The 485,363-nt window shown below is 43.8% G+C and overlaps 1 protein-coding gene, 1 long non-coding RNA gene and 1 pseudogene across 2 annotated transcripts; 2 read left to right on the top strand and 1 right to left on the bottom strand.

The window, feature by feature from the left end:
* Positions 1–81,003: 81,003 nt before the first annotated feature.
* Positions 81,004–428,302, top strand: LOC124613835. The gene is made up of 20 exons (XM_047142557.1): positions 81,004–81,090; positions 123,276–123,347; positions 127,207–127,390; positions 148,205–148,450; positions 165,859–166,092; positions 200,338–200,635; positions 221,306–221,575; positions 236,867–237,021; positions 272,140–272,454; positions 286,971–287,299; positions 303,205–303,619; positions 324,335–324,636; positions 334,762–334,999; positions 343,535–343,699; positions 354,553–354,755; positions 374,299–374,600; positions 377,606–377,788; positions 413,111–413,315; positions 421,238–421,383; positions 428,025–428,302. Exons 2-20 carry the CDS (start codon positions 123,334–123,336, stop codon positions 428,300–428,302), a joined length of 4,482 nt encoding a protein of 1,493 aa, XP_046998513.1. The 5' UTR covers positions 81,004–81,090; positions 123,276–123,333.
* On the bottom strand, positions 320,865–320,982 carry LOC124614583 (annotated as a pseudogene).
* An 8,416-nt stretch (positions 428,303–436,718) lies between the features above and the next one.
* On the top strand, positions 436,719–442,103 carry LOC124612932. Its single transcript, XR_006979583.1, has 2 exons — positions 436,719–436,831; positions 441,752–442,103. It is a non-coding gene; the product is annotated as an uncharacterized LOC124612932 (long non-coding RNA).
* The last annotated feature ends 43,260 nt before the right edge of the window (positions 442,104–485,363 follow it).

Below are 485,363 nucleotides of genomic sequence, written 5' to 3'. Positions count from 1 at the left end.
GGGAAAAAGCCTGCCGAACTGCGGATTCCAAGCGAAGTAAATGATCGATTTAAGACCGTCCCTCTCGAAAGCCACACTGGTAAGACGACAATAGATCCCGAGATTCGAGTACCCAATTGAGCCGACGGGCTACCATCCGTTCAAGTAACTTACAAACAACATTGGTCAAACTAATTGGCCGATAGCTGTCAACAGATAGGGGGTTCTTACCAGGCTTAAGGACAGCAACCACAATGCTATCCCTCCACTGAGAAGGGAAGTCACCCTGGAGCCAGATACGGTTAAACACCCGAAGAAGATGTTGCCGTTGTGGAGCACTGAGATGTTGAAGCAGTTGGTTATGAATGGAATCTGGGCCAGGGGCCGTATCATGAGAAGAAGATAGAGCAGAAAGAAATTCCCATTCAGTAAAAGGTTCGTTGTAAGATTCTGACTCACAAGGGGTGAAACATAAGGTGCAAGCTTCAGCCAGCTGTTTTTCATGAAAGAAAGCAGCTGGATAGGAGGTTGACGCTGATGCCACTGCAAAATGGGTCGCAAGATGTTCTGCAAGAACTAATGGGTCCGTACAAATGCCATCTGGAAGGTGAAGGCCTGGGAGGGTGGACTGCCAATGGCAACCTTGGAGAGAACAAAGTGTAGCCCATACCCATGACAGAGGGACAGTAGAACCGAGGGAAGAAACGAATCGTTCCCAACATATCCGCTTACCCTGTTTGATTAAATAACGGGCTTTAGCACGGAGGCGTTTAAAGGTAGTAAGACTGGCTACGGATGGGTGCCTCTTAAAGTGTTGCAAAGCTCGACGGGGATCACAGATGACAATGGCAATGGCTGTACTCCACCACGGGACTTGCCGGCGACGAAATGGTCCAGATGAGCGCGTGACAGCAAGGCTAGCAGCGCGAACAATCTCGTCAGACACGCCACGTATGACGTCATCAATACAACCCGACAAAGAGGGAGAAAACACGACCTGTGCAGTGTATAGAGGCCAATCGGCGCGGTGGAAAGACCAACGAGGTAACCTGTCCATAGGGGAGCGGGAGGGCAGCGTGATAATCAACGGGAAATGGTCACTATCACAAAGGTCGTCGTGTGGCGACCAGTGTAATGAAGGGAGGAGAGAGGGAGAAGAAAGAGAAAGATCAATGGCAGAAAAGGTACCATGACCGGCACTGAAATGAGTAGGGGAGCCATCATTAAGAAGGCACAGGTCGTGGTCTGCAATAAATTGGTCTATAAGAAGACCTCGTCTAGATGGAAAGGCACTGCCCCAAAAAGCATGATGAGCATTAAAATCCCCAAGGAGGCGGAAGGGAGGAGGAAGTTGCTGAAGAAGGGTGGTTAAGGCAGCAGGTGTAAGAGTCCTGTCAGGAGGGAGATATAGATTGCAAACTGTGATTGCAGAGTCTAAGTGGACCCTAACAGCAACCGCTTCCAATGTAGTTTGGAGAGGAATCCATGTGCTAGCAATGTCTGTATGGACCAACGTACAAACGCCACCAGAAGCCCGCAAGGGTCCGACGCGATTTCGACAGAAAACACGGAACCCACGGAGGGTCGGTGAGTGAGCATCAGTAAAATGAGATTCCTGGAGAACCACACAAGCTGCAGAGTAGGACGAAAGAAGGGATTTCAATTCCGGAAGGTGACGATAGTATCCATTACAATTCCATTGGAGAACCACAGAACGATGGTTTGAATGAGGGCTGAACACACTAAATCCAGTCATACCGCCGGGTCCCCACCCGTCACCAACAAGGAGGGGGCGACATCCATGAACGACAGGTCAGAACCTGGTTGTGAAGTCGGGGCTGGGACCTCTGGTGACACCAGAGGCTCTTTGTCCCGGGACTTATGTTTCTTCTTCTTTTCAGGCTGAGATCGAGGAGGGCCATGTGGCATAAAGGAGCCAGCTGCAGCAAGATCAGGAACAGAAAGAGATCGGGCGACCTGGGGGCCGACAGACCGCGGCTCTCACGGTCGCCGCGCAGCAGCAGACCTTTGGCCTGGAAGATCGGCATCCCAGGAGAGGCACCCTTGAGCGGCAGACGCCGAAGGAGTGGGACACTTCTCCGTCTGGGGAGGGGGAGCAGCGCCCAGAAGAGAAGGTGTGGGAGCTGCAGGGGAGGGGGTGATGAGAGGGATCCGGGATGGGGGTAAGGAAGGGGGAAGAAGGGGTGAAGATGTAACCAAAGTGTAACTAGATGTGATGGACACAGGGTGAAGACGTGTATACTTCTTACGGGCCTCTGTGTAGGTTAAACGATCGAGGGACTTATACTCCTGTATCTTCTTTTCCTTTTTATATACTGGGCAATCTGGTGAATGTGGAGAATGACTGCCATGACAATTTACACACACAGGAGGGGGAACGCAGGGACTCCCCTCATGGAGTGGACGTCCATAGTCACCACAGAGAGGTGCCTGTGAACAGCGGGAAGATATGTGTCCAAAACGCAAGCACTTAAAACACCTCATAGGAGGTGGGATGTACGGCTTCACATCACATCACATCGATAAACCATAATCTTAACTTTCTCAGGGAGGGTATCCCCTTCAAAGGCCAGGATAAAGGCACCAGTATCAATGCGATTGTCTTTAGGACCCTTCTGAACACGCCATCCGAGATTGTCCCGAAGTTCCTCATCAGTTTGAAGGATTAGGTCCCTGTGAAAAATCACACCTTGTACCATATTTAGAGACTGGTGGGAGGTAATGGACACAGGAATTGTGCCAAGATGGGTACAGGCACGAAGGGCCACAGATTGGGCAGCTGAAGCAGTTTTGATCAGCAATGAACATGACCGCATCTTGCTCAGGGAGTCCACTTCGCCAAACTTGTCTTTAATGTGTTCCACAAAGAATAAAGGTTTGGTATTGGTGAAAGTATCTCCATCAGACCTGGTGCAAACTAGATAACGGGGGAAAGTTTTGCCCCTAGCCGAAGGGGCCTGACCCTCTTCCCAGGGGGTACCCATGAAAGGGAAGGCCGAAGGGGCAAGAGAAGCAGCACTTGAAGAATCAGTTCCATGCAGAGAGATGGCCGCAGAAGAACGTCCAGAGTTCTGGACCCGTATGTGTTTCATTTGCATAGCGTCCGCCCTGATACCACCCACTCCGATCAGGGGCTCTCCTCACGGGCGCCACCCAGCCACAGCAAGGGCCATCTGGCACGGCGGCCATTGCTGGGAGTTCCGATGCTCCAGGATGACGAGCAACCACTCCAAGGCATGCATGAGGAGGTCACAGCTCAGGTATCAAAAGTGTGATCCCTGTTTCTTCAGGGGGCTCAACCAAAAGGGTACATAGCGACCCCACCACACGGGCTGGCTACCGTGCTGGCTATGCACCCTAGCATCAGATAATGACGTGAAAGAAAAGGCGGAATGTACTAGGAGGCTGCATGTCGGAGACAGTAGGTAAGACGCTCTTCCCCAAATGTCTTGCACTAAGGAGGAGAAATTTTGTAATGGAGGTCAAACGCCAGAGGGGGCCTGGGAATGCCAAAAGGAAGAGATGATTACGCAACAAAGCCGAATTGTAAAACCAACAGAACTGGGAGGATAGCGGGGGCCAACATAAGCAAGGATACCAAGGATACCAAGAGAGGGAGAGGAGAGGGCGACGGGAAAGGTGCAAGGAGGGGAAAGGAGGGGAAGTGGAAGGAAATGCAGCCCTGGAGAGAAAGAAGGCTGCAATAGCTCGGGGCCCCATGCTCGCCACGCACATATCCACAAAAGAGTTGTGGACCCCCCTGGGGGGAAAGGATTCTAACTACTGAAGGCACTAACTACTGATAGGAATAGTCAGCAAATGAAAGATTTTGATAGAGAACAAACAATATATTTACCTTAATAATGTTCCAAAGTCATCGTAAATATATCAGTTCATGATATCCAATATTACAAATTTACTCTTTCTGATGGACACACATCCAGATCGTCCACTCTCAAAATTCTGCCATTTCTCTCCCCACATCCACCACTGCTGGCAGCTCACCTCCAACTGCGCATTGCTATGCGCTGTTAACAGTCAACTGCCCAACACTACAATAGTGACTATTCCAACAATGCCACCTAGCCACAGATTGCACACAGCACAGCCAGTGATTTTCATACAGAGTGCTACGTGGTGTTACCAATATAAAAACCTAAACAGCCTACTTACAACTTGTGTAGTAATGGTTGGATAATCTTTCTCTTTACAATAATTTTCCAAATCTTTATAACCCAACAATCCACGATTTTGTGTACAATAATTTTCTAGGTTCTGAAATAGCTTAGCTTTGGAATACATTTTGTTTTTTTGTTTTTTATTTATGTAGAAAAAATTTAGATTTTTAATTTTTAGAAACGTTTATGGTTGAAATGTACCTTTGAAAATTTCAAGTGATGATATAGATAGATAAAGTTTGATAGATCATATTTATAATCAGAAAAATTTATTAGAATTTTATTTTTTAATTAAATGATAATTTCGTTCGGTGATATATAAATTTTTTAATTGGGGGAACAACAAAACTAAAATCTTGATTTTAAATCGAGAAATTTTAGAAAAAAGTGGTCTGTGAGCTAGAACTCTCGTTCATATACTACTAAAGATAATTTTTTGTAGCTGTAAAATACATCTGTGATCTCGGAATGGTAATTCCTAACGTCACGATATTTTCACTTTACGGAATTGATATATTTGAAGTGCCATTTCCACAATTAAATGTAGTAAGGGAAGTTCATAATAAGGTAGTTAATCCTGCTTTCCCATTAATTGTTTAGAGATATATTTTCTCAGTTTCCCGAGTAAAATCACTCAAGTCATAAGAAAGTCTAGATAACGTCTAGTTTAAGTGTTTCGCGCGATTGTCCTGCGTTTTCTTTCAATATCCATCCTGATAAAGCCCCTGCTGGAACCATAAGTCCAGTGCTTCATCCAGGCCGCGTAAGTCTTCTGACATTTGCGCTGCGACGAGTCGGCTAAACTGCCAGTTATGGTTGCAAAGTCTGACAGCAGATCGTTAGTTTTATTTACGTATCACTGTTTACATGTCTAACCCACAATACTGAGAAAGTGTTAATGTAGATTCACCCTTTTTGTTATAGCTGTAACTCCTAACTGCTTTTCGATCGTTAGAACAAAACGTTTGCCATTATCTGTCATTTTGCTAGCACGTGTAAACCATCCATAACTTCAGGAAAAGAAGAAGTATGGTAGGATTAACACACATTGTCAACGATTCACTTCAGAAGCTAGAGTATCGCTCAGATCTGTCTGCGTCTAGAGGAATGCGCTCAACAATACATTCCGCCTGGCGATATTTTACGGTGTGCTCTCAGTTCGTATCAACACAGAACAAAAATTCCGACGGAAACCGTCGCAGAAGAAAATCTGTATCATTTTCTTTTACCATTGACCTTACGTGCGTTGTAAACTACCTACATTCAATCCTAGGGTAAGAGATAAGCAGACATATAGACAGGGAATCGGTCACAGACATGTTATAGGGGAGGAATGCTCGCATTTGTCCGACAATGAAATAATGAACGATGGAAAATATTTCAGGCCTGTCCGGTGCTGCAGTGTGTCACAATCGAAACAGTATGTTTATTCGTTCTAATTATGTATAACACTTCATCTTCATTTTTTATTTTTTCAATGAATGTCGAAATATACCTGGATAATCAGCAGCAGAGATTATCGCGGTTTTGCTGTAATTACGATGACATGATGAAATGCCTCCGAATTTTTTATGTGAAAACACTTAAAGCTTTTCACGTGAAATAAATCTTATTAACGCTCTAAATTTTTATCCTTCAAGTCTCCATGTTTATTTCTCAACACTGTCACCCTGGCGATAAACACATTTCTCCTAAAGAGAGACCAGTTTGTTGATACCGTTAGTATAGAATGATTGACTTTGTTGACGGAGCCACTTTTGCTTGCACCCCTTCATCATTATCAAAGCGATGTCCGCGAAGGTGTTTTGGAAACATGAAAATCGGATGGGGCCAAGTCGACACGGTACAGAGGATGAACGAAAACAGTGAACCCGACGCGTCCGATTGTTACTGGTGTGGCACCACTCGCGTGTGGTCATGCTGAAGAAGGGGGTGCACCATGTGTGGACGAAGTCTTCGCATTCGAAACTCTGTTACAGGACGCTGTTTCTTACGCACCGGCAGAGTTAATGTAACACAGGGTCGTGTTACACGCTGCTGTTCAAACCCGCTAGCGGCCGAGGGCTGAAAATATGTAGACATGAAAAATAAAGATGTAGGAAGTTAGTAACATTTCTTTGATATAAAGAGCTTTAAGAGTTTGAAGTTTGTGAAAACACCCACAAGTCGCACTCATATTTTTTATTTATAGAGTTCGCTCTTCAAATGAACAAGAACATAATCAGATAAACAGTTTAAAGTTGGCTGAGAGCACTAAAGATTAAATTGGCTGCACTATACTACTTCAAGTGACGTTTAAAGTACTTTTAATGTACAGTAGTTAATGATGACATTGACAGCGCCAAAGACTAAATTTAATGTCGTCAGCCAATTTCAAACGCATTCTTTAGTGCTACCAGCCAACTTTAAACTGTATGTTTCGGTCATAGTCTCGTTTATTTGACGAGCGAAACGTAAATACTTAGTGTAACTTGTGGCGGATTTCAAAAACTTAGTTTTAACAGTCGCTCTTCCTTCAGGCAATGCCTCCTCTTCTAAATTTAAGTTTTCACATAAAAAATTCGGAGGCTTTGCTTCTCAGCACGCCGTTGTAGATTAATGTAAATATGATATAGCTCTGGAAATACACTAATCTGAAGTCCGAGAGCTGCAACAACTGATACAAAACAGTGGCTCGAACGATATTCGAAAAGACTTACGCAGTAAATAGTGATTCTTAACGAACTGTATCGTTCTTTTAGAGCCAATACGAAACGTATCCACCCCAAATTCTCCAAAATGCGAAATTCTCCGAACAGAATGCTTATCTCGAAAGACTGCATCTCGGCTTTGGGACTGCACTCACAGTTCCACATGGCGGTGACCATGAGCACAGGTCTCCGTGTCATTAGCTCCCCACAAGACAGCGCATACTGGCCTCGGTGTCCTGATCTACAGAGGGTGCTTCGACTGTTGTCCCCGCCGTGCGTTCTGAGTGTTTCTCACCCACTGGGAGCACCTGCTCATGAGTTTCCGAGAGACTGCCAGGCCACCGATCGTCATCGACTTCCGACTGACGGACTCTGACGTATAGTTGAAGCAACGTGGGATTACGTACGCGTCCCTGTCACCAAGCTGAGCTAAGACTAGACGAATGGTTCAAATGGCTCTGAGCGCCATGGGACTTAACATCTGTGGTCATCAGTCCCCTAGAACTTAGAACTACTTAAACCTAACTAACCTAAGGACATCACACACATTCATGCCCGAGGCAGGATTCGAACCTGCGACCGTAGCAGTCGCGCGGTTCCGGACTGAAGCGCCTAGAACCGCTCGGCCACAGCGGACGGCTTAAGACTAGACGCCCAGCCGAGTTAGAGCCATTGTTTCAGCCAGAGGTGACGTCACTATGTACTAAATTTCGCATATCTGTGTACCTCCAGGTCATCTACTACTTTAATGATGTTTTTTTTTTTTTTTTTCTAGACGGAACCGCCTCTATGCGGCGTCTACGTGTAACATCCACTCACAGAGGGCAGGTAGAGGACTAGTAGTGGAGGGTATATAACGCGTGTCGGGGGAGATGCGGGAAACTGTGCGGATGTTGTGTCCTCCCCCCTGGTTGCGTCTCTATAAAGCTGTACCCAGACATCGCAGAGAGGAGACAATCACTGGCTTTCATACCAAGAATGGAAGCATTTCTGAAAGGGCTAATCTCGTAAACTGTTCGCGTGCCGCCGTGATTAAAGTACAGGGCTATTTAAAAAAGAAACGGATTTCAGTCGTTTATTGCTTCCAAACTACAAAAGTCAGAAATATAATTGCAACCTTCCTTGAAAGAAAAAGGTTCAAATTTTTATGCGTTCAATGTAATCACCATGTGTTCCACGATAAATATCAAAACTGTGGCTGATTTCCTACGACACACAAAGCAGCTGATCTCTCGTCATCGAATTCAGAGCTTCAACAATGCGATGTCGCAGACTTTCAAGGGTGTCTGGCATAAGGGAGATAAAAGGACAGGCTTTTATGTAACCCCTCCCCCCCCCCCCCAGATAAAAGTCACAAGGTGTGACGTCTGGAGACCTGGGAGGCCACTGGCGATAAAGTTCATCATCTGCTCCACTTCTTCCAGTCAACGTCCTGGAATGGTGTCATTCGGGCAATGTTGGACGTGCTTAGAGGAAGACCGCGTTCCTATCCCCCCCTTCCCCACTCCTAACTCACTAGAAAGTGTGCTACGTCGCATTGTTGAGACCAGCTACTTCGTATGTGGGAGAAATTGAGCCACCGTTTTGATATTTGTCGTGTAACATATTGTACCTAGCAATCCTGCCCATTCGGTTAGTTAGACAAACAATCGAAGAAGTCGTATTAATGAGTTCAGTTAGAATAAGATAATTACAATACTTGCAAAATAACCAATCTTCTTCAGAATAGTCAAACACAAGTCTGTGCTACATAGAGATTCCTAACGAAGTCTGTAACGTTGACGCTGCTACCGAAGTGCCTAGTGTTGACGCTGCCATCCAAGTGGGTAATCTTGAAAACGCTATTCAACTGGGCCGCCACCAGTCGGGCGTGGCGCTTATGTCCTCTTCACCTATGGGCCGCTGCTGTCGCGTTGTCGTCCTGGAAGGGGGTCGGTCGGCGTGCGATTGGCTGACCACTTCTCACTGTCTTCTCTCATCTGTCGTTCCCGACTGGCGTGTCGGCGCTGACTTAACGCTGTAACGTAACACGTTGAATACATAAATATTTGAACTTTTCTCTTTCCAGGAACGTTGGAATCGTGTTTCTATCTCTTGTAGTTTGGAAGCAGTAAATGTTTGAAATCTGTTCCATCTTTTTGAATAGCCCTGCATACCGTGCAGGGCAAGATGGCGCTGTCCTAAACTGGGGTCGATGCAACTGTGGTGCACCATGGGCCATGGACGACAGAGAGGAGTGAACGACAGCTGTGGAGTGGTGTGCGGGCGGACAGACATGCAGCTGTTGAGCAACTGACAGCCCAGATGAACCAAGGGGTTACTAGCAGAGTCAACTCACCGAGCGTTCAGCGAACATTGCCGCTTGTAGGCCTCCGCAGAAGGGGCGTGGTCCATCCACCCGTTTCATTGTTGTTCATCGGGGATGAGGAACAGAATTTGCACGCCAGTACCGGAGCTGGACCTCAGCTGAGTGGCGACAGATGGCCCTGCTTCAGATGAATCATGTTTTATGCTCCATCAGACAGATGACCGTTGGCGTCTACGGCATGAAATGACTGAAATCAAAGGGCGCGTTATGGTCTGGGAAATCTTGCCAGGGTGATCTCATTGTGGAAGGCACACTGGATCAACATAAATATGCATCTGTCCTTGGGGATCATGTCCACCCCTACACGAAGTTTGTTTTTCCTCGGCACGATGACACCTTCCACCAGGACAATTCAACGTGTCACACAGTTAGTAGTGTACGTGCATGCGCAGTTCAAACAGCATCAGGATAAGTTTACTGTACTACGCTAGGCACCAAACTATCCATATTTACACGAAAATGAGAATCTGTATGACCACCTCGAACCTCAACAAAGAAACTTAACGCAGTTCATCATGGCACTGGAGTCGGCATGGCTCGACATCCCTGTTGGTACCTTCCAGAAAATCATTGACTCTCTTCCAGTACAACTCGCACCGATCTGCACTGCAAAAAGTGTTTATTCAGCTATTTGATGGCTGGTCACATTAACGCGATTTGATAGTGTGTTATACTGTATACGCAAAATAAATAAAGTTCTGTTATTTGGTATCCTTCCTGCCGCTGCAGTTTCAGAAGCCAGCAGTGTGTAAATGCAAACATTAAAAAAAAAAAAAAAAAAAAAAAAAAAAAAAAAAAAAAAAAAAAAAAAAAATCGAACATTTGCATCACCCTGGTTCCAAGAACTCCTGAAGATAGATGTTGACTGTATATATTGTATCAATGACACAGTCCCTTTGACTGTTCAGAGATGTCATTAAACTCTCCCAAAGATGTAAAAAACCATCCATTAGCAGCGCCTATTAGACGGAGAGCGTCTGACGGCCTATCAGTTCCAGTCATTCCACCAGGAAGGAGGTACACGGCTCGTGTTGTCTGTAGTTCAACCATGCCTAGACGGTCAATACCGCGCTTCGATCCCGTCCTCATTGTTACTTTGTGCCAGGAAGGGCTCTCAGTAAGGGAAATGTCCAGGCGTCTCGCAATGAACCAAAGCGATGTTGTGCCGACATGGAGGAGATACAGAGAGACAGGAACTGTAGATGACATGCCTCGCCCAGGCCGCCCAAGGGCTACTACTGCAGTAGGTGACCGCTAACTACGGATTAGGAACCGTGACAGCAACGCCACCATGTTGAATAACGCTTTTCGTGCAGCCACAGGACGTCGTGTTAAGACTCAAGTTGTGCGCAATACGCTACATGATGCCCAAGTTCACTCCCGACATATATGGCCAGGTCCGTCTTTGCAACCACGACACCATGCAGCGCAGTACAGATGGACCCAACAACATGCCGAATGGACCGCTCAGGACTGGCATCACATTCTCTTCACCGATGAGTGTCGCATGTGCCTTCAACCAGACAATCGTCGGAGACGTGTTTGGAGGCAACCTGGTCAGGCTGAACGCCTTAGACACACTGTCCAGCGAGTGCCGCAAGGTGGAGGTTCCCTGCTGTTTTGGGGTGGCATTATGTGGGGCCGACGTTCGCCGCTGGTGGTCATGGGAGGGCCCCGTAACGGCTGTACGATACGTGAATGCCATCCTCGGACTCCCCATGAACCATGGACCTTGCCGTTGGTGGGGAGGCTTGCGTGCCTCAGCGATACAGATAGCCGTACCGTAGGTGCAACCACAACGGAGGGGTATCTGTTGAGAGGCCAGACAAACGTGTGGTTCCTGAAGAGGGGCAGCAGCCTTTTCAGTAGTTGCAAGGGCAACAGTCTGGATGATTGACTGATCTGGCCTTGTAACAATAACCAAAACGGCCTTGCTGTGCTGGTACTGCGAACGGCTGAAAGCAAGGGGAAACTACAGCCGTAATATTTCCCGAGGGCATGCAGCTTTACTGTATGATTACACGATGATGGCGTCCTCTTGGGTAAAATATTCCGGAGGTAAAATAGTCCCCCATTCGGATCTCCGGGCGGGGACTACTCAAGAGGATGTCGTTATCAGGAGAAAGAAAACTGGCGTTCTACGGATCGGAGCGTGGAATGTCAGATCCCTTAATCGGGCAGGTAGGTTAGAAAATTTAAAAAGGGAATTGGATAGGTTGAAGTTAGATATAGTGGGAATTAGTGAAGTTCGGTGGCAGGAGGAACAAGACTTCTGGTCAGGTGACTACAGGGTTATAAACACAAAATCAAATAGGGGTAATGCAGGAGTAGGTTTAATAATGAATAGGAAAATAGGAATGCGGGTAAGCTACTACAAACAGCATAGTGAACGCATTATTGTGGCCAAGATAGATACGAAGCCAACACCTACTACAGTAGTACAAGTTTATATGCCAACTAGCTCTGCAGATGACGAAGAAATTGAAGAAATGTATGATGAAATAAAAGAAATTATTCAGATTGTGAAGGGAGACGAAAATTTAATAGTCATGGGTGACTGGAATTCGAGTGTAGGAAAAGGGAGAGAAGGAAACATAGTAGGTGAATATGGATTGGGGGACAGAAATGAAAGAGGAAGCCGCCTTGTAGAATTTTGCACAGAGCACAACATAATCATAACTAACACTTGGTTTAAGAATCATGAAAGAAGGTTGTATACATGGAAGAACCCTGGAGATACTAAAAGGTATCAGATAGATTATATAATGGTAAGACAGAGATTTAGGAACCAGGTTTTAAATTGTAAGACATTTCCAGGGGCAGATGTGGACTCTGACCACAATCTATTGGTTATGACCTGTAGATTAAAGCTGAAGAAACTGCAAAAAGGTGGGAATTTAAGGAGATGGGACCTAGATAAACTAAAAGAACCAGAGGTTGTACAGAGATTCAGGGAGAGCATAAGGGAGCAATTGACAGGAATGGGGGAAATAAATACAGTAGAAGAAGAATGGGTAGCTTTGAGGGATGAAGTAGTGAAGGCAGCAGAGGATCAAGTAGGTAAAAAGACGAGGGCTAGTAGAAATCCTTGGGTAACAGAAGAAATATTGAATTTAATTGATGAAAGGAGAAAATATAAAAATGCAGTAAGTGAAACAGGCAAAAAGGAATACAAACGTCTCAAAAATGAGATCGACAGGAAGTGCAAAATGGCTAAGCAGGGATGGCTAGAGGACAAATGTAAGGATGTAGAGGCCTATCTCACTAGGGGTAAGATAGATACCGCCTACAGGAAAATTAAAGAGACCTTTGGAGATAAGAGAACGACTTGTATGAATATCAAGAGCTCAGAAGGAAACCCAGTTCTAAGCAAAGAAGGGAAAGCAGAAAGGTGGAAGGAGTATATAGAGGGTCTATACAGGGGCGATGTACTTGAGGACAATATTATGGAAATGGAAGAGGATGTAGATGAAGATGAAATGGGAGATATGATACTGCGTGAAGAGTTTGACAGAGCACTGAAAGACCTGAGTCGAAACAAGGCCCCCGGAGTAGACAATATTCCATTGGAACTACTGACGGTCGTGGGAGAGCCAGTCCTGACAAAACTCTACCATCTGGTGAGCAAGATGTATGAAACAGGCGAAATACCCTCAGACTTCAAGAAGAATATAATAATTCCAATCCCAAAGAAAGCAGGTGTTGACAGATGTGAAAATTACCGAACTATCAGCTTAATAAGTCACAGCTGCAAAATACTAACACGAATTCTTTACAGACGAATGGAAAAACTAGTAGAAACCAACCTTGGGGAAGATCAGTTTGGATTCCGTATAAACACTGGAACACGTGAGGCAATACTGACCTTACGACTTATCTTAGAAAAAAGATTAAGGAAAGGCAAACCTACGTTTCTAGCATTTGTAGACTTAGAGAAAGCTTTTGACAATGTTGACTGGAATACTCTCTTTCAAATTCTGAAGGTGGCAGGGGTAAAATACAGGGAGCGAAAGGCTATTTACAATTTGTACAGAAACCAGATGGCAGTTATAAGAGTCGAGGGACATGAAAGGGAAGCAGTGGTTGGGAAGGGAGTAAGACAGGGTTGTAGCCTCTCCCCGATGTTGTTCAATCTGTATATTGAGCAAGCAGTAAAGGAAACAAAAGAAAAATTAGGAGTAGGTATTAAAATTCATGGAGAAGAAATAAAAACTTTGAGGTTCGCCGATGACATTGTAATTCTGTCGGAGACAGCAATGGACTTGGAAGAGCAGTTGAATGGAATGGACAGTGTCTTGAAAGGAGGATATAAGATGAACATCAACAAAAGCAAAACGAGGATAATGGAATGTAGTCTAATTAAGTCGGGTGACGCTGAGGGAATTAGATTAGGAAATGAGGCACTTAAAGTAGTAAAGGAGTTTTGCTATTTGGGGAGCAAAATAACTGATGATGGTCGAAGTAGAGAGGATATAAAATGTAGGCTGGCAATGGCAAGGAAAGCGTTTCTGAAGAAGAGAAATTTGTTAACATCCAGTATTGATTTAAGTGTCAGGAAGTCATTTCTGAAAGTATTCGTATGGAGTGTAGCCATGTATGGAAGTGAAACATGGACGATAAATAGTTTGGACAAGAAGAGAATAGAAGCTTTCGAAATGTGGTGCTACAGAAGAATGCTGAAGATTAGATGGGTAGATCACATAACTAATGAGGAAGTATTGAATAGGATTGGGGAGAAGAGAAGTTTGTGGCACAACTTGACCAGAAGAAGAGATCGGTTGGTAGGACATGTTCTGAGGCATCAAGGGATCACCAATTTAGTATTGGAGGGCAGCGTGGAGGGTAAAAATCGTAGAGGGAGACCAAGAGATGAATACACTAAGCAGATTCAGAAGGATGTAGGTTGCAGTAGGTACTGGGAGATGAAAAAGCTTGCACAGGATAGAGAGGCATGGAGAGCTGCATCAAACCAGTCTCAGGACTGAAGACCACAACAACAACCTCCTCGGACTGACAGTGCAACCATATCGGCAGCATATTGGCGAGGCATTCGTCTGCATGGACGACAATTCGCGCCCCCATCGTGCACATCTTGTGAACGACTTCTTCCGGGATAACGACATCGCTCGACTAGAGTGACCAGCATGTTCTGCACACACGAGCCCTATCGAACATGCCTGGGATAGACTGAAAAGGGCTTTTTATGGACTACGTGACCCACCAAACACTCTGAGGGGTCTACACCGAATCGCCGTTGAGGAGTCGGACAATCTGGACTAACAGTGCCTTGATGAACTTGTGGATAGTATGCCACGACGAATACAGGCATGCATCAATGTAAGCGGACGTGCTACTGCGTATTGGAGGTAACGGCGCGTACAGCAATCTGGACCACCACTCTGAAGGTCTCGCTCTATGGTGGTACATACAGCATGCATTGTGTGGTTTTCATGAGCAATAAAAAGGGAGCAAATTATGTTTCTGTTGATCTCTGTCATAATTTTCTGTACAGGTTCCGGAACTCTCGAACCGAGGTGATGTGTGAAAAACCAACTTTGACTGTTTCACGACACTTTTTTAATAATCAGTAACTGTAGTTCTGTAAACGCTGTGTCCAGCTAATGTAAATGTCGACTTGGTTAATTACATTGATCAGTTTTTCGTAGCGTAGTTAGGTAATAGTTTGAAGAGGTATCATTGTAGAAGGAAACAATTGAGAACTATCTATCTCTACTTCTTGATTATGGCCTATTTCGCAAACTTTTTTTTTTATTTGAAGTTGCAGCCTAGTTGATGTTTGACAAACGATTACAAATTATAGGGAGAATTGCTACCTAAATATCTAGGCCATATGTTCGAAAGTAATATTTTCCAGCTAGCCTCTATCACAGTGGAAAATGTAGCTGCAGTACTGGATGGGCAGAGTTTTGCAGCATACCCAACCATGAAATGTCAGGAGGAGGAGGAGGGGGAGATTAGTGTTTAACGTTCCGTCGACAACGAGGTCATTAGAGACGGAGCACAAGCTTGGATTAGGGAGGTTCAAATGGTTCAAATGGCTCTGAGCACTATGGGACTTAACATCTGTGGTCATCAGTCCCCTAGAGCTTAGAACTACTTAAGCCTAACTAACCTAAGGACATCACACACATCCATGCCCGAGGCAGGATTGGAACCTGCGACCGTAGCGGTCACGCGGTTCCAGACTGAAGCGTCTAGAACCGCACGGCCACACCGGCCGGCGGATTAGGGAGGGACGGAGAAGAAAATCAGCCGTGACCTGTCAAAGAAACCATCCCGGCATCAGCCTGAAACGATTTAGGGAAATCATGGAAAACCTAATTAGGATGGCAGGACACGGGTTTGAACCGTCGTCCTGCCGAATGCGAGTTGAGGGCTATGTCAGCGAAGATATACTGTCTGTTATCTAGTCTTCCGAAAAATCCATGAATTATATGTTCGTGCTTCCTTAGTTTTAAACATGACTCCAGAACTGCACTGTGTAGGATTGTCATTCTTCAAGGACGCTCTTCCCCCGGTTCAAAAAAAACCCCATAGCTCTCATAAAAATGAAAAAAAAATAGTGTAATCAGTTGTTTTCTTTCAATAAAACGACTGAAAAGTTGATATTAACGCAGGAAGTTACCAGAGTAGGAACTGGTTCTCCTTATAAGTCGCCATCCGTCTTCCATCCCCTCCTTGCCCCGCATAAACTATCGTATGGGCGCACTTGTCACTTCTGTCTTTGCAATTGCCTCCAAGTAGAACTTGCTGTTGAATGCACTGGCATTTGTTAACAGCCAGAGTAGTAACAGTACTCCATATCTATTTCGACGCTTTCATCCAATATGCTGTAACATTCTTGGATATTTGCGTCTAAATCTACATAACCAGTCCGCAAGCCAGCGCGCGGTGCGTGGCGGAGGGTACTCTGTTCCACTACCAATCATTTCCTTCCTTGTTACACTCGCAAATAGAGCGAGAGAAGAACGACTATCTATATGCCTCCGCAAGAGCCCTAATATCTCGTATCTTATCTGCGTGCTCCTTACGTGTAATTTCCGTTTGCGGTGCAGTCTCGTTCTGCAGTCAGCTTGAAATGCCGATTCTGGATATTTTCTCAATAGTGTTTCTCCAAAAGAACGTCGCCCTCCTTCCACGGATTCCCATCTGAGTTCCCGAAGCATCTACGTGACACTTCGTGTTGTTCGAACCTACCGGTAACAAATCTAGCAGCTGCCCACCTCTGAATTGTTTCGATGTCTTCCTTCAATCCGACCTGGGACTGATCCGGAACACTGGAGCGGTACTCAAGAATAGGCCACACCACCGTCCTATAAGCGCTCTCCTTTACAGGTGAACCACTTTTTCTTAAAGCCGGCCGCGGTGGTCTAGCGGTTCTAGGCGCGCAGTCCGGAAACGCGCGACTGCTGCGGTCGCAGGTTCGAATCCTGCCTCGGGCATGGGTGTGTGTGATGTCCTTAGGTCAGTTAGGCTTAAGTAGTTCTAAGTTCTAGGGGACTGATGACCACGGATGTTAAGTCCCATAGTGCTCAGAGCCATTTTTTTCTTAAAATTCTCCCAATAAACTGAAGTCGGCCATTCGCTTTCCGTAACGCAGTTCTCACGTGCTCGTTGCACGTCATATGGCTTTACAACGTTACGCCCAGATATTTAAATGACTTGACTGTGTCACGCAGCACGATAGTAATGTTTTATGCGAACATTAAAGGTTGGTTCTTCCTATTCATCTGCATTAACTACATTTTGCCACATTTAAGGCTAGCTGTCATTCATCACACCAGCTGGAAATTTTGTCTAACTCGTGTTGTATCATCCTTCAGCCACTCAACTTCGATACCTTACCGTACACTACGGCATCATCAGAAAACAACCCCAGATTGGTGCCCACCCTGTCCTCCAGTCACTTATATACATACAGGGAACAACAGGCGCCCTACCAGACTTCCCTGGGGCACTCCTGACGATACTCTTGTCTCTGATGAACACTCGCTGTCAAGGACAACATACTGGTTTCTATCACTTATGAAGTCTTCAAACCACTTACATATCTGTGAGCTTATTCCATACGCTCGTACTTTCGTTAACAGTCTGCAATGGGGCACTGTGTCAAACGCCTTCCGGAAATTCACGGATATGTGATTTGTCTGCTGATCCTCGTCCACAGTTCGTAAAACATCATGTGAGAAAAGGGCAAGTTGAGTTTCGCACGACCGATGCTTTCTAAATCCATGCTGATTCGTGGAAAAAACCTTCTCAGTCCAAAGAAAGTTTATTACATTTTATTACATTCGAACTGAGAATATGTTCAAGGATTCTGCAACAAATAGAAGTTAAGGATATTGGTCTGTAATTTTTCGGGTCCTTCTCTGACCCTTCTTATGCACAGGACTCACTTGAGCTTTCTTCCAGTCGGTTGGGACACTGTGCTGGGCGAGGGATTCACCATAAATGCAAGCTAGGCAAGGGGCCAGTGCCGTAGCGCACTCTTTGTAAAACCGATCTGGGATTCCATCCGCATCTGATGATTTATTTCCTTTCAAATCTTTCCATTGTTTCTCTACACCAATGATGGTTATTATTATATCGTCCATGCCGGAGTCTGGCTGATGGTCAAATGACGATATGTTTTACGATGCTCCTGTGCGAACGATTTCTTGAACGTGAAATTTAAGACTTCTGCTTGCGTTTTGCTATCTTCAACTGCCCCACTGGTCACCAAGGGACAGAATGGAAGCCTCCGAACCGCTTAGCGACTTTACGTAGGACCAGAATTTTCTCGGATTCTCGGCCAGCTTTTCTGCTAGGGTGTGACGGTCATAGCTGTTGTATGTGTCTCGCATAGGTCTTTCCACTGACGCACAAATCTCTACTAATCTTTGCTTATCGTCATTTGTGCGTTCTCTTATGAATCGAGCCTCCTCACCATCTTCCGAATTTTCGTTATTAAAGCAAGGTGGGTCTCTTCCATCCTTTATCCACTTACCAGCCACATAACTCTTCAGACCACTCTTTACAACTGCTTAACCGTTGTCTATAATAGCCTCCAGAGCGTCTAAAAGAAGAAAAATTCTCCGATTCAGGGTGCAGAACTTGTAGGAGTAATGCAGACAGTTTTTTTATAGCCATTTCCAAAACACAGCCTTCCCAAGTACGGCCGTCAGCTCACTCTAACACTTTAGGTCTGATCAGTTATAGGCTGCTCTACACTTTCATCTACATCTACATCTTCATTTATACTCTGCAAGCCACCCAACGGTGTGTGGCGGAGGGCACTTTACGTGCCACTGTCATTACCTCCCTTTCCTGTTCCAGTCGCGTATGGTTCGTGCGAAGAACGACTGTCTGAAAGCCTCCGTGGACGCTCTAATCTCTCTAATTTTACATTCGTGATCTCCTCGGGAGGTATAAGTAGGGGAAGCAATATATAAGATACCTCATCCAGAAACGCACCCTCTCGAAACCTGGACAGCAAGCTACACCGCGATGCAGAGCGCCTCTCTTGCAGAGTCTGCCACTTGAGTTTATTAAACATCTCCGTAACGCTATCACGGTTACCAAATAACCCTGTGACGAAACGCGCCGCTCTTCTTTGGATCTTCTCTATCTCCTCCGTCAAGCCAATCTGGTACGGATCCCACACTGATGAGCAATACTCAAGTATAGGTCGAACGAGTGTTTTGTAAGCCACCTCCTTTGTTGATGGACTACATTTTCTAAGCACTCTCCCAATGAATCTCAACCTGGTACTCGCCTTACCAACAATTAATTTTATATGATCACTCCACTTCAAATCGTTCCGCACGCATACTCCCAGATATTTTACAGAAGTAACTGCTACCAGTGTTTGTTCCGCTATCATATAATCATACAATAAAGGATCCTTCTTTCTATGTATTCGCAATACATTACATTTGTCTATGTTAAGGAACAGTTGCCACTCCCTGCACCAAATGCCTATCCGCTGCAGATCTTCCTGCATTTCGCTACAATTTTCTAATGCTGCAACTTCTCTGTATACTACAGCATCATCCGCGAAAAGCCGCATGGAACTTCCGACACTGTCTACTAGGTCATTTATATATATCGTGAAAAGCAATGGTCCCATAACACTCCCCTGTGGCACGCCAGAGGTTACTTTAACGTCTGTAGACGTCTCTCCATTGATAACAACATGCTGTGTTCTGTTTGCTAAAAACTCTTCAATCTAGCCACACAGCTGGTCTGATATTCCGTAGGCTCTTACTTTGTTTATCAGGCGACAGTGCGGAACTGTATCGAACGCCTTCCGGAAGTCAAGAAAAATAGCATCTACCTGGGAGCCTGTATCTAATATTTTCTGGGTCTCATGAAATAAATAAAGCGAGTTGAGTCTCACACGATCGCTGTTTCCGGAATCCATGTTGATTCCTACATAGTAGATTCTGGGTTTCCAAAAACGACATGATACTCGAGCAAAAAACATGTTCTAAAATTCTACAACAGATCGACGTCAGAGATATAGGTCTATAGTTTTGCGCATCTGCTCGACGACCCTTCTTGAAGACTGGGACTACCTGTGCTCTTTTCCAATCATTTGGAACCCTCCGTTCCTCTAGAGACTTGCGGTACACGGCTGTTAGAAGGGGGGCAAGTTCTTTCGCGTACTCTGTGTAGAATCGAATTGGTATCCCGTCAGGTCCAGTGGACTTTCCTCTATTGAGTGATTCCAGTTGCTTTTCTATTCCTTGGACACTTATTTCGATGTCAGCCATTTTTTCGTTTGTGCGAGGGTTTAGAGAAGGAACTGCAGTGCGGTCTTCCTCTGTGAAAAAGCTTTGAAAAAAGGTGTTTAGTATTTCAGCTTTACGCGTGTCATCCTCTATTTCAATGCCATCATCATCCCGGATTGTCTGGATATGCTGTTTCGAGCCACTTACTGATTTAACGTAAGACCAGAACTTCCTAGGATTTTCTGTCAAGTCGGTACATAGAATTTTACTTTCGAATTCACTGAACGCTTCACGCATAGCCCTCCTTACGCTAACTTTGACATCGTTTAGCTTCTGTTTGTCTGAGAGGTTTTGGCTGCGTTTAAACTTGGAGTGGAGCTCTCTTTGCTTTCGCAGTAGTTTCCTAACTTTGTTGTTGTACCACGGTGGGTTTTTCCCGTCCCTCACAGTTTTACTCGGCACGTACCTGTCTAAAACGCATTTTACGATTGCCTTGAACTTTTTCCATAAACACTCAACATTGTCAGTCTCGGAACAGAAATTTTTGTTTTGATCTGTTAGGTAGTCTGAAATCTGCCTTCTATTACTCTTGCTAAACAGATAAACCTTCCTCCCTTGTTTTATATTCCTATTAACTTCCATATTCAGGGATGCTGCAACGGCCTTATGATCACTGATTCCCTGTTCTGCACATACAGAGTGGAAAAGTTCGGGTCTGTTTGTTATCAGTAGGTCCAAGATGTTATCTCCACGAGTCGGTTCTCTGTTTAATTGCTGGAGGTAATTTTCGGATAGTGCACTCAGTATAATGTCACTCGATGCTCTGTCCCTACCACCCGTCCTAAACATCTGAGTGTCCCAGTCTATATCTGGTAAATTGAAATCTCCACCTAAGACTATAACATGCTGAGAAAATTTATGTGAAATGTATTCTAAATTTTCTCTCAGTTGTTCTGCCACTAATGCTGCTGAGTCGGGAGGTCGGTGAAAGGAGCCAATTATTAACCTAGCTCGGTTGTTGAGTGTAACCTCCACCAATAATAATTCACAGGAACTATCCACTTCTACTTCACTACAGGATAAACTACTACTAACAGCGACGAACACTCCACCACCGGTTGCATGCAATCTATCCTTTCTAAATACCATGTGTACCTTTGTAAAAATTTCGGCAGAATTTATCTCTGGCTTCAGCCAGCTTTCTGTACCTATAACGATTTCAGCTTCGGTGCTTTCTATCAGCGCTTGAAGTTCCAGTACTTTACCAACGCAGCTTCGACAGTTGACAATTACAATACCGATTGCTGCTTGGTCCCCGCATGTCCTGACTTTGCCCCGCACCCGTTGAGGCTGTTGCCCTTTCTGTACTTGCCCAAGGCCATCTAACCTAAAAAACCGCCCAGCCCACGCCACACAACCCCTGCTACCCGTGTAGTCGCTTGTTGCGTGTAGTGGACTCCTGACCTATCGAGCGGAACCCGAAACCCCACCACCCTATGGCGCAAGTCGAGGAATCTTCAACCAACATGGTCGCAGAACCGTCTCCGCCTCTGATTCAGACCCTCCACTCGGCTCTGTACCAAAGGTCCGCAGTCAGTCCTGTCGACGATGCTGCAGATGGTGAGCTCTGCTTTCATCCCGCTAGCGAGACTGGCAGTCTTCACCAAATCAGATAGCCGCCGGAAGCCAGAGAGGATTTCCTCCGATCCATAGCGACACACATCATTGGTGCCGACATGAGCGACCACCTGCAGATGGGTGCACCCTGTACTCTTCATGGCATCCGGAAAGACCCTTTCCACATCTGGAATGACTCCCCCAGGTATGCACACGGAGTGCACATTGGTTTTCTTCCCCTCTCTTGCTGCCATTTCCCTAAGGGGCCCCATTACGCGCCTGACGTTGGAGCTCCCAACTACCAGTAAGCCCACCCTCTGCGACCGCCCGGATCTTGCAGACTGAGGGGCAACCTCTGGAACAGGACAAGCAGCCATGTCAGGCCGAAGATCAGTATCAGCCTGAGACAGAGCCTGAAACCGGTTCGTCAGACAAACTGGAGAGGCCTTCCATTCAGCCCTCCGGAATGTCTTTTGCCCCCTGCCACACCTTGAGACGACCTCCCACTCTACCACAGGTGAGGGATCAGCCTCAATGCGGGCAGTATCCCGGGCAACCACAGTCGTAGTCCGATCGGGGGATGCGTGGGACGAGTTGGCCGTCCCAAACAAACCCCCATCCGGACCCCCACAGTGATGCCCATTGGCAACAGCCTCAAGCTGTGTGACTGAAGCCAACACTGTCTGAAGCTGGGAGCGAAGGGATGTCAACTCAGCCTGCATCCGAACACAGCAGTTGCAGTCCCTATCCATGCTAAAAAATGTTTTGCAAAGAACGTCTGAACTAAACTACAGAAAGCGCAAACAAATCGACAAAATTTAAACGGTTATTAAAATACAAGATTGCCTAGTAAATGCAGTAATGCTGCTACTTGCGCACTGCTAACGCACTGCTCGGCGGCGGAAGGAGACTACGCGATTTTACACCATTCAGGTACTAAAACGTGATGCTACAACTCTCAAATACTATAATACGCCCGAAATTTATGAATTAAACAATGCAAGTACTAAAAACACCCAAAGAAATTAAGAATTAAACTATGTAACAAATGAGTGAGCTAGGAGTATACGACTTGCTGCTGCAGCTGCTTATCCAACGGCGGCAGGGAGCACACTGACTGTGACCAACCGATACTGGCCGTTCAAAACAAAAACAGAAGACAAACGACTACGCGGATTTACACTATTCAGGTACTAAAACGCGATGCTACAACTCTCAAATACTATAATACGCCCGAAATTTATGAATTAAACAATGCAAGTACCAAAAACACGCAAAGAAATTAAGAATTAAACTATGTAACAAATGACTTTGACTATCCTCTTGTCCTCTTGGTTTAGTGTCATTACCATGCTTATTTCAATGTTGCAATTCTTATAGACAGTGTATAATATCACTTCCTTTGTATGAAAAGCGTATCATGCGTAACATTTCGCACCATATGTTACGTGAAAGTGTTGCAATGATATAATGTATTGCCTGACAAATGAATTGAAGCGCACAGAAGACCTGGTCGGATGTCAACGTAATTTTGTGCATGTACTGTCTCCAAAGGCGGATATGCAAATAACTGAAACTTCCTGGCAGATTAAAACTATGTGGCGGATCGGGACTCGAACTCGGGACCTTTGCCTTTCGCGGGCAAGTGCTCTACCAACTGAGCTACCCCAGCACGACTCACGCCCGGTACTCATAGCTTTACTTCTGCCAGTACCTGGTCTCCTACCTTCCAAACTTTACAGAAGCTCTCCTGCGAACCTTGCAGAACTAGCACTCCTGAAAGAAAGGATACTGCCGAGACACGGCTTAGCTACGGCCTGGGGGATGTTTACAGAATGAGATTTTCACTCTGCAGTGGAGTGTGCGCTGATATGAAACATCCTGGAAAATTAAAACTATGTGCCGGACCGAGACTCGAACTCGGGACCTTTGATTTTCGCGGGCAAGTGCTCCACCATCTGAGCTACCCAAGCACGGCTCAAGTCCTGTCCTCACAGCTGCAGAGTGAAAATCTCATTCTGGAAGCATCCCCCAGGCTGTAGCTAAGCCATGTCTCCGCAGTATCCTTTCTTTCAGGAGTGCTAGTCCTGCAAGGTTCGCAGGTGAGCTTCTGTAAAGTCTGGAAGGTAGGAGACGAGGTACTGGCAGAAGTAAAGCTGTGAGGACGGGGCGTGAGTCGTGCTTGGGTAGCTGAGATGGTAGAGCACCTGCCCACGAAAGGCAAAGGTCCCGAGTTCGAGTCTCGGTCCGGCACACAGTTTTAATCTGCCGGAAAGTTTCATATCAGCGCACACTCCGCTGCAGAGCGAAAATCTCATTCTGGATGCAAATAACTGATTTTGCAGTTCTGGGTGACTGGTTGTATTGGTGTTAACCTGTTTAGTGTTGTCTCCACATGTAAGGGATACAAACAGCGCCGCATGTATGCTGATCACTGTGAATGACACGGAAACAGAGCGTAATAGTGTGAGACAGAGATATCAGCACCTCACGAAGTCTGAAAGAAGCTTCACTGTAACTGTCCATTTGACTGTGAGGCTGAGACTGAGCTAATGACTGAGATTGAGACTGAACCCTCCGGTCATTGGCGGCCATCTAAATACTTGCTGTTGAGAGGGCGTTGGCGGCGTGCTGCTTACGAGTCTGTCTCTGGCCTCTCTCCTGACGGGCGTGTTTGATCCAGCGCCTACTATCGATCTTTTTGCTACATCTTTGCCGACCGGTGTGCTGGCAACGTCTTACACCAGCACACCAAACCTAGGCTACAGTCAACGACAGAACACAAACGACTATACTTAAAGTAGCGCCGTGACTGGAAAGTGTGGACTACTGATGAATGTCGTCCCATTGAGTTGAGCTACGAATAGTGATTCTGGATTACCCTGGATGACCATCGTCAGTGAGTATGGCGGTGACTTTGGAAGAGGTCCCATTCTTCCAGTGTTTTGGAGAGACATTGCTGCGTTACTCCTGGCGTCGTGGTGTGGTGAGCCATTAAGTATGACTTCAGGCCACGACTGCCACTGACTGAGGGAGCACAGTGGTACAACACAGGTATCGTGCATCCACAGCTGCTTACTGCTATGCGTCTGCAGCGGGGTACCCTTTTTCAGGAGGACTGAAATGTCAGTGGCCGCCCCAGGATAAAGAAACAACTAAATGGGCATGGCAAAGGTGCAAGCCATTTATCACAAGCCTATTGTTACTTCGCAAGATTCCAACAATCTTTTGTTGCACAAATACCACAAAACCACTAATAAAATACAAATGATTCCGACAGTTACTGCAAAAATTCTTCAGTTAAACCAATTGATCATTAATTAGTTAATTTAACCGAATAAAATGCACCAATTTAAGAAGGACTAACAAACAAGTAGTAAAATCAAATATAACGTAAACATGCGCTTAGCGATGGGCAAACATTGACAGCAATGATGCGAAAGATTACAATTCCAACATCTGGCTGGTCAAAGGGGGTGCTTTACATTAAAGAAGATAACATCCAAGAAGTGTAGTAACAAAATTACACATGTACGGTACCAGAAGCGGTGAGGCCCGTTAAGTACTAATATTTTATGCAACGACTACAGGAAACGTTCCCAAGGCAAACACCCAATATTTGATCAAACACAGAAGCCCTCTGGGCATACTCAAGATACTGACGTGGAGAAGTAATGAAATACCATTTAACAATTGAGCATTACACCAATATTTAAACTATTGGCGCTAAAACCAAACAGGGAAAACATGGCAGGGGCAGGTACGGCCGGCCAGCTGAGTAAGATGGTTTAAAGTAACGGGCACTTCAGGTTAAATTAACGTCCGATTGCTGCGAGATAGGAACAGAATTTATGAGGGATGCTGTAGCAAGCGAGGAGGCCGCAACGTCTCAGAGACTACGGTGAAACGGGAAGCGGCGCACGCGCACAGCCGACGCGGATAGGCTACGTCCGATGTGCCGGTGGATAACAGGTAACACTCTGGGGCAGCGCCCACAAACGCTACGAACAGCTCGGAAAACCGAGAGCAAACAAGCAGACATATAATTCATGCACAATAATCACAGAACATACGAAAATGCTCAAGACAAGAAATTCAGTGTGAGCGTGACCCCAAGCCCCCAACCAAATCTTACGTATTACACAAGAGTATGGCAATAAGAATATCTAAGAGGATTAACCGGTTAATCTTACAACAAAATATGTTAATGTAATAACCAAGAAATCACAGGGCTACACAAAAACATTAACTTAAGTGACCTAAAAGCTAACATGCAAATCTAGAACACAAACACTCAAACAACTACAAAATCAATTGTATCTAGAACAACAAATGCTAATTTTCTTGAAAGGGGCAAAGTCTCACCAAAGTTATGAAACGTAATTACCAAAATGAGACAAGATTGACGTCGCTGGCTTTACTTACCATGGCCGTAGACAGTTTTATAGTCGTCACCTCCATTAGGGAAGCAACAACTTCCAATACAAATGAGACTCAATTTCGACGTCAGTGGTCACTATACACGTGGCGGCCTAGAACATATGGCATAATTAATTTCAGGCCAGAGTGACAAGATAAGCAGACATTGAGCAAGTTGAAATTAAAAGAAATTTTAAAACACATTAAATTTGGCACTCTGATAATTTCAGACAGAGTCACAAAAGTTAATTTAATACTTGAGACACAGTGACGGAGAACCACAGGCAATCCAGCATAGCGGGAGCTACTTCAACACTGGAGCACATATGTCAAGAAATGGCTCTGAGCACTATGGGACTTAACTGCTGTGGTCATCAGTCCCCTAGAACTTAGAACTACTGAAACCTAACTAACCTAAGGACATCACACACATCCATGCCCGAGGCAGGATTCGAACCTGCGACCGTAGCGGTCTCGTGGCTCCAGACTGTAGCGCCTAGAACCGCTCGGCCACAACGGCCGGCGAGCACATACGTGAAGTAACGAGTACCTTACCCCCAAAAGGGCAGAGCAGAGAGCATCAGAAAATGAACAGCACTCCAACTCTCACATCAGCAGCTGCGCCTTCTTAATCCGGGGTAAACCGGCTGCGTCGAGACTAGCTCCAAGCATTGCCAACGCAACTCTACCGATCCCCGGCCGCTTAGACAAATGTGCGTTGTAAGATCCGTGAACACCGTACGTCACACGTTCACACGTGCCTCCTGTCGCTCTCTCTCTCTCTCTCTCTCTCTCTCTCTCTCTCTCTCTCTGACAGCGACCTGCTGCCTGACGATGTGGTCAACAACCTGCTCCAAGAAACTACAACCAAAGACTCAACTAACAAGCGACCAAGGCGCCACCCAGGGCTAGACAGACACGGATCGCGCCAGTAGGCAAAGATGTAAGAACACAGAACGAGTCGACGGGGCTCGAGGACAACGCTCGTCCATAAATGAAAGATGTCTCTCTGAAAAGTCAGAGTGGAGGTACTCCCACGGGCAATAAGGTCCACTATTCTGTCCTCCACAGAACGTGTGGGACCAGCTCGGACATCAACATATTCCCACTGCCAACATCTGGGATATCAAGCACTACGAGGTGCATTCAAGTTCTAAGGCCTCCGATTTTTTTTTCTAATTAACTACTCACCCGAAATCGATGAAACTGGCGTTACTTCTCGACGTAATCGCCCTGCAGACGTACACATTTTTCACAATGCTGACGCCATGATTCCATGGCAGCGGCGAAGGCTTCTTTAGGAGTCTGTTTTGACCACTGGAAAATCGCTGAGGCAATAGCAGCACGGCTGGTGAATGTGGGGCCACGGAGAGTGTCTTTCATTGTTGGAAAAAGCCAAAAGTCACTAGGAGCCAGGTCAGGTGAGTAGGGAGCATGAGGAATCACTTCAAAGTTGTTATCACGAAGAAACTGTTGCGTAACGTTAGCACGATGTGCAGGTGCGTTGTCTTGGTGAAACAGCACACGCGCAGCCCTTCCCGGACGTTTTTGTTGCAGTGCAGGAAGTAATTTGTTCTTCAAAACATTTTCGTAGGATGCACCTGTTACCGCAGTGCCCTTTGGAACGTAACTGGTAAGGATTACACCCACGCTGTCCCAGAACATGGACACCATCATTTTTTCAGCACTGGCGGTTACCCGAAACTTTTTTTGGTGGCGGTGAATCTGTGTGCTTCCATTGAGCTGACTGGCGCTTTGTTTCTGGATTGAAAAATGGCATCCATGTCTCATCCATTGTCACAACCGACGAAAAGAAAGTCCCATTCATGCTGTCATTGCGCATCAACATTGCCTGGCAACATGCCACACGGGCAGCCGTGTGGTCGTCCGTCAGCATTCGTGGCACCCACCTGGATGACACTTTTCGCATTTTCCGGTCGTCATGCAGGACTGTGTGCACAGAACCCACAGAAATGCCAACTCTGGAGGCGATCTGTTCAACAGTCATTCGGCGATCACCCAAAACAATTCTCTCCACTTTCTCGATCATGTCGTCAGACCGGCTTGTGCGAGCCCGAGGTTGTTTCGGTTTGTTGTCACACGATGTTCTGCCTTCATTAAACTGTCGCACCCACGAACACACTTTCAACACATCCATAACTCCATCACCACATGTCTCCAACTGTCGATGAATTTCAATTGGTTTCACACCACGCAAATTCAGAAAACGAATGATTGCACGCTGTTCAAGTAAGGAAAACGTCGCCATTTTAAGTATTTAAAACAGTTCTCATTCTCGCCGCTGGCGGTAAAATTCCATTTGCCGTACGTTGCTGCCATCTCTGGGATGTATTGACAATGAACACAGCCTCATTTTAAAACAATTCGCATGTTTCTATCTCTTTCCATTCCGGAGAAAAAAAATCGGAGGCCTTAGAACTTGAATGCACCTCATATTTCCAATAGTCGCGGGCCAGCTTGCCTCAGGAGAGGATACAGCGGCTGAAATGTTTTGGTTCCACGCGTTGGTATCCCTGAAACAATGACGATTGACGCTGACACAGCTCCCTTTCCACACACCCCTCCTACAATCACCAGATGATCCAACGTTCCATCTCTGATGTTCCTGAAAGGGTGTCTTACATCAACATTCTTCCGCACCCACATAACAAATTCCGTACTGTCAAAGTTATAAATACGTATTCGCAAACTGACTTAGTATCAGATATTTGATGTTTAAGTAAATTCATTTATCTGTCAATGCCAATCTTAGCTATCTCACTGCAAACAAAAGGGAACCGAGGCAGAGTGCTAAGTGAAAAGTGCACTGATCAGTTTGACAGCTTCCTAAGCATGATTAATCGTTGCAGCAGATACTCCGTCTTCCAACACTGTATTTTCGACCGAGATAATTAATTTTACCCGCAGTTTCCAGGCAGATACGCAAACGATGTGATAACCCTCTCAGAAAAGATTATAAGTACATCTACTGTCATCGTCTCAGTTAACGATAGGTGGCCTTCTTGCTTTTGCAGGACTTTGACCAGATGGTCTGGGGCACAGTTAGTGAGAGCCAGAGAGGTGCGCCGTGAACGGAAGGAATCCGGGCGCTAGATTAATCACCTTTGATCAGTTCCACAGTGTACCTTGTTCCATTAGGGTTTTATGTGGCTCCTGATTCGCCCCTTGTAACTGAATCTGAGTCAGAACATTTCATGAGATCTGTCACCCGACGTAATATCTGACTTATTTACTTTTTTTCAATCTGGTCGCCATTCACTGTAGTTTATTTTATTAATTTATACTCTACTCTACTATTAAAGAGAATGAGACCATCCCAACCAACAGTAGGCAAGTAGCTAATGTATTTAACAACCATTTCTTAAGTGTAGGAGAAAAAATTGGTGAGAACAGTTCAAAAGAAATAGCCAGGCAGTACATACAAGAGGCAGTTTTGAAAAATTTTACCCAAATTAAGTTTCACCTAACAACCTCTTATGAAATAAGTAAAATTATTAAATATTTGAAAAATAAATGTTCTGTTGGAGTAGATGACATCTCTAATAATATCTTGAAGCAATGTGGAGCAATTACAGCTGATTTTCTGAGTAACATACGTAGCACATCACTATCTCAAGGTATTTTCCCAGACTGTTAAAATATGCCATTGTCAGGCCTCTCTACAAAAAGGGGGACACCACAGATGTCAATAATTATCGGCCAGTATCCTTGCTCACAGCATTTTCAAAAATTTTCGAGAAGGAATGTGCTCAAGAGTGGTTAAGCCATCTCAACAGTAATGGCATACTTAGTAAATCACGGTTCAGATTTCAAAAATGCTGTTCCACTGAGACAGCAATATAGAATTTCACTGTCCACATAATAGAGTCTTTAAATAGTAAAATGTTACCAATAGGAATTTTCTGTGACTTGTCCAAAGCATTTGATTGAGCGTACCATGGCATTATGTTACAGAAATTACAATTCTATGGTATAAATAGAATAGTATATGAGTGGTTTAAGACATACCTACAGAAAACAAAAAGTTCCTTTATATGGGTCAAGTGATTTAAATAAGTTTGCCACTTCATCTAACTAGAGTAAAATCACATTAGGTGTTCCACAGGGTTCAATCATGGGTCCCCTTCTGTTCTTGATATATGTGAATGACCTCCTTTCTTATCTGAAACAAGAAGCTGAACTGACACTATTTGCTGATGATACAAGCATCATTATTAATCCAGTAAAAGAATCTCCAACTGAAAATTATACAAATGAGGTCTTTGGAAAAGTCATTAACTGGTTTTCTGCAATTGGGCTTGCTTTAAACTTTGAAAAACACAGAACATCCAATTTTCTGCTGCAAAAAGTACAGTTCCTTCAATAAATGTAACACATCAACAGAAATCAGTAAACAGGGTAGAGCATACTAAGTTTTTGGATGTACATTTAGATGAGAATCTTAATTGGAAAATTCATATTTGGATCTTCTAAAGCGACTAGATTCAGTAACTTTTGCAGTCAGAATAATTGCAAAATTTGAGGATATAGAAACTAGTAAGCTAACATACTTCGCATACTTTCACTCTCTGATGTCATACGGAACAATATTTTGGGGTAACTAAACACTTAGACAAAAAGTATTCTCTGCTCGAAAGAAAGTGGTTAGAAAATGTGTGGGGTTCTGTAATCATCTTGTTAAAAGAATGGGGAATTTTTAGAACAGGCTCGCAGTACATTTACTTAGTAATGAAATTTGTTCTCAACAACATGGACCAGTTTAAAAACAACAGTCACATTCATGACTACAATACCAGAAAAAAAGGAAGAATTACACTATCCTTTACTCAACCTATCTTTGGCACAGAAAGGGGTAAAATATGCTGCTATAAAAATTTTCGAAAAATTACCAGATGAAATAAAATGTCTCACAGATAGCACTAATAGCTTCAGAAAGAAATTGAAATCATATTTCCTTGACAACTCCTTCTATACCATAGATGAATTCTTGAATAGTAATAAATAAATCTATAAATATAGTATATGCATTTTGTGCCATTTAAGGGAAGGGCTAAATAATAGAAATATTAATCTATTACACTGTACTGTAATATATATGCATTTCTTGTCCACTTGACAAGTTCCACATCATATCGGCTACTGTACCAATTTGATTGATCAATGGAACATACAACTAACTAAGTAACTAACTCACTTGATACTATAATTAATTTATAGTCGAGGGTTCCTTGTTTGCGTCCTGTATTTGTACATCATAGTTAGTTACCTTCTACTCTTTCTCACAGTATTATTACGTGACGAGTTTCTTGTCGGGTATATACCTACTATTCGGTCTCTAGAGTCAAATCTTAGCACAGGCTCTAATCAACAATCGTGCAACATTCCTGCTCCAACCACTCTAGTCTCTACTGTCAGGTAAGTCTATTCGATTATAGAACTAGTTTGGAGGAAACTTTCATGTCGTGACCACTGGCTATCATACAACTTCATACTTCTACATTCACTACACTTACACTGTTTCTAAATGCAGTCACTTTGTCAAACCTGTATTCCATTGTACATGTGGGTGTATCCTCGTACTCTGCCCAGTAGCCGACCAACACCAATATATAATTTACTCCTCACCTACCAGTGGGTAACTGGCCAAAGAAGTCAGCTGCCGTTAAATCGTGCAGACATTTTGGAATTGTTAATTCTTTTTTGTGTTCTTCAGCACCTTCCTTACAAAGAGTGTTAGTATTAAGCAATTTTACTTTCACTTATAAGGTAGGATATACAAATTCGTATAATCGTTCATCCAAATTAGATACCGTTTCAGGTGTGTTCACTATTTCTCTAAATTCTTTGCATTGTTCTGAAACGGTTACATGCCCTTTCGCCTCTGAGATTCGTTCTTTAACCTGGTTGAACTCTCTAACGGCAAACTGACCTATTTCGTTAACTGTACCATCTGCTTTTTTGAATTGCTCTTCTACTTCAATGGAAAATTGTACTGAAATGCAGGAGGATCTGCAGCGAATTGACGCATGGTGCAGGGAATGGCAATTGAATCTCAATGTAGACAAGTGTAATGTGCTGCAAATACATAGAAAGATAGATCCCTTATCAGTTAGCTACAAAATAGCGGGTCAGCAACTGGAAGCAGTTAATTCCATAAATTATCTGGGAGTACGCATTAGGAGTGATTTAAATTGGAATGATCATATAAAGTTGATCTTCGATAAAGCAGATGCCAGACTGAGATTCATTGGAAGAATCCTAGGGAAATGCAGTCCGAAAACAAAGGAAGTAGGTTACAGTACGCTTGTTCGCCCACTGCTTGAACACTGCTCACCAGTGTGGGATCCGTTCCGGATAGGGTTGATAGAAGAGATAGAGAAGATCCAACGGAGAGCAGCGCGCTTCGTTACAGGATCATTTAATAATCTCAAAAGCGTTACGGAGATGATAGATAAACTCCAGTGGAAGACTCTGCAGGAGAGACGCTCAGTAGCTCGGTACGGGCTTTTGTTAAAGTTTCGAGAACATAACTTCACCGAAGAGTGAAGCAGTATATTGCTCCCTCCTACGTATATCTCGCGAAGAGACAATGAGGATAAAATCAGAGAGGTTAGAGCCCACACAGAAGCATACCGACAATCCTTCTTTCCACGAACAATACGAGACTGGAATAGGAGGGAGAACCGATAGAGGTACTCAAGGTACCCTCCGCCACACACCGTCGGGTGGCTTGCGGAGTATGGATGTAGATGTAGATGTAGATGTACTTCCTCGCGGACTAAATCAAATTGGTTATTGACCCTATCCTTCAACTGCTGAGGAAACTGGGTCAAAGTATTTGCAATGTTAGTTAATTTAAGTTCTGTTTCTGTTTGACGTGTTCTTTCATCTCTAATTTTAGTACTGCTTTCGTGTTTTCTACTTTGACGGACGGTTCATTGCTTTTAGACCCTACTTGGTCAGGTAGTTCCTTAATATTACATTCTACTTTGTCAGATAATTTCTTCCCAGTGCCAGATAATTCATTCCTAGAGTCAGACCGTTTCCTACTTATTGAGTCTGCTTTGTCAGATAACTTCTTAAAATTGGAATTCATTTCACCAGACATTTGTTGTAATAAACCATTAAACCATTCTGGAGCCTCTGCGGCCATTTTTCCAGTAATGACGGACACACGACGCAAATGTCTCTATTATGTACCTGCCGGCCGGTGTGGCCGTGCGGTTCTAGGCGCTTCAGTCTGGAACCGTGTGACCGCTATGGTCGCAGGTTCGAATCCTGCCTCGGGCATGGATGTATGTGATGTCCTTAGGTTAGTTAGGTTTAAGTAGTTCTAAGTTCTAGGGGACTGATGACCACAGATTTTAAGTCCCATAGTGCTCAGAGCCATTTGAACCATTTATTATGTACCTTCTATTACGCTAATAAATGGTTATCACACAGTTTTCTTAAATGTGATAACAGTGAAACAGTGTGTCACTGTGTAGACAAAAGAAGGTTTTCAGAGTGGATTTCTGTATTTTCTGAACAGCTCACGCTTTCCGATGAACTGCTCTCTCTCTCTTTATGTAGCCGAGGCAACTGCGCGTATGTGGTGATGCACCGCGACGATTTGCACCGCCCGGCGCAGCCGATGTCTCGAACACAGCGGTGCATTGGCTGCACTGTCCTACGGCATCACCCCTGCGGCGTTGCTCAGCTGGGGCTGCTGCGTCCACGCCGATTTCACGATTCGAACTCAACGCCTCCGAACCCACCGAAACATTCTTCTCCTCCAAACCCATCGAGAAATTACTCTGTCCCAGTTAAAACTTTTCTTTATTCACGTTTCGGTGTTGTTTACTTGATACGTTAATTTAACTGAAGTTGACCGAGCGTGGTGGCGCAGCAGTTAGCACACTGGACTCGCTCTAGGGAGGACGACGGTTCAATCCCGCGTCCGGCCATACTGATTCAGGTTTTCCGTGATATCCCTAAATCGCTTCAGGCAAATACCGGGATGGTTCCTTTGACAGGGCACAGCCGACTTCCTTCCCCATCCTTCCCTAATCCGATGAGACCGATGACCTCGCTGTTTGGTCTCTTCCCCCAAATCAACCCAACCCTTAACTGAAGTTGCCGTAATACTTGTACCACAGTTGAATAAGTATGGTTTGTCTTCAGATATCGTGAACTGTTCCGGTATTTCCTTTCACTTTCTTCTTAACGGATTGTTACTGTGTTTAGACAATATAGTTCTGTTCATTCACTTATAGTTTCTCCTTCTGTTTAATCATGGTTGCTCTTAGCAACGCCATAATGTACCACTCGTTGAATTTAAAGGTTTTGTAAATTTATAGTTCTGTATTTTCTTCCTTTTGCTCCAATGCTCCTCGTCCTGTCATGGTCGCCAAGTGAAGTGTTTTTCTTGTTGGTTTAGGGCCTTATGTAGCTGCCGGCTCGCGCTTTGTAGTTGAAGTTGAGGTAGAACACACCATGACATCTGTCACCCGACGCACTGTCCAACGTATTTACCTTTTTTTTTTAAATCCGGTCGTCGTAGTTAATTCCCTCGAATGCTGATAAGTGCCTCTGAAATCCCTTGTGTAGTCGAGGAAAGGCTTGGATTTTTCACGTTCTGCACCTGTTATTAGGGCAAAAGAAAGTAAGTTCTACTTGCAGCACGAAAAAAGCACGTGCACTACTTTCCTTTTGCAAATATATATTTCACTGAATGGGTGTATGGATCATTAGCGTGACTCGTGAATTAGAATAGAACACAACTTTTCATACGACATACGCTTCGAAGGCTCGATGTGATATCCAAGATTACAATATGTGTTTTATTTATCTCGAAACCATCTTGTGTTTTGTTTTCATTCTTGGAGAGTGTGGTCGCTTCTTGACGGCGAAGGCACCTCCAAGCCGCGGCGCCAAGACGTGGAAGGCACCGCCCACGGCAGGTGAAGCCATTTGCTTGTCATCTCACCTTGCCGTTTATTGCACAAAAAAAGGTGTGCAGTGTACTCCTGCATCCATTTTCAGTAACCTACCACAAGCATTCAAAACTCTTAGCAGTAATCCACAAGGTTTCAAATGGAAACTGAAGAGTTCCCTCATGGGTCACTCCTCCTATTCAGTCGAGGAGTTCCTTGAAAAATTAAGCTGATTCCCGTGTTACATTGTTGACTGCCTTTACATAAACTTATGGCTTGTCTTTTTTTGGGTTCATAATCATTTTATTTTATACTTTATTATTTCATGTACTGAGAAGTTCCATGACCTTGGTGATTTGCTCCTCAGTTTGGTCTTACGGAACTAGAAGCGTAAAATAAAAAAATAAAAAAACATGACCTAACGTGAAACTAACATTAAAATTATGCAGTCCCTTACTTATATGATAACCAGGCTTAGATAAAGTAACAGGTGGACGCCAGCATGAATGACTTGACAGGCGAGGACACGAAAATTACGAGTCCGTGTTACCGAGAAGGCTAATCGTGCATTGACACTAGACGAGACGCATGCAGTACACCAACAAAAAGAAATTGTGCCTTTCCACGACTAGTGAATCACCTAAGCAAGACCGCCACAGAATGACTTAAGTTAATGTCAAAGACTTCCCGCTAATACTAATAAATTCTATAACTGCCATTACATTTGAAAACCATGATGCAAATTGGGGTTTATTCTGCACAGAAACATTCATCCCACTCATTACTAAAGCAACTGCAAGTGATTTCTTTACTTTGTGCACATGTTACTGGAGAGCCACACAAATAACCGTGCGTCAGAAGCAGAAAAACAACTTCAAATCCTGCGATAAAAACACTTCAAGATTACAAGATAATCACTGAAGCCGATAACTTCGACTGAACAGTGATAAATTTTGCCTTACGTTTACACAAGGCTCATCACTCGAAATCATCAAACAGCCTATTCCAAGAAATCACTTTATATCAGTACTCTTACGCTCGCAAAATGAGGAAAGCACTGCTTCTAAATAAATGTGAAGTGACTCTCAACTGAAGAAACGTCAGTGCTGGAGCCATGCGTCAGTACTGATATGAACAAAGCGAGAACTGAAATTCAAACATCACTTGCGATAATTAATCGAAAAAATTTCAAGATTCGAAATGAGAAATACTACAGAGCATTTAGCGAAATAAAGCAGCTAAGAAAAGCAAGTATGTGCCCTCACTAACCGAAACAGTAAATGTACCAAAGCGTGTTCCAAGAACGGTTAATACCTTACCACTTTGCTGGAAGGAGCCAGAGTGAAGTTCCTAAACACCAGACAGCGTCTTTTTTTAAAGGGAAGAGGAATTGGGTTAGATATCCAATGTTTCGGGGAAGAAGAAAAGTAGGAAGCTCTCTGATTCGCAAAGAAGCAACTTTGCCACCGAACAAATAGACCATCCAGTGGCGGTTGCGTTAAGATCGCTAGTTTTTTGTTTATTTTTGTTAGGGGAGTGAGGGTGACTGACATTGCCAACAGTTCGGAGAGGAACAAGTGGGAAGACTTTCTGTTGCATATAAGCACTCTGCCAGCTTTCTCTGGAGACGCTTAGCAAGGTTGGTACTACATTATCAGAAAGTACAAGAAAGTCTCTGCTCCCGTCACCGGCAGATCTGACCAGATAGAGACATACATTCGTATTTGACGAGACTGTTCTTGGGTAAGGAATGGCTGAGGAGAGGGAGCCAGCTGCTGCACCGAATAAATACTGGTGCACCATGCGTATTCTCTTTCCAGTGCACTACGACCCGCATTAAAACCATCTGCGCAGCACGAAAGCAAATTTAGCAGCCGATATTACACAAGTAAAATTGGCCAGATTAGAGTAGGACACGCACTGTGATGGTTCAGTATAAACTGAACTACGTATATAGACAGTTTATTGATTCCGGGAATGTAGAATTTCGACGATTTCTGTCTGTTATCGACATTGATACTGGCAAAGATATTGGTCCTGGTAATTCCAAGACTTTCGAGAAAGTTTTAAGTTTGAAGCCGAACAAAAAATGACAAAACAACAATTTTGTTGTGTAATATAAATAAAAATTAACAATTTTTTTTTTCCTTTACTTGTACTGTGAGACATTGGTGCTCGCCATATTTCATGATTCTAGATCAACAGGAAGTACCCTATAGGTTTTAATGGTGAATTTCCGAGTACAAAAATATGTGACATTAATAGCCGTATTTTTGATCTCATTGACTCGGAAGCTTAAATTTTATACGCCACCAAGTGATTATAGACCTTAGTATGTGGAATAAATTTCAACTTGATACGTATACCCGTTCCTGAGAAAAAGGATTTTTAACAATGGGACAGGCTGACACACAGATGGACGGACAGACAACAATGTGATCCTGTTAAGGGTTCCGTTTCTACCGATTGAGTTACGAAACCCTAAAAATGAAACTGGGCCATTAACATCCTAACCTAGTGATTTCTGTCTGGAAAGCAAGTAGAGGTTAGCTCATGAGGATTTGAAACACTGCTTTCATCCGTAGTGTCGCACCAAGTAGCACTCATGGCTGTGATCTGGAACGACGCAGTCTTGGGGACCACTGGTGCTCGCGACAAATTACACAACGCATTGCTCCTCTGATTTAATCGGATTAATTATTTGCACTGCAACACCGGTAAGATCGGTTTAAATACAGCTTAGAGGCAGCGTTAAACTTCCCACGGTCCTAAAGCAATAATTAAGATCTCTGCTGCTGTCTAACTACTTTCAGAATGATTCTGAGGTCCGACAACTGGATTGGAAAACGTACATCGGTAAAAGTTCATACGTGGCTTCCACCTGGCTGCTACAAACTTCCGCCAACAATCTCCACAACAGGTGTACAGTAGCAAATGCCGTACACGCGCTTCTTCTGTTTAGGTCTTTAAAGTTGTATCATTAAGAGGGGACGTACACGAAAGTGACCAAAATTGTGAAATTTTTTTTATTGGATCTTCATTTACTACACGGTATTGAAATCTGAATTTCTGAATATAACGTTTCACTTCCATTCCGAAGTGTGATAAAAATAGCAATTAATAGAAGTTTGCACAGGGCCATGCCTCCATGTTGTTCTGTATTTCCTCACATTATTCATTCACGCGGTGTTTTCTTCCAGTTTTATGAAGTCATAATGTGGGGAATATTTCGGTGTTTAACATATCCAGAAATTCTACAAAAGAGTGTGCATGGAAAATCTCAAAATCCTAATGAGAGTGTTGAGGAAAGTAGTTGTAATCAGCCGCTCTGAGCATCATGTGACCACTGGTATAGGTATATTAAATGTTACAGGAATCAAGTTAGCCTCTTACTTCTCTAGAGAAAATATGGAGAAAAGAGGAGTTGCCACATTTTTCAGAAACCGTTTCAGCTTCAAGAATATTGATATTAATAAAGATTGCTCAGAGCAACACTTAGAACCTTGTGCAACAGAAGTAGTATTTCATCATAAGTCCTTTATAATACACTCCTGGAAATGGAAAAAAGAACACAAAAGACCCACCATACTTGCTCCGCACACTGCGAGAGGGCTGTACAAGCAATGATCACACGCACGGCACAGCGGACACACCAGGAACCGCGGTGTTGGCCGTCGAATGGCGCTAGCTGCGCAGCATTTGTGCACTGCCGCCGTCAGTGTCAGCCAGTTTGCCGTGGCATACGGAGCTCCATCGCAGACTAACACTGGTAGCATGCCGCGACAGCGTGGACGTGAGCCGTATGTGCAGTTGACGGACTTTGAGCGAGGGCGTATAGTGGGCATGCGGGAGGCCGGGTGGACGTACCGCCGAATTGCTCAACACGTGGGGCGTGAGGTCTCCACAGTACATCGATGTTGTCGCCAGTGGTCGGCGGAAGGTGCACGTGCCCGTCGACCTGGGACCGGACCGCAGCGACGCACGAATGCACGCCAAGACCGTAGGATCCTACGCAGTGCCGTAGGGGACCGCACCGCCACTTCCCAGCAAATTAGGGACGCTGTTGCTCCTGGGGTATCGGCGAGGACCATTCGCAACCGTCTCCATGAAGCTGGGCTACGGTCCCGCACACCGTTAGGCCGTCTTCCGCTCACGCCCCAACATCGTGCAGCCCGCCTCCAGTGGTGTCGCGACAGGCGTGAATGGAGGGACGAATGGAGACGTGTCGTCTTCAGCGATGAGAGTCGCTTCTGCCTTGGTGCCAATGATGGTCGTATGGGTGTTTGGCGCCGTGCAGGTGAGCGCCACAATCAGGACTGCATACGACCGAGGCACACAGGGCCAACACCCGGCATCATGGTGTGGGGAGCGATCTCCTACACTGGCCGTACACCACTGGTGATCGTCGAGGGAACACTGAATAGTGCACGGTACATCCAAACCGTCATCGAACCCATCGTTCTACCATTCCTAGACCGGCAAGGGAACTTGCTGTTCCAACAGGACAATGCACGTCCGCATGTATCCCGTGCCACCCAACGTGCTCTAGAAGGTGTAAGTCAACTACCCTGGCCAGCAAGATCTCCGGATCTGTCCCCCATTGAGCATGTTTGGGACTGGATGAAGCGTCGTCTCACGCGGTCTGCACGTCCAGCACGAACGCTGGTCCAACTGAGGCGCCAGGTGGAAATGGCATGGCAAGCCGTTCCACAGGACTACATCCAGCATCTCTACGATCGTCTCCATGGGAGAATAGCAGCCTGCATTGCTGCGAAAGGTGGATATACACTGTACTAGTGCCGACATTGTGCATGCTCTGTTGCCTGTGTCTATGTGCCTGTGGTTCTGTCAGTGTGATCATGTGATGTATCTGACCCCAGGAATGTGTCAATAAAGTTTCCCCTTCCTGGGACAATGAATTCACGGTGTTCTTATTTCAATTTCCAGGAGTGTAGTATGTAAATTTAGTATTCAGAGCACCTTTAGGAAAATTAAACATCTTACCTCCTCATAAAAAATCTGAAAGCTCTGATGTTCCATCTCATAATAGACAAGAAAATAAGGTTTGCTGATGATTTTAATGCAGATTTATTGAAAATTTCCCCTCAGTGGACTATTATTGTTGATAGTCTTGTAGTCAAGTGTAGAGAAAACTGTCATATCACAAAACCAATAGTAAATGGGCTATCTGATCATGATATGCAGCATCATGTGTTAAATGTTGAAACTTGTCAGGATATAAAATCTATTAAATCTGAGTACAAGTGGGTGACAAACCAGTTAAAAATGGAAAATTTTGGGAAACTGCTAAATGATGTGAAATGTTTACAATACGAGTACTTTTGAATCAAATGGAAAATACAGATCATTCTTGAATAATGTTACTTCCTCATCTGGAAATTGTTTTCCTCTAAAAGTAGCTCGAGTCAAACACAAGTCTAAAAATAAATCCTAGATTACATAAGGAATAAAGACATCATGTGGGACAGAAAGGAGACAGTATCTACTACCTAGAAACAGCTATGATGTTAATATTGTAATGCATTACAAAGAATACTGCAAAATATTGAAGCAAATACTCCAGAAATTTAAGCAGCTTTATTATGGGAAAAAGATAATTACATCAGGCAACAAAATTCAAACAGTACGGGATATAATGAAGACGGAGACAAGTGGAGCCAGAAAGGAAGAGAAACAGATAACACTAAAAATAAGTGAGACATTGTTAACAAGTGCTTGTAGTATTGCAAACCTCTTAAACAAGTACTTTGTTTCTGTTACTGATAGCTTGGGATTATCAAATTCAGTAAATGCAATGGAATATTTGAGACCAGACTCTTCAAATAACCTCAGTGAAATGGAAATGACATCTCTCAAAGAAGCAGTATTCATCATAAAATCCTTAAAACCAAAGTATTCTAGTGGTTGCAGTAGCATATCAACAAAGTTAATCAAAGAGTGCTGGTGTGAATTGAGTTCTACCCTATTTGTTTAATCAATCTCTTATGAGTGTAACATTTCAAGGCTGGATAAAATATGCTGAAGTTAAGGATCTTCACGATAAGGGGGATAGACAGCTACTGTCAAACTATCGAACAATTTCACTTTTCCCAGCTTTTTCAAAAATATTTGAAATTTTAGTGTTAAAGCGTTTCCTTACGCATCTGACTGCAAATAATATATTGACCAAGTCACAGTTTGGGTTCCTTAAAGGTTCTGATATAGAGAAGGGTTTCTACACGTACAGTGAGAACGTTCTTAATTCATTAAATAACAAATTAAAGGCTACTGGAATTTTCTGTGACCCGTCAAAAGCTTTTGACTGTGTGAATCACAGCATTCTCTTAAGTAAATTAGAATATTATGGTCTGACCGACAGTGCTGCAAAATGGGTCATGTCTTACCTAATGATCTGAAAACAAAGGGTGTCGTTGCGAAATACCTATGGAGCAAGCAATCAGTCTTCATCTGATTGGAAATTAGTTATGTGTGAGGTTCTTCTAGGTTCCATCTTGAGTCATTGCTTTTGTTATGTACATTAATGACCCATTGTCTGTTACATTGATAGATGCTAAGTTTGTTTTGTTTGCAGATGATACAAACATTGTAATAAATAGTAAGTCAAGTACTGATTTAGAAATGACTGCTAATCAAATTTACTTTGAAAATAGTCGCAACACGCAGTTCAGAACCTATAAGAGATTTCTTTCCAGCATATGTATAGTATATGAAGACATGCAGGTCAAAGAGGCTGACAGTGTTAAATTTCTGGGAATATAAGGCGATAACAAATTCAGTTGGGAAGGGCATACCATAGAACTGCTGAACGACCGAAACAAGTCTGTATTTGAAATACGAATGGTGTTAGATGTAGGCGATGTAAATACAAAAACAATTTGCATAGTCTGGTTCTGTTATGTCATTGGAATCAGATTCTGGGGTAACTCTCAAAATGAGAAAAAGTTTTTAGAGTGCAAACACTTGTAATTAGACTCATCTGTGGTGTTAATTCAAGAACATCATGTAGAAACTTGTTCAAGGAATTGGGCGTTGTGAGCACTGCGTCTCAGTATATTTATTCTTCAATAAAATTTGTTGCAAATAACATGTCTCTATTTGCAACCAATAGATCAATACATAGTATCAATACTGGGAACAAGATTAATTACATAAATACGTAAAATCAGATACCTTGGTCCAAAAAGGGGTCCAATATTCAGGAACACACATTTTCAATAAATTGCCAGCAACCATTAAAAACTTGATTTCAGATAAAGTACAGTTTAAACAGAGTTGTAAAGACTTTTTGATGGACAACTCCTTCTACTCTATACATGAATATCTTAGAAGGGACTGTTAGACCAGCTTAAGTAAAAATGTCTGTTATTTCTCAGTTTTGATAGCACTTTGTCACAACAGTCAAGGCATTTTGTATATGATAAATTTATGAAAAGTGGATAACTATGATTGTGACAGTGTATTAATTCTGTAAATATTAGCAGTTGCAGTTTACTGTAATGTCTTCACATATTTTGACAAGATCCTGACAGATAATCAGGGAAGTGAGTATTATATTCAAATGTTCTATGTTTTTTGTGGTATACTTTCTCATATTTTCCACACCCACGAAAATCATCTCATTTTCGGGTCTATGTAACGAAAGCTGACTCTGATGTAATCTAATCACAGCTGGGTGGACATGACGTCAGGTCTGGCTAGTGCACAGAGCTGACAGCTCCGTGTGGTCCCCAGACACGCTGTTGTGTGGGCCAACATGCACTCCAGTCAACCGTCTGAGCTTTGCGAGCTCAGCCTCTGCACCACAGCGTGCAGAATTCAAGCGCCGCACTCGACCAAAATCAATGACTTCAGTTCAGCCTATAGTACATACTGTCACAGTGTATGGGGCTGATGTTCGTAATTCTGGTGTACTCCTCGTATTGCGTTCAAGAAAGCGATAAATTTGGAAGGATATGAATACATTTTACAGAATAGTGCGTTACGCACAGTAGATGAGCATTTCAGAGGCTATGATTGATTGTACAAGAACGACAATGCATCGTGTCATAGAGCAGCTTCTGTGTACAGTAACATTGCTGAAACGGACTGGCCTGTCCAGAGTACCAACCTGAATGTAATGGACACCTTTTGGTTGAGTTAGAAAATCGACTTGGCTCCATATCCAGGTGTTTAGGTTGTTGAGGAAGAATGGTCTGCCATTCCCCCCACATGCATTCCGATACCCTATTAAAACTGTCACCAGATGAGTTCAAGCCAAGGTAAACGCAAAGGATGGACAGACCACACATTAATGTCCACTAAAACGCATCTGGCTACTTTTGATTGTATAATGGTTTCTTGTTGTTCATTATGTTCTGTTAATTGTCTAATTTTGTTGGTAGTCCCCGCAGAATATATTCGTAGGCAGCCGAAGGATCTATATCTACATCTACATCCATACTCCTCAAGCCACTTGACGGTGTGTGGCGGAGGGTACCTTGAGTACCTCTATCGGTTCTCCCTTCTAATCCAGTCTCGTATTGTTCGTGGAAAGAAAGATTGTCGGTATGCCTCTGTGTGGGCTCTAATGTCTCTGATTTTATCCTCATGGTCTCTTCGAGAGATATACGTAGAAGGGAGCAAGATACTGCTTCACTCCTCGGTGAAGCAATGTTCTCGAAACTTCAACAGAAGACCGTACCAAGCTACTGAGCGTCTCTCTTGCAGAGTCTGCCACTTGAGTTTATCATCTCCGTTACGCTTTCGCGATTACTAAATGATTCTGTAACGAAGTGCTCTGCTCTGCGTTGGATCTTCTCAGTCTCTTGTATCAACCCTATCTGGTACAGATCCCACACTGGTGAGCAGTATTCAAGCAGTGGGCGAACAAGTGTACTGTAACCTACTTTGTTTTCGGACGGCATTTCCTTAGGATGTTCGTTATTTCTGTCTTGAAAGACACTTCTTAAAGTTTTCTGAGCAATTTATCGCCAGATGTGTGGCGTCTTTCTCCAAGTGTTGACCAGTAATGATTTGTCAACACATCTTTTACGCTTTCTTGCCAGTCGACTATTCACAATGGCTTTCTTTGCATATGCTCAAGGTATGCTATTAATATGGCTTATGTGGCCGCTCCACTACATATCTCCCCCCCCCCCCTCCTCCATTGCTACTCTGCAATATTTACTTTGTAACCGAGGCAGATTGTGATAATGCTGTCATGACCAACAACGGATACATATGAAGCGACAACATTGCTGGTCCCCATTTATACTCGCGAACTCGTATACTCGCTCTCCTTTCTACGCCGTTGTAGTCCACTTGTACCCGACAACAGACTCTAGTGTCTAGTTTCTGGTTAAATGTGTACTGGCAGAGACTCGCGAGCCTAGCCCCCTAGCGTAAGGAGCCGGCGAGTTCGGAGATGACGTCATAGCACCAACTGGCAGGTATGAAGCGAGTCTACGGAGCTTATCTTTGAACTCTACTTCAGGCCGCTATCGGAAAAGTCACACCCTCCTTACATTTACGATGTGAGGGCTTGTTCCAGGTGGCGTGACACTGCCTTAACTGACTTTCTCTTTGGACACCAGCTGTCGCAGCCAGATGAGGCACTTGAAAGACACCAACGAATTTCGCAATTCTGCTCCGGGGATTTGCTGCCACGAGTGTCGTTGCAGTTTTGCTGTTCATCACCTTGTAGAGAGGCGCTTAATGCCGGTCGCGATGAAGGGCCAGCGGTTTGGCTCAGCCAGAGCAACTGCTTTGTGCAGAAGCATTGTTACAACCTGCTGCTGGATGCTGCAAACTACCAGAGGCATCAGTATACGGAAAGAAGACACTGCAACACTACCACCCCCTCTATTGTCACCTAGACCTCAGTTATGTGTTCAGTTCTCTCTGGTACCTCTGATTTATCTCGAAATCATTCCTCCGCAGTACCATCAATGCGGAGGTAGACCTTAGCGTCTAGTGCAACGGCACATTGTCCACCAATTTATCAATGTTCTGCCTGCCACTTTCAGCAATTATGTCTTTTTTGTATCCGTGAAGGCTGCTCTAGGCAATGTGTAAGGTCCTCATTTTCAGTATACATGCATTTAAACAAGAAACATTATCTTTGTGTCTTGTAACACCTGTCCACCATCTCAGTCTTTATATTGATCAATTTGGAACTCCTAGCAAGTAGAGACGTATTCGATAGCCTTCCAAGCATTTATCGTCAATCTCTCGCCCAGCAAAAAGTCCCAAGCGGCTGGAAAAAAGCGCAGGTGACTCCAGTATATAAGAAAGCTAAAAGAACGGATCCGCAAAATTACAGACCAATATCCGTAACGTCTGATTGCTGCAGAACCCTTGGAGATATTCTCAGTTAGAATTAATAAATTTTCTTGAGACTGAGACGTTATGCCCACGAATACGCATGATTTTAGAAAGCTTGCTCGTTGAAACTCAGCTTGCCCTTTTCTGCCGTAATATACTGTAGTGTTGCGGAATGGTAAAGAGTTGGATACGTGGAATATTGTCAAAGTTTCGTTGCCTATGCCGAGAGCCAGAGGCAGCAGGTTAGCCAAGAGGTAAGAGGATTGCACATTTATCGGAATGTGGCGTCACGCAGGGGCAATGGCCTGGTTACACACGACAGGCGAGAGAGAATTGCTTAGCACGCAGGGTTGTGTTAGACGGAGACTTTCGTAGAGTGCAAGACAGAGGTGTAGCGTCAACTGTACTGCATTTCACAATTTCGCGTAAGTCTGCCGCAACAACACGTAACTCTGTCACAAGAACACCTAAGGGGCGAATACGACAGATGAATCAGCAGTGTAAGTCGAACGAATGCGTTCATTACAAACGGGCATGACGTCAGGACGTCGCTCGTGCTTCCTTTAAATACGCCAGCTTTGATAGCAACAGGGCACTCGCACTCGCAGTTAGACTTGCAGTTAGATGTTAATCTTTATTAATGAGATGTTGCAGTAAGGGCGGCCCACCCAGCACCAGACGTGAGGGAACAGTACCGCTCTGCCGCTGTCAATCATCGACCCAGGATTAGCAGACATCGCGGCAGACTCGCTCGCCGCCAATGCTGACCACATCAGTGAGCCGTCGTCGAGATCGTGCGGGGCCTAGGCCCTGTGCATCCGCCGTCACAACCGGGTGAGCCGACGACGCTGGGGGACTGCAGCCCGTTCCGCCCGTCCACCGCGGACGAGCCACCGGGAGGAGCAGGGAAGAAGACGGGGTGGGACAGAGTACACTCCGCACTACGAGAACGCTTCTGGTGCCGACAGCGCCGGGGACTCCAACCCGGAGCCACCTGCTGTCCGCCGTCGAGCCGGCCGGCCAGCCGGACGCCGCCAGCCACCCGCGGCCGAAGCAAGGGCATTCCTCCGCTACTTCACAGCACGCGGCGCTGCGCTAGCAAGACTGCGCGGCCCGGATCTGGTGTCATCGCTACGAGTCAGCGAGGACTCGGGGAAGGTCGTTGATATCACCAAGCCACATTGTACTCGGCAGGAATAAAGGTGTTACGAATTGATAATGTTTCTTTGGCGTTTCTGACGCTTCTACAGCCATTTCCTGGCATCCTGACAGCTGAAGAGGTCACCGCTCGGCCATCCAGTCCACCGTAGGCGACCGGGACCACCGGGGCGCCTACAATACTGAGAACCGTGGATGAAGGGAAACAGGCAGATTCCATATTTCTAGATTTCCGGAAAGCATTTGACACCGTGCCGCAGTGCAGGCTGGCAACGAAGGCACGAGCACATTGAATAAGTTCACAAATACACTCCTGGAAATGGAAAAAAGAACACATTGACACCGGTGTGTCAGACCCACCATACTTGCTCCGGACACTGCGAGAGGGCTGTACAACCAATGATCACACGCACGGCACAGCGGACACACCAGGAACCGCGGTGTTGGCCGTCGAATGGCGCTAGCTGCGCAGCATTTGTGCACCGCCGCCGTCAGTGTCAGCCAGTTTGCCGTGGCATACGGAGCTCCATCGCAGTCTTTAACACTGGTAGCATGCCGCGACAGCGTGGACCTGAACCGTATGTGCAGTTGACGGACTTTGAGCGAGGGCGTATAGTGGGCATGCGGGAGGCCGGGTGGACGTACCGCCGAATTGCTCAACACGTGGGGCTTGAGGTCTCCACAGTACATCGATGTTGTCGCCAGTGGTCGGCGGAAGGTGCACGTGCCCGTCGACCTGGGACCGGACCGCAGCGACGCACGGATGCACGCCAAGACCGTAGGATCCTACGCAGTGCCGTAGGGGACCGCACCGCCACTTCCCAGCAAATTAGGGACACTGTTGCTCCTGGGGTATCGGCAAGGACCATTCGCAACCGTCTCCATGAAGCTGGGCTACGGTCCCGCACACCGTTAGGCCGTCTTCCGCTCACGCCCCAACATCGTGCAGCCCGCCTCCAGTGGTGTCGCGACAGGCGTGAATGGAGGGACGAATGGAGACGTGTCGTCTTCAGCGATGAGAGTCGCTTCTGCCTTGGTGCCAATGATGGTCGTATGCGTGTTTGGCGCCGTGCAGGTGAGCGCCACAATCAGGACTGCATACGACCGAGGCACACAGGGCCAACACCCGGCATCATGGTGTGGGGAGCGATCTCCTACACTGGCCGTACACCACTGGTGATCGTCGAGGGGACACTGAATAGTGCACGGTACATCCAAACCGTCATCGAACCCATCGTTCTACCATTCCTAGACCGGCAAGGGAACTTGCTGTTCCAACAGGACAACGCACGCCCGCATGTATCCCGTGCCACCCAACGTGCTCTAGAAGGTGTAAGTCAACTACCCTGGCCAGCAAGATCTCCGGATCTGTCCCCCATTGAGCATGTTTGGGACTGGATGAAGCGTCGTCTCACGCGGTCTGCACGTCCAGCACGAACGCTGGTCCAACTGAGGCGCCAGGTGGAAATGGCATGGCAAGCCGTTCCACAGGACTACATCCAGCATCTCTACGATCGTCTCCATGGGAGAATAGCAGCCTGCATTGCTGCGAAAGGTGGATATACACTGTACTATTGCAGTCATTGTGCATGCTCTGTTGCCTGTGTCTATGTGCCTGTGGTTCTGTCAGTGTGATCATGTGATGTATCTGACCCCAGGAATGTGTCAATAAAGTTTCCCCTTCCTGGGACAATGAATTCACGGTGTTCTTATTTCAATTTCCAGGAGTGTATGTGGGTGGCTCTAAGACTTCTTGAATAATAGAACCCAGTACGTTGTCCTGGGCGGCGAGTGTTCATCAGAGACAAGGGAATCGTCAGGAGTGTCCCAGGGGAGTGTGATAGGAGCGCTGTTGTTCTCTGTACACATAAACGATTTGGCGGACAGGGTGGGCAGCAGTCTGCGGTTGTTTGCTGATGATGCCGTGGTGTACGGTAAGGTGTCGAAGATGGTTGACTGTCGGAGGATACAAGATGATTTATACAAAATTTCCAGTTTGTGTGGTGAATGGCAGCTAGCCCTAAATGTGGAAAAATGTAAGTTAATGCGAATGAATAGGAAGATCAAACGTGCAACGTTCGGATACAGAATTACAAGTGTCCTGCTTCACACAATCAAGTCGTTTAAATATGTTGGCTTAACGTTTCAGTATGAGCTGGAACGAGCATGCGAAAACTGTGGTAGGGAAGACAAGTGGTGGTCTTCAGTTTATCGGGAGAATTTTAGGAAAGAGTGGTTTACCTGTAAAGGAGACCGCATATAGTACGCCGGTGTGATCTATTCTTGAGTATTGCTCGAGTGTTTCGGACCCATACCAGGTCGGAGTGAAGGAAGGCATAGAAGCGAATCAGAGGCGGGCTGCTAGATTTGTTACCGGTAGGGTAGAACAACATTTAAGTGTTGCGGAGATACTTGTGGAACGCAAATGGGAACCCCTGTAGGGAAGGCGACGTGCTTTTCGAGAAACACTATTGAGAAAATTTAGAGTACCGTCATTTGAAGCTGATTGCCGAACGATTATACTGCCACCGACATACGTTGCGCGTAAAAATCACGAAGATAAGATACGAGAAATTAGGGCTCATATGGAGGCGTACAGATAATCATTTTACCCTCGCTCTGTTTGAGAGCGGAACAGGAGGGCAAATGACAAGTGGTGGTACAGGGTACCGTCCGCCACGCACCGTAACGTGGCTTGCGGAATATGTTTGCAGATGTAGATAGTCAAGACTGAGAACGAATTTTGAGTCAGTTTCCCTATGTACACAAGGTAGAGACTCTACACTCTCAATTTAAACAGGACACCATCACGAACAAGATTACGGCCTGTAGGTACCGTGTCACGGAACTGATAATGTTAGCCCACCCACGTTGCAACTTGGTGCGTTGTGTATATATTCCGCCGGATTGTTGTTTAATTAATGGGTGTCTCCGGCTTCAGTAGTAATGTGACAACTATTTGGTTAACATTTGAAATAACGCACTTACTCATGAAACGGAAACACTAGAGCTACACGAAAAGACACAACAGTACTCTGCTTAAAGACAAGTGACAGGAGGAAAAATAAGCTCTCTTCCAGTAGACAGCGCACCCTTCCAGTCTTCCTTGACTTGTGATGCTGTTGCATGTCTAATGCTTCTTTTGCAACAGAGTCTCAATGTGAAACGGACTTTGCGCTTAAGTTCACGTTTGTCAGTTTTTAAGCTGTGTTCCGCCACGACAGCTTTAGTCAGCTCTCTCAGTTTTATGTGCCCTACGTTTTCGGCTCAAATATTGGTGTTGGTCCGGAATGTGCGCTCAGTAATTTCAACCACAGTATCATCCACAACAATCACAGATGATGTTGTAGACTTTATGTGCCGTAAAACTTAGGCACTACTATCCTGCTAGTAACAACATTTGTTTTATTTTCGACGAGGAATTTTTGATGATGGCGATGGAATTCATTGAAAGCGCTCTTTCGTCCAAATTGACGCTGTTGTGGACTGCCCCACGATAAGCCACAATTCAACAAAGTAACGATAACTGAAATCTAGAATTTGTGAAGACATTGCTAATTGTGAGTGGTTCTTCTTTTCTCTTTCATTTTATTTTATACATATATTTGCTGATTGAAAGAGATTGTTTAGCAGTGAAAAGTGTAACTATGCATTACTTTTATTGTGCTATGATACTAATTTCCTAATAACATGTTTATTTTCTTGTTTTGGGTGCGCAATAATTTTAATTCTGTGATAATTGTGCAATAATTTTGATAAATATAATGTGTAAAAGAGAATGCTTTATGAACAGTGAGAGCGATAGCCTGTTTGATGTTTGAGGGTGAAAGTGGAACAGTGATAGTATCGCTGGGAGTTCGCACGTGGATGTAGTGAATTGCGAATCGGGTTTGTGTCGGAACCCGTAGGAGGACGACGGAGGAACAATAATACCGTCAAGTGGAACACACACCTAGCAATGGCGGATCACTATGGCGGATCACTATGATTCTACCGCCATCACGGCCGAACTGCTGATGGAATCATACATTCCCTCTCACCCACAGATAAGCATCGACACAAAGCTAGCTCTCTCTCTCTCTCTCTCTCTCTCTCTCAATATAGTCTCGGAAAGCACTTTTATTCATTTTAAATTTAATTCTGTTTGTTTTTGTGAGAAACTTTATGGTTCAAATGGCTCTGAGCACTATGGGACTTAATTGCTGTGGTCATCAGTCCCCTAGAACTTAGAACTACTTAAACCTAACTAACCTAAGGACATCACAAACATCCATGCTTGAGGCAGGATTTGAACGTGCGACCGTAGCGGTCGCACGATTCCAGACTGTAGCGTCTAGAACCGCAAGGCCACTTCTGCCGGCGAGAAACTTTATCCTTTTTTTTTTTTTTTTTTTTTTAATAAATGGAATTTCATAGTACGTGAATTCAAAATTTCCTATAGTCATTGTTTCCTTTTTTATTATTTCGCTATCATTACTGTTTGTTCTTAATTTTGGTATGTGTTGTATGCATCTTTGCGTATATTTTGAGGATGTGCTTCGAAATAAGTGTGTGCAGTGATTTTTCTAGGTAATTCGACGTACTGTACTTAAATGTTGTCTTTGGTAAAATGTGTGACCTGCAGTGTCCACCATTAGCTTACAGGCTCCAACCAATCAGAATAAGGCAGGTCATTTCTCATTGATGTGGAGTATAACCATAATAAGAACTGAACTTGACGGCTGTACGACTAAAGGAACTTATGTTTACGTTCTATATCTCGTCATATCGCAGGACTCTTGAAGCCGTGATCACGTTTCCGAGGCTAGTATTTAAACATATTAACAGTCAAAAGTTGATAATCGAATGTCTTCAGATCTGGTTTCGCTACAAACTTACAACGCAAGACCTCCACATTGTTCCAGTGATTAAAGAAATCGCATCAAGTTACTACATTCATACCAGGCCAACAAAAATAAAAAAAGGCAATTAATTTTATTTTAAATTAAATTCATTTCGCAGTTTTTCCCAGTATGACAAGTTTTTTAAATTGGAAATCATAATAAAAAGCATCGTTTTCTTCTGCGTTTAGAGAAAACTGGAAGCGGGATCAGAGAAATTACGCGCTAGTGCGTAATCTGAAGCATGCCGCCATATGTCTCAATAATGTAGGCTACCGCGACTCGCGATATCTTATCACCGGCCGATTTCAGACCGCTGCTATCAGGGACACTGGGCCAAATAACTGCAGACAGATCTAAGCTGCGTCACTGGGCAACATTTAAGCTCCACCTGAAACGTAAAAAAAAAAAAAACTACATTCGAGGTTAAACGATTACGCAGTTCTGTGTCGCAGTTCTGACGCAAAACTACAGACATACGGAAAACAAAGTAGAAGCTAATTAGATGGTTGAAAATGTCATAGTAACGGCTGTGTCGCGAGTTAAAATCAATATTGATGAACAAAACCAGACTTGTCTCACGGAGCAACACACAATGAAACAGAGGTATAAAGGGTGAAGCGAAATTCACACACCCGGGCTTCGCAGCGCAACTCCTCACATGCCAACGACAAAAAAAATGTCTCTCACAAAATTTCGTCCGGCGAGTACATCCGGCAGAAATAGGATGTTAAAGAGAGACCATCTGGCAACATTGTAACCACATGTATGGTAACTACCTCTGTCAGCAAATCTAAGTTCTGCTGCACAGTGGGTGCAGTGGATAGAGTTTGGGGTTTGCATGCAGGAGGTTTGGGGTGCATTTTTTTAATTTGCTAATTTCAAAAAAATGTGTGTTAATTCCTAAGGGACCAAACTGCTTAGGTCATCAGTCCCTAGAGTTACACACTACTTAAACTAACTTATGCTAAGAACAACACGCACACCCATGACCGAGGAAGGACTCGAACCTCTGCGGGAAGGGGCCACGCAGTCCGTGACATGACACCTCAAACCGTGTGGCAACTCCGCGCGGCTGCTAATTTCATTCAGACATTTCATACTAATATATATCGTTTCTTAGGTCACATGTATCATAAATTTACAACATTTTGTAACACTGAGCACAAAAATTACGTGGATAGACAAATAAGAAATAGACAGCAATAGAAGCACACAAAAAATGGTTCAAATGGCTCTGAGCACTATGGGACTTAACATGTGAGGTCATCAGTCCCCTAGAACTTAGAACTACTTAAGCCTAACTAAGCTAAGGATATCACACACATCCAAAACCAAGGCAGGATTCTAACCTGCGACCGTAGCAGTCGCGCGGTTCCGGACTGAAACGCCTAGAACCGCACGGCCACCGCGGGTCGTAGGACAGATGCTGAAGATGATAGCACAGGACAATGACACAACATCTACTTGTCATTTATAGTACATGTAATATCACCGCTCAGATGTCACACAGTAGCAACCAGTGACAATAATTACGTCCATATTACTGACCGCGTGACCTTCACAACATAATACATTGCCCTCAGAACAACGGATGCTCAAAATGACCTCCCTGCACATCCAAACATTGCTCCACCCCCTGGATCATGCAGCTCTGGACCCTTCACAGTAAAGCTGCGCCCGCAGTAACAAGAGCAGCACCAAAACACGCTACCAATTCTTGCACATTCGTCGGTGGAGCAGAGTACACGTGCTCCTTCAGTGTCCCCACAGGAAGAAATGGAGGGGATTTAGGTCAGGTGAACACGTACGAGCCATTTCCTTGGAAATGTTCTGTCCAAATACTGTTGCACATTAATTACAGAGTGTGGAGGTACACCATCATGTTGGAACCATATCCTCTGCCGAACATGTAGGGAACATCTTCGAGGGCATCAGGCAGATAGTTTGAGAGAAAAGCTTGATACCTTCATGCAGTCAACCAGTCAGGCTACATGTAGGGGTTCGAGCACCTGTCGCCCAATATTCCGGCCCAGATGTTGATACCAAAGCGAACTTGATATCCACAGCCGCAGGTAACAGACAGGTGAACCACACACCAATGGTGGGCATTTTGCATATTGAAGACACTCTCGTGAATGAATGCTGCTTCACCCGACCTTATTACAGTGTTCACGAAGTCATCGTTGGCTTTCTGTTGTTGTTGGAATCTTTCAAAGAATTGCATCCACTGATGGCGATCTGCAGGATGCAGGTGTTGCATGAAAGCATGATGATAGGGGTGCAGCCCACGCTCGTGCAGCGCGTTAATAACCGTGCTATGCTATACAAGCAGCTGCCTTGCTGCGCTGCCCGTCCTTCGCTGAGGTTCTTGGTGTACGACCTCCAGAATAGCTTCCTCCTTAGCTGGAGTACGGCGAGTCTGTGGACGGCCTCTGTCACACGATGGTGGAAGGAGAGAACCTGACTCCCGAAGGCGCAGCTCCAGGCGACGAAACACATTTTTATCAGCATGGAGTCCACGAGGATATCTAGCAGCATATTCACGAGCGGCAACACCAACTCGGTTATCAGACCCACCAAGGACCAGAATGCATATCCACATACTCATTGTTTGCGCATGCCATACGTCTGCCACACTGGTTTAGAGGTTTACAGTGAGAAAATTCGATACGTGTACACATTTACATTGGAGTCTGTCACGGGCGTGTTACTTCGCTCGCAACTAGTCCCTGTCTGGTCGACAGCACATACAGTATAAACACGGCGTGCGCTGTTTCACCTAATGCGCATTACTCCTCTGGCAGAGACTGTTTTGCATGATACATCCCGAAACCGGTAATAGTGAAATATTTGGTTTCGAATTACACGGTTTCCCTAACGTTAATAGACGCGATGTTTCCACAATCCCATCGATAGAATAATAATAATAATAATAATAATGCGTTCCGATATATACAAACAACATGCAATTAGCAGACTCAATGTTGAAAGGCATAATTGGTGGACCATGGTGATAACACACACAAACAGTAACCGAGTTTGGACATTATTCACAGAGAACGTTGCTAGTCCTACTGATAACGTAAGGCCCTAACGAAATGTAATGGACCTGAACTAGGCGAGAATAATAGTTGGTACTAATCTATGGGACCACTGGAGGAGGGTACAAAGACAACAATTTTCGCATCTAGTAGCTGAAGTGGTGCAAATAAATTCGCGCCCATGATGTGGAAAGCGCTTCTTTCAGAGCTGACCAGTCTTCCATTTCTACGAATTTAGTATGTAAGTGCAAATGTTTTCTAGAGGACCCACTGCAATCGGTGTTGATGATTAAGATGGTAGGTGCCGTACCACATACACTACATTTACCAAATAAAAAACCTACGCCATAACCCAGGATCGAACCATCGACCTCTTGCATGCTAATCCAAAACTCAGTCCGCTGCACCAACTGTACAACATGGCGAAATTGTGCTTACAAAGATAGTTAACATACGTTTGGTTACAGTGTTGCCAGCTTGCCTCTCTTTAACGTCCTTTTTCTGCCTGATATACTCGTCGGACGAAATTTTGTAACAGACATTTTTTGATCGCTGGCATGTGAGGTTTCGCGCTGCGAAGCCCGAGTGCACGAATTTCGCTTCACCCTGTACATCGAAGTCTACGCCAAGAAAAGCGACGTAATATTTGAATTCGAGAACTGAGACAGTAGGTCTAAGTGTAAATGAAAGTAAAACAAAGTTCATGGTAACAGGAAGAAGAACTCAGTCAGGACCAAGCCGACCAACAATCAGGAGCCTAACAACACAGAAGACACACACATTCATGTACCGTAGTGTCAGCATCAACCAACAAAACCTTATAGAACCAGAGATCATAACGAGAATTCAAGCTGGGGAAGGTGTCTAGGTGCTACACATAGCGTCATAAGATCTAAGTTACTATCCAGGCAGGCGTCTTGTACCGGTCCGCGCGGCTCGCCCTGTCGGAGGTTCGAGTCCTCCCTCGGGCAGAGGTGTGTGTGTCGACCTTAGCATAAGTTAGTGTAATTAGATTAAATAGTGTGTAAGCTTAGGGACCGATGACCTCTGCAATTTGGTCCCATAAGACCTTACCACAAATTTTCAAAAATATTAGACACGATCAGACCAATAGAGCGTTATGCAAGCGACATGGACCCAGGAAAAAAAAATCTCATCACATTTGAAAGTAAATTACTGAGAAGAATGTATGGACCAATGAAAGGAAATGAACAGTGGAGAATAAAGGCAAACAAGGAAATCAATTATATGCTCTATCTGACACCGTAGCGAGTGTGAAAACTCAAAGACTCAGGTGGTACGGACATATGAGGAGTAGAGGGGAGAACACGGTAATAAAGGCGGTAATGGATGGAGAAGCCGAAGGAAGGAGCCCACTAGGAAGGGGACGGCCGAGAACGAGACGGATGGATAATAACAGGGAGACATGCAGGTACTGGCTCTGGGAGATGAAAATACAGCTGACAGGGAGGTGTGGAAGACTGGACTGAGTGAGGGCAACGACCGGCTGCTGTCTGTGTGGCCAGTATAAATAAATGAGTAAGTAAAATGGCTTAAAGTGGTACAAATGGCTCTGAGCACTATGGGACTTAACATCTGTGGTCATCAGTCCCCTAGAACTTAGGACTACTTAAACCTAACTAACCTAAGGACATCACACACATCCATGTCCGAGGCAGGATTCAAACCTGTGACCGTAGCAGTCGTGCGGTTCCGGACTGAGCGCCTAGAACCGCTAGACCACCGCGGCCGCAAAGTGGTACAAATGGAAAAATAGTAATAATGAAACAAAAACATTAACAGCTACAAACGAATATGGCTTCATTTAAGAAAGTATAGAAGCTGTTGGTCCATAGCACAAGAAATTAATAATTTTATTTAATACGATCTGTTTTCTAGCGTTGGCAGAGATATTTCCGTGTTGTTGAAAACTAAAATCGGTTGGCAGTGAGGGTATCACAAAAGAAACTAAATCAGGATCCGTTTAGGAACAAATGTCAATAGCAGGTTGGAAATAGACTGAGATTCGCTTTGATTTACTGTATCGAGAGCTTCAGTTGAAGTGGAAACAGACATAAGTGACGATGATCCCCGAGAAACGTTTTGTCGAATTTCTGTACAACAATCATTGGTTCATTGTGATCTTGATGGGCTTCCTCATCCACATAGTTCCATAGGTACTGTTTATTTATTTATTTACAAGTCTAGTTACGTATGACCAAATTGAGAAGCAAATCTCCAAGGTCATGGAACGTGTTAGTACATGAAATTACGGCATAAAAGTAGTAACAGATCAAATGAAATGTTTATGAACCCAAAAAATATCAAGCCAAAAGCTCGATGCTTGAACCGTAAATGTGTCTTCAGGTATGACGAAGAGGAAGAACAACAGGAAGAAATTGCTAACAGTAATGGGATTTTCCTTTCTTGTCCAGGTTGGTAACACGGCAGCATATATTACTTTAAACTCTTCTACATGAAGGCGAAATGGTTTAATTAGGTCGTGCAGCTTTGAAAAACACTTCATGTGAAAAAGTTCAAGTGCTTACTATGAATATACACGCTGTGTCTGTTCTTCCGGACGTGTGTGAGAAAACAGGTACCATTTTTTATGATGCAGCCATATATGAACATGATACAAGGAAAAGGAAGACATTAACTGTCCCTGAGCATTGAAATACATCAGTCGGGAAGGTTGAAAATTAGTGCCAGACCGGGACTCGAACCCGGAGTTTTTCGTTTCTCACGAACGCTCACCTTGTCTGCCTCGGCCATCCCGACATGATCCCCGACTGATTAAAATTTCTAATTTATCCACACACTACTGACCTAGTGGCACCACCCTTTACTTTCACTACCCGGAGTGATTTGCTGATCGCCGTAACAGTCCGAGATCGTTGTGCATCTGCACAAAAGCATCATAGGGACATGTTGCCTTAATGTTACTTATAATCCGTGTTGATTGCAAAATTCTTTTTATTCATATGACCGGTTTCGGTTCATTCAGAACCATCTTCAGATCTGATATTTCAGTTACAGAAGTAACCCGTCCAAATCCAGCAACTTTCACATGCTGCGTCACATAAAATGCTCCATCGGCGCGAAATGCCTGCTAAACACATCCTGAAACATTCGTCGGAAAGGTCCAGGCCGGAGGAGGGAGTGTTTTGGTCTGGGGAATATTTTACTTTTATATTCTTCTGGGCCTGCAGCGTTACATATGTCTTGTAAGGCCATCATGTGCACATTAAGCCAAAACGCTGCTTTATGTAGCATTTGTTATTATTGTGACTTTAATTTCATTGGCTATAGGCCTATTCCGGCTCAAAGGCTATTTCCAAGCGCTCTGCAACATGTAATACGGTATTTAGATCATATATCTGTCATTTTCGTAACAAATATTTATTTTGGTTCATACTTCCGTATTACCTCGTTGACGCTCTTGCTGACAGATATCTTACTTGGTGCGTTTTTAAACAAAGCACAGGCGAAATTATAAATTACTCGCTAAGTAATGTCTCGGCAGTGGAATTTCTTCTTTGTTGGCCAATATCGTTAAGATCTTGTTAACATTTTGTAAGTTTTACAGCTTCGAGCTACGTCAGCGATGTTACGTGATTACAGATTTGTTTTTATAAATCTATTGAGTTGTGTGATAGTAAAATCCTTGCAGCTGTATACTGGTGTTCGTTTTATGAAATTATCCGTGGTCAATAATTTCAATAAAATTATCAAGATAGCTTTTATGTTTTAAATCGGTTTGTTCGTTCAAAATTTTTTCTGGATATTTGCGGGTGTGTATATAGATTTCTATCTCTTCCAGAAAGTTCAATGTTGGGCCTTTGAAAATTCGATGCAAATTCTCTACATAACACCAAATGGCCCAATATTTACAACTGCTACATAAAGCAGCGTTTTGGCTTAATGTACACATAATGTCCTTACAAGGAATGTTTTACTGGTATTCCCTGGGTAATCTCGTCATTCTGGAAGACACACTGGATCAACACAAGTGTGCATCTATCCTTGGGGACCACGCAGTTTGTTTTTCCTCAGCATGACGACATCTACCAGCAGGACCTGTCGTACAGCTCACATTGTACATGCATGGTTTGAAGAGCACCATGACGAGTTTGCCCTACTCCTCTGGCCAACAAACTCCCTGGATTTAAACCCAATCCAGAATCTATAGGACCATCTCGACCAGGCTACTCATGCCAAGTCTCTTCAACCGCGAAACCTAGCTAACACTCTTCCTCCACGTCTCGCAGCGCCCACATTGCGGGACTACTTTCCGTTTAATTCAGATGTACTTGATGGAATAAACTTTATTCAACATAAGTCTCTGTTGTCTGCATCAATTACAAACGTTAGAATACCACTATTTTTTTAATTGTCCATTTATCCACAATATATATATATGTTTATTTAATTAATTTCAGATAGATTATATAATGGTAAGACACAGATTTAGGAACCAGGTTTTAAATTGTAAAACATTTCCAGGGGCAGACGTGGACTATGACCACAATCTATTGGTTATGGACTGTAGATTAAAACTGAAAATACTGCAAAAAGGTGGAAATTTAAGGAGATGGGACGTGGATAAACTGAAAGAACCAGAGGTTGTGCAGAGTTTCAAGGAGAGCGTAGGGGAACAATTGTCAGGAATGGGGGAAAGAAATACAGTAGAAGAAGAATGGGTAGCTTTGAGGGATGAAGTAGTGAAGGCAGCAGAGGATCAAGTAGGTAAAAAAACCAGCGCTAGTAGAAACCCTTAGGTAACAGAAGAGATATTGAATTTAATTGATGAAAGGAGAAAATAAAAAATGCAGTAAATGAAGCAGGCAAAAAGGAATACCAATGTCTCAAAAATGAGATCGACAGGAAGTTCAAAATGGCTAAGCAGGGATGGCTAGAGAATAAATGTAAGGATGTAGAGGCTTATCTCACTAGAGGTAAGATTGATACTGCCTACAGGAAAATTAAAGAGACCTTTGGAGAAAGGAGAACCACTTGTATGAATATCAAGAGCTCAGATGGAAACCCAGTTCTAAGCAAAGAAGGGAAAGCAGAAAGATGGAAGGAGCATATAGAGGGTCTATACAAGGGCAATGTACTTGAAGACAATATTATGGAAATGGAAGAGGACGTAGATGAAGATGAAATGGGAGATATGATACTGCGTCAAGAGTTTGACAGAGCACTGAAAGACCTGAGTCGAAACAAGGCCCCGGGAGTAGACAACATTCCATTAGAACTACTGACGGCCTTGGGAGAGCCAGTCCTGACAAAACTCTACCATCTGGTGAGCAAGATGTATGAGACAGGCGAAATACCCTCAGACTTCAAGAAGAATATAATAATTCCAATCCCAAAGAAAGCAGGTGTTGACAGATGTCAAAATTACCGAACTATCAGTTTAATAAGTCACGGCTGCAAAATACTAACGCTAATTCTTTACAGACGAATGGAAAAACTAGTAGAAGCCGACCTTGGGGAAGATCAGTTTGGATTCCGTAGATATATTGGAACACGTGAGGAAATACTGATCCTACGACGTATCTTAGAAGCTAGATTAAGGTAAGAGAAACCTACGTTTCCAGCATTTGTAGACTTAGAGAAAGCTTTTGACAATGTTGACTGGAATACTCTCTTTCAAATTCTGCAGGTGGCAGGGGTAAAATATAGGGAGCGAAAGGCTATATTACGATTTGTATAGAAACCAAATGGCAGTTATAAGAGTTGAGGGGCATGAAAGGGAAGCAGTGGTTGGGAAGGGAGTGAGACAGGGTTGTAGCCTCTCCCCGATGTTATTCAATCTGTATATTGAGCAAGCAGTGAAGGAAACAAAAGAAAAATTCGGAGTAGGTATTAAAACTCATGGAGAAGAAATAAAAACTTTGAGGTTCGCCGATTACATTGTTATTCTGTCAGAGAGAGCAAAGGACTTGGAAGAGCAGTTGAACGGAATGGACAGTGTCTTGAAAGGAGGATAGAAGATGAACATCAACAAAAACAAAACGAGGGTAATGGAATGTTGTCAAATTAAGTCGGGTGACGCTGAGGGAATTAGGTTAGGAAATGAGACACTTAAAGTAGTAAAGGAGTTTTGCTATTTGGGGAGCTAAATAACTGATGATGGTCGAAGTAGAGAGGATATAAAATGTAGACTGGCAATGGCAAGGAAAGCGTTTCTGAAGAAGAGAAATTTGTTAACATCGAGTATTGATTTAAGTGTCAGGAAGTCGTTTCTGAAAGTATTTGTATGGAGTGTAGCCATGTATGGAAGTGAAACGTGGACGATAAATAGTTTAGACAAGAAGAGAATAGAAGCTTTCGAAAAGTGGTGCTACGGAAGAATGCTGAAGATTAGATGGGTAGATCACATAACTAATCAGGAGGTATTGAATAGAATTGGAGAGAAGAGAAGTTTGTGGCACAACTTGACTAGAAGAAGGGATCGGTTGGTAGGACATGTTCTGAGGCAACAAGGGATCACCAATTTAGTATTGGAGGGCAGCGTAGAGGGTAAAAATCGTAGGGGGAGACCAAGAGAGGAATACACCAAGCAGATTCAGAAGTATGTAGGTTGCAGTAGGTACTGGGAGATGAAGCAGCTTGCACTGTATAGAGTAGCATGGAGAGCTGCATCAAACCAGTCTCAGGACTGAAGACCACAACAACAACAACAATTAGTTCGCAATTCTAGCCAATTCCATTGCAGGATCACGGCTACAGGTTAGTATTTGCAGCAAGTTCGCCGCTGGACATGGGAGCAGACGTATGAGGCACATCATCGAGGTATTCTTTTTGAACAGAGCCGTACATTGCCCAGGTTCCTAAACTACGAGTAACTGCAGCTAAAGTCTCGGTTGCTTTGCTCGTATGGCAGGCTGGTTAGAGAGAAACTCTCAGTAGAAGACCACTAGGCAAAGTTGCAACTACTTCAAGGATGCATGATCTGTTAGCACTTTTAATTTCCGACCATACAAACCAAAACGAATATACGAAATGCCGTACATTACTTCCAACACGTATTTTTCGGTTGTTGAGAAATTTCGTTCAGCCTTGCTCAACTATTTAGATGGGTATGTCACAGGGGTTTGCTTCGAATTGTAAATCTGGTTCAGAACACAGCCTAATTCACTGTTACTATCATAGGAAAGAGTGAATTCTTTCTTGAAATCAGGGAGGACTAACAAAGGATCTAATATAAGTATTTTTTTTTCAGTTTTTGAAAAGTTTCCTAACGTCTGATGTCTGTTGAAACTCCATTCTGAAGTAACAGAGTTAATTGTTGTGCAGTCACGCACAGCTGACCTGATATGACGATGTGTCCTCACTTTCTCTGACTGGTAATACGCACGAGATAATTAACTTTTATTTCAGCAAAATGACACTTCAGTACGCTAAGTGTAGGACGCGCTAAGTTCAGTCTACTGAACGCTTCATTCAAGCAGTAAACATGCTCTTCTTCATTTCTTGAATAAACTATTGTGCTGTCAAGATACATTATACATATCTTTGGTTTCAACTCGTGAAGTACTTCGTCTATTAAGCACTGGGAATGCTGTTTTAGGCGCGTCTTCTTGAAATACTTCTAGTTGATGATAACCACTTCTAAAATCCACTGTCGAAAAGTATTTACATTCTCCCAAGTTGCCTAACGTTTCCGTGATGTTACAGTGTGTGTGTGTTACTAGTTATTGTAGAAGAGTTCTGATCCAAAGTGTGTCACCGATGATGTAATCGGTTAAGTCCATGGGATCTCTCATCCGCCCCCCCCCCCCCCTCAGTCCCTCACACCCAATCCCATCCCCCTTTTCACAAAGGTCAATTGCTATTTGTATGAAATGGAGGAAAATTCAAGACGAGCGGCAAATTCGAAAGATAACCCTTTTGTGCTAATGTGTGTCCCCGTTTGTCAAAGTAGGGTTGGTATCGTAAATATAAACTGATGGGGAACCCAGGATGGCGCATTCTCATCATGAATGAGATGGAATACTGGCCCTGGCTCTATGACGTCGGAATCCAAGACTTGGAGTATTGGCACAGTCTGTATGATCTACGAATCCATGTTGGCTGACCTCGAATACAAGGTGGCGATCGATCATGGCGACCAGAAGATACTGGTCCAACTCTATGCCGTCACAAACCGATATCTGAAACAGCTTTGACATGATGTCAGAATCCAAGAGCTGGAATACTAGTGCAGCTCTACTATCACGCCAAAATCTGGGATGCTAGAACAGAGGAAACAACATGCCTGTAGATTTTTTTTTTTTTTTTACTTTATTGAGTTTCAATTCCCCCCGAAGGGGGTGAGTTGGCAGCAGCTTAGTATGCTGCTCTTCAGCCTACAGAATTTGTTTTAAAAAGATGAAGATAACTAATAAAAACAGGCGATAAAATCGGAGACTTAAATGGTAACATGGCGGAAAATTGTGGAACTTAAAACATAGAACAAAGGGTTGATGATGATAATAAAATACATGTGAAGCAGACAGGTAAAATAATAGACAGACAATTAAAAAACACGGCGACAGTGCGGTTTCTGTTCGCAAGAGATATAAAATCCACACCCAGCGACAGCATGATTTCTGTTCGCAACACTTTGGAAATACGAACACCACTGAACATTCACTTGAACACTGCACTAAAAGAAAATGGCGCAAATATGATACACCACAGCCGAGGGAGGATGGGGGAAACCCGGACAGATGACGGGAAAGGAAAGAGGAGGGGGGAGGAGAGAGGAAAAAACGAAGTGGGGGTGCCTGTAGAGAAAAGTGGGGCTATTTATAGCAGTCATTTCACTGTGTAACTCCATTCAAAATCAAGCAATTCCCCTTGCTTAAACAGCTGCTTGTGTTCGGCCAGCACATAATTCCATACAACACCGAATGTCAAAGTCCAAACTGTATAGGGTGGTCCATTGATCGAGACCGGCCCAAATATCTCACAAAATAAGCGTCAAACCAAAAAACTACAAAGAACGAAACTTGTCTAGCTTGAAGGGGGAAACCAGATGGCGCTATGGTTGGCCAGCTAGGTGGCGCTGCCATAGGTCAAACGGATATCAAAAAACAGGAACCCCCATTTTTTGTTACATATTCGTGTAGTACGTAAAGAAATATGAATGTTTTAGTTGGACCACTTTTTTCGCTTTGTGACAGATGGCGCTGTAATAGTCACAAACATATGGCTCTCAATTTTAGACGAACAGTTGGTAACAGGTAGGTTTTTTAAATTAAAATACAGAACTTAGGTGCGTTTGAACATTTTATTTCGGTTGTTCCAATGTGATACATATACCTTTATGAACTTACCATTTCTGAGGACGCAGCGTGATTAAATGTAAGTACCACATTAATGCAATAAATGCTCAAAATGATGTCCGTCAACCTCAATGCATTTGGCATTACGTATAACGACATTCCTCTCAATAGCGAGTTGTTCGCATTCCATAATGTTCGCACATGCATTGACAATGCGCTGACGCATGTTGTCAGGCGTTGTCGGTGGATGACGATAGCAAATATCCTTCAACTTTCCCCACTGAAAGAAATCCGGGGACGTCAGATCCGGTGAAGGTGCGGGCCATGGTATTGTGCTTTGACGACTAATCCACCTGTCATGAAATACACTATTCAATAGCGCTTCAACAGCACGCGAGCTACGTGCCGGACATCCATCATGTTGGAAGTACATGTCATTCTGTCATGCAGTGAAGCATCTTGCAGGAACATCGATAGAACATTACGTAGGAAATCATCATACATTGCACCAAATAGATTGCCATCGATAAAATGGGGGCCAATTATCCTTCCTCCCATAATGCCGCACCATACATTAAGGCGCCAAGGTCGCTCATGTTCCACTTGTCGCAGCCATCGTGGATTTTCCGTTGCCCAATAGTGCATATTATGCCGCTTTACGTTACCGCTGTTGGTGAATGAAGCTTCGTCGCTAAATAGAACGCGTGCAAAAGATCTGTCATCGTCCCGTAATTTCTCTTGCGCCCAGTAGCAGAACTTTACACGACGTTCAAAGTTGTAACCATGCAGTTACTCTTGCATAGAAATGTGGTACGGGTGTAATCGATGTTGATGTAGCATTCTCAACACAAACGTTTTTGAGATTCCCGATTGTCGCGCAGTTTGTCTGCTACTGATGTGTGGATTAGCCACGACAGCAGCTAAAACACCTACTTGGGCATTATCATTTGTTGCAGGTCGTGGTTGACGTTTCACATGTGGCTGAACACTTCCTGTTTCCTTAAATAACGTAACTATCCGGCGAACGGTCCGGACACTTGGATGATGTCGTCCAGGATACCGAGCAGCATACATAGCACACGCCCGTTGGGCATTTTGATCACAATAGCCACACATCAACACATATCGACCTTTTCCGCAATTGGTAAACGGTCCATTTTAACACGGGTAATGTATCACGAAGCAAGTACCGTCCGCAATGGCGGAATGTTACGTCATACCACGTACTTATACGTTTGTGACTATTACAGCGCCATCTATCACAAAGCAAAAAAAGCGGTCTAGCTAAAACACTCATATTTCTTTAAGTACTACACGAATATGTAATAAAAATTGGGGGTTCCAATTAAAAAAAAACGCAGTTTATATCCGTTTGACCTATGGCAGCGCCATCTATCGGACCAACCATAGCGCCATCTGGTTTCCCCCTGCAAGCTAGACGAGTTTCGTCCTTTGTAGTTTTTTCGTTTGATGCTTATTTCGTGAGATATATGGTCCGGTCACTATCAATGGACCGCCCTGTATACTGTGCAGTGGGGACAATTGTGTCTTTATTTAAGACCATGCCAGGGGAGGGAAAGTGCCCCTGCGCCGCCCCCGCCTAGCTCCCTGAAGTTGTAGTCCATAGTGTGTGCTGTGTAGTAGGAGCAATTGCATCTTTAAGTAAACGAATTCATTTTCATGGAAAGCTCCCTTTTCGCAGTCGGAAAGTTCATGATCGCCTGACCAGTCCAGAAGTCCTTCAGAGCCCTGTCCACAGTAGCTGGCTAAGAGCCGAGTCTGCCTCCGGAAGTTTGCGCAGGGTTGTCAGCTGTCAGGGCCGCCATGCCGTGTAGGGCATAAGAGTCGGGCAACTGGGTGTCAGCTCACCATCCACCGGTGACGGCTCCATGCATAGAGACACCACATGCACACCACCGACTCTACAGCCTAACTGAAATGGAGTGAGACAGGCACAATTAAAAACACGGCGACAGTCTGCTTTCTGTTCGGAGCACTTTAAAAAGGGGACACACAACACTGAACACTCACGGAAAACACTGGACGATGGAGTACGAAGGTATATGGGTATGAGGTGGGAGCACCTGGACAGGTGAGGGTAAAAAGGGGTGTGATGGAGGGAGAGGGCACAGAAAAAGGGCGGGAGCCGGACAGACGTGAGAAAGGAGTGGGGAAGGCAGTGGAAGGGAAGTAAAGAGGACACAGGCGGAGAGAACGGAGCCAAGGAGTGGGTAGGTGGAGAAAAAACAGGAAGGAATGGGGAGGGAGAAAGGGAGCCTGGGAAAAGGACAGAGTGATGGAGTGGGAGGAGAGGATCATAGTTGATAGGAGGGATAAATGGAGGGAGAGACTGCATCATCCGGGATGGGGATTTGATGGAAGCCACCTCAGGAAAGGAGATGAGGGGTGTAGAGATGGAGGGTAGGGGGCACACAATGGTGAAGGCACGGCAGTGGGCGGCGGTTGGAGAGGAGAGGAGCAACCACGGGATGATGGGGATCAAGTCGGCAGGAAGTGTAGAGGAAACGGACATGTTCGAGGAGAAGGAGCAGATGGGGGAAAGGAATCAGGTCATAGACGATCCGCATGGGGGATGCGAGGCATACACAGATGGCGAGGTGGAGGGCATGGCACTCGACGATCTGGAGGGACTTACGGAATTTGGAGGGCGCAGATATCCAGGCAGGACTGGCATAACAGAAGATGGGACGGATTAAGGATTTGTAGGTGTGGAGTATGTTAGAGGGGTGCAACCCCCATGTATGGCCAGAGAGGAGTTTGAGGAGATGGAGGTGGTTATGGGCTTTGTACTGGATAGCGCGGAGATGAGAGATCCAGGTGAGGTGACGGTCAATGGTGAGTCCAAGGTAGGTGAGGGTGGGGGAGAGGCAGACAGGATGAGTGTAGATGGTAAGGGAAAAATCAAGGAGCGAGTGGTACGACCTGCAGTGATTGCCTAGGTCTTAGAAGGATTGATTTGAGGAGCTACTGTTTACACCATGTGGCAAAAAGGTCAAGGTGAGTCTGGAGAGGGCGTTGGGACCGTTGAAGGGCAGGAGCGAGTGCAAGGAAGGCGGTTCACTGGCTTACTGCAGGAGGTGGCCGGTACCGCTATAAACTCATTGTTCTTACATACAGCAGCCATGTGGGATCAACATTTGAGAACGAAACATGCCTATACTTATGTACAAGTCGAATCGTAGCGGTCAAAAACAAGATAAATACATATGAGTGAAAGAATGATATTTTCTATGAGAATAGTGATCAATACTATAGTTGACACTACATTTCAGGATCAAAAACTGAACTACCTTGCAACGGCGCGGTTATTTCTGCTCGTTCTACAGAAATAGTGTTCACTCACTTTTGGGGTGATTTCTTCTTCCCCAGTCCGGTCCGCCCGCCTTCCCGGTTAAAAACGAACGATGTCACTCTACTGCAGAAGCTGTAGAAAAACTGTAGCGTTATACGAATCCAATGGGTTCAATAAATGTTTTTCAGTAGCAGGGTAACGGGGCAATTGACTAAAAAGTAATTTGCAAGTGAAAACTTCAGTACATTGTGACTGGTTTGATGTAAAACATCGTGTACAGTTTCGTCATTCATACGACTCGCAACAGCAAGCTTATGGTAAGTAACCAAACCCGTTACCAAAACGTTCATCAAACAGATTGTCTGTCCCAGAATTCTCTCTCTAATAGTACACAAGTTGACCACTACGGACGTTTAGTTTGCGGTCACGCCTTGTTCTTCACATCACGCAGAGTTTGTTTACTGAAAACTCACAGTTTGCGTATTAAAATCGGAATTTCACGTGTTCGTTTTTTTTCGCACGGTCGCTCCCACTTTGCAGCACTTCGCTGCAAGTTTTAACCATTATTCCGTAAAATTTTCACATCTGCTCAGAGCTCCTTATATCCATGTACTAACGTAATCACAACTGAGCTCTGAATTTCACTTTAGGCTTCACGAAGCAATTCTCTTACCCCGCAAATTCGCTCGGGCGTACTGTCCTCTGACTGGCTGATATATATTGTAATCAAGCCAATAGTAGTGTTAAAACGCGCAGTCTTTTATTTTTGACCAATCACAAGTTAATAGTTTTTACAACCAATTTATCAAAAGAACAAATTTATAAAATCCACAAATATCAAAATAACTGCCTCTGTAAATATCAAAAGTTTCGTAAAATGTATCTATTTTTTTGTCTGTAGCATAAACTGTGTAGTTGCACTTTACAATTTCCCCTGAGTATGATTTAATCTCTCGGAACACAGTTCCTATACTCAAGTATACTCAGTTAATACACATAACAGTATTCATTTATTTAATACTTCACATTCACAACATCATTCACACTTAATAAATTAGCAATAATTAATGAAATAATCGCAATGTAATGCAGTTTTGTTTCCCAAATATACGGTTTTAACTACCTGATAATTTCATAGTCCGTAAGATGCAGACACCTTTCAGCCACAGCCGAAACTGCTTGCAGCTAGCTTTTGGACCCGGGAACATCAGTCATGTGAGACATATTGTATCTACGAGCACGCTTCCGTCTCTTACATACTTACATATATACATGCATAGGAGTGAAACAAGGCGCCGGCCGGAGTGGCCGAGCGGTTCTAGGCGCTACAGTCTGGAAACGCGCGCGACCGCTACGGTCGCAGGTTCGAATCCTGCCTCGGGTATGGGTGTGTGTGATGTCCTTAGGTTAGTTAGGTATAAGTAGTTCTAAGTTCTAGGGGACTGATGACCTTAGCAGCTAAGTCCCATAGTGCTCAGAGCCATTTGAAACATTTATTTTTAAACAAGGCGCTACGCTTCAACCTTCGCAACCGAGTGCAGCGCCAAGTGAGGGCAGATGAGTTCAGCTATTGCTAGGAACACAGCACATATCAGCACGTCCATGTGGTGGGAGGAATCTGAATGCTGTTCCAGTACAGCTCTCGTGGGTGCCGCATCGCGATCGCGAAGTGGGACCGAGGCAGTTCCTGATAAGTTTTACAGTCTGACGATAATTTATGGATTTGTAGTTTTAGTTTGACGATGTCCACTATGGACAAACGGTAGTTACCGTTATTCTGAAGAAGGTTGGGTTATCCCGACTGAAACCTAGGTAAATTCTAGGAAAACGGTTCAACTGAGGTTGTTGATTATTAAAATTAAAATGAATGCTATATCCCGAGAGCGTAATCAGAGGCGTAACGGGAAATCGCGGGGCTTTGTCCAGTACGGGAGATACCGACGCATCAACGTTTGTACTCTACGAATCAGGCGACTCGCCGGCGGCCACGATTCCTCCCGGAGTTCGGACACCTCGATGCCACCGCCAACAGAGAGACCTTAGGCGGCTCTGCCAGCGGTGATTAAATCAGGCTGGTTTGTATGCTCGGAAGCCTGTTAAAAGCATTCCACATCAACCTCACCATCGTCGAGAAAGAGTTGGTTGGTGTAGGAGACATGTCGGTTAGAGTCAGCGACAATGGTCCAGAGTGATATTCTCCGGCGAATCCCATTTCACTGTGGCGAGTGATTCGGCCACCAGTTAGGGGGGAGGGAGAGAGGGGAATACGTTACACGGCACAGAACTTTCACGAACGTCACCGGTGCGGCCCAGGCCTTATGGTGTGGCCAGACATTGTGCGCTATGACCGAACACCGTTGTAAATCCTTGCGCAAGATGCCGTTACAGCGCAGTGATACTGTAGGGAAAGTATTGTGGATCATATCCATCTGTTTAGTGGTTCTGTGGGTCCAGAGCTCCTGTTTACAGACGACAAAGCCCGCCCATGCGGGACCGCGGATGTGTCCGGCACACTGGAAACTGAAGATAATAAACGCATGGAGTGGTCTGCTCTCTCCTCTGACCTAAACCCTATACATGCTCTTGGCAGGTGTGTCTCTCAACGCACACTCCCTCCCCGATCCGTGTAAGAACTGAAAACCGCCTTGAAAGAGGAGTGGAACAATATTCACCAAGGACTCCTCAATAATATGGTAACCAGCGTCAATATCGATTGCAGAGAGTCCAATATTGACCTTTATATTTGAGTCTGACTTGTGTCAGACATGTCTGTAATCCTGATTTCCTGTATGATGAAACCTGTACGATTTTTCGTTATAAATATATCACTCGATCTCTAGTACGAATGTACTGTGTTCCATGACATCCATCATTGCCTGTGATTACTCCTGTCTCTGTCCTTATCAATTATCAAACAGTGTAAAGTTCTCCCTCTAGCCGCTAAACCTACTTACACGTGTGAGAGCAAGATTTCAGTGGTTACTACTGTAGACATTTTCATCCTGGATCAACTCGACAGTGCACCTTTCAGACGTGAGTTACATTCTGCACTTCCCAGCCCACTCAGGCAAAACATCGGCTGTGTAAAGGTATTATTCCCGCGTCTAGTAAAACTGGCAACACAGCATAATATGTTTGGTAGTATTTCATGTCTAGTCAAGGTAGATACAATAATACTAATAGTCTCTCCATGTGCAGGAACCACAGCAACTGTACGAATACAGGAGGCAAAAAAAAAAAAAAAAATACCACGTTATAACCTCAATCCGCCAAAAATTTTCATTGTCACTAATTCATTGTGCAGCAGAACTCTAATTGTGTTTGCTGAACAGTCAACACCGTGTTACTAGAGGAGGCCGAAAGGCACGCGTTTTAGCTCACGCAGGCCGGCGTGAGGAGGGAAAAACTATACTGACGTGAGGTCTGGAACATGACAAGGAATTAGAATTCAGAAAGCGGACATAATTAGTTTGATACTTAACTTTAATCCATTAATGATGAACGTCGCTCTTGGCGGTACATGATTCACAATATTATCTGTTCAGAATTCATTCTAATTACTGAATATGGCGCCTTGCTAGGTCGTAGCAAATGACGTAGCTGAAGGCTCTGCTAAACTGTCGTCTATGCAAATGAGAGCGTATATAGGCAGTGAACCATCGCTAGCAAAGTCGGCTGTAGAACTGGGGCGAGTGCTAGTAAGTGTCTCTAGACCTGCCGTGTGGCGGCGCTCGGTCTGCAATCACTGATAGTGGCGACACGCGGGTCCGACATGTACTAATGGACCGCGGCCGGTTTAAAGGCTACCACCTAGCAAGTGTGGTGTCTGGCGGTGACACCACAGTATTCGCAGCTGTGAATGCATGTAATTCATTTCATCCTGCTGTCATTCTCTGTAGTGTCCACTCTTTCAGAGACATATGCAACACAGACACTGCCAATGCTGCTTCATACTCAGACAAGTCCGTGACGATAATAATGAAAGTCTCCCCTTACGTGGCAATCACGGCAACTGTGTGAGTACTGAACATAGGCTCACAGTGAAATACAGAAGTCTGAATCTGTCCTGGATGTGTGTGGAGGCAGCTTAAGTGGTTAAGGCGACTGCTCACGATAATTAGGAAATGTGGGCTCTAGTCCCAGGCCGGCTCAATTTTTCATTGTCACTAATCCGTTCTATTGCAGAGATTGTTCCTTCAGACATACCTGCATCATATAACATAGACAATGCAAATACTATTTCATGCCTACACAAGGCGGTGATAGTAATAATGAAAGTTTCTCACTGTGTGGGAATCATAGCAAATTTGTAAGCGGAGGACATAGTACAGAGTCATATGGAAGTTCCATTCGGTCCTGGAATGTGTGTTCAGGTAGCTTTACTGCTTAAGGTGATCAATCGCAGCCGGCCGGGCTGGCCGAGCGGTTCTAGGTGCTGCAGTCTGGAGCCGCGTGACCGCTACGCGCGCAGGTTCGAATCCCGCCTCGCGCATGGATGTGTGTGGTGTCCTTAGATTATTTAGGTTTAAGTAGTTCTAAGTCCTAGGGGACTGATGACCTTAGCAGTTAAGTCCCATAGTGCTCAGAGCCATTTGAACCATTTTTTTGAACAATCGCAATATGTGAAAAATCCAAGATCGAGTCCTGCTCTGGCAATAATTTGTACTGTCATTAATCCATTGTGCAGTCTAACTATATTCGTAATTGAAAATTCAATTGATTTGTTTCATGTAGCTGTCGTTCGCAACAGTGTCTGTTCATTCAGAAATGCATGCATCGTGAGGAGCAGATATTGCAAATATTACCAAGGGCGTTCAATAAGTAATGCAACATACCTTTTCCCCTCTGCCAGTTTCGACTGAAAAAGTGCAGAATTTATTGTGGGACCCCGTGCAATATTCCCGCTTCAGCCCCTATAATTCCATTAACTTCCGATAGGTGGTGGCGCTATACGTAGCTTTTAAAATGGTGGCTGTGAGGGAGGTTCGTTACAAGCAGAGAGCTGTCATTGAGTGTCTTTTGACAGAAAACCATAGCATCACATATTCGTAGGCGCTTGCAGAATGTCTACGGAGGCCTAGTACTGAACAAAAGCACGGTGAGTCGTTGCGTTAGGCGTCTGTCATAATCGCAACAAGGTCTCGCACACCAGTCTGATCTCTCACATGACCGTCGGCCGCACACAGCTATGATTCGTGCAATGTTGGCACGTGCGGACACTCTCATTCGAGATGATCGACGGATCACAATCAGACACCTCGTTCGTCAACGGGGCATCTCTAGTGGTAGTGCCGAAACACTCGTCCACCAGTTGGGTTATTCAAAGATGCGTGCTCACTGGGTACCCCGGCGCCTAACAGAAGACAATAAAGAGCAACGAAGGACCAAAATCGTTACAGGTGTTAAACATGGGTTCGTCACTTCGAACTGGAAACAAAACGACAATCCATGTAGTGGTGCCACTCCATCTCTTCCGAAGAAAAAGTTCAACGCTGCACCCTCAGCTGGTACAGCCACGGTGCCGGTCTTCTGTGACTCTGAAGCGTTTATTGTATTTGATGTCTTCCCTCATGATGCAACGATCAACTCTGAAGAGTACTGTGCTCTTCTCAGGAAACTGATGAAACGACTTCAGCGTGTTTGTCACCACTAAAAAGCATATGAACTTCTTCTCCATGGCAACACAATACCTCACGCAAATCTGGACGTACATGAGGAGCTCACAAATCTTCATTGGACTGATCTTCTTCATCCATCTTATAGCCTGGATGATACCTTCCGACTTCCATCTGTTTGACCAAATGAACGATGCACTCCATAGGGTGCTGTACAAGGATGGTGGGGAGGTTATTGATGCAGCAAGACGTTGGCTCCAATGTCGACCAGTAGAGTGGTACCATGTGGGCATACAGCTCCTCCCAGTACGGGAGCATAAGGCGATAGCATTGAATGCAGGTTATGTTGGAAAACAGGATTTTGTTACCAAAAAAGTGGGGAATAATAAAGTCTATTGGAATCCTGAATAAAACCAACCTGTTTTCAGAAAAACTGTGTTGCATTACTTATTGAAGCCCCCTTGTATTTCATCGGTAGACAAGGCTGCAACTTTAATAATGAAACTCTCTCTCAGTGCAGGAATAGCAGCAGCTGTGTGAGTACAGCACACAGGCCCACTGTGACGTATGAAAGTTCGGGTCAGTCCTGGAGACATACTCTGGTATCCTAAGAAGTTAAGGTGATTCCTCGCAATTACTGGAAAATCGAGGTTCGACTTCCTGTCTAGCACAAATTTTCATTGTCACTAATCCACTGTACAGCTGAAGCATAATCGTATTCACAATTCATATGGTTATCAACTGCCGCAGTATCTGTTCTTTCGGACATGCGTTCATGTCTGAAGGATATTGCATAGTACATTGTATAACACAGACACTGCAAACAGTATTTCATGCCTGGAGAAGTCCACAACAATACTAATGGAATGACAGAAACTATACAAGTACAGGTCGTAAACACGCAGTGACATATGGAAGTTTGAGTCGGTCCAGGAGGCATGCTCACGTAGCCTAAGTGGCTTTCAGTCTGCCTTCAGCAGTGGAGTGGCACAGACATCTTGTTTACGTCCCTGCCCTAATAGTGCGTCCACAGTTTTTTTGTAGTTTACAGACGTCTCCATGCAGCTTACTTCCTTTGACGACCATCACATTTCCATAACGGAAATCAGCATCGAAGTTCAGTTTTATGAGCGAGTACGTGCGACCAAAAGCGTTGTAAACTGCACAGCTTTTATAAGATGATGTTCACATCGATTATCATGAACTAACAGGCATTCACATCTCCATTGGGAGTAGCGTTGGTCTACGTCAAACTGATAGACGATGTGGCTTGTGAAAGGATCCTCAATAATACAGGCTGCCTGCAGTTCTGATGTTGAACCCTTGAAAGTGGAACATGCAGTTCTCGACCAGAGGACAGTCCGTGTGTTCGACCTATTGTTAAAGATGCCAGCAGAGCTGGAGATCGCAGCATTGAGATCCTATGGCACTGTGATAAGCCATACGGTGGAAAAATGGGGACACATTACCATGTATCCAGATCTGAATTGGGTGCGTCTCATGCTATTTCAACATAGGCGGATGCCATACCATCGTAATTTGTGGCGGTCAGCCAAAGACCCATTCAAGAGGGATATCTCGTATCTAGCTGTATGTAACGTTGCATCATGCAACTCATTCCGGGGGGGGGGGGGGGGAGAGGATGTCAACCGATCTCCCTTTGATTATGTGAAGGCAGTTCATTCTGTAGCTTCTAATCATCGACTGTCGACAGAAGCATCGTCGCCTGTAGACCATGAGCAGCCCCCTGATGTTGTGGCAGAGCACTACAGATGGACTGTCCACACTGCCAGAGCGCCCCTGGCATCAGTTTTCCAGTGTGAAGGAGAGTGACCTGACAGGTGATTTTTGCCACTGCAGACTTGGTGGTGAGTACCGATGCTTTCATCCTCGATGGCAAAGACCCTTATATCCAAAAACAATCAGCTCTGAAGCGATGGACGAAACGTCGACTGGCTCTGTCCTAGACCTGCAGGACAATGTCTACAGACTACAACGATTTTGATGGTGGTCACCATCCCCAACAGGGAAATACGATCGTCAGTTTCACAGTGGATTCACAGGAGACCTCTTAAAGCGCCATGCTTCTGGCCGGTGGACAGAGGATGGATTCGGTCTCTGCTCCATTAGAGGCGTGCTACAACCTCCACCCACCCTATTAATTCTGGGTTGATCACCACACAAGCTTGACTGAATGGAGCGACGATGACGAGGGCGTTACATCGGCTGCCGTAGCTAAAGTGGTTGTAGTTGCTTCACATCACGACGTTTAAATGCTGATGGATATAGGAGGCGACATACTGTCTACAGTGGGCCCACCTTCAGGTTTTCCACCTCTCCCAAAGGGTGCCAAAAATACTACCTCCCTGTGCCAGGTCTCCTGTATTCACACCATCAACCTCAATACCATCAGTTCTAAGGTCAAGCTTCAGAATTTTCGGGACATGTTTTGGGCGGCGGATCTCGACATCACACTCCTACAGGAAATGTACATCGACTAGCTCCCGTCTATTTACGGGTATGACGTTTACCAGGCGCTATGTCCAGATAACAGTAGCTGTATGGGCATCCCTGTGAAGGAAAGATTCGTGATTTCATGATCGATGATGTGAGTTACCTCCCATAAGCAAAAGGGCTTGCCATCACTTATCAGGACGTCATAATCGTGAATGTGTACATTCTCTTTGGTACGGACAAGACAAGAGACCATTTAAGGTTTTATGTGGAGGAGGTCGCTCCCTTATTCAAGGGACACTATCATCATATCGTCCTCGGGGACGACTTCAGTTGTCTCCTGACACCACAGAATCAAATGCCACATTTCAGCACGTGTTTGGAACTGCAATGGCTAGTGCAAGACATTCGCCATCCTTTTCATGACGTAAACCAAGATGGAGAGGGAAAGTGGTGGGTAAACGACTCAGCCTGCTTTGGGCTGTTGGGGAGAGTAAGGATCGAGTGCACTCTATTTATTTTTAAATAACTTTTTTAAGGATAGATTGTATCTATCACACTGATACAAAACATCCACCCTGATGTGCCTGGAGTCATGATGCACCGTCCACAGACACATAACCAACTCATAATTTCAGTACACAATAGCAAACTGCTCCTAAATAATTCTTCACACTGATGTGTAGACACGCTCAGTAGTCGTAAACTGTCCAAATAGCGTATGGCCAGACCTACAGAGCCGCTCCATAAATAATGGAATCAACGCGCATAAGCACAGTCCACTGCTCCCTGTCCAGTAGAGTACACAGAAGGTAGCGATAAGTGATGCATCAGTCAGATGTCAAACCGCGCCTAGCCCCTGCTCAGCTTCTGCATGCATGAGGTGGTGGTGGCACTCTCATTCATACGTAACACATGAGAAATTATTTACGAGTGGTTCACATGTCTGTAGGCTGTGCAATGCGTTATTTATGACGGTTTACAATTAGCAAGTGTGTGTGTAGAGCGTTATAGATGAGTTATGTAGGGGTAGTTTACAGGTCTGTATGATATGGGGCATGTCAGAGCGTGTGTTCTGTGATACATATACTCCATCCCTAAATAAATTGCCCCCAAATAAATAAAGTACACTCCTTCCTCTCTCCATCATCCTAGTGAAGGCTGAGTCCTTTTACCAGCAACCCCTAGGAAGAGGTTGCGCCCTGGAGGCTTAGGTTAATGGTGGTGAGCTTCGTTTGCAACGATTTTCTTAGGTTGGTAGCGAAAGCAGAAGTGCCCTTTCTTTACTGCCAGGATTAAAACTCGGCGCCGGTTCCTAGGAAGAGGCGACAGTCTGGACCTTGAAAATTAGTTGAAACTAGGTAGTTGAAAGTATAGAGAACCCCTTTACTTACCTGCTTGAAATTGGTTAAATAATAAAAAGTCCTTTTTTCCCGCCATTATCCTACTGGAATTTGCACTTCCCGCCATTTTTTCTGGAGAGTTATGTTAGTAGAGGTATCCCAGTTGTCCTTCTTCCTGCCCAAATCCGCCATCTTGAATGACGTCATGCATGTGTTGCCAAGTCTACAAGAAGCCATCTTGGATGACGTCATCGCCGCCATCTTAGATACATCTGGCAACAAAGCAAAGTGGTGTGATGTCACCCTTGTCCCCCTACTGATACTGTAACCCCTATCTCTTCTAAATCGACGCCTGTTTCTTCTTCTATCACATCAGACAAATCTTCCCCATCATAGAGGCCTTAAATGTACTCTTTCCACCTATCCCTTCTCTCTTCTGCATTTCACAGTGGAATCCCCGTTGCACTCTTAGTGTTACCACCATTGTTTTTGATTTGACCGAAAGTTGTTTTGACTTTCCTGTACGCTGTGTCAGTCCTTCCGACAATCATTTCTCTTTCGATTTCTTCACATTTTTGGTGCAGCCTTTTCGCCTTCGCTTCCCTGCACTGCCCGTGTATTTGATTCCTCAGAGACCTGTATTTCAGTATTCCTGAACTTCCGTGAACGTTTTTGTACTTTGGCGTGCAAATTCCAGCCTTCGTCGCTGATGGACAGCAGTCACCACGGGTGCGTGAACCGGGCACCTACTGTAGAAGCCCTTACGTCCCAGTATTCGCTGAACGGTCGTTCTGGGGTCACAGCTGGTAACCCCTTGGTTCACCTGGGCGGTCAGTTATCTAATAGTTGCGTGTCTGTTCGCCGCACATTCTCCACAGCCGTCGTTTACTCCTGTCTTCTATGACCCGTTGTGTGCCGCAGCTGCCTCGGCGCCGGTTTTGCATAGCTTTGAACAGCACTATTTTGCCATGTACGGTATTCTTTTAGACATGGCGCCATGCAAACATTGCTGTTTCAGAAATGCTTCCACGCTTGGCCCGAAGGGCCAATGCTCATTCCCTTTTGGACGTCAGATATGTCGCTCCGATTCCGCATTACGACGACTGCAATGTTTTCCGCGTCCGCCGACACGTTTTGTTTACATACCCTCCGCTGCTAGTGCTGCCACCTACGAGCAGCAAGTGGCCATTGCACGTTCAAGTCAAACTTGGGCTGTGGCCAGGCTAATGTGACTGGACTGTATACATTATGCATACTCTGTGGCTATCTAGCCATTTCAGTTTCATGTTTGTACCTAACATACAAAATGTCAAACATGCAAAATGTGTATCAGAAATATGAGGCAAAGGTTATAGATTCAAAAAAATTATGTGTTCAAGTGAGAAAGGTATCGTGTGTCAATTTTGATGCTTACGGTTACTGTAGTGCATCTTTTTTGGGTTGTGAAAAGTGAGGAGTAGCATTTACCAGTTATTATTACTACTTGCTGGGGTTTTCATGCCAGTGGAATTGTGATTCTCTGATATGATTTGCAAATGTGATGCGTGTGTTTTCGCTTTTCACTGCTTTAGGTGATCAAGCTACCGTACTCTAAAATGTATATTTGTGTTTCACACATGTACTGAATGAGTCATTGAAGGGTAATTGACATACACAGGGTGAAAAAATTCGCGCACTCTGACTTCGCAGTGCGGTTCCTCACATACTTGCAGTACCATAATGCCTGTCACAAAATTTCGTTCTCTGCATATTTCGGGCAGTAAATGGACGCTAAAGACTGGCAGTCTGACAACATTGTAATCACATGTACGGTAACTAACTCTGTCAGCAAACAGATGAGTGCTGTGCGGTTGGTGCAATGACTAGCGTTTTGGGTTAGCGTGCACGAGGTCGAGGATTCGATTCTGAGTGAAGATTTAATTGTTTTTATTTGTTAAACGTAGTTGCGAGGTACGATATCGGGCGTCTTAATCGTCATACAGGGATTACAACGGGTCTTCTAGAAAATATTTGCAGTTAATTACTGCAAACACAGAAGTACAATCGTTTTCATTGGTCATATTTTAAAGAAACCTTTTGCACGTCTTCGACGCGGATTATTTCGCGCCACTGCATCCAATAGATTCCAAACCTGTTTTCTGTGTACACTCCCCGAATGGTCCCATCAAAATTATTTGCAAATCACGTTGCTAGCCCAACTGGTGACGTAAGGCCCTAATGTAATGTAATGGACTTCAACATGGTGAGAATAATACTTCGTATTAATCGATGGGGCCATTTGGGCAGGGTACACACAAAACAAGTTTGGAATCTAGTAGATGCACTGGCGCGATACAATTCGCGTCCACGACCTGTGAAAATTTTTTTTAAAAGCTAATAAATGAAAACGATTGTATTTCCATTTCTGTGTTCGTAGTACATAACTACAAAAGTTTTGTAGACGACTCACTGTAATCACTATACAACGATTAAGACACGAGACACCTTACCACACAGACTACTTTTAGCAACTACAAGCAAATAAGCCTTAACGCAGAGTCGAACCCTCGATCTCTTGCATCCTAACCCAAAACGCTATCCATTGCACCAACTGTACAGAACTACTGCCATTTCCTGGCACATAGATACCGTTCACGTGATTACAGTGTTGCCAGATTGCCAATTTTTAACATCAATTTACTGCCGAAATATACGCAGGACGAAATGTTGTGACAGACATTTTTGTATTACTAGTAGGTGAGGAATCGCGTTGCGAAGTCCGAGTGGCCGCATTGTTCTTCAACCTGTATATCTGTTTTGCTTAATTTATTTCGTTTTGGGTGTAGTGCTCGTAATTTTTTTCAATGTCAGCAAGAATCATTTTGAGAATGTAAGAGAACATTTCTCTCCTCATTTCGTGTTGTTGTTGTTGTGGTCTTCAGTCCTGAGACTGGTTTGATGCAGCTCTCCATGCTACTCTATCCTGTGCAAGCTTCTTCATCTCCCAGTACCTACTGCAACCTACATCCTTCTGAATCTGTTTAGTATATTCATCTCTTGGTCCCCCCCCCCCTACGATTTTTATCCTCCGCGCTGCCCTCCAATACTAAATTGGTGATAACTTGATGCCTCAGAATATGACCTACCAACCGATGCCTTCTTCCAGTCAAGTTGTGCCACAAATTTCTCTTTTCCTCAATTCTGTTCAGTTCCTCCTCATTATTTATGTGATCTACCCATCTAACCTTCAGCATTCTTCGGTAGCACCATATTTCAAAAGCTTCTATTCTCTTTTTGTCTAAACTATTTATCGTCCACGTTTCGCTTCCATACATAGCTACACTCCATACAAATAGTTTCACAAACGACTACGTGACACTGAAATCTATACTCGATGTTAACAGATTTCTCTTCTTCAGAAACGCTTTCCTTGCCATTGCCAGTCTACATTTTATATCCTCTCTACTTCGACCATCATCAGTTATTTTGCTCCCCAAATAGCAAATCTCCTTTACTACTCTAAGTGTCTCATTTCCTAAACTAATTCCCTCAGCATCACCCGACTTAATTCGACTACATTCCATTATCCTCGTTTTGCTTTTGTTGATGTTCATCTTATATCCTCCTTTCAAGACGCTGTCCATTCCGTTCAGCTGCTCTTCCAGGTCCTTTGCTGTCTCTGAATTACAATGTCATGGGCGAACCTCAAAGTTTTTATTTTTTCTCTGTGGATTTGCCGGACGTGGTGGTCGTGCGGTTCTAGGCGCTGCAGTCCGGAACCGCGGGACTGCTACGGTCGCAGGTTCGAATCCTGCCTCGCGCATGGATGTGTGTGATGTCCTTATGTTAGTTAGGTTTAAGTAGTTCTAAGTTCTAGGGGACTGATGACCTAAGATGTTAAGTCCCATAGCGCTCAGAGCCATTTGAGCCATTTCCGTGGATTTTAATACCTACTCCGAATTTTTCTTTTATTTGCTTGCTGAATATACAGATTGAATAACATCGGGGAGAGGCTACAACCCTGCCTCAATCCCTTCCCAACCACTGCTTCCCTTTCATGCCCCTCGAGTCTTGTAACTGCCACCTAGTTTCTGTACAAATTGCAAATACTCTTTCGCTCCCTGTATTTTATCCCTGCCACCTTCAAAATTTGTATGAGCGTATTCCAGTCAACGTTGTCAAAAGCTTCTACAAATGCCTTTCCTTAATCCATTTTCTAAGATAAGTCGTAGGGTCAGTTTTGCCTCACGTGTTCCAATATTTATATGGAATCCAAACTGAACTTGCCTGAGGTCGGCTTCTAGCAGTTTTTCCATTCGTCTGTAAAGAATTCGTGTTAGTATTTTGGAGCCGTGACTTGAATGTAAGAGAACGTTTCTCCCCTCATTTCTTATATTCGTAAAACTTGTTTGGTTATTCCAAAAACTGAGGACAGAGCGTACAGTACTCGCCAGGTTACGCTGCTCTAGAGAATAGATTCTAACCTTCTCGATCGCGCCAGAAACGTAAGGGGGAGATGGGCCGCTCCGCGACCATAACAGTCGGGCAGCGTGTGGCGAGCGTAGCGGGCGCCGCAGCGACCGCAGAGAGGAAGCGCGGCGTGCGGGCGCTTTTCCGCGAAGTGACGTCAGGAGCGTAGCCCGTCACGTGATCGGCAGGCAGAAGATAGCCACGCCCGCGCAGCGTGCAGGAACCTGTGTGAGCCGCCCGCTTGACTACTGTCTGCTGCACCGCGACGGCCCGGCGTCTGCGTTGAATGGTGAGCCTCACTCCGCTTCATTCGCCTATTTATGTCAGCTGGCGTGCACCTGGTTGTTACACGGATCTAGTTCCAGGGTGTGATTCTGTCCCTACACATTGACTATTCCGTGTTCATCATAAGTATGAACTTGACGTAAACGTTACACCATCCGCATTTGCTTGAATCTCACCCGATTTCGTTTCACGTGGGGCGGAAGCCGAGCTGTGTCCAGTACAGCCAAGTACGATAGTAAAGATACGTTTTACGCTGTGTTCCATGCATATAGACTGAGCGATAATGCGGGACAACAGCTTTACCGGCGCATTCAACTTGGACAGCAGTGGCCAGCCAGCTGGTCCAACTAACAATAAGTGAGCAAAATGGTTCAAATGTCTCTGAGCACTATGGGACTTAATATCTGAGGTCGTCAGTCCCCTAGAACTTAAAACCACTTAAACCTAACCAACCCAAGGACATCATACACATCCATGACTGAGGCAGGATTCGAACGCGCGACCGTAGCAGTGGCGCAGTTCCGGACTGAAGCACCTAGAACCGCTCGGCCACCGTGGCCGGGGATAAGTGAGCAAAGAAACAGCATAGCTTCAAATTTACTTTAATTTTTGAAGTGAATGAATTAGTATTCAGCAAAACTCCATTACTCCCGCACGCTTCTTGGCTAACCAGACGGAAAGCTTAAAATGCTTTCGTTCTCACCTAACGTAGTACTCTAATTACAAACAAGAGTGCCGCGTGGTCTCAGGCGCCTTGCCACGGTTCGCACGGCTCCCTCGTCGGAGGTTCGAGTCCTCCCTCGGGCATGGGTGTGTGTCTTGTCCTTAGCGTAAGTTAGGAGTGGTTCTAGGCGCTTCAGTCCGGAACCGCGGGACTGCTACGGTCGCAGGTTCGAATCCTGCCGCGGGTATGGATGTGGGTGCCGTCCTTAGGTTAGTTAGGTTTAAATAGTTCTAAGTCTAGGGGACTGATGACCTCAGATGTTAAGTCCCATAGTGCTTTGAACCATTTAGATTAAGTAGTGTGTAAGCCTAGGGGCCGATGACCCCAGCAGTTTGGTCCCATAGCAACCTAGCACCATCATCTATCATCGCGTTAATGTTTGTTTACATCATATGAACAGAGTATAGGTACACTCACTACTCAACAGTTGCCGGCTAACCTTACGGCGGTACGTCACAAGGAACACCTATCCGCTGATTTACTCGTTTTTATTTTTCATCCGAGTTACCATTTTCTTTAGACGAGATGTAGACTATTTCGATCGTTGTCATCTATAGGAGTCGAGTAAAAAAAAGATTTCTCTGCTCGCTGTTTGGACCCCAATGTGCGAACTGGGGACGCCCTAGTGACTGCCCTTTGACAGCGCCGGAAAATAATCGCAACGTAGTCGCAATATCGTGTAAGGAAACTGACAACACGGCTGGAAAGCAAAAACGGACTGATATATCACCATTTCCGCCGAGGTAGCCCGAACACCTGTTACACAAGGTAACACCGGCTCTTCCACAGCGCGCGTTTTTAATCAGAGACAAATCACTGCACAGTCGCTTTTTCACTGTAGTCTGACTAAAATTAGTTTACATCTGACATTTCAACGTCCAAACGTGCGACTATGGAGCGACAAGTGCTGTCTGCGGGCATCCGCAACAATGCTACTACTCTCAAAGGCCAGACAAAATCACTTTATAGCCCACACCTCACACAAAACTCAAGTAAAAGAGATCTGGAATTCGCGTATGATATAGATTTCTATAATGCCTCTAAGCGTGTTAAAAATCTGCTCGTAATTTCAGTTAGAGACAGAGTTACGTTAAATTTTTTGTAACAGCTGAAATTTTAGCGTGCGGAAAACAGCTTCCATTTTATTACGTCATATCTCGAAAATTATTCATCTCAATGAAACAATTTTTTTGCGTTGATCTCAAAATATCCCTCTATATAACGGATTTTCCCAAAGCTGCGTATCGTATTGCGTTGAATAGGTTAAGCTTCGAAAGAAACATTAGTCTTAAGGCCTCAAACTCTTACGAAAATTCCATAAAAAATTTTAACATTCACTTACGGCACGTAATTCTCTAGAGGGTACCGCCAATGAGCGTCTTTCGACTGCTTTCTTCGTAGTACCAGAGGTAGGGATGACGGATATCGCTCAAACAACTGGTCTCCGGTTATATCGCTTTTCTTCCCCGGCGGTTCAACATGAATACTAAAACCGCTGGCAATAGTCGGTTTCTGAAATAACCGACTTTCTGCTTTTTATTCCTAGTATTTCCTGTGATAAACGTAGAATCGAACGAAGATCGAAAAGTTTCCTCTTTGTCTGTTTCAAGATACATACAATCAAAATATTGAATTGAATAGACAAATAAAAGAAAATTTAGTCCGTCCACCGTTTGCTGCTTTTCTCGAAATGTGATAAGTGATCGAATGGTACAAAAAAATCATCAGTATTCTCCTATTGACTTTAATTTTTTTCCTTTTTTCAAACACTGCTCAAAAATCATACTGCTGTTTGGGCCTTACGAATACTCAGCGGTAAAGGGTGAAAGCAGGTAGAAGACCTCTGTTCTTTGTGTTAATTTGTCCGTTTTCGAGGGCTACAAGCATATATGGGTATATTATGTAGACACACACAGCAGACCAGCTACTTTGTATTTTTATTGTTTAGTATGGATGAATTGAGGGTCTCGGGTGTAAAACAATGTTCTTAACTTATTAGGTATACAGTTCTATAAAAATGTAATTATAGATGTTCAATGTTCCATTGTTTCTTCTTGTTTTTTGCTTCAGTGACGCAATGTTTCAAACCAATGCAAATTTCACGAATGAAAATTACTCCTCTTTTAAAATACGTTCATTTAAAAACGAAACATTTTAGCACGGCTGCTATGGCTAATTGATATGTCGTTTTTTTACACTGTTATTAGTAAAACATAAAAAATACTTGTTGTATCTGAGATCAGACAAATCCGAAAAATACAGGTTATTTGTAACTAAAATATCTGTATTGGTTTTAAGCGGTCGGTTTTTACCATCCCTACCGTAAGGCAAGCGAAATCAAACTGCGCGAAAGTCCTACCGCAAGTGCTCACCGAGATCTGCCAGGGACATTGGTTTCGGCAGGTGAAGTGGCCACACAGAGGCAGCGTGTGTGTGTGTGCGCGTGTGTGTGGATTGGCGTGCAGTCAAGATGCAGCCAGCTATATGTCAGATGACAGCATTAAAATTTAAATCGGACTTCAAGTGCGTTAACAGTGTACAGGAACGAAAGTTAGAAGACTGACAGAATTTAAAGTAACAGGTATGTTTGTTTATTTATTTACTGGTCAGGTAAATCAATCTCTTTATAAGGCGAAGCCTCTTTAATCTTAAGCTAACAAAGAAAACATAAATCTCTGTAGCTAACGTGTGTATCTGCTTAGAAATACAGAACGCTATGCCTATCCATCTAAAAGCATGAACGTTCGCTATCTCCTCTTAAACTGATGGTTGACTTCCTGTAGTATATTCAGCACAGTGTACTGGGAACATTCCACATAACTGATGTTGTTTCTCATTAAAAAAAAAAAAAAAAAAAAAAAAAAAAAAAAAGGCTACGTTGTCTCTCAGGGCAGATTTTTTCTTTTTTTGGGGATGCGTTGAAAAGCAGCGGTTCTCACTAAGCCTCAAACGTTTTTGCACGCAGCTCGAGAATCAGCATATGCGTTTTTGTGGAGTTTTTGTACGACGCCGGCCGTGGTGGCGAGCGGTTCTAGGCGCTCCAGTCCGAAACCACGCTGCTGATAGGTCGCAGGTTCGAATCCTGCCTCGGGCATGGATGTGTGTGATGTCCTTAGGTTTAAGTAGTTCTAAGTCTAGGGGACTGATGACCTCAAATGTTGAGTCCCATAGTGCTCAGAGCCATTTGATTTTTTTTGCACAGCTAGTAAACACTTGTTATTAAATCCGATATTCAGTTCAGTAATTCTGTTACTTCAAGTACACTGTCTGTGATGCTTCCAGAGTCAGGAAACTGACAACATTTTCTTAAGGTGCAATATTTATGGTTTTCTTATTCTAGGATTTAGGACAACTCTGTAAGTTGAAATGACATGTTTAATGTCGCAGTATTACCACAAAAATACACGCTTTTACTCAGTTTTCAATGTGACAAGAAAAACAGTTGTCAGGATAACGCATCTCGTCAACATCAAAAAGTGAAATAATCCTAAACACAGCAATATTAAATATTGACTCGCAGAAGATTAAATTATCCTAAACACGACAATATTAAAGTTTAACTGAAAGTTTCTTTACAAAATTGTTCCTATACGTTTGATGTCGGTCAGTGCTATGAAAATCGTCCGGTTCCGGTTCAAAGTTCGGTACTATTTTTAGGATTAAAATCAGGTCTACGGTGGATGGTTAGTTTGTGACAAACTGAGAAAAAATTACCCAAGGTCGCTCGAGTTTACAGTGGACGCAAGCTCATGAACCAACAAGTTTATGCCTCTCCATGCGGTATTTACCTTAAGCTGCGGTAAGCTGTCATACGCTAGGCCGCCCTCTTCCGCTGAAATTCCTATAAAACTAATTACACCTTTGCTAAATTTTCCAGCAGGAACTTTCCCCATGTTTCTCGTTAGGCGAGAGAACATATATTTATCCCTGGTCTTACAATGTGGCGATATACACTCGCATGGTTGGAGCAGCGTGCATATTACAGTGACCTCTCAGTTCTCGCAAGAACAATTAACTAATTGGCTGGTTCGTTTCTCCACAGTTGGAGCTAAACGATGCTACAGATAATTTATAGCTGGATAGCAGCCGCTGTGAACGCAGTGTTCACACAAATTACTCCTCTGCGTCGTACAGAGCGTTATGCGCTCCGTTCTGCACTTGACCCCAGTTCAGAGAAGAGTCCCCGAAAATTTCTGTCTTGTCTTACTCATAGCTGAACTGTCTCCCCACCTGGGTTCTTTCGCTCTTCACATTACGGCCTTTTTCGACCACTAGGAGCGTTACTCTTATTCTATGGAAACTCTCTCTACCAATCGCAACGTCCTTACAATTAAAATGTGTCGAAACTGTGGCTCTTTTCTCCTTCCTAGCGCGTTTCCGTCAATAGTATGTGTTGTGCCCATTCCAGACTCCTAAATGCATACATTTTCTCTTTCACGTGAGTACCACTCACTGGACACGTGATCGAAAATACGTCACTGGTCTGGTTTCGTATCCATTTGGAATTCCGAAACGCAGTTTTCTAAAAGTTTTCTTTCCTGTCCTCCCTCAGATGGACCGTTATACTCGCTCTCCCCATGTGAGTCACCTGGTTGGTCGTTGACTTTCCGCCTGGGACACTCCTTTAAGTGGTTTCTGTGGTACCCCCTGTAGCGTGGCCTTGCCTCTGCCCTTGTCCCTCTAAAACCCATACTAAAACGCTTCTCACTGCTTGTTTCACCTTCCACTCAAACATGCGTTATAGGAACGGTGTGTTAATTACTGTCTATTGAGTGTCATCCCTTTTTGCATTACATACTGCTGCCCGCATCTCGTGGTCGTGCGGTAGCGTTCTCGCTTCCCACGCCCGGGTTCCCGGGTTCGATTCCCGGCGGGGTCAGGGATTTTCTCTGCCTCGTGATGGCTGGGTGTTGTGTGCTGTCCTTAGGTTAGTTAGGTTTAAGTAGTTCTAAGTTCTAGGGGACTGATGACCGTAGCAGTTAAGTCCCATAGTGCTCAGAGCCATTTGAACCATTTTTACATACTGCTAGGCAAATTTGTTCATTACTGCCGAATTAAATTAGATTCCATATTCACCTTCCCATTGCGATTTATAAAGCTCTAATGTAAGGTGCGAATCTGACGCTCATTTATTCTACCACCTTACATTTTCTTATTAAAGTAATGCCTGCCAGATGCAGTGTCGCCATATGTGTCCTCGTTTGGTTTCTTCAGACGGAGCATACATAGCTTTTGTTCACCTACCTTAAGTTTGCCGCTTGTGAAAAAGGCACATTTCAAGTTCGACAAGTGGTAGCTCACAGATCCACAGATGTCCGTGCCATTATCGCATTTTAGCGCATGCAAGTGCTTGAAATTATTTTTTTTTTTTTTACAATTATTTCTCAGCTCAACATCCCCTTCAACTCCCAAGCTGTTGTTGTTAGAAATGTTTCCTCTTTTTTAATTATTCAGTGCGCCTCAGTGGGACCACTCTGAGCCCGGCGGGCTCATGGTGCGGACAATGACCCCGACGTGAGCAGTGCTGTGTCTGCATTTGTTATCGTTTGCGTCGAGGCCAGGAAAGACCACGCAACGCACACTGGCAGCACTATGTAACAGTCAGAATCCAACAGCACAGACAACATCTTTGACCACCAGTTGCGAAACAAGTCGCCACTGCGCCTCACGAGGTACTTACGAGAGAAAGGACAGAAAAAAATGGTCTCTGACAGGTCCTCTACAGGACTGTCACCTTAGGAGGTATATGAATAGTTTTTTCAAATGTTCAAATTAACGGAAGAAGGAATGTGCAGAATTTAGCTATATTCGCTTCAGAGTTGTATATTTATGAAAACCAGCAGTTCGCACGGTAGATGTTGTGATCTTCAGGCTGAAGATTGGTCTGATGCAGCTCTCTATGCTGCTCTATCTGTATCAGCCTCTTCATCTCCGAATAACTACTGCAATGAACATCTTTCTGAACCTGCTTACTGTATTCATCTCTTGGCCCCCTTCTACAATATTTACCCCCTACACTTTACTCCAGTACTAAATTGGTGATCCTTTGATGTCTTAGAATGTGTTCTATTAACCGATCCCTACTTTTTCTCAGTCTGTGCCTCAAATTTCTTGTCTCCTCAATTCTGTTCAGTACGTCCTCATCTACCCACCTAATCCTCAGCATTCCTCTGCAGCATACAGTTGAAAAGCTTCTATTCTCCTCTTGTCTACAATGTTAGTCAAGACGCAAAGGAATCAATGACATTCACTGCCACTGGGCATTGATTTAAATCAATGGGGAAAGTTGCAAATTTGTGGCGGACTGGGATTCAAAAGCGGGTCTCCTGCTTACTAGGAAGATACGCTGACCACTGAGCCAACTGGACACTCAACTTAAGCACACGCTACTGATGTAGTGCACCTTGCCCATTATCTTCTTTACCCATAGAATATGAACTGTTTATCGCCCATTTTTCACTTCCAAACATGGATACATTCCCTACAAATACCTTCAGCTTAGATTTCCTAACAGTTAAATCTACTGTATATCTGATGTTAACAAATTTATCTTCTTCAGAATCGTCTTTTTCCATTCCCAGTCTACATTTTAGATCCTCTTTACTCTGGCCATCAACAGTCTTTTTCTGCCCAAACAGCAAAACTCATCTATTACTTTCAGTGTCTCATTTCCGAACTTAATTCCCTTACCATAACCTGATTTAATTCCAGAACATTCCATCAGCCTTGTTTTCCTTATTCTGATATTCATCTGATATCCTCCTTTCAAGACACTGTCCATTCCGTTCAACTGCTCCTCCAAATCCTTTGCCGTCTCTGACAGAATTACAATGTAATCCCCAAATCTCAAAGTTTTTACGAGGGTTGCAAGAAAAGTAATGCCTCCACCTTCGTTAATTGAGTTTGGATGGGAATATTTTAGTAAATCAAATGCAGAAATAATCCTTAAAATGTCATCTTTAATTACCAATATTCACTTTTCCTCATAATCACGAGCGAATTGGATACATTTCTGCCAACGATGAACAAGTTTTCTGAAGTCGTCACGGAAGAAGTCGCCACTCTATTTCTGCAACCACAGTCTCCCAGTTAACGTCTTCATCAGAAGCGTAATGATGTCCCCGCAGATCGTCTTTCATTATCGGGAATAGATGGAAGTCAGACGGTGCTGAATATGGACTGTGTGGAGGATGCCGTACGGTGATGAGATTCAGTCTCTGAAGTTCTGCTGTAGTGGCACGTGAAGTGTGTGGTTTGGCATTGTCATGCTGCAGGAAAACATATCCCTTTTCCTTTCGGACCCTTGTTAGCCGTCGTTTGAGAGTTCGCAGCGTTGTGATGTAATGCTCAGAATTTATTGGTGTTCCACGATCGAGGAAACTCGGTGGTTGCTGTCACAGGACGCCCAACTCTTTGTTTGTCCCGCAGGTCAGATGTTCCCGTCTCAACATCTTTAAACTTACTCCCCCAACGGCGCACAGTACTCACATCTACATAATATCCATAAACTGCTTTCATCCTCTGATGATTCTCCTTTGGGGGGACACTTTCTGCTGTCGAGAATTTAATGACTGCAAGTTACTTAAATCGCATTGACAGACCGTCTGCGCAGGGTTCCATATTTTACACTGTAACAACACAACCGTTCAATGCTAAGCCTTCCCGCCAACTGGATCTGTAGAGAAGAGGCTACGGAACAAGCTAGTACCTGCCGCATAAAAACGCTGCCAACTGTTGAAGAGTTACGAAGGTGGAGGCATTACTTTTCAGTCAACCCTCGTAATTCTTCTTCCTCAACTTTAATTCGTTTTCCAACATTTTCTTTCGTTTCCTTTAATACCTGCTCAGTGCATGGATTGAAAAACATCGAGCATTGTCTACAACCTTGTCTCAATCCATTCTCAGCCACTGCTTCCGTTTTCGTACCTCTCCATTCTTATACCTGACAACTGGTTTCTATGCAAGCTGTAAATAACCTTTCGCTCCCAGCATTTTACTGCTGCTGCATTCAGAAGTGCAAGGAGTGTGTTCTACCGTATTTTAAAAAGCTTTCTCTAAGTCTACACACGCTACAAATGTATTAGGTTGGTGCATAAGTTCGGAGTGTTTTTGATTGTCATTGCTAAGGGTTTACTTGTTGATTGTAATTTTTTTTTGTAGTTCACTGTCGCTGTTCACTGTTTTTACATGTTGTCATTTTGTCACTTGGAGATAGTGAGTGGAGCTGCGGACGGTAGGAAAAGGAGTTCCAAGTGGATAAATCGGAACTTTTCCCAAATATTCTTATGTTTGAGCTCAGTAGAGGGGTGACAACAGCTGAGGCAGCCAGAAACATTTGCGTTGTGTATGGTGGTAATGCCATTGGAGAGAGAACGGCAAGAAAATGGCTTTCTCGTTTTAAGGAGGATCGTTTTGACATTAGTGACTCTCCAGGTTCAGGGAGACCTTCTGGATCTGATGAAGACAGTTCAAACGTATTAATCCACAATATTCCACGTCAGTGTACTTGAGAACTGCAAAATGTAATAATCTGTAATCATTTCCCCTTTGTGCGACATTTGCATGCAATGGGGAAACTTCAGAAATTGCGTGTATGTGTACGGCGTTCCCTAAGAAAATAATAATAATAATAATAATAATAAAGCGGGCTCCCACATGTGCATCACTGCTTGCTCGTCATCAGTTGGCTAGTGAACACACTGACTATTCCTGTACTGTATCGTTACTGGTGACGAGAAATGGTGTCTTTACGCTAACATAAAGAAAAGAAAGGAATGGTTGAGCCCAAACGAAGCAGAAACCCCCTGTACAAAGACCTACGCGCATCCACAAAACACAATGTTAAGCACATGTGGTGCAACGACGATGGTGTGGTGAACTACGAATTGCTTCCTCGAGGTGTAGCCGTCAGTGCTGTCGTGAAGTGACGCTACTCCAAAGTAAAGCCCGCTCGCATTTTGCCAGGCTGACAAAAAACCACTATACATGAGTTGAGTTGGGAAGTCATTCCGCAGCCACTTATTAACCTGATCCTGCGCCCTCAGATTTTCACCTTTCCCATTCTCTATCGAACAACCTTCAAGGAACTTCCTTTCCGGATGGAAATGCGCTCCGAACATGGCTCAACGAGTTCTCCCCCTTAAAACCACGTGATGTCTGTAGTCGCGGAGCCGAAAAATTACTCCAGCGTTGGCAGACTGTTGCAAATAGTGAAGGACAACATACTATTGGTGACTAAAGTCTTTATTACGTGTATCTGCTGTGTTTATTAAACTTGTGGGAAAACGCTACGAACTTATGCACCAACCGAATAGTTCGACGATGAGCGTTGTAAAAAGCCTTCTCTAAGTCTGCAAATGCTATGAACGTGTGCTTTCCTTTGCTTAACCTACCTTCTAACAGCAATTGCAGAGTCAGTACAGCATCTTGTGTTCCTATATTCCTCCTGAATCCAAACAGATCTCCTCCAAGGTCAGTTTCTACAAGTTTTCCCATTCTTCTGTAAATTATTCGTGTTAGTATTTTGCAATATGATACATTAAACTGATTGTTCGGCAGTATTGACATCCGTTAGCACCTGATTTCATTGGAATCGGTATTATTACAGTACTGGCTATTAAAATTGCTACACCACGAAGATGACGTGCTACAGACGTGAAATTTAGCCGACAGGAAGAAGATGCTGTGATATGCAAATGATTAGCTTTTCAGAGCAATCACACAAGGTTGGCGCCGGTGGCGACACCTACAACGTGCTGACATGAGGAAAGTTTCCAACCGATTTCTCATACGCAAACATCAGTTGACCGGCGTTGGCTGGTGAAACGTTGTTGTGATGCCTCGTGTAAGGAGGAAAAATGCGTATCATCACGTTTCCGATTTTGATAAAGGTCGGATTGTATCCTATCACGATTGCGGTTTATGGCATCGCGACATTGCTGTTCTCGTTGGTCGAGATCCAATGACTGTTAGCAGAATATGGAATCGGTGGGTTCAGGAGGGTAACATGGAACGCCGTGCTGGATCCCAATGGTCTCGTATCACTAGCAGTCGAGATGACAGGCATCTTATCCGCACGGCTGTAACGGATCGTGCAGCCACGTCCCGATCCCTGAGTCAACAGATGGGGACGTTTGCAAGACATCAACCATCTGCACGAACAGTTCGACGATGTTTGCAGCAGTATGGATTATCAGCTCAGAGATCATGGCTGCGGTTACCCTTGACGCTGCATCACAGACAGGAGCGCCTGCGATGCTGTACTCAACGACGAACCTGGGGCCACGAATGGCAAAACGTCACTTTTTCGTATGACTCCAAGTTCTGTTTACAGCATCATGATGGTCCCTGTGAAACCCTACATTTCAGCAGGATAATGCCGGACCGCATGTTGCAGGTCCTGTACGGGCCTTTCTGGACACAGAAAATGTTCCACTGCTGCACTGGCCAGCACATTCTCCAGATCTCTCACCAACTGATATCGTCTGGTCAATGGTGGCCGAGCAACTGGCTCGTCACAATACGCCAGTCACTACTCTTGATGAACTGTGGTATCGTGTTGAAGCTGCATGGGCGGCTGTACCTGTAGACGCCATCCAAGCTCTGTTTGACTCAATGCCCAGGCCTATCAAGGCAGTTATTATGGCCAGAGATCGTTGTTCTGTTTACTGATTTCTCAGGATCTATGCACCAAATTTGCGTGAAAATGTAATCAAATGGCTCTGAGCTCTATGGGACTTAACTTCTGAGGTCATCAGTCCCCTAGAACTTAGAACTACTTAAACCTAACTAACCTAAGGACATCACACACATCCATGCCCCAGGCAGGATTCGAACCTGCGACCGTAGCAGTCGCGCGGTTCCAGACTGTAGCGCCTAGAACCGGTCGGCTACCCCGGCCGGCAAAATGTAATAACATGTCAGTTCTAGTATAATATATTTTTCCAATGAATACCCGTTTATCATCTGCATTTCTTCTTGGTGTAGCAATTTTAATGGCCAGTAGTGCACATTCTTCCTAAATTTTGAGGATATATCGCCTGACTTATATGTCTTGCACACCAGATGGAACAGTTTTGTCTTGGCTGCCTCTCCTGACGATATCAGTAGTACTGACGGAATGTCAACCGCTGCAGAGGCCTTGTTTAAACTTAAATATTTCAGTGCTCTATCAAATTCCCCTCGCTGTATCATATCTCTTATCTCATCTTCATCTACGTCCTCTTTCCGTTCTGTAACATTGCCTTTAGGCTCATTGCTGTTGTACAGATCCTATATATACTCCTTCCAACTTCCAGCTTTCCTTTCTTTGCTTGCTACTGGTTTTCCATCTGAACCACTAATATTCATAAAGTTGTTTCTCTGTTCTGAAAAGGCTTCTTAGTTTCCCTATACGTGGAATCTAAGTTTTCCCTAGTTATATATGCTTCTAAAGCCTAGCATTTGCTCTCAAGCAATTCCTTTTTAACCATTTTGAGCTTCCTGTCAGTCACATTTCTTAGATGTCTATATTCCCTTTTGCCTATTTCATTGGCTGCGTTTTTATACTTTCTCCTTTCATTTCCTGCGATATCAAAGGATTTGTACTAGACCTTGTATTTTTACCTATTTGATCCTCTGCTGCCTGCATTATTTCATCTCTCAAAACTACCCATTCGTTTTCTACTATAATCCTCTCTTCTCTTTCAGTCAATAGTTGTCTAATGTCTGCGGCACTCACCAAACTCTGGTTCCTTCAGCTTACCCATGTCTTATCTCCTTAATGTCCTCCCTTTTTGCACTTTCTTCAGTTTTAAGCTACAGTCGATAGTTAATAACTTACGATCAGAGTTCACTTTCGGTCCTGGAAACGATTTATAGTTTAAAATCTGGTTCCAAAGTCACTGTTTTACCATTCTAAAACTAATCTGAAAACCTGCGGTGTCCCAAGGTCTAGTCCACGTATACAACCTTCTTTTATGATTCTTAAACCAAGCGTCAGCGATAATTAAATTATGGTCTGTACGAAATTCTACCGGGTGGCTTCCTCTTTTATCCTTTTCTTCCAGTCTGTATCCTCCTACTGTTTCTCCTTCTCTATAGAGGATTGGCACCGATGTTGCTGAACTGGTAGGGGGTGGGGATATCTTAGAGGGGGCGACACAGGACGGCTGAAAAAGCGTAAACACCATGTGCTGCTTCGGATCACGGTCAAATTTCATCGAATAGTTTTGAACGGTCCCTAGTAGTTCCATCCTTTGCACCAGAGAAAAAACTGCTACACTCAAAAGGGATGCGATCATTTTCAGTAGGGTTGCAGGCCCACAATGTTCTTAGGCAAGGGCTAAATCGTCCGGGGGGTGTTAGCTGTTTCAAAAGTTGTCGAGAAAGTGATCGTGTTGCTCATCGCACTGCGGACAGCCACTTTGGACCGCGAAATGTGTGGGAACCAGCGCCCCAAGGGAAGGGGTGGTTTCACTGACGGCGTTTATGCCACTCCCTGAGAAATTTTCGAGTCGATTCTGAGCGTCGGTGTCTCTGAAGTGTTTTCCTCAGCCACCCATAAGAAAACCGCGTATTTTCAAAGCTGGGCTGGGCGGTTCTGACCCCCAATCGCATAGGCGTCAAAAGAAGGGGTGAAATGTGGGGAAGAGGGGCTGTGACGACCTCCCCATCGTGTCACACGTCCACGGTGAGGTTGTACAGAATCGTGGTGGAATTTGGTGGCAATGCGGCATCATTAACCTACCTTACGCGTCACATGAACTTTTGTACTTTGGCCTTTTTTCGCCTGTGTGCGACTTTATTGCTTGAAGCATCGCCATGCCCGATGGTGATGTCGCAATTTCAAACTTTTGCGTTGCAGTGTGCGACAATTACGGGGTTTCCAAAAAGTGATCCTTTAATTACGTCTTGCAGCGGAGCAAGATCGTTGGTAAGGGAATTGATGACGGTACCCTCATAGTAGATCCTCTTATCTGCAGGGACACCTCACGTAGAGAGTATTGCTTCAAGTCTGGAGGTATGTTGTGAATAAATTCCATAGGAAAAAGTATGAACTGAATGGGCAGTACCTACAGTTACGGATGGTTCCTTTGAAAGGGCACGGCCGATTTCCCTCCCAATCCTTCCCTAACCCGAGCTTGCGCGCCGTCTCTAATGACCTCGTTGTCGACGGGACGTTAAACATTAACCTAACCTAACCTAACCTACAATTACATTCCACAGATCAATCTAAAATTGCTGCTGGAGTCTAGTCTGAGTATTGCACTGCGGAGATTTTCATGCACTCACGAATGTGATGTGTATGTATCCGTCAACACAAACAAGCTGAGGGTATTTGTAATATTTATTATAAACTCCTGATTTTTGAATTTTTTAATGTTCTCTTGTTAAAACTCAAAAATGAAGTATTCCAGGGCATGTTTATCGCGAACTTTTTCTAGTATTGGCGTTAGGAACCCGTCCCAAAAAGTTGTGGAGGTATTCTTTATATAATTTATAATGAAGTTTATCATTTTACTCCTTTCTCGATGTTTGTTGCTTTAAATCCGTTCTAACGTACTTTGTGACAAGAACGTCGCCTTTACCTCAAAGACTTCTTCTTAAGGAATCTTAACATCGGAATGCACTCTTCACTGGCGGAAATGCTCGGTTACGTGTTGTAGCAGCACACATTTGAATTCGTCTGATTTTCCATGTTAATCCTTCTTGGAGAGATTCCCTAAAAGCTGAGTTACCTGTAGAACAAGAATTCCGCTGATATTTTCCCAGAATTGCCTCAAATGCTATTTACTTCATGTTACCTCAGCTGTTTGAATCGCTGTGCGCTTGAATGAGTAATTGACGTGACAGTCGAGAAGCAAACGACTAATGCCCTTTTCAAAACCTATGCAGGTTTCCTGCTACTCATGTGCATCCATCCACATTTAGTGTATGCTGGCATTCATCACCCTAAACAGGTATTTTCCCCAACTCGTTGTGAATTTCCTTACACCTACTCCATAATTATATGGCCCTGCAAATAACTAAGTAAACAAGTAACACAGTGTATTTTTGGACATGCAGATGACACTGCGACGGGCTGTTTTTATAAACTGAGAATAGCTGTGGTCTTATGATGCTTTCTAAGGGCTACTACAGACGTTGCCTTTACTTCTGATGAACAATCGCTGTTCAAGGTAACGTGTTGCGTTCTAGTAGCCAATCACAAATTGCCGAGAATAGTCAGCAAACTTTTGTCGATGCTGTCAGTCTCGAGTGAGGTACGTGATGGAGCACAGTTTGAGCATCAAAGGCAACGGGCCTTGAACGTTGGCCTGCGCCCACTATTTCCGAGACATCGAGTGCGAAAAGCGCAAGATGTCTCTCTCAACGAGCGCACTTTGCAAGTGACCGATGATTTTTAGAGGCAACGTTCTCTCTCCCTCTAGGTTCGCCGACGCATTCAATCTCAGGCCATTTTCCAGTATTCTGTTGTTGCCCTTTACTCTTCACGCGCTCCTGTTAGCTGCGGACGGCACTTGAGAGACAATAAATTGTGGTGTGGCTCCCTGTCACGTGGTACGAAGTAAGAGCAGGTGGAAGCCTTCTTCAGTTGAGTGAAGTGGAGGGTGTTGTTCGCATACTAGTAAGGATTCTGGATTTTGCAACGGCATTTAACGATTACTGTTGTTATTCCAAACAGCATCCCATACAAGCAAACCAGCTCCGTCTTTACTTACGGTTTGTTCGTACTTAAGGTACTTGGTCTTTTCAACAGCTCTGTTTAAAAAGAATGCAGCCATAGGGTCGAGCTGCCCACATCTGTTTTCATACCCTGCAGCTAATTTGCTACAGTAACAAGCTGTATCTGTGATCGTGCAACAAATAGTCTACGCATCGGATAGAATTGCGAGTTAATAAAATACACAGAAATACAAAATAAAAGTTAAGTGAATAATTTAATAACAAGGTTTCTATTCTGAAATTTGTAATTGATGTGGACGACGGAGAATTATGTTGAATAATGTTTATTCAACAAGAAGGAAGTGGTCGTACGGTACGCAGTTAAAATAGGACAGAAAATACCCTTATCAAATGCAGTAAAGTTATATCGGAAGCAGTACGAGAGTGGTCCCAGAATCCCCTAACTAAATAATCATCAACGTCACGCAACAACTAAGTCCATTTTGTAATCACAATATGCGAAATATTCTCCAGCTCAAAACAGTTGAGACTTCAACACAATGATTTACATATTGACACACGTGAGAAGACGAGCAGAAACTTCGAAAATGGTTCAAATGGCTCTGAGCACTATGCGACTTAACTTCTGAGGTCATTAGTCGCCTAGAACTTAGAACTAATTAAACCTAACTAACCTAAGAACGTCACACATATCCATGCCCGAGGCAGGATTCGAACCTGCGACCGTAGCGGTCGCTCGGTTCCAGACTGTAGCGCCTAGAACCGCACGGCCACTCCGGCCGGCACGATCAGAAACTCATACCCTGTCTACCCTCAGTTACGTAATAGAAGCGGAGAAAGTTAGTCCTACTCTGGAGCACGTGCAGACCTTCAAAAGCCTTTGTTATAGCGGTACTTTACCACTACAGTCTGTCACTAACACGACCGACTACCTCAGGCAGGTCTGTCTTCCACCAGATCTCCACATAAAGTGTCTTTCCTCAAAAGTTGAAGTCTTATTAGCGGCCGCTCACCGCCAAGAATCTATCACCCACTCGATCACATATCACCCAATACCATAAGCAGGTCTGCGTTCTTCCAAAACAAGCGTCCAAATATCCAGAATCTTCATTTGACAAGTCCCGGTCTCGACTTGACTCCCGTAGTGTTCACCTACTGTCTGCTTTTCCATTGGCTGAAGGCCTTCCCCACCGAAAATAGGTGTTAATTTCTACAGACATGATTTGACTTAACTTAGCTACTTCCCAGATTTAACGTAATAATGATATTTAAATAAAGAAATTTTATAAATATTGTCATACGTCATTCACGATAATTTCAAATGAAGATTTGTTCATAAATGAAACGCTAGTATTCTTGCACAGGCGCTCTCACATTAAATGACAAAGAACTACCGTTAAATATTATTTAAACAATTATTTATGCCATCTTGACAGAAGCATCTTTTAGTTCTCCTTTCAATTGTGGTTCCACTATCGCATGCGGTTGGCCACTTTTAAGTTAACACAGTTTTTAAATAGGACTTCGTAATCTTACCCTCCCACACATCGCTATTAAATTTTTCTCAGTGTCTTCATTAGCTTCAAAAGCTTTGAGGGGCTTAAGATTTATAAAAGAAAAACTTTTTACTTATCTTCATTTTCTCTTCCTGTTGTTGGCTCCAGTTTTTGCGTCTAGGGGAACATTCTTGCCACTGAAATTTTGATTTAACGTTGTGGGTTCCTGATGACTAAATAACTGATGAAGATTTGTCTATACTACTCTTGAATTTTATTCTTTTTCAATATCACACCGTTTTCACAATTTCCACTTAATATTCCAAATTACATAGTTAGTGTCGATCATATAAATACGTCTGTCTCCATCAGAGGCATTCCCTCTACTCCTTACTTTCTGCGGTACTCACAATATTCCAAAGAGTTTACAAAGCAAAAGAGTTTACAAACTTTCTTGACAAAATAAGAATCATTATTTTATAAATGAATCCGAAAATAAATTTAATAATTTAGCGTTAGATTGTGCAACTAATAATATGAATTTTAAATATGCCAGATATTTCGTAATTTCAAATATTTTCAAAATAAGAGTAATTTTAACTGTACATACAAAGTACTAAAAAATTAATATCTTTTTATACATTTTAGCCTGAAATATAATACATTGTATACAAAATCATATGAAATTCTTTTAGTTAAAAAACCTGAGATAACATTCACTATACAAGAATCGATAGTATAAATGGTATCGGTTATTTGTATACAAAAGGTTATCTTTGAAAAGGATGTCCTATTTCAGCTTTCAATCAACATTTAAATAAAGTTATTGGCAAAATAAATTAGTTAAATAACTACACAACTCTTTTAACACATTCGTGCTACATTCATATACCATGTAACTGTGGAGACTACGACGTTCTGACAAACATTTGCTTAATGAAAAAGATGTAAAAAAGTCCTCAGTCAATATATAAAAAAGGGATGGTAATTGTCATGCAGTGCTATCATCTCAGATGTCGTCTCTTGAAATCGCATGAAGCGTTTAAAAGTTGTTAATTCAACAGCTCATTGTGAAAATGTTTAGTCATTGTGAAATGCTAACTTCGGTAGTCATAAAGGTATTGAAAATATTGTTGTGCCATTGGATGTGACTCATTTTTCTGAGATCGCAAATGTATCCAGCTTTGAGAATGAGATTTTCACTCTGCAGTGGAGTGAGCGCTGACATATAGCTTCCTGGCAAATTAAAACTGTGTGCCGGACCGAGACTCGAACTCGGGACCTTTGCCTTTCGCGGGCACACTGAGCTACTCAAGCACGACTCACGACCCGTCCTCACAGCTTCAATTCTGCCAGTACCTCGTCTCCTACCTTCCAAACTTCACAGAAGTTCTATTCCATACCTTGCAGAACTAGCACTCCTGGAAGAAAGGATATTGCGCAGACATGGCTTAGCTACAGCCTGGGGGATGATTTCAGAATGATATTTTCACTCTGCAGCGCACACAGTTTTAATCTGCCAGGATGTTTCATATCAGCGCACACTCCGCTGCAGAGTGAAAATCTCATTCTAGGAACATCGCCCAGGCTGTGGCTAAGCCACGTCTCCGCAATATCCTTTCTTTCAGGAGTGCTAGTTCTGCAAGGTTCGCAGGAGAGCTTCTGTAAAGTTGGGAAGGTAGGAGACGAGGTACTGGCGGATTTAAAGCTGTGAGGACGGGTCGCGAACCGTGCTTGGGTAGCTCAGTTGATAAAACCTTGCTGGAAGGAAAATTGCGCAATCGAATAGAAAATAAGTTTCGACATCATAACTGGAAAAACACATGGGACAACATATCTGACCCCCATCTACCATCCAATGTACGGTCGACGTGGTACCTCGCAGTGAATAGAAAAATCCCCACCAACTCCAAATTGCACGCGATACGTCTGGCACACACACCAAACTGTTCCAGCTGCAATGTCGTCGACACTGAAGAACATCGCTTCGTCTGTGACGATGTGAAAGACGTGTGGAATCTCTTCAGGCAAAAACTAGCACATGTGCTCCGCACGTCACCTAACACCATTACACCGACACACGTGCCATATCCTGACACTAAAAGAAGGTCAGCCAACTGGCTCAAAGGACTGACAGTCCACTACATCTCAACAGCTATGACGACGAGTGAATCAGATTATTGGATGTACCTGATGACAGAACATCAAAAGCTCGAACGGCAAAAGAAATACAAAGAAAATTAAGCAAATTTCTTGAACCGAACATTGTCTTACCGACAGAGCTGAAGAACGATCAAACGACATTTTGTTCACTCTCAGGATTCCTTTTTTTTTCTTTATGAAGTTATCTATTAAGTTTCTCATTCATTTTACGCCAACAAGGTGGCTATTTCGTTTACCCTTTGCCCTCGTGTAGCAGCACTAATAGGTTGCTGACGCAAACATGAGACGAATGGTTCAAATGGCTCTGAGCACTATGCGACTTAACTTCTGAGGTCATCAGTCGCCCAGAACTTAGAACTAATTAAACCTAACTAACCTAAGGACATCACACACATCCATGCCCGAGGCAGGATTCGAACCTGCGACCGTAGCGGTCACGCGGTTCCAGACTGAAGCGCCTTTAACCGCACGGCCACACCGGCCGGCTCAAACATGAGACGCCAGCAGGTTGAAGTACGCCTGGCTCTCCTATATAAATCGCTCCCGCACAATGATGGAAGAATGTAGCGGACCTATTTTCTTTCCACAACCCCAAAAGGAGGGATTTTGTTTACTTGTATACATTTACTTCGTCAGTCAACTATCTCCTATGGACCAAACATAGCACAGAAGCTAGCCGAAGAAGGCACAAATGGCGAGCGGAAGGACGGGCTGTAGGGGAGGAAGGAGGCCCGAAAAAAAAAAAAAAAGTTGGTAGAGCACTTGCCCGTGAAAGGCAAAAGGGCAAAGGTCCCGAGTTCGAGTCTCGGTCCGGCACACAGTTTTTATTTTTCAGGAAGTTTCGTATCCAGCTTTGCTTTAATACTCGTCTGTAAATTATTGTAGATTCTCAAAAGTCTGTAAGAAGCCATCTTTCAGCCTGTCTGACACTCCGCCATTTTTTATGCATTTCCTGCACAGAGACCATGCCAGCAACAGCCGCCTAAATTCCCAGCTTTGGAGTTCACCCATGTCTGGCGACGCTGGTCGCCCTTGTACCTGGACTCTCCAGTGCATGCCACCCAGCTGGAACCGCTGCAGCGCGCCCTGGGCAGTGTTGCCGCTGCCGTTCACCCGTACGACAATGTGATGTTACCTCGTACCAGAACTGGGTGGCCCGTTAACTCACCTACATACGCGTAACGTTAAAATTTCAAGCAGGTGTCGTCTAAACACGTCTGCAATTTATTTCACACTGTATTCCTTACTGTGGGAAGCTTCCTACAGTAGCTTTAGCCTTATGGCTTGCTGGTCTAGTTTCTTCAATAGACAGCTGCATTACAGAAATCTGTTCCAATTACTCTAACAATATTGGTTCCTAGCCACCAGAGATGAGTGCTGGTGAGGTTCATTTAATCAATTTCGGTTTCGATGTTTGGCCTTCCATCGTGTCCAAATTTGTTACGTCCTTTCAGAATGAAGTCTCTTTCTTTCATCAGACCACGCTGTCCCATTCCATTTTCTAATTTCCCTCTGACCAACTTTCCAATCAAATATCTTTTGTCTGAATGTTTTTCTATTTGTAACGTCTGCCTGAGCAATACCGGCTACTTTAAGATCCTCCTTAATGGCAGCGACCTATTTAATTGGGTCAGTTTTGGCCTTGCCTCTGTTTTCGTAGAATCCTGCTATTTGTTGTCTCAACCCAGTGAGTGCCATGCTTTTAATGTGCCATAAAATTTAAGTATTCGTTTTCTCATGTCACCGTGTATGTCTGTATATTTTCCTATTTACTTTTAACTTCTCACCTTATAAGTTTCTACATCAGTAATTTTGGGACCTAAATTTTCCTAATGATCTCCCTTTCCTTCTTTTGAATTTCTTCAGTATCCCTCTTTCTGCATAAAATTAAAGTTTCTGTTCCATATAGACATTCTGGTTTGATAACAGTGCTGTAATGCCAAAGTATGCTGAATTTAGAAAGTGATTTATTATTATAAATATTTTGTGTTAATCTGAATGCAGTTCTCATTTTGTGAATGCGAAATTCGTTTGCAGCTTTTTCCAGACCGTTTTCTTCGACGATTTCCCCCAAGTATTTAAACTGAGAAATCCTTATTATTTTTCCATATGTAGTGTTCAAAAACTTTGGTACTTGTTTGTTGCATGTCATATGTTCAGTTTTTTCGAATGTTATTTGTAGTCCTGCTATTTCCGCAACTTCTTTAACAATTTCAATATGATTTTGAGCTGTGGTAATATACCTAGCTAAAACTGCCAGTTCATCTGTTCCCTTAATTACTCAGCTTTTTCAGGGAGTACTATGGTACGTGTCTTTCTGTCTCTTTACTGAAACACATACATATCCACACAGGTGCAGACTGCTATTGTTTTAGCCAGCCACAGCGACTGAGCGGTTCTAGGCGCTTCAGTCTGGAACCGCGCGACCGCTACGGTCGCAGGTTCGAATGCTGCCTCGGGAATGGATGTGTGTGATGTCCTTAGGTTAGTTAGTTCTAAGTTATAGAGGACTGATGACCTCAGATGTTAAGTCCCATAGTGCTCAGAGCCATTTTTTTGCTATTGTTTTTCTATTACCTGACGTATATGCAACCACGTTCTCGCGACCTCGTGCATCCCCTGGTGGCCCAGCCAGTGCTGCAAGTATCGCTGATGCGAAACATTAGCCAAACAGGTCAGCGGTACGCATCAGGAACGCCTTCTAGCACCGACTGCCTCTGTACTGCAACGTCTCCCATACTACTGCTAAACTCGTGATGGCCCCGTTTGATGGCAGTGGCCATTACTGTGAAGCCATTTTGACTATTTTTCGACCGTGATTGTCTCAAGAAATATGTAAAGGTTTTTTAAACTACCGCTACCAGTCCCAAAGTTTGTCAACTATTGTATTACTTATTTAGCGACATGTTCCGAGGGAATACCTCATCTTCAGGCTAAATGGCATTACAAAAACAACATTACAATGTGATCATACTGATGTTACATAGTCTTTTTATAAATGCTGTGGTCATTTTATGATCGTGTTTCCAAGTTACTGTTACGTTAGTGAAAATTTGTGAACAGCGACCAAGAAAGCCAGGAGAGCCACCTCAGCGCATCACAACGAGACTACCACGCCAGGAGAACAAATATGACCGCAGCATTTATATAAAGACCATGTAACATCAGTATGACCATATTGTAATGTTTTTTAATGTCATTTAGCCTGAAGATAAGTTATTCCCTCGGAACATGTCGCTAAATAAATAAGTAATACAATAGTTGACCAAGTCTGTGACTGGCAGCGGTAATTTTAAAAAAGGTTATTACTGTCATGTGTTTATGATGTCTTGTCTCACAGCTTATATTTTCCTTTAGTGTTTTCCTAATATCTGACAACGTTCAGTCCCAACTGGAGTGGTTTTCAAATACATGTGCCCTTGTTATCATGTACGTGTTTAATCCACCTGCCCATCCATCATTACCTAGAGACGTTCTTGCGGAGACCGTGGGCGCTATACATTCGCCTTCGCGTGCTGAAACCACTACATTTGCTCGTTTGAACTACTTTCATTCAGTCCTGTCTAATATGTACACGTGGGAGGCTTTCCTAATGTCAGTAACGTGCGTTCTCTTATATTTAACAGGAGTCAAATCTGATAGCCGTGACACTATGTTTTTCCGTTTTCCTGCACATAGCCAGTGACTGACGGAGTAAGTTTTCCCTAAATCCAGCGCCACCGTATAAAGTTTCTTGTGTAACGTTGAGACAGCAAACAGACAACTCATCTTTTCAGTCGTTCAGCAAGAGAGAAGAGAGAGAGAGAGAGAGAGAGAGAGAGAGTGAGTCATATGGCATTGTAGGCTGGAAGACGCAGCAGGCAGCCTCAGTCGGTTAATCGGAATGGCCCCCTCTACTCAGGGTGTGTGAGAGTTGGGTCTTATGTGTATCAGTTGTGTGTAGGTAACTCTAATGTGTGTGTGTGTGTGTGTGTGTGTGTGTGTGTGTGTGTGTTTTGGAAATTTGGAAATTTGTGGTAAGGTCTTATGGGACCAAACTGCTGAGGTCATAGGTCCCTAAATTTACTCACTACTTAATCTAATGCCCGCATCTCGTGTTCCCGGGTTCGATTCCCGGCGGGGTCAGGGATTTTCTCTGCCTCGTGATGGCTGGGTGTTGTGTGCTGTCCTTAGGTTAGTTAGGTTTAAGTAGTTCTAAGTTCTAGGGGACTGATGACCGTAGATGTTAAGTCCCATAGTGCTCAGAGCCATTTTGAACTTAAACTAACATACGCTAAGGAGAACACACACACCCATGCCCAAGAGAGGACTCGAGCCTCCGACTGGGGCAGCCGCGCGGACCGTGACAAGACGCCTCGAACCACGCGGCTACGGCGGTCCATTGACCGTGACCCGGCCAAATATCTCACGAAATGAGCGTCAAATGAAAAAACTACAAAGAACGAAACTTATCTAGCTTGAAGGGGGAAACCAGATGGCGCTATGGTTGGCCCAGTAGATGGCGCTGCCATAAGTCAAACGGATGGATATCAACTGCGTTTTTTTAAATAGGAGCCCGCATCTCGTGGTCGTGTGGTAGCGTTCTCGCTTCCCACGCCCGGGTTCCCGGGTTCGATTCCCGGCGGGGTCAGGGATTTTCTCTGCCTCGTGATGGCTGGGTGTTGTGTGCTGTCCTTAGGTTAGTTAGGTTTAAGTAGTTCTAAGTTCTAGGGGACTTATGACCACAGCTGTTGAGTCCCATAGTGCTCAGAGCCATTTGAACCATTTTTTTTTTTAAATAGGAACCCCCATTTTTATTACATATTCGTGTAGTACGTAAACAAATATGAATGTTTTAGTTGGACCACATTTTGGGCTTTGTGATAGATGGCGCTGTAATAGTCACAAACGTATGTGGTATCACGTAACATTCTGCCATCGTCAGATGTAGACAGTGATTCGCCCATCGGATGCGCATTTTAAGCGTGGCGCTCCATTATTCGTGTCCCTTCTCTCATCGCCTCACAACACGAACTTGACATCATACTACACACACACACACACACACACACACACACACACACACACACACACATATGCAGATTGGTCCACTGATAGTGACTGGGCCAAATATCTCACGAAATAAGCATCAAACGAAAAAACTACAAAGAAAACTACTCTGACGATGACTCTCTATCCAATATAACATGTTACGTCCTCCCTAGCAAAAGGGCCAGCCGGAGTGGCCGAGCGGTTCTAGGCGCTACAGTCTCGAACCGCGCGACCGCTGCGATCACAGGTTCAAATCCTGCCTCGGGCATGGATATGTGTGATGTCCTTAGGTTAGTTAGGTTTAAGTAGTTGTAAGTTCTAGGGGACTGATGACCTCAGAAGTTGAGCCCCATTTTTTTTTTTTTTTTTTTTTTGAATCACCGTCAACAGCGTCAAAAGCCCTAACAGCCTGGGACACCGCGGAGGCTTCTGGAATTTAAACAGGTGCAGTGGTGCAAACTCTAGAGGTTAGGAACTGTACGTCAGCATCTCTTCTCTCTTTGCCGGCCAAACGCTGACGGTGAGATTTGCATCCTCCACCGAGAATGGAACCGGCTACCTCGCAGCAGATGCTACACTGAGATTCAGGGGGAGACTGTTATGGAAATTTAACTCACCTACGAAGGAAGTGGCTCCAAAGGCGCTTGTAAACCGCTTCTTGAGTACTGTTAACCAATCTGGGATGCTTAACGGGTATGACCGATAGAAAAGGTCCAACGAAGAGGGGCACGTTTCGCAAAAAGATGGTTTAGTCTGGGCGGAAGCGTTACAGAGATGCTCGATAAACTCCAGTGGCAAACGCTACAAGAGAGGTGTTGAGCACTGCGGAGGGACCTAGTGCTGGTATTTCGAGAAGAGACTGTCATTGACAATGACAGTCGTACAATTATAACGACGAGAAAATTCGAGAAATTAGAGCCAACACGCAGGCTTACTGATTATCATTCATCCCACGCGGCATTCGCGAGCGGAACGCGGACGGGGGGTATCAGATAGTGGTACCAAAAGTACCCTCTGCCACACACCTTTATGTGGGTTGCGAAGTATAATGTAGATGTAGAGCGGTAGGTGATAAGCGTGTGTTAGCGAGGCGGGTGCTCTGAGCGGGACAGAAACAGAAGATAGCAGACAAAAGGCCAAAATGTTGACAGCGGCCTTCCAGAAATTTATTCAAATCAAACGCTGGCTGGTTCAAATGGCTCTGAGCACTATGGGACTTAACACCTATGGTCATCAGTCCCCTAGAACTTAGAACTACTTAAACCTAACTAACCTAAGGACATCACACAACACCCAGTCATCAAGAGGCAGAGAAAATCCCTGACCCCGCCGGGAATCGAACCCGGGAACCCGGGCGCGGGAAACGAGAACGCTACCGCATCAAACGCTGAAATGACGACACTGACGCAAGTGACCGCAGAGCAGAAAATCGGGTAAAATCGCTGAACAAAAGAAAGGTGTCTAGATGTTTCCACCAATGGAGATCAACGTGACGTCACCGACGTTCACAATGACCGAAGGCGACAAAGACGCACTAGTGCCTATTAGCCAGAAAGCTTTAGTCCTTTAATTCCTGCCACTCACTTAGATTCATTTTGATGCTAAATACATCCGGTCCTAATGATGTGATTCTAAAATGATTCCCACTCGTGACCTTATTGCAAAATTTTGGATACATAGTTGTACGAAGGTCGTTCAGTAAGTAATGCTCCACTTTTTTTTCCTCAGAACATATTTATTGTTAAAAGTCTGAATGTGATGACAATATACATCAAGAAGCCTTGCCCATGTCCTATTTTTCTACGCAGTCTCCATCACGTACTATGGCCGTACGCCAACGATGTGCAAGAGCATGTATTCCCTGCCGGTAAAAGCTCTTGTCCTGTAGGCGTAGCCATGTTTTCACTGCATGACTGACATTCTCGCCATGTTCAAAATGTGTTCCCCGTAGAGAATCTTTAAGCGGCCCAAAGAGATGGAAGTCCGAGGGTATCAGGTCTGGACTGTAGGGTGGATGAGGCAGTGATGTCCAATCCAATTTGGCGACGTATTCCCAATCATTGCAGACGCACTTCCAACGCTGACCAACAACTATAGAGCCAACAGTCCATTTTCGATGTGCCGGTCGGCACGAATAATGGCATCCGTACGATCCAGCACGTCTGGAGCAGTGGCTGTGACGGGACGTCCCGAGCGTGGCTGATCACGGAGCTCTGTTTCTGCATTTCCTGAGGCTGTAACTTTCTTTACCCATCGCCCAAATATGTTGTTGTTGTTGTTGTGGTCTTCAGTCCTGAGACAGGTTTGATGCAGCTCTCCATGCTACTCTATCCTGTGCAAGCTTCTTCATCTCCCAGTACCTACTGCAGCCTACATCCTTCTGAATCTGCTTAGTGTATTCATCTCTTGGTCTCCCTCTACGATTTTTACCCTCCACGCTGCCCTCCAATGCTAAATTTGTGATCCCTTCATGCCTCAGAACATGTCCTGCCAACCGGTCCCTTCTTCTTGTCAAGTTGTGCCACAAACTCCTCTTCTCCCCAATTCTATTCAATACCTCCTCACTAGTTATGTGATCTCCCCATCTAATCTTCAGCATTCTTCTGTAGCACCACATTTCGAAAGCTTATATTCTCTTCTTGTCCAAACTATTTATTGTCCACGTTTCACTTCCATACATGGCTACACTCCATACAAATACTTTCAGAAACGACTTCCTGACGCTTAAATCTATACTCGATGTTAACAAATTTCTCTTCTTCAGAAACGCTTTCCTTGCCATTGCCAGTCTACATTTTATATCCTCTCTACTTCGACCATCATGAGTTATTTTGCTCCTCAAGTAGGAAAACTCATTTACTACTTTAAGCGTCTCATTTCCTAATCTAATTCCCTCAGCATCACCCGACTTAATTTGACCACATTCCATTATCCTCGTTTTGCTTTTGTTGATGTTCATCTTATATCCTCCTTTCAAGACACTGTCCATTCCGTTCAACTGCTCTTCCAAGTCCTTTGCTGTCTCTGACAGAATTACAATGTCATCTGCGAACCTCAAAGTTTTTATTTCTTCTCCATGGATTTTAATACCTACTCCGAACTTTTCTCTTGTTTCTTTTACTGCTTGCTCAATACACAGATTGAATAACATCGGGGACAGGCTACAACCCTGTCTCACTCCCTTCCCAACTGCTGCTTCCCTTTCATGTTCCTCAACTCTTATAACTGCCATCTGGTTTCTGTAAAAGTTGTAAATAGCCTTTCGCTCCCTGTATTTTACCCCTGCCACCTTCAGAATTTGAAAGAGAGTATTCCAGTCAACATTGTCAAAAGCTTTCTCTAAGTCTACAAATATACTCCTATCAACTACAGCATCGCCATACACTGCACACAAACGTTTATGGATGTTCGACAAGGTTTCTTTTTCTGCACACAAGAATTCAATAACAGCACGTTGCTTGTAACGTGAGTCGTATGTAGACGCCATTTTGACGCTGTACTACCGCTCTGCCATCTGCCAGAACGGTTCGAAACTTCACCGGCGCACAGAACGAAAATCTGATGTGAAGCACCAACAAGGACGTTTGTCTATGTATGTTAATGGCTTTTCAAAAAAATGTAGGGCATTACTTATTGAATGACCCTCGTATATGATATAATAGTGCGCCAAGTATCTATTCGGAGTCATTAACGTTCAGTTCTAGACTAACGCCTAGTACCCACTTGTCGTATTTGCTTCTCATGTCAGTAATACCTTTATTGTTTAGTATTTGGTTCTGACAGGTAGAATATCTGTACTAAATAAATGACCTCTTTTGTTTTTACTTCAGTGTCCCTGCTGTTGCCGAGGTGCATTGGATCACATCAGTCTAAAATGTTTCGGAAGAGCAGTAATAAATAATACAGAAAACTTGAGATGGTTATCTTAATGCGTCACGTGTTTCACAGTCTCTCTTCATATGAGTAGAAGACACGGAACATTCATACAACCATGTGGAACTGTCAGGAAAGTCCGTGACTTTAAGAGAAATGCAAAGTTTAGCCGCAACTGGAAACTGAATTAAATTCGATGGCGGCAAGTGAAAATTTGAGCCGGATTTCCCGCTTTACGCGGGACGGACGCCACACAAATAATAACACACATGCGCCTTCACGGTAACGACGACTTTAGTGCGGATGCACACCGTGTACAAACTCTTGCGGGATTCAAGTAAAGCTGCGAGTAATGACGATAATGGACGGTGGTCGCTGCATGTGTAATTGCAACAGGTTGAGAATTTAATTTGAAAGGGAAGCGCATCCGGATAGCCGAAGCGTTTTAGGTGACCGCTCGCGTAAAGCGAAAAATCCGGGTTCGAGAACCGGTCCGGCACAAATTTTCGCCACTGAATCCAACTCAGCGCCCAATTGCGGTTGAGGTATGTATGTCTCTTAAAAGTTATATATACAGTCGAGTTGAAGGACGACCGACAGGACAGACGCTATACTGTCCTGTGGGTTGTTTTTCAACTCGACCGTAACGTTGCTTTGAAGGTCTGTTACATTGTCAAAGGGATGGCCCTTCATATCAGTTTCATGTCTACTCTTTGTCGTTTCGTGGTAGTTTCGTATTGATAATACAAAGTGATATCACTGATGACGATTTTTTCCAGAAAAGAATCGTCGGCACTTTGCATTCTAATGAAGTCACAGCAGGTGACCAAGCGTCGCTGTATTTATACTGGAGTCAGGGTGTGTGGGACAGGCTTTTCACACATTTTCCTCTTTCCGGAATAGTCTGCAGAATGTCCTGAACACTTGATTTAGAAGCAATGCTCCATTTCGATTTGTGAAGGAACCACTCTCACGACCGAGCGAGGTGGCGCAGTGGTTAGCACACTGGACTCGCATTCGGGAGGACGACGGTTCAATCCCGTCTCCAGCCATCCTGATTTAGGTTTTCCGTGATTTCCCTAAATCGTTTCAGGCAAATGCCGGGATGGTTCCTTTGAAAGGGCACGGCCGATTTCCTTCCCCATCCTTCCCTAACCCGAGCTTGCGCTCCGTCTCTAATGACCTCGTTGTCGACGGGACGTTAAAAAACACTAACCTAACCTAACTAACTACTCTCACACATTATGGTTGCACTTCCACTACGTTCAGTACCAAACATTCAAGGTCCGTCTTCTTCCAGTTTTCAATAGTTTGTTGTTAGCAATGATCGTATTGACTGCAACGTATTTTTAAACATTTACAACATATTCATGACGAGTGCAGTGGCCCATAGCTGATCTTATCTGTACGTACTATTCCGACTGGAAAAGGGCGACGCGTTAGGACCACTATTACGGAGGGATTCAGTTTTACGTGAGTCTCCTCCTGCATTTTGTCCAAACTAGACGTGTGATCTGGCGTACAATACTCGCAGTAGTCCGAAATAATAATGGCGATCCTAAGACAACACAAGTTATTTTACACGTTTTACAAACGGTACTAGCCTATGGCTTCTCTGTCCGTGGAAATGGTCCAGCTCGTCGCGTTATTCATGGTAAATATAATCTGAAACAGATTGTTCCATTAATTTCGGGTGTGCAGCCGCAAGAAATCTCCTTCTTCTTCTAATATTTCAGCTGTAAAACGATCAGCCATCTTCAGAGTCAGCCGCAAGACTGCCGCTCCAATTTTTTTTTTTTTTCTTTATTGAATTTCAATTCCCCCCGAAGGGGGCGGGCTGGCAGCAGCTTAGTACGCCGCTCTTCAGCCTACAGACTTTGTTAGAAAGATGAAGAAAAGAAATAATAAAAACAGGCGATAAAAATCGGAGACTTAAAGAGTAACATGGCTGCCGCTCCAATGCTTGCTTCGACCCTTTATACTATTGTACCGCGCGACTGCGCATGCGGCCACGGATGCAAATGCGCCAGAGACGTTGGTCGGCGGCAGAGACGTGCATAATGCGCGAGTTGTATCTATGACTCCGCAGTTGATCTTTGTTGGTATATCGATATATCATTGTGAGCTGCACTGTGACGACGTCTTTGCGAGCTTATTACAGCAAGTGCCGGATTCCAGGATTTATCAAGATTGAAACCACTGTCTCTATTAATTAAGTTCGTCGTCAAGCGAATTTCAATTGCCTCCTTTACTATAGAGTCCCAAAATGACGATGTAGTTACTGTGACCATTATCAATACAGTGCTCTGCCACGGCCGACTTGTTAGTTTGTAAAAGTCGTGTGTACCTCCGGTGTTCTGTACATCTTTCTTGGACAGTACGAGTTGTTTGTCCGATGTAAGAGAGGCCACATTCACATGGAATTTTGTAAACTCCAGATTTTCGGAGCAGCAAATCATCTTTGACGGAGACCACGAGTGCAGCTGTCTTAGGTGGAAGTCGAAAAATCACTTTTATTTTGTGTCTGCCGAGAATGCGTCCTATTTTTGATGAGAGGCTACCCACATATGGCAGGAAGGCCATCAATTTAAAGATTTCTTCATCTTCTTCTGCTTTGTTTGTGGCCTCTTTCGGTTTCATGTTCAGTGCCTTCTGTATTTGTTGTGGAGAGTACCCATTGTCTTCAAACACTCTTTGTAAGTGGGAAAGTTCATCTTGCAGACTGCTTTCGTCAGAAATAATATGCGCTCTGTGAGTCAAAGTTCGGAGAACACTCATTGTCTGGGCAGGATGGTGGCAGCTATTTGCACGTAAATACAGATCGGTGTGTGTCGGCTTCCTGTACACTTCACGTCCCAAAGTGCCATCCTCTCTGCGCCGAACCAAAACATCCAAGAGTGGAAGGCATCCCTCCTTTTCAATTTCCATTGTCAACTTTATTTGATCGTGGAGGGAGTTCAGATGTCTTAAGGAGTCTTGCAAGTTGTCTTCACCATGGGGCCAAACTACAAGGGTGTCATCCACATACCTCCAGAATACCGTGGGTTTCAAGTCAGCAGATTCAAGCGCCTTCTCCTTGAAGTCCTCCATAAATAAATTGCCCACCAGAGGGATAAGGGTCTACCAATGGCGACTCCGTCCGTCTGTTCAAAAAATTCGTTGTTAAATAAGAAATATGTGGAGGTCAGAACATGTTTACATAAAACTGAAATCTCTTTGTCAAAACTTCTTTCAATAAGTTGTAGAGATTCTGGAAGGGGAACCTTTGTAAATAAAGCCACCACATCAAAACTAACTAATATATTTAATGGAACAGTCTTTGCGCCGCCAAAACCTGAAGATTCACATGAAACAGAGTTGTTTACTCATCGTACTCATTATTAAACCTAACAAAAATTCACTTAGAGCCTATCGTCTTCTTAGTTTCCAGCAGTTTCAGTTGGTTTTGAATTCCAAGAATGCGTACTTCTGCATTATGCAGTGGTAAGTTTCTGCAGCAGTTCAACTTAGAACTTGCTGAGTGAATGCTGTTTTAATCGTTGATTTCCAATTATAGGCTTTCCCTCCATTGTCTTCAGTTTTGCCACCACGCTAAACAACGAGTGAAGGAAGTGCAGCTTTCCATCCAACAAGCAATAAGTCAGTGGCAATAATTTTAGAATAATGCAAATTTTGGAAATACGTCATTGAAGGGCAAAAGAGAGCATGCATAAAAACTAAATCAAACTTCGCTAAAAATGTGTCTCAGATATCTAAAAACCAAAATCCAACAGTGAATATGAATCCATAACGCACGATAATTATTTTTCAGGACAGAATCAATTTACATAGTGCTGTCACATTTTCATATGGGGCAAAATGAAACGAAAAACTCACAACTGAAAGATGCGATACGTGAAACAGATGCGAGTTATGCTTCACCTCTGGTTACTAATGTATAACATGTCATTTCAGTTAGTTAAAAGGACCTGATTTGATAGACAGACATGTGTTCTGTAGCGTTTTGTATATGGATGGACGCCTTTGAGAGTAATAAATTTTGCACCCGATATGAATAGTTCTTCCACTTCATGGAAGCAGTAAGATAAGCTGACAATAAAACTGCAAAAGATCACTCGACTGAAAACGAGTAACTGATCGAGTAACAAGAAATTGTCGTAGAAGATTTCAATAAATTTGTAATGCCAGAGTAGAACTGAAAGAACTGAACCCATTATGTCAACCTCTACGATAGTCGTGGCTATGCACTGCACACTCCATCGCCTGCGTTTAGCGTAGCTTCTTCTTTGTGTAAGGAATCCGTGATTCCTTTTACACTTCTGAAGAATGTTTCACTCACAAAATAGGGAATCCGCTACAAGTAGATCCAGTAACTCTCGCTTCAACACATACTTCGCATTTATGTAACTTACTGGAAGCATGGAAAAGATCTCATATACTGCATATACGAATAAGCGCTGAATCACATTAGTACATTTCCCTAATAGTAACTGCACGGGGCAAGTCAAATCTGGAACTAACAAATGACGAACAATTGCTGCTTTTCCAAAACAAAACTAACGACGGTTTCGTGAATCAGTTACCTGTTAATTTAGCACTTATCTGTCACCTTTTTCTTATACAGAAATACCCTGCTGCTAAACAAATGGTTTATTTAGTCTCAGGTGGCTTCTGAAGGCTGTTCGTTAGCACAATCTAGATCTATCTCTGGTTGTGTGTTTCTGTGTCGTCAGAACAGAGGGAAAAAGTAAGTGTTGATAAGATAACTGGAGTCGCGAAAAATACACTACTCGCCATTAAAATTGCTACACCACGGAGATGATGTGCTACAGACGCGAAATTTAACCGACAGGAAGAAGATGCTGTGATATGCAAATGATTAGCTTTTCAGAGCATTCACACAAGGTTGGCGTCGGTGGCGACACCTACAACGTCCTGACATGACGAAAGTTTCCAACCGATTTCTCATACACAAGCAGCAGTTCACCGGCGTTGCCTGGTGAAATGTTGTTGTGATGCCTCGTGTAAGGCGCAGAAATGCGTACCATGACGTTTCCGACTTTGATAAAGGTCGGATTGTAGCCTATCGCGATTGCCGTTTATCGTATCACGACATTGCTGCTCGCGTTGGTCGAGATCCAATGACTGTTTGCAGAATATGGAATCGGTGGGTTCAGGAGGGTAATACGGAACGCCGTGCTGGAACCCAACGGCCTCGTATCATTAGCAGTCGAGATGACAGGCGTCATATCCGCATGGCTGTAACGGATCGTGCAGCCACGTCTCGATCCCTGAGTCAACAGATGGGAACTTTTGCAAGACAACAACCATCTGCACGAACAGTTCGACGACGTTTGCAGCAGCATGGATTATCAGCTCAGAGATCGTGGCTGCGGTTACCCTTGACGCTGCATCACAGACAGGAGCGCCTGCGATGGTGTACTCAACGACTAACCTGGGTGCACGAATGGCAAAACGTAACTTTTTCGGATGAATCCAGGTTCTGTTTACAGCATCATGATGGTCGCATCCGTGTTTGGCGACATCGCAGTGAACGCACATTGGAAGCGTGTAATCGTCATTGCCATACTGGCGTATCACCCGGCGTGATGGTATTACACGTCTCGGTCACCTCTTGTTCGCATTGACGGCACTTTGAATAGTGGACGGTACATTTCAGATGTGTTACGACCCGTGGCTCTACCCTTCATTCGATCCCTGCGAAACCCTACATTTCAGCAGGATAATGCCGGACCGCATGTTGCAGGTCCTGTACGGGCCTTTCTGGATACAGAAAATGTTCGACTGTTGCCCTGGCCATCACATTCTCCAAATCTCTCACCAACTGAGAACGTCTGGTCAATGATGGCCGAGCAACTGGCTCGTCACAATACGCCAGTCACTACTTTTGATGAACCGTGGTATCGTGTTGAAGCTGCATGGGCAGCCACACCTGTACACGCCATCCAAGCTCTGATTGACTCAATGCCCAGGCGTATCAAGGCCGTTATTATGGCCAGAGGTGGTTGTTCTGGGTACTGATTTCTCAGGATCTATGCACCCAAACTGCGTGAAAATGTAATCACATATCAGTTCTAGTATAATACATTTGTTCAATGAATACCCATTTATCATCTTCTTTTCTTCTGGGTTAGCAATTTTAATGTACAGTAGTGTATTTTATTGAGATATGTGACCGTCTGCAGACTACACATTCACGTATTCACGCTGCTCTGTTGCAGCTCCCAATGTTTCTAAATTTATTCTCAAACTGATTTGCAATATACAAACGTCTTAGACTGCGAATCGCTATGAAACGAATTATATTTGAAATACAATGAAGCAAGTTCATTCCTTAAAAGTATATGCGTGCTTTCAGGTATTTTTTTGTTTTGTTTTTGGTTATTGCAAAGACGTGTAGCGCTTTCGTTGCAACCTTCAGACATCATGTAACTCCTACTTTTGGTGACCCGTAGTATTCGCGGCGACTGTATGAACATTTTTTCCAGTACTAATCCCTATGGATTCAAGCGGACAGTTGAAGATTTCCGTGCTATATGCGATTTAGACTTTCTCGGCGAATTTCGATGATGAAGTCTTCTCGGTTTATCAGCCGAGTCAAGGCGTCGTTTTGCGGTAACGTTTCAACAAGTTTCCTGCTAGTGATCTTCAAGCGAAGATGACAGGTAGGGAACTTGTTGAAACGTTGCCGCAGAACGCCTTCGCTCGGCTGATAAGTTGAAGATTTCGTTTAATTGCATCGCCATCAGCGTGAGGCGTTAGTGACTGGCAGTCGAAAATTTTTTCACCGGGGACCAAATGAAAGTTATGACAATTAGAAGACTGCCCAGCCTCCATGGCGCAAGGCGTCAAGCTATCTAAAACCAAGGTAACTTAGAAAATTGGCAAAGTAGGACGCTGAAATAATCCATTGCTTGCTTCATATGGAAACTCCGATGTGGAAGAAACACGGTAAATTCGCGTTTTCTAAAATACCAGAAGGTGAGGAAGCGTAGATGTGTGCACTGAGTTACAAAAGCAGATCTATTCTCAAGTTATCACTATATGAGTAACGCTTACCTCCATCGTTGTGAATTAACGAAATTCAGAAGACAGCATTTCGCACCTACTAATCTTGCAGCTGCTGGTCTGATGCAGGTCTCAAAGCCCAACAACATTAGTTCAAATGGTTCAAATGGCTCTGAGCACTATGGGACTCAACTGCTGAGGTCATTAGTCCCCTAGAACTTAGAACTAGTTAAACCTAACTAACCTAAGGACATCACAAACATCCATGCCCGAGGCAGGATTCGAACCTGCGACCGTAGCGGTCTTGCGGTTCCAGACTGCAGCGCCTTTAACCGCACGGCCACTTCGGCCGGCAACAACATTAGTGACCAACAATAGTGTGTAAAGTAACGTTGTAGCAGCCACAAAAGAAACGTCTCGTATTTAAGAAATGACATGTAGCAATTACACTTTGCAACAAAATTAAACGACCACTTTTCCGAAACACCGTAATTGTCTCCCACTAAGTTTGAAATTTGACTCAAAGATGCCTACAACATTACTCTTTAATGGTGCAAAAGCGTGGCGCATTGTGACGTCACCGTCTGGCACGGAGACGCTACAAACAGTAAGGTGCCGAATAAAAAAGAGAGAGGCCACAACTCAGAAGTTCATGTGATCTATAAGGTTGCTTAACGATGACACATTGGCAGCAAATTTTACTACAGTTCTACTCAACATCAACTTGGACGCGTCACGTGATGGGCAGGTCGTCATATTATAACTCCTCCCTGCTTCCTGGGATTTGCGAAATTACAAGTTGACAATGACCGTGAATTATGAATTTTGACCCGTGTCGGGATAAGGCATCCGAATCCGAAGTAAATAATCATTATTCCGCGGGAAACAGGAGGCGTTATAACTTGATCGATATTGAATGAGTAATTTCATTTAATAACGATCGGTAAATGAAATAATGGAAATAATTTGGAAATAAATTTTGCCAGTGGAAATTTTGCCGAAAGAAATGATTAAGTTGTAAAAGCAATTAAAAAATCGGTCGCCAGCTCAACTGATGAGCGACAGTACTGTTAAGTACGTGAATAATTGTGTCAAAAATAAAGTTTACCTGTTTGTAGCGTAGCAGGTGGAACGGCAACTTTTACGTAAGTGCTGTGTCAGGCTCGGTAGTCATATAAAACAATGTCATAACGATCTAACTACACTCAAACATTAATGGTTAACTTTCAATAAGTATTTTGATAATTATTTCGTTCATAATTTGTCATCTAAGTGCAATGCTGACAACACAGATAATTATCTATCGAGATTTTGAATAATGGACTGTCAATCTGTCTTTAAAATTAGGTACTCTGCACAGTTTAATCTACTCATAATGAAATATATTGCCAATAATTGATTAATTATGTTTTTAATGATAATAATTCATTAATTGGGGTCCCTTAAGCTTATTAAGTGGAACAATTAACTACGATAACCATTCTGAAATTTACTCTTCACCGTCTACGCAAATAATTTGTTAATTAACATATTTTCTCTTGATAATGGCGTGACACTCTCGGTTCAATAAGGCAAGGATCGGAAGGAACCTACTTGGTGTTATTGTAGGGTGAAATGTAACTGCAACACTTCGATTATAAAGTGCTTGTTATTAATTGTTCAACTTCAGAGAAAAGCACAGTCACTGGCAAGCCTTCTACAATTTTATCCTACGAAAATTGCGTAGATCTTACTTCCCTCGTTGGCGATGGACGGACGGAAGTCCACGGCAGCGACACAATGTGGCGACTTGCGCCGACAGTGCGCTTCACATTTAAGCCCTCGTTTCTTCAGCACTATGCCCATTAACCCGTAATAACCTGCCCGGTCATGCTTCCAGATATGCCGACCATTACTTTCCCGTCGTACTTAGATCGACACACCAGCCGTTAGATGTAACACAGCCAGGACTAGCAGCACTCGACTGTACGTCTTACTCCGAGCACGGCGTCACTGCTACTACTGACCGCTGCCCAGCGGCGCGACAAAACAATCTCTCTGACTTCAACGTTAACTAAATATGCCCTGACTTGCCAGTGTTAAATATTACATAATTTAAACATGGTATTTATAATACGTATTTACACTAGACAATACATCGCATACAAACAGTTTCCTGTGTTATGTAAGCGAAAAAATTCATAGCAAGGACTGCGTTGTAGCGTCACAATATCTCCTCTTACCCACATTTCAACCCTTCTTTTGATACCTGTGCGACGGAGGTCAGAACCGCGACACCCAGCGTTGAAATCACGCAGATTTGTTGTGGGTGGAATACGAAAACATGTCACACAAACCGGGGCTCAGAATCGACACGAAAACGCCTCGTGGTATGGCGTAAAGAGCGTCAATGAAACCAACACTTCCCTTCGAACGTTGGTTCCCACACATTTCGCGGTCGAAAAGAACACTGCACAGCCCGCGAGAGCAACGATGTGCTACCCCGCTTCCACGCCTTGGGTGTTTGAAACCTACTCTAAGGTTACTGTGGGGCTGCAACCCCACTGACAGTGATCTGACGCCTTTGGAGCGTAGCGCGACCACAAGTTTTGTCTGATGTACAGGATGTGTACCTTCCAAAACGATCCAACGAAATTTGAACTTGATTGGAAACAGAAAGGGGTGTTTGTGCGCGCGTAGCCCTCCTGCTTCGTGCCCTCCTGTGGCGTGATCATGGTGGGTCATAACATCAACATATATGTGATTAAAATGGCAAAGCGTTGACCTAAAACCATCCCCAGTTCGGCCAAACCCTCGTTGCCACCCACACAGGTTTGTCGAGCACGTTACAGATGGTGGACCTGTCTGTAAGTTCGACACACGTTCAGCCTCGCTGCTGCTGTCGCGCCAGAGGGTTAGGCAACCCCTTCGACAACCCTTAGGTGGGATTTAGTTGTCTTCAGGCGCCAGGGCAGCCACGAGGTTGAAAGCGTGTCGAAGTTTCCACGCCCCCCTGTGGGATGGGGGTGGGGGGGGGGGGGGTGGGAGAGGAGGGTCGCAACATTAACATTTGCGTGAATAAAAGGACAAAGAGTCCCCGTAAGGCCTCCCCGTGGGACACCTTGTTGTTTCAACTGTTGCCGAGTCTGACGGTGTCTTGGAGGGTGTCAAGCCTTTGCAACATTAAGCCAGGTTCACACACGAATATAATGTGACGCCACAGCTTGTGGCTTGCTGAAGTGGCATCGCAAGCCACTGTTCACACAGAAAGCCACAAATGCTTCGTAGTTGCACAGCTTTCAATATGGCGTCAATTGAAATCACTTGGTCGGGTATGAATGTTTTAGTGCACATTATGGCCTTTTAGAGCTGTCACAAGAGCTAAATACAAGGAAGACGAAACCTAAACGTTGGGTCTGAAAATAGATTTCGCACAGGGATAAATCAGGGTAAACAACACATTTAAAAAAGAAATAACACTCAGATAAATCAGAGGAAACAATCATTTACAAAAGAAATAACACTCAGAGACAAAAATGCTGTTTGCAGTGGTAAACTAAACAACAGTTGCTATGTAAATATCGTCGGAAGACATGCCATTCTTCCAAGATTTGAGAATGTTAGTACGAGGGTGGACCAGAAAGTAATGCACTGCATGTTTTTCAACAATTGTTTATTGAACATAATGAGAATTACACACACAAAATAACGTTGTTTTATCTGCACAGCCTATTTTTCCACGTAATCGCCATCCCGTTCTGTGGCCTTCCTCCAGTGCGAAACGAGGGGGTGTCTGCCCTGTCGGTACCAATCCTTGTCTTGGTGGCGGAGCCAGTGCTACACTGTGTGAATCACCTCCTCATCGTCCTCAAAATATCTTTGACGAATGATATCCTCGAATGGCCCCAAACAAGTGGAAGTCCGAGAGGGCTAGGTCAGGTGTGAAAGCTGTGGATGGCCTCCCCGACCGCTGCAAATCGTGGAGCTCCGCCGAACGGCCTTCTGATGACCTCATCCTCCGTGCCCAGAGACTAACTGTACTTCTGTCGACAGCAGATGCTCCATAGACTTTGCACAAGCGTTTGTGAATATTCCCCACAGTTTCATTCTCTGCAGCGAGAAATCAATGACGGCACGTTGCTTGTAACATAAATAACCTACAGACGCCATTTTGAAACTGTGCTGCAGCTGCGCTATCTGTCGGAAGTGACGGAAACTTGGCGCGCTCACTCAGGAGACTTGAAATAACACTTACGTAACGTTTCGCATTCGTAGCGTTGTTTTTGGGCAACCCTCGTACATAACCAATGAACTGACTGATTAATCAGTAATAGAAGTTGGGCACATTTTTCATCTAGTGATTTAAAATTTTGTATTTCCGCACGGTATTGACAATCACACTGACAAAAAAGTAAAGAACCCAGAATACGTTGCATGTCCACATCTGTGGGGTATTAGGAGGTGACGGTGGGCTGATGTTGGACTGCATGGGAGCTTAAGTGAAGGCATACTTGTCCCCGAGGCTCCGCTAGACCACGTCCTATCACACACACCAAGGGCATCGTAGGCCCTTCACATATACATCTCTCATCCGAGAACGTAAATGATTTGGCTGACAGGGTGGGCGGCAGTCTGCGGTTGTTTTTTTATGATGCCGTGGTGTAGGGTAAGGCGTCGGAATTGAGTGATTTTAGGAGGACACAAAATGACTTAGACAAGATGTCTAATTGGTTTCATGAATGGCAGCTAGTTCTAAGTGTAGAAAGTGTAAGTTAATACACTCAGCGTTAGTAGAGTCCTACTTGAGACAGACAAATCGTTTAAATATTTGGGCGTGACCTTTCAAAATGATACGAAATGGAATGAGCATGTGAGGAATATAGTAGGGAACGCGAATTGTCGACTTCGGTTCATTGAGAGATATTAAGGAAAACGTGGTGTAAAGGAGACCGCATATAGGACACTAGCGTGATCTGTTCTTGAGTGCTGCTCGAGTGTTCGGGATCTGTACCAGGTGGGACTGAAGGAAGACATCGAAGCAATTCAGAGGCAGGCTGATAGATCTGTTACCGGTAGATTCGAACGACACGTAAGTGTTACGGAGGTGCTGCGCGACTCAAATGGGGATCTCTGGAGGAAAGGCGACGTTCATTTCGAGGGACGCTGACAGAGTGACAGTTATTGAACTATATGATAAAAACATAAATTAGTTACACAAACTAGGGGTGCACACACTTTGTTCAGCATGTAAACGTCACTAAAGATATTCGGATTTAGGTTAAGACATGTTCGATATGCCTGCCATCATTGGCGATGATGTGGCGCAGACGAATCGCGAAATTCTGCATGACCAGCTAAAGTGTCGGAACATCGACGCCGTCGACGACCTCCTGAATGGCTGTTTTCAGCTCAGCAGTGGTGTTGGGATTATTGATGAACACCTTGTCTTTAATACAGCCCCACAAAAAGGAGTCGCATGTGTTCATATCCCGAGAATATGGCTGCCAATCGAGGCTAATGTCAGTGGCATCTGGGTACCCCAGAGCGAGAATGCAGTCGCCAAAGTGCTAGTCCAGGACATTAAACACTCTCCTGCTTGGATGGGGTCGAGCTCCGTCTTGCATGAACCACATCTTGTTGAAATCAGAGTCACTTTGGATAATGGGGATGAAATTATCTCGCAAGACCTTTTTGTGTATTAAGTTTGAAATAATTCTTCAAATTCTCTGTTTTAGAAATCGATCAAAGTTCTTTTATAGTTTCATATCGTAGTTCTCTCTTCTTCCTTTTTTTCTTTGTTTCTTGTTGAAGTAATCAATAAATTCCATTAGATCTTGTCCAGTTACATTTGAGTAACCATTTTCTTTGCAGTAATTTCCTAAATCTTTATTACTCAATCCATATTATTCTTTACTGTAATTTTCTAAGTTTTAAAATAGCTCAGCTTTGGTGTTCATTTTGTTTTGGTTGTATTTATATAGAGAGAAATTTGAAATTTCAAAATTAAAACGTTTATGGTTAAATGTACCTTTGAGATTTTTAATTTAAATTTCAGTCGATGGAATAAATAGGCAAGATTTGAGATATTATTTATAAAGAGAAATGTTTATTAGGTTTTTTTTAATAAATCGGATTTTGTTTTTTTCAGTATAGGCAAATGAGGTTTGGTGTCTCTTATATACACAGAATAAAATTTTAGGTTCGTAAATTTTTAAATGAGGAAGTGAGAATTTGGTTTTTTCGGTACAGGCAGAGCTCTTATTTATAAAGAATAAAAATTTTTAGATTTGTAAATTTTAAATGAGAATTTCGTTTTCTGTGTATAGATAAATTTTTGGCTCAGTGGATACTGTGAAATTGGAATCTCGGTTTTTAACCTGGACTTTTTAATTGAAATGCTCTTTGAGCCAGAATTTGCATAAATATACTACTCATACACGCTGCTTAGGCCTTCATGTTTTAATGTGAACGTACTGGTCCAGAAACGAAATAAATACGCTAGTTCCAACCAAGTTTTTTGGGAAGCTTCACTTGGTTGTGAAACAGCTGTCAGAACTGATGATCCCCTCTCTAATACCCCAGTTAGGATCTGTGTTGACCTACGCGCACCTCAACGACATTTGGCAGAAAATTATCAAGCTTCTGCATTCGATCAGATCTCAAAAGGACTCTGCCCTACCCCGGGATAGGGAAAAGATAAGGTACTGCATTTGATGCTCGAGGGAAACGGCACATACATATACTTCCAACAAATAGTGAGATACGTACTTTAACGAAGTGTTTAAACTGTGAGTTTAGATGTTTTAAATGAATCGGATTATGATGTGTGGGAATGCCACTATTGAAAGAGGTTTACCTTCAAATCACGACTGTCTAGCTTTCTAGAAAGAGATTCTAAGTGCTTATTGCCTTTCAAGCTATATCCTCTAGCCCTCCGAGTTTCTGTGAACATTTCCGAAACGGTAACCGCTACGGTAACTAACAGGTTTTACATCTGTTAAAAATTTAGTTACAGATCTATAATTAATGTTAAGATCGAAAAATTGTTAGGAAACAAAATACAGTCGAAATTATTTTGAATACGTCTAACACGGTTGAATATACACTGTTGTGCTCATGATTGGTAACGGTTACCTGCGTGTTTAGCAGAAAATACAGCTAAGAAAAATATTTGTTTGGTGCTGCTTCATATTCAAATCATTTATAGTATTTCTCTTTTATTTCCAGTTTGGTAACAGTTACCTGCGGGTCTACACTTCCAAGAAGAAACCTGTTTTAATCTACAATGGCGCAAGAAGAGTAAGTATTCTCTCCACAGTGGAATTTCTCAAATATTATTATTATTATTATTATTATTATTATTATTATTATTATTGTTATTGTTATTATTATTATCATTATCATTGTTATTACCATTGTGCTTAATACTAATTTACTGCATAAAAAAGTTGAGCACCACCTCCCTTTCTATAGACGTGTTGAGTGTATATTCAAGGGGAACAGAGTGTGACAAAAAAACCTTATGAAACCAAGAAATTGACATCACTGCGAAATAAAAACAAAACAATAACAAATAAAGACAGTATGTTAGGATGTGGAAATCTTTTCACTTCTGTGAAATCAATATCTCCTTCTGGGCGACTCTCAAAACACGTTGCTCCATCCCAATGCATTGTAACATACTTTGATCCTCCTTGGTGTGCTTCCTATAAGACAGCCCTTTCGTTTGTCCTCAACCCTAGTCACACTCTTTGTCGGTGTACAGTGAATAAGGAATGTTCCTGCGATAATGTACAGGAAGTTCCAACAGGTTGTAGGCGTGCTCAGTAGGGTCCATGTCAGCAGATACCACAGGATATTGCATTGCCTCCTGAAGAAAGGTTATCACGAAGTGCGTGAAAAACAGACCCCTCGCTGAAATGTTGACTGCAAAGCTGGACAACAGGACAGAGGACCCTGTCCTGGTACTGCACAGCTCGCAGGCTACTACCCTAGATAGCATTCAACACCTGTACCTGACAGTAATCCAGAACAAGACTTCCCAGCCAACCTGCTCATTTGTGGCACCAGAGGCCTGAGAAGTACATTGGACGTGGCCATGCTGAATCTTTTCTGTGATAATCTCCACGCATCAGACAGAACTGGCAGCCACCAGTGAGAGGGACCCAACACCGCTAATCGACCTTCCATTCCTGTTAGTTGCATAACCACTCCCTTCATGCACACAATGAGAAGTCTGCAATATTGTTCATAATGGATACACGGAAGCAACACTGATAATGCCTCCTATGAGTGTTGCCTAGACGCCTCCTGTCAGCCTAGAGGACACATTGATAGTGTGGAGATGACTGCATAATTTCTTGTACTCTTGTTCATAATGGACACCTATAGGCCAGACTGATAGTGTGGAGATGCTTGCACAGCTTCTTGTAATCATGTTCATAATGGACGCCTAGAGTCCAGACCGATTTTTACCCTCCACGCTGCCCTCCAGTACTAAATTGGTGATCCCTTGTTGCCTCAGAACATGTCCTACCAACCGATCCCTTCTTCTGGTCAAGTTGTGCCACAAACTTCTCTTCTCCCCAATCCTATCCAGTACCTCCTCATTAGTTATGTGATCTACCCATCTAATCTTCAGCATTCTTCTGTAGCACCACATTTCGAAAGCTTCTATTCTCTTCCTTTCCAAACTATTTATCGTCCATGTTTCACTTCCATACATGGCTACACTCCATACAAATACTTTCAGAAATGACTTCCTGACACTTAAATCTATACTCGATGTTAACAAAATTCTCTTCTTAAGAAACGCTTTCCTTGCCATTGCCAGTCTACATTTTATCTCTCTACTTCGACCATCATCAGTTATTTTGCTCCCCAAATAGCAAAACTCCTTTACTACTTTAAGTGCCTCATTTCCTAATCTAATACCCTCAACATCACCCGACTTAATTCGACTACATTCCATTATCCTCGTTTTGCTTTTGTTGATGTTCATCTTATATCCTCCTTTCAAGACACTGTCCATTCCGTTCAACTGCTCTTCCAAGTCCTTTGCTGTCTCCGACAGAATTACAATGTCATCAGCGAACCTCAAAGTTTTTATTTCTTCTCCATGGATTTTAATACCTACTCCGAATTTTTCTTTTGTTTCCTTTACTGCTTGCTCAATATACAGATTGAATAACATCGGGGATAGGCTACAACCCTGTCTCACTCCCTTCCCAACCACTGCTTCCCTTTCATGTTCCTCGACTCTTATAACTGCCATCTGGTTTCTGTAGAGATTGTAAATAGCCTTTCGCTCCCTGTATTTTACCCTTGCCACCTTTAGAATTTGAAAGAGAGTATTCCAGTCAACATTGTCAAAAGCTTTCTCTAAGTCTACAAGTGCTAGAAACGTAGGTTTGCCTTTCCTTAATCTTTCTTCTAAGATAAGTCGTAAGGTCAGTATTGCCTCACGTGTTCCAGTATTTCTACGGAATCCAAACTAATCTTCCCCGAGGTCGGCTTCTACCAGTTTTTCCAATCGTCTGTAAAGAATTCGTGTTAGTATTTTGCAGCTGTGGCTTATTAAACTGATTGTTCGGTAGTTTTCACATCTGTCAGCACCTGCTTTCTTTGGGATCGGAATTGTTATATTCTTCTTGAAGTCTGAGGGTATTTCGCCTGTTTCATACATCTTGTTCACCAGATGGTAGAGTTTTGTCAGGACTGGCTCTCCCAAGACCGTCAGTAGTTCCAATGGAATGTTGTCTACTCCGGGGGCCTTGTTTCGACTCAGGTCTTTCAGTGCTGTGTCAAACTCTTCACGCAGTATCGCATCTCCCATTTCAGCTTCATCTACATCCTCTTCCATTTCCATAATATTGTCCTGAAGTACATCGCCCTTGTATAGACCCTCTATATACTCCTTCCACCTTTCTGCTTTCCCTTCTTTGCTTAGAACTGGGTTTCCATCTGAGCTCTTGATCTTCATACAAGTGTTTCTCTTATCTCCAAAGGTCTCTTTAATTTTCCTGTAGGCGGTATCTATCTTACCCCTAGTGAGATAGGCCTCTACATCCTTACATTTGTCCTCTAGCCATGCCTGCTTAGCCATTTTGCACTTCCTGTCGATCTCATTTTTGAGACGTTTGTATTCCTTTTTGCCTGCTTCATTTACTGCATTTTTATATTTTCTCCTTTCATCAATTAAATTCAATATTTCTTCTGTTACCCAAGGATTTCTACTAGCCCTCGTCTTTTTACTTATTAGTTCCTCTGCTGCCTTCACTACTTCATCCCTCAAAGCTACCCATTCTTCTTCTACTGTATTTCTTTCCCCCATTCCTGTCAATTGTTCTCTTATACTCTCCCTGAAACTCTGTACCACCTCTGGTTCTTTCAGTTTATCCAGGTCCCATCTCCTTAAATTCCCACCTTTTTGCAGTTTCTTCAGTTTTAATCTACAGGTCATAACCAATAGATTGTGGTCAGAGTCCACATCTGCCCCTGGAAATGTCTTACAATTTAAAACCTGGTTCCTAAATCTCTGTCTTACCATTATATAATCTATCTGATACCTTTTAGTATTTTCTTGATATAGTTCAGTAATTTACACCCTTTAGGAACGTATCATCCGTACTGTTGCACATCCATCCACACTTCTGTCCCCCGGTGAGCACCCTTACTCGGGACTGAACGTTTGACACAATAATATCGATCGCTTACAGACCACCAGCAAGACTGTCACTTAGGCTCTAGTTCGCAGCACCATCCATGTCATCGTCTGTTTCACAAACTACGTGTTCAACAGATATGCTGTATTGGATCCCAAACTTATTACTTCATTAACTTACATTTGTATTTTTCGTGTTGTCAGACTGAAGAACAGCTATGTGGTTCCAACCAGTCTCGCCCTCACCATTTCCTCTCTGTCCCATATGGAGGGAATGAAACTGTCAGTAAAAGAAAACAAGATGGAGTACTTTTGTTTTCCGCATTGGAACATCCGAGAACTGCTGTGCTCAGTCAGTCTCCACACATCTGCCGGCGCCCTCTCAACTCTGTACCTTACTTTCGGGTCCAATAAGGAAGGATCCTTCTTTGCATGTATACCTTATAAACGTTTAAATTTATGAAGTGAGGTATGACAACGCGTCTTCGCCGACAGACGGGAGCTGACGTACGAGAAGCGGGCCGACGCGGCGGACATGGCGGGCGAGGACTACGAGCTGCAGCTGTGCGCTCTGCTGGTGGTGCGGGCCGCCACCCACTGCCCGCGCGGCTTCTACCTGGCCAGCAACCACAGCCAGGCCGGCAGCTTCGACGACATAGTGCTCTTCTGGCGGCAGGAGGTAGGCCGCTGCTGGCACCGCGGAAACTGCGCGAATGCTGCTCCTGTTCACCTCCATTTGAACTGGACTCGCATTCGGGAGGACGAGGTTCAATCCCGTGTCCGGCCGTCCTGATTTAGGTTTTCCGTGCTTTACCTCAATCACTCCAGGCAAATGCCGGGATGGTTTCTCTGAAAGGACACGGCCGATTTCCTTCCCGATCCTTCCCTAATCTGATGAGACCGATGACCTCGCTGTCTGGTCTCCTTCTCCAAACAACCCCCCCCCCCCCCCCAAAACATTAGTTAAAAGTTCACTACATGTTGATAGCTCAGGGTGTACAACAAAAACTTCAGGGTGTCTGTGATTACACAAAGGATGGACGATGTGGAATAATGCCAGTCCGTCAATGAATCAAGTCCGCCAATGAAATCCAAGTCCATCAAACTGCTACGAAAAATCCAACATAGTCCAACCTACAAGAGAATCTGACATGCGTTGTAGGCATATACAAGGTACAGAAGAGACGTTAAATAAGTAATGTAACACATTTTTTTCTGATAGTAGGCTGGTTTCATTCAGGATTGCAACACATCGTATTATTCCCCATTTTTGGCTACAAAACCCTACTTTTCAACATAATCTCCGTTCAGTTCGACAGCCTTACGCCACCTTACTCCTAGGCGTATATGCCCGCGTGCTGCCACGCTACTGGTCGACGTCTAAGCCAACGTCTTGCCGCATCAGTAGCCTTCTAACAAGCCCGGGAGGAAAGGGCCTTAGATATGCTGCTCTAATAAAACCTAGCCTTTAGCACTCGATACTGTACAGCACTCCCTAAACACAGGAACGGGGCTGGGTATTTAACGACCGTGTGCCTAAACCCATGCACCTTGTCCTTCCCGCGGCAGTTGATCTGCTGCTCTCTACACTGCCTTCTATGATGTGTTTTGTAATAACTATTGCCTAGCAGGGAGAGGACCCACACACACCAATAACAACTTGATCTGGTACAATTCACTGCATTCAAAAATGGTTCGAATGGCTCTGAGCACTATGGGACTGAACTTCTCAGGTCATCAGTCCCCTAGAACTTAGAACTACTTAAACCTAACTAACCTAAGGCCATCACACACATACATGGCCGAGGCAGGATTCGAACCTGCGGCCGTAGCGGTCGCGCGGTTCCAGACTGTAGCGCCTAGAACCGCTCGGCCACCCAGGCCGGCAATTCACTGTATTCTGTTAAACACTCGCACAGGGTAGGGTTACACTGTTCACAATTGACATTATTCCACAATGGACGTCATCAGTATTTGTAACCCAAGTACGTCTCCGCTGTGACGTATAAGGTTGCTGCCTAAATGATGGCATCCAATGCAAAACACGACGCATAGAACACAAAATAATCACCGTTCAACTGATCTTTTATCAGTCCACAATTGGCTCAGTTCTTTCAACAGTACTAAGCAATTCAATAGCTTATAACAAAAGCGTGCGCGTGACCGAATCGCGAAGCGGATACCCCATAAAATTTCGGGTCCGATATACGGACGAGAAAGTACCTGCGCTCGTGATATTCAGCCAGTCAAAACGATATGTGTTTCTTTCACTTAGAACCTGTAATTAGGATCATATCAGCTTACACTATTTTTGCGTAACTGTCGCGACGCAGTTGATTCGTGTTCTCCCGACACGACACACGAAACCGAAAAACATCACCTTTTGGATAAACATCGATACTGCGTCTTGAATACTGAAATTAAACGCAAAACGTGGGTGGGCAACATTTCCAATTTTTGTTGTTGTTGTTGTTGTTGTTGTCTTCAGTCCTGAGACTGGTTTGATGCAGCTCTCCATGCTACTCTATCCTGTGCAAGCTTCTTCATCTCCCAGTACTTACTGCAACCTACATCCTCTGAATCTGCTTAGTGTATTCATCTCTTGGTCTCCCTCTACGGTTTTTACCCTCCACGCTGCCCTCCAATGCTAAATTTGTGATCCCTTGATGCCTCAGAACATGTCCTACCAACCGGTCCCCTCACCTTGTCAAGTTGTGCCACAAACTCCTCTCCTCCCCAATTATATTCAATACTTCCTCATTAGTTATGTGATCTACGCACCTAATCTTCAGCATTCTTCTCTAGCACCACATTTCGAAAGCTTCTATTCTCTTCTTGTCCAAACTATTTAGCGTCCATGTTTCACTTCCATACATGGCTACACTCCATACAAATACTTTCAGAAATGACTTCCTGACACTTAAATCTATATTCGATGTTAACAAATTTCTCTTCTTCAGAAACGCTTCCCTTTGCCATTGTTAGTGTACATTTTATATCCTCTCTACTTCGACCATCATCAGTTATTTTGCTCCCCAAATAGCAAAACTCCTTTACTACTCATCAACTTAATTCGACTACATTCCATTATCCTCGTTTTGCTGTTGTTGATGTTCATCTTATATCCTCCTTTCAAGACACTGTCCATTCCGTTCAACTGCTGTTCCAAGTCCTTTGCTGTCTCTGACAGAATTACAATGTTATCGGCGAACCTCAACGTTTTTTTTTTTTTTTTTTAATTTCCAATTACTTCACCATAACTTGTAAGATACGCGCTGCAGCCACGGCATCAACACAACACTCCACCCACGCTCCACGAAAGGTGCGCCACGACTCCCCACTGTTGTTTTGCGCCGGCAGAGAGGCGACTATCGATAGTCAACGATACAATTCTATGTTTACAACCTCCCCATCGTACATGTACTGATTGCCACACGGTGCATCCTTCGTCTGGCAAACAGATGGAAGTTAGAAGGTGCGAGACCTAGCCTCTAGAGTGGATGAGGACGAACAGTCCAATGAAGTTTTATGAGTTCCTCTCGGGTGCACATACTTGCGCGAGGCTTTGGGCTGTCATGGAGAAGTTCGTTTCAATTTCTGTGGCGACAAACAGGCTGAAGTCGTTTCTTCAGTTTCCTCAGGCTTGCACAGTGCAATTCAGAATCGATCGGAGCACCAAGTGGCAGATCATCAGAGAGTATAACCCCTTCAAAGTCCCAGAAGAAATTCCGCACCTATCATCCTTTGTTGCTCTTCATGGCCTTCTGGTAGGTGGCAAGGAGCCCACTGGGCACACACCTCTGAATGCCACAGCAAGTGAGTGAGTGTGTCAGCTCTACAAACAGAGATGTCCAGTTGAGGAGCAAGGTGTTTGTGATCCATCGATTATCTCGTATGAGAGTGTCCACACTTTTCAAGATTGCTACAGTCACGGCTGTGTGCAGCCGGCCGGCATGCGGAAGATTGGACAGGTTCGCGCAGCTGTCGACAGATGCCTCGTCTAATGACTCAGCGTACTGTTGTTCACTGCCAGATCTCCGTAGACATTCTGCTGTGGCCTGTGAATACCTTCAAAGCTCTGGTTTTCCGTCAAAAGAAAGTCTATGGAAATTCTCTGCTTGGAATGCACCTCTGTTACAGACACCACTTTGAAGAAAACATATAGCCCCACCAGCTATCGGAACTTCATTAAACTACAGGATCTGAAGCGGCATTATTCCATGTTGTAACACAACAAATTATGCATTTTACCACCGAAATTGGCCAAGGAAAAGAATGTGTTGCATTATTTACCGAACGTCCCTCGTAGACTGAATACAACACTGGCTTGCTATCACTGTGTGAGCAACTTTATCCTGCTAGGAAGACCATGGGGTCACAAAGTGTGGCGTTTTGCACTGAAGGAGGACGTCTCATTCTTGTGTCCTCGCTGTCTGCTACAAGCATGTGGCGCCGCCAATTGTGGCCGGGAGAAAATAGTCTCCCTCTCCAAGCCGCTGTCTGCAGAGTCCTTACCTCTGCCCCCTCCTCGCTCGCCCATTCCTCCTCCCCACTACCCCCTCCCCATCCCCTGTTACCCGTTTGAGATAGCATGTTGGGTCGAAAGCATTCCTATACGTGTCAACTCCAGCGTGGGAGGGAGGGACAGCACTTCTGACAGATCTCGATGTCCTGGACTTTCGTCACGGTGGGAAGAAGAGATCAGGATGGGCCTATGTGATCGGCTCACGTGAGATTGTCATTTGTGCCTTGTCCATCAGGCGTAGCAGGGTCTGCAGAGTGCCATCTGGAAACACTGGGACTAGCTGTGACAAGAGAAGGAGCAAGGCACCACTTCAAAGCCCTGCAGAGCGGTAGCAGTGACTATGGTCGACCTACTAAGGCTGCTGCTGTTTCAGAGGTGTGAGGGGGGGGGGGGGGAGAGGACGTGCAGAACGCAGCTCCTGGCTGCGCGGTCTGAGCTGCAGGTGCAGGGATGGTAGCCATGGAAGAAGGTTGTCGCCACAGATGTTTTCTTGACACCACCAGTGGAGTCCATCGGTGCCCACGTAGTAAAGTTAGTAGCCCTCTACACCTATGATGGTAGTGGGGGCCCATCTTTGATATCATCCACACACATACCCACTCTGCCTTGTCGAAGCTGAATTGTTATGAAAGATGTTGGTACTGTTGCCACAGCTGGAGGAGGTGGATGATAATTAAAAGTTTTCTGCTATGTAGAATTTCCAGTGGGCTCTTGTCTGTGATGGGCGTGGACCTGTAGTACTTAGGCACACCATTAGAGTCTTCACTAGAAGAAGACCGAATCAATCCCTTCATCCTTACCGTAATAGTGCAAACCATCTACTCACCTCTCCATTTCATTGATGATGAAAAGGAGCAGTGAAGACATGCTATACGCCATGTTGAGCGCAAAACTCCATAAAGGGTCAGCTGGAGACCATTACCAGTAATTGTGGTCTGTGGGAGGCCTTCGATTACGAACGCCTGTGTGGGTACTTTTATAGTCAGTTGTGCCATTGTGGAATACAGTCTGGTAACAGCAGGAGACTCTGAGAATGAGTCTGTACAATTAGCCTCATTGAGTTGAGAAAAGGACCCACAAAGTCCACGTGAACTGTCCCAAGAAGCAGCAGGCTGGGGCCACGGTCAAAAAACTTTGGGAGGTGATGCCTTCGGGACACATGTCAGGGCTAGCGCCTCACTGTCAGTGTTGATGGCTGGCCAGTAATCAAGGCAGTGGACCAATTTCTTCATCTGCACAACACCCTAGAGATCAGTGTGATGTTGAGCAAGGACTGAAGTACACAGTGAGGGTGGTATGAACACCTGCAGGGTGGGGGGACAATTCTTCTGTAGTGGGTGTGAAGACCCCGTCCTGAGCTTACAGCCAATGTTTCACAGAAATGTAGCACTGTTACGTTCGGTCCAATCTCGTAAAGAAGTGATCCGATCAGCCTGGTTTCGTCCACTTAAAACGTAATGTTTCATGAGGTCCTTGTGCGATCCTGCCGTAATTTTCGATGCCTTGACTGAAACATCGTCTAAAGTGAAAAGGGCCTTTGACTCGATGTGGAAGCACACGACCTCCCCTTGGTCAAATTCTGCATTGGGGCTATCCAGGACAAAGGAAAAAATCATCTGCATTCACATGCTGTCACACTGGTTTGTGAGCGGTGAAATACTTGTATGCAGATAAAAAGACAGCCCACTGCTGTTAGCGTTGTGCTCTTATGTCAGGCAACGATGAGTGAGAGGAGAGTAAGGTAATGTGTGACTAGCTGGAATTTTACAGCTTAGAGCTATGTGTAAAATTTGTAAACTGTTTGGATGATTGGAAGGGCCTCTCTCTCGATCTGTACACAGTTTTGTTGAGCTATAGTTGAAAATGAAAAGTCATCAGGTGTTCTGACTCATCCACTTTCCGATTTGAAAGGACGCGCCAATTCCATGCTGGGAAGCATCTTTTGTAAGAATCAAAGATTTTTCAGGGGTGTATACCACCAAACAAGGCCCATTTCGATGGGCACTTTAAGAGTGCGAGCACATTGTTTCAGAGGGCAGTAAGGAACGGTTCAATTTGCACTATATTCGCCTTAAACTTCCTACAGTAGTTCATCTTGCCCATCAAAGATCGTAGTTATTTTAAATTCCAGGGTGGAGACATGTCTCCACTTGGTATTTGTCTGGAAATATCCCACTTTCCTTACAATTAAGCTCACGAGTCAGTTGGTGAAAAAAATGAGAGTTCCTGAGATTGCATTTCAGACTGTCTTTCTGAAGGGCGGAAAAAGTGAGCTCCTCGAGATGCTTACATGCGACGATTACATAGAGATAACTACAGCATGACACATTATCTCATATCAGTTGTTCAAAGTACCTTTGGAAAATGCCAGTGACGCCAGAAATTCCAAAAGGAGGCCTTTAGTATTGGTAGAGGCCAAATAGGCTGTTCAAAATAAGTATTCGTCTGGAGTCTGGATGGAAGGTAGTCACAAGATTTTAGAGTACCATTCACCGCCTTTTTATTCTGCAAAAACGGATGAGGAATCAAACAGTTGTCAATCACCAGCTGCGAATCAACTGTTTCTTCACAGTGGATGGAGCCGTTCACTTTGTTTACCAGCACTAAAGGGGACGCTCACGAACTAGGCGAGACAGGTGTGATCACTTGTTTCTGTAGGAGGTGGTAGAGTACTTTTTTAACATCCTCACAAAGAATGTGAGGTGAAGGACACGACAGTGCAAAAGAGAAGACAGCACTGGGCTGGAGATGTACCTTTGCACAGCCTATCCCTGTAGAAAACAATTCTGAAAAAGATGTACAGTGGTTGTCGATGGCTTGTTGGAAGGTAACTGCAGTTGAAACAAGATATAATGTCTTATGAATGGAAAATAGAAGCTGATTGAATACATTGAAATGCATCGAAAATATTATGTATTGCAAGGTAACTAATAACAATAAAAGTGGTGCATTATGGCACACATTTGTATGTTACCCCATTTGAAAAGTCCCTCGAATCTGAAGGTTGCGTCCATTGTTTTGCGTTGTCTGAGTGACACGGTCAGCAACACAATCTGCATCACCACGACGGATTTCCTTGTGTATCACCTATGACAAAGCGTGCTATCGCAAAAGATGTGACTGAGAGAAATTTGCTAGAAGTATACGGTCTAACCATTATCGTTTTGGTGCGATTACTGAATGGTGTTTTCAAAAGAGGAAGAGTAGATTTTTGTTTAAACGGAGCTTTTCATAATACTTTATTACATTAAGTTTTTCGTTTATTTGGTTGTTTTTATTCCACCTAACCCCTGTGTGTACTAGAAATTCTCGTCGAACATGTCCTTGCATATCCAAAACTAGTAAGAGTTAGTAGGCTTCTATATCTACTTCAATCTGAATAGAATTATTCTGCGTATTACGCCACGTCACTTCGCAACAATAAAACAGGTATACAGCCAGCACTTCGACTGTTTCTGCAGATGTTCTCTTCTTTGTATATAAAAATCTTATTTCGGTTTTCAGGTGACAACCGCTGTCGCATTTGGTATGCCATTGGACAGTGTGAATTCATGAGGTCTGCGTACATGGTAGGCTATTGCCTGCGCTACTCTAGCAGATGACGGAGAGACAATACCAAATCAGCAGACTGTACGCAGTCTCAGTGCTTTCACAAGGCAAAGTATCGATGGTGCATGGCAGTTCTTGTGGCTTCTTATTTATGCTGCTGGGACTGGGTCTCGTGGAGATCTACGCGTGTTTGATGCAGCTATAGTGTTGTGCAACAGTTCTGTCCAGCATGGCGAATGGCCCTTGTGACTGGCTCAGCAAAACGATATCATGAGGATGATATCACAAAACACCTCAGTCACTAGGCGTTCTGCCACACATACAGAAAGCAAGAACATGTATTCAGTAAGCTGACGTTCCAGAAGACGCCACCCAGCCCCCCTGAAAGACGTTAATAGACATTACAGCCCATACAGGGCTTCTGAAGATCCTGACATGACAAGAAAGCTACGGAAAATGATCTCATGTTTTCCCAACGATTGCACCCAGCATCACCAGCTGTCATGACAGAAACACTGGTTGGCCCAGCTCGTACATATACCACCCAATTTAGACTCAGTCTCAGCTTGTAGTCAGCATCAGCCGCTACTCACGAGGAGAGGTACACAGCTGTTCGCCATACAAGATGACCCAGCATGCTGCCACCGCCAGACTGTGCTGTCAGTAGCAGCAGGTCGCTGCCTGTGGTGAGCTGGGACTCTGCCAGATTGGAGCTTATCCCTCAGCAGGTCGGCTGCTGAATGACTGGCGCCTACTGCCGGTCGTCTTCTGCCCAGCCATCATTGCGTGACCAGGGTGAATGCTGTTGCTGTTCTCTGTACCAAGCAGGCACACCCTGTCCACCATCACCCAGTGCAGGCGCACACCACCGTCATCATCCATGCTGGGGGTCGCGGTTTGGTCTCACTTCTCCCCTTGTAAACATAATGCTGAGCAACGTGGGCAGGCTAGATGCCTAATGCCACATGTTGTCCGTCTGTCGCGCACCACCTGGCGCTGTTCCTGAGACGGATTTGCTGCCGCCGTGCTGGTATCACCACTTTGCCAGCTGCCACCATCGCGTGAGGGATCATGCAGTGCTGTTGACAACAGCACACGTCACCAGCCATGGCCGCGTATGTTAGGGGGAGGGGGGAGGGGGGGCCACTGGCCACTCTCCCACTCCACATTTGCTCCTTTAATTGTCATCAAAAAGAGGACTTAATCAACCAGTGTTGTTGCCATGACTGTCCACTGGCTGACACCTGCCACCACACCACTACAGCCCCACCCTGATCATAGCGATCAGTTATTTCAGCGAAATAGACCATTTTTTCGCTGTTTCTAAGTGAGTATATTATTTCGACATAATTTTCAATAACAAACAGAATATTACTCATTGCAGGCTCATTTTTCATATATAATTAGACTACCCATCTCAGTACAAATAGCCGGTCGGGATGGCCGAGCGGTTCTAGGCGCTACAGTCTGGAACCGCGCGACCGCTACGATCACAGGTTCGAATCCTGCCTTGGGCATGGATGTGTGTGATGTCCTTAGGTTAGTTAGGTTTACGTAGTTCTAAGTTCTACGGGACTGATGACCTCAGAAGTTAAGTCCCATACTGCTCAGAGCCATTTGATATTTTTCAGTATAAATCAAGCCAACCAAGTTACGTGATCCAACCTCCACAGCGCAGGATTAACAAACATGTAAAACCAATGTTCGATTTCTGAAGAGAAATCTAGCATCCAGTCTCTTTTAAGAATCACTGAGTGTGAAACCATTACCTATTTTGGGAGACTGTAATGTCCTTCCATCTACAAAGGGCATTAAAAATTAAAAAGAAACGTTATTTACCTATTATAAATATCAGTCTGCATGTAACGAGTTTGTTATAACGTGTATATTTCAACCATGATACCTTACTCTCTGATAAAAATCTGTGTTTCCTACGTTTTATGTACATGACAATTTGACAAACGAGAATTTTTAGTTGTTTATCATTGCTAGCCCCTTCACTGCGACAGAAGGTGTAACAAGGGCTATCCACCATGGTGATTTGTAGGCTGGACATTGTGTGCAGCACATAGCGACTACAAGAACAGCTGTAGGGTGTATAATCTCCTCCCGAACAGGACACGAAGGCCCAAAGGCACCGACCGACCGCCGTGTCATCCTCAGTCCAAAGGCGTCACTGGATGCGGATATGGAGGGGCATGTGGTCAGCACACCGCTCTCCTGGCCGCACATCAGTTTCCGAGACCGGAGCCGCTACTTTTCAATCAAGTAGCTCCTCAGTTCGCTTGCCAACAGCGCTCAGCAGACCAGATGGTCACCCATCCAAGTGCTAGCCCAGCCCGGCAGCGCTTAACTTCGGTGATCTGACGGTAACCGGTGTTACCACCGCGGCAAGGCCGTTCGCACAGGGTGTATAATAATTCTGCGTTATTTATCGTTGTTCAAAGCAGACATCCGGCAGAAAAATACGTAAAGACTTAGCACAGATTAACTGAACGAGATGAAGTAGTGAAGGCAGCAGAGGACCTAGTAAGTAAAAAGATGAGGCCTAGTAGAAATCCTTGGGTAACAGAAGAAATACTGAATTTTATTGATGAAAGGAGAAAATATAAAAATGCAGAAAATGAAGCAGGCAAAAAGGAATACAAACGTCTCAAAAACGAGATCGACAGGAAGTGCAAAATGGCTAAGCAGGGATGGCTAGAGGACAAATGTAAGGAAGTAGAGGATTATCTCACTAGGGGTAAGATAGATACTACCTACAGCAAAATTAAAGAGACCTTTGGAGAAAAGAGAACCACTTGTATGAATATCAAGAGCTCGTATGGAAACCCAGTTCTAAGCAAAGAAGGGAAAGCATAAAGGTGGAAGGAGTATATAGAGGGTTTATACAAGGGCGTTGTATTTGAGGACAATATTATGGAAATGGAAGAGGATGTAGATGAAGATGAAATGGGAGATACGATACTGCGTGAAGAGTTTGACAGAGCACTGAAAGACCTGAGTCGAAACAAGGCCCCAGGAGTAGACAACATTCCATTACAACTACTGACGGCCTTGGGAGAGCCAGTCCTGACAAACATCTACCATCTGGTGAGCAAGATGTATGAGCCAGGCGAAATACCCTCAGACTTCAAGAAGAATATAATAATTCCGATCCCAAAGAAAGCAGGCTCAAATGGTTCAAATGGCTCTGAGCACTATGGGACTCAACTGCTGAGGTCATTAGTCCCCTAGAACTTAGAACTAGTTAAACCTAACTAACCTAAGGACATCACAAACATCCATGCCCGAGGCAGGATTCGAACCTGCGACCGTAGCGAAAAGAAAGCAGGTGATGACAGATGTGAAAATTGCCGAACAATCAGTTTAATAAGTCACGGATGTAAAATACTAACGCGAATTCTCTTCAGACGAATGGAAAAACTGGTAGAAGCTGACCCCGGGGACGATCAGTTTGGATTCCGTAGAAATATGGGAACACGTGAGGCAATACTGACCCTACGACCTATCTTAGAAGCTAGATTAAGGAAAGGCAAACCTACGTTTCTAGCATTTGTAGACTTAGAGAAAGCTTTTGACAATGTTGACTGGAATACTCTCTTTCAAATTCTAAAGGTGGCAGGGGTAAAATACAGGGAAGGAAAGGCTATTTACAATTTGTACAGAAACCAGATGCCAGTTATAAGAGTCGAGGGACATGAAAGGGAAGCAGTGGTTGGGAGGGGAGTGAGACCGGGTTGTAGCCTATCCCCGATGTTATTCAATCTGTATATTGAGCAAGCAGTAAAGGAAACAAAAGAAAACTTCGGAGTAGGTATTAAAATCCATGGAGAAGAAATAAAAACTTTGAGGTTCGCTGATGACATTGTAATTCTGTCGGAGACAGCAAAGGACTTGGAAGAGCAGTTGAACGGAATGGACAGTGTCTTGAAAGGAGGGTATAAGATGAACATCAACAAAAGCAAAACGAGGATAATGGAATGTAGTCGAATTAAGTCGGGTGATGCTGAGGGAACTAGATTTGGAAATGAGACACTTAAAGTAGTAAAGGAGTTTTGCTATTTGGGGAGCAAAATAACTGATGATGGTCGAAGTAGAGTGTATATAAAATGTAGACTGGCAATGGCAAGGAAAGCGTTTCTGAAGAAGAGAAATTTGTTAACATCGAGTATTGATTTAAGTGTCAGGAAGTCGCTTCTGAAAGTATTTGTATGGAGTGTAGCCTTGTATGGAAGTGAAACATGGACGGTAAATAGTTTGGACAAGAAGAGAATAGAAGCTTTCGAAATGTGGTGCTACAGAAGAATGCTGAAGATCAGATGGGTAGGTCACATAACTAATGAGGAGGTATTGAATAGAATTGGGGAGAAGAGGAGTTTGTGGCACAACTTGTCAAGAAAGAGGGACCGGTTGGTAGGACATGTTCTGAGGCATCAAGGGATCACCAATTTAGCATTGGAGGGCAGCGTGCAGGGTAAAAATTGTAGAGTGAGACCAAGAGATGATTACACTACAGATTCAGAAGGATGTATATAGTAGTAGGTACTGGGAGATGTAGAAGCTTGCACAGGACAGAGTAGCATGGAGAGCTGCATCAAACCAGTCTCAGGACTGAAGACCACAACAACACCAACAACTGAACATTTTAGAGACTTTGACACGCTAAGCCATAGTATTCGCAAGCGGCATCAGTCGATAAAGGAGGCCGATTACCAGCGGAGCTCGCGCAGCAGCAGCCGGCACTTGGGAGAGATCAACGACAGAGCAGGCTGGCAATGCTGTCAAGGAGAACAACGTCCAGTCCAGTTTGCACGTCAACCGTCAATGCTCCAGGAGTTGTCGCGAGAATCAACTCACGTGCGTGGCGTATCGGGCGATGCGGACAATTACGACAGGGCAATGCTCGCATAGAGGTGGAACAAGGGAATCCGTCACGTGTGTCGACATTGGCCACGTGTTTGTCCAACGTGAGAAGCATAGATCAACGACCAAGGAGTCAGTCGCCGCCCTAGAAACTTCGCGACATTGGAGAAAACTACGCATAAACACCTCCGGTAAACGGGCATGAGGCAGTGCTTTGAGAGGAGAAAGAAGAGACGAAGAAACGTCGCCTGGATGGACAAACCGATGGTTAGTCAGCGGAAGACACACTTCATTGCAACGACTTAGCTGCAACGCTGCTCGACAGAAGAATACATCGGTACCGCGCCACTAGGTCAGTGCAGAAGATGGCACCCCACATGATACCGGAAAGAAGTTGGTGTCGTACTTGCCCAGTTGGCTGGTGAGAACGAAGGGGCTGCGGCGTCACCAAATGGGTCACCTGTGAACCTAGAGGCTGATGAACTCCACCAGAAGACGCCGAAGCTTAGGTTCGCTAGTTCGACTCTGGGACGCCACGCCACGCCATAGCCGCTTGTTAATAATGCAACGAGCGACTTCATAAGGAGAAGACTGCGCCGCCGCGGTGGGTCACGGGTACAGTGCTGAGTGGAAGAATACGCTGCCTGGCGCTCCCTCTGTAAGTAGCCTGTTTAGGTTTTTATGTTGGTAACGCCACATAGCAGTCTGTATGAAGATTACTGATTGTGCTGTGGGCAGTCTGTGGCTGGTTGGCATTGTTGGAATATTCACTGTTGTAGTGTTGGGCAGTTGGATGGAAACAGCGCGTAGCATTGCACAGTTGGAGGTGAGCCGCCAGCAGTGGTGGATGTGGGGAGGGAGATGGCCAACGAATACCATTATCTCTACAAGGACTGTAGTGCGCCTGCACCTGTGGTGGCCCACCAATACCATAATCTCTACCAGGACTACAGTGGGTCTGCTCTGTTCAAAAATGGTTCAAATGGCTCTGAGCACTATGGGACTCAACATCTTAGGTCATAAGTCCCCAAGAGCTTACAACTACTTAAACCTAACTAAGGACATCACACACACCCATGCCCAAGGCAGGATTCGAACCTGCGACCGTAGCAGTTCCGCGGTTCCGGACTGCAGCGCCAGAACCGCACGGCCACCGCGGCCGGCGTCTGCTCTGTGGTGACCTACCTACCAATATTCTTCAAAACTTCGACTGATTGTGCTGTCGGTTTGCTCTGTTGTGGCCCAGTCAGCACTGTCTTTCCGTTGGAAGGACAACACTACTTCTTCAGGACTCCATGGAAATCGACTACTTCCGTGTGCATTTTCTTTTACTGATCAGACTTTGTGCAATGTAATTACTACTGTGATGAATGATCAGGACTGTCTTTATGGACAGTCGACAATTTTTGCTTTTAACAAATGGTTCAAATGGTTGAAATGGCTCTGAGCACTATGGGACTTAATTACTGAGGTCATCAGTCCCCTAGATCTTAGAACTACTTAAACCTAACTAACCTAAGGACATCACACACATCCATGCCCAAGGCAGGATTCGAACCTGCGTCCGTAGCGGTCACGCGGTTCCAAACTGAAGCGCTTGGAACCGCACGGCCACACCGGCCGGCGCTTTTGACAAACAGTGTATCAATAATTGTGTGCATTTGATACATTTGTTAGCGTTTATATAAAAAAATTAACAAATATGTATTGGCCACTGCCCAAAACAATTTGTAAAATTTTTGTGTGGAGCATGGGGGCTATTTAAGTACGCTGTTTAGGTTTTTATGTTGGTAACGCCACGTAGCGCTCTGTATGAAAATCTCTGACTGTGCTGTGTGCAGTCTGTGGCTGGTTGCCATTGTTGGAATATTCACTATTGTAGTGTCGGGCAGTTGGAGGTGAGCCGCCAGCAGTGGTGGATGTGGGGAGAGAGATGGCAGAGTTTTGAGAGCGGCACAGAAAGCTGGCTAAAGCCTGAAATAAGTTCTGCAGAAATTTTTACGAAGTCTCAGACGGTATTCAGGAAAGATAGATCAGGCAGAATTGGTGGTGGATTGTTTGTGTCTGTCAGTAGTGGTTTATCTTGTAGTGAAGTCGAAGTAGATACTCCGTGCGAATTGGTATGGGTGGAGGTTATACTTGACAGCCGAACTAAGTTAATAATTGGCTCCTTCTACCGACCCCCAGACTCCGATGATATACACTGCTGGAAATTGAAATAAGAACACCGTGAATTCATTGTCCCAGGAAGGGGAAACTTTATTGACACATTCCTGGGGTCAGATACATCACATGATCACACTGACAGAACCACAGGCACATAGACACAGGCAACAGAGCATGCACAATGTCGGCACTAGTACAGTGTATATCCACCTTTCGCAGCAATGCAGGCTGCTATTCTCACATGGAGATGATCGTAGAGATGCTGGATGTAGTCCTGTGGAACGGCTTGCCATGCCATTTCCACCTGGCGCCTCAGTTGGACCAGCGTTCGTGCTGGACGTGCAGACCGCGTGAGACGACGCTTCATCCAGTCCCAAACATGCTCAATGGGGGACAGATCCGGAGATCTTGCTGGCCAGGGTAGTTGACTTACACCTTCTAGAGCACGTTGGGTGGCACGGGATACATGCGGACGTGCATTGTCCTGTTGGAACAGCAAGTTCCCTTGCCGGTCTAGGAATGGTAGAACGATGGGTTCGATGACGGTTTGGATGTACCGTGCACTATTCAGTGTCCCCTCGGCGATCACCAGTGGTGTACGGCCTGTGTAGGAGATCGCTCCCCACACCATGATGCCGGGTGTTGGCCCTGTGTGCCTCGGTCGTATGCAGTCCTGATTGTGGCGCTCACCTGCACGGCGCCAAACACGCATACGACCATCATTGGCACCAAGGCAGAAGCGACTCTCATCGCTGAAGACGACACGTCTCCATTCGTCCCTCCATTCACGCCTGTCGCGACACCACTGGAGGCGGGCTGCACGATGTTGGGGCGTGAGCGGAAGACGGCCTAACGGTGTGCGGGACCGTAGCCCAGCTTCATGGAGACGGTTGCGAATGGTCCTCGCCGATACCCCAGGAGCAACAGTGTCCCTAATTTGCTGGGAAGTGGCGGTGCGGTCCCCTACGGCACTGCGTAGGATCCTACGGTCTTGGCGTGCATCCGTGCGTCGCTGCGGTCCGGTCCCAGGTCGACGGGCACGTGCACCTTCCGCCGACCACTGGCGACAACATCGATGTACTGTGGAGACCTCACGCCCCACGTGTTGAGCAATTCGGCGGTACGTCCACCCGCCCTCCCGCATGCCCACTATACGCCCTCGCTCAAAGTCCGTCAACTGCACATACGGTTCACGTCCACGCTGTCGCGGCATGCTACCAGTGTTAAAGACTGCGATGGAGCTCCGTATGCCACGGCAAACTGGCTGACACTGACGGCGGCGGTGCACAAATGCTGCGCAGCTAGCGCCATTCGACGGCCAACACTGCGGTTCCTGGTGTGTCCGCTGTGCCGTGCGTGTGATCATTGCTTGTACAGCCCTCTCGCAGTGTCCGGAGCAAGTATGGTGGGTCTGACACACCGGTGTCAATGTGTTCTTTTTTCCATTTCCAGGAGTGTAGTTGCTGAAAAGTTCAAAGAAAATTTGAGTCTCGTAACAAATAAATACCCCACTCATACGGTTATAGTTGGTGGGGACTTCAACCTTCACTCGATATGTTGGCAAAAATACTTGTTCAAAACCGGTGGTAGGCAGAAAACATCTTCCGAGATTGTCCTAAATGCTTTCTCCGAAAATTATTTCGAGCAGTTAGTCCACGAACCCACGCGAATTGTAAGTGGTTGCGAAAACACACTTGACCTCTTAGCCACAAACAATCCAGAGCTGATAGAGAGCATCATGACTGATACAGGGATTAGTGATCACAAGGCCGTTGTAGCTAGGCTCAATACTGTTTCTTCCAAATCCACTAGAAACAAACGCAAAATAACTTTATTTAAAAAAGCGGACAAAGTGTCACTAGAAGCCTTCCTAAGAGACAATCTCCGTTCCTTCCTAACTGACTATGCAAATGTAGAAGAGATGTGGCTCAAATTCAAAGATATAGTAGCAACAGCTATTGAGAGATTCATACCTCATAAATTGGTAAGAGATGGAACTGATCCCCCATGGTACACAAAACAGGTGCGAACGCTGTTGCAGAGGCAACGAAGAAAGCATGCGAAGTTCAGAAGAACACGAAATCCCGAAGATTGGCTAAAATTTACAGACGCGCGAAATTTGGCACGGACTTCAATGCGAGATGCCTTTAATAGGTTCCACAACGAAACATTGTCTCGAAATTTGGTAGAAAATCCGAAGAAATTCTGGTCGTATGTAAAGTACACAAGCGGTAAGACGCAGTCAATACCTTCGCTCCGCAGTTCCGATGGTACTGTTACCGACGACTGTGCCGCTAAAGCGGAGTTATTGAACGCAGTTTTCCGAAATTCTTTCACCAGGGAAGACGAATGGAATATTCCAGAATTTGAAACACGAACAGCTGCTGGCATGAGTTTCTTAGAAGTAGATACCTTAGGGGTTGCGAAGCAGCTCAAATCGCTTGATACGGGCAAGTCTTCAGGTCCAGATTGTATACCGATTAGGTTCCTTTCAGATTACGCTGATACAATAGCTCCCTACTTAGCACTCATATACAACCGCTCGCTCACCGATAGATCTGTACCTACAGATTGGAAAATTGCGCAGGTCGCACCAGTGTTTAAGAATGGTAGTAGGACTAATCCATCGAACTACAGACCTATATCATTGACGTCGGTTTGCGGTAGGGTTTTGGGGCATATACTGTATTCAAACATTATGAATCACCTCGAAGGGAACGATCTATTGATACGTAATCAGCATGGTTTCAGAAAACATCGTTCTTGTGCAACGCAGCTAGCTCTTTATTCGCGCGAAGTAATGGCCGCTATCGACAGGGGATCTCAAGATGATTCCGTATTTCTAGTTTTCCGGAAAGCTTTTGACACCGTTCCTCACAAGCGACTTCTAATCAAGCTGCGGGCCTATGGGGTATCTTCTCAGTTGTGCGACTGTATTCGTGATTTCCTGTCAGGAAGGTCGCAGTTCGTAGTAATAGACGGCAAATCATCGAGTAAAACTGAAGTGATATCAGGTGTTCCCCAGGGAAGCGTCCTGGGACCTCTGCTGTTCCTGATCTATATAAATGACCTCGGTGACAATCTGAGCAGTTCTCTTAGGTTGTGTGAGGTGATTCACATGAGTTCCAAAATAAATCCGTTGGAATTCGATTACTCGATAAATAGTACAATTCTCAAGGCTGTCAATTCAACTAAGTACCTGGGTGTAAAAATTACGAACAACTTCAGTTGGAAAGACCACATAGATAATATTGTGGGGAAGGCGAGCCAAAGGTTGCGTTTCATCGGCAGGACACTTAGAAGATGCGACAAGTCCACTAAAGAGACAGCTTACACTACACTCGTTCGTCCTCTGTTAGAATATTGCTGCGCGGTGTGGGATCCTTACCAGGCGGAGGACATCGATTGGGTGCAAAAAAGGGCAGCTCGTTTTGTATTATCACGTAATAGGGGAGAGAGTGTGGCAGATATGATACGCGAATTGGGATGGAAGTCATTAAAGCAAAGACGTTTTCGTCGTGGCGAGATCTATTTACGAAATTTCAGTCACCAACTTTCTCTTCCGAATGCGAAAATATTTTGTTGAGCCCAACCTACATAGGTAGGAATGATCACCAAAATAAAATAAGAGAAATCAGAGTTCGAACAGAAAGGTTTAGGTGTTCGTTTTTCCCGCGCGCTGTTCGGGAGTGGAATGGTAGAGAGATAGTATGATTGTGGTTCGATGAACCCTCTGCCAAGCACTTAAATGTGAATTGCAGAGTAGTCATGTAGATGTAGATGTAGATGTAGAATCTTTCATTTAGCTGGCAGTATTGGCGCTCGCTGTATTGCTGTAGTTCGAGTAACGAAGATTTTTGTGAGGTAAGTGATTCATGAAAGGTATAGGTTATTGTTACTCAGGGCCATTCTTTTGTAGGGATTATTGAAGGTCAGATTGCGTTGCGCTAAGAAATATTGTGTGTCAGTTTAGTGAATGTTTGAGTACGTTCAGTTTTGCTCAGCTGTTTGAAAATCAAATAACGTAAGAGGTTTATCAGCACAGTCATTTATAATTTTTCAAATGGGGACGTTTCACCTGCAATAGGAGCCGTCGTCGCAACAGCGGTCACTGGAATCTGCAGGCTATGACTCCGTGCCGTACTGCTGCCGTGAGGAATTGAGCGGGTTAAAACACAATGTATTACTCTGTTTGCTCAAGGGTCGTATGTGTCAATACATGACATAGTGGACTCACCAATGTTTCACTCACACCTCACCCATTGAACCAACGACAGAACGCATTCCACCGCCCCAAAGTATCGCTTTCCCTCACGCCATTCCTGACAAACCATGGATGAAGGGTATCAGACGGATGCCATATTCCTTGACTTCCGGAAAGCGTTTGACTCGGTGCCCCACTACAGACTCCTAACGAAGGTACGAGCATATGCGATTGGTTTCCAAGTATGTGAGTGGCTCGAAGACATCTTAAGTAATAGAACCCAGTACGTTGCCCTCGATGGTGAGTGTTCATCGGAAGTGATGGTAACATTTGGAGTGCCCCAGGGAAGTGTGGTAGGTCCGCTGTTGTTTTCTATCTACATAAATGATCTTTTGGATAGGGTGGATAGCAATGTGCGGCTGTTTGCTGATGATGCTGTGGTGTACGGGAAGGTGTCTTCATTGAGTGACTGTAGGAGGATACAAGATGACTTGGATTTGTGATTGGTGTAAAGAATGGCAGCTAACTCTAAATACAGATAAATGTAAATTAATGCAGATGAATAGGAAAAAGAATCCCGTAATATTTGAATAGTCCATTAGTAGTGTAGCGCTTGACACAGTCACGTCGATTAAATATTTGGGCCTAACATTGCAGAGCGATATGATGTGGGTCAAGCATGTAATGGCAGTTGTGGGGAAGGCGGATAGTCGTCTTCGGTTCATTGGTAGAATTTTGGGAAGATGTGGTTCATCTGTGAAGGAGACCGCTGACAAAACACTAATACAGTAGAGTGTCGATTATCCGAACGTCGGTCAACCGAACTACCGTTTAACCGAACTGTGTGCTCGCTCGCACCTTTTACTCTCCCACCCTACCGTCCATCATCCCCCTCACTCCCAAACCAAGTTTCCCACAGTAGTCGCCGCACTCGGCCACCGCTGGCGGAACATTGCTTCTAATGGGGCTTTCACAAGGCGCTGCTGACCGGCCAAGTCGCCAATCTCTGTGTTTCAACAATCAGCACACTTCTGTCGGCTTGGCACTGGCAGTAGAAGTAGCGGCAGTATCAAAGCTGTACACAGCAACAGCTGCGCCAGCTCCGCGCAGTTTAAAGGATTGCGCGCCCCCAAGAAGAGCTTCTGACGGTGTAAACAGTCACCTTCTGTTCTCTGTTACAACCACTCGTGTGCTGCTGCGTGAAGAAGAGATACAAAATGCTTAAACGTAAACGTATTGTCCTTTATATGAGGGTCAAGTACGAGATTATTAAAAGGTTAGAAGAAGGTGAATCTGCAACCACTTTATCTAATTTTAATTTTGTGTACTGTGTGTATTGTTCATGCAAAATGCGTATGTAATATGTATATATTTTTGTTTAATAAACTGTGCCACATACTATATATTCCTACTGAAGTTGCCTTTGTATGTTACTTTGTAATACTAAAAGAGATGCCCGTTTTTATGAATAAATTTACTGTATAGTACTTCTTTTTGACAAATAAATATGTACAGTTCGATTACCCGAACAAACCAGTTTTCCGAACACCCATGTCCCCCAATTACTTCGGATAATCGACGCTCTACTGTACGACCTGTTCTTGAGTACTGCTCGAGCGTTTGTGATCCCTATCAGGTGGGATTGAGGGAGGACATAGAAGCAATTCAGAGGCGGGCTGCTAGATTTGTTAGTGGTAGGTTTGATCTTCACGCGAGTGTTACGAAAATGCATCAGGAACTCGGGTGGGAGTCTGTAGAGGAAAGGAGGCGTTCTTTTCGTGAATCGCTACTGAGGAAATTTAGAGAACCAGCATTTGAGGCTGACTGCAGTACAATTTTACTCACCACAAAGATAAGATAAGAGAAACTAGGGCTGGTACAGAGGCATATAGGCAGTCATTTTTCCCTCGTTGTTTTTGGGAGTGGAACAGGGAGAGAAGATGCTAGTTGTGGTACGAGGTAGCCTTCGCCACGCACCGTATGGCGGGTCGCGGATTATGTATGTAGATGTAGAAAATAATGTCCTACGCTCCCCTCTGTCACTGACGCTCAACATCTAGTGTAACGAAACCCCCAACCCACTACGCAGCCCACGGAACAGGAAATAAGCGTGTGCGTTTACGGCAATGTTGTGACGGTGGCAGCGAATGAACGCCCTGACAGCGGGTCCCGTTTGCCTGCAGGTGGACGGCGGCGGTGCAGCGGCGTGGCGCGGGATGCTGCTGCAGCTGAAGCACAAGCAGGCGGAGGCGCTGGGCCGCAAGGTGTTCCTGCCGGCGCCGCAGGACCAGAAGAAGGCCAAGGGCCAGGGCAGGAAGACGCCGCAGGCCAACTTCAGCCTGGTCGACTACTACGATTCCTACCGCCAGAAGGTGCGGCCCGCGTGGCAGCAGATGGTCAGCAAGATCGGAGCCGTCCCACTCGAGCAGGTCGGTACTGCGTGGCCGTAAACCCAGCTCACAGTAGGTCCGCAGCTCGTGGTCTAGCGGTCGCGCTCTCGCTTCCCGAGCACGGGGTCCCGGGTTCGATTCCCGGCGGGGTCAGGGGTTTTCACCTGCCTCGAGATGACTGGGTGTTGTCCTCAACATTTCATCCTCATTCACGCAAGCGGTGAGATTGGACTGAGCAAAGGTTGGGAATTTGCACGGGCGCTGATAACCGCGCAGTTGAGCGCCTCACAAACCAAACATCATCGTCATCATCATCATCATCATCATCATCATCATCACCAACTCACTGTAGAGGAAGCTAACTGGTCAGGCTGTGTAGTTATTTTGCTGTTATGTGTCACAATACACACATAAAAACGGCCGGCTGGGGTGGCCGAGCGGTTCTAGGCTCTGGAACCGCGAGACCGCTACGGTCACAAATTCGAATCCTGCCTCTGGCATGGTTGTGTGTGATGTCTTTAGGTTGGTTAGATGTAAGTAGTTCTAAGTTCTAGGGGACTGATGACCTCCGAAGTTAAGTCCCATAGTGCTCAGAGTCATTTGACCATAAAAACGATGCACCACCAAGGAATTATCTGAATGCGACGGAAACTGCGAGATGTGAATTACGTGAACAGACGAACACATGATTGCAGTTTCAGAGAAACTTGACGATGTACTCAAGAGAAATGGAGCAAGACACTAATGCCTTGGTTCACCTCTGGCCCTTCCGCAAGCAGCTTTGCAGCTTGGCTCTGATTCATAGAGTTGCTGGATGTGCTCCTGGGGGATATCGTGTCGGATTCTGTCCAATTGGCGCGTTCGATCGTCAAAATCTCGAGATGGCTGGAGGGTCCTGCCGATAAAACTGGAAGCGTTCTCAATTTGGGAGACACCTGGCGACCTTGCTGGCCAACATTGGGGTTTGCAGGCACGAGGACACAGTCTAAACTCTCGCCGTCTGTGAGTGGGCGCTAACTTGCTGCAAGGTAACCCCAAATGGCTTGCCAAGAAGGGCAACAGAACGGTTTGTAGAATATGGTCGATGTACTGCTGTGCTGTAGGGACGCCGGGCATAACAACCAAAGGGGTCCTGCTATGAACAGAAATAGCACCCCAGCCCATGACTCCTGGTTGTTGGGCTGTTTCGGAGGCGGTAGTCAGGTTGGTATCCAACCACTACACGGGGCGCTGGTTATCCGAGCTCGGTTCGAAGCAGGACTCGTCACTGAGGACAATTCTACTCCAGTCAATGAAACTCCAGGCCGAAGACCTGTCTGGAGACGCCCTGGACAGTGGTGGGAGACGAATCTGTCGCCCACCATTCTGCACATCAGCCACGAGTTCTCGTGCCAGATGTAGAGGGGTGAGAGCTGCGACGGGTGGAAGATGACCTTGAAACAAAAGTGCGAAGAGCTGCAGGTAATGAACGCACAAACCGTGCATTTGCGTCGTCAGTTCTGCGCTAGTTCCAAGCTCAGACCAGAAGATTACCTTGTGTTCAAATGATTCAAATGGCTCTGAGCACTATGGCACTTAACAGCTGAGGTCATCAGTCCCCTAGAACTTAGAACTACTTCAACCTAACTAACCTAAGGACATCACACACATCCATGCCTGAGGCAGGATTCGAACTTGCGACCGTAGCGGTCACGCGGATCCAGACTGAAGCGCCTAGAACCGCTCGGCCACTCCGGCCAGCTCACCTTGTGTGGTTAGAGTTCTGCCAACGGATTGTAAGACCGAACGTGAAGATCCTCACTTCACAGCACGTAAATCATTTACGGATGAGGCGCGATTCACGCAGAGTTGCACTGTAAAGGGTTGTTTGGGGGAGGAGACCAAACAGCGAGGTCATCGGTCCCATCGGATTAAGGAAGGACGGGGAAGGAAGTCGGCCGTGCCCTTTCAAAGGAACCATCCCGGCATTCGCCAGGAGCGATTTAGGGAAATCACGGAAAACCTAAATCAGGATGGCCGTACAGTTGCACTGTAAATTACGACAATATGTACAGGTGGACAGATGGAAATCCTCTGTTCATCATGTTACCAAGGCATCACGTTGGCTTTAGTGTCATGCGTGGCCAGAAATTGTTGGTGACAGACTTGTAGCTCTATACATTTAATGGCAAAATGACAAGTGCTGTGCTGTTTTTAACAACAGCTTCTGCTAGACAAATTACCTGTGCTATTAGAGCAAATCAGACTTCCAGAAATACTGCGGACATGGTTTATACATGATAGGACACTTCCCCTTTTTCCACACCCTGTACGACACTATGTAACTTATAAAACAGTTTAGTTTGTTGCGCTGTTTCATTCTATTGCAAGCTGGGAGCGATCAGAATCGATAACAACGAGCTCGCAGAAGTAGCAGCCAAAGAGGCAGAAACGTTGCGACTCAACAAGATCACCACCACTATCGTATTTGCGGACCATTCTTCAGTACCCATCAACAAATACACTACAAGTGAGCCGTAGCGTGCGTTGTACATGTGAAGCAGAAGTAATCTTTCGTCTTGTGAACAAAACTAAACAAAATTCCAGTTGCACAGCCAGATGATTAACTAGTAAGGTTTAACGCATTAGGAATGGAAATGATGCACCGGTGAACAAAACATTATTACCACCTGATTAATATGTGTTGGTCCAACTTTGAAATGCAAAACAGCGGCGATTCTGCGTGGCATGGTTACGTTAAGACCTCCTGATAGGTTCCTCTAGGGTATGTGGTTCAAGATGTCTAGACACAGGTCAGTCAACTAGTGGGCCACTGGTTGAAGGGTGCGGAGCTTCACCCGATACCATCTCAGATGTGCTCCATCGCGCTCAGACCAGCCGAATTTGGCGGCCGGCACAGCAACATGAGTGCACTATCATGCGCCTCAAACCACCATAACACGTTTCTGGCCTGCGGCATGGATAATTAGCCTGCTGGAAGATGCCACTGCCGTTGTGGACGACATCAAATTTAAGGGATTGCAGGTGGTCACTAATAAATCGCTTGTAATCCACAGCTGTCACAGTGACTAAAATTACTGCCATAGGCCTCATGGAGGCCCAAGTGGATATCCTGCATAACGTAGTACTGCCCTCACGGGCCTGTGTCCATGGCATGTGCACGTTTCGAACATCTGTTCATGTTAATTACGATGTGTACAGACACGACCATTGAGCTGTTGTAAACAGAATCGTGATTGATTTGACCGTGTGACTCGTTCCTATTGATCAGTCATCCAATATCGGTGCCCTACGTTGAACACTGTGCGCTCAGCGGTGTCCTCCAAAACACTTGCGCCTCCCCCCAGTATTGTACTCTGTCTGCAGAACTGCCACACGCCGCCGCCTACTCTGTTTTACAGAGAGGGAAAGTCCCCGACACCCACATCTGTGATGAGGCGTGGAAACCAACGCCCTGCCACCTAAACGTTCTTGCACTATTGTCAACGCCACGCCCGATCTGTACAGGCTCATGACGACGACTGGTTTTCCTAATACTTTGTTGAAGTTCGACATTCGGACTTTGTTGTTTCTTCCACGTTCTTCAAAGATGTGAGTTACGCTTTAGTGCGTAATGCGCCACTAACAATGCTAACGTGCTTGCAGAAATAGAGCAATATAATCTCAAGAGCTCAGATACTAACAAGGGATCCTCCCCATCGCACCCCCCTCAGATATAGTTATAAGTTGGCACAGTGGATAGGCCTTGAAAAACTGAACACAGATCAATCGAGAAAACAGGAAGAAGTTGTGTGGAACTATGAAAAAAATAAGCAAAATATACAAACTGAGTAGTCCTTATGCAAGATATGTAACATCAAGGACAGTGTGAGTTCAGGAGCGCCGTGGTCCCGTGGTTAGCGTGAGCTGCTGGGGAACTAGAGGTCCTTCGTTCAAGTTTCCCTCAAGTGAAAATTTTACTTTCTTTATTTTCGCAAATTTATGATCTGTCCGTCCGTTCATTGGCTTCTCTGTTCACTGTAATAAGTTTGGTGTCTGTTTTTTGCGACCGCACCGCAAAACCGTGCGATTAGTAGACGAAAGGACTGCCTCTCCAATGGGAACCGAAAACATTTGATCGCAAGGTCATAGGTCAACCGATTCCTCCACAGGAGAACACGTCTGACATATTCTATACGACACTGGTGACGGCATGTGCGTCACATGACAGGAATATGTTGTCGACCCACCTAACTTGTACACTTGGCGAATGGGTAAAAAGACTCTTCTACCATGCCCGATTTCGGTTTGCTTGTGGATGTGATAATCACTCCCAAAAAAGTGATGAAAACATAAGAGTTTGTCACATAAACTGCAAATAATGAATGCAACAGTTTCACAGTAGCACAGTTTTCCCTGTGCTCTTTCAAAACATATGTTTCTAACGTTTTCAAATTTTTCCGTGTGTAGACCGTCAAATCCTGCATATGTCCAAGCAAAACTGAACATGTCCTGGAATTTTGGATAGCGAAGTTGATTATGTATGAGTGCCTGAACTTTGATAATTGTCTGAAAATAAAAAATTAAACTTTTCACTTGAGGGAAGACTTGAACCAAGGACCTCTCGTTCTGCAGTTGCTCACGCTAACCATTTTTTTTATTTTATTTAATTAATTAATTTTTTTTTTGTTAAGTCTCACTTTGTTCGCTTTTGATCGTTGCATCTGCTCGGGGCGGCCGTCGTAAGACATGCGTTTAAGTTCGTTGTTGATCAATTTACTCAGTTTTTTTATTACAGAGGGCAACTAACCCTCTGACCGAACACGCTGAGCTACCGTGCCCGCTGACCATGGGACCACGGCACTCCTGTGCTCGTATTATCCTTGAGGTTGCCTGTCTTTCGCATGGACTACTCAGTTTGTATATTTTGCTTATTTTATCATAGTTTCACACAACTTCTTCCTGTTTTCTCGATTAATCTGTGTTCAGTTTTTCAAGGCCTATTCACTGTGCCAACTTATAAATAAATCTGAGGGGGGTGCGATGGGGAGGTTCCCTTGTAGGATGAGATGGTAGAAGGAATAGAGAGGAGAACTACACGAATAAAACAAACATGAAGACAGTTATGGAAAGGGCGCCCGAAGCATAGAGTATATACACTGATCAGCCAGAACATTATAACCGCCGATCTACTATCGATATGAAGCTGTCCAGGTGATAGCAGCGTCACTTAACGAGGAATGAAAGCTAGTCAGACACACGCATGGTGCATGTAATATCAGAGAGCGTGCTGTCCGTGTGTAGAATGGGGAACGCGCGATCTATCTGAGTTTGATTGTAATGGTCCTGGGGCTCGGTACAAACATTTCGGAAACCGCACGACTTGTCTCGTGTTCGAGAAGTGTTGTGGTGAGTGTCTTCAACAGGTGGTGAAACCAAGCTGAAACCACATCCAAACGTCGTGGGTTTGGGCGGCCACCCCTCTTACCAGATGTCGGACGTCGTAGGCTGGGCAGGCTGGTAAAAGAGGACAGGTGGAGAACTGTGGCGCAACTAACATCAGGCTTCAATTTGTCTGAACACACAGTGCAGCCGATGGCCCATGCATGTGCCAATGTTAATACAACGACATCAGCAGCTACGACTTAAATGGGCACGTGACCATCGGCACTGGACGTTGGCAAAGTGCCAGAGCGTTGCATGTTCTGATGAATCCTGATACCTTCTTTATCACGCCCCCCTTCTAACAGCCGTGTACCGCAAGTCTCTAGAGGAACGGAAGGTTCCAAATGATTGGAAAACAGCACAGACAGTCCCAGTCTTCAAGAAGGGTCGTCGAGCAGATGCGCAAAACTATAGACCTATATCTCTGACGTCGATCTCTTGTAGAATTTTAGAACATGTTTTTTGCTCGAGTATCATGTCGTTTTTGGAAACCCAGAATCTACTATGTAGGAATCAACATGGATTCCGGAAACAGCGATCGTGACCCAACTCGCTTTATTTGTTCATGAGACCCAGAAAATATTAGATACAGGCTCCCAGGTAGATGCCATTTCCCTTGACCTCCGCAGTGCGTTCGATACATTTCCGCACTGTCGCCTGATAAACAAAGTAAGAGCCTACGGAATATCAGACCAGCTGTGTGGCTGGATTGAAGAGTTTTTAGCAAACAGAACACAGCATGTTGTTATCAATGGAGAGACGTCTACAGACTTTAATGTAACCCCTGGCGTGCCACAGGGGAGTGTTATGGGACCATTGCTTTTCACAATATATATAAATGACCTAGTAGATAGTGTCGGAAGTTCCATGCGGCTTTTCGCGGATCATGCTGTAGTATACAGAGAAGTTGCAGCATTAGAAAATTGTAGCGAAATGCAGGAAGATCTGCAGCGGATAGGCACTTGGTGCAGGGAGTGGCAACTGACCCTTAACATAGACAAATGTAATGTATTGCGAATACATAGAAAGAAGGATCCTTTATTGTATGATTATATGATAGCGGAACAAACACTGGTAGCAGTTACTTCTGTAAAATATCTGGGAGTATGCGTGCGGAACGATTTGAAGTGGAATGATCATATAAAATTAATTGTTGGTAAGGCGGGTACCAGGTTGAGATTCATTGGGAGAGTCCTTAGAAAATGTAGTCCACCAACAAAGGAGGTGGTTTGCAAAACACTCGTTCGACCTATACTTGAGTATTGCTCATCAGTGTGGGATCCGTACCAGATCAGGTTGACGGAGGAGATAGAGAAGATCCAAAGAAGAGCGGCGCGTTTCGTCACAGGGTTATTTGGTAACCGCGATAGCGCTACGGAGATGTTTAGCAAACTCGAGTGGCAGACTCTGCAAGAGAGGCGCTCTGCATCGCGGTGTAGCTTGCTCGCCAGGTTTCGAGAGGGTGCGTTTCTGGATGAGGTATCGAATATACTGCTTCGCCCTACTTATACCTCCCGAGGAGATCACAAATGTAAAATTAGAGAGATTCGAGCGCTCATGGAGGCTTTCCGGCAGTCGTTCTTCCCGCGAACCATACGCGACTGGAACAGAAAGGGGAGGTAGTGACAGTGGCACGTAAAGTGCCCTCTGCCACACACCGTTGGGTGGCTTGCGGAGTACAAATGTAGATGTAGATGTAGATGTAGATTGGAGAAACAAATCTTTTCCAACAAGTCATTGTTTGTGTCAGTCTTGCCTAGATGAATGGGGGGGGGGCGTGGGGGGGGGGGCGAATACGTCATCTTCCAGGGGAACAGCTCCTTGACACCTGTACTGTGGGACAAAGAGAAGCTGGCGGCGGCTCCATTATGCTGAGGGGAACCTTGAAGTGGGCCTCTGTGGGTCCAGTCTAGCTCGTGCAGAGCAGCATGACGGCCAAGGAGTACACTGGTTGCAGACCATGTACTCCCCTTCATGACGGTTATGTTTCCCGACGTCAGTGGCATATTTCAACAGTATAATGCTCCATGTTCAAAATGGTTCAAATGGCTCTGAGCACTATGGGACTCAACTGCTGAGGTCATTAGTCCCCTAGAACTTAGAACTAGTTAAACCTAACTAACCTAAAGACATCACAAACATCCATGCCCGAGGCAAGATTCGAACCTGCGACCGTAGCGGTCTTGCGGTTCCAGACTGCAGCGCCTTTAACCGCACGGCCACTTCGGCCGGCCTGCTCCATGTCACAAGGCCAGGAGTGTGATAGTGGTTCGAGGAACACAGTGGCGAATTTCAGTTGACGTGTTAGAAAGTCTCTTTTGAAGGAATTTATCTGAAGTGTAGCCTATTGCGGAAATGGAACGTGGACGATAAACAGTACAGATGAGAAGTGAACAGAAACCGTTTATATGTGGTGGTGGAACCGGTTGATGGGGAAACATCCTGAGGTATCAAGGAAACGTCAGTTTGGTTGTGGAGGAAAGAGAGGAAGGCGGTGGGGGTCAAAATTGTAGGTGAATTTAGTAGCACATACTCCATATATGAGAAAGGTGAAGGTACTGTTCGGTAATTTGGGCTGACTTTCGTGTTCACATTCAGCTATTGCCTAGCTTGTGATCAAGTTAGTAGTCCTGATTATCTGTCAGAGTATGCTTCCCCCTCTTTGCATGTTTTCTCATTCAATATGTTGGCCATCAATATATGTCGTACTCTTTTTCTTCCGATTTTCCGCTAGTCTCTTCAGTTAACAGTAGGTACGAGGGTGAGTCAAACAAAAACCTTAAATTTTGTAATACCAAATCGAAATTTCGCGCCGTTATCCTGTCAGTTCTAAGCGTGCTACAAACAGCTTGCAGAATGGCCTGTAGGTGGCAGCATAGTGCAGATGCACACATACCGTCGCAGTATCAGTATAAAGACGTCCGCCCCACTTGGGACTTACACCAGGGATGAACACCGTTCTGTTATTCGGTTTTTGCGTAGTGAAGGTGTGAAACCTACTGAAATTCATCGACGAATGGAGGTTCAGTACGGTGATGCATGTTTGTCACAGTAGCAAGTCTACGAATGGAGTAGGAAGTTCGCAAATGGTGTGACTTCAGTGGAAGATGCTCCTCGTCCAGGTCAGGCACAACGAGTTGTGACTCCACAGAACATTGCAGCAGTTGAAGCCATAGAGAAGGAAAACCGCCGAGTGACACTGAATGACACTGCAGCATGTTTACAGACTAGTCATGGGGCAGCACACCACATTGTGCATGATGTGCTCCAGTTTCACAAAGTGTCTGCAAGATGGGTGTCACGGTAGCTTACTCCTGAAATGAGAGAACGAAGTGTTGATGCTTGTGAAGAACTTCTTCGGCGCTTTGAAAGAGAAGGTGATGGCTTCCTTGCAAGAATCGTTACTAGGGACGAAAGCTGGGTTCACTTCCACTAACCGGAAACGAAGAGAGCGAGCAAGGAATGGCGCCATTCCTCATCACCAAAACCAAAGAACTTTCGAAAAGAACCATCAGCAGGGAAGGTTATGCTGCCTCTCTTTTGGGAAGAAAAAGGCGTCATTTTGGAGCATTACATGCCTAGAGGGACCACTGTCACCAGTGAATCACACCCAGATCTCCTAAAAAATCATCTGCGGCCTGCAATCAAATCAAAGCGACGTGGATTGCTGTCAGCAGGTGTCCTTTTGCAACATGACAATGCAAGGCCCCACACTGCCCGTACAACAGTTGCAACAAACACAGACCTGCATTTTGAGTGTCTTCCTCATCCACCATACTCACCAGACCTCGCCCTAAGTGATTTCCATATGTTTGGACCACTCAAAGACGCAATGGGAGGAAAGAAGTTCCGTTCTGATGAAGAGGTACGCCACACAGTGCATGAGTGGTTGCGCGGACTACCAAAAGAATTTTTTTCTAAAGGAATGTATGCACTTTGTAAGCGGTAGAGTAATTGCATTGAGCGTGGGGGAGATTATGTTGAAAAATGATACAGTTTTGTACCACTTCTGCACAGTAAATAATATTTTGAAAAATATTCAAGGTTTTCATTTGACTCACCCTCGTAGTTAATTTTGTAGATTCTTTATTCTAATTGTGCACTCGAACCTTGGAATTTGTCATACATTACTTCTTGACATAATTTTTTTCTATTATTTTAACTCTGGAAGGATAGTATACATATATACAGGTTAAAGTGCCTTGGTCTCTGTGTCCTGGCAGTGTCCCAAACCGATATTTTCTGTCATCGTGACAGACGTGTTTCACTGACGTGTTTCACAGTGGTCATTCTACCTGTTCATGACCTATTTAAAATTCCACTCCAACCTGTTGTCTCTAAGGGCGGCTGCCATTTTGGTTATGGTTCTCCTACTGCCAATATATCTGTCCCATTAAAGGCAACGACCCACACAACTTTTTTAAAGAATTATTTAATATTGTGTAAGCTGGTATTGCTTTGTGTTAGCTCTCTCTTCCTGTTCAAAGCTGTTTTAGCTTTTGCAATTTTGAACGTAATATCGAAGCGGAATATCCTTTCCTCGGTTATTCTTCAATTTACATTGCGCAACAAGTTTAAAGGATCACTTTCCCTTAATTGCCTCCCATTCCGTCGCCTAAGTTCGAAATTTGGCTCAAAGGTGCCTAAAACCATTCTCTGTAATGGTGCAAAAGCATGGTCCGACGTCATACACGAGTTCGGTGACTCTTCAGACGACAAGGTGTCGACACGTGTAAGAAAATACCAGAGCTCAGATGTTCATGTGACGTGTATGGTGGGTTAGTGACGTCCCATTGCACCAAATTTCACCAAAATTCAGCACAATGCCACCATGGACGGGTCACACGATTGGAGGTCGTCACGGCTACTCTTATCCACTTTTCACCCCTTCCTCTGACGCCTCCGCGATGGAGTCAGAACAGCGAACCCACCGTTAGAAATCACATTGCTTTCTTACGGGTGGCCGAGGAAAACATTTCAGACTCGGCGCCGCTCAGAAACAACAGGCTTTAGTGGGTGGCATAATGGGTGTCAACGAAAACATCCCTTCTCTTGGGGCGCTGACTGCCATACTTTTCGTGGTCGAAAACAACAGTTCACAGTATCATGAGCGACAGGACGGTGTTCTTGACAACGTGCATCTGTTACTTCGGCCACCCGTATGAGAACAGCGTGATTTCACGCTGTGTGTCGCGGTTCTGACCTTCATCGCAGAGGCGTCGAAAGAATGGATGGAATTTGGGTAAGAGGGGCTGTGACGACCTCTGCGGCGGCGGCGCGGTTCCTTTCTGTCCTTTTTACCTGCACCTACCTGTGAACTCGTCGCAGCAGATCGCCGGTAGGAAAGCCGAGCAGAAACCTGCCGTACTGCGACTCCCACCTGGCTGCGTACAACGTAACTATTCTAAAAATCGGGATAAAGTGGAAAAACGTCGGTATATCCTGTAGTTCAGAATTACACGTTCACTGCCAAGCCCGTGCCAATCCTAACACAGTCATGCACAAACCCTTTCATTCACGTTGGCAAGTTTATGGTAACGTAATTCTCGTGATAAGAACAACTACTAAACACGTATTGTTCTCTAATTAAACTGCTCGCCGTACTATTAAGTCTATCAGTGTCTAAAGAACTCAGGTTTTTAGTCATCGATCTGCTCAATATGCGACGCGGAATTACTCTTTCCGCACACACAAAATTACTTAAAAATCCGTTGTTGTTGTTGTGGTCTTCAGTCCTGAAACTGGTTTGATGCAGCTCTCCATGCTACTCTATCCTGTGCAAGCTTCTTCATCTCCCAGCACCTACTGCAGCCTACATCCTTCTGAATCTGCTTAGTGTATTCATCTCTAGGTCTCCCTCTACGATTTTTACCCTCCACTCTGCCCTCCAATACTAAATTGGTGATCCCTCGATGTCTCAGAATATGTCCTACCAACCGATCCCTTCTACCCAATTCTATTCAATACCTCCTCATTAATTATGTGATCTACCCATCTAATCTTCAGCATTCTTCTGTAGCACCACATTTCGAAAGCTTCTATTCTCTTCTTGTCTAAACTATTTATCGTCCATGTTTCACTTCCATACATGGCTACACTCCATCCAAATACTTTCCGAAACGACTTCCTGACATTTAAATCTATACTCGATGGTAACAAATTTTTCTTCTTCAGAAACGCTTTCCTTGCCATTGCCAGTCTACATTTTATATCCTCTCTACTTCGACCATCATCAGTTATTTTGCTCCCCAAATAGCAAAACTCCTTTACTACTTTAAGTGTCTCATTTCCGAATTTAATTCCCTCAGCATCACCCGACTTAATTCGACTACATTCCATTATCCTCGTTTTGCTTTTGTTTATGTTCATCTTACACCCTCCTTTCAAGACACTGTCCATTCCGTTCAACTGCTCTTCCAAGTCCTTTGCTGTCTGTGAGAGAATTACAATGTCATCGGCGAACCTCAAAGTTTTTATTTCTTCTCCATGGATTTTAATACCTACTCCGAATTTTTCTTTTGTTTCCTTTATTGCTTGCTCAATATACAGATTGAATAACGTCGGGGATAGGCTACAACCCTTTGTCACTCCTTTCCCAACCACTGCTTCCCTTTCATACCCCTCGACTCTTATAACTGCCATCTGCTATCTGTACAAATTGTAAATAGCCTTTCGCTCCCTGTATTTTACCCATGCAACCTTCAGAATTTGAAAGAGAGTATCTCCATCAACATTGTCGAAAGCTTTCTCTAAGTCTACAAATGCTAGAAACGTAGGTTTGCCTTTCCTTAATCTTTCTTCTAAGGAAAGTCGTAGGGTCAGTATTGCCTCTCGTGTTCCAACATTTCTACGGAATCCAAACTGATCTTCCCCGAGGTAGGCTTCTATCAGTTTTTCCATTCGTCTGTAAAGAATTCGCGTTAGTATTTTGCAGCTGTGACTTATTAAACTAATAGTTCGGTAATTTTCACATCTGTCAACACCAGCTTTCTTTGGGATTGGAATTATTATATTCTTCTTGAAGTTTGAGGGAATTTCGCCTGTCTCATATATCTTGCTCACCAGATGGTAGAGTTTTGTCAGGACTGGCTCTCCCAAGGCTGTCAGTAGTTCTAATGGAATGTTGTCTACTCCAGGGGCCTTGTTTCGACTCAGGTCTTTCAGTGCTGTGTCAAACTCTTCACGCAGTATCATATCTCCCATTTCATCTTCATCTACATCCTCTTCCATTTCCATAATATTGTCCTCTAAAAAAACACAGCGGGATAAATAGGCCTTCACTTTAAAGCACTTTTGAAACATGTAGCACAACGAAAACCGGCAAACAATAATTTCCTTTGGAGGTCATACTGCATACGACGGTACCATTGAAAGGCTGGGCTCCCACTCGTTTACACTGCTGTAAGCATTCTCTATCTCCAAGAGACAAAAGATGCGCGAAGAATAGTCTGTTCTGATTGGTAGGTTTCCTTTAAGGCCAATAGAAAAACATTCTCCCGTGTTAGTCCTCGCTTTTCATGACTAACCAAACAACAAATAACACAGTTTCGAATTGTATTTTTTCCCGAATTAAATATTAAATATTCTGCTATTTCATACATACTTTACGTTATTAACTATTTTTATTTGCACTCGAACTAGCTTTCCTTTTACCATAAACTTACTTAACATATTATAATACAAAATTCCCCGTCGTCTGCAATCACCCTGTCTTAAAAATTTCTCACGCTAGTTCGTACAGCGTTTGTCAGTATAACAATGATCTACATATTTACTTAAGACCACATTCACGCATCATTCACACTACTAAAAAGATATATAAAAGTGGACAAACATAAAGAAACAAAAAAGCCTTAAAGAAATAAACAGAACAATTCACAAAAACATTCTCTTGACCTGTTTCTTGAATGTCTCTGTCCGCTACTGTCCTCTGGTGGATGAAAATTAGAACTACGTCCTCGACTGAAGCCGCTTCAGACCATCATCTGCAACTGTGCACGCATGAGTCATTCTCCCGACACATAGGCTCCAGACAGGAGCGATATAAAGGCGCCACGCCTCACTTCCTCTCGTCTGATACGTTCTGACAATCCCCACCCTCTTTTTGCCGAAAGTTGGTTTATTAGTGATCACATATTCACAGCAGTTGCCACAGTGTGATAGTGACACACTGTAGCGAGTGACAGGGACAGTCGAATTTAAATAACCAGTTCTGTTAATACCAAAAATACTCATCTTTTTCTGTTGCTCTTCTTTGGTGTGTATTGGTGGCTCGTACATTTCCTTTCTGTAGCTTATCTTTCTATAATCGTCTAGAGGTTGATCAAGTTGATGTTTTAACAATAATATGAATTGTGGTGGAATTTATACAGAATTACACATATATATTCAGTCATTTCACTTCACAATACAAATCAATAAAACACACATAACTCGTTCTCCATCCTCGCACTTCAAACTCGTACAACCAAGAACAAAGATTTACCTCCAACGACATGTAGCAAATAAATTACAACCATATATCGATCTAGTTACGTAAAACAATCTTTGGAACACACATTTCATAAATAAAATACAATTAATTGTCTATATTTTTTGAGAAGTCCATAATCATCGTAATTCCGTTAAGTATTGACAAACAATGACATTTAAACATTCTCGCATTCCCATGTAGTAGCGGATTTTTGGTTTTTATGTCTTTGTTGCGGCATCGTTGACTTCATATGATCGAAGATCAGTTAGTGTATGTATCTCACCATAATAAGTTTTATTACAACGTCTACAGTGGAACTGGGCTGAATTGTGGTAAAATTTGGTGCCTACGTGACATCATTAACCAACCTTACAGCTCATACAAAGTTCTGGACTGTGGACCTTTTGTTTTTAGTGTGTCGTCACCTCGCTGTTTGAAGCGTAACTGACCCCGAGCGTGTGGCCGCAGACCGCCATGCTTTTGCACCATCACAGGAGGAGGTCGAGGGCAGATTTCAAACTTATGTGTTGGAATGAGAGACAGTTAATGAGGTTTCGCTGTGCAGTGTAGATAATGGAAGCAGGTGACTTGTTTCAGATTCTGTCCATTCAGGTTCAGATCTGCAGATATTGACACCTTACTGAATACCAATTTCCACTATTTCCGTGCTTTCTGAATTTTTCAGACTGGCTTTTAAAAATTTTTCCGCAAAAAAGCTTGGATTAGTAGAAGCATACTTTTAATATGCTAAATAGAAATCTTGATTACGTGTGAGTTCACCCTACAGTACAGTCTGGTGCTCTGCGTCTGATTGCTAACTAAGGCGAAATCAGTGTACCACATTTGTTGATGTCAGTTCCGTGAAAACTTCCAAGCTTTACAACTATCCGCGTTTAATATCCCCTTCTAAGCTGCAGATGATGTGTTTTAATGCTTTATCACTGATGAAGCCATGAACATATAATTCATTTCAGTGAGCCGCATTATTTAATGACATCTGAGTTACGCAGTATTAATTAACTGTAGAGATCAGTGTATCAGATTTGTTAATGTCAGTTCCGTGGTAACTTTCAAGTTTCATAATTGTCCGTGTTTAATATCCCCTTCAAAGCTGCAGATGATATGTTTTAATGCTTTATCATTGATGAAGCCATAAAGATATAATTTATTTCAGTGAGCCGCATTATTAAATGACATCTGAGTTGCAACTTACGCAGTATTAATTAACAGTAGAGATCCGCGTGAGACATATCCAACAACATCATTTTATTTGATTCTAGACACTACGGTACAAATATTGAGCGTCTTGATTCATAGTTAATGTTTTCTTTTTTCGTTTCAGTCCATGTCAGATTTCTGCTATATGACAGTTTGTTTTTGTGCAGGAAGTATGCCTCTTTGCGTGATTTTTTTGTTTAGTTTTCCGTGTGTCGCGCGACCGTTGCATACAAGGAAGAATCCCTCGCACCCCTCTATCAGGGGTGTTTCTACAGCCTGTATCAAAGACGCCTAGGATGTTTCCGGACCATGCTGATAATTTTAAAATGGAATGCATACTGTGAAACTCTGGTACCTCCACAAAGTGAGAAGCTCTTAGAAAACGTGTATGAAGAAACACAAGGAAAATCAATTCAGTATGAACACTAGCGATACCGCAAGGGCAACTGCTAATTACACTACTGTCCATTAAAATTGCTACACGAAGAAGAAATGCAGATGATAAACGGGTATTCACTGGACAAATATATTTTACTAGAACTGACATGTGATTACATTTTCACGCAATTTGGGTGCACCGATCCTGAGAAATCAGTACCCAGAACAACCACTTCTGGCAGTAATAACGGCCTTGATACGCCTGGGCATTGAGTCAAACACAGCTCGGATGGCGTGTACAGGTACAGCTGCCCATGCAGCTTCAACACGATATCACACTTCATCAAGAGTAGTGACTGGCGCATTGTGACGAGCCAATTGCTCGGCCACCATTGACCAGACGTTTTCAGTTGGTGAGAGATCTGGAGAATGTGCTGGCCAGGGCAGCAGTCGAACATTTTCAGTATCCAGAAAGGCCCGTACAGCACCTGCAACATGCGGTCGTGCATTATCCTGCTGAAATGTAGGGTTTCGCAGGGATCGAATGAAGGGTAGAGCCACGGGTCGTAACACATCTGGAATGTAACGTCCACTGTTGAAAGTGCCGTCAATGCGAACAAGAGGTGACCGAGACGTGTAACCAATGACGGCCCATACCATCACGCCGGGTGATACGGCAGTATGGCGATGACGAATACACGCTTCCAATGTGCGTTCACCACGATGTCGCCAGACACGGATGCGACCATCATGATGCTGTAAACAGAACCTGGATTCATCCGAAAAAAGTGACGTTTTGCCATTCGTGCACCCAGGTTCGTCGTTGAGTACACCACCGCAGGCGCTCCTGTCTGTGGTGCAGCGTCAAGGGTAACCGCAGCCATGGTCTCCGAGCTGATAGTCCATGCTGCTGCAAACGTCGTCGAACTCTTCGTGCAGATGGCTGTTCTCTTGCAAAAGTTCCCATCTGTTGACTCAGGGATCGAGACGTGGCTGCACGATCCGTTACAGCCATGTGGATAAGATGCCTATCATCTCCATTGCTGGTGATACGAGTAATGATACGAGGCCGTTGGGATCCAGCACGGCGTTCCGTATTACTCTCCTGAACCCACCGATTCCATATTCTGCTAACAGTCCTTGGATCTCGACCAACGCTAGCAGCAATGTCACAATACGATAAACCGCAATCGCGATAGGCTGCAATCGGTCCTTCATCAAAGTCGGAAACGTGATGGTACGCATTTCTCCTCCTTACACGAGGCATCATAACAACGTTTCACCAGGCAACGCCGGTCAACTGCTGTTTGTGCATGAGAAATAGGTTGGAAACTTTCCTCATGTCAGCACGTTGTAGGTGTCGCCACCGGCGCCAACCTTGTGTGAATGCTCTGAAAAGCTAATCATCTGCATATCACAGCATCTTCTTCCTGTCGGTTAAATTTCGCGTCGGTAGCACGTCATCTTCGTGGTGTAGCAATCTTAATGGCCAGTAGTGTATTATGGTTATTAATGAGTTGCAAATACGGCTGAAGAGCAACTGTTAAACTGAAACTATCGAGAAAAGTGAAATTCGCTTTACAAATTACGATTGCGTTGTGCCGCGTTATCTGCTATCAGATTGCTGTTATTCAAGTGTACGCGCCCGCCGTGTTGCGCACGCGCCATCTTGCTACAGCTAGGGCAGGCTTGTACACTTCTCCAGCAGCCCGGCGAGCTACGAATTTGGCAGTTTTCAACATATTTTTAAAAATACTTGCTGTGCACATTAGCAGCTAAAATTTTTGACAGTGCATTTCTACCGGTGTATTCTTCCTGTATGAAAAATTTCATAGTGGATTTCGACATGTCGGATTTGACGATTCCGTTGTTAGCGTATAACTATCTGACGATAGCGTGCCCTCTAGCCTCTTCAGTGAAGGAGGTCTGGTAGTAACTGCTACTTGTGATGCAGGTAACGGTCGGCATATTCACGAACACCGGCGTGAAGAAGATGGACATACGCGACGTGAACACCGCGCCCGACATCGTGGACACTGGCGCTGTGAGAGACGCCAAGGAGATTTCCAGGATCACGGAGGTCACCTTCTCGCTGGAGGAGGAGGACGTCGGCTGCTGCTTCTCGACCTGCGAGGACCTGAGCGACGCCGGCGAGTTCCTGTCCAGGTTCCGGCTCTTCTGCAACCAGGTGAGTGCGGGGGCGGCAGCACGCCACACCCACACACGCCAGCGGAGGCGCCGCCTAGGTTCACACAGATACCTGCCTGCCTGCCCGCCCCCTGCTGGAGACTGCCACGTGCATGTCTGCAGTCCTGCGAGCCACCTTACGGTGTGTGTGTCGCGGAGTACTACTGATGCCACGAACTTTTCCCGCCTTTCCTGTTCCGTTCGTCAGCGGTACACGGGAACAACTACTGTCGTAATACCTCCAGTTTCACCTCATTTCCCCCGCCGTGATCATTTCGCGACTGTGTGAGGGAGGGAGTAAAACGTTGCTCGACTAATTTTGGAATGCACGCTCTCCAAATTTTGATACTAAATTTCGCCGTCATGCACAGCTCTTTCCTTGCAGCTTCTGCTACTGGACATTATGGAACATCTCAGCGGCGCTCTCGAGCTCACTAGACCAGCACCACCTGGATCAAGAGGGCCTCTGCACTGAGCAGCCCACATACACGTCTTAGCCGCACAAGAGCGCTTTCTGGTCGTAGGCACTTCTTGAAACGTTTTCTTTTCTAACTATGCAGGGTGTTACAAAAAGGTACGGCCAAACTTTCAGGAAACATTCCTCACACACAAATAAAGAAAATATGTTATGTGGACATGTGTCTGTGTAACCTCCCCCTCATTTATCGTCCTTAATGACAGTGAAAAATTAAACCGCGTGTACCTAATGGAAATTTGGGAAAAGCAATCGTCACCGAAGTTAATCTGTCGGTAAAGAGGGAGGAAAGTGTTACATCTAAATGAAAGGAAAAATGCAAATGAAACTGGTGGAAATTAATTTTGAAAACGGGTAAAGTTAAAAAAAAGTAAATGTGCGGCCGTTACGTTAACAATTAACTAGCGGTAATTAGATATTTGAGATTTTGGGGAAATTACGGTCGCCAGTCCTAAGGACAATTACTATAGTAACTGAAAAAGAAAGGTTATCACACATATGATTAGCACTAGAAGCGTGGCAACTGAAGGTTGACACGTGCAGTGTGAAAACTGAAAGTTTGTCAGAAGTAATAAATTTCGCTACACTCTGACTTAATTTAGCAAAAGAATTAATAAAACCGGAAAATCGAAAGTTAATTTAGTGACTGAAGTTAATAGTGAGCTTTCTTTCTGGAGCACATCGAAATTCAGTAAAATACCGTTAGTCTTGGACTACCTCAACAATCATTTCAAAAGCTACTTGAATCTACGCAATTTAGAAATAAGAGATTTAACTTTGAACTTGAATTAAATGATTCTGAACAATTAACAATAGTAAAATTTAGTACGTACCAAGCTGAGCTGCAGTCACAGGTAAGCTAAAATACGGTAACAAAACTCGCACTCTTAATTTGTGCTTGTGTAATCTAAATATTGTAGCCAGCTATGAATACCTTAACTGAACTTTAAAATTAAAGCTGTGAAATCGAATTATTTTACTTTAATGCTGGCGTTAGAATTTCAACGACACTCGGGTTCATTTCGGAAAAGGAAGGGACCCTGCTTGGCAATGCAATTGGGACAATGAGCAACAATGGTTCATTCTAAGTTGCTGTAATTTTGTGATGCAACAATTTTAAAAGTTTTAAAAGTTGAGGTCTGCCATACAGTTCTAAAACTTTACGTGCTTCCAGTCTTCCTTGTTGGTTGATTGAAGGTTTGAAGCCGTCGATCGAGGAGGTGGCGACAGTCACTCATTGTCGGCCGTCGCTGTTGCAGAAGCTGGATGTTGGCACGCCTCCTTCTCGACACGGTCACCAGACGAAACGGGCTCCTGATGTGCGCCAGCTAATGCTTCCCGTCCGCGACACCATGTCAGAAACTCTTATAGCAAGTCGAGCGCAATTACATGCTGCCCAACCCCGAAAGCGCGGCAACTCGCGGGAGCGTCACACAACACACCTGCTCCACTGCACCACCCCAGCCAGACTCCCCCTCTGCCCGCGCTCCACGCGACAGAGTTAACACTACCAAAGATCCTACATACTTTGATTCTTCACACTACCTATCGATGTATTCGTTCGATAGCATAGTTTTCCCTAGGCCAGACCCAGCGTATAAATACAAATAATATTCACAAAACAAATCAACAAAATTCATAAATATATATATATATATATATATATATATATATATATAAACAGTAAAACAATTACAATACATAAAGAGACAGAAATGTCATATCTTCAGCTGACAAAATAAGGAAAAAAAATTATAGTAGAATAGATGGAAATAGGAGGATATGCATTTCCGGCGTTACACGTGCCCCACATTGTCTGAGGATGTTCGTGTAACCTAAACAGACTCAAAAAATGTCCCAAAAAAGAAACAGCGGAAATGCATATGCTCAAAACATCAACAAAATTTAGCATTCGTCTAATTAACCATAAACCAATTTTTAGACGATAATAATTGAGTGGAGACACTCCTAATCTTATTCCACTCTGTCATCTTGCACAAAATAAAACAGGTTGACAACATATTAAAATTCATAGAAAACGTAGAAAATGGTTTAGCTATTCTAAAAATCAAAATTCCTAGCAGTATCAAGAAATGGAATACAATTTACAAAATTGATCAGAGTACATGGTCATAAAAAACAGGTATATCAAAATACGTAAATTAATAATTAATTACATAGAATACACATTTTTATGTAACCTTTTCATAATTAATATTCTCGTCATGAGAGTCCAATTAACGCTAAACAAGAAAATAATATACAGCAGATCGAAAAAAACATAAATATTGACAGCAGAATTCTTTCACATCAGCTGTCCGGGAAGAAACACAACTCCACCTTCCGTACTCGCAAGTACAAAGAATGCCGACAGCGGCACAAGAGCCGACAGCGGCACAAGAGCCGACAGCGGTTCCGCCCCGCCAGTATTGTTGCGCCCGCGTGTGCGGCACGCTTGATCTCACTCGCCCTTGTAACGGCGTTTCCAGAACGTCCGTTTCACTGAATTCTTTCGGAAAAACTCACTCCCGAGTAATCTCAAGGAGTCCATAAACACTATCGCAGTGGATAACTCAACACTGTCCATCATCACACGCATGTACCAGCCTGAAACTTAAAACATCGTCTAAGTACATCGGCAATGACTAGTAAAACACATATTTATGAAATCTTACAGCTAGTTACAAAATATATTTACATTCCTTAATCTACTGTGACTCAGCTGAAAACTTAAAATAGCAGCTTGGATTTTTCAGTTCATTATTAATCAATTCCTCTTAAATCAATTAATCAAAATTAATTACTTATTAATTATAAGTTCTTTAATGACCTCTAGGTCAGGCAAAAGCATCGCAACATGGCCCATCCTTAAATCTTACACTTTATATTTACATACTGTACAAATTACCCATTCTGTGGTATTAATCAATCCTAGGTTGGTACGATTTCAAGTCTACCTAATAGTTTTCCAGAGCTTGGATACTCTAAGCAATAAGCATTTGTGTGAGGTATACCAATGACTTTATATGCCCATTATAAACAAACTTAAATTTAGAGATTTCATGGTCTATCTCACTCGATTTCTCATGAGCTTTTACAAGTACTAAGTCTCCGATTGCAAACTTAGCAAAACGCGCTTTAGCGTCATGACGACGTATGCGAGCATCGGCTTTTAGCTTCATTACTTCTCGCAAACGATCTTTTTTCACACCAATACTAATGTCAATCCGTGGAGGGAATTTGATTATCTCTTCCACGAAACTTTTACTTCTGTCATCCAACAGGATTTCCTCTGGAGAAAATCCCGTCGATTCATGTCTCAAGGTGTTCATAATTCTCTCAAATACTGCTACATATTTGCCCCATGCCCGATGGTTGTGATGGCAATAGGTACGGCAAAGTCGGCCTAGCTCGCGCATATACCTCTCAGCGGGATTCCCAGCCGGACAATAAGCTGAAATATGGATCACCTCGACCCCATTACTTTCCATGCCTTCATTCCACAACTTAGAAGTAAATTGTGCCCCATTGTCTGATAGAATCGCCTTGGGCTTGCCAATATGAACAAAATAATCGTTCACAATCTTGCTATAGACTGCTTTGGCTGTAGCTTTCCTAATCGGGTATAGTTTGATGAACTTGGTAAAAGCTTCTAGCACTACTAAAATGTAGGCAAAATTTCCTGATGACTTGGGCAAAGGTCCGTACAAGTCGACGCACAGTAACTCAAAGGTGTCGTTAGGCCTTATACTTTGCATAGGACCACGACTCGTACAGTTGGTAACCTTCACCTTCTGACATAAATCGCAAGTTTTCACTCTGTCAGTAACTCGTTTTAACATGTTGTTAAAATGCACTATTTCACTCAGCTTTTCCGTACATTTCTTCGGTCCACAGTGACCATACGCCAAATGGTAGTAGTCTATTATTTCCGTGACGTATTTGGTGGGCCAGCATACCCGCCAAATATTACTATCTTCACCCTTACGTATGTACAAGATATGATCGTATATCTTGTAATACTTCCTTAATTTCTCTCCTTCTGGACTCCTTTCGTCATATCGGGTTTTCACCATATTTAAACAACCATCCTCGTTCTGATGACGACGTAGATTCTTACAGATGTTCACTATTAATTTGCGTCCCTCAACTTCTTTAAAATAGTATAATTTGACCACTCCATTTGACTCATCTTTCAATACATCTTGATTAGACTCCGGCAACCGCGACAGCGCATCCGCTACGCAATTGTCGGTCCCTTTTACGTAACAGATGTCATAGTTAAATTGCTGTAAATATAGCGACCACCTAGTCAGTCTTTCGTGAAGTAGTGTACAATCCTTCAGATAAGTGAGCGCCTTATGGTCCGTATGAATAATCACCTTACGGTCCCATAGGTATCCCTTGAACTTCTTGAATCCCCACACGATAGCGAGACACTCTTTCTCAGAAATCGTGTAGTTTCACTCACTTTTTGATGAAGTTCTACTCGCGAACGCTATCGTCCGGTGTTCCTTATCCTCTCCTTTACCAACTTCTTGGAACAGTTTTAGCCCCACCCCGTAATTCGACGAATCCGTTCCCAGATGGAAGGGTAGCGATAAATCAGGATGAAATAGTATGTTAGATCTTAACAACTCGTCTTTTAATCTCTCGAAAGCGGCCTGACACGCGTCAGTCCACACAAACGGAACATTTTTGCGTAAGAGGTTATTCAAATTTTCATCATTAAACACTTGTCCTTTTACAAATTTACGGTAAAATCCTGTTAGCCCTAGAAAACTTTTTAACTGTTTCCTAGACTTGGGTGGAGGACAATTCCTTATTGCCTCTAGTTTCTCTGGGTCCTTCGTAATACCAGCAGTGGTAATTAAATGCCCTAAAAATTTCAGTTCCTGCTTCACAAATTCGCATTTCTTTAGCTTTAGAGTCATTCCGCCACGGCGCAATGCTCTACATACTTCATCTAACAGGTCACAATGGTCATGCCAAGTGGCATTGGCCAACAATAGGTCGTCAACATATACAGTTAATCTTGAACTCAAAGCCGGTCCTAGCACTTTATCTAGGGCCCTGATGAATACGGACACAGATATATTAAGTCCAAACGGCAGTACTCTATACTGATAACACCTACCCGCAAACAAGAAGGCGGTGTATGGCCTAGATTCTTCTTCGAGTTCTATTTGCCAGTAACTAGCCGTCAGATCGAGGCTAGTCATGAACTTAACGTCATGAAAACGTTGCAAAATCTCCTCCATGCTCTCTGGTCTGTCTGTTTCACGTTGGACGACCCTATTCAACGTGCGTGCGTCAATCACAATACGCACACTACCATCCCGTTTTGCTACAATGACCAAACCGTTATTGTATGGACTCGTACTTCTTTCAATCACTCCCCATTCGATCATCTTATCTATCTCCCGTTGCACTGCTTCCTTTTTGGACAGCGGTATAGCATACGGTCTCATGAAGAATGGTTCGTGCGGAATTACATGCAACCTGCATTTATATCCTTCCACAAGTCCCGGTTTGTCTGAAAACACACTCTTACTCCTCATTATCACTTCATACAGGCCTCGTCTTTGTTCGTGTGTTACGTTTGACACACCGTCTACAATACTTTCCAATTCACTTTCTACACTATTGTCAATGCCGAGATTCCTCACATTACAGTAGTTCAAATTCATACCTACGTCAATACCATCTGGCCAGTTAACGATGTGTATAGACTGGTATTGCCTATGCACACCGCCTCCTGCCTCGTCAAAACTAACTACTATTGTTTTATCTTGTGACGTACCTGTCAAAGTGTTGCTTTCGCAATTAATCACTGCACGGTGCTTTAATAGCCAATCTAACCCGATAATTACTTCAGTAGTTAAGTCTGGCACGACGACAATTCTTGTTCAAATCGTGCCCCACATATCTCGAGGTTGACAAAAATCTGTTTTGTGACCGGTTTACTGGCCTTCCCAGTAGCACCGATAATTTTCACTCCTGTTACTGGCATAACTACGATGCCGGGTCTGTCTTTCAGTAACTCAAATATTTTCCCAGATACAGCACTCAATTCTGCACGGCCTCCACCAATGTCGCGATTATTGCGCCAATTGTCCTCGTCCTCAACTCTTTCCAGGAAATCATTGATTGTCCTGTAATTGCTTCCTACGTAGCGTTTTGTATCATCTGGAAGCTTCTTGTAGAGTTCCCACCCTATTTCGGATTCTGTGCGGCGATCACGCAAATATTCCAACTTGCGGATCCAGCCCTCACAAAACTCCTTCATCGAGCCGCGCGAATTCGCATCGAAAGGCCTCGATACGACAAATTCGCGCCAGACTCTTTGTTGTTTTTGCTCTGACCAGTATTCAGCCAGAAACAAATTTTTAAATTCGTCAAAAGTCAGGTTCGTAATGTCGAGGTTTAAGCCCCAACGTTTAGCATCACCAGCCAACACGTCAATAACCGCATTAATCTTCCTCTCATTAGTCCATGATCTGGGTACAACTCTTTCACAATTTTTAATGAAATCCGTCGCGTATATACCGCCTTTTTTCAAGGGGTCGAACCACTCCTCTTTCGTCAACAATTCCGAACTATGTGCACAGATTGGCACATAGCTCTGTTTTTCGTCGAGTTTCTTTTCTAATTCCGACACTCTCGTAATTACTTGGCAAGTGGTTGTCGCAAGCGTTTCTACTTCCCTTTTTTTCTCTTCGTAGGTATTAGCCTGCTTCCTCACTTTGGTATCTACTTCGGATACTAAAGCCTTTAAAGTTTCCACCTTCTTTTGATCTTCTTTTTTCACTAATTGAATTTGTTCCGTCACCTTATTCTCGATGATCGGAGCAACTGCGTCTCCTACACTTTTCTCGATTCTGCTAATTTCGGAATAAAAACGAGTATTTATTATCGCAATTTCCGCTTGAACGCCTATCATTTCCTGTTTAAGATTACCAATTTCGGTATTAATCAGAACAATATCTTCTTTGATTTTATCAACTTTTGTGTAACAACTCCAACATTGTTGTTAACAACATTAATAGCTTTGTTCTGATTGTCTAGCTTCCGTTCAATTTTTTCAGACTGAGTCGTGATTTCGTTAATCAAAACATTCAATAAATCAGTTAAATTCCCGGAAACTACCGGTTTTACTTCCGTAGCGGCTTCCTCTTTAATTGTCCCCCCGTATTCGTCATCAAGGATTCACATTTGATTTTCACTTCCGATTCCGAAACATTTTCTAAAGTTTGGAATTCCATTTCTGCTCTTTTTTGCGTTACGGCGGTCGCGTCTTTCATGCTAGCCGCCTGCCTCTGAACAATGGGTTCCGCGGTGCGCGTTTCCCACTGTTCGACCGATTGTTCCGTATCCAAGTCTACCAAATTTTGGTAATTGTTGCCTTCACTCATTTTAATAATTTTCAATATAAATGCCAAATCTCAAATCTAATTAGGATTCCTCACACTAATATTCTCGCTGTCGTATCGACCATTTCGTAACCAGTACTTTGTTACGAGATTGCACAATACAAAATTCGTGACCAGAACAACCTCAAATCCGAAGATTGTCCTGTCACCAGGTCGCCACGTGTAACCCCCTCCCCCTCACTTATCGACCTTAATGACAGTGAAAAATTAAACCGCGTGTACCTAATGGAAATTTGGGAAAAGCAATCGTCACCGAAGTTAATCTGTCGGTAAAGAGGGAGGAAAGGGTTACATCTAAATGAAAGGAAAAATGCAAATGAAACTGGTGGAAATTAATTTTGAAAACGGGTAAAGTTAAAAAAAAAGTAAATGTGCGGCCGTTACGTTAACAATTAACTAGCGGCAATTAGATATTTGACATTTTGGGAAAATTACGGTCGCCAGTCCTAAGGACAATTACTATAGTAACTGAAAAAGAAAGGTTATTACACATATAATTAGCAAAAGAAGTGTGGCAACTGAAGGTTGACACGTGTAGTGTGAAAACTGAAAGTTTGTCAGAAGTAATAAATTTCGCTACACTCTGACTTAATTTAGCAAAAGAATTAATAAAACCGGAAAATCGAAAGTTAATTTAGTGACTGAAGTTAATAGTGAGCTTTCTTTCTGGAGCACATCGAAATTCAGTAAAATACCGTTAGTCTTGGACTACCTCAACAATCATTTCAAAAGCTACTTGAATCTACGCAATTTAGAAATAAGAGATTTAACTTTGAACTTGAATTAAATGATTCTGAACAATTAACAATAGTAAAATTTAGTACGTACCAAGCTGAGCTGCAGTCACAGGTAAGCTAAAATACGGTAACAAAGCTCGCACTCTTAATTCGTGCTTGTGTAATCTGAATATTGCAGCCAGCTCTGAGACTTTAACTGAACTTTGAAATTAAAGCAGTGAAATGGAATTATGCTGGCGTTTGAATTTCAACGACACTCGGGTTCATTTCGGAAAAGGAAGGGACCCTGCTTGGCAATGCAATTGGGACAATGAGCAACAAAGGTTCATGCTATGTTGCTGTAATTTTGTGATGCAACAATTTTAAAAGTTTGAAAAGCCGAGGTCTGCCATACAGTTCTAAAACTTTACGTGCTTCCAGTCTTCCTTGTTGGTTGATTGAAGGTTTGAAACCGTCGATCGAGGAGGTGGCGACAGTCACTCATTGTCGGCCGTCGCTGTTGCAGAAGCTGGATGTTGGCGCGCCTTCTTCTCGACACGGTCACCAGGCGAAACGGGCTCTTGATGTGCGCCAGCTAATGCTTCCCGTCCGCGACACCGTGTCAGAAACTATCATAGCAAGTCGAGCGCAATTACATGCTGCCCAACCCCGAAAGCGCGGCAACTCGAGGGAGCGTCACACAACACACCTGCTCCACCGCACCACCCCAGCCAGACTCTCTCAGCTCTGCCCGCGCTCCACGCGACAGAGTTAACACTACCAAAGATCCTAAACACTTTGGTTCTCCACACGACCTATCGATGTATTCGTTCGATGGCATAGTTTTCCCTAGGCCAGACCCAGCGTATAAATACAAATAATATTCACAAAACAAATCAACATAAATGCATATATATATATATATATATATATATATATATATATATATATATATATATATATACAAACAGTAAAACAATTACAATATATAAAGAGACAGAAATGTCATATCTTCTGGTGACAAAATAAGGAAAAAAAATTATAGTACAATAGATGGAAATAGGGGGATATGCATTTCCTGCGTTACATCCGGAAACGCTTAATTTCCATGTTAGAGCTCATTTTAGTTTCGTTAGTATGTACTGTACTTCCTCGATTCACCGTCAGTTGGCCCAATTGAAGGAAGGTATGTTGACTTCGGTGCTTGTGTTGACATGCGACTCATTGCTCTACAGTACTAGCATCAAGCACATCAGTACGTAGTATCAACAGGTTAGTGTTCATCACGAACGTGGTTTCGCAGTCAGTGCAATGTTTACAAATGAGGAGTTGGCAGATGCCCATTTGACGTATGGATTAGCACGGGGCAATAGCCGTGGCGCGGTACGTTTGTATCGAGACACATTTCCAGAACGGAGGTGTTCCGACAGGAAGACGTTCGAAGCAATTGATCGGCGTCTTAGGGAGCACGGAACATTCCAGCCTATGACCCGCGACTGGGGAAGACCTAGAACGACGAGGACACCTGTAATGGACGAGGCAATTCTTCGTGCAGTTGACGATAACCCTAATGTCAGCGTCAGAGAAGTTGCTGCTGTACATGGTAACGTTGACCACGACACTGTATGGAGAGTGCTACGGGAGAACCAGTTGTTTCCGTACCATGTACAGCGTGTGCAGGCACTTTCAGCAGCTGATTGGCCCCCACGGGTACACTTCTGCGAATGGTTCATCCAACAATGTGTCAATCCTCATTTCAGTGCAAATGTTCTCCTTACGGATGAGGCTTCATTCCAACGTGATCAAATTGTAAATTTTCACAATCAACATGTGTGGGCTGACGAGAATCCGCACGCAATTGTGCAATCACGTCATCAACACAGATTCTCTGTGAACGTTTGGGTAGGCACTGTTAGTGATGTCTTGATTGCTCCCCATGTTCTTCCACCTACGCTCAATGGAGCACGTTATCGTGATTTCATACGGGATACTCTACCTGTGCTGCTAGAACATGTTCCTTTACAAGTACGACACAACATGTGGTTCATGCACGATGGAGCTCCTGCACATTTCAGTCGAAGTGTTCGTACGTTTCTCAACAACAGATTCGGTGACCGATGGATTGGTAGAGGCGGACCAATTCCATGGCCTCCACGCTCTCCTGACCTCAACCCCCTTGACTTTCATTTGTGGCGGCATTTGAAAGCTCTTGTCTACGCAACGCCGGTACCAAATGTAGAGACTCTTCGTGCGCGTATTGTGGACGGCTGTGATACAATACGCCATTCTCCAGGGCTGCATCAGCGCATCAGGGATTCCATGCGACGGAGGGTGGATGCATGTATCCTCGCTAACGGAGGACATTTTGAACATTTCCTGTAACAAAGTGTTTGAAGTCACGCTGGTACGTTCTGTTGCTGTGTGTTTCCATTCCATGATTAATGTGATTTGAAGAGAAGTAATAAAATGAGCTCTAACATGGAAAGTAACCGTCTCCAGACACATGTCCACATAATATATTTTCTTTCTTTGTGTATGAGGAATGTTTCCTGAAAGTTTGCCCGTACCTTTTTGTAACACCCTGTATACTACGAGGCGTGCTTTTTTTAAGTAAGGTCCGTTTGAACATAGGTACACAACGAAAGATTATTTCAAAACAGTAAAATTATTTTCAGAATTTACATACTTCACTCTATTTTTCGACATAGTTGCCAAGTTTTTTGAAACACGTATCATACCTCTCAACCAATTTTAAAATACCCTCTTCATAAAAACTTGGCGCCTGCTCCGATAACCAAGAGTTCACTGCCGTTTTCACGTCGTCCTCATTATTGTAACAGCTGCCACTGAGGTGTTGTATGAGGTGGAGGAACAGATGGTAATCTCTCGGCGCAAGATCAGGACTGTAGGTTGGGTGGTCTTAAACTTCCCAGCCAAAACTGTCCAATAAATCGCGGGTCTGACCTGCAGTGTGAGGTCTTGCATTGTCATGGTGAAGGACAATTCCCCTTGTCAGCATGCCGCGCCTTTTGTTTTGAATCTCTCTGCGTAGCTTTCTAAGGGTTTGGCAGTACGCTTCTGCAGTGATAGTGGTTCCTCGTTGGATAAAGCCGACCAACAAAACACCATGCCTATCCCAAAACACCGACGCCATGGTTTTGCGCTGGGTCAGAGTCTGCTTCACCTTTACAGGCGAGTCTGTGTGTCTCCATTCCATGCTCTGTTGCTACGATTCGGGCGTGATACGCGAAACCCATGTTTCCTCTCCACTTACGATCTGACTCAAGAAGCCATCACCTTCTTCGTGATAACGAGTCGAGAACTTCTTAAGACACTCAAATCTTTGGTTTTTGTGGTCCTCTGTTAGGAGTTTTGGGACCCAACGGGAGCACAGTTTCCTAAACTTTAGATGTTCAGAAACAATGTTGTAAAGCACTGATCTCGACAAGTCACGTAATTTCGTTTGAGAGACGTGTTATTGTGAAGCGCCTGTTCTCACGAATCCTCGCTTCAACTGAAGCTACCAAACCGTCTGTAATCAAAGAAGGGCGACCGGAGCGGTCCTCATCATGGACGTTGTCACGGCCATCTTTGAATTCTCGTACCCACTTACGCATTTTGCTTTCACTTATGAGAGTATCACCGTACACTTTGCAAATCTGTTCTCTGCTGACAAAAACCGTATCACTCAGCGAACCTCACACGTGGCGGGCGAGTTGACAGTCTTAAACTTTTTAAAGCACAGAACAGAACTGTACAGGTTAGCTACAGAGCTGAAACTGAGCATAGTTGTTCCCGAGGCATGCCGGTACACGACGCACGCGCTCGTTGCGGTAGGCGAGCGAACTACAAGTGTCTACAACAAAACGGACCTTACTTAAAAACACGCCTCGTATATTTTTAGTGACATATTGCTAACCTGATACGTTCTCATATTTCGTGAGGGTGAAACTGTTGTTCACACACTTACATCCAGTAATTCACATGACAGTTACGCAAGATCGATTATCGTGAGCTTGATAATGAGGAACTAATAATAGTGGAGGACGAGTCTCAAATAGCTTTTTTTAGAAACTTTCATATTTGTAAATTCTGAATACTACATTTCATAAACATTTCTGGCAGGTAGTTATGAAGTATTAGTTAAGTTATCATATCGACATTGGTGTCCGGCCATTGATATTAGACTACCAGTTGGGTTCCAAGTCACATTATTCATAAAGCAGCATTTTTGCTCTGAAACGGCCAAAAAATAAAACACCAAAATAGGTTCCCTTTTATCATCGCTTGGCGACAAGACGAGAACCTCTACTCTTTCTGCCTTTGTCTCAAATGATTAGTCTGCTGAACCACTAATCTAGCACCTCCAAACGCAGCGGCTTGTTGATTTTATGTAGGTACCTCGGTTGACAATTAATAACCCCGGGTATGTACTGCTCTAAACCAGCAAAAAAAAAAGCATCTCGCTGAACATGTTACCTGAAGTTCGAGGTGATACACTGCTCCACTCCACCTTATTCCGCATGAGGCTTCAATTTCACAGCAAGCAAAGAACTAAGATGTAACACAAATAGCAGCAAGCTGTACGAAAAAAATTCGCAGGCAAGTGTTACACGAATAACGTAACAAAGAGAATTGGCGTTCAGTTACCTGATCTCATGTGAATTCAGCGAAAATATTCGTGGAAAATCAAAATTGCGACCGCAGGGATTAAATCATTGTATGGAGTTTATCTAGAGCAGTAGACACGCTGCGTGCTCGGTGCTCAGTTTTAATCTCTCATTACAAAATTTAAGATACGTTTTAATGAGGATAATAATAATAATAACAATAATAATAATAATAATACTGCCAAAACAGCAACAAAGCTAGTGTTGAATCTGTTGTGTTGGCTGAAGAGCCAACACCGTGTTACGAATGGAGGCCGAAATGCACGCGTTTTAGCTCACGCAGGCTGGCGTGAGTAGGGAAGGACTATACTGACGTGAGGTCTGGAACATGACAGGGAATTAGAATTCAGAAAGCGGACGTAATTAGTTTAATACTTAACTTTAATCCATTAATGATGAATGTCGCTCTTGACGGTACATGATTCACAATATTATCTGTTCAGAATACATTCCAGTAACTCAATATGACGCCTTGCTAGGTCGTAGCAAATGACGTAGCTGAAGGCTATGCTAAACTGTTGTCTCTGCAAATGAGAGCGTATGCAGCCAGTGAACCATCGCTAGCAAAGTTGGCTGTCCAACTGGGGCGAGTGCTAGGGAGTCTCTCTAGACTAGACCTGCCGTGTGGCGGCGCTCGGTCTGCAATCACTGATAGTGGCGACACGCGGGTCCGACGTATACTACCGGACCGCGGCCGATTTAAAGGCTACCACCTAGCAAGTGTGGTGTCTGGCGGTGACACCACAGAATCACGTTTAATTTTAAGTTTATGCTTCACATTATTAGCTTCATACTGCAGTTAAATGCAGTTAAATGACATACATTTTTTGTTTTGCTGATACTAAAATTTTTCCTTCGAATAGCTCATTTCCATTTTTCTGATAGCTGTTCTTGCTCTGATAATGAAAAAAAACATGCACTTGCGATCCTGTCGTATAATTTCCTTTATATCCAGTCACACATGGCTAAGGCATTTTGTTTGTCCCTAAGACAGATAGGAACTGTGCATCGGATAAATAACATGAACATTGTAAAACGGTCACAATGTGTAGCATACACGTATGCCCAAGCTCAGCACAGTGCTATGTAACGCAAGTTATTTGCTGCTGTTATGATTACTATTGCCATACCGAACATGCTGTTAGCAGGCAACGAACAGGCCTTGTTAATCCAGGTGGCGCTGCCTAAACGATTCCGTGACAAAAAGCGGCGCTCTTGCTTGGATCTTTTCATCTCCTCTATTAATCCTACTTGGTGAGAGTCCCAGACTGATGAATAATTTTCAAGAATCGGTCGGACAAGTGTTTCGTAAGCCACATCTTTCGCGGATGTATTACGTCTCCTTAAGATTTTCTCAAAGAATCGGAGCCTGGCATCTACTTTTTTTTCTTACTATTAGTTATTGCACTTAGGGTCACTCTGGATGATTACTCCTACGTATTTAGTGGTTGATACTGTTTGCGGCCATTTGTCGCTAATAGTGTCATCCAACCGTAGTGGAACTCTTCGGCTTATTATGCACAGTACGTTACATGTACTTACGCCCACTGTCAACGTCTAGTGCCTACACTAATCGTCATTCCTCAGAAGGTCTACCAGCATTTTGCTACAGACTTCTGGTGCTGAAACCTTGAAAGGGTCCTGTAGCCACCTTTCATTAGTCCGGTAGCCCATTTTCATTACCATTTCTCTTTCTTTTCCTTGTTTCTCTATTCTCTTTACTCTCATAGCAGTGCGATTGAATGAATGTGGTTGTGTGTCACGTTGCTAGACGGTGGCGTAGTCTGCTGCAGAAAGTTTGCGATAGTCATACAGATTCAGCAGCAGTTGCACAGAATAGCCAACTCTCGTAGTGGTCAAGTAGGCAAAGAGGTTTGCGTGGAAGAGGCTGGAGAAGAAAAAGGGAGGCAGTCTGCCGTTGGTACGGGAAGAACCCACAGCTGTGCTCCAGTCGAAGAAGGGTGAGTTAGACTGATCGCGTGGCGCGTTGTTACTTGGCGAGAGGAGAGCTGTTAGCTTTTGGTATCGCTTTTCAACTCTGAAAGATTGCTTTGCCTTGTCGCAGCAAGGAATGCAAAACTTTGGCATATTTTTCTTTTAGCAAATTTCTGTAGCAGACTTGGATCCGCCGGAAGATAAGAAGTGAGCACTCGCTTCTGTATGAATGTCTGTTTGCCTTCAGCTGTGTCTGTATAAGCTTTCACCTTTCTAAATATTTAGAGCCTTGCCTTCTCGTAAATTTTCCTTACTTTTCGTGTCTTTCGTCCGTGGGGAGCCAACCACGTGGTAGAGCATTATAGTTGTTGGGCTACCGGCATCACTAACTGTCCGATCGCATGTTTGTGTTAGAAAATGTTAACATGATTGTATGATGTGATATTGTTGGAATTTGGCACTATACCTAGAAATTGTGCCTCCACAAACCACGTGTTAGCAGGAATCGTGTACATGCCTCACATCCTTAGTTTAGGAATAAATGATTTTACCTACAATTTTCTCTTGTGTTCCGAGATTACGTTTTTGCGCCTAAGCCACTCACCTCGTAGCTTTCCCATTAGCACATCCAATGCGTTTCCTTATGCACAGGTCCAGTGATTATTCTCCTCTTGTATTTTATAACAAATGCTTTAGATTAAGTCATATTTTCAGGTGTGTTGCTGGGAGCTGATCTTATGCAGTGTTCATGCATTTTCTATTTTATTTTAAATGTTTGATTGTCGTGAACAGCGCACGGGCAATACTATTAATTACATCGTATCCGCTGTGAGCGACCTCACAACGTATGCATTTTTTGTGAGTTTTTGGTCTGTAATCAAATTAATTTATTTTCCGACTCGACCAAATCTTTGATTAGTTGTATGGTTTGAGTCGGTGGCGACCCTATTCTTCTCACGTTGATTTCATAAGCAATAAGTATTTCCATTCCCAATAATAAGGAATAACCCGTAGTAACGTGGTTAGTTACAACCTTCCTACGGAAAACGTGATTGTCCACGAAGAACCTCACGGAGCCTCCAACCTTATACGCGGTCCAGTGAAAATAATGTGACCACCCATCAAAAGCCTGGAAAACCAGATTTTGCAGTGCGGACCGCTGCAAGACGTGGAGGAAGAGAGTCAGTGAGGTTGTGGAAGGTGCCGGCAGGCACGTGGAGCCATGCCGGCTCCAGCGCTGTGGCCAGCTGCGACAGGTTTCTCCGTTGAGGATCCGTGGCGCGAACAGCGCAGTCGAGGTGGTCCCTCTGATTTTCGACCGAGTTTCAGTCCGGCGAGTTTGGTGGCCAGCGGAGTTCGGTAAACCCTTCCCGGTGCTCTTCGAACCACGCACACGCACTCCGAGCTGTGTGACAAGTTGCCTTGTCCTGCTGGTAGATGTCATCGTGGCGAGGAAAAACAAACAGCATTTACATCTACATCTACATATACATGATTACTCGGCGATTCACATTTAAGTGCTTCGCAGAGGGTTCATCGAACCACAATCATACTATCTCCCTACCACTCCACTCCCGAACACGCGCGGGAAAAACGAACACCTAAACCTTTCTGTTCGAGCTCTGATTTCTCTTATTTTATTTTGATGATCATTCCTACCTATGTAGGTTGGGCTCAACAAAATATTTTCGCATTCGGAAGAGAAAGTTGGTGACTGGAATTTCGTAAATAGATCTCGCCGCGACGAAAAACGTCTTTGCTTTAATGACTTCCATCCCAACTCGCGTATCATATCTGCCACACTCTCTCCCCTGTTACGTGATAATACAAAACGAGCTGCCCTTTTTTTGCACCCTTTCAATGTCCTCCGTCAATTCCACCTGGTAAGGATCCCACACCGCGCAGCAATATTCTAACAGAGGACGAACGAGTATAGTGTAAGCTGTCTCTTTAGTGGACTTGTTGCATCTTCTAAGTGTCCTGCCAATGAAACGCAGCCTTTGGCTCGCCCTCCCCACAATATTGTCTATGTGGTCTTTCCAACTGAAGTTGTTCGTAATTTTTACACCCAAGTTCTTAGTTGAATTGACAGCCCTGAGAATTGTACTATTTATCGAGTAATCGAATTCCAAAGGATTACCGAGATAGGTGGCGCAGTGGTTAGCACACTGGACTCGCATTCGGGAGGACGACGGTTCAATCCCGTCTCCAGCCATCCTGATTTAGGTTTTCCGTGATTTCCCTAAATCGCTTCAGGCAAATGCCGGGATGGTTCCTTTGAAAAGGCACGGCCGATTTCCTTCCCAATCCTTCCCTAACCCGAGCATGAGCTCCGTCTCTAATGACCTCGTTGTCGACGGGACGTTAAACACTAACCACCACCACCACCATCCAAAGGATTTCTTTTGGAACTCATGTGGATCACCTCACACTTTTCGTTATTTAGCCTCAACTGCCACCTGCCACACCATACAGCAATTTAGGGATGGACATGGTCCCCAAGGATAGATTAATACATGTGTCGATCCATTGTGCCTCCGAGAATGATGAGATCAGACAGGGAATGGCACGAAAACGTTCATCAGACCACAACGACCCCATAAAGTGTGGTTCATGTGGAAAGGCCACCTACCGGAACTCAACGAACGTCCAGTTGCGGCACCACAGTTGGCTCGGCGCCGGTTTACGGTAGTGCTGTCCACCTCAGTAGCTGAGTGGTAGCCAGCACGGTAGCTCAGTGTGTTCGGTCAGAGAGCAGGTTGGCCTCTGTAATAAAAAACTGAGTGGAAGGATCAACAAACGAACTTTAACGGATGTCACGTGACGTCCCCAACGACCCAACCCAACGATCAACAACGAACAAAAATGAAAAAAAGAAAGTGGTCAGCGCGACAGACTGCCATGCCAAGCGGCATGAGTTCGATGCCCGGTTGGGTCGGGGATTTTTCTCTGCTCAGGGAGTGGATATTGTCATCATCATCATCATCTCACCCTATTGACATGCAAGTCGACGAAGTGGCGTCAACTCAAAAGACTTGCACCAGGCCACTGGTCTACCCGACGGGACGCCCTAACCACACGACATTTCCATTCTTTTTCGACAGTGCTGTTTTGCTATGCGCGGAATACTTTAACCACGGCGGCTCGCGAGCTATTTACAATCTTAGTCCTTTCGGAGATGCTTCCACCCTTGACACGAAAGCCAAAGAGCATCCCCTTTTGGACGTCATATAAATCGCTCCGTTACAGCATTACGACAACGACTGCATTGTTCCTCGCGTCCCCTAACACTCTTTATATGCCCTCCACTGCTAGTGCTGTCACATGCCGTCCGTGAATGGTTATTTCGCGCTGACGTCGAACACAGGTAGCGGTCGCATTAATGTGAGTGGACGGCGTACGAATATAAGTAACATAAATTGTAAACAGTAAAAGTCCTATAGCACTCCCTTCGGATACTCCCGAAATTACCTGTCCGTCTGGGACTCCGTTCCGTTAAGAACTACAGCTTAGGTTCTTTCTGCAAGAAGGTCCTAAATACGACATGAAATCTAGCCCGAGAATCGGTAAGTGCCCATTTCGTTCACTGAACGACAGTATGAGAATGATCTAATGCTTTGCGGAATTCAACGAACGCGGCATCAGCCTAGGTCTCTTTGTTTTCGGTGCTCTCGCTCCCATGGATGAACAGATCGCGTTGAGTTTCGTAGTATCTCTGTTTTTGGAACCGTGTTAATTCTTATAGAGGAGAATTTTCTTCTCCGGAAATGTCACAATGCGTGACCATACTACTTGCTCCATAACTCTACAACATACTGGAGTAAGCAATGTTATTGTTGCTCGAACAGTCCACGGGTATACTGCCGATTCACAGTGTCCAACGGGCACAATATTTCGGCGATCAGACATGTCGCCATCGTCAGGTGCGCTGACGAACTGAGCTCCTGAGGGCGGGCGGCCGATTTAAATCCCCTCCCCCGCGGGCCGCTCTCCTCGCCGTACGCGCCCGCGCCGGCGGTCGCGAAGGCGTGGGCGTCGGAATCTGTCGTAGCGTCGATGTGCTTGCTACGTCCGCCTTGGTCGCCGTCAGCCAGTAGGCGATGGAGGACATACTGACCATAATTTCTACTCTGAAAGTCCACATAACTTCTGGTAGTCACGGGAAGAAAATGTTCCTACGAGCTATTTACTCAGCGGGATAAGGAACTATGACTATAAATAAAAGTTTTGAGTTCTAACTGGCTAATATATTCAGTAAAACTTCACACGCACAAACATAATAATATTGTTGACAATAATAAGAATAATGCCCCTATTGTAAATAGTGCTATTATCAGTTCAGAGCCGACCTCTACGGTAAGGTCCAAGTAAAATGGTCTATCGCCCTGACTTCTATTCACCAAAGTTAATTGCTCGCCGCAAAAGTGGAAAATAATCTCACCACTTGCCACGCGCTTTTTGTCGACATTACCGGCAGCACACAAACAGTCACTTCAGTGTAATCTAAGCGACCCAGAACGCTGTACAGTGCTCGCCTGTTCACTTCCTACTTTTACCGGAAACATGGGTTTGGTAGGTGCCTACATCTGACTTCATCCGAGGCACAGCGTAAGCTGGCGTTTCACTGACGTGGACACGCTGAGGGCTCGGTGCGAAATGTGTCCTACTCACGGCCTAGCCATATTCATAAATGGGCGCAGCCATTCGCTAAACTGAGCATCTGCTATCTACCGCTGTAACACAGGCAGCAGAATTTAAATGGCTGTTTTCTCGGACACGTATTATTTAATAAGTTTGCCGCGGAACAATTTACAATCTTCGTAATTTTTTATAGAAGTAGGCTTTACTTACTGAAAAAGTTTCAGCTTGACTGCATACACTTTCCTGGCTATAATTTTTAGAATGGAACAGACAGTAGGACGTGACCTCTGAACTACCTCTTTAAGAGTCCTTGTATTTGTCCTCGGAGTCTTTCGCGACGGCATACGTGACGGCCCCGCAGTCAGTGAACTCCTGACGACGATGGCGGAGATGGTCATCGAAAGCGCTAGGATTTTATTCGAATTGACGCGGCTTGAAAACCGAGAACGTTTTATTCAGCCCTTGTATTGATCGGTTTTTACAGTAAAGTCTTGAAACTTGCTGCAGATGTATTATTTCCTTAATGTAATCGAGTGCTGTAATTAGAACTTCCTGTAACAACTACAAATGATACTTAATCTATCATGAATAAGGACGTCTCTGTTCCAAACTAAGTTTATAGTAAATTACTTGAAAACTATTAGAGGTAGCTTAATGGAGTCACATAGCTAATGTTTCTATATCAAACTGAGGCTACATACGGATTTTCATCTTTCTGAGTCCAATATTTAGCTCCTTCAAATATTCGTAAAAACGACAGTTTTGACCAAAATATTGCTCCGACTTGTAACATTTGACTGTGACATACATTTGCCCATTCTGAACAGCTTTTAGCTTTCTAGCTGCATTATTTAGTGCCACTTATTTTTTTTCTTAAAATAACGTCGTTAGGATAACTTATTCAGATTATCATTATGACATTTAATAATTTTAACTAAACTATATACTTACAAAGTTTGGAAAGCTGCTTAAGTTTTTAATTTCATTGTTAGATTATGGCGCGATACTGTGTGTGCCACGCACAGACGCGTTATGATGGCGCGGCGCTTCTAGCTGTGACGTGGGGTGTGTCCCGCCGCCCTCGCTTACCTCTGTATCCCTCACAGTGATACAGCGCTTGTTTCGCCACGCCACGTCACGCTTCCACTACGTGAGATGGACGTAAAATTGTAATTATTACCTCGAAAAATTTCAGCTGCGGTGGTGAAAATCAGAGACGGTTGTCCTGCTTGTCTACGTGTCAGCCATTCACCGAGACACTCCTTCTCCCAGTTATGAATGACTTGGCCCAAACCTTGGTTGTACAAGTCTGAATTTTGAGTGAGGAGGAAACGGTACTTCTTGAAAATCACCTCGTCGCTAAACTGTGTTAAGGGGGAGAAGTCTCTAAGAGCCAGTTCAAAAGGAGACGGGAGTCGGGCGACCTTTGATAGCCCAAAGAAACAGCCTGTGTGACTACTCCACATGCACTTAGCTGGGACACTGTCAAGGAGCAAAAATGCCCCCTTCTTATATACGCTAACGACAGAATTATACCAACGGAATTGAGATCAAAATGACACGTCACGCGATGCGGCAGACGCCACATTGATTTTGGCGTATATAGATGTTTTGTATTATAACTTGTTGTATGCCGTTTCAACACAACGGCGTATTGAAAATATAGCACAAATTAAATGTCACTTAATGACGCATCAGCAATATAAGCCTTCAAGAGATACTGTGATACCTTACACAAAAGATGAAAGTCGCGTGTCTTCTGCGTAGTGTAGAGGATAAGCAAGTGGATTACAGAGTCGAAGCAAGTGTGCACACGTCCCACTAGAGGCTAATCTTTTATTTTACATGTTAGCGTTTTCAATACATTCTGGGACTTTCTTACACATGTAATATAAATATGTTCTACAATATTCGGGGTTATTTACATTTCCGTCTAACCATGCAACGAACGCTGAAATAAATATTTGGCTGTTTATTTCCAAATATGTGGCGATTTCCGAGTGTGTGCCTAGGCAGGAACCGAAGACGACAGCTTATATTGCTGCAAGTGAAAAGAGGTGCAATAAAATTCATATCATTCATTGTTACAAACATTTGGCTGTTTATTTCTTAGCGTACGCAAAGATCATAAAGAGACAGATACTTCACATGTTGTTGTTGTTGGTTTGTTTGTGGGAAGAGACCAAACAGCGAGGTCATCGGTCTCATCGGATTAGGGAAGGATGGGGAAGGAAGTCGGCCGTGCCCTTTCAAAGGAACCATCCCAGCATTTGCCTGGAGCGATTTAGGGAAATCACGGAAAACCTAAATCAGGATGGCCGGACGCGGGATTGAACCGTCGTCCTCCCGAATGCGAGTCCAGTACTTCACATGTTAGCCGGCCGAAGTGGCCTTGCGGTTAAAGGCGCTGCAGTCTGGAACCGCAAGACCGCTACGGTCGCAGGTTCGAATCCTGCCTCGGGCATGGGTGTGTGTGATGTCCTTAGGTTAGTTAGGTTTAAGTAGTTCTAAGTTCTAGGGGACTAATGACCTCAGCAGTTGAGTCCCATAGTGCTCAGAGCCATTTGAACCATTTGAACTTCACATGCTAGAACCAGTTCCACTTCCGGCTGGTACAATTCCTACGGTAACGACATGTCAACTTAGGGAGCTTCTCGTGACGATTCGGCCTCCAGCATCCAGAAACTGATTTCGGGATCAAGTTTCTGTGACGATTTACTTCCTACAAGTTTAATATTTCACCGCCGCTCCGTACCAGTCCCGAAAATCACAAATCATCAGCTAGCTCACTGATGGCTGGGTCTTCGCCATTTTCGCTGTGGTCGGTCCACATATTTGGACTGCTTGGTCTGCTACTTTCAGCAAGTAAATCCGGACTGGTTCACACAATCGTAATACACTATTGGCCATTAAACTTTCTACACCAAGAAGAAACGCAGATGATAAACGGGTATTCATTGGACAAATATATTATACTAGAACTGACATGTGATTACATTTTCACGCAATTTGGGTGCATAGGTCCTGAGAAATCAGTACCCAGAACGACCACCTCTAGCCGAAATACGCCTGGGCACTGAGTCAAACAAAGCTTGGATGGCGCGTACAGGTACAGCCCATGCAGCTTCAACACGATACCACAGTTCATTAAGAGTACTGACTGGCGTATTGGGACGAGCCAGTTGCTCGGCCACCATTGACCAGACGTTTTCAATTGGTGACAGATCTGGAGAATATGCTGGCCAGGGCAGCAGTCGAACATTTTCTGTATCCAGAAAGGCCCGTACAGGGCCTGCAACATGCAATGTTGCATTATCCTGCTGAAATGTAGGGTTTCGCAGGTATCGAATGAAGGGTAGAACCACGGGTCGTAACAAATCTTAAATGTGACGTCCACTGTTCAAAGTGCCGTCAATGCGAACAAGAGGTGACCGAGACGTGTAACAAATGGCACCCCATACCATCCTGCCGGGTGATACGCCAGTAGGGCGATTACGAATACACGCTTCCAATGTGCGTTCACCGCGATGTCGCCAAACACGGATGCCACCATCATGATGCTGTAAACAGAACCTGGATTCATCCGAAAAAATGACGTTTTGCCATTCGTGCACCCAGGTTCTTCGTCGAGTACACCATCGCAGGCGCTCCTGTCTGTGATGCAGCGTCAAGGGTAACCGCAGCCATGGTCACCGAGCTGATATTCCGTGCTGCTGCAAACGCTGTCGAACTGTTCGTGCAGATGGTTGTTGTCTTGCAAACGTCCCCATCTGTTGACTCAGAGATCGAGACGTGGCTGCACGATCCGTTACGTTACAGCCATGCGGATAAGATGCCTGTCATTTCGACTGCTAGTGATACGAGGCCGTTGGGATCCAGCACGGCGTTCCGTATTACCCTGCTGAACCCACCGATTCCATATTCTGGTAACAGTCTTTGGATGTCGACCGCCGCGAGCAGCAATGTCGCGATACGATAAACCGCATTCGCGATACGCTACAATCCGGCCTTTATCAAAGTCGGAAACGTGATGGTACGCATTTCCCCTCCTTACACGCGGCATCACAACGACGTTTCACCAGGCAACGCCGATCAACTGCCGTTTGTGTATCAGAAATCGGTTGGAAACTTTCCTCATGTCAGCACGTTGTAGGTGTCGCCACCGGTGCCAACCTTGAGTGAATGCTGAAAAGCTGATCATTTGCATATCACAGCATCTTATTCCTGACCGTTAAATTTCGCGTCTGTAGCACGTGATCTTCGTGGTGTAGCAATTTTAATGGCCAGTAGTGTACTTCCGCTGCTGGCTTAGTTTGACGGCTTTTTGAATGAGCACCAGCAGTCGTGGAAGCCAGCGGGCGGCGTTCTTCGTCGTGTTCAGTGTGTCGTGCGAGATGATGAAGATTGTCCCGTGAATGTTTTTCACTTTTAGCTTTATCGCTTCGACTGCGGTTAGCCGAACACGTAGAATACGGCGCTGCGGTCGGCAACGCCTATGTAAGATAACAAGTGTTTGGCGCAGTTGTTGGACCGGTTACTGCTGCTACAATGGCAGGTTATCAAGATTTAAGCGAGTTTGATCGTGGTATTACAGTTGCCGCATGAGCGATGGGACACAGCATCTCCGAGACAGCGATGAAGTGGGGATTTTCCCGTTCGACCATTTCACGAGTGTATCGTGAATATCAGGAATCCGATAAAACATCAAATCTCCGACACTGCTGCGGTCGGATCCTGCAACAACGGTACCAACGACGCCTGGAGAGAATCGTTCAACGTGACAGAAGTGCATCCCCTCCGCAAATTGCTGCAGATTTCAGTCCTGGGCCATCAACAAGTGTCAGCGTGCGAACCATTCAACGGAACATCATCGATATGGAGCTTTCGGAGCTGAAGGCCTACTCGTCTACCCTTGATGACTGCACGACACAAAGCTTTACGTCTCGCCTCGGCCCGTCAACACCGACATTGGATTGTTGATGACTGGAAACATGTTGTCTGGTCGGACTGGGTGTTGTGTGATGTCCTTAGGTCAGTTAGGTTTAAGTAGTTCTAAGTTCTAGGAGACTTAACTTCTAAGTCCCATAGTGCTCAGAGCCATTTTTGTCTGGTCAGACGAGTCTCGCTTCAAATTATATCGAGTGGACGGACGTGTATAGGTATGGAGAGAACCTCACGAATCCATGGACCCTGGATGTCAGCAGGGGACTGTTCGAGCTGGTGGAGGGTCTGTAATGGTGTCGGTCGTGTGCAGCTGGAGTAATATGGGACCCCTGATACGTCTAGATACGACTCTGAAAGGCGACACGTACGTAAGCATCCTGTCTGTTCACTTGTATCCATTCATGTCCATTATACATTCCAATGGACTTGGGCAACTCCAGCAGGACAATGCGACACGCCACAGGTCCAGAATTTCTACAGAGTGGCTCCAGAAACACTCTTTTGAGTTTAAACACTTACGCCGGCCACCAAACTCTTCAGGCATCAACGTTACTGAGCATATCTTGGATGCCTTGCAACGTGCTGTTCAGAAGAGATCTTCGCCCACTCGTACTCTTACAGATTTATGGACGGCCCCGTAGGATTCATGGCGTCATTTCCCTCCAGCACTACCTCAGACATTAGTCGAGTCCATGGCACGTCGTGTTGCGGCACTTTTGTGTGCTCCCTGTGGCCCTACACGATATTAGGCAGGCGTACCAGTTTCTTTGGCTCTTCAGCGTAATAACCAAGCCAACACGCTGCACGAGAAATTCTAAAGTGTGTGCATTTACACACTTGCTAGCTGGAACCACTATACAAAATAATCTCCTTCGTGATCGTCTCCAGCAGCAGCAAAAATTTCTGATTTGTCACGTCCTTGAAATTTCAGATCCAGCCATCTCTTCTAGCTCGGTTAGTTACATGTTCCATATATAATTTGAACGTTTCCTTTTAACGAATGATGTGGAACGAGTCAGTTTATGGATGTGTATACATGGTTAGTGTTAGCATTAACGAACACGTCTGTCCGCAGCTCGTGGTCGTGCGGTAGCGCTCTCGCTTCCCGCTTCCCGCGCCCGGGTTCCCGGGTTCGATTCCCAGCGGGGTCAGGGATTTTCTCTGCCTCGTTATGACTGGGTGTTGTGTGATGTCCTTAGGTTAGTTAGGTTTAAGTAGTTCTAAGTTCTAGGGGACTGATGACCATTGCTGTTAAGTCCCATAGTGCTCAGAGCCATTTGAACCATTTTTAACGAACACGTCATTTTGTAGTCTTACTCGTGCATCTACACCCAAAAACAATTTTTTCTACGGTTACCAGTTTTTAAATAGAAATTCTCCCATCGAATAGAAAGAGTTGTCCAGGTGAAATGATTTAACGTTAGATTTAAAACTTACTTCCCTACCTCTCAGGCATTTTATGTTACTGGGCAAGTGAACAAAGATTTTTGTTGCTGCGTACTGAACTCCTGTTTGAACCACTGACAGCTTTAATAATGAGTAATAAAGACATTCTTCCGTCTAGTGTTGTGGGGATGGACTTCACTGTTCTTATGGATTATTTACGAAGAATTCCACCAGCACATATATGTATTGTGACGGCGCGGTTGAAATGCCCAGCTCCTTGAAGAGGTGCCGACATGATGCCCGTGGGCGAACATCACACATTATCCTTACTGCTCGCTTTTGTACAATCAATACGTTCAAGTTGTGACTTGCCCCAGAAAATTTTTCCATAAGAAATTTTTGAGTGGCTATATGGAAAATACGTCTGGAGGTTAATTCGTTTATTTCCAAGATTATCAATTATTGAACCCGATGGGACACCCATTTTGATTTCTCTCCAGTCACTACAATTTTCTACCCTTACCGCTTTGTTGACATATTCAGCACAATATTTTACACTTTGTTTGTTAAGTACGATTGAAACCATCTGTGTGTAAACCTACCGGTTCCTTAAAACTTTAGTTTCTTTAAGAGAATAACATGCTGTACACAATTAAATGCCTTGGAAAGACAAAAAAAAAAAAAAATACCAACTTGCCATGTTTCAGCGTTATTCATATTCCTGTTCATACTCATTATGGATTTGATAATAGAATGTATAAATACTATTCTCAGTTGACTGATGACCTCAGCTATTAAGTCCCATAGTGCTCAGAGCCAACTATTCTCAGTTGAGCAATCCTTCTGGAATCCAAACTGTGAAATGCTAGATAAACAGTTTCCACCTAAGTGTAGACTGCTCTTCAGTACATTACTTTTTGAATATTTTGAAAAAAGAAGAAAGGGAATTGGATGATAATTGTTTAAGTTCTTCTTGTCACCTTTATTATGAAAAGGTTTAACAATTACACATTTTAACCAGAGCGGGAAAATTCCCTGTGGCAATGCCACAGTATGTATATCATTATGGACATTACTCAAGTTGTAACAACTTTTCAGAGTTCTGTGTAAAATTCTGTAACACCATATGAGGTTCTTTTTTAATTTTAATTATTTTCAGTAGAGGATGTTGGAGATGTTAGAGTTACCTGTACTTCAAAACTTGCTTTAAGTTTTGTAGACGACAATTTTAATACATTCATTCGCCACTTCAATTGAACTATTTATTCCAATTTTTGCTGCTAATTTAGACTGTGACTGTTAAAAGTACTTGCAGCTTCTGTATTATCAGCCAAAACATTGTCATTTAGTTTAATTGTTACGGTGTTTTGTACACTGGCTGGCTGCCCTGTCTCCCATTGGACGATAACCCATATCGGCGCGGCGTCGGGTAATATTGTGGAAGCTGCACAACAGTTCGACGAGGCAGCTGCTTCTCATCTTCAGGTGATTACTGAGGTGTTGCTGCAATGGCTCGCTAGTAATACGCTGACTCGCTAGAAAAGCGCAAGTGCAAAGGATTGAGGCTATAACGTCATCGTAGACGAACATTAGCGCACGACGACATCCAGCGCCGTCTGTTGTACAGACGGGCCACGGGCTTCTCATTCGCGAAGCGGGAAAGGCGCAGCCGCAAATAGCGACCCAGCGCGCGCGGTGGCAGTGTGTTGGCGCCCAGTTTAAGTGTGCGGACTTTCTCTGTCTGTGTTGACTCGGATTCGTTCGCCAGCGGCCGACGCTGCCTTAGTGCCGCCAGTGCTGGTTCCCATGCCTTGCCGAGTTGAAATCCCGCGTCTCTATCGGTCAGGTCGTCGCTTATACGGATTTCGACTGCTTCTTTAATGATGGAGTCCCAGTACGTGGGAGCGGACGAAAGGATCTTTGTCTCTCCGTAGTTCGTGCTGTCTCCCGTGTCAAGACAGTGTTCAGCCACAGCAGACTTTTCTGGCTCGACCAGTATGGTGCTACATAGGTATAGTCACGGGATGATAGCGAAATTCCATTTTGAAGGACGGACTCTTCCTCCTCGATCAGTTGTCGTTCAGTGACGTTGACCACTGTGCGTGACGGGCCGGGACTCGCCTCGTCAGTCGGCTTCGCTATCGTCCCGAGAAACACGAGAACAGCTTCAACAAGAAAGAGGAAAGCCTCGAGGTAAACGGACCTGGATTCCTCTGCTGCAGCGAAAGGCTGTCGCAGGTGGCAAGAGAGCAGCACTGGAAATGACGGCGCAAAAGCCCTCGGACGTTTGCGCGCCAGGTACATATAGTTTGCATCGCCGGCCGGAGTGGCCGTGCGGTTCTAGGCGCTACAGTCTGGAGCCGAGCGACCGCTACGGTCGCAGGTTCGAATCCTGCCTCGGGCATGGATGTATGTGTTGTCCTTAGGTTAGTTACGTTTAAGTAGTTCTAAGTTCTAGGCGACTGATGACTTCAGAAGTTAAGTCGCGTAGTGCTCAGAGCCAGCCATAGTTTGCGGCCGCGAGCTCGTCTCCAGTCCACCACCAACAACGGAGGGTGAAACTTTGACAATGCCAGTCACTTGTGCTGGCGAAACGTCAGAAAAATCATCAGACGGACGTCGGCCGAATAACCCGAGACGGAAGCCAACAGGCAGTTTGTCAACAAGTGGCCACGAAAGCCTTAACAATTGTGTACAACTGACAAGGGAACCTCCCCATCGCACCCCCCTCAGATTTAGTTATGACTTCGCATAGTGGATAGGCCATGAAAAACTGAACACAGATCAATCGAGAAAACAGGAAGAAGTTGTGTGGAAATATGAAAAAAATAAGCAAAATATACAAACTGAGTAGTCTATGCGCAAGATAGGCAACATCAAGGATAATCTGAGCCCAGGAACGCCGTGGTCCCGTGTTAGCGTGAGCAGCTGCGGAACGACATGTCCTTGGTTCAAGTTTTCCCTCGAGTGAAAAGCATAATTTTTTTATTTTCAGACGATTATCAAAGTTCAGGCACTCACACATAATCAACTTCGCTCTCCAAAATTCCAGGACATGTTCGGATTTGCTTGGGCATACGCAGGATTTGACGGTCTACGCACGGAAAAATTTGAAAACGTTAAAAACATATGTTTTGACAGAGCACAGGGAAAACTGTGCGACTGTGAAACTGTTGCATTCATTTGTTGCAGTTTATGTGACAAACTCTTATGTTTTCATCACTTTTTTGGGAGTGTTTATCACATCCACAAGAAAACCTAAATCGGGCAAAGTAGAAGAACTTTTTTACCCATTCCTCAAGTGCACAAGTTAGGTGTGTCAACAACATATTCCTGTCATGTGACGCACATGCCGTCACCAGTGTCGTATAGAATATATCAGACGTGATTTCCTGTGGAGGAATCGGTTGACCTATGACCTTGTGATCAAATGTTTTCGGTTCCAATTGGAGAGGCACGTCCTTTCGTCTACTAATCGCATAGTTTTGCGGTGCGGTCGAAAAACACAGACACTAAACTTATTACAGTGAACAGAGACGTCAATGAAAGAACGGACAGATCATGACTTTGCGAAAATAAAGAAAATAAATTTTTCATCCGAGGGAAGATTTGAACCAAGGACCTCTCAAGCCGCAGTTTCTCACGGTAACCATAGGACCACGGCGTTCCTGACTTCAGGTTATCCTTGATGTTGCCTATGTTGCGCATGGACTACTCAGTTTGTATATTTTGCTTATTTTTTCATAGTTCCACACAACTTCTTCCTGTTTTCTCGATTGATCTGTGTTCAGTTTTTCAAGGCCTATCCACTGTGCCAACATATAACTAAATCTGAGGGGGGCGCGATGGGGAGGTTCCCCTGTGAGTACTGCTATGTTGGTGTCCGACATTCACATGCACGCATCCATAAAGGAATGTTGGCAATACAATGACCTTAGGGGAGAGTGGGGCAAGTTGATACGTGGGCAAGTTGATACAGATGGGACTGTGAGGTAACACGCGCATGCGCAGGGCGGACATGAGTGAGTAGAGGCTGTTGTTTACCGCGACGCAGCGCCAGACGGCGTCCAGCTGTCAACAGAGTACTCTACGCGTTTTTATTGTTGACATTGTGTTTTCATGAGTAGAAAGTAATTGTTGGCTAGTGTGTTTGAGTTGGCGTACCAGCAAGAGGATATTCTTCAGGAAGTTCGCCGTTGGCAGAGTTAAACGCCTGTTTGTTGGTAAGAATTTCATGATAGTTTCATCTTTCTAGACTTTATATTTTAGAGACTTAAGTTTGACTTAAGAGACACTTATTCAATGGGGCAAGTTGATACGCGTAGCTGGGGCAAATTGATACAGTGTATCAACGTACCCAAATATTGTAAAAATTAGAGTTTTGTCTTTTCTTACAGAAACGTGGTGCAGAATTATACCAGGAAGACAGATCGAGGGAAAGTACCGAATGAGAGCTTTGAAAAAGCCTATGAAGCCGTCAAGACCAAAACCATGTCTTTACGGGAAGCAGTTGTAGCCTTCGAGATCGACAAAATGACATTGTTTAGATTTATAAGAAAAAAAAGATGAATCGCAAGGTCAAACGGTTACAATGGGGTATGCCAAACCAAGGCAAATTTTTCCAGCCCAATTAGAATCTCAACTCGAAGAGTATATAATACACTCTTATAAAATCTACTATGGACTTACACCACAAAACATCGAAGTTTTAGCTTACGAACTTGCTGTGGCTAATAGGGATATCATTACATTGCCTGATTCATGGATTAACCATAAAATGGCTACAAACGACTGGTTTAGCTTATTTATGAAAAGACACCCTCGACTATTAATCAGGGAGCCAGAGGCTACGAGCCTTAGTCGTGCTACCAGTTTTAATAAAGCCAATGTTGACCTATTTTTTGACAATTTGAAGAGTACTTTAGATAAATACCAATTTGAACCTAAGGATATTTGGAATGTCGACGAGACCGGTATGCAAACAGTTCAGAGACCAAACAAAATCGCTGCTCAGAAAGGAGTACGCCAAGTAGGGAAAGCTACGTCAGCGGAAAGGGGGCAGATGTCACTATGGTATTGGCTGTCAGTACCGTCGGCAACTCAGTTCCTCCGATGTTCATATTTCCAATAGTGTTCTTCAAGGATCACTTCATAATTAACGGACCACCAGGGTGTATTGGAACTTTCTATCCATCAGGATGGATCACATCTGAATCGTTTTTGAAGTTCATTAAACATTTTCACGGCCACGTGAGATCTACCAAGGACAATCCCTGCTTGTTGGTTTTGGATAACCATGAATCACATTTATCTATTGAAGTGCTCAACTTCTGCAAAGAAAATGGTATCGTCATATTGTCGTTTCCCCCGGACACTTCCCACTGCCTGCAACCGCTTGACAGGTCAGTTTATGGGCCTTTCAAGAAATTTTACTTCGGTTCAGTCGACGACTGGGTGATCATCAATCCATGGAAAACTGTAAAAATCTACGACATTCCTGGCATAGTAAAGATGGCACTACATAGAGCAATAAATGCTACAAATATTATATCTGTGACACATCCCCCAGGCTGTGGCTAAGCCATGTCTCCGCAATATCCTTTCTTTCAGGAGTGCTAGTTCTGCAAGGTCCGCAGGAGAGCTTCTGTAAAGTTTGGAAGGTAGGAGACGAGGTACTGGCAGAAGTAAAGCTGTGAGTACCGGGCGTGAGTCGTGCTTCGGTAGCTCAGTTGGTAGAGCACTTGCTCGCGAAAGGCAAAGGTCCCGAGTTCGAGTCTCGGTCGGGCACACAGTTTTAATCTGCCAGGAAGTTTCATTATATCTGTATTTCAAGCAACAGGAATCGCGCCATACAACAGAGAAGTGTTTACTGATGATGACTTCTTGTCCAGCGCAGTCACGGATAGAGAGATGACTTCACAAGACAGCGCTGTCAAGTCTTCTCAGGCTGGGACAAGCAACGCTGATGGTCTAGAGTTCAAAGTGAACCGAACTGAAACTACAACTTGCAATGGTACTTGAATTACGTTACCATTATGGTACCTCACCTGAACCTCTCGATACTAGTAATATTCTACTGTTTTTCTGTTAACTACTTAACATATTTCTGAGACAACATTCAAATTTGATTTCATTTGTGATACATAGATATGTTTATATTGCAATGATATTATTCTTATGTGATCTTTGACGTACTTGTAACTCTGATTTTTGGGCGCGTAAGCGATAGTTAGTTAGTTGTTGAGTTGTTAGAGAGTCGGACATTGGGAAAGTCAAGTGTTGGAAGTCATGTTGGAAAGATGCATATTGTAGTTGGCTTATAAAATGTGAGGAAGATGTTTTCAAGTATGTTTTGTATTGTGAAGTGATGTTTTGTGTGTTACGTGATATTGCAATAAAAGCAATTAAAAGGAAGTGTAACTTGAATTCGGAGTGCTGACTTTTTTTTTTTTTTACATCACTATTGTGCTAACTTTGAAAGGTTTAATCTCCAAGAATGGTTTGTGAAGCGCATCTACAAAACTTTTGAATATAGCAGGATAAAACCTAGGCCTCTTTGCATCCGAGCTTGGAATCATCACCACCTAGATTTTCAACGATTGAGCCATGATTTTACGACGAGACCAGCGTGGGAAACACAAAAAAAGATGAGTGCCTAGTTTTTTTGATTATTACATGAAATGACTTTATTAACTGTGCTCTTATGACACTTGCCACATAATATGACTGTTGTTGCCCGAAAATTCAGTATTTAGCAGCGTGAGCAACACCACAATCATTATTAAATGCTGGCCTTTGTTGTGGTAGGGTTGTTAGAAACTGCAGTTCCATCTACAAGTAAGGATGTTTCTCTAGGTGTATTCACTGTAAGCCCTCAAGACATTCGTCCCTACCTTAACGCTGGAGAGCGGAAAAATATCAAAAAAGGGACGAAACCTTTAAAATCCGCTATCCTTACTAGCACACCAGTAAAGGAGATACTGGAAGAGGAGGCCAAAGAAAAGGAAACTAAAATGGTAGCCAAGTCAGAAAACGCCAAAAAAGGCTTTTTAAAATGGTAGAGAGTCAGACCAAGGAGAAGAACAAGGTGAAGAAAAAGAAATGCGTCCCAAAGAATAAAATGAAGGTTGCATCAGAGTCTGAGGAAGAGAACGACGCCTTGTGTCTCATATGTTTGGAGCCATTCTCCGAATCCAAGCCAGGTCAGGACTGGATACAGTGCATTTCTTGCAAATAATGGGCCCATATAGAATGTAGTAAAGACTGTAAGATGTACACTTGTATTCACTGTACATCTGACTTCGTAGTCAGTGATTCTGAGTAGGTTATGGACACAATCTGATGATCTGTGTGTTTAAAATAAGTTAATAATATGTCTTACGTTACCTTTGTACTATATTCTGCTTAATAAATGTGAGTGACTATTTGCTACCTTAATGTCAGTTACCTTATTATTTATACATTTGTATCAACTTGCCTCTCGCTAGTATCAACTTGCCCCCATGTGGGGAACATTGATACACTTTGCAGCATTAAACAAATATTTTAATTTTGGGAGATATATGTGGTTAATCAAAGCGTCAATACCATAGAAAAGTGCACAACTAATTGTAGTAAAATATCATAATTTTCCCAATTAAAACAAAATTAAAACAAAAAATGTAAAAATTAAAATGTTAAATTTGTCTCAACATGCCTCGCTCTCCCCTACTGATTTTGGGCTTTGTATCCCTTTTGTTGTCTCTTAGGCTTCTGCAGACTATGCTACAAAAGTAGTGACACTTCGGATCTTTGCATTTTTCTTTTCACAACCGGCCGGTGTGGCCGTGCGGTTCTAGGCGCTACAGTCTGGAACCGCGTGACCGCTACGGTCGCAGGTTCGAATCCTGCCTCGGGCATGGATGTGTGTGCTGTCCTTAGGTTAGTTAGGTTTAAGTAGTTCTAAGTTCTAGGGGACTGATGACCGCAGATGTTAAGTCCCATAGTGCTCAGAGCCATTTTTCTTTTCACAGAATGTAAGCATAGTTGTCTTTTTCTCGTTCGCAGGCGAGCCTGGAGAAGCTGCAGCAGCTGATAAAGGACGAGCTGATGGCGGCCTTGGGCACGGGTCCCGGGGAGTCCACGGACGGCGCCTGCGCGGCGCTGCTCGCGGGCGTCAAGGCGTGGTGGACGGCCAAGAAGGCGGCGCCCTACCTCACCGCCGACAGCGCCCTCTGGACCGGCATCGTCCTCGCCCAGCTGGCGGACCTCGGGGACCCGCTCAGCGGCGCCGTGCGCGCGCTCGGCCTCACGTTCACGCCAGAAGCGACCGACCCCTTCAGCCGAGTCTTCTCCACAGCGCGAGGTAGCTACGCTGCGGCCAGCGCCTCGCCAGAAAAACATGCTTCGGATGTACCCCTCGTTGTTGGTTTTTATTTTGAACGAGATAACCCATATTTCTACATCTACATCCATACTCCGCAAGCCACCTGGCGGTGTGTGGCGGAGGGTACTTTGAGTACCTCTATCGGTCCTCCCTTCTATTCCAGTCTCGTATTGTTCGTGGAAAGAAAGATTGTCGGTATGCCTCTGTGTGGGCTCTAATTTCTCTGATTTTTATCCTCGTGGTCTCTTCGCGAGATATACAGGGTGTTACGGTACGGCCAAACTTTCAGGAAACATTCCTCACACACAAATAAAGAAAAGATGTTATGTGGACATGTGTCCGGAAACGCTTAATTTCCATGTTAGAGCTCATTTTAGTTTCGTCAGTATGTACTGTACTTCCTCGATTCACCGCCAAATGGCCCAATTGAAGGAAGGTAATGTTGACTTCGGTGCTTGTGTTGACATGCGATCATTGCTCTACAGTACTAGCATCAAGCACATCAGCTCCTGCACATTTCAGTCGAAGTGTTCGTACGCTTCTCAACAACAGATTCGGTGACCGATGGATTGGTAGAGGCGGACCAATTCCATGGTCTCCACGCTCTCCTAACCTCAACCCTCTTGACTTTCATTTATGGGGGCATTTGAAAGCCCTTGTCTACGCAACCCCGGTACCAAATGTAGAGACTCTTCGTGCTCGTATTGTGGACGGCTGTGATACAATACGCCATTCTCCAGGGCTGCATCAGCGCATCAGGGATTCCATGCGACGGAGGGTGGATGCATGTATCCTAGCTAACGGAGGACATTTTGAACATTTCCTGTAACAAAGTGTTTGAAGTCACGCTGGTACGTTCTGTTGCTGCGTGTTTTCATTCCATGATTAATGTGATTTGAAGAGAAGTAATAAAATGAGCTCTAACATGGAAAGTAAGCGTTTCCGGACACATGTCCACATACCATATTTTCTTTCTTTGTGTATGAGGAATGTTTCCTGAAAGCTTGGCCGTACCTTTTTATAACACCCAGTACGCAGGAGGGAGCAATGTACTGCTAGACTCCTCGGTGAAGGTATGTTCTCGAAACTTCAACAAAAGTCCGTACCGAGCTACTGAGCGTCTCTCTCGCAGAGTCTTCCATTGGAGTTTATCTGTCATCTCCGTAACGCTTTCGCGATTACTAAATGATCCTGTAACGAAGCGCGCTGCTCTCCGTTGGATCTTCTTTCTATCAACCCTATCTGGTACGGATCCCACACCGCTGAGCAGCATTCAAGCAATGGGCGAAAAAGCGTACTGTAACCTACTTCCTTTGTTTTCGGATTGGATTTCCTTAGGATTCTTCCAATGAATCTCAGTCTGGCATCTGCTTTACCGATGGTCAACTTTATTATCGTCATTCCATTTTAAATCACTCCTAATGCCTACTCCAAGATAATTTATGGAATTAACTGCTTCCAGTTGCTGACCTGCTATATTGTAGCTAAATGATAAGGGATCTTTCTTTCTATGTGTTCGTAGCACATTACACTTGTCTATATTGAGATTCAATTGCCATTCCCAGCACCACGCGTCAATTGGTTGCAGATCCTCCTGCATTTCAGTACAATTTTCCATTGTTACAACCTCTCATCCGAAAAAAGCCTCAGTGAACTTCCTATGTTACCCATAAGGTCATTTATGTATAATGTGAACAGCAACGGTCCTACGACACCCCCCTGCGGCACACCTGAAATCACTCTCACTATATTTATAGCATTTGTCTCTGACAAACAAGCGTAGATGGTGTCACGGGAAAAGTGGTTGCGAGTTTGTGTATTTCTCTAGTTATTTATACGTTTTACCCGTGTTTCGGTTTTTCCTTTGAGCGTGAGTGAGACCTAGCGCATCATACAAGTTTTCACAAAAGTTTTCGTTCTAAATTGTCGCATACTATCGTACATGTCATCCAATTCTTATGTTTCACTTTGTACTTAAATATCCGTCTGTTTTTTGATGCAGTATGTAGTGCATATATCTATTCTGCCATTCCAAGTATCTCTTTGTCCTTAAGCAAAATGAAGAATGTATCATGCAAATGTTGCTTAATTAGCAGTGGGACATTAATCATCACGACAGCCAGACAGCCTTTCTTATAACTCTGTTCGTTACGAAGATATGAACAACAGTACATCTTTTAAATAGCACCCAACGTTTGTTATTCGATACTACACTTCCTCTCCTCACGACCCATTCAGAAACGTTTCACGGTGTACATTTGCTTGTAGAATATACACCCCCAGTGCCAGGGACTCAGTACTGGAACTCGAGCCTTCACGACCACCATTCGACACTCCAGCCAGTGCAACAACTCAACAGAAGCATTCACTTCTACGAGGATTCCACACACCATACTGAACCTGTTGCAGATCTTTTGCAGTGGCCGACGTCTGCTTGTTGTCACGCAGAAGTGTGTTGTACTGCAGAAGCTTCCTGACGTCCCGGGCCCTTGGTATATAGAAGCCTGATTACATAAAAGTGATCGCTTCTGCTGAGTTTCTGGACTGGCTGAGGTGTTGAACGGTGGTGGTCACGGCTCGAGTCCCTGAGCTCTGTCCCTGGCATTAGTGGTGTTTATTGTATTACAAATTGTACACTGTGAAACCTTCAAGAGTAGATCTTGAGGAGAGGAAGTGGATTACAAGATATATAAAAATGCAGGGTCCTTTCTAGAAAGGACTTACTGGTGTTCATCTCTCAAAGGAAGTAAGTTACAAGGAAGGTGAACATCCTGGTTAATGTCCCCTTGTTACCTAAATATCGTTTTTTTCATACATTTGTTTGATTTTGAATCAGGACCAAAAGTTGTATGTGGCCATCAAGATAAAAGGTACAACCCTGTAAGCAGTATAAGTATAGCGACTGTGATCCATCTAGAATACTGCCAGACACACTACCTTTCTTTAAACTTTGTCACTGCCATTTTGTTCAAGATTCCACACGATGTCATTGAGGACCTTGAGGTGATGATGATATTAACAACATCATCATCCTTATGGAGTGGAGGTCATGCCCCCTCCTTATCTCCAGCCAATCATAGCACAGCACTTAAAATCCAAGATGGTTCAAATAGTCCAACTCTATAAATAGAAAATTAAAAAAACTCTATTCCCTATTTCCAACCAATCAGATAATACAGTACTCCCTATCTGTAGCCAATGAGAGTGTGGAAAACTCCAAGACGGTGGAAATAGCAAAACTGTGTTACTGGGAAATTAGAAGTCCCTCTCCCCCATATCTCCAGTCAATCATTGTGACATATTAAAACTCTAACTCGGTGGAAATACACCAACTGTGTGTGTTGTACCCTATACCCACACCTATTAAAATCCAGTGGATGCACTACCCCATATAGTTCAAAATTACTAAATTTCTTACAACTAACAAATGAAGGACTGTTTGGGACACTACATACTCTATGCTTTAAATTTTGTACCTCTTCCATATTTTCTCCATTTAAGCCAATTTGGAATCTACATTTTTACCAGTTTTTCCTCTACCACTACTGCACACTTGGTTTCTACCTCCGTTTCTAAATCATTTTTAATCTGATCGATTTGGTTTTCAAGTTTAACCTTGTTTTCAGCACAAAATTCCCTTGCAGCTTTGACTTCATCTTTACATTGTTTTTCAGAAGCCTCCTCCCTCCTATTATAGTCATCACAAAGCTTCTTTCTCTCTTCTACACATTTACTACTCATTAATGTTAATTTCTCATTAGTGTTATATACTACTTTCTTTACCTTTTCATCACAATCTTTAGATACTGCCTTAACGTTGTTATTTAATTCTGAAAGATTAGAGCTGAGGACCTGAATCTCTTTTTTAATTTCTTTCTTCAGTTCATCCTTTAAGCTAACCATGTCAGTTCTAATGCTATCAGATTTCTTTTCCACTCTATTAATGTCTTCTTTCACACTATTTTCCACCCTACTGATGTTTTCGTTCCTACACATACTAAGCAGACAACTCGAACTACCCATAATTTGCCTTAACATTGCCTCCAAATTTGCGGCTGCCATAAACTTTTGTTCTTGCTGACTTTCACTACTAGGTTCCTCCCTCTTAAGCTTAATGATTTCGTCCACTTGAGTACTGTTTTCGTCCATTCTCTCACATCACCATACAATGTATATGGCGCTTTTTTCATTCCATCTACAATAGGACTTTCGTCACACCATTCGAAGTTACATTCATGTTTGATTTATAATCACTATCATCTATAGCACCAGTCCCACTTACATCCTTCTGTTCATTTAACAACTTCACCTCTACAGCTTCGTTCTCAGCCACACTGTCTTGTTCATTAAAGTCAGTCTTTATGTATCACTTGTGAGGTAACGGGGGAGTTGTGGCGCACTGAAATTATTCCAAGTTCGGAGTTGGCGTGGACGCACGCGCCGCTAGGCAAGCCGGGGCTCGTCAGCACCCGCGTGGTGCCGAGCATTAGCCGGAGTAAGAGGGGTCGACCCAGCGCGTGGTCAAGGCCGACCTTGTGGCTGGGAATTACATGTTGACACTGTGACGAGGACTGTGCTTTGTGTCGGTGAAGGAGATTTGTATGCTGGGAGTGCCAAAGATGGCGGACTTTATGAAACCATAATGGCAGACATTTCACAGTACATGTAGAAATTAATAATAGACAGAGGAATCATGATACCATAAAAAGAAACATGTACATTACCATTATTTGCATGGCGATTCAGATTTTCAGTATCTTTATTAATTTAAAGTTTAGTATCTGACTGTAAATTACACAAGTAACACCCAGCAACGAATTTCCAAAATCTAAACGGTTCATCCGATTTTGTCGATCGATGTGTCATTAGAAAGCTATTAGTGTAAATCTAAATTGGTATGAATTACAGGCTTGTAACTTGAATAGTACATGAGTTATTGGAGATAAAAGTGGCCGATTACTATTGATCACGTCAGGCCAGAAGTAGTCTACAGCTACATGAAAAAACGGTAGCAGCATTCTTATAAATATATTTATTCATCTATGTCTTTGTTTATATCCGATATATACTATTGATGAAGAAATTTGTCAAATATTTACTGTGTTTTAGAAAGCACAGACGCATTAGGCTATTAGGCTACTGGCTCACTTTTGTTTCTATACCTTTGATATATGTTTATTTAATCTTTTTGTGTATTTAAGAATGTGTGTTAGAGCGTGTTTATGTTCCAGCCGTAGGAATAGTTATTTAGTTTCAAGTTGTTTAAATGTAAATCAGTATTTCGTATGTGTTTCAACGTGATCGTGAGTGTGTGTTGGCTTGGAGACATGGCGGGAGCGCTCTAGCCAATCACAGCACTCGCTACTATGGCAGGCGAATACCGAAGTAAATGGAGAGACTGTATGGAAGTGGGGGAGGAGCTTCGGGTGGGACAGGACACGGGGGAGTTCTGGACGGGAAGGCGCGACGGACGGTCGCGGGAAAGACTTGGAGAGTGTTAAGCAGTTTGCACGTGGTCGCGGGAGATAGAAATATTTCGTAGTGCCAACTTGTGCACTCGTGAGATTTCCGAGGCTTCTGCAGTGAATACGTAGTATACTTTTAGAAGTGAATATCTCTCGAGCTATATTGTTGTTCATAACTAATTACGTGAAGTAGGAATCTATTGTTTCCCTGTTATTCAACTTATATTTCATTTAATTGCTGGACCATCGACACCAAAAAGTGTTATGCAGTAATAAACGGCGTTCTAAAAGGTACTTCTGCTATCCTACTTATCATTTAAAGTCGTTAATAATAGTACCTGCAAATTTTATGTAATTGGAATCTCCCATTTAAAATTTTTTATGTTACATTTAAGATTCGTAACTTCCGAGTGATAGGAACCTTCGACCATTTGGTTCATGCGTATATTCATATTGTATACTGTACATTTAGCAGTATTGGGCTTGTAATGCAGCAACTACGTATCCCAGCCCCTAGGCAACGAAACCAGCCCAAACTTTTGATATTTCAACTCCGAGTCTGAGGGTATGTAGTTGAGGATCACATTTTTATAAGAAAGCCTGCGGACTTTAAACAACTTTTACTGTGAAATTACCTTATTCTCATTCACTCTTTTTCTGCTGTTGTGGGGTTGCCACCTTGATATTTGTGACTGCGGCAAGTTGCAATTATCTCGGCGAGGCGTCTTATTTATCTCCAGTCTGCTGTGTCCACCTGTGTGCTGATTGGCTGCTCCTATACTCAGTGCCTGCTTCCATAGTACCCACTCGCTGATTGGTTACTGTTATACTGTGGCCATGAAACCCATGCTATTGCACCACTGCACTGTAAACCGCTGCTGAGTTCCCTGTTCAAAGTTCGCGAGTTCTATTTTATTGTGGCTACGTACAATATCCCTCACACAGGCTACCAAGTGCGGCTTTTTGCCTGCTTTGTTTCGTCGTTGATTGTCCTCGGTGTCGACGTACTGCATTGCTATACTGGTCGAAAAATGGGCTGTGGAAATTCAGCACTGACTACTTTAAATGATCTAGCCAGCACGTGCACATTTGCGTTTCGCAGTACTTTACTTTCACTGTTCACAACCCTCCCAATAATACACAGTTATATGACCAGTGCACTATTGTTTAAGTTTCCATAAGCATCATCATTAGGTTGCACGCGAACATCCACATACTGCTACAATAGTTTCCTGTTGAACATTTACGAGCAGTAAAAGCTTAACCACATAGTTCACACTTCTTGAAGAATAAAAAGGTACATATGGAACTGACACTGTCATTGTTTTAACACATGGCCTAATTTTGTTACACTTATTTGACAGATGTATTGTTGTTGATCTAACCAATACAGGATCCTCGTCTGAAACTCTACTGCGGACTGACTGTCTCAGTTCTTATATATCCTCGCAATAATAGGTACTGAAACTACACATTGTTAGTTAAATTTACAGAAATTACAATGATAACTTACCTCATTAAATTAACTGGAGACATCGAAAAACTGGTTCTTTTTAACAGTTTCTTCTACTACAGGGGTTAAGTCGAATAATTTGTTTAAATCATGACATTAACAAATACCATTACACAAACAATACTTTTGACAAAGCTGTTAATTACTTTGGAATTAATTAAGTACTGGCTTTGTTAACATGTTTTCGAATAGATCCAAATAGATCCTTTTGAGAAAACCATTAGTTGTTCCTCCAAATGTTTATAATTAGTACAGAATTTATTTTTGTTTGTAAGTCAACAGTAGAATTTAAGTTACGAAACAATTAGTGATTTCAGCCTATAACAAAAGATACTACAAAATTAGATCTGCTTTATATTCTTTAAAACTGGGGGCTAACCTTTCTCTTTTATGAAAAATGCAGATTATACTCACGTAAGTTAATGGTAATTAGTTAAAAGTGAAAAAATGAATTTTAAGGATGCAGATGGCAAAACAAGAGCGTAAGTAAAAACATCCCAGCTTGCTTCGTCACACCATTCTGTGCCAAAGAGAGGTTAAGCAGAGGATGGTGTAAATCTTCCCTTATTCTGGTATTATAAACACGAACGTCACTGGCGCTTTTTAAATGGTCCATGTTAATGAGAACAACTTTCATTACTGAGTGAATGTACTATAAGCCTGTTGTAAGAATTTCTAACCTTTTAAACAGATGCCTACAAGACGTGCGACTATGAGCCCCACACGTTATTCTAGCCACTTTCTTTTGAGCAGTGCTCCGAATTTTATTCTTCAAGAAATGTGAACTATGTGGTTAAGCTTTTACTGCTCGTAAATGTTCAACAGGAAACTATTGTAGCAGTATGTGGATGTTCGCGTGCAACCTAATGATGAGGCTTATGGAAAGTTAAACAATAGTGCACTGGCCATATAACTGTGTATTATTGGGAGGGTTGTGAACAGTGAAAATAAAGTACTGCCAAACGCAAATGTGCACCTGTTTGCTAGGTCATTTAAAGTAGTCAGTGCTGAACTTCCACAGCCCATTTTTCATCCAGTGTAGCAATGCAGTACGTCGACACCGAGGACAATCAACGAAGAAACAAAGCAAGCAAAAAGCCGCATTTGGTAGCCTGTGTGAGGGATATTGCACGTAGCCACAATAAAATAGAACTCGCGAACTTTGAACAGGGAACTCAGCAGCGGTTTACAGTGCAGTGGTGCAACAGCTAATCAACTCATGGGTTTCATGGGCACAGTATAACAGTAACCAATCAGCGAGTGGGTACTATGGAAGCAGCCACTGAGAACAGGAGCAGCCAATCAGCGCCACAGGTGGACACAGCAGACTGGAGATAAACAAGACGCCTCCCCGAGAGAACTGCAACTTGCCTCAGTCGTAAAGATCAAGGTGGCAACCCCACAACAGCAGAAAAAGAGTGAATGAGAATAAGCTAATTTCACAGTAAAAGTTGTTTGAAGTCCGCGGGCTTTCTTATAAAAATGTGATCCTCAACTACATACCCTCAGACTCGGAGTTGAAATATCAAAAGTTTTGGCTGGTTTCGTTGTCTACGGGGTGGGACACACAGTTGCCGCATTACAAGCCAAACACTGCCGAGTCTACACTATACAATATGAATATACACATGAACCAAATGGTCGAAGGTTCCTATCACGCGACAATTGCAAATGTTGAATGTAAGATAGAAATTTATAAATGAAAGACTGCAATTAAATAAAATCTGCAGGTACTATCTTAACGATTTTAAATGATGAGTACAATAGTAGAAGTACTTTTGAGAATGCGGTATATTTCTACAGCTACATCCATACTCCGCAAGCCACCTGACGGTGTGTGGCGGAGGGTACCTTGAGTACCTCTATCGGTTCTCCCTTCTATTCCAGTCTAGTATTGTTCGTGGAAAGAAGGATTGTCGGTATGCCTCTGTGTGGGCTCTAATCTCTCTGATTTTATCCTCATGGTCTCTTCGCGAGATATACGTAGGAGGGAGCAATATACTGCTTGACTCTTCGGTGAAGGTATGTTCTCGAAACTTTGACAAAAGCACGTACCGAGCTACTGAGCGTCTCTCCTGCACAGTCTTCCACTGGAGTTTATCTATCATCTCCGTAACGCTTTCGCGATTACTAAATGATCATGTAACGAAGCGCGCTGCTCTCCGTTGGATCTTCTCTATCTCTTCTATCAACCCTATCTGCTGAGCAGTATTCAAGCAGTGGGCGAACAAGCGTACTGTAACCTACTTCCTTTGTTTTCGGATTGCATTTCCTTAGGATTCTTACAATGAATCTTAGTCTGGCATCTGCTTTACAGACGATCAACATTATATGATCATTACATTTTAAATCACTCCTAATGCGTACTCCCAGGTAATTTATGGTATTAACTGCTTCCAGTTGCTGACCTGCTATTTTGTAGCTAAATGATAAAGGATCTATCTTTCTGTGTATTTGCAGCACATTACACTTGTCTACATTGAGATTCAATTGCCATTCCCTGCACCATGCGTCAATTCGCTGCAGATCCTCCTGCATTTCAGTACAATTTTCCATTGCTACAACCTCTCGATACACCACAGCATCATCCGCAAAAAGCCTCAGTGAACTTCCGATGTCATCCACAAGGTCATTTATGTATATTGTGAATAGCAACGGTCCTATGACACTCCCCTGCGGCACACCTGAAATCACTCTTACTTCGGAAGACTTCTCTCCATTTCTGCAAAACACTTATTGGTGTCGATTGTGCAGCAATTACATAAAATCTAAGTTGAATAACAGGGAAACAATAGATTCCTACTTCGCATAATTAGTTATGAACAACAACGTAACTCGTGAGATATTCACTTCTAAACGCATACTACATCTTCACTGCAGAAGTCACGGAAATCTCACGAGTGCACAAGTCAGCACTATGAAATATTTCTATCTCTCGCGACCACGCACAAACCGCTCAGCACCCCAAGTATTTCCCGCGACTCTCTGTGATGCCTTCCTGTCCAGAACTCGCCCATGTCCTGTCCCACCAGATTCGTCTCTGACACTTCCATACAGTCTCTCCATTGACTTCGGTATTTGCTTACCATAGTAACGAGATCTGTGACTGGCTAGAGCATTCCCGCCATATCTCGAAGCCAATGCGCACAAACATATTGAAACACATACGAAATACTGGATTTACATTTAAATAACTTGAAATTAAATAAATATTCCTATGGCTGGACCATAAACACGCTGTAACACACATACTTAAATACATAAACAGATCAAATAAACATACACAAAAGGAATAGAAACAAAAGTAGGCCAGTAGCCTAATGCCTCCGTGGTTTCTAAAACACTGTAAATATTTGACCGATTTCTTCATGAACAGTATATATCGGATATAAACAAAGACATAGATGGATAAATATATTTATAAGAATGCTGCTACCGTTTCTTCATGTAGCTGTGGACTACTTATGGCCTGACGTGATCAATAGTAATCGGCCACTTTTATCTCCAATAACTCATGTACTATTCAAGTTACAAGCCTGTAATTCATACCAATTTAGGTTTACACTAATAGTAGCTTTCTAAAGACACATCGATCGCCAAAATCGGATGAACCGTTTAGATTTTGGAAATTCGTTGCTGGGTGTTACTTGTGTAATTTACAGTCAGATACTAAACTTTAAATTAATAAAGATACTGAAAATCTGAATCGCCATGCAAATAATGGTAATGTACATGTTTCTTTTTATGGTATCATGATTCCTCTGTCTATTATTAATTTCTACATGTACTGTGAAATGTCTGCCATTATGGTTTCATAAAGTCCGCCATCTTTGGCACTCCCAGCATACAAATCTCCTTCACCGACACAAAGCACAGTCCTCGTCACAGTGTCAACATGTAATTCCCAGCCACAAGGTCGGCCTTGACCACGCGCTGGGTCGACCCCTCTTACTCCGGCTAATGCTCGGCACCACGCGGGTGCTGACGAGCCCCGGCTTGCCTAGCGGCGCGTGCGTCCACGCCAACTCCGAACTTGGAATAATTTCAGTGCGCCACAACTCCCCCGTTACCTCACAAGTGATACATAAAGACTGACTTTAATGAACAAGACAGTGTGGCTGAGAACAAAGCTGTAGAGGTGAAGTTGTTATATGAACAGAAGGATGTAAGTGGGACTGGTGCTGTAGATGATAGTGATTATAAATCAAACATGAATGTAACTTTGAATGATGGGACGAAAGTCCTATTGCAGATGGAATGATGAAAGCGTTGTATACATTGTATGGTGATGTGAGGGAAATGGACGAAAACAGTACTGAAGTGGAGGAAATCATTAAGGTCAAGAGGGAGGAACCTAATAGTGAAAGTCAGCAAGGGCAAAAGTATATGACAGACGAAAATTTGGAAGTGATGTTAAGGCAAATTATGAGTAGTTTTAGTTGTCTGCATACTATGTGCACGAATGAAGACATTAGTAGTTTGGAAAATAGTGTGAGAGAAGACATTAATAGGATGGAAAAGAAAACTGATAGCTTTAGAACTGACATGGTTAGCTTAAAGGATGAACTGAAGAAAGAAATTAAAAATGAAATTCAGGTCATCAGCTCTAATCTTTCAGAACTAAATAACAAGGTTGATGTGGTAGCTAAAGATTGTGATGCAAAGATAAAGAAAGTGCTGTATAACACTAGTGAGAAATTAACATTAATGAGCAGTAAATGTGTAGAAGAGAGAAAGAAGCTTTGTGATGACTACAGTAGGAGGGTGGAGGCTTCTGAAAAACAGTGTAAAGATGAAGTCAAAGCTGCAAGGGAATTTTGTGCTGAAAACAGCGTTAAACTTGAGAACCAAATCCTTCAAATTAAAAATGATTTAGAAACAGAGATAGAAACTAAGTGTGCAGTAGTGGTATAGGAAAAACTGCTAAAGGTAATTAAAAATGTAGGTTCCAAGGTGGCTGAAATGAAGATAAAGATGGAAGAGGTACAAAATTTAAAGCATAGAGTATGTAGTGTCCCAAACAGTCCTTCATTTGTTAGTTGTAAGAAATTTAATAATTTTGAACCATATGGGGAAGTGCATCCACTGATTTCATTAGAGAATTTAATGATTTATCTGAAACATGGAATGACAGAGAGAAAATGTCATTTGTGACAGGTTTTTTGAAAGGGAATGCTTATGGATGGGCAGCTCAGGTAGCTGATAGCTATAATTTGGGGCAAAGCTTTGAGAAAGCATTTTTAGGTGAATATTAGTCCAAAGAGAAGCAGCAGAGAATTTTGAGTGAATTTTGGGGAGAGAGAGATTTGACTGTAGGAAGGGTACTGTGAAAAGTTTCTGTCAGCTTTGGATAAATAAACTGAAATATCTGGACAAAGTGCTAGGTAGTGAATCAATAATTATGGGTTTAGAAACTAAGTTGCCTCAGAAAGTTAGAGAATTGACTGTACCTGCCTCTAGGGAAAGTATTAGTGATTTCTTGAATTATGATGATAAAGTGGAGAGGGTGAAGCCCTCAGTGAAAGATCGTATGAGGAATTTTGATGACAGTAATCAATCAGTGAGAAAATGTCAGGTAAATAGCACGAACAGGTCTGCAGTAGAAATTCAAGGAATGGTTGAGTGGAGGATAGCCAGAATGGGCACTGAAATGGTAGTAGAAATTCAAGGAAAAGAATTGGAGAAGATGACTTTAATTCTGAATAAAACAATTTAAACTAGATATTGCTCCAGTTTTGGCTCGCACTCGAGCAGGTAGCGATGAAGAGCCACGTATATATAAATGTGCTGTAATCACAGGTAATGGTAAGGAAAATAATAGCAGTAAGACGAGTGTAATAGAAACACAATACGAGTCGTGACATAACTTTCATCTTATCCATATGTGCCGTTATTACAAACTTTTCTTTTACATAACAGCATTCTTTTAGAATACAGTGTAAACTGCGCTAAGTTTGGAAGAAAACGCTAGAATATAAAATCAATACTATAACCACTTTTCTGGGATTGTGGGTATGTACCGTATTTTACTAATGTGCGTTTATGAACTCTGAACAAACGTTAATCATTCTGGAGAGACAGCAGTCTAACGCCTTGTGACAACATGCCTAGCCTTGGTTCAAATGGCTCTGAGCACTATGGGACTAAACATCTCAGGTCATCAGTCCCCTAGAACTTAGAACTACTTGAACCTAACTGACCTAAGGACATCACACACATCCATGCCCGAGGCAGGATTCGAACCTGCGACTGAAGCGCCTAGAACCGCTCGGCCACACCGGCCGGCCTGCCTAGCCTTGGTAAAGGTCGCATTTCGATGGAGGGTGATATGCTGTGGTACCAACTGTGCTCAGTCTCAAGCGTTCAAAAGCGACCAGTCAGCTCTTTTAAGTGACCGTCAAATATATTATCCAGTGAGCTTTTATACTGCTAACTACGGTAATTGTGTTCACTGTATGCTACGCAGATACTGCGTAGATTTTAATTAATTTAGCTTAGTAGTGCAAGTTTCTTACGTCCAGCAATATCACTCGGTACTTCCGACAAGGATGCCTTCACATTTTTTTCGATAGCATGAAATTATGGAATACTTTTTATCGACAATGAAATCTTCTCTGGTTGTCAGCCGACTGGTGGCGCCTTATTGTCGTAGTGTTTCTTAATGCGAAGTGTCGGCTTCTTGACGCTTGACACTTGATCTTACAGGCTCATCCCTGCCTGTTGCTGTGCAGGGTACACACTGGAGTGTCATTCCTGCAATTCCTCTGTGGGTTGATGATTTCTTCGCCTCTCTTGTAGTATTGGCTTGTGGTACTTCTGAAATAGAAAAGTATCGTTTCTTGCTAGGCACGTTAAGGGTCGATGATGATGTGATGATGGGCGTTGATGTGACGGGTGTCTGGCGGGAAGGGGAAGCTAGGGAGGTGGTTTGGCACCTGTCCTGTCTTCTCCACTTCTTGTCCTTCTTAGACGACCTTCTGAAGGGCTGCTCAGAAGGTTCATCTGTGGCGATGGCATCTTCATCTTCTGAGTTGGTATCGTGGAGAATATCTTGTTCTTCACAGAAGGTCACATCCACAGCACTTGTAACATGCCCGGGAGTACGAAAGGGTGGAGTCCCTATAAAATGAATGTGCTTCTGCTTTTCTTGACCGTGTGCCCTGTCCACGCCACGTACCTAGTAATCCCGCGGCGGTCGTACTGTTCTGCTCCACACTGCTGCTGGCTGTTGGCTTGCCTGAAATTATCTATCGAATTATGCAAGCGGGTTTAGGAGAGCCACTCAACGTTAAAACACAACACTGTCCTATGTCTGGTATGAACAACTATATTTTTGAGGCGATAAAAGAAAGTCGCAGGTTGCACTGTTTACATTCTAATTCAGAAGTGTTATCCCAATGGATGATTAACAGTCCACAATATCATTCGGACGAGCATACGCGTAACCGACACGACGCGGGTGATCCTTGATGATGCGAAAGCCGAATGATCGCACGAAAGTTCTTACGCTCGTCACGCATACACAGATATCTGATACCAGTCCTCCTTGACACTAGTAATGATATTTTAACACTGTTCACGAAGGTAAATTTACAGTTCACAGTTCTCAGTTGTACGAGCGTGTGCGTAACCGTAGCGGCGCGGCGATTGTTGATAATGCGGAAAAGCGATGATCGAACGCACGTCCTCACGCTCGCTACAAGACACTGGCACTTGAATGCACTCTTTTGTGGTAACTAATTTTTTCTGATTCCCATTATTCATTCTGAGAGACCGAACACGGCGCGGATGATTGATACTGTATGGTACGACACGCAACGAGAGGATACACAAATACGTTATCAGCAGCACTGCTCATTTTTAAATTACTTCTTGACGCACTTTCCTCTGAATCATTTACTTATTTTATCAGTTTACTGTAATAACACTTGTAGCAACACTTCAACTTCCATACTAACAATGCCTCTCACATGCAGAGCTACACACTACACAACGTGACAGTACCGTGTCCCGCAAAGATACTCCACAACTAAGCCAGCGATATGACAATACGCTTACACACTGGTAATGTGTTCCCTCTGCATCGGGATGAACATGGCCCTGGTGTTGACTGTCGTAATAGCCTGTAGGGAAAGGAATCTGAGCAGCTGCTCTAGCTGTTCAGGGGTGAGAGGATAGGGCTGGTGGGGGAGGGGAGGTCTAGATTGGTAGTGAGGTGTGAAAGGGTAACGATTGAGGAGATGGGGACAGGTTCTGTCCTGCAGAAACTCAGCGATCTTATCCAGTGCTGGTCCCAAGCTGCCGTTGCCTGAACGAGGGAGGCAGGTAGGTGGTGACGCTGCAACTCGAGCTCTGGCAAGCGACGACGAGCGGGCAGCTCTGCGAGTGGCCGCCGGTGACGTCGCTGACCCCTGGATGGAGATGGCTTTGGGAGCAGCCTGCTGCATGCCCACAGGGCCCTCTGTGGACGGGACGGGCAGCTGTGACACGCCCAGGCCCCCACAACCGCACGAGTGGTCGACTGTGAAGAGCGGACAAATTGAATAGCTGGCCGGCGGCCATTAGAGTGGTAAACCGACGCGCGGATTTCGAATGTTTATACATAGCTTTTGGTTATAAAATGCCTTCCCTAGAGTTAGGTCAGAAACATAATGCCTCATTTAAATACGTTACTACAATATAGTTTTTAATTTATGAACAAACAGCAACTAGTCACTGTTTATGAATTTATGTTACGTAGTACATGGAATCTGCCGTAGCTAAAAGTTATGCACTGGACCCCTAGCATTTTTCGTAGTTCATTTACGATAGATGTAGGCAAAATGCATCAAAATACTCGAAGATTTGCCCACTATGTTAATAGATATTTTCTGACTCTACCTTCCTTTAGATTTTATGATGAAAAGTGCGTTATATATGGCGTAGTGCTTTGGCAACTCACGACCAAATTATCAAGTTTCAACCTAACCTAGACCATGAAAACACTACCGATCAGCCAGCTACAACAAACAAGACTTCAGGCAGGCATCCAGTATCGCATTAGTCACAATATTTACTTTCGAAGATGTACACTTCAGTTTGTATGTGTGGTTTTTTCATATAATAAATAAAACTCAACAACTGTTCCATCGAGAGAAGTCGTGAAATCAGATTACAATTACACACATTCAGTTGCATTTTATAACGATAAAAAGCCTGCTAACTCAAATTTCGTGTTGCTTGTAACTCAACTTTTACAGTTAAAATAAAATGTGGTTCACAAAGAAAAAATTATCTTCTGCTGTATATGGTCTGGAAAACGAAAGATGGTATTCTGTCGGTCGGAAATCTTGCCTCCTGACGTACAGACAGTAGAATTACGAGTAACAAATCCTGTATGTACGCCCCAACAAATATACAACGTTAAATGAGGGTGTTCATAAACAACAGTACTACACAACACATCAGACTACCACCACTATAATGGTGTCCAGCCGAAGGTTCAAATTATCCCGCGACTGCAGCGCCATCAGTGAGTCTAGTTATTTTTTAGAAGGTCTTTGGACACGCCTCTCCTCTTCCAGGATCACCTCCACAGCTTCTAGCGTCTCTGCAGTGACCACGGATGGGTCCAGCCCCACCTACTGTCTTACCCCAGGTTCACGTCCCCTTCGTTCCTTTATAGTCACTGGACTCCTCTGTCGATGGCTCGAAGGGTGAGCCAATCGTGTGTCTCCGAAAGAAGTGTCGCACCCAGTGGTCTGTTCCACAAGTACCCTACTAGTCCATCGATTGGGCCCTCAACAGAGGAACTGCAGTCCAATGGCTATAAAGGAACGAATGGAACATAAACCCGACACTCCGCTTGAAGATGACGAGTAGGAAATTCGTCGAAACGTTGCGACAGCACGATGCCACAGGTTGGCTGATAACCTTAGAATATTTCATCAATGAAATTCGCCGAGAAAGTCTGCATTTCCATATACGTACCTTGTTGGCGCCGACACCTCAAGTATCGAAACAAATGAATCTGTACCTATACATAGCAGTAATACTAGTACGTCCTTAGTCAACCCCTTTTTACGTACGGCAGAAATCAAACCTGCATTTGGGTCGCACTTTCTTAACCGTTGCTCGGATGGATTAGTAGACTGTCGTGGAAAGTCCACGTTCAGGATCTTGTTCAAAGACGTAATGCTACCATTTTTACTATTCGAACAGTATCTGAAGTGAGTGATCGTTCGACACGAAAATTAGTCTACTTTGCTTATTTTCATTCGCTTACGTCATGTGGTATTATATTCTGGGGTAACTCTTCCGATTCTAAAAGGATATTTTTGGCTCATCAACGGGCGGTTCGGGCAATAAGTGGTGTAAGTTTACGAACCTTTTGTCGACCCCTGTTCACGAGTATGGGTATTTTGACATTGGCCTCTCAGTGCATATATATTCCTTACTGTTATTTCTTGTTAACAGTATTAGCTTATTCCCAAAAATAAGCATCTCTCACTCAGTTAATACTCGGCAGAAATCAAACGTGCATTTGGATCAGACTTCCTTAATTCTTGTGCAGAAAGGTGTGCAGTATGCTGCTGCATCGATTTTCAATAAGCTACCACTCGAATTAAAAAATCTTAGCAGTAATCCACGCGCTTTCAAATCGAAACTGAAGACTTTGCTCATGGGTCACTACTTCTATTTGTAACGTCTCCTGTCAAAACACATATTATATGTGGTAAAAAAGAAAAGAATAATTGAACTGGATTATTGTAATTGTGTGGACAAGGATTGTGTGAACTTTGTGTAATAAAGAGAAACGATTATGTGTCATATTTTATACTTGAATAGAATTATGTACCGATCTTTTTTAAAGATAATATCTGTGTCGGTGAGTACTGAAACCGCCACAGACGATACTTATTAAATGTCAAACAAAGATGAAAATATATCACACCGAGTATAAGTAGTAGTGTCCGAGCATTAATTTCTCTGTCGTCTTCTTGGAGTTACGTGAGCAGGAAGAGCTTGTGACGCTATATTATATGCTTGTGTAGCATTCTTTTGTCAAGACTGAGAGAAGGACGCCATTAGGCATTGATTTATAAAGGTGTGTAAGAATTTAATCTGTCTAAATGTTTTGAATAGAGTTACTTAGTGAAAACTTGCATTATGATTTGTAATAAGCTTGCCTGGTATTTTATCCTATACTTTTAAGACATTTTCACCTATTTAAATATTATTCGTGGTGCAGATCTGCGCTTCGAACGAACCAGCCGCAGCCGCGGCGCATTCAAACTGCATTAAATGAATTCAATCATACCGCAGAGAAGCAGACAGGTAATAGAGAACTAAAATTAATCTTGCAGCTTTCGGGATTGCAGAGCAGAGCAGCAGATTTTATGATGTGTTTTACAGGTGGACGCGGACTGCGGATGATGTTATATTATTGACAGCGTAAAAATATAATTTACCTTCATGACATAAAAGAAATCTTGCTGTGCGTAGTTCTGGCCTGGCAAACATTATAGGAAAAACATTTTTTCTCCGATAATAGTCTCATGTTCTCGTATTAGTCGTGGTACCTTTTGGTGTTTTAATGTTAACAAAAATCGACTGCAAAATTTTGATGTTGAACAAACATTGCGTACTGTAACATCAGTATTGATGACGAAGTAATTTTCAGTAACCTTTTCAATAACTGTAAAGTAAGAAAGATATGTTGAACTTTATAGCGAATTACAATAACGAAACAATGTTCCTTTTATAGAAAGCCAGATCTAGAATAATAAGAACATAATATATTTCGTTTTGATGAAAATTTATGATCCAAAAAGTCAAAGCACAGCATACCTAAAATGTATTTCAGGGCTCTTTTCGTAGCAACATATTTTATCTCATATATTACACTACTGGCTGTTAAAATTGCTACACCAAGAAGAAATGCAGATGATAAACGGGTATTCATTGGACAAATACATTATACTAGAACTGACATGCGATTACATTTTCACGCAATTTGGGTGCATGGATGCTGATAAATCAGTACCCAGAACAACCACCTCTGGCCGTAATAACGGCCTTGATACGCCTGGGCATTGAGTCAAACAGAGCTTGGCTGGCGTGTACAGGTACAGCTGCCCATGCAGCTTCAACACGATACCACCGTTCATCAAGAGTAGTGACTGGCGTATTGTGACGAACCTGTTGCTCGGCCACCATTGACCAGACGTTTTCAATTGGTGAGAGATCTGGAGAATGTGCTGGCCAGGGCAGCAGCCGAACATTTTCTGTATCCAGAAAGGCCCGTACAGGACCAGCAACATGCGGTTGTGCATTTTCCTGCTGAAATGTAGGGTTTAGCAGGGACCGAGTGAAGGGCAGAGCCACGTGTCATAACACATCTGAAATGTAACGTCCACTGTTCAAAGTGCCGTAAATGCGAACAAGAGGTAGCCGAGACGTGTAACCAGTGGCACCCCATACCATCACCCCGGGTGATACGCCAGTATGGTGATGACGAATACACGCTTCCAATGTGCGTTCACCGCCATGTCGCCAAACACGGATGCGACCATCGTGATGCTGTAAACAGAACCTGGATTCATCCGAAAAAATGACGTTTTGCCATTCGTGCACCCAGGTTCGTCGTCGAGTACACCATCGCAGGCGCTCCTGTCTGCGATGCAGCGTCGAGGGTAACCGCAGCCGTGGTCTCCGAGCTGATAGTCCATGCTGCTGCAAACGTCGTCGAACTGTTCGTGCACATGGTTGTTGTTGTAAACGCCCCCATTTGTTGACTCAGGGATCGAGACGTGGCTGCACGATCCGTTACAGCCAAGCGGATAAGATGCCTGTCATTTCGACTGCTAGTGATACGAGGCCGCTGGGATCCAGCACGGCGATTCGTATTACCCTCCTGAACATACCGATTCCATATTCTGCTAACAGTCATTGGATCTCGACCAACGCGAGCAGCAATGTCGCGATACGATTCCGTATTACCCTCCTGAACACACCGATTCCATATTCTGCTAACAGTCCTTGCATCTCGACCAACGCGAGCGGCAATGTCGCGATACGATAAACCGCAATCGCGATAGGCTACAATCCGACCTTTATCAAAGTCGGAAACGTAATGGTACGGATTTGTCCACCTTACACGAGGCATCACAACAACGTTTCACGAGGCAACGCCGGTCAACTGCTGCTTGTGTATGAGAAATCGGTTGGAAACTTTCCTCATGTCAGCACGTTGTAGGTGTCGCCACCAGCGCCAACCTTGTGTGAATGCTCTGAAAAGCTAATCATTTGCATATCACAGCGTCTTCTTCCTGTCGGTTAAATTTCTCGTCTGATGCACGTCATCTTCGTGGTGTAGCAATTTTAATGTCCAGTAGTGTAGTTGTTCCGCGAGTAATAACAAAGCAGACAGCGAAATATTCTGTCGAGGAGTTCCTTGAAAAAGTTGATTCTTGTTGTTTTGTTTACTTAAACTTAGGGGTTAACTTTTTTTGGGTTCACAAACATTTTATTTTTATCTGTTATTACATTTGTGTTGTAATTTCACGTACTGACAAGTTCTATGACCTCGGAGATTTGCTCCTCCATTTGGTCCTACGGAACTTGACGTGTAAATGAATAAAATAAATAAATACCTGTACAGTCGTGTGCTGAAGTGTGATACGTGGACAGGCCGGCCAGTGGTGGTGGTGTGCGAGCGAGGTTGCGGTCTGCTGTCGGCGGGGAAGGCGCTCCAGGCCCTGCAGCCGGACAGGGGGCTGGCCGTGACCGCCGAGGCGGCGGAGCGCCGCCTGCCCGAGGTGGCGGCCGCGCTGGCCAGCCGCGCCTGCCGCTGGCTGCTGCTGCTCCAGCCGCACACTGCAGACCCGCTGTCCGCCGCCGCCCGGAGCCGCCTGCTGGACGAGCTGCGGCGCCACCCCAAGACGCTCGTCCTCGTCACAGGTAGGCTAGCGCAGCTGCAGGGGCCAGCTCGGGCCTTTCGACGTTACAGGTGATTGGCCTGATGCACCACTGTGAGGTATGACTACCAGTTAGTGCCTTTCGGTCTATCTCCATGGTCAGCCTCCTACAAGAGTCAAGGACTTCACCTTCTCGCTTCGAGATTGCCTAAACATCATCATCATCATCATTTTGTACATTTTCCATCGCTACCCAGCTCTGCTTGGAATGCGAGCCTGTCCATCTGTCCTCCCCTTCCCAACATCTCTCTCTCTCTCTCTCTCTCTCTCTCTCTCTCTCTCTCTCCCTCTTCTCTCTCCCTCCTCCCCTCCCTCCCTCCCTCCCTCTCTACTTAGTCTTCTGGCTGTTTTGATGCAGTCCACCACCACTTCCTCTCCTGTGCCAACCCCTTAATCTCAGAGCAGCACTTGGACCCAACGCTTTCAAGTATTTACTGGATGTATTCCAGTCTCTGCATTTCTCTGCAGTTTTTATCCTCTGTAGCTCCCTCTTGTAGAATAAAAATTATTTCCTGAGGTTTTAACCCATGTCCTGCCATACTGTCCCTTGTTTCTGCAGTGTTTTCCATATGTTCCTTTCTTCTTTACCTCATCAGGCCACCTAATTTTTGCCATCCCTGTATAGCACCACATGTCAGATGCTTCGATCATCTTCTTTCCTACTGCGCCTGTAACTTTGCCACTCTTGCTTTAATTTCGCCAAAGATTGTTTTGACTTTTTTAAATGATGAATCTGCTCTTCCGACGGCCAATTGTTTTTCGATTTCCTCACACCTTCCATAAGGTCATTTCAACTTAACTTCCCTGCATTTCCCATGTATTTCCTTCCTAAGTGACTTATAATGTTGTATTCCTCTCTTTCTCTGAACATTTGTGTACTAGAATGAGATTTTCACTCTGCAGCGGAGAGTGCGCTGATATGAAACTTCCTGATAGATTAAACCTGTGTGTCGGACCGAGACTCGAACTCGGAACCTTTGCCTTTCGCGGGCAAGTGCTCTACCCCCTGAGCTACCCAAGCACGACTCACAGCCCGTCCTCACAGCTTTACTTCTGCCAGTACCTCGTCTCCTACCTTCCAAACTTTACAGAAGCTCTCCTGCAAGCCTTGCCGAACTAGCACTCCTGAACGAAAGGATATTGCGGAGACATGGCTTAGCCACAGCCTGGGGGATGTTTCCAGAATGAGATTTTCACTCTGCAGCGGAGTGTCAGCTGATATGAAACTTCCTGGCAGCTCAGACGGTAGAGCACTTGCCCGCGAATGGCAAAGGTCCCGAGGTCGAGTCCCGGTCCGGCACACAGTTTTAATCTGCCAGGAAGTTTCATTTGTGTACTACCTTCTTTCGCCCATCAGTTCAAATATTCCTTCTGTTACCCAAGATTTCTTAGACCTTGCTTTCCTTGTACCTATATTTGTCTGCCCTACTTCTGTAATTACCATTTTTACACATTCCGTTCCTGTTCAACTGAACTGCCAATTGTGGTATTCATTGTCATGGTATCTTCAGCCTTAGAGAACTTCAAACACATTTCAGAATTGTACGTCAGTTCAGTGGCCCATTTCTTTCAATACTGATTCTACCAGACAAATCTCTTAAACTTCAGTCTACGCTTCATCAATACTAAATTGGGATCTGATCCTGTTTCTGCTCCTGGATACACCTTGCAATCCAATATTTATTTGGAATTCTCTGTACGACCGTGGTGTAATCTAGCTGGAATCTTCGCGTGTGTCCAGACTTTTTTCAAGTCTGCCTGCTCGTTTTATGAGTTTTGAACAGTGTATTTCCTATTAAAGCTGAAATTTATTGCAGAATCCAATTATCCTCCTCATTTCTCATGCCTACCACCACCCCACTGTGGCTTGCACAGTGTATACGTATAAAAGCAGACGTACACGTCCATTTTCTCCCATAACTCTGTCGCTCTTATTGCTCAATGTTATCTTCTCTTCCGAAGGCTTTCTTCCACTCGTTTTAGTCTCTTGTCGCTTGGCCTTCTTCTCGATCTCTTACCCTCCATCTTCATCTAGTGCATCTTCCAAGATGTCATCTTATCATTCGCTTCATATGCCCATACAGTTTTAATCTTTTTTCAACAATTTTCTCTTGCAGGCGTTGTTTGCGTGTTATCTCGCTAACGCTTTCATTTCTCACCTCTACTTTTTCGTTACACTTATCACACTTATGAAAAACTACAGTTGACTTGCTGGACTACTATGTCCCCTTTCCTTCACAACCTACGTTTCTGCACGCACGGTGTGGTTGGTACACAATACATTTAGTGTATTACCTCACTACTTGTTTCTGGATTTTCTTTGTTCCATGTCATTCCTCTCACACGTCTCTTGAGCTATCAACTTCACTTGCACATTCACTTAGCTCCTTTGTCTTTATCCTCTCCAAGTAGTTGAAACTTCGCACCGTTTCCACATGCTCACTCTTTTGCATTCTTTGCCTACATCCCAGTGTAACAAAAAATTATAGTAACTCCTTGATCACACCCAAAGGGTCACGCGATGGCGACTGTCCACCTTGTCATCCTTGCGATATAGCGTCATTTGGATGCAGTGTAGAGCAGTCCAGTCAATAAAGGGAAAATGGGGGCAGTAAATCGCTTATGGGCAGTTTCTGCGTAATTCCTGGCACACAGTTCTACACCGCTGGAGGGGAAATTGTTTCTTAGTCATCCTGTACCGCAGTTGTTGCATTCTTCCGGGAAAGACGACTTCTTCCACCTAGAGCGCTTGCTCGCTTTTCTGTTTACAAACAGGATATACCTCCTCAGCGTTTTCTGTCCACTTCTCTTTCGTCAGCAGACAAAGAAACTTCACTGATCTCGTGTTTATGTAGTATTTCAGTTTATTATTTGCAGCTTTTAAGTCGACATTTATGTAAAATACTTTCCTACAAACTGTGGCTGAGATGCGTTTAAGTTGTAAGTGCGATGTTGTCAGTGAGTTTCATGTAGTGTTGATGAGAAAGTGTTTGGACTGGTGAATGTGGCACCTTGCTGCTGTCTATCTCCGACAGCGTTTCTAAATCCGAGTAACTGTTATACGTCCGAAAGAACAGACACCACGCCTTCATATAATTGATTCATCTCGATGGGCCATGAATCCACCACCCCCACAGGGGATGCACGATATCGTTCGGCCTCCAGCGGGAACGTGCAGTTAGCCAGAGTGGATTACACGGACGTGGAGTGCGGATGCGTGGCCCCAGGGGGGAATGTGAGTCGGCCGGGAAGCGCGCTCAGGTAGTCTGCACTGTGTCCGGATGGCGCAGTGGTTCATGCAGCTGCCTAGTAAGCAGGAGACCCCAAGTTCGAGTCCCATGCCGGCTGGCCTAACCACATGTTGCGGTTTTGGAGGAATACTCCTGGTTTTCACATAAATGTTCCGGTGTCCCGAGAAAATCATGTGGGACGCACAACTGTCGCGGTTTTTAATCGAGAAACAAAATGTGAGCAATAATATTTTCATTTAATCAAATATTTGTGAAAAACATGTTTCCTAGAATTAGAATGACATCGAAATATATATTTTCACCATATATAGGCCTACCACATTTGATTTAACTACTCTTGTGCCTAAGGAAAGAGTAAGAGACAGGTTGAAAAGAAAAGCGGGTATTACCTATTCCCGCCTCTGACTCGTCTACCTTCCACTTTATGGCCCTCGAGACAAGTAAAACCAAAACCAAAGGAAGTATAGAGGAGCAATATTTAAACCATTTCTCCTAACGGGACTGTAGTCATATGGAAGTTACTTTTGTGAAGAATGTGAGCGATGTGCCGTGTTTTAGCATCGCTTATTGAACATTGTTTGCAATGTATGCACGCTTGTCACAACAGTCTACAGTCAAACTAAACCTTAAATTTTAGTATGTAATGTATAGTTTGTATCTGATAGCTAATTCGTAATACTACATAGTTTCTATGATTGACAAGTAGTACCTAAGAGCCATGTAAGTGACTAAACAATGCAAAAAATATATCTAGGCTATTACAGTAAAAAAGTATATATCAGTTTTTTGTGTCTGAGGAGAAATATTTCATTTGTTTGTAATGTGCCTACATTTTGCTTTGCAATTTACAAAATGAAGACACATTCTTGCTGTGGATTTTTCAGCCGCTGCATCGTCATAGGTCTATTGTCGATTTCAAAATATCCCGATAACTGCCAGAAGTAAGCGTAAGTGTAGGAACGAAGTTAAGTATGTAGCATAAACGCAAGTGTCCTGGTTTATTCTGTTTGAAATCTGTTTAGCCTAGGTCGACCACACATTTTCAATCGTCGCCGCTGATTTGACATAAAATTCCGTTGCAGCTGATATCAACAGTTCCTTCCCTTTTTTTCTTTACTTTCTTCCTCTTCCGCCATCAGTTTACATACCATCCAGCTGTGTTGCAATGGTTTGGTGTTGAATTAATGGTTGGACAGACAGTTACTGCGCTTCTCTCACTATTAATTGTCTTATGGTAGTGTGCATAAATCCCTTGTAGACAGGCAATGCTGGCAGTTGTAGAGTTGGCAGCACTGAACAGAGCCAATTACCACACATGTACAGTATATGTTGCAAGGTGGATGTGAAGACGGCTGCTGGAATGGTAATCGCCATCTTAAAATGGTGAGCTGCTCTAATCAATTGGTTATATTGAGACATCGGAAATTCCGTAACACCTAGACGACCTACTTCTGTTTCAGAGGGAGTCACTTGAAGCCTCTGGGCCTCCTTAGATATTGGGAGGACTGAGGCTGGGGTGATGCAGTTGGTACCCCTCGTGATGTGAAAAGTGGCCGAGCATTGATAGTGGAGACAACGAAATCGATATTGTCGGATACATACTGCATGCTACACTTGGGCACGTTCTTCAGTGTGGCAGACAGTTGAGAGCTCCACGTGTTGAACTTTTTTTCATAGTAGAGCACTTAACAACTGCAAATAATGTAAGCGTCGGTTTACGCTGCCATTGTCGCAGTTAATAAAATACTGCTGCGCTGTTGACCGCTTTGTCATAGAGATGGGCAAACTGAAACACGTAACTGTTTCGAAACAAATGAAACAGTACAATGTAATGTTCCGATACGTTGTTTCGAAACAGTGAAACAGTTTGTGTTTTGTATTCTAATAAACCTACACATTTTATCATCTTGAATGTCTACTGTATAAGTATGTCCATATAAACACAGATGAGGTGTGAGAGCGCTAATCATGTCGCAGAAAGTTTGAAACTATCACTTAGGCGTCTTGGCAGTTTCGTATTTCCTGCAGCAAATGCGCTGCTTTCGTGTCGCGTGACTTTCATACTTTTCAATTGGCTGAGGACAGCCATAGCTGAAGACAGAAGAATCACCACGAACGGAACTGGAGGTGGGAGCAAACTGCAGAAACACACATTCCGTTAGTATGGGTAATATACCCATCCTGCTAATTTCCATCTACACAAAGAGAATCATTATGGGTAATAGGCACAGTGACTATAGACTCACAAATAACGCCAAATAATTCGAATAAATAACAAAATATAACAGAAATTTTTTTTGTCTTTCAAGGTGTTTCGAACCGTTACTATAAATTCACCATGCTTCCCAGCCCTTCCCGTACACCATTACACTATCAGTGATTTGTCAAACAGATTGCTTGCAATTATACCTACATCAAATTTATGTATATCTCTAATAACTGTCACTCTACGCCTTTTTTTAATTCAAAATGTTGTAGGCTTACTTGCGTTTCTTAATATGATTACTATACAAGAACAGAGAGCATCTACATCTACATCTCCATCTACATTTATACTCCGCAAGTCACCCAACGGTGTTTGGCGGAGGGCACTTTACGTGCCACTGTCATTACCTCCCTTTCCTGTTCCAGTCGCGTATGGTTCGCGGGAAGAACGACTGTCTGAAAGCCTCCGTGCGCGCTCTAATCTCTCTAATCTTACATTCGTGATCTACTCGGGAGGTATAAGTAGGGGGAAGCAATATATTCGATACCTCATCCAGAAACGCACCCTCTCGAAACCTGGACAGCAAGCTACACCGCGATGCTGAGCGCCTCTCTTGCAGAGTCTGCCACTTGAGATTATTAAACATCTCCGTAACGCTATCACGGTTACCAAATAACCTTGTGACGAAACGCGCCGCTCTTCTTTGGATCTTCTCTATCTCCTCCGTCAACCCGATCTGGTACGGATCCCACACTGATGAGCAATACTCAAGTATAGGTCGAACGAGTGTTTTGTAAGCCACCTCCTTTGTTGATGGACTACATTTTCTAAGCACTCTCCCAATGAATCTCAACCTGGTATCCGCCTTACCAACAATTAATTTTATATGATCATTCCACTTCAAATCGTTCCGCACGCATACTCCCAGATATTTTACAGAAGTAACTGCTACCAGTGTTTGTTCCGCTATCATATAATCATACAATAATGGATCCTTCTTTCTATGTATTCGCAATACATTAATGCTGCAACTTCTCTGTATACTACAGCATCATCCGCGAAAAGTCGCATGGAACTTCCGACACTATCTACTAGGTCATTTATATATATTGTGAAAAGCAATGGTCCCATAACACTCCCCTGTGGCACGCCAGAGGTTACTTTAACGTCTGTAGACGTCTCTCCATTGATAATAAATGTATGTTATAAAAAAAGTGTAATGTAACTGAATGATTTTCACATATTTATTATTTTGAATGTGAATAGTATGCGTTGTTTTATTGTTTGGTTAGTGTTTATAAAGCAGATGTTACGCCATTTCGAAACAGGACAGTCAGCTAGAAACGAAGCTTTATTTTCGGATATCTTCAGCTTCACGCTATTGCTTGTCAAAAAGATTTCGACACTCTTGAAAGTGTTTCATGAAGTGTTATGTTGTGTTTCAGTACCTGTGCCAAGCCCGAATCTCGTCCGACACAGAGCGGAATGAAACATCACTGTTTCGATACAAGCACAGGTGGACTGAAACAGCCTTATTTTGAAACAACGATACAGTTTCTGTGTCTGGCTCGAGATCGAATCTGGTCCGGTTATCCGAGACAGGGACGGAATGAAACACCACTGTTTCGAAACAGTGAACCACAGCCGTTCCGAAACACTGAAACAGTTCCACGTATCGATACACTGTATCGAAACATAGACAGTGGCCAAGTCTAGTCAGTATATTGTCAGCCCAGACAGCCGTGAGGAAGGCCATCCCGCAATAGTGGCCGAAACGACGGACAATTTTATATATTAACAGTGCAGTCAACAGCCCAGAAAATTTTTATTGCCATAACTGCAAATAAACAGTCACTTAATAAACTGAAATTAGCTACACTACATCAGCACCAGCTGAGTGAACGTATTTTGTCTGCTCACGCGAGAGAACTGGAGAGGAAGCTATGCGTGAAGCGTTCATTGAATTCGAAAGTGAAATTCTATGTACCGACTTGACAGAAAATCCTAGGAAGTTCTGGTCTTACGTTAAATCAGTAAGTGGCTCGAAACAGCATATCCAGACACTACGGGATGATGATGGCATTGAAACAGAGGATGACACGCGTAAAGCTGAAATACTAAACACCTTTTTCCAAAGCTGTTTCATAGAGGAAGACCGCACTGCAGTTCCTTCTCTAAATCCTCGCACAAACGAAAAAATGGCTGACATCGAAATAAGTGTCCAAGGAATAGAAAAGCAACTGGAATCACTCAATAGAGGAAAGTCCACTGGACCTGACGGGATACCAATTCGATTCTACACAGAGTACGCGAAAGAACTTGCCCCCCTTCTAACAGCCGTGTACCGCAAGTCTCTAGAGGAACGGAGGGTTCCAAATGATTGGAAAAGAGCACAGATAGTCCCAGTCTTCAAGAAGGGTCGTCGAGCAGATGCGCAAAACTATAGACCTATATCTCTTACGTCGATCTCTTGTAGAATTTTAGAACATGTTTTTTGCTCGCGTATCATGTCATTTCTGGAAACCCAGAATCTACTATGTAGGAATCAACATGGATTCCGGAAACAGCGATCGTGTGAGACCCAGCTCGCCTTATTTGTTCGTGAGACCCAGAAAATATTAGATACAGGCTCCCAGGTAGATGCTATCTTTCTTGACTTCCGGAAGGCGTTCGATACAGTTCCGCACTGTCGCCTGATAAACAAAGTAAGAGCCTACGGAATATCAGACCAGCTGTGTGGCTGGATTGAAGAGTTTTTAGCAAACAGAACACAGCATGTTGTTATCAATGGAGAGACGTCTACAGACGTTAAAGTAACCTCTGGCGTGCCACAGGGGAGTGTTATGGGACCATTGCTTTTCACAATATATATAAATGACTTAGTAGATAGTGTCGGAAGTTCCATGCGGCTTTTCGCGGATGATGCTGTAGTATACAGAGAAGTTGCAGCATTAGAAAATTGTAGCGAAATGCAGGAAGATCTGCAGCGGATAGGCACTTGGTGCAGGGAGTGGCAACTGACCCTTAACATAGACAAATGTAATGTATTGCGAATACATAGAAAGAAGGATCCTTTATTGTATGATTATATGATAGCGGAACAAACACTGGTAGCAGTTACTTCTGTAAAATATCTGGGAGTATGCGTGCGGAACGATTTGAAGTGGAATGATCATATAAAATTAATTGTTGGTAAGGCGGGTACCAGATTGAGATTCATTGGGAGAGTCCTTAGAAAATGTAGTCCATCAACAAAGGAGGTGGCTTACAAAGCACTCGTTCGGCCTATACTTGAGTATTGCTCATCAGTGTGGGATCCGTACCAGATCGGGTTGACGGAGGAGATAGAAAAGATCCAAAGAAGAGCGGCGCGTTTCGTCACAGGGTTATTTGGTAACCGTGATAGCGTTACGGAGATGTTTAACAAACTCAAGTGGCAGACTCTGCAAGAGAGGCGCTCTGCATCGCGGTGTAGCTTGCTCGCCAGGTTTCGAGAGGGTGCGTTTCTGGATGAGGTATCGAATATATTGCTTCCCCCTACTTATACCTCCCGAGGAGATCACGAATGTAAAATTAGAGATATTAGAGCGCGCACGGAGGCTTTCAGACAGTCGTTCTTCCCGCGAACCATACGCGACTGGAACAGGAAAGGGAGGTAATGACAGTGGCACGTAAAGTGCCCTCCGCCACACACCGTTGGGTGGCTTGCGGAGTATCAATGTAGATGTAGATGTAGAAGCGCTGGGGAGGTACAGCCTGTCTGTGAACTAAAAGCTTAGCAGCGCTGGTGGCAAAGGGAGTCGCTTTGCCCAGAAGAACGCTGCAGCTGCCGCACAGGATAAGTAACAATCAATTTCCCCACTAGCAGTGTACGAAGGTTGAATGAAAAGTAATGCCTCCACCTTTGTTAATTGAGTTTGGATGGGAATATTTTAATAAATCAAACACAAAGATAATCCTTGGAATGTCATCTTCAATTACCAGTATTCACTTATTATTACCCTATCTTCTGATGAAGTCACCCTTAGAGGTGACGAAACCTGGTCAAGGTATATAGAAAACCTATGCAACCGGTTGGCAGATTTTTACATATTTTCAAATATTCACCTTTCCACATAGCCACCAGCCAATTGGATACATTTCTGCCAACGATGACCAAATTTTCTGAACCCGTCGCGGAAGAAGTCGACACTCTGTTTCCGCAAGCACAGTCTCACAGTTCCCTCAACGTCTTCATGGGAAGCATAATGATGTCCCCGCAGATCATCTTTCACTATCGGGAACAGATGGAAGTCAGACGGTGCTAAATCTGGACCGTATGGAGGATGCCGTATGGCGGTGAGATTCAGTCACTGAAGTTCTGCTGTGGTGGCACGTGAAGTGTGTTTGTCACTCAGGTCAGATGTTCCCACCTCGACATCTTTAAAATTACTCGCCCAACGACGCACAATACTCACATCAACACAATCACCATAAACTACTTTCATTCTCTGATGAATCCCCTTTGGGGTGACACCTTCTGCTGTCAAGAGTTCAGTGACTGCACGTTGCTTAAATCGCGTTGACCGGCCGTCTGCGCAGGGTTCCATACTTTACACTGTAACAAAACAATCGTTCAGTGCTAAGACTTCCCGCCAACTGGAGCTGAAGACAAGAGGCTAAGGAACAAGCCAGTACCTACCGCATACCAGTGCTGCCAACTGTTGAAGAGTTACGAAGGTGGAGGCATCACTTTTCAGTCACCCCTCGTAGGACAGTGTGCAGAGATTAGTGTTATAACTAACTCACACCTGCCGTCCATGTATTGGTAACGCACTTTATGGATAATAACTCCCCTCCTCCCCCCCCCCCCCCCCTTCGGGAGTTTCTGCACACTATGCCGCCACTCAATAGAAACTGAAATCAAAGACCTCTACTTTCGACGTCATCTTCCTCTCCGTTGATCCTGCCATCTAGACATCACACAGCAACCACGAGACATCTGTAGTGTGACTCAAAAAATGGCTCAATTGGCTCTAGCACTATGTGAGTTAACATCTGAAGTCATCAGTCCCCCAGATTTTAGAACTACTTAAACCTAACTAACCTAAGGACATCACACACATCCATGACCGAGGCAGGATTCGAAACTGCGACCGTTGCAGCAGCGCAGTTCCGGACTGAAGCGCTTAGAACCGCTCGGCCACAGCGGTCGGCAGTGTGACTCAGTGACACATAATACTGTAGTTACAGCACACCAGAATTGTTCACACTGATGAAGACTGTAAGAAACAGTAGCAGAAACGTGTTTTACGATTATTTTAAAGCATGTTCTAGACAAACACATAATTCTGTCGGTTTCTACCCACAGACAATATAATTTCAATATTCAGGGTCTTCAATAAGAAACTATGCACTTCGTAACTTGCTGTATTAAAGTCATGGAAGTTATAAGAGATGCTGGACGTGATCCCCTTGAAATTGAAGACACAGTTGCACACGTTTCTGCACCTTCTTGAAGACGTTGTGCAGAACTTCGGAAGCGATGTTACGAATGTGACGTGTCAGTGCAGCTTAGAGTTCTTGTATAGTGAGGCGATTGCCTTCATAGGTCCTCGAGAGATGATGTAGTCACTGAGGACGTCCTTTCAAAAGTTCATCGCCTTGTGGGCGGTATGTGAAGTCGCCCCATCCTGTTGGAGCCAGGCATTCTCTGTTTCGTCCTCATTCAGTTCACCTGTTCGCCCCCGGTAGCTGAGTAGTCAGCGCGACAGAATGTCAATCCTAATGGCCCGGGTTCGATTCCCGGCTGGGTCGGTGATTTTCTCCGCTCAGGAACTGCGTGTTGTGTTGTCCTAATCACCATTATTTCATCCCCATCGACGCGCAAGTCGCCGAAGTGGCATAAAATCTAAAGACCTGCACCCAGCGAACGGTCTACCTGACGGGAGGCCCTAGTCACACGACATTATTAGTTCACCTAGGAAGGGCTCCACAATGCAGATGCAGTACCGTTCTTTATTTGTAGTGTCTGTTGTAACCGTGACCAGAACGGCCGCGGGGTTGCCGTGAAGGAAAGCTCGGCGGGACCCACGGAGCGGCCCGCGAACAACAACACAAACGGGAGAGGACGGACACGAACAATAAAGGACCTTACGAACAACAACAAAATAGAAACAACAGAGTCACAAGAAAACCTAATTAATCAACCACGTCCACTCGTACACAGAACAAAGAACGTAAATACGCTGTCTGAGGCGATATGTCGATAGACGCAGACCAAGGTTAGACTGACTGGCTGAGCATTTTTTTTTTTTACTTTGTTGTTATTTTAAAACCTGTACAACAGGCAGGCTGTCAGCAGCATTCTACGCTGCTCTTCAGCCATAGAATACACAATGAGAAAAAGACAGGAAGAATACACATAAGTTCCAGAGCGGAGGGCAATAAAACAGTAGACACATAAATACAAACATGGAGCCATTCACACTCGACGGTAATCCACACGGCAAACTTTTGAAACGACGCACAAACACTGAAGATGGCGATGTCACAGGTGAACGAAGGAGTGCGACGGTGAACACTGAACACTAAACACGACGGCACACACGAGACACTGAGGGCGATGATCTCTGGCGCGCGAAAGTCCACGTAGAGTGTGCGAGTCCGGGGACCTGCCAAGAAAGGAGGAGGGGGGGTGGGAGAGGGAGAGGGGAGAGCAGAGATGCCATGTGCAGAGGAGATAGGAGGAAAGGAGAAAGGGGGAGGGGAAGCCCGGGGGAAGAGGGATGGAGGAAGAGGGATGGGGGGAAAAGGAGAGAGAAGGGAGGGAGGGTGCCTAAAGGAAAGGACACCGGAAGTGGGGGGGGGGGGCAGGATCAAAGTTGATAGGAGAGGTAGATGGAGGGGAGGAGGACATCATCAGGGAGGGGGAGTTGGCGGAAGCCACCTTGGGAGAGGGTAAGGAGGGTGGAGAGATGGAGACCGGGTGGGACATGGGAATACAGGCGCGGCAGCGGGCTGGGGTGGGAGAGGATGGGCGAGACAAGCGGGTGAGGAGGATCGAGTTTGCAGGAGGTGTACAGGATCCGTATCCTCTGGCTGAGCGAGTGGCAGTCGCTTAAACACATGATCGGAGACGCCACGATTGCCCGCTGGGACCACGTGTTCCACTGTGGCGCCCTCACATTAAACGTGAGCCAGGAGGCGCGCGCCGCCAGGGCTTACAGCGCGATGGTGCAGACACCTCTAGGGGTCTTCGACGTCCACGCTGTCTGGCGCGTGCTACCAGAGTGTCCTAAAAGGAGATCGGCCCAATGATGCGTTTACGACTCACAGCGCACCAAACACCAACCCTTTGATCATTCAGTGGGGACACCTTACATTCATGCCGATTCTCTGGCTATTTACGTAACCAGAGAGGTGAAACCATGGCTCATCCATGAAAAACGTTGTGTCGAGAATCCCCTCACCGTTGTCCTGCCTGAAGTACAGAAACCAGTTGCACAAGTTCACACGGGCCGGGCGATCGGTGTCTGTCAGTTCATGCACGATCGACATTTCGTACGGGTACATGAACAGTGATGTCCAGAGAATCTTGTGAGTGGAACACGCCGACACATGGGCCTGCAGAGCTAGTCGCCCAATCGATTTCTTTGGACTTCTCAGCATTAGGTCTTGCACCTCTGCCATCTTCTCTTCGGAAGTGGATGTGGATGGCCTGCCTGATTTTGAGCATTATGAACGCTTCCGGTCTTTCAAACTTGGTGATGAGGTTGGTTCTGTACGGCATTGCAGTTAGGTATCTGCACTTCTGGGAACTTTGCTGCATGTGCAGCTTCCACTGCTGAGGTACACTTGTCTCCATTGCGAAACACATGCTCCACAAGAAACACTCTTTCATCCACATCTACATCCATACTCCGCAAGCCACCTGACGGTGTGTGGCGGAGGGTACCTTGAGTACCTCTATCGGTTCTTCCTACTATTCCAGTCTCGTGTTGTTCGTGGAAAGAAATCGGTATGCCTCTGTGTGGGCTCTAATCTCTCTGATTTTATCCTCATGGTCTCTTCGCGAGATATACATAGGAGGGAGCAATATACTGCTTGACTCCTCGGTGAAAGCATGTTCTCGTAACTTCAACAAAAGCCCGCACCGAGCTACTGAGCGTCTCTCCTGCAGAGTCTTCCACTGTAGTTTATCTATCATCTCCGTGATGCTTTCGCAATTACTAAATGATCCTGTAACGAAGCGCTCTGCTCTCCATTGGATCTTCTCTATCTCTTCCATCAACCCTATCTGGTACAGATCCCACACTGGTGAGCAGTATTCAAGCAGTGGGCGAACAAGTGTACTGTAACCTACTTCCTTTGTTTTCGGATTGCATTTCCTTAGGATTCTTCCAATGAATCTCAGTCTGGCGTCTGCTTTACCGACGTTCAACTTTATATGATCATTCCATTTTAAATCACTCCTAATGCCTACTCCCAGATAATTTATGGAATTAACTGCTTCCAGTTGCTGACCTGCTATATTGTAGCTAAATGGTAAAGGATCTTTCTTTCTGTGTATTCACAGCACATTACACTTGTCTACATTGAGATTCAATTGCCATTCCCTGCACCATGCCCCAATTCGTTGCAGATCCTCCTGCATTTCAGTACAGTTTTCCATTGTTACAACCTCTCGATATGCCACAGCATCATCCGCAAAAAGCCTCAGTGAACTTCCGATGTTATCCACAAGGTCATTTATGTATATTGTGAATAGCAACAGTCCTACGACACTCCCCTGCGGCACACCTGAAATCACTCTTACTTCAGAGGACTTCTCTCCATTGAGAATGTGCTGCGTTCTGTTATCTACGAACTCTTCAATCCAATCACACAATTGGTCTGATAGTCCATATGCTCTTACTTTGTTCATTAAACGACTGTGGGGAACTGTATCAAACGCCTTACGGAAGTCAAGAAACGCGGCATCTACCTGGGAACCCGTATCTGTGGCCCTCTGAGTCTCGTGGACCAATAACGCGAGCTGGTGGGTTTCACACGATCGTCTTTTTCGAAACCCATGCTGATTCCTACAGAGTAGATTTCTAGTCCCCAGAAAAGTCATTATACTCGAACATGATACGTGTTCCAAAATTCTACAACTGATCGACGTTAGAGATATAGGTCTATAGTTCTGCACATCTGTGCGACGTCCCTTCTCGAAAACGGTGATGACCTGTGACCTTTTCCAATTTTTTGGAACGCTACACTCTTCTAGAGATCTACGGTACACCGCTGCAAGAAGGGGGCAAGTTCCTTCGCGTACTCTGTGTAAAATTGAACTGGTGTCCCATCAGGTCCAGCGGCCTTTCCTCTTTTGAGAGATTTTAATTGTTTTTCTATCCCTCTGTCAGCTGTTCCGATATCTACCATTTTGTCATGTGTGCGACAATCTAGAGAAGGAACTACAGTGCAGTCTTCCTCTGTGAAACAGCATGATGACCTGGATCACAATTATGTCACACAAGACGTTGGTCTTTAATGAAACCGGACCTGCGAACAAACACAAATACCTGGTCAAATATGGTTTAAATATGTTAAACAATGGGAAAAGTTTTATTAATAATTGACAATCATATCAGTCATTACTTAACACACCACAACATGGCACTGCATAGTTGCTTTCTGAACACCCAGTATTTTATTCTAGTTAACAAACTGTACTCACAGAATTTTCACTTGAATCACCACCTTGGACCCTCCAGTAACCTAACCGATTTTTTTTTTCTGTGAAGTCAAGCCTTTCTGCCTCAGCTGTAAACACTAGCGTCTGATGTTCATCCAGACGCAGACGGGGTGCCTCCTGACGCGACAGAGGGCTGGACTCGACACGACGACCAGTTTTCGCTGCTCCAGCTGGACACCGCGTCCCAGGAGCGGCTGCTGCAGAAGACCGTCATCTTCCAGGGGCTGGACACGACTGTGGGGGACATTGTCCAGGTAACGCACCGTCGCTTCCTTTTGAACAACAGTATCTACTGCCGTGGAGCTACTCACCTCCCATCGCTCTTGTACGTCCGCTACTGGATCGATGTGGGTGTATTCATCGCTTCCATTCACGCTACGTATCACTGAATTATGTTGCCAGCGATTAAACGTAATTACAACCGGGGCACCCCCCCCCCCCCAATCAACAGATTCCTAAATCCACCAATCACGTGGATATATTTATTCTGATCCTGACTTGTTACGCCCACCGGTATAAGTCCGCGGTTATCACTCAGGTGATTTGAAACGATTGAAAGACAAACAAAAAGTCTTTTCAATGTTTGTTTATTATCATTGAACTCAAATTAAAAGTATATTGCTATAATTCAGCATGTAGTCAGTGATTCCAGAATTCATTAGAATGAAATTATGTTAAATGATTGCCCCCATCAGTACGTTAGTGACGGGCCTAACTCCCTACAACTCCCTGGAAATGCCTGCAGCTGGTCGTCTGCTGCTGAGGCGGCTTCTTTAATTATGACGGCTCGTGACGTCATTTTTGGGGCACGAACAAAATCCGATATCGGAATTACGACGTGTCTTACGAATCAAATGTCATTTGTACAGTTCACAATAACACTGAGTGGCGACTTTCAGTACGATTCAGTATATCACAGTAGGATTCGGTAACCCTCACAGATACATGTTTTAAGAGACCGTTTGAACTTGAGTAGCTATTCTTTCGTTCTTCCGAAATTCTCTTCATATACTCTCTGTGTTCTCCCTTGAATTCTTCCGAACATCTATTTGTTAACTTTTCCGTATGTTTTTCTTTAGGTGTATGTTTTTTAATTATGTTTCTGACTGTTCTCGGCTGGTTATGTTATCTTCTGTAATTTCCATTTCTTCAATATCATCTTTTGTTTCAATGAGCCATTTTGTGCAGATTTTGCTATATATAAACTGATGAATATCAAGCAGGTTTCAGAGCAAATAGAATTTCCAAAAAAAAAAAAAAACTGCGTTCCGTAAGATTTTTTTAAAAAAAGCTTATGATTCAGTGGACTGTAAATTGGCGTTCCAAATTCTGAGAGAGTCTCAAGCCTGTAGCAATTATTAGTGAAACACTAAACGGTACAAAATCTAAGATAACATCCAGGGAATAAATTACGGAAAATTCTGAAATTTAAACAAGAGTGAGACAAGGTAAAGACCTCTCTGTATTGCTTTCCAACTGTATCTTAGGAAAAGTAACACAATAGTGGCGAAAACGAAATCAGAGCTTAAAATTGACGGACGCATCAATCAGTATTAGAATGGATTGCCTATCCTTTGCAGACGACCTGGTACTAATATGACAGGACACTAAAATAGAGCAAAATCCAACAGAAATTGGTGAAGAAACAGAAAAAACAAACGGTCTCCAAAGTCATTTCAAAAAACTAAAAACGTGTATAGAAACTACGTGTCGCCCAAAATTGTTGTAACTGAACACGGAAAAAGCGAAAGAGTATCTCAGTCCGAATATTTAGGCGAAACCATTCAGGAAACAGCCCTGGAGAAAATTTGTTGCGCAATTAGTCGTCAGAAAATGGAATCAGAATTTAAGCTTACAGTACGCATATTTAATGAAAAAAAAATTGCATCTGAAAATATACTAAACTGAAGCACTGCAGCCGGCCGGAGTGGCCGAGCGGTTCTAGGCGCTACAGTCTGGAGCCGCGCGACCGCTACGGTCGCAGGTTCGAATCCTGCCTCGGGCATGGATGTGTGTGATGTCCTTAGGTTAGTTAGGTTTAAGTAGTTCTAAGTTCTAGGGGACTGATGACCTAAGCAGTTAAGTCCCATAGTGCTCAGAGCCATTTGAACCATTTTGAAGCACTGCAACGCAGTCATCGAACCAGAGTTTCTCTATGGAGGTGAAACAGTAATTTCAAACAGAAAGAGGGATACTGAAGAAATCCAAAAGAGAGAACTAGAAGTAACCAGGAAAATTTTAGGTCCAAATTATGCTGAAGAAGGAACACACAGACTAACAATAAGTAAAGAAACTGAAAGTATACGATCATTTATTCGGCTATGTTAAAAAAAAAGGGCCAGATTTGTGGTACCATCAATGCCTACACCTCGCCGGCGGCAGGCACAATCCTGTGCCGCTCCTCCATGGCTTCCCAACAAGATCACGCGGACCACCCTCATGCAGTCCCGCCCTGGATAGCGCTACCGCGACGTCACAACACTGGGATTGTCCTCAACTGGACTCCGACTCTGCTAGCAACTGGACTATTCTGAGACTTCTTCTGCTCTGCACTCTGTACTCCACTTACTTCGCTTATCGCCGTCCCAGTGGACGGCAGCCCGGAACTACTATCAATGCAGCTGCTTATTGTGAAACTTTACAACGTTTGCAGAGAGCCATTCAAAACAAACGAAGAGGAATGCTGACTTCAAGACAACGCTTGTCCACACACTGCTGGCACAACCCAACGGCTCCTTGAACAATTTCAATGCGACATTTTCGATCATCCGCCGTACAGTACTGACTTGGCACCCAGCGACTTTCACCTTTTCCCTCAACTGAAGACGTGGCTATGAGGGGAGCACTTTCAAACCAAAGAAGATCTTCAAAACTGCGTCAATGCTCATTTGCAATCATTGGCGACAACATTTTTTGAAGAAGGTATTGCAAAGCTTGTCCACAGGTACGATAAATGTCTCAATCTTTTCGGTGATTATGTTGAGAAGTAACCATAAATGTACAAAACTTTCGGTAATAAATAATAGCTTTCTATGAACTTGTCTTTTATTTATAGCCTACCGGAGGTTGAAAAACAAACAGCCCTCGTAGAATTTGAAACAACAGAATGGATAGCTGCAATTAAAAATGAACATGAAGGAAGCAGGAGCAGCACAACATGATATTCCAGACAAGAGCGAGTATCATGTAGGGCCCCAGTGAGCGTGCAGACGCGCCGCAACACGTGGCCAGGACTCGACTAATGTCTGGAGTAGTGCTGGGTGGAATTGACACCATGAATCCTGCAGGGTTGTCTACAGGGTGTTACAAAAAGGTACGGCCAAACTTTCAGGAATCATTCCTCACACACAAATAAAGAAAAGATGTTATGTGGACATGTGTCCGGAAACGCTTAATTTCCATGATGGAGCTCATTTTAGTTTCGTCAGTATGTACTGTACTTCCTCGATTCACCGCCATGATTTCATACGGGATGCTCTACCTGTGCTGCTAGAACATGTGCGTTTACAAGTACGATTTAACATGTGGTTCATGCACGATGGAGCTCCTGCATATTTCAGTCGAAGTGTTTGTACACTTCTCAACAACAGATTTGGTGACCGATGGATTGGTAGGGGCGGACCAATTCCATGGCCTCCACGCTCTCCTGACCTCAACCCTCTTGACTTTCATTTATGGTGCATTTGAAAGCTGTTGTCTACGCAACCCCGGTACCAAATGTAGAGACTCTTTGTGCTCGTATTGTGGACGGCTGTGATACAATGCGCCATTCTCCAGGGCTGCATCAGCGCATCAGGGATTCCATGCGACGGAGGGTGGATGCATGTATCCTCGCTAACGGAGGACATTTAGAATATTTCCTGTAACAAAGTGTTTGAAGTCACTCTGGTACGTTCTGTTGCTGTGTGTTTCTATTCCATGATTAATGTGATACGAAGACAAGTAATAAAATGAGCTCTAACATGGAAAATAAGCGTTTCCGGACACATTTCCACATAACATATTTTCTTTCTTTGTGTGTGAGGAATTTTTCCTGAAAGTTTTGGCGTACCTTTTTGTAACACCCTGTATAAGTCCGGAAGACTACGAGGGGGTGTAGATCTCTTTTGAACAGCATGTTGCAAGGAATCCAAGATGTGTTCAATAATGTTCATGTTTGGGCAGTTCGGTGGCCGGTGGAAGTGTTTAAACTTAGAAGAGTGTTTCTGGAGTCAGTCTATAGAAAATGTGGACGTGCGGGTTGTCGCATTGATATGCTGGAATTGCCCAAGTCCATCAGAATGCACGATGGACATGAATGGATGCAGGTGATCAGACAAGATTCTTACGTACGTGTCACCCGTCAAAGTCGTATCTAAACGTATTATGCCCCACACCATTACAGAGCCTCCATCATCTTGAACAGTCCTCTGCTGACATGCAGGGTCCATGGATTCATGAGGTTGTCTCCATACCTGTACACGTCCATCCGCTCGATACAATTTGAAACGAGACTCGTCCGATCAGGCAACATGTTTCCAGTCATCAGCTGTCCAATGTCGGTGTGTTGATGGGCCCAGGTGAGGCGTAAAGCTTTGTCTTGAGCAGTCATCGAGGGTACACAAGTGGGCCTGTGGCTCCGAAAGCCCATATCGGTGATGTTTCGTTGAATGGTTCGCACTCTGACACTTGTTGAGGGCCCAACACTGAAATGTGCTGCGATTTGCGGAAGCGTTACACTATGGTCACGTTCAACGGTTCTCTTCAGTCGTCGTTTGTCCCATTCTTGCAGGAACTTTTTCTGGTTCACCGATGTTGGGCATTCGATGTTTTACCGGATTCCTGATATTCGCGATACAGCCGTGAAATGGTCGTACGGGAAAATCCCCACTTCATCACTACCTCGGAGATCCTGTGTCCCATTGCTCGTGCGCTGACTATGACACCACATTCAAACTCACTTAAATCTTGATAACCAACAACTGCGCGAGACGCTTGTTGTCTTATTTACGTATTGGCGACCACAGTGCCGTATTCTGCCCTTTTACGTTTCTCAGTATGAATATACCAGTTTCTTTGGCGCTTCAGTGTGTGTATATATACTTGGGTGTACTGGGTGGAGAAAAGTTGTCACGAAATTTTAACCCTTGATAGCTAATGCCAGTAAAACATACATTACTAACGTTGTGTAGGTCAACAACGCACAATTTTTAAACTACGGAAACTTGGCGCAACGCGCTCAGATTGGCCGTGAAATTGTCCTGTTGCTGGATTCTCTGGACAACGCACGACCACGAATGCCTTGCCTGTCAGAGATCGCGATGTATCCCTGGCGGCCCACACGCTCGGTGGTAGCGTGCCAGCCTTCCACTGTGGGGCCTGGGGGCGAATCCGCCTGGGTCCCGACACATCCAAGGCAGTTTCAAGATGAGACGCACCGGGAGCAAACCCATCAACAGCTGTTAGTTCGCATACAGAAAGTCTTTTACAAATTGTGTCGGCCCTGAAAAGGACTTTTCTTTTGTAACTATGACATTGTTTACTTAAAGCAGGTGCTCGAACTGGCGACCCTCTTGGTAAGGTCAAATGGTGTTTTGGCGAACCGTTTGACAGATTCCTGGCATTGCCCTGATGTGATTGGCGGCACGTTGAATGCGATCCATTAATTCCTCATCGTTTCTAGGTGGTTCGCTTCCGGGCGGGTGAACTAGAACCTAGAAGAATCCCCACAGGAAAAAGTCCGGCGACGTGAGGTCTGGTGTTCGCGGGGGCCATGTCCTACGAGCACCTCTGCCAATTACGCTGCCGTCGAAGAGTTCAGTTAAATATCCGCGCACAGCACGACTGCTGTGTGCAGGCGCCCCATCATGCTGCAACCACATCCGTAGCCATATGTCCAGGGGAACATCTTCCAACAGGTCAGGTATAGTTTCTTGCAAAAAGAGAAGGAAATTTGCCATGGTAAGTCGAGAAGGTAGACGGACCAACTCAGTCAGATGCTCATCCACAATGCCTGTCCAAATGTTGAGCGAAAATCGTTCCTGGTGGCCGTGGACGTACGTGACGCGAGGATTTCCCCTTGCCCAGTAATGAACGTTTCGAGTGTTGTAAAGGCCATCCCGATGGAAGGTGCACTCATCGGTAAACAACACAATGGCGGGGAAGTCGGTATCTCGTGCAACACGTCGCAGAAACCACCGGCAAAACTCTAGCCTGTGTTCATAGTCCACCACAGGATTTAGGTCTTGGGCAAGGTAGAAACAAATGGATGCTGGCCGTCATCCCTCAAAACGACTTAGACACGTCCAACCGCTGGAGTACTCTTTGTAGTCCGCCCCCAGTAGCTGAGTGGTCAGCGCGACAGAATGTCAATCCCGGGTTCAAATGGTTCAAATGGCTCTGAGCACTATGGGACTCAACTGCTGAGGTCATTAGTCCCCTAGAACTTAGAACTAGTTAAACCTAACTAACCTAAGGACATCACAAACATCCATGCCCGAGGCAGGATTCGAGGAGGAGGAGGAGGAGGAGATTAGTGTTTAACGTCCCGTCGACAACGAGGTCATTAGAGACGGAGCGCAAGCTCGGGTAAAGGAAGGATGGGGAAGGAAATCGGCCGTGCCCTTTCAAAGGAACCATCCCGGCATTTGCCTGAAGTGATTTAGGGAAATCACGGAAAACCTAAATCAGGATGGCCGGAGACGGGATTGAACCGTTGTCCTCCCGAATGCGAGTCCAGTGTGCTACCCACTGCGCCACCTCGCTCGGTGGCAGGATTCGAACCTGCGGCCGTAGCGGTCTTGCGGTTCCAGACTGCAGCGCCTTTAACCGCACGGCCACTTCGGCCGGCCAATCCCGGGTTCGATTCCCGGCTGGGTCGGTGATTTTCTCCGCTCAGGAACTGGGTGTTGTGTTGTCCCAATCATCATTATTTCATCCCCATCGACGCGTAAGTCGCCGAAGTGGCGTCAAATCGAAAGACTTGCACCTGGCAAACGGTCTACCCGACGGGAGATCCTAGTCACACGACATTTATTTATTTAGTACACGTTGTAGGTGCTTCCTCGAAGCGCTCGAGAACAGTCTTTTCAAATGCACCATCCCGTCGTGTCCGAGGTCTTCCAGCATCACCATGATATCCCGCTAACGTGCCTGTTTCGCAAAGTCGCCGGTGAATTGCTGTAAACGTTTGCGGGTGTGGGTGGTGTCTTGCTGCGTACCGTTCCTCATACAACCGTCGAGGTTCATGCTCATTACTGTTGGCTAGTCGATAAACTAAAAGCATATCTCGTTGCTTTTCAACGAATACTGTGCCGCCATGCTTCCTGTTTGACTAAATCCAGATGACGTGTGTGTGTGTGTGTGTGTGTGTGTGTGTGTGTGTGTGCGCGCCGAAGCGAGGCTTACCTGTGAATGCCTCTGACGTGAGGTGGAGCAAACAGCAAGACCTATTCGACACGTGTGTGTACCACGTTGGGCCATTGACGGTGCGAAGGACGTTTGTATGTGCGAACCGACAACCGTAGCGCTGCCCGTCAACCGATGGACGGTAACAGGACAATCCCGCGGCCAATTGGAGCGCGTGGCGCCAAATTTCCGTAGTTTAAAAATTGTGTGTTGTCTACCTACACAACATTAGTAATTTTGGTTCCTACTGGCACAGCTATCCAGGATTAAAATTTCGCGACACAACTTCTCCACCCTGTATACAGACACACACGCACACACACGCACACGCACACACACACACACATACACACACACACACACACACACACACACACACACGCTGTGTGTGCGCCCGGGTGCTACCGCCTCCCAAAATAAATAAGCGCCCAAACGCAGAGTAGCAAACAGAAAGAAGTTTCGCGTGTTGAAATAGCACATGATGTTGTTTTAGTGATTACAGAATCGAGTCAACCAAGAGCTTGGCAGTATGAACCCAGTTATCAGCATGGCACTGCACCCTCCCCCCACCCCCCTTTTCTTGTTGGGGCGGGCGTCAATATGCCGGGAAACTTGGTCGACAGTCGTTCTAACTCATTTTTGACGTTCTGGATACTAGCAGTTTGACGGAGTTGATGTCCTAGCTGCTCCCACATATGTTCTATCTGGGACAGATTGGGGATGTTGCTGACCAAGGCGGTACCTCAACATAAAGTGGATAGTTATCAGAGGCAAGTGCTATGTGGGGACGAGCACTGTGCTGTTGAAAAACGGCTCCACGCTGCTGTCGCCTCAGAGTTGACAGAATTTCCGTCGCATACTGTTGTGCCGTCAGAGTCCCCAGCCGTGGCCCAAGTCATACCCGATGGCAACCCACACCAAGACACCAGGAGTGATACTGTTGTACCTCTCCAAACAGCTGTGAGACTCGGACCTCTTCCCTTACTTCTTCTCAGTCGAGCACGGTACTGCGATCCTCCCTTGTGGTAGGCAGACGTAGTCGACCAGAACCTCGGAGACGAACACACCTGCCCTCACGTTCGCATGCAGTCTAACATCGAGCCACGTCACGTCCAAATGCCTCACAACTCTGGATACTGCTCGACTGGACCAACTGGCCAAATGGAGACGCGCAGTGAAGCGTCAGTCAAACTCTACCAGGCGCTGATAACTCTGTCTCATACGTGTACGCAGCATCTCATTTTCAGAGTGGTTGCTCTATATCTGATGCTGTTCATGCTCTTTATATATCCTACCAAGCCTGGTAAGAACATTCGCAACATTATGGGGTCTGGTGGCCGTCTGCCTGTCATAGGGAATAACATCTCTAACCATTTACATACTAGCCGTGTACGGAGTAACATAGACATCCGACCATTTCTTCTGGGTGTTGCACTTTTTTTAGGCACTGCAATTTCCTCCACTTTTGATTTATAACTGTGAATCAGATCTTTAGATTCATCTTATTAATTTCATACACGGATTTATTAACTTCTTCATTTGGGCCATTGAAACATTTAATTGTGATTCGATTCACCGTTGAACTTCGGGCAGCGGAGAAATTAATTTCCTTTCATGAGTATTTCCGAGCACAATAAGAAACAAATCTTCCAGATATACAAAAAACGACTGCCACTGTTGTTGCCATTAACAACGCCTGGTGCACACAAACAAACATAAAAACGCTTTCTTCAGGTCGACTGTGAACTGTATGTTTATCACGATCACTGAAGAAAATGCATCTAATGAAATTAACATACTTCAGTTTATAAGCTAAAATGGAGGATATAATTCTATCCCTCGAAAACACCCTACCGGAAGAAATCCAAAGTAAACGTAAGCAAGAATCATTATCATTCCATACTAAAGAGAAAAACTCACAATTTGTCAGTCTTCCGTACTCAGTGACGTGTGATATCAGGTTGCAAAGCTCTCCAAACCACATATTACAAAGATATCCTCTCACACAAATAATAAAATACACACCAACAAATCCACTACGCAGTGGAATCATATGTCCAAATATAGAGACCGACACATGCTTTTGTTCTTGCTTCTACACAGGGAGAAACTTTGCAACCCGCTACAGAGAGTAGCACTTGGATGTCCTCCAACTAAATGTTAAACAAGCCCAGTTTTGCGTCACACACTGACCATCGTTATCATTCTGTTGCTGCTATCAATGACAAACATCCTGTGTTACGCCTACTGGCAACGGTTTACGGATGGATTCCATGGAAAAGTTAGAGATTTACCTTCACAAGCTAAATGCTTCTCATAAAATGTTTAACGAACAAATTGAATCAATACAGGACTCTTTCTTCCGAAATTGCCCAGACATTCTGGCAAAAAAAAGAACACCTACAAAATGCAGTCATGTGATTTCTTCTACCTCCTGCGTAACTTATTATTCTCCCAATCTAGAATTATTCATCCAACTCTTGTTCACACCTGCAGTTTTCCATTTACATTCGTGTCCCCCATGTGTTATTGCAAATATTACATTTTTTATTCTTTTTTCAGCTATTTCACTCTTTAATTTACTCATAACTCTTGTGTTATTTATTATTTTCGATTGTCATGTTTCCGTACTCAGAAGCCCAATTCATGTACACGCCTAAAACTTTCCATATTCATTTGTGACTGATACATACGTTAGTTACTAGTTCACTATTTTATTTATGTAAACAATACCTCACTATATTTGTTTGTCTGTAATTTTTCATCTATATCATATGTATGTTGCGAACATATGGAATGCCTACATCTTGCAGACTTGCGTTGATTATCAGTGTTCGTAAATGTTTTGTTGTGTTACCAATGTATCTCATGTTGAAGATAACGATGTGGCAAAATACAATAACCAGCAAACTTTTTGCATTTATAATTAGTGTTCGTTTCCTGTGCAAGTACATGCTGTAAGTGCGTAAGCTGACTAAATTGCACAGTACGGAAATTAATTTCTCGTTGATACCAAGAAGTCATGCAGTGTAAATATCCTAAAGGATAACGGTCATTTCGTTTCGTACCTGTTTCGTTAACTAATGCCTAAATTTTCGTTTTCTTCTCCAGCGCAACGACCATAGCGTGTAGCCACACATGGTACAGAAAATAATGTTTGTGTAATACTTCCAACTGATAATGAGCCTGCAGTGGTTCGAAAACTAGTTAATGGTACTATAAACCGTATCAAATTCAGAAAGTGATTGGTCGCACATGACACCTAATAAGCTCAAAACTTAAACCACAATCACAGACCATCGTCCACAATGCGTATAATAGATTTATTGCCCTTTCCAGATCTTCTTCACTTTCAGGTAAAATTATTTGGTTGTCAGAAAACATGTGGTGTTCATCTAATTATTCTAGAGCTGTTTAATCCCCCACACAGATAGTAAAATTGTGGGCTATAAACCTGTATTTATCGTTACGGTTCCAGTCTTCTTTCTACTTGTGTTTCTTATGGACCATGGTACGGGCTTTTAACAACCTGTATTAAGTCTTCGGTGTACCCTCGTCTTTCTAAACTATCCTATAAGACATGTTGGCAGACGTGTTCTAAAGATTTCTCATAGTCTATAACATAAATATACACTCCTGGAAATGGAAAAAAGAACACATTGACACCGGTGTGTCAGACCCACCATACTTGCTCCGCACACTGCGAGAGGGCTGTACAAGCAATGATCACACGCACGACACAGCGGACACACCAGGAACCGCGGTGTTGGCCGTCGAATGGCGCTAGCTGCGCAGCATTTGTGCACCGCCGCCGTCAGTGTCAGCCAGTTTGCCGTGGCATACGGAGCTCCATCGCAGTCTTTAACACTGGTAGCATGCCGCGACAGCGTGGACGTGAACCGTATGTGCAGTTGACGGACTTTGAGCGAGGGCGTATAGTGGGCATGCGGGAGGCCGGGTGGACGTACCGCCGAATTGCTCAACATGTGGGGCGTGAGGTCTCCACAGTACATCGATGTTGTCGCCAGTGGTCGGCGGAAGGTGCACGTGCCCGTCGACCTGGGACCGGACCGCAGCGAACCACGGATGCACGCCAATACCGTAGGATCCTACGCAGTGCCGTAGGGGACCGCACCGCCACTTCCCAGCAAATTAGGGACACTGTTGCTCCTGGGGTATCGGCGAGAACCATTCGCAACCGTCTCCATGAAGCTGGGCTACGGTCCCGCACACCGTTAGGCCGTCTTCCGCTCACGCCCCAACATCGTGCAGCCCGCCTCCAGTGGTGTCGCGACAGGCGTGAATGGAGGGACGAATGGAGACGTGTCGTCTTCAGCGATGAGAGTCGCTTCTGCGTTGGTGCCAATGATGGTCGTATGCGTGTTTGGCGCCGTGCAGGTGAGCGCCACAATCAGGACTGCATACGACCGAGGCACACAGGGCCAACACCCGGCATCATGGTGTGGGGAGCGATCTCCTACACTGGCCGTACACCACTGGTGATCGTCGAGGGGACACTGAATAGTGCACGGTACATCCAAACCGTCATCGAACCCATCGTTCTACCATTCCTAGACCGGCAAGGGAACTTGCTGTTCCAACAGGACAATGCACGTCCGCATGTATCCCGTGCCACCCAACGTGCTCTAGAAGGTGTAAGTCAACTACCCTGGCCAGCAAGATCTCCGGATCTGTCCCCCATTGAGCATGTTTGGGACTGGATGAAGCGTCGTCTCACGCGGTCTGCACGTCCAGCACGAACGCTGGTCCAACTGAGGCGCCAGATGGAAATGGCATGGCAAGCCGTTCCACAGGACTGCATCCAGCATCTCTACGATCGTCTCCATGGGAGAATAGCAGCCTGCATTGCTGCGAAAGGTGGATATACACTGTACTAGTGCCGACATTGTGCATGCTCTGTTGCCTGTGTCTATGTGCCTGTGGTTCTGTCAGTGTGATCATGTGATGTATCTGACCCCAGGAATGTGTCAATAAAGTTTCCCCTTCCTGGGACAATGAATTCACGGTGTTCTTATTTCAATTTCCAGGAGTGTATGTTTCCATACTGAATTCCCTCCTCTTTCTACGGTTTGTCGTTTTACAGTAGTACTGGAACTACAAGATCTTCCTTTCCTCAACACACTCCGATCTCCTAATGGTAGTGCCACGGCTCTCATTTTAAGACTATTGTTGATTATTCATGCTTATAGCTTGTAATAGTTCTTAAGATGGGCTATTCCTCGACAGTTATTGCTGTCTGATTTCTTACTTCAGCTGTGGTCCGAGAGTGTGGAATTGACTTCGCTTTCGAGCAGGTACTCAGTATTTTCAATGAGTGTAATTTCCGCGTTGATTATACTTTAGTAGCTCTGTGTTAATTCTGCCATTTCCAGTGGCTTTTCTCTTTCTCATTTGTCACAGGGCTTCATATGGCTCATCCATGGTTATTTCGTCTACTTGGTAAATTTCACTACGTCCTTCGGAGGAGTTGTCCGCTGGTTTGTTTTCGGCCCTTCCTAGCTCCTGATAATGGTCATTCCAAGTAACCTTGTCAACTACGTGTGATCAGGCACTATTTTTTTCTGTTTCAGTTCTTCTGAGTTCGTATGCTGCTTCCTGCCTACCATGAAAATCATTTTCTAATGTTATATACTAACTTGTCCCAAGACTCGTCATAGCTTTTCTAATTCTTCCGTTGAGTATACGTTTTGTTTCCCCTTTACTGCTATTTCGGCGTCTTCGTTCCATATCCTCGGAACCCTCCCACTTCTAGTTCTTTTTTCTTTCGTAGGGCCTTCGTCGCTGTTTGTCTGATGATTTCTCTTATGTTATACCATTTCTTGTTGATGTCATCGCTTGCCGCTGAGCTTATAACGTACTGTTCTGGTCTTCTACGGTTAACGTGTTTTATGCTTCAGTGTTGTAATAAATATACAGACTTCATCAACGTTGGTTTCTGATCGGTGTTCACCTTCTACCACCGAGAGGGAAGACATTTATCACGCCAACTGCCAGGAAGTGGTTAGAGGTGAGGTCACTTTGTCTGTAGACTCTGCACAAACGAACTTAGCTTTTTGTTGGCCATAATGTAATCTAATGTAATCTATTATCTACCTCTAGCAGGCCATGTATATTTATCAATATCTTTTTTTCCCTAAAGCAACCTTTTGCTGTCTTCAAACCACTGTGAATTGGAAAGGTTCTTAATTCTTGTTTATTGCTGCTTATGATGGTTCTCACATATTTTCCGAATACTTCTTTTATTGGTGAGGTACGTTGCAGAGCCAGAGAAATAGGTACACCCGCCTAATATCGTGTAGGGCCCCCGCGAACACCCAGAAGTGCCGCAATACGACGTGGCATGGACTCGACTAATGTCTGAAGTACTGCTGAAGGGAACTGACACCATGAATCCTGCAGGGCTGTCTATAAATTCGTAAGTGTACGAGGGGGTGGCGATCTCCTCTGAACAGCTCGTTGCAAGGCATCTCAGATATGCTCAATAATGTTCATGTTTAAGCAGTTCGGTGGCCTGTGGAAGTGTTTAAACTCAGAAGAGTGTTCCTGGAGCCACTCTGTAGCAATTCTGGACGTGTAGGGTGTTGCATTGTCCTCCTGTAATTGCCCAAGCCTGTCGGTATGCAGGATGGACACGAATGGATGCAGGTGATCAAACAGGATACTTACGTACCTATACGTGTCAGGGGTCCCATATCAGTGCAACTGCACACGCCACACACCTTTAGAGAGCCTCCACCAGGTTGAACAATCGCCCGGTGACATGCGGGGTCCCTGGGTCCAAGAGGTTGTCTCCATGTCCGTACACGTCCATCCGCTCGATACAATTTGAAACGAGACTCGACCAACCAGGCAACACGTTTGCAGTTATCAACAGTCCAATGTCGGTGTTGACGGGCCCAGGCGAGGCGTAAAGTTTTGTGTCGTGCAGTCACCAAGGGTACACGAGTGGACCTTCGGCTTCGAAAGGCCATATCGATGATGTTTCGTTGAATGGTTTTCACGCTGACACTTCTACATCTACATCCATACTCCGCAAGCCACCTGACGGTGTGTGGCGGAGGGTACCCTGAGTAACTCTATCGGTTCTCTCTTCTATTCCAGTCTCGTATTGTTCGTGGAAAGAAGGTTTGTCGGTATGCCTCTGTGTGGGCTCTAATCTCTCTGATTTTATCCTCACGGTCTCTTCGCGAGATATACGTGGGAGGGAGCAATATACTGTTTGACTCTTCGGTGAAGGTATGTTCCCGAAACTTTAACAAAAGCCCGTACCGAGCTACTGAGCGTCTCTCCTGCAGAGACTTCCACTGATCTATCATCTCCGTAACGCTTTCGCGATTACTAAATGATCCTGTAATGAAGCGCGCTGCTCTCCGTTGGATCTTCTCTATCTCTGCTATCAACCCTATCTGGAACGGATCCCACACTGCTGAGCAGTATTCAAGCAGTGGGCGAACAAGCGTACTGTAACCTACTTCCTTTGTTTTCGGATTGCATTTCCTTAGGATTCTTCCAATGAATCTCAGTCTGGCATCTGCTTTACCGACGATCAACTTTATATGATCATTCTATTTTAACACTTGTTGATGGCCGAGCATTGAAATCTGCTGCAATTTGCGGAAGGGTTGCACTTCTGTCACGTTGAACGATTCTCTTCAGTCGTCGTTGGTCCCGTTCTTGCTGGATCTTTTTCCGGCAGCAGCGACGTCAGAGATTTCATGTTTTACCGGATTTCTGATATTCACGGTACACCCGTGAAATCGTCGTCCGTGAAATCGTCGTATCGGAAAATCCCCACTTCATCGCTACTTCGGAGATGCTGTGTCCCATCGCTCGTGCGCCGACTATAACACCACGCTCAAACTCACTTACATCTTGATAACCTGCCATTGTAGCAGCAGTAGCCGATCTAATAACTGCGCCGGACTGTTGTCTTATACAGGCGTTGCCGACCGCAGCGCCGTATTCTATCTGTTTACATGTCTCTGTATTTGAATGCGCATGCCTGTACCAGTTTATTTGGCGCTTCAGTGTATATATTCTTGAATTTAGATAGCCTCCGATAATAAGATATTCGTTTGTACTATTTATTTTGTTGGCTTATTCGTGTAATTCTTGACGGAACGTTAGAGCTTCTATTTTCTTTCCATTTTCTGGTGCGTACACTTCCTCTGGCTATTTTCAGTCGTATTGTTATTATCAATTCGTTGATGTAATTTATGGGTTACTTTGTATTTTGTTTTCCGACACTTAGTTAACAAGGACCACTGTGACACCGCATTTGGCTCTCGTGGTCGGGTTACGTCGCCATGTACTACAGAATCATATAGTTCTTTCACACTTTTTCTTTTTTACCTCTGCCACAATTGCTATGTTAATCGCTCTTTCGTACAGTAGCGTACTAAATTGATCGTCGTTTTCCCCATTCCTCGTACATTCCATGTTGCGATTTTCAAAATATTTGCTCGATACAGTTTATTGGGCGTGCATGACAGTCACCTAGCACGTTATGCTCATGAAGTAGCGAGCGACACAGATTACAGTGATTGCGAGGGAAGTAGTGGATGGTTGCACATCTTCAAACAGTGCTAACGAATTGGAAGATATAAGATAAGGAAATATCAAACAAAGCGTCAACTTGACGATGCACAGCAAACTGTGGAAAATACGAAAATTTGTAGATGAGATAAACAAACTTATCCCATCATTAAATAAGCATACCTGCCAAGTTTTACGGTTTTCCCAGAAGATTTCCGGATTTTGGGCTAGTATTTCATTTTCCCGGATGAACATAGTTTTTTTTCGGATTTTCAGCTCACGGGCTTTTTCCCGCCCATTGCATTCATACCGCAAAAGAAATGTTCAAATGTGTGTGAAATCTTATGGGACTTAACTGCTAAGGGCATCAGTCCCTAAGCTTACACACTACCTAACCTAAAGTATCCTAAGGAGAAACACACACATCCATTCCCGAGGGAGGACTCGAACCTCCGCCGGGACCAGCCGCACAGTCCATGACTGCAGCGCCTAAGACCGCCCTGCTAATCCCGCGCGGCATTCATATCGCATTTCAGTTTTGAGTTTCGCTAATAGCTGCTACTCTGAGGTGCGAGTATTTGAAATTCGACGGAAAGTCGATCGATAATATTATCGATAATCCCTTTTCCCAGCATATCGCTGGGATTTCGTCATCAACTCTATGTGTTTGAAACACTGCCGGCGAAAGTTGATCGAACGTTCTATCGATAATCACATCTCAGTTTATTGCTGCATTCTCTTTGTGCTTCGACTGCATGTTAGCGGGAAAGATTTGTTTATGCTTGCTTTTATGCGGTGTTTTCTGTATGTTCCGGTATTCGTGCAGTTGTGTGACAAATTTTTGTTCGATTTAGTGTTTTTGTGATGAGTTCAACGAAGAAACGATATCATCAGTCTTTAAAGGATGCATATTCTGCTGAATTTCCGTGTATTATGCGATTACGGAAAGATGAAGCATTCGCATTTTGTTCCATGTGTTTGTGTGATGTAAACATTGCTTACTGATGAGGAACTGAATTAAAGAATCATATTAAATCCGTTAAACAAGTCTCCAATACGAAAATGAAATATGGCAGTAGGAAAATTGATTCATTTTACAGGGTGATGATTCTGCTACTGTTGAGAGCGAGAACTTGACAGATGATACCAAATGGGTTGGCTTGATGAGCATTCGTGGAGCGGACGGTGTTCCTAAGTACGATAGGTTATCCAGGCTGAAGCTTTCTGTTTTAACTCTACCGCACAGCAGTCCTGAGTGTGAGCGTGTGTTCAGCTTGGTGATGAAGAATCGCAGTTTAGGTCCTCCGTGTCGAATGAAACTCTGGGATCCATTTCTGTTTTGAAAACAAGAATCAGTGGTCCAGGTTACACGAATAGTTTCCCTTCAGAATTCCTAAAGAAAGCGAAGATAGCTACTCATCTTCATCTCTCCTCTGCAGTCTGTGTTTTGTGAACTTGAGAAAATTTTGCAAATAAGTGTAAATGAATGTTCAGTTTAGTAGTTTTGACAGTGTCATTCATATTGTGGCTTGCAAGCTCAAGAGCAGAAAAGCTCATTTTTGTGTAGTGTGTAAACTGTTCCCAATGTTAAGTAACAAAAATGAATACTCAAAAGCAAGTAACTTTTGTAAGTACCTAAGCCGGCTGGAGTGGTCGAACGGTTCTAGGCGCTACAGTCTGGAACCGCGCGACCGCTACGGTCGCAGGTTCGAATCTTGCCTCGAGCATGGATGTGTGTGATGTCCTTAGATTAGTTAGGTTTAAGTAGTTCTAAGTTCTAGGGTACTGATGACCTCAGCAGTTAAGTCCCATAGTGCTCAGAGCCATTTTGTAAGTACCTAATTCACAGTTCGAAAATAGTGATCTTAAAAGGTAGCCTACATCATATGTGTTAACATTATCTGTAATCTCTTTCTCTGTAGCCTTTTCTCGCTATGTCTGAGCACCTTGCGACGCATGTACGCGTTAAATTTTTGCGATTTGGGATCTTCTGGATTTCTGTTTTTGAAAGTTGGCAGGTATGAGTAAGGAATTTTTTTCAGCTCCGATCAATTGCAATTTGAAGAGGAAATGCATATGAAAGGAACCCTGAAAATTAGCGGTACCAAGAAAGTTATTTCAAGATGAACTAACATCAGTGCCTTAACGCATTCATACGCAATTATGCCGACTGTTAATTTGGACTGTAAATGGGATGGAAAGCTTTTTATTGTGCTGGGGGGAGTTGGAGGTGCTCTGGCCCTACGATTCTTTCTCGTGTAGCTGATCTTACAAGCACAGTAGGGAATATTTACGTCACAGCAAGCACGAGGGGGGGAAAAAGGGCGTAAGTGAACTACAACAATTATATGAGCACTGCTTTTGGCCGGTAGCTGCGTATAAAAATCACACCCCTTTAGAACAGACTATCCCCCCTGAAAAGTTTGTGACAGTGCGGTTCATACCATCTCGAAGCACTGGACAAATTCAGCCTCTGGATGTTTGTTTGTTTCTTTTTCGTGCCTGTAAAACATGTCATCGTACTATCTGCAGCTAGTCCGTAAAGGATAGCCAGTATCAGTATAAGTCCACGACAGACTGTTTCGCATTCAGTTGCATGATATCACATTCCATCAGTTCTCATAACCCTGTAACACCAGTATGATTCTATACGCATTCTTTAAGAGTGGAGACCTAGCTGAACAACCTGCTCGGTTTGTAACTCACAAGAAGTTCGTTTTCGATCTTGACGGTGTGAACCATTATGTATGCGACGCCCCATTCTTCATACGTTAAACGGAATTTGGAGCGAGACGCACAGTCTTGCGCAAATGCTAAATGTACATAGTGCGAATTAAAATAGGCCATGTTTAAACCTGTTCATAAGAAATTCCGTAACAGAGATTTGCATAATTGTCGTCGAATTTCCTTATTGATGTATTTTTCCAAAATATTGGACAAAGTAATGTACTCAAGATTAGTCCCACATTTAAATTTACTTAGCACGTCACAGTTTGGATTCCAGAAGGGTTGCTCGACTGAGAACGATATTTACACGAGCGTCATTCCATAAGTCATGGCAACTATGGTATATCGTGGGAACACGTGGCATCACCGTATCTGCAGTAAATAAATTCGAAAGCCCTCGTCGAACAGTACCGAAATCAACCGACTGATTGCGACCACATACGATGATGGTTCGGTACCAGCGCCTGAAACATTCAGTGTGAGCTTCGCCGTACTACAAGGTGGATATAAACACAGTGGAATACCGAGCACGCGTGAAAATGACCTTTCTCGCTGGCCGGAATGCTACTCAGTGTAACGTGGAACGACGAGCAGCTGTGGGTGACAGAACGTCACCCACGAAGGTCATGCAGATTCTGGCGTATGACGAGGCCAATGTCAGTGTCAAGTACTGCCGCAACTTTCTGCTGTACCTTCTGCTACGCACGCTTCGGCAGAAACGTCCGCCACTGTTGGATGCAGCAGGCATTCTCCCTGATAACGCTACAGTCCACAGTGCAGGCGTCGTCAGTAGTTGTGTACAGCGGTGGGAAATCCACGCCCCCACCCACCCTAATCACCATACCTAAGTCCATGTGCCTTCGACCTCATTATTACACAACTGAAGAAACCATAGCTTGGGAGGCACTTTGCAAACAGGGCGGACATCCTCCTGGCATTTCGGCCACATGTGGCACACATTGATGGCGTTGCCAACGGCATTCAACGCCTTACACTTCGTTGGCAACGCCTTGTGGATGCATTGGGGGACCGTTTTGAAGGACAGTAGCTGATTTTGATTCATTTTTGTTGCATTTGTACTGGTGCACAGTAAATTTACACACACTTCCAACGTGCGTATTTCTTTTCATCCTTTGCCATGTACTCCTGCACTAGAACTCTAACTTACGTTGGCATTCACATACACACTGCCTTACCTGTTCAGTGCACATTGTGGAATTTCGCATGTTGTCACATTATCGAAATGTACCATAGCTGCTATGACTAGTGGAATGTCCTTCCTACATTCATGCACTAAATACACTCCTGGAAATGGAAAAAAGAACACATTGACACCGGTGTGTCAGACCCACCATACTTGCTCCGGACACTGCGAGAGGGCTGTACAAGCAATGATCACACGCGCGGCACAGCGGACACACCAGGAACCGCGGTGTTGGCCGTCGAATGGCGCTAGCTGCGCAGCATTTGTGCACCGCCGCCGTCAGTGTCAGCCAGTTTGCCGTGGCATACGGAGCTCCATCGCAGTCTTTAACACTGGTAGCATGCCGCGACAGCGTGGACGTGAACCGTAAGTGCAGTTGACGGACTTTGAGCGAGGGCATATAGTGGGCATGCGGGAGGCCGGGTGGACGTACCGCCGAATTGCTCAACACGTGGGGCGTGAGGTCTCCACAGTACATCGATGTTGTCGCCAGTGGTCGGCGGAAGGTGCACGTGCCCGTCGACCTGGGACCGGACCGCAGCGACGCACGGATGCACGCCAAGACCGTAGGATCCTACGCAGTGCCGTAGGGGACCGCACCGCCACTTCCCAGCAAATTAGGGACACTGTTGCTCCTGGGGTATCGGCGAGGACCATTCGCAACCGTCTCCATGAAGCTGGGCTACGGTCCCGCACACCGTTAGGCCGTCTTCCGCTCACGCCCCAACATCGTGCAGCCCGCCTCCAGTGGTGTCGCGACAGGCGTGAATGGAGGGACGAATGGAGACGTGTCGTCTTCAGCGATGAGAGTCGCTTCTGCCTTGGTGCCAATGATGGTCGTATGCGTGTTTGGCGCCGTGCAGGTGAGCGCCACAATCAGGACTGCATACGACCGAGGCACACAGGGCCAACACCCGGCATCATGGTGTGAGGAGCGATCTCCTACACTGGCCGTACACCACTGGTGATCGTCGAGGGGACACTGAATAGTGCACGGTACATCCAAACCGTCATCGAACCCATCGTTCTACCATTCCTAGACCGGCAAGGGAACTTGCTGTTCCAACAGGACAATGCACGTCCGCATGTATCCCGTGCCACCCAGCGTGCTCTAGAAGGTGTAAGTCAACTCCCCTGGCCAGCAATATCTCCGGATCTGTCCCCCATTGAGCATGTTTGGGACTGGATGAAGCGTCGTCTCACGCGGTCTGCACGTCCAGCACCAACGCTGGTCCAACTGAGGCGCCAGGTGGAAATGGCATGGCAAGCCGTTCCACAGGACTACATCCAGCATCTCTACGATCGTCTCCATGGGAGAATAGCAGCCTGCATTGCTGCGAAAGATGGATATACACTGTACTAGTGCCGACATTGTGCATGCTCTGTTGCCTGTGTCTATGTGCCTGTGGTTCTGTCAGTGTGATCATGTGATGTATCTGACCCCAGGAATGTGTCAATAAAGTTTTCCCTTCCTGGGACAATGAATTCACGGTGTTCTTATTTCAATTTCCAGGAGTGTATTATAGGCTTTAACTAATAACATACCGCCAGTTGCTATTTTTGGTTGTCTTTCCGAGGCTTTTAACTGTGTAGATCGTGTTATCTTCTTTAAAAAAAAATAAGTTTAATGAAACTGATGGCGTTACGAACATCTGGCTTCAATCGTTCCTAATAAACAGAATGCAAGAAGTTGTGTTGAACAAATCAAACAATGCTGAAACGAAAGAAAATTTTAGTGACTGGAGAGAAATCACGGAGATGGTCCCACAGGGTTCCACTTTGGTTAGTTCACACCCCAGCCACAAGTGGCACTTAGTTGTGAATTCCGACCGTACATTGCTGGAAAAAAAAATTACGCTGACTCTGCCATCCAGTCGACTGTAGATGTGTCGAATACTGTCCTAGGCTACGTTATGTCTCGCCTGCTCGACCTGTTCGTGAACGTGTCCCATCACATGCCACACGTGCTCGATTGGAGACAAGTCCGGAGCTCATGCTGGCCAGGGAAGTTGCTGCACATCTTGCAGAGCACTTTGAGTCTCAGGGTCAGTGTGTGGGCGAGCAGTATTCTGTTGGAGCAGCACCTCACCTTCCTGGTAAAAGAACGGCAAAAGAACGGGTCTAACAACATTCTGCATGTATTTAATGCTGGGTACTATCCCCTCCAGAAATGCCAAAGGTGAACTGGGGTTGAAGTCTATCGCACTCCAAACCATAAGGCCTGGAGTGGGGCCAATGTGTCTTGGACGAATGCACTCTGTGAGAGAGAAGCTCTACGTCAAAGGCGCAGATGACCACCACTTGCGAGCAGGCAGAGTCTGCTTTACTCCCTGAAGGCAACGGCGCGCCATTGCATCTTCCAAGTCATTCTCTGACGGCACCGGTTGACACATGCACGTCGATGCTGTAGCGTCAGTGGAAGATGGGCTAGAGTTTTGCATGCCCGGGTCCTCGCTTACAGTAACCAGTTAGCAACAGTTCGTGTTGACACTTCTGGGCTCAAAAGCCCTCGTATCTGTGACGTGGTAGCTGTACAATCTGCCACTGCAGCCCTTACAATACGACGATCCTGGTGACCATCTGTACTGTGTGGACGTCCAGAACCTCGTCTACGTGTGTGAGAATGTTGACGTGACCACTGATACCAGCGTCATGGCACAACTGATACAGGACGTCCAATGTCTGTTACAGTGCTCCAGAAGGACCATTCCGCCACTTGTACGGCCAGAAACTGAAACCTTTCAAACTCGCTCACTTGGCTGTACGAAGCACGAGTACATCCTCCATGGCATGGTTGCCTGCTTAGTTTAGATGTCTGCATCATACTGAACCTTCTGGTTTTTTTTTCTTTATTGTTACCTCACTCCCCAAAAAGGGGCGGGCTGGCAGCAGCACAGTACACCACTCTTCAGCCAAGAGAGTTAAAGAAAAAACATAGTGAAATGGGAAAATAACACATAACATAGAATGGTATAAAGTGATGAATAAACAAGAACAAAAATAGATGAGTATAAATGGTAGATTTAAAAACAATATAGACACGAGCCACACACACATGCGGAGAATGAGCACTGTGAGTTGACATGAAAACAAAGAAACACCACAGTGGGAACACAGTTGAATGATGCTGGCGACACTGCTGGTGCTGGTGGAACGTAGCACTGCACACAGCACTGGAGTAACACTGACACCACAGCGAAAACGTTAAAAATCACTGCACCGAAGGGGACCTACCGTCGGGTGAATGGAGGAGGGGGGGGTGAAGAAAAGGGGGGAGAGGCGGTAGGGGGAAACCAGGAGGAGGTTAGGAGGGGGCAGTGGAGGGGAGAAGGAAAGGAGCTGGAAGCTCGGGAGGGGGGTGGGGTGAAAAGGAGAAAGAAGGTGTTCGGCAGGGAAAAAGGAAGAAGAAGGGAAGGGGGAGAGGGAGGGAGAGAGGGAGTCCAGAGGAGGGGGGGGGGGAAGCCTTCTGGCTGTAAGCTCGCTATTAAAGGGTGGGAGCCGATGGCGCTCTGGTAGCTTTACCACTACGCTATCTGCTGGCAGAAGACGTTGAAATCATTATAAGTTCGTCTAAAATCCTACAGGTGGCATCTGGCGTCATCAGATCGAAAGCGACGTCGTGTCTCCAGGTGTACTAATATTTTTTCGGAACTGTGTACTGAGATGGTTGGCACAAGTGTAATAAGATGAGTTTCCTTTAATTTGCGTCTATGGTCACAACTTTTTGTTAACAGATTACCGGTTTCGGTCTTTAATGACTATCATCAGATCTGTTTCATAAAAACAAAGTCCTAATGTACTGCAGCCATAGTGGCAACATCAAATGTTAAATGCCACTATGGCTGCAGTACATTAGGAATTTGTATGAAACAGATCTGATGATGGTCATTAAAGACTGAAACCGGTAATCTGTTAACAAAAAGTTGTGACCATAGACGCAAATTAAAGGAAACTTATTGTATATACGGGTCACCGTTTTTTCGCGACAATGTCGCAGCCTGTGTAATAAGATGATTCATTGCAAGTGTACAATAAACTGAGAAAGAAGAATAATTTATGTGCTAGTAATGAGAAATTGCTGTGTCATTATAACCGTGAAGACCCCTCCTTTTCTGTACATGAAAACAGACGAAAGCTTTTTGAGAAAGACGTTTTACCATATCTCATCTAAGTTAATACCAACATGTTATGGATTGAGTCGCTGTGTTTTCGCGACCTTATTTGTAATTCTTAGTTGGCTTCTGCCAGGGTGCAGCCAGAAGCCTTGCTGTGGGGATATAACACAACTTACAGTATCCACTGTTTTACCGTCCCACAGGTACCTATGATTTTAATAACAATTACAATAAAATGTATATAATGTTTAATAGAATAACAACAATTTGTTGCACCATTGCTCAGTACGTTGTCTTAGCATAACGCAGAAGAAATTACAAATGACTCTGAGCACTATGGGACTTAACTGCTGAGGTCATCAGTTCCCTAGAACTTAGAACTACCTAAACCTAACTAACCTAAGGACATCACACACATCAATGCCCGAGGCAGGATTCGAACCTGCGTCCGTAGCGCTCACGCGGTTCCAGACTGAAGCGCCTAGAACCGCTCGGCCACAAAGGCCGGCCATCACGAAACTAAATTAAGACTTATAACAGTAATAAACTCCGGCAAGTTTGACAACTTCGTAGTTTACGCAATAAAAATCGAAATGTGCACTCGCATTTAACAGTATTTTATGAACCACTGCGACTGTAAATCTTGGGCTGTTGTCTTTCTCCGACTGTCGATTCATTCCTCCCATTCTTGACGATAAGTGATGTCTTACCTGGAGAGAACAGGACTTCTTGTCTTACAGCAGCTGTTTCTGCCGAAAACTGTTGTGCGAATGAAATGGAATAGCCGGGACGGTCACAGCCAGGAAAAAACAGAAGTTTCACTTGATTTACTTGTAACCTCTGTTTCGTATGAAAGCTGAAGCAGTCTTTCCAGTTTTGGCGATCACTAATCCAAGCCATTGGGTTATTAGTGGAGTCAGCCCTGGCACGCACGGAAGATTGCTAGAACAGAAAACGTATTGGAGGTGTAGAATGTTCGCTCACTCCAGCCCACAGGATGTAGTAAAAGAAGCGAAAATATGGCAGCTACCGAATTACCTACCGTACTTCCGCAAGAAAAAATCAAATCGTTCGAATTTCAAGAGAAATGGGGAGAAAACAGGGCTGAGAGATGGCAGTCGTTTAGTAGCCGTGAGAGTTCTAGGAATTCGTTGCACTTGGCAGCACAGACCCTACCAACGTCTCAGCCGCACACAGTTGGTCAGCAGGTCCTAGTTTCGACACCAGGTGTGCGTGGCCTCCACTCCGACATCGGCCGATGCCTTACGTCGCGCGCAGTGGAATCAGAGAATGGTTGGACTCTGCAAGTCTGTCTCGAAGATAACAGAAGTGAAGATGAACTGTTACGTAGCATGGCGGCAGACTGCTGCATCAGTGACAACATACACACAAACCGAGTGAGCTACACTCCTGGGAATGGAAAAAAGAACACATTGACACCGGTGTGTCAGACCCACCATACTTTCTCCGGACACTGCGAGAGGGCTGTACAAGCAATGATCACACGCACGGCACAGCGGACACACCAGGAACCGCGGTGTTGGCCGTCGAATGGCGCTAGCTGCGCAGCATTTGTGCACCGCCGCCGTCAGTGTCAGCCAGTTTGCCGTGGCATACGGAGCTCCATCGCAGTCTTTAACACTGGTAGCATGCCGCGACAGCGTGGACGTGAACCGTAAGTGCAGTTGACGGACTTTGAGCGAGGGCATATAGTGGGCATGCGGGAGGCCGGGTGGACGTACCGCCGAATTGCTCAACACGTGGGGCGTGAGGTCTCCACAGTACATCGATGTTGTCGCCAGTGGTCGGCGGAAGGTGCACGTGCCCGTCGACCAGGGACCGGACCGCAGCGACGCACGGATGCACGCCAAGACCGTAGGATCCTACGCAGTGCCGTAGGGGACCGCACCGCCACTTCCCAGCAAATTAGGGACACTGTTGCTCCTGGGGTATCGGTGAGGACCATTCGCAACCGTCTCCATGAAGCTGGGCTACGGTCCCGCACACCGTTAGGCCGTCTTCCGCTCACGCCCCAACATCGTGCAGCCCGCCTCCAGTGGTGTCGCGACAGGCGTGAATGGAGGGACGAATGAAGACGTGTCGTCTTCAGCGATGAGAGTCGCTTCTGCCTTGGTGCCAATGATGGTCGTATGCGTGTTTGGCGCCGTGCAGGTGAGCGCCACAATCAGGACTGCATATGATCGAGGCACACAGGGCCAACACCCGGCATCATGGTGTGGGGAGCGATCTCCTACACTGGCCGTACACCACTGGTGATCGTCGAGGGGACACTGAATAGTGCACGGTACATCCAAACCGTCATCGAACCCATCGTTCTACCATTCCTAGACCGGCAAGGGAACTTGCTGTTCCAACAGGTCAATGCACGTCCGCATGTATCCCGTGCCACCCGACGTGCTCTAGAAGGTGTAAGTCAACTACCCTGGCCAGCAAGATCTCCGGATCTGTCCCTCATTGAGCATGTTTGGGACTGGATGAAGCGTCGTCTCACGCGGTCTGCACGTCCAGCACGAACGCTGGTCCAACTGAGGCGACAGGTGGAAATGGCATGGCAAGCCGTTCCACAGGACTACATCCAGCATCTCTACGATCGTCTCCATGGGAGAATAGCAGCCTGCATTGCTGCGAAAGGTGGATATACACTGTACTAGTGCCGACATTGTGCATGCTCTGTTGCCTGTGTCTATGTGCCTGTGGTTCTGTCAGTGTGATCATGTGATGTATCTGACCCCAGGAATGTGTCAATAAAGTTTCCCCTTCCTGGGACAATGAATTCACGGTGTTCTTATTTCAATTTCCAGGAGTGTAGTTGCCTGAGTTATGCGGGTGAGAGACAAGGCAGTGACCGCAAAGTCTCTGGCAGTTTCATAACCTGTGTGGTGTGCGTCCATGACTAAAACATAGTCTGCACTGCCAATCATAAGGTGTGACTATACCTCCCATCCATCTTAACGTCTTTATGGCTGGGGAGCAGGACGTCTTTTAGCTCTAAAGTTACCTTCTTCATGTGATAGCAACACGAAGACACGGAGTCCAATGTCTCCCACGATCTCCTGTACCACGCACAAAATTTGAACATGAATAGGTTTGTCTAACGATCACTGCATTGGGAATTTTAATAAAAGTGGTTTATAGTAGTCTCGTAATGTCTATGCTTTCATAGCTTTCGCCAAGAATTATGTAGTAGTACTGACATACCTGTTTAATAGCCCAATACAGTACTTCCACAGGACATTGGTGGTTTCTAAACTTCACTCATAGATCTGCATATGAAGTTTATGGCCTAGGTTAATACACATGTAATCGACCCATGATGGTGGTCATTCAATTTCTAGTTCCCCAGCTGTAAGAATCTGTGATGTACTGTATATTTAATTGCTATAAAATGCTGCTTCTTTGTACGAGATCGGTGTAAAGATTGTCTTGGTCTTGCCAACATCAGTGTGAATTGCCCTGAAAAAGTCTGTGATCTACACAGTTGTCAACATCGGTCTGCGTGTAAATGGGTGACATTCTATTTCTTTCAGTGGTCACCACATGCATTCGCGAAGAAGCATTTCTGTTGTAAATGATGTTATGGCCATAGGCACAGATATAGTGATAACTGGTACCTTTATATGTAACACTTTCAGTGTGTTAGTTCTTTCCTATCTGTGCCTAAGAGTCTTTGCACAAACACATCACATAATCTATTCTCAGATATTTTCTCCTCGGACATATCTGTGCTGCAAATTTGCCTACACCTGGCAGTATAGAGTATCTGTTTTCCATCTAGCGTCCACACTTCAATACTCGACCTTCTCCCGAGGGCAAAATCAACTTCAACCGCTTGCTTCTGTCATGCACAGTTGGAGGTACTAAAGAACCTAAAAACATGTTACTGTTGATAGCTATAATTAAAAGTAAACTAAAAATTCCATCTGGACAGGCCTCGGAAGGCCCAACGGTATAGTTTGGCCTTCATGTCATGCTCAGCCGATGCAGATGTAGAGGGAGTTGCTACTTCTCAGCCAAGTACCTGCTCAACTAGCCTCACAAAGGCTCACTGGACTCCGGTTGTGAATAGCGCTCAGCAGACCCAGAGGGTCACAGGTCACCCATCCAAGTGCTAGCCGAGATGAACAGCCCTTAACTTTGGTGATCTAATGGAAACCGGTGTTACAACTGCGGCCAGGCTGTTGGCTCTAGAGCTACAGTTATTAGTCTGCAAATGAATTAAATACTGAAGTAGTGTGTTCAGTACACTGTCCTCAAACACCCTGTACTTTTCGCAGTTAAGTCTTTTCTTTCCCTTTCTGTCTTCCCTTACTGTTTCCTGGAGTTTTGCCAGTTCTACCTGTGGACTTACCATCAGTGTCGGGTACATTGTTGATAGTGTGGCGAGAGTGTGGAAGTGCACCTCTACCTGGCTGGAGTATTACTGACCAGGCTGCAGTCTCCTCCACGTGGTTAGTCGCTCATTCAAGCAACTGAAAAGTAACTTAGTCTGCATTATTTGTAGCTTGTAAATTTCAGAATTCCGTGCACATCCCAGTGTCTCGGTTTTCCTCTCCAAAATTTATCTGTTCAGCTCGTACTGAGACCAGACACAATTAAAATCGTCTGGCCACAACTGTGGATTCTCTGTGTTCTCGGTGTGGTGGCACATTAAACTAGAATGTGGTATGCAAATAGAATAGCTAATTCACAGGATAAAATTAAAGCCATATGGTCAGTTGTGAAGGAAGTATCTGGTCAGCAGCACAAGGTCGATTATATAAAGTCAGTTTGCAGTAATAATATTTCTGTTACTGATAAATCAGATATATGTACAGTATTTAACAATCATTTTCTGAGCATTGCTGGTGAATTAAATAAAAATTTAGTTTGTACAGGAAATCATATAAATTTCTTAGCAAATGCCTTTCCGAGATTGACATCTGAAATACTCCTCTGTGATACAGACAAGAGGGAGATTGCGTCAATAATTAAATCACTGAAGACTAAGGACTCTAATGGTTATGATGGAGTGTCTATCAGAATATTCAAGTACTGTGCTGCACACGTTAGCCCTGTATTTAGCCATATTTGTAATTTTTCCTTTAGGAATGGTCAGTTTCCTAAGCGATTAAAGTACTCAGTAGTAAAGCCGTTTATAAAAAGGGAGAAAGGGATAATGTAGATAATTTTAGACCTATTTCTATGCCATCAGTGTTTGCAAAAGTTATCGAAAAGGCTGTGTATGTAAGGTTAATTGATCATTTTATATCACTCGATTTGCTATCAAATGTACAGTTCGGCTTTAGAAGTCGTTTGACAACTGAAAATGCTTTATTCTCTTTTCCCTGTGAGGTACTGGATGCGCTAAACAAAAAGTTTCGAACGCTTGGCGTATTTTTTGATCTAACAAAGGCATTTGACTGTGTTGATCTCACAATATTGCTCCAGAAGTTGGACCATTACGGAATAAAGAGAGCAGCTCACAATTGGTTCACCTCTTACTTTAGCAACAGGCAGCAAAAAGTCATTATTCACAATGTTGATAACGGCTGTGATGTGGGATCTGAGTGGGGTACTGTCAAGTGGGGCGTGCCCCAGGGATCAGTGTTGGGGCCGCTCCTGTTCCTTATTTATACAAATGATATGCCCTCTAGTATTACGGGTAACTCTAAAATATTTCTGTTTGCTGGTGACACTAGCTTGGTAGTACAGGATGTTTTGTGCAACATTGGCTGCTCAGTTTGAAATAGTGCAGTACATGACCTCAGTTCATGGCTTGTAGAAAATAAACTAACGTTAAATCGCAGTAAGACTCACTTTTTACAGTTTCTAACACACAATTCAACAAAACCTGACGTTTTAATCTCACAGAACGGCATATGATTAGTGAAACCGAACAGTTCAAATTTCTAGGTGTTCAGATAGATAGTAAGCTGTCGTGGAAAGCCCACATTCAGGATCTTGTTCAAAGACTTAATACTGCAATTTTCAATATTCGAACGGTATCAAAAGTGAGTGATACTTCGACACGTAAATTAGTCTACTTTGCTTATTTTCATTCACTTATGTCCTATGGTATTATGTTTCGGGGTAACTCTTCCCATTCTAGAAGGATATTTCTGGCTCAGAAACGGGCGGTTCAGGCAATAAGTGGTGTGAGTTCACGATCCTCTTGTCGACCTCTGTTCACGAGTCTGGGTATTTTGACATTCGCCTCTCAATATGTATATACCTTATTGTCGTTTCTTGTTACCAATATTAGTTTGTTTCCAAGAATAAGCAGCTTTCACTCGGTTAATACTCGGCATAAATCAAACCTCCATTTGGATCGGACTTCCTTAACTCTTGTGCAAAAAGGTGTGCAGTATACTGCTGCATCCATTTGCAATAAGCTGCCACTCGAATTCAAAAATCTTTGCAGTAATCCACGCGCTTTCAAATCGAAACTGAAGAGTTTCCTCATGGGTCACTCCTTCTATTCTGTCGAGGAGTTCCTTGAAAAATTAAGCTGATTCGGATTGTATTGCTGATAGCGTTTACTTTAAGCTATGGACTGACTTTTTTTCACGTTCATGAACATTTGTTTTCATCCGTTATTACTATATGTTGTAAATTCATGTACTGACACGTTCCATGACCTTGAAGATTTGCTCCTCAATTTGTTCCTACGGAACTTGACGTGTAAATAAATAAAATAAAATAAATAGAACACATGAAATATTAGTTCACTTTATTTCATTAATGAATGCTGCAGATCTCTGCCACAGGATTGCTTCATAAGTTACAACTAGTTTTGACTGTTAAAGCATGCCTTGTGGCACAGATTAATAAACTGTTCTCGTGCAGTACAATGTTCCACATTTAAATGAACAAGTCGATAAGAAGCTTTTTAACTATCATGTTGGTCCTGTACTGCGATGTTGACTCCTTCAAACGAGGTCAGAGACTGTGTGACTTTTGGCATCATTCATTCATTTCTGTGTCCGGTCAGCATTTCCAGAAGGTAGCAACTCCGATGGCCGTGTTGTTTCCCTCAATCAGGTCCTGTGTTGTGCAGGGTTGTTCAAGTTGAGGACAAGTTAGCAGGTGGGCTGGGTCTTGTGTTGTTCCACATTCGCTGGATGTATCTCCATCTGCTGGAAGAATGCCCCATTTTCGCATGTTGGTCTTGCAAAGAGGAACGCCCATCCTAAGACAATTCAGCGATCTCCAAATATAGTATGGCAAGTCATTTCCTGGAGCTAGCTGTTCCTTTACAGGGTTATCAGGTGGTAGCTTGCTCTTCCATCTGGTGATGCGGTTAGACTCTGATGTTCCCTCCAGTGGTTGAGTCCTGGCGATGAAGCTCTCTCGACTTCAGTCGATGGACTACAGCCTGATGATCATGCAGTGTATGTTAGGGATCATAAGTTTGCTTTGCTCTCTCTGCATCAACAGCAACAGCCCTCCTAATAGTGGGGGGAGCTATTCCAACTATCTGGTAGATTTTATCGACATTAGTTGGCTTCATACATCCCAACAAGATACTATGCACTATACACTACACACTATACACGGGATATTTTACCACCGTGTACAAACTCAACGGACTAATCGATGAAAGGATGCAGGACAAAATAGGTCTAATGAACTTATGTCTAGAAATGCATGGTTTCCATGCTACAGACTATTTATACAATCATACTTTGTTACAGAGACTGAGGTCTGATATGCATTGCATCATGCAGCCACAGTTACAGTAAGCACAGGTCCCTCCTAGAGGGTGGTGCTGTTCCTCATACGTCATGCCCCCGTGCACTCTTCTGTCATAGTAATTAGTAGCCGGCCGGTGTGGCCGTGCGGTTCTAAGCACTTCAGTTTGGAACCGCGTGACCGCTACAGTCGCAGGTTCGAATCCTGCTTCGGGCATGGATGTGTGTGATGTCCTTAGGTTAGTTAGGTTTAAGTAGTTCTAAGTTCTAGGGGACTGATGACCTTAGATGTTAAGTCCCATAGTGCTCAGAGCCATTTGAACCATTTTAGTAATTAGTAATGTTGTATCCAATTCACTTCTCTTGCCGACTCACCTTGTAGTGGATGTGATGCAGTGTTGCACACAACAGTTCCATACTCGAATCGAGAAGTTGCTGACGTGGTGTTTACTTACAGAAAGACAAATGGCAATGGGCGGCAGGCAGCAAGGTTGTATCAGGAGACCTATCCCCACTGTCAACAACCACAGCATTCAGTGTTGGCAAGAGTGCTTCGCCGTTTGTCTGAGGCAGGGTCGTTTCAGGAAGCGGGAAATCATGAAGAATCTATCCGAAATGTTTGGACACAAGACTTGGAGGAAAATGTGATTAGCACTGTGGAAGGCGACCACCGTTTCAATACCAGGCAGATGGCCCACCAGTACAAGGTAAGCCAGACGACCGTGTGGAACATTCTCCATGACAATTGTTACTACCCTTATCACTTACAGCGTGTTCAGGGCTTACTAGCGACAGACTTTTCACATCAGGAACAGGTTTGGCCCTGGTCTCTTCACCAGGAAACCACAATTCCAGGATCTGTTTCATCCATCCTATTCACAGATGAGGCTACTTTTACGCAGATTGGTATCTTCAACTTTCATAACAATCATCTGATAGTATGCAGAACCTCCATGGTATGGTGACAGCAAATCATCAGCATTGCTGCAGCCGGAATGTATGGGGCGTGATAGTTGGCGACCATATTTTGGGACCAGTCTTCCTTCCTCGTCGCCTAACAGGTCAGAACTATTGGATTTTCTTGCGGACGACTTTGCCTCCCCTGTTGGAAGAAATGCCACTAATAATTCGAAGAGTTATGTGGATGCTACATGATGGTGCTCCAGCCCACATCACCCTTAACATCTGGACACATCTCAGTTGTGTCTTTCCTGATCGATAGATTGGGCAAGGGTGTACAGTTGCATGACCTGCTTGTTCACTGGATCTCAACTCGTGCGATTTCTCGTTATGGGGCCATCTGACGAGTACTGTGTATGCAGAGCCCATTCCTGATGTGGAGATACCGGTGCAGCATATTCATGCTGCCTTTGATACTGTTCGGATGCAGCCTGGCCATTGCAAGCGTGTGAGACTCAATATGTGTTGAGGCACATGGAAACTATTTTCAACATATCATGTAACTTTGGCTGCATGGCACAGTGCGTATTAGACTGCAGTCTGTGTAACAATGTATGACTGAGTAAATGGTCTCTAGCATGAAAATCAAGCATTTCTAGACATAAATTCATTCGACCTTTTTTGTTCTGTATCCTCTCATCGCTCAATCGCCAATTTGTACATGATGGAAAAAATCATCGTGTACTGACCAGTATGAAGGCACTGCAGAGCTGATAGAGGATGTGTGCTCTTCAGGGGCGGCTCCCATGCTTCGTTGTGGACAGCAGCGAGCCCTCGCTAATGTCTGACGCATCAATTTGCTTTACCAACATCAGTGTGGCAACACGTCTCTGTGTGACAACACAGCTTGAAAGTTATAAACTTAAGTGCCAAAGAAAAGAGTGAAGACATGCGTATTCAAATAAAAAGATATGTAAACAGTCAAATTATGGCACTGTTGCTGGCAACATTTGTATAAGACAACAAGTGTCTGGTGTTCTTTTTAGATTGCTTACTGCTCCTGCAATGGCAGGTTATCAAGATTTAAGTGAGTTTGAATGAGGTATTATAGTCAGAGAATGGGCGACGTGACACAACATCTCCAAGGTAGTGATGAAGGACTTTCCCATATGACCATTTCACAAGTGTACCATGAATATCAGGAATCCGGTAAAACATGAAATCTCTGGCATCACTACAGCCGGAAAAAGATCCTGCAAGAACGGTACTAACAATGACTGAAGAGAATCGTTCAGCTTGACAGAAGTGCAACCCTTCTGCAAATTGCTGCAGATTTCAATGCCAGGCCATCAAAAAGTGTCAGCTGGCTGGAGTGGCCGTATGGTTCTAGGTGCTACAGTGTGGAACCGAGCGACCACTGCGGTCGCAGGTTCGAATCCTGCCTCGGGCATGGATGTGTGTGATGTCCTTAGGTTAGTTAGGTTTAATTAGTTCTAAGGGACTGATCACCTCAGAAGTTAAGTCGCATAGTGCTCAGAGCCATTTTATAGCCATCAAAAAGTGTCAGCGTGTGAACCATTCAAAGAAACATCATCGATATGGGCTTTTGGAGCCAAAGGCTCACATGTGTGCTCTTCATGGCTGGACAACACAAAGCTTTATGCCTCACCTGGGTCTGTCAACACCGACATTGGACTGTTGATGACTGGAAACATGTTGCCTGGTTGGACGAGTCTCATTCGAAATTGTGTCGAGCAGATGGACGTGTACAGTAATGGAGACAACCCTACGAATCAAAGGACACTGCATGTAAGCAGGGGACGGTTCAAGCTGCTGGAAGCTCTGTAATGGTGAGGGGCCTGTGCAGTTGGAGTGATATGGGACCCCTGATACGTCTAGATAAGGCTCTGACATGTGACACATACATAAGCATCCTGTCTGATCACCTGCATCCATCATCCAGAATTGCTACAGTGTGTCTCCAGGAACACGCCTCTGAGTTGTAACACTTATGCTGGCTACCAAACTCCCCTGACTTGAACATTATTGAACATACCTAGGATGCCTTGCAGCATGCTGTTCAGAAGAGATCTCCAGCCTCTCATATTGTTACGGATTTATGGACAGCCCTGTAGGATTGATGGAGTCAGTTCCCTGCAGCACTACTTCAGACATTAGTCGAGTCTTTACCATGTCGTGTTGTGGCAATTCTGCATGCTCATTGGGGCCCTACACATTGGAAGATCCGAAATAAAATGTTCAAACGTACCTACATTCCGTATTTTAATTTAAAAAACCTACCTGTTACCAACTGTTCGTCTTAAATTGTGAGCCATATGTTTGTCGCTATTACACCGCCATCTATCACAAAGCGAGAAAAGTGGTCCAACTAAAACATTCATATTTCTTTACGCACTACACGAATATGTAATAAAAAAATGGGGTTCCTATTTAAAAAAAGGAAGTTGATATCCGTTTGACCTATGCCAGCGCGATCTAGCGAGCCAACCATAGCGCCATCTGGTTTCCCCCTTCAAGCTAGACGAGTTTCGTTCTTTGTAGTTTTTTCCTTTGACGCTTATTTCGTGAGATATTTGGCCTGGTCACTATCAATGGACCACCCTGTATATATACACACACACTGAAGAGCTTCTACTGAAATGATTTCTTTGGAGGTTGGGGAAATGGTCATGGAACACGCCCCCTCTCCGCCTCCTTCCCTTGCGGATCTGCGGCTGGCGACTGCTGTGCCTGGTCTTGCTGCCTGTACTCACGGCGCGCCTCTGTGACCAGGGCGACGGGCCGGAGCGGGTGCGGCGCGCGGCGCAGCTGCTCGGCGGGCTGCAGGTGCTGCGCCTGCTGAGCGGCGGCCCGCCGGCGGTGGGCGCCGCCCTGCGCGACGCGCCGCGATACTTCGTGGAGCGGCCGCTAGAGCGGCGCCGCGAGCTGCGGGACGACGTGGTGCTGGCGCCGCCCCCCGGCGCCGTGCTGGTGCTCGGCGGGCTGCCCGCCCAGCGCCGCGGCCAGGCGCTCGCCGCCGGCGCCAGCTTCTTCCGCGACGCCATGAAGAGCGCCGGCGACAGCCCGCCGCCCGTCGTCCTGCTGCAGGTAGCCTGCAAAACGGATACAACTCGAATCGCAATAGAATACTGTGCTTTTTATTTATTTATTTCATTAACACTACAGAGTAACCCACCGCCTTGAAATGTAAAGTGGGTCGTATGCTTCTGAATCTAATAGCAGAGACTTCTCATGGTTACATATAATTTGTTACTACATAGTTGATGAGAATATAATTTATACAATGCAAGTGTCAAAGAAAAATAAAGTAAAAGAAAATATAACACAGTGAGCATGGTTAAGAATACTTTGTAATATAGAGAGGGAAGTGAAATGCTATATTTCGATGAGTAATACAGTCTAAGTAGCATGTTGGTTAGTAATGGCCTATTTCTATCTATTTCAGATGAGAAGGTCTCGGTACAACCTCGAGCTATTCTCATCTCAAATCGTTTGCGCTAATGTATGTTTACACAGATTATACACATCAAATGCTGATTAGCACTTCGTAGATGGAATACATGAATTTTAGCTTCACATGAGAAATACACTTACGTTTGTAGCTTCTTAGTTGAAATAGTATATAGTTCATTGCTACTTGAATGCATTATTCCTTAAATAACTTAATACATTTCTGATATATAAAATTCATTGATTATAGCTTTGAATAGAACTTCTGTCTGCACACAATAAGACAAGCAATACATTACTGATTGTGTGCAATATACTTTAAACACTATGCAGGATGTCATTGGGGAGGAGGAGCCCTCGGAATAAAAGTTATTCGAGCCTTCTCCTCCCAAGCGACATTACCTTATTACTACAGTCTAAGTATGTGGTGCCAGTGTTTGTTTGTTTTATGATTGTTGTGTTGTTTGTGACGTGTTGTGGCATGTCAGGAGGTGGACCATCCCCCGGCTCGGGTCGACATGTCTCAGTTGTAGTCTTTCGCGTGCATCAGGAAAAAAAGAGTGTTCTCGGTGACCCTTTTCTGATGCATCCCACTCTCTCTGCCATGTTTGAATCTGCCATTGTTTCATTTGTGTTTTGTTCATAATGTTGGTTCCCGTAATTGCGGTGACTTTATCGACCCTGTCTCTCTTAAGCCAATAAAGTGTAGCTCTGTAAGGAATTGTTATGGCTATAGGGCAGGTCCCCATCACAACGCAAAGTGCCTCCAGTGTTAAAGGCTCCGCTCATTCTCAGGAGTACACTACGTTGACCTCGTCTTACAATGGTCTTGTTAGTCTGTATGTTCAGTCTGTGAGCCCAAGCACTTGCAGCGAAGCATGCAATGGATTCAGATATCGCGATGTAGTAGGTCCTTACCGTCTTAAAAGGTAATTTGTACTGAGTTGTGTTTAGTCTTGCTAGTTTGTGCATAGTTTTGCAGGCTTTGCCAATTGTCAATTTTATATGGTGGTTGAAAGTCTGTTTTTCGTCTAGATGCAGTCTGAGATAACGTGTGGCTTGCTTCCTCCGTATGCCTGTATTGTCTAATTTTAGAATTGGATTCCTCTGTAGTGTCCTTCTCAGCAGTAAATATACAGTTTTGTTGGGAACTATTTTTAATTTATTTTCTTTGCACCAACTGTTTTCTGAAGCAGTTACATGCCTTTTGTCTCTAGTGCTGCTCTCGAGGCGGCTGACACCACTATGAGCAGGTCATCTGCGTAAGCCATCACACCTGTTACCCTATCGTCACTGTCCAGGATGTTCAGCAAGGGTTCGATTGCGATGTCCCAGAATATTGGTCCGCAGATCGAGCCCTGTGGAAATCCCTTTGTTATTGTCTTGACAAACTTCCGTCTACCAGCCCTCCACTCCGCCACTCTGCCTCTGCAGTAATCGAGGAGGCTATTGTAGAGGAAGCTGATAGCCTCATTTCCCTTAACCTGGCGGAGAGGGATGGCCACCACAAGTTGTCAAAAGCTATATCGATTAGAATGGCGGCCGCTTATTTGTCGCTGATGCTACTTGTAACCGTCAATGCTTGGTTGACGGCGTCTTGTAATGATCTACCTTCCCTGAAGCCGAACTGAGGGGGCGTTAAGCCGAGGACGCGCCTGTGCGATTGTAAACGGTCACACAGGAGCCTTTCCTCTACCTTGCCGAGAGTGTTTAAGAGACAGATCAGTCGCTACGTTTTGGGGTCTGTTGGCTCTTTGTCTTGTGATTTCCTCATTATTACTACATTAGCAGTTTTCCAGAGGTTTGGAATTCTACCTGTTAGTAGTGCCTCGTTTAACATGTTAGTAAGAAAAGGTGTAATTTGTGTTACTGTTTGTTTTAATGTTTCTGAAAGTATTTTGTCTGGTCCGGGTGCTTTTCGGTTTTTAAGCCTGCTGATTGCCGTCGCGACTTCTTCTTGCATGAATGGCATGGTTACACTGTCACTGATGTATGGTTTCCTCATGCTCTCTCTTAGGTCAGTGTGGTGTCGCTCGTCTTGTGTGGGGTCATCATCTGGGAGTAGCCTGTTCAGAAGATATTCTGCTGTGCTTCTCTATCTTCTGGTCATTGTGCCATCAGCTTGTTTTAGTGTTGACAGAACTGTCGGTGTCTTAACTCGTTCTGTTTCTGTCTTGAATGGTTGTCCCCAGATTTCGTTCTGTAGCTGGGTTTTTACAAAATTGGTCCAGTTGTCTTGCCTTGTTGTCTTTAATTGTTTTCGCTATTTCTGTTTAGCGTCACGATAGAGATCAACTCTTATTTGTCTTTGCTTGTTGGTAGTACTTTCTTTTGTCTCGTGAATCCTTCATTAGTCTTGCCAGTTCTGTCGACCACAGTTGTTTCTGTCCCCACCCAGTTTTTGCATGTGGTATAGCTGCTTCCTGTGCTCTTTGTAGGACCTCTGTCAGTACATGCGTTTTGTAATCTATACTGCCTTGAACAGTGTGTAGCGACGACTCCTCAACAACTTTTTGCTAGTCGGCTCTTCCTATGAGTAAATGTTGCTGTTCGTGGTCCATGTTATATGTATTGATATATCTGTCCATGGTTATGACGACTGCATTTTGGTCGCTGTGTGTGGCTCTATGTAATACCCTTCATGTATTGACTAGTGGAGGAGATCTTGCGTTTCCTAAGGAAAGGTCTATGTTGCTTACACCACTGGTGTCTCCGCAGTACGTAGGTGGCTGACCCTCCGTATTCAGTATGAAGAGGTTGCATTCAATTACCACGTCAAGCACTAGTTGCCCTTTGTCGTCAGTTCTATCTGCGTTCCACAAGGGGGACTTTGCGTTGATATCAGTTAGAATGAGCAGCCTTTTTCTTTCTGAGTGTCGTGCAATGTCTTGTATTTTGTCTAGGAAAGGTTCTATATCATACGAGTACTGAGCGTAAACAGAAAACATGAGCCAAACATCCTGTCTGTCTGTTATTTCTGCTGCGGCAATATGTTCAGAGCAAAACTGGGTGATCTGTGTTACTATGAGGTTTTTATTAACTGCTATTATCGCGGCTTTCACGTTTGGTGTTCCGGATATTGTGATGTAATGTGAGGGGAGCCCGAAATTTTCCTGCCTCGGAGAAAAGATTCCTGAACGCAGGCGATGTCTGCTTTTGCTTCTTCTAAGAGCCTACCTAGTTCCATGTTTACTAGGGTACTGCCCTGGCAATTTAGTTGTATTACCTTCAGAAGAGATATCTATTGAAGGAAAAACAGTTTGGTGTGGTTTCTTTAAAATCCAGAAACACACGTCCAAGTGCTCTCAGGAAGTCCTTGTATACTTTCTCTAGGTTTAGGCCCTCTCCCCTTCGCACACATGCCTCCCCTAGAAGCTTACACAGCTCTTTGGGGTTCATTGGCAGATTTTCAACTCTAAGGATCACCCTGTCAGTTTGTTCTGTAGTTGTAAAGCAGATTTTATCCCCGTTTTCATGCTTAGTTCGTGTTACATAGCGAAGAGCTATTTGAAATATATCCTTCTTTTCTAGTCTGCTAAGCCGTAGGTTAACTTTTAAGCTTTCGTAGTTTACGTAATTAACGGTATTCAAGTTGGGGTCTTTGGTTGTATCTGGTTGGTGTTCTTGACTGTTTGTTTGTTGCTCCAATTTCGAGTAATGTTGTAGTGTAGCATGTCTTTCCTGCTTTATGGTTTCTGGTAGTATGGAGTTCGATGTGTTTTTGCTGAGCATTTCCCCTGATAGTGACTTGTTTTTAATCTCTACCGAGGACTTGTTCTTAAAATGTGACTGTTGTATGTCCGTTTCTGGGGTGTTTGTATCTGGTGTTGTGCCGGTGCAGGATGTGTCTTTCTGTTCAGCTACCTTACTGTTCCTTTTTCGTAGTGAATGTGTGTGCTTCCCTCGTAGACAAAACGAACTGGTGTATTATAGGGTCTACATTTGGTTGTATCATATTCTACCTGTTGCACGGGTAGTGTGCAATTGTCTTTGTGTTTGCCTGTGCTGTACATTATAAGTGCTACGTCTCGCACTTAGCATGCAACAAACTATAAATAGGTAGGAAGTGTATAGTGCGTGCAAAATTCCGTGGCCGCTAGATGGGTAGTCCCCAGGGAACGGTGGGGAGAGTGGCGGTGGTGGGGGGTCGCTCAGAGTGCTGTAGAGGAAATGCCGAGAGCTGGAGGGGAAGTGCCGTTCTAAACTGAAGCCTATGCTCACATTTCCTGTAAATACTAAGTGGGGTCCCACCACGCCCACACTTGCACGGTGACCATTCAGAAAGGTCTACCGTCAGCTATGCTTTCGTTAGTATCTAAAACAATTCCGCAGAAAAGGCAGCGACTGATTTTCGCCTGGCTTGTTAGCAATTTGTAACTTTCAGAAAAGCGTCATGAGTGGCGAATTTTGAGTGAAACCTATACATTTCTGTGGTTGCCAAATCAAAATTTGCCTCTTTTGCCAAAACACAGCGGAGTTTCCACATTTTCTCACCTCACCAACATCTCGTGTGGACACAATTGCTAGAGAATTCTGAAACAGCGGTTTATTAAGTTTATTGGGTGAGGAACTGAGGAAAACTAAGGTCAGTAGCTTCTGAAAAAGCACATGCTCAGCTCAGTACAAAAACGTGCAATATCTTCACATATGTTGTTCCAAAACCCAAAACATCCTCGTTTCACCAGCTATTGATGGCCCTTAAAAATTACATTCTTTTACTGCAAAAGTCTGTAGTTATTGGAATAACGCAGTAAATAATGAAGTTTTAAAAAATAATGATATGGTAAAATACTCTCCTCTTTGCGTGCTATCATTTGCCAAAATCTCATTTCGATACCTGACACAATTTATGAAATATGAGGAATGTGGATATTTCACTCTGACTTTGTCGCTGGCGAGGCGCGATCGAGAATGAGTGTGCTACAGCGACCAGTTTTCTCAAGATTGGTGACAGATTGCTACCTCTACCCATGTCGAAAGAAAAAATCCATATGTCAGCTAAATTTCATACGCGACAACATATTATGTTATATGCACCAAACGCAAAATCGTAGCGACTTCTATTTCTCAATGCACAATTTTCCGACTCTCGAGCAGTGTCTTACTTTCACGTGAATATCGCAACAACTGTAACCATTAACAAAGTAATGGGCACACCATCTTGACTCTGAAATATAAAGCTATAAGTAAAGCAAAAATGAAAATTCTCTACCGAATAGTTCCTGCAAAATCGTTTGAGAAAGATTTCAGGGTGCGCGCTTCGATTCTGTCATCGTCGGCCAGTAAAAAGGTGAAAGCCGCGCGGGATTAGCCGAGCAGTCTAGGGCGCTGCAGTCATGGAACGTGCGGCTGATCGTGCACGGAGGTTCGAGTCCTCCCTCGGGCATGGGTGTGTGTGTTTGTCCTTAGGATAGTTTAGGTCAAGTAGTGTGTAAGCTTAGGGACTGATGACCTTAGCAGTTAAGTCCCATGAGATTTCACACACAAAATGTGAAAAACAAACGAATGAAGTCATCCAGCGCTTTGGACGAGAACTGGCCAGTGTGCGTCCCTCACCATATCCTGCTCGAGCTGTAGTATACGATTGGATATGTAAATGATGACCACAAACTGTGGTGACTTTATACCACTTTTGAAGATTTTCTTCAAAATACACTCCTGGAAATTGAAATAAGAACACCGTGAATTCATTGTCCCAGGAAGGGGAAACTTTATTGACACATTCCTGGGGTCAGATACATCACATGATCACACTGACAGAACCACAGGCACATAGACACAGGCAACAGAGCATGCACAATGTCGGCACTAGTACAGTGTATATCCACCTTTCGCAGCAATGCAGGCTGCTATTCTCCCATGGAGACGATCGTAGAGATGCTGGATGTAGTCCTGTGGAACAGCTTGCCATGCCATTTCCACCTGGCGCCTCAGTTGGACCAGCGTTCGTGCTGGACGTGCAGACCGCGTGAGACGACGCTTCATCCAGTCCCAAACATGCTCAATGGGGGACAGATCCGGAGATCTTGCTGGCCAGGGTAGTTGACTTACACCTTCTAGAGCACGTTGGGTGGCACGGGATACATGCGGACGTGCATTGTCCTGTTGGAACAGCAAGTTCCCTTGCCGGTCTAGGAATGGTAGAACGATGGGTTCGATGACGGTTTGGATGTACCGTGCACTATTCAGTGTCCCCTCGACGATCACCAGTGGTGTACGGCCAGTGTAGGAGATCGCTCCCCACACCATGATGCCGGGTGTTGGCCCTGTGTACCTCGGTCGTATACAGTCCTGATTGTGGCGCTCACCTGCACGGCGCCAAACACGCATACGACCATCATTGGCACCAAGGCAGAAGCGACTCTCATCGCTGAAGACGACACGTCTCCATTCGTCCCTCCATTCACGCCTGTCGCGACACCACTGGAGGCGGGCTGCACGATGTTGGGGCGTGAGCGGATGACGGCCTAACGGTGTGCGGGACCGTAGCCCAGCTTCATGGAGACGGTTGCGAATGGTCCTCGCCGATACCCCAGGAGCAACAGTGTCCCTAATTTGCTGGGAAGTGGCGGTGCGGTCCCCTACGGCACTGCGTAGGATCCTACGGTCTTGGCGTGCATCCGTGCGTCGCTGCGGTCCGGTCCCAGGTCGACGGGCACGTGCACCTTCCGCCGACCACTGGCGACAACATCGATGTACTGTGGAGACCTCACGCCCCACGTGTTGAGCAATTCGGCGGTACGTCCACCCGGCCTCCTGCATGCCCACTATACGCCCTCGCTCAAAGTCCGTCAACTGCACATACGGTTCACGTCCACGCTGTCGCGCCATGCTACCAGTGTTAAAGACTGCGATGGAGCTCCGTATGCCACGGCAAACTGGCTGACACTGACGGCGGCGGTGCACAAATGCTGCGCAGCTAGCGCCATTCGACGGCCAACACCGCGGTTCCTGGTGTGTCCGCTGTGCCGTGCGTGTGATCATTGCTTGTACAGCCCTCTCGCAGTGTCCGGAGCAAGTATGGTGGGTCTGACACACCGGTGTCAATGTGTTCTTTTTTCCATTTCCAGGAGTGTACTTCTGTTGTCTCCGAATTCTTGGACACTGAGGTGGGTAGTAACACTCCACTTAATTAGGCCACTCTGAATAAGTAATACTTTATTTATTACAAAAAACATATCTTTGCTCGCCAGGCTAGGCAGTAGCTATGAAACTGCAGACGTGGACTTGCAGTTCAGAACACAGTATATGAGCCACGATTACTGAGTGGCAAATTGCTTAGAGTTCAGAATGACCACACTGTGGCTTCACTACAGTCACTAGGAAACACAAGTTGGTAGACACTTGCTGACACAGTTCTCGCAGCGTTGGCACGTGGGCACAGTTCACTGGAGACGGAAGTCTCTTCACGGGCTGTGTCATGAAGAGTAGGCAGCGCGACGACGTCACTGCGACAGGAGCTTCCTGGAAGTCTGCAGGATCCGACCTCGGACAGAATTTCTCTGCTGGCCTCTGGCGGTGCTATGTCAGGGCAGAGGCGCGGCGGTGGACCTCAGAACTACAGGGCACACATCTTCATCGTAGCCTCCCATTGGCACCTCGTGGTACCGCTTTGCTGTGCAGTATCTCTGCACTGGTCGATACTTCCTGCGCCACTCTCGATACTTGACGTCACCAATACTTTTTTTCTAGAGAAAAGTTAATGGTAAATTCTCAGTGTGTATATAAGTTGAACACATGCCTCACCCAATAAGCTTAGTACTTATTTCTCAGAGCACACCCTTCCATCACAAATATTGTTAGAACCTTGGCACAAAGTCATCCCATAAGGGGACTGGAGTGACTTTGTGCCATTGTCTTGTGGTTGGATTCTTCATTTCTAAACAGTGACTGACCTAATGCCTACCACATACAATGAAACTTTGTGACGATAAAAAGTAAAAGCTCCAAATAATTATATATTTAATGAGTATTTAATGTATTATTAAAAAATTTTCAGGACTTTACAAACTTACTGGTCCCAAATTTTTTAAACTCAGGAATACAAAAGAAGGATGATACTCTGTGCCCACGTCAATCAAGCACGATTTTACAGTGGCCAGTAAATCCAGTAATGAAAATGGGGAACCATAATCACATATTTTCACAGAATGTGCAGCAAACACATCCTCCTCTTCTTTGCTAAATATAGTTTGTGCACTCACTGGTGCATGATGGGTCCCATGCAGTTTCTTCATGAGGGTATTCTAGTGAATACCACATTTCTTAGCTGCTGCACGAATTGAGATTTCCTCTCACGAATTTCTTCAAGCACATTCTCCCACAAATCGTCAGTCTAGTTGGTGAAAGGATGACAATACGTCCTTGACATCTTCTACAACAGTATCGCCTGCAGAAAATTAGTATTTCGAATACTGGAACAACATATTGAAAAGCCACCCAGACCCTTAACGAAGTCGTGGCACCAAGTCATCCCCGCATTCTTCAGCTTTTAAGCATCAGTGAGACAACATCCATGTGGTAGCAGCAGACTAATGAATAATGCAGCAAAACGTTATACTAACCGGAGTTTCCTAATACTATTCCTTCCATGACACACAACGGAAAGTTTCTGACAAACAGGGGAAACACTCAGATTGCTGCAGATAGTTTCGTGGGACAGTCGCAAGTAGGACTTAAACAAGGAAACACCTGTGAATGGCGGCACTATCCATTAAATTTCAGGCACTTGAGGTCTCCTGGTCGAGACATTCCAAACCGCCAGGACGCATTCCTTGTGCAGGTGGCACAAAGTCAACAGGGCTGCACAAACACACCCTGGTTTAAGGTACGATTTCAGTGTAACTGCATGAAGCACCGGGGACTAACGCCGTTTACATTCCGCATATAAGGCAAGCTTACGCCGTGGGTGTGTCATTGTTAAATAGCATTTGGATCTTCGTTGTGAGACTAGGGCATTATGCCTTGAGCAAGAAGAACAAACGTCTACAGATATCGGCACATGTCGGAATTCGACAGTGTCTGGATTGTACCCTGCCAAGACTGCAATATAAGTTTTTACAGTATTGCATCTCACGTCGGTCGCGATCCCGCAACTGTCGTGTCGCCACAGAATCAATGGCTTCAGGACTTTGTACTCAGCGCCATACAGGACGATCCCATGCGACTAGCGCCCGAGAGGACAAAAAAATTGTTCCCTCTGCCAAGAGGATCGCACAGCCACGCGACATACCTGCCTGTCGGCATCAAGGTGGGTGTCTACATGGACACTGTGATAGAACATCTGGAGCAGCGAGAACTGTGGGAGTGGCAATTATTGCTGCCGCATCCCTCAGTATGGGAGTAGATGGAAGTGCAGCAACAGTGGTGTTCTTAACAACAGTGCCGAGCACACGAGTGGCATCTCCTAGTCTTTTCGTACGAATCCCGTTTTGCGTACAGTATAGCAATGGATGTGGACGTGTGTGGAGGCTCTGAAGAGAAGTAACGTTTCCAGATTGCTTTCTTCACTGTCGTATGGGCCCAGCACCAAGTGCGGTGGTACTGTGTGCTGTTGGGTACACAATACAATCACCTCTGGCTCGTATAGCCGGTACTTTGCACAGCATCCATTACATTTTTTATGTGTTAAGTCTGGCGGCTCTGCCCTGTCTTTGAGTGTTAGTCACATTACCTTTCAAGAAGATAATGCAAGACTGCATCTTGCCAATACTGTTTTGACGTATCTAGATACAGAACATGTTTGAGTGTTGTCCTCGTCAACACATTCTCAAGACCTGTCATCCACTGGAAACATTGTCTTGTGGGTTTCCAAGATACTCCCATGTCACCACATGCCAAACACCGTGGTTGATGAACTCTGGCAATGAGTTGAAGCACTTGTCGTCCCATGGAATATAACAACACAGAGATTCTGACATGCACTTCCAGCTGCTGGGCTAGTTGAAACTGAATCACTGCGTGAGCTTATAAATAGAGATGAAGGTTTTTTCTTTAATTCTGTGTGCAGTCCTGCTCTCTCCCTTGTTAAAAAATAGAGGGACAGAGTTACTGTTACCTCAGCTGTTTATTAATACACACTTTGGTGTCGGACACCTTTGATTGTGTGGTGTCACTAGTGTTTACAGTGTGTGCGTTTGTTGTCTTTCCGAAATTGCTCTCCAGACGGAGGTTTTAAATTCCCTTGCTTTCTTCACTGTCGTATGGGCCCAGCACCAAGTGCGGTGGTACTGTGTGCTGTTGGGTACTCAATACAATCACCTCTAACAACTCAAATTCTCTTCCGCTCCACTGAGCCAGAAATCGGACAGTTGTGGCTGATTAACAAAGCTTTCGCCAGTTTGGGCTTTGCCTTTCGCCTCTGGAAATGTTGGTGTCTTCGACGATGTCTCGCAGCTGCATTCCAATAAGGTATCCGAACATCGTATACTCTGGGAGAAACACAGGTCTCACAGTGTGCACAGTGTGGTTCCCCTGCCCTGCTGACGTGGTTTTATACAACCCGCAGTTCCATGTCTCTCGTTTAGAAATGAAATGCGCAAACTATTAGCCCTAGAAAAACAATTAACAGGACGTTTTTGTAGTGAATTTAATGTACATAAAATTTGTGCTGGGGTACATTCTCGATAGAGATCATACTGTAGTTTCCGAGTTATTCAAGAAAAACGTACAAAAGTAACCACCAGACGCTCCCCCAACCCCACAATCATCTCTCACCAGTCAGAACTTCACTCTGTCCTATCATTGTACAAGACTGTCTGATCATACGAACTATTCCAGATATTGGACCTTCTTGTACCTACTGAATGGGCTACTACGCCACCAGCACAGTCGGCTATTTCATTGACATTATCAATTTAAACGTGTCCGACTTTCGTAAGCTTTACGCTAAAAATAATTACGCTGACAGTTCAATCCAAATTTAACCCTTAAAACACGGTAGTTTTTGTGTCAGAAGGCCTCACGAACACAATGATGTAGTTTTATATTTTATGCTTTTGAAATTCACAAGATTGTTAGGTGAAATTTACACAAAAATCGATTTTACAATTTGTAACTGCTCTACTGAGCTGGTGGCATAATAAGGCCAGTTGGAAACTAGCCACGCGTTTCCTATCGTCCGACCCTTAACTGATATACAGGCGGTAAAATCGTTATACTATGCGAACCTCACCCAAGTGGGTTTGTACTGAAGAGCGAAATGCAATATTATATGGCCCTGGTATAAGTCCTACGTGGGGTGACTAGCCTCTCATATAATTTATTCATCACGGTAATTGATCAAAATTCCCCTCCAAAAATGACGATGGGAAAGAATTCCGGTGAGGGCGACTGTTTAAAAGTTAAACGCCGTCCTAAAAAATTACAATCACACTTATTTTCTTTTAACGAAACACAAAATTGATTATTAATTTATACAAAGAACAATTGGGTATACGAACATAAACCAAACTTGTAAATAGTCCTCACCTGATAGTGGTGTTGGCAAGAACCTAGTACAAACGGCACTAAATGAGATCTAGCGTGGTTCTCTGCTACGAAAAGGGGGAGCAAAGAGAACAGATGACATGTATATTCTCGACAAATATATGGGTAATCAGATACGGTAGCTAAGGAGGCAAAGTGTTTTACGGACGCAATCGTTGAGAAACTTCATTTCGAATTTTGGGTGGCTGCAAAATCAACTGAAACCTTGGATGCAGGAGCTGCGTGTATTACCGACAGACAGTACGGCGTGCTGATGACGGCTGCCACTCGTGGTCGGCTGCACTGCATGGCTGGAGACCGATGGAAGCGCGAAAAAAGCTCCTAAGTGTGTGTCCTGGTGGCCAGACAAGTAAAACTCAGAATGAAATTACTTATTGTGAAGGGCGGCAAACTGCACGGCCGACCCCTGCGATGGTCAAGAACAAACAACTCAAATTCTCTTCCACTCCACTGAGCTATAAATCGGACAGTTGTGGCTGATTAACAAAGCTTTCGCCAGTTTGGATTTACAACAATTTCTTCAAGGCTCCCACTACCATACTCCATCAACTTAGAGTCCAGTACCATTGCTTCCTATCAATTCCCGACTGTGACTGCAAACGTGCGCTGACGTAACAGACGAGCAGTCAGTCACAGTCTCCTCCACCAGGGCATTGCCCGGGAAGTTTTCCAGCGACAGGCGCCAACAGAAAATGATAAGTGCTATGTGAGGTGGCGTTCTGTTGGCTATCCCGCGGAGCTCGGAGACCATTTCTCCGAAACGTCCCAAACAATAGCACAGCTGTGGTGCGGAGCTGGCGCGTTCCTGACCGAAACATGAAGATTTCGCAGGGAAACTGCCTCCTGTAAAAATAGTGGGCGTCTGTCACCCTGGTCCGTAAGATTCGATATCAAAATAGAAAACCGCCAGCCATGGGATGGTCCTCTGTCTGCAGTTCGCAGTGATCGGATGTGCCGCACACTTTCTGACAGTTTGTTGATATTGTGAGCGGCTGGCCTTCTCTCAGGACAAACGTTTCCGTTTGTCTCCAGCGTCAAATGAAAAGAATTCTGATATGCATCCACCTTACTGCCTGTTATGTTCATACCTGTACATAGCATCTGACACCTACTTTCCAAGACAGTATAATAAAAGTCAAACCAAGCTTCGTCTCAACAGGCTCTGAACAGGCCTTGGAAGGCCCATTGGGACCGACCGACCGCCGTGTCATCCTCAGACGATAGGTGTCACAGGATGCCGATGTGGAAGGGCATGTGGTCAGCACACTGCTCTCCCAACCATTGCCAGTTTTTGGCGACCAGAGCCGCTACTTCTCACTCAGTCAAGTGGCTCCTCAATTTGCCTCACATGGGCTCAGGGCGCCCTGCTCGCCAGCAGCGCTCGACTGACTGGATGGTCACCCATCCAAGTGCTGGCTAAGCCCGACAGCGCTTAATTTGTGACCTGGCGGGAAGCAGTGTTAGCACTGTGGAAAGGCTGTTGGCCTCACAGTGTAATAGGGTTGCAAAACGACATTAATGGTGGTATGTAAATGCAGATTTTGGAAATGTAAGATAGGTGGCTATGATACCTCTTAATAAGTGTATGAAGGGCCCACAGGACCTGTTGTTCCCACACCCAATGAGGACCAAGAAAGATTATATATGTAAAATAATTCGTGCGGTTGCAAATATTTGTGAAGTAGTAGGCAGGGGTGCCACGCACAAAACACTAGAAATGCAGGCCAGTAGGTACTGAATGTGGAAATGGTGTTGTTTCTGAAGGTCACTTTTGTACGTTTTTCTGGAATAACTCGAAAGCTAGGCCTCTATCGAAAACTTATTCCTGTGCGAGATTTAAGTACACTAATTTTCCTACAAAAAAGTTTTTCATTTTTTCATAGAACTAATAGTGTGCATGTAGTGAGTGAGAGGATATTAAATTCTCTTTTGTAGTTTTTTAAGGGCGGACATAAGACTGCGGGTTGCATAAAACGACATCGGTAGGAGGAGCTGTAACAAGCTTTATGTCTAGAGGCTCGTGGGGCACAAATTAACCATACTACATTCAGCCAGAATTTGACAATCAGACCGCTTAGAGATATACAATCATCTTTACACATCATTTCATGTTTTCTTGCTGACACCGCCAAAAAATTATGGGAGGGAAAGGGCTTGTCGCTTACTACATTTTCACTGTTCGTACAGTGAAACTTCAGCGTCAGGCACGTCTCAGTTTAGTGCTCTTTACTATTGACTCTCTTCTCAACACATTTTGCATTCAGTATCCATAGGAAACACTAATGTATCAACAAAATAATGTTAGTTTGCGATACATCGTCTGGGAAATGCGATGTCACAAACATTCAGACATGGGAAAGGACTCTTTTCTTAAAGTGGAGCGCAAATTACCCACACTACACTGATCCATTGTTTGATAAAAAGAGCACTTAAGGACTTCCAACAAACTGTAAACATAAACTAACTTCAACCATAAAAGTTTTACACGCTTAAGGTCGTGTGCTTAACACATTAACTGATTGGACTCTTCAAGCTGTCTTAAGAACGGGAGTCCGATTCTGTAAAGAATCGGGAGTGGTTTTATTGGTTACCTGAAACATCGATGTATAATCAAAAACCAAACATCACCAAACCGGTAACCGCCGCCGTCATTTTGTGTCCCACAGGCGAGGGACGGGCCGGACGCCCAGTTCGATCAGCTGTGCGAGAAGTGGGGCACGGCGGGCCGGTCGCTGCACTGGCTATCCTGGCAGGACGGCGGCACGTGGCGGTGGGAGCGCAGCGTGGGCGACACGTGGGCGCTGCGCGGACACCTGGCGGGCGGCGGCTGGAGCGCAGAGTGGGCGCGGGACGCGCTGGAGGCGGCGCCGGGGGAGCGCGCCGTCGTGCTGGAGGGGCCGCCCGGCATCGGCAAGAGCACGCTGCTGGCGCACCTCGCCGCCGCCGCCAAGCGCCGCCTGCCGCACGCGCTCGTGGTGGTCGTCGAGCTGGGCAGGTAGGCAACCCCACCTACCGTAGATCGCCACAGCCTACCGCAGCTCGCAACAGCCTACCGTAGCCCGCCGCTGCCTACCGTAGCCCACCTCTGCCTACCGTAGCCTACGAGCAGGGGCCAGGAGGGCAGGCGCACTCACTGCTCTGCGGCAAGCATTTTCATTTTGTTTCGTCCGTATGTGTTACCAGTGACTGTCGAAATACAATTGAATTAATGTATGTGGTTGGTCGGGTGGCACCTGTGGAAGCGATGACATTACACTGCGTTCACAGTCCCACCGACAAAGATTGTCAGACACCGTCGCCCGATAATGTTGGCCGACAGCTTGGTTACAGTGCGTCCTATCTCCTTTGTCAGTTTCTGGCGGGGTCAAGGAGGCTAGCTTACGATAGATTAGCTTAATTGGGTTAGGTAAGGTTAAAAACGATTCTAAACTGCTGTAAAAGAAATTACTACAGGCTCTTAGAGATTTCCATTCCACTCAAGATTTATTGTTACAAAAGTGTATGTGGAGCACATGAAATGATTACACTTACAGATCAGTAGGACAGGCGGTTGGGTTGGGTTGTTTGGGGGAAGGAAGTCGGCCATGCACTTTAAAAGGAACCATCCCGGCACTTGCCTGGAGCGATTTACCTGAATCAAGGAAAACCTAAATCAGGATGGCCGGACGCGAGATTGAACCGTCGTCCTCCCGAATGCGAGTCCAGTGTGCTAACAACTGCACCACCTCTCTCGGTGACAGGCGGTCCTGAGGTACCAGGTGTCAACCCATGCTGAAATACCCATACTAGTACGGCCTGCAGCAATGTAGGCACTGACTCTGGCATGCAATCGACTGTACGGATGGCGAATACTGTTCTGGGATACGTTATGCCACTGCTGCTCGATGTGTTCATGCAGTTATGTAAGAGCTGTCGGCTGAAGGGTCGCACAAGTCACTAATTGTCCCACCATATCCCAAACGTGCTCGATTTGAGGTCTGGAGATCGTGCTGGCCAGGGAAGGTGCTGCACATCTTGCAGAGCACGTTGAGGTTCAGAGGTAGTATGTGGGCGAGCATTATCCTGTTGGAACAACACATCACCTCCCTGTAGCAACAATGGTGAAAGTATGGGTCTAACAACATTCTGCATGTACCGGGTGCTGGTGAAATGAGACCTGTAGTGTATCACAGACCAGACCAAAAGGGATGGGGTGGGGCCAGTGGGTCTTAGACGAAAGCACCTTACGGGACAATGTTCACCAGATATACATCGTACACACAAATGACCGTCACTTGCGTGCAGGCAGAATCTGCTTTCACTGTTGAAGACCACGGCGTTTCTTGGGGTTTCTGTTACTGATGTATACACTACAGAACTCAGCACAGAATTAAACAGTAAGTAATAGAAAACGAAACGATCATCTTCTAGGCTCAGATACACTTCTTCTATGTAGCAAATCAAGGAGTCACATCAATAAAGATTTCACATTTACCTTGGTTGGCTTCATCAACTCACAAACAACACTTGACACCTTGCACCATACCCTAGATCTTGGGTTACGCTACAGCTCAATCTGTTGCCACATCTTAATCTTCACTTCCACATTCGTTGGTTTCGCCAACTCATAACCAAACTGTCATCTTCCAGCCTAACCCAGACCTGGCAGCAAGATTTCATTTTCAAATTTGTTTGCTTCGTCGCCTCACGATCAGACTGTTATCTTCCAACATGTGCTGCAGATCAATCTGTCACCTCAACCTATATTTCACTTCCACGTTTGTTGGCTGTGATAACACGCAACCGTATTGTCACATCCAGCCTAACTTATACCGAGCGAGGTGGCGCAGTGGCTAGCACACTGGACTCGCATTCGGGAGGACGACGGTTCAATCCCGCGTCTGGCTATCCTGATTTAGGTTTTCCGTGACTTCCCTAAATCACTCCAGCCAATGCCGGGATGGTTCCTTTGAAAGGGCATGGCCGACTTCCTTCCCTGTCCTTCCCTAATCCGATTAGACCGATGATCTCGCTGTGTGGTATCCTCCCTGAAACAACCCAACCCAACCCCCCTAACTTATAAATTTGGCTACGCTACAAACCAGTCTGTCACCACAACATAGATTCCGCCTTAGAGGGGAAATCATTAGTAGCATTTCAATAAAGACAGTGCGAAAAAATCGGCATAAAGACTTGGGTAGTAAAGAGCTATTCATTAGTTATCACATACTATCCTGTCGTTGGTTGGCTCCAACTCGACGCAGATAAGCATTATTACTAAACTTTGCTCCATTTGATGAACGAACACAGTGCGTGGATGCCCCTTCGTAAAATTTGGCTGCCATCTTCTTCTGTGGAATACTTTTGTTAATTAGACAAAGTAAAGCTCTCGTCAACCCAAAAGTTGATTTGAAAGCGATATTAATAATGACCACAGTGCTTTAGTATGGATGGTCGATTCGGAGGTGCTACGTCTTTGCTTCCCTCCAATCTTTCAACTGCCACACCCAACCAGTTGTAGATTAACATACTGTTTAACAGGGGTAGAAAGGATGCTTTTGTTGTGCTCTTCAATTTGAAGACTGGTTTGATGCCGTTCTCTATGCTAGTCTGCTCTGTCTGTGCAAGACTCTCCATCTCTGCATAACAACTGCAACTTACATCCTTCTGAGTCTGCTCACTGTAATCACAGTTTGGTCTCCCTCAAGAACTGCTATCACCCACTTTACTCCAGAACCAAACTGATGATTCCTTGATCCGTCAGGGATTGTCCTATTAATCGATCCCTTCTTTTGGCAAATTGAACCATAAATATACTTTTTCCTCAGTTTGGTTTAGTACCTTCACCATAGTAATTTGGTCCACCCACCTAATTTCAGCACTCATCTGTTGCAACAGATTTCAAAAGATTCTATTCTGTTCTTGTCTGAAGGACTTATCCTACGTGTTTCAGTTCTTACTATTAGCCAGTCTACATTTATATCCTCTGTATTAGGTCATCATCAAGTTATTTTGCTGTACTACTTTCAGTATCTCATTTCCTAATATAATTCTCACAACACTGCCCAATTTAATTCCACTACAGTTCACCCCTGTCTTACATTTGTTGTGTTCACCTTACAGTCTTTTTCAAAATACACTCCAAATCGTTCAACTGATCCTCCAAATCGTTTGCCGCCGCTGGCAGAATTACAACGTCAGTGGCAAATCGCAAACTTTTCATTTATTCTCTCTGAAATTTAAATAACTCCTTTCTCAGTTACTGTTTGCCTCGCATGTCCTTCAACCCTTACAACTGCAGTTTGGTTTCTGTAGAAGCTGTCAGTGACAATCGGATCCCTGTATCCTGAGACGGCGAAAGTCATGGGATAGCGATATGCACATACACACATGGTGCTACTGTCGCGTACACTAGGTATAAAAGGGCAGTGCATTGGCGGAGCTGTCACCTGTACTCAGGTGATTCGTGCGAAAAGGTTTCCGACGTGATTATCACCGCACGACAGGAATTAACAGACTTTGAAGGCCGAATGCTAGTTGGAGCTAGACGCATAGGACATTCCATTTCGGAAATCGTTGGGGAATTCAGTATTCCGAGATCCACATTGTCAAGAGCGTCCCGAGAATATCACATTTCGGGCGTTGCCTGTCACCACGAACAATGCAATGGCGAACAGCCCTCACTAAACGACCGCGAGCAGCGGTGTTTACATAGAGTTGTCAGTGCTAACAGACAAGCAACACTGCGTGAAACAACCGCAGGAATCAGTGTGCGACGTACGACGAACGTATCCGTTAGCACAGTGCGGCGAAATTTGGCGTTAATCGGCTATGGCAGCAGACAACCGACGCGTGTGCCTTTGCTAACAGCTCGAGATCGACTGCATCGCCTTTCCTGGTCTTCTGACCACATCAGTTGTACCCTAGACTGGAAAACCGAGGCATGGTCTGATGAATCGCGATTTCAGTTGGTGAGAACTGATGGTAGAGTTCGACCCCACGAAGCCATGAACCCAAGTTCTCAACGAGGCATTGTCCAAGCTGGTGGTGGCTCCATAGTGGTGGGGGCTCAGTATACGTGAATTATTGACTGAATGCACCTTGTCATCTGCCACAGTTGTTCGTGATTGCTTTGTAGAACGTTCGGGACAATGCGAGTGGATGATGTGGCCCTCAAGATAGTCCAACATGAATCCCATCAAACAGTTGTGGTACGTAATGGAGACGTCAGTTTGTGCATAAGATACTCCACAAGAGGCACTTCGGCAATTATGGACGTCTATAGCGGCAACATGGCTCAATTTTTCTGCAGGGGACTTCCAACGACTTATTTCCACGCCATGTCGACTTGCTGCACTACACTGGGGAAAAGAAGATCCGATATGATATTAGGAGGTATCCCATGACTTTTGTCGCCTCAGTGTATTTTATGCTAACGTCTAAACTGCAAAGCGGTAGTCCAGTCGACATTGAAGGAAAGCTTTCTCTAAATCTACAAATACTACGTGTAAGGGCCAAAGAAAGTGGCATACCTGCCTAATATCAAGCAGGGCCCCCGCGAGCACACAGAAGTGTCGCAACATTATGTGGCATGGACTTGACCAATGTCTGCAGTACTGCTGGAGGGAACTGACACCATGAATCCTGCAGGCCTGTCCATAATTCCGTAAGAGTACGAGGGGGTGGAGATCCCTTCTGAGCAGCACGTTGCAAGGCATCCCAGATATGCTCAACAATGTTCATGTCCAGGGAGTTTGGTGGGCAGTGGAAGTGTTTAAACTCAGAAGAGTGCTCCTCTGAAGCCACTCTGTAGCAATTCTGGACGTATGAGGTGTCGCATTGTTCTCCTGGAATTGCTGAAGTTCGTCGGAATGCACAGAGGACATGAATGGATGCAGATGGTCAGACAGCATACTTACGTGTCACCTGTCAGAGGTGTACCTATACGTATCACGGGTCCCATATCACTGCAACTGCAGACGCCCCACTCCTTTAGAGAGTGTCCAGCAGCTTGAATAGTCCCCCGCTGACATGCAGGGTCCCTGGGTTCATGAGGTTGTCTTCATGCCCATGCATGTCCATCTGCTTGATGCAATTTGAAACGAGACTTGTCTGACCAGCAACATGTTTCCAGTCGTCAGTAGTCCAATGTCGGTGTTGAGGTCCCAGGTGAAGCATAAGGCATTCATCAAGGGTAAACGAGTGGACCTCTGGTTCCAAAAGTCAATATCGATGATGTTTCGTTCAATGGTTTGTACGCCGACACTTGTTGATGGCCCAGAATTGAAATCTGCAGCAATTTGCCGAAGGTTGCACTTCTGTTATGTTGAACGATTATCTTCAGTCGTCATTGGTTCTGTTGTTACAGGAACTTTTTCCGGCCGCAGTCATGTCAGAGTTTTTATGCCTTACCGGATTCCTGATATTCACAGTACACTCGTGATATGGTCGTATGGGAAAATTCCCACTTCATCGCTACCTCGGAGATGCTTCCAGACTCTTGTTGTCTGATATATAGACGTTGCCGACCGCAGCGCCGTATTCTGCCTGTTTACATATCTCTGTATTTGAATATGCATGCCTATACCAGTTTCTTTGGCGCTTCAGTGTATTAAGGTATATTTGCCATTTGGAATGGTATACCATTGTGCTGTCAGAGTTCCTTCAGCACTTCGAGTAGTGACCTGAAGTCATACCTGATGGTTCCTCAGTCCATGATGCCAGCTGACTCTCCAAAAGATTGGAAGATTGAGATCTTTCCTAAGGTCGCTGACGGTAGCCATTTGGGGCAGCGCAGAAGCGTGGTCCATCACTGAACATAATGCGATGCCATTCAGCAGCAGTTCACGTTTCCCAGTCATCTCACCACTCCAGAGGCAGCCATTTTGTTGTGGTGTTAACAGCAGCCTACACTCTGTGTGGTAACTCCCTACTCAGTGATGTGTGGTGACGCAGAATGTTGCACGGTGTGCGCTACTTGTTCTCAGATGGCTTAGGAACATGTGGAGGGTTTACGAAGTGGATGGTGCAGAGTGCGGTGATCCTCCATTTTGTTGGTCAGGTGTGGTCGACTGGAACCTCAATGATGACTCTGCCTCGTCTCACGTTGTCATGCATTCCAGCATCAGGCCGCTGGCCCATCCGAGTGCCCCACAAATCCGATTATTGCATGATCAGACCTGCCAGCCAAATGGAGACCCACAATGAGGCCCCTCTGAAACGCTGTCAAGTGCTAATAACGCTGTCTCAAACAAGTACACGGCCTCTCTGTTTCCTTCACAGTGATCTCTCAACACGTGGGGCTGTACACGCTCCTTGTAATTTAGTGTTGTTACCACTCCTGGTAACAACACTAAACAAGAAAAACACTGATGCACTCTGGCGGCCATTGTGCCTAACAGAGAGAACTGCAACAGAAACCATATCCATATTCTGAGCGATTCACTTTTTTTTTGTCACACAGTGTAATTCATGTCAGTATTTTACAATAACGACTGATTAAACTATGGTTCAGAAGTATTCATAGCTGCCGGCACCTACTTTGTTTGCAATTGCAATTATTACTCTCCTTTCTCAATTCTGAGGGTATTTTTTGCATCATATTTCTTGCACGCCTGGTATAATATTTCTGTAATGCCTGGCTAGCCCAAGGATCTCAGCAGATCCATGGAACATCATCTACTGCAGGAGCCTTGTTTCTAGTACTTACATCTTTAATTGCTCTGTGGAATTCTTTTTGCAGTATTATGTCTCACACCTCACGTTCACCTACTTCCTCTTCTCTTTCTATAAGTTTGTTTCTCTTAAGTCCCTCTATGTATTCCTTCCACTTTTTAGATTTCCTTTCTTTATTTGCTACTGGATTGCTATATGTGTCCTTGATATTTATGCAACCGCTTAACTTTTTTCCAAATGTCTCTTTAATTTTCATCTTGCTCAGGCAGTTTGCATTTTATAAGTCTCATTTTTCAGAAATCCCTATTACCTTTTGCCTGCTTCATTTGCTGTATCTTATATTTTCCCCTCCCGTCAATTGAATTCAGCATCTCATGTGTAAGCCAAAAATTTCTACTAGATCTTGTTTTTCTACCTACGTGATCCTTTGCCATTTTGACTATTTCATCTCTTAAATCTGCCCATTGGACTCGAGTTGTGTTCGTTTCCCCTGCTTTAGTCCAACGACGCCAAATACCCCTTTTGAAACTCTCAACTACCTTTGTTTCTTTCAACTAATCTAGGCCATATCTTCTTAATTTCCTACCTTTTTACAATTTATTCAGTTCTGTTATGCAGTCTGTAGCGAATAAATTATGACCAGAGCCCACCTCTGCCCCTGAAAATATATTCAGTTTATAACCTAGAGTCAAAATCTCTGTCTTAGCACTATACAACCAATCTGAAACCTCCCAATGTCCCTAGGTCTGTTCCACGTACACAACATTCTTTCATGATTCTTAAACCAAGTGTTAGTGATGATTAAATTATGTTCTGCACAAATTTCTTGCAGGTAGATTCCTCTTTATTTCCTTTTCTGGCCCATGTCCTCCAAAAATTCTCCTCCTCTTCCTTTTGCTACTATCGAATTCAAGTCATCTGTCACAACTAGATTTTATCTCCTGTAGCTACCTAAGTAATTCCATTTATCTCGTGATACATTCTTTCAATTTCTGAATCAGCCGTTGAACAAGTTGGCATATAATCTGCTACTATAGTGATGTGTGTGGGCTTCATGTCTATCTTGGATATGATAATGTGTTCATTATGCTGTTCATAGTACGTTACCCAATTACAATAGGATACCTATGGTGAGCCCTGCCCACTTTGCACTTAAATGACCTTGAAGTGTGCAAGTGTCAGTATGGGTTCCCTACATGAAGGGGCAGGGGCTTTGACCTTGAATCCATTACGTCTTCAAGATGGCGCTGCCATATCAGTGAGTTCGTCCTTGCACAGTGATGACAACAATCTAGACTCTCTCCCTACGCCCCTCTTAAGCTAATCACAGGCTAATATTAAAATAAAGCAGCCAATCAAAATGCAAGATGGCAGGATAAACCCAGAGTTGCTAGTGGGAACCTAAAAGGCTATCCCCCCCTCCAGCCAATGACAGTTTAGTATTAGAATGAGGCAGCCAGTTAGAATTTGGTTTCAATAAGCAAATAAGTAAAATAGATTAAAAAATCCAGCAAGTCCAGTTCAGGTTTGTACTCCCACCCCCTCTTCAGCTAGTCTCCGTGGAAAAATTAAAATAATGCATAAAAGTGGTGCCAAATTAAAAAATAAGCTGTATAAAATTACAGAAGCTTCATCAGAATATCCAAGATACACATTATATGCATGAAAGTCAAAGATATATGCATACACGTGCAACCCTCTGCATTTCATCAGGGTAATATCATTATAACGCTTAGAAACGGTTTCAGGTTGCACTATATCCTGAATTATGTTCGAGAAGATAAAAGACATTTGCATACACCTGCATAGTTGTATTTAACTAGCGTAATATTATTACTATGAAGCATAAAAATGGAAGTGAAAGATGTGTGTCTCTGAATTGCATGCACACCACAGACACACACACACACACACACACACACACACACACACACACACACACACACACACACACAGTGCATAATATACCACCTCTGTGAATACTGTACTCTCTTGTCATTTACATTTCATCTCACGTAAGTGTAGCCACAAAATATTTCCACATCTGCTCTTTGTAATTTATTACGGAAGGAATGATAGGTCGAGTGGAACAGAATGTTATAGATACTAATTTACTATTAAGTATTTATAGTGAACTTTTATGCTGTAACACATTGAAAATGTACGAATTTAACGCACATTTCATTTCATCTTCAGCTCTTTCTAGAACATCATCTATTTCAAGCAGCAGGTGTTTACAGTTTGAGTAAATATTAGAGACAACTCCAATAGACAACCAAGTCTTGACTGCTGTATCTGCCTTCATGAAGTCGAAATGGCGCTGAAATGCATTTTATGGCCAACAGTACACAGTGTTAACAATGTATCCTTAACGTAAAAGTCAAGCAGTTTGTTATACTGATACAGAAATGATTCAATACAATGAATACTTCCATAGCTATCGCACGCCAACAGCCTTGTCGCGAAAGGAGCTACCCAACTGAGAAGTAGCGGCTCCGGTCACGAAAACTGACACCACTGGGAGAGCGGTGTGCTGACCACATGCCCCTCCGTATCCGCATCCAGTGACGCCTAAGGGCTGAGGATGACACGGCGGCCGGTCGGTTCGGTTGGGCCTTCAAGTCCTGTGCAGACAGTGTTCCTTTGTTTACAGCTAACGGACACTTCAAAAACAACAGTGTCCATAATCTGTAGCCACTCCCTCTGAAGCCGGTGTATTAATTTCACATTGACTTCTGAAAAATCACATAAATCACCAGTAACTTTATATTTTGGAACCAAACACCATAAAAGTCTTCTTTTAGAGATCAAATATTAATGTCTCGTATAGATACAGTATGTGATACCTTGCGAATATAAACTACCATTTTTATATACATAGTAGGCACAAAAAATTACATATCAACATCTTCGACGTCGACTGCGTACATATTATTCATTCTTTCGCAACGTATCATGCACGAGCCACTTCTGTTGGGAAACTCAGATTCAGCAGGACTGATGCTAGAGAATCTTGCTTGCAGATATATTCTTCACTCTTTTACATGAAACAGCATTGCTGCTCCAGGTATGATGTTGACACACCTTGCACTCAGTATCAGATGACGCCGCCACTTCTCTAGCGCCGACAGCCTTACAGTATGTATTGCGCTCCCGCCCTCATCAGATTCTTCAGGTTCTGTAGATTCATGTTATGAATATGTAATGGAAACGAGCGTTTGGCGTCATTGGCCAGGAGGCCCCTTGCGGGGCAGGTCCGGCCGCCTCGGTGCAGGTCTTATTACATTCGACGCCACATTGGGCGACCTGCGCGCCGGATGGGGATGAAATGATGATGAAGACAACACAACACCCAATCCCTCAGTGGAGAAAATCCCCGACACAGCCGGGAATCGAACCCGGGCCCTATAAGACGGCAGTCCGTCACGCTGACCATTCAGCTATCGGGGCGGACATCAATATGTAGTATAAGTCGTACAGTGACTATGATGATGATGGTGGTGATGTGTCTGACATCACTTTTTAGCGAGTCTTGCAGCTTTTATACCCAAACCTCCCCCCTGAGTCAGCAAATTATGGAGAGGGAATTCACCAAAATTTCGTATCTCGTTTGTGAGTTCTTGCTGAATCAGAGCCTGCATATGCTCATTATTTTCTCACGTGGAAAAGAAGTGTTCAAACAGGCAAAAGTGCAATAATTCGTACCTTGTTGATGCATCATTTTATACTTTCACACTTGCAAGGAGCAAGACATTTAAGGAATTCAAGTTCTGACATATCCAAGAAAACAGATGTTAGATGCGCGTGTTCAGTCTCTCCAACAGGGAACAGATAAGCCAAAATTCCATCTCTCTGGCACAATTTTTTCCGTAAAAACATTTCAAACTCTTTTAATACGTGCATAATAATGCAAATCACCATGCCTCTTAAGGCATCACCACACTACATCACCAATTACCCGCAACCTCCTATGATAAAACAGCAGCAACCTGGACCCAAACTCAAGACGTCACCCTGTGGTAAATTTACAGGTGCTGCAGTTACGTGAAGTGCTTCCACTGCTTTTATGTGGCGTATGTTTCAACTGATGGAATGTTCTGCAACTAAGCAGGTAACTCACAACCGTACTTGGTACTTCTTCTATTACTGTTTCTTTGACATGAATATTCGTCGCATTGTATAGTTAGTCCCTGATGCGAAACTTTACTAGAATATTTGGCACACTGCTTTTGGTAAAATAAGCTAAGTCTTATAGGAAAGAGGAATTTAGGTGTCTGGATTTGTACACAGGCCTGAAATGTGTGGAGAAAGTGCATTTAACACTGAATTACGTGTCCAGGTTTCCTTTGCAGTAGTGTAATACCTTGAACAAATATCATTCGATACTTCGCATTACAATTTATAACCAGAACACTAGCATCTACACTCTGTTATTACCTGGCTTTACTTACTTCATTTCAATAGCTGTTATATTTCAGATAGTTTCTGATGCAGCACTTTAAGGATTTTATGTATAAGGAAGATAATGTTGACAAAATGGAATGTGAAATATGCATACAGCTTATCACATAGGCTACTTGATAAGGAAATCTTTCATATAGTTTATTAAAAGGCAGATAGCGTGATAATTTTTATTTATCATCAAGAAATCACTAACATAGCAGTGATGCATCAGTGGCACAATTACAACCATCAAGGACATAAAACTGGTCAACAAATATACAGTATATTCACACTTGCCTACTCTGAAGGAAACTTAATGTTATTTTTCCTTTTTAATACTAAGTTTGTTCTTATTAGCACCTAATGGAAGCATCTCGCCTGTCTCACCCCTCCACTTGAGTGCTCTGGTAATTCTCTATTTCTTTCCTTATGGTATCTCTATATTTCTATCAGCTACATAATAAATTCTCCATCGTTCACGCAACTCACTTCAATAACGACAGAATTAGGAAAGATAGCAGGCGAAAGCATTCTGTTCTTCTTGGGACGGGAAATTCAAACAACCAGCGGAACACCGCCGAACACAAACAAAAATGTAGCACGCTCGCACGCCTACCGAAAGAATTCTCGTTCACTGCTATTCACTCTCCCAGACGTTTTAGAATCCACACTGTGAGTAGCAATCGCTATGTGTGACGTGTCAGTGTCGAATTTCTTGTCATTTGTTTATAATAAAAAGGAATGGTGAGTTTTAGAAATTGGCTTGATTTGGTTTGCCACAATCATTTTTAAAATTTAATGCACAGTGCCACCTCTCGAGTATGGAGACCGTGATGGCACAGAGACGTGCGGTCCGCTTATCTTCTCCCTGATGCTCGAGAAAGGCGATGCAACAGCTGGACTTGCCTGTAGGAACATACGTGGAAACTGGTGGGAGCCCAGAGTTTCACACAAGATAAGAATGTGGATGCACAGGCTCTGATTGAGCAGGAATTCTCTCATGAGCTAAGAAATCCCCAGTGACTCAGCAGGGAGGTTCGCAACTACTCGAAAGTATTCGGAGCTATTAGGCTGGGAGGCTGAGGTTGTATAACGTCGTTGCAGATTCCTTCTCCACTCATTAACTAATTAAATGCTTCAGTTCTATGGTCAATATATAACGCATGTAAATGTGTACGACTGTGCATCCTACTGCTAACTGTTAACGACGTTCTACATCTACATCTACATATATACTCCGATAGCCATCAAGCGGTGTGTGGCGGAGGGCACAATTCGCGCCAAAGTCATATTTCCCCCCTCCTCTGTTCCACTCGCGGATCGCGCGAGGGAAAAACGACTGTCTGAACGCCTCAGTACGATCTCTAATTTCCCTTATCTTTGAATGATGATCATTACGCGATTTGAAAGTTCGTAGTAATAATATATGCTCTACATCCTGGGTGAAGATTGAATTTCGGAACTTAGTGAGCAGCCCCTTCTGTTTAGCGCACCGTCTGTCTGCAAGTGTGCCCCACTTCAAACTTTTATCTGATTTGTAACGCTCTCTCGATGGCTAAATGTACCAGTCACGAATCTTGGCGCTCTTCTTTGGACCTTCTCAATCTCTTGAATCAGACCCAACTGGTAAGGGTCCCACACAGACGAACAATACTCCAAGACTGGACGAACTAACGTATTGTAAGCTATTTCCTTCGCTGAAGGACTGCATCGCTTCAGGATTCTACCAATAAACCACAATCTAGAGTTCGCCTTACCCGTTACATGTGTAATCTGATCATTCCATTTGAGATCATTTCGAATAGTCACACCCGGATACTTGATGGATGTTACCGCTTTCAAAGACCGGGCATTTATTTTGTACTCGTACATTAATGGGGATGTTCGCCTTGTTATACGCAGTAGGTTACACATGCCAATATTGAGAGATAACCGCCAGTCATTACACCACGCATTTATTTTCTGCAAATTCTCATTGATTTGTTCACAACTTTCTTGTGATACTACGTTCCTGTAGACTGCAGCATCATCGGCAAACAGTCTAACGCCGCTGTCAATACCATCAACCAGATCGTTTATGTAAATCGTAAAAAGCAGAGGACCTATTACGCTGCCCTGGAGCACACCTGAAGTTACGCTTGTTTCTGTTGAAGTTATCCCCTTCAGGATGACATACTGCTCCCTGTCTGTTAGAAAACTTTCTATCCAACCGCATATGTCATTCGATAGACCATAAGCGCGCACTTTTTGTAGCAAGCGACAGTGCGGAACTGAGTCGAACGCCTTTCTAAAGTCGAGAAATATGGCATCAACCTGGGAGCCGGTATCTATAGCCTGTTGTAAATCATGCACGAAGAGGGCCAGCTGTGTCTCGCATGACCGCTGTTTCCTAAAACAGTGCTGGTTTCTGCAGATGAGCTTCTCAGAGTCTAGAAAGGTCATTATGTCTGAACACAAAATATGCTCCACGATTCTACAACAAATCGATGTCAGTGAAATTGGCTGGTAATTATGTGCATCCGATTTTCTACCCTTTTTATAGATTGCTATGACCTGGGCCTTCTTCCAGTCCCGTGGAACTTTCCACCGTTCCAGTGATCTCTGATAGATGACGGATAAGAATGGTACTATATTTGTAGCATAGTCAACATAAAATCTTACAGAGATACCGTCTGGGCCAGATGCCTTTCTGGCGTCTAAGGATCTTCACTGTTTTACAATCCCAGATACACTAAACACTATGTCAGCCGTCCTTTCGTTTGTTCGATAATTGAAAGGGGGAATGGTGCTGCAGTCCTCTATCACAAATGAGTTTTTGAAAGCTAGGTTTAGAATTTCAGCCTTCTGTTTATCATCATCAGTTACATTAGCTGTACTGTCAGCAAGAGAAGGTATTGAATTATTTGTAGCGTTCATAGATTTTACGAACAACCAAAATTTTTGGGGTTTTTTTAGAATCTGCAGATAAAATATTCCTTTCAAATTCGTTAAAAGAACCTCTCATTGTCCTTCTGACAGCTGCTTTCATTTCGCATAATTTCTGTTTGTCAGTGGAGCACTGACTACGTGTAAAACGACTGTGCAAAATTCTCTGCTTTCTCAGCAACTTCCTAATATGTTTGTTGTACCAAGGTGGATCCTTTCCCTCCCCTATACTTTTGCTAGGCACATACTTCTCTAGCGCATGGTGGACAATACCTTTAAATTCCGGCCAAAGATGCTCAATATCTTTGTGTCCTGCGGTGAATGCTTGGAGCTGACTATGGAGATATTCATTAATGAACAAGAAAATCCTATGCTGTTTTTTTTTTTTTTTTTTTTTTTTTTTTTTTTTTTTTTTTTTTTTTTTTTTTTTGCAACCTCCACTGACATAGAAGCCACAACGACATTATGGTCGTTAACATCTTCTTCTAGATTAACTTCCTCAAAAAGATCAGGTCTGTCTGCTGCCAAGATATCTAATATGTTCCCATCTCGAGTTGGTTTTCTAACCAATTGCTCAAGGTTGTATGTTGAGAGCGCTCCTAGGACAGCTTAACACGAATCTTTGCTTCTGCCCCCTGTGATAAACGTGTAAATTTCCCAGTCAATGGATGCTAAATTAAAGTCTCTACCTGTAACTAATGGATAATTTGGGTATTTACTTCCTATTTACTAAGACGTTCGTGATTTTTCATCTGGATGCTGGGAAATTTGCCACAAGCACTTGGGTCTTGCCACAGCCACCACACTGATGAGCCACACACACCAGGTTCCCATCAAACATCAGAGTGGCTGCTTGCTCTGACCAAAACGACTTACCTTGGAGCTCTTTTCCACACTGCCATGTCACAAAGATCCAACAAAGAGCAGCTCATAATGTCGCAGGATCATTTAGAAAGTGTGGGAGCATTACGGAAATACTTGGCAAACTCCCACAGCAGTCGCTACAAGAGAGGTTGAAATTCTGAGAATGTATATCCGAAGAAGAATTGGCAATATATTGCTTCCTCCCACCTCTCTCTCTCTCGCTCTCTCTCTCTCTCTCTCTCTCTCTCTCTCTCTCTCTGTCTCTCTCTCTCTTTCTCTCTCTCTCTCTCTCTCTCTCCCTCTCTCTCTCTTTCCATACACCATTCCCATTCGCGAGCAGAAAAGAGAAGAGGGAAAATGATAGTGGTGCTGTACCATGATCACCCTCCACAAGACTCCTTAAGGTGGCTCGCCGATCATTGATGATCCCCATCGGTCATCTCCTGTGAATAGGGACTGACTTAGCAATATTCTGTTGGTATCAAAAACCATTTGCTACAGGTGGTACGTGGAACTGCGAAGTAACAGCTAGGTTTTTTCTTCTTCTTTATTGGATTTCAGTTCCCTCCCCCCCCCCCCCCCAGAGAGGGGGGGCGGGCTGGCAGCAGCGTAATATGCTGCTCTACAGCCTACAGAAAAGTTAAAAAACGTAATGAGAGCAGAAACAAACAAGAAAAACAGGCGATAGAATGGCGACATTGTAAAAAACTGTAAAATGGCGATAAGTTGTGTAATTTAAAATATATAAACACTGCGGTGATGATGCGGATGAAGAAAGTAGGCAGGCACAATAAAAAAACACAGCAACAGTCTGTTTTCTGTTCGCACCGGATAAAAAACACAACTAGAGACAGTATGGCGGCTGTTTGCAACACTGACAGGGGATGCACAGCACTGAACACTCACTTATAACAGCACTATACAGGTGACACGGCGGCAGATGGGGAGGGGGGATGAAGGACCCACACCTATGAGGGGGTAACAGCTAGCGACTCTGCCTGCTCCTGTCCGTAGGTACAGTCGCGAGCTGCTCGAGAGCCCTTTCCTGGACGCTGGAAGTGTGAAGAAGTTGCTGAAGTTGGCAGCCAAAATTGACGACGCCGCCAACGACGGTCTGGACGGCGCCATTTTCGATTTCTGCCTGGACGTCACTGGGGAAGCGGTCGTGGTGCTCGACGGATTCGACGAGATCTCACACTACGAGGAGCAGTTCGACAAGCTGGAGAAGGGCGCGGCGGCGCTGCGGGCGCTGCTGGACAAGACGCGCGTGTGCAAGGTGTGGGCCAGCACCCGCCCTGCCACCTGCCGGCCGATCGAGGAGGCTGCGCGCGTTCTCGCCTTCCAGCTGCGCGGCTTCTCCGCCAGGGAGCAGCACAAGTTTTTCACGCTATTCCTCGAGAGCACCGGCGCGAACGCTCACCTTCCCCAGGTCAGAAATGTTAAAGCTTTCCATCTTGCTAGCAACGACCATTTAGTTCTTTCCTTGTAGTGATTTTTCCTTACATTTATTTCCTCCCCGCAACATCACAGCTTTCATAAGAATTAAATCCCATGACTATCATCCACACACATAAAATCCTTATTCGTCGCATCCTTACCTAAACCAATGTAGCACGCACTTCCACTACCAAGCATTATCACTCCCTACAAATAACATTCAGGGTGTCCGTAAATTATCTTCACAGTTCAAAATTAGTACCTTTAAAACTATACTCGATATTAACAAATGGTTTTCAAATGTGACAAGGTAACTCATAAAGTTTTGTTTCCTCAATCACACATAACAATGTGTGCAACCTTAGTGGCACGGTTAATGTGTACTTGCAATTCCATTTCTCTCAAAGTATGAATCAAGATCTTCACGGTGACTTATTCAGATGTATTGCAAATGCGTGTCTTAAAGTCCTGTAGGTGTCTAACCTCGGTCTGGTACACCAGATTCTCTACAAAACCACACAGGTAGAAGTCTAGTGGCGTGAGGTCAGAGAATCGTGGCGTCCATTGAACTGGACCATCTCTTCCAGTCCATCTATATGGAAACTTTTGAGCTATAAACTGACAGACATTTAGGGACAGGTGAGGTGGCACCCCATTCTGGTGGAATATGACGTCAAGTTTCAGGTATTCCAGTTGTGAAGCAGCGAACTCTTGCAGCATTTCCAGGTAAACACCGCCTCTGATGGCAGACTCGATGAAAATGGATCAGTGACTCAACTGTACATCAGCCCACACCAAATATTGACCTTGGGTCTTCACTTGGGTGCTCGGGGTAGCCGATCGGTCTAAGGCGCCTTGTCACAGTCCACGTGGCTCCCCCTGTCGGATGTTCGAGTCCTCCCTCGGGCATGGGTGTGTGTATTGTCCTTAGCGTAAGTTAGATTAAGTAGTGTGTCAGCTTAGGGACCAATGACCTTAGCACTTTGGTCCCATAAGACCTTACCACAAATTTCCAATTTTTTTTCTTCACTTGTAACATAAGGTTGCTGTGAACAACATACAAGAGCATTGTAATGAATCAGTTTGCCAGATATATGAAACGTTGCCTCATTGGAGAAACAAATCTTTTCCAAAAAGTCATTGTTTGTGTCAGTCTTGCCTAGCAAGGGTTATGAACCAGGTGCCCGCTGTGGAGGCCCATATGCAGCAACGTTCTCTGAACAGTTTTTGAGGCGACCCTGCTAGTAGGTTCTTGGCTCGTCTGGGTGGTCAATTGCTCAACAGCTGCATGTCTACTCGCCTGTACACATCTCTGCAGCCATCATTCACCTCTGTCAGCTGTGGCCCGTGGTGCACCACATTTACCTTGGCGCCAGTTTTAGATAGCCCCATTTTGCCATACATGGTATACTTTAACCACTGCAAGCTGTTAGCGCTGAGGTTTGTTCGCAGGCTTTAATGCCTGAAGCAGCTGCACCTTTTAGGGTTGTAGCTATAACCTCTCTTGCAAAGCACGGTACAGTATTGATCGTTGTTGGATGTGAGGTACGCCAGTTATGAAAAACACCGTTTCTTCTCAGTACCCAAACATGTTTCGGCACCACTGTGCCATCATCAGTGGGTTTTCGTTTTTATTTATTCTGCAATGTGGACATTTTTGTCAAATGATTGTAAAATTATGTGCATCTTTAGTTCAAACAACAGATCGTTTCTTTTTGTAAATACCTTTACATTTGGCGTGCATGAATTTTCTGGATCACTTGTGTGTTAATTACCACAGGTAGCTTGTCATCTGCAACCAAAAGATGTTGATGAGAAAGGTTTTTGCTCAGAGTTAACCTATCTTCTAGAATGTAATTTAGTTTTTCGCATGTTTTCGCGCCTATATTCGTTTTTACTTACGTTTTCGTGTGGCAAACACTTCCATTCTCCGCATCATGCTGAGCTGTTGTGATGCACACGTAACTATAACAATTATTTTCCACAAATAACGTATTAAAACACTTTCCACCTCATCAAAACACAGTGTGATTGTGGTATGTTGTGTGTCCTAGCCCAGTCAGCGTTCATTTATTCACCACAGAGTTCGGTACCAAATTTGAATTTTGTTTCCATTTTATCTTTGTGTGTGTGTGTGTTTTCTGTGTGCTTCTTAGCTGTGTGTGTTGTCTTTTATATGGTATTCCTATTTGTGTGTAAATGGTGCGTCTTTGCAGATTTTAGTGTATTTTTTTCGTGTGTGTGTGTGTGTGTGTGTGTGTGTGTGTGTGTGTGTGTATGTGTGCGCGCGCGTGTGCTTGTGTGTGTGTTTTCTGTGCGCTTCTTAGCTGTGTGTGTTGTCTTTTGTATGGTATTCCTGTTATGTGTAAATGGTTTGTCTTTGCAGATTTTAGTGTATCTTTTTTTCGTGTGCGTGTGTGTGTGTGCGTGTGCGTGTAGACTATCTGTTTTGCTGTTTTTACTTGTAAATTTCCTTTAATGTGTTAAATAGTGTGCACTTGCAGAGTGTAGTGTATTCGTTTAAGACCTGTTTTCCTTCTGCTATTACCTTCTGTATATGGAAGTTTTCCTCAATGGTCACTTTGCTTTGAAGTTTATGCATGTTTGTCCTATGTACACCGACTGGCAAGCGCTGCATCTGAGTTCATATATTCCTGATCTGTTAAATTTATCCATGGGTGTTTCTTATATTCTGATCTTTTTCTGTGTTTTGTTCTCTGTCCTGTATCCTATTTGGAGTCCCTGTTTCTTTAAGATGTTGCCTATTCTGTGAACAATCCTGTTATTGTAGGTGAGTAAGTGCAATTTCGTTTTGTGTGTGTGTTGTCGCTCTGTTGTGTCTTGTGTGTGGTCATTGTTTGTGTTTTGTGTTGTCTTGTGCTGGGTGAGGATTTGTGTGTGTGTGTGTGGTACGTTCATTTTTGAATTGTTTGCATATTGTTTGATTTAACTTGTCTACCATATGGGTAGCATAAGCTACCTGTAGTAATTAACACACAAGTGGTCCAGAAAATTCATGCACACCAAATGTAAAGGTATTTACAAAAAGAAACGATCTGTTGTTTGAACTAAAGACGCACATAATTTTATTATCATTTAACAAAAATATTCACATTGCAGAATAAATAAAAACGAAAAGCCACTGATGAGTGCACAGTGATGCCGAATGAAACGGTGTTTTGCATAACTGGCGGACCTCACATCCAACAATTTTAACTGCAAACACGGCCAATACAAGGAGCTGCAAATCAAAATTATGGATATTGATCGTTTCATTTCCAACTCTCTGGCCGTACGCACCGATTTCGTTGAACTCCTTGCAGACACCTGTCGTACCTTGACCACGTTGGAGCCTGAAAAAGGTAACCGGAATATTTGGTTACGATGGTGGCTGCCTGCCTTCCATACCACTTTCGAAAGTTCCGATGTACTCGGGTATCGGGTTTCATCTGTATGAAGCAAGCCGCCCATTACTCTTCTTGCTGTTGCGTCCACATTTTATCAAGTTTGAAGTTCAATTTTTCGATTGCTAAAAACAACTTTATCAGTTATCAAATGTCAAAAACCATTTATTAATAGTGCAGTTTTGAAGTTATTAAGTCTCAAATGGTAAAGATAATCTGTTGGCACCTTGTGTGTTCTAGACCCAAATTTGGGACACATTATAAATTATGGCGCTACCAAAAAATCCAAGAGATCTTAAATATAAAAAATATAAAATACAACTTTAATATGTTGCAAAAAGCATATTAATTTCTTATACTTTATTAGTAATTTCCAAGACGAGGAGTGCAAGCAGACCAACTGTATTTATTAGTGCTGTCAATTTTCTTCAGCATGCCTCTAGTCTTCAGCACAATATGGTAAAATTCAACACAAGTTTCATCATAAATCACTCTAGTCTCTATCATTGCTTTCGTATCTTCTACAGCAAGATTTGTTTTGCCACTGGTAGATATATTATTCATGTCGAATATACCCATTCAGTAGCAGAATCAGAAACAGAAAAGGCGGAACATTATCTCCACTAACTTGAGTAATCGTGAGAATGACACATGATTCTGGCTGAAATGAGAAATCATTCCAACCCATCTTTGAGTTAGCAAAGTGTTATAAGCAGTCCATTTACTGATTTTTTCAGTGCTTACAAACTATTTGACACAGGCATATTCACCATACATTTCATTTTATGCAGACAACACCTGGTATAGTTTTGATTACTAGAGAAATACTTTAACTTGCATTCCATAAAGGCATTTGATTTAAGGTAATTCAACTGTAGGGCTTCAAGTTCTGGAAACTTTCTTCATTCCATCATTTTTTAAGTTGACTACAACAGTTTCATACAAAAATAATGTAGTGGTACAAAATCTTTTACCTCTGCTGAAAGCAGATCTTGCTCTGTTTCAAGCTTTTCAACAATTGTTTCAACACTTGAGGGAAGAAACTGGAGTTTAATTTTGGACTCCGAGGTAGATTTTAGCTTACTAATACAATCAATCACTTGAAACAGAGTGACTGTTTATACTTTGTTCTCAGCCAGGTTTCAATATTTCAAGAAGCAGTGAAAACCTGGACAACCATAGTAGTTATGAGGGAACAACGGACATTTCTTTTGAAACTGAAAGTAAAATTTTAGCGGATGAATCATTCTGATGGATTGTACAACAGCAGGAAATAGTATTAACCATTGAGGATAATCCAAATTCATTGCAAAATTTGTTTTCACTAAGTTGCAAAAGACCTTCAGAGTTTTAACTCTCACAGTGTATGATTTGAAATACAGAAACATTTGCGAAACTAGCATTTTGCGTACATCTACAGGCGAAATATCAATTCCAGTAGCTGCTTTATGTGTGTTATACAATGTATGGGTAGCACATGCAACCCCGTATCATTCCATGGCCAAGTTCCATTTGTAGAACGGTAGAGAGACAGCTCGGAGGTGGTTCATTGAACCCTCTCCCAGGCACTTCATTGTGAATAGCAAAGTAATCACGTAGGTGCAGATGTAGACGTACATTTAGTTAGGTAAAAACATGGTTCTGCCCTTTTCTTTCAACACCTCCAAAATTGCAGTTAGTATTATAAGCACAAAGTCAAACAATTTTTTTCTGGACCATCTTCAGTGATGCAGTCTGTTAATACAGTCACAGTAGTAGACGTTTCTCCATGCGATGAATTGTAATACTCTTACTCTTACACCAGTTCTATAATCAAAATATCTAGCAGTGGCAGGGAAAAAATCTGTTTATGATTAGATACATCACTCATAAGAGAAATATATGACACCTTTTTAAAATCACGTAGCAGCTTATTTACATCATTAGAATATAACACATTTACAACTGTGGCCTCTATTTTCAGATGTGCACATGCAAATTAATGCTCTGATCTTGTTTTGGCTCTGAGCACTATGGGACTTAACATCTGTGGTCATCAGTTCCATAGAACTTAGAACTACTTAAACCTAACTAACCTAAGGACATCACACACATCCATGCCCGAGGCAGGATTCGAACCTGCGACCGTAGCGGTCACGTGGTTCCAGACTGAGGCGCCTAGAACCGCACGGCCACACCGGCCGGCCGATGTTGTTTCGAGCACCTTCAATGTACAATCCATAGATATGAAGCTATGATTGTGCTGGATTGTGCAGTGTCCAGTCACATTAAAGTGAACACCTGTCAAAAGCCTTAGTAAGCATCTTTTGCAGCACGGATCACAGCAAGACGAGCACGAAGAGTGTCAGTGAGATTCTGGTAGGTACCGACAACAATGTGGAGGCATGCTGACTCCAGTGCCGTGGTCATTTGAGCTAGGTTTCTCGATTGAGGCGCCATGGCGCGCGAACAGCCCAATCGACGTTGTATGGGTGTAAATCTGGGGAGTTCGAAGGCCAGGGGAGTACGGTAAATTCATCCTGGTGCTCCTTGAACAATTCACATACACTTTGAGCTGTGTGACATGGTGCATTGTCCTGCTGGTAGATATCATTGTGCCAAGAAAAAACAAACTGCATGTAGGGGTTACATGGTACTCAAGAATAGATGCATACTTGTGCTGATCCATTGTCCCCTCCAGAATGACGAGATCTCACAAGGGAAACCACGTGACTATATCCCAGACCATAACACGTATAGGGCGTTTGCTTTCAAACATTTTCAAAGGTGTCCAATGGAGAATAAAACCTGATTCATTTGAAAGTGTCACCTGTCGCCACTCAGTGGATGTCCATTCATGGTGCTGGCGTGCAAATTCCAGCCTTCATCGCCTATGAACAGCTGTAACTATTGGTGTATGAACCAGGTTTCTGGTGTGGAAGCCCATTCCCAGCAACGTTCGCTGAACAGTCGTTTAGGAGACAATGTTGGTAGCCTCTTGGCTCATGAGGGTGGTCTGTTGCTCAGTAGCTGCACATCTGTTCGTGCACACTCATCTCTGCAGCCATCACTAACTTGCCTTCCAATGTGGTGCACCACATTTGCCTCGGCGCCAGTTTTGGATAGAGCCATATTGTCGTACATGGTATACTTTAACCAAAGCAGCATGGGAACAGTTTACAAACTTAGCCATTTCGTAAATGCTTCCATCCTTGGCTCAAAAGGCAATGATCATGTCCTTTTGGACATATGATAAATCCCTCCATTTCCACATTACAACAATGACTGCACTGTTTCCTGCAACACGTTTTATATACCCTCCGCTGCAGGTGCTGCCACCTGCCTCACATAAACATCTCCACATCATTTTCCAAGTAATATTCTCTGTAATACCGCCCATATCCCAGTACCTACCCACAATTATCAGTAACCCATGTCATATCATGTTCATAATAATATACTGCATTGGCTGGAGTATGGCAACTTGGCTGCTGCCAGCCTACCTCCAGTAGGGGAAATGTAAATGATGGATAAATTAAAAAAAAGAGACCTTTCAAGGACTCCAACCACATAGACACAGTGAGTTAACTTTGCATTGAAAGTCATTGAGTTAACATTATGCACCGTACATTAGCAGTACAGCCAAACTGCCACCCACAAAGACCATGGACTCATATTTCTAGTCCATCTTTTCACGGAATCCACTGCCATCATTGACCATCCAAGAAAAAATGGGGTCTTCATTTACTTCCTACACCATACTGTCGACCCATTCGAGGCTCCACACCGCCTGCTGCCTGTGCTGTCTCCAGTAGAACGATTGCCATACAAGCAAATGAAAAAAGTCATGCACATGCCCACACTGCAAATCCCACCGTCTCCACAAATATTGTCCTAACATAAAAAATTATGTACATTTAACACATGCAATAAGCCTCATAACACTTAACCATAAATGCAAGACTAAATCCTCACCAAAGAACCCTGAAGTTAGTGTCTCCCCACACCCAGTTGATAACCAATCTACTTTATACCCAATCTACTCCATCCACTGTCTCTACCCAACTCCTACAACTGAAGGTATATTCCGATTTTTTAGCATAGTTCTCCAAACAACTCATGCTTCCAAAAGTCCCTACATTCTACATGAGGTCTCCATAGCGGCCCTCTCTGTGTCCCATCTCAATATAACCATCACATATCCCCACAACTAAATCCTTTTTGCCTTCAACCATATATCAAAGTTTGTTTAACTTATCGAAGTTCCTGTTCTATTTAACTAACACCAAATGGTGCAGCGGTAGTGCAATATGGCCAGTTGAAGTGCCTCAGTCAATGACTCCCATCTTTCCTCCATCTCAAACCATTCCACATCCATTCTTAGCATATCATCATTCTGGTTCCCCTAGCAGACAATGAATTTATCCGTGAACTCTTACACTTCCCAATCATAGCGTGTAGGCTTTCACGGCAAGTGTCTTCAGTAATTAAAACTTCCGGGTTAAGAGGCCGTGGCCCAATAGTAGAAATACTTCTCCCTGACGTTTCGTTGCCAGCTGCGGGCAACATCATCTGAGGTGAGTCTTACACTTCCTTCCAACAATAACCCACCCTACCCATCCTAAATGAAAGCTCCAACCCAACTTATTCTTGCCCAACTGCATTCCACTTATCTCTCAACACCTACAGACTACCTATTTGTTTCTTCCTATATAGACATACTGCATGTCTGTCCATGTCATATCCTCTCTAACACTTTGTACATCCCAATACCTACCAACATTATCAGAAGCCACCATCATATCATATTCATAGTAAACATAATGTACAGCACTTCGCCATTGTCAGTACATAAAGGTAACCTATTTTTAAATTCTTAAATAATGTTATAATAACTGTGGGTCTGCAGGTTAAATAAGGTGTTTATTCTCTAATTTGAGTTGAAGTGTTTGGTAAGTCTTGTGCGATTTTTAGACACCACAGCCTTTTACAATGGCCTGAAAACTATTTGGGGGAACTGCTAGAATGCAATGAAGAATGTACTGTCCATACTCTTCATTCTATGGGTCCACTTCTCAGTTTGCCTAAACTGAAATACAATGTTGTAACACTTTAACAATCACGGAAAGGAGTCAGGAACCATGATGGTAAATAATCCTACTGTCATTTAACGAAACAGAATATTGTGATCAATGTTTTCATGCACAAGAAATTAGTTCTTCAAATAATTAATGTTTCCTATCGTATTCAGTTCAGAGATGATTTCTACTGTTTGATCCCATTTGCGAAAAGATATTTGCTCCCCTTAAAAGTGTAGAATAATCTCGTACACTTGCCATGCTGCTTTCTGTAACATAGTGAATGGGACACAGAACAGAATATGGAGAACGAAACATGGGCTTTCCAGATAAATTCTTAATCCAAATCAGTTCGCTTTTACACAGTTTCATCAGTTCTACGCAGTATATCATTCTACTGAAACACAATAATATCGACCATTACTAACGCCATCCGAGGAAAAAGCGGACATGAAAACACTGACACCAGAAAGTAGCACATTCCCGTATGACTGACAACGATCGAATAATTTCCCACGTGCAGATACCTCGTTATTTACACAGTATACACTCGGTGCAAATGACGAAGGGAACGCTTACTGCAGAAATGCTTCTAGTGTTGGCAGGAGTGCCCAGCCAACACCCTTGATGGCTACAAAATTATTTATATAGTTATTAGTTGAAGAGTAACAATCATCTCAATTTTTCTGTAAATACACTTGCACTTCATTTATGTTCTATAAAATCTTTAGCCTGATAACATAAATGTTGAACTCCAGAATTTTCCACACGCAACTGGCAGTAGATGGTGGCTTTGTAATTGTTTCTGTTTTAATTTCTATTCCTTTTGAAAATTATAATATTATCTTGAAACTTGATACAGCTTCATTATTATATATAATCAATATAGTGCTGTCATCTTATTGCCAATGGACTGTGTAACAACTGGGACATTGGACGAGCGCTGATGACCGTGCAGTTAAACGCTCCCCCCAAAAAAACATCATCATCATCTTGTTGTTTTGTAGCTTAACAACAAGGATTATTTAATCTAACTGGTTTTACAAAATTTTGGTACAAAAATTGGTTTTTTCTTAGTAATTCAAAAAAATTGCTGAAGTATATTCATGGAAACTTCTGCCATATGTTTTAGTGAGAAACTGATAGTATTTTAATGCACACATCAAAAAAAGTTTTGCATCAAATACCTAGTGGCACGTCCACTTGCATTGATGCATGCCTTTATTCGTCGTGGCATACTATCCACAAAGCAATGTTGGTCGAGATTGTCTCACTACTCAACGGCGATTCGGCGTAGATCCCTCAGAGTGGTTGGTGTGTCACTTCGTCCATAAACAGCCCTTATCAATCTATCCTAGGCATGTTCGATAAGGTTCATGTCTGGAGAACATGCTGGACACACTAGTCGAGTGATGTCGTTATCCTGAAAGAAGTCATTCACTAGATGTGCACTATGCGGGCGCGAATTTTCGTCCACGAAGACGAATGCCTCGCCAATATGCTGCCGGTATGGTTGTACTATTGGTCAAAAGATGGCATTCACGTATCGTACGGCCGTTACGGCGCCTTCCATGACCACCAGCGGGGTACGTCGGCCCCACATAATGTCACTCCAATCAGGGAACCTGCACCTTGCTGCACTCGCTGGACAGTGTGTCTAAGGCGTTCAGCCTGACCGGGTTGCCTCCAAACACGTCTCCGACGATTGTCAGGTTGAAGGTATATGCCACCTCATCGTGAAGAGATTGTGATGCCAATCCTGAGCGGTCCATTCGGCATGTTGTTGGGCCCATCTGTACCGTGCTGCATGGTGTCGTGTTTGCAAACATGGACCTCGCCATGGACGTCTGGAGTGCAGTTGCGAATCATATGCAGCCTATTGTGCAGTTTGAGTAGGAACACAGCGTCCTATGGCTGTACGAAAAGCATTATCCAACATGGTGGCGTTGCTGTCAACGTTCGTCCAAGCCATAATCCGTAGGTACCGGCAATCCACTGCAGTAGTAGCCCTTGGCCGGCCTGAGCAAGGAATGTCATCGACAGTTCCTGTCTCTCTGTATCTGCTCCATGTCCCAACAACATTGCTCTGGTTCACTCCGAGACGCCTGGATACTTACCTTGTTGAGAGCCCTTCCCGGCACAAGGCAACAATGCGGACGCGATAGAACTGTGTTATTGGCCGTCAAGGCATGGTTGAACTACATACAACACGAGCCGTGTACCTCCTTCCTGGAACTAACTGATCGGCTGTCGGGTCCCCTCCATCTAATAGGCGCTGCTCATGTATCCTTGTTTACATCTTTGGGCGAGTTTAATGACATCTCTGAACAGTCATAGGGACTGTGAGTGTGATACAATATGCACAGTCAACGACTATCTTCTTTTGATGTGTCTACTATATGTTTCTACTACACTCCTGGAAATGGAAAAAGAACACATTGACACCGGTGTGTCAGACCCACCATACTTGCTCCGGACACTGCGAGAGGGCTGTACAAGCAATGATCACACGCACGGCACAGCGGACACACCAGGAACCGCGGCGTTGGCCGTCGAATGGCGCTAGCTGCGCAGCATTTGTGCACCGCCGCCGTCAGTGTCAGCCAGTTTGCCGTGGCATACGGAGCTCCATCGCAGTCTTTAACACTGGTAGCATGCCGCGACAGCGTGGACGTGAACCGTATGTGCAGTTGACGGACTTTGAGAGAGGGCGTATAGTGGGCATGCGGGAGGCCGGGTGGACGTACCGCCGAATTGCTCAACACGTGGGGCGTGAGGTCTCCACAGTACATCGATGTTGTCGCCAGTGGTCGGCGGAAGATGCACGTGCCCGTCGACCTGGGACCGGACCGCAGCGACGCACGGATGCACGCCAAGACCGTAGGATCCTACGCAGTGCCGTAGGGGACCGCACCGCCACTTCCCAGCGAATTAGGGACACTGTTGCTCCTGGGGCATCGGCGAGGACCATTCGCAACCGTCTCCATGAAGCTGGGCTACGGTCCCGCACACCGTTAGGCCGTCTTCCGCTCACGCCCCAACATCGTGCAGCCCGCCTCCAGTGGTGTCGCGACAGGCGTGAATGGAGGGACGAATGGAGACGTGTCGTCTTCAGCGATGAGAGTCGCTTCTGCCTTGGTGCCAATGATGGTCGTATGCGTGTTTGGCGCCGTGCAGGTGAGCGCCACAATCAGGACTGCATACGACCGAGGTACACAGGGCCAACACCCGGCATCATGGTGTGGGGAGCGAGCTCCTACACTGGCCATTCACCACTGGTGATCGTCGAGGGGACACTGAATAGTGCACGGTACATCCAAACCGTCATCGAACCCATCGTTCTACCATTCCTAGACCGGCAAGGGAACTTGCTGTTCCAACTGGACAATGCACGTCCGCATGTATCCCGTGCCACCCAACGTGCTCTAGAAGGTGTAAGTCAACTACCCTGGCCAGCAAGATCTCCGGATCTGTCCCCCATTGAGCATGTTTGGGACTGGATGAAGCGTCGTCTCACGCGGTCTGCACGTCCAGCACGAACGCTGGTCCAACTGAGGCGCCAGGTGGAAATGGCATGGCAAGCCGTTCCACAGGACTACATCCAGCATCTCTACGATCGTCTCCATGGGAGAATAGCAGCCTGCATTGCTGCGAAAGGTGGATATACACTGTACTAGTGCCGACATTGTGCATGCTCTGTTGCCTGTGTCTATGTGCCTGTGGTTCTGTCAGTGTGATCATGTGATGTATCTGACCCCAGGAATGTGTCAATAAAGTTTCCCCTTCCTGGGACAATGAATTCACGGTGTTCTTATTTCAATTTCCAGGAGTGTATTTCGAAAGAAGTGGAATAATTCGAAAAGAAAAACAGATACCTTTCTGGAAATTTTTGCCATGTATTTTTATGATAAACTGTATCTACTTTCAAAAGCAGAACGTTCTAGCATTAAGATTACATTACATTAGATTAGATTAGTTTTTCGTTCCATAACTCCGTCCTGAGGAGATCCTCATGGATGTGGAACATTATATGCCTCTTAGAATTTTACAAAAAGCAGATTTTTGAAGTAACTAATTTACGAACCATGTTCAGATTAACAATATTTAGCCCTTTCATAACCGTACATAAACTGGCCAAGTTCTGACACAGTATGTAAGTGTATAATTTTATATAAGTATACATATATTTCGTAGCAGCTCGCTGCATATATCAGGTGAAGTGTTGGTCTGACCTTGGCCAAGTGACTGGAAAAAAATCAATACTTTACTCACCTCATTAGAGCCAGCTTTCTTCTCCACATAATTAAGAAAATTTATACAATCAGATGGCTCAAGACTGTTCACTTTGCGGACAGGAGACTGAGGAAATCTATACAACTACTAAATATGAAGGTAGTACAGTAATTCCTGCCTCCACAGCTGAGGTCGCCAATGCATGCCTGTGCAGTGGTGATCGAGTGAGCGGTAAGCCAGCTCTAATCCTGGTGGGGGATGAAATTTTCAGTGCCAGTATTCGGCTGGCTATAGGAGGAGAGGTGGTGATGCAAAGTTTGTGCTCACCAGCCCGGGTGCCAGTGTCCTGGATTAAATTTCTGACCTTTCCGCAGTGTCCCCTGAAGTGTAGGCATGTGACACTGTTGATGGTGATTTGCCCACCAGATGGGGACGTGAACCCTGGCAGTCCCCTTGGCCCTTTTCAAGAGGGGATGGCTGTGTGCAGGCACAGGTTTTCACCCTCTCCCTCCTCTTCATCCATGACAACACAAGACCCAATGCTGCACTCTTCCAAACACTCACCACAGTCATACCCACGTCACAGACACATACACTTCATAACAGGTCGGAGGAAGGCAACAGCAAACCACCACCACTGGGACCTTGCCTTGAGTGGTGGTGCAGGAATCTGCTCCCCCTTCACTCATTCCCTGAGTGCGGAATTATTTATGTTATTATGTTACAGTGGTAATAGATATTGTAATGACTATATGGTATTACAGTAATGGCAGCTTTATCAACAATATGGTATGCGGAACTGGGAATCAAGATGAACTAACGGATATTCATGGCAGCAGTAAAGAAGGCATCAAATCTGGAGAAGGAGTTCACTCGTGTAAGACAGAAATAATGATCGAGAAATAATAGCGTAAAACTGGCAGATGAGGTAGAAAAAAAAATATACAGAATGCTGGGGCACTGTTGATAATGTGTTACGAAATACTGGACGTTGAACAACGTTCGGTGATGGGCCTGTTACTGTTCTTGGTCTGTTTTGGGTATCTGCCACTTTATTTAAAACATGAGGGGAAGTCGGCCGGGATGGTCGAGCGGTTCTAGGCGCTACAGTCTGAAACCGCGTGACCGCTACGGTCGCAGGTTCGAATCCTGCCTCGGGCATGGATGTGTGTGATATCCTTAGGTTAGATAGGTTTAAGTAGTTCTAAGTTCTAGGGGACTGATGACCTCAGAAGTTAAGTTCCATAGTGCTCAGAGCCATTTGAACCATGAGGGGAAAATTTTTCCATCTTGCTGATCATAAAGTATTAGCGCCACGATGAGCAAATAAGTATCAACAGAGAAAACCCGTGTTATTAATAAACTGTAAAACCGATATGTATTCCTGTTTGTTTGAGCGTGCTAATCACCAAAACTACTAGAAGAATTATCACGGGGTCTTCACGGATAACTTGAGCGTAGCCGGGGAAGCGTATGGGCTTTATTTAACCAGAATCGGATCACGAAAAAAAAAAATTTACGGTGATTTAAAGTATTATCTAAAACTTTCTATTCAGCTTAAGAATCCATTCCCATCAGTCAGTCCGTAAATGAGCGATTTTTACGATTTTTTTCTATGAAAAGCTGATGAAGCAATCAATGTTCCTCTTTTTTCATGTTATTTATTGGTTCTTGGCTAAAATGTTCTGATTTTTTTAAGAAATTAAGTTACTGTTAAGCATTTGAAGTTGCTCCGTCCAAAATGAGGTGTTCCCATGATGCAAGTCCGGCAGTCTGCAGATATTATCCCAAGTCAAAGAGCAAACAGTATTCTCAACCTATAGCATATTGTGCATCAAGTAATAGAATAGATTTTTGAAATTTAAAAAAATAATAAAATAACAGACACTTGAAACGCATGTAGTTTTGTCACGTAACTTTTTTTTGCAATAACTAGTGAATACTTTGAAATAAAAAAATTTGCCTATTACTCCTTGCAGACATACCTGAGGAGTAGTTCAGTCAAATTTCAGAAAGAAATTTTTATCAATGTGCCTGCAATCCATTCCGTCAGCCTGAGGTACACCTCCGGCCTGTCCACAAGGAGTAACAGGCTAATTCTTTTTTATTTTAATTTACTTATTAGTCATTCCAAAAAAAGGTACATGAGAAAGCTACATCTTTGTTTCAAACGGCCGTCATTTAATTTTTTTTTTCAAATATCAAAGAACTATGCTGTTGCTCCATGTGCAATATCCTACGGATTAAGAATAGTCTTTGCTTTTTGATTTCAGATAAGATTTGAAGACTGCAGGACGTCCATCATGGGCACACCTCCCTTTAGACACAATTTTAACTCCTCGGATTAGAGGCTAAACGATGACTGAATTTCTTTAAAAAATCAGAAAAATTGAAAATAGCTTATGTTATAGACTTAATTATCACAGTATAGTACACCACAGAACCAATAGATGCCACTGTTAGTTTCATAATACATAAAAGAACCAACAGGTGGCGTTGTTTGTTTTCGAACTCCGTGATAGATGTATTTTCGGAAGTTTACGTCATTGACAGTATTAAGTGCCGCAATCTTATCTGTATGTATGCAGACTAACAGTGAATTTACTTGGCTAGGATGTGTGGTTTTACTGATTTCGCTTTGCCTATGAAAAGCTTAACGACATTGCTTTGCTTCTTTTGATAGGTTTTATTTATATTTGACTTCTTTACTAGAAAAGTTCATTTTTAATTAAGTGACAGAAATATTTTCGGAAGTTAACGTCTGGGACGGAATTAAGTGCCACTATTTTATCTTTACGAATACAAAGTAACATTGAACTTCGTTGGATAGACTTCGCTTTGTGTATTAAAAACTTAACGATATTGCTTTACTTCTTTCGATAGGTTTTATTTATAGTCTTTGCTACGAAATACTAATTACATTTTCGTTTTCTTTACGAATAAAAACGCTTAGAAAACGGCCGAGACTTCCCGAGTACACCAGAACGGTTAAAAGACTGAGGACCCTGCAGTCTCAAGAATCTAAAGAGGATCGTGAGAAGAGACTTGCTGCGGCTCGAGAACATCAAGCTTTAACTCGCTCTTTGGAAACTCCTTCCCAAAGCGAGGCGCGACGTAACTGTGATCAAGAGCGTCATGTCTTATCCCGATGCTCAGAACCCTTGACTCATGCAGGCTTAAAGTTACCTCTCTCCAAAGTAACAGCGTGGAAGCGGAAATTTTTATAAGAACTAATACAAACAACCGAGTTTTTATACCCCGGATCTCGCATGCAGTTCCTGAAAATTTACCATTTCGCTTTAAATACGTCCGATTCCTGGTGAGCTTACGTTATGCCATGACCGCAAACAAACTACAAGGGCAGACGCTGCGTGTTGCGGACATGGATCTTAATATCACTTAACTTTAGCTCTGTGTGGCTCTCTCCCGTGACAGTGGAACAAACAAGCTCACCACTCATGTCTCCAATCACACTACTTCGAACATTGCGTACATATAGCTTCGTAAGTCAAAAATAAATTCCACGCATATGAAATCTCGGACAGAGTTATAAATAAATATCTGGGAAATGCCGTGTTCTCAGCTGGAAGTAAATGAATTTTTGTTAAATTTATTAAATGGCTCATCATAAATAGACAAAATTCAACACTGAAAAAACACAGCTCGTCCACCTTTGTACTATCAAAACTGCAGTATCTTCTGCTTGTACAGTGTTCAAACAATATATAATAAACAGGACAGAATGTTCTAAATTCTTGGGTGTTAGTATTGATGAAAACTTATACTGAAAGAAAAAACATATTTACTGCCTGACGTAATTAGCGGAGCATATAGACGAGATGGATAGACATCAGTGTAACTTCATACATGTACACTCCATACACAGGAATGTAAATGATTAGATAGAACGTCCTTAGGTGTTTTTACCAGGCCTGGTAGGGCATGTAAGGGGCGTAAACAGCTTCACACAGCTGTAAAGGACCGAGAGTTACCGCGTACTCACGTGAGGCAGCAGTTTCGGCACCTGACAGTGACTGGAAGTAGACTCGCTGCCGGTCTCAATTTGGCCGGCTTTCTCTAGGCGACACCCATTCAATGAACACACTTTTCCTTCCCAGAATGCCCTTTGTGCCGCAAATTAGGACATTTTAAACTGCGTCACAGAGTAATTCTGATGACACATCGAAGACTTTAAAGGTTTTCATCATACGATACAAGCTTTCCAGACATTCTTGGCGGTTTTGGTCTCATGCCCTCCAGCCCGTGGTCCAAGGCGTGTTTTTGTGCCTGACGTCCCGACTTCTAATGCTCGACACATCATTAGAGGCCTTAAAGACAGATAGCACACCGTCTCCAGGCCACGAGTGGCCACCCGGGAACATCCGACTGCCGTGTCATCCTCCGAGGAGGATGCGGATAGGAGGGGCGTGGGGTCAGCACACCGCTCTCCCGGTCGTTATGATGGTATTCTTGACCGAAGCCACTACTATTCGGTCGAGCAGCTTCTCAGTTGGCATGACGAGGCTGAGTGCACCCCGAAAAATGGCAACAGCGCATGGCGGCCTGGATGGTCACCCATCCAAGTGCCGGCCACGCCCAACAGCGCTTAACTTCGGTGATCTAACGGGAACCGGTGTATCCAATGCGGCAAGGCCGTTGGCCAAAGACTCAGATAGCAGTTTCAAATTTAAATAAGCTCAGCGAGCCGATCTGTTTATACGTATCCGTGCAACAGTCTGTTCTTCACGTCATCCCGTTGTCTGTGACCACGCAGTTGCACAAACTTGTGTTATGGAGCTTGTAGGGCGAGGAGGCACGGGGGTGGGAGTTGGCGCTATGTGATTCATTTAGCTCTTAAGGCCCACAACTTGTCTGATTGCAGTCGCTTCTTATAACAGATGTTTTTGGGCTTTTGAATTTCTATGGCCCCTGTGCGTCTTAAGGTAGTAATGGTTGGACCATTATAAAACCATATTTCCGGAGAAGCGAATTTGGTTGTCCCCTAATCCCAGTGTACGATGCGCTACTGTCGAGTTTCCCAAAAGACTATTCCTCTTGTGATTTTTAACTCGAGTCTTATTGTTTCTTTTTCTAGTTGCTGTGTAAGGGATTTTGTATACTTTGGCTGTAACAAGAGGCGATCGCATGTCCGCAGTTTCCCAATACTGATACAAGTTTTTTTTTGGTTTAAACACTGTGTCAATATCCTGTCTTCTTAGCACTCCGCTAGTGTGGCGTGTCACTGTTTTAACGAATGGGAGCAAAATTTTCCTTTAGATGATTCTTCTTGCCTAGAAACTCGAGATCGTTTAGGACATAGTGACCTATTTGTCTCTTAGAGAGAGTAGACAAGCGAGGGGAGACAGCATCTCCGAGGTAGTGATGAAGTGGGGATTTTCCTGTACAACAATTTCACGAGAGTACCACGAATATGATCGAGCTATTACAATTGCTATTACAAGGCTATTTACAATTTGTACAGAAACCAGATGGCAGTTATAAGAGTCGATAGGTATGAAAGGTGTGGTTGGGAAGGGAGTGAGACAGGGTTGTGGCATATCCCCAATGTTATTCAATCAGTATATTGAGCAAGCAGTAAAGGAAACAAAAGAAAAATTCGGAGTAGGAATTAAAATCGATGGAGAAGAAATTAAAACTTTGAGGTTCGCCGATGACATTGTAATTCTGTTAGAGACAGCAAAGGACCTGAAAGAGCAGCTGAACGGAGTGGACAGTGTCTTGAAAGGAGGATATAAGATGAACATCAACAAAAGCAAAACGAGGATCGTGGGATGTAGTCGAATTACGTCAGGTGATGCTGAGGGAATTAGATTAGGAAATGATACAATAAAGTAGCAAATGAGTTTTGCTACTTGGGTAGCAAAATAACTGATGATGGTCGAGGTAGAGAGGATATAAAATGTAGACTGGCAATGGCAAGGATAGCGTTTCTGAAGAAGAGAAATCTGTTAAAATCGAGTATAGATTTAAGTGTAATGAAGTCGTTTCTGAAAGTGTTTGTATGGAGTGTAGCCATGTATGGAAGTGAAACGTGGACAATAAATAGTTTAGACAAGAAGAGAATAGAAGCTTTCGAAATGTGGTGCTACAGAGGAATGCTGAAGATTAGATGGGTAGATCACATAACTAAGGAGGAGGTATTGAATAGAATTGGAGAGAAGAGAAATTTGTTGCACAGCTTGACTAGAAGAAGGGATCAGTTGGTAGGGCATATTCTTAGGCATCAAGGGATCACCAATTTAGTATTGGAGGGCAGCGTGGGGGAGGGGGGGGGGTAAAAATCGTAGAGGGAGACCAAGAGATGAATACACTAAACAGATTCAGAAGGATGTAGGTTGCAGTAGGTACTGGGAGATGAAGAAGCTTGCACAGGATATAGTAGCATGGAGAGCTGCATCAAACCAGTCTCTGGACTGAAGACCACAACAACAACAACCATGAATATCAGGAATCCGGTAAAACATCAAATCTCGGACATCGCTGCGGCCGGAAAAAGATCCTGCAAGAACACTACCAACGACGACTGAAGAGAATCTACCGCAAATGCTCGGCCAACAACAAGTGTCAGCGTGCAAACCATTCAACGAAACATGATCGATATGGGCTTTGCAGCCAAAGACCCACCTTTGTACCCTTGATGACTGCAGGTCACAAAGCTTTATGCCTCGGCTGGGTCCATCAACACTGACATTAGATTGTTGATAACTGGAAACATGTTTCCTGGTCGGACAAGTCTCGTTCCAAGTTATATCATGTGGACGGAATTGGCTTACAAAACACTCGTTCGACCTATACTTGAGTATTGCTCATCAGTGTGGGATCCGTACCAAGTCAGGTTGACAGAGGAGATAGAGAAGATCCAAAGAAGAGCGGCGCGTTTCGTTACAGGGTTATTTGGTAAGCGTGATTGCATCACGGAGATGTTTAGCAAACTCAAGTGGCAGACTCTGCAAGAGAGGCGCTCTGCATCGCGGTGTAGCTTGCTGTCCAGATTTCAAGAGAGTGTGTTTCTGGATGAGGTATCGAATTTATTGCCTGCTCCTACTTATACCTCCCAAGGAGATCACGAATGTAAAATTAGAGAGATTGGAGTGCGCACAGAGCCTTTCTGGCAGTCGTTCTTCCCGCGAACCATACGCGACTGGAATAGGAAATGAAGGTAATGACAGTGGCACAGAAAGTGCCCTCCGCCAAACACCTTTGGGTGGCTTGTGGAGTATAAATGTAGATGTAGATGTACAGGTATGGAGACGCCCTCATGAATACGTGGACACTGCATGTCAGCAGGAGATTCTTCAAGCTGGTGGAGGGTCTATAATGGTGTGGGATGTGTGCAGTTGGAGTGATATGGGACCCGAGACACGTCTAGACACGACTCTGACAAGTGACACGTAGGAGAACATCCTGTCTGATCACCTGCATCCATTCATGTCCATTGTGCATTCTGGCGGACTTGGGCAATTCCAGTAGGACAATGAGACACCCCACACGTCCAGAATTGCTAGAGTGGTGCCAGGAGTTTAAACACTTCTGCTGGCCACCAAACTCCCCAGGCATGAACATTATTGAGCATATCTGGGATGCCTTACAATGTGCTGTTCATAAGAGATCTCCACCACCTTGTACTCTTACGGATTTATGGACAGCCCTGTAGGATTCATAGTGTCAGTTCGCTCCAGCACTACTTGAGATGTTGCGGCACTTCTGGGTGCTCGCCGTAGCCCTACACGATATAAGGCAGATGTACCAGTTTCATTGGCTCTTCAGTCGAGAATATAGGTACAAAACAGTTCGGCTAGGTGAGTTTATTGATGACTCGAGCATTCCGAGACAGAACTTTAGGCACAGAAACAGAACGGACCACGGTCTAATGGCTACGGGACATAAAGTCGCCACAGATGGCTAAAGGTTGCGTTAGTACTGTGGAACTGGCCCCCGCCTTGTGGCGTGTGAACGTCAGTGGGTAACGTTACCCCCTCGGAACGTCTGCAGGTGCTGCGGCAGGTGGAGGCCCTGCAGGAGCGGACGAGCCTGAGGCGGCAGGCGCTCAGCTTCCTGGAGGTTCCGCTGCACGCCGCCATGCTGGCCGAGGTCGCCACCGGCGAGGACGGCTCGCAGGTGCTCTCCGACGGCGCTATCGACCTGTGCCGCCTCTACGAGACGTTCTTCAACAAGAAGGCGGACATCTACCAGCTCGAGAAGCGCAAAATGGCCATGCACGAGTCGCACACTGGCTGGGAAGCTGCAGCCGGTCGGGATGCATACCAGGAAACCATCATCGTCTTTGCTCTCAGGTGAGTGAGTGTGTATGATAAACAGTCCTTCACACAGCACTCAGGGTTCTGCAACCATGTCTTTGTCTGTCAACCTGTGACTCTACAGGGACAGAGATCCTCAAAGACCGCAAAGCAGCCTCAATGACGCCATGATTGATTGTTGCCACATCCCCAAGTAACGCTCCCCTCCACATATAAATGCTAACAGACATTTTTTGCAGTTTGGCAGTATCCGACATATAGTGTTTTTCACCCATTACAAATGATGTTAAGTAAGGTGACCATCCATAGATTAGAGATAATATAGACAGTCCATGTCCCCTACCTCTTCCATGTTAAGATTTAACACCAATATCTAACAACATGTTAATCAGTGTAGAGTGTGCACAGAATAATGTGGCCGGGAGATGCACAATCAGCAAGGTACATGTGGAGAGAGCGGTAGTGGTGGGGGTTGCAGGCAGGCAATGTAGGGGAAATGCCGAGTGCTGCAGGGGAAGTGCCACTCTAAACTGACGCCTACATTCACATTTTTTGTAAACATTAAGTGGGTGCCCTACATACCCGGACTTGCATGATGACCATTCAAAAAGATCTACTGTCACCTCTGCTTTGGTTAGTATCAAGGAAGAATTTCGCTGCAAGTGCAAGAAAACTAGCAATTTTTTTTTTCGCCAGGCATGTTAACTATTTGAACTTTCAGAGAAGCATCATGAGCGGTGAATTTTTAGTAAAATCTAATTATTTCTCTTATTGTCTTGTTAAAATTTGCTTGTTTTGCCACTGGAGTTTACACAGTGTCACCTCACTAACGACAGAATTCTGAAACACTGGTTCATTTAGTTCATTAAGTGAGGAACTGAGAAAAGTAAGGTCAGTAACATGAAAAAACATATCCTTGGTACAAAAATAAACGTGTAATGTCTTAACCTATGGCCGCGCAGAGTGGTAGCGCGATTTGAGGCGCCATGTCATCTCCCACTGGAGGTTCGAGTCCTCCCTCGGGCATGGGTGCGTGTGTTGTTCTTATCATAAGTAAATGTAAGTAGTGTGTAAGTCTATGGACTGATGACCTCAGCAGTTTCGTCCCTTAGGAATTCACACACATTTGAACATTTTTTCTTCACTCATGCTGTTCTAGAACTCACAGCATTTATCATTTAATCAGCTATCGATCGCTCTTAAAAACCATGTTCTTTCACTGGAAAAGCCTGAAATTAGTGGAATAACACGGTAATAACGACGTTTTGCACAATAATCATACGGCAAAATACTCTTCTCTTTGCATGCTATATTTTTCCAAAATCTCATTTCCATATCTCAAACAGTTTATAAAATATGTTGTGGATATTTCATTCTGGCTTTATCGCTGTCACAAGCAATCACAAATGAGTGTGCCACATCAAACATATTTCCTCGAAATTGATGATAGATAGATGCTACCTCCCAGGTCTTAAGGAAAATTCAATATGCTAGTTAAATTTCATTTGCTCCAACATATTATGTAAGATGCACCAAACGTAAAATCATAGCGATTCCTATTTTTTTCTTGCATACTTTTTGAGTTTTGTGGACTGTTTTACTTAAATGCAAATATCACAATATCTATGAACATTAACGAAATGCTGGACACATCAGCAAGAAGCATACGTATAAATCTATAAGTAAATCAAACTAATTTTTTTTACTGAATAGTTTCTGTACAATCGTTTGAGAAAGATTGTAAAGTGATCGCCTCGATTCTGTCTTCACAGCACGCAGCCAACCGCTTGAAAGTGGACAAACAATGTTGTCCTCCACTTCCGAACAAACGAATCAACTCACCCAGCGCATTTTACGAAGACTGTTCATTGCTCATCAGCCATCGTGTCCTGTGCGGACTCTGGAAAGCAGACCTTGTGTCACTACATGCTGTGTGAAGTGTAAATGACAGCTTTTCTGATTTATAGCTGAAATCAAACATTACTTTTAAGAACTGAACGAACTGTTGCAAATGGTTCAAATGGCTCTGAGCACTATGGGACTTAACATCTGTGGTCATCAGTCCCCTAGAACTTAGAACTACTTAAACCTAACTAACCTAAGGACATCACACACATCCATACCCGAGGCAGGATTGGAACCTGCGACCGTAGCAGTCGCGCGGTTCCGGACTGCGCGCCTAGAACCGCTAGACCACCGCGGCCGGCAACTGTTGCATTATATTACATGTGTAGTAGTATAGTTAACCCAATGTCTCCAAAATTCCTGATATAAACAGGATGGTTATCGTTTCTGCATGTGGCCGGGTGAAATGTGTTGGCCGTTCTCCTTACAAGTATGGTTTGTCGCGTCCTAACACAGAACAAAGGGAAGATGGGATTTGCAGATCAGTCTGCGATTTCTGAGTCGTTAGGGACAAATGCAGAAAGAAGAAACTTCCAGTGAAAGCTGGTTGATAGCTTGGATCAGCACATTATCACACTGCAACTTCAAAAGGTGCGGATTTTCGAACTTGATAGGATGTTCGCAGCAGGAGGCGAATGGTTGACTTCGGTTTACTGAGAGAATTTTAGAAAACAATTGTTCGCCTGTAAAGCAGACTGCATATAGGACGCTTGGGCGACCTATTCTTGAGTACAGCACGAGTGTTTGGGATCCTTAGCAGGTCTGATTGAAGGAAGACATCGAAGCAATTCAGAGGCTGGTTGCTAGATTTGTTACCGGTAGGTTCGAATAACACATAACTGACCCGCAGATGCTTCAGGAATTTAAACAGGAATCTCTGGCGAGAAGGCGACGTTCTTTTCGAGCAACACTATCGAGAAAATTTAGGGAACTGGCATTTGAAGTTGACTGCGTAACGATTCTACTGCCGCCAACATACATTCCGTGTAAGCACTGCGAAGATAGATACGAGAAATTAGGACTCATACGGAGGCATGTAGATGTCGTTTTCCCTCGCTCTATTTGCAAGTGATACAGGAAAGGAAATGACAAGTAGTTGTACAAGGTACCCTCCGCCACGCACCGTATGGTGGCTAGCGGAGTATCTATGTGATGTAGATGTAGAAGACTCTAGGAACGCCGGGGTCTGATCAACACTATTTATTTGCAATCAAACTATTACACTGAAGGCTAGTTCTAAACACTAGAAAAATCAAAATGTGAAACTGGTTGCACAACAGAGGTGGCTGTTTGGGTCCGTGGGGTGAGAGATAACAGAAACAGTAATCACTAGCAGCATTGTAAAATACAAACTTTTAGAACACCACTTCAAATGAGAAAAATGGACTTGTCGGAACTTAGCTGAGTTGGTAAGGTACCAGAACACCAAGCGTTAATAGAAAGCAGTGGTACTCAAATCGTTATAGGCACTGAAAGCTGGCTAAATCCGGAGATATGTTCAGCCGAAGTTTTTGCGAAGGACTTAACGGTGTTCAGAAAGGATAGGCTAAATGCAGTTGGCGATGGCGTGTTTGTTGCTGTTAGAAGTAGCTTATCTTGTAGCGGAATTGAAGTAGAGAGTTCCTGTGAGTTAGTATGGGCAGAGGGTATTCTTGGCAACCGGAATAAATTAATAATTGGATCCTTTTACCGACCTCTCAGCTCAGATGATACAATTGCTGAAATGTTCAAAGAAATGTTGAGTCTAATTTCGTACCCGTCTCATACAACTATAGTTGGCGGGGACCTCAATTTACCGAAATTGTGCAAAACGTATTCTCCGGAAATTCTTTCTAGCAATTAGTTCATAGCCCATTGGAACAGCAAACTGTTGTGAAAACACACTTGACCGTTTAACAACAAATAACCCTGAGCTAATAACAAGCATCAAAACGGATACAGGGATCAGTGAACACAGGGTTCTCGTATTGAGACTGAATAGCACTACTCCCAGATCCTCTAAAATTAAACGAAACAAATACCTATTCAAAAAAGCAGATAAAAAAATTCAGTGGAGGCCTTCCTGAGAGACAATTTCCAAGCCAACAGTGTAAGACTAGACCAGATGTGGCTGAATTCAAAGAAACGGTATTGACACCAATTCAGAGATTTATATCAAATAAATTAACAAACGACGGAGCTCGTCCCTCTTGGTACTAAGAACAGATCAGAACACTTTTGCAGAAACAACCAAAAAAAACATGCCAAATTTAATCGAACGCATAATCCCCAAGATTAACGATCTCTTACAGAAGCTCGAAATTTAGCGTGGACTTCAATGCGAGATGCTTGTAACAGTTTCCACAACGAAATTTTATCTCGAAACCCAGTAGAAAATCCAAAGAGATTCTGGTCGTATGTAAAGTATGCTAGCGGTAAGACACAATCAATGTTTTCTCTGCGCAATAACAATGGAAGTACTATCAATGTCAGTGCTGCTAAAGCTGAGTTACTAAACAGAGCCTTCCGAAATTTCTTCACCAAAAAAGACGAAGCAAATATTCCAGAACTGGAATCAAGGACAGCTGCCAACATGACCTACGTATAAGTAAATATCCTCGGAGTAGTGAAGAAACTTAAATCACTCAATAAGAGCAAGTCTTCCGGTCCACACTGTATGCCAATCTACTTCCTTTCAGAATATGCTGATGCATTAGCTCCGTACTTGGCAATCATATACAACTGCTCGCTCTACTAAAGATCCATACCCAAAGTCTGGAAAGTTGCACAGTTCACACCAATAGTCAAGAAAGGCAATAGGAGTGATCCACTAAACAACAGGCCTATATCATTAACGTCGATATGCAGCAGGATTTTGGAACATATATTGCGTTCGAACATTATGCATTACCTCGAAGAGAATGGTGTATTGACACAGAGACAGCATGGATTTAGGAAACATCGTTCTTGTGAAACACAACTAGCTCTTTATTCACATGAAGTGTTGAGTGCTGTTGACGAAGGATTTCAAATTGATTCCATATTCCTAGATTTCCAGAAGGCCTTTGACACTGTACCGCAGGGGCTGCTTGCCATGAATTTGCTCATGGAATATCAAATCCGTTATGCGACTGAATTCATGATGTACCATCAGAGAGGTCACAGTCTGTAGGAATTGACGGAAAGTCATCGAGTAAAACAGAAGTGGTTTCTGACGATCCCCAAGGTAGTGTTATAGGTCCTATGCTATTCTTTATCTATATACACGATTTGGGAGACAATCCGAGCAGCCGTCTTAGGTTGTTTGCAGATGACGCTGTCGTTTACCTACTAATCAAGTCATCAGAAGATAAAAACAAATTGCAATACGATTTAGAAAAAAATATCTGTATGGTGCAAAAATTGGCAATTGACCTTAAATAACGAAGAATGTGAGGTCAACCACATGACTGCTAAAAGGAACACTACGAAGATAGGAAGTATAATATATTAAAAAACGTCAGTTTTACTACTGTAGTGAGTTATAACAACATTCTGTCGTCTCAAAATATTAGCCATTGAGCGAGTTACCAACATGTCTCCAAACATTCCGTCGTACTTCATCTTTGGGAAAACTGTAACTAGTTTTGAGACTACGTAAAACAAAGTTATGAAATTGAACAGAAAAATGATGGCTCTGCGATTAATAGTTTGTAAATTCCCGCACATACTTTTACAAGATAGATGTACAGTATAATGACCATTGTCATTCACTTCACCGAGCGAGGCGGCGCAGTGGTTAGCACACTGGGAGGACAATGGCTCAAACCCGCGTCCCGCCATCCTGATTTAGGCTTTCCGTGATTTCCCTAAATCATTTCAGGTAAATGCCGGCATGGTTCCTTTGAAAGGGCACGGCCGACTTCTTTCCCCATCCTTCCCTAATCCTATAGGACCGATGACCACGCCGTTTGATCCCCTCCACCAAATTAACCAACCAACCATTCACTTCGTAATATTTACACACAGATAAATACTCTCAAATACAAGACTACTCTCATCTGCTTGGTAACGATATCACTCTTTTCCTTCAGTCTGTATATATTCTGACGTAATCTCAAAAAAATGTATACAAAATTTCTTTTGTATTATTAAAAAACCTTTACCTTTGGATCAAACTATGGATACTTTTTACGTATCTTTCAGTTTAACAAAACGCTGGACGAAGTCTCACCATTGTAATAAAGACGCCATAAACGAAAATACTACAATTAAGATAGACTAAACGGTTTTTCAGAAGTCTCCTGCAAATACGTATAAACCATGCTCGGAAAGACAGAAGCTCAGCATGTAATGGGACAATGTACATCCGTGTAAGCCTTTTGGAATGCAATTTGGTCAGCCGCAACATTTGAATTATACGGCCTCGCGGCGTGCGAGGGAAGGGGGCATCCACCCCGTCTGTGGTCGCTGGCCGAGGGCGTCTTCTGCTCTGCCACGAGCCGTTACGGTAGCGTGGCGGCTTCGTCACCACGACGTCCGTCCGCGTGGTTTCAGACAAATCGCGGCCCAGGTCTGGATTTCTCGCGATCCCGTGACGTCAGCAAGCCACTGACGGTTACAGAGTCGGAAAGTATTGTTCACGTTTGCGCACTCGCTGCGAAAACCGTGAGGTATAGAGGTACCCTGAGGTGCGTGAACAAAATCCTGAATGCATTATGAAGGTAAAATTCTCTAAGTCTGAAATTAATCAAAATGTTTCCAAAAGCGAACAAACAAGCAATAGTTCTTCAGTGACAAACAAATTTAACGTTCATGTATCCCACAAACGAGTAATTAAGCTCCTCTATGTATGCAATTAATAACAACAATCCTTAAAAGTGAGTTGGATTTCGAAATCTGAATAAAGTTAAATTCGGCTTGAAGCTAGTTCCTCAGTTCTACGAATTGAGAACCAAGTCCACACACTCTCTAGTTTATGTCGCGGAAAGAAAACACTTTCGAAGTACACGAATCACAAAAAGTTTTGCATAACTCGGTTCCCAGAACTCCCGAAGATGTTGACTGTGGATATTGTATCACAGACACAGTCCCTTTGACGATTCAGAGATGTCACTAAACCCATCCAACGATGTAAACAACCATGCATGAGCAGCGCTTATTAGATAGAGGGGGTCCGACAGCCGATCAGTTCCAGTCATTCCACCAGGAAGAAGGTACACGACTCGTGTTGTCTGTTGTGCAACCATGCCTAGACGGTCAGTACCGCGGTTCGATCGCGTCCGCATTGTTACTTTGTGCCAGGAAGGGCTCTCAACAAGGGAAGTGTCCAAGCGTCTCAGAGTGAGCCAAAGCAATGTTGTTCGGACATGGAGGAGATACAGAGAGACAGGAACTGTCGATGACATGCCTCGCTCAGGCCGCCCAAGGGCTGCTATTGTAATGTATGATCGCTACCTGTAGATTATGGCTCGGAGGAACCCTGACAGCAACGCCACCATGTTGAATAATGGTTTTCGTGCAACCACAGGACGTCGTGTTACGACTCAAACTGTGTGCAGTAGTCTGCATGGTGCACACCTTCACTACCGACGTCCATGGCGAGGCCCATCTTTGGAACCACGACACCATGTAGCATGGTACAGATGGGCCCAACAACATACCGTATGGACCGCTCAGGATTGGCATCACGTTCTCTTCACCTATGAGTGTCGCATATTCCTGCAACCAGACAATCGTCGGAGGCGTGTTTGTAGGCAACCCGGTCAGACTGAACGCCTTAGACACACTGTCCAGCGAGTGCAGCAAGGTGGAGGTTCCCTGCTGTTTTGGGGTGGCATTATGTGGCGCCGTACGCCGCTGGTGGTCATGTAGAGCGCCGTAACAGCTGTACGATACGTGTCTGCCATCCTCCGACCGATTGAGCAACCGTATCAGCAGGATATTGACGAGGTATTCGTCTTCATGGCCGACAATTGCGCCCCCCCCCCCCCCCATCGTACACATCTTGTGAATGACTTCCTCCATGATAGCGACATCGCTCGACTAGAGTGGCGAGCATGTTCTCCAGACATGATCCCTATCCGAACATGCCTGTGATAGATTGAAAAGAGCTGTTCATGGACGACGTGACCCAGCAAACACTCTGAGGGATCTACGCCGAATCGCCGTTGAGGAGTGTGACAATCTGGACCAAGAGTGCCTTGATGAACTTATGGATAGTATGCCATGACGAATACAAGCATGCAACAATGTAAGAGGACGTGTTACTGGGTATTAGAGGTACCGGTGTGTACAGCGATCTAGTCCACCACCTCTGAAAGTCTCGCTGTATGGTGGTACAATATGCAATGTGTGGTTTTCATGAGCAATAAAAAGGGCGAAAATTATGTTTATGTTGATATCTGTTCCAGTTTTCTGTACAGGTTCCGGAACTCTCGGGACCGAGGTGATGCAAAACTTTTGTTAATGTGTGAATCATGCAGCGGTACTCCACAGGAGAAGCATGGACTGTCAAACAGCTCAAAAAAATTTCAAAGTCCAGCAAGGACAGATGTACAAAGTAAAGTGTTGACACTATCTTCTCGCTGAAGAAAAGAAACAGTAGAAATTATACCAATTTGCAGCTTGCATGTCACGGATCACTTTTAAGGTCCAGGTAGTGGAGGCGGCGTGCTGTCCTGGAAAATGGTGGCGAAGCCCAGAGCAAGGCGTAGCGGAGATCTTCTGGTCGATTTCTCGCTGCAATTGAACTGCTCTGCTACGTTTGCGCACTGGCGTAAATAGCTGTCGCACGAAAGGATCCGTGCGGTCCTGCTTTTGGCACGTGACCCCACATGTGCAGCAAAAGGTGTGGCACGCCTACAATGTCTATAGTCGCCATGTGCGGTGCCTGGTGGTCTGGATGGAATGCTCTCGCTGGAACCTGCTGGTCTGCCGCCGAGTTCCAGAGTTCAGAGTTCCCACGGGACTAGTTCCATCGGGGCGGAACTCGCAGCAGCCCAGACGACTTCGAAGTTGTGCGAGTAGCCGTCGGCGAGAGTATAATCACGGTACCTGCTGGCCGTATTTGGAACTGGACGGTAGTGCCGTGACACATGGAAATCGTGCACCCCATACTCCAGACATTAATGCTAAGAAGCTTGGTACTCGCACAGTTATTAGCTTCCGTGTTATAACGTGTTAACGTTCAAATTCTGAAGGTGTCAGGGGTAAAATACAGGGAGCGAAAGACTATTTACAGTTTGTACAGAAACCAGATGGCATTTATAAGAGTCGAGGGACATGAAAGGGAAACAGTGGTTGGGAAGGGAGTGAGACAGGGTTGTAGCCGGTCCCCTATGTTATTCAATCTGTATATTGAGCAAGCAGTAAAGGAAACAAAAGAAAAATTCGGAGTAGGTATTAAAATGCATGGAGAAGAAATGAAAACTTTGAGGTTCACTGGTGACATTGTAATTCTGTCAGAGACAGCAAAGGACTTGGAAGAGCAGTTGAACGGAATGAACAGTGTCTTGAAAGGACGATATGAGATGAACATCAACAAAAGCAAAATGAGGATAATGGAATGTAGTCGAATTAAGTCGGGTGATGCTGAGGGAATTAGATTAGGAAATGAGACACTTAAAGTAGTAAAGGAGTTTTGCTATCTGGGGAGCAAAATAGCTGATGATGGTCGAAGTAGAGAGGATATAAAATGTAGACTGGCAATGGTAAGGAAAGCATTTCTGAAGAAGAGAAATTTGTTAACATCGAGTATAGATTTAAGTGTCAGGATGTCGTTTCTCAAATATTTTTATGGAGTGTAGCCATGTATGGAAGTGAAACATGGACGATGAATATTTTGGACTAGAAGAGAATATAATCTTTCGAAATGTGGTGCTACAGAAGAATGCTGAAGATTAGATGGGTAGATCACATAACAAGTCAGAAGGTATTGAATAGAATTGGGGAGAAGAGGAGCTTGTGGCACAACTTGACTATAAGAAGGGATCAGTTGGTAGGACATGTTCTGAGGCATCAAGGGATCACCAATTTAGTATTGGAGGGCAGCGTGGAGGGTAAAAATCGTAGAGGGAGACCAAGAGATGAATACACTAAACAGATTCAGAAGGATGTAGGTTGCAGTAGGTACTGGGAGATAAAGAAGCTTGCACAGGATAGAGTAGCATGGAGAGCTGCATCAAACCAGTCTCAGGACTGAAGACCACAACAACAACAACGTGTTAAATGGGGAGAGTGTAATCATAGCCGCCCGGTAGATGTAGAAGCAGATGCAGGTGTCGGCCTGGTGCGCAGGGCGCTGTTCTCGCCGGAGGAGGCGTCGCTGCTGCTGGGGGAGCTGGAGGACGCGGACGAAGACGAGGACGAGGACGGAGAGGCGGCGCTGGCGGACGTGGCGGCGCACGAGCAGACGGGCATCGTGTACGGCGCGGACGCGGGCAGCGGCCGGCCGCGCTTCGTGCACCGCACCTTCACCGAGTACTTCGCGGCGCTCTTCTTCTGCTGGGGCTACCTGCCGCAGCCGCGGCGCAGGGCCCGCGCGCCCCTGCCGCACCGGCAGCCCTCGCACCTGCGCTGCTGCGCGGCCGCCGCCGCCGCGGAGGAGCGCCCGCGGGCCGTGCTGGCGGCCGCGCTCGCCAGGGACGACCTCGAGTTCTTCAGGGACATGCTGGCCAGGATGCTCTGCAAGGTGACGCGCGCCGCACTCCGCCGCCTCCCACACTGTCGTCTACTGCCCCCTCCCCTCCCTCCCCCATCACCTCCTGGGAGCGCAAGGGAACAGCAAACACACACGGGCAATTCCAAATATACACGTCTTTACCGAAAACAGCCGTTTACTATACAGTAGTTCCTCGTTTAGTCCGACTAGGTGGGGCTGCATGTAAGTTACCTGGATTATCGAAAATCTGGAAACTTGTAAGGAATTACACTGACAGTGGTTGAGCACTATACACTGCGGTGAAAAAAAGTCATGGGATAGCGATATGCACATATACAGACGGTAGTATCGCATACACGAGTTATAAAAGGGCAGTGCATTGACTGAGCTGTCATATGTGCTCAGGTGATTCACGTGATTATAGCGACATGATGGGAATTACTACACTTCGAGCGTGGGATGGTAGTAGGAGCAAGACGCGTGAGATATTCTGTTTCTGAAATCGTTAGGGAATTCAATATTCCGAGATCCACAGTGTGAAGAGTGTTGTGAGAATACCAGATGCCAGGCGTAACCTCTCATCACCGACAACGCAGTGGCCGACGGCCTTCACTTAACGACCGAGAGCAGCGGCGTTTGTGTAGAGATGGTCAGTACCGACACACAAGCTACACTGCGTGAAACAACCGCAGAAAGCAATGTGGTACGTTCAACGAGCTTATCCGTTAGCACAGTGTGGCGAAATTTGGCGCTAACGGGCTATGGCAGACAACCGACGCGAGTGCCTTTGCTAAAAGCACATCGCCTGTACTGCCTCTGGTCAGGTGAGTCCCGATTTCTCTTGGTAAGACCTGATGGTAGGATTCGAGTCTGGCGCAGGCCTCACGAGGCCAAGTTGTCAACAAGACACTCTGCAAGCTGGTGGTCGCTCCGTAATGGTGTGGGCTGTGTTTACATGGAATGGACTTGGTCCTCTGGTCCAACTGACCCGATCATTGACTCTAAATGGTTATTTTCGGCTAGTTGGTGACCATTTCCAACCACTCTTGGACTTCATGTTCCCAAACAATGACATCATGTCACCAGACCAGATCTTCACGACCGGTTTGAAGAACATTCTCAACAGTTCCAGAAAATGATTTAGCAACCTACATCGTCTGTCATAAATTCCATCGAACATACATGTGACGTAATCGAGAGGTCGTTTCATGCACAAAACCGTTCACCGGGAACACTTTCGCAATAGATAGCTATAGATGCAGCATGGCTTAATATTTCTGCAGGGAGCTTTCAGCGACTTGTTGAGTCCATTCCACATCGACCTACTCCAGTAGGCCGGCAGGTCTGACACGATGTTAGGAGCTGTCCCATGACTTTTTTCACTTCAGTGTGTATGTCAACACGCGAATTATAGACTACTAGCTGAGAATAGTCCGCTTCGCTGTCTGTGGTATCCACCAAATACTTTTGGCGTCTATCACCAATATGGCAGGAAGAGAACCCCCTACCATCCACAGTACTTACTGTTATGAGGGCGCTGGCTTGTACGCAGCAGCAACCATACAGCCACATCACAGGGCCACATAATTTTAGGCAAACTACAGCAAAATTTATGTCAACACAGCTTAACAACACTTTATAATAATTTATTAACCCTTAACTGCCCGAATTTTTCAAAATTGGAGATTTAAATTTATTTTCAATTTTTTGACTTATTGTGCATCTAAGTAGTGCATATAACCTATTATTTGACCCTTCTCTGTCTTAGTTTGTCTGTAACATAACGTGTCCGTATGGACACACTGGGCACTCAGATGCATATTTGAAATACACTCCTGGAAATTGAAATAAGAACACCGTGAATTCATTGTCCCAGGAAGGGGAAACTTTATTGACACATTCCTGGGGTCAGATACATCACATGATCACACTGACAGAACCACAGGCACATAGACACAGGCAACAGAGCATGCACAATGTCGGCACTAGTACAGTGTATATCCACCTTTCGCAGCAATGCAGGCTGCTATTCTCCCATGGAGACGATCGTAGAGATGCTGGATGTAGTCCTGTGGAACGGCTTGCCATGCCATTTCCACCTGGCGCCTCAGTTGGACCAGCGTTCGTGCTGGACGTGCAGACCGCGTGAGACGACGCTTCATCCAGTCCCAAACATGCTCAATGGGGGACAGATCCGGAGATCTTGCTGGCCAGGGTAGTTGACTTACACCTTCTAGAGCACGCTGGGTGGCACGGGATACATGCGGACGTGCATTGTCCTGTTGGAACAGCAAGTTCCCTTGCCGGTCTAGGAATGGTAGAACGATGGGTTCGATGACAGTTTGGATGTACCGTGCACTATTCAGTGTCCCCTCGACGATCACCAGTGGTGTACGGCCAGTGTAGGAGATCGCTCCCCACACCATGATGCCGGGTGTTGGCCCTGTGTGCCTCGGTCGTATGCAGTCCTGATTGTGGCGCTCACCTGCACGGCGCCAAACACGCATACGACCGTCATTGGCACCAAGGCAGAAGCGACTCTCATCGCTGAAGACGACACGTCTCCATTCGTCCCTCCATTCACGCCTGTCGCGACACCACTGGAGGCGGGCTGCACGATGTTGGGGCGTGAGCGGAAGACGACCTAACGGTGTGCGGGACCGGAGACGGTTGCGAATGGTCCTCGCCGATACCCCAGGAGCAACAGTGTTCCTAATTTGCTGGGAAGTGGCGGTGCGGTCCCCTACGGCACTGCGTAGGATCCTACGGTCTTGGCGTGCATCCGTGCGTCGCTGCGGTCCGGTCCCAGGTCGACGGGCACTTGCACCTTCCGCCGACCACTTGCGACAACATCGATGTACTGTGGAGACCTCACGCCCCACGTGTTGAGCAATTCGGCGGTACGTCCACCCGGCCTCCCGCATGCCCACTATACGCCCTCGCTCAAAGTCCGTCAACTGCACATACGGTTCACGTCCACGCTGTCGCGGCATGCTACCAGTGTTAAAGACTGCGATGGAGCTCCGTATGCCACGGCAAACTGGCTGACACTGACGGCGGCGGTGCACAAATGCTGCGCAGCTAGCGCCATTCGACGGCCAACACCGCGGTTCCTGGTGTGTCCGCTGTGGCGTGCGTGTGATCATTGCTTGTTACAGCCCTCTCACAGTGTCCGGAGCAAGTATGGTGGGTCTGACACACCGGTGTCAATGTGTTCTTTTTTCCATTTCCAGGAGTGTATTTTCTGTGATATTGAAATACATTTGAAGATATGTTTTATTAATCAGATTTTTAATGCAACTAAGGCTAAATGTGAACAAAATAATTTTTACAAACCAATTTATAACACCATACACAAAATAATTCACAATCATTTGTTTTACTGACTTTCATGTGACATTTCAAAGCATTATAGACACAGTCCTACATCACATTTCCCACATTTTAGGTGAACAGCTGATGATTTTTGTTTGCAGTACTAACCTACACATCTTATCTTCTTCTCAGTTTTCTTGATACAGTGCTTTATACCATCATATCTGATATCACTTGGAACACGCGATTTGTATCCACACATAGGACTAATAGACGGCCTGCCTGCTCCTTTTACGGGATTCATATATCTTTTAAGGTAAACTTGTACAATTTCTCTTCTGAATTCATGTTGAGTAGTCCTAGCTACCATTCCTTTCTTCAGCTGCCACGCCTTATGTACAGATACGTCAATCAGCCAAGAAAGTAAAGCCCAGTACCACTTCTCGATTCAAATGTTTATTCTGCACATGGCAATGTTTTCATCCATCCTATCCACTCCTTCAATGTGTTTATTATAGGCTGTGATAATTTGAGGACGTTGTACTTGAACTGTCTTCTTCTCCTTTGCGGAATATCTTTTTACAAATGATACAGGTTCAACTCCTTCACAGGTAGAAGCTACAGTAACCACTGAATTGTCCACCCATTTTGTGATTATAATCCTGACATCCTTGCAAAGTGAGGATTCAAAATACCCCCTTTCCTTTTTAACTAGCGCTTTCTTTGAGGAAACTGGGCACGATTTGGGAACTCTATTTTCTCTGATAGTGTCTGTTGCACCATAGCCCTTTTCTCTCAGATATCACAGAACAGAAAGCCCTGTAAATAGATTGACAAAGAAAAAGTGGAATGGCAGTAGCTTTACATCCAGTGTCAAATCATCTATCATCTGCTATTCCTCCTTCATCCTCATCACCCGAATTCTCATCCATGAGGACTGCTGGATCACGGGGCGTGATGTAAATTCCATCAGCCTGAGGAGTGTTTGAATCCTCAAACAGGATGTGTAAAACATCCTGCACAGTCAAACCAGGCTCCAAAGATTCTGCCAGACCTGTGTTATGATATGAAAAGAGAAAAAGAAACGAAATCATTTTTGACCCTGCAACTGCCCAGCGTGTCCATATGGACACGGTTGAAATAAGCACTTCATAAACAAACAGGGAATCAATGGATAACAACTTTTCTCAAATGAAAATCTTTATAAACATAATTAGATATACTGCAAACAGTTTCACATGCCAGAATGAAGAAGTTCTTTACGAAACACTACTTACTTTACATCAACATGCTCCATTGCGGACATCAAAGCACTTCCTGAAATACAGGCTGTCACAATCACAGTGTAAATGGTAACAATGAAGTGCTAACACAATGTACGTAAAATTCAAACCCTCCCTGAAAACAATACGTGGCCGCCAACGCTAAAAATAATTGTAAGCCAACAATAAAGTAAAAACAAAACTAGTCAACAATTGTGTCCATATGTACACGCTGGGAAGTTATGGGTTAACACAAATTATACATTACATACCTTGACTGTAGTGGTTGTAGTTCAAAACTCATCCGCAGCGATCGAGCTTTCAATTCTGGTCTGATCCTAAATCTAGTGAACGATGACCAGCATGACTAATGGAATGTCCAGTTCGCTTCTACTTGGCGGCTGCTGAAGACACGGCCCTGATGCTGTCCTGGGGTACTGCTGATAACTGACTCACTGTGATCAAACCACACATCTGCTTACATTCGCATATGGCGTGTAGATGTCCACCTGGGAACTATTTAGATGACGCAAGGCGGAAGCATAAGACAGTCTCCGTTACCTGCTCCATCTACGGTGCCCTCCCTGTGTAGACTGTCTCTCATATCTTCTGGAGGACACATCAGATTCCCAATTGGAACAAAATATGCAGTTAATCGTCTCATTTGTACAGCATCTAATTTTTTCAAAAAATTTTGTTGTACACTACATTCGGTGTTTCTGTTTTTAGAGCAAAGACGAATAAGTTTTTAGGCTGTCCGACACATCAACACACTACTTATAGTTGGCCATGCAGGAAACACTATTCTTTTCAGGCTCCACTGCATTGCTTTATTTACCCTTGTACATTAAAATAAGTCATACAGTACGTCAGTATTTCCCCAAATTCGAGCTTTTTAAAAGAGAATGATAAGTCAGTTGAATCGAGGGGAATTCGTGGCATGAACACTCACTTCTCTCCTTCTTTTCTGGTTGATATTTTCTCTTCCGTGACATTGTTTAGAACCTTTGTGCGAGAGCGTAACGGGAGCACCGACCGAATTCAGCAATTCTGTTACGGAGCTCACGCTTTTCTCTTGTTTTGTCGCTGTTTTTGCTGCTCTTGGTATCATATTCACTATTTAATGATTTGTTTACTGAACTATCTCATTTTTTGTTGGCAAAATTGTCCTCTCAGACAACCATTCTTTGTTTAAGTAGTTTCGTTCCTTATCCGGATACACTTTTTCCGTCAGCTGGTCCTCTCTCTTTAGCACGGTGCACGATTCACGGGTTAAGAGGAACTTGCCAGAGTTCAGACCAACACTGTAATTGGCAATCGAAAAGTTTCTGTTCTAAAGCTACACTAACTACTTGCTTACATGTCGGTGCTTATACTCCCTCATCGGAATCGCGTTGGGATGCATATAAGCCGCAGCAACGTGCTCAGACGGAATCTTTTTGATCGTTCCTTATACGGGGTGATACAGCGGCCGCTATCCAGGGTTTTCATGCAACTCGCAACGCCTACAAATACCTGGGACAAGACTTTCACATTCTCTCGCTCGGTACTCGCAAAGTATTATCCCAACAGAAAAAATGAACGGGGCCTTTCGGTAGGAAACTTAATGTATTTACATTTCGTACTGAGATACGCTTTCGCTAGAGGCCGTAGTTTTCCAATTATTCAAGCGCGCGCGTTTCTCTTGAATAACTCGAAAACCGTGGCCTCCAGAAAAATCTTCTCCTGCTACAAAATTTAAGTGCATTCAATTTACTACAAAAAGGTTCTGTTCATTTTTTCTGTAGGACTAATAGTTTGCGCGCAACAAGCGGGAAAACGTGAAAATCTCGCTTGTGGTTCTACTGCATAAAACCTATTGACAGGGACAGCTCCATCACCCTATATTTGCATATCCAACTTTCATTTTACACGATTCCTGAATATTGTAAAACATTCGAAAACATTTGTTAACACCGCAGAATATTCTTAAAAGCTCGATAACGTTATGGAACAAATTCTAACGCTTTCCATTGAAAAATACATTGATGCGAAATGGACAGAAGATGCCTTCGTCACTACCACGATGACATGGCGACCACGTCAAACACTGGTAACTCCACAACTAAGCTGCGCTCCAGAAAAACGTCCACCGGTAGTTGAAAAGCAGTACTTTCGTGTTTGACTTCATATTACTCAATTTTTTGTTTGAATCTTGATATTTTTAGAATCCTACATGAGTCAGAACCATTAATCAAGTGTTTGTAAGAAATATTTGTATGGAAAGAATTTTATTTGCCACATTTAATAAAAGGTACACGGCAAACTCAACACGTTTTGAAAATCTTGTTGACAACCTGTTTCATAGTTGTCATTTTCTAAACAATCTGAAAAAGTGTCCCGTGCCAGTAACTTACCGTTACGCCACCAGACGGCATAAAACTGCTCCTCTGAGGCATGTTCTGCCTATTAACAGTTGCTAAAGTGTGAAAAATTCTTTTTCGTATTGAATATGATGAAAAGAAGTCATAGTAAGTTTCAGGTTGATATCTTGTATGTTCATTGTTATTAAACACGATTGTTTAGGCGTTACTATGCTTTGAAATATATGTAACAGGTCCCCACAGAATATGCAACCTAAGATTTTCGTATTAGGGTATGGGAAGATAGTAAGAAATTTTTTGTAGTTGGTAGGAATATCTTTTTTGACTGGACTCTGCAACAGCTGTCACCACACGAACCATATACTGAACAATGTAAGAACCTATTTTACTATCAAAAACAGTCTTGATCACAATTTATGTATTACGGGACTGGTTTTGACCACTACTGTGATCATCTTCAGACCAATGAGTAAGAACCTCCTTCTGGTGGCAACCATGTCAAACACTGGTAACTCCACAAGTAAACTGCGGTCCAGAAAAACATCCACAGGTAGTTGAAAAGCAATATCTTCTTGTTTTACTTCAGTGTTATACAATTTTTTTGTTTGAATCTTGATATTTTTAGAATCCTGCATGAGTCAGAACCAGTTATCAATTAGTAGTGATTTACCACCAGAAAGAGGTTCTTACCCATTGGTCTGAAGGCGACCACAGTAGTGGTCGAAACTGGTCACTGTAATAAATAAATTGTGGTCAAGACTGTTTTTGATAGTAAATATTTGTAACACATTGATTACTCTTCACTCCCACAATGTATTCAAAAGTAATGGGAGAACGTGCCTGACAAAGAAAGTGAAGCACTCAGAAGACAAAGTCAGAAGTTTCCAGAATGAGATTTTCACTCTGCAGCAGAGTGTGCGCTGATATGAAACACCCTGGCAAATTAAAACTGTGTGGCGGACCAAGACTCGAACTGGGGACCTTTGCCTTTCGCGGGCAAGTGCTTTACCATCTGAGCTACCCAAGCACGACTCACGCCCCGTCCTCACAGCTTTACTTCTGCCTACCTTCCAAACTCATTCTGAAAACATCCCCCATCAGCCATACAATATCCCAGTTAACTCACCTCCTGTTCGAAGACTGTACCGTCCATCTAGGAGCCAAGGACCCACTATTTTCCCACATTCAAACATCTCAGCTTTACTCAGTACAGCCTTACCAGCCATTCTGAGGCATTCCCTTACCTACAGACATTCTATTTTGTTCAGTATATTACCGTGCCAGATTTTAGCTTTTACTGAGGTGACTTTGGCTCATATGGGACAACCTACGAAAAGCAGAAACCATCTTCTGTCTCCTGCTGTAGCTACTTCTTATCTCCAATGTTTCACATAGATGTCTGGAGCTGTCCAGTCTTCCTGTTTTACCGCACTGTTTGCCTAGTGCCCTCACGCTGACCCTCACGACAGGACATGCCTCTGCACGTGGCGGTCATCCAGGACGAGGAGGAGGAGGTGGTGCGGCTGGCGCAGCAGGCTGCGGCGGCCACGGCGCCGGACACCGGGGGCCGCTCGCCGCTGCACCTGGCCGCCATCTACAACTCGGCCAGGGCCGCCCGCGTACTGCTGGAGCAGGTGAGCGCCCGCTCTGCTCCGCTCTCCCTCTCTGAAATTTCCTCTTGAAAGAGCGCGTGGGGTAAAGAGGCAAACCTCGGATGTGCAGCACGGAATTACGATGCCAGTTTCAGGTTCTCAGCGTTAACTACAGGCGGCAGTGTTATCCTACTTCTTTTTTCTTTCAGTAAGTTAGATAAATGTCTCATAATGATTTATTTAAAACGACCTAGCTCTGTTTATAAAGCTGGTCAAGATGTGAGTGTTGACGGTACCTGCGCCAACAGATAAAACTAACGCGCTGTTACCAAATTACCGAGGGGAGTAGCGCAGTGGATAGCATCCTGGACTCGCATTCGGCAGGACGACGGTTCAAACCTGCTTCCGGCCTTCCTGATTTAGATTTTCTGTGATTTCCCTAAATTGCTTAAGGCAAATTCCAGGATATATGAAATATAATTTGCAGTTGTGAATATTAACGACTATCAGCTGCATAATGAAATGACAGCAATATATGTAATGAGTGTATGAGTACAAGTTGTAGACAAATGGTTGATGACATGTGGAAGTTTGGGTCTGGACGTGAGTCTTGCACAGATAGCCAAATGGTAAGGCGACCACTCGCGATAAATGAGAAATCCGAGTTGGAGTCCCAATCCAGCACGAATTTGCGTTGTCGTCATTGCATTCTACAGCTGATGGTTATCTACACTCCTGGAAATTGAAATAAGAACACCGTGAATTCATTGTCCCAGGAAGGGGAAACTTTATTGACACATTCCTGGGGTCAGATACATCACATGATCACACTGACAGAACCACAGGCACATAGACACAGGCAACAGAGCATGCACAATGTCGGCACTAGTACAGTGTATATCCACCTTTCGCAGCAATGCAGGCTGCTATTCTCCCATGGAGACGATCGTAGAGATGCTGGATGTAGTCCTGTGGAACGGTTTGCCATGCCATTTCCACCTGGCGCCTCAGTTGGACCAGCGTTCGTGCTGGACGTGCAGACCGCGTGAGACGACGCTTCATCCAGTCCCAAACATGCTCAATGGGGGACAGATCCGGAGATCTTGCTGGCCAGGGTAGTTGACTTACACCTTCTAGAGCACGTTGGGTGGCACGGGATACATGCAGACGTGCATTGTCCTGTTGGAACAGCAAGTTCCCTTGCCGGTCTAGGAATGGTAGAACGATGGGTTCGATGACGGTTTGGATGTACCGTGCACTATTCAGTGTCCCCTCGACGATCACCAGTGGTGTACGGCCAGTGTAGGAGATCGCTCCCCACACCATGATGCCGGGTGTTGGCCCTGTGTGCCTCGGTCGTATGCAGTCCTGATTGTGGCGCTCACCTGCACGGCGCCAAACACGCATACGACCATCATTGGCACCAAGGCAGAAGCGACTCTCATCGCTGAAGACGACACGTCTCCATTCGTCCCTGCATTCACGCCTGTCGCGACACCACTGGAGGCGGGCTGCACGATGTTGGGGCGTGAGCGGAAGACGACCTAACGGTGTGCGGGACCGTAGCCCAGCTTCATGAGGAGGTTGCGAATGGTCCTCGCCGATACCCAAGGAGCAACAGTGTCCCTAATTTGCTGGGAAGTGGCTGTGCGGTCCCCTACGGCACTGCGCAGGATCCTACGGTCTTGGCGTGCATCCGTGCGTCGCTGCGGTCCGGTCCCAGGTCGACGGGCACTTGCACCTTCCGCCGACCACTGGCGACAACATCGATGTACTGTGGAGACCTCACGCCCCACGTGTTGAGCAATTCGGCGGTACGTCCACCCGGCCTCCCGCATGCCCACTATACGCCCTCGCTCAAAGTCCGTCAACTGCACATACGGTTCACGTCCACGCTGTCGCGGCATGCTACCAGTGTTAAAGACTGCGATGGAGCTCCGTATGCCACGGCAAACTGGCTGACACTGACGGCGGCGGTGCACAAATGTTGCGCAGCTAGCGCCATTCGACGGCCAACACCGCGGTTCCTGGTGTGTCCGCTGTGCCGTGCGTGTGATCATTGCTTGTACAGCCCTCTCGCAGTGTCCGGAGCAAGTATGGTGGGTCTGACACACCGATGTCAATGTGTTCTTTTTTCCATTTCCAGGAGTGTATATTCGCAATTGCGAATACATTTAATGTATTTCATAATGGCTGTAGTCGTCCCAGCACCTGTTCGTCTAGACATGCATGCGTACATTTCATCGTAATTCAGACTAAGACAGGCACTGCAATATCGTAGATGTCGCGATGGTTCCTTCTAAAGGGACAACCTTCACTAATCCGAATTAGTGCTCCCGTCTCTAATGACCTCATTGTCGACAGGATGTTAATCACTAATCTCCTCCTGCTCCTCCTCCTGTTACCAAATTCTTTGTTAAAGTGGGTTCACCCCAAAACGAAATTTATTTGATGCTTGTTAACCGTTTAAGCATCTTAGTCATAAATTTATGGATCAATGATATTGTACCATGAGGCCACAGATATCATGCTAACAGAACTACCAGATCTTCTGTGTGACGAGCCAATGACATTCCACTGTTACAAGACATATCATCCAATTGCTCAACTATAGTATTCATTATAACGTATGTGGCGCAGTGGGAGCTTATTGACGTCTCGAAATGTACTCCCTTATGTCAGGGAGGAAGTCGTACAGTCTGTGTCCCTTATTACTTATATCGCACTCACCTTGCCATGTATCCAAACGCCTACTTTTAAGGAGACACGTCGTTTGTATCGGAACACCAGCACCTTGCAGCTCTGTATTTGATCATGATATCTATGGGGCATATTCCGAGCAGCACACACAGTGAATCCACCGAGGTGGTGCCGAAGGCTCCAGATAGCCCAAGTAGGACACGTCTCTGCTCTCGTCTGACTGATGCTTTGTTGGTGACCAGGTTCAGTCTGTGTGCCCACGTGCTAGATGTGAAGCTGAGTACTGATTCGAAGAGTGCACAGTGGTGTCTCCGTATGACTGGTAGACGTAGTCTGCACTGTTTTGAGTTTATCCTCGCCAGTTTATTGTAGTATTTTTTTCTGCTTTGTCTGTTGTTAGCGCTGTGTGTTCGTGAAAGTTCAATTTCTCATCTATGTGTACCCCAAGAGAGTGCGTAACTTGTGCTCGTTTGATGCTCGTGTCCACAATTTTAACTGAATGATTCCTTGGGAGAGATCCTTTGAGAAACACACAATGATGCTGGAGCGATGTGCCGGGCAGGGACGGCTAATACCCACAATTCTGCAAGAAATACAGACAATAGGAACTGTCGCCAGTTGTTTGTATGGCTGGAAGCGGAACCAAGTCGCAACTAAAAGTAGTCTTTCCTCGTCTCCAGATGCTTTGTTGTCCCGCTGGTGGATGCAAAGTAATTAGTGGGTTCTATAACAGAGAAAAAATAAGTAAGATGCACACATAGTGGTTGATAAACTTCTTTTACTTAACTTAATCCAAATGCAAGCCAAAGCAATACCGAATGCAATTTCGTGACATAGGCCGAGTTCGCTATTCAGAATAGTAAAGGAGGCTGAGTGACAACGCTTAGACTTAGAGAGAAAGAGTTGCACTGACAGACAGATTAGAGATAATGTGTGGCATGGTATAAGTTGGTTCCGTGCCGGTGCTAACCGCCCGCGATGTGGAATGTGTGACTCTGGAGATGGACCACAGCACATTCTGACAATGCTGCTAGAACTACTAATTTTTGAGTTTCTCTTTACTTTCAGATCGCGCAATACATCGGCTGTTAACATGTCACCCCTACGTTAGAAACTTGCTAACAACCTTCTCAAGCAGCTCGCAAAATTTCTCGTCTGTGTGTTCTGCAAAACGTTCATTACCGTCTCGTAAAAAAATAATATGTGCTTTTGTCATCTATTGTCTCTAAAAAAAAACTCTGAATTCTCGTTGACACAGCGATCTCAATAAACAGGAGAACTGAATTCAAGGAACCACTTGGCAGGGTGTCCAGCCATAGGGTTTTAGTGCGAAGCGGATATGTGGTTGTTTCGAAATAGGCCCTAATCAAACAAGCATTGTGCATAATGTACGCAGCACTGACCCACTGAGTAGCTGGTAATCAGAGACGCTTCTGTACCTACAGCTGTACTCCAAAGTTCACGTTACGGACTGCTGAATGAGGTCAACCCCTGGTGCCCTCCCGCCATGCCACCTGCCCCCCACCGCTGTTCCATTCACGAGTGACGCGTGGGGAGAGACTGTCGGTGAAGTTCTGATTCCCGACTTTGCTTGGAACATACGCTCCAGAACTACTCGTATCAACAGTGATGACGCACAACGCTTCTCTTGTAGCGTCTGCCGCTGGAGTGCGTTGTGAATCTTATTTCGACTCTCTCCTCTACTAACGCATAAAGCAATTAAACGTGCTAACCTGAGAAATGGCTTTAACTGATGTTTAAATCGATTCCAAAAAAAATTGATCTGAGCACTATGGGACTTAATTTCTAAGGTCATCAGTCCCCTAGAACTTACAACTACTTAAACCTAACTAGCCTAAGGACATCACACACATCCATGCCCAAGGCAGGATTCGAACCTGCGATCGGTGCGGTCGCGCGGTTCCACACTGTAGCGCCTAGAACCGCTCGGCCACCCCGGCCAGCAAATCGATTGCACTTTAACAAATGCTATTCTAGTGTAGCCAAAATGTCCGACAAACGAGATCCCACAATAAAAATTTCATTACGCATCTGTTTCTTGTGACTTCCCAATGGAAACCCGACTCGCTGAAAGAATAATTTGCGTTTGGGTAGTAGGATACAGATTTATATTTTCAGATAAGATCACTGTGTGGTTTAGAAACACACATCTATTGATTTATTGCCTTCATGTCTCATATAGTAGTTTTTCATGTTTCTGCATTGTCTTTAATTTTTTTATTGTAGTCAGGCACAGTGGTTTCACAAATCAACAATCATACTTTCTCTTCAAAAAAAAAAGTTTACGTGAGTGAAACAATACATCAGTGCGTATATATCCTCGTAATTTTCATCACACAGAATCGTTTTAATTAACTTCAACGTATAAAATCATGAAATTACAAATGTTCAACATGACACTATGCACCGACAACTACATCTTACTCCCGCTAACAAATGGCTTCCAACTACTAACAAGAAGGATAACCCTCACTTCGCAATACTTTCTGCAAACGTGACGCCATCATTTTGACGTTACACGTAGTATAGACAACTGCAGGAACTGCTATCGACTTTCGCTAGCGATCGATACCGGCCACTCGCAAGACATCACGCACGCGTATCGGAGACATAGAAACACGTCTTTCTTGGTAAGTTTTGTAAGAATTATTATAATTAAACGTCACATAATGATTTATTGACGGTTAATGTTTTCATATAAGAGTGCTCTCGAGGGATTCGGTTGTTATCGACATTAATTAACAAATTAAGCATGAAACACGTTTGTATTATAACTTGCAGTATGCCGCATGGAAGATTTATCACAAACACGTCTTCATTATCATTAAATGTGTCTTAATACCGCATCAACAATATACAAGCTCTGACAATAAAGTTCGCTGAATGAAGTCAGAAAGGTCGATCGGGCAACGCTGGCGACTCACAGCGCTGCACCTGCGTAGCGGCCGGTGTTGACAACCTGCCCCCACCGCAGTTCAGTTGGGCATCGTGTGTGTTCCGCGTTACACCTGTTGGACGAAGTGCTTGTTTAGTGCGTAGGTTCTGAACTGAGAACAGGACAATGAACGAGCAAAGGATCAATTTAAAGTTTTGTTTTTAGCTTGGCAAGACACAGAAAGAAACGCATGCAATGTTGGTACGTGATTATGGGGATCAAGCACTGTCCACGAGGTGTGTGCATACCTGGTTCGCCTGTTTTCGAGGAGACTGGGAAAGTGTTTATGACAATCCCTGTGACGAAAACATTGAGAATCTGAGGACATATTTCACGAACGACCGTCGATTAAATGTGTGAATGATAGCAGATGAGCTGCAGGTGACCCATGAACCTGTGCAACAAATCCTTACCAAGGAGTTAGGGAAGAGGTAAACGTGTTGTCTTGCACCACATCACTTGACTGACGATGAGAAGCAAGCTGTTTAGAAGCTTCACAGGATTTTGTCAAAACGGTGGATGCAACACTCAAATTCTTGAACCGTATTGTCACTGAAGATGGAACCTATTGTCTGCAGTATGACTCTGAAATGAAACAGCAAACCATGGAATGGCATTCTCCGACATCACCTCGTCAGAAAAACGTCAAAGCCGAACACTCACTCATCAAAACGATGCTCATCACCTTTTTCGATAGTCAAGGAATTTCTACCTGAGGGAACAACACTGAACGCTGCATGGTACGTTGAAATTTTGACCCATTTCATGCAATGTCTACGCAGGGTACGACCACATTACGCAAAACAACGTTCCTGGTTATTTGTTCACGACAACGCTCGCACACACAGCCACTATCATCAAACAGTTCCAGGCAAAATAGGGGGTGGTGCAACTTGAACATCCACCATATTCGCCGGTCCTCTATCCTCCAGACTTCTTCCTCTGGCTCAAACTCGCTTTGAAAGGAAAGAGATTTAACGATATTCCTGACATCCAGTGAAATGTGATGAGGCTTTAGAACAGCATCCCAAAGGAAGACTTCATGCAAAGTTTCCAGGACATGTATTGCAGAGCTCAACTGTGCATAGTTATGGCAGGTATCTATTTCGAAGGACAGTAATGTAACTGTAGTTCATAGTTCATCTACGATAACGTTACAGTCACCGAGCTTTGTTGTCAGAGGTTGTAATCCTTCAAGAAATATTATGATAACCAAGACAAGACAATAATATCACCTCACTAAGTGCTAGTTTATGGCTAACATTGTGATTTCTGCGGTAGAAAGATGTAAGTCCACACGCAGATATTTCGTTTTTCATCTTAGCGTTGTTAGCATATTCTAAGACTTCCTTATAAATATAATACAAGTATGTTCTGGAATAGTCGATATTATTTAAGTTTCCGTTTCATTAGAGAATGAATGATGAAACAAATATTTGACGATTCGAGTGTGTGGTTAGACAGGAACCTGAGATGACAGCTTTAATTGCTGCAACTAGAATGAACAGCAATGAAATTCATATTTTTTCCTTCTCACATATATTTAGCTCTTTATTTTCAAATATTTGTTGATTTCCAAGTATGTGGTTAGGTAGGAACCAAAGAGGACAGATGGTGCGACTAAACTAGGCACCAATAAAATTGGTATTCTCCCTTTTCACAAATATTTGGCTCTGTATTTCTGAATATGTGCAGTTGTGTTACAGAAAGAGGATACCGACCACCAAACAACATCCTCTCCTTGCTTCCCATGGTACAAGATTCTACAGTGCCAACGAGACGACACAAAAGAATATGTGGCGTTTTCCAAGCGTAAGGTTAAGCTTGCTGTGAGTGAAACGAGGAGCAATAACATACATATTCTTCCTTCTCACAAAGTCGATAGCAGTTTCTGCGATTGTCGATACTGTTTGTGGCATCAAACTGACGTCATGGTAGCAGAAAGTCTTGTATAATGAATGTTACCCAACGAAGAACAACAAAGATCATACATATACAAAAGAAATTGTTTTGCATAACAAATGAGTTACCAATCAACATTCTTTTCTTTAATTTAAAACTTCATAATTTACAGTTTGAATGTCGATGACTTCAAATGGAAATGAAACTGAATAAGTAAATTTTGAAATAAATCAAATATAAGACAAGTAATCAAGTTTTTTGAAAATAATTAAAATTAATATTATTTATGTCAAACACATCATTTGAACACATATTTTATGTAAGTGTATAAAACTATTTCATTGACATCATTAAAGCAATGGGTAATGTGAAATTACAATTTTGAACCAGTTTGTGTCATATAGTGAATATTGTAAAGTGTATTGAATAATCCATTTGCTTAACTGTATCAGCAAGTAACATATATAGCAAAAGATGAGCTAATGATCAGTTCCTTTACAATCTCCATAACACTCCTGTGCGTAGTTAACGATCCTATGACAAAAAGCACCGCTCTTCGCTGGATCTTTTCAATCTCTTCTATTAATTCTACCTGGTGTCGGCTCCACAATACTCAACAATCTGTCGAACAAACGTTCTGAGAGAGGCACCTTTCATGGATGAAATGCATTTCCTCAGAATTCTTCTAATGAATCTCAATGTGGCATCTGCTTCTTTTACCATTTGCTTAATGTGGTCGTTTCACTCCAGGTCGCTCTGGATGATTATTTTTAGATGTTTTACAGCAGTTACTACTTCCAATGACTTGCCACCAGTAATATAATCGAACAGTAGTGGATCTCTCTCCGTATTTATGAGCAATACGTTACGATTTATTAACGTTCAACATCAGCTGCCAGTCCCTTCACCAGCCCTCCATCTTCCGCAGCTCTTACTACAAATCGCTGTGGTCATCTGGCTTTGCAAACTTCCTGTATATGACAGCATCACAGAGCCTGAAACGTTACCCACTACAGCATCTAGTCTCATTAGTGTGACCACCTGTCAAAAGACTGAACAACGCGATTATGTAGCCCAGACCGTTGCGAGACGTACAGGAAGAGTGTCAGTGAGGTTCTGGACGGTGGAGCCATGTCATCCCAGTGCCGTGGCCAGCTAAGCTAGTTTCTCAGTTGAGGATTCAGGATCTATGTCGTGAACAGCCCAAACGAGGTGCTCGATTCTCGGAGGGGAGTTTGGTGGCCAGAGTTGTATGGGAAACTGATGCTCATGCTCTTTAAACCACACACATACGCTGCAAGCTCTCTGAGATGTCGCATTGTCCTGGTGGTAGATACCATTGGGCCGAGGGAAAAAGAGCTGCATGTAGGGGGGGGACGAGGTCCACAAGGATAGTAGCATACTTGTGCTGATCCATTGCACTTTGGACAAAGATGAGGTCACCCAGGAAATGCCACAAAAACATTCCGCAGACCATAAGGCTCCCTGGTATGGACTAGACCCTTCTGTCCTTAGGTTAGTTAGGTTTAAGTAGTTCTAAGTTCTAGGGGACTGATGACCATAGATGTTAAGTCCCATAGTGCTCAGAGCCATTTGAACCATTTGAACCAAGACCCTTCTGCAGCACCGTGTGCCCAACGGCCATCTGTGCAATCGAACCTAAAGTGCGAGTCATCTGGCAGGTCGCTTGTCAATACTCTGTGGACGTCCAGTTGCGGTATTGGTGCGCAAATTCCACCCTCCGCCACCAATGATTAACAGACAGTGCTGGTGGACGAACCAGGCGCCTGCTGCAGAGGCCCATTTGCAGCAACATTCGATCAACTGTCGTTGAGGAGACAGTGTTCACAGCCCGTTGATTAATCTTGCCGGTCAGTTGCTGTTCACTCGTACACATCTCTGCAGCCGCCGTTCACCCCTGTCATCTGTGGCCTGTGGTGCACCACAGGTACCTCGGCGTCAGCTTGGGATAGCGCCATTTTGCCATGCGCGATACACTTTATTACTGTGGCACACTAACAGTTTAGAAACGCAGCCGTTTAGGTAATGCTTGCACAGTTGGCCCGGAAGTCAATGATCGTGCCCTTTCGGATATCAGACAAATCTGTTTTTTTCATAGATTTTTCTTTTCAATAAGAGGTGGAGCCCCTCCACGCTCACACCGGCATCTCTGCATAAGGGTTAGTTTTCACTAAAGTGAGGTGTCGCAGGATCTGGGTGCTGCGATGTTTGCGTACATCTGGTTAAGGTTAACCATTAATACGCACTCATCTGCAGATAGATTGGTCGAAGTCAAAGAAAGAGTAGAGGTTTGAAGGGGAGAGGGAAAAAAAAGTACCAAGGCAAGAGCCAAGGAAAAAACCCTCTGCGATAGTTAGGTCGGGTGGTAAGAGCAGTAGCGGGTGTCTTGCTGCCTGCGATAGGTCTTGCAAGGGTAGACTTTGTTAGTAGTGGGTATCGTGGAAGTCGATACCTTTGACGCTGTGCGGTGGTGTTGCTCAGGGGCTGCCGCTGGGTGCCGGTGTAGAGCTCTCGTTCAGCGTCAGCAACCTGCAACAGTTAGGTTTATTGTCGTTTTTGTGTCTGATAGATCATATATCGGATGCACAGTGTAGGGTGATGTTGGCGAACTGTTTGTGCGTTAGTGGGCGAGCTCATTGATGTCCCTGCTGTAGCCTGTTGGTCGGCTCTAATAGCAGCTGGTAATTACCAGTCAGTGTTACCAGCTGCTATTTTCGTACGATGACAACTACTTTCTTTTATCCGACACTGAAAGACGCTTTATATACCCTCCACTGCTGGTGCTGCTACTTGCTTAGGCACGTCGACGTCGAACATAGGCGGTGTACACATTAATGTGACTGGATCAGGCCGGTCGGTGTGGCCGAGCAGTTCTAGGCTCTTCAGTCTGGAACCGCGCGACCGCTACAGTCGCAGGTTCGAACCCTACCTCGGGCACGGATGTGTGTGATGTCCTTAGGCTAGTTAGGTTTAAGTAGTTCTAAGTTCTGGGGGACTGATGACCTCAGAAGTTAAGTCCCATAGTGCTCAGAGCCATTTGAACGATTTGACTGGATCAAGTAGAGCAGATTCTGAAGGGTAACTGCTTATAGTACTCCCACAGAATACTCTCAAAATTGACCTTACTTACAAAACATATTGCTCTCGAAATGTCAGCATCTCAGAAATCAAAGTTGTGGTACTCGTGATGGTAGCGACCGGAGGGCAAGTACCCTAGAAGAGGTGCGCATAGCGTGTCCACCAGCTTACGGAATTACTGGTGAGACCCTGGGGCTGCAGGGGCGGCGAGTCTTTCTCGGTTGGTTGCCGCCTGCAGGTGCCGGACGGCGCGCTGACGGCGGAGGACCGCGTGCTGCGCTGGCGGCCCCTGCAGTACGCCGACCTGCACGGCGCCTGGGAGGTGGCCGACGCGCTCCTCGCCTCCCACTACTCGCCCGGCGACCTCGCGCACACGAGGGACCGCCTCCAGAGGGCCGCGCCGCTCGCCGCGGACCTCCTGCGCGCGTTCGTGGCCAAAGGGTGAGCCTCACGCACTCTCAGCTACGTTCTAGTGCCACGATACGTGTGTCGACGAGGGGTCTGATGCACAAGGAAGATGTGACGTACAACGGCTCCACACGAATGAAGACCCTTTCACACATTTACAGGATGTCCCTCAATATGTTTATACACTACTGGCCATTATAATTGCTACACCAAGAAGAAATGCAGATGATACACGCGTATTCATTGGACAAATACATTATACTAGAACTGACATGTGATTACATTTTCACGCAATTTGGCTGCATAGATCCTGAGAAATCAGTACCCAGAACAACCACCTCTGGCCATAATAACGGCCTTGATACACCTGGACATTGAGTCAAACACAGCTTGGATGGCGTGTACAGGTACAGCTGCCCATGCAGCTTCAACACGATACCACCGTTCATCAAGAGTAGTGACTGGCGTATTGTGACGAGCCAGTTGCTCGGCCACCATTGACTGGACGGTTTCCAGTTGGCGAAAGATCTGGAGAATATGCTGGCCAGGGCAGCAGTCGAACATTTTCTGTATCCAGAAAGGCCCGTACAGGGCCTGCAACATGCGGTCGTGCATTATCCTGCTGAACTGTAGGGTTTCGCAGGGATCGAATGAAGGGTAGAGCCACGGGTCGTAACACATCTGAAATGTAACATCCACTGTTCAAAGTGCCGTCAATGCGAACAAGAGGTGACCGAGACGTGTAACCAATGGCACCCCGTACCATCACGCCGGGTGATACACCAGTATGGCAATGACGAATACACGCTTTCAATGTGCGTTCACCGCAATGTCGCCAAACACGGATGCGTCCATCGTGATCCTGTAAACAGAACCTGGACTCATCCGAAGAAATGACGTTTTGCCATTCGTGCTCACAGATTCGTTGTTGACTACACCATCGCAGGTGCTCCTGTCTGTGATGCAGTGTCAAGGGTAACCGCAGCCATGGTCTGGGAGCTGATAGTCCATGCTGCTGCAAACGTCGTCGAACTGTTCGTGCAGATGGTTGTTGTCTTGCAAACGTCCACATCTGTTGACTCAGGGATGGAGACGTGGTTGCACGATCCATTACAGCCATGCGGATAAAATGCCTGTCATCTCGACCGTTAGTGATACGAGGCCATTGGGATCCAGCACGGTGTTCCGTATTACCCTCCTGAAGCCACCGATTCCATATTCTGCTAACAACCATTGGATATCGACCAATGCGAGCAGCAATGTTGCGATACGATAAACTGGAATCGCGATAGGCTACAATCCGACCTTTATCAAAGTCGGAAACGTGATGGTACGTATTTCTCCTCCTTACACGAGGCATCACAACAACGTTTCACCAGGCAACGCTGGTCAACTGCTGTTTGTGTATGAGAAATCGGTTGGAAACTTTTCTCATATCAGCACGTTGTAGCTGTCGCCATCGGCGCCAACATTGTGTGAATGCACTGAAAAGCTAATAATTTGCATATCACAGCATCTTCTTCCTGTCAGTTAAATTTCGCGTCTGTAGCACGTGATCTTCGTGGTGCAGCAGTTTTAACGGCCGATGGTGTAGTCACTGGGTACTACTATTATGAGCAGATTGTCTCGGAAAACATTTCGTTACGTGTATAACAACTTGTAACTGAAATGAAATCCTGCAGTTGTGTGTGTAAATGACCAGAGAGATAGTGTTTCACACTTCTACATGTTACCACAACTGGTGAGGGATCTACATCAACATACGCACCTATACTCCACATCCACCTTACGGTGTGTGGCAGAGCGCACTTTCTGCACCACTGTCCTTTCCCAACCCCAGTCCGCGCCCTCATCCCCATCCCTTTTCCCTATTTTCAGTTGCAAATAGTGCCCGATGACAACTGTCCGTAAGCCTCAGTATCAACTCAACAGGAGGAAGAAGTATACTGGCTAACTCGTCTAGTAATGCACACTCTGAGAAGCACACAGCTGGTCAAATGCAGCAGTGGCTTTACGGGTAAAACGTCACTTGCTCTCCATTACCGCTGTAGTCTTTCTTGTACGATTTTACAGAAATTACCTAATAAACATAAATAAATAATTTTCAAGCTACATACAGCTTTACTTGGCAGCTTCATGACGAAGTGTCCATCATCTACCTAATCGCCATAGTTATTGTGATATTCCCATTTAAATAAGACAGTGTGCAAAATTCGGATAAGTTTGCAATGAAAAATATGGGTCGCTATGATTTTGTGTTTGGTGCACTTTACACCATATATTGTTGTAAATCAAATTTAACTAAGATATTTGAATTCTCTTTTGGCTAGGGGAGGAGGTCTCTATCTACTTCAAGAAATTGGAATTCATGTATCACATTCACTTCTGACCGCATGCACCAGAGGATGCAACATTCATAACATACCTCATATATCTCCTAAACCGTTGGAGATGTCAAAATGAGATTTTGTCCAATGATGACACACAAGGGGGAGAACATTTTGGCACACCGTTAACATACAGGAATTTCTTATATACATCGATATAGCTTAGGCTACAATTTTTATTTAATTTATCTTTTTTCAGTCCATTACCGTAATTTTTAAAAAGTCATAATAGCTAGTGAGAAGATAATTTCCTAGTATGAAAATAAACATGAATTTACTTCTCTTATGTTACAGAAAACCGACACAATTAGGTTTTTCATAAGGTATTGACCTCTCTGGTCGCCTATTGCTTGTTTAATAACGGACTCTGTTTCAAGGTTGTGTCGCAATAGCCATTGCAAGGTGCCTTTCTGCAATTTATACTGCATTTTCGCAAAAGAAACAAAATTAAACCTGCCAGCAGCAGAAATGTAGGCCTTCTTCATAATTTATGATGCTTCTTTAAATGAGTAATGGTCAACAATTCACGCAAAAATAAATCACCAATTCTGTTGCAGTTTCAAGGGAATCCTGTAATTGAGTGTATCTTTAATAATGAACAGGTGGGACTGAAACTTGCCGAACGATTTTTCTTTCTACATCTCAGTTACATTTGACATATCAAAAAGCACAGCACATGATGTACCACCTTCCATTAGTATCCTATTCAGAGTGAGGGAGTGAATCTTGTTACACAAATATCTTCTAATTCATCAGTGATACTGCCTTCGACAAATAGTTGTCCAGATTCTGCAAGTCGTCAGTGTGGTTACAGCATCAGAGTTATGAAAGAATTTTATTGTGTCAGTATTACTCAGCAGCAAAAATGCAGCATTGTTCTTTCAGAAATAACATATTAGGTGCTTGTGTATCTGCGGATAACAACGTTGCAAAAGTATGATAGTCACTACTTTATTCATGAAGCTTAAAATAGATTAAAAGTACATAGACTCTGTCTTTAACACATCAAAAGAGAACTGCGGTGAAGATCACCACTTCATTCTGAAAGGAGAGAGGAACTTGCTGCGAATTTTTTCCTTATTTCTCAGATGAAGAACAGTGAGAAAATCCCTTTCTAAGTTTCCATTCCAGCCACTCACTATTAATAATACGAGGGTTATGGGATTCTGCCAACATTGCAACAGAATTGGCGAGTTAAGTTTGTCTGCATTGTTAACATTTTCTCATTTGAAGAAGCATCATCAGTTGTGAGGAACAGGTATAATTCTCTTGTTGATAGGTTTAATTTTGCCTGTTTTGCCTAAACGCAGCGTAATTTAGACAACTTCGCCTTGCTGTAGCTACTGCGACATTATTCTGAAACATTGTGTCTTTTTAAACAAACAATTAGCGACCAGATAGGTCAAGAGCTTATGAAAAACCTCCATGTTTTGATCTGCAATAATACAGAAGAAGAAATTTCATGTTTATTTTCATACTAGCAAATTTTCTTTTCAATAACTGTCGAAGACTCTTAAAAAATTACAGTACAGGACTGAAAAAATAAAATAAAGACCATAGCTTCTGGTATATCGCCAAAGATAAGAAAGACCCATTGTTAACCATATAGCAAAATACTCTCTTTCTGTGTGTTATCACTTCCCAAAATCTCATATTGATATTGCAAACGGTTTAGGATATATGAGGGATGTTATGAATATATCATTCTGTTGTGTGTGGGGTCAGAAGGGAAGGTGGTGCATAGTTCCATTTTCTTAAGATTGGAGATGGATAGAGACCTCCTCCTAAGTCTAAAGAAGCATTCAATATCTTCGCTAAACTTCATCTACAGCAACTTATGGTGTATCGTGCACCAAAAGCAAAATCATAGCGACCTGTATTTTTCATTGCAAACTTTTCCAATTTCGTGCTGTGTCGTACTTAAAAATGCGATTATCATGTTGAGTATGAGCATTATCGAAATTTTTCACATTTCACTATGAAGCTGACACACAAAGCTGTAAGTTACGTGAAAATATTTTTTTAATGATTAGTTTATGTAAAATCGTTTGAGAAAGATTGCAGCCCGTGGGTCTCCATTCTGTCAGCACAGCATGTCGCTAACCAGTGTGCAGAAGGTTGGCAAAGAGTGCCTCGTACATCCCGGCTCGCCGGCTGGCGCGGGGTGGTGACACTCAGGACCTTCTCCACTGTGAATCAGGGGGATATTTTCCGCGCCGGATAGCACCTCTTCTTGCTGGGTCCTCCCACGCAGGTGCGCACCCTAAGGCACTGGAACTGGAGCTGGAGCAGGATGAGCACCTCTGTGTCACTCCCACGCATACCAAAAGAGCCCATGACTAAATGCGCTGAGCAGCGCGGGATTAGCCGAGCAGTCTTAGGCGCTGCAGTCATGGACTGTGCGGCTGGTCTCGGCGGAGGTTCGAGTCCTCCCTCGGGCATGGTTGTGTGTGTTTGTCCTTAGGATAATTTAGGTTAAGTAGTGTGTAAGCTTACCTTAGCAGTTAAGTCCCATAAGATTTCACACACATTTGAACATTTTTTTAAAATGCACTGCCCTTCTTTGAATCTTCTCTTTCCTCTATAAAGGGAGACTGCACTAGGAGGTGCTATGTGGATATTGCATTACTGTACTGTTATAGTTGAAACAATGGCAGTTCAGAAAGTCGCCATATGGTTAGGGTGCAGTGAGTGTCTAAGGAAATAGGGTGCAGTGAGTGTCTAAGGAAACAATGTTGTGAAAAAATTCAAATGTCATGTGATTTTTTTTTTCACGCCTCGAAACGATTCGTTCCGTTCTTCTATAATAAATCTCCGTCAGAAAAGACCGGTTACAATTGGTTTGCAGAATTTTCGCGTGTCCTTGCTTCCCTCAGCGATAATTTCGTGAAGTTTGACAAAATCGATTGCTGTGCAAAAAACGTTGAAGAGGTTATATATGTACTTGTAACTGACTTAGAGACGGAGGCACCCTTTGGCATATCAGAGACTGCAATGGCACCCTGCACTCAATTTCTTACATCAGCACACAGCTGTGAAAAACATGTGTTCCCAGTGTTTTTCAGACAACTGGACAGAACCTCAAAAACAAGGTTGCATCGAAGCCTTCGTGAAACCACTGGCCTAGCTGTACTTCCTGTGATGTTGAGAGTGGGGAGTCAGCGCCCTTTAAAAAGTGAAGCACGACTCGAGTTTCCCTGAGCAAAAGCTTTGAAACTTGTAACAATATGTATTACCTGAATGTAAACTCTGACCTAATCTTTAATTCCCTACCATAATAAGTCACAGCTGCAAAATACTAACGCGAATTCTTTACAGACGAATGGAAAAACTGATAGAAGCCGACCTCGGGGAAGATCAGTTTGGATTCCGTAGAAATGTTGGAACACGTGAGGCAATACTGACCCTACGACTTATCTTACAAGAGAGATTAAGGAAAGGCAAACCTACGTTTCTAGCATTTGTAGACTTAGAGAAAGCTTTTGACAATGTTGATTGGAATGCTCTCTTTCAAATTCTGAAGGTGGCAGGGGTAAAATACAGAGAGCGAAAGGCTATTTACAATTTGTACAGAAAGCAGATAGCAGTTATAAGAGTCGAGGGGTATGAAAGGGAAGCAGTGGTTGGGAAGGGAGTGAGACAGGGTTGTAGCCTATCCCCAATGTTATTCAATCTGTATATTGAGCAAGCAGTAAAGGAAACAAAAGAAAAATTCGGAGTAGGTATTAAAATTCATGGAGAAGAAGTAAAAACTTTGAGGTTCGCCGATGACATTGTAATTCTGTCAGAGACAGCAAAGGACTTGGAAGAGCACTTGAACGGAATGGATCGTGTCTTGAAAGGAGGGTATAAGATGAACATCAACAAAAGCAAAACGAGGATAATGGAATGTAGTCGAATTAAATTGGGTGATGCTGCGGGAATTAGATTAGGAAATGAGACGCTTAAAGTGGTAAATGAGTTTTGCTATTTAGGGAGCAAAATTACTGGTGATGGTCGAAGTAGAGAGCATATAAAATGTAGACTGGCAATGGCAAGGAAAGCGTTTCTGAAGAAGAGAAATTTGTTAACATCTAGTATAGATTTAAGTGTCAGGAAGTCGTTTCTCAAAGTATTTGTTTGGAGTGTAGCCATGTATGGAAGTGAAACGTGGATGATAAATAGTTTGGACAAGAAGAGAATAGAAGCTTTCGAAATGTGGTGCTACAGAAGAATGCTGAAGATTAGAGGGGTTGATCACATAACTAATGAGGAGGTATTGAATAGAATTGGGGAGAAGAGAAGTTTGTGGCACAGCTTCACTAGAAGAAGGGATCGGTTGGATGGACATCTTCTGAGACATCGAGGGATCACCAATTTAGTGTTGGAGGGCAGCGTGGAGGGTAAAAATCGTAGAGGGAGACCAAGAGATGAATACACTAAGCAGATTCAGAAGGATGTAGGTTGCAGTAGGTACTGGGAGATGAAGAAGCTTGCACAGGATAGAGTGGCATGGAGGGCTGCATCAAACCAGTCTCAGGACTGAAGACCACAACAACAACAACAACTACATCCTTTTTGAATTTGTGTTTATTTCACCTGTATGGCTGTGTCAAAGCGTTCAACGAAGATACCCTTTCCACGGAATATTGAAAGCTAGGACTGGTAGCGAAACCGAAAAAGTGAATGTCCGACACGATGCTCCGCTGGAACAGCCACTGCTGCGACAGCCTTCTCAGAGTTAACGATTAATACTTGTGTCAGATGACTCAGTACGCAGTTTAGGTTAAAATAAACAGTCGATATTGCAATATTTGTTTATTTACCGATTTCGGCTTACGTCAAAGCCATCCTCAGTATTTTTGGCCCCCTATGGCTGGGGCTGGCGGCTCCTCGGTTTTCTCGTGATGCCACGATCGTACACTGTCATTTGACGGCCAGCACCAGTCATAGGAGGCCAAAAATACTGAGGATGGCTTTAACGTAAGCCGAAACCGGTAAAGAAAGGAATATTATTGCCATATCGACTGTTTATTTTAACCTAAATAAAGCACCACATCGCTGCGCCCGATAGACAGTGTTGTCTAAATCCATTACACAGTGCTGAAAGAAGTTATGTACGAGTGCTAACCCATTCCTGCACATTACTTACCACCGAAATGAAACACAGCATTAAGCAATGGCGATTATTGTGTCTAATGTGTACAGAATCATTTGATCACCAAAACTCGCAGCGATAAGAAAGAACGTATTAGCACCTTGCATTCCAACGACACGTTTCAGTAATATTATAGGCAGACGAGACGCTAAGGAAGCGTGGGCACACTGTATGGGGTTTGAAGATAGCAGCTGCAGTGGCACAGGGACGAAAGCTGACTGACCTTACTTAATTATTCGTAATGGCAAACAGCAATTTCATATCGAAATTCGTATCTTATTAGACACCTACGATTTAAAATGAAAATTACTTTTACGGTAAAACTACAGCTTATTGTTCGAAATCCATCTATAATCTAAAAAATGTATTACTTAGGTACGTCTGACTAAGTGAAACATCTCGACCCACGCTAAGACCATTGCCGAGCGCATTTTCTCTTAGCATGTTCCGTGTTTTCTGAATACACAGCTTGCTGCGTTAAATACAAAACAGGTACATCACAGTGTACGAATGAATTGCCTTTGCAACTAGAAAAGTACTCCAAAAGCTCAAGTCGGCGAGGCTGTACGATTCTTGTGCCCAAAACGTCTGAATTGCACACAGATTCACCGTCAAATTTTAACACTGTGTGTATCAAACGGAATGTCGCGTCCACCCATACTGAAATGGTGACAGTAATTTGACCACAGAGATGGCGCTGATCACGAGATGTAGGTCTTGCACCGTGCGATATTCGTATTTTCGACAAGCTGAAAGAGCATCGGCAAGAAAGCGATTTTCCAACAATAAGGACGTTCACATAGTAGGTGTGGAGTAGCCCGTTGACTAAGGGGCGGATATGTGTCCTCGAGAAAATGAACGATTCGTAGAACGTTCCGACCGCTTGTTACCGTGACTTGATGACTAGTGTGAAAAATACTGTCACGTATCTGGCTCACTGTAAAACGTAGTGCAGCATTCAGTAAAAGTTATTGGCCTGTCATAATAATGTGTAACTTAGTTTTTGCTGTCCGCTCGTATTTCTTGTGATATCTGCATGGAAAACGTGTCGCGAGACACCACAGTGACACACTCGACTTGTCGAACAATGTCTATAAAAGCGAATACAGAGATTACGTGGCACGGAAACATGGTAGGAGAATGTATGATTTGTAGTGTTCCGATTTTAGGTAATTTCCAATAATGATTGCCTATCGAAGTCGCGGTGTCCAAGCGATACATATCGAACGTGCTATCGTAAATCGATCATGCGACTCTGGTAGCAAGCGTTATGGTCAATTATTTGTGATCGTCATTTTTATCTGTTTTCCGTTGTTCCCTTAGTTGCTCTAAATTACATAGCTCCGCGAATTATTTGTGAGTTGCCAGGGAAACCCAGACGATTTATGTCAGTAGTGAATGGGATGTCTGGTGTTCTTGACGTTGTTTCGGCGGATTGCCTCACATCGAAAAATCTAATTCCAATGTTATCCCCCATAGAAAATTGTTCGACTTTTTGTCGCAAATATGGAGTACTACCGGACGACGAAAGGAGGGACTGTATAGACTGTGGTGGTGAGAGGTGTGTAAAATTTCATAAGAACAGTTTCGATGCTGAAATACCGTTATAATTTCATTGCGGACAGTGCGGAAAACGAACGAGTGTAATGAAGAATACGTGGTACCACTCTTCCAAATGATGCATCCAGACTAGCGTAATGAACTTTCACATGACGATAAAACTGACGACGAGTAAGGTAAGTCGTCTCCTTTGTAATTACAAGTATTTTTGTAACGCTCTTATTTTGTCGTTGTTGTAGTGACCACCATAAACATACTCATAACGCCAGCCACCAGAGTCGCATGATCGATTTACGACCGCACGTTCGATATGTTTCGTTTGAACTCCGCGACTTCGATAGGCAATCATTCTCGGAAATTACCCGATTTTCTTGTAATTACCAGATTTTTATACTACGCCAACACAAACTGCAAACGCTGGTAAACAGGATGACTGTTTTGCGAAATCAAATTACACTAAATATAACTGCAGTGTCGAAGGTCTCCTTATTCACTGAATATACATGTGTGTGACAACTTACATTTCGCGTACGCAGAAAGGTGCAGTCGATTTGACGCCTGTGTTCTGGGTGCCACGGGTTGGCGTGACTCGTATGTTTCTTTGGTGGATTACCTTCTGACTCATATTGTTGCCCAGTGCTGCTACCTCGCATCACATTTTCCCAACGCTTCACTGAACGAGGACTGTGGCATCCACATTGCTCACCAATCGACTCGTCTAAGACTGTTGCTAAGCAACGGCGTCGGCCGCTGAGGAGACCCCTGTATTGTTGAGAACTACGTCACATCGTGATATGTTTGTTGTTCTTGACTCTATGAGGACAAATAATCACCGCGCATTTAAAGAGATTATCTAGCGATAATAGCAGGGGCGTAACTAAGCTGGGACGGTCGATCCCACACTCCTATGGATCATGTGCCTCTGGAATTTGAAAAAGAATAGTGAAGAAATTGCAAAAAATGGAAATGGGTAGGGGAAGCAGAAAATCTAGAAAATCGATTAGTCCTTAGAAATCTTACACTATATTTAAATAATAAAACATTGTTTTCGAATTCATTCCGACATTAAGATATCATTTACGTTTTTTACCCAGGTCAAAGATCAAACTCAATCAGAATAGGAACATCAGTTAGAAGAATATATAGAACGAAATGGGTTAGACGTGAGCAAGAGTTTCGGTGAATACTACGACTCGGCATCAGACATGAATGGTGTATACAATGATGTGCAAAAAAAGGATCAATGTTCCGATTCTAAAAATAAAAACATTTGCAAATTACCTCGCTGTCGCGGCTCTTCGCCTCTGGAATAAGCTGTCCTGTTCTTCTCGCACTGCTCGATGTCTTCTTACTTTGAAACTTCCCCTCTGTGAAACAGCACTGCCTACGCTCCTGTCTTCTCCCATTTATGCTTCTTTCTCTTTTTCTTTCTATGTGAGTAACGCCATCTTCTCTTTTCTCCTATTCTACATTCATCTTTCCCTCCCTCATCCATCCCTTTCTGCATACCAATTGCTGCTAGCACTGGTAATTAAAAGTCTATCTTACTGCAATATCTAATTATTGTTGTACGCCGGCCGCAGTGGCCGAGCGGTTCTAGGCGCTTCAGTCTGTCGCGGGTTCGAATCCTGCCTCGGGCATGGATGTGTGTGATGTCCTTAGGTTAGTTAGGTTTAAGTAGTTCTAAGTTCTAGGACACTGATGACCTCAGAAGTCCCATAGTGCTCAGAGCCATTTGAACCATATTGTTATATATACCATGTACGAATATAAACTGTGTGCATGCTTTTCTTATCTGTGCTATTGTTACTTTTATTTTTCGAAACTAAGTGTAAGACACTTACTGTAATATTTGCAGTGATGTAGAACGCCAGGTTATCTGTAAGAGAGGGTCGTTTGCCAGGTTAAGTAAATAAATAACTTTAGTCTTTAAAGGCGATGTAGAGACTAGTGAGGAAACAACACAGTATTTCGAAACAGGTAGAAACATAACAAATTTTTGGTTCATAAGCATGTTGCAGTGCTAGGATTTAAAAACTTGTTTCGTGAATACATCCAAGGTAACGTTAGAGACACGAAATCCAATGCAGATAAGAGAATCACTGATTAAAGCGCTGACAAACAAAATTCTCAAGAATAAGAAGAATAACGAACAAAGCATAGTATAGGTCTTAAAAAATAGTCTTACCTCTTTCAGATTTAATATAAACCACTAGAAACAATTAACAGAGTACAAAAGGCATTTCAGGCTGAGAGTATGTATGGACGTTGTAGTTGCTTATGACTTCTTAGAAACGGCACTGTGTAACCACCCCTGTATACTTTAATAGTTTATTTCCCGCTATCGAACTATTTATTCGGCAGTCGTATGAGTAAAAAAAGGGTGATGATTACATGCAGATGGATAGACAGCAACTGAATTACACTGTGTGCCTGAACTGACCAATGAACTGCTTCCTATGCTTATAGGAATCTATATTTAAGGATATTACTGGATTGATAAAAAATAATTCAATTGAAACACACTTTATTAACCCCTAGCTAAACTCGCTGTTTAGACTGGCATCAGTAACTTCGTGAGATTGTTTTCGACACGGAAAGAAAAGCCATCTGAAACTTAGTTACTTCTATGGTTCACTGAACTGTTGTTAAAGACTCAATAAAAGAAACGCTTCTATCTATGAAAAATCAATGTTTATTAAGAAGAAAACAGGATCTTAGGAACAATTAAGAATCTTACATTGGCACTGGCGTCATAAACAGAGTTCTAGGATTCACTTAAAAAACAAAGAAAATCCACCTCAGCAACGTTCAGAAACATGTTTTGCGATCAAATAATGATTAGTTAAGTAAACTATAGAGAAAACACACAGTGACTTTAAAAAAAGCATGAACGAATCAACTACGCGTTCATTTTCGTACATCACCGTCAAGCCGTACCTTTGCGTCAATAGAATGCATTTTGCGCATGTATCATTGCCATTTAGGACATATGTTTATTATTATTATTTTTGTCTTTAAGGCGTGAACATATATGGCATCGTTATGTCTTTGACTTTTTTGGCTGATTCAGTCCCCCTTGGATACGTCGACTCTACTAAAATTTTCAAAATTTTTGCGAAGAACTTTGTCCATTGTAGTCTGAAAGTCTATAAAAGAAATTCTGGAATTCATTTTCCTCTCTTTGATGTTTGCTTTGATCAATGCTATGCCGAGTTTTTTTTTTTTTTTTATAATATATCTATGCCCCGTCTTGATACTCTTATTTAGAACGGTTTCTTCCATAGAAATAGCCAGATTGCTATTTCTTGGTTTTCTTCGTAAACATTCTCTTTTCCTGCCTCTTCACCGTCCTGTTTCGCTATCGGTTTTATGTGAGATATTTCTCTTTCGTTGTCGTTAAATTCGGTTGCATGTTGAAAAGAATGTGGTGTACCCAGTGAATCAGCAGTCTCCGCTAGCTAACAACTACTCCAAAATTTGATCATCGTTCACAAATCGCTCCATCCTGTCTAAATCAGTTTAAAACAATTTGTGATGACAAGTAAGAAAAGTAACGTTTATAACTTCGTGGGGTAGCTTTCGACCCCAACTGGTATGTATGTGTTGTAGTTAAGGGGTAATCCTTGAAACAAGCTAAATATCCCTACTGTGTCTCGCACAGTTTAACAGCGCTCATTCTGTCCAACAACAACGAAAAGATTTCACTTCAAAATTACGCCCAGAACGATTTATGTCTCACTAGCTCAGAATATGAGTTGTTCCGGCATCCAGTTGTGTCGGCGATCACCTTAACGATATTCAAGTTTCTGCGTGTATCAGTGCCTGCCACACACATACAATGTTCGCGATGCTCCTCTTCATTTACACGACGCTTCCCTGATGATTTCGCAAAACTTGTTCCACATCTGCAGAAACGCTTCCCCTGTCACGGCACATCTCAAAATCTAAATCAAAGTAATCTTTCTTCAAAGACATCAACTTTCTCTGATACTGGGGCCACACTCCGAGCATCACCATCAGCCACTCGTGCAATCCGGAACTGCCTCTTCCAAGTCTCTATCAAAGTACACGACCTAATGGAGCACTCCCCGCCTGTTGACGCGAAACTGTTCCCTCCGGAACCTTCTAGAAGGCGAACGACACAGCAGTCAGCAGAAGCTGTTGGTTGTGGTCGCTCAACAGCAAGGGTGTCGATAACACTACCCTTACAGCTCTCAGAGGGAAAGTGGCGTGTGCAGACGAGGACTGGAATCGCATTCCTCCTGTCTGTGAGTCCAGTGTTCGACTGTAGATCATAGACTTTTCCAGAGCGGTTCACACTGACGTTGATGAAGCCAAGTCAACATGTACAGGCAAATGCCGGAATGGTTCCTTCGAAAGCGCACGGTCAACTTCCTTCCTCATCCTTCCCTGACCCGTTGGGATCGATGACCTCGCTGTTTGGTCCCCTTCTCCAAATCCACTAACCAACAAGGAAGGCGCAGTGCCAAATGAATGCACCTAATTCTGATAACAGATTTTAACGCCTAAGCAAATTACAAGTCGAACGACCGCAATCACGAGCCAATGAATATTCAAATTTCTCTCGGTAAATTAATTATGCTCGAAATTCTAAAACAACCAAAGTGTTGTGGAAAGATAGGACTGTCAGACAGTGGTTCCAGAATAATTATGTGACTAATGTGTTATTAATAATCCCAATATAGAGCTGACCCTTAGGAAAAGCTATTTCCGTTCAGATTTCGTTCGTAGCCCAACCTGTTGCACAAGGAGACGTGTTATACCGATGCCTCTTCTTTAGTCTTCTTCTTCTTCTTCTTCTTCTTCTTGTTTATCCCAGCTTCTTGAGATCTCTTGTGAAGAGACACGATAGAACAAGTTCCGTAGTGGTGTAGGGCAATCAATGAAGTTACACAACAGGTAATAATTTAACTTTTGAAACTGCCGGTTTATTGGCATTTATGGAAAGAAAAACACACTCATACTCTCATGCGGTCAGCAAACCTCGTGTGACATTTTGTGTGTGTAATGGGCCTTTCTACGTCGCAAATCGTTCTAATGAATTAATTAAACTGCTTTACAGTGTTGCTAGGCAGCGTAACCAACAAGGTGATGCGTGTCTCAATTAAAACTAGACATCGATATTTTGAATAAACTTCCGGTTCATTTTTGTTAAAATCAGCACTTGTCTCAAAATTAACTTCCAGCTTCGTGCACGCCGTGCAAACGCATTTGTAACTACAGTACGTGATTTGCTGGACAGCTCGATCACGAACTGGCGTGTAACGTATTTCAAATCGAGCGCCCAGGTTTCATTTTTCCCTAATGAGCTAAACGACTCTTTTTCGGGTCAATACCACAAAACAAAATTCATTACACAGGTCAACGAACTGTACACGCGCGCTTTTACCACTCTAAGTGATAACTCGTCTCAGAGTAAAAGCCGCACACAAATTCACACTTTTTTATGCATACAAAATTCGAAACACCTTTATATTAAACAAACAAATAAATTATGGCATGTAATTACTAATTAAACACTTCCGATTCTAAATAAAGTTCATGAACTTGTATTTCATAATCAATAAAATTTTATCGCCTGAGCGAAACTACTAGTTTGCTAAAACGGATTCAGATTACAGTCAACTCGTGTCTGGACGATGACGTCGCGAATCAACACTTGCTTGGAATGAACGAAATACCTGTACTGAAAATTACTGTCCTTTGAATAATTTACTGACTTTTATAACAAATTTGGTACTACTTGCATGCTACAGTGTGTCAATGAATCCACACGTTGGCACCATGTAGAGAGCGACAACTTAATGCTCGGAAAGCCCTCGTCCGTGCCATAAAGGTAGGTATGCGTAGCCTCCTTGAAGGGCTGGCAGTGTAAACAATGCTTCCAACAGTGAAAGCACATTACTGAGGCCATAAGAGAGCCAGAGGCACCGCGCTCAACCTCATTCACTGCTCAATCATGTTTCATTCGTTTCTAGTTGGTTTGCAATTACGTATTCAGTCTTTGTTGGCGCAAACATTGGCGCTGCAGTCTGCCACCGTACTGGATAACAGCGTGCTCTCACCTTGCAGAGTCGAGCATTTCTGTCAACTCAGTGACGTCGCGTGGGCGTGGTCTCGGCAGGACACTTCGATACCTGCGGTCGGCGCTCTGACCTGCCACTAAGCCGGTTAGCGCTACCGTCTACGCCACCTTCGAAACGAATCCCTAAAACTTTCATGGCTAGTTAAAAGCTCCCATTCTCTCTGTATGTAGTATTGTCGACGTGTACATTTGGAAGTCGTACTTTTTTCACCTACGAAATGCGACGTTCTTTTCTCTCGTTGGTATAGTTCGTCCAAGTCAAATGGTTTGAGTGCACGATCGATGTTAATGTTTGTTGCTTCGTTGGTGTCTAGGGGCATCACTCACTTGACGCATCACTCTGTAGATTTTTCGGTTAACTTCTTAATTAACTGCAAGCAAGATGGTGTTCAGTGGTGTCAAATAATAATGTTCCAAGCACTAGCCGGTTTCCGTTTAGAAATAAAACAGTTTATTAAACCTTTAAAACTGTGAAAGCAAAAAGAACAGATAGAGTCCCTCGCAATTAACAAAGTGCTAAGTGTAAAACAGTATGTTACTGTTCAGTACTAAAGTTCTTGCGGCTAACTGCCGAAACGCTTTACATCTCGCCTGAGCTCGCGGTTAGAGCCCACAGCTAACTATTTAAACTTTAATGACTCTGGAAATGTTACAAGTCCACGAAACTGTCATTCGAAAATTTCTATCACTTAAACCGTGCGACCGACGCGCCACTCATGGGAACATACATCCTTCCTCGTTGTACTGTACACACACGATCTCTCGTTGTCAATTTCTCAACTATACGTTTAATTTATTGCTACCATACATTCTTCATATCACCTAGGACCAGAGTTTCACTACTGTTCCCATCGCATAGCTGCGGTCTTTACGCTTTTTTTTTTCTTATATTTTAATTAGAGAGATAATTATGTCACTCCTATTTGCTATTTATTACTGTTACACATGATGAAATTCAAGTGACTATACATACATACTGTAGTCTACACTTTCGTATTCCAACTGCATTTACTGATCTGTAATTTATTTTACACTTAAATACATGTTTTAGCTCTCGAAGAGAACTTTTTGATATATAATGCAAAATGTAGGCCTATTACATTTATTAATATCGTAGAACTGTATTTTGATAAAGCTGTCTGTGGACTCCTGGATCTTTAACATCATTGAAGGTGTTAAGAACTTATTAATTTCGAAAGTTAATTGGTATTTCCAAGTCTTACATCTTTAATATGTTAAGTACTATTTTGTCTATCGAGAGGACGACTAGAAGAACATTCTCGTCTCGTTACCCTCTTGGATTAGGTGTTCTTGCCTAATCTGTAAATACACTGAAGTTCTCCAACACAGCATGACGTGGAGTCTACTGTCTGAAGTAGTGCTGGAAGAAATTGACACCATGAGTCTTGCACAGCTGTCCATAAATCCGTAAGAGTACAAGAGGCTGAAGATCTCTTCTGAACAGCACACTGCAAAGCATCCCAAATTCGCTCAATAATGTTCATGTCTGGGGAGTTTGGTGCCCAGCGGAAACGTTTAATCTCCGAAGAGTGTTCCTGGAGCCAATCTGTAGCAATTCTGGACGTTTGGGGTGTCGCATTGTCCTGCTGGAATTGCCCAAGTACGTCGGAATACACGATGGACATGGATGCATGCAGGTGATAAGATAGGATTCTTATGTACCTACTTGGCAGAGGTCGTATCCAGACGTATCAGGGGCATCATATGAATCCAATTGCACACGTCCCACACCATTACAGAGCTACCACCAGCTTGAACAGTCCCCTGCTGACATGGAGGGTCCATGGATTCATGAGATTGTCTCCATACCCGTCCACATGCACCCGCTCAATGAAATTTGAAACGAGACTTGTCTGACCAGGAAACATGTTTCCAGCCATCTACAGTCCAATGTCTGTGTTGACAGCCACAGACGAGGTGTACAGCTTTCTGTCCTGCACTCATCACTGGTACGCAAGTGGGCCTTCAGCTCAGAAAGACCATATCGATGATGTTTCGTTGAATGGTTCACATGCTGACACTTGTTGATGGCCCGGCCCAGCATTGAAATCTCCAGCAATTTGTGGAATGGTTGCACTTCTGTCACGTTGAACGATTCTCTTCAGTCGTCATTGGTCCCGTTCTTGCAGGATCTTTTTCCAGCCACAGCGATGTCGGAGATTTGATGTTTTAGCGGATTCCTGATATTCACAATACACTCGTGAAATGGTCGTGCGGAAAAATCCCCACTTCGCTGCTACTTCGGAGATGCTGTGTCCCATCCCTCATGTGGCGACTATAAGACCATGTTCAGTCTCACTTACGTCTTGATAACCTGGCATTGCAGCAGCAGTAACTGACCTAACAACTGCACCATACACTTGTCTTATATAGGCGTTCCAGACCGCAGCGCCGTATTCTGCCTCTTTACATATCTCTGTATTTCAATAAGCGTGCCTATACCAGTTTCTTTGGTGCTTCAGTGTATAACGGTTTGGGTGTTAAGTCGCTTCGGACTGTGACACGAATTATCTACCTGGTCAAGCGTCCATGTTTTCCCCGCTGGCAGTAACACTACAGGCTAACGACTGCCGGAAGAAAAACATAACACCAAAATAGAGTTGTGTGTCATAAACGAAAGTTTGTAGGCAGGTATCCACATCTTAAAAGGTGATGACTAATCAAATATCGCACCAGTCGCATAAGAGTGGCGGTAGTAACGCCACTGTGAGGCTGTGAATCAGGTTTGCTTTAAATACACGTCGTAAGGGTCGTGAGCGTTAGTTACCTTTAAGACTGGACGTGGTGAGCTTATGTTAGGTAAGAATACCTTGAAGGGAACAAAGACGCTATTGTCACCATTTCACTGAGTTTGAACAAGGTAGTGTAAAAGAGCGACAGGAAGCTGGATGTTTCTTCTCTGATACTGCAAAAAGACTTGGCAGGAATGTAGCAACTCCACATGATTGCTGGTAGTGGTGGTCACAAGATTGTACACTCGCGAGAATACTGGGCTCTGGATGCACTATTCTGCATCTGCAGGAGCAATCTGAGCTTCACAATAACGCAACTAACTGTTACAAATCGGTTACTTTAAGCACAGCTCTGAGCTGGATGGCCTGTAGCGTGTATTCCGCTGATCCCAAACCACCGCCACTTGCGACTTCGGAGGTGTCAAGCGAGAGCTCCTTGGAGAGCAGGCTGGAGGTCTATTGCGTTTTCTGATGAGAACTGATTCTGCCTCAATGCCAGCAGTGGCCGTGTATTGGTTGGAACAAGACCAGTTGAGGGCCTGCAACCAAACTGTCTGCATACTAAACAGACTGGACCTACTTCTGGAGTTATAGTCCCAGACATGATTTCGTACAACAGCGGGAGAACTCTCGTGGTTATCGCATGCACCCTGACCTCTACAGAATGTCGACATGTTGCCTTGACCTGCACATCTGTCTTCAATCCAACACATATGGGGCAACATCAGGTGACAACTTCAGCATCATCCACAACCAGTGATAAATGTTCCTGTATTGACTGACCAAGTGCAACAGGCATGGAACTGCATCCCACAAACTGATATCCGGCATCTGTACAAGACTGTATTCACGACTGGATGCTCGCATTCGACATTCTGGCGTCTACACCGTTTATTAACAGTTACGTTAACCTGTGATCTTACAATGTTACCCAGACTAATGTATTCCAGAAATTTCATTACTCATTAATCATTTTTTCGCCTAGTGAATTTTTTTTCCTTTGGCATATATATATATGAATATACAAGGGTGAATCAGAACTCCACTGACAAACTTGCAGAGTTGACAGTATGGATGTCCAGCTGTTCACCTTTGCTACTGTGGAACACATCTTAAAGTACTGATCTTGAATTCCATGTTTATTGGACATTCTTTTCTCTTCCGAAAATACGGAATGGCCGGCCGTTAAGGCCGAGCGGTTCTAGGCACTTCAGTCTGGAACCGCGCGACCGCTACGGTCGCAGGTTCGAATCCTGCCTCGGGCATGGATGTGTGTGATGTCCTTAGGTTAGTTAGGTTTAAGTAGTTCTAAGTTCTAGGAGACTGATGACTTCAAATGTTAAGTCCCATAGTTCTCAGAGCCATTTGAACCAAATACGAGTCGCAAAGATCTTGCAACAGAGATGTATTGGAGATGAGCAAATGCTGACAGTTCTGAAGGTGTGCATTTTGGAGCCCACGATTACTAGATACTTTTCTTCTTGTTTTGGTCCATCCGGCATCTGAAACTTTGATGGTGGGGTACTGGCTAGCTCTATAGAGTTCGTGTTGCAACTGGGTGGGTAGCAACTTGTGACAGCTTGCAGAACTCCGCAGGCACTTTTTGTGCACTAAAAGAACACGTCAACAGGCTCTGCAACCTGACGCGCTTCCTGGTGACGGAGTGCGGGGTGTCGCCGGAGAAGGTGACGGACGAGCCGCGGCAGCGCCGGCCGCTGCACGAGGCTGCGGAGGCCCGCGACGCGCGGATGCTGCGCGTGCTGCTGGAGGTGGGCGCCGACGTGGACCCGCGAGACACCGGGGGCCGCACGCCGCTGCAGCTGCTGTGCGCGCAGGCGCACCCGGCGAGCGAAGACGAGCGCGCCGCCGTGTGGGCGGCCGAGGTGCTGCTGGCGGGCGGGGCGGGGGTGGCGGCCGCCCTCAGCCGCGCCGGCGCCGCCCCGCTGCACGACGCCGCCGCCAAGGGCTGCGCGCCGCTGCTGCGCTGCCTCCTCACCAGGGGTGAGCCGCCCGCTCACGAACCGAAGTGTTTGGTCGTCTGCATCACTCGACTAGGTCAAACCTACACCTGCCAAAAAGTCCGTGGATAGTGCCTGGCGAAGGGCGTGTAGTAGCAGTAATATCAATTTCCATTCCTATTCCACCCACGTTCTGAGCGAGGGAAAATGAATATCTATACTACCTAACAGGGTCAGATGTCAACGTAACCCTGTATACGCACACACCGTCGGTGTGTAAATGATTAGAGTTGCAGTTGCCTGCGACAGGTACAGTAGCCACCAGAGTGCTGGAGACTAAAAGCAGCAGCACCAGGAAATACTTTTCGCACGTGTTGGGTACCATTAACACCACATCACAAATTACTGCATTTGGAGTGGTGTCTAGATCAGAGAGCACGGGTCGCAGATGAATATCGACACACTGTGTTGAGTGACAAATCGTAGTTCCTAGGTTTCCTGGACGAAAATTGATGGTGAGTATAAGGATTATATATTGATAAGTGCAGGTTGCAGACTTACGGCTGACAACAAATGGAAATTTGGGTCGGCCACGTTTTATGCTCAGATAGCCTAATTGCAAAGCAACCACTTGTGATAAGCGGGACATCTGAGTTCCACGAGTCATGCTCAGATAGCCTAATGGTAAAGCAACCACTCGTGATAAGTGGGATATCTGGGTTCCACAAGTCATTCTCAGATAGCCTAATGGTAAAGCAACCACTCGTGATAAGCAGGATATCTGGGTTCCACGGGTCATGCTCAGATAGCCTAATGGTAAAGCGACCACTCATGATAAGCAGGATATCTGGGTTCCACGAGTCATGCTCAGATAGCCTAATGGTAAAGCGACCACTCGTGATAAGTGGGATATCTGGGTTAGAGTCCCAGTCCGGCACATGTTCATTGTTATCATTCCATGATACAGCTGATGGTTATTCATACCAGCTCTCAGATGCAAAATTTGTCCCAGTGCCAGTACCCAGAATATCAAGGGTCAGTCATGGCAGTTGTAGGCTAGAGTGCCTCAGGAGAGGATATAACAGACTTTATGATACTGCTCCCAACTGAATCAGTACATGCATACAAGCCAGAGGGGATCATTCTGATGAGTGGGCTCATACTGCCACATCCTTTGCAAAAATGACTCGATTTTGTAAACACTAAAACAGAGGAGGAGGAGGAGATTAGTGTTTAATGTCCTGTCAACATCGAGGTCATTAGAGACAGAGCACAAGCTCGGATTAGCGAACTACAGTGAAGGAAATCGGCTGTGCCCTTTCAAAGGAAACATCCTGGCATTTGCCTGAAGTGATCTAGGCAAATCATGGAAAACCTAAATCAGGATGGCTGGATGCAGGATTGAACCATCATCCTCCCAAACATGAGTCCAGTGTGCTGACCACACCAAAACAAAATCACATCCCATCTCAAACCATAAAGTTTCCTTTCATCTCACATTCCCCTTCTGGATGCTTCCCTTTCTTTGTCAGTCAGTGGATGTACCTCTGTATGCATCCTAATTTCCCATATTTGTACTCATGATACCTATGCGAAATTTATGCTGGTGGCAATACATTGGTCACTCAGTCATCTTCAAACACAGTTGTTACAATTTCACCCTGCAGGATGCCACGAGAACTAGGTCACATTTCTTCCAAGCATTTCCATTTATGTACCTCATGTGTGTGTGTTAAACTTTCGTATGGGCTAAACTGACCTGTTAATCTTTCCAAATATCCAAATCCTTTGAATTTATACTATGTCTTTACCACACCTACTGATTATTGAGCGCACTGGCTTCTAGTATGTGATTTCCTTTACAGATACATTGCACTTATACAGAAATCAGGCAACAGGACTAACACTGTCTGATTTGCTGAAGAAAGGAAGGAATGAAATATGGATGATTACAGCTTAGTATCTTGTTGGGGTTGTAGTGTGTCCAAGGGAATACTGGAGGTGCTTTCTGACCAAGGCTCAGAGGCATAGGTCAGGAACGCCAGTCTCAGTTGCACAGTGGCGACAGGCAAGCATCCTTCCCAGTTATCATCTACAAAGAAAAGACCTCTGCTGTTTTTGCCTGTGAGATCAGCCATAATTCACAATAGATGTATTTGAAATTGTGAGTCATTGATAATTTGATCTGTCTTCAGAATTAATGAACAATATTGAAAGAATACAGCATACTTTCGCTGAAGGCGTGTTCGTCATTCAGTTGCTGGAAATAGTGAGACACTCTCTTACATCATCCTGCCTTGAGACAAAGTGAAGAAGAACAGTAAAAGGTAACATAGACCACATCAAACAGACAAACCCGCCATGCAGTGGTGTTACAGTCGAGTCGTCATATACACATATGAAAAGGAAACGCTGCACAATAGTTTCCCGATCGTGTAGGGTCCAACTAACATGCTCATGAACCCAGGAGAGGCACTGCAGGTGATGTCGCGCTGTTAGCAAAGGCACTTGCGTCAGTCATCTGCTGCCATAGCTCATTAAGCCAGATTTCGCCACACTAGCCCAACACATATGATCATCATACATCTCACATTGATTTCTGTTGTTGTTTCGTACAGTGTTGCTTCTCTGTTAGGAGTGACAACTCTACACAAACGCTGCTGCTCTCGGTCATTAAGTGAAAGCCATTGGCCACTGCGCTGTCTGTAGTGAGAGGCTGTGCCTTAAATTTGGTATCTCAGGACACACTTGGCATTGTGGATTTCTTTTAGTTCCCCTATGCAGTCAGAATCACGTCAGAAACCTTTTCACATGAATCACCGAGTACAAATGACAACTCTGCCAATGCACTCTCCTTTTATACCTGGTGTACACAATACTACCTCCTCCTGTATATGTACATATTGCCTAGCCCATGAATTTTGTCACAGATCTTGCTGCAGATGTGGCAGATATAGAAATACTTTTTTTTCTTACCAGGGCATGGAGTGACGCCGGAGACAATGGTGTTCCCAAACAAGAAGGGCCAGACGGCGCTGCACGTGGCAACGGCCAGCAACCGCACGGAGGCACTGCAGGCGCTGCTGGAGCTGGGGGCGGACCCTGAGGCCGCGGCCCACCCACCGGACAAGACGGGAGCCACGCCGCTACACATCGCTGCCAGTAAGGGCTGCCTGGCCTCACTACATAACTAACTGCACCAAAACGAATGTTGCCTTACTTACACTGTGTCTGCTTCTCGATACCATTACACAAAACGAAATTCGTGTTTTGTACAGATCCTTCCTTAGGCGTACCATAAGTCCAGAAATAGCCCAGACAGTCGTGAAATTTTAGTGCTGTCTGCGGTAATGTCTGAGGTTTCAAAAACGTCCAGGGTTTTAGGATGTAATGAATGGCGAGCATTTCCTCAGTTTTAGACCTATACTATGTGATCAAAAGTATCCGGACACCTGTCTGAAAAAGACTTACAAGTTCGTGGCGCCCTCCATCGGTAATGCTGGATGACATCGGTAATGCCTTGATGATAGCTTCCACTCTCGCAGGCATACGTTCAATCTGGTGCTGGAAGGTTTCTTGGGGAATGGCAGCCAATTCTTCACAGAGTGGTACGCTGAGGAGAGGTATCGATGTTGGTCAGTGCGGCCTGGCACAAAGTCGGCAATCCAAAACATCCCAAAGGTGTTCTATAGGATACAGGCAGCACCCCCTGTAAAAGGGGTGCTGATACAGGTCAGGACTCTGTGCAAGGATGTTATTGTCATGTAACCACTTCGCCACATGCTGTGAATTATCAACAGTTGCTCGATCATGTTGAAAGATGCAATCGTCATCCCTGAATGCTCTTCAACATTAGGAAACAAGAAGGAGCTTAAAACATCAGTGTAGGCCTGTGCTGTTATAGTGCCACGCAAAACAACAAGGGGTGCTAGCCCCCTCCATGAAAATCACGGCCACACAATAACACCACTGCTTCCGAATTTTACTGTTGGTACTACCCATGCTGGCAGATTACGTTCAGCAGGTATTCGCCATACCAACACCATGCCATCGGATCACCACATTGAGTTCTGTGATTCGTCACTCCACACAACGTTTTTCCACTGTTTAATCATCCAATGTTCACACTCTTTACACCAAGCGAAGCGTCATTTGGCATTCACCGGCATGATGTGTGGTTTATGAGCAGCCGCTCCACCATGAAATCCAAGTTTTCTCACCTCCCACTCAAATTTCATAGTACTTGTAGTGGATCCTGATGATGTTTGGAATTCCTTTGTGATGGTTTGGATAGATGTCTGCCTATTACACATTACAACCCTCTACAACTGTTGACTATCTCAGTCAGTGAACAGATGAGGTCAGCCTGTACGCTTTTGTGATGTACGTGTCCCTTCACACCCCCACTTCACTATCACATAGGAAACAGTGGACCTAAGGATGAGCCGCCCGGAGTGGCCGTGCGGTTCTAGGCGCTACAGTCTGGAACCGAGCGACCGCTACGGTCGCAGGTTCGAATCCTGCTTCGGGTATGGATGTGTGTGATGTCCTTAGGTTAGTTAGGTTTAATTAGTTCTAAGTTCTAGGCGACTGATGACCTCAGAAGTTAAGTTGCATAGTGCTCAGAGCCATTTGAACCATTTTTTTTGAACCTAAGGATGTTTAGGAGTGTGGAAATCTCGCGTACAGACATATGACACAAGTGACGAAGTCCGTGAGTTCCGCGGAGCACCCCAATCTGCTCTCTCACGATGTCTAATGACTACTGAAGTCGCTGATATGGAGTACCTGACAGTAGATGGCAGCACAATGCACCTAATATGAAAACTGTATGTTTGTGGGGGTTTCCGGATACTTTTGATCACATAGTGTATGTGTTTGGCATCACATCTTTTAAAACTCTCTAAAGCCACCCATCTCAGCTAATCTTGGAGCAAGGACTGGAAACAGGGTAGTGTGGCTACCCCTTCCGCCACTACTTTTCACTTCTTGTTAGTCATTTTGCAAAAAAATGCATAGTTTCGTGATGATAAAATTTTCTCAGGCTTCCAGCCACGTCCAGTGGTTTAAAATCCGAAAGATTTCGGCCGAGTTTTCGGCCACTGTCAAGTGGATTTTAAATCACTGGACACGGCCGAAAGCCCGAGAAAATTTTATCACTGTGTTTATGTTATGTTGTTTTCATGTTGGAAGTAAGTTTTCTACACATTTTTCATCGTTTCGTCTCTGTTCGTTTCTTGTCTCATCGTTTAGCAAAGGGTAAAAGAAAGTGTGTATTTAATGTTGAACAATGGCAGGATTACAAAATTTTGAAATTTTTTGATGATAGTAACAATGAACATGTTTATTTCACACTCTCTACTGAAGAATTTCACAGGCCAACGAAAATTTTTTTTTGAAAACTTTTTATATTTTGATAGCTGATCTTTATAGATTTTTATGAGCTGAATCCAAATCTAGCCTCAATTTTTTATATCACCCATAGTTTTAAAGCAATATGCTTTTTGTTATATATTATAAAAATCTTATGCTATACAGTAAACAGGGAAATTAATGAAACGCTTTGTTACAAAATCGCTTTTTTACAATATAAGCATGGTTTGTATTTACAGTAAGCTACATAAGACAATGATATGTGTTAATACAGGTTTCACTTATCAGCTGGAATTGGTTTGTATTTTCTTTCTCTTTTTCCTTTGAAGCTTCTTGTGTAGCTTTTTCTATGATGAGTCGCTTGCTGAACTTCTCAGTGAAGTGACCAACAGCATTCCCCCATAATGTTGGTGTTCCAGCGGCCTTGGTAGCGTTTTTGCATCACTTTAATGTCCTGGTGAAAATGCTCTCATTGCTCCTCACTTACATCTCCCATATTGTCCGGGAAGTAATCAAGGTGATTGCTCAAAAAGTGAACTTTCAGGTTCATTAAAAGTCCTAAAGTTTTAAACTTCTTTAACACTGTAGCTATAATAGAAACATATCATGGCTCTTTTTCATGTCCTAAGAACTTTGTGAGCCGGCCAAAGTGGCCGAGCAGTTTTAGGCGCTACAGTCTGGAACCGAGCAACCACTACGGTCACAGGTTCAAATCCTGCCTCGGGCATGGATGTGTGTGATGTCCTTAGGTTCATTAGGTTTAAGTAGTTTTAAGTTCTACGGGACCGATGACCTGAGAAGTTAAGTCCCATAGTGCTCAGAGCCATTTGAACCAAGAACTTTGTGATGACTTACTGAACGATACCCATGCTTATTCTCATTTAAGGTCATTGTGTATTCAAAGTTAACATCAAAAATTAATTTTCTAATGTCAAGTCCGACAAAGACGACTTCTTTTAGTTTAGCTTCTGAAAGGTGTGGAAACTTTTGGCAGAAATACTTAAAACATGGTCCATCTTTAGGCAAAGCCCGTACAAACTGTTTCATTATGCCTAACTTTATATGTAGAGGTGGTAGGAGTACGTTTTTTGGATCTACAAGGTTTTTGCATAGAATGCTCTTCTCACCAGGTTTTAAAGACTCCCTCACAGGTCAGTTCGTTCTGCACCTGTGTTGATCCCCAGCCCTACTGTCCTGTTTACACAAGAAACATGGAAATTTGGTAAAATCACCTTGCTGCCGAAGGAGCATACATGTTACTTTCAGAACGCCACATATCATCCAACCATGAGCAGAATAACCTATTTTATTTAGCACTATTTGTAGGGTTTCATAGCTTTCTTTCATATGTACAAAATGTCCAACAGGTATAGATGCATACATGTTACCATTGTGTAGTAAAACGGCCTTTAAACTAGTTTTGGATGACTCAGTAAACATCTAGTCTTCCTTTTTGTATTCAATACCAAACTCATCATCAGACTGGGAATGTCTGAGCAGTACACTAAATCACCTTCTTGTTGAAAAAACTTGGAAAATTGCTGCTCTCTCTTTCTATACATGTATATGCTGGTTCCAACTGCCAATTAGTTCTATTCTTTTAATCGAGAACCAAGCAATTCAGCTTTTTCTTTCGTTAAGCCTAGATCCCTAACCAAATTGTTAAGCTCAGTCTGAGTAAACAATCTGGTCTCTAGACTTTCTGTATTACAATGGGAATCATCATCATCTGTTTCATCTATATCACATTGTACATCAGAAAATACTTCTGTTGGAATAGAATTTGAATCATCTGGTTGTTCAGGAACCGGCAAATCTACACCATGCACTACTGATCAGATGGCGGATGGAAGGTTAGGGTAGCTTATTAACTTCTTGTTTTTCGAATTATGACCAGTAATATCAACACCGCAAAAGTAGCAATCATCAGAATAATTTCTTGGTTCCCTCCATATCATAGGAACAGCAAATCTAAAGGCTTTTTTCTCCTTTTTGGACCATTTTCTTAGATCTTCAACACACACATAATATACCTCATACGGCACCCAAGATTTATCTTGATCACCAAGTTTAGATCAAAGGTATGATAGATAAACTTTTTTAACAAAGTCTGTAATGTTTCTTTGGTGTTTTTTAATCACAAATTCACCACAAATATAACAAAAACTGTCAGCAGAGTTTTTACAACCACGATTAGACATCGTACTGAGCACATGTGCAGGAAATGGGAAAGTGAGGTTAGGTTGACAGTAAACGAAACACTATCTGTTAACACAAAAATAGAATCGAACTTTTTAAGCCAGCAAATGTTTTTCAGCAGTGCTACCAACGTCATCTACGTTCATTACACCTCTTTTTTAAATTATTTTAACTATATAAAAGCTATTAATATCTTTAAAAACCGCTCAATTTCATAAATTTAACTGTAAAATGTAAAGAAATGGTGGGTTATAGTTTTGTAACTATCATATTTGGATTTACCACCCTAAAAACATAAGAATAAGGTATTTTCAGCAAAAAAGTTTTTCCATCGTTGGCCTGTGTTTTCTGTTGCACGTAAAGGAAAGGGTGATATTAAGAATGACATGAAAACAGCTACACTCAGGAGTGCTGTTAACGCTACAGCCTCACCAAATTTGGTAGATTTTGTAAGCTGAAAATGGCTATAACAGTTTTGATAAAAGTAATAAGTTTGAGAGACTAAATTTATGAACTGAAATTGTCTGGTCTGATTTGGAAGAGAGTTCACACACTGTTATTGAAACTATAAAGGATTCCATAAATACTGATGACCTATTTGATGAATGTGTCATTCGTGGACCAGGTTATTCATAACAGAAGGATAGATTGTGGTTCAAGTACTGAAGAAGCACCAGATACTATTGAATAGAACTGGAAAGAATTTTTTAACGTTTTTCAAAACGCTACTATTTCTTGTTGCAATATTCTTAAAATGATCGACTTTGTGTTGCCCTTGCCTGAGATGTCTGCTCCGGCTTAGAGAGGTTTTTTTTTTCATATAAACCTTTAATCAGCAGAAAGGGATAGGCTTTCACTACCTGCTAAATGTTAAAATGAATACAGTACTTTCTTATTCTGGATTCTATTAGGTGTTTCAAACAAACAAAAGATATTTGAAGAATGTTATGTCTAATGAGAAATATAATTGAGTGAATAAAGTTTAATGTTTCAGTAAACTATCCTGGCGTGGAACCAAAAAATATGGTAATAAGTCTTGAGTTGAACTGAAATAAATATAGGAAACCTAACTTCACTGTCTCTAAACCACATCACCCACAACCGTCAGATATGTAAAACGAGAAGACAGTTAATGTCTGTAGCTCGTAGCAAAGCTCTTCCTGTCACTTAGTATGGGTAGAGGGTATACTTGACAATTGGAATAAACTAGTTATTGGTTCGTTTTACTCGGCCCCTGATTCAGATGATACACTTCCTCAAAATAAAAGAAAAAAAAACCTTGAGTCTCGTTTCAAATAGGTATCACACTCATACAGTTGCAGCTGGTGGTGACTTCAATCTACCCTTGACATGTCGACTACAACACGCTTTTTAAGTCTGTGGTTGGCATAAAAACATCGTTTGAAATTGTACTAAATGGTTTATCTGAAAATTATTTTGGTCAATTAGTTCAGGAGGCCAGTCGAAGTCGCGTCGACTGTGTAGGCATGTGCATTGTCAGGCATCGACCAGACTGCCTTCGTTAATGTTCCCCTTCCTTCTTTCTGTACGGCCCTCCGTTTTTTATAGGGTGTCACAGTACCATGGTGATTTAACAGTTTCACCCTGAGGCAAAATTCAACGAGGAGAATCACTGCCCTGAAAAAAAGAGGCGACGATTTTTCAGGTTGAAACAGCGGCAACATTTGTCCTGCCAGCTTTGAACTCACGACACCACTTGTACTCGTTAGTACTATTCCTCACACTACACACACACAAACAGTCACGATTTCGCAAAAAGTCTGCAACGGCGCTTTTTCCTTTGCAAGAAGAGACCTGATTATGCTCCTCACCTCGCATCTGATGAGATCCAGAGTCACTCGTCTCAATATGGCACTAAACAAGAGTTTTCAGCCGACTGAGACAACAGCTATACCCAACATCTTATCCTTGAAGGCAGTGCTGCCATCTTTGTCGAAGACAGAAAAGAACCTTTGTGCGTCAGAGGCTCTACACTACTCTCACTTTCTGCCCACGGCCCGTACAGTAAGTAACCCTCCTAAACCGTCAACAGCAAGAGCTTTGAATCTTTTCTTTCAGTGCCCTGTATCTGTGCTCAACGAAAATGCGGTATACTGTCGTCAGTCTTCATACGTCTGACTCAGACGTTTCCTCTACTGTTGGTGGCTGACATGGGTAGTGGCAAAGCACACACACAGTTGAACGACATTTATCTTCCTCAGCGGGAGCAAAATTTACTTCATCTGAAAACGACAGATGACATTTGTACACGTCTCACAATGTAATGATACCTTATTCGTCATTCGTGATGTAACAAAAATAAAAATTATTCGTAAATTAATCGAAAGCGCTCGTGTAAATCGACTGCACCTAGATTGGCAACTGCGTTGCTCTTATTTCAGCGAACATGCTCTGGATAGTTCCCAGGCGTCAATTTGAGCTCAAAGATCTAGAATTCCCGGCACGAGCGGGAGAGCGGACAAGGGGCGCCAGGGCTCCAGTTCGAATATTCGGCAATCCGGCAACAGATCACTGCTGGAAGAGTGACTGTGTCTCACCCAAAGTCAGAAACTTCTTTTTTTTTTTTTTAACTAGAGTAGTTAATGAGTAACGCGAATGAGATTGTTTGCGGAGCAAAAAGAAGAAGAAATGACTCAATAAATAGCTGAAGGCTCACTGTGTCATTAACTCGCCAGCCTGAAGCCATATGAAGGGACTTGACTCACTTGGTGTGGACCAAAACAGTCGCTGTCCGGCCTCCAGAACTAAACGGCGCCAAATAAAATAAGCCTCAACAGAGCAAGCAAACTAGAGCAAAGTGAAAAAAAAACCTGTAACCTTACTTAACATAACAGATTCAATACGGTTAAAAAAAAGAAAACAAATCCAAAATTTAATCATAATAATGTGAAGAAAGATGTGAAATAAACGGGACACGCCTGGGTCTTCGAGAGTTTGAGGTGGGAGACACAAAATAAACGACATTCTTGGTCCAATACAGGCATCGAAATAATAATAATAATAATAAAAGGAAAAAATCAAAAGGTGAACACGAATAAACCACACAATTCGCTATCGTCACCTTCAATTAACTTATTTCGGTAAATTGAACTGTTTGACACCAGCAACCAATTACATCTACAAGAAATGGCTACGAATAAGTCAGTAACAAAAAAAAACTTGGAGCAAATGCTGGTGTCTAAAACTTCAATTGATCTAAGTCGCTAGAACGAAGTTCACGGTGCCAAGTCAGTGCAAAAACAGGTATCAAAGACTTAACTTGGCCAACATAGCGAGAACGAAGGCTTGAGTAATACCCAGATGGAAACCTCAACTTCTGGCTACAGTACAGATCCGTCTGTTACCACAACCAGTTTTCTTCCATTCTCATTCGTCAGCTACGTCAGCTGACAACCAAACTGTAACGTTTCAACCCAACCCAGACCTCTGACTACACTAAGATCAGTCCTTCACCATATTCACATTTCTTACGTGCTTGTTCGTACATTTACGGGAATGGGTGCTATGGTTCAAATGGCTCTGAGCACTATGCAACTTAGCTTCTCAAGTCATTAGTCGCCTAGAACTTAGAACTACTTAAACCTAACTAACCTAAGGACATCACACACATCCATGCCCGAGGCAGGAACAGAACCTGCGACCGTAGCGGTCGCTCGGCTCCGCACGGCCACAACGGCCGGCAAAAAATTGGTGCTACTTCCTTCGTTTTGTGCCACCCTCGAGAGAGGCTACTGTAGTGCCCATTTACTGTTGCCAACTTTCCTTTGGTCCAGACTAACACTTAAGTTTAGCCAAAACGCCAGCACTCATTAACGAACAAAATACTGAAAGACAAAACAGAAAAAAAATCCGTCCCAACTTCACTAAACCACATCCCGTCTTCCAAAAATCATTCAGCCACCACTTAACACCTATCCTCAGCATAACAGACAAGTAAAATAAAATTAATACAAATCAAATCATACTGCTTTGAAATAAACAAGAATAAAACAAAATCAAGCAGCAACTTTAGCCCCCTCAGTTGCAACAACTTAATTAATCATGGAGCACTTAATGGTGCTCGTCACATCACCTCCCATAACATCTGTCAACGAACAACTGTTGAATTTTTTGTCATTTCCATGGCAACCACTAAAAATTTCAACACGAGGCCTACGAGAAAGACAGGTGGTTAGCCATTTGCGTGCTGCAATTTGGAATGCCGAGAATCGTAAGTACCCTGGACTTTAAAACCTCCTTGCTACAGCGTTTGCTGCCAGGAACACCCTCAGCATGTAGCAGTCGAAGAAAACCCCCCTCCATTCAAGTAAACAACACCTGGCGTTCGTGCGTGGTGTCACTCAGTCACTGTTTGCGGGCTGCTACCAGCGGCTAGTTTCGTATCCTGCAGCCTCTGTGATTTCTGAACGCTGAAGGCAGACACAATGTCAAGAGCGATGCCAATCCAGCCTGTAACAGATGGCCATCTAATGTCAACCCAGAGTGCCAATCATACCTTGTAGACATACACCGATAGGAAAAAATCGCAACACCGAAAAATTATTAATGTAGAGTAATGATGTATTTGTCTAGGCGACAGATTTAAGCGATTAACATTGCTAGATTTGTAACCTCCCACTCACTTATCGACCTTAATGACCGTGAAAAATGAAACCGCGTGTACCTAACGGGAATTTTGGAAAAGCAATCGTCACCGAAGTTAACCTGTCGGTAAAGAGGGAAAGGGTTACATCTAAATGAAAGGAAAAATGCAAGTGAAACTGGTGGAAATTAATTTTGAAATAGGGATAAAGTTAATAAAGAAAGTAAATGTGCGGCCGTTACGTTAACAATCAACTAGCGGTAATTAGATATTTGAGATTTGGGGGAAATTAGGTCGCCAGTCCTATGGACAATTACTATAATAACTGAAAAAGAAAGGTTATTACACATATAATTAGCACTAGAAGCATGGCAACTGAAGGTTGACACGTGTAGTGTGAAAACTGAAAGTTTGTCAGAAGTAATAAATTTCGCTACACTTAATTTAGCAAAAGAATTAATGAAACCGGAAAATCGAAAGTTAATTTAGTGACTAAAGTTAATAGTGAGCTTTCTTTCTGAAGCACATCGAAATACAGTTAGTCTTGGACTACCTCAACAATCATTTCTAAAGCTACTTGAATCTACGCAATTTAGAAAGAGATTTAACTTTGAACTTGAATTAAACGATTCTGAACAATTAACAAGCTGAGCTGCAGTCACAGGTAAGCTAAAATACGGTAACAAAACTCGCACTCTTAATTTGTGCTTGTGTAATCTAACTATTGTAGCCAGCTATGAATACTTAAATTGAACTTTGAAATTAAAGCAGTGAAATGGAATTATGCTGGCGTTTGAATTTCAACGACACTCGGGTTCATTTCGGAAAAGGAAGGGACCCTGCTTGGCAATGCAATTGGGACAATGAGCAACAAAGGTTCATGCTAAGTTGCTGTAATTTTGCGAGGCAAATGGAACAATTTGAAAAGCTGGGGTCTGCCATACAGTTCTGAAACTTTACGTGCTTTTAGTCTTCCTTGTTGGTTGATTGAAGGTTTGAAGCTGTCGATCGAGGAGGTGGCGACAGTCACTCATTGTCGGCCGTCGCTGTTGCAGAAGCTGAATATTGGCGCGCCTTCTTCTCGACACGGTCACCAGGCGAAACGGGCTCTTGATGTGCGCCAGCTAATGCTTCCCGTCCGCGACACTATGTCAGAAACTATCATCGCGAGTCGAGCGCAATTACATGCTGCCAAACCCTGAAAGCGCGGCAACTCGCGGGAGCGTCACACAACACACCTGCTCCACTCGCTACTCCAGCCAGACTCCAACTGCTCTGCCCGCGCTCCACGCGGCAGAGTTAACACTACCAAAGATCCTACACACTTTGATTCTTCACACGACCTATCGATGTAATCGTTCGATAGCAGTTTTCCCTAGGCAAGACCCAGCGTAAAAATACAAATAATATTTACGAAACAAACCAATTATACATCGACATAAATGCATAAATATATATATACAAATAGTAAAACAATTACAATATGTAAAGACACAGAAATGTCATATATTCAGGTAACAAAAATAAGGAAAACAAATTATAGTACAATAGATGGAAATAGGAGGATATACATTTCCGGCGTTACACGTGCCCCACATTGTCTGAGGATGTTCGTGTAACGTAAACAGACTCAGAAAATGTCCAAAAAAAAAAAGAAACAGCGGAAATGCATATGCTCAAAACATCAACAAAATTTAGCATTCGCCTAATTAACCATAAACCAATTTTTAGACGATAATAATTGAGTGGAGACACTCCTAATCTTATTCCACTCTGTCATCTTGATCAAAATAAAACAGGTTGACAACATATTAAAATTCATAGAAAACATAGAAAATGGTTTAGCTATTCTAAAAATCTAAATTCCTAGCAGTATCAAGAAATGGAATACTATTTACAAAATTAATCAGATTACATGGTCATAGAAAACAGGTATATCAAAATACGCAAATTAATAATTAATTACATAGAATACGTATTTTATATAAACTTTTCATAATTAATATTCTCGTCATGAGTGTGTACTTAACGCTAAACAAGAAAATAATATACAGCAGATCGACAAAAACATAAATATTGACAACAGAATTCTTTCATATCAGCTGTCCGGGAAGAAAAACAACTCCGCCTTCCGTACTCGCAAGTACAAAGAATGCCGACAGCGGCACAAGAGCCGACAGCGGCACAAGAGCCGACAGCGGTTCCGCCCCGCCAGTATTGTTGCGCCCGCCTGTGCGGCACGCTTGATCTCTCTCGCCCTTGTAACGGCATTTCCAGAACGTCCGTTTCACTGAATTCTTTCGGTAAAACTCACTCCCGAGTAATCTCAAGGAGTCCATAAACACTATCACAGTGGATAACTCAATACTGTCCATCATCACACGCATGTACTAGCCTGAAACTTAAAACAGCGTCTAAGTATATCGGCAATGACTAGTAAATCACATATTTATGGAATCTTACAGCTATTTACAAAATCATATTTACATTCCTTAATCTACTGTGACTCAGCTGAAAACTTAAACTAGCAGCTTGGATTTTTCAGTTGATTAGATCATGATTAAATTGATTAAAATTAAATTGATTAATCAAAATTAATTACTTATTAATTACAACTTCTTGAATGACCTTGGTCAGTCAAAAGCATGGCAATCTAGCAAATCGTTAAATCTTACACTCTATTTTACATACTGTACAAATTACCCATTCTGTGGTATTAATCAATCCTAGGTTGGTACAATTTCAGGTCTACAATGTTCCGTATACCTAATAGTTTTCCAGAGCTTGGATACTCTAAGCAATAAGCATTTGTGTGAGGTATACCAATGACTTTATATGGTCCATTATAAACAAACTTAAATTTAGAGATTTCATTGTCTATCTCGCTCGATTTCTCATGAGCTTTTACAAGTACTAAGTCTCCGATTGCAAACTTAGCAAAACGCACTTTAGCGTCATGTCGATGTATGCGAGCATCGGCTTTTAGCTTCATTACTTCTCGCAAACGATCTTTTTTCACACAAATACTAATGTCAATCCGTGGAGGGAATTTGATTATCTCTTCCACTAAACTTTTACTTCTGTCACCCAACAGGATTTCCTCTGGAGAAAATCCCGTAGATTCATGTCTCAAGGTGTTCATAATTCTCTCGAATACTGCTACATATTTGCCCCATGCCCTATGGCTGTGATGGCAATAGGTACGGCAAAGTCGGCCTAGCTCGCGGCTATACCTCTCAGCGGGATTCCCAGCCGGACAATAAGCTGAAATATGGATCACCTCGACCCCATTACTTACCATGCCTTCATTCCACAACTTAGAAGTAAATTGTGCCCCATTGTCTGATAGAATCGCCTTGGGCTTACCAATATGAACAAAATAATCGTTCACAAGCTTGCTATAGACCGCTTTGGCTGTAGCTTTTCTAATCGGGTATAGTTTGATGAACTTGGAAAAAGCTTCTAGCACTACTAAAATGTAGGCGAAGTTTCCTGATGACTTGGGCAAAGGTCCGTACAAGTCCACACACAGTAATTCAAAGGTGTCGTTAGGCCTTACACTTTGCATAGGACCACGACTCGTACAGTTGGTAACCTTCACCTTCTGACATAAATCGCAAGTTTTCACTCTGTCAGTAACGCGTTTTAACATGCTGTTAAAATGCGCTACTTCACTCAGCTTTTCCGTACATTTCTTTGGTCCACAGTGACCATACGCCAAATGGTAGTAGTCAATTATTTCCGTGACGTATTTGGTGGGCCAGCACACCCGCCAAATATTACTATCTTCACTCTTACATATGTACAAGATATGATCGTATATCTTGTAATACTTCCTTAATTTTTCTCCTTCTGGACTCCTTTCGCATTATCGGGTTTTCACCATATTTAAACAACCGTCCTCGTTCTGATGACGACGTAGATTCTTACAGATGTTCATTATTAATTTACGTCCCTCAACTTCTTTAAAATAGTATAATTTGACCACTCCATCTGACTCATCTTTCAATATCTCTTGATTAGACTCGGGCAAACGCGACAGCGCATCCGCTACGCAATTGTCGGTCCCTTTTACGTAACAGATGTCATAGTTAAATTGCTGTAAATACAGCGACCACCTAGTCAGTCTTTCGTGAAGTAGTTTACAATCCTTCAGATAAGTGAGCGCCTCATGGTCCGTATGAATAATCAATCACCTTATGGTCCCATAGGTATCCCTTGAACTTTTTGAATCCCCACACGATAGCGAGACACTCTTTCTCAGAAATCGTGTAGTTTCGCTCACTTTTTGATAAAGTTCGACTCGCGAACGCTATCGTCCGGTGTTCCTTATCCTCTCCTTTACCAACTTCTTGGAACAGTTCTACCCCCACCCAATAATTCGACGAATCCGTTCCCAGATGGAAGGGTAGCGATAAATCAGGATGAAATAGTATGTTAGATCTTAACAACTCGTCTTTTAATCTCTCGAAAGCGGCCTGACACCCGTCAGTCCACACAAACGGAACGTTTTTGCGTAACAGGTTATTCAAATTTTCATCATTAAACACTTGTCCTTTTACAAATTTACGGTAAAATCCTGTTAGCCCTAGAAAACTTTTTAACTGTTTCCTAGACTTGGGTGGAGGACAATTCCTTATTGCCTCTAGTTTCTCTGGGTCCTTTGTAATACCGGCAGTGGTAATTACATGCCCTAAAAATTTCAGTTCCTGCTTCACAAATTCGCATTTCTTTAGCTTTAGAGCCATTCCGCCACGGCGCAATGCTCTAAAAACTTCATCTAACAGGTCACAATGGTCATGCCAAGTGGCATTGGCCAACAATAGGTCGTCAACATATACAGTTAATCTTGAACTCAAAGCCGGTCCTAGCACTTTATCTAGGGCCCTGATGAATACGGACACAGATATATTAAGTCCAAACGGCAGAACTCTATACTGATAACACCTGCCCGCAAACAAGAAGGCGGTGTATGGCCTAGATTCTTCTTCGAGTTCTATTTGCCAGTAACTAGCCGTCAGATCGAGGCTAGTCATGAATTTAACGTCATGACAACGTTGCAAAATGTCCTCCATACTCTCTGGTCTGTCTGTTTCACGTTGAACGACCCTATTCAACGTGCGTGCGTCAATCACAATACGCACACTACCATCCCATTTTGCTACAATGACCAAACCGTTATTATATGGACTCGTACTTCTTTCAATCACTCCCCATTCGATCATCTTATCTATCTCCCGTTGCACTGCTTCCTTTTTGGACAGCGGTATAGCATACAGTCTCACGAAGAATGGTTTGTGCGGAATCACATGCAACTTGCATTTATATCCTTCCACAAGTCCCGGTTTGTCTGAAAACACACTCTTATTCTTCATTATTACTTCATACAGGCCTCGTCTTTGTTCGTGTGTTACGTTTGACACACCGTCTACAATACTTTCCAATTCACTTTCTACACTATTGTCAATGCCGAGATTCCTCACATTACAGTAGTTCAAATTCATACCTACGTCAATAGCATCCGGCCAGTTAACAATCTGTATAGGCTGGTATTGCCTATGCACACCGTCTCCTGCCTCGTCAAAACCAACTACCATTGTTTTATCCAGTGACATACATGTCAAAGTTTTGCTTTCGCAGTTAATCACTGCACGGTACTTTAATAGCCAATCTAACCCGATAATTACTTCCGTAGTTAAGTCTGGCACGACGACAAACTCTTGTTCAAATCGTGCCCCACATATCTCGAAGTTGACAAAAATCTGTTTTGTGACCGGTTTACTGGCCTTCCCGGTAGCACCGATAATTTTCACTCCTGTTACTGGCATAACTACGATGCCAGGTCTGTCTTTCAGTAACTCAAATATTTTCCCAGATACAGCACTCAATTCTGCACCGGTGTCAATCAACACGTTTAGTTGTAGGTCGTGCATATTAACAGACACTACTATCTGTCTACACTTGTCCTCGACTGTTTCATTATTTTCCCACAGTAAATCCTCGTCTACATCCAGGTCATTCCAGAAAAAACCATCCGGCTTTGATCCTAAATCCGATTTATCTGGCGGCTTTTTCAGCCTCTGTTCACATACAGTTTTAATTTCAACACGTTTGTCCTGAGGTTTTGTCTGTAGCTTCGCCTCCAATACCGAAACCTTTTCCTGTAACTCGTCAACTAGCGAGTGTTGCTTTGCTATCAATTCACTAATTGTCACCTTCGTTGATTCCTCTTTAGCCAGATTGATCTCATCTGGCAATCTACCTAGAGAAATGTGCCCAGTAGTATCTGCAATTACTTCCTCTAGATCTGCGCAACCCACACTGTTATCGTCTGACCGTATAACGTCAGCTCTAACCTCATACACACTGTAATCTACGTGGTTTTCTACCAATCGTGTCCGGCTATCACTAAAATTTTCGCAATCTTTCTCCTTAATACTTTCGCAATGTTTAAACTGGAGGTTTGCGTCGGATGGGTCGGCTACTTCTACCACTGAAACTTTCGGTAAGGTCTGCCGGTTAGGGCCAGAACTTTCCGTTACTACTTCAACATCCAACTCTTGCGGGACGAAACACGACCAATCTTGCTCGTGCTCCCCATTAACATCAACTATTTCTAGTAAAGTCTGCCGGTTAGGGCCAGAACTTTCTATCATTTCACAAACACTACCTTCCTGCGGGACGAGACGCGGAAAATCCTGCACGCGCTCCCCATAAACACTTCTCCCGTACAGGCCCCTATAATCTCTTAGTTCGTCGTATAAGCGACCGAACTGCCTTAACCAGACCTCATCCCTCTCTGCATCCCCTCGCTCGATGACGGACGTGTTATCCGACATCTGATCTTCTCTCAACAATTGCGAATCATTCTTAAACTCAATCTCCATTTCCGCTGTGGGTGCTACAGCTGCCACTTTATAATCGATTTCCGGAACACTGCTTAAATCATTCTCACTGACAGTGAATGTACTTCCTACTGCCGTGTATACAGCTGATCTACTACTTGTGGGCGCACTCCTTTCTCCTAACACTGGCACACTCTCCCGCCATTGATTATTCCACACGGAATTTTCATATCGACGACACCTGGGTTTTCTCCTGCTATTGGGCCGCCAAAATTTCTCCACGCCCGGTCGGCCCCTCACCGGCGCGGCTAATGGTTTCCCTGCCTCGTCCCAGCAGATACGGTCCCCGGATGCTGCTGAGGCGGCTGATCACACCCTCTGGCGTTATTACTATTCTGTGAAGCCCGTATCACGTTAGTATGATACTGGTTTCCGTCATTCCTGTTATTATTTGCATTGTACCGATTGTTATTACGATCCGAACAATTATTGTTATTGCTGCCATGGTTGCGGTATGCATTATTCCCATGGTTATCGTTGTTGTGGTTGCTGTGGTACCCGTTGTTGTTACCACGGCCTCTACCACTGTCGCGATTATTGCGCCAATTGTTCTCGTCCTCCACTCTTTCCAGGAAATCATTTATTGTCCTGTAATTGCTTCCTACGTAGCGTTTTGTATCATCTGGAAGCTTTTTGTAGAGTTCCCAGACTATTTCGGATTACGTGCGGCGATCACGCAAATATTCCAACTTGCGGATCCAGCCCTCACAAAACTCCTTCATCGAACCGCGCGAATTCGCATCGAAAGGCCTCGATACGACAAATTCGCGCCAGACACTTTGCTGTTTTTGCTCTGACCAGTATTCAGCCAGAAACAAATTTTTAAATTCGTCAAAAGTCAGGTCCGTAATGTTGAGGTTTAAGCCCCAACGCTTGGCATCACCAGCCAACACATCAATAATCGCATTAATTTTTCTCCCATTAGTCCATGATCTGGGTAAAACTCTTTCACAATTCTTAATGAAATCCGTCGCGTGTATACCGCCTTTTTTCAAGGGGTCGAACCGCTCCTCTTTCGTCAACAATTCCGAACTATGTGCATAGATTGGCACATAGCTCTGTTTTTCGTCAAGTTTCTTTTCTAATTCCGACACTCTCGTAATTACTTGGCAAGTGGTTGTCGCAAGCGTTTCTACTTCCCTTTTTTTTTCTTCGCAGGTATTAGCCTGCTTCGTCACTTTGGTATCTACTTCGGATACTAAAGCCTTTAAAGTTTCCACCTTCTTTTGATCCTCTTTTTTCACTAATTGAATTTGTTCCGTCACCTTATTCTCGATGATCGGAGCAACTGATTCTCCTACACTTTTCTCGATTCTGCTAATTTCGGAATAAAAACGAGTATTTATGCTCGCAATTTCCGCCTGAACGCCTATCATTTCCTGTTTAAGATTACCGATTTCGCTATTAATCACAATATCTTCTTTGATTTTATCAACTTTTGTGTTAACAACTCCAACATTGTTGTTAACAACATTAATAGCTTTGTTGTGACTGTCTAGCTTTCGTTCAATTTTTTCAGACTGAGCTTCTTGCTTGGCCGATTGACTCTTGATTTCGTTAATCAAAACATTCAATAAATCAGTTAAATTCCCGGAAACTACCGGTTTTACTTCCGTAGCGGCTTCCTCTTTAATTGTCCCCCCGTATTCGTCATCAAGGGATTCGCATTTGGTTTTCACATCCGACTCCGAAACATTTTCTAAAGTGTGGAATTCCATTTCTGCTCTTTGTTGCGTTTCGGCGGTCGCGTCTTTCATGCTAGCCGCCTGTCCCGGAACAATGGGTACCGCGGTGCGCGTTCCCCACTGTTCGACCGATTGTTCCTTATCCAAGCCTACCAAATTTTGGTAATTGTTGCCTTCACTCATTTTAATAATTTTCAATATAAATGCCAAATCTCAAATCTAATTAGGATTCCTCACACTAATATTCTCGCTGACGTATCAACCATTTCGTAACCAGTACTTTGTTACGAGATTTGTACAATGCAAAATTCGTGTCCAGAACAACCTCAGATTTGAAGATTGTCCTGTCACCAGGTCGCCACGTGTAACCTCCCCCTCACTTATCGACCTTAATGACAGTGAAAAGTGAAACCGCGTGTACCTAACGGGAATTTTGGAAAAGCAATCGTCACCGAAGTTAACCTGTCGGTAAAGAGGGAAAGGGTTACATCTAAATGAAAGGAAAAATGCAAGTGAAACTGGTGGAAATTAATTTTGAAATAGGGATAAAGTTAATAAAGAAAGTAAATGTGCGGCCGTTACGTTAACAATCAACTAGCGGTAATTAGATATTTGAGATTTGGGGGAAATTAGGTCGCCAGTCCTATGGACAATTACTATAATAACTGAAAAAGAAAGGTTATTACACATATAACTAGCACTAGAAGCATGGCAACTGAAGGTTGACACGTGTAGTGTGAAAACTGAAAGTTTGTCAGAAGTAATAAATTTCGCTACACTTAATTTAGCAAAAGAATTAATGAAACCGGAAAATCGAAAGTTAATTTAGTGACTAAAGTTAATAGTGAGCTTTCTTTCTGAAGCACATCGAAATACAGTTAGTCTTGGACTACCTCAACAATCATTTCTAAAGCTACTTGAATCTACGCAATTTAGAAAGAGATTTAACTTTGAACTTGAATTAAACGATTCTGAACAATTAACAAGCTGAGCTGCAGTCACAGGTAAGCTAAAATACGGTAACAAAACTCGCACTCTTAATTTGTGCTTGTGTAATCTAACTATTGTAGCCAGCTATGAATACTTAAATTGAACTTTGAAATTAAAGCAGTGAAATGGAATTATGCTGGCGTTTGAATTTCAACGACACTCGGGTTCATTTCGGAAAAGGAAGGGACCCTGCTTGGCAATGCAATTGGGACAATGAGCAACAAAGGTTCATGCTAAGTTGCTGTAATTTTGCGAGGCAAATGGAACAATTTGAAAAGCTGGGGTCTGCCATACAGTTCTGAAACTTTACGTGCTTTTAGTCTTCCTTGTTGGTTGATTGAAGGATTGAAGCCGTCGATCGAGGAGGTGGCGACAGTCACTCATTGTCGGCCGTCGCTGTTGCAGAAGCTGAATATTGGCGCGCCTTCTTCTCGACACGGTCACCAGGCGAAACGGGCTCTTGATGTGCGCCAGCTAATGCTTCCCGTCCGCGACACCATGTCAGAAACTATCATCGCGAGTCGAGCGCAATTACATGCTGCCAAACCCTGAAAGCGCGGCAACTCGCGGGAGCGTCACACAACACACCTGCTCCACTCGCTACTCCAGCCAGACTCCAACTGCTCTGCCCGCGCTCCACGCGGCAGAGTTAACACTACCAAAGATCCTACACACTTTGATTCTTCACACGACCTATCGATGTAATCGTTTGATAGCAGTTTTCCCTAGGCAAGACCCAGCGTAAAAATACAAATAATATTTACGAAACAAACCAATTATACATCGACATAAATGCATAAATATATACATACAAATAGTAAAACAATTACAATATGTGAAGACACAGAAATGTCATATATTCAGGTAACAAAAATAAGGAAAACAAATTATAGTACAATAGAAGGAAATAGGAGGATATGCATTTCCGGCGTTACAGATTACAGATTAACATACGGGTGAGATATGCTAATGTGAAATGGAGGCGCATTAATAACTGGTGTCACCGTCAGAAAGTTGAATGCAAGCTAACAAACGAGCACACATTTTACTGTTCAGGTGCCGGAAGTCAGTTTGTGCGATGGAGTCCCACGCCTGTTTCAATTGGCCAGTCAATAAACGGACGTTTAATGCTGTTTGTGGATGACGGTGGAGTTGTCTATTTTGACAGATTTGGTGATCGAGCAGACCAAGGCAACATGTCGACACTCTGTAGAGCATATTGGGCTACAACAATGGGATGTGGACGAGCGTTATCCTGTTGGAAAACACCCCCTGAAATGCTGTGCATGAATGGCAGCACAACAGGTCGAATCACCACACTGGCGTACAGTTTTGCAGTCAGGGTGCATGGGATAAAAACGAGAGTGCTCCTACTCTCATACGAAATCGCACCCCAGACCATAGCCCAAGGTACAGTGCGTCTCACACGCAGACAAGTTGGCTGCACGCCCTCACCCTAGCCACCGTCTAAAGATCACAAAGATCACGGATGACTAAAAATCAAAGATAGCATTTTAAAGGTATAAAATTTGGGTTTATTGTTAAATGAACTGGGTTAAGAACTAATATTAAATGTCTTTATTACATCTGAGTTACAACCATGTTAAGAGATAAATTCTGTTCTAGGGATGTAAAACAGTGGAATTGGGTAGTGCAAAAGAAAAGTGTGAAGGAAGATAGTCGCTCTGGATTGTGGTCATGCATATCGCTCCTTCATAGGTCTCCAAAGTGAAGAACGAAAACGGACAATGCCCCATTCTCGCTACAGCACTACGTCACAAAAAGCAACTACAGGGTATTTCACAAAGTTTTACCGACCCTCCACAGCTCGCCCTATGAATTACTGGCCACTCCAGGGTGGGTTGGAATGGATGCTCGTCTTCTACATGGTGTGTTAACACCACATCGAAAACAGATATGAACTGCCAATAATACAAAGGCAAGAAAAGCGTATCGACAGACGCTTCGTAAATCTCAGAACACAATTCTACACTGCTATAGAGGACACTGATTAGTCATCCTGTATGTTAGTTCTAGCGTTATTCTGCAAAAGGCGACTTCTTCCAACATGAGTTCTGTTCGCTTTTGAGTTCAAGAGACGTACCGTATTTCCCCAGCATTTCCCGTCCAGTTTTCTTATTTAAATAGACAAAACAACTTCAGTGAGCTCGTGTTTGTATAGTGGAGGTATTTTCAGTTGCCGCGCGGGGTAGCCGCGCTGTCTCAGCCGCATTGTCATGGTTCGAGCGGCTCACGCTCTCTGAGGTTCGAGTCCTCCCTCGGGCATGGGCGTGTGTGTTGCCCTAGCGTAAGTTAGTTAGATTAAGTAGTGTGTAAGCCAAGGGACCGATGAACTCAGGAGTTTGGTCCCATAGGAGCTTACCATAAATTTCCTATTTTCAGTTTACTGAGTGAGGATTTATTTGCAGTGGTTAAATGAACTATTCTGTAAGAAAGCTCAACAATGGAGTTGTAAACTGTCTAACACAATGAATACCCTGCCCCAAGTGTAACAAACTGTCAATACGTATTGGATAATGTCGGATTCGTTGCCTCCACTATCAATAGCTGGTATATTTTTCGCAGCTTGAGGCTATCAAATGCATCACCTCACCCTCAGCTCTCCCAACATCTGGAAAGGCCCAGAGGCGTAAATTAGCTCCCTCTGCAACAGGAAAAGGTCGCCTAGGAGTTATCGAACTTTGGGTATTTCAGCACAAGTCAAGCAATGTATTACAGTATTGTTCCAGATTTAAACATGAGAAAAAATATAAATAGGACCTTTTTGGTAGGAAAGTTAATGTAGTTTATTTTTTTTACTGGGAAGCGTTTTCGCTAGAAACCGTAATTTCGAGACAGTCATGAAAAGTATAAGTCACTCACACCCCACTGGTTAGGATTTTTTGTATGTTGTTCATGAAACTATCGCTCCTACGTTATCACTGTACAAAAATCAGTGACTACACGAACTTTTCCCCCAATCGATAATTCTTCGCTGACAGCAAACGAGCGCTGGCTATAGATGGTGTCTGGTTGAAGTTTTACTCCTAAAACGCACACTCCGCGTACAACGATAAATCATGAAACATTGTCGGCAGGCAAAGATTAGTGCTAGGAGTATTTGAACCAACTGTTGGTGCATGGCTGTTGATAGTTCTGGGTTCGATATGAATCCAAAAGAGAGCAACAACTTTTAGAAAAATACCAAGAAATAGATGCCATCGTTTACGCATTCTCGGTGCGATCTATTGGGATTGAGCTTCCGGCTATTCTGGCGAGTTGTTGCTTCCATTTTATGCACAATATTCCGACGACCGATCGAGTCGTTGTCTTCAGGTGCTGCGAGTTTTGCTGTTACTTTTATTCGCTGGCTGGTCACCAGCCTTACTGTGAACTATTGTTTATCTCATGCCGCTGTTTGAGTTCGATGCCCACTACGCCCTTTGATGCTCTTTTGTTTCACAGAGCTTCAAAGAGAGCAGTGGGTATCGAACTCAAACAGCGGCATGAGATCAATAGTAGCTCACAGTATGCCTGCAGAGAGGGGTGGGTACTGAGGGGGGGGGGGGGGGGGGGGAAATCGAAGCACCCGCTCCACCCGCCTCCCCTTCTGTATCAAACCCTCCCAGCCTCCCAATCGGGGATGTCCATTTCCCGCTCACTGGTTAAACAAAACTAAACATTCAAAATGGCTCTGAGCACTATGGAACTTAACTGCTGAAGTCATTAGTCCCCTAGAACTTTGAACTACTTAAACCTAACTAACCTAAGGACATCACACACATCCATGCCCGAAGCAGGATTCGAACCTGCGACTGTAGCGCCTAGAACCGCTCGGCGACTCCGGCCAGCCACTAAACATTCAATTTAAATTTGTGGAGCTATACACAGAAAGCGTTAATACACTTTTACTACTTTAACAGTAACATGTTTGCTTGTTAATTTTTGGAAAAAGCGTTATGTATTTAAAAAAATTCAAACTGAATTGTCATTCTCGTGACGTCAGTCTTGCTGAAATCTGAGCTCAGACATCCGTTACTTCAGGGTTTGCGAGGCAAGTAGCTTTACTATCGAGTAGAATGTGTGCAGGCCTGTAAAAACTACGAAATTTCAGCATGTTTTTGAAACAAACAAAATTTCGGCATGCCTTAACAGAGGTGCGTTACCAGAGGCGTGTGTAAACATTCACAGTCACTACACTTACAGTGCTGCTAAAGGAATTAAAATAAACGGTGAATCTAAAAAAACAAACCGGTGATGTAGGTGTTGGCAAAGAAAAGGATAGCGAATCTTCGGGGAATGAAAAATGGGAGGAATCTCAGTAGGCTCAGTAGACTTGAAACTATAGTGAGAAACTGTGTTGATTTATCACGTTTTCAAAACTGGAAAAATGGTAAGCCGTGGCTGTCTGTAAATGACAAAAACTTGCTAGAGTTCGCGGAAAGTATAGGGCGTGTGCGTATCGATAATACGTGTTTGCTGGTGTTTCTGCTACAACGCAAAAACTAACGATAAAATCGGTGGTAATGCAAGCTCCTAATCACACATGAAAGGCATAGAAATCACACAAAGCAAAGAAAAGGAGAATATTGAAAAAGCGCTGAGTGAAAGTGAAAAGTTGTGAGGCAAGCAACATCAACAAAAAGTAATCACAACAGTTTTTTTGTTCAGATTTGCATATGTAACAGCTAAACAGAAGTTATCATACAAATCATATTTCACAGTAATCAGTCGGTAGCAGCTTCAGTTTCATAACACATGCCAAAATATGTGTTTACAAGAGAAGAAATGAAAAAGAATCTTGCTAATTTCCTTATAGAACTCGGTACAAACTTTAGTGTCATGCTGGACGAAAGTACAACGATTTCCAATAAAACTATGTTTGAAAAGACCGCACGTGGAATCGCTATTTTGAGGGTGGTGGGGGGGGGGGGGGGAGGTCTTGGCGCTTGGTTCCTATTTGAGCTAGGGATATGGGGTAAATAGTTTTTGGTTTATAGCGGTCCATCGGCCGGTTGTATAGCCACTCGAACATCTATCTGTCTTATTGAAGCTACGTTATAGTATGTTAAGCAGGGTTTGAACGACGAACCGGAGCTGGCGCCTAGGCAAGTTGTGCGAATCGATTAATTTCTTCTTCAAAAGATTTTATCTGAGCTGAAATTAATCCTCAGCTAAGGGTACCATTTCTATGTGCACCGTTTGGATTTCACGGACAAAAACAATCACCTTTAAATAACTTCGGACTGGACCGAGACTGATGGGTCAAATTTGGTCCGCTGGTTCGTTGGACCTTGGTCTAAGATACGTTTTAACCGTTTGAAAAAAATCTTGCTTCGTTTTTTCCGAATATTTTTGAAGCGTGCTACTTCTGTACTTTAAAATTGTACGAATCGCTTTAAACTTTGCACAAAACCCTCGAATCTTCAGGAGCAGTCTCATTCATGTCGTCTGTTCAACTTAACTCTGTAAGTGAAAATGACAAGTACATACCCTAATAATATATGTATAAATCAGCTTTATCTATAATGTTCACTGAAGATACATCAAGAAGACAATCACAAATTATACGTACGTAATTAAGAGACACTACACGTAAGAAAAAGCGTTTAATATAGTCGCAATACAAAATTTAAAATATGTGTAACCCACAAGGACATCCTCGCCTCAGTGGTAAAAGCATAAATTACACACTGGCGAGTACGCATAACAGAAAAACTCGCGGCACTTGAAGAAGACAGCTGGGTCGGTCGTCGAAATATTGTGCAGAAAGGGGAAACAACTCGGCAGCACACCCGGAAGCATGCCACTGGTAAACAACTGCGATATGTGAGGATATAAGGGCCGCAATCTGTCACAATTTTCCAAAGTCGAGCGAAAGCTGCGATCGAAGTCTGTCGTCCGTATGTGAGCCGTGTTTCTGTCGCAGCTGGTGGTCCAGCAGCGATTCATCATTGTGTACGACCCTCCTCTGTCAAATTGCTCTACTTTGCAGGATGCCCGATGCGAGCCAGATTGTCACAGTATGAGAGTCCCAGTTACCGGAGACCGTTCAAACTAGCTGACATACTGATATTCCGTTCTTTGACGTCGTGTAGGCATACTGGCACTTGTATCTACGTTCTCATGTGTTTTGACAGGTTTTAATCATCTGGGTATTGTAAAATACATACCTTACTTTCGATACACCGATCTACACATCCTTGTTCTATTCATTCGGGCCTTTTCATTCAGGGCGCTACTGTTTTCTGTATAACTTATACCATTTTCAGTTGTCGTTGAAGAATTTTATCTCAACAAATTTACTTGTCTTCTATCATTTCTTAGTCGCGAAATAGAATTTTGATATGTTTTAGGGCATAAACTCCGTCTGTGCAAGTAAATGAAATAGTTTGGTTGCCAGTTACAGTTCACTTCTCTGATTCTCGAAGCATCTGAAGTGGCCTGTAGTATATTTTTCTTTCTTGCTACATTTATATATTAGTGATATAGTGATATCACTACATATAAGTTATGAAATAATTTTGAATTCATGTCTACATCACAGTTTTTAGCTACATTTAGTTAAAAAATTCTTAGTGCACAAGTTACCCTAATTTTTTAAAACGTATTCACTCATCTTACGATTTCATGCGGTCCTTTGCACATGTACGTCGCAATGAAATTATGTTTAGTTGTTCGATGCAATCTATACGATGTTCTTTTCTTGGCAATTTCGCAAACGTTACACTATTATATTCGCGATTTTCTACCAGTATGTCTGTAGACACTGTATTTATATTTTGTAGCGTTCCAGCTTCGGCTAGGTTATGCAGTTTTTGTACACTTTAGTTCGTGTTGTGGTGGCTAAATGCAATTAAGCTTTACGCTTCTTTGCATTAGTGACAGCAGCAGTAAGTTTTGTTGTTGTGTTTGGTGATTGCAGCGGCGAAGGTGGTGGTTGTCGTGTTGGTGTGTGTATGTGTGTGTGTGTGTGTGTGTGTGTGAGAGAGAGAGAGAGAGAGAGAGAGAGAGAGAGAGAGAGAGAGAGAGAGAGAGAGGGAGAGGGAGAGAGATTTTTTTAGTAATCTGCGTTGTACTTTCATTATATATAAGGGCGGAAGTGGCGATTGTGGCTGAGATGATGTGTGAGTTACACGTTACATATAGATTTACTATACTTTTCTGTTTGTTGCTGTTTATTTCGTTGCCATATTAAATGCGTTGTTACTGTGTTTGATTGTTAATTATTTTCTTCTTCATTGTTAGGGCTTTTCATATATGGAAATTCTCCAGCAATTTTCTCTTGTGGTTATTCGTTATAATAATTTTCACACGTTGTTGAATGCTTGATGGTTCTTGGTCATGCTGTTTTACATGATTATTAATGGGTGAATGTTTGTTTCCAAGTTTCCAGATTCTTTATGTTCTCTGTATTGTGTTTTGAAGTTTCCGCTTCTTATCCCCATATACGCTAGTGTATACCTGCTCCTAGTTATGTCTCTGGTTTTTCTTTTGATGCGTGTAAGTGTGTTGGAGTACATTTCTTGCTCAACATGCTATGCATAAACCTTTTTTCTTCAGTATTTTGCTTTCCAGCCTGTACATTCTGTTATGATATCTACTGTAGTGTCTGTGTTGCTTCTGGAGTTGTGCCATTCTCGTACATTTTTGTACTATGTGGGTGTTATTACCATTGTTTCTTTTATTCGCAGTTTTTCTGTTAAGTGGAATTTTATTCAGTCTGTGTGTAATTTGCTGGCAGCTGCTGTTAAAGATCTTATGGGAGACATGATGTGCCGTGTAGAGTGCACTCAGAATGACTTGACCCGTGCCTGCACAGGCGGCGCGGAAGGGGACGGAGCGGTTATATTGGTGGGTGGTGGGAGTTCCTGTGTGAGCTGACACCCTACTGTGGGGGAGGGACAGTTCAGTAGCGGAAGCCCTGCCACAAACAGAACTTGTAAGCTACAGCTAGCAAGTCTGCAGGCGTTTGTACTGACAGGTTATGCAAATAATTCGACAATTCAACTACTTATAATCGAAAACACACTGCATTCAAGGGTTGCGCTAAAATCGTAAAAGAAGGTGCGATTTATTCTCCCTTGACTTCCTAACCTTTTGTCTTTAAGAGAAGCGTAAACAGTGACCAGTTTTGAGTAATACCTACAGTTCTCTTGTTGCCATGATCGAAATTGCTTCTTTTCCCAAAACGCAATGGGGCGATTTCATGTCATGTGATACAGGTCATGTCAACTCGTCGACATGAATTTCTGTATCATAGTGTCAAGAAATTAGTATTTTCGTCTTATCTTAATTTTTGTAAATGGTGCAGCCCTTTGAAAAATGAATATTTTGTAAATAACTCTTAAAACAGTAGAGAATAAAAAATAAAGCTAGTAAACCAAAAGTACTAGAGACCTGGCTGATGTTTTGCGTTAAAGTTCCCTCTTAGTGCGTTGAAATTAATTTGACGCCCGCACACTTACGGGTTTTCTGTAACTCACAAATTTAAGATGAAAATACTAAATTTAAGTTAATTTTTCCACTTAATAATTTATTTTTCTAATTTGGAAAGTCACAGAACGCTATCTTTCCTGCCATATTGCCAGATACTACTGACATAATTATAAACAGTATCTTCTCTGCTCCAGCTATCTGTATTATGTAAATATATATTACTAAAAATGTGAAAATTTTCATTTATACAAGATTTGACGAATTATTTACTCGAAAACTCCATCCATAAACTTCTGATAATTACACAAAATATTACTTGATTAATATGGTAGTAGTCAGTGCAAACACAGTGGACAATACTTTTCTGTGTAAAGTGTTAAAAAGTTTTTCAACAATCTGCATATTTCGCATCACTGAATTTCTAGTGTAGAATGTGCATGTTGGCAACATTGTTTCCAGCGCTCTTCTGTTTATAACAAATGAGGGAGAACTTGTACATAAATCATTCTGCATCGAGCTTTGTGTTCGGTTTCTACTTTTTGTTTGATACAATGTCACTGAGGAAACACAGTAGTGAAAGAGTGAGGTTTGTGGACTATGAAAAAAGACACAAAAGGTGGTGTTTAAGAAAAGTGAACAACGCTTCGCAGTTGTTGGAAATCTGTCACAGGTATTGCAGAAATATCTTGGTCCCCAAGTAACGGTAACAACATCACACCCATTGTGCATGGATTGCTACACTCACTATAAGAAGAACTTTAGCGGCAACCCACCCGAACGATCACCATCACCCGAATGTGAAACTGAAGAAGACAGTGCACATGTTTATATTCCTGGGCGCGAAGTCGTTGATGCATTGCATGGTAGCATTTCTGCTGTAGCCGCTAGTATATACGCCCTTAAATGTCCTGGAAAGGTGAAAAACATAAGAAGAAAACAGTACTAAAAAGAAAAATGGAAGAAATTGATACAAGTTTTACAGAAGCAACATCTTCAAAACTTTGTAAAGTGTATAATGTAGATGCACTTGGTGCAGAACCTGAAAGTAGTGATATGTGCACGAAATGTGATACGTGGTTTCAAAACCTAACTACTGCTATCTCAGCAGCCAACTATGCTGATAAGGTACAGTTAGTGACATTGATGCCAGGTAGCCATTCTAAGCAGCAGATACAGAAATACATACCCACTTCGTCACATTATTTGATTTAAAAAGCTCGTAAAATAAAGAATGAGAAAGGTATTTGCGCATGCCCAGATTCTTACTGTTGCCATCCCTTGCAAGGTGATATGCATACTGTTTCTCTGGAATATTACCTAAGTGATAACAAAGATTCTAGAAGGCAAAGTCTTAACCAAGCTGATGTTATCTCTCTGTTAGTGAAAATAGTGAAAAAGTTAAAAAACGTAAAAAATATATATGACAAGATCAATAAGAGTAGCATATCTCCTAATGAAAAAGCAGAACCCGAATTTAAAAATTGGTCTCCCAAAATTCTATTCCGTATGACCAAAATGGGTAAAATGCCAGCCAGTGAAGGAAGTATGCACATGTATTTACTGAATTAATTTGAAACTTGTTTGTTTCGCCAGAAGCAGTGTCACAGGAAAGAAGTACACAGAGATGGACCTGATGCTTTGTGTATATGTCAAGAGCTGCAAGATCAATGTTGCTTGTAGGAGTGTGCAATGTGTTCTGGTGCTGAAGTGATCAGCCACATCCCAGAATACTGACACATTAGTTCTTCATTTCGACTTTGCTGGGACCAGGTCTGTTGCTTTCCAGAACGAAATTCAAAGTTACCACTGGCACACATCACAGGTCTCAATATTCACATGTGTTGCTCATTTCCTTGGAACATCACACTGTTTTGCTATTGTCTGTGACGAACTATTTATGACAGTGCACAAGCATGCTATACTGTCAGCATGATAATTGATGATATAGCATCTAGAGGTCATGCATTTCCTAAGCATGCGTATGTGACTAATGAGCAGCATCTCACTTTAAAAACAGTTTTCAGCATTATTATGATCTTAGTCAACACTGTAGTACAGGAATTAAGACAAAAAACGTATAGTTTCAGCACAAATCACGGAAAAGTGCATGTGATGGGGTAGGAGGTTTCTTTAAACATCTTGCAACAAGATTTAATCTCAATCATTAAGCTGTTGGTGCTATAAGATATGTCGCTGGATTTGTACATGACATATCAACTTTAGTAGCAAACATGAAACTCTTAATTCTAAATGAAAATACATTAAGGGAATTCCATTTAAAAAAAGAGAGAAGAGTGTTCTGCTATGAACCCTGTGGTAGAAATTCAATCAAGTCACTACTGGGTCGCATCCCAGGTTGGCAGACACATTGTAAGAGCCGTTCTGTGAAATGCAGAGAACACATCATACATTAGAAGACTTTGTAGTGAGTCACTTCATTTCTTGTGTGTATGACAATCAGTGATGGACGGGACAGGTAAGTGTCTCACATGAGCTGCAAGATGTAACCATCTCCTTTGTGACCCCTCGTGGTCCTGCTAATGCTTTCAAATGGCCATCATTAAAAGATGAGTGTGCAGTTCCCATTTCCCAAGTACTGCTCTTGTTGGATCATCCTTGTCCATGCAGGCAATTTTAATTCATGGAAAGTCATGAAGAAGTAAAATAATGACAGAAGACAAAAATTTGTGAATAATATCATAAAAGGGAAAAAATGGGTATAAATATGCTATATCTCATTTTTGTGATAAAATGCTTTCGAACAAAATTATGAATTGTTTTCCCACTCACTTATAATGTTGTAAAATAATTATTTTGATTCAGAAATACCAGTTTTGTATGACATTTACTTAAAATCAGCGATCAGTTTAAATATTTAAGCGCCCATGATTTTTGACCTTGAGCATAGAGCTGGGCCTACCTAAAAAATTTCTCACATTTTGTACAGACAGATACTGACCAATTAATATGGCATGAAATTTTTAGAACATTTAGGATGAGTGTTTTGGAGAAAATAATTTCTAAATAGCCAAAAAATTTCAGATTATTTCATCTTTATGTAGAAATATTTTGACAGTTTAAGAGTTTCATGCATTAATGTCATAGCTGACAGTTAGCAGTCCTTCCACTTCATCATTTCTCAAGGCAGTTAACACTCTGTGATTAACAGAAGTGTGTATGTATTAATAATGTCTCTTAATATTGAGAATGAAGTATTTGCTGAAAATAAATTCAGATCCCTGTCACTTTTGGTTTCTTTATTACAATTTTTCAATTTTCCCTTTCATTATGACATTTTCACAAATACTCACATTTAGAGAGGGATGTAGCGTTTTAACAAGTTATCAGACAATCATGTGGAAAATCATGTGGAACTTGAACACATTTTTTTCCCAGAAAACTTTGAAATAGTGATGTGCACAATCACTCTTGATCTGTATGATTTGAGATGAAATCACATAGTGGGTTTTATACTAATTCACTTCATTAACATGCTAATGCAATTGTAATTGTAACAGAGTCCTGAAAGAGAGTATTGTTAAACAAACAGCTGAGGACAGATCAGGCGAAAAATGATGAATGATTCATTCCCAGTATAAAAATAAACTTGTATGAATTACATTGTTGCAAAATTACATGAATTCTCATTTCACTAGCTATGCATGTCCTTTAAAAAATTACATTATTTTATTGACTGATCTGAAGTTATTCACATATCACAGTATGTAACAAAGTTTCAAATGTTAATGTTATGGCAAAATACTGTCACCTTTGCATGCTATCTCGAATCGTTTATGAGATACAAGGGATCTTACGAATATTTCACTTCGACAAGATTGTTCGTACGCGCAAACGAAAATGAGTATGTTATGTGCAATCTATTTTCTCAGGCCTAGAGATATTGATCTCCTCCCAAGTTTAAAGAAAAATTCAGTAGGCTAGCTACATTTCATATTCAACAAAGTGTGAGGAGGACATGCATCAATACATACAGCAACTACTCTTTTTCATTCCAGCCTATTATAATTTCGTGTGACGTGTTACTTAATTTCGAAATAGCACTAAGTATGACCGTTAATGAAACAACAGGCAGTTTACTGTGGAGATGATGAATTAGACTATAAGATGTGCATTTCTTTAATGTCATTTTAGAAAAATTGTAGAGAGATGGTGTACATATGCTATCGTTCCCGCTTTGTGGCGAGTCGGTCACTGGCCAAGCCGAAGCTGGCAAAGAATATTTCGTTCATAACAGACGACGTAACCAGCTCAACACGGGAAAGCGAAATTAGATTCTTAACAAAAGGGTAGACATACCCAGTGGTAAGAACAAGAGTGCATCAAGAGCCACGCTACCATGCGCAAGCTCTGCAACTGTGCCTGTTGCTGTTGGCTCCCAGTAAATAATAAACTTAGGATTATTGTTTTCTTTTTTATTGTTATGTCCTGGAAGTGTACTTATTTTTGCATCTCATTTTCTACAGTGGACTGAATATTTTTATGTACCATGTTTACATCTGCACAGAGTTGGTGTATTTTCCCTGTTGGGTCATCTGCCAGAGTTGGTGTATTATATTCTCACATATCTGTACTAGTAGAGAAATGTGCAGCCTCTCTTTTTGATTGCTTTGTCAAAGCCAGAAAGTTGTAACGTAGAAAGAACTTCACAATTTTTCGTTACATGCCTGATATATAAATGTAGTAAGAAACAAAACATGAATTACAGAACACTGAAAACGCTGCAGAAATGAAAGAAGAGAATCGTGCGTGGCGACCAACAGACATCCTTCCATTTGTCCGCAGAGACTGTATTTGTACACTAAGAAGATACCAATTTACTATATCCCAATTTTTTTCCGAAAACTTGCCAAATGCAGCTGGTTACCTCCGTACATAGCTTTCGGACTACCAAGTGAGGAGAGCGCGAGTTGACGTATCATGATCAATGTCTTTGGAGGAAGCCTCACTACTTGTCACTTTCCCACAAAATTTTATTGCGTTATAAAAATATTAAATGTTTTTGTCGTTTCAAGTATGTTGCCCATTTATGTAGGTATGATATTATGTGACCTGTGACTTTTTTTTAAATTTGAAATGATTTAATGTACCTTTTTTTTTTAGCCATAGCATGCTCATCGTCAGACGGAGGTATTAAGCATTGCCCATCTTGAACACTCTGATGGTCGTATCAATGACAACCTTTTTTTGTTTTACATTGCTGACAAAGGTTTAAACATAGTTCTCCTTCAACAGCTAGAGATCCACACTCATGAGCTAAGGTCACCACAGAGGCTAAAATACGAAAAAACTGAACCAAACGAAAACTCATGCTTCCAGAACTTTTAAGACAGATCGTCTCTAAATCACGTTCAGAACACACAATGATGTGATATGTTCATCCTCCTGCATAATTTTTTATTCCGCCAACAGACGTCAGCAATTCAATTCATCTTAACATATACAGTTTTCCTGGTTTATTTGTATCTACCATGTATGACTGAAATTCAGTTACACCTTTATTCATCTTACAATTATTTAACTCTGTTAGTTTACCTGAAACTGTTTTACACTGCCATGTTTCCACAAACAATAGCCCTATCCATGTACACGCCTACAATTTTCCATGTTCAACTATGTCTGTCACATAAGTATGGTAGCTCACTCACTCCTTCGTTTATGCAATAATACTCATACTTTATACATAAATACTCTGTTTGTTTACTTGTAACTTTTTTGCCTGACAGTAAGTACATTGCCAACATATGGGCACATCTACAAATTGCAATGTCTATTTTTGTCCATTATCCATGCTTTCATGTATTTTATTCCGTAGTTTCTGCAGCTCACGGTAAAGGCTGCGATGTGGTGGAGTGTAACATCTAGGTTCCACACATTCTTTGTATTTATTTTAAGTGTTTGTTTACTGTACAATGAAGTCCATCTAAATATCTCTCTCTCTCTCTCCCTCCCTCTCTCTCTCTCTCTCTCTCTCTCTCTCTCTCTCTCTCTCTCTCTCTGTGTGTGTGTGTGTGTGTGTGTGTGTGTGTGTGTGTGTGTGTGTGTGTATCAGCTGCCTAAAATTTACATTATTGAAATGAATTTTTGTCACGGACAGCAAGAATCAGAGCAATGAAATGTAAGTAACCTTAACATTAAGAACTTCTCGTTTCGTGACTGTTTCGTTAACCTATGCCTAAAAAAAATGAAATGATCGTACCGCATCACTGTCCAGGATTGGTGCGGACACTTAAGCCTTAATTCCCTTATTTCTTCAGTACCATGTCCCTAGCGTCTAGCTGAACATGGTCCATAAAATAACGTTTCTACATCCGATGATCCTGCTGTGCCTCGAAAACTGGTTGGTGGTACAATCAATCGTATCAAATTCTAAAAGCGTCTGGTTGCATATCACACTTTCATAAGCTTGCAAGCGATATATTCCGAACGCGCGACTGTCGTGGAGCCACATACCGATTTGGTATACAGTGATCGTAACTACTACGAGAAAAGAGGAACGATGTTAATTTTCGGTTATAGCGTTGCCAGCGGCAAAAACAATACGTGAAAATGTCCGGTGACGGCATTAAATGTAATTTTACTTACCTTACTCGTCACCGATATCTGAACAATTCCGTGTGATTTGTATACTGCCGCTAGAAGTTCTTTTCTTTACATAACCGGGGTACACTCCAGCAGTTTCTCTTATGAGGATTGTGAAAGTCTCACAGTGAAGTTTTATACCGTGTAAGCGCATACTATGGTAGTAGACGTGTTGGAAAATATGCAGTTCATCCCGGTCTCCCTGTCGTCCTTCTCTTTTCATGGATGCTTTTAGGAATTTCCATAATTGCTCGATGTTATGTGTGTCCACAGACGGATCATCAGAAGACACAAATTCGACAGAATGGTTTAAAAACTCGTGGTTAAATCCCTCTAAAGTGTTGTACGATTTCCATCCATCTGCAATGAATTTGGCGCCAACAAGAAGTAGTTCTTAATAAGGGGACGAAAGTTTGTTTAGTCCTCGAATAAACTTTCACATATATCATTTTCTTGAGTCTCTATCAATGCCTGCGAATACCCAAATCTATTCAGTTTTGTTCTCGAGGAGTCATCCTTTCCCATATTTTTCGAGTTACGCGCGACTCACCTATTTCCAAAATTTTGTTGACATCACCAACCTGACCACTGTCATTCGTTACAGTTGTGAAATACATTTCTCGACAGAAACCGTAATAGCCAGTCCTGTGTTTTCCAGCATGCAGTCTCTAATCCAGTTGGAAACCACGATGATGCCCTGCTGTATTGTCAGTTTAGGATTATGAGACCATGTGTTTTTCCTTATATTTGTTCTTTTTCACCATTTGCTACAACTGTGATGTGAACTGACAACGCTACTTTTTGAAGCAAGTTTGACCCAGTTTTGCCCGTAACAGTCCACGCAATTTCTAGCTTCGTGATTCGATAGCAGATGGCACTCCCACAGAAGTGTAAACAATTTTCAACGGTACTCAACCTAGGAATCAAATCATGCCACGTGAGACCAACATTACTGGAAACTGTTGCAGCTTCGGTAATCTCCACGAGACTACTGAAAATGAATATTCTTTGCCACTTATTAAGTGTCAGTGCTGTCGCTCGAAACGAGATACTAGGCCGCAGGTAATGTGTCATTGTAAACCAAATTGGTATGTTGCTCCCCGACAGTCACGCGTTCGATATATGTCAATTCAAAAAATGTTCAAATGTGTGTGAAATCTTATGGGACTTAACTGCTAAGGTCATCAGTCCCTAAGCTTACACACTACTTAACCTAAATTATCCTAAGGAGAAACACACACACACCCATGCCCGAAGGAGGACTCGAACCTCCGCCGGGACCAGCCGCAGAGTCCATGACTGCAGCGCCCTAGACCGCTCGGCTAATCCCACGCGGCATATGTCAATTGCAAACGTTCTTGTAAATTACCCACAGTTGGACATCTTGATGCACAATGGATTTAATGTAGTTGAAGTATGTGAGTAGATGTGCAGGGGACAACCCACAGCAGATAAGAACCCCAGGAGACTTACAACGGCCGACCACGGTGGCCGAGCGGTTCTAGGCGCTTCAGTCTGGAACCGCATGACTGCTACGGTCGCAGGTTCGAATCCTGCCTCGGCCATAGATGTGTGTGATGTCCTTAGGTTAGTTAGCTTTAAGTAGTTCTAAGTTCTAGGTGACTGATGACCAAAGATGTTAAGTCCCATAGTTCTCAGAGTCATAGACTTACGTTGTGTCTTTCCTCAGGACACGGGTTCGTGAAGGAGGTGCGGCTGCTGCTGGCCTTTGGCGCCTCGCCCGGCGTCAGGGACCGTGCTGGACGGACCCCGCTGCACTACGCCACCACAGGCCAGTGCGTCGACGAACTGGTGAAGGCAGGCGCCGACCCCAACCAGCCATCCGATGACGGGCTCACGCCGCTGTCTCTCGCCGTCGCCAACGCCTGCACCCCGTATGTTCTCATCCACTTAGTCGCTCTGTTAACGTGCCTGGCCGAGAGAAGATCCCTGGCATTTAAAGTGGATTCGGCTCGGCCAATTCACGTTTCCTCCACAAACGAATCGCGTAAAGCGATTTTATTTACGTTTCTATGGCAACGCCTCTATGAACGCTGCTCATTTTTGTTATACACTGCGACAACAGCGCGTCGAGCGGAAGTAATCTAAACTATTGAATACGATATCCGAAGAATGCTCATAGTGTCGTTTCTGTTGACTTTATAAGATAGTTTCAAAGGCGGTGTTCGCAGCTCAGTAAATTGGGGGGGGTACTGAAGAATAGGATACAACCCGTCGACTTTGACCAATGACGTCAGAAGTTACCACAGATTATGTATTGCACAGATTTAACAGCAAAGACGAATGTTGGAAAACAAAAGAATGCAGGACTGAGAAAATCATAGACCATGTATCACATAGACCTCGCATGTCCCTATCTCCGCCGTGTTAACGCTTGAAACCAAGCAAGATCTAAGTCATGTGATTCGGAACCGAAAGCCGAGTTCCTGTCGTTACGCTTTGTGTGAAGTGGAGCTGGCAGTTACAGTTTCTGTGATTTGTAGCTGAAATCAAGCATTGATATTGACAGTTCAAACGAACTGTAGTACAACTCTTACACATATAGTAGTGCAGTTAACATAGTTGCTCCGAAATTCCCGATAATGAAGCAGTGGTTATCGTTTTTAGATGTGGTCAAGTTGAAACGTATTGACAGTTCTTCTAAAATGCGACAGAATGGCCGTTCTTTAGTGAATGCTTGTTTTTTCCCACTGTCAATTCTTGTAGTTCGCCGCTTCCACAGATATGGAAGACAAAATAACAATTCCGAACGCAGCATTAGTTTTCTAACTATTCCGCATGAATATGTGTAAATGCTTTGGTAAGCTTTTGTAAGAAAGGAAATTCGTTTACGTTCATAATGTCAGGTATTTACACAAAATAAGCACGTACGTTTTCTGACTTCTGCTTAAACCAGTACAAGTTCCGAAATGATATCAAGATAGGAAGCGTAATATATTACAAAACGTCGATTATACTGGTGTAGTAAGCTAGATATTAACGATATGTCGTCTCAAAATCTTAGTCATTCACGAAGTTTTCCATCCAAGGATAAACATCCATACTAACTTTCAACTTATGGAACTACCTCTGCAAGTATTTTAAAGTAATTCACTTACACAACTGAGATTTTCGTCACTTTACCTAACCTGCAGGATACGAAACAACTATATAATCTGAGCATATGTGACGGTCTTTACATCTGCATCTAGCAAACAGGACAACATTTTATCTGTAACAAAAACGTCATAAATTGTGCACTATAAATGCCTAATGACATGCTCGGTTTCGTGCCCCGAGTCACGTGATTTAGATGTTGGTTTCAGTAAAATGACGTCATGTGCAGTCTATGTTATCTATGGTCTATGGAGAAAACAGATGGCAGACATATATCATGTACATTCATATTTCGAACATAATGATAAGTACATCGCTTCTTTGAGTCCTGGTATCCTATTCTTCAGTTGACCTATACAGCTCCACTGAAGGATGGGATGCTAGTTAGGACGGTACTGGGCACTACACATTGCAGTTTGAATAGTTTGGCCCGAGCCCCCACGTGCTATGGCACTGAAATATATATATATTTGTTACACTCGGCTTAATTGAGCGGCCCAGAGATGTGGTTTGTCTCAGTGTTTGGTTACGTTTTTCGTCATAGGGTGCCAGCTCACACCTGTCGTAAGCTCAATTTTTAAAGCTGAAATAAAATATAAAAAAACAATGCAGGCAGGTAGTGCGGTGAAATTTAAAAAAAATATTGAGTCATTCACGTTGATTTATAATTTGAACAAGTAGTTTATTTTTACTTTTCCACGAATAGTCTTCATTATATTGAGTAAACACTTAAAATTCAGTCTGACGGGCTTTTACGTAAGGGCGGCGGTTAATAACTGATGCTACAACAGTTCAGTATAAAATTCATTTGTCGCGATCACGACACTCGACAGTCTGCTATCCTAATCCACTGTATTGCACTCCACGTGATCGCTTTCGACCGCCGCTACATACATGATTGTCCACGAACGTGGCTACCAACCCACTGCTACCCCCAGGTGGGCGGCACGTCCGTCTCTTAGCATCGCTCAAATTCAACTCCCCTGTCATCAAAGATTGCCGCCCCATGCACCCTCGAAGCGACTGCCTAATTCAAACCAACGTTTGATAAAAATTATGAATATTCTAAAACTAAACACAAAAACATATACGATATATTGAAAAATATGGAAATTTTCCGGGAAATAACTATTTAAAGTCCAATTTTTTTTGATCTGCCACCGTTTTTTCACAAATAATGTTCTTGTGGCGTGATTTTGCTTTTCTCGGATTTTCGATATTAAACATAAGAAAACAAATAAAACTACATACTTAATTACTCATCTACCGCTTTAAATCTTAGAATGCTGCCGCTAGTTTGGTCTCGTTAAATTTATTTATTAGCAAAAACACAGTTTCTATCAGTCGGCCAAAGCATTGCCAAGTTATTAGCTTATGGACTTGCATAAATTTACAATTTTTAAGGCAACAATGACTTTTAAACTATTGGATATTTTTGTGCCGCGTCTAGATAATTTAGCTTTATATATTTTTCTGCCCATGAGTGCCAACTCGCACCTCCGTGTCACTCTTAGTTTTGTTTTTATCAACTTTTCTCTGTCATACAAATTTCTCCAAGCGCGCAGACACGGCCATACGCGCCCCTGCCAAGCGGTCGGGTTTTTCCAACGCCGCATAGACGCTGGCCGCTCGCCAACCAGGTGCTCTGCGGCGGCAAACTGCAGCTCTAATCTCTCCCACCCCCCTCCCCCCCCCTCCCCTCCAGCTTGTACGGTCACATAGTGCAAGAAAGAAAAAAAAGGGAGAGAAGTAACGTTAGAATGGTGAACCTCTGCTGACATATGAGTTGTATCCCGAACTTCAGCTGATCATTATAGGTTAACTTCAGGACGGGATACTAACTTAACGTATGTCGACTTTTTCGCCTTCGCTAGCACTAGTATCCTATGCTTCAGGTGAGCTGTGTAGGTCAACTGAAGTATCGGGTACAAATTTTACAAGTGTTGCTTTTTTAGCCTCCCCTTTTACTAGTATTCCTATTCTTCAGCTGGTACTAGTATTAGCGGAAGCGAAAATACGGACGTACGTAATATTTGTTCCCGTACTTCAGTTGACTTATATATGTCAACTGAAGTATGGGATACAAATGTTTTCCCCTCCGCTACAACAGTATCGACTGAAAATCATCGCATTAGTATTGACCGCGAAAAAATCGACAACAGTAAAATTTTTATCCTGCACTTCAGCTGACCTATGTAGGTGAACTGAAAAATAGGATACTAGTGCTAGCGAAGGCGAAATTCTCGACATAGGTAAAATTTGTATCAAGCTCGCTCGGGCGGAAAATAGCGATATACATAAGGTTTGTGTCTCATACTTCAGTTGACCTACATATTGGGTTATGCATGTTGCTTTTTCGTCTTTGCTAGCATTAGTATCCTATTCGTCAGTTGATCTACACAGGTCGACTGAAGTACGGGATACAAACTTTTTGGATTTCGGTCTTTTCGCCTTTACAAAATTGTTCAGGCTTTCGTAGCCAGTTGTTGGCAAACTGCCTATTTGCTTCTGTCTCGGGTTCTTCGGCCGACGTTCGTCTGATGATTTTACTCACGTTTCGCCAGCACGAGTGGCTGGCATTGTCAAAGCTTCACCCTCCATTGCCAGTGGTGGACTGGAGCCGAGCTCGCGGCCGCAGACTATATGTACCTGGCGCGCCAACGTCCGAGGGCTTCTCCGCGGTCATTTCCGGTGCGGTTCTCCTCTTGCTACCTGCGACAGTCGTTCGCTGCAGCACGGGAAGCCAGGATCCGTTTACCTTAAGGCTTTCCTTTTTCTTATTGAAGTTGTTCCCGTGTTTGTGTATATCTACAGCTTCTCTAAACAAGCGCGTGTGATAGTGCATCTCTACAGCCAGAACTTCCGTGTCGGTGAATTTTATTACATTGTCGGTCTCATTCAGTGCGTGCTCTGCCACGGCCGATTTCTCCACCTGCCCCTACCTGCAATGTCGCGTATGTTCTTTGATCCTGGTGCTGATTGATCGTCCAGTCATTCCGACATAAACTTTTCCGCATGTGCGTGGTAAGCGGTATATTCCCGACATTGCAAGTGGGTCCCTTTTATCCTTTGCCGATCTAAGACATTCTTTGATCTTCCTTGTCGGTTTTAAACTTGTCTCTTACGCCGTGTTTGTGCAATAAACGGCCGATTCTGTCCGTCACTCTGGGAATGTGTGGCAGAAAGGCCGTACCCGACATTTCTTTTTCTGATTGCTAACTTCGCCGGCTGTTTCGCTCCGTTACACTTCTAATATAACTTGTGGAGTACCCATTGCTCCTCAGAACACTTTCCAGGTGTTGCATTTCGCGCTTGAGGTGCTGCGGCTCACATATTCGTCCTGCTCGCGTTACGAGCGTATGAATCATGCCTCTTTTCTGGCTTGGGTGGTGGTCTGATAGTTTGTGCAGGTATCGGTTCGTGTGTGTCGGTTTTCGGTACACGCTGTGTCCCAGGTTTTTGCCTTCCCTTGTGACCAGCACATCTAGAAATGGCAGTTTCTTGTCCTTTTCTACTTCCATAGTAAATGTTATGTTGGTGTGGAGGCTGTACACGTGCCTTAGGAAGTCACCGAGCTGTTCTTCACCATGGCTCGACACAGCGAAAGTATCATCGACGTACCTGTACCACACCTTAAGTTTACAAGTCGCCGAGTCCAGTGCCTGTCCTTCGAAATGTTCCATGAAGAAGTAGAGAAGTTTGAGTAAAATGGTTCGAATGGCTCTGAGCACTATGGGACTTAACTTCTGAGGTCATCAGTCCCCTAGAACTCAGAACTACTTAAACCTAACTAACCTAAGGACATCACACACATCCACGCCCGAGGTAGGATTCGAACCTGCGACCGTAGCGGTCGCGCAGTTCCAGACTGTAGCGCCTAGAACCGCTCGGCCACTCCGGCCGGCTATTATTTTACTAACTTAAAAGTAAAATTATATCATCATTTTCAGGTTAACAGAGCGATCAGTTTTATTGAATGAAAGGCCTAGATTCAATTAATTAAATTTTGTGTAAATAAAATTTTACATTTCTATATAGTCGTAACTACATTTGTATTAACTAACACCAATTAGAGCTTAAGCATGTTTTGATACTCTCTAAAAGTCATCATGTCATATTTCCGTTAGGAGAATGAACAATTTATGACTTAAAAAAAACATAAAAATAGCTGTCTCTCCATGACTTGAAATGTTCGAATTTTACTCGTTAATTACTCCATAATTACAATAGCAATTTTATTCCTACCATGTGCCTATTGTTTGTATTGTGTGTAAATTATGATGGTACATTAGTTTTTAATTAAACATGTTTCCTTCGTTCTATATACTGGTGAAGTCCAGCATAAACAGTGTCAAAGCAACAGCTTAAATTGTTGTAAATTACTAATATTGCACATACGCCCTCCTCGGGGGAGTAGAGATGAGATTGGACTAGGATCCAGGATCCCAAAAGGAGAGAAACGGCGCCGTTTCAGTGCAGTATTTACAGTGTGTTGCAGCACATAAGCACATGACGAGCAGCCGCCACTGCAGGCATGGGGGCTGGTTTTGTAGAGTGAGCATACACTGCCACTCAAAGTCCAAACGTCGGTGCGAATTGGGTCTAAAAACGTGTGTAGAATTTTAAAATTTTCAGTAGTAGCTTCACGCTTAGCAGCTAACATTTTTGTTCTTGAACTTTTTTCATTGTTCAGTTAGTGACAATGTTAAGCTCACCTCTCACATGATACCAGTCAATCACTCGGTAACATCGTGTCAACAGTGTATGAAACTGTTTTAATCTAAGTGAGTTACGGAAAATAAATTTTGCAATTCACAAATCCCCAACCCCTCGACTCAGCCGGTATATTGCAGAGCTTGTCCAGTTTCAGCCACCACGTGTGAACTGGTGTAGGCGGAACAGTTTACAGTTAATCGGTTACTCTTTGATAGACTCCAGTCGAATGGGTTACACTGTCATCTCGATAAATGTCGTTTCTTCCAACCTAGTGTCATTAGTTAGGGCATATACTAACCAAAGCTGAGGTAAATCCAACTGTCAAGCATGTAAATGCAATACATTATCTGACTTCCGCAAAAATCTGAAGGAATTACAATAATTTCTGGGGAAGATAACACACAATAGCAAGTTCATAGCCAACACAGCTCAGGTAGCTTTCCCATGAAGCCAGTTACACTTCAAGGATATTAGTTCTAAGTGGTCCATAGTGTCCCAGAAGACTATTACTCACTTAGAAACGTGCCTGCCATTTTCTCTCTGCCTCACAGTCTATGTACGTAACAAAAGGCTACTACCCACTGACGTGTCACAGTACAGAATCAGTGTGGTAATATCACACGAAAATACTGATTTCACGAAGCAACTAATTGTGTATGCCTCCGAAACACTATCAGCACAGCAGAAATAAATTACACCCGTGTGAAGCAACCGCTTGCCATTATTTGCAGTGTCAAGAAGTTCAACATTATTTACACGACATGAAATTCCATTTAATAATGGACTGCAAGCCGCTGATTTCCTTGTTCGGCTCCTAATTGAAACTTTCAGAACACAGGGCACAGCGACTACGTATGTGGGCACTGTTTGTTTGCAGTTACCGTTATTAAATTCTTTACAGATCCACTTTTCAGTATCCTATCTATCTATCTATCTACACTGTCTGTTCAAGGGATCCGACAAATAATGCTGAAAGGAAAACACGTTATGTACCATTTTTAATGGAAATCAATATTTTATGGAAACCACTATTTTACTGTAACCCACAAACGACAAGCCACAAAATTCACGTAACTTTTTAACAGCATACAGCCTCCACGACCAGTTGGTAGCTCTGCCTGGTGACTGTCGCTCGCCAAATATTGTGTACTTTTCCTTGTATGTATTCGCCATGTGTTGTCAGTACAAATCGGCAAGCCTTATGGAAATTTGTGGTAAGTTCCTATGGGACCAAACTGCTGAGGTCATCGGTCCCTAGGCTTACGCACTACTTAATCTAGCTTAAACTAACTTACGCTAACAACAACACACGCACCCATGCCCGAGTGAAGACTCGAACATCCGACGGGGGGAGCCACGGCAGCCGTGACAAGGCGCCCTCCGACTGCATGGCTACGGCAAGCCTTACGCTCAGCTGCCCGTTCCAACAAGTGGGCACTGAATGCCTCCAGTACCGAGTATAAACGAAATCTTTGACGTTAGTTAATTACTCACCGTTGTCCAAACAAAACAAAATGTAACATGAATTTCACCTACAAATTCCCTGTATCCAGAATGAATTTTCACTCTCCAAAGCTGATCTGAATCTTCCTAGCAGTTTAAAACTATTTGCCAGGCCAGAAGTCGAACCATAAACCATTGCCTTTCACGGAAAATGGTCTCCCGACTTGGCTTTGGTACCACATTTCACGGCCCACCCTTACAGGTTCACTTCCGCCAGAACTATGCGAGCAGGTCCAGTGCACGGCGCTAATCTGTCACGGAGGTTCAAATCGTGTGTAATTTTTGCATACGACGGTTCCGTATGTTTCGGGAGTTACCTTGTATATAATTTTCCAAATACTGAAACAGCTCGTTTCGTCTCTGTTTAGTTTCAGCGCTTCCTTGAGAGTCTCAGCTAGTTGGAGAGCTTTGAAGGCAGAAAAAAGTGGGGTATGCATCTTTCTTCGTGTCCTTCTACAGAAGGCTGTTCTTGACCTTTCAGTAACTTGGTGGCGGCGCTGGTGCACCACGGCGCTGACGTCACGGCCGCTGATAGCGACGGCAACACCGCCGTCTACGTGGCGGCGAGCGCTGGAAGCACTCGCGCGGTCGCCATAATGATGAAGAACAACATGAAAGCCGCCGAAGGTATGTAGCGGCCGGACCAATTCGCAGCTGTACAGGGCGTCTGAAGTCGCAAGTCAGATTCAGCATGCAGGGCTTGCTGGCAGCTGCTGAATGGCCCCAGCTGAGAGGCTCTTCCTGTAATTTCTCGTGCTGTCCGAATCTTTCTCACAGCTTGCGTTGTCTTCGCCTTGAGACTGTCTGACAGTAATTGTACCACATGTTCCACGGTCTGCGTTTTGTCTGTTCGCTAGTGAAAATGAAGTTCTGAGTAATGTATTGTTGCAATTTTGTAACTGAATGTTACCCTCAATTCAACCCAAACACCCTCAGCAGTGGAAAACGTATTTCCATATAGTTCACTAAACAGATGGCAGTATGCACGCACGCTAGCTAAAAGCTATTATTACACTCGCTTGAGAGTAGTACTCAAACAGAAATATGGCAACACAGCAAGAAATAATCAACAGGATACAGAGTATCTCAATCATTTTGAGTCAAATTTGAATGGGTGATAGTGGGGCCACAACCAATGGACATACCCAGTGCACATCACATAATAACAGTGTCACTCATAGCAAATGTTCAAAGTGACGACCGCCAGTCTCAGTGCTTGCATGGCAACAGTGCATGAAGTTCTGCCACATTCTCTAGAAGATTCCTGGTATCTGTTGTAATGGCAGACAGGCAACATGGACCTTTGCGAGCAAGTCTTCAACCATTTCTACAAGGGTTTCTTACAACAACATCTCGACGTAACCATGGAGGAAAAAATCCGGATGTGTGCGATCCGGCAATCGTGCTGGCCGTGGGACAGGACCTCCCCTTCCAGCCCAATGATCAGGATGCGTGTTATTCAGGTGCTCTGGACATTAACATTGAAGTGGGCTGGTGCACCATCGTGTTGAAACCACATTCTTTTACGGACAGTCACAGAGACAGTCTCCAAGAACTGCAGCAGCTCATATTGCACGAACACCAGGTAACAAGGGCCAGTTAAATGGGGAGGCAGCAAATAAGGTGCTATTAGGTGAACCTGGACGATTCCCACTCTCACACTGACTGCGAATCGTTGCTCTTGGTCACTGATGTGGGGACACAGGAATTGTTCTCATTCCAGACGCTGCCATTGCGGCTTTTAAAAGACCGTCAGAGGTGAACGAGGCCCCATCCATGAATAATACAAACTGTATGAAGTTCAGCACTGCAACACTGCTGTGCATAATACAAGTACATTGACAGACGTGAATGCTGGGCTCAAAATCCATTAGTCTGACAAGCTGTCTGACACCAGGCACAGGTTAATGTGCCAGTGTGATGCATGTGCTCATCACATGACACACATGCTATGAGCTAGTTTGTGTACTGTATGCCGCTTGTGGTCAGGGTTGTATGTCGTTTGGCACCAACTGTCTGTTCCAGTGTACAACAGACACCCAATATCTTTGCGAGAGTGACAAAGGCATGAGCCATTGCAATACTTACCTTTGAGACCGGCAGTCATCACATTGAACAATTACTAGGAGCTACTGTTTTAAGCAGTGTATGCTGTGCATGTCCATAACACAGTCAGTATGCATTTCCGCCATTGCTTGCCTGTCTCAATACAATCGGTTGTGGACCTACTATCACCTGTTTCAGTTTGACCCAAATTGTCTGAGACATCCTGTATGTTGATAGTTGTACTTTGGTAACAGTCTGATGCATGACGCTTGATGTCCTATACCTAGTACAATGAAATCTTGATAACTTTGCTGTCTCTTGGCTATCTATGATACTGTCACTATTACTGAAAGTACTATGCAAACGCTCGTGATTAGCTATATCTGTTGCTCCGTAAGTAGAATTTTTGCCTTCTGTGAGGAAGACACGGAACTGTCCTCCGTAGCATAGTTGTAGGAAATGCTGGCACTGTAAGAACAATTGAACCGCAGAAACTGAGCAAGTGTCGTTGCTGGATCGTCTTTTGTTCACACTGGCAGAAGCATCTCCATCTGCATCAGTACTCGGTGGAAGCAAAGTAGTCCACTGTTCACAGTGCTCCCCCTGGCGGCTGGAAGCGCTGTCGGCGGACGAATAGGTAGCGCTTATGAACATTGCGTGGAAGCAGAGTACAGTCGCAATTAGCGGCTCAGAACTGAGAAGGAGCCACGCAAGTAGTTGTGCCTACGTGGTGACGACCTCTCGTGAAATTGCAGAGTACCTCTAGCCAGGCGCACAACATATCTGTAATTTCACATATTTCTGTGTGAGGGAATCTGTACATCGCAGTGAAAATATAGTCCTTTCAGGTTTAACTTGAGACGTTCATACTAAGATACTTTGGTGGTGATCATAAGATATGACGAAGAATGACGAGCTTGACCGACCTATCTGAATAGCAAGGATGCATAAACGTATATACAAATATACAAGTACGTTGTAAGGGAATAACTAGCTGCTGCAAGAAACCTCTGATGCATCTACCAGATGTCAGATGCGATGGACTAAATGAAATTGCACATCAGAACCCTACTGGCTGAACCAGCGACTGGGCTGCAAGCTACCAGGTTACTGAAGTCAAAGTAGCTCGGAGAGTTTTTGAAGGATTATGTGTCAGCCTTTGAGTTTGTAGTTCCCACCAACGTGTCAGTTGCTGTTTCAGTATGAATGTGTACACAGCGGTAAAACGGTTTTCTGAGATTTATGAAGATTGTGCGGAAAGTTTGTCGCTTCTACTCCTCAAGCCTTGATGATGGCTTTAGTTTCAAGAGAAAAAGAGTCCATCTACATGGTTACTTTGCAATTCACACTTAAGTGCCTGGCAGAGGGTTCATTGAACTATTTTCATACTACTTCTCTACCATTCTACTCTCGAATGGCACGTAGGAAAAAGGAACTCTGATTTCTTTTATTATGTTGATCATTTCTCCCTACGTAGGTGGGTGACAGCTAAATATTTTCACATTCGGAAGAGAAAGTTGGTGATTGAAATTTCGTAAACAGATCTCGCCGCAAAGAAAACCGCCTTTGTTTCAGTGACTGCCACCCCAACTCGCGTATCATATCAGTGACACTCTCACCCCTATTGCGCGATAACAGGAAACGAGCTGCCCTTCTTTGCACTTTTTCGATGTCCTCCGTCAATCCTACCTGGTAAGGATCTCACACTGTGCAGCAATATTCCAGCAGAGGACGGACAAGTGTAATGTAGGCTGTCTCTTTAGTGGGTTTGTCGCATCTTCTAAGTGTTCTGCCAACAAAGCGCAGTCATTGTTTCGCCTTCCCCACAATATTATCTATGTGGTCTTTCCAATTTAAGTTGCTCGTAATTTTAATTCTTAGGTATTTAGTCGAACTGACAGCCCTTATATTTGTGCGATTTATCATATACCCAAAATTTATCGGATGTCTTCTAATACCCATGTGGATGACCTCGCACATTTCTTTGTTTAGTGCCATTTGCCACTTTTCGCGCCATACAGAAATTCTCTCTAGATCATTTTATAATTGGAATTGATCGTCTGATGATTTTACTAGCTGGTAAGTTACAGCGTCATCTGCAAACAATCCACTAGTTGCTTCAGATACACCACATTCAGCTGACGCCACTCATGGACGATTAGATCCCTTAGGACTACGGGATTGTAGGGATCTTGATTGCTGTGTTTCACCTGCTGTGCCAAGTAGTAAGAGACATTTTATGTGGAATCAAGACTGGGTGATTTAACGACTCAGTCGAGATGCAGTGTGGTCGTGAAGCCAGAAATGTACACGTCTGTTGTCGTCTTGGAAGACGGGAATAGCTACAGCAGAAAGAAGGGGAAAACTGGGTGACTGAGAATGTCGGCATAATCATCATACTCTCAAAACATCACAGAATCACTTCCCACCCGAGTAGAGCCTCCACCCGCTGCAGGTTAATCACACCTCACTAGGCCTTCCTCACTGGCCCTTCAGTGCACTCTGTGCCCCATATCGTCTGAAATGAGATAAAAACACAGTTCATCACACTGCGGTACTCGGCCCCATCTAGTTACTGTCGAAAGCCTCTGCAGTAATTCACCTTTATATGACATTGTCAGCCATTAGAATTTGCGATGTATCAGAATCGAAAAGTCAGCAGTATACAGTTCCCCTCACAGCTAGCCCACTGAAACTGGGCGATATGGACCTGCATTTACTGACATCAGCAACTCCTCCCAGATCAGGCAATGATTGTTGTTGTCGACACATGACACTTCTCACTGCCTCCTGCCAGGATCTTGTCACAGCCATTGTTCTCACTCCATGTTACATAGCTGCGAGAAGTAGGTCTACACCATTTCCTGAAAATGAATGGACCACCTTGCACTGATCATTGAACTATCAGGTAACTTTATACATAGTGTCCAAATATGACAGCTCCTTCCTGCCACTCCGTCAAGCCCCTATGTTCCCCATCTTCCTGAGCTGATTCCATGGAATCTACTGGCACACACCATTTCACTGGCACAGCTAATGGTCAGTGATGGAGAGACATGTGGCCAGTTGGTACCAGTTCTGCACCATATAGAGCGTTACGAATCGACTGTATGCTCGTCTAAGAGGGGAGTAACATTTTACCTGATGATCTTACGTGCAGTTGCCTCCCTCGCCATTTGCATGTAGGCAAGCACAAACACCCTCACAATTAAATACACTACTGGCCATTAAAATTGCTACACCACGAAGATGACGTGCTACAGACGCAAAATTTAACCGACAGGAAGAAGATGCTGTGATATGCAAGTGATTAGCTTTTCAGAGCATTCAAACAAGGTTGGCGCCGGTGGCGACACATACAACGTGCTGACATGAGGAAAGTTTCCAACTTTCAAATACACAGACAGCAGTCGACCGCCGTTGCCTGGTGAAACGTTGTTCTGATGCCCCGTGTAAGGAGGAGAAATGCGTACCATCATGTTTCCGGCTTTCATAAAGGTCGGATTGTAGCCTATCGCGATTGCAGTTTATCGTATCGTGACATTGCTGCTCGCGCTGGTCGAGATTGAATGACTGTCAGCAGAATATGGAATCGGTGGGTTCTGGAGGGTAATACGGAATGCCGTGCTGGATCCCAGTGGCCTCGTATCACTAGCAGTCGAGGTGACAGGCATCTTATCTGCATGGCTGTAACGGATCGTGCAGCCACGTCTCTATTCCTGAGTCAACAGACGGGGACGTTTGCAAGACAACAACCATCTGCACGAACAGTTCGACGACGTTTACAGCAGCACGGACTATCAGCTCGGAGACCATGGCTGTGGTTACCCTTGACGCTGCATCACAGACAGGAATGCCTGCGATGGTCTACTAGACGACGAACCTGGGTGCGCGAATGGCAAAACGTTATTTTTTCGGATGAATCCAGGTTCTGCTTACAGCATCACGATGGTCGCATCCGTGTTTGGCGACATCACGGTGAACGCACATTAGAAACGTGTATTCGTCATCGCCATACTGGCGTATCACCCTGGGTGTTGGTTGGGGTGCCATTGGTTCCACGTCTCGGTCACCTCTCGTTCGCATTGACGGCACTTTGAACAGTGGACGTTACATTTCAGATGTGTTACCACCCCTGGCTGTGCCCTTCATTCGATCCCAGCGAAACCCTACATTTCAGCAGGATAATGCACGACCGCATGTTGCAGGTCATGTACGGGCGTTTATGGATACAGAAAATGTTCGACTGCTGCCCTGGCCAGCACATTCTCCAGTTCTCTCACCAATTGAAAACGTCTGGTCAGTGGTGGCCGAGCAACTGGCTAGTCACAATACGGCAGTCACTACTCTTGATGAACTGTGGTATCGTGTTGAAGCTGCATGGGCAGCTGTACCTGTACACGCCATCCAAGCTCTGTTTGACTCAATTCCCAGGCCTATCAAGGCTGTTATTACGGCCAGAGGTGGTTGTCCTGGGTACTGATTTCTCAGGATCTATGCACCCAAATTTCGTGAAAATGTAATCATGTGTCAGCTGTAGTATAATGTATTTGTGCAATGAATACCGGTTTATCATCTGCATTTCTTCTTGATGTAGCTATTTTAATGGCCAGGAGTGTAGTAATGACACATCAGCTGGGCAGTACACCAGCAGTTACTTGATCTGTGAACCAGTAACTCAGGCTGACAAGGTTCTATGGAGTATATCAGAGACTAACATTGAGAGGTTGAGAGACGACCACGTGTTGTCATGTGCATCACGTATTTTAGTGCAGTACAACGTCGATTTTAGATTTTTCTACTATCTTGTGTAAGACAAGAATTAAGAATTTACTATTAGCCTTTCGTGACGGCAAAGTCCTTCTCACAGCATTCCCTTCGTCTTACGAGTTTTGTAACAATGTACAACAATGAAAGATGTCAACTTAGTGTTTACCCTACCGATTCGAGCACAGATGCGCTGTGGCGCGCCGTGGAGCGGTGTGACGCGCAGGCGGCGCGGACTCTGGTGGAGGCGGGCGACCTGCTGGAGGACGACTCGGAGCGGCTGCGGCTGCTGCACCGGGCTGCGACCTGCGGCGACGCCAGCGTCTTGGAGGCGCTGCTGTGCTACGGCTTCCCCGCCACAGCCGCAGACGCGGCCGGCCGCACCGCCCTGCACGCCGCCGCCGCCGCAGGTCAGTGCCGACTCCGTGCGAGAGCGCGGCGCAGTTCTCTTTGAGGCGTGTCCACTCTGAGGGCGCTGCGCTTGGCCGTGCTGCGCCGCGCTTCTGACCCCGCGCACAGCTGTTCAACAGAGAGGAGTGCGCCGTCCGCGCCCCTCCGAGGTGCGCACTGTGTTCCAGTCGGAGCGCGCGCGCGGTCTGAAGATGGAGCGAGCCGAAGCCTCGACAACAGCCAGGAAACTGCGCTGCGCGGCACGGCGCGCCCGTTGTGGACCCGCCTTAACACGAGGCCGTCCTCGATACGTCACGGTGATGTCACAAACTTTCGGGGATGAAGGAGAAGGGTAAATTATTAATTTGAGGTAAGGGAGTCTGGTCTGGAAACGACCGAGTCGAAAGGTATAAGCGATATTCTACTCAAGTTCCCCCTCAACTTCAAGCAGTGTTCCGACTAAGGGTCCCAACTTCCTAATCCTGATCCTGACGTACAGGATTCACGCTCAGCGCTCCTCAGTACCCCCAGATAATTTTCCCTGTCGACGGACTACAATCCGATCCACGAACGATGGCGGTTCGCGAATGTCGAGGCACGGACGGGAACGACATTTTTGACGATTCCGAGCGACAGTTGCTGTCCGCGCATGCGCGTGCTTTTCGCTTGAAGGAAGCGTACATTATGCCAATTATGTCTCTCCCTTGCTTATGTAGAATTTATCAATTACCACCACCATCAGTGACGACAACTCTCAACGAATGAAACAGAAATTCACTGAACAACTTCCTACGATCACGTTTAATACTCCCCTCAATAGCTGCGGATTCAGAGCAGAGCGCTCAGAACACCACTGAACGTTCATTGGCTGTCGGAGTATGCGTGACGTAGGCGCGCAGAACGACCGCCTTCGTTCGTGACTGCAACTATAGCAACGGCGCACACAACCTGATGTCAGAGGTGGCGTAAATTCTAAATCTACTTGCAGTAACAACGAATTCCGTAACCTCCACAAGTTTCACAAGCCACTATATTTACAACAGTTGTTCAAAATTGTGTCCTCCCAGTGTCAATACAGGTGTGGTATCATCACTCAGAGTTCTAATATCTCTGATGTCGTTTGAACAGTGTCGCAGGCAGCAAGAATTTGGGCCACGACATGCTCTTCAGTCTCTATAGGCCTCTGGTACTCAAGACTTTTCACATAAACTATGTGATCAAAAGTATCTGGACACCTGGCTGGAAATGGCTTACGAGTTCGTGGCACCCTCCATCGGTAATGCTTAAATTCAGTATGGTGTTGGCCCACCCTTAGCCTCGATGACAGCTTCCACACTCGCAGGCATACGTTCATTCAGGTGCTGGAAGGTTTCTTGGGCAATGACAGCCCATTCTGCACGGAGTGCTGCACTGAGGAGAGGTATCGATGTCGGTCGGTGAGGCCTGGCACGAAGTCGGCGTTCCAAAACACCCCAAAGGTGTTCTATAGGATTCAGGTCATGACTTTGTGCAGGACAGACCATTACAGGAATGTTACTGATGTGTAACAACTCCGCTACAGGCCGTGCATTATGAGCAGGTGCTCGATCGTGTTGAAAGATGCAATCGCCATCCCCGAATTGCTCTTCAACAGCGGGAAGCAAGAAGGTGTTTAAAACATCAATGTAGGCCTGTGCTGAGATAGTGCCACGCAAAACAACAAGGGGTGCAAGCCCCATCCATGAAAAACACGACCACGCCATAACAAAAAAATGGTTCAAATGGCTCTGAGCACTATGGGACTCAACTTCTAAGGTCATTAGTCCCCTAGAACTTAGAACTAGTTAAACCTAACTAACCTAAGGACAGCACACACATCCATGCCCGAGGCAGGATTCGAACCTGCGACCGTAGCGGTGTCGCGGTTCCAGACTGCAGCGCCTAGAACCGTACGGCCACTTCGGCCGGCACACGCCATAACATCACAGCCTCCGAATTTTACTGATGCCACTATACATGCTGGCGGATGACATTCACCGCGAACTCGCCATACCCACACCCTGCCATCGGATCGCCACATTTTGCACTGTGATTCGTCACTCCACACAACGTTTTTCCACTGTTCAATCGTCCAATGTTTACGCTCCTTACACCAAGCGAGGCGTCGTTGGCGTTTACCAGCGTGATGTGTGGCTTATGAGCAACCGCTCCACCATGAAATCCAACTTTTCTCACCTCCCACCTAACTGCCATAGTACTTGCAGTGAATCTTGATACAGTTTGGAATTCCTGTGTGGTGGTCTGGATAGATGTCTGCCTATTAGACATTACGACCCTCTTCAACTGCCGGTGGTCTCTGTCAGTCAACAGATGACGTCGACCTGTATGCCTTTGTGCTGTACGTGTCTATTCACGTTTCCACTTCACTATCACATCGGAAACAGTGGGCCTAGGGATGTTTAGGAGTGTGGAAATCTCGCGTACAGAAATATGACACAAGTGGCATCCAATCACCTGACCACATTCACAGTCTGTGAGTTCTGCGGAGCACCCGATTCTGCTCTCTGACGATGTTTAGTGACTACTGAGGTCGCTGATATGGAGTAGCTGGCAGTAGGTGGCAGCTAAATGTGCCTAGTATGAAAAATGTATGTTTTTGCGGGTGTCCGGATACTTTTGATCATGTAGTGTATCATAAATGGTCCTACAAGAAGAAATCAAGTGGGGTGAGATTAGGTGAAAATGATGGCCATGAAACAGGACAGTTTTCAGGGAATATCCGATCTAGGTGTCACAAACCCTCGGTACAAAGTGAGGTGCGGACCATAATGTCCGAACCACAGCTCTTGGCGAGCAACAAATGGGATATGTCCGAATAATGTAGGTAGTATGTCTCTGATAAACACTGTGTACACCGGTACATTTAAGTGGAGAGGAAGAAGAAACGGACCTAATATATAATCGTTGAGTATGCCTGCCCACATGGTGACTGACAGTCCCTATTGCTGGCTCTTCATGCTATAGTGTGGGGATTCTTACCGGCGCAAACATGACTCTTGTGAGTATTTAGCATTCTGTCTCTGGTGAAACAGGCTTCATCTGTGTAAAGTAGATGCGCAGCAAAATAAGGATCGACTGTAAGCCGCTGTAACGAAAGGATGTTGTGTGCAATATTGGCACTGTTTCAAATAGTGCAGTTCATCACAAAGTTCGTGGCTTGTAGCAAATAAATTAACGCTAAATCGCAGCAAGACTCAGTTTTTACAGTTTGTAACACACAATTCAACAAAACCAGACGTTTTAATTTCACAGGATGGGCATATGAATAGTGAAACTGAACAGTTCAAATTTCTAGGAGTTCATATAGATAGTGAAGTGTCGTGTAAAGCCCATGTTCAGCATCTTGTTCAAAGACAGAGGCTTGGTGACCTTGCTGACCAAGGTAGGATTTGGCAGGCATGAAGAGACGTGTGCGGCGGGCACTATCTTGCTACAATCTAAGCCCTGGACGGCTCGCTCTGTGCGGCTGGTCCCGGCAGAGGTTCGAGTCCTCTCTTGTGCATGTGTGTGTGTGTTTGTCCTTAGGATAATTTAGGTTAAGTAGTGTGTAAGCTTAGGGATTGATGACCTTAGTAGTTAAGTCCCATAAGATCTGACACACATTTGAACGTTTAATGGCTTGCTATGATGGGCAACAAAACAGGGTGTAGAATATCGTCGATGTACTGGTGTGCTGTAAGGGTGCTGCGGATGACAACCATAGGAGACGCCAGGAAAAGAAGTGGCACCCAGACCATCACTCCTGGTTGTCTGGCTGTACAGTGGCCGACAGTCAGGCTGGTGCCCCCCCTCCCCCCCCCCCCCCCCCCGCACTCTGGACGTCTCCAGATGCGTCTTCGCTGGTCATTGGGGCTCAGTTCAAAGCGGAACTCATCACTGAAGACAGTTCTACTCCAGTCAATGAGATTCCCAGCTGAATGAGTGTCTGAAGATGCCCCGAACGGCGGTCGACTATATTCTATGCCCCATCATGACAAGTCATCCTGGGCTTACATTTCAGCAAGATAACGCCCGCCTGCACATGGCCAGAGTTTCTACTGCTTGTCTCCCGTGGTTGCCCAGTCCTACCTTGGCCAGCAGTCTCACTGTATCTCTCCCCAGCTGAGAACGTCTGGAGCATTCTGGGCAGGTCCCCCCAACTAGATCGGGATTTTGACAATCTAACGTGCCAATTAGATATAATTTGGCACGACATCCTTCAGGAGGGCATCCAACAACTCTATCAATGAATACCAAGCCGAATAACTGCTTGTATAAGGCCCAGAGATGGTCCAGTGCGTTATTGATTTGTTCAGTTTCTTGCTGGTGCAATTTGTTTCAAAAGCGACCCAGCTCATATATAAGTATAAGTATATATAAGTATAATGAACAGTCAAAAGAAAACGAGACAGATGGTAAGTAAACGGTTAATTGTTTCAAAAATAGTCGTCATAACTGTCAATGTACAGGGTGTTTGAAAAAGAACTCCCCCGTTATAAGTATAAATTTAATGGGGAAGTTAATGAAAAATTACATCAATGAGTAAATATCATGAAAGAGAATTCCTTCAAGTTTTGTTTAATGTTAGTAGACGTCAACGTGTGATCCATCTGTTGCCCTGCACACGTCGAGGCGATATTCCACTTCCCGCCACATATTCACCAACATTTCTGATCTAACTGTCCCAACTGCCACGACGATTCTTTCCGCTAAATGACTGATGTGTCTGATCTTTTCACTGTACACAACAGTTTTTATGTGGCCCCAAAAGAAAAATTCCAATGGGTTTAAGTCTGGGCTTCGTGGTGGCCAAGGTGTTGGGCCAGCCTGTCTGTCCTGGAAAGCGAGTGTCAAGAGCTGCATGCACATGTTTACTGTAATGAGGTGGGGCGCCATCTTGTCGGAAAAACATGGGCCCCTTTTCCTCCTCGATTTGGTCCATTTGGGGAAAGACGTCTCTGTCAACATGTCGCAGTAAACGTCCCCGTTTATTGTTTTTTCTACAAAAATCACACGATCTTCCATTAAATCGCACCAGACATTAACTTTTGGACAGTAACGTTGATGCTGAATAACTTCATGTGGATGATCTGCCCCCCCCCCCCCCCCAAATTCTGTGGTTATGACGATTAACTTTTCCACTAACATGAAATGTAGCCTCATCAGAAAAGAGAATCTTTTTTAAAAAATTTACATCATCATCAGTTCTGTGCAGAAAGTCAACAGCAAACTCATACCTTTCGATTTTATCAGTAGGTTTTATTTCATGCAACAGTTGCAATTTGTAGGCCTGCAACTTCAGTCTTTTACACACAACATCATACACAGTACCTTTAGGCACTCCTGATTGTAGACTACATCTGGTCAATGACTTATTTTGGCTCCGAACACACGAAACAAGGATCTGTTCAACAACATCTTCAGAATTTCTCGATCTACCTGGTGATTTTGCTTTCAAAACACTACCGCTTTTTTGAAAGACTTTTGCCAATGATGGATAGGTTTTGCTGTAGGTGGTTCACCACCATACTGACGTATAAACCTGCGTTGCACTATTATAAGTTTCTCAGTTTTCACAAGCCGAATAAAACACAGCACTTTCTGTTGCGGAGTACACATTGTCGCCGAGTTGCTCTGCACTGCACTGCACACACGGTTGGACTAAACTGAGGGAACAGAGGAAACAGAGGAAAAAAACAGCACTGGTGCCATCTCAAGGTGAAGCAGACCTGCCAACTGCAGGGGAGCCAAACTTGGAGAGTTGATGAATCAAACACCACAAACTATAATAGTGTATATCACTTTGTATAGGCTCTAGGACACATTAAAACTAGGGAGTTCTTTTTCAAACACACTGTATTTATTCCATTGTGAAGCAAGATGGTCAATTTCTTCAAGGAAAAATGTTGGCAGTTTCGCATGGAAACATGATTTTGCCAAGCATGCACCTCTGCGTCAGAAGCAAATCGATGGCCACAAACTGTCTTTCTTCAGGTTTCCAAAAACATGGAAACAGCATGAAGACAGATCAGGACTGTAAGGAGGATGTGTAAAAGCTTCCCAGAAAACTTGTACAGTGTACCTGAAACAACTATGGCAACATGTGGGGGGCTTCTGGACTTTGTGGTGGTTGGTGCTGTTACTGCAAGAATCACAACATGTGGCTCAACACTTGGACCATAACGCCCACACGGTATTTGTTTGAATAGATAAATGTTCCTGTCCTATCTACACCACACGAATAGTGGTAATTGCTTACACATTAAAAGTCTTGTATTTACGTTAATTTACATGTGTGTTTCGACGGTTGTTTTCAAAAGTTGTTGAAATTGTGTAGTTGTGCGACGTTCAAAAGTTGTTGAACATGAATAGTTGCAAGCATAGGAAAGCTCGATTCGTACCTTCTTGAACTATAATGTCACAGGACTGTGGTCGAATTTTCAGTTTCACCATAATGGATCTTGAACCAGTAGAATAACTGCCCATCTAGGATTTCCTGCCAGTTTACACACAGGACAACTGGATTGTGAGTTGTGATATCATAGAAGTATAAGAAATTCTTTAGAAGAGTTGGGCTACTTTGAATTTCCCGCCACTTCTTGACTTTCCCACCATTTTATGATACAAGGCAATTGGCTTATTTTATTGGGTTGGGGGTAGGAAGAGGGGAGGAATCTGTTAGCATTGCGCAGGATGGAGGGAAATGTGTCAACAGTGACGGCTGTGTGTGAATGTACACAGCCCCACTACTTCCATTTCATTCAACTGTTCTTTCTTGCCCTTTGCCGTCTCTGACAGAATTGTAGGGTCATTGGAAAACCTCACAGTTTTATTTCTTCTCCCTCACATTTAATTCCCTTTCCATATTTTTCCTCGATTTACTTTCCTGCTTGACAAACGTAACTTCGATGATAGGCTACCACACACTGCCTCCCTTCCTCCTCTACTGCTGTATCTCGTTCACATCCTTCGACACTTGTAACTACAGTCTGGTTTCTGCACGAATAAAGAATCTTTCGGTCTCTATTTTATTCCTATAACTTAAAAATATCAGTGTGTATTTCTCTCCACATTGTCAAGTGCCTTCTCTACACCATACACCCCTGCATACCATACCGTTGCTTAGCCTCCTCTAGCACGATTGTTTCATAACCGGCAACGTGCGACGCAGCCCTATGGGATTCGCGCACAGGATTGCCTTGGTGCGTTGTCTATGGCTGGTCTTCGTGTTTTACGTCGCGGTTGGAGCAGATCTCCACCTTGGCTCCTCTGGAGACCCAAACTTATTTTAGATTTGACTAATTTTAAGAAAGATCGCACACCAGATTTTACGTTTCAATCTCTGCTTTTTAACATTTTAGATGTGCATCACGGTTTCACTGTCGTTTATACTGATGGCTCCAAACAGGAGACTTTCCTTGGCTGTTCTGTGGTGTTCCCTGATCATGTTACCCGGATTCGCCTCCCTGCTGAATATACCGTTTTCGCAGCGGAGCTCCACGCGATCCTGAAGGCACTGGAGCAGATGAATCGTGTTCGGGGCGATCGATTACTTCTCTGCTCCGATTCTCTTAGTGCCTTGCAATCACTGCAGAACCTTTCCCCACTGGGGAGATGGTCCAGCTGATACATGACCAACTGTACTTGCTCCAACAGCGGAGTAAAGAGGTATCCTTCTGCTGGGTGCCTGGTCATGTCGGCATGTGGGGCAATGAACAGGCTGATCGGGCTGCCAAGGAGGCCTGCAGAGAGCAGGATGTGGTCCAGTGTCCTATCCCCTTGCAGTCAGTCATCGCTGCACTCCACAGGAAGTGCATGGAGTTGTGGGAGGACGAATGGCTGGCGGTGACGGCCAATAAACTGCGGTCGGTAAAGTCAACCACTCGGCCGTGGCGTTCCTCCTGCCGGATGCTCAGGCGGGAAGAGGTGGCCCTCACATGTCTTCGGATCGGGCACTGTCCTCTGACGCATAGCTTTTTATTACGGCGGGAGGATCCTCCGTTTTGTGATGCTTGTGGTGTGCACATCTCTGTCCAGCACATTTTAACAGACTGCATTTTATACCGTGATGCATGGGCAGAAGCACAAGTTGATGGGGATCTACCTTCTGTTTTAGCTAACGATGAGACGTGTGTGTCTAGGGTTTTTAAGTTTTGTGATGTGTCTGGACTCTGGCCTAAACTTTTAGGCTGGAGGTTTTAGTGTATTACAGAGTGGCTGACTCCTCCCTTTTTTCCTTGCGGTTAGCCAGCTACTTCCATCTGCTACATTGTTTTAGCTCCCTCTATCATTTTCTTCCTGTGTTGTCCATGTTTTACTGCTGACGCCCTGCTCCGTCCCACGCTTCGGTGTGGGTGAGCACATATTTTTCAATGATTGTTCCCCGTGTTTTATGTTCCGTTTTATGTAAATGTCCTGAGTTTTTTTTTTCTTGACACCCGTCTCACTATGATACTGAACGGGCGCTGAAGACCTTGCTGTCGTGCGCTCACAAAACCCCTCTACTACTACTACTACTAAATCTGCTTTGTAGAGGTACGGTATAAAGTGATCACATAGGCCCAGTCGTAGGTAAAGATGATGACAGACTTTGATTCATTGGTAGGATACAGTGAGTGTACAAAGAGGATGACGCGTGTTCAGGGAGCAGCGCGGTGTGCGAGCTGCTGCTGCAGTACGGAGCGGACGTGCGCGCGCGCGACGCGCAGGGCCGCCAACCCCTGCACGACGCGGCGAACGAGGGGACGGCGCAGGCGCTGCTGGGCGCCGCTGGGGTGGAGGCGGACGCGCGCGACCTCAGGGGCCGCACGCCTCTGCACGCCGCCTCCGCCGACGACCGCCACGACGTCGCCAGGTGAGCTGGGGCGGGGAGGCCGCCGACAAGCGGAATTTGCAGTCTCCCCTCCACAACGGTCACGTGACTCCACCTCCACACGGACAGGAGGCGGGGCGTGACTGCCATTCAGCAGTTTGCTGAGGACGACTGTATGGAAAATATTGACAGTTCAATAATTATTGTATCCTATTTGAGCAGCAAATAGACAAAATGTTGGAAACTCATTCTTCAGCCGACTGTAAAACTCTGAAAAGTCATATCCCATGTATTGCCAAGCTATGAAATGTTATATCAGCCTAAGACACGGATACATTATGAACATACTGCTTGAAGTATGCGGAATAAAATCTCGCAAGAACACCAGCAGACAGCAACTTTAATAAAGAAACGAAACGAACAACGAACAATGAACTGTTTGCATCTGCTAAATGTCCGCCCCAGTAGCTGAGTGGTCAGCGTGACGGATTGCCGTCCTCTGGGCCCGGGTTCGATTCCCGGCTGGGTCGGAGATTTTCTCCGCTCAGGGACTGGGTGTTGTGTTGTGTTCATCATCATTTCATCCCCATCCGGCGTGCAGGTCGCCCAATGTGGCGCCGAATGTAATAAGACCTGCGATATGGCGGCCGGACCTGCCCCGCGAGGGGCCTCCCGGCCAATGACGCCAAACGCTCATTTCATTTCCATCTGCTAAATGTTTATGTACAAAGAAATAGCCAACTCGTTACAGCATGTTAAATGGAAATTTTACGAACTTAAGCCTTTTTAATTGCCGTACACGAAATTAAAGCCGACTCCTTTGGCAATTTTGTCACAGACACTATATTTTGAGCGATAAAAACATCACAGTAGAAACTCATGTTCGCTACACACGAAAGTTAATAAGAAAAATATTTTGAGAAACAAAAAGGAAAAAGAGTGCAAACTTTTGTTAAGTCACTTAATCTTCTGGGCTCTCATCGGGCTGTACGTTTTTAAACACCTCGTAGTAAAAACCTGAAAAGAATCTGCGCAATCTGGCTGTAGTGCACTTTGCTGGTTTTGCTTACAGGCACAAAGCAGGCGAGAGTGTGCTTGTTTTCTGGCGGGAAAGGCAACATAGTACACTCAAGTAAAACCAGGAGCGCTGGCAGTCACGCCCCGCCTCCTGTCCGCGTGGCGGTGGAATCACGTGACCGGCCTTTGGCCGTTGTGGAGGGGAGACTACAAATTCCGTGCGAAACTTGAGTCTTGCACCGCGGACAAACGCGGGCGCGTGCGCGTGCATTGCTGCTCTCTGTCGCGCAGCTTTACCGCGTTACGTACAGCATCAAACACAAAATTAGAGATTTAGCGAAATAAGATCTTGAGACAAATTTTTGGGTCAGTGGAAGAGGAGTCTGGAGGAGGACATTCAACTGCACTGGCGGAAAAAAAAATTACAACACGAAGAAGGAGTTGTACAGCATAAACGAAAGCTGGTAGGCGTGTTTTTACATCTGAAAGACGATGTCTACTCAAATTTCGCACCAGTCACATAAGAGTGGCGTTAATAGTGCTACTAAGAGGATACCAATCAGGTTTCCTTTAAACACACATTGTAACTGTAACGGCCGTTAGTCGCCTTTGCGATTGAACGTGGTGAGTTGATGTTAGTCAAGAACGCCTTTAAGGCGACAAAGGCGCCATTACCAACACCTCACTGAGTCTGAACGAGGTCGTGTAATAGCGCTACGAGAAGCTATATATTCCTTCTGCGATACTGCAGAAAGGCTTCACAGGAATTTAGCCACTGTACATTATTGCGGGCAGTGGTGGTCAGGAGAATGTACGGCCGCAAGAAAATTGGGTTCGAGACAGCTATGAGGCACTATCGAGAGGGAAGACCATCATGTTCATGTATGGCTCAGCGCATCGTACTGCATCTGCAGCAGCAATCTGAGCAGTAGCTAGTACCACAGTGACACAAGGAACTCTTACAAATCGGTTAATTCAGAAACACCTGTGAGCTAGAAGCCCTGTAACGTGGATTCCACTGACCCCAAACCACTGCCATTTGCGACTTCAGTGCTGTCATGAAATGATAGTTAAATCAAGACCCTAAGCTGCCGACAGGCGTTGTACATAAACGGGGACAGTTGAAAATGTGTGCCCCGACAGTGACTCGAACTCGGGATCTCCTGCTCACATGGCAGACCTGAGCCACCGAGGGCACACAGGATAATGCGACTGCAGGGACTTATCCCTTACACACTCCCTGTGACACCCAAAGTCCCACCTTAATGTCCACAGACTACATTCGTAGTTCCCCTACCCATTACACTCATTGCTCGTGGTAGACAATCTCAGCGAGTCCCATAAGAGTTTGGGCAATGTGTGTGCATCCGCACAGAGGAAGGAGGTCAGTGACCAGTTAGCCTTAACTATATGAAGATGGTATCTGCTCTTTCAGACATGTCCGAAAGAACAGATACCATCCTCATATATCAGTGCTGTCAAGTGAGAGCTCATTGGAGGGCATTTTGAGATCTGTTCTGTTTTCTGATGAAAGCTGGTTCTGCCCCGATACCACTCATGGCAATGTATTGGTTAGAGGAGGCCAGTTCAAAACCTGCAAGCAGCCTGTTTGTGTGCTACACACACTGGACCCACACCTGGAGTTATGGTCTGAGGTACGATTTTGTATGACAGCAGGAGCACTCTCGTGCTTATCACACGCACCCTGACTGCAAAGTTGTACGTCAGTCTGGTGATTCGACCTGTTGTGCTGTCATTCATGAGCAGCATTCCAGGAGGTGTTTTCTAACAGGGTAACGCTCGCCCACATATAGCTGTTGTAACCCATTTACTGTACAGAGTGTCGACAAGTTGCCTTGGCCTCCTCGATTACCGGATCTGTCTCCAATTAAGCACGTCGGCACGCAAATCGCTCTAAGTGGCGTCAACTGAAATGATTTGCCCTTCGGCGGCCAAACTTCCCCTAGCGAGTTCCCAGCCATCAATGCCATACGATCAATTTATTTTTTCTTGAATAAATCATCCAATTTTTCTGAAACTAATCATTTGTTTGTCTGTACACGTAAACAACATCTACATATTTTCGTTCCATTCGGCTAATTCCTTCATGGTGCGTCTTTTTGACTTAGAGCATATAATTTCAGTTGATGTGGGTATGTCGAGGACGTGTGGTCACCGTCGAAGAACTTCGAGTAAACTCAGGATGCACTTCAGCTCAGTTGTTGAGGGTTAGACTATAGATAAGTGTCTGAAACTGGTAGAGGTTATTCCTGATAAACAGCTGGAAACAGCAAAGTAGCTTCGTCCCAAAGAATGAGAGTGTTATCACAAGACTGATGATGCTCTGTCAGGCAAACGACGAGGTTAAGACCACCTTGAAGCTATGAATGTGTAGTGTGCTACATGCCAACAGTGAGTCTCACTCTCGACGTCGTGAACAACACAAAAACGCGGTCAATACACGATCATTACTTACAGTGAACAGTTACGTTTGAAAGAGAAACACTAGTATTTCGCGAATGCAGGTCCCACTTTCCACCTAGAATATTTCCACCATTATAAAAGCAACAATGGTGCAGCTGTATGGTACGGATAGGATAACATAAGGGGCGTTCAAAAAGAAACCAGTACCTGTAGGTTGGAAGTATTGACTCTGGCTGTTGAGACACTTGTCCCACTGTGACACAAGGCAGTGAACGGCTGTCACATAAAATTCCCAGGGCTGCGATATTAACCAGTTCCACACGTACAGCTGGGCGTCGTCGTCCGAGCTGAACCGTTTGTCCATATGCTGACGTTCTTCTTTGACCAAGATGGTCCCCTTCTGATTCATTTCCTTCAGCACGGGGCAACAGTGAATGCCCAGCGTTACTCGCAAACCTCGACCACCCTTTGCCAAACGATCAAATCAAAACAACCAGCCAATCTCACCTGTGGAGTCATTCTGCTCCACGACAATGCAAAACCTCATAGGACCGACACAGTCGCGGCATTCCTGCAGAAATTCAGATGGGAGGTTCTTGGCCACCCTCCATACAGTCCAGACCTCTCTCCCTGTGATTACGCCATTTTTGGTCCCCTTTAAAGGGCTCTAAGGAACAAACGATTCACCTCGGACGACGACGTCGAGCGGTACGTGTGGAACTGGTTAATATTGCAGCCCCGGGAATTTTATGAGACACACATTCATCGCCTTGTGTCCCAGTATCAACAGCCAGGGTCAGTACTTCTGATATGTCTGTGTAAGCAGAAGAAACTAACGATCAAAGTCTGAAAACAATTTATTGGACTGTTCAATTAACCAAAACAAATTCTCCAAGTATAACACCAACACAAAACAGTGATCCGTCTTCGAATCACAACTACATACAAGAATAAGATAGAAAACAACTGAAATAATTTCCCACTAGTCTCCGCCAGAGACTTCTCCAATATACCAAGCCTAATCCAGATATCAACGAGAAGATCCAAGCCGGGCTGCTGGGGCGGCAGCTATCCAAGTCTGCTGGCAGTCGATGAACTGCCAATGTGAGGCCGACCGCCGGCCTTTATAGCGCTTCGGCAGATGATATTTTCCATCACGTGGTTTGACGTGTGAAAATAGTTCCGGGATCTGCAGCGACCTCTTCCTTATGTTTATGTGGGCCGGTAGTGGCCCCTGGTGGTCGCTGGTGTCTTTGCTGTGGTGTTGTTGTTGTGGTTGTTGCTGTGGCCGTTCATCAATATTGCCTGTCGGTTGTGTAGTGCTTCGGTGTGCCTGCGAGGCGGGCAACCCGTGGCTGCAGGCTGTCAGTTTGGTTGCTGATACTGTAGGCGCCGTGATGTCTGGTGGAGAAGGCCACAGCAACTTCTAACACACAAGGACTGGTTTCTGTAATTATGCCTCGGGCTCGTTTCCTTGTGAACGCCCCTCTCCCTCTATAATATACAGGAGCATTGTTGCAGGCTGCTGGTGAGCGCTGGGTGCGACGTCGAGTCGCGGGACAGCGAGGGCAACACGCCGCTGCACGCCGCCGTCGACGCCAACCGCGTGAGGCTAGTGCGACTCCTGCTGGAGGCCGGCGCGGACCACAGGGCCAGGAACAGCCAAGGGCAGCTCCCGCTGGACTTGGCTCGCAAGCTAGGCGGCAAGGCGAGGAAGTATGAGGCAATATTCGAGAAGGTTGCTGCCTCAAGGAAGAGACTTGCAGATGCTAAGAAATGAAAAGCAATATGTAAGGAGTACCTAATAAAAGATAATGATAAATCATTTCATTACTTCAGGTTTTTGATACAATAAAAACCACTGTCAAGTGCACCCCCCATTTTCTGTGTCAGTTAGAAGCTATTGCTGTTCTACACCATGGCCGAGCAGCCCCGGTACCACTTAAGAAAACGCAAGAGGAAACGAGTGTTGCCATGATACAGTCAGTTAAGTAGTGTGCAATGAAACTCGTCCGCAAAAGAGCAGCTGAGTTCCACACCCAACAATGCATAACCACATTAAAAATATTTGAAAATAAAAGGAAATGCTACCTTCATTGCTCAGTCACCAGCATGACGTGGAACAACAACTTACAGCCTACCCTGCTTTGTTGACCCAATATAAAGAAGCGTGGCTCCCTCGACAGTATTATTTTTTCATGAATGTGCAATATGACATGGGAGGACTGTGGTTTTCTGGGGGTGGAGAAACTCCCCAATATCTGTAAGAGTTGGAAAGAAGCCCGGCTCATATAACATTAGCTGGCAATCTGTACTTCAGGTACTAAAATATACATTCCTCGAAATGGATATGGTTCTTGCTGCCCTTATTGTAGAAAATTTATCATTATTGTAAACTCGATCACTCTAGTAGTGTTGATTCACAATGTACCATACATGTTTATCCAGTTCAGTAACAATAACAGGACGGGTGATGAAACAGAAGACGCCATTTGAGCCCATAAATTATGTCAGAGTCGGCAGAAAATGAAACTTAGTTTCACGTAAGCTGTAAATAGGTCTCGTCTTATATAATGAGCCTCCCCCTTGCAAATAAAGTAGTCGTCTATTCACTGCCTCACGTCATTAATTTAAAGTGCAAAGAATGACTGCAGAGGTCTACAATTTCTCCAAATATTGTCATTCTGATGAAAATAAAAATACAATATGTGTAACATTTAATTGGATGGATATTCGTGTGAATGGCAAGATCAATAGACTAAACTAAAACCCCATGGCACATGACCATCCTAGCGACTCCTATTAATAGCCACTTCACAACCCTAATAGTGTACACAGAAAGACAGAAGACTACCTGTCCAGGGGGCCCCAGCGCCAGGCGGTTTGACCTAGCCCAAAAATCATCCCCTCGTTATCTCGTGAGGCACCACGCAATGACAGCCGGTTGGTGCTACCGACCACTGACCAGCGCAGTCTCGCGGAAACCGGCGAGCCAGACTGAACGCGACATCCTTTGCCCGCTTTCAACGCGCTGGTTGCCAATGCGCTGCGCTGACACAGTAGAGGCGTGCGCCCTGCAATCATTCTCGAACAGTTTTACAGAAACTATTCGGCAAAGGAATTCGATTTTTACGTCACTTATAGCTTTAAATGTCAGCTTCGTGGTGAAGTGCCCGCCATCTGCATAAAGATCATTTCGCATTTCGCATTTAAGGAAGACACTGCAAGAAATTCGAAAAGTCTGCAATGAAAAACACGAATCACTATGATTTGCGTTTAATGCACATTTCACCATGTGTTGCTGCAAATGAAATTTAGCTAAGATATTAAATTTTTCTTTAGACTTGGAAGTCTCTGTCTCCAATCTTGAAAAAATGTATTATATGTAGCTTCTTCATTACCAATGGAACACGTGTGAGAATAAAATAATTCTATCACATCTCGAACCTCCTAATCTGTTCAAGATATCGAAGCGAGAATTTGGCAAATAGTAGCACTCAAAGAGGAGATTTTTTATGATACGGTTAACATTGGACCTTTCTTTTCTACGTCGATGTAGCAGATGCTATAAATTTAATTGTTTTCAATCCAGTTCTGTATTTTTTAATAAGTCTTCAATGGCTTGTCAAAAGAGAATTCGCTTCCTGGTATGAAACCAAACATGAAATTTCTTCTCTTATGTTACTGCAGACCGACACAATCAGATTTTCTGACACCAATTACTTGTTTAATAAGACACACTATTTCAAGATTCTGTCGCAATAGCTACTGTAAGGTGAGTTTGTGCAAATTATGCTGTGTTTCGGCAAAACAAGCAAAATTAAACCTGCCAATAAAATAAATGTAGTCATTACTCATAAGTGATAATGCCTCTTCAAATGAGAAACGGTTGACGATTCAGACAAAAATAAATCCTCAATGTGTTGAAAATTTTGCGGAATTCTGTAACATATCGTATTTTTAATTGGGAACAACTGGAGTGGAAAAGGATTTTCATCCTGTTCTTCATCTCAGAAATATGAAAACTATTCGCAGCAAATACTATACCATATCTCTGTTCATCTCCCCATTCAGTGTTAAGTGGTGAACATTCACAGCTTAATCATATTTTGATGTGTTACAGGTTGATTATATATATATATATATATATATATATATATATATATATATATATATATATATATATATATATATAATGCGTAGTATCGAGTGGTTCATAAAGTACAGACTATCATATTTTCATAACATTGTTATCTACAGATGAACAGGCATCAAAATTGCAATTCCTAATAGAACAATGTTGCACTTTTCTTGTCGAGTAGACCTGACCTAATAAAACTCTTTCCTAACTCTGAAGCTGTGCGCACACTGAGAACTTGCAGAACCTTGCCAACTATTCATCAGAGTCAATACCACTGATGAATTAAAAGAAATTTACAGTAAGAAATTCACTGGCTCACTCTGTACAGGGATAGGAACACAAAGACGGTATGCTATTTGCTGTACATTTTCTAATATCAAAGATAACTGAAGTGTATAAATAAAATATATATATATATATATATATATATATATTATCAACCTGTAACACATCAAAATATGATTAAGCTGTGAATGTTCACCACTTAGCACTGAATGGGGAGATGAACAGAGATATGGTATAGTATTTGCTGCGAATAGTTTTCATATTTCTGAGATGAAGAACAGGATGAAAATCCTTTTCCACTCCAGTTGTTCCCAATTAAAAATACGATATGTTACAAAATTCCGCAAAATTTGCAACACATTGAGGATTTATTTTTGTCTGAATCGTCAACTGTTTCTCATTTGAAGAGGCATTATCACTTATGAGTAATGACTACATTTATTTTATTGGCAGGTTTAATTTTGCTTGTTTTGCCGAAACACAGCATAATTTGCACAAACTCATCTTACAGTAGCTATTGCGACAGAATCTTGAAATAGTGTGTCTCATTAAACAAGTATATATATATATATATATATATATATATATATATATATATATATATATATATATTTGTAATCTATTTGAACCATAATGAGTAGTATCGAGTGGTTCATAAAGTACAGACTATCATATTTTCATAACATTGTTATCTACAGATGAACAGGCATCAAAATTGCAATTCCTAATAGAACAATGTTGCACTTTTCTTGTCGAGTAGACCTGACCTAATAAAACTCTTTCCTAACTCTGAAGCTGTGCGCACACTGAGAACTTGCAGAACCTTGCCAACTATTCATCAGAGTCAATACCACTGATGAATTAAAAGAAATTTACAGTAAGAAATTCACTGGCTCACTCTGTACAGGGATAGGAACGCAAAGACGGTATGCTATTTGCTGTACATTTTCTAATATCAAAGATAACTGAAGTGTATAAATAAAATCCTTCGCTAATTTTCAGTCCCACCTGTTCATTGGTTAAGATACACTGGGTTACAGGACTCCTCTGGAATAAAAGCAGATTTGGTGATTTATTTTCATCTGATTTATTAAATTTTTTCAGAATTGTGGTCAGTGATGAATTCACATACAATACATTTACCTAGACGCCAGATTAAATTTTGCTTCTTTTGCCAAAACACAATAAAAATAGAACACAGAGATGACTATAAAAACAAAGGCGTTAACCCACTGATGTCGCTGGAGAAGCACCCTGATATTGACGCAAGTACACCATCGGATTATTGTGAGAATGGCAAGTGCTTGTATAAGAACTACTGAACGACCTTGTTCTAGCGATTTAAAAAAAAGAACAGTTTAATAAAAAATATTTGTAACCTCACTGTGTGCCTTGTAAACTACCTTTTCATTAACACATACAATCATTAAGTTTTTTCAATTTCTGTTGTGTTTTGGCAAAAGAAGCAACACTTAAAGTGCCTTCTTGACAATTTTATCTAGAATTCATTACTGATGACACTTCTGAAAAAAGTTTAACAAATCAAATGAAAAAAAGACACCAAGTCTGTTGTAACTCCAAGGGAATTCTGTAACGTAGTTCATCTTAAGCAATGAACACTTCTCTATACTCTTCAGTTATCTTTGACATTTGAAAATGTACAGCAAGTAGCGTACCATCTTTCTGTTCCTAACCCTATATAGAATGAGCGAGTGGATCTTCTTACTATAAATATCTTTTAATTCATCGATGATTTACTAATTTGGTGAGTAGTTGGGAAGGTTCTGCAAGCTGTCAGTGAGTCCACAGCTTCAGAGTTATGAAAGAGATTTATTGGGTCAGTTCCGTTCTGCAGCGAAAATACAGCATTGTTCTATTAGAAATTACAAATTTGATACCTGTTTATTTGTGGATAACAAAGTTAAGAAGACATGATAGTCATTACTTTATAAACCACTTGAGACTACTCGTTAAGGTTAAATACATTATAAATATATATATAATCTATCTTTAACACACCAAAAGATAATTATGGTGAAGAAGTTTACCACTTCACTCTGAATGAGGACAAGAACAGAAATATGGTGTAGTATTTGCTGCAAATAGTTTCCGTATTTCTCAGATGAAGAACAGGAAGAAAATCCTTCGTTAAGTTTCCATTCCGGTCGTTCCCTGTTAAAAATACGCCAAATTTACAACACAACAGGCGATTTATTTTTGTCTGAACTGCTAATCTTCCTTCATTTGAAGGACGACTAACGACTACATTTATCTTGTTAACAGGTTTAATTTCGCTTGTTCTGCCAAAACGCAGTATAATTTGCACAAACTCACCCTGCAGTGCCAATTGCGACAGAATCTTGAAACAGTGTGTCTTATTAAATAAGCACGTGTCGACCAGAGAGGTCAATACCTTAGAGAAAAACTCATTGTGTTCGTCTGCAGTAACATAAGAGAAAAAATTTCACATTTGTTTTCATACCAGCAAATCCTCTTTTCACTAGCTATCGATCACTTATTAAAAATTACGGTACTGGATTGAAAAAAATCAAATAAATCTATAGCATCAGTTATATCGACATAGCTAAGAAAGTTCCATACGTTAACCATATGACAAAATACTCTCTTCTTTGTGTCTTATCACTTTTCCAAAATCTCACTTCAGTATCTCGAATGCTTTTGGAGATATGAAATATGTTGGGAATATTTCATTGTCGAGTGCATTCGATTGGAAGGGAACGCTCTACATAAAATTCATTTTTTCGAGACTAGAGAAAGATAGAGACCTCCACTCAAGTCTAAAGAAAATTTCAATATCTTAGCTAAATTTCATTTGCATCAACGTATAGTGTAATATGCACCAACAAAAGATCTTAGCGACCTCTATTTTTCATTGCAAACTTTCGAATCTCGTGCAGTGTCTTCTTCAAATAGTTGTATCACAATAAGTATGACCAGTATCGAAATGATGGGCACTTCACCATGAAGCTGACATATACAAGAAATGTGCCGGAAATACCAATTTTTTGTAATAAATAGTTTCAGTAAAATCATGTGAGAGACTGCTGACGTCGTGGAGTATGCTTGACGTTCTACCCTCAATGAGATTGCTGCGCCTTGTCTAGTGCGCTGACCAGCATTCTCTGTGTGTGCAACGTAGGCAGGTACAGCTGCGCTGGACAGCATGGTGAGTCAACGTGCAGACGACCAGCTTTCTTTCTGTTCTTCCACTAAGATCGAGGTGCAGACTGGTGTAGTGGAGTTTGATGTCAACAGGACTTATGTTTCTGATGGGGCCAGCAGTACAGCGAAGGTTTTCTTCGGTGAGGTATTGTCTGGGTAAGTTACGTTCTCTTGTCGGGATTAAGATCACAACTAACTGGCATAACATCGAATCCTCACAAACAATCACAGTTCCCAGCAATCCGGTTATGGCGTTCCGGTGACTTCGAGTGACCTCACCGGGCCTGAATCTTTCCATCTGTGACTGTTCCTCATGTTAACATCGTGAAACCTATCGCCTTTGAGATTTTAGCCTAGTGTTAAGTGTGACAGCTAGTGTTTGACAGACTTTACTTTGTTAACACACACCTCTGTTCTCTGGAATATCGAGGTGCGCCAATGTACTGGTGTTCGACCTAGAGGTAGCCGCTTCGAATCATAGTGATGGAAAAATTTTGATCACCAGTTCTGCTTATACAGGTCGTATAAGTGTCATACTGTACGCCTCACCAGAAGAAAACTGTGTCGTCAATTGCCACAGTGAAATAACTACACTGCGCCTCAAACACTTAAAATTGTGTATTTTTCTACTGAAAAGACTGGTAAGTACCCACTGAAATACAAGGATCATTCAATGTAAAAACGGACTTCTTTTAAAGAATGAATTCCACAATGAAATACAATACTTATTTATTTTTCAACGTAATCCCCCTCATGTCCCATGCACTTGTGCCAGCGCCGGACAAGCTCCTCAGTTGCATGTGCAAGGAATTCTTAGGGGCATGTGAGTAACCGGTTACGCACTGCTGCCTGGACTTCATTATCAGCAGACCTTCAACCACTAAGAGCTTCTTACAGTGTGTTAAATATGCACCCAACTTTTGTCTCCAGATACAATACAGTGAAGAACTGCCTCTACTTCAGCCTCGTACTGTTGCGAAAGCTCCCTGCACGCATCTGATCGGCTTTCTTTTATTTCTTATGTCTAATGTTTTTTCAACCCAACTTACACACAGTTTCTTGAACATCGGCACGTCGTGGACAACATGTGGGACTGGGCCGACACTAATATTCATCAGTGCTGAAACCACTCACCGTATTAGGCCTGCCGTATCGTAATTCAAATCGCGTTATGCAGAAAGCAGTAATATTTCGATTAATGCTTAATTACAATATTTTTTGAATATTGTGACGCATAGGACGAAAGCATTTTTATGGAGATGTACAGCATTCGCTAACTAATAACAAGTGTTGTTTGTTCACTGTTCATGAACATGCAAACATAAATTATTATCAAGAAATTTGCGACTTTATCACTGAGAAGCTTTAGTAACATTACTATACGGAACTCTGTTTCTTGTGTATAAACCTCTTTACAACAGCACAACGCCATTTATTTGTACTTAACTGCAGCACTAGGTCAGAAAAATATTTTGATCTTACTCATAGAATAACGAGTAATCAATAATTAGTTCTGTACACACATTTACTATTAACAGTTGTCAAATATGAAGTGCAGTTGGTTATTTTCACTCATGAATTTTCATAATATACGCGAGTGTATTTTCGAATTCGCGGTACGTTATCCGGAACTCACCTCGCTGCCTACCCAGTTAACACTGTGTGGCTTGGTCTCTTGCAGTGTGTCCAATAAATGGCTTCTGTTTGCATATCGTCAAAAGGTGAGGGATTGGTTTAAGCTGTACAAAAATGTATTCTCAGTTGCGAATTTGGACAACCATCAGGTGTACAATGGAATGACGACAATGAAAATTTGTACCGGACCGGGACACGAACCCGGATTTCCTGCTTATGCATATTTCGTCAACCGTGTGTCTACAGCCTGTACTCGTACATCCATTATATCTATTCCCGTACAGGGGAGACATTTTACTTGAAAGGCGCTTGCCCGGTGTCGATGGATAAATACGATGTTTCAGTGCCTGTGTTAATTTCGGATTACAATGCAATGCGTGCAAGTCCAAAGGAACACTGCATCGTAGTTCAGAATAACACATGCACTGCAGTAACGTTTGGTATAAACTGTGTCGCGCTCTGTTTGGAGTAGCGTACAGGGCGTGAGAGATTGCCACGGGTCTCGTCCTTGACGTGGAGACCCTGCCCGCGGCTATCGAGCGACCTGGCTACAACCGGCTGCAAATAGTGGTACTTTTCGGCACGAAAGACGCCTGCTGCTTGGGTTCTGAGACCATCCTCGCCTAGTTTCGTGGAGTAGCTGATTTCGTGAAGACAACTAGCATCGCGCGCGGAGTGCAGGCTAAGCTGTCTATTTGTAGCGTCGTACCTAAGCTCGACCGCGGCTCTCTGGTTTGGAGCAGAGTGGAAGGTCTAAACCTGAGACTCAGACGGCTCTGCGCCGGTATCGGATGCGAACTTCTCCACTTTGGTTATTGGGTGCAGAACTGTAGGGTTCCCCTTAATAGGTTAGGCATGCACTATAGGCAGGAAGCGGCTGCTACGGTAGCAGAGTAAGTGTTGTGTGCACTTGGGAATTTTAAGGTTAGAGAAACCGCGCCTTGGAATCAGAGACGAATTGCCTGTCAAAATCGAAGTTACATCAGCTGCAAGGTTACCACCGAACCCTCATACTCACAGATTCGATACAGAAAAGGTTAATATGGTATCAGTAAACTGCAGGAACAACCAAGGAAAGGTCCTAGAATTAGTATCGCATATCGAAGACTATAACCAGTCTCAGGACTGAAGACCACAACAACAACAACAACAACAAAGCGATTTAGAAAAGTTTGCTGTATGGTGTGGCAGGTGGCAGTTGACGCTAAATAACGAAAAGTGTGAGGTGATCCACATGAGTTCCAAAAGAAATCCGTTGGAATTCGATTACTTGATGAATAGTACAATTCTCAACGCTGTCAATTCAACTAAGTACCTGGGTGTTAAAATTACGAACAACTTCAGTTGGAAAGACCACATAGATGATATTGTGGGGAAGGCGAGCAAAAGGTTGCGTTTCATTGGCAGGACACTTAGAAGATGCAACAAGTCCACTAAAGAAACAGCTTACACTACACTCGTTCGTCCTCTGTTAGAATATTGCTGCGCGGTGTGGGATCCTTACCAGGTGGGATTGACGGAGGTCATCGAAAGGGTGCAAAAAAGGGCAGCTCGTTTTGTATTATCGAGTAATAGGGGAGAGAGTGTGGCAGATATGATACGCGAGTAGGGATGGAAGTCATTACAGCAAAGACGTTTTTCGTCGCGGCGAGATCTATTTACGAAATTTCAGTCACCAATTTTCTCTTCCGAATGCGAAAATATTTTGTTGAGCCCAACCTACATAGATAGGAATGATCATCAAAATAAAATAAGAGAAATCAGAGCTCGAACAGAAAGGTTTAGGTGTTCGTTTTTCCCCCGCGTTGTTCGGGAGTGGAATGGTAGAGAGATAGTATGATTGTGGTTCGATGAACCCTCTGCCAAGCACTTAAATGTGAATTGCAGAGTAGTCATGTAGATGTAGATGTAGAACAACAATGTCCAGATAGTATTAGCGACAGAAAGATAGTTGAAAGCGGAAGTGAAGAGCAACGACATCCTATGTTCAAATTGGAATATTTATCATAAGGATAGGTCAGTCGTTAATGGTGGCGGCGTATTTATTGCAGTAAAGAACTCGATAATATCTAGCGAGATTATCACAAATCCAGAATGTGAATTAATCCGGGTGAAGTTAGCATCAAAGATCGGCCAATGGTAATCGGATGCTTTTATAGACCGCATTAGTCAGGAGCTGTAGTGGTAGAGAGATTCAGAGAGAACGAAGGGAATATCCTTAATAATTTTTCTGATCATACAGTTGTAGTGGGGGAGGGGGGGCGGCGCTTGAACTCGCCAGATATAGACTGGGAGAATCATGATTTCAAAACTGGTGCCAAAAACAGAGATTCATGTGGCATTATTCTGAATGTCGCGTCAGAAAATTACTTTGAGATGATAGAAAGAGAATCAACTGGTGAAAGTAACGTCTTAGACCTCCTAGCAACAAACAGACCTGATTTTACTGAATCAGTTAAAGTAGAAGAAGGTATCAGTGGTCATAAGGCCGTGATAGCAACTATGACTATAGCTTCTACAAGGGACGTCAAGAAAGGTAGGAAAATATTTTTAGTTAGCAAGAGTGGCAGGATACAAATTGCAGAGTACTTGGGCAGCCGGCATCATAAATTCAGTGATGAGGACGAAGACTTGGAGCACAAATGGAAAAAATTCAAAACCACAGTTCAGTATGCCTCAGGTAAGCATGTTCCGAGCAAGGTCTTATGACCCACCGTGGTATAACAGCCGTATTAGAAAACTGCCACGTAAACAAAGAGTGCTTCATCACAGATTCAAGAGAAGCCAAAACCTAGCTGAGAAACAAAAGCTGAACGAAACGAATATTTGCGTGAAGAGAGCAATGAGAAAACCGTTCAGTGACTTTGAATGTTAAATTCTGTCAATCGATCTGAGTGAAAGCCCTAATAGGTTTTAGTCTTACGTAAAATCAGTAAAATCATCAAAATAATCAATTCAATCCCTCAGAGACTATACTCGCACCAAAACGGAAGATAATAGAGGGAAAACAGAAATACTGAATTCGGTCTTCCGAAATTGTTTCACTCAATCATCGTACGATCATCGAAAGAGCAGATATTGAGATAACCGATCACAGAAGAGAAAGGCAATAACAAGGGCAGATCTACATATACATATACATGATTACTCTGCAATTCACATTTAAGTGCTTGGCAGAGGGTTCATCGAACCACAATCATACTATCTCTTTACCATTCCACTCACGAACATAGCGCGGGAAAAACGAACACCTAAACCTCTCTGTTCGAGCTCTGATTTCTCTTATTTTATTTTGATGATCATTCCTACCTGTGTAGGTTGGGCTCAACAAAATATTTTCGCATTCGGAAGAGAAAGTTGGTGACTGGAATTTCGTAAATAGATCTCGCCGCGATGAAAAACGTCTTTGCTTTAATGACTTCCATCCCAACTCGCGTATCATATCTGCCACACTCTCTCCCCTATTACTCGATAATACAAAACGAGCTGCCCTTTTTTGCACCCTTTCGATGACCTCCGTCAATCCCACCTGGTAAGGATCCCACACCGCGCAGCAATATTCTAACAGAGGACGAACGAGTGTAGTGTAAGCTGTCTCTTTAGTGGACTTGTTTCATCTTCTAAGTGTCCTGCCAATGAAACGCAACCTTTGGCTTGCCTTCCCCACAATATTATATATGTGGTCTTTCCAACTGAAGTTGTTCGTAATTTTAACATCCAGGTACTTAGTTGAATTGACAGCCTTGAGAATTGTACTATTCATCGAGTAATCGAATTCCAACGGATTTCTTTTGGAACTCATGTGGATCACCTCACACTTTTCGTTATTTAGCGTCAACTGCCACCTGCCACACCATACAGCAATCTTTTCTAAATCGCTTTGCAACTGATACTAGTCTTCAGATGACCTTACTAGACGGCAAATTACAGCATCATCTGCAAACAACCTAAGAGAACTGCTCAGATTGTCACCCAGGTCATTTATATAGATCAGGAACAGCAGAGGTCCCAGGACGCTTCCCTGGGGAACGCTTGATATCACTTCAGTTTTACTCGATGATTTGCCGTCTATTACTACAAACTGCGACCTTCCTGACAGAAAATCACGAATCCAGTCGCACAACTGAGACGATACTCCATAGACCCGCAGCTTGATTAAAAGTCGCTTGTGAGGAACGGTGTCAAAAGCTTTCCGGAAATCCAGAAATACGGAATCAACTTGAGATCCCATGACGATAGCGCCCATTACTTCGTGCAGATGAGATACGCATAAGATTCTAGAAAGACTGTGCAACAGAACTTCCTCCCCATGTAGCAGAAGTTTACCGTAGATCTCTGGAGCAACGAGGGGTACCTAACGACTGGAAAAAACCGCAGGACATACCCGTTTTCAACGAGGGCCGCAAGACAGATACACACAATTATAGAGCTGTATGGTTGAAGTCAATGTGTTATAGAATAATAGAACTTGTTTTTTCCTCAGAATTATAGTCTTTTTAGAGAACGAAAATCTCCTCTAGAAAAATCAACATTGATTCAGCAAACAGAGATCCTGCGAAATTCGACTCGCTGTGTTTCTCCATGAGATCGACAGCACTTCGACATCTGCGGTCTGGTTGATGCCGTATTCCTTGACTTCAGGCCGGCAGTTGACACCATCCCGTATTGCCGTTTAGTGAAACAAATACGAGCTCAACGAGTATCGTACCAGATTTGAGGCTGGAATTCGAGATTTCCTTGCAGATAGAGCTCAAGACGTCGCTCTTTACGAAAGAAAACCGACAGGTGTAAAGGTAATTTCCGGAGTACCCCAAGGAAGTGTGATAGGATCGTTATTGATTACAATGTGTGCAATGGATATAGTAACAGCATGGGATGCTCCTCAAGATTGTACACAGATGATGCTGTTGTTTACAACACAGCAGCAACTCCAGAAGACAGTATTCATTTTCAAAACGGCCTCCAGAGAATCGAGGAATGGTGCAGGCTCTGGCAGTTCACCCTGAAAGTAAATAAATGTAACATATTGCGCATACATAGGAAGAGAAAGCCAGTTCTGTACAACTACGCTGTTGATGAGAAACTCCTGGGAATAACCGTAAAATATCGGAGTTATCTTAATTGTAATGACCACATAAAAGAAATAGTGGGAAAAGCATATGCCAGACTGAGATTCACAGGGATAATCTGAAGGAAATGTAATTCGTTCAAATAGATCTGAGCACTATGGGACTTAACATCTGAGGTCATCAGTCCTCTATAACTTAGAACTACTTAAGCCTAACTAACCCTAGGACATCACACATATCCATGCCCGAGGCAGGATTCGAACGTGCGACCAGCCCGCATCTCGTGGTCGTGCGGTAGCGTTCTCGCTTCCCACGCCCGGGTTCCCGGGTTCGATTCCCGGCGGGGTCAGGGATTTTCTCTGCCTCGTGATGGCTGGGTGTTGTGTGCTGTCCTTAGGTTAGTTAGGTTTAAGTAGTTCTAAGTTCTAGGGGACTGATGACCATAGATGTTAAGTCACATAGTGCTCAGAGCCATTTGAACCATTTGAACGTGCGACCGTAGCGGTCGCGCGATTGCAGACTGAAGCTCCTAGAACCGCTCGGCCACAGCGTCCGGCGAAATGTAATTCGTCCACGAAAGAAGTGAATTATAAGGCACGTGTTCGACCGGTTCCTGATTACTGTTCGTCTATATGGAATCCTTAGCAGGTAGGACAGATAGGAGAGATAGACAAGATCCATCGAAGTGGGGCGCGTTTCGTCACGGGATCGTTTGACCGGCGAAAGGGCTCAACAAACTCCACTGACAGACAAGAGAGGCGTTGTGCATCACGGAGAGGATTGCTACCGAAAGTTCGAGAGACCACTTCCCGAGGAGGGTCGGCAACATAGTGTTTTCTTTCACGTTCATCTCCCGTAATGACAACGAAGAGAAAATTCGAGAAATTACAGCCAGCGCAGAGGCTTACCGTCAGTGGTACTAAAAGTACCCTCTACCACACACCATTAAGTGGCTTTCGGAGTGTGAGGTAGATGTAGTTGGATACCAAGCACACTGTATTTCGTAACGAGTTTAATTGGTCGAATGTCCACGGGTTATAAGAAAACCTAGGGACATAGACAGATAGAGAACTAAAACTTTTATCCATTGTGGATGAGGAACACTGCGACTGTGATGAATGCAGGTATCTTGAAGTTACTACAACAGTCGCCTTTTGTTTTTTCCTTCAATTTTTTTTATTATTCTATTACCGGTTTCGATCCGCCTAGCGATTCATCATCATATGGTAAGTACATATTTATTAATTGTCTGCAGCAGTGTGGGAGTCGTGTAGCTGTGGGAAGATGTATAAACGAAACATGTAAGCACTCAGTATGTCGAGAATTATTCATATTATGATATAGATTTTGTTGGTTTACTTACAGCGATTTCTATCCGTCGGTTGGATGTTGGTGTACACAATATTGTGGAAAACACAATGAATGTTTTCCAGTGACGTTAACTGCATTACACTTTACACACTTAGCCACAGGTTACACGTTCTACATACTTTAGAAGACGTAAATAAACCAAAGGGTATGGCTAAAGTTATATCAAAGAGTAAGTGAAGAGTGTCTCATCTTTCAGCTGTTGTAATACAAAATGGCGTCAGTAAGTATGTATCTATTCCTCTATTGTAAAATAACATGTAGTAATATGTCAAAATTGAAATGTATTTATAAACAATTATAGAGAATTAATCTGTCAATGAGCAGCCACTACGCTCAGCGATCTACACATCGCGTAATACGCCATAAAATTAAAAATTGTATCTTTGTCAGTGCTGATACTGTTGCTGCGTAAAATAAACGCCATTCTTCTTCGATGGAGTACATTAATTTTACGTAACAGCAAACTGATGGGATAGTGCAGTTTGATGACGATCTACTTTCAGAATTTCATGATGTTATAACCTTAGTTAACATCTGTTTTTTTCGGAGTAAATTACTTTTCTGTTATGAAATAATATTACTAGGAAGGAAATCTCTTATATGTCCTGCAATCGTCTTAAATACTGTACCAGTACTGCTCAGATATCTATGGTACGTGAAGCTAGGCCTTAATATGTATATTAGAATACTACCGTGTCTTTCCTTCTTATAAACTGACACTGTACGCTAGAGGCTTCTTGAGTAGCTCTGTACACTAGTATATCCATTTATTACTTGAGACCAGTGGCGGACACAGAAAAACCTTAAGGAGGGGGCGCTAAAGATATCTTGAGCTACCTTTACTTGTACCGTAATAAAAAATAATCAAGGCTCATGTAAAGTTTAAGAAAGTTTTATTTAAACTGATTATACACATACAAGGCAATGCCATCTTATGAAAAAAATTACAGTTGTGGTTCTCTTCCTTAAATGACGCATTCTAGGCGCCTATTCTTTCTGGCAAATTGGTTAATTCCATCGTCAATAGGACAATCAATGGGAGCGTGAGTATTCAACAGAGCTAAGCCATAAGTCGACCTTCCTTCCTTGTCGACCTCAGCCATGTCTTCGTACACCACAATGTTGAAAAGCTTCTTTCTACTGTAGCAATAGATGCAGGTAGACAAGCAAATATTTTGTACAGCTTGTGCAACGTAGGATAGTCAGATCTTGGACAGACAGACAACGCTTGCATAACAAGAGTCACGATCATTAAGGGCGTTTTGCTCGTTTGCTTGAATTGAAGAATCTCTCCCATTAATCTCTTTTTAATCACAAAACATTAGGATATTGGCGACTTTCTCGAACAAATGCCAGACAGAGTAACGTATCGAGATCACTAGAATAGCCGCGGCTTTTCTGTTAGGTATGTGTTAGCTATGTATGTGCCAGACAGCAACGAATAAAATATGATGACGCGGACGCGCGTGCTACATAGGAAAGTACGACTACTCGATAACTCGATTCAGTCGAGTCGACTGACGAAAGAAACGAACGAATTACGCTCGTCTGGGGGAGGAAACCAAACAGCGAGGTCATTGGTCCTATCGGATTAGAGAAGGATGGGGAAGGAAGTCGGCTGTGTCCTTTTAGAGGAATCTTCCTGGCATTTGCCTAAAGGGGTCTGGGGAAATCACGGAAAGCCTAAATCAGGATGACTGGACGCGGGTGTGAACCGGCGTCCTCCCGAATGCGAGTTCAGTGTGCTAACCACAGAGCCACCTCGCTCGGTGGGCATCCAATTCATTGCAGCAGCGTGCAGTAGCTCGTGACCACAAGAATGCACGGGTGTGGTTGGTTCGCTATATTCTACTGTGTGATTGAATGTAGTTATTGCTATTTAGCGTGATAATTATTGAACGATCATGTTACTACTTATTACAATAGAGATTTTTCGTAATTAGTTATTTTAGTGCATAAAATGAAACCAAGTGTACGAAGTACGTTTTGAAAACGGGTATATATTTTTAAATGAATCTTGTATCTAAAATCTTTAAAAAGTCGCCTAAGAACATTACAACACAAAAAAAATTTTTCTTCCACTAGAAAAAATTCAGGACCGAAAGGGTTAAGAACTATCACCTACTGTGTGGCGCAGCGTATTTGCCTTCAGACCACACCATGGAGTTGTGAATAAATCTCAGAGAACAAGTTTAAGTAACTGGACATCACTTTCATATAACTTGCGCGATGTGAGCAAGTTGTCTGGAGGCACGAATATTATATGTTTCATAATGAGCTGTCGTTTGCAGTGACATCTGATGGCAATAACAGGAGCACATTGTCATGTAAGTAAGAGGTTTACAACCAATGTAAATACTGTTCGCGAGTCATGGGTGTATGTCTGTGTGAGTGATTCATTACGTATCGGTGGCTGGCTGAGGTAGCACAATAGAACTAAAAATAAGAGAAACCACACATGTGTAGCTCATGTTGCAGCATTCCTCTTGTGAAGCTTAGCGAGCACAGTGATGCATAGTTGAGGCTTATTGCCACAGTTCTTTGTCGTAGACTTTATGACAGACTTCTTCGCTGTGCCATGCAAAGAACCGTGTCAACATCTAGGTTTGATTAAAGGAAAGCAGGAAGTTGAAATCTGAGTCACCCGCTGCACTGCTGTATGTGAACGGAGCAAAGTTGTTGAAGCTCCAGAGGTAGTTTTTCGGAAAACGTTTTACTTGTAGCGTAAAAAATATACCGCCAAATATTTTTGGTTCAAATGTTTTTTCGCTATGCACCTGCTCTCAAACTACTGCAGGGAAACCGTTGTTTAAAAACATACGATTATTTCAAACTGTAAGTCCCGCATCACAACCTGACGATGTGGTGGTTATCTTTTCGTTATTGGTCATAATGATTACAATACTTCAAACTGAGTAACTCATTGCCTGTCGTTCGAAGAATTAGCAGAGATTTGAAAAGTGCAAACTGCGATACCTAATGCGAGAGGAGCAGTAACTTGCAGTCTGAAATTGTCGTCATATTTCAAAACACCTTTGGCCACATCATTGAGAGGTGAATGCTAGGTTCAAAGGCTTAGTGAAGAAACGTTACCTAGCCAGAACTTGATCCCGTAACTTTTGGGTTTCCAGCCAAACCTTCTACCGCTGGATCAGCACGCCACATAACGAATTGGATCTCGCTTGCTGCGTTTTCAACGTCTGCTGTTCTATCGAGTTATGCCGGCTGTCCGGCAGGTGGCAATAGCATCTTTTTTACAACTTAGCTTTAATTCATCGTAGTTCAGACGATTTATACGAAGTATTTATAAATTACGAAGAAAAACCTTCCTCATGAATAGTTGTATCTGGATCAAAATCTCTACAGCAGTTCGTGAGATTAACCTGCACATACGGACGGACATACATGATCAAGCGACTTCAGTTTATGCATAGAGAGATTACTGCCACGTTAAGCTTCTGCTTTCAAGTATAGATTCTCAGTCGTTCAGTGAGTGCGGAATAAAGCAAAGGTTCTTCAACGTTAACTGTCTATCGTATTGCGAGGCTCTCCGCAATACGTGGACAATAGCGATACGATATCACTGGATGTAGCAATTCTCAAAAAAATATGTAATACTTCCAGGTTAATAATAACCCTTAATTATCACGGTTGAAAAGTTCAAAATTGATTTTATACTCAAATACAAGCTATTTCATTCGAAAATTTACCTACTATCCCCCTTTTTAAATAAAGTTTTAAAATTACGAGCGGTTCCCAATCTTTTGTTCCGAGCATAATATCTTTCGTAAACAAAAATTCAACTATCGACCAGTAAGCGATATAGTACTAGCCCTCTGTTTTCTTTCATCGTATTCTACAATATACTTTCTCGTGTTCTTCTTTTTATTGCGACTTTTTTCCCTTTCATATAAACTCGTTGGATTTGTATTAGTGAAGGTGTAAATCTATGATTGTATCATGAGTATAATTTGGGTCTAACTGATTTGTAAAAATAGCTATCTATGGATTCTCCTTTGCCAAATATTTCAAAAATCGTCGCTTAAAGCGAGTTCATTCCAAAGCGCTAATGCATTCAGCAAAATATTGTTCTTTTTTCTTTTGTATTTCTTGTTATCTCTTTTTGGTTTTATTTCAAATTGGAATAGGGTAACTGAAATATGTACGAGGGCAGTTCAATAAGTAATGCAACACATTTTTTTTCTCGGCCAATTTTGGTTGAAAAAACCGGAATTTTCTTGTGGAATATTTTCAAACATTCCCGCTTCGTCTCGTATAGTTTCATTGACTTCCGACAGGTGGCAGCGCTGTACGGAGCTGTTAAAATGGCGTCTGTAACGGATGTGCGTTGCAAACAACGGGCAGTGATCGAGTTTCTTTTAGCGGAAAACCAGGGCATCTCAGATATTCATAGGCGCTTGCAGAATGTCTACGGTGATCTGGCAGTGGACAAAAGCACGGTGAGTCGTTGCGCAAAGCGTGTGTCATCATCGCCCCATGGTCAAGCAAGACTGTCTGATCTCCCGCGTGCGGGCCAGCCGTGCACAGCTGTGACTCCTGCAATGGCGGAGCGTGCGAACACACTCGTTTGAGATGATCGACGGATCACCATCAAACAACTCAGTGCTCAACTTGACATCTCTGTTGATAGTGCTGTCACAATTGTTCACCAGTTGGGATATTCAAAGGTTTGTTCCCGCTGAGTCCCTCGTTGTCTAACCGAACACCATAAAGAGCAAAGGAGAACCATCTGTGCGGAATTGCTTGCTCGTCATGTGGCTGAGGGTGACAATTTCTTGTCAAAGATTGTTACAGGCGATGAAACATGGGTTCATCACTTCGAACTTGAAACAAAACGGCAATCAATGGAGTGGCGCCACACCCACTCCCCTACCAAGAAAAAGTTTAAAGCCATACCCTCAGCCGGTAAAGTCATGGTTACAGTCTTCTGGGACGCTGAAGGGGTTATTCTGTTCGATGTCCTTCCCCATGGTCAAACGATCAACTCTGAAGTGTATTGTGCTACTCTTCAGAAATTGAAGAAACGACTTCAGCGTGTTCGTAGGCACAAAAATCTGAACAAACTTCTCCTTCTCCATGACAACACAAGACCTCACACAAGTCTTCGCACCCGAGAGGAGCTCACAAAACTTCAGTGGACTGTTCATCCTCATGCACCCTACAGCCCCGATCTCGCACCATCGGATTTCCATATGTTTGGCCCAATGAAGGACGCAATCCGTGGGAGGCACTACGCGGATGATGAAGAAGTTATTGATGCAGTACGACGTTGGCTCCGACATCGACCAGTGGAATGGTACCGTGCAGGCATACAGGCCCTCATTTCAAGGTGGCGTAAGGCCGTAGCATTGAATGGTGATTACGTTGAAAAATAGTGTTGTGTAGCTAAAAGATTGGGGAATAACCTGGTGTATTTCAGTGTTGAATAAAACAACCCCTGTTTCAGAAAAAAATGTGTTGCATTACTTATTGAACTGCCCTCGTATTTATTCAGGTAAACTAAAATAACAAGTCCGCACTTATCATTTTTCTTTTTCGCACTTCCACAGGAAATTGTTTTATTCGAAAGTAGCCACATACACATAATAGGTTGCCGTGCACGGGTGCCCATGTTCCCCCAAACCTATCACCTAGCTGGCCATTTGAACAACAAGACCAAAATATTTTTAAAAAATAAATATTATTTTGCCACCGCCACTTCGACACGCAATGAAACAGGATTTGTCAAAGATATGCCTTGGCAGGCATTGGCATCTATTCCGCAATACGTTTCCCCAGTTGTTACATTTGTGTGGACAGTCGCCACATCGGTATTTTGTAAGTGGTTACTAACACTGTTCGTCAAATGGGTTAATGGTTCCCTTAGGTGGCAGGTTTAAATTTTCCTTGCGAATGGACTAAAAAGCGGTATCACACTGAAGAGCCAAAGGAACTGGTACACCTATCCAGTATCGTGTAGGGCTCCCGCGAGCACGCAGAAGTGCCGCAACACGACGTGACATGGACTCGGCTACTGTCTGAAGTAGTGATGGAGCTAACTGATACCATGAATCCGTGAGAGTACGAGGGAGTTGAGATCTCTTCTGAACAGCACGTTGCAAGGCATCTCAAATATGCTCGATAATGTTCATGTCTGGGTAGTTTGGTGGCCAGCGGAAGTGTTTAGAGTCAAAAGAGTTGCTGGATCCACTCTGTAGCAATTTTGAACGTGTGAAGTGTCGCATTGTCCTGCTGGAATTGCCCAAGTCCGTTGCAATGCACAATGGACATGAATGAATGCAGGTGATCAGACAGGATGCTTACGTACGTGTCACCTATCAGAGTCGTATCTAAACGTATCAGGAGTACCATATCACTCCAACTGCACACACCCCACACCATACCAGAACCTCCACCAGCTTGAACAGTCCTCTGCTGACATGCAAGGTCCATGGATTCAGAAGGTTGTCTCTATACCCGTACACGTCCATCCGCTCGATACAGTTTGAAATGAGACTCGTCCGACCAGGCAACATGTTTCCAGTCATCAACAGTCCAATGTTGGTGTTGACGGGCCCAGTCGAGGAGTAAAGCTTTGTGTCGCGCAATCATCAAGGGTACGTACATGGATGGGCCTTCGGCTCCGAAAGCCAGTATCGGTGATGTTTCGTTGAATGGTTCGCAGGCTGACACTTGCACTTGTTTATGGCCTAGCATTGAAACATGCAGTTATGTATGGCCGGCCAGAATGGGTGTTTTCTTGGTATCGTAGTAATGTGGTTTTCCATTACTCCCCATTCGGTGAGTTGAATGGACGGAACGAGAGCCATGCCGATGGGAGCGCACGTGGAGTGGCTGTGCATCTTAGTACGCATGTCTGTTTTCTCCCCCCCTGTTCCCGTGCCCCCTCGGTTTGTTTCTGGCCTGGCATTCCTTACTTTCATGTGCCTATGCAGGAATTCATAGTCGGTCAGTTCTACGTTCATAATGAGTGTATTGATGGTGAGAGCCTTTTATAGCAAGTTATTACTGCTTTGGCGCTTACAGTACCTAAGACCGTAGTGCCCAGACAGGTAAAGCCCAGCATACAGGTTTTAATCACTCGTCACGTTGTATCCAAGTCGTGTTATGAACAGCTTACTATGTGTATATTCCTGACTTCCATACATGAATATACCGAGCGAGGTGGCGCAGTGGTTAGCACACTGGACTCGCATTCGGGAGGACGACGGTTCAATCCCGTCTCCAGCCATCCTGATTTAGGTTTTCCGTGATTTCCCTAAATCGTTTCAGGCAAATGCCGGGATGGTTCCTTTCAAAGGGCACGGCCGATTTCCTTCCCCATCCTTCCCTAACCCGAGCTAGCGCTCCGTCTCTAATGACCTCATTGTCGACGGGACGTTAAAACCAACACTAACGCTAACATACATGAATAAGGGTAAATTATAATACGTAGTTTAGTGTGGCGCTAATATGGATAAAGCCTTTATTGACGCACTTTATAGGATATATAGTATGCATAGTATGTATAGTATTTACAGTAAGTGCACGCGAAAGTGTTCGCTGCATGGGTATTCGATTAGCAGTAACAGTGAAGTTGTATCGTAGTAGTAGTGACTGGTTATACCGTGGGACTGTGTGTCCACTGCTTGGACAGCGCTATCTAGTGACCGGTTGTGAACCACTAGAATCGCAGCAGGTATACCTTCGTGGAATAGGGCAGTGTGATGCCGACCGTTGTTAGTTGAGCAGCGGTCATGTACCACATAGTTTTATCTTGTGGCTGCGGTTTTACATATTTTCTGGAAAAGAATGACCATGAGGGCAGTTGTTTTTTATTTTTTGTGACAATGATTTTATATCAGCTGGTCTGCCTCGTGCATCGTTATATCCAAATGGTTTACAAATGTTAACCTACATTCAGGTATGTGTACTGTACTAATAGTAATGTATATAGTGTAACTCATGTTTTTCTGACTGAGATTCCCCTTGGATCCCAAGACGGATGTCGAGGTGCGGCTGGGCGCTCCGCGTCGGTCCCAGCTGTAGCTTCCAGCTCCTCACGCCACCCAGCTTCCTACCTTCCCCCCCCCCCCCCCCGCGCCCTCGCTGCCGTAAGATGGCTCCCTACATGACCATGGTGTGGTATCTTGAGGGTGGAATGTGCAGTCCTAAAGCGCCAGCTACACACCAACCAGTGCAGTGTCGTGAAACGTCATCAAGAATATGCTGACCTGCACACCAATGGAAAGAGTGACCAGTGCCACACGTCCAGGAAGAGAGACTTTGTGACGTTACAACGCAGTCCTTGCTATGAATTTTTTCGTTTACTTAACACATGAAACTGTTTGTATATGATGTATTGTCTAGTGTAAATATGTATTGTAAATACAATGCTTAAATTATGTAATATTTAACACTGGCAAGTCGGGGCATATTTAGTTAACGTTGAAGTCAGAGAGATTGTTTTGTCGCGCCTCTGGGCGCGGGAGCGCGCCAGCGGGCAGTAGTATCGGTAACGCCGTGCTCGGAGTAAGACTTACAGTCGAGTGCTGCTAGTCCTAGTTGTGTTACATCTAACGGCTAGTGTGTCGGTCTAAGTACGACGGGAAAGTAATGGTCGGCATATCTGGAAGCATGGCCGGGCAAGTTATTATGGATTAATGGGCATAGTGCTGAAGAAACGAGGGCTTAAATGTGAAGCGCACTATGGGCCCAAGTCGCAACAGTAAAAGCCTGCTGCCACATTGTGTCGCCGCCGTGGACTTCCGTCGATCCACCGACAGCGAGGGAAGTAAGATCTACGTAATTTTCGTAGAATAAAATTGTAGAAGACTTGCCAGTGACTGTGCTTTTCTCTGAAGTTGAACAATTAATAACAAGCTCTTTATAATCGAAATGTTGCATTTACATTCCACCCGACAATAACTCCAAGAAGTTTCCTTCCGATCCTTACCATATTGAACCGAGTGTGTCACGCCATTATCAAGAGAAAATATGTTAATTATCAAATTATTTGCATAGACGGTGAAGAGTAAATTCCAGATTGTTTTGAACGGTTGGTTATCGTAGTTAATTGTTGCACATAATAAGCTTACGCCAACCGTAGTAACTTAATAATAGACTGAAGTAATAAATTTGATTATTAAAATTTATTTCAATGCATATTCAGCTGAAGTTAGTTCAAGGATGTTTCATGAAACTATAAGGCTTATTCCACCTGACAATCGCCCAATTAATGAATTACTATCATTCAAAACATAGTTAATCAATATTGACAATATATTTCATTATCAGTAGATTAAACTGTGCAAAGTACGTAATTTTAAAGACAGAGTGACAGTCCATTATTCAAAGTCTCGATAGACAATTATCTGTGTTGTCAGCATTGCAGTTAGCCGACAAATTATGAACAAAATAATTACCAAAATACTTATTGAAAGTTAACCATTAATGTTTAAGTGTAGTTAGATTGTTATGACATTATTTTATATGACTTCTGAGCCTGACACAGCACTTACGTAAAACTTCCCGTTCCACCTGCTGCGCTACAAACAGGTAAACTTTATTTTTGACGCAATTATTCACGTACTTAATAGTACTGTCGCTCATCAGTTGAGCTGGCGAGCGATTTTTTAATTGCTTTTACAACTTAATCATTTCTTTCGGCAAAATTTCCACTGGTAAAACTTATTTCCAAATTATTTCATTTACCGATCGTTATTGAATGAAATTATTCACTCAATAACGATCAAGTTATAACGTCTCCTGTTTCCCGTGGAATAATCATAATTTACTTCGGATTTGGATGCCTTATCCCGACACTGGTGAAAATTCATAATTCACAGTCATTGTCAACTTGTAATTTCGCAAATCCCGGGAAGCAGGGGGGGGTGTTATAACTTCAGCGCCCTTGTCAACACTGATTTAACCAGTCGCCCATCACTGGTCACTCTGTTCGGTAGCAGACTTCGAGAGCATCAGTACTGAGTAATAGGAAGAAGGTACTTAGCCTGCATTCTGCAGCTAGTAATAGTCTGTGTACATACCTGCACGTAGGAAGCACAGGCAACAAGTTAAGCAGTGGTTCTCTTCGTTGTAGAAATAAAGTGTTAAATTAAATCACAACTGTTTTGTACAGATGATTGTGGATTCCTTCCACCAGCCATCGCAACTTCTCTCCTTCCTTGTTTGTGTTGGTGCTGACTCCCACAGTAGCCAACACAACACATAATGAACTCTTAACGTTACTTGACGATTTCAGATTTTGCTGTTAGTTGCTAGATGCATATTATTATAAAATACAACTGAAAACCATGGACTGCACGAATACTTGAGTCGGGCTGCATGTGGCCTGCAGTTTCACTGAATTAATGAAATCGACAGGAATGGCAGAGCTGAGCTGTCACCTATCTACATATCTATGTAGTACTGATAATGCAACTTCTTGCACTGTCTCGATTTGTGATAGCCCTTTTCAGAACACATGTTGGCCTTTGTTGAGTAGTTTTTACACAAGAAAAAATCATTTAATTGATCTTTCACCAATGTTTCAATAAATTTTCGAAATAATCGGTGCTATCACTATGGATCTGTAATTTTAAGGTGTACTTCTGTCTCCTTTTTTGTATATGGGCAAGACAGTTGTCAGTTTCTGACAGTGTGCAAATGTTCCCTCTCTAAACTTTCTCTTTATGAGTTTAGGTGATGGAATGCATGTAGCATCTACAATTCTTTTTATAATAAAACTAGATAAAACATGTATGTCTTCAATTCTGAAGTTGCTCAGTGATTTGGCAACACACAGTATGTCCTATGGATAAATAGTCCGTAATCCAAATTTTGGCAAGTCTAACTTAAACTCTGTTTCTTGTGAGCTGGGGAGCCTATCCACATTGTCAGCTAAATTACTTTCATATTTCTAAGTTCCCAAAATTTATAAAACTATTATTTAACTCATCTGCACTTAGTGGAACTGCATTGAGTCATGCTTCTGTTTTAACTATTTTCCAAGGAGCTTTATATTTGTTAATGGACTGAGAAATGTAGGTATCATTGGCTTTGTTCTTTGTAGAAATGTTATCATCTCTGTATATCTCTTTTTAATTTTTCATATGAATGTCTGTATTCATTAGTAGTATGGGATTTTTCACATTATATTTTTAACAGAATCCTTAAATTGTTCAAGTAAGGTGTGCACCAGTTAGCTACATTTTTGTTTTGTCTCTTCCCTCCAATTAGTTTGTTTGTATGTAATTATAAAGAGACAGTATCAATTAAATATAGTTGTAATGGAATGTGAGAAATAATCGAAACCATCATTCAGTGAGTCATGTGAGATTTGATACATTTAGTGATTTTAATTGCCCCACAGGTCTGGGTTCTATTAGTTGAACATGATCTTTTTTGTACCTCATTAATTTTAGGAATATTCTATCACGATCAGACAACATAGGTTCAACAACATTTAAAATTACATCATCTCTCCAAATTTTTGATATAACATTATCTAGACAGACATTCTGCCTCATAGACTTAAACTTAAGGCAAGAGAAATTGGGTAACTTGAGGCTGTGCAACAGGAGGTTATTTTTATAATTTTTCATCAACACATCAGTATTGATGTCACCAAAAATTAAAATTTTACTGCTCTTATATCTAAGTAGGTACATTAGTAGACTATCTATATGTTGGACAAAATTGTTACTACTAGTTTTGGAGGCATAATACATGGATACTAACCTGATCTTGCTGTGAGGGAAGTGAACGGCTGCAAGTTGCAGGCAAACGAAAAGGTCCATTTCGACACACAGAGTGTGTTACTGGATAGAGCTATAAATAATGACCATGGCTGTTGAGACACTTACCCCACCTTGATGATGAATGCCCTGGAAGAACAACTCATGTTGAGTATAGAACCACTCTGTCACAGTCTGCTGCACTTCTTCATCTGATCCATAGTGGTGCCCCTGGAAGAATTTATTGAGTGGCCCAAAAACGTGGAAATCATGGGAACTTAAGTCATAATTATACACAGGGTGGTTTAGCTCTTCCCACTTCCAAAACACCAAAACATTCTTTGTTTGTTTGGCAACATGAGACCGGGCATTGTCGTGTAATAAGGTAAGGTTACTCTGGAGTTTATTCTTGATTGCTATCAACAGCCATCAGAGAATGTCACAGTATTTGTTAGCTTTTATTGTTACTCCTTTGGGGCAGAACTCCACTAGCAGAGGCCACTGATTGTCGATGAATGGTCACCATGACCTTAGCTGCTGATGTTGTGGAACCTATTTTCTTTGGTTTAGGCGACCCTGTATGCTTCTTTTGCATACTCTCACGTTTTGATTCCGGTTGAAACAATGTGCTTATGGATTCGTCTCTGACAATAATCTTGAAAAAGAAAGTGTCGCCCTCATTCTGATACCGCATCAAATGGTTCAGTGATATTCCCATTATGTTGTGTCACTGTTCCTCGGACAAACATTGTGGGATCCATTGAACTCAACCTTCTTATAACCAAGTCTATTGCATAAAATAGCATGTACACTGCCATGGTCACCTGTACTTGAACAGTAAGGGCATCCAAGGTGACCTGTATATCAGTTTGAATGCAACTGTCAGTAGCAACCATTGTCTCGCGAGGATTACGATTTGTCACCTGCCTGGGTCACGCACCATCCATCAGTGTCTCCCTGCCATTACGAAAACGCCGACACCACTTACACACTGTTCAGTCTGAAACACGCTTCACACCACGCATTCTTCTATGAATGTCCTGTGGATGGACACCTTTCATACAAAGAAAGCTATCACACTCTCCTGTTCCTCCTTGGTACTGTTCGTCACTGGCACCTCCATTGGCCATTGGTGTATCACAGGGCACCACATCTTACCTGGGGGAGAGAAAAGAACAGTGGTAAGTAACCAATCTCTGCTAATGTACCACACTGCACCCATACGCAACAAATGTAACATTTATTATAGCCTACACATAGGTGGATATAAACAGCATACAGAAATAACACTTTCCTCAAAACGATATCCAGAGATCTGCTGTTGGACTTTTTCATTTGACTGAACCTTATAGTTCAAGTTCTTGATGTTTGTTTCTCGTTGATAGCATGTTTAAGTGGAGGAAAGACACAGAGCCACATTCTTTAGCTAATAATCATTGCACAGATTTGTAATTACATGACTGTGTATTTAATTATGGCTGTAATTTCTCTGACCAAGGCTTGGTCATCACTGTGAGTTTCACTGGAGCAGACACTCATGTTCAATACTATGGGTGATGTACACAGATTTTAACTTGTTACTTAAAACCTTTCCAGTTACCTTTCGTAAATATAGTTTCCCATTGTAGTCAAAGTCGTGGCCATGTTTTATGTAATGGTTCCTCTTAAAAGAGCTTGCATTAATTATTGAAATGGTCACAGATATCTTTGTATTTAATATTACTTTTCGACTCTTCTTTGTTTACACATGAGGTTTCCATCAAGTGATGTCAGTGTCGTATGTTCACTATTATGGCATTTGTGGGTGTAAGGTTAGCTAGTGTTCTCTTGAGGGCAGAAATCGCATCATTACTGACATCATTTGATCTTCCTATTATTACGACAAAATCTTTAGCTGATGATTCGCAGAAGTCACTTTTACCTAAAAAATTACTCAGACAGGGCCCACATTTTGTAAACCCACCTAATACAGACTTGGTTGAGTCATTCAGCACTAAAAGCAATATACCAGACATACTACGACAGCGGTTATCTGAAAGCATCCTTGTTTTGTGTTACCTTACAGAATTTGGCACACAGCTTTTTAGTTTGTAAGTATTGGATCCTTGCCTTTCGTCTGTTAACAAGTTCCTTCTATTATCATTTGACACTTTTGATTCGCTGTTTTCGTATTTAGATAACGCTTCAAATACGCTTTTTTAGAGAGGGGAATGTTGACACCCAACATCATTGCACTTTTCAAAAGTTATTTGAGAACTGCTGTTACAGGTATGAGTACATTTGTTAAGCCGGGTTCACACACGCAACTAATATGATGTCAAAGCTTGTGGTTTTCTATAGTGGCACCATGAGCTACCCTTTGCACAGGACGCCACAAATTCTATGTAGTTGCAAAGCACATGGTGTCAATTGAAATGATACAGGTGGGTATCGGTGTTGGTAGTGCAGGTTACGGTATGGCATTAGATGTGTGACAACAGTTAAAACAAGAAAGACGAAACTTGAATGTTGGATCTGAAAATAGGGAGACACACAGATAAAAATCAGAAGCCACAAACACTAGCGGCGTGTAAATATCATCTGCAGAGATGCCACTCTTCCACCGTTTTAGTATTCGTTGACGTAGGCATTTCAAATAACTAATTTTTAGTTTAACAGCTGTCACACCACACTCAAGTTCTATTTGCCACACATAATCCGCAATTTATACAGTGTTCGGTCTCATAAATCATGTAGTTTATGTGACTCACATTTTTGGTTACATATTAAGTTCATTTATTCGTTCATCCAAAAATCTTTTAAGTTTGTGGGATAAAACATTGTTTTGCAAATACTGCACACACACACACACACACATACACACACACACATATACACACACTGCTACGCGAGTGCTATGGGAATGCTTCAGGAAAGACCACAAAGATAAGAGAGATTAGGGCTCTTACAGAGGCATATAGGCAATCATTTTTCCCTCATTCTGTTTGGGAGTGGAACAGGGAGGGAAGATGCTAGTTGTGGTACGAGGTACTCTCCGCCATGCACCGTATGGTGGATTGCGGAGTATGTATGTAGATGTAGATGTAGATAGATTGTTGTTCTTGTCGTGCCAGAAGCTGTGAAAGAGTACCTGTCAACCACTGTTTTCACTTTTTGTCAGTAATAAAATCAAAACACACCTAAATCGAATGGAGTACAGCAGCATACAATGTTGTTAGGGAGTCACTGCAAATGGATCACACAACCCACTACAAAAATTTCATACTACCACTGAAAATATCATACATTTTTATTTCTATGCTTCTACCTACCTACTATCATCTTGGCCTACACTGTTATTATTATTAATTGGCCTATGCTCCATAAAAAGAACGTTAAAACTGTTTAGCAAAATAAAATCAAAATAAACAGTGTCACTGCACATTAAAACTATTTAGCGAAATAAAATCAAAATAAACAGTGTCACTGCTGGAACTGTTTGCACTTGTCTGGGGGAAACTGTTCACTGTCACTGACTCCAGTATAATCGTCTGATAGTGTTGGAAACTTTCAACTTCATCTACATCCTTCGATGGGTAAAATGAGCAGTGGCCATTCTTTCAATTATAGACTTGGTCGGCTGGAATGTAGTGCAGCAGCTGCAGGATCATTTGACGTACTGTGATACAAGGAGAGCTCCATTCATTGTAGACGTAGACAGCTGGTTTCTCAACTTGGCTTTCATTCTGAATATCTTGCTGAAAACTAAAATTTAAAAAGCAAATTAATTTAAAAATAGCGTTGATAATCTTAAAACTGGGATGTCTCATCTCTCACTCTACCTCATTCCTTGAACAATCTCACTAGTTACCAATAAGGATGATAACTGTTACAACCAAGCAGCTTACAATCTTCTGACAATAATGACTTTAGCTTGCCTGAATACTCACTATGGAATGAGGAAGTGATATTACTGACAAGGCCGCTAATGCACCATACAAATGCGCACCATCATCAGATGAGATCTGTCCAATCTGAAATATGTGTACATTGTCCTTTAATTTTCCTGTATTTATAAACATTTAAAGTATGGCATAAAACTTTTCCCTTCATATACGGATTCAAACTAATATCATTTTAAAAGTTCATACATAGCACATTACGAGGCGCATCCAGAAAGTAAGTTTCCCGATGTTGTTTTCTTTAAACTAGACATATTTAGTCGGGAATTTGCGCATGCGCAACTGATCTATGACGTCACAATCGAATGCCGGCTGGACAAAGTCCCGCCTGGTGCCAGTACTGGGGCCGCAGTGCCCTGAAACAGCGTCTCTTATTCGTTCTCCCGCCATCGGCTAGTTTCGGTCAGTGATAAGGTTCCTTAATGCACAAAATATAGCTCCCATCGAAATTCGTCGTCAACTCTCTCAGATCAATGGGCAGAGCATCATGAGCAAACAGATGGTGCGTTGCTGGTGTAGGTTTTCTTTTTCTAAATGTCTTCAAAGTGTCCTTGATGAAGAGCGCAGTGGGCAACTGTCCCTCACCCATTATCACCTGGTTGAGGTGATGCGGTAGCGCATTTGGAGAACCGTCACTTCTCGATTACGGAGCTCAGCAGCCATTTTCCGCAGACATCGCAATCTTTGTTGCATGAAATTGTTACTAAGCACCTGCTGTTCAAGAAACTGTGTGGCCGCGCGGGATTAGCCGCCGGTCTGGGGCGCTGCAGTCATGGACTGTGCGGCTGGTCCCGGCGGAGGTTCGAGTCCTCACTCGGGCATGGGTGTGTGTGTTTGTCCTTAGGACAATTTAGGTTAAGTAGTGTGTAAGCTTAGGGACTCATCACCTTAGTAGTTAAGTCCTACAAGATTTCACACACATTTAAACATTTTTTGAAACTGTGATCCAGGTGGGTGCTGAAAAACCCGAACACAAAACGAAAAACTTGGGAGTAGCACTGAAATTTCTGCAGCCATATCGTGATGAAAGAGACTAGTTCCCCAACAGTATCGTCATGGGCGATTAGAAATGGATTTCTCAAAATGGTTCAAATGGCTCTGAGCACTATGGGACTTAACTTCTTAGGCCATCAGTCCCCTAGAACTTAGAACTATTTAAACCTAACTAACCTAAGGCCATCACACACATCCGTGCCTGAGGCAGGATTCGAACCTGCGTCCGTAGAGGTCGCGCGGTTCCAGACTGTAGCGCCTAGAACCGCTCGGCCACCCCAGCCAGCTGGATTTCTCACTTAACCCCAGAACACGGAGGAGCAGTCAGTGCATTGGCATCACAGTCCGGTCAAGATGAAATTCAAACAGACTGTGTCAGTGTAGGATGATGGGCATGGTGTTCTGTGACAGGAAGGGCATTCTGCTCATTGACTTTCTGCTCAGAGGTGAAAGAGTGAACGCTGACCATTAAAGTTGATTCACACTTGGCAGGACGTCACCGTCACTTCAAAAGATTTCTCCCCTATAGTTCAAATGGTTGCATTCACACACGCCGTCAATGGACCATCATCGGCACGCACGTTACATCAGGGTCACGTCAAGGTTTTTCAGGAAGAATCTTTCGATGGGCCCACTTGCATAATTGTTTTGTTTAGTTCCACAAAACGGCCAATGTAGATATATCTTCGGCAGACCACCAGCTTCTGCCATGGTGATACTGGATGCCTAAATCTTGCATTTCACTTCATGATTTTTATTTTTATCTGGCTTAACAGGTAAAAAATTGTTGTTTAGACACTCTGAAAAAATTATAGAATGATGACACCTTCTCTTCCATTTCCTTGTAAAGAGTGTCGAACTCTCCTTCACAGTCTCGATTTTTTAACTTTTTTTTTCTAATACAGACTCTTTTTTGCTCACTGTTCCTGTTCCTCATCATCAAGTGCAACAGCAATCAATACAAGCTGCTTTAAACTAAATTTCAGTATTTAATGACGATCTACGAAATAGCGCCTCTGTGGGTATTTTATGAACCAGCTGTAACGTCACGACATTCTTTCGAAGTTGAAGTGCCGTGTAGTGTGAATGCTCAGGAATTCTTCTGACTGTTGATGCTCAAAAACGTGAGCGTTACAAGATGGTGACGTTCCAACAAGTGTGAATGCACCTTTATTGGGAAACAATGCGGAAACTGCGACGTACCAGTCAGAACAAGAGGTATCGAATGTTTACTGCTGCTCCATGACAATGGCTGTCCCACATTGGTTCCATTCACAGGTGGCAGACGTCTACGACATAGCAATACCAAAGTTAATCCCAAGAAATGACAAGTGTCTCAATTATTTTGATGACTATGTCGAAAAACAGCTCAAACATTGGTGTACCTATTGCCAGTAAGGTTTTTCATGTAACTATGTTGTCTTTGTTTCAAAAAAATAGGGAAACTTACTTTCTGGATGCACCTCTTATTGTGAAAAACTAATAATATTTAATTTATTGGCTTTTCCAGTCTGGTTTGAGAATATCAGACAACAGACAAGTAATAATAGATAATGATAATAGTATGTGATCAGAGTATAAATTTCTAATGGTGCTTAATACAAACTTTGCATGCTTGACAATGGCTTTTTGCGTAAGGTCCATTCATTGTAAGTTTTACCGTGAGTGACTCTTCTGAAAATATTTCTTTATCAGATTTCATAGATTGAAGAATTCCAAAGCATTGGTTCATGCTGGAGTGGTTGGACCATTCGTAAGATTTGTAACACAGAACCTTTAGCCATGCCCAGAAACCGTTTATCTGGAACAATAGCTTGGAACATAAATGAAAAACAAGATTAAATAATATCACTGTATTCACAAAATATTACACTAAATTAAATTACATAGACACATTAATTCTGTTGCTGGGTGTAACTATGGGTATGCCTAGTGAGACTGCGTCTCAATAAACTAGTTGTAGTAATAATGGCGGTGTGCCAAATAATTATCTGCAGCGATGGCAGATCTGACTCCGATCTGGACCGCTGCAAGAACAAAAAAGGTGCCATCTTCTCGGCAAGACAACTGAACTGCATAATTATTCTAATGTTTCAGTGGTTTCACCCCATAATCGATACAACCACTTACACTAATTAATATGTTACAAAATTCTTTATTCATATTCTCATCCGTTTTTACAATATATCAATGCCCATCCTGCAAATATGTCTTTAAAAGTACCTTGTAGCAGAATCTATCAGCTTCAAATTCCAAAGAAACATCTGCTGGAATCACATCGAATGGCGAGGAGCACCAGTCATGATCCAGGTTTTGCATTTAGAGTGGTTTAACTCATGGTTCAAGATCTGCCAGTGTTGTTAAAATAAGTGTAACCTCTCTCTCTGTACGAGTCAAGGCTCTTTTTGGAGATAATGATAAATGTTCTAGCAAAAGATCATAAAAATTAAACCACATCTGAATTCCTTTATACCCACAAATTAAGAAGTTGCTGCATCTCTCTAGCATCCATTATAAGATGAGACATGACCAAAACATCATTCGAGTTCATTGCTTCCAGAAGGTGTACAGCTAAATATATGCCATTAATATCTAACAAATTAGTCTCATCTGCTTCCACAATATTGTATCCATAGATTCTTTGTGATCATCATCATGTTTCATGTAGGTTAGAAAATTGTCTTTAAAAGATTTTTCCATTTGTTTCTTTAAGTTGAGCACTACAACTTTTGAAGACTGAAAGTAAGCATTCATTGTATTTAATTTAGGCAAAATCCGCTGTAGAAATTGGAAATGCAGTTTAATAACTGGAGCATACAGCAAGTTTAGGATATTTTTGAACTTATTAACCTTTTCTGTTGCCAACTGTTCAATAAAAAATAAAATTAATACAACCCACTGCTCCACCATTCGTTCAACAGCAGAAAGAAATGAAAGTCAATAAGTATGTGCTGGATTTATTGTTTTATGTGCAGGATGATTGTAATTAAAGTCAAACTTTCAAAAAGCTGTAGAAATAACATCACTGGTCAGAATGACGTCAAACTGCTATGGAATTTTATCGGAAAGGGGGAAAACGTATGACAGAAGAAGAAAAATAGTGTGTAAACCGATCAATAGATGGCGCTGTATGTGTCAGAATACGTAAATGAAAACACCTGTAATGCTCACGACTCATTGAAGTTGGTATAAACATGCCAAGTTCATGGCTTTTCCTCTTTTCTCGTCTGCGACGTTCACCATGACTGTCTCAATGCAGGATCGCGCCCTTCTTGTAAAGCTGTGTTACAAGAATGATGACTGTGCACACATCACTCTGCAGAAGTTACGGATACTGAAGGATTTGAAAAAAGACGTTGGTTCAATGACTGCTGTGGGTCTGCAGAAAATGATTCGGAAATTCAAAAAGACGGGTTCTTTTGGTGTGCAACCTGGTATAGGGACGAAACGAATTGATTCGACGTCAGTGGAAGCAGTGGCCACAGCAGTGCAGGAGGAGACGAGTGGTGGTGTGCAAACGTGTAGCACACATATAATTGCCCAAACACTGGACGCACCCATGAGCATGGTGTATAAAATCCTATGAAACATCCTTCTTTGCTATTCATTCAAAATTACCCATGTGCACGAGTTGCTTCCTGTTGACCTGCCAGCAAGAGATATCTTTGCTTTAGAATTTCTTGCTCGCATGGAAGTGGACAATGATTGGCCATGGAAGATTTCTTTGGACAGGCGAAGCCCAATTCCATATGACAGGGTATGTCAATACACAGAATTGTCGAATATGGGCAATGGAAAATCCACACGCAAATAAACCAGTACCACTTCATCCTGAAAAGGTCGCTGTGTGGTGCGGGTTTACGGCATCATTTATCATAGGGCCATATTTTTTCGAAGAGACTGGTGCTTCCGGTCCTGTTACCTGTACTGTCACTGGTAAGTGCTATGTGTGTCTTTTGCGCAACCACGTCATTCCCGCTCTCCAACAGCGTGGATGGGATCATTTTTACGCAAGATGGTGCACCTCTGCAGATTGCAAATCCAGTTAAGCAGCCGCTGAACCGCCATTTCGGAAATGCTAGAATTATCAGCCTCCATTTCCCTACAGCCTGGCCATCCCGACCACCTGATCTTAAATCGTATGACTTCTGGCTGTGAGGTTATCTGAAGGATGTGTTCAGTCTTCCAATTGCTAACTTAGCTGCATTGAAGGCAAGCATTGCACAACACATTCTGAACGTGACCCCAGAAACACATTGATCAGTTATGAAACATGCTGTTTCTAGATTTCAACTTATTGCAGAAAACGGTGGAAGCATATTGAACATGTTTTGCCCAGTCAAAAGGAAATTAGTAATCCGACTTCATTTTGATTGATGCCTTTTATGCGGCTTTTGGCCTCAGGAAATTAAAAACCGATGTGAGTGATGCTTTTATGCGGTTTTTGGCCTCAGGACAATTAAAAAACGATTTTTCCCATCCAATGTGATATGACCTTGCTGTGGTGGATGTTCTTACAGAACTAAGAGTATCACCCCTGTACACACATGCACAGTGAGTAGTACAATTCGTTTAACGTCAAATGTACACCTTAGATATTGTTGTGTGATTCATTTGTCATTTGTAGTCGACCACTATTAAATTATAATGCTTACAAGGCCATCTATTGCTACATTTTGTAACTATTTATTTTTCTTTTGCCATACATTTTCCCCTTTCTCCGATAGTATTTTGTTGCAATTTGACGTCATTCTGACCGGTGGTGTTATTTCTACAGCGGTTTGAAAGCTTAACTTTAATTATAATCACCTTGTACTTTAAGCGGCGCATATTTTTGAAATTGAGCTAGCTGATATCGCCGTTTGCAACTTAGTTTTAAATAATTATGTTCATGTCTTGCAAGTTCCTCACAACAACTAGGAAGTGTCATGCAACCATCATTAGCACACAAGTGAACTGAATGGCTAATTCATTTTGTTAATATGATTCCAGGAAGAAACTCCTTTTGCTAATGGAATATTATGTTGGACCAAGGCTTGAGTAAGTTCCTCATATGATACAAGTTAGGCCCAGTTACAGACACTGTCATTATTTCAGGCAAATTAGAGTTTGCTCAATATTTGGCCTTTCATTCTATCATAACAGCACACAATAATGCAGGCAGAAATGACTGAAGCAATATGGTTAGGTTAATCTGTCAAAATGGAGAATTTTACCTTTTGATGCTTGGAAATAATTTTTCTGACAAGGGAACCTCCCCATCGCACCCCCCTCAGATTTAGTTATAATTTGGCACAGTGCACAGGCCTTGAAAAACTGAACACAGATCAGTCGAGAAAACAGCAAGAAGTTGTGTGGAACTGAGAAAAAATAAGCAAAATATACAAACTGAGTAGTCCATGGGCAACACAGACAACATCAAGCACGACGTGGGCATAGGAGTGCCGTGGTCACGTGGGTAGCGTGGGCAGCTGCGGAGCGAGAGATCGTTGGTTCAAGTCTTCCCTCGAGCGAGAAGTTTACTTTCTTTATTTTTGCAAAGTTATGATCTGTCCGTTCGTTCATTGACGTCTCTGTTCACTATAATAAGTTTAGTGTCTGTGTTTTGCGACCGCACCGCAAAACCGTGCGATTAGTAGACGAAAGGACGTGCCTCTCCAATGGGAACCGAAAACATTTGATCCAGGAAAACACGTCTGATATATTCTATACGACACTGGTGACGGCATGTGCATCACATGACAGGAATATGTTGTCGACCCACCTAACTTGCACACTTGGCGAATGGGTAAAAAGATTCTTCTACCTTGCCCGATTTAGGTTTTCTTGTGGATGTGATAATCACTCCCAAAAAAGTGATGAAAACATAAGAGTGTGTCACCTTAACTGCAACAAATGAATGCAACAGTTTCACAGTCGCACAGTTTTCTCTTGCTCTGTCAAAACATATGTTTTTAACGTTTTCAAATTTTTCCGTGTGTAGACCGTCAAATCCTGCATATGTCCAAGCAAATCTGAACATGTCCTGGAATTTTGGAGAGCGAAATTGATTATGTGTGATTGCCTGAACTCTGATAATTGTCTGAAAATAAAAATTTAAACTTTTTACTGGAGGGAAGACTTGAACCAAGGTCCTCTTGTTCCGCAGCTGCTCACGCTAACCACGGGACCACGACACTCCTGTGCACACATCATCCTTGATGATGCCTATGTTGACTACTCAGTTTGTATATTTCGCATTTTTTTTTTAGTTCCACACAACTTCTTCCTGTTTTCTCGATTGATACGTGTTCAGTTTTTCAAGGCCTATCCACTGTGCCAAATTATAACTAAATCTGAGGGGAGTGGGGTGGGGAGGTTCCCTTGTGAGAGGATATAGTAGCACTTCTTATTGTATTCGTACTTTTGTTTCTTCTCATAACATTTTGTGCTATCTTAGAGTCAGGAAACGCACTTTTTAACATTGCTGTGGAATGGTCAGTTGTGTTAAAAGGAATATCATGACTTGCTCGGAATGTAGCAAATTTAACCTGAGCTTCCGCAGTTCCTTAGTCGAACATTGTTGTGCCTTTAGATAAAATATTGCAAAAATTGCACATGATTTTCCATTTATATCACTCATTTCACTAGTGGGATTTTTTTGGTGCATATTTTTTTTAACACAGTTAGAGTAGCTACTATAGAATCATTACAGTGTTTGCATTTTGCGTTATATCAGTTACCTGAGTCCTTTACTATCCATGAACGAAATACTGGATTTTCCTCCTATGTCGCGCGATGTTGTTGAAGCCTGTTCTGGAGGTTTCTCACTTTTTGACAGTTGCTCTCTTCGCATTTTTTTTCTTTGGCGTAAGAACACTGCACATCTCTTCATTACTGCTTGACATTGCACCCACTTAATAAATTACACAAATTAACACAAAATGTTAATGTTATATGTTGTTTGACAGGGGGTGCTACCTATTAAACTAGAGAGTGAAGAGCTAAGATGACTGTTAAACAGCTCACAGCACAGCTGTCGGCGTAGCCACGTGTAATGAGAAATCGTACACTACAAGGAAGCATCTTCGAAATCCATTGTTAGTCAAATATTTAAGTATTAAGACGAATTATAGTGGACACAAGCTGCTAAAATATACCTTATTGCACAACAAGTTCCGCACGGGGAGTTTGTGTCAGAAGACGTTCGTAGATAATTTTAACGTGAGCGTAGGTCATTGTTGTGCACGTGCTTCGCAATCGCTTGATAGTAACCTAGTAATGGATGCAGAGTTGACGAGTTACGCAACGATTTCTCTCTTAGAAAGTAAAAATTCCAAAATTGTCTTATTTTCGAGTATAATCCTTCACTTAGGATCATATATCACACAGTACTTGAAATTATGATATGCATATGATCTTTATAATACACCTAACAATCCTGAGCAGCAATTACGCCACGAAAACTGCTGCAGAAAGCTTGTGTTTTCGAAATACAGCCACCATGGTGCAGTGGTGGAGGGGAAGTGGCGCAACAATGCAGAACCGAGTTGAACTTTTTGGTGGGGAAGCGGCGCAACAACGCAGAACCGAGTTGAACTTTTTGTGACGTGACAAAAATTGAGTGTCTGAAGCTGCACCACTAATGACTAGGAGTTCACACATGCAACTGGAGTATACCACTAGCTGTGGCGACTCTTTTGTTGCATGTGTGAAACAGGCTTCAGACATGATATTATATTCCACTACACTAACCTGTCTCTTTAGTTTCACATATGAGTTAGGTACTATTTTGTTGTACTTAACATATGGGTCATTCATTCTCCAAATTTTGTGAGTTGCGACCAAAGCACTGTGTTCTTGCCAATGCCAGTGGAACCCATGCTGTTTGTGTGTGTGTCTTGCACCAGAATTTCAAGTTAATGATTGAAGGTTGTAAACTCAAAGCACTAACAAAGAGTGAAGAATACACATTACCATCATACAAGCACTGTGTACCATTTGTTACATGTAATCCTGCACTACCAGCAAGTTTCTTAGGTTCATGTCCCTATTGTCCAGGTGTGATAAGATTAACTGATTATCTTTATGGTCTGTTTGCTAAGAACTGCATTGATGAAATTGCATATAAGTGTTAGTTAACCACAGGCAGGGTAGTTCTAGAGGCTGTAACAAAGTCAACAGGTTATTTCATTGAGGTGCTTGCATCGAGGTTACAACAGCTCCTACTGCACTCATTTATCTCCCAACAGCAGTCACATTTCTGTAAAATCACTAAAGAAGGTCTCAAAGTAAATGAGTTTCTTGTTCTTTGTGACTTTGCAGAAAATTACTCCTTCACCATTCGGGATGAGGTACGAGGATTTCACTGGAATAGTTCACAGGCTAAAATTCACCCATTTGCAGCTTACTGCAGAGACTCAAGCACTAATGAAATATGGCATGTATCATATGTGGAAATATCTGAGTGCTTTCAGCATGATACAGTGTGTGTATTTTCTTTCCAGACAAATTTCATCAATTTCTTAAAATGTCAGTTTTCAAATCCAAGGAACATTTATTACTTTTCGGATGGATGCGCTGCCCAATACAAAAACAGGAAGAACTATTGAAAGGTGGCTACACTGAGCCACTGCGCCAGAGTTTGCGCCAAAGAGCATTATTAAGCCGCCTCCACAGTGCTTGTCGAGAGCTCGTAGTAGTCAGTGCCTGTTAAGAACTCGTGGCAGTCAGTGCGTGGGCAGAGCTCGTAGAAGACAGTTTGTGTTGAGATGTGCGAGTGGGCAAGGCTTGTCGAAATGTTGTAGTAAGGAGTGCTTGTTCCATGTTTTATCCAGTTATTTGATGGGAGAGATAGCAGATGTTATTCTAATGAAGATATTGTAACGATCAGAGTGCTTTTCGTCAATATATGTGAAGGTATAATATTGCGTGTTTTTTTTTCATTATTTCCATGTTTTAAATAATGCGTCATGACAGGTTCAGTCAACAAAGCATCTGGCTTGTGTTCTTGTATTAGAGTGTAATTCTGGTTTTCCTGAGTAATTATGGTATTTTTATTTCCTTTAGTTACTTCTGTATAAATGGTATTTAAAATTTCTTGTCTTGTTGAAGAAGAACCGTGCCAGATGTGTACGTTGAGTCACACTCCCACACACAGAACAATTACATTTGGGCTTTGGTTTTGTAGGTTTTATAGTTGCTGGGGACTTAATTAATTAACTGTGTTTATGAAAATTTTCATTTCATTCTTTGTTGTTGTTCTTTGCAGTCAGATAGCGTAATAATACTAGTCAGGGCCAACCGATTACGAGACATAGCGTAATCGGACATACAGCTACCAAAAATAAAAAGTATTTTCAAAAATTATTTAATTAAGCCCCCATGCACGTGGCGACCCTGCCAGGATCGTCCCTTGGATTCTTCTGATTGTAAAAATAGTAGATGGTAGTATTGTTGCAGTAATTTGTAGTTAGTAATTGTAGTCTATTTTGCATGTGTAGATTTGGTAATTGTCATTCTTCTAATGGTATTTTTTTTTCAGAATTTGATTTGTTGTATTGTCTACGGGTTTGACAATTTAGTGCAATTATTTCAATTGTTCGATTAATCGTGTTTGAGGGAAACTTTTAATGTAAATGGTATTGTTGAAGATAAAGAGTCATTGTGTGTAGTTTTCGAACAGTGACGAAATTTTTATGTTCTGTAAATGATTACATGGTCAATGAAAAAGGCAAAAATGATGAATAGTGAGAATGACGAAATTGTTAACATGGCGAACTCGCCAACAGAGGAGAACAGTGTGATGAATAATGAGGTGGAAAACAATGTAATAAGTCGGGAAAATAGTCCGGAAACAGTTCAAAATTTTTCACAATCGAAAAATTCTCAGATTGCGTGGTTAACGACAGAAGAAATGGAGCAGTTGATGGGTGCAATATTAAATTTGGGATCACAAATGGGAACAATTAAAACAGGTATAGAAAGAATTAACTCGAAGATGGAAACTTTGACAATACGGTTAGGCTCACAAATAGGAACAAGTAAAACTGAGATGGAAACAATGGAAACACAGTTAGGCTCACGAACAGGGACATGTTTCAAATACATGAAAGACGAATCAAATAAAGAAATTAGAGAAGAAGTACAACCGATTTTGAAGGCTCACAATAATAGCTTAATTTCAACAGAAATCAGACAAGAGGAACAGGGCAGGGAACAGGAAGAAAAAGATCGCGTGATAGTACAGAAATTTTCAGAGTTAAATTTACAATGTGCACACGATAAGGAAGAAATACTTGAGAGAATCGAGGAATCCGTACCAAATGACAGAATAAATAACTTAACGCAACAGTATGAACAGTTCACTACTAAATGTGACAATACTGAAACCCGAGTCGCGACACTTGCAGAAGACGTAAATAAACAGAAAGAACAATTAAGTGACTCATCGGAAAGAGTTGAGGAGATCTCAGATAAATTGACAAGTGTTGGTTTAGCAGAAGGATTTGAAGAAAGTAATTTATTTTATTTACGGGATGCAATAAGAGAGCGCGAGGCGCGTGAATTTAACAATAATCAACATTGGGACTGGGACAGACGTGGTAGGTCTTTGTCGCCACGAGGCGCAAACATTGACTATAAACACTTCTTAACTGTTCGGAAATTTAAGATCTTCTGCGATTCTAAGAATGACATACATCCATGTTCATGGCTAGATCAATTTATGTACTCACTTCCGCCAAAGTTGCCACTAAGTCACAAACTGGAAATTATGTGCGGCTATTAATGTCCTCAGGGGATTCACTACTCTAAGTGAATATGTGCCGTAGCGAGCATAGGACCCCGAGCTGTAGTGGTGCTATTTCTCTTTTAGTTTTCTGTACCGCTGCCAACTCTTTCACTATTCTTTGCATCTGTCAAACCAACTCTTCGACTATCAATCTATCTAGTGAGTAAGTAAACAATAACCGGATATGACTGTTTTACCCAAAAGTGACTTTGGAATTTACCGTTTGGACTTACTATATTTTCTGCAGCATTCATTCGTAGTTTAAACGAAATTTTACCTGTTTATCTTCGTGACAACATTACTTCATATGTTGACGATATTCTTATTGCTAAACATTCTTGGAGTGAGCACAACAAAATTTTTGGATTCATCATTACGTATTTTTGCAAAAGTTGGCATTACAGTGAACTTAGAAAAATCTGAATTTGGTCGTTCTCAGGTGAAATTTCTCGGTCACATTATTGCTACAGAAGGTACTCTTCCTGATCCAGAGAAACTAGATGCTATTCAGTTCGCAATGACATTCCTTTTAAACGAAAATCGCTCGACAACTCTGTTTGGTTAGTTTGTATTCCTGATGAGTGGGTTAATAAGCTGATTTGGTATACGCATTTCAGTTATGCACACTTTGGTCCCAGAAAATGTTTTTATAAATTACGAGAAAATTGCTACTTCAGTAATATGGAAAAACGTATTCGATCTGTTCTGGCCAAATGCAAATTATGTCAAAAGGCTAAGCCGCCAACAGTTTCTCACAGAGCACCATTGTTTCCTATCATTCCAGCGAAATTAAAGGAGATGGCTGCAGTCGATTTGTTCGGTCCAGTGGTTCGATCTACTAATGGTTTTGCGTACACTTTCGTAGCAGTGGAACTGACGTCAAAATATGTGTGTTTTACACCGTTACGCAAAGCAACAGCTCGTTCAGTATCTAACGCTTTCATCAAACATTTTCTTAAAGAAGTTGGTCATGTTGATAAGGTAATATCAGATAATGGATCACAGTTTCGTTCTAAAATTTGGCTTCGTACTCTACAGCGTCGTAAAATTAAACCAATTTTCATTTCACTTTTTCACCCCCAATCTAACGCTTCAGAGAGATGGATGAAGGAAATCAATAAATTGTGTCGACTTTATTGTCATCAGAATCACAGAACGTGGGATCAGTATCTTCATATTTTTCAAAACATTCTGAATGAACTCTCTAATGATTCAACTTCTTTACCGCCTATACTGGTATTAAAAAACAAAGCTCCGACAAATCGCATATCTGAAATCGTTCCTTTTCCGCCTACACGGAAACTACGGCATTCTGAAGTTGTGAACATGGCTCTGCAAAATATTGCATCTGCGGCTGCTAGAAGAGAGAGATCAGCTAAACGTCCTGGTCGTTTAGAAATCTTGTCAGTTGGTCAGAAGGTGTTAATTAAGTCCCACCGTTTGTCTCACAAAGGAAAAGGCTTGTGTAGCAAATTTTTTCTGCTTTATAACGGTCCATATAGAATTCGCAAAATTATTCATGATAACACTGTCGAAGTAGAAACTCTTAAATCACGACGCTCTAAAGGAATACATCATATATCAAACGTTAAAATTTTTGTGGAATGACATACTTTCGAGAAACCAACAGTTTACGTAAACATGCAGAGAATACAAGGATACCGCGCTGTGTTTTGGCGGCAGCATATACTCAAAGCAACAGTCAAGCCTGCGCGCCGCACAAGGCAGTCGTTGACCGCGAACAATTGCTTCCTACGTCACGCGCCTCCAGCTGATCGAGCGCTCAGTGCGAATGCACTGACAGCCGTAAACAAATACACAGTTTAATTTCTCCGATTAAATTCAGTATAAAGCTATAGTGACTTGATGAATTATGTTATTAATATTCAGTATTTTCCAGGATACGGTTGTATAAAATATTTAAGAACTTCAGGTAAATTCTGTGTGTCTCCGACGTTAAGAGGACTTGCTATCGAGAAATTTTCAGAAAGAATGTAATTTCCAAG

This window comes from Schistocerca americana, chromosome 4 (genome assembly GCF_021461395.2).
Source record: "Schistocerca americana isolate TAMUIC-IGC-003095 chromosome 4, iqSchAmer2.1, whole genome shotgun sequence".
NCBI lineage: Eukaryota > Metazoa > Arthropoda > Insecta > Orthoptera > Acrididae > Schistocerca > Schistocerca americana.
Note: the sequence above shows the minus strand (reverse complement) of the source record. Positions and strands in the feature narration are given on the sequence as shown.

Excerpts from the sequence above, each read along its gene's own strand:
- LOC124613835 (XM_047142557.1), top strand. Across the intron at positions 343,700-354,552 it reads CCCGCGTACTGCTGGAGCAG|GTGCCGGACGGCGCGCTGAC; the intron begins GTGAGCGCCCGC and ends TGCCGCCTGCAG. Across the intron at positions 413,316-421,237 it reads GTCGCCAACGCCTGCACCCC|TAACTTGGTGGCGGCGCTGG; the intron begins GTATGTTCTCAT and ends TTGACCTTTCAG.